Genomic DNA, 576,716 nt, shown 5'->3' on the forward strand with positions numbered 1-576,716 from the left:
ATGTCTGCTTTGCTTATGTCTCTCTGAATAATAATTCAGGATCTCATGCTTCTAACTTTTGTTCAGTTTCTAATTTGTTAGAGGGGGATAAGAATGTGCAAATGTAAAAACCATCTTTTGGTAATTGGGCATATACAAACTGTTGACAAACAATTATGTGAAACTGACTAGTTTTGTTAATATCTCTTTAACTTGAAAAATGTGTAAAACACCAGTAAATGTTTTGACTTAACAAAATGTGATTTTGTGTGTTCTTAGGAATTCTGGAGGATAGCAAATCAACTCAGACTTGTACTGGAAAGTCCTCAGCTGCAAGTGGAATAGGTAGTGCTGAAAAGAGAACTCACTGTGGTACACAATGTACAAAACTGACAGTTCACACCACTGGAACTTCAGCACACAAACAACAAAATGGCTTTAGAACCACAGAGGTAGGTGCAGAACTACATTCTGAGTGACTCCTTGTGCACACTGGTATCCTCTTGAAGCTGGGCCAATCCTGTTTCTCCTCAGCTAAAGGCCTGTCACAGTGCTATTAAGCCTGTGTCCTTTATACTGAAGTCGTACATTCTAAACTAGGGTTTCTTTTTTAAAGTCACAATGAATACATTTCTCATATTGCAAGGCTCATGACAAAGCAATAACTATTGGAAATAATGGCATGTGTTGAACCTGTTTTAATTAAGGACATAAAGAAGAATTAACTGAATATATTAATACTGCTTTACTGTTATTTTGAAGGCCAGTCATGAGCTGCTTAAGTAAATGTTACAAGCAGTGCAACATTTCTCCTATTGCCCACTGGATGTTCCTGTCGGATCTCTGAGCCTGCCAAGCATCCATAAAATCCAACCGGAATGTCTGTGAAGAAAAACTGGTGATTAATCCAATTGAACACAGTCTAGATCTCATGTTAGGACCTTCTTTGTGGTAGCAAAGTATTGGAGGATGATAGAGTCTCAAGATTAGCCCAGGGGCTGGAGGTTTCCCACCCCGCTTTACATTTATACTTCCTTTGAACTTCACTAGTCATTTTTTGTCCATTTGGGGACAATGTTCTGGTCCATGTGGGTCTTTATTATCCTGAACACAACTTGGTGTCATCTACAAACTAGTCCATGTTCCATCTCATCCCTGAATTCAGATCCTTTATAAACAAGCTATAGAACACCAGTTAAACAGAGATCACTTTTGAGTGGTAGGGAGGGTGTTCTTTGTGATAACTTTCCAATTACTTTACTTCCCGAGTAAAAATGCCACTGTATCAACAATTTGACTGGTGATTACTACAAGATCTGTTTGTGGAGACTTCAGGATATAGGTATTGCTTAGTTTTGCTTGTTGTTTAGATTGGAATATTTAGATTAATTTTTATTTTACTCTTGTCTTTTCTCCTTGTTTAGCAAATTTACTTCTATGAAACATCTTGTAAGCATCTTGCATTAAACTAATTTACTGTACACTCTTTTTAAACAGGCTAAATGGGACAACAAGAAAAAAGTCACAAAAGAAGTCGCTATTAACGCCACCAAAACAATAAGACAAATTAGTAACAGAAGAATTACAAAGAACTGTGTCAATTAAAAGAGCCAAAGGAGATGACTGAATTCTGCAATATTTTGCTGCACTTTAACTGATAACTTAATGTGAAGATCTCAAGATGTTTTATTTTTCATGTTGAATGTAGTGGACATCTGCTGCTGAGTGCCTTTGGAAAAACCGCTATCCTTGCTCTAAACTGCTGCCAGCATTGGATGCTTTTTGTTCTATATTGCCATACTGGTGAGGCTGGGCCAGCAATTAGAACCTAATGGTTTGGATTTTATACATTGCCATTTAAGTAATTAATTTCACATAAAAATGTATACCAAAATATTTCAGGAACACTCGATCTCTCACAAACTGCATCTGACACATCTGTTTTTAGGTACATGAAAGTTGAGCTTTCCTGCAGCCTTTCTGTGGTTGGCACTTCAGTTTGCGCATCAAATGTTTTCCATCCTGATCCTAAAGATGTTCACTACAATGGCTGTGTACAGATCGGCAGGTTCTGTTGTTTATCTCAGTGGCATGCTGAGTAAGCCATATAATCATGGTCTGATTTGCTATACCATATGACTTATGATGTAGCTGATGGCCAAGGTTTGTGTCGGCATAGATAAGTTTAATGTAGCTGAAATACATGTAAGAACTGTGGTACTCTAACTTTGCCTGCTTCTGTGTCATATAGCAGCTTTGCACTGTGTGGCAATTATGTGCCTGCAAAAGGGTGAAATATCTTATCACTCAAAATTGGGATCTCCCACAACTCATTGAAAAAAGGCAACTGATTGATCTTGTGTCTCCTTTATCACTTATATTTTCAAAAGGAATTTGTGTATACATTTGCTACTGAAGTCTCTAAATTTTAAACAAACAGATTTGTTTTGAAGGAGAGCAAAATTATCCAAATAGTAATCTGAATGACACAACTTCATTTTTAAAAAGGTTCTTCTGGCTTATAAATTAATAAAATTTATATGAAAAGTTAGTGTTTGGTGTCAAATCTATAGAAAAGGCACTTCAATCACAGATGAACAGGCCATTGAGACAGATAAAAAAAATGTAACTAATAAAAATGTTTGTAAATTGTTTGACTTCTTAAAGAAATCGCTTGAGATGAAAATTCAGTGTTTGAAATCTATATTTTGTTTCTAGACTTAATAACTGTTGGAGGATTGCTTATTAAGTTAATATAACCATTGAATCATAGAAGCCTGTAGACCAGGCATAGGCAAACTCGGCTCTCCAGATGTTTTGGGACTACAACTCCCATCATCCCTGACCACTGATCCTGTTAGCTAGGGATGATGGGAGTTGTAGTCCCGAAACATCTGGAGGGCTGAGTTTGCTTATGCCTGCTATAGATTTTACTTAAGATCTGTCTACTCTCAGAGTGATAAATTCAAATTACAACTGTGTGCAACATATATAATTAGGCTTTAGTCAGGATGCTTCAAGAGTGCTTATGCTCAAAGTTGGCAGCTGCAATACTCTCCATGCTTACTTGGAAGTAAGCCCTAGAACACATGATTCTATGGATTATGTCATATCTGATAATTTAGAATATTTATTTATTTAATTTATTTATTATATACTGATTAGAATCATAGAATCATAGAGTTGGAAGAGACCACAAGGGCCATCCAGTCCAACCCTCTGCCAAGCAGGAAACACCATCAAAGCATTAATATTTCTAAGCAGTGCAAGTTAAATTACAAAAAAATAAACCATGCATAGAATAACAATTAAAAAATCATAATAAACCCAAAACCACTTTAAAATGCCTGTTAAAATAAGAAAGCATTTGTCATGTACCTGAAGCTCAGCAAGGAGGGTGCCTGTCTAATCTCAGACACACTAGTCATATCCATAATAAAATAAAAAGGTAACTTTGTTGGTTGAATAAGAGGGAAATATTCAAAGCCTCTCCCTGTCCCATATCTCTGTGATCACTGTTCCCACCAACTTCCCCATTTCTTACTTTAGACTGCAATCTTAAAGTTAGAGAAAGACAGAAATCTACCCCCCAAGGGGAACATGTCCACAACCCATAGTGCACAAATCTACTGCAATGTAGTTGCAATGAGCATATAATAGTTCCTCTATGTATATATATTCAGCCTTTGATGATTAATTTCTTCTCCATAGCTTGAAAGCGTTTCTGTGGCTAGCTTCTAATCACCGATGCACAGAATACACTTGACAGACTGTATTTTCCTATTTTGATTCAATTCCCAGAGACCTGACGAAGCAACTGACTTGTTTGTTGTTGAAAAGGATTAATACTGCAAAGTGGTGGTTTTCTAAAGTGCCAAAATAAAATAATTGGTGAGGAAAGGAAACACAATGAAGTCTCAGTCTGCAGTGAACCACACAGGAGCACGTGGGCTTTTAAAACAAAACATGCCTTGCGAGAACAGCCAAACTGAAGGGGAGGTTATGGTAGAGAATTTGTAATTATATGAGCATATCCCTGTTGAATGCTGATTAAACTGGACTAGGTTTAGTGTGAAATCTCCTCTATATATCACTATAATGATGCTGTGCTGTAACAGCTGCTCTGCTGACAAAACCATACACCAGGGGTGATGAACCTGTGGCTCTCCAGATGTCACTGGACTACAACTCCCATTAGCCCTGACCATTGTTCATGCTGGCTGGTGCTGATGGAATTTGATCAAGAACAGAAGGGCTACAAGTTCCATGCCATACACCCCATGTGCAGGTTATGGTAGCTGCTCTTTCTGGAAAACAAAATGGGCAGAGTAAATATGGTTCCCTGCATGTTTCAAAGGCCTCTTCCTGTTTAATGCTTCTTTATAAACACCAGTCCAGAGCAGTTTTTAATGAAGAAGCATTAAACATTTCCATTTTTATATATTCTTAGGGATTTAGCATCCAACCTAACGTATTTAGGAATCAAAATTACACATATTTCCTCCATGGTCAAAAGAAAACATGGATCACATCCTGCTACAAATAAAATTCACTTTGGCAGGTGGACTATATTACATATAAACATTTGGGGTAATCAAAATGAAAGTGGTGCTATTTCTAGCTTCCTCAAAATGCATTGGGAACCATATGTACTTACCCAACTGTTCATTTCAAAATGGACATTTTCCACCTGGGGTTCCAAATCCTTGGCCTTTAAGTGCTCTTTATAATTATGGGCAGAGTAAAGTTCAGCAGGAAGAAATAAACACCCCCCCCCAAGCTATTCCCAAAGTTCACAGGTTTTATTTTATTCTGCTCCAAAGCGTAAGAATGTTCCTAATTCTTTTCTTTCATCCCTTGGCCAAGAAGGGTGTGTTGTGTTGTGTTGTGTTCTGAGAGGGCAGAGTCAGAAGTGAAGTTTCAGCGGGAGAACTTCTTAATTGCTTCTGGCATTGATCCAGCTCTTAATTGTACTTGTGCATAACCGCTGGTGGGTCTGGGTGGGGGTGTGCAATGCCAGCTGCATCAAAGGACATATCCACCCATCAGCGGGGCCTGGGTGGGCAATGCAATGTGGTTGCGTGATCCAGGTGCATGTGTGCATCCACTATGCACATGAAAGCTTTCCTCGATACACAGATCTCCCTTCTTGGACTGGGACATGCATGTGCTTTCATACACAGCGATGCCCGATGGGGTCTAAATAGTTGCTCCCAGGGCAGATTGTATCAAATGTAATAGCAGTAAACAAAGCAAAATGGCAGTTGAATATGTGCCTGCTACTCCATTGGTGCAGTAATATTAATAGTCACTTGGCTACAATGGCCATGAGAGGCAACCTAGGAATCTGCACAGTCAGATATTACTTCTCACATCTTTGAATATACCTACAACTCATGCTTAAACTGCTACATTGTCATTTCATGTGCCCAGAGAATTGTAGCAGTTGTGGCTTGTAACACCTAGACCTGGGAGACGGCACCAAGGAGCTAAAAATAAAAATGCAAAAAATTAATATCAATAACTGCAACAACAAAAACCCCTCAGAAATATCCCAGCCTCAGCTTCTTCTTCTTTTTTGAGTCAGTCAGGATTCCACCCTCCCATGCCAAGTGCGACAAGATCTGCAAGGAAGGGAGCAGGTCTTCCAGGACTCAGGTGTCTCCGTTATTGCTTGAATCACAGATGGCCAGAGAGGGCTTGGTCCCTTTATCATTTTTAGTGGCCCGCTGAGCTACTGTTTTTAAAGGGCTACAGACTTATTTCGGCTAAAATGGGAGCGAGCCTTGTTATACAGCTCGTGTAGTTCTTTAAGGGCCGTTCTAATTTTCTTCACACAATTCAATAATTTATGGTTTCCAGAAACATCAGTGAAAAAAGAACCACAGTTGTGGAGCACACAGCCTTTGCATTACTTATGGTAATGCTAAGTCAGGGTTCAAAACTGCAGGATAATCACCTTTAAAATATGCTCTAAGAGCCTGCAAATGCAAACCTACATCTTTCAAGTTCTTTGCTTTTTTAAAATCATGTGTGACAGCAAGTTTGGCCAAAAATAGGCACAAAATTTCATGTTGAATTGCTTCTGTTTGGTCTCTGCTGTACAGGGCAGTGAAAACATCTAGTTTTAGTGTTGCTGCCAAAGGCTACCGATATCCTGGGGATTGGGAATGGATCAAGTCAATCACTTGATCCAGGAGCCACACAGAAAGGTACTGCAGGCATATCCCTTGGTGGCTAGTGATGCCACAACTGTGATTTTTCAGAGATTTAAATCTGGAAAACGTTACAGCTTTCCAGGATTATTGGAAGTTGAAGGGATTTTAATATGCAGCTAAAGTGTTTTAAATCAACCTAATAAAATAATTATTAAAATATTCTTTTAGCATAATTAACACCTTTGAACTGCCCGGATGAAATACAGGTTTTAATTGCTAGAACACTGTGGAGGATGCTCAACCGTGAAGCTCCTGTTGTGGCAAATCTAATGAGAATGGATTTTCTGTTTCTCGTTTCATCACCTCACCAGTGCTTTTAAGGAAAAAAAACATACCCAAAATGTCAGAAAAATCATGTCAAATAAATTAATAGTCTTTTCTGTTGTGTTGGGAGGGGGAATAGATGGGCAAACTATTTCTAAGCAACACACAGGACCAGTTTCCTGTGGTGTTTCCAGATTTTGAAGCAATCTGCTTCCAGCAGTTTCTCAAGGCATATTCATTATTTATTATGCTTATTAAGTAAACAGCTTTCATGTTTTGCAGATATGGTTCTTATTGTACTTCCTCTGTGTGTTTGCTCCAAAATTGATTTTAGGATTTGATGCTCTCAAGGAAGGCTTGGGCAGAACTAGACATTATCTTGGCAAATGTGCAGCCCCTGGCTGTGTTTGCTGACACAATGGGAATTCAGAGTTAGGAGGAGCAGGGCCAGATTTAGCTACTGAAGGTAATGGGGCCCTTTATATGTCCCGCTGTCCTTTGTCAACGACAAATGGTTGCTGTTTTTTGTTGAATATATGCTATGGTAATTTATGGACCTAATAGGTATCTAAAGCCATTTGCATAACAAATAGGAGCCTACACAACAAAACACTGTTGCTGTATGTAGGTTTTATTTGTTTTTTATCTTACTATTTTGGAAATGTACATCCAGTTCCCCCCCTTTAAATCTTTTGGGGTTCCCCAAGAGAGTGGGGCCCTAAGCTATAGCTTGTTTAGCTTATATGTAAATACGGCAGAGGCACTTACAGGGGCCACAGAAAGTAAATTATCTGAGGACTATGGTCTTGGCTACTGTTTAAAGCTTAGCGTGAAAATAGAAATATTAAATAATATGACAAATATCTTGATCCAGATGCACACATATATTGTCAGAAACAGCATTTTGTAGTCAGATGTGCCTCAGACCATATGTTTCCAATGGCATGTTATAGACCAGACCTGTGTGGGATATATTTTCTATCAGATTATTTATTTACACATTATTTGTTTTCTTTACTGCATTTATATACATACCACTTTCCTGACAAGGCATTAAAGATTAAATTACAAAAGACAAAGTAATAAAACAGTAGACTTCTGTCAGCCACTGGTGATCTCTTTGGGAGCTGTTGGTATGAGATTCCTGATTTGGGCTTCTCTTCAACTTTTCTCATATCAAGGTTTTTACATAGTTCATGGAAAGGCAGATAAGGATCATTGTAAGTGGCTGCTTTGGGAGCAGATGGCATGAACTCCTTGCCCTACAATTTTTCTGCATGAATCTTTTATAGTAAGGAGCCTATTAAAATGCTCACATTTTGGTCATCTCTTTATACTGGCATTTAATGGACCAATGACACCAAATCTTTGAAACCCAGCATTACATGCAAACCGCTGACCTTCTGATCGGCAAGCCCTAGGCTCTGTGGTTTAGACCACAGCGCCACCAGCGTACTCTTCTTGAGAGGTTTACCTTTACCTAAAAGAAGCCTCTTCTGTAATTTGTTCAGATCCTCAGGAGCTTAAGAAACAGCTGGAGGGTTTTATTGCTATTTGTGTTGAAAAGAAAAAATATCGATCATTTCTGTCATCAACTGTGTTGGCTATCTCCCAAAGCAATGTTGTATTGATTGTTCTGTTTCAGAAATCCTGATTTTGGTGTATTTTTTTAGTACTTCCCAAGCTACAAAACAGAACTGCAAAGCTTTGTCAATACCAGAGTCTACAATATACTGCAGTAAAAACATTACTGGTACTTTTCTTTATCCTCAGGTTGTTTGGTTTCATTTGTTTGTAGATGTTAGATGTGAGCAAACTCTGTATATACTGTACTGTACTATACTGTACTGCACTGCACTATACTATTAATTACACACACCCCTCAATTTTCTTTTTGATTTGTTTAAAATTTAATATAAGATACACAATATATAAAAGATTACACCCCCCTCCTCCGTGCCATTCCTTGTGTAACCAAAACAGCACCACACGCACACACAAAATAGGAAGGTATTGGCATATTTGGGAAAAACTTGTGGTTTGCAGAAGTACTAAAACGACAGCGAAAAATCCTAAAGGGGAAAAAGTTCTCAAAAACAACTTAGTGAGGACTAATATATTCAGGATCTACAGAATACTGCCTAACCGCTGGAGAAAAGAAAAGAAAAACTGGGGAGATAATACTATGGGGAAAGTATCTAAGAGTCCTGTTGAGTTTAATGGCACTTACTCACAGGTAAGTGATTATTGGGTTGCAGTTTAAATGTGACAGAAAATTTGAGTGTCAAAACACAAAAAACTGAGTGTCTGTTCAGCTATGCAGTTGACATTCAACAGATTTATTGGTGCCACCTACTGGTTCTTTAAAGTTTTTCTATTTGAACCTAGAGAAATTAGGTAAAGTTAAAGGTACCCCTGACCATTAGGTCCAGTTGCGGACCCGGCGTTTGTCCACAGACAGCTTCCGGGTCATGTGGGCAGCATGACTAAGCCGCTTCTGGCGAACCAGAGCAGCGCACGGAAACGCCATTTACCTTCCCGCCAGAGTGGTACCTATTTATCTACTTGCACTTGACGTGCTTTCAAACTGCTAGAAGGCAGGAGCTGGAACCGAACAATGGGAGCTCACCCCGTCGTGGGGATTCGAACCACCGACCTTCTGATTGGCAAGCCCTAGGCTCTGTGGTTTAGACCACAGCGCCACCCACGCCCCAGAGAAATTAAAAGCAACGCCTAAATGACAAATTGATTAAAATAACATTGGGATTAAACTAAATTATATTTAACTTAAAAAAATTTTGTTTTGTGTTTTAAAAAGGATCTGCCATAAGGAAAAAGGAGACAAGACTTTGTGGTTGGGTTTTTTTTTTTTTGCAATAGGCATAACAAGGTATGTATTTGTACCCAGCTGTACCCTACTGCTGATGTAGATACCCAATAAAGTAGACTTGAGGCTTCAGTGTGTTTGTGAATGAAAGGATGTCCATGTGTGAAAGAGAGTGCGGAATAATTCTGAAGGGAGGGAATTGGTGGAAATGAGCTCATTTACAGATAATCACAGCAAATTAATTGTCTTAGGAGTGTCCTGTTGGGACAGAAAACTGGGTTCAGATGAGTGATTTTGTGTTCTGGGGCTCAGATCCTGGCTATGCCTTGAGATTATCAATGTTTACAAAATGACAGCCATTTTGTGACTAGCCATGGCCCTATGGCAGCCATTTCACAACAGTTTTTAAAATATCCAAATGTGCCCACAAGTTCAAAAAGATTGGTGACCTATTTCTAGCTCAACTCCAGCCATAAACAACTATTGAAAGAAATGCCATGATATATACACTATTTCTAAGTTGCAATCAAAATAAAAGCCGTCATTGTTTTGAACAAGGACAAAACAACAGATAATGCTCCTCAGTTAGGTCTTCAGTTTCTCATGCCTACATTTTATTATTTAAACAGCCTAATCTTTAAAAATGGTTTTAGCTACCTCAGTGCAAATTAAGGACTTGCACTACTGTAGTTAAGACATGGCTCAGTTGCTGGCAAACAGGGAAGGAGAAAAATAATATATTTATTGTGATTCTGCAGTTCTACAAATTATCTTGCCTATAAATGTTACAACCATCATCTTACTTGTGTGCATTAGCCCCATCTATACAAGTCTGCTGCAAGACCAAAGCCCTGTGAGTCCCAAATTGTCTTGGCTAAGGCTCTGGCACTGAATAATCTTGTCTCAGTGCCATCACCTTCCAGTTTATAATTATGTGTTGGAGTGCCTCTTTCCAGATCTCAAAGCACTACACTGATGCTAATGAAGGCTTGTAGGGGTATTAAATAAAATTATTGTCATTCACATTTCATAAAGGCACAGAATGGCAGTTGTGTGACTTGCCCAAGGCTACACAACAAGTCTGTGGCAAAACTGGTTGAGCAACACAGGAGCCTCAAATTTCAGTTTTGTGGTGATAATTACGGCAACAAGTTTAGCATGCCACTGACCTTTTTGGAGAGGGCTTCTTTGTTGTTTTTGGGTATTTTTTAACAAATACCCAAATGATACAATAATTACAATTACAATAAAAGGTAACAAATAAACAAAAACTGGGCTAAAATAATGTTAGAATCACAATATAATTTAAACCAGGGGTCGGCAAGGTTTACCTACCATTCCAGCAGAGATCACTCCATGGGCTGGATTGCATCTGCGCGTGAGTGCATGCGCAATTTCCGTTGTCTGTGCAGACGTGATTTCCAGCGCCGCGGAAGCGAGTCCCCATGCAGTGCAGCGCCGGTTTAGTGCAGTGCGCAGGGACTCGCCGAGCGGGCAGCTCGTAGGCCGGTAGGCTGCTTGTGGCCCATGGGACTTAGGTTGCCAACTCCTGATTTAAACCATCTGGGCATGTAAGGGCTTTGCCTGGTTTTAAAATAATGTTAAGGTAGGGGTCGGGTAGGCCTATTTGGGATGACATCACACTCAGGAGCATTAGAAGAATCTCAGATGACTGTGCTGGTGCATGTGGAAAGAAGTGATCATTCAGATACTGAAGTTCCAAGCCATGGTCAAAACCAGCACTTTACATTGAGATAGATGGTGGGCAGCTCTCCAGGCTATTCTGTCTTTCTAAACCCCTCAGGGCAAAATTTTAAGTCAAAAAGATGAAGCAATGAGACATCTTTGGGGGAAAGGGATTAATGAGAACACCCAGAGGTGGATTTAGGGCGGCATGACCGGTTTCACCACACTGGGTGCAGGCCCTAGGAGGCGCTGCAAGAACTGAGCAGAAAGGAAGGAGAGAAGGGGGCAGGGGAAACCCACAAAGCCTGATCCTTTGTACTAAATAAAAATTTAAAAAAAATGTCCAGTAACACCTTAAGAGACCAACCAAGTTTGTTCTGGGTATAAACTTTCGTGTGCATGCACACTTCTTCAGATACCTTTGTACGTTTACACACAAGGCTGAACAGTTCATGTTTATTTGTCCATAAACTGAAGAAGGGGGCTCAACATATTACTATTTTATTATGTTTTAGCAGTGTGGGTTCCCAAAGTTCAAGATATTTTAATATCTTAAATGTTTTAAATTAATTTCTCTAGCATCATATTTACATTTGGAACTACATTCCTATTTATCCAAACAAGAACTAAGGCTAAGATTTCCTTTAGCCTTAGAAAGCAACGCTCTCTAGTTTTTGTTAAAAAGTTACATCGCTCTCAATAGATTTACCTCAAAATAATAAAATAAATAAATAAATAAACGAAGGAACGATCCTGTTGATTTCAATGACAAATGGGCATCTGAGATATTTCGACTTTCCGGTCTGCTGAAACGCCCAATACCAAGCTGGATTGAAACAAAATGCAGAATGAGGAGACACCGTCGGTGTGCGGGTTAACAGCAAAGTGCACTCTAGTATTTCGGCATGCAGGTGAAGAATATCATTTGCCCACCTAAAAAAAACAAAAAAACTCCCTGCACGCAAAGAAGTAGCAGGGAAGGAAGAAAAACTTGTGATCTCGTAGTCCTCCCTCTCCATTAAGCTAATTTCCTACTTTCAGAGGTTTATCTTTAAAAAAAAAAGTGAAGGAACATTAGAAACGCGATTCCTCCTCTCCCGCGGTCATTTTCACCCCTTTTCCCTCCACGAGGGGAAGGGGAAGGGGAAGAGGCGCCGGTGAGGCGCCGCCATCTTGGGGGAGAGGAGAAAAGGGGAGGCGGGAGCGGGGAGGGGATCCGGGTGGCCCGAAGAAGGTGCGCCAGCAGCACCGCCCCCTCGCCCTTCTCACCGGTCGTTCAAATATCGCGCGATTCTTCTACCACCACCACCTCTGTCTCGGCGGGCCCTGCATTCTGTTACCGAAAGGACCCGTGAGCCCGCACGCCCGTTGGCGCCCTGAGGCGAGGCCAGGTACGGCGCCAGCTCTCTGCCCAGCCGCTCAGGTGAGGGGGACGGGGGCGTGGCTTGGCGCCCAGCTGACCGCCCCGCCCCCTCCGCTGTGATTTCTTCCTGTCTGAGGGATCCGACGGGACGGGGTAACGACGACGCCTTGTGTTGGCATCTGGGGCAGCCGAAGGGAGGCAGGTTAGAGACAGTTTCTTCTTCTTCCACTGCGCTGAGCGCGGCGTTGGTGAAGAAGAAGAGGCCGTTTGTTTGGAGGACTTAATTAAATCCGGGTTTTCTGTTCCTCTCTCCGTTCTGAGCATCTTGGGGGAAAATGCTCCATGGCAGGTAAGGCGACTTCGAAGAGCTTTCAGGGCAAAGTGTTGGTAGGCTCTCTCGTTTCAAGTCCCCCCAAAATCCGGGTGAAATGGCTGTACTGTATTAGGACAAGCGGAAAGAAACGGCGTGTGAGTTTCCAGAGCTTTCTACCAGGCCATCTCTAGGTGGTAAAGCAGGGAGGGGTAATGCTGGCTGCTGTTCAAGCTATGGAGGCATTGTCGAGGAAAGGAAGGAAGGGAGTTGGTTTTTGAGGCGGAGAGAGCCTCGGTAGTTGCAGAGTGTGGGCGGAATCGGGCTTAAAACATACCTGTTAGAATAGATCGTACCTCTCTATTCACGTTGTAACGTGAGCTTTCTCCCCTCTGAAATGTCTGCCGACAGCTTAATTGGTATGTAGACATCTTTCCCTCTTTTGGTTCATCTGTGCGATGGGGAAGAAGTTTCAGAGCTCTTCAGTCAGCGCAGCAATGCAAACAGTTCTTTTGCAAACCACATTGTAAATTATAAATATATTGGCTGTATTGAGGGCCCTCCTGTAAACTTGTATTTTGACGTTTGCTGCTTATATGGAAGATGTCTAAATTATATGTTTAGAAGTTATGACTGACCTACATTTTGAAAATTGGGGTGTGTCTTTCAAGTTTCTGATGGTGTTCCTGAGAAATTTACCCTGTGGGGTTTAGTTCTTTGTAACATGTAGTATGTCTTTGTAGCTGCAATCCCAAGTAATCTTTGTTGAATGTAGTGAGACTTATTTCTGAATGAACATGCATAGGCTTGTACTGTGCAGAATAGTAACTGATTATTAGCTGAGCTATCATGATTGTCACTGCTGTCAAGGACCAATCCAGTTGTCTTTTGCCTTGAGGAGCTGTAGGGTAATAATAGCTTACTTTATTTCTAAAAGTATGTGCAAACTTTTGCTTTTTAAAGTTCTATTTAATGCATTTCAAAGATCTTGAAGCAGTTACAGCTGTTGTTAACTGTTCTTTTTTCCCTTACAGTGCGCAAATGGCAAAGTTTATCTTTCAGGTAATCGAGACAGGCAGATGAGAATATGAAGAGAAACAGGAAATCCAGTCTTACCATCTCATTGCATTCTCTGAGAAATTAAAAAAGGAGTATGTGTTTACTTTGATTGTGAACAAAATATCCTGTGGAGAAGCTGATCATGGCACTACACTGAAGTGTGAAATGCCTGGGAAGATGGGTATCTTTGTACTTCTGACCTTGAGCTTAATCTTAAACTTGACACATGGGCATAGCTTATTCACATGTGAACCCATTACTATCCCAAGATGTTCTGGAATGGCCTACAATATGACATTTTTTCCCAATGTGATGGGGCACTATGATCAGCAAACTGCAGCTGCCAGAATGGGGGTGAGTTGTTATTTTTCTACCATATATGCTATAAATTTTTTTCCTGTTATATGTACAGATATGATTCTGGCACTACAAAGAATTCTAGGTAAGACATGTTAAATATTACACATCAGGAGGAAAAGCCTAGTGTTCTGAAACAAGGCTTGAAATAGTTACCAAACACCTAAAAATCATAGAAAGAGCTGCAGGTGCAAACATAACAGTATGGGCATGTGACCAGATTTTAGGGTCCATTCTTACATGGTTTGAGCCTGAAAAATTACAAAAGAGCTCCTACATCCTGTCTGAAGAAATGTATAGAAGATCTTATGTATTACCTTTTTAAATTAAAGATTTAAAAGTGTTTAGTCATCTGAGCTTCCTGACTGTTTATAGCAGGCAACCATGTGCTGTATCCCCTCAGGCCACTGGCATCTGCATGCAGTTGGCATAAAAATTCATTGCTGCCCATAAAGTTCTAAAATATGAGATGCATCTCTTCCACAGATCTCCTAACTGGGTATAAAAGCATAGGTGTAGTAACTACTCACATAAGTTATGTTCATTATGCTAAATGAAAGGAGTGTTAAGCTTCTCTGAAGTTGATTCTTGTCTCTAACATACTCCTTCAGACTAGACCAGGGGTCAACAAACTTTTTCAGCAGGGGACCAGTCCACTATCCCTCAGACCTTGTGGGGGGCCAGTCTATTATTATTTTTTTGCGGGGGAAGGAAATGAACTAATTCCTATGCCCCACAAATAACCCAGAGATGCATTTTAAATAAAAGCACACATTTTACTAATGTAAAAACATGCTGATTCCCGGACCGTCTGCCGGCCAGATTGAGAAGGCAATTGGGCCACATCTGGCCCCCGAGCCTTAGTTTGCCTACCCATGGACTAGACATTCACAGTTGTCTATGGTGTGGTTGACCAAACATGCCTGTGAATTAGGGATGTAATCTAATTTTTTAAAAAAAGAAACGTAACCATATGAGTTTGAGTCAATTACTCAATAAATTGTTAGTAGGTGCAAAAAAATTCCATGGGATTTTTTTTCTAAAGAAAAAAGTACTTCTAAAAATAGGCATATTTTTCAGCAGGCTGTGTCAGAATAATTTTTTTTATGTTATGGAAGGCAATACCTTTTTTAATAGTGTTGCTTACTACATACAATGCTTACCAGGAATTGTAGTGAACATTAATTACAATTTTGAAGCAATCTAAGATGTCTTTTTAGTTGATCTAAATATTTTAATAGTTTGACTTAAGCGCCTCTGCCTGTTTGCTGATCCTTTCTAGGTGGTGCTGCTATAGAGCGTTGGTAATGGAAAAAGCAGCAATCTCTCACGTGATTACCTGCACTCTCCCTCTGCATGGTACAGTGGTGAGAAATGAACCCAATTTTCCTCACCATTCCACCAGCTTTGAGAGCTTGAGCATGAAGAGACAATAGGGTCAAGGATAGGGCAAGTGATAGTTGCTTTTGAATGCTCATCCTTTCCCTCTAGAAGCCTGTACCTGGTCATGTGTTCTTTCTTTGGGTGCTGGAGCAGGAAGAATTAGGCCCAGCAAACCAGCTGGTGTTCTTTGGAGGAGCAGTCGCCACTTCTGCTTACTGGGCAGTATTGCGGCAAAAATTGGACCCACACACTCTGTCATTCACAGGGAGAGTGCTGATTAGCGAGTGGTTGCTCCTTCCATGACCAGAGGTTTCTGCTGCACTGCCCAGAGAGATGGGTAAGCAGGTTGGCAGAGGCAACTTCTTGCCAAGTAGTACCATGGGCCCAGTCCTCCTTATGACAGTGTCCATACCATGAGCAAGAGAGGTAGTGGGAGCTGCTGCTGCTTTCCTTTGCTTGTGGATGGCGGAGGTGTTGAGGGTGGTTTCTGTGGGTTTCCTGGCTAGAATGTTCTGCCTCCTTCCTGCGCTTCAGCGTCTGTTACAGAACGGGAAAGGAGAAGAGATTGCTGTTTAGTGTTTGCCAGTTCTCCCTAGAAGTTTTAATATGTATGTGTTAGTGTTTATTTTAAATATTAACATTTATAATAATTCTCCAAAAGCATTAAAGTGCCAGTCCCAGGTAGACTTTGGATATTTGGAGTGATAAGAACACAAGTGAGGGGCACATTGCTATTTTGATCCTTCCCTTTCTGTCCCATTTCACCTGGAAGGAAGATGTGCATCCTTCAGCCATCTGTACTGTTGAATCCTTATTCTGATTTCTGTCAGATGCTTCTAGTTTTGGTGATATATATTTTGGTGGTGTTTTCTCATATCTAAAGATTTCTAAGCACAAGCAGAGGTTTGTTTGTGACAGGAAAATTAAGGTACCTGTGCAATTAGAAAGCATTAGAAGCATTCCTTATTCTCTTGTAATATAACTGTGGCAAGTCAGTACATGAGTGGAGAATAAAACTTGATTCACATTCAGTGTTCTAAAGGCTTTATCTTCTAAGGCTGCAGTTCTAAGCACAGTTTCTTAGAGCACATCCTATTGAAGCTGGTGGCACTTGCTTCCGAGTAAGCTTGCATGGGACTGTGCTGTAAAACAAGACTAAAACACTAATAAGTAGACAGACTTTTAGCTCTATATATGAGTATATATCAGATCTACAAAATGCTAAGTAATGTAATATTGAGACAAAAACAAAACACGTGCTAGATGGAAGTCTAAACAGGCTGTGTAAGGAGAGAGACCTCAGGGTCATAGTAAAAAGTTTTGAGTGATAAAAGTAAAGTTCAGTGATGGAACTGTTGAAAGGGAGTTTTGAAAAAAAGCAGAAAACATTGAAACCTTGTAATGCTATTATATATATCTATGGTGTATGTACCCGCTTTTAGAAAACTTTGTATGCTTTCGGTTGGAATTATTAGGGAGAGGATTTGAAAGCAGCAGCAAGTACAGCAATATAAAAATATAGTGTACCCACTTTAGAATACTTTGTGCAACTTTTGTGTAGTCCTAAAAAAAAGAAAGAACTTGAAAAGGTACAGAAAATGGTAACTATAGTGACAATAGCATGATGATGATGATGATGGCTCATCCTTTAAAGTCTTCATGTCTTTAGCCATTGTCATCATGCTCTGCTTGTGAGCTTTTCCAGGGTATCCACCTGCCACTATTTGAGAAAACAACGAAAAGTCTTGTAACACCTTAAAGGCCAACACATACAGAGAGAGCACATGATGGAAACATGAAGAAAGGAAAAATTAAACAAGTAAAAGAGTTGAGAACTGAAATAATAGGTTTAAGCTGTTCTGATCCATAAAGATAATTCTCTGCACCATGCAGTGCTACTGTGAAATTGCTATCCTGATATTCCTCAAAAACCATTTCTATAATGCCTCTTTGTTTCACACAGGTTAACTTTGCATCATGCTTTCGGTCAGGCTAGATTGTCATACATTTAAGCAGTCTTCAACCTGGGCCAGTTTTTTATATTGTTGTAATAGCTCAGTGGCATCAGCATACTGGTGATGAAACTGCTTCACCCCGAATCAATGCAGTCCACTTTTAGTTGTGACTAATAGCTCAGTTATTGGCTCTGCTTTGCTCCTTCCTTTGAGTGTTTGTTCCTGACTGGAATGTGTCCTTGAGCTCTGATAGTGTTTCTTGCTTGCCTGAATAGAAGATAGAGAGGGGTATGTAGGAATTAGTTTACTGTACAAATATAATATTCATTATCCATTGCTTTGCCCACTTTTGCCTGTGACCCTGGAAGGTTTCCCAGAAGGGAATGCAGCCCTCCGACCAAAGCCAGCCTGCTCGTGAGGTGGGATGAAGTGCCCACTTCAGGTGGCAGAAGCTCAAGAGGCAGTGTTTCGCCCATTCCACTGATTCCACCATCACCAGAATACCCTCCCCTCTTGCCTGTGAGAGGGAGGCATTCCAGCATGCAGTGTTGCACCTTGTCTTCCCTGTTCCTGGGCAGCGAAGACAAGCAGCAACACTTTGTGGAATTGCTCTGGCAGTGGGGGGTGGGGGTGGGGGTGTAGTGACAGAAGTGGTGAGAGGGTATGGGGCGGCAGTGGAGCATGCGGCAGCAATTCCCATTTTGCCTTAGGATGGTGATGAAATGTGAGGGGCTGCTTTTCTGACTGAAAGTTTCCTCATCCCTGTATTATAGTAGGATAAGCTGCTAGTACAAGCAGCCTGTATGGCGGAAAAAAATGACTTCTTGAACCTTTTGGGGGTTGTTTTTTCTGGATGCATCTCAGGATACTTCTCAAGAAAAATAAAAAAATAAGCTTTGAAAATGGTTTATATCTAAGTTCCTACTTGGAAGTCAGTGTTCAGAGCCGTGACCATGAGTATTATAAACACTAAAACAACTGCTAATGTTGCCTCATAACTCACACCCGAGTGACTCTCCTCAGTTACTCATAAATCTGTACTTAGCAGTTCTCTCTGACCAAATAAATTTCTAACTTAGTTGCAAGTAGGGAGAACAAATTATCACTTGAAGGTAAGGATTGATTTGCTATCCCATCAGTTTGTTAAGATAACTGCAAATGCATTTTAATGTAGCAACTGAACATTGCTGTCTGCTTTGCATAACTGAATCTTAATTATGGAGATGAATTTTTAAAAATTAGTTCTGTAGTTCTGGGTATGGAAAGTAGCTGATGGGCAGCCTTGTGTGAGTCACATTTCTCAACAATAGTTCCCAGTCTGGGAATGAGATCTTCTGCTCGGATTTGTTGAGAAGGTGAAAATATTATGGATTTTAAATATATATGCTATTCCAGGAAATCTTTGGTATTAATTTTTTATCAATCTTTTACATAATTTCCTTACCAAAAAAGAGAACCTAATAATTTTATTTTCCAGGAAAACAACAACTCCCATTCAATTGTCAGTTCTAATACAAGCTGCTTTGGGATTATAAAGCTATAATTCATGTCATGGACATAGTTTAATAGCCACAGTGGCAAATAAAGGCCTTGTTTTAAAATCATAGATAAAAATGCAAACCAGTTATGACCCAGCTAAAATCCTATGGCATACTGTTCTATTTCTTTAGCTCAGAAGTTGCCACTTCCATGTTGAGAGATACTTTTTCCATGTTGAGGCGTACTTTTTCTTTCTGTATAAGGGTGGTGGGTGAGAGAAGGAACCAGTGGGGTTGGAGAATGCAACACTCTTGTCAAAATTCTAAATGTTCCCAGTATTCATTGTATGCATGGAGTTATCCCAACCGTGCAAGAAACTTCTGACTGCCCAAAGTTGCACTCTCTTCAATCTTAGCGGGGATATGGACTCAGCTCTCCCTGGTCAAAGTCGAGCGCTCCAGCTGCTTTGGATCTTGAAACTTCGCTTGGGACACAGTCCATTAAATTTAAACTATAACTAACGGTCTATATGGGCAGTACTGTCACAGTTGCTTAACAAACAATTTAATTAGGTAATGTGTTACATGCTTACTAGGAAGTTGAATTGCAAAGCAGAATGATTAGTCCCCTAACTTTAGTTATAGAGCAGGGGTGCCCAAACTAAGGCCCGGGGGCCGGATGCGGCCCAATTGCCTTCTAAATCCGGCCCGCGGACGTTCCGCGAATCAGCGTGTTTTTACATGAGTAGAATGTGTCCTTTTATTTAAAATGCATCTCTTGGTTATTTGTGGGGCCTGCCTGGTGTTTTTACATGAGTAGAATGTGTGCTTTTATTTAAAATGCACCTCTGGGTTATTTGTGGGGCATAGGAATTCGTTCATATTTTTTTTCAAAATATAGTCCGGCCCCCCACAAGGTCTGAGGGACAGTGGACCGGCCCCCTGCTGAAAAAGTTTGCTGATCCCTGTTATAGAGGTTTGAAAAGCTAGCTTGGAAGTCAGGTTTGCTTTATGTGAAGTAATGCATATACGTACCGGTATATAGGTTAGAAAGGGATAATACATTTGATTGAGAGAAAAGCTATTTTTAAACATCATTCTTTCCTTTTGGAGAAAGTGAATGATGCTGCGCTTCCAGTTCACACAAATGTGACTTGTATTACTGAATGTGTGTAGCTTCCAAGTCCAGTGTTTTAACTTTAATACATTAGACCAGGGGTTGCTAACCCTTTTGGGCCTGTGGGTGCAGGTAGACTTGTTCTGAGAAAAGGTTGTGGGCACCAGTCACACTTCATCTCACCCTTTGTAAGAATTGAAAGTTGCACTAGCTGCCTAGCCAAGAGATTATCCCCTCCTATCCATGCATATGCATGGAGTACAGACACACTTACATGCATACATATGTTTGCACACATGTGATGCATCTGCGCACACACACTCTCCCTCAGCCAAGCAGCTAGGCTTGAAAAGTGTTAATTCCCACCCCACCCCCCAGCCTAATTAAGGATGAGTGTGATATTTCTGGAGAATGCAGATAGGGAGGGAAGTTCCAAGGCCACATTGTTCAACTTTCCCCCCAGCTGCAGTTGACAGGAAGATCACCCCTCCTCTACGCCACAGCAATTGTAGCATAGGGAGCATTTTTTATGGGTCACAGCTGGGAAGGGTTATTCTCTCCTTGCTGTCAAACACCACTTGTCACCCCAGCCAAAGCACTTAGGCTTGAAAAAGCCTTCTATGGGCTGCCACAGATGGGGTTTTGAAGCCTAATTTCAGCAGGAGGGTAGGGATACTGCTGTTGCAAGATTGGGAGGTGTCAAGGTCCTCTTATGGACACTAGGGGCGGCCTTGGTGTGCGCAGTGCCTGTGTGCACAACTTCCTAGTTGCAGTGGCTGATGTAAGAAGACTGTCATATCTTTTATTCCACCCAAAACCCCATGCTGCTGTCTTGGATCCAGTAATTTTGCTGGTGACTCATTGGTATGGTTTGGTGCCCAGTTGCCAGACTGTGGTTTGGTAATGATGAACACTCCATAGGCTTGCCTACTCCTCTTCCTTCGCCCTTCCTAATTAGCTTTAATTGTGGTCAGTGTTACATCTAACTGGCATGATTGCATTACCACTAATCATAGTTGGCTTGTAACCAGGGACATGGACTTGAGGTGCTGACCTAGAGAGGGTGAGAGCCAAAAGGGGACGGGAAGAACGCTCCTGAATGTTCAGTTACAAAACTATGGTTTGACAATGAAACTTTAATGGAGTTTAGCCTAAGGCAAGTAATTGCTTTGTCTGTCACTCGTATGGCCTCCCTGGCATTTGATTGGAACCTTTCAACTGATTTCACTTGCATTAAACCCAGAGAAACACCTTCACAGTTCTAACATCACAAGGCAGTTGCATCTGTGAATATGCGGTGTATAAATGTTGAAAGCTGCAATAATTACATCATCTTGATCCTGATAGTGTGGTGTAAATGTAGGGGATAATTTGCTGGTTTTATCCAGGAGAAGTTTGGATTCAAATCCATACATACACATGAAGCTCTTTGGGTGGTCTTCAGCATGTTTGTGGACTTAGATAAACTTTTTTAGGTACAAAACTAGATTTTCAGTAGCACCAAGGACTACTGGGGAAAAGAAAACCCATGGTTTCTTTGTTTCTTTCTCCTAAGGTAAGGGGGGGGGGTTCAGACTGGAGCCTAAATTAATTTATTGCAATGATTATTGATTGCCTCAGGTCTTGCTGCTGCACAGTGTACAGTCTGCAGCGCAGTGTGGTTTAAACATTTATACCTGAGAATACATGTATGCTCCCCCATCTTCCTCAAAATGAAGTTGGCTTCTCTGCATTCCATGATGGATTCTGTTATCAAGAAACTCTGAAAAAAAGTATACGTATACTCTTCCATTCAGTCATATACTTTTCTCCTAGGATTGTACTTGGGAGAAATTGGGAGCAGGCCATAATCTACATATTCCCATTCTCTCCTCTTTCCTTCAGTGAGCAGTAATTTGAACACTGAATTTCCCCAGACTCTGAGAGACAAAACCCTCTTTAAATGTTTAAGAAAAAATTCTTAATTTCCTGCAGAAGAATGATCTCAGTTATTATGCATTCTACCACCCTCTCCATGCTAACAATTCAACTAGAGAATGTGTTTTCCTCTGCTCTTGTTGTTGGTGATTGTTGGGAAACGTGGACTTCCCACGTTTATGGAAAGTTTCCAGTTGGCCTATTTAATGTATATGAACAGTAAAGGGAAAATATGTCTATTTATATATCTTCCAGATGGCTATTGAATATAATAAGCAAAATAAAATTATTTCATTTAGGTAAGTATAGAACCTGGTACTTTGGAAAGCATAATCTGTCACATTTAACAACTAGCAGAAGGAAATTATCGAATGCAAAATGAGCAATAGGGCTCTGGATATTTAACTAAACATGTAACATGGATACAAGAAACAAAATATGATGTGACTAATACTATAGGGTTCACAGTAGAAACCTGGAATTTATTACAGTGGCAGCAGCTACATTTCTTCATCCAACCGTTGCTGACAGGTGTGGTTGTGTGTGTATAAATACATATACACTTATTTCTTGTTATCTCCCCACCCACAACCAGGGATTCATTAACTTTCATTTGATGCCTGCTAAAAACAGTCTTGTTTAAACAAGCCTACACAGATGCTTCGTAAGGTGAAGTAATTTTAATCTGTTTTAGTATTTTAAGTTTCGTATGTGTTAAAGTAGGGTTGTAAACTACTTTGAGGGTTTTGGTTTTTATTTTTTTACAGTCAAGCAGTGCATAAATTTTATGAAATAAATAAAATGAACAGATGAAGTTATTCTGTGCATATATTCCTTAAACAAAGAGTCTATATATGCCTATAGCATGAAACTCTCAAAAGCCTTTTGGTGCTGAATTTCTTGCTCTGTGGGCTTGCTTTTTTGGTCAAGTTTTTTATTATTTCATTTTATAATGTATATATAGCAGGGGTCAGCAACCTTTTTCAGCTGTGGGCCAGTCCACTGTCCCTCAGACCTTGTGGGGGGGCAGACTGCATGGGGGGGGTGAACGAATTCCTATGCCCCACAAATAACCCAGAGATAAATTTTAAATAAAAGGACACATGCTACCCATGTAAAAACATGCTGATTCCTGGACCGTCCACGGGCCGGATTGAGAAGTCGATTGGGCCGCATCCGGCCACCGGGCCTTAGGTTGCCTACCCATGATATATAGCAAAGAGAACAATTATAACAACAGATGAAAATTAAAAGATGAAAAACAAAACTATAAAATAGGCACGTAGAATGAGTATAGTTGCTCATGGGTTAATAACAAAGTCCAGATAAAGACTATCAAAGTTATCAGATTATCAAGTATAGTTCTAGATTTACCAAGCTTGTCTTGGAAGAGGTTTGTCTTGGAAATGATGGTTCTTATATGCTAAATCATATAAAAAGTGTCTGGAGGTTATAGTCCTCGTTGAAATCTCAAATTATGCATGGTTTTACCCCACTATACATATATTCCAGTGGTGAGTGGTACAAAGCACCCAGTGTAAGATTTTAGGCTGTTTTACATTGAGTTGCAATTACTGTTCATGCTGCCAAGATCACGTATAAGACCATTTGACAATATATTTACATTGGTTTCATCAAAAATATTCAGTAACGTTAATTTTGGACAAGAGACAATAGTTTGTTTAGTAATGTTGATCGTTTCTGTCAAAATTAAATTCCAGAAATCTTGCACGGTCTATGGGCTTTTAGTAGCTGTTGCTTCTGTGGTTCCCTCTGGAGCCAACTGTTTCCTGATGCTTTAAAAAGTTTTATGTTGACCAAGTTAAAGATACATGGGAGTTGCATGAATCTAACTGGAAAGATATTGCAAGATGCAAATTTCCAAATTCAATGTTTTGTAGTCACATCTTTCAATTCAGTGCACACTCCAGTTTTTTATACAGTATACTTCCAAAAATACCTTTCCTCTGCTCAGCAAGATGCTCTAGGAATCTGGCATTGCCTTGAAGACTATGTTTCCCTATGCAGGGCAACAGCAGCAGTAGGAGAGATGGGAAAATGTGAAACATGGCTATTGGCAAAGGCAGATGAAAGAAGATGAGCTGGAGTGTCCTCAACCTCCATTTAAACACTTGTTCCACTTCTGAAATCTCATGACTTATTAATCTTTTGTAACTCAAATTCTGTAACAAGACAGTGTCAGTTTTACAAGAAACAATGCAGGCTACATTGATTAGAGCCAACTTTGCTTTGTTCTGATTTCTTTGTAGATGTGCTAATCAAAGTACCATTTTCCCTCTCCCAAAGGATTTCCTTCCTCTTCTGAATGTCCAGTGCTCACCAGATATTCATGCATTTCTTTGCAAAGCATTTGTGCCTGCCTGTTTGGATCAATCGCGAGTGATTCACCCATGCCGAAGTCTCTGTGAAAGAGTGTACTCTGACTGTAAACAAGTGATAAACACTTTTGGAATTAATTGGAATGAGGAACTTGAATGCAGCAGGTACAGTGTTTTTCATTCTCTTTATTTTCAACAGATTTTACTCTGGCCTAAGACAAAGTCCTACTCCATATATTCCCTTTTTTTCTTTTTTTTTGGGGGGGGAACAGTTGTGAATTGGACGCCCTAGGATTATTTGTGATGAGAAGAGTGTGCCTGCTGTTTCAAGGGGAGAGGAGCACTGCCAGGTTTATGCATGTGCTTGGACCAAGTGTATACTGTGTCTGATGAAGTGAATAAGCAAATCTGCTTTGCATATATATTTCAACCTAGACTGTTCAACTTTTCCGTTCTCTTCTGTACAAGCCCTTTAGTGCTTCAGATTCTTGCTCATCCATATAGGAAGCAGAGATCATTACAGGACTAGCATGCATGGTAGTTGGCAAACAGCAGTTGAGGTGAGGAAGACTCTGAAGAATTAGGAAAAACTCATACCTTGAGCCCCCATCTCCTCAGAGATGAAGCACTTTGGAAGGAGAACTTTATTGTTGCCTTTTCTTCTGCCATGGTCATAAAGCACATAATATGATATCTCCTATAAAGGACAACATGTGCACTTTATTTTAAAAGCATTTATAAATAGCTTTAATACTTTAAAAAAATCGATGTGTTATACAACATATAAAGCAATGGAAGCAGTGGCCAGTCATGCCTTGGTAGCTCAGTTGGAAAACTCTTAGAATGACTACTGCAGTTCACTCTTCCTGGAGCTGCCTTGAAAGATGGTTGGAAGAATGCTGTGGGTTGCCTCTTGACTGGCATAGGCCACAGCTATTTTAGCATACCTATACTGGCTTTCTGTTAGCTTCTAGGCCCTGTACAATGTGCTAATGAAAACTCTTAAAAAACCTACCGGGTCTGGGGTCTGCATAGACAAGCTTTTGCTCTCATATGTACCTCCCTGCTCACTCAGATCTGTGGGCATGCACTGCTTCAAAGGGCACTTTTCTCCAGGGCTTTAATCCCTGACAAATTGGCAGACAGTGACTAAATCCTACTGCCTTGCCTGTGCAATCTTGGAGCCCCTGGCCCGCAAGCTGGAAGCTCCTCACCCCTGTAATTGGGGTTACGTTTCCTATAAAAAAATCGATTTTTATTCTTTGCAATCCCAGTCCCATTCTAGTTTGATAACCAAGCATCTGAAGTATGTGCTCTGAGCCTCTAGGCAAATAGCACTGAGTGGTCCCTCTGCATTTTCTCTCTTTCTTTTCTAGGTTGGAGGATTGTGATGAAACTGCTGCTGTCACTCCTTCTCTTACTACAAAGTCCCATGACACTAAGAAGACTCCAGGACAGCCCAGAAGGGATTATGGATTTTGGTGTCCACGTCATCTGCAGACCTCCGGTGGCCAAGGCTACAAGTTTTTGGGAATTGATCAGTGTGCACCCCCCTGTCCCAACATGTACTTCAATAATCATGAGCTAGACGTCGCCAAAAGCTTCATTGGGATTGTTTCAATTTTTTGCCTTTGCGCGACACTGTTCACATTCCTAACGTTTTTGATTGATGTTAAGCGGTTCAGATACCCAGAGAGGCCAATAATATATTATTCTGTTTGTTACAGCATAGTGTCTCTGGTATACTTCCTTGGGTTTGTCCTGGGAAACAGAACTGCCTGTAATAAGGTAGATGAAAAACTGCAACTTGGAGAGACGGTTGTTCTTGGTTCTCAGAACAAAGCCTGCACAATTGTTTTTATGGCTCTGTATTTTTTCACCATGGCTGGAACTGTGTGGTGGGTGATCCTCACAGTCACTTGGTTCCTAGCTGCCGGACGAAAGTGGAGCTGTGAAGCTATTGAGCAAAAGGCAATGTGGTTCCATGCAATTGCCTGGGGCATGCCCGGCTTTCTCACCATTATGCTGCTTGCCATGAACAAAGTGGAAGGTGACAACATCAGCGGTGTTTGTTTTGTTGGCCTCTATGACCTGGATGCTTCCAGATACTTTGTCCTTTTGCCTTTGTGCCTTTGTGTCTTTGTTGGATTGTCTCTCCTCTTAGCAGGCATAATTTCTCTAAATCATGTGCGGCAAGTTATACAGAATGATGGCAGGAATCAAGAAAAGCTAAAGAAATTCATGATTCGAATCGGTGTCTTCAGTGGCTTATACCTAGTACCTTTAGTGATGCTCTTGGGATGTTATATCTACGAGCAGGTGTACAGGAAGATCTGGGAAACCACTTGGGTTTATGACCATTGTGTTAAGTTCCATATACCTTGCCCTTATCAGGTAAGTGTGAAATACTTGCACAATTTATATCTCAATAATTAAGAATATTGGTATCTGTTACTGCTGCTGCACATGTATGCAATGCTGGGGATTTGATTGCAGCAACAATTGTGATACTGCTTTGTCTATTGTTCTTCAGTGCCACTAAAGCCTCTGAGTGGTCCTACCCTAGTGTTCCATGTGGAATCCAGTCTTCCTTCGATTAGTATTGTCCTAGAAAGTATAAACTCTTTGAGTACAAAGCAATGGAATAAATTTCTCTTTAGAACCCTCCTTGAAGATGTTAGTGACTTCTAGCTATGATTTTCTAAGAAGAAAATTAAAAAAGACCGTCTAAAAACAACAGCAAAACTAATATGCTGCTAGACAATAATCCTTCAGATTTTATACCCATCTGTTCCTATTGAAGATAAGAGTCATTTTTAATATTGTTGCTTAAAACATGCTTTTCTTTCCACTAAAATAGATGGGAAAGTTATCTACATTGCATATAAAAGTGAGGTTTTAAGTCACCAAAAAATGGAAACAGAAGTTAATACTTGTAGATAGCAACCTCTGATCTAGTTATAACTAGGAAAATGTTAATTCATTTTGGCTGCTTATGTAGTTCCCTCCAGATGTGAACTTCCATCAGCCCCAGGCAGCACAGCCCAATAGGGATTATGGAAGCTGTAGTCCCCAACATCAAGAGGGACCACTTTGACTATCCTAACCTAGATGCATACTGCATTTATTCCAATATAAGGATTATTTAAGCAAAAATACTTATAGTGGAGCATTTCCTTTTTAGTGGTATTACTTTTAGTTTATTACATTCAGCTTGGTTCAAGCTTTTTAAAATAACTATTTACTCAAAATAATATTTCTGGCATCAGCTAGTTAATGATCAAGCTAATAAAAATAGGCCAGGGTGGTAATGGAGAGACCTGAATTAGCCAAGCTATACAAAATAAAAATCTGAGCGCTAGGTAAGACAGACAAGTTAGCACTTGAGTTAAATATCATTGCCCTTTTTTGAGCCTGTTCTTCACAAGAGTGGATTAATTTTGCAGCGAACAGCAGAAAAGACACTGGTACATACCTCCAAGGCACTCTGAAAATCCTGCCACCTCTAATTAACTTCAGCCCATCAGTTCCATCGTCTTTCCTGTGTACTCAGATGACACAACTGTGTTACTGTACAGAGTATCACTAAAGAAATTGGTTAATACTGAGCACTTTAGAAGAATTAGCTACACTTGTTATGCATTTCTCCCTTTTATACAGCTGTGGCCACATTTTTTTGTGACTTAACTGTATCTGTCTTCAACATTTAACAACACAGGCAAGTTCTAAAGAAGTTTCTTCAGGATTCCATCATGATCCTGGAGGAAGGCAAACTTCCACTCCCCACCAACTACTGGGCAGGGGGAGTACACCTTGCTCCAGCAAAAGAACAGTGGGGAGCTCACTTTAAGCTTCCCATTGTTCCTTTGAAGTCATGCAGGCACTGGCCCCACAAATATGGCAGGTGTGGGTGCTTTGCCAGAAAGTGCCTAACAGGCCAAACTGGGACACCTGGCAGGCCAAGGTTGGTTACAGACTGAAGGTTCCCTACCCTGAGGCTTATTTCTTATTTTTGTCTCATTTTCTAAATAAATTAAAATCATACCATTCAGTACTGTGTCATAGCATCATATTCTCCCTGCTTACGCTTACAACATTTCATTTTCTGGAGTTTTGATGACAAAATATTGTGATTAAGCTATTCTAAGTGTGTAGCATAGGTACAGTAGTCTCATTTTCTTAAAGCTGTTTAAGCCTGAGTGCAGCTTAGTTGATATAAAACTGCAAACTCCTGCATCACTATTCCTTTTCTACTTTGAAGTATAGGGTCAGAAAACCATTTTTCTATTGCATTTTTAATGAATGGTTATTGTTTTCCAGGTCAAGATATTGGCAAGACCAGAAATAATTTTGTTTCTGATGAAATACCTTATGACTTTAATTGTTGGCATCTCTCCAGTTTTCTGGGTAGGAAGCAAGAAGACTTGCTCAGAATGGGCAAGTTTCTTCAACAGGAATCGCAAAAGAGAGTAAGACACATTTTTTGTGGTAATATTTATTTTGAAAACAACAAGATAAAATTAGTGGGCACTGTTAATTGGCGTGTTTTAAAAATGCGTGTGTGTGTGAGAGAGAGAGAGAGAGAGAGAGAGTGAGTATGCATCTTGGGTTGCTTATTGACTTTGTTCATATGATTGCAGGTTGTTAAAAAAAAATATCCCCACCCCCAAAAACATGTGGTCTCTCATATTTGATGTGGAACTCCCTGTTGTCATCATTGTTTAAGTGCCACCTCCCTCCCCCCTCCCTCACATGTGAACCTGCAATGAATTAAAACAAAAATTAAAAAAAAAATTCCTTCCAGTAGCACCTTAGAGACCAACTAAGTTTGTTCTTGGTATGAGCTTTCGTGTGCATGCACACTTCTTCAGCTACCTACCTTCTTTGGCTACCTACCTGTAACTGCGGTGAATTGGAACTTATGGGTAATACCAACTGCAAGGTCTGGAAGTGCCCTCGCATGGGGGATTTTTAAAAAGTTGTAGTTAGCCAGATGCTGAATTTCCTCCCAAACCAAATCTTCCTTGGTAAACTGGCCATTTTTTTCTCCTTTTGCAAAAGAGGCCGAGCAGTATAATCCTGAGCAGCAGGAGTCTGATTTGGTCAAATTTTGTATCTGCTTTCTCACAGCCTGTGTTATTAGTATGAATGTTTTAATGCTATGCCCTATTTTTATACAGTCTTTCTTGATGCTTGGCATTGCATAATTATTTGAAGATTGATCTCAGGATGAGGAGAAATTGAGAAAATATTTCCTCTAAGCTCCCACAGAGTGGTCTGTTATTCAGTTTAAATTCTTCTGGAGTATATTTTGAACAGTTTTATGTAGGCTATGTGTAAGTTTCCTTGGGAATACTTTTTCCATTGCTCTCCTTTGCATCCTGAATTCTTAATATGGCTTTTAGATTTCTGTATTTCTTTAAATTTCTTTAGTCAAGGTTTGCAAGCAATTATCTTCAACTCCTTCAGCCCACATTCCTTTACAATGAAGATGTATATTCCTTTCCATATTCCTTCTTTTTCTGTTATTGTATAGCTATTTCATATGTGTATCTTAGCAAAGTGATGTTCTCTACCAAAATACAGCCCCTTATTACCCTGCTAGTTTGTCCCGGGTAGTCAGATTTATTTACCCACATCCTGAGTGTTGATACTTTAAGGTAAATATTGCACTTTTTTGCACTAAAAACTTCTATTGCTTGCATGTACAACCATATTATGCAGTAATATGAAACCTGGAGCACCATTTCTGGCCACTGAGTGAGTTGCTGTGATTTGATGAATATTCCAATAGTTCAATGCATTAATGGCTACAATTTTGACAAATGATACAGATTCTGTGAGGAAATTGAAAAGCCAGTTTCGGGCAACTTGGGATTCTGTGGTGATGGCTGGCAATAAGAGTGAAAACTAAGGAGCAGAGTGGGCCAAAAGTGTAGAGCAGGGTTTCCCAAACTTGGGTCTCCAGCTGTTTTTGGACTACAATTCCTATCATCCCTGACCACTGGTCCTGCTAGCTAGGGATAATGGGAGCATGTTAATCACGATCATATTGTTTTGAATACTAGTTGCTAGGGAGCCTGTTGCCCCGATGTCCCTCTTCTGAGCTTCTCACAGGTTCTGTGAACCGCCCTGAGACCTCCGGGTATGGGGCTGTATATAAATTCAATAAATAAAATAAATAAAAATATCTGCATGCCTCTGTAAGTAACATGGTATAGAACCAGGTGGATCTTTCATTTGATTCACTAGGGAAGTTATTGAAGGGCAAAGTAATGAAGACATTGATAAAGATAAAATACAGGTGGAGAAAACTTCCCAACAGATCTAGTGTCTGATAAAGTTGTGTGTTTTCTGTACCAAGAGCGTGGCTGAGTAAGTAAGAATTAAGGGAGAACTAAGTTTCTTGTACTTGCAGGATTGTGGTTCAGATGCTACTTGCATAGAATATTGAACATGGGCCTGTGGTGCCAACTTGGCAGTTAACTTGTTCAATGTCCTGGAGCAAATCATACACTCTCACGTCCCTTCCTGTAATGAAAACATTTGAAAAAATGCAGTAGCTCTTAAAATGACTGTAGCATGATCTTTGATACCAGTACATGTGAGAAGGACCTAGGGGTCTTAGTAGACCAGAAGATCAACATGAGTCAACAGTGTGATGCAGCAGCAAAAAAAGCTAATGCGATTCTAGACTGCATCAACAGAAAGATAGTGTCCAGATCAAGGGAAATAATCGTTACCGCTCTGTTCTGCCTTGGTCGTCAGACCACAGCTTGGACTACTATGTCCAGTTCTGGGCATCACAGTTTTAAGATGCATTTTGACAAGCTGGAACATGTGCAGAGGGAAGGCTACTAAGGTGATAAAAGGTCTGGAAACCAATCCTTATAAGAAGCAGTTGAGGAAGTTAGATATGTTTAGTCTGTACAAAGCAGAGATTATATGATAGCCAGCTTGAAATATCTGAAGGGAGTCACATGGATGATGGAGCAAGCTTGTTTTCTCCTGCTCTAGAGGGTAGGTAGGACCCAAACTAATGGATTCAAATTACCAGAAAGGAGATTCTGATTAAACATTAAGAATACCTTTCTGACAGTAAGAGGTGTTTGACAATGGAACAGTCTACCATAGAAGGTGGTGGGCTCTCCTTTATTGGAGATTTTAAAACAGAGGCTGAATGTTCATCTGGCAGGGATTCTTTAGCTGTAATTCCTGCATTGCAGAGGGTTGGACTAGATGATCCATTGGGTCCCTTCCAGCTCTAGAATTATATGAAAGAAAGTAAAAAATGAGTTTAGAGAGCAGTCTGTCACATCTTAAAATTGGTAGTTTTGACATTGACTTCAGCAAGATAAGGGTTTGCACATCTGAATGCAATTAGCACATCTAAATAGTTATGGAGGAGGGTTGTAATCACCATGTATTGTCTTCTCCCAATCAGTCCAATCAGTGAAAGCCGAAGAGTATTGCAAGAGTCATGTGAATTTTTCTTGAAGCACAACTCTAAAGCAAAGCACAAAAAGAAGCACTACAAATCCAGCTCTCACAAACTGAAGGTGATTTCAAAGTCAATGGGGACCAGCACAGCTGTCTCAACCAATCACGGAACTTCTGCCATGGCCATTGCAAACCATGATTACTTAAGCCAAGACACATTCACTGAGATCAAAAGCTGTCCTGAAACATCTGAGAGAGAGATGGAAGCAGATGGAACGGCCAGCCAGAAAGTGAAAGAGGAAGACCTTGCCCGCAGCGAACAAAGTGCACTGCACATGTTACCTAGCCCTAAAGTGGCTTTGGAACAGCTAGAAAAGAGAGGGAAGGCAGACAACACACAGGATATTGCCAGCTTATCTGAAAGCATGAAAAGAATGGTCGAAGGAAGGTATTTGCCTTTCCCTTAATTTTATGTGTTTTTAACTATTGCATGCTAGTTGTTACTACCATCAGAAGAGAAAAATACTGCATTTTACTTTAAAATAGCAGGAAATGAAAAATAAATCTTGCAAACAAAGCTTTTTATCCCATGGAGCTGCAGCATCTGCACTGGAGGGGGCACCTAAAACAATAAGCAAAGGTAGCTACATTGTCTTAGACACACACACCTCTAAACACCTGAATATAGAATGCAAGGTGTAATTGTTCAGATACTTGGCTAGAATTTAAGAGGAGACAAGCCAAAGTAGAAGATACTAGCAGTGAGACCTCTAAGCAGTTCAGGAGAAAATCAAGGGCCCAGTTGGATGAATTGCTACGACAAAGACTCTGAACCAGTGTGGGAGCCTGTGCACTCCTGTTGGATTGGATCTGGGAGACCTGACTTAGGTTTGCACAAGGTGGTTCAGTGTCCTTACATTTCAGTTATGCATCTATAAAAAGACTCAACTCCCACAAAACAGCATAAATATTGTAAAAATTCAATCAGTGTTTGAAACTCCCATTGTTCTAGGCACATTATGTGACAGGGAATTTCATTAGTGCAAGCAGTTTCTGAGCTCTGGGTGCAGTACTGTGCCTAAGATTTCAGATTAAAACTGCAGAATGGAAGGAAAGGAGGACCTTTTTCTGCCTCCCCCTCCCCCCTCTCTGAAGACTAGAGAAGAGACCCTCTGAAGAATATTAGGGAGGTGGGCAGTGGAAGGACTAAACCATGTGAAAAATGAACAGAATATTTTAGCTGCAGTTCATTCATTTTCTGCTTTATATTTTGTGTAGGCACACTTTTTTAAAATAGAACATTCCATTGTTACTCCCATAACCTAGGTTTAAGGTGCCATTTAGCTCTTAGCTTTCATATCTCAATTTCTAACACTGATCCTGATGCCTGATTCAAAGACAAATGTAGCCCATGTTGTTAGTTCTGAGTGATAGCAGCTTTTCTACTAAAGGCTTTTTCCATCCTGCTACCCAAAAACTTTAGTTGAAAACTGCTTGTCTAATAATCAATTCCTGTCAAGTATGTGACCCATTTTTTAAACTTGAGTGTTTGTTTTGTTTGCAGCAGGAATGGGGAAACTGTGGCCCTTCAGATGTTGCTGGACTGCATCTCCTATCAGCCGCACCCAACATGTCCAATGGTTAGGGGTGGTGGGAGTTTTAGTACACCAGCAACTAGAAGTCCATACAATCCCCATCCCTAATTTACAGCGATTATATAGGTCACCTAGTAATATCATTCTCCGAGTAGTTCATAGTACTTCTTGTGTTTTAAAAAAGATTGTGTTTAGTTTATCATCTGTTTCAATGTCGAATGTCTTTTCTTTCTGTCTTTTGTATGCATATAACAGGACAACTCCTAGAAGTGATCTAATTGAATCCCTTCCCCTCCAAGTTGGTCATCCGCACCTTGATGTTTCCCAGCCAGGCAGTCCCAAGGGGTCAGTCTTGTTTGCCCATTCCTCTTCAGATTCAAGGAAAGCTCAGGAGTCTGGTCATAGTTCAAATGCTTAAAAAGGCGGAATTGCTACGTGAGTCATTTCAGCTCATGGATGGAATCTGTGTTACACTGGAAATGACTGTTGCGCTCTGCTTTGCAAGGAGGTGCCACCATATCCTCCTTGGTCACACTTCAGGTAAACCTAAAATTGCATTGTGAGGGGCCTAGCAACAGCTTCCTCTTCAAACTTTGGACATGTCCTAGCTAGCAGTAAGTTTGATGTGAAAGAGATGATGAATAAGTAAGTACTGCTTTTTATAACCTTTATGTCAAACTGCATTGCAGTAGTGGAGATGGAAGGTATCTTGAGCTGTGTTATAAACTACCCCCTCCTTCTAGCAGTGCTATTTACTGTATCATAAATAGGTGGGTCACACAGGGGCAGGGGGAAACTGATGCACCATGTGAGAATAACAGCACGGTCCCATTCTTGGAGAATCGGCTTAAGCTGCAAAGTACAAGCAGTGACTTGAGCACTTGTGGCTGAAGCATAGCCCAGTGTCTGCCTTTGCTGCTCTTATCAGCCAGCTCTGACCTGCAGGCCAGAGAATCCCTTAGCCTAAGTTCTCCAGTGTGATGCCAGTGGATACTACATCTCCCTCAGAAGCCCCCTTGGCACTTACCAAGGTATCTCCCTATTTTGGTTTTCGGCAGGGTTGAATTTTTCATTTGTCTTATTTTGGGGCGGAGGGGTTCTTTTGTGAAATGGGGATTTCTCAAATGCGCCTTTCTTATTATCCCATCTGGCAAGTACACATGTACATCCACTTCTGATTTCTGTGGTCCAACAGCCCATGGGATGCTGCTGAGAAACGTAATAGGGACCCTGCTTTTGCCTCTGCCAAAGCTGTGCAACTGTCTTTATGAACTACAACTGTATTGTAAAAATACTGGGTGGTCACTGGTGCAGATGCTTCTGTGCAGGCATTTGTATTGGGCCTAGTAGACAAGCTATTTTTGTAAAAAAAAAAAAAAAAATCTTAAGTGCAATGGCTCATAATTTTTGAGCCATTAGTAATATTTTATGTTATGGTCTAAACACTGAAATGGAAAGGGATTCTTGAATCAAAACCAGTTTTGAAAGTAGCTACTTTTATACAAGTATAGCACAGATCAATTGTTTCTCTTACATGACAGGATGCTTTGTTATATACCTCTCTCCTACCCTTCATTATTATTGTTGTTATGCTCAAGTAAGGTAAGGTGGGAAGTGGTGAAGCCAACCACTGTTCAGATATTACAGGCAATAACCTGGGAATTTACTTAACCTCAGTATTTCTACTCAGGGTGGTACCTTTCAAAACTGAGGCTTGAGCACAATCTAATAGTAGCTTGCATTTTATAAAGTGAGATTCTGCATAAATTGGGCATTGAACCCCATTCCCTTCCCTTCCCTTTCTTTCCCCCATATCAGAATAGACCTTTGAGACAACATATAGACCACAGTAACTATGAAGCTAATTTCCTAGCCTTTTGTAGTTTGGGGATCTAAGCTGTAACCTTCTATAAATATTTTTTTTTATGTTTTCTATTAGCTTGGAAAATGGGAGAACTGTGTGTTACTTTGCTAGAAGTCATTCAGTCCTGATCTTTGCATTTTAAACATCTGTTTTTTGTGATTTCTGAGTCCCTTTATTGATCATTTATTGATAAATCAGCTCTGAAGCATCAACTGATTAAAACAAGCACTTTCTGCTATTCTAGTCTACAGGTAGAATCTACAAAAACCAAATCTGTCTGCTTCTACCTGATATCGCTTCAGCTTTCTCCATAATATAGCACTTATTCCAGAGCTATAAAACAGCCCCTGGGCTGCTCAGAAATTCTGGGTCAAGGCAGTAAAGACCATTCAGACAACTTTCATGGCTTCCAACCCTGGTGCTTTTAGCTTATACCCACTAGGCCTTGGGATTTCTGTGCCGTGTCCCTACCTGGCAGTGATATAAAAAATGTCCAGTAGTCCTACAGCAAAGCTTGCTTTCACTTGTTTGGGAAGAAACTGGTAGGATATCCTGTAGAAGACTGGAAATAGCAAGCTTGTCTCTTTAAATTCAGTTGAATTGCAGCAGTTGGGGTTTTCTGCTTGTCTAGAAGGGTGCATATCAAGGACCTGGATCCTGCGATCAACATTTGAGGACTTTCTTTGTGTGCCCCTTCCACAAGAGGTGCAGAGGGTGGCAACACAAGAACAGACCTTTTCTACTGTAGTTCCCTGTTTATGGAATGCTCACCCCAGGGGAGGCATGCCTGGCGCCTTCATTACATCTCTTTAGGCACCAGGTGAAATGTTTTTCTATAGCCAGGCCTTGGGCTGATTAACATGCAATGGATGGCCTTTTAATGTGTTTGTGAAAGGGGATGGTTATTGGTATGTTTTTGTTACGTATTTTGTGTTCTCGTGTGTATTTTTATGTTGTGAACCACCCTGTGATCTTTGAATGAAGGGTGGTATACAAATTCAATAAATAAATATACTGAGTGTATGTTTGTGCAGCTCTGAAGCACAAGGGCAGCACATTTATCAAGGAAAGGGTGTGATTATGCTTAGCAGGGCTTGGGTAAACTGTCCTGGGTATTTTCCCTTTGATGCTGAAGTCACTTGCAGTTTCACTGGATCATATTTCCTCTGCATTCAATTTAACTGACCGCAGGCTTCAGCATCTCCAATCCTGCTGTGGCTCAGGAATGTTGTATTCTTTCCATTCCCCTTGCCCTTTTGACTTGATGGCCCTAGTAACTAAGGTATTGCGGCACTGAGTTAGGTTGCGTGCATAGCAAGCGAGCTAAAGAAGGCAAACAATTTGGATGTCATAGCAGTACTCTTGTCCTTTGCCGCTTCTCATAAAAGAGCAGAAGGAAGCACAGCCAAGTCTCGCTTCATCTTTCTTTACAATTTGTTCCTTTCACAGGTAGAGTAGGGCAGTTGTGCTTCCTTGCTAAAAGGCTGCAGAAGATGCCCCTATACTTCAAAATGGTATTTCCTGGATTTTACACAGGGTGGTGTCTCCTTATGCCAAGCACAGCATAATGTGGTAGAGCCCTACATCTTTTCCAAGTCAGTTCTAATGATAAAAAATGAGTCAAAAGTCTGGCCCACAATGATATACACTGTGCAGTTTACAATAGTTACATAATGTGACTTTTAAAACTGCATTTTGAAGACTAACCTGCTGTGGGTCTAGTGAAAGTTAATGTTTTGTGATGCACTAATTCTGGGTAGCATAATAAACTAAGTTGTTTGTGTGGAGCCATCTTGGGATAGTAGTCCTCACTTGTTGTCAATGATTACAGTTACCCCTGTTGCCACCGCAGCAATAAATTTAATGCTTCTGAGCAGCCTGCACCAATAAGCCACTGTAATATTTTGCTGCTGGAAAAAAAGCATCTGTTTCTCCTATTCAGCCACTGCTGATGGGTTGCTAAACCTGCCATGCCTTCTCCAAGCCTCTGACTGAACTGGAGGTAGTTGCTTCATCTTAAAGTCATTTTCCTTGTGTGCTCAGGTTCTGTAGCTGGATCAGGCTAAAGGCCCATCTAGTGTAGCATCCGAATTCACAATGGCCAACCACATGCCTGTGGGAAGCCCCAACTTCTTCACTAGTACTCTCTCCGCACTTGTCATTCCTAGCTGGTGGTATTCAGAGATTCAGTGCCTCCAACATTTGAGGCAGAACGTAGCCCTCATGGCTTGTAGCCACTGATACCTACTATTCTCTGTGAATTTGTCTAATCCTCTTTTATATCTTGCTTCCACAGCACCTGCTCGTTTATTTTAACTGCACATTCCTCAATTCCAAACGAAAAGCTGTCTTGATGTTGTTGAATTTAAAATTCTAAATAGAACAAGTGTTGAATTTCTAAATAGAACAAGTGTGGATAATGCCGGGGGGGGGGGAGAGAAGCCTTTCAGTCTGTCCTGTAAGCACCCCTTTCATTCTGGACTGTGGGTGTGAGGAATATACATTACATTTGGCTCAGTGGAAAGAGCAAAACGCTGTGCCTTTGCTCAGATGCACTTTTTGCTATTCCTGCTGGCTTATAGAAATTATTGTTGGCTACTCAGCCCAACTGCATTTTACACTCTTAGGTAAGTAGTGCTAACAGAGACGAGGGTGATTATAACTGAGCTCTTATCTATGACACTAACATTCACTTGTTTTTATAGCTGTTCTGCATCTTTGTAAGTGGTTGTTGTTGTTGTTTTTTTTAAAGAAAGCACTCCCAGTTTCATATACAGCTCTCTTTGCTTTTCAGCATTCCACTTTGTGCAACATCATTTGGTTGCCTTGGACACCAAGTAAAACTATATTATAGAAAAGAAATGTAAATGGTAATCCAATAAGGAAGATAGTTATGATGGATCAAATTGTTTCCTGTTATAACAATGTATTGGATTTTGAATGTATTATGTTCTCTGCATTTTATAACTTTGTAACTTATTGCCTTTAACAAAGACTATTGGTTTAACTGGATAGTTCCTTATTTTCAGAACATACTATTCTTCCAATAACTAGGAGAGATTTTCAAAGTTGTAAATATTCTCTGTGGAAAAACAATTCTTCTCTTATTGGCACATCTGATTTTTTTTAAAAAAAAATGTCTGCAATTTGGCATATGTATTTTTACTATTGGTCAATAAAGTTTTCTATACTGTAAAAAGTCACAAACTGTGTTGGGTTTGGAAACAGCTTGGAGCAGGGCCAGCCCTACCATTAGGTGGAATCAGGTGGGCACCTTGGGCTCCAGGTGCTGGGGGTGCATGTGGCAGTGAAGTGTTGTCTGCTTAGAGTTTTATGTGCTGCCCTGCACCTCTTAAGCCAGCCTGCTGTCCTCAAGTGTGGTGCACGACACCATACTGATGCAGTGTGGAAGTGACGTTCAACTAGTAGTCTGGTCAGCTTCTGCATCTTGTCTTCTGCCTCAGGCAACCCTAAACATGAGTGTTAATCAAATTTCTAAAAGCTAAGTGGCTAAGAGGTTAAGTGCAAATTACATTGCTGGCTGAAGATGGGAGATCCGTTTTTTCCTAATGTTAAGGTTTCAACTGTGGCCATCTGTATGCTTCTGGAAAGTTCACAAATAGATTATTGTGGAGAAAGCTGTTGCGCTATTTCTCCCCAGCTTGTGTTACGATATACTGCCTCTGAATGGGAAGATCCAGATTTTGCTACCATCACTAGTAGCCATTGATAGACCTAGGCACCATTTTGTGGCAAGCATGAGTACCAACTTCAATAAAATTTTGGGAGGCAGGTAAGCCCTGCCCCACATACTCATTCACAAGGCGCAGTGCATGAGCACCATTTGAATGGTAATGCCCATCAGCTCTTTTGGGGGGCAGCCTCCTCAATTATTTTATTGAGGGGTGAAGGAGTTGGCTCCTATGGTAGCAAGAGTTCCATGTGTTGTTTATACTCTGTGAACATTCATTATTGTTTTGCCAATAAGTTTCATTTGATGACTTTCTGTTCATGCGTGCCATCTCTAATCTTATAAACTTCTATAATACTTGGCTTCCTTATACTTTTTTTTTGGGGGGGGGAATAAAATTTAAAGCCCTACTTTTATACCACTTTTTGCAGAGAACATATTTCACTTCAACCCTGATAAATTTTAATTTCCTTTCCTACACTGCTTTGAGAACTCTGTGCAGTCACACAAGTTCTGCAAGCTCAGAACCTGTATGACTGCACATACGTAGAGCAACATGCTGCGGTAGCATTTTGGCAAGCAGCCTGCCCACCAGGGCATGACTTCCACCTTCCCATTCAGAACACATTTCATTGCTACCCCAGCAATTTTAATTTCCTTTTTCTGCACTATTCCCCATGTGGCATAATCAGAACTTGACAAAGTACCCCAAATGAACATTTGTATACTGATAAAACTGCATTAGGATTCTTAGCACTCAAAGTGCACTGAACTTTATAATATTGAATTTGCTTTATTCACTGCTGTAAGATGCTGTATTCAACAAGCTTTCCATAATGATAGTGCTATGCAAAGTTTAAACCAGCAAATACCACCAGTAAACCATGGGTTGTATCCCACTGAATCAATGGGTTCAGGGAATGACTTGTGTGAATGCAATTGAATTTCTATTTCCTCCCCCACCCACTGCCCCCAAATCTGCTCTGGGTTTCCCCTCAACCTCTCCCCTCCCTGAGCAGATTTGTGGGCATTGTGGCAGCGTGAGGGGGGAAGAAGGAAGGGAAGTTCAGTCGCACGCACAGAAGTTCTTCTGTGCACACAGTGATTTTGTTGGCTACAGCCCCATGTTTGTTGGTATTTCAAGTCTGTGTAAGCATCTTCTGGTAAGAGAAATAATTATAATGTCTCTTCTTTGCAGCACCTCTTTAAAACATAACTGTAGCCACCTGCAAAGAGCAGGAGGCAGTAGAGGATGTTGGTTGTGCTTCTGTTTGAAATGTTGTGACTTGTTTCAAAGCAAAGTGCAGGGCCCCCCTTTCCCCCTCCACCCAGACTCTTTCAACAGGCGGTATGAAGTTTTATCCAGACTTTCCCTCCAATTCAGCTGCTTCAGCAGAATGAGAGAGGTAAGCTTAGCTTTCTGCAAAACACTGAAAGTGAAGCAGCCAAATGGGATGCAGCATAAGATTTCTCTTTGAAGTCTGACCACCCACTCTCACTGGATCATCTCATTAAAATGCCACATCACAGGAGAACTGAGCATCCATCAGCTGCCACTGGGTGCTGTGCTCAGTGGTGCTTTGAAGAAGCTCGGCTGCTTTTTGTTTGAGCAAAACTCTTGCCAGTATTCACATGCAGTATTAACATGCAAAACCCAATGAAACAAAAGTGAGAATTTGGCATCAAATGCAACATGGCTTACAGGAGCTTTATGGTGTGAAATCCTCCTATTGCGTTTTTATTTCTCTTCATTATGATTCTGTTCCTGTTTTCTTACTCTTTTTGAAATGCAAGAAAGCTGTGTACTCCTAAGAATCTTCCATTTTATTAATCTGAATCTTTTTGGGTGAGGGTACTTCTGTACATAACAGGATTTCTGATCTGTACTTAACGCTGTTTGAGCTTTATTAATTTGATATACCCTTGGAAGAGGAGAGAGCAACATTTCTTTTTTCTTGCCTAAGTCAATATAGAAATGTAAAGGAAACCAACATCCAGCATTTATGCAAACATCGACATACTGATGTATATCTGTTCTCTACAGCTGGGCTTCTTAGAACTAATAACTTGCTGGAGGTTGAAGCTGAAAAGAAGCTGATCTGGCAGTACTATACGTGTGGGGAATCACTGTAAGTAAGGTTGGAGCCTGTATGTGTACAGTTCAAATCTTAATACCTAAAAAGAGACTATAGCATCGTATAATATACTAAATAGGTGAGGACAGAAAATGTTCTGTTGGCCAATTCACACTGCGTTTTTTAAGAACCCTCTGTTAAAAAGATACAGGGAAAATACAGAATTCTAGCTGATCCCCCACCTCAGCTGCTGTGTGATTTTATGGTAATTGGATAACAGTGATGTGCACCTTGAATAGTTTGCAGGAATACTTCTAATATCCTATTTAATCCTAATACCATACTGAATTGTCATTAGGCCCATTTATAATGTAATGACAAACCATGATTTACATGCTATGGGAACTCATTCTGGGTATGACTGGTTTACCCAGATTAATATTCAAAATTGCAATTCAAAATTGCATTTTTGAATTTGTTTAGCTGAGTGCCCCTCTGTTCGGATGGGAAAGCTGAATATAAACATTTTAATGGAAAATAATACAAATAAGAAATACAGACGTCCCTGGAGTCAGGAACAAAGCTTCTTAAGATACACATGGAGATTAATCACAGCCTACCTTTCTTTATACAAATGTTTATATGTGTATGCATATGTGTGTTCCACTACAGTGTTCGGTAAAGCAGTATCTATAGATTGAAGCTGCAAGGCATTTCCCTTGTAAGTCATGCACCATGCATTTATGTGCATAGGGTTTAAATATTTCTAGATGGATTGTGTCAGTGGCTTTAATGGCAAGTGGGCAGGTCCCAGCAAGCCTTCTCTATAACAAAGATAAATGTGTACAGTGAAGTTCAGCTTCCTGGCAAGCAATTAAATGCCTTGCCTCTGACTCAGAACCACGGGCATTTGCCAGCAATTAACTGGAGTAATGCCAGAGAGCTCACAAATAACTATATATATATATATATATATATATATATATATATATATATATATATATAATGCCAGTTTAACAAAAAGTAGGAGTGTGTGGAAATTGCCATCAAAGCAGTGATAAAGAGTCACAGAATCTACAATCTCCAAAGTGGCCAAGTTACTTCATTATTTGGTCTGTTCTTCTAACTCAGTGCTGGTTTCCTAACTAGGCTTAAGGTGGTGATTCAGAGCAGGGCTGATTTTGGCTGCAGTTAGATGTGGGGGGAATGGAACTGTCTTTTGGCTACCTCTTTGGTCCCACATCCGTATCTAAATAGAAGAAAATAATTATTGTCAGAAATAATTGCCATTAGATACTGTTGTAGCTTTGTGTCTTAAAATAGCTGCAGTCTGCAGAGGAAGTGTAACCTTCCAATGGAAAAGATAAATACTCAAACAACTCCAGCGTGATGCCTCCAACTGTGGATGTAGTACATGACTAGTAACCATTCCATGAATTTGTCCAACCCTCATTTTAAGCCATCCAAGTTGGTCCCCATCACTACATCTTGTGGGAGTGAGTTCCGTTGTTTAACTATATGTTATATGAAGAAGTGCTTTTTTGTCTGACATTTGTTTCTTCCTGCTCTAACTATAATTTTGCCCTTTGCCAGTTGTGCTGATTTTGACTTTTGTACAGTGGAAGCCATCTTATTCTTAAAGGTGAAATGTTGAAGGCGCAAATGCCAATGGAAAAGTAGGAGACACTTAAAAGATATCAGTGTGGCTGCACAAGGAGCTTAAGAAGAGAATGCACAAGAACGGGAAGAAAGGAGAAATCATGATGGAAGAGTATACAGTACTTGAGTAGTCAACAGCTCTGCGGAGAAGGTCAGGAGGGCCAAAAGACTGGATAATCTCAGGCTTGCAAGAGAATAATTTTAAAGTTTATTTTCGGCTACGTTTGATGTAAGAGGAAGAATAAGCAAATAATAGGTCTCTTGTGTGGAGAAGATTGAGAAATGCTATTGGGTGACAGAGAAGGGGCAACTTCTCAACATCTACTTTGCCTCTGTCTTCACCCAGAAGGAAAGCAGTGCCCAACCTGGTGATTGCAGAATAAATAATAGAAGGAGGGAGCTGCAGCCCAATGTCTACAGATCAGGCATTTCGTTGGCAACAAGTTTTAACACTGCATCATCACTCTGCAGCCACCAACAAAAACGTGCAACCGCAAGGCAATGCATTGCATGTGTGTATTTATAGCAATGGAGAAACCAAAACTTTCCACCCCACCCCCTTTGTACTGGTTATCTGTTGGTAATGCAAAGGGGGATATCAGCAGGCAACTTTCTCCTTCGTGCTAACGGAAAAGAAGCCTGCGTGGCCGTGCTCTTGTCGCGCATCCCGCAAAGCCAATAGCGTTGCATCTGGAAATGCAAGACCTCTCTCTACGCAGGTCTATATAGATATATGTGGCGTATTCCGGACAAAGAAGCGGCTGCCTTTTCCTAGCCTGGCTTTCATCCAAGCAGACAGCTCTGGGGCGAGGAGGACCCGGCGGCGGGGCAGTCGAGCCGGGCGCCCCCCAGCGGCCATTCTCTGCCAGAGCCCAGAAAGCGGCGCCACTTTCGAGGGGCGCAGAAGTTGGCTTCGCCTCTCAACTGTGCTGCACGCTCCCTCCACCCCACCGCCCCTTTTTCTGCCTCCGTCCGCAGCTGGCTGGGTGGGGGGAGACCCCCTGCCTTCTCCGCCCACCCCTCTCCCCCTCCTCTTAGCCGGGCGGACGCTGCTGCTGCGGGCTGCGCATTCCTGGCCGCCCCCCCCCCCCGGGAGGGAGCCGAGGCACTGAAAGGCTCGCTTATGCGCGGCGCAGACACTGCCCGATTCATCCGCGCCTCGCCTCTGCCTCCCGCTCGCTCGCTCCGCCAGCGCCATGAAGCTCCTGCCGCCCTGTCCGCCTTCGCTGGCCGCCGCGGCGCTGCTGCTGCTCCTGCTGCTGTTTGGGGTGCTGTCGGCGAGCCCCCCGGCCGGCCTGGCTGAGACCCTCAAAGGCAAGCAGAAGGCGCTTCGCCAGAGGGAGGTGGTGGACGTGGTGAGTGCGCAGCGAGGGCGGGCCGGCGGGCGCCGCGATCCCCCCGGAGGGCTGCGCAGGGTCTCGGGCTGCGGTGGGTGGCATGGAGACAAGCAGCAATCCTGAGAGGGCGCATGCATTGCATGGGATAGGAGCAGAGGCGTACCTTAGGTTCCCTTGCACAGTGGCCAAGGAGCTGGGCGCTGTGCCATTCCAAGCCAGAGTGGAGAGGCACCATTTTGGCGCCCCCCTGGGACCAAGGGTGTCAACTTGAATAAAATATGGAGGGGAGCAGGTAAGCCCCGCCCCACATAATTGATCACAAGATGCGTCTCACACACATCATTTGAATGGCCTTGTCCATCAATGGGAGGGGGGCTAGGACTTGTCTCCTATGCCTGGGCCGGCACTCTTGGGGGGCAACCTTTCCAACCCCTACGGTTCACCCCTCAAGAAGACCTCTTGCTTAGCCCTCTTTTTGGCGTGCCACTTCCCGTCTTACTCATTTATATCCCACCATAAGAACCAGCAGCCTGAATAGATCAGGCTAAAATAGCCCAGCATCCTATTCTCCTGGTGGCCAGGCAGACGCAGATGGGGGGAGTCCAGGAGCACAGGGGACTGCAGTGTGATCTCCTCCAAATAACTGAAGGTGGCCTGCCTGGCTCTACCTTGCATTCTCCAGGTCACCCTCACAACAACCCTGCAAGGTAGGTTAGGTGGCTGACTGGCTCTAGGTCACTCAGTAAGCTTCTTGGCTGACTGGAGATTTGAGTCCTGGTCTCCCAGGTCCTGGTTGATGGGTCTGACCTCTGCACCATGATGGCAACAAACGATGTGTAAGAAGAGAAGTATAAGCCAAGCCCCCAATGTTTTCGAGCTGCTGAATAAGATTAAGAAAACAAACCTGACAGACACAATACTGGAAAAGGAGAGGATGTGGGGAGGGAACAAACGAAGGAGCATTATTATCAAACGCAGCTGGACGGAAGATGCAGTCCACATCCAGAATTCTACTAGTTTCTGAAAACTTTCAGACAATGATCCTTCTGAATGTTGAATGGTTCTAAAGCCAAATTTAGATATGATGGTGCGCAATTAGAATAATTTACCAGTGCATGTGTTCCGTTTCTAAATTAAACTGGGTTGCCTGACCGTCACTTCCAAAAGCGCACAAAGCTTAATGTTTCTGACGTTAAACAGTTCTGGGTTTGGTAAGAAAATAACATAGTGTGCAAGGGAGACACAATCTAGCAGGGGCCATACTGCAACAGGATGCTAATGTTGCATACATAATGTCATGCCAGGTTCAAACAACACTATGCAGATAAATCCTTATTGTTTAAAAAGAGTTTGACTGATGAAAAGTAATCTTAAAGTATGCAGCTGGGGTGGAATGGGAGCTGTGCTGTGTTCATTGTTACAACTTGAGATCTCAAGGGCTGTGTACCTAAACATGCAGATGTTTATTCTTCACCCAGTGTGCTTCCACCTCTCATTTGGGAAGCAGTGTACACCTGATGCTATCTAGCCTGTTGTTTCTTATGAAATACTGCATTTTTATGCATTTCCCCCCAAACCAGCTTTGGCCTACCTGTGTGTTAAACTGGCAATGCATACAGCCTTTCTCTCTGCTAACGTAAAACCCACAGCTGCAGGGTTGCAAAAGAGACAGCTGTGTAATCTGCTGTGGTGGGACATTATGGCTGCAGAGCATGAGTAATCTGACTGATCTTCTCCGCTCTTTGTTATTACTCACTGAGCATGAATATTTAGGGAAATGGTTAGTGGGTTTCTTAAAACATTCTTCCTCACTCAAGCCATTCATTGCCACGTTGGACACAGAAGCAGAGCTGGCCTTGGTAGGCTGTGGCTGTACTCACCACATTTCTTTAAGTAATATGTCAATTGGGGAAAGCAATGCCTGGTTTGTGTGTGTGTGTGTGTGTGAGAGAGAGAGGGAGGGAGAAGGGGGAGAAAAATTGTTCCTTTTCAACAACAAAACGTAATAACCAATGTGGGTATTGGTTTATTGTTTCAAGTTCAAACAACTATGTATATATAACTATGTGTCTATAAATTGGGAATAATTTTGATTTTCAGTATAATGGGATGTGTTTGCAAGGACCTAATGGTGTTCCTGGAAGAGACGGAAACCCTGGTGTCAATGGAATTCCTGGAACACCTGGGATCCCGGGTCGAGATGGACTAAAAGGAGAAAAAGGAGAATGCATGAGAGAAAGCTTTGAGGAGTCTTGGACACCCAACTACAAACAATGTTCATGGAATGCTCTGAACTATGGCATAGACCTTGGAAAAATTGCAGTAAGCAAGTACCATTGCATTTATAATGTATATTACAGCAACAGAGGTGGGTGAGGGTACAAAGATCTGGTGGTAATTCTTTTTCTTATCGCTTTGGCTTCCTTATTCCTAGCAGCTAGGTTCTACTGCAGTCAACAATCAGATGTCCATTTAAGGAGGACCACTGAGGCATCTCAAATGATTGATGAAAGATACTGTAAGCAAGCTCTGGTATTAGGATTTAAATATAAAAATTTAGAACAGAGGACTGCTGGAGAAGGGATGTTATTTGGCTAACTCTATAAGAAATAACCATGAGTCAGTTGCACTTCAAAGACTAACCAAATTATTATGGCATAAGCTTTTTTAAGGTAGCTTTCCCTTTAAGGTAGTAACTATTTCTTTTAAAACGACAAGTCAATAAATAATCAACCACTTAAACACACAACTTTTTCTTGTTTTGTAATAGGAGTGCACATTCACAAAGATGCGCAGCAACAGTGCTTTAAGAGTCCTCTTCAGTGGATCACTTAGACTCAAATGCAGAAACGCCTGTTGCCAGAGATGGTATTTTACATTTAATGGAGCTGAATGCTCTGGGCCACTTCCCATTGAAGCTATAATTTATTTAGATCAAGGAAGTCCGGAATTAAATTCCACCATTAACATACACCGCACTTCTTCAGGTACGTATCAAGATAATCTTGTGAGACCAAAAAGAATTTCACTGTAACAATTCTGGGCACATGTGAGATGCGGATTGCGTTACTTGCCTGTTTCCCTGTAGCAAATAAACCCAATAATAAGGTAATAAGTACACCAGAGTTTTCCTTTCTAGTGATAAAGAAATAAGGTTTACAATCAGACAAATGAGACTCAAACCTCCTCCAGGCTTAGACCAGCCCACCCATTTATAAGGTAGAAAGTATAGAGATACAAGCACTGGCGTGCAAACTCTCCAATTGGTGTCTTTACCAAAGGTGTCATGCGCTTTGAAGACACTCAGACTCAGGACAAAAGGGAGCAACGTGCTAAGAGGAAGGCACGCTTGGCAAACCCTCACCATGATCAGTTACCGCCCAGAAACCTATGTCCCCACTGTGAAAGGATGTGTAGATCCAGAATTGGCCTCCACAATCACTTACGAACTCACTGTTAAAACTGTGTTTATGGAAGACAATCTTACTTGGTTACGAGTGATTGCCAAAGAAGAAGAAAGTATAGATATATAAATGCAGCTACTAGAGCCCAACTCTAGACACCACCTGGTAGCCCTGCAGCTGGAAGGAAGGTAGACAGAGAGTAGAAGCCCCGCAGCAAACTGCTAGTGATGGCTGATCCATTCAGCTTCCTCCCTGCCTTGTAGGATGCTATAGCAGAAAAAAATCATTTGTTCCAGAATGCAAAGGTCAAAAACTAACCCGATTATTGCCCTCTAAATTTGCTCAGACACACAAAGTGTGAGTATCCAACTGAACATAGTTAAAGTTTCCATTAAAATAAGAGCACCTTCTCACAGAATATTAATTTTGTTTACTGACAGCTATCATTAGTTGATGGAGATGTCGTTTTAACAAACAAAACCCAAACCTAAGCACAGGGCCATTTCTTCCCAAATCACAATGTATGGTTCTTTTTTCTTATGTCTATAATATAATTTTTGTTAAGAATAACATGAAACAATACAATACAACAAATAATGGGTACTGGTCACCAGATACAAAGCAAAATATAGTCACTATGTGTATAAGCCAGAAAATAACAGCATGTTAAGTAAAATAACCAAGCAAAAAAGATTTATGAGTTATAAGGGGTCCTGATTCCTCCTGGTGATAGTTAATAAAAGAAATAAACATGAACTACAGTAATCAGCATCAAAAGTGGCTCTTCTCTTTTTAAAGATGGCTGTCCTTTGGAACTCCCTGCCTATTAGTTGTACTGTTGCAAACATCCACTAAAACTTTTTATTATTTCCATGCAATTCTGTGTGGACATAAAAGGGTGTATCCAATGCTAGTCCTACAGAGTAGAAACATTGCAAATAATGAACATGATTAATTTTTGAAAGTAATAAAGGGATGATGGGAGGTGACTCAGTGTCTGGTGGGCACAGGTTCAACCTTTCTTTCTATTTTGGGCGAAATCACTATGCTTTTTGTCTTTCATACAGTGGAAGGGCTATGTGAAGGGATCAGCGCTGGCCTGGTGGATATTGCTGTTTGGGTTGGTACTTGTTCCGATTACCCACCTGGAGATGCTTCCACTGGATGGAACTCAGTCTCTCGCATCATTATAGAAGAACTGCCAAAATAGAGCTCTTTCAAAGATTCTCTCCCCCCTTTGACCACTTATATTTCATACCTTACATATTAACTCCATGCTTTAAATCTAGTTTTCTATGTATCAAAGTACTTGACTATAACGCACAAGCTTGTTCTACAGAAAATATCTGTAACCAATTGATTTCTTTAAAAAAAAAAAGTATATGGGTTTCTACACTTTCGGGATTTATGTACTACTTTTGTACAATTTGTAGACAATTCTTACATTTGTTAATAAAGACAACCTTTTAGAAATAACCAAGTGAAAGGAATTTTAATTTTTGTTATCAAACAGAATTTGCTCGTCTACACCTACTACCACAAATCAGTAGTTTTAATTAAAATATCACCAACTTTACATTGAAAGGGGTATGGTGAAAAACCACTTGTTCAATTGGGGGGTGCACACACAATATTTGAATTAATTTTGTATTGAATGACAGGATTCTGATGCAGATGATTTGTAATGTTAATATAAGTTGAATTCTGATTGCTTTCTAGAAAATAGCTACTTCAGGCTTAGGGGATCTGATGAGCATGTGCACACTCTTCCTTTTTCAAGGCAGGGCAAGGCCCATAGCTGTCAACTTTTCCCTTTTCTTGCGAGGAATCCTATTCAGAATACGGGAATTTCCCTTAAAAATGGGAAAAGCTGACGGCTATGGCAAGGCCACAAGTTCATTCCTTTCTGTATGCTGCCTGCCCCCACTTCCAGGCTAGCTTTCCACATACCATCTGCGGAAGAGGCAGGGCCTTTAGTCAAAGCCCATCTGGATTTAAAAAAACAAACCAATTATTTCTATCCAAGCACCATTTTAACTATTTCTAATTCACCAAGGATTTAAACTGGATATGGGTAAGAGTGCTTTAAACACTGACTGTATCTTATCCAAATAATTTATAGGCTGGAATCCATGGGGCTTGTGCTAGCATAACTGTAGACTGATGATGTGCCTTATCCCATCAAACATTTTGAAATTTTGTTCCATTTCAAAGACAGTTTCCCTGTGACGTGGGGTGGTGGTGGTGGTTCCAGAAAGCCGCATCCAAAAAAACAATTGGGTTTTCATTTTTTATTCTGCTCATAAACTAGTTAAGTTATAATTACTTACTGAGTTCCGAATAAGGACAACCACCCATTTTCAAATGACCCTTTGATCTACACATTCACTTTAGGTTCCCCCTTCTATTTGCATGTTTAAAAAATCAGTTTCTCTTAGTAGTGGCATGCAGAACTCTATGATCAATGGGTGATATCCAGTGTAAGTCATACTCAAAGTTGATCCATTAGATGAATTAAGAGCCCACTGATTTTAATGAGTCTACTTAGAAAATGTCGTTAGATGACAGCCAGCTAATGCAAACTATACTAAGCACTATGACCATAAACAAATGTTGACTCAATCATGCTTGACCTTTATTTCTATGAGTTTTAAGCTTGCAGCCCTATGCACACTTTCCTGGAATGCAAGTCTCATAAAAAATGCATATACAAACACACATAGGTTTAATGGGGATGTCAGGCTTTTGGAAGCCCCAAGAAACCCTTGGGAGGTCCCTTAAAATAGGCTCAAACTTCAGGACAGGATCTGGACAAAGTAGGTTAAATCAAATCTTGTTGATGAAAGGCATAATTTATCTTTGGTACAAAATAAGGGTCAGTCTATAAAACACTCTTTATGAAAAATGTAGTTGTTTGTTAATAGAAAAGGGCATTCAACTTCAAGACCCAGCAAGCTGATATAAGTGCAACAAAAAGAGGGAAGAATCCAAAGAGGTGCAGACTTTTGTGGCTCCAAAAGAGGACATCGTAAAGTGAAAAGGACCTTATGGAGATCTCAAGTTGGAGGGGCCACACATTAAAGTAGCCCCTTAAAGAAATCGTTTTGAGAAGAGGATGAGATCCAAACAACACCGAAGAATGAAGAGACAACACCGAAGTGTCTGAGACTTGTCTACGTAGGGTGTTTACTGTCAGCCTCATCTGCAAATCGTCCTGAAGAAAGTCAAGCACATTCTTTCAGGAACATGTGCTCTTGGTAGTGCAGCAGTGGGCAAACGCTTTTCAAGTGTATTGGAAGATTCTTACATTGGATGGTCTGCAGGATGCCATGATGGTATCAATAATAGCTGAAGATAATCCAAATTTCTTTGGACTTTGCTGCTAAAGAACCACATCAACAGTTTCAACCACTCTGGATCCTGGGGCTGATATAAACAGGTGAAGGAGTTCCAAAATCCACGGGAGGCAAGGCCAAAATAAAGCCACCAGAAAAAACTGTGCTTTCTCATTCTGAAGCTTCCGCAAGGTTTGAGCAAGGGGAATCGGGAATGCATATATAAGCCTGCTCAGCCACAGGACCAAAAGAGCATCCACTGCAGCCAGAGACTGGAATTAAGCAGAGCAGCAGGGACCTTGCTGATTCTGGAATGTTTTGCCCAGAAGAGGCTGGGTAGGCTTGGCAAGGAGCAAATATAGCAGCAGCAAGAAGACTGGTGAAATGGCTGTTGGGTGGTGAATGATGGATAAGGGGAGTCTGGAGTGGTGGAAATAGCAACTGCTTCTCATTGCCCATCCAACAGCTTTCCAGCAGAGATGGGCCCTTCCACAGTGCTTTGTTGTAGGGTTCTGGTTGGTGGTGCCTGACCATGACAAGTTTTGATGCTGGGCCTGCATTAGATCAGGCTACACACTTGAACTCTAACATTCTATTTCAAAAGCCGTAAAGGCAAGGCAACATAATAAATCTTTGCTTTAAAGACAATATAATACTTTAGCACTTTCCCCATTTTGCAGTGTGCTGAGAGACAATTATGCATTCAAAACTAACATCCCCCCCCCCCAGTTCTATACTATTGAATCCAGAAGCTTCTCAATTACATATCATTCACATTGATCCTTGGTAGTTGGGGAATAAAAGAATTTGGAAAGCTGAATTCAATGTGGATAAATGCATGCACAATTTATTGGTGAGGTATCAGGTAGAGACTGATATGCAATAATCTGAAACATGGTTGGGGAATTTATTCCATCTATTATTTTTTACACCAGAGACCCACCACTGTACATTAAGAGTCCACTGCTGTTCATATAGCAGGGTTAAGAGAGAACAATTCACTCTAGAACAAAATTTTAAAACCACATTTTGCATCTATTTTCTCAACCAGAATGTTCAGATGAGGTAATTTTCCTGGCAAAGATTGAAGATTCAATAAAGAAAAGATTTATCTAGTACAACAAAATGAGTTCTAGTTTCTATCTTCTGTGAATACCAGAAAAATAAACCAGACAGCTGTGTTGAATATCTGATTTGCTGCAGAGCCAAAAGGTGATAATGTCCTTTCCTGAAGCAATCACCAATATTTAGTTACCATTCTTCAGGCTAAGCAACAACTGGGATACTTTTTCATATACTACAAAGGTAATACAGCATGCAGGAGTGACTCTGAGAACATTAGGTATAATTCCTTTGTAAAATCCATGAACTCCTTCTTTCCTAGGGAGAAGCAGAAAGAATTTACTTGCAACTTCCATATACATATTTTATAGGGAAAAATTATTCAGCCAATTAACTTTAGATTACATTATTCTGATTTCATTGTTCTTATTATATTTAATTATTGCGGTCTTGAATATCAGTGATAGAAAGAAAGGCAAGGCATAAAAGTAGGTCTGAATCCAACTAAGTGATATTCAGAATAGGTCCACTGATTTCAATGGGTCTGTTCTAAGTTTGACTTGGCTGGATGCAACCCATAATAGATAAATAATTATCCACATATTTTTTATTCTAAATTGATCTTTTAGGTGACACTTCTACAAAGACCATCTTGAAACATGAAAACTGAATTTCTAAAGCAATACCTAATTCAGGAAAGCAATGAAAGTCCATACTGAAATAACACTGAAAGCTTATTTGCACAGAGAAGTGTTACGATCGCCTTGGATGCCTAGAAAACAGAGACTGTCCACAAATTGTCAAACTGACTTTAGCAAGATTACACCTGGCTAACAATACAAAGTTATTGTTCTCAAGTGATTTCTTAACAGGCATTTCACTTCTGATTTGATCATGCTGACACATCTTTTCTGCTAGAGCACTTGTCTGTTTTTGCTTTTTGTGGAAAACCTCTGCTGTTAGGTTTCATGGCTAAGACCTTTAAATATTTACCTTTCTGGCACATACCCCAACAAAAGATTACACATGGCCAGAGTATCTGTTGTGTACAACACCTTGTACAACAGTTCTCAATATATCTAGGGTTTTGTGACTTTATGTGACAGGCAATTTTCTCCTCTATTTTTTTGGAAACATGTAAATTATATCTCCACAGTCCTTCTGTTAACCCTCCACCCAATTTGTTGTGGGATAATACTGGAGACCTGCTTGTTATAGTGGAAGGTGGAGGAATGATGGAACTGTTGCCTATCCATAGGTAAGAGTGATGATGCAACCTGCCAAGGAAAGCAGTTAAAAACGGGGCTGGGGAAATCAACAATGAAACTCAACAGGGTTACAATAAAATTTAATCTCAGTATGTTTTAGTTGAATATCCCTACCTGTTTATACTTCACTACTTTTACAGTGCATTCCAAATCAGGTTTACTCAGTGAACTCAATGGGGCTTAATCCCAGACAAATGTGTTTAGGATTGATGCTTTAGTTTCTCTACTGCTCTCACAAACCCATTCATGCTTGTTTTGAACTTCTCTCAAATAATTATAAAGTCACCCAGCTGATATAACAGAGAGAGGAAAAGTTGAAAGCTTTATGTCTTTAAGAATGCCAAGTACATCAGTGATAACAAAGGAAGCCCTTTCATACCAGCTTTATATCTCCAGGCCTACCTCCATGTCCTACGGATGACATCGACTAATCCAGAGTATCTGTTGTGCTGATCCTGGAGACGTGCTCTCACAACCTGATAGGGATATGTAGTTGAAACTGCAAAAATTTTTGACAGTGCCGCCATTGCAATATATTCTAAAGTGCTCTAAAAACAAAATGGTATCAATATTAGCTCCTAACAAATTCACTAAAAGAAATTTTTTTTTCCACATTTTACGCGGCCTATTTCTGTCATTAAAGTATACAAGTGTTAGTAGTACTAAGTTTAAATTATAACTAGATACTTCCATTTCACAGGATGTCTTACCAATTTCAAATCCGATCGCCTGTTTCGATGTCTATTGTATTTTGATTTCAATTCTTCATATGCCATGAATTGAAGTGCTCCATGTGACGTTCCAAACAGACCAGGTACAAAGCCCTAAACAGAGTTTTTCAGACAATTTAAAATGCAGTTTCATATGAAAAGCTGAGCAACCTATGACACAAAATGTATATAAACAATGCAATATAACTTTGCAGCTATAAGTTTATAATGCCAGAATGTGGAAACTGGTTGAAATGGCCAAACACAGAAAAAATATGCATTTAAGAGAATAAAATATATGGAAACCAGTTTTCAAAAAAGAAAGAAAGAAAGAAAAGATAAAACAGCTGAGTTTTAATCCTGGCAAGATGGAGGCTCTGTGGGTGAGTAGTTCCTGTGCCTCAGAAGTTAGTTAGTTGTATAGCCTGGATGGGGTTGCACCCCCGCTGAAGGAGCAGGTTCAGTTTGGGGATACTTCTGGATCCAGCTCTGTCACTGCAGGCTCAGGTAGCCTTTGTGACTAGAAGTGTCTTTTACCAACTGCTACTGGTGTGATAACTGCAGCAATTTCTAGACCAGAAAAGCCTTCCGACAGTAGTTCATGCATTGGTTACTTCAAAACTGGATTACTGCAATGCGTTTTATGTGTGGCTTCCCTTGATCTGGAAGATGCAGTTAGTGCAGAATGCTGCAGCATGATTGCTGACAGGAGTGAGGCCTTGTCAGCATATAACACTGGCTGCTGATTTGCTACCAGGCCAGGCTAAAGGTGTTACTATTAGTAATCTAAAGCCCTTAATAACTTGCCACCAGTTTATCTATGAGATGGCTTCACCCTACATGTGCCACTCAAACACTTTGATTGACGGAATTGGCACTACTACAGGTGCCACGTAATAGTCATTCCACGTTTGTAAGAACTCAGTATTTTAGTGTGGAAACACCTACTTTAGAATTTCCTGGCTATTGGTAACATGCAGGAGCCTTCACTGGACTCTTTTCAGTGCCTGCTAAAAGCATTCTTTTTTAGACAAACCTACCCAGATGCTTAAAGAGAGAGAGCCAGTGTGGTGTAATGGATAAGAGCGGTAGACTCGTAATCTGGGGAACCGGGTTCGTGTCTCCACTCCACCACATGCAGCTGCTGGGTGACCTTGGGCTAGTCACACTTCTCTGAAGTCTCTCAGCCCCACTCACCTCACAGAGTGTTTGTTGTGGGGGAGGAAGGGAAACGAGAATGTTAGCCGCTTTGAGACTCCTTCGGGTAGTGAAAAGCGGGATATCAAATCCAAACTCTTCTTCTTCTTCTATCTCAAAGCCTGTGGTCGCTTAATCTGTCTATTGTTATTATGATAGTTACTGTGTGCCTTGAGTATCTTATACATATTTATATAGCCTTTTTTTACACACAATATAAATACTTTATTGTAATTCAACTTTTAACTTATCAAAAATACTTCCAAGTCAATGGCTAGGAGATCTAAGAAAGCACAAAGATTTTCACCCACAGAGGGAGAAGTCTCTACAGTGGTTGAGGCCCAGGCAGGTAATAGGCTGCTGCTCCCACCTGTTCAGTTCAGAAAGCCCAGAAATGGGGCATTTTGAGGAGGGGGGGGGAGTGCTAACTGGATCCAAAGCCCCATGGAGGGGCCTCATTCCTGGGTCCCTTGGGCACACCAGTCTGGAGTTTTGTTTTTTACTATGCAGTTCCAGTTAGGTGATGTCTGTGGACCAGTTGTCTGTGGTCAGGAAGCACCTTTTCCTCTGAAGACAGTCCACTAATCTAGCAAGAGGGTAGGGCTCCCAGTTCTCCCAGACCAGAAGCCCTTCACTTTGCAGCATCATGAACTGACAAAAACTACTTTCCATTCGGTCTACTCTCAAGTATGTCTTTTCCTGCTACCTATCCATTCCTATCTACTGGTTCTGCCACTACAGAACAGAATTATCCATTAACTCAGGCATAATGGCCCAAATGCTAGTCCTGACTTGATTTAGACTGAACTTCTCACATCATTTCCCACTATCTCAAGTATGGCTCTGTGACAAGAAAACCGAAAATGCTAAAGAGGCAGAGGGAGGATAATGATGATGATGATAATGCCCACTGGCAACTTTATTGCAGTGAAACTCATGTAATAACCATTCACTGATTTTGGACACAGTGGTAAAATACTATCATTGTTGTTGTTCAGTCATTCAGTCGTGTCCGACTCCTGGCCATGACTTATCTTACCTTATATAGGCCACGTACACCTTCATACTTATATATTTTGATAAGGGCATCAAGCATCCCTTTGTACTGCCTCTTTGATGAGTCAACACCAGCTTCGTACTGCAACACAAGCCGAGTCTTCGTTACCCAGATTGGGTTTGTAATGCATAGGGTCATTGCTCCTATGATCAGATGGAGAGCCGACAGTTATTTTAATGTCAACACTTTAGCATTGTGTAAAACATCCCCTCAACATATGGGCACCTACACACACCTGGCAATTTCTAATGCCAGTGAAGTTTTACACTGGCATTTAACATTCCAGGTTGATTTAGCAGTTGTTCTGCACTTACGTGCTCTGGTCCATGGGGTCACGAAGAGTCAGACACGACTGAACGACTGAACAACAACTGCACTTACCAAGAGCAGCAGATAAAAAGTATATTATGCTAAATAAATGGACCAATAGTACAGGGTACAGTGGTACCTCAGGTTACAGACGCTTTAGGTTACAGACTCCGCTAACCCAGAAATAGTACCTTGGGTTAAGAACTTTGCTTCAGGATGAGAACAGAAATCGTGTGACAGCGGCGCGGCACCAGCGGGAGGCCCCAATAGCTAAAGTGGTACCTCAGGTTAAGAACAGTTTCAGGTTAAGAATGGACCTCCGGAACGAATTAACGCAAGTTCTTAACCTGAGGTACCACTGTATTTGCAGTGTGCACTCTACCAAATACTTCTTTTTGACTCCCTATATCATGGTTTACCAACACAGCACCCACTGAAACACATGAACCTGTAGCCACCTTGCTTAGTGCCTACAAAATTCCCTTGCTGAAATTAGGGTTGAAAGTAGTCTGCTACTGTAGCCATGGAATAATTTTTAAAAGCCCAACTGCAGCACTAAGAGCAGGCTTCCTCAAACTCAGCCCTCCAGATGTTTTTGGCTTACAACTCCCATGATTCCTAGCTAGCAGGACGAGTGGTCAGGAATAATGGGAATTGTAGTCTCAAAACATCTGACTAAGAGCTTTTGGGAGTGGGTGGGTTTACAGCTGGCTAAAACAAAAGACTGCTTGCAAACTTAATTATAACACAGGAGGAACAATTTGGGTGGGGTGGAATAAGGGCCAACTCTTCCCTTTCCAGTGGTACCCTAAGTGCTTTGGAATCACCCTAGGTGTTGTGGAGGGGAGCTATCTTCCTGGAGACTGCAAGTTAACTCTTGCCTCCCCAGCTGTATGCCCCCCATACACACACACACCCCATTAGGCTTTTAAAAAAGCAAAAGCACTTTTTAAAAGCCTGTTTAACAGGAGGCAGAAAGACTGTGTTTGTACAGAGGCATAGTTCCCATGCACTTATGTGTGCATGGTTGCAGTACATGCTGCCCAATGTCTCTGGTTTGCCAATGTGCCCACAGCTTTAAAAAAGTTGCTAACCTCTTCCCTATATATTGATTAACAACTACAACAAAATACAGTATATGGGAAAGCTGGAAGTATTCGCTAATCCCACTTGTATTTTCCTCACCTGCCTCAGCAGCTGACACTAGGTGTTCAGTTGGTCCAAGACTTTCCAGCTTATCCTCTGTCTTGTAGGCTTTAATGGCATTATAGCTGCAGAGTGAAATGTTGGGATAAGGTTAAAGCTGATTACAGTGGTACCTCGGGTTACAGATGCTTCAGGTTACAGACTCCGCTAACCCAGAAATAGTACCTTGGGTTAAGAACTTTGCTTCAGGATGAGAACAGAAATCGCGCAGCGGTGGCACGGCACCAGCGGGAGGCCCCATTAGCTAAAGTGGTACCTCAGGTTAAGAACAGTTTCAGGTTAAGAATGAATCTCCAGAACGAATTAAATTCTTAACCCGAGGTACCACTGTAAGTCGTACCTTGTGTTACGAACGCTACGTGTTGTGTTCGTCATGGGTTATGAACGTGCCAAACCCAGAAGTACCGGAATGGGTTTGCGCATGCACAGATGTGCAAAATGACATTACACGCATGCGCCAAAGCGCGTCGTGCACATTCACAGATTCAGCGCTTCAGGATGCAGACCTTTCAGGTTACGAACGGGGCTCCGGAACGGATCCCGTTCGTAACCAGAGGTACCACTGTAGTTGTTTTAGCAATGTGTGAAATATATTCTGTATATCAACACACAAAGTAACACATACACATTTGAACAAACAAAAATTACACCTGCTTATCCACATTGTATATGAAATGTATAGGCTAGAAGCAAAACACATACTTTTCAAGCCCATGGGCACACATCAGTAAGTAGAAGGCTTTTCCCCATTCTTCTTTGAACAGCAGGTGTTATGTATGCCATATCACAAACTGCTTTTAAAACTTTCCAAAAGGGCTACAGTCCAAAGTCCCATGGATATATGAAACTAGAAGTTTGGTTATTTGGAATCCAATCATAATATTGTATACATAAGTTAATATTACATTGAGGGTTGTTTTTTTAAATGAGCTTTGCAACTATAATTAAAATATAAAGGATTTAAAGATTAGGCTATTATCTATACCATACATATTTATGTCCATGTGTCTGTGTATTTGTAAATATTATTTGTAAATAAAAGTTTAAAATTGAGGAACATGTTTACAAAGGTTGTGAAAGAAAAAGCTATATCTGTAAGCAATTATGCTGCTTCCCCCTCCTTGCTAACAGCTCATATTCAGTTAATACTAGAATTCAATGGTGACTAAGAGATTGCTCATTTTGCTACTGGACCTGTAAAAACCTGCAAACATGCTGATAAGGAAGCAATATTCCAAAGTTTCAAATATTAATGTAGCCTTTATTATACCAAACTTCTATACTATAAACAGTAAACAAACAAACAAACAAACAAACAACTTTTAATAAATAATAATAAATATTAACCAGACAAGAACCTTATGGACTCTAGGTGTGAGTGTAATAAGATTTGGCTGTGGCTGGCGAGCAGTAATCCAGAGCAACAGAAGTGAGCAACAGAAATCACACAAGTAAAAGCTGTTGATAATTAGTAGATTAGCTCAGTGCAATCTTCAGACTTGACCCTAGGCCTAGTGAACTTAATAGCAGATGCCCAGCTTCCCTCACTATTAACTGTAGGGATAAGATACTTATGACATAGTATGCACTACTTCATTTCATTCAATTAGGGTTAAATTAAAATGCCTCACTGGTATTCCTTGTCCCAGCAAAATTTACATTGCTTGCACTAGCAGTTTAGCTCAAAAACTCTCAAGTGTACTGCAGCCTTTGGTACAAAGGTCCTTCAAGATTAGCCTTTAAAATATTCAAAATTTGTCTTTCAAATATTATGCTGAACTGATGGTCTGAAAAAGATTGACCTAATATGACTACTGAGAACCATTACAGCAGATCCCAGATTTTGCTTATAGAAATAGTCCTCACTTCCAGTCTAGAAAAAATTACATTGGCTTGGTTGGCTTCACCCTCTAAGGTCCAAAAAACAAAATCTGCAGTAGTTACGATTAACACAAAACTACAATAGCATCTGGCAATAGCATGAATAGAGTAATAGAATCACAGAATTGTAAAGTTGGAAAGGACCCCGATGGTCATCTAGTCCAACACCCTGCAATGCAGGAATCTCAACTAAATCATACATGACCATCCAACCTCTGCTTGAAATCCTCCAAGGAAGGAGAGTCAACCACTTTTCATTGAAGTCTGCTCCACTGTCAAACAGCTCTTATTGTCAGAAAGTTCTTCTGATGTTTAGTTGGAACTTGAATCTATTGGTTTATATTATATATTCTTTCAGTTTGGCTGCATCATTCTAGGCTGTCATGATTAACAAGTAACAACAGATATTGATATTTAACTAGCATGTCTTAAAACACATATTTTGTTATCCACTTGTGGGATATGTGAAACATTTACATAGGATCCTTCTTACTTTTAACCCCTGTGATCAAGCAAGCTAAAAAGGATGGGTGGTATTCAAAGCTAGTCCTACTCAGAATATACCTACTGAAGTTAATAAACATGATTAACTTCAGCTTATTAATTTCAGTGTAAAGGTAAAGGTACCCCTGACCATTAGGTCCATTTGCAGATGACTCTGGGGTTGCGGCGCTCATCTCGCTCTATAGGCCGAGGGAGCCAGTGTTTGTCCACAGAGAGCTTCCGGTCCTGTGGGCAGCATGACTAAGCTGCTTCTGGCGAACCAGAGCAGCGCACGGAAACGCCGTTTACTCTAAATACATTTGGTTATATTCAGCTAAGGTGTAGTTAATGTGCAAGATACATTTCAACTACTGTATATATTTGAACAGAATAGAAAGTAGTTTAAACTTACAAGAAAAAGTAGAGGCCCCAAGAGGCACCTGCTCCCCATATGTTTGGAGTGACCCCTTGATACAAGCCACGTAAACCTTCATGCTTCCAGACGGTTGTCAGGCAGTGCAGGATACCATTGTATTTCGGTCTCAGCTCCAAGCCATCACTCACTACACAAGAAACAACGGGAGATTAGTCTGAAGAAAGCACATTTGAGTTAAGTGAACAACACAGTATGCAAAAGTGAGACACTGCAAGAAGCTCTTTTGTGAGTGAAAAAGTTAATTAGCTATACACGCTGCACTTGCTACGAATATGGTGAATCCAATGACCTATCATTATTTCCACGTGGGTTGGAAATGGAATGACAAACTTGAAAAGTGGACACTCTGCCCTAACTCATTTAGTGGGAATATCTGAAGAGGAATTCCACGTGTGCTCTGCTGAGTGTCCTTAAAAGCCTCCTCACTGCCAGAGTTAGATCATCCCCGGCTATTTCTATTTTAAATTACACTAATCATTTCAATAAATTACTTGTACGCTTACTGTACAAATTAGCACGTGCAAATCGATGCCCTCTATTGGCAGGAAATGGAGCTGCCACGTCGCGCAGGGAGAAATTGTGGGGGAGGGTCAGTGGCCGTCGGTCCGGCCGATGACGTCACCGACGGTGGGAGTCGTGACCGTTGGTACGGCCTATGACGTCAGCAACAATCGGTGCGGCGCAGGGAAGAAGGGCGGGAAGGATACGGAGCGCCTCACCTGCGAAGCGGATCTTCACCAGGTCGAGCGGGTGCAGCACCAGCGTGGAGATGACGCCGCCGCTCAGCCCGGCCACCAGGTTCTCATAATGCACGTGCCTGAACAGAGACCGCGCTGGTGGGGCCGAACCCGTCGTCGTCGACGACGCAGACCCTGCCACGGTGCATGCTCGGCTCTGCGCGCCTGGGATGGCGGCAGCAGGATTCATGGACGAACTCCTAGGATATATTTCGATTTAATAATAATTGCAATAAATAATAAACCCCTACGCATACCCTAGCCAGTAACGTGAGTCGGCTGAGGTAAACTGCCCTTTGACCTGCGAGGCACTTGCCTCGTCCTATAGGGGAGCAGCATCTGGTCTCTCCCTCCGGGCTGCTCCAATCATATCGCGATACTGACGGCCGTGCCTCTCTCGGTGGGCGGGTTTAGTGCCTTAGCTCGCCCTTGCTCACGTGACCAGGGAGCTGCCGGTTCCTTGTTCACCCGCCCGCTAGTAGAAGTTCGTGCCCACAGTGACTCTCTCGACCCGGAAGTGATTCCTGGCTTTTCTTAGTTTCTACCTGGTCCATGTGGGCTGCTGGAGGGTAGCGGAGAGAACCGTTTCTTCCGCCATCCCCATCCCGACGCCCTCAGTCGCAGACGATGAAGGTGAAGGTGTTGAGCCGGAACCCGGATGATTACGTGCGAGAAACCAAGCAGGACCTTCAGCGGGGTGAGAAAGGGAGTTATTCGAAAGGGCGGACGGGTTTGTTTGTGTTGAGGAGGGAGCGTCGGTTCTTAGGAAGCCAAGTTAGCCAAGCCGCACAGTGGGATTTGGCTCCTCTTGCGTTGCCAGAGTGGCTTCCAACACCTGAAGGCGACTCCCGAGTCAGGCGGAGTTTCCCTTTTCCCTTTTTTGCATCGTGCGCCTCTTCAGGCTGAGAGAGAGATCTCTGCTGGAAGGGTAATCGGGTTGAGAGTTGTACTGCGTACATACCACACACTTAAAGCACATGGCATCTTCCAGAGAGTCACGGGAACTGTAGTTTGTCCAGGGTGTTGGGACTTGGAGCTCTGTGAGGGACAAACTGCGGTTTTCTTTCTTTCTTTCTTTTTCTTGGGGTGGGGGAAGGGGGAGTCCTGTACTTTTAAAGCATGGTTCGTACACAGCTGTGCACTGTGCCCATTATCCAAAAACCACGACCGAAATTAGGGAGGGAATTCTTTTATACGTGTGAAGTAAAATTGGGTGAAGAAAACCTATGGAGTGCTGAGCACAGGGGTCTTCCCTTTCCCTTGCCTTCCTGTGACTTGGGTTGCATCTCGTTTGCAGTCATAAGGCCTGTGCCATTTGCCCAGGTTGTCGCTGCATGGTTGCTGGCACAATCTGGGGCTTGTGTGACATTATGGTAAATTCTAATCGCATTGCACAGAGCACTTGGATTATTGCAGTGTATTCTGTGTGGGGCTACCCTCCAAGACTGCCTTGAAATTGCAACCAGTGATGCGGCAGCCTGATAATTAACCAGGACAGCTAGAAGGAAACAAAAAACACCAATCCTAAAAGCAGTGCACTTGACTGCTTATGTGCTACCAGGCTCAACAACATTCTGGTAATGGCCTATGAGGCCTACATAGTTCAGGGCTCTAGCCTCTTTCAGTACCAGTCAATTTGATCCTTAGAGATCATTGCTGGGGTGCTGGGGGAACACCCTTTTCATGGGCCTCCCAAGGGTCTTCTCTGGTGGCATGCTGACTTTGGAAAGCCCTCAGCTTGTCCCCCTCCTTGCTTTACATAAATAGATGTCAGTTAAATACATTTTTTTCTGGTTTTCCTGAATTGAAGTTAACTTTGTTTTAATACTTAAGAGCTGCAGATGGTTTTTTGGTGTGTTATAATGGTTCTGAGGTTTCGGGATATTTTGTATGTTGGATATGTTTTATTTATGATACATATTTTATGTTTCATATGTTATTGTATATTACTCTAGGCTCCTTTGGGAGGAACGGTGATTTAGAAATGCAACTAACAAAAAAATAAGAAATTTGCTGAAATATTGGATATAATTCCTGTGTTCTACATTCTCTGAGCAGTGTGGTTGTTTGCCTGATCACCAGTTTATTGAAATCTCAATTTACTAAATTAAATGGATTGTGTATGTAGTGACTGATAGATTTAAAAAAAAAAGTTTGAGGGCTGTTTATGAACAATATATGTTCATTTAAACAGGATTCTTAATTTACTCAAAGCTAGTAAGGCTGATCCAAAGTATGAGAACATTTTTGTTTTCCAGCATAGTGGTATCTTATTAACTAGCTACATAAAAGGCAAGAGGAAGCTTTATGACAATAATCTTCTCTGTTGTTTTGTATGTTTGTATGATTATCTGGTTTATAGTTCCACGGAATTATGATCCTGCATTACATCCCTTTGAGGTTCCACGGGAATATACTCGGGCACTAAATGCAACAAAATTAGACCGTGTTTTTGCTAAGCCTTTTGTTGCATCATTAGATGGCCACAGGGATGGTGTTAACTGCATGGCTAAGCATCCAAACAGCTTGTCTACAGTTTTGTCTGGAGCATGTGATGGAGAGGTATGTATAATTGGATAAAAACAACAACCATAAAGTGTCAGATCATGTTTTTACTGTGGTTATTTGATTCTGCAAGAAATAGAACCCTGCATTTCAGTTATGTGTGTGCCTATAACTATGAGCAAGACTGCACTCTCAGTTTTAGTGCTTAGGTGCTATGCCCTGAAAAAAAGGCTTATTTAATGGAAACAAGCTATATTGGATTAAGGATATTTCAACTGTTGCTCTTGTTTCCTAGTGTATGTTCTCCTTCCCTCTTGAGACAAGGTATTTGGGGAGAAGAGTAGGAAGGAAGCCTGTGACTTCAGGAAGTAATGATCCAATCATAGCATGAGGGATTGGATAACAGTAACTGGGTTGGTTTCAGTTGGTGTTTCCTGTGGATATAGCCATGGAAGGTGCCTAGTCCTGCAATCCTATATACAGGTAAAGGTAAAGGGACCCCTGACCATTAGGTCCAGTCGTGTCCGACTCTGGGGTTGCGGTGCTCATCTATACAGGTACTAGGAAGTAAATCCCACTGACCTCCATTGGGACCTGTTCAAAAGCTAAATTATAACATTAAGTCTTAAAAACTGAACCACCAATTAAAAGCTACCAGTTTAACGCAAGTCATTCAAAGCTCCTCTGGCCAAATGGTCTGTTTTATTTGTCTGGTTTCTACCCACAATTTTTTAAAAAATATTTTTTTATTAATTTTCACAATTAAACATTATCATCACACAAGTATAAAAAGAGAAAATAAACCAAAAAAGGAAGATAATAATAAATAGGAAAAAATGAAAATAAAACATTTTCACACCATAATAAATTCATATTTTAGGATTACTTAGATCCCTCAACTTCCCCCACTCCCTTCCCTGGTTCTCTTGTATTATCTTAATTTATACATATGTCAGTAATTTCTGGTTTCTATCCACAATTGAGCAGCTTCCTGTCTTTTGCTGGCTGAAATATTGAAATAATGTTATAGTAGGATCATCGATTTTACTAATTCAATCTGAGCTTAATGCAATTTGCCAACAAATAAGAAGAAAGGGGGCTGGAAACCTTTGCTTACTGGGCTCTGGATGCTTTCACGAGATCATATGCAATCATCCAAGATCTCATGGGAGCCTCCAGAGTCCTCATGTGACTGTCCCAGAGCCCAGCAAGCAAGGTGGAGGGCTTAAAAGCTATTTCCGTAAAGGGTTTACTGGGCTCTGGAGACTCTCTCAAGATATTGTGGGGCCATCTGAGATGTTGGTGGCTGGGGCAGTTCTGGGGCTCATTCTGACTTCATATGATTTTACCTTACATGCAACCCCAAGGAATGTAACCTTCACATAAGTTGTGATCACACTGTCTTGATCTCTAGATTTCAAAAGGGCATCAGACCATTTTGTAATATTGTTCCAAAACATAGTATTAATGCTTAATTGTTCAATAACAACATATTGCTGTTTGTTTCCAATAGGTTAGAATTTGGAACTTGATGAAGCGTGAATGCACCCGTACATTGCAGGCACATGAGGGCTTTGTGAGAGGAATGTGTACCCGTTTCTGTGGTACATCTTTCTTCACTGTAAGTATAATAGTGGGAATTATGGAGAAAGATTCAAATGCTTGGTATACTTCTTTTTCTTTGTTACTTTCCCCCATTCTGCATTCTGTTTTCTAAATAATAGAATCAAGGACAGTCATACCTCATGTTGCGAACGCTGCAGGTTACAAGTTTTCGGGTTGCGCTCCACGCTGAACCCAGAAGTACCGGAATGGGTTACTTACGGGTTTCGGTGCATATGCAAAAGCGCCGAATCGCAACCCATGTGTGTGCAGATGTAGCGTTGCAAGTTGCGGGTGCACCTCCTGCACGGATCCTGTTTGCAACCTGAGCGTCCACTGTACTTTTATTTTATGACTCTCACTTACTACTGCAGCAGCTTATTTTTTATCTAGTTCAGGGGCAGGGAATCTCAGGCTTGGGGGAGCAGGTCAAATGCAGCCTTCCAGCCCTCTTTCACTGGCCCTTGGGTCTCTCCCCACTCTCCTTAAGAGCTTTTGCCTGGCTGAAATCTCCTTGAACTGCAATAATGCTTTTGCTTGTCTGGAGGTAGAGGTGTTTTTGTAGAAACCTCTTGACTTTTGTGTGGGTGGAATGCAACCTCTTGTACAAAGGTGAGAGTTATTATGCCCATTTTTGCCTCTGAGTGTACCCAAAAAGTTGAGCATGACGGAATGTGATCCTGCAGACAGAAGCAGGTTTCCCACCTCTTTAGGCTTTACTCTTCCATACTAATGCTACTTTCTTGGAGCATAAAGCAAGCCCAGGGGTAAGCCAGTCCTCCAAACCACTCCTGCTATTTCAGAAATCTGCTGCTTTCTTTGAGTTGAAGAGCAGGCACAGTGTTCAAACAAATGTGTTCTCTGTTTGAAAAAGCTACAGATTTACATATCCTCTTATTTAAATATCCTCTGGTATCTGAAGAAGTGTGCATGCACACGAAAGCTCATAATAAGAACAAACACAGTTGGTCTCTAAGGTGCTACTGAAAAGAATTTTCTGTTTTGTTTTAAATATCCTCTGTCACTATTGTAAGTCCAGTCACTCAGTACAGGTAATTCTTTTGCCTCTAGCAAACAGTTCAATAAAGTAATGGAGTCCTTGCAGTACACTTCAGCATAGTTAAATACAATCCCTCTTTAGTACAAACACCTATCTGTTGATGACTATTGTGAGACTTAAAATGATTTTATGGATATTTTTTAATACCTGTTGTGAAGCCTAATCCAATTTGTATTTAGACAAAAGTAAGTCCCTGCATTGGATTTCAGTCTTGGGATAGATGTGCAGGAATATTTGCAACACTGTTAGAGCTAATAGCTCTTCTTCTTTCATTATTTACTTTTCACAATTTGCAGTTTTCACTATGCTATTTACAGAAATACAGTTGCTTTCATAGCTCTTTTCCATAGAACTTTTAAAATGTTTAGGCATGCAGCTGGAAGTAGAATAGATTTTTCATACTGTCAGTGAGTGAGGTCCCAGATAAGGAGAATTGGCAATTTTAATCTCTGTTGGAAGCTGCCCAGAGTGGCTGGGGAAACCCAACCAGATGGGCGGGGTACAAATAATAAATTATTATTATTATTATTAATGACAAAATATGCAGAGTTAGCGGGTCTAACAAGTAAAATAAGAGAACGAGAAGATCAAGTATATAAAGAGCAATGGAAAAATCTTGTGGAGTATTTGGATACAACTGTAAACATGTGAAAGTAGGATTAAGGTAAATTCAACAATATAACACATAACAAAGGAATAATGAAGATATAAGGGAGCTATATACAAGAATAGGTGGGATAGGTGGGAAAATTAAAGGAACCAGGGAAGGGGAAGTTGTAAATGACTGGTGTGTGTGTGTGTGTGTGTGTGTGTGTATATATATGATAAATTTGTCATTCAGTCTGGAAGAAATGCAATCTGGCACCACATTTATCATCTCCATCACACTTTTAATTTGTATACAAATTTTTATTTTACAATTAAGATTATTAATTTCTATTTTACAATACCCAAGGCGGTTTACAGGCTGAAGAAACAAAGAATGCACACCTTATAACAATCTAATCCAATATAAAAATGTGATAATAAAACATAACTTTAAAATAAGCAACTTATATCAAATAAAGTAATATTCAACAATCCATAAGAATAGTATAGAATAATATTAAATATCACCATATAAAAATTAGACAGAAATCTACTCTTAACAATTATAATAAATAATTTCTAAACTATAATCAAGAATACAACAGCAGGTCACAGTGCATTAAATAATACAATACAAATTGAGAAGCAGAGACTGGAGGGTGGGGCAAGGCAGGTGGAAGAAGGTCTTGCCTGATGAAGTCTCTCCCCTCACAGTTCTTCCTCCAGGAAGTAAATTTAAGATTGACGATGCACACTTGTTACTTTCACATAAACATCAGAAGGATTTAGTTGTAACTCTTACTATGAATATAATGTTTTCTCCAAAATCATTAGGTTGGTGATGATAAAACAGTGAAGCACTGGAAAATGGAGGCGCCAGCTTATGGGGAAGCAGAAGAACCGCTGAATACAATTCTTGGAAAGGTATTACTTTATTCATTGTCCTGTTTTGCTCTCCCTTTCCCTCTATGTTTAAAGATTCAGATTAAGGTATTGTTTTACTGGAATATGAGCGAAAAACTATTGACCTTGGATCTGTAGTGCTATGTCAAAGATGATGTAGGTGTCACTGAATGCTGTTATCAGACAATATTCCCATAAGCTTAGTGCCCTTGCAGTGCTGGTACAAAGCCAATGTATGGGTTAGTTTATTTATTAGATTTTTATATTGACCTTCAACAAAAATGGTCATGGGTTGATTTACAAAAAAAGAGAAAAGAAGCATAATACATTATAATTATAACCAAAATCATTAAAATAATTATCATAAATTACATAAATGGCATAAAACACCATAAATGTGAATTGCTGCTGTCTCTTGTACCTGCTGGCACTAGATGCAAGAGGGTGATGAGGCAAGGGTGTTTTCAAGCCTCCACCCTGCCTTCACATGTTCCAGCTGTCACTCCGCTGCTGAAATTCTGGGTCACAGGAGGTTTCAGAAGAAAGAAATCCTGCTCAGCAATGGCTGCTGAAGCAGGACTCCCTTACTCTGACTGTTTTAGATGTCTCTTGTGGCTCCTGGCATTGACACTAAGCACAAAACCCTCTGAGTATAAAACCAGCAATTCATTGTCAGTACTGTTTTTTATATTTGCATTTTAAAGACTGTGTACACTGGAATTGATCACCATTGGAAGGATCCTGTTTTTGCTACTTGTGGTCATCAAGTTGATATCTGGGACGAACAGAGAACCAGTCCTATATGCTCTTTGATGTGGGGAGTCGATAGTATAAGCAGTGTCAAATTCAATCCAATTGAGGTAACAACTTATTTATATATATTCCACTGTAAGTACTGTCACTAAATGTTTTAGTACCAGCAACATAGTGTCGCTGTATAAAATGCAGTTGTATATCCTGTCAGAGGAATTGGAGGATAACTTGGGTTCTTAAAGGCGAAGGAAGACAATGAGTGAGGAGGGTTAAAAGACCGCAGAAAGCACAGGCAATGGCAGACCTTCTTGTCTGTGCTTGTTGCAAGTAGATTTTGAGGAAGGATTTTGGAAGGGGAGAAATGGGCAGTGAGGAGGTGGGGGGTAGATGTTCACAGAAAAGGCAGTTGCAAAGGGAGCAGAACACAGTCTTGGGTGAAAAGGTAGAGATGTTTAAAACTAAAAGTATTAGATTTCCCAATTGTAAAGTAAGATGGGGTCATTAACCCTAAAAAGAGCATCTGTTAACTATACATATCCAAGGATTGCACTCATTGCATACACTGAGCAGTTTTAAGAGTTCCCCTGTCATTCCTTCCACCCACTCAGACTACTTTTAGATTCTCCTAGGTTTTAAAATCAGTTTAAAAGCATGGGATCTGGGAAATGACTTGAGCTTTATCCCCTCCACATTATCTTATTCTTTTTTAGCAACAGTAGATTAAATAAGATAGCTTATGTACTGCCTCTGAAAATTACACTGTTTAAAAGATAGGGCTGCTGGTTTAAACAAGTCCTGTATATATTATACCTTTTTCAGTTAGCACTTAACAATTTTGTTTAAGATTTTATTTTATTTTTTGCTTGAAGATATTTACATTATTTGATATGCAACTAATTTTTCAGATGTACCTTTTGGGAAGCTGTGCTTCAGACAGGAATATTGTGCTATATGACATGAGACAATCAACAGCATTGAAGAAGGTAATGCATAATCTTTAAGATCCTGTGACTGAAGTGTCTGTGTATGCATTCCCTGCACACGCCTTTTCATTTTGGATGGGAAGTTACCTATTAAATTCAACTGCTAAGTAGCTCCATAATTTTCACAGTGCTCGGTTGGATGGAAGATTCTTTTAACAGAATTCTTTGACATGTAGCATATAGAAAATGTAGCTTTTCTGAGATCACTTTAGGCCAGCATTGAGAAGCCTTTGCCCAGAAGGCTGTTTCCCCCCACATCACACCCAAATAAGGTGCAAATAAGGCAGGTAAATATTTGACTACAAAGGAACAGTTGGCACCCTTGAAATGTGCTCCCAAATGTTTCTTGGCAAGCGGGGATTTCCTTTGGATAAACAGGACTTTTCTAGCTGGATAAATGGGTCTTTACCACAAGTCTTCACTTGCTAGGGATTTAGTCTTGTTTTAAAAGTATTTGTTGTTTTTGTGTTTTAAAGTGTTTTAAATTTTATGTAAATTGCCTTGAGGTGGTGGCTTAAAAGGCGATTAATAATTTAATGATAGTGCAAATAATCATTATAATAATGTGGTGCATTTTATATTTGACACTGGGATAGGTTCCACTGGGGAGCTCCCACGCACAACCAATCCCTGCAGAAAGTGGGGCTTGCAGTCATTGCTGATAAACTGATCTGTACTGACGGCAACCCCTACAGTGTTTGGCTGTGCTCCAGAGTTGCCTATTGGGAAGCTCCAACGGCATCTTATCCCTGTTGAAAGCAGAGGATCAACTAAAGGGATCTTTCATAGTAAGCTGTCCTGAGTTCAAGCTGGTCTACTTTCAACTGATGCCATGGTGATGTCAGGTGATGGATGGGTGAGCACCCACCTATCAAAAGTAGCCTGTGCAGGGAGGGCGGGGTAGGGGAACACCTGTTGGGCTGTATCCAGTTCCCCACTCCTGCTTTACACTACTGTAGCAAGACAGTGGATGTATGAAGAATGCTTTGAACACAATACCTACCCTTGGAACTCTTTGCCTGTTGAGATCAAGTAGGCACCTTCACTGCACTCATGCCTGCTAAATACATTCTTGTTTAGACAAGCCTACCCAGCAGCTTAGAAAGTTGAGGTCATTATAATCTGTTTTAGTATCATAACTTATGTATTTAAAAAAAAAAGTTTTTAAGTATTGCTGTATGTTTTTTTATTTTATTGTTTTACCTTTTTATACACCACTTTGAGGTTTTTATAATCAAGTGGGATGTGTGTGTGTACACACACATTAAAAATAGTGCGAATTTGGAAAGGACCGTACCATGGGCACCTCTCCATACCCTTATGTGTCACACTTCCTTATACTAATTTCTGTTTCTCTTAGGTTGTGAGTCAGCAAGCTGGAGTCTGGCTTTTTTTAAACCTGTGTAAAACACTTAGCCTCTCTTTTTCAGAAATGTCATTGCTATGGAAATGGAACATTTCAATATACAACATTGTCTGTGGATTAGAATAGATCATACAACACAATTGAAATTTTGTTTGTGTGGTTCAGTTCATGGTGTGGTTTGTTCAGTTATCTATATATATAAAACCCAAGTGTCTCTGCGTCCATTCCATGTGTCTCTGGGTTTGCGCTACTGCGCATGTGCCCCACGGACACATGGATTGGAGCAGAGAGATTGGGCCGGGAGCAGCGGCGGCAGTTGAAGCGGGGCGGTTGAATCAGAATGCCGGCGCTCCAGAGGACGAGGGGAGGCCGAGAAGGGAGGCCACGCTGCCACTCTCGCTGCTGAAAGCTGGTTGTTGTTGCTGCTGACCCCCTCCTGCCCCGTTGGCCTGCATGGTGCTGCTGCTGCTGCCGCTGGCTCTGAGGGGGTTGGCAGCGGGGGGGGGGCGAGTCTGGCGGAGAGCGAGGGGGATGGGGGCGAGGTGAGGCCTGCTCTGCCCGCGGAAGCCCCAGGCTCTCCTGCTCCCGCCGCCGCCGGGGAGGCCCGCGCTTTCTCCCGCGGTGGCGGGGAGGCTCCGCCGGTGTCCAAGTCAGAGGAGGAGGAAGCAGAGGCCAGAGTTTCCTCGCCGAGAGCGGCCGTGGTAGGAAGCCGGGGGGGGGGGGAGTGAGGAAGGGGAGGTGGGGTGGGGGAGGTGGCGGGGGTGAGGAGCGGGGTGGGGGGAGACTTCGGGCAGCCGGGCGAAACTGCTGAAGTGGCGGGTGTGCGCGGGCACGCGCCGGGTGCGCGCTCGCGTGCACTTCTCTTCTTCCTCCTCCTGGCCAAATTTGCAGGACTGTCTCTGCCCTCCGGCCCCCCCCCCCCCCTTCCAGAAATGACAGCGTTTCACTTTTTCGTTGCTTCTTTCGGCAACGGGCTTTAAATAGCTTCCCAGTCATTTTCTGCAAAGCGGTCTCTCATTGCGGGGAGAGCTAATTCGGGCAAACTTCTTTTTGTGAACAACAACCGACCCCCCCCCCCTGCAAATAGCAAGAGCCTGTTTTCCTTTCTCTGCGCTGCCCGGTTAACCCTTGAATGGCTCACCTTTGTGCCCCTTGGTCAGGAAGCCCTGCCTGGGTTTGGGCGCTCCTCCCCACAAGCGGCAGCCTTGCCCATCCCTCCCCAGGGGGATAGTAGTAGTTTTGGGGTGCTACCGGGGAGGCGTCAAGAGCCCCACACCCCCCCCCCCCCCGTCAACCGAAAAACCGTGGCTGATTCTGCCAACAGGAAAGGAAATTGAAGCACTCTCTCTCTCTCTCATTCGCACACAAACACACAGAGAAATGGTTGCAAGATGAAGAGCCCCCCCCCGGGGGGGGAATTCCCCAAGGGTGTTTGGGGGGTGCCTGCACAGGTATTTCTTGCAACCCCAAAATGCCACACTCAAGAAGCGAATTGCATTTATCTGTGCCAATAGCCCCTCTGTACTTGGGAAGCAAGAATTTGCAGCAAGAGGGAGAGAGAGAGAATGAGAAACAGACTTTTATTTTTGTACTGTAACAACTCTGTTTTTAAAAATGTTTGACCACATATGTTCTAGCGCCCGTTATTTTAATGGGCTTAAACCACTAGTTTGGTAAATAAATGGTACAAGATCATGCTATGCAAATAGTCCCCCCCCCCTGAAAATGAGATATTAGAAGCCTCTTCAAGGTTCAGTAAAGGTGAAAGGTATTCACTGACTGAGGATAACAAACTTCCTTATTTGGCTTACAATATCTCCCAGCTGTCACTACTGTTGCCTTTTAGAGTGGGACCGTATAGCATATGGACTGCTAAAGACTTTTCAACTAATCAGCCTTCTGCCAAGTAGGGGTCTGGCTAGAATAAGTTGTCAGTTTTATCCCTTCAGCAGAGGATCAGGGCAGTCTCTTTTCATTGCCATCTGGCTTTTTTTAAAGCCTTGTTACAGAGTTTCTGATCAGCAAAGCAAATTACTACCAGTATGTTCCAGGGTCTGCATTTAAACCAATTAACACAATTTCACAATATCTACCCTTCCAATATCTACCCCAAATAAAAGAGGAGTCTCCAAACCTGTAGATTTCATTGGTGAACTACAGGTACATTTCATTGGTGAACGATTACCTCAGTAAAGGAATTGTCATATGAGAAAAAAAATATTGTGCATTATGGTTCTTCTGATAGTTGTAGAAACCTAGGTGAGTTTGAGATCATGGGACCTGTATTTTTTGAGTAGTCCTGGCTTTTGTGAACAATAATCCATTGGACGAATAGACTTGATGATATCCTGTCATCTTGTCCATTCTTCTTTTCAGAGGGTTGCTACTGCCATGAATACCTTATTTTGAATCTGCAATTCTTGGGCTGCATCTTGGGTAGTTTTTTTTGTTTTTTTACTGGTCAGTTTCTTTACATGTGCTCTGTTTTTGGTAAATTCTTGATGCTGACACCAGCATATTCTACACCTTGCACAGGCATGTTGGGAACTTGTGGAACTTGTACCAGTTGTTAATACATCTGTATAACTTCTAGTGATTATCTAATAAATGTTTGAAAAAACATTTAATTTCCTCAGGTTATCTTGGATATGAGAACAAATACGCTTTGCTGGAATCCCATGGAAGCTTTTATTTTCACTGCTGCAAATGAGGACTTCAAGTAAGAATTGTTGTTGTCTTGCTTGCTCTCTGTTTAGACTTCTGTAGTTATTCAGAGCATTTGTAATTTTAAGTTTTGACTTCTGATTTGTGTAAGGATATGATTTTTATAGAAGTTATAAGGAGGCTGTTGGATTTTAACTTTTATCTGGAATCCAAAGAGCTACTTATTTAAATTATTTTTACTTGTTGGTTTTTCCATCTGTGTGGACCTTCAAGATGTCCAATATATGATAATCAATTTGGCAATTCCTTCAGGAAACCTTGGAGGAGGGAAATGGAAAAGAAAGCAAAGCAGAAACAAACAATGCCTGGATGAAATACTGGGCTCATAGTAGATGAGGGGGTTCAATAGATCATTGCACATATGTCAAGATGAAGCTTACTCAGAGCAGAATTGGTCTCTAAGGGCGAAATGTACTACTGGGGCCCAATGGGCACCTGCCATGCTTGCTTTGTAATTTATTTGTTCAGAGGAATGTACAAGAGAAAATACAAAAATAGAAAAATTACTCCAGTCCTTTTAAATTCTTTTTTTATTATGACACTTCATGATACAGGCAAAATGCTCTATCAAAGTCAGACATGTGGGTACAAAGATTTTGAAAATACATTTGATTATGCTAGTATTCAGCCCCTGGAAATGAAGCTTTACCTGAGCAATTGAACATAATGGAATTAAGTGTAAAGTGTTAACTTCCTTTCTTTCGCAGCTTATATACTTTCGATATGCGATTTCTTGACAAGCCTGTAATGGTTCATATGGATCATGTGTCTGCAGTCCTTGATGTGGATTACTCTCCTACTGGGAAAGAATTTGTGTCTGCCAGCTTTGATAAATCTATTCGCATTTTTCCAGTAGACAAAGGTCATAGCAGGTCAGTGATTTTACACATAGGCTTCTCATGGGACCCCCTCCTCCTTTCCTGCCATTCTTAATGCTCTCATTAACTTATTTAATGTGTTTATTATCTTGAGGAAGGATATATCCTCCTACCAGTAGTTGTTTGTTGCTTGCACTGAAAAAGTAATAATTCACAGCTGTTGAATTTCCAGTTGAATTGTCCAGTATTTCAGTACTTCCAATTCGTTAGAATGTATATTGAATTTACAAACTAAAATCGATTGGGTTCTAAATCCTACTTTAGACTAGCCTAATGACGGGCTCACTCAGTGGGATTTTTGCTTTTGCAAATCCACTCTTTCAAGAGTCTTGTGTCATGTATAATGGTGAGCTGCTCAAGAAACAAGTCTCTGTGTGGAGTGACCTTATTTCTTATGCTATCTGTCAAATTCCCCTGTGGGGCTGGGAGAGGTCAACATCTGACACACTGGCAGGGTCCACTTCCCTACCCCTACTTATATAAAGTAGCTCTGTTTTCCTTCAGAATAAAGCTTTGCCTCTCAGAAGTTCAAAATATTATAAAAATACACAATTAAAGGAAACAGTTAAAATACAATATTGACAGACTGTGTTGAGACACAGTAAAGTCATTCAAACTCAAAAAATAATGTATATGTGTATTAGTTGGCTTCCAGGATCCACATAACCTCTTTAATGATATCATTTAAAAAAAACCCATGAGTTTTGCATAGAAGTAATATTTTACTTATCAAAGGCACATTGCTGAACTTATTTGTCTAATCCAGGAGGCTTCTTTCACAGTCCCAGGGGCTCATAAGCCATGGCATATTTTATGTTCCTAATTAAGCCCTGAATGTGAAACTTGAGAAGACAGAAGAAATAAGAGATACTCTGTTTATTAAGTTCATTAAAAGCCCTTGGCAAATGAACCAGATGTTTGTGTGATTAAATGAAAGAATCAAGTTATTCACCCATATGCTATTGTATTGCTCTTGTCCTCAGAAGAGTGATTTTTCAAAACCTGTGACACAAGCAAATGGCACAAATAAAGTATTATTATTTTTTTTTTTTAAAAAAGAAAGGGTTAGGTCAAAGACGCATCTGAAATTGCATACAATTATTTTCTTCCAGAGATCAATAAGGAGAGTAGAGGGCACAATAAAGGCCTTTTCTATACTTTTATAAGAACGGCATGACTGCTGTTAAATATGTCATGAAACTAATGATCTAATATGTTAAGGAGTGATTGGACCATTCTTTTAAAAAAAAACAAGCAAATGGGAGACTTGCTATTTAGTTACTCTCTTTTGTCTACACAATATATGAAAAACAGTTAATCTCAATAAATTGAATTTGTTGTTTGTTATCATACTATGGTGCACAGCCCAATACTTGTGGGGCTCTGGCTTGGTTGTGAGGTCCTCCTGAACTCCTGAACTCGTGTATATAAGCGTGCACACATGCACATACTTCTTTTCAGGCAAACCTCACAGAAAATATTGGTTGTGATTCAGTATAGCAGAAGAGGGTATCCACTACAATCCCCTGTGCACCCCCAAAATATGCTCTGGTGCTTTGGGAGACTCCTCTTGGGCAGATTTTTGGGGCATGCAGGGACTGGAAGGGGAGAAGAGAAACCACAAGCCCAATTGCACAAGCAGATTTCCATCAACTAGAGGATGAATATTGTTTGATGTTGCCTACTGTTTATAGTTGAAACTATAAGCACCAATTAAAATTATATAACACTATATGAGATAAATCTATATAATAAAATGGCCAAGACATACTTCAAAACAGCATCTCCCTTCATCTCGGAGCAAGATTTTTTTTTTTTTTAGTAGCCCTGTGGTGGCAGTGAATAATAAAATAAAGCTATGAATATGTATTAATGATTGTAATGTGCTTTGGTTGCATTCCAATCTTAATTGAAAACAAATTAGACTACTGGGGACATAAGCAAAGTCTCAATGTAAGTAGTAATTATCAACTGTTCTATGTCTTATGTATTTATTTTTAAACAGTTGACATGAATGAAGAAAAAATATAGGTTACAATAAACAATATAACCAAATGAAAATAATTGTAAATTGTACATAGTTGTTAAATAATTACAAGATGGGTACTCTGCGCCTTTATAAATATTTTAAAGTATAATTTAAATCAGAACAGAGTACTTGTGCTCTAATTTAAGGTGTTAGATCCAAGAGTGGAACTCATTTTGGGTAACACTGCTTTTGCAGCTCCTTTTTCTCCCTCTTCCACAAAAAGCCATTCCTGTGGATTGAGGGACCCTGTGGATTGCTGCTCCTTGTTGTTGTTGTTGTTGTTGTTGTTGTTGTTGTCTGTGGTTGTTGTTAGATGATGATGATGATGATTGAATTGTCTTACACACATGTTTCAAGCCAATGTGCAAGATACAAGAAAAGAACTATTGAAAAACCCCAGTTAAAACCAAAAGAGAAAACACCAGCAGATATATATTTTAAAAATACAAATCAGATACCTTACCAGGGACACATTCATCTAGCTTGGAATGCCTGCTGGAGAAAAAATGTTCACAGTATCATTTAGGTTTCATCAAGATAGGCTCTACTGTGTTTCATCTTTGCTGCCACAAGCCAAACTGGTCATGTGACTTTCAATGACATATGTTTCAGTTGGTTTTTTGCACTTAAGCAGAACTACAACCAAGCAGGTGTTGACTGAGTGTCTGACTGAATGTCAAAAGCCAGGGGTCCCCAAACTAAAGCCCGGGGGCCAGATGCAGCCCAATCGCCTTCTAAATGCGGCTCGCAGACGGTCCGGGAATCAGTGTGTTTTTACATGAGTAGAATGTGTCCTTTTATTTAAAATGCACCTCTGGGTTATTTGTGGGGCCTGCCTGGTGTTTTTACATGAGTAGAATGTGCTTTTATTTAAAATGCAACTCTGGGTTATTTGTGGGGCATAGGAATTCGTTCATTTTTCCCCCTTCAAAATATAGTCCGGCTCCCCACAAGGTCTGAGGGACAGTGGACCGGCCCCCTGCTGAAAAAGTTTGCTGACCCCTGTCAAAAGCTGATCTATATAGCAACTTCAGCACCTAGTATTGCTAACTGCACACCTAGTTAATGGAAGATTAGCTGAAAGTTACCCCCACCCCCCAATCAGTTTGGTCTTGCATGTGCTCAGAGTCATGAGAACAGGCTAGAAGTTGTCATTACTAGCACAGAGGTGAGTCACATGACCACTGTTTATCTCATCTGTGTATTCTGGTAACAGACATCTTCCTTGAGGTATTGGGTAAGGGCCCCAGAGATAATTATTTTTGAGTCTTGTATGCAGTTAGTAATTTCTGAGGATTTAGATGGTGCTACATATTGTTTAATTTGTCTGCAATACACATTGTATACCTTTTTAAAATAAAAAATAGCACTTTCCAGTGTTGAAAGAAAACATCAATAGAAATGTTGCAATTTAATAGATGTTTTTGTTTGTTTGTTTTAGAGAAGTCTATCATACAAAGCGAATGCAGCATGTCATTACTGTTAAATGGACATCTGACAACAAATATATCTTGTGTGGCTCTGACGAAATGAACATTCGTTTGTGGAAAGCTAATGCTTCTGAAAAACTTGGTGTGGTAAGTAAATTCAAATTCTATTTTTTAAAGTGAATTAAGGTGACAAAAATGTATTTATGTATTTAAAATGCTGATCTTTAATTTGGCTTAGTTGTATGCATGATAATCTTTCATTGCAACCAGCCTGCCTTGAGTTTGCTCATTTTCTTTATTATGGTATATATTTATATCAATGGCTCTGTGGGTTAAACCACAGAGCCTAGGGCTTGCCGATCAGAAGGTCGGCGGTTCAGATCCCTGCAATGGGGTGAGCTCCTGTTGCTCGGTCCCTGCTCCTGCCAGCCTAGCAGTTCGAAAGCATGTCAAAGTGCAAGTAGATAAATAGTTACCGCTCCAGTGGGAAGGTAAATGGTGTTTTCGTGCGCTGCTCTGGTTCGCCAGAAGCGGCTTTGTCATGCTGGCCACATGACCCGGAAGCTGTACGCCGGCTCCCTCGGCCAATAAAGCGAGATGAGCGCCGCAACCCCAGAGTTTTCCGCAACTGGACCTAATGGTCAGGGGTCCATTTACCTTTTAATATAACTGTTCAGGGGCTCAGTTCACATGTACTGCTAAGAGCAAACCATGTGGTAGCATGAGGCTGTGGGTTCTCAGAGAGGTTATTGCTGCCACTGCAGTCCTCCCCCATTTCCATGGCAGTACCTGGGGCTCCTGCTCTCTGTTTTCTCCAGATTGTCTCCTCCAGATTTGTCTAGAGCAAGACAAATGATAAGCCTGACTTTTTTATGACACACTAAATCAGACTGGTTTAGCACTGAGTAATGCAGCAGTGGACTGGAGGAGGAGCGCAGAAGTAGCTGTTTGGCTAAATGCTCCTCAAGAGAGTAGAGTTAATCATTCAGCTCCATGCTCGTGTGATACTGCAAAAGATTAAGCTTCTGAAGAAAAAATATGCAAGAATAATGCATAGAAAGTGTCATGAAGGCTAAACCTTTTTTTAAAAAAAGAAACCAGCGTGCATAAGAGGAGCTTCTCAATCATTGCAGAATTCTCCTCTGTCACAGATGCACTGCACAATTTTACTTGACGTTTGGATTAGACCTAAATACACTGCTTAGGTTGTGGCTTTCATAGTTGATGAGTGTTTATTTGACTGGTAGTTGTTCTTTGACACTGAGGCTGCTCAAGTATTCATCATTTCTGACATTCATGTTTCCTTTGCTTCATTAATGTATTTGGCGTTGCACTCATTACGTAAAATCAGTGGAACACTCTAGCAAGAACAGCATCTCTGCAGGAGCCAGAGGCGCTTACCCTGTCTACACTCCACTGACGATTAAGCCTATGATATTCTGGGTAACTGTGGTGGAGATAAATGACATCTAGTTGTTCCAGCTGCAGGAGAGTGTTCTTTAAAAAGGACTGTGCTGCTTTCCAAAATAGAAACTTTATGTTTCTGCATCTATGTAATGCAGACTTTGTGAAAGCAAATCTACTTTTAAATTGCAAAAGTTGTACGTAATTAAATAAGTTACATGAGATGGGCATTTTAAATATCTAATGTGGTGCACCTGATACAATTTAGACATACTGCACGCTAATCTTGGGTATCTTCTTCACAAAGAGAAAGCTACAGTTGTGGTCATGATAATGTAAATGAACTAGTAATTACGAATATTCACTCATTGTAATGTTTTGTAGAGTTCTCTTGGGTTGTATAACAATTAGTATGGGGTTTAGTAACGCAATGAGCTTTTATAGCCCAGTCCTTTTGAGTTTCTGTCTGAAGTAGTAGCATATAGGCACAAATATAATACAGTGGTACCTTGGATTAAGAACTTAATTCGTTCTGGAGGTCCGTTCTTAAACCGAAACTATTCTTAGCCTGAGGTACCACTTTAGCTAACGGGGCCTCCCGCTGCCACCGTACCGCCGGAGCACGATTTCTGTTCTCATCCTGAAGCAAAGTTTTTAACCTGAGGTACTATTTCTGGGTTAACGGAGTCTGTAACCTGAAGTGCCTGTAACCTGAAGCATCTGTAACCCGAGGTACCACTGTACTTGAAGTGCTAGTGTGAGGCCTCGGCTTCTGCCTTTTCTGTATAACAGGAATCTTGGGTCATAGCCTCACCGTTAAGCCCAGGACAGCCCTCAAAGCTGATGCTTTGGAGGAACTTACTCTAGCTTGTTTGTGCTAACAAGAGCAAGTTGTCAATATCATCAAACTGAGGTCAGGGAGGTGATGATACAATTGTGCATTTGTTTTTTTAAAAAGAGATATTTAGATTTCTGTTCTAGGTGTTTATAACATGATGGGGCTGTGAATATAATGTGAATATCAGGTGCAATTCATGCCTAATCCTGAGACATGCCCCTGGCTTCTGCTCTACTGCCATTTTGTGAAAATTCATGCTGTATTTTATATTATACTGACCTTTCTACGAATGCCCCTCATCATGGATGTTACCCTGTCACTTTTCCTCCTATTGCAAGCTCCCTTCCTCCTCCCCTTCCTGATTTTGCACACATTCACCTACGCAGTAATTCAGGAGTGCTATGCAAATAAACTCACAATATTGTTTTTGTCTGCACAAGGAGCAGGGTTCTGTCAGCAACCATTTTTTAAAGTAATTGCCTTTAATTAAAATGAAAGCCTTTTAATTTGGATTGCATTGACAATTTGCACTGCAGGAATGCCTGGAATGTATTGCTGACTAAACAAACTATTATGGGATGTCTTGAGATAATGACCAAGGAAAAATATCGCATGTAATTTGTAAAGGATTACTGTATTTCATTCCTGTAAATCAGGGGTGGCCAACTCCCAAGAGACTGCGATCTACTCACAGAGTTAAAAACTGGCAGTGACCTACCCCATTTTTGGGGCTTCAGGTCAAAGTTGTTGAGCTTATTTTAGGAAGGAGGAAGGCCCATTTTAGGGGGGTTTGGGTCAAAGTTGTTTAGTTTTTTCAGGGAGGAGGTGAGATGTTGAGCTTTTTTTAGGGGAGCCACAGTTGTTCGGCATCTTTGTGGGGGGGCAATGATCTACCGGTAATCTACCGCAGACATCCAGTGATCTACTGGTAGATCACGATCTACCTGTTGGACGTGCCTGCTGTAAATGTGTGCTAACGCTGATTCAATTTAATACCTTATATTTGAGAGCTAAGACAACTTGAGCTGGACATTTGTATAAAATGTTTGCCTCTAGAGTCCCAAAAGGCGACTTTCTTTATTCGTGTATGTTGGTGAAATCATTAGAGGTTTGGCATCAATATGCTTAAGTTTTGACTCTATAGGTGAACAACCCTCCTCCCATTAATTCATTAGACCCTTTTATAGATATATAAGAAAAAAAATGAAGGTGTCCAGGAAGAGAGGCTAATTGAATCCGTCCTGCTCAATTAATAAAATAAGCTATACCTAACTAAGCAGCTGGGTAGAATGGGCTTCTGCTTCCTTGCTTCCAGCAAAAAAATATTCCTACTCTAAAACACTGGAATGATTAAATTCTACGTAGATTGCCAGTAAAGTGACAACAAATAGGCAGCCATTTTATAAAGTATGGCAAACTTAAATAATAAATATTTAAGTTCTTGCGTCAATTTCAGATGCAAGTATTTATCCATTTGCGATTGGATCCTAAGGTGACCTTCATAGACAGACTTTGAGGCCCTGATGGTATTTCTGCTTCCCTCTGAAATAGACAATTAATCCACTCCAGGGACTACTTCATATTTGCTGCCTCTTCTAATGGGCAGGGTGATTGCTGTTAATTGGAGGGTTATTTAACCTGTGATGTTTTTATTCCTTCTTACTACTCTTTCTGTCCCCTCAACCTGAACAGCCCACTTGTGGGGGATGGGAGAATATACAGTTTCTAGTACATCTTTTAAAGAATCCATATTATTTTTCTCTTGTGCTTGCACAGTGTGGGATTGCACAATTTTAGCTGATATTTACCAGGTTCTTTGAGATCTGGCAGTGACAGTTTTGTACCTGTTAGCAGATACATGGGAACCAACAATACTTCTTGTGGAATTGCACACTTCTAAAAACTGTTCTGTCTTGCTTTATGGAATAAGTCATCTTTACCACCTGCTCAGTTTTAACACCAGGGTATGTTTCTGTAGCTTGCTCCTCGGGAAAAAGCAGCTATGAACTACAGTGAGAAATTGAAAGAGAAATTCCAACACCACCCCCAAATCAAACGTATAAGTCGCCATCGTCACTTGCCAAAGATGATCTACAGCCAGGCCAGAGAGCAACGCATCATGAGAGAAGCTCGTCGGCGAAAGTACGTTACTTCTTAACTTTGCCTTGTTAAATTACATGTTATATTGGGCCATGCTTTCAGTTAGCCCAGCAACACTTTTGAATAGATTTAGAGGAAACAGTTTACTCTTTTCTATTTAAATTTTACCAAAAGAAAAGAAATCTGTACAGTAGTCTATTGGTAAGCTTTAATTATTTTATTGCATATTATTCTAAGGGCATGAAGTTGGACTAGATGATGTATTGGTTGTTACAAATGATTCTGTAACATTTATTTGTTAATTTAAGCAATTAGATTGCATGAGGCAATGGGGTGGAAAGGGAAGTCAAAGTGGTGGTAAATGCTCATGTTCAAGAGAAAGGGAACAGGTGGTTTCTCCATGGAACAAAATAGACAATCCTTAGAAATAGTAGAGAACACTATAAAATACATTATTCAGTTTTGTTTTAATTGAATGTTGTCTAAAAGAAGCAACTCAAAATGAGTTTCTTCCCAAGTTTATGATCTAGCAGGCAGTTAGTGATTTTCCAAATATAGTAGGGCATTTTCAGTATATTGTTTTTTAGAAGCAATGTAGAGTATGGTCAGTTAAGTACTTTGTTTTTTAAATAAAATTATACCCCTTGTGGCTGAAATAATCTCATTTTGATGTTTCTTATTCTAGGGAAATGAATCGACGGAAACATAGCAAGCCTGGATCTGTACCACTTGTGTCAGAGAAGAAGAAACACATTGTGGCTGTAGTGAAATAATAGTTTATACAATGGCCTGTTTTATTGGTTGAATTCTTAAGGACAATGTGCACATCCTTTTGTTATAGGAGATAATTATGACACTTTTACTTTTTAAATGTCTCCATTACTATTGTAATGTTTGGATTTTGCATTAAAAAGACATTTAAAATTTTATATCTAGATATGCTACTGATATAGTTTAGGTTAATTTTGTGACCTCCAGTAGCATTTCATTCTGTTGTACATTCTGTCAATCCAATTTTGTGTCACCTGAAAAAGAGACACAAGTGTTGTATCCATTGCCAAAAAGGATGAACAACTTCACTATGCAACAAGCAGCTTTCCTTTTACTAGAGACTACATGAGCATTCAGCATGTAATTTCTAAAATTCTATGAAAAGTTATTCATAGGCTAGATAATTTAGGAAATCCTAGTGTTATGACACTGGCCTGTGTTTCCTTACTCCACCCACCAACATAATTGGGCAGTTGTCAATATGTGATATTAAAACAAAGATTTGTGTTGAATAATAACTTTGTAGTTGCCTAATTTAAAGCTTGAAATTTCTAAACTGGAAGGGAAAAAATAGACATAACCATTTTGAATGTGATTAACAGTTGAGGCTCCAGTACTTTGGCCACCTCATGAGAAGAGAACACTCCCTAGAAAAGACCCTGATGTTGGGAAAGATGGAGGGCACAAGGAGAAGGGGACGACAGATGATGAGATGGTTGGACAGTGTTCTCGAGTTTGGCCAAACTGCGAGAGGCAGTGAAGGATAGGCGTGCCTGGCGTGCTCTGGTCCATGGGGTCACGAAGAGTCGGACACGACTGAACGACTGAACAACAACAAAACAGCAAAATGTTTTAATTTGTTGTACTTCTAGTTACTTTTGTTGGGACATGATCAAGACAAAATTAAGAACTTATTCACATCAATTTCAGTTTACGAGTTAAGCAGGATCTGAACGTCTTTATTATAATCAGTGGAGCTTTTAAAAGTTATTAACTGGCAGGATCAGGTCTTTTATTTATTTATTCATCTGTTTGCATTTTTAAAATACTACGTTTGCTCTTAAAAGGGAGTGAAATGTTAACCAAGCCTCAGGGAACAGCTAACAGTACGGTAAATTAAAGTTGCAATCTTATGGTCTCTGGGAATTGTGGACCCAGTAGGATATTGTGGACCTTCTTAATGGGTAGGGAAGGAGGTCTGCTCCCAGAGGCCGCATCAATGCTGATGTAGAAACCTGAGTAGCTGAGCTCCTTGTATGTGGGTGATGCATTCATCATGGCAGTCAGGAATTATAGTTATTCTGTATGAGCATTGCATTCAGAGTGCTCTTGAGCAGATACTTCAGCCATACCAGGAATGTTGTGTGTTTTCTAGACCCCTGCCAGTCTGGTATGGATGTGTAAGATCAGAATGGGGGAGAGGCTGTGAAATTAAGTACATATTGAGTCTACTTAAACTAAGCAAAAGAAAGCTAACTTGATGTGTACTGTGTGATTCATTTGTTGCCCTCTCAATTTGTTACCTGAGTTATAGCAGCACAGTTCATCATTAACTGGCCAGATAGAATTAGCTCTAAGCTCAATGTTATAGAGATCAATTAAACCAACTAGAAATTTAGTTTATTAGAAATTAAGAGCATTATACTAATGGCTTTTCAAGAAAGATGTGAGAGAAGCCATAGTTCTGTTTACACTTGCAGCTCTTCAATTTCGGCTTGAGTTATTTAGAAAATTTAAAGACTTATTTTTCAATCACAGACATGTTGAAAGCAGAGAAAACTGGAGAAGCAAATAAGTTAAATCATTTAACAGATTCTTTTTTGTAGAGGGAGAAGTAAATTGGGAGTTCCCTTCATTAAAGTGTTTAGCGATAAGTTTTCCTTGATTTGGCTCTAAGGCAGGGCATTCACATGTCCAGCTTTTAAGTACTGCAAATAGCCTACATGCAATAGACTTTACCACTTGCAAGATGTGATGTGAGAATAGTTTAAAGTAGATTGCAAAGAACCTTAGACAGTATTGTGGTGGAATGTCTGTGTGGAATTGAAAACCAATAAAGATACTTCAAAATAAAATCCAGGAGCAGGACCCAGTAAAAATTCTGTGCTCATATTTTTCTTGAAAAATTCACATGGACTGTTAGTGATGTCATCCATAAATAGGAATAATTCAGTAAGTACTGCTGAGACAGAAAGTACTGGTCTCATATTGTTGCATCTCCAAGTAATGCTGGAAAAGAAACTGAAACACTCGAAGAGCCTCTGCCAATCAGTGGTAAATGGACCAGTACCCTGACTTTATTTAAGGCAGATTCTTATGTTCCTGTGATTTCTGCAATAATTTAAACCATCTGGGGGTCATTGATTGATACTAAACTGGCCAAACATTTACTAACAGTTGCCTTGTTTTCTGCTTGTAGTTATGGCTCACAAAATAATATCTCTGCAGTTTCCTCCACAAATGATCATCAAGCCCTGTGGTGATGGTCTGGAACTTTGCATTGTGTGTGCTATTCATTACCTACTTCCAGTTCTATCAGTTGCTACTTATTCCCTGTGTCAAGTCATAGTGAGCTATAATCAGCTTCTCTAGGAGAAGTGTTTCTAATTGTGGGATTGGGTTAATGATCTGTATCAAGCCTTCAGCAAGGAGCTTCTTGCATCTTAAGTGACAGGAGTAGGATCAGCATGGTCCTAAGTGCTAATTTTTCTGAAGAGCCTAATGGGTGCAGAGCTCTACAGAGGATTTTATCCATAGGAACAAAAGACCTGACAAAGGAAGGGGATGTTGACCATAGGAAAATGCTGCATCGTAGATGAGATGGAAATAGCACATCAGCAAATTTCTTTACCAGATTGTGTTGATGACAGGAAATGATTTCTCATGCCATAAGCATTCAGGACACAATAAGCCAAAATTATTTTTCCTACAAAGCAAGTAATCTAGTTTTTAAAATTGAAGGAGAAACATTTAATTGGTACAGCTGGATAAATAAAGGTGTATTTATAGATAAGCTATTTGAGGAATAGAGCCTGTTGGGTTTTTTGAACTAGTTAAGGCAAAAATTTAACCTTTGTGAACAAATCCATGGACAATATTTGCAGCTGCATCTTTTTGCAATAGAGTATTTGCAACCAGAAAATACTGTGATGTTTCTGATAAACCCGTGTTTCAAAATAATCCTCTTTCTGCTTGTCTCTGAAGCTCCAAAAACCAGTGTAAAATATCCCAGCTACAAAATATGTCCTATCAAAAAGGAAAAAAGCATAGAGTAAATAACTGGATTAAAATGGCAATCTCAAAATGGAATGCATTTGTTGGGAAAGTTTATGTAAAGTATATCTTTTTCAAATATATGAAAGTAAAAGTATTTCCCAGTATAATAATATATACACCTTTGGGGGTTTTGTTTTTTGTTTTATATTTTTTGCTCTGCCCATAATTGCCTCAGGCCACATGCATCACTGGGTTTCCATGAGGTAATGTGGCCCTTGGGCTGAAAAAGTTCCCCCATGACTGGGTTGATTTATTTGAACAGCGTAGAATGTGACCCCAGGGAAGTGCCTCTATATTTACACACACCATAGTTAACATTTCTTAGTGTTTCTGGTTTCTGAAGAAAACCATGTAAGTCTGAATCAACTTTATGGTCAATGCTGCCCATTTGCTCTGTGCTGAGAGAATAATCAGAGCAAACTCACTTCAATAAAATGAGAATTAGCAAACTTACAGGAACATGACTAAAGTGGTGCTCTTCAAAGTGCCAAAGCTCAGATTACAGGAATTCATCATATCCATGAATCAGATAGCATTGGTCTTGCAGTGTAATTCTACCTAAATTATGTTTGTCAGTTGAGAATGCCAAATTAAATGCTGTTTTGTCAAAATTTATTGCTGCTATTAGGAAACTGCTTTGATGACATGACAACCCCCCCTGAGAGAGGAGGAGGAGACTGCTTGGACCATTCCTGTTCTTGTGAAAAGATGGGACAATAATAAAAATAATTTATTATTTATACCCCTCCCATCTGGCTGGGTTTCCCCAGCCACTCTGGGCGGCTTCCAACAGAATATTAAAATACAGTAATTATTAAACATTAAAAGCTTCCCTAAACAGGGCTGCCTTCAGATGTCTTCCAAAAGTCCGGTAGTTTTTCTCTTTGACATCTGGTGGGAGGGCGATCCTTAGGGCGGATGCCACTACCGAGAAGGCCCTCAGCCTGGTTCCCTGTAACTTGGCTTCTCATAGTGAGGGAACCGCCAGAAGGCCCTCGGCACTGGACCTCAGTGTCCGGGCAGAACAATGGGGGTGGAGACACTCCTTCAGGTATACTGGACCGAGGCCGTTTAGGGCTTTAAAGGTCAGCACCAACATTTTGAATTGTGCTCGGAAACATACTGGGAACCAATATAGGTCTTTCAAGACCAGTGTTATGTGGTCTCGGCGGCCGCTCCCAGTCACCAGACTAGCTGCCGCATTCTGGATTGTAGTTTCCGGGTCACCTTCAAAGGTAGCCCCATATAGAGCGCATTGCAGTAATCCAAGTGAGAGAGAACTAGAGCATGTACCACTCTGGAAAGACAGTCTGTGGGCAGGTAGGGTCTCGGCCTGCGTACCAGATGGAGCTGATAAACGGCTGCCCTGGACACAGAATAAACTTGTGCCTCCATGGGCAGCTTTGAGCCCAAAATGACTCCCAGGCTGCGCACCTGGTCCTTCAGGGGCACAGTTACTCCATTCAGGACCAGGGAGTCCTCCACACCTGCCCGCCTCCTGTCCCCCCAAAATATTACTTCTGTCTTGTCAGGATTCAACCTCAATCTGTTAGCCGCCATCCATCTTCCAACTGCCTCCAGACACTCACACAGGACATTCACCGCCTTCACTGGTTCTGATTTGAAAGAGGTAGAGCTGGGTATCATCACAGAGTGAGTTAAGACACCAATGGCTGAAAGATTTCTACCTGCTGCACTGCACTGCCATACTGGTGAGAGATTACATTATACAAAGGCAAAATCCCAGAGGAATGTCTCTTGTATGTATTCCATAGACATGAATGGGAGTTAACTTTTTAATATTTTTTGAATAACATATAAGGCAACATATACAAACATTTGCTGGTTGGGAAGTGAAGAGACAGCAAGCTTGATCGTGTTCTTTCTTCACTGGTGCAGATGAAAGGACAAAAATGTGCATTAAATACTTTATCAATGGTTTGGGACCAGAATATATTGGGAACAGCATACTCTCGCTGTCCCCATCATAAGCCTGCCAGGACCTTCAACACTTCAAAAATGTGTATTCATATCTGCGCAGTATCACCAAGTAGAACTGTTTAGGATATTGAGAGACTTGATAATTTGAGTTTTGCCATTGTCAGGTTTGAAGGGGCCATTGGCAAATGCCCATCTGGTTCATTTATCAGTGAATCTCTCTGGCACTGAAAACTTGCCTGGTGAAAACAGCACACTAAAAGAGGGACTATGTATTTTAATTTTCTACAGTGCCCATGACATAACGTAATTCCAGGCATTGGGGAAAATTAAAATGGCAGCATCACCATCTGATCGCAAAATACTTAATTTTCTAGCATAGACATTCTGTTTCATAGAAATAATGGGATTTTGCTAAGGGAAGTTTAGAGTTTGTTAATCCTCTAATGAACAGTTCTCAATGTGTTAATTTGTTTGTACTCTGCACAGAGAGGTTTTCCATTAATGCACACTTTCAGTTGGAACTCATCCAGGTACCGTAGGTATTAATAACACCATGGATGAAAACTATATGCAAGGTAAAAAGGACAGAACATATTATGTTTTTTCCTTCTTTGCAAGAAAATAGGAACAATGAGGGTTTTATGTGTTGAGAGAAAGAAAGGAGGGCTTCTGAAACTCTGGTAATTTCTATACATAATATACACTTGAAGCCAAGGGTTCTGCATATATGCAAAAAAGCAAATACTCCGAAACCCTGTGTGAGCATCCCAGGATTTCTGGAACTGTCATGCTGGCTCCAGAATCCTCAAAATGCTCTTTTGAGATCTCTCAGGGCTCTCCAAGTTCCCATGAAATCTTGCGGGAGCATCACAGACCTGGAGAGAGCCTTGCTTTCTATGCTGGGAAAATCCAGTACAAAAAGAGTTTTTAAACTGTCTGTCATGCTGGCTTAATTTACAGGATGTCAACCAGCTAGCATTCAATCATGTATTGCTGAAATTGCAGAAGTTACATGCACATAAGATGTGATTGTACTGTATAATATTATGGTACCTGATTAGCCTGCATCTCTCTATATGTGCACACAAAACCCCATTATCTTACAGACATGTTCATAAAAGTATTACTTTGGGCATCTTTACACGGGGTTATTGCAATGGGCACAGTTACTTTAGGAACACAGTATTGTCTTGCTTTGGTGAGGAAATTAGCAAGAAGCAAATGACAATATAAACAAATGTAGTTTATTTTCATTTGGCATGTGTATTGGCATACATTTGAGTGAAATGGCTTTTGTCTTGAAGCACCCATACCTAGATGTAGAATAGCAAGATGGTTAGCTGTTACAAATTATATAGGCTACCCACATTCACGTTGTCAGGACAATGAGAAAGGTAGAGGTAAGAGGAAGGAGTGAGACACTGCTAATTACCTGTGCCAAGGAAAGAAGAGTAAAGAGAAAGCATATGCTCACTGCTGAATCCAGACTTCTGGCAAAGGCTAAACACACTTTGTATGGTGGAGAAACAGGCTTGGGTACCATTGACAGCAAAATATCCAAAAAAAGGGTTTTTAGGCTGAGGTGATCACTGGGTGGACATCCTTGTTAGCTTACCCTTGAAGTAAATCTGGTCACTACTTTGGGTTTCTTAGAATTTTCCTAATAAATTTCCAGAAATATAAAAGGCTTCCTTTTGGGATAACATTGGCTTATGCCTGGTAGGGTCATGACTAATTTGAAGAAAACAACAAGCATGTCTGAGAAGCAGGGAGGGGAGGCAGGTATAAAGGGCCTAGGTTTTGTTCATGCAGGCATTGGTGAGTTGAAGCAGACTTGAAAAAGAGTGGAGATGGTGGGTGGTTGCTGCTTTGGTTCCAATAATTTATGTATTTATTTAAAATACTTAAATTATATTAATAGTTCTTTTAAATTGTTAAGAATTAAAATTTGAAAACCAAATTCCATACTGGTTGATTTCTTAACACTTGTGTTTTCTTTGGCACTTGGGACAACCTGGTGATAGTTGCACTATTTGATTCCAACCAGATGTTAGCATATCATTTATTTCAAACTGATAGGCATGGAAGTTGTTGGTGATTTGGTTGTGAGCAGCTGAAGGGGTTCATTTAAGCTGAAGCTTCACTAGAGCTTTGTTTCAGGGCAGGTTTTGTATGCCAAACAATATAATGAAATACCGTAAAGCATGACCCATGCCATGTGCAGAATACAGTTCAAACATCATTTAGTGACCACAACTCAGCTAAGAACTCCCAAGGGAGAAATTGAAATTTATAGACTCAAAGCAACCCTCATTATGGAAATTAAACTCTGAGTATCACTTTGCCAAGATCATTCAACTAGTGCAGCTGACTCTTATTCTAAGCATAAAGCAGTGAGATCAACAGAAAATGGAAGAAACCCAGAGCAAAAATCCTTTGTAGAATTTGGAGCCTCCTTAATGTTTTCAGAAAACTGTTTCAGGTGGCTTTTAGAAAGGCACCGTTATTTAGCTGCGACGATCTTAGAATACTGATTTTATTAACAATGTACCAGTGCACTAGTCCAGGTAGGCACAGGCAGGAAGCAAACTATTTTTGGCTGTGTACTGACTGGTGACTAGGTATGAGAAGTTAGCCTTTCCTTTTTTCCAAGCCACTATCTGAAGCGGGATATACTGGATTTTGTCCCTTAAGATGGCAGTTCAGCACACTGTGTACTCTGTATAATGATGTGCATGGTTTTATTTAACTAAGAGGAAATACCACAGCAGCAGGGTATCACCTACTGACAAAACACTTGTTTTGTCGCAGCCTCTTTATTTATAGATGTATAGGTTGGCTTTGGGTCAACAAACAGCAACCAGAAGATTCTATCTTCAGACTGGGAGTAAGAGATCAATAACCTTGTGCCTCTAGCTATCAATTTCTCACTTAGAAGATATTAATTATATTGTTACCTAGTAACAAAGTCATCTACAATGACCCATACATTCTAGTACAGTAATAGCTAGATCACTTTTTATTAGTTGGAATGGGCTAGTTAAGCAATAGTTTCGTCTTCTCCCTTGTCTATCTGAAGTGACCATACACCAAGAAAACCAAGTCCCCTTTTTCAACAGGCAGCAATTGCTTGGCTTCAATTTCAACCCACACTTCCAATTTGATAACATAATATTTTCCAATAAATGAGTATCATAGTCCTTGGAAAATATGATATTCTGGGAAGACCATCCTACTTGTTGAGAATACTGTTCATTCATTGCTGTGATAGGGTAGAGGTTCTATTTTCCCTCAAGAAGGAGGTTTTAATTCTCTTATAAAGAAATCCACACCAGACACAGCTCACTTGGGAAACTACCAGTCATGAATCTATTCTTCTTGGACATAGACCAACAGCTGAAGAGCCAGAGAAAAGAGTACCGGTAATTCTCTCTCAGTTTCAAAAGAATAGATGAAATGTAGCTGGTATGTCAGTATAGGTGTGTGGTCAGGTACTAGGTGTGTGGGCACTTCCCAGCTAGTTTTTAAAATCTTGTCAGAAGTCTGAAGAAGGAAAACCCAAACCCATTACTCATAGATGCTGCCAACACAGGAAGACTTGAAATCACCATACTGTATACTGAGTGACAGAGGTCCACTCTGTTATGTCAGAGTCTCTATGTGACTTTGCTGCTTGGCAACACTACGGAAGACCAAAGATGAAGTCAGGGAAATGCTGCCTGAAGAATCCTGGCACCATATGGACACCACGGTATTTCTGTTGCTAATACTACCCTTGAATGTGATTATATTGTACGTACAAATCTTTTGCAAGCCGTTTTGAAAGTCTCTATAAAACGAGATATAAGTAAAACAAACAAACAAACATCTTAATAAATGTGATTTTCTTGGTCATGGAAAACTATCATGTTTGCCACAAGACAGTTTGCTCTGATATATATCTAGTTGTTTCCTCCAGTTCTGAAGTTGTGCTAACTCATTTTGAAAGAAGCCCTTAGCATTTCAACCCAGTAGCTAGCTGCTATAGAACTTAATTTACTGTAGTTCCTTGGGTAACTGTTCTATACTGCATGGATTTCAATCAGGCAATAATAAGATTCTGTTGAATTATTTCAAACAGTGTTTAGATTTATTAGAAGGGGTAAGAAATGAAAAACTGGATTAGATGTTAGCTAATCAATGACCCTAACACAGTAAATGCAAATAATGCATATATTGGACAATAGACTCTAAGGTGGACACAGACATTTTCAAATTATTTCACAGCTATTTATTATTATATTATACAGTATAGGAAATTATTCCATGTTCAAATTATTCCTAGCTGGACTAGGTGCAAAGCTTTCTACTTTGGCAATAGTAGAAATAGTAGATATGTGCTGGTCACTGGTGGAGACCTTCATCTAAGCACAGTCACAGTGGGCCTTATTTGTCTTTTTCTCCTACATGTCTCCACCATGATTTTCAGGCAGGTAGCAGATAGTAAAAAAGTTTGATCTAGCATAATATAAATAGATTCTGCTAAATTAATTTTTTGTTATAGATCATACAAAACTGCCATCAAATCGCTCACATCCTTGTCCACAGCCTGCAGTATAAAACCATGAATCTAGTACTTTATACTGCCATTGTGGTGAAAACACAAATATTCTAATCATGGATCCTCATGTCTTTTACATGGAGGACCTCAATTCTAACCCACTATCAAATTACAGTTTATGATCTGCATAGACTCACAATATACAAATAACACAGTGCTTTGTGACACCTTCTTTTGGGCATAGCAGAAATAGCAGGTTCCATTTCAAAATGTTTACAGTACTCCAGCTTTGTAGGTTTTTAATGAGTTACTGTTTTAACCGCCTGTGTCCAGCTGTTTCTAGTGACCATTGTTTGCAGGATTTATTTATTTATTTTATTTTACTGATGTCTTTTAAATTAATTTATGTCATCTTGTACCGTTTCGTATTGGCACTGATCAAGGTTGAGCAACAATTTTTTTTTAAAGGTAAATGAATTGATGTAAAATTCATGGAACTACTGTGGGGCAAGAATATAGATTGGAAAAAACCTGTTTCAGAAGCACTTTGACCCCTTGAAAGTGTTACATTGAGTGCCAATACTAATAGTTAATATTGCATCATAAAAACATAAATCTGAAGTACAGATTTTTATGTAGTGAATGCATTAAAAAAAACAACCATTTCACCAGCTAGTCTCTCAAATAACCAGTTTCCTGGGCATAACTGTATTGAACTGTATCTGAGCTAGTCTGTAAACATTTTTTACAACCATCTGGTACAATGTTATGATATGAATGTATTAAGTTAAGAGGCTTCAAGTGGTAAGTGTGTTTAGGAAGAGCTGGAACTATATATTTTATGATATGTGAAGCATAATTTGTTGTTGGAATGGAAAAATAATTCAGTCTGGGAAGTATCATTTCCAAATTCCAGTTTTTGTGACACAGTAATGAAAAGACTCACTAGCATTGTGATTTTTACAATGCAGTGAACTGATATTAGTATAAGTTTAGGAAGTGCCCTCAGCCTTCTCCAAGCTGATGCCTTCCAGATGTTTTTAGATTACAGCATGGAGCTAGTGATGAGAGCTGTAGTCCAAAACATCAGGAAGGTGCTAGGCTCTGGAAAGCAGAGGGAAAAAAATAACTGATACATTTTTTAAAAATATTCATTTTATTAAAATTAATTAGGACTCAAATGACAAAACTATGTGGACACAGTGTATTCTGATCCCTTGATGTAGATTACACACAGAGCACATATTGGATTCGTGTTCTTCATGCTCCAGGGATAAGCCATGGCTATATGGTATGGTATGGTTTGATGTAAGGATACATGTAAAACTTAAAGGATCTATGAAGACCCATGCAAAAAGCCAGATGATGTTGGAAAGATTATTTTGGAGTGTGTGTAGGCGAACTGTGATTATATAATGGATTTCAATATTCTATTTAAAAAAAGATGCATGATGAGATGATGTGCTACAAATCTAGGTTCCAGCATTGGTGCACTACAAATGATTATGAGTTACTGTGTCATCATGAGTACAGATTAAATGGATCTGGAGCATCTACGTTTTTGCACCACAAGGTGGAATTTATCATTATTGTAACGAAGCCCATAGGTACTGATGTGAACTACTGTATGATTTGATGGTGGAAATGGGGTAATTTTGTGTAAAAAGCACAAGGACTTGCATCTTGCAACCATGTTTTCATGCCATAGCAATGTCATTAACTTCTGGATCTGCGCTTGTCGTGAGGTCAATATAATAGCCACAAAGTTGAATATTTGGGATCCAATTTTTGTGCCTCACTGATGCCACAAAGTGCTGGCTCCTTGATTTTTACCATGCAGTCTATACAGATGAATGCAAGATTTGGGGAGACCTTCTATAAATAAATTATGAAGATCCTTATTTTTGTGCCACAGTGGAACTACAAAGTACTGCATCTGTAATGTTTACAGATGTTTTTCCCTCACATGGAGACATTATAGATGTCTAACTGAAGGCACAGGTGGCTTCCAGGTGACAAGAGGTGCCACAAACCTTGCATCTCTCTACATTGCCTTGCCGGTTGTCTAGCTCAGCATGGAAGAAGCGAAACCATCCCCAATGGAGCCAGTGACAGGGCAACTGCCTAAGTATGTTCTGCAGTGTGCCCTGTAGCAGTGGGGCCATCCCTTGCCCTTGGCCCCGTACATACATGCCCAAAGGGTTGGCCACAGCTGCCCTAAAGTCAAATACCTATGTTCAGGCCCTTATATCCCCTTATTAAATGAATCTAAAATAGCAACCGTTCCTTGGTTATGTAATCCCAAACACAGATTACAGCCCCCACTTTAACCCATAGCCCTTCCCATGCCAGCTGCAGCTGTCTGTCCACCCTGTTAGCGTTTCCCCTGCCCCTTGGCCAACTGCCACTCGCATACAGCGAGATCTCCCTCAATGTGAATGTGACAGCAGTTGAAGTTACCGAGGGAGCAAGCAACAAATCTGCGTTGGCGTTGGGTCCACAAGAGCCAGAAAACTACCTTGGCACATCTCTTTTTCCTCGCGAAGTTGTGCCTCTTCCTCCGCAGGGTTTTCCCTGGCTCAGCCTTGCCTCTCTTCACCCGAATTTCGGGGTGTGTGTGTGTGTGGAGGGGAGGGGGGAACTGGCCTCCCTTCTCTTCCATGCCACCTTTTATCTCCGCGCCTCCATAGCTCGCTAGAAATAACGGCTGAGGCAGGCAGGGCGCTTGTCTGTCACGCTCTCCGCCCCGCCCCGCCCGCTCCCTCACGGACTTTTCGCCCGGCCTCCCTGGAGCGGCTGGGCCCATTCCTCTCAATTGCGCGCGTCCCCGGTGCCACTTGGCTCCTCCCACTTTTGCCTCGCGTGATTTTTATCGCAGCCATTCGCCTGACCCCCCCCCCCCCTGCGCGCCTTTCCCGGTGCGTTTATACAAACGCAACTCCTCTCTCTCTCTCTCTCTCTTCTGCCCCCCTCCCCTCCTTCGCGCGCCGCCCCGCCTACCCGCCTCATCCCCAACATCTTCCCCTCACAGCCTGCCTCTCCCTGCTTCACCCCCCCCTCCAACCGACGTTGCCGACGCGCGTCGTGTCGCACGAGGCTTCGTCTCGAGGCTGTGTGGGAAGCGAGCGGCTTTTCCCTTTAATGCTCCCCGCATTTCTCCTCAGCGCGCCCCGCCCCGCGCTCCGTTCCCGCGCCTTCAGGCGACAAGACAGAAACGTCGCTGTCGGGCTGGGAGAGGGGGAGGAAGACGAAAGAAAGAGGGGGGAAAGGAGAGAAAAAGAGAAATAGCGGGAGGGGGAAGATTCGGGGAGGAAGATGAGGAGTCCCTTCCCGTGATTCCTGCTATTGTCGTCGTCGTCGTTCCCCCCGCCCGGCTCCCCTTTCCCTCCTCTTAATTCCGCGATGCGATGGGTTAGGCGGCTCGTCGCCAGCAGCGGAGCTGAGAGAAGAGCAGCCGAGCGAGGCACCCACGAGAGGCGGCGGCGGCGGCGAGGCCTTGTTGAAGCGCGGGTGGCGGAAGCGGCGGCTGCTGGTGGTGGTGGCGGCGGCGGCGGCAGAGGAGGAGGAAGCCGCCGGCGGGAGCTGCTTTGCCCCACGGTCCCCTCCATGGACAGCGGGTTGGAATTATGAGCCGGCGGGAGCTGCTGGCGCTCGGGACTCGCCCTCGCCCCAAGGGGTTTTCTCCCGCTCTGCGCTTCAGGGTGCCGGCGGGGCTCCTCTCTCACCATCGGCACTACCATTACTATTACAGCGCGCGACACCCCGACGCTTCGCCCCCTCAGCCCGCTCCCGGAGCCCCTGGCCCTTCCGCTGCCTTGCGAGGGCTCCCCTGGCCCGGGCGTCGGGCGACCTCCTCCTCTCCGGTCGCAAGCAGGGGGCGCCTTCGATTGGAGTGAGAAGCCCCCAATACTGCCCCTCACTCCATCCCGCCAGAGCCCAACCGACACCCCTCACCAACTACAGCCCCCCGGCTCTTCCCCTTAAGCTCCTCCGTGTTGTGGTGCCCCCCACCCCGACCCCATTCCTCCCCCACTTAGTGCGGGCTCCCCCTTCCGTTTTCCCTCGGAAGATCCTTCTCCCTCCCCAGAAACCATCACTGTCCGACTCCTTCCCCGCTTTCCTCACCACTGAGCAGGTGAGAGGGGTTGTGTGTGCGGAGGAGGTGGGGGAGAGGGACCCTTTATTGTTGCTCCCCTCTCATCTCACCCAAAGCAAGCCCCCTTTCCCACCTTCACGGACGCTGATTCTTCCCCTTCCCTCCCAAGCAGGGCATTAATTAGGTGGCCGATTGATTCCAAAAGTATATTGATTTGTATGTATTTCACTCCGCGGCGGCGGCGGCGGCTGTTTGTTCCGCTACCCCCGCCTGAGTTAGCCCAGTGTTTTCCAGTATAGAGTGTTGCTGAAGCTCCGTCTACCAAATATGTCGGCTCCTGTTGGGCCCCGGGGCGGCCCTGCGCCTCCTCCTCAGCCGCCTCCACCTCAGTCCGAGATGCCCGACCTCAGCCACCTCACGGAGGAAGAGAGGAAGATCATCCAAGCCGTCATGGATCGCCAGAAGAAGGAAGAAGAGAAGGAGCAATCCGTGCTTAAGTAAGGGCTACTTTCCTCTCTTCTCTTCCCCCCCACCCTCTTCCCACGGTTGTGTGGCTCATTCAGGAGAAGGAGGAAGGGTGAGGCCGCCGAGCCCCTCGCTTTCCACCCCTCCCTAGGGCATTGCTTGGGTTAGGTAGGGGCTGGCTGGCTGGTGTGCATTTGTGTGAGGTGGTAGACTCATGAGAGGAGCGATTTGAGGCTGCCACGGAGGCTGCTTGCCAGTGCATTTAGCTCCTCATTGTGGCTGCCTCTTGCCTCGGTCCATCCCTGCAGGAGATGGAAAAGAGCAAGCGGTTCCCTCCCCTCCCCGGTTTCCAGGCTCCTATTCGCCGTTCAGCCAGGCATGGACTGGGGCCAGGCACCCAATATGGCCGCACAGGTGCTGTTGTAACCCGGTGTGTAGGAAGCGGATGGTATCAGGAGGAGGAGGCGGCCGCGGCAGCATGGCTGGGAAAAGGAACTAAGCGCACACGAGAATCTGGTGGCAGCTGGAGTAGGCCTTTCCTCGCAGTCGCCACCGCCAAAGTGGCCTTCCTTCGCCTCCTGCCTTGCCTTCTCTTAGCAGCACATCCCGGGCAGAGCGAGATGTACCGGCGAGGCCTTGGTAGCCTTCTGTCGGGGTGGGTTTGCGAGCGCCGCCATCTTCCTGCAACAACGTGTAGCCCTCCCACCCTACATTGACCGATTCCTTGCGTTCTGGCAAGCAGTCCTTGTCCCTGCACCTGTGGGCCACTTGGCTAGCAGCAGCACGGAGGGCGCAGGCCTCGCAGGCAGCAATAGCCGCCACGGAGAAAAAGCTGCCGAGCTGCTCTGTAACTTCAGCACCACGGAGCTGTCCAGGCAGGCACAGGGCAATTGTTTCTGGTCCTGATGACATTTTGCCTTCATGGGCTGTGTTACGTTCCTTTCTCTTGAAAAGTGATTCTGCTCTGATCCATTTGGGCAGTGATATCAGGAAGCTCCATGATTTCTCTGAATTTTTGTTTCTTACATATATGCGTTGTGGATGGCAAGACTACCTGACTGGCTGAAATGCAAGCTTCTTTTGTAATCTTGTAACATGTTTAGCATGTTTTGGTCTATCATAGTAACTACTGTTTGCCTGTTAAGATCAAGTTTGTAGACAAGATTGAGTTTGGCTTTTCTATGTTTCTCAAACATCATGTAATCACAAAAATGTCATTTTTCTTATGTAATGGCCACACTGACCTCTAAATTATTATTCACAGCTTTATGAAGTTATTACAGTAGTGCTCTAACGCATACTGCTGTGTTTAATTTTAAGCAATGGACACTATGTAACATTTTGTCACAGGGTCAGAATAAATGCTTCTGAGTCCCTGCACCTAAATACTGCTAAAAATATCCAACCAAATTACTAGGCAATCATAGTGATGTTAACCCATTGTCTTGTTGAACTGCTGATTCAAAATCTGCAGCTGAAAGCTTCTTGGCTTCTGGGCTTAGTTGATGACTTGTGCTGGAATCATTGTGTATCATTAGCAATGTGACAGTGAACAAACAAATTATTGTTTTCTTGTAATTTTTATCTTCATGTAAAGAGAAACAGGTGGTTAAAGTATTCACACTTAACAATAATAATGAAATGTGTTTGTGCTTTGAAGAAAGCCAGCATGATTTATATTAACAAAAGTCAGATTACCTTTTGCAGTTCCAATTCTAACTAATAATTTAAATAATTTATACCAAGAACATATATTTATATGCCTTTGGCTGCTATATCTTAAAATATGCATTAAAAATAATGTAATATGCAAACAAGCAGTGACATTATTGTTATTAAAGATATACCTTACCTGCCCTTTACCATGAGGTCACAGGGTGGGCAACTATAATATAAAAAATACAATATTAAAAATAGTTAAAACAGATAATTGAACAGTGGCATCAACATTATAAAATGTATTTACTATGTTTCTAGTAACATTTGTGCTTAAATACATAATCTCTGTGACTAAAATAATTTTGATTTTTTTATATTAGAATATCTTATTTGCTTTTAATTGCAAGTTTGGTTAATAGGCACAAACACATTCCTCTGTTTTTAGACAAAATCGTATACATTTGACATTTTTTCACATTCATACCCCTCCCCCCAATATAATTAGGTGTGAGAAATTAGGAGAAAAATATAGTATGCATGGATTGATTTTGGTTTAGTATCATTTTAAGTTGGCTTGGGATCAGGCAGATAATTTTTCAGTTTGTGTTTGCTCATGAGATCTTAAGATATCTTAGACTGCCATCTCTTGATGATATGGATAGATAGATACAGTACAAAGAATGGCATGTGCTGATGTAGCCAGAGCAACAAGTATGAGGCAAGTGAGGAGTCCATCATGCTTTGCTGTGTGTTAGTGGTAATCTCATCCTAACTCCTTAGTATGAAATAGTGTTTGTTCTGATATAGCAGACTTCACGATGGCTCAGATATTTAGCAGCTGTTAGCTGGGTTGTACCTAGTCCCACCCTCTGTCATGCTATGACTCATTTCTGTGTGGAGTAACAATTTTGCATGATGACACTAAATTGCTTATGGTGAAAGTAGCGATTTCTGCAGTGTTCACACATGTTGTTATGTTGCTACAACATCCCGGGCATGCATATGATATTGGTGCAATGCCACACCTTATTCACATATGAGTATCATTTTGGCAGTTGTGACCTCTGATTTGCTACTGGTAGTGCAATGATGTACTGTCTTTCAAAAGATGTATCCTTTCTCTTTCTCAAAATAGTTTCAATCTTCTCTCCTCCTGGTTGAATTCATTGTTGGAGGATGGGTGTTTTTAAAAATCTTCATGTTGCTCCTAAGTTTACAATAATAATACAGTATGTTGGTGCTTGAAGAAGGCCGATGTGATTGAATGGAAATTGAGATTTCTGTTTCTCAATAATAGTTGCAAATGTAAGTTTTGTTGCTCCTAGTCTAAGCATATCCTTCAAGGGAAGTAGCTTCCGAGCATATTTTCTGTATCATATACTGTAGAACTTTTGGAACTGCTATTCAGTAAATGTGGCAAAGCATTCACTAAAATGAAGTATATATTTTGCTTGTTTTGAAAACAGAACTGAAACTCTCAGAGTTCTTTAAAAATACTTACTTGCTAGGTATGTAAAGGATAAATTATACAGTGTTTGATATAAACAATGGATGGAAACCAGCTGAGCATTAGTTCCCCTCTGATATATTTTTATTTCATGCCATTTCTATTTTATTCATATTGCCTAATGAGTCTGTTGTTATTATATTGACGTGCTTACTAGAAGAGCATTCAGTGGTGTCACTATCATCTGTCACATCAATTATTCCCCCCCTTTCCTCTTCCCAGGGCAAAGTTATTCATAGACTTATATATGTATGTTTGTACATCCTTAAACCCATTACAGCCCCTCCTCCTGCTATGCTTTTTTTGAAGAAACAAAGAGAAGTGGTGCAGAGTTGGAATCAGCAGGAGTTCATATTGATAAGGTCAGCAGCTACTCCTGCTGTGATTTGCTGGAAGTAGATGACATGTGAAATGACCATTTTGCAGAGACACCTGCTTTTGGCAGGTTATGTCCTGTGAAGGCACTGGATGAAGCCATGCAGTGTTCCTGTGGAGGGACCTCCATGGGTTTTTACTGTGGTGATCCAGAATTCTCTTGCTGTTGGGATTGTTCTCTCTAAAAATATCCTATATATGGAATATCTGAGAACGAGATATTGCTATTAACCTTATATCCAATTGTTTATTGGTATCCAATAAATATATTGTGGCAACCTGCTCTCACAACAGCCATTCTGCTAGCAGAAGCCCTGTATTTAGTATAGTACAGTAGCCAAATTCTATGCATGCCATACATTTGTGAAAGATGTTGTGCAACCTTTAGTGCATTTTTCTATTATTATACTTTGTGACAGTTAAGCTTTGTGTGTTACCTCTTTTTTATACAGTTTGCACAACTACTTGTACAATGTCAACTCTCAAACTACTTATGGTACTATTATGTTAGATCCCCCCCCCCCCGTGTGTCAGTTTCACTAATTGTTACTATTCATTTTTACTTAGCTCACTTTGATTCTGTGGACACTTGGTTTTGTGGACTATAATATAGGCCTAAAAGAGATATAAGAGGTTCTAGGATTCCTGAATAAAGAAGGCAATCTAATGCCCGCTGGGGCTGATGCTCACTGGGGCTGGCAGGCAGTCTCTCTTAAAACCTCTGTAGGAGGCAAGACATCCCCTTGAGCTCCGGTTCAGTTTTCTGTGTCTTAAAAGAGAGACAGACTCCAATATGGTTCCCATGCCTAGTGTGAAAGCCTTTACCAAATAAATATATAAAAACCTGTGTGATGATTCTCAGCTGTCTGATAATGCTGGTATATATGTCATTTCCACCCCTTAAGAAAATCTATTCTCCTATAACACTAAATTTTTAGTGGTCCAGGTGTATTTTATTTATGTCCAGTTCTCTGTTCAAGGCTTGCAAGAGAAGCAGTCTGAACGTAGTCCTCATCAGAGTCCTCTGCCACATGCTACAAGGACCCGGAGTAATTAATCATTTATGATTTCAGGAACATATGAGGCTCCATTTCACACAGTATTCTATCTCCAACTTTTCCCAGTTCTAAGTGCCAGACCATACATGAGTTCTATGTAGATATAGTGGTTAAGTATGAAAACACGTTCACTCCTGCCTACAACATAAAATGAAGTTGTTGTTGGCATTGTGATTATGTTGGAAGTATGGGGTATAAATCCACTTCAACAGAAAATATAATAATGGAAGGGTTGGTAAGATTGTGTGATTTGTTTATGCATTCAGTGGCATTGTGTTATAGGTGTGAAGGAAGTACATGAGCATTCACATTTCCCATGTATATGCAGGGCCTGCTTATGAATTGGACCAAAAGTTGCAGCACCAACAGTTGTGCTGGAACAGTTGCAACTCATGAAACTGCACCAGTATCTCAGGGACACTGAAACATTCCAAACAGATATATAATATACATTGGTATTCCTGCTTTATATAAAATTGTCTGGATCTTTGATTTTCACGTAGTTGTGATGGATATAGTAATTCATAGTTATATTTTCATTTTAAAGTTGTTGAAGATTTATTTATTTCTAATATTTAAGTGATCTTCGGGTGGACAAAAAACATAATATACAATTAAAACCATCAAAATAAGCAGTAAGGTAAGGTAGAGGTAAAGGACCCCTGGACAGTTAAGTCTAGTCAAAGGCAACTATGGGGTGCGGCGCTCATCTCGCTTCAGGCCAAGGGAGCCAGCATTTGTCCACAGACAGCTTTCGGGGTCATGTGGCCAGCATGACTAAACTGCTTCTAGTGCAATGGAAAACTGTGACAGAAGCCAGAGTGCATAGAAACACCGTTTACTTTTCCGCCGTAGCGGTCCTTATTTATCTAGGCATTGGTGTGCTTTCGAACTGCTAGGTTGGCAGAAGCTGGGACAGACCAACCAGAGCTCACCCCATCACTCGAATTTTAAATAAGCAGTGCAGTTGCCTGGAACAACTTTCTCTGGTTTGGAGCCATGTTTAGAAAAAAGGTTGGGAAACACTGTGCTAACCTCATTTTCGATGGTACTGCCAGAAGGCTTACCCAGCAATTTTCAAAGACTGGGCAGGACAATATAGGAGAGGTGCCCCTAGCAAGGTCCTAAGCCTGTCAGAACTTTATTTGTCAGAACAGAAACTTTGAATTGGGCCCAGTAGCATATAGTGAGCCATTGCAGGTCTTCAGGAGTAGATGTTATAGGATCCTCACATTTTTAATTGAGTATCTCCAAATTATAGGATCCTGAAAAATAGTATAGTAATGTTTTCTTATCACCTTTTCAAGGCCAGCAATGATCTGATATATCTTTTTCATATTTTTCCCAAGTTGTCCCTTTCTAAATCCTATGGAAGAAACAGAATCTTAGAAGAATGTTTATGATGATGCTTTTATATTTTCGTGTAAAGTTTACCTGCTGAATCACTTACAAAAATGCTGTATGAAATTGTTGGTGAGCTTCTGCCCCTCTTTCACCTTTCTCTTCCAAGTGGAGGTGCAATTGGCATACAAGTCAATGAAGATCTCACCACCATCATTTTATTTATTCAATCTACAAATTTACACTCTGCCTTTCAGTCAAATCAGCCCTCAAAGTAGCTTACAATTATTAAAAAAGCAAACACAAGAGCACACATCAAAATAACACATGGAGAGCAAAAAAAAAAGTCAACAAAGTACCAACTTACAGCAGGAGTGACAGAAAATTAAGGCCAAAGGCATGACAAAATAAAAGTGTTTTTTTGTTTATCGGAAAAACCACCACAGGAGGAGTCTGTTGGGTTTCTTGTGGGAAAGGGTTCATAAAGTGGGCACTACACTTGAAATAGCCTTTGTACCATTACAACTATTGTAATGTGCTTCTTTATGGGGCTGCCCTTGGAGATGGTTTGGACATTTCAACTGATGTAGAATGTTGGAGCTTGCTCCCTTAGAGGAGCAGCTTGAGTGTGATAGAAAAACTACAAACAAACAAACAAACAAACAAACAAAACACTTATTCTGTGGCAACTTCTCTGATGTCTACAATCAATTCAAGGTTCTGTGTTTTTCATATTGAGATTGTTTTGTGTAGATATATCGATAGATGATATTGTCTTGGATTTTGAAAAAGGAGTAGGAAACAATAAATACACTTTGTACATAAGGGGGAGAGTTGCTGCTGCCTGTCAGAACAGACTGTACTGAGATACAGTCACTTTGATGTGTGTGTGTTTTTTTTAAAGTGATGTATAAATGTTATGAAATAAATAATAAATCAGCCAATATTCTGATGGCAAAAGGCATCTTCATATGCTTATCTAGAACCATCACTGTGTTAAAAAATGCATAGGTACAGACATGCTACAGCTTCTGCCTGAAGAGCTTGCAGTCTGAGAAAGCTGGACAAGATTAAGATGAGGGAAAAGGCAGGATGTCATCAGATGTAATGAGGATGAGAGAAGGAGGGATTAACTTGAAGGAAGATGAGAATCTTCACACATTACTGTGTAAGTCATGGTACCTTGTGATTTCTCTAACACCATATTGATCCTTACACTAATAAAGTGTGGGTGGTTCAGAAAAATGAATTCACTCATTACATTTTCATCCCTTGCTCATTTCTCACACATACGCTGCCCAGCATATGTCTCTTGTCCAGCTCTTTCTATTTATTTATCATTATAACAAATTGTCTTTCTATAGAATAGTAAAAGCAAAAACAAAAACTATTACACGAAAAGTTAAAATTCAAATGTTTATGAAGTTCAAAACATTTTAAAAGACAGTATGCTTAAGACCAAAATTCCAGTTCAAATTATGAGGCATTTAAAGATCCAAAGAGAACAAGGAGGTTCTCAGTGTCAATCACTCACCATGAGACAGCCTATCAGACCTTCCTAGGAAGGATGTTCCACAATTATAGTTTCGGAGCATCAACGGATCTCATTTCTTGAAATAGGGGAATTAGAGCAAAGCCATTCAAGGCTTTATAGGTAACACCCAGCATCTTGAACTGGGCTCAGAAACAGATGAGCAGCCAGTGGATATGAACAAACATCAGTGTAATGTACTATTTGTAATCTGCCACAGTCATGCAGTGAGCAACAGAAATGTCTGTGAGCTGATATTTCTGGACTGTCCTTAGGGGCAGCCCCACTTTAATGCATTAATCAGTGCAAGAGGTTATCAGAGCATAGAGGACAGTGGCTAAGTCCCAGCTATCAAGGAAATGGTGCCAGCTTAAATGGCTTTAACTGATAAAAGATGCTGCAGGCTACAGCCACAACTTAAGCGTCTAGGAGCAAATTTTGTGCAGAGGCAACTTTAAGCTGCAAACTGGTCCTTTAGTGGATTGTGCTTGTCTTCAGAGCTTATTTCCCTTGAACCTTCCTACCAACCATTCTTTGGATAGTCACTGTTGTTACAGACTGTCGATGAAGATAAACTCAGCCTGAGCAAATGGAAAGATGACTTCCCTTTCCTCTATTTGTCATTACATACATGTTCCTCCAATTTCCTTCACATTTTTGTTTACCAGACTAATTGCTCTAAGTCTGTCAAAGGCATCACTCAACTGGATAAAATAATAAATAATCAGGTGATATAAAAGAATTCTGCCTGAGCCACTGCTAGTCAGAGTAGAGTAGTGTCTTCCAACCTATGGATTGTGACCTGCAAGGAGGTCATGAAGTTTGTGGGTCTCAAGCACATAAGGAGGGTGAGACAGAGGCTGGTCCTCTGACAATGACACATGCCCTTAGTGTTGCAAGGGGATGATAAAAAGATCAGCACTAGAAAAGAGTTGAACATGTTAGTTTGACCATGTATCCTACTCTAGCTACCATGAAGAAAATGCTGGTTTTTCTCACTCTTTCTCCCTCGGAGTGAGAAATGTACACTCCCTGCTCCTTACAGTTACCCTTATTTGGTGTCACTTGTTCACAAGAACGAATAACTTTGCAAGTATTAATATCTACTTAAACAACTTCCTTATTAATAAGAGTGTTAAGTAAACTTTTGCTTGGTTGTCTCAAATCATGATTATAAAAGAGGCAAAGTTGAAGTGCACAAAATGCACAAAAGTGATGCTACCAAAGACTTAGGGTCCAGAATTCTTGTGACAATAATTTGATGGGTTACCATAGTTGGTAATTTTGGACTTGTAGGTTGCCATACAAAAAAGAATGGGAACCATTGCAGTAGAGAACACTGGACCAGATGGACAAACAGTCTGAACAGGTGAAAGGCAGCTTTCCTAAATTTTAGACTGTTTATTACCCATATTTTTTACCTTAGAAATTTCTTGATGTGAAGGATTTTCTCTTCTGAAACTGAACAAAATAGAAAATTCTTTCCAGTAGCACCTTAGAGACCAACTGAGTTTGTTCTTGGTATGAGCTTTCGTGTGCATGCACACTTCTTCAGATACACTTCTTCAGATGCACACTTCTTCAGATACACTTCTTCTGAAACTGGTGTTTCTGAAATTCAGCTAATTGTATCAATAAGGAGATTATATTGATGTGATTCTTTACGATGTTTTGGGTTTCTTCCGAGACTAGCGTAATGTTGGGTCTGAGCCCACAGTTGCTGAAATGCATGTTCCAATCTTGGAAATTATTTTGCTAATGCAAGCTTCTCATATGCCAAAACAGAGCAAAAGAGTAAGCACATCCAGGATTGGTTGAGGATTGTTGACTGTGAGTCAAGTCTGTTACTCCTTCAGCATAGAATACAGGCACCACAATCAACCTAGGGACATTACGCAGGTTTCTGAGCTTGGATCCTGAGATGGATGGGAAACTGCATGTGCAAACAGGCCCTCCTTGTGTGATTTCCAATCCAGCAACTGGGGCTGTGCACACTGGCAGGGTGCCATTTCCAAAAGGTTAACAATCTACTGATCAGCTGCTTGGGATGGGAGAAAGTGCTGGATTCAGACCAAGCAGCTGACTGGTGAGATTTTCAACCCTTTTGAAAGGATAATTAAGATGTGTCACAAGGCAGCTTCTGGGACTCTAAAACACATGAAAATACAAATGCAACATTCATCCACATGCACACATGTATTCTCAGAGGGTTTTTGTTGTTGTTGAAAGACTAACAATGATGAGACCATATATATTTTCCTGTAAGGGGAATTCCACAGGTGCGAGGCCACTACTGATAAATCCTTGTCCCTGGTCTCCCAGTTATGTGTCTTCAGAAATTACAGATATTATCATTTGCTTCTGCCTATAATAGAAATAATGGGGCACTACATCTATCACTTGCTTTAAAAAACTATACTTAACTAATCTGGAAAGATCTGAAGGGGTAGCAGCTGCCATATATAAAATGCTAATTGACCCTGGCTGCTAGGATAAAGGAGGATTGTGAAATGTTTGGGAAGTAAAAGGTAAAATACTGGAACATACATACATACATACATACATAATTTTATATGTATGCCGCCTTTCCACTCAAGGGGCATACAACATGAAAAAATATGTAACTACAGCATAACAAAAGTAGTAATCAACAATAAATAAAACTTTTAAAAATACATAACCAAACTGAACAGTTCCCACATAAATCACAACAAGAACAAAAGTAAAGATAACAAAACCAACAGCAAAAAAAAAAAACCTGCAACAAAATCCCCCAACCAAACCCCAGCCCCTGAACATGAATGGAAAAGAATTTGACAGGCTACCTGATTAAATCAGCCTCAGCAACAGTAAAGGAACATGCCCTCAAGGTGATTCACAGATGGTACTTAACATTTGCTAAGCTGCGACATATATGTGTGGGGCAATGCCTCCTTTCTGCTGCATGGGATGTTCAATGCAAGGTACAAATGTATTTATTTATTTCATAAAATTTATACACTGCTTGATTGTAAAAAAACAAAACAAAAAACCCTCAAAGCGGTTTTGGTAGGAATGTTTGTTAATAAGTTTGAGGTAATTCAGAGTAATTTCTGATATTTTACACTTCAAACTTGAATTGGATCTGGGACTGGCCCCGTTATGTCTCTCCTGGGAGACAAATAATGGTATTCTCTGTAAATTGCTAATGATCCATCTCCTCATGACTCACTACACAAAAAGAGATAGCATTTCTCTGCAAAAGTGAACAGCAGCCTACCTCCAAAGGTGGTATGACTAGTTATGGCAGGAAGCTTTATCTGACAAACTTATCCGGCAATGTAAACTACCCAGAGATGAAATAAAAAGTGACTGGCTCCATGAAGACTTGTTCATTTTTCTTTCTTACCTTAATTCTAATCCAGGAGAACCTAGGCCACCTCTTTCTCTGACATTTTAGCAAGGTTTGATATCATAAGTGAGACATGATTTTCTCTGCACCAGCTGCAGGAGAAATGCTGAGAGCAGAGAAACCTGTTGTACACCACCTCCATAGACCTGATGAAGGCCTTTGACCTTGTTAGCTGAAAAGGACTCTTCACACTGCTCAGCAAGATAGGATGCCCACCTAAACTTCACAAGATGATTTTGTCCGTCCACAAGAACATGCATGGCACTGTCCAGTATGATGGCTCATCCTTGGGTGTCTTCCCTATAAAGAACGGCTTGAAACATGGCTGTGTTCTTGCCCCAACTCTTTGGCATATTCTTCTCCCTGTTGCTCTCATATGCCTTCAGCTTGACTGAATATGGTGTGTACTTCATTCAAGGAGCAACAGGGGTCTGTTCAATCTGATACGGCTCCACACCAAGACAAAAATGTAGTAGGTCCTTATCCAAGTGGTGTTGTTTGCAGATGATGCAGCCTTGACAGCACACCCTGAGGAAGCTCTACAAACACTCTTCAGCCATTTTGGCCAAGCTTTCAGGAAGTTTGGCTTTACCACCAGCCTAATGAAGAGCAACATCCTGGGTCAGGACCAGTGCTGTCAAGTATCCCGTTTTCTCTGGGAATCTCCCTTATTTCAAGCAGTTTCCCGCTGCTATCCCTTATTTTTTTATATCCCTTTAATTTCCCGTTTTTTCAAAAGAAGCAGCTCCTCTCCCTCCCCCTGCTGGCCAGGGACTGGGAAGACCTTGCCTCCTTGCAGCCTCAAAGCAAGCAGGAGCCATTTCCCGCACTTACAGGTGTCGTAGCCCATGAGCAGCGTTTCCAAAATACAGTAAACCTACTGTGCGCGTTCACACCAGTGCCGCCCACTTTTGCTTCTGGCTCCGCCCACCACTGCCATGTGACTGTCCCTGGGATAGGTGAGGCTGCTGATCCCTTATTTTCAAATCCGAAACTTGACAGCTATGGTCAGGACATCACCAGTACTTCACAAATCAGCATTGCTGACAACATGCTTGAGGTGGTAGATGATTTTGTCTACCTGGAGGTTCCACCATAACCAGCAAGATCTCCGTTGATGCTGAGCTGGACAAGTGTATTGGAAAGGCAGCTATGGCAATGGCTCACCTCTCAAAAACGTTATGGGGGAATGTGATGCTAACATCCAATACCAATACAAAGATCTACCAGGCTTGTGTGTTGAAAACGCAGCTTTATGGAAGTGTTGTGGGCAACTTACAACTGTCAGGAGTGACATCTCAACACATTCCACATGTGCTGCATCAGGAAGATTTGGGGCATCACATGACAGGACAGAATTCCAAACAGAGATGTGTTCTTCCAAGCCTACTTTCCAAGCATGTTCACACTGCTGTCTCAGCAGTGTCTACTCTGGCTTGGTTATGTCCATAGAATGGAAGATGGCAAGATCCCCAAGGATGTGCTGTATAGGGAGCTGGCTTCAGGCACCAGGCACATAGGTGGACCAACTCTGTTTCAAATATGTCATTTTTTGGTGTCCTCAAAAAAAGTCAAAAGGTAACAAGGTTACAAGACAATGTCAAAATGCACACTTGCTTGTATGCGGAAATCATAGGAGGCTTAGTTGGGGACTTAACATAAATTGTGCATCTTGATTAAGATGACACAACATAATAGTTCCAATTTTTACTGCGTAGATACATAATATCCAAGACAAAGGGAAAATTTGGTTGATAGATGGATTTAAAACATTAACTGAATTCCTGTCATCACTTTGCTCTGTGTTTGATGCTTTTACACCTTATAAGATAATATACTTCCAAATACTCAATCAGGATCTGCTATAAAAAAAACTACAACAGTATGTTTATAGAAGATTTCTGAATGTATTAGTCACTGACTTGGCTGCTGCTCAGACAAGCTCCACTTTTCATATGTAACTTTTAATAAACATGAATTTTTTTTACCCTGCTTTGTGTTTTGTTGTTTCTGTTCTATTTGCATTTGAAAACATAATTTAGGAAGTCTTCTATAAAACCATGTACTGTTGGAACTGTTAGCTGTGAGTAAGAGATATATGAACTATATATGTAATGTAAAAACTGTATATGTAATTTCCAGAGACCTTTCAAGTTGTGTGTCTGTCTCATACATTATTTTGTAAAGTTCAGATTGCTAAATATAGGTACCAGTATATCTGAACATTTTCAGGTGGTTTCCTTACCTGAATTTCAAAAATGTGAATAGAGCAATGTAGCATCAGAGTTCCATGTTCATCTAATAAAAAGATGCCAATCCTGATAATTCAAGTAAGTATTTTACATTTACACTTGCAGAAGGGCTTTTAACTTAGCTTTTTCTAGAACTACCTCAATTTCTAAAACTAGGAGAACTGTCAAAGCCCTTGTCATATGCATCCCTAAGAGCCTGCATGTGCTCTTAAAACATGTTTACTAGAGAGGTGGGATTCTTTTTGTGGGTAAACTGCATGCTGTCCTGAGAATGCAGCTAAGGTAGTTTAAACCCAAAGATCCATATCCATGCTGTAAGGACGTTCAGTGGCTGCTCATGAGTAAAACTCCAAACGCAGAACTTCTAAACTAAGTTCTTTATTGTGCAAGTTATTTACAGTGGAGCGAAAGTTCAAATGTCCATCTCATCCCTCCGCAGAGTCCAGGAATGAACCCTTCTGGTTCTTTGTCCAGCAAAAGAGGCGCGGGATTCTAAACCCACACCTCCCACTTCCACGTCCTTCCTGCCTGCGGCCTCGGAGCGTGGGAACCTGACCCCGTTCCCCGCTATCCCCTCGGCGTTCAGGCTCTGCGATCCTTTCAGAGCCCCTGCATCGTCTTCCTGCCTCTAACTCCCCCTCCCCACTGGAGGAATGGTCGCTTCCGGAGCTGGAAGGGGAGGGCGAACTGGTAAACAGAGGAGGGGGTTCTCTATGTCGCAAACACTCCCGCGATTCTACCACCCACGGGGAGGGGGGTTTCCTGACACATAACAAAAAATCAGGCTGAAATAATAGAGAATGGAAAATATATTAATAAATGTGATGTAACACATTAATATTGAATAAATATTGAATCACAGGTGTATTTTATCTCCCAGCCTAATACATTCATAACCTTAAAGATTAAAATATATTATTAAGATATAAAGGAGAGCACAATATTAACAAAATAAAGAAAAAGGGATTCTCTGATTGAGTGTCCCTGTACCTGTGTGTGTGCATGTGTGTTGAAGTCAGAACCAGAAGCTAGGAACAGGAATTCTTTGCCTATGATTTTCAAACATTTTTGGATCTCAGCAAGGCAACAGAACCCTTTACCTGCTTCTTGGTCTAGTCTAGTGTGCTGATGTGTTTTCAATGTTCGAAGTGTCCTGTAGGTAGGAGAAGAGGGTGTGATGTGTATGGGGACAAAATCTGTTATTTTTCTTGGATTTTGAGTCTTATAGAGCATGTGGAAGAGGGAAGTATATGGTGATGGTGGGGTATAAGGAAGTGTAAGGAGGGGTCTTCTGGAAGAGGATAAGGTTCAAAAAGTTAAAAGTTTAATATTTCCCTTCAATATGGGTTTTGAAATTACCATTCTGCCTATGTGATGCAATTGATGTTAGTTTCTGGTTTCTGAAGATATTTGGAGTAAACACATATTTTTCTACTTTCTCAGATGTGCCTTCATGCTTAACATAATTTACACTTCAGTGGCTTCTCTATCTGGTCTGTTTCCTAAGGGTACAATATGTTTTTCCAGCTATGGGTCTTCATTTGGTCAACCTTTGTATTGCCAATCCTGATCTGTTCTGACCTCATTGCAGCCCAGAGTTAAAAGCTCTGATCTTTAAACTCATGTAAGGAAATGCAAGTGAAGGTTAAAGAGGGGATGATCACAGCCTGTCACATGGGCCTTGCCAACTCCTTAGTCCAATATATGAACCAAAGAATGCTATGGCTGCCATGCTCACAGCTTATGCAGCAAAAGATGCTGCTTTGGGATAAGAAGCATAGATGTACACATATGGACCAATTTGTGTACACAAAGGATGTGTGTATCTGAATCAGGGCCTGCACCTTCAATTATATAATATTAGGGTACTCTCTCTCTCTAATATTGATATAAGTACCAGTATCTCTGTCATGAGTTATCTTTGTTCCGGTGTCTTTCTTCCAAATCCTCTATAATATTGAGACTCTCTGAGTGACTGTCCCTAAAGGAGCAAATCTCTGTGGGTGGGAAGGACAAAAATAGAATACAATTTAGAGTTAAATATATCTAATTTAGTCATACGTGGTAAAGAACTGGGAAAATGTTAAAAGAAGCATTTAAGTCAGAAATGTTTCCAATATTGATGTGGGTAGTTTAAATTTTATACCTACATATACACTAATAGCTACCGGTAGTTTAACATGAGATAGAATTATTCGTTGTATAATGGCAGTTCAGCAGACAGCATTAGTCAAACCTGGATTTTCAAACTGTCAAGGGCGGGATTCACCTAACCAGTCCAATCAGAGACATTCTGCAGGCAAGCCATTAGCTCTACTATTAAGCCATGACTCTTTCCCATTTAGTAGCTAGGTAAAGGTAAAGGGGGGATGTGGGTAAAGGTAAAGGTACCCCTGACCATTAGGTCCAGTCATGGACGACTCTGGGGTTGCGGCACTTATCTCACTTTATTGTCTGAGGGAGCCAGCGTACAGCTTCCAGGTCATGTGGCCAGCATGACAAAGCCGCTTCTGGCGAACCAGAGCAGCGCACGGAAACGCCGTTTACCTTCCCGCTTGAGCGATACCTATTTATCTACTTGCACTCTGACGTACTTTCGAACTGCTAGGTGGGCAGGAGCAGGGACCAAGCAACGGGAGCTCACCCCGTTGCGGGAATTCGAACTGCCAACCTTCTGATCGGCAAGCCCTAGGCTCAGTGGTTTAGACCACAGCGCCACCCACATCCCCATTTGGTAGATACTCATATATAATACTTAAAGTGGTCAAGTAATTTTGTTGAGGGGGAGTTAGATTATTTCTTTGTTAACTTAGCTCATCTTTTGATGTATTTCATACCACATGTATATCAGGTTACTGCAAACTCAAGACACTTCAAACATTCAGTGAAGTTGGCTGTTACTTACAAGCTAATACTGTTGCATACAAACTAGTACAGTGGTACCTCGACTTACGAGTGACTCGACTTCCGTATTTTTCGACTTCCGAATGACCTCCGGAAGTGAAAAAATGGCCGCCGCTTCCAAAATTTTCCACTTATGAAGGGAAAGTGGTGGCACAATACCTTGACTTACAAAGTTTTGAATGCGGTTTTTTCGACATACAAATTTTTCCCCCCGTTCCGAGATGGCGCCTTCTACTTACGAAGATTTAGACTTACGAGCATGCCTTTGGAACGGATTACTTTCGTAAGTTGAGGTACCACTGTAATTGAGTATCATCAATTAAGTGTGCTTCAGTATTTCAGAGGAACAAGTATGCTTCACTGTGCATTATATTTTGTCTGTTCTCATGATCAAATATTATAAATAATACAACTTCCATCAGTCCCAGTCAGTTTACACAACTTACAATATTATTTAAAACAAAATATTAATAAAATATACAATAAAGGTAATAAATGACATAATTAGTACAGTGCACAACTGAAATAGCAATTAAAGCAGCAAAGTTAAAGCTTCAATTCCAGTGTTTTAAAATGTAGCATTCTCCCAATACTGTCTTATATTACAAACCATTTAAATACCTAAAAGAATAAAAATGTATTAATCTGATGCCTGAAAGATCATAAAAGAGGCTAGGTTAGCCTCTTTAGGAAGGGAATTCTACAACTAGGGTGCTACAAAAGCGAAAGTGCATTTCTTCGTTGCCATCTTAATAATCTTTGATGGTGGTGGCACTGTGAGAAAGGCCTTGGTGGAAGATCTTGGTGCTCAGGCAGGTTGATATTAGAGGAGACAGTACTTGGCTCACAAGCTGTGAATAGATTTAAAATTAAAAACCTTGAATTAGGTTTGGAAGCAAACTGGTAACCGGTGTAGATTTTGCAAAGCTAGTGAAATATATTCCCAGAAAGCTGTCCTAGTGAAAATCCTGGCTGCTGTATCTTGAACTATTTGCAACTTCCAAATTACCGGTATCTTCAAGGGCAGTTGCACATGCAATACATTACAGTAGTAACAACAAGTTACCAGAGCATTGTTCATGGTTGCCAGATGATCTCTGCACAAGAGACGTTCCAGTTAGTGTAGCAGCCTTAGTTGATAGAAAAACCTATGTGCCTCTGAGGTTATCTGCTCCAAAGTGACATGGGATCAAGAAGTACCACAAAACTGCAAACCTGAGCAGAAGGACTGCAATCCAGAGGTGTAGCAAGCCCAGGTGGTACCCGGTATGGATTTTTTTTTTTGTCAGCCCCCCCCCCATCGACAGCCTGGCGTAGGCTTGGGAGTCATGGTTGGGCACCAAATGTCCACCCCCCCCTTCCTACAAGCCTAGGTCACATTTCTATTGTAGCTTACAAGTTCGAGAGACACCAAGAGGCGCTGCCGCATGGAGGATCCTTTGCCCGCGGCTGCAAGCAGGGGCGTGATGGCACCCCCGCAGGGTGCCCTCTTGTCACCCCTTCAGAAATGGAACCTGGGGTGCTCCACTCCCCCCACCCCACCCTTCCTACGCCACTGCTGCAGTCCTCTTCAAAACAGGTCAAATCCTTCTATCCATACATACTGCCGCCTTATGAGAATTGAGTTCAGTTTATTTACCTTCATCTATGTTATTACTAAGTTCAAACAGTGGTTGAGCTCTTCTGTCACCCCCACCTGATTTACATGACTTGAAGAAATAGAGCCTCCACTTGCCTCAGTTAAATAGCATGTGGAACAATGATACTGCAAAACCCCATGATACTGCAAAACACAAGTCCATGGGTCTGAGCAGTTGCCCCTGAAGATTGCACTCTGACATCTGGTATGCAGGTAGGAACAGAACTACAGTAACACTGTGCCCTGCAATTCACACAGGTAATCCAGAAGGATACCACAGGCAATGATATTGAAAGAAGTCAAGTAGAATAAACAGGGATGTTGCCCTCCTCCTGTCTGTCAATCGGGGTGGCCCAGGTGGCTTCCATACTAGAACTAGTCGAAAATGTTGTTTAACACAGCAGTCAGCACTGTATACTTTTAACTGGGATAATTCTGTTTAAAATATTACTCAAAATAAATGTTGGGATCCAAAGAATCTCATGCTGAAGTCCACATGCACTTTGAAGTTCCTTCTGCTTGATAGTGTCTTGCTGTGTTGGCCTAACAAGCCAAACTTCCTTTGATATAGTGCAAATGTCTGTTATAAAGGGGGGGGAGGTGCTTGTATGCCTAACAACAGATTTTAAATCTGTGACTGAGAAGCAGTTTGACTGATTAATGCTTTTAGCTCTGATTACAACTGATAAGACTTGCTAATAAGAGTTTCTATAAATCTGAGGGCCACTTACTATTCCTGATATTCTAACCTGAATAATCTGTTACTTTAAATATCATTAGTTGTGACTAACTCACAGTTTTTAAATGAGATCAAACTAATTAGAAGGGAGGTTTTTTAAAAAATAAATAAATACTCACACTTCAGATTTTTTATTTTGTTGCTCACATGTGTCAACAGGCACTTTTTAAAGTACACACAAAGGCTTTGTGTGCATTTCTTCTAAATACATACAGAGTTGTGACTACTTTCAGGGTGAACTCAGAGATACTTATGTATCCCTATCCAGTGCTTGTACAGAATTTATAAAGCAATCCTAAATCTGCCTAGGGATGGCTGTAGCAGCAGAACCACTGCTGCATTCTGTGCTCAGGGCAGACGGTGTGGATGTGAGTATTCTTGTCTCTTTCATTGTGCCAGCTCCAGGCTGGCACAGCAGAGGGGTCCCAATTACTCCCCTTACCTAGCAATGAGATGGCGTAGAATTCAGGGAAACCTTGGCCAGTCCAACTCTGCCCTCACCACAACACCCAAATGCTCCATTTTAGGGCCCTATGTTGGATATTTCCATCAGGAGGACTGCCAGGCCAAACCTCTACAACTGTAAAGCCCCCATCTGTGACACTCCTTTCCACCTGCTGAGGTAGGCAGAGAGGGGTCTGTTCTACCTCCCATGAGCCATCAACACTGAAAGGATAGTATTGTTCCTTTAGTACATTTCCATGCAGCATCTTACAGCATCATGTAGCTGATTCGCCCTGGCATGGCCTGTTATGTGTATTAACTTCGTGCTTTCCTATGCACTGTTCTGTTTTAGAGGATCTGATGCTGAAAAAAATCTGTGAACACAAGAATAGAGCACTGTTTTATAATATGAGCTTAATTTATATTCTAAAGTATATTTAGAAAAACCATGCACAAGATGGGGTAATAAATTGTTGGGCACTGTGTACCATACTGTGTTTACAAAAAGGGAGAGAATAATGTCAATGTGGAATTGGCTGTGAGGATATACTGGTACATAATGTTTCCCCTTATTTCAAAAGCACTAGCAACAGTAGGGAGTATTTGCTGGTCTCATTTGGAGTAGTTTGTGTTTTGAGGTATACAAAGTGGAATAAAGTAGTTTAGTGGACAGTGAACCATCTGTTGTGAATATCTTGCTTTAAAATGGTTAGCTCTCATGCAGTGTTTGCTAAAAGCACACTTTCATGTCATTTTTAATATTATAAAATACTTACATACCACAATTTCATAAAATATCAAATATACAACACACATTATAAATACTACTGTATATAATGTGAGGACTCTAGATACCAATTTGTAGGACTCCCTATGTATCTGCTCCAACTATACTGGAGTATACCATATTTGTATTATTAGACTGATGTCCCAGATTTCAGAGATGCAATGCTATACAGGGTGGCTTGTACTGATATAACTTGGTGCACCTTGTCTAAGGCATATTTAATCTGCATCAGAGTATTATGAATAAATGGCTACTAGCAAATATATGGTTTTTGAAGTGAACTGATTCTGATTCTGTGGCGGCCAGAATGTATTCAGAATAACAAACAAGTGAAATGCCTTTCTTTGTCCAACTGTATGCTAGAAAGCAGCTTTGCAGAATGCCTGTGGTAGTGATCCTTTCTGTAATATTCCATTGACAAATACAGATATGAAATATTTAGAAATATATGTTTGCTAACACTATAGTTTATTTAAACATAATGACTAAAAAGTTATGAAAACTTTTGTGACTAGATTGCTATAATAGATTGAGTGAAACACTATTGTATTAGAATTAACATTTTTCTAGGTATTCAAATTACCATACCAAAAATAATTTAGCCAGCATGGCTGCAAACATTTACATCATTAAAAAAATATATATCACTGAGGGATAGGCCTGAAAACAAAAGTAACAAAAACACATACACACATGTGCAGGCCCCCTCCCCTAAGGTCTCATTTGGGAGAAAGTTCCATTAATTAATTCTCTGCTTAGAAATAGAAGTCATTAGAAAAAATCTTCACCTGCTCTTGGTGAGCTAAGGTAGATCCTCTAGGACCCTAAAGGATGAGAATGGCCACTTAGCATTGGAAGCTGAGGAGTGGCGGTTTGTGGCCCAGTGTGACTGCAGCCTGAGCCAGGGGCCATCATCCTGTCCTGCACAGCCATTGGAGGATGTCAGCACCTCCTCTCATGGCTGCATGGGGTGTGGGGGTAGCCTGCCTGTTTGAATGGGCCAATCATAGGCAGGGAAGGGGGCATGGCCTTGGCCATGGTGTCAGACCTGACTGAAGACTTCAGTCCCAAGTCTTTGCTCAAGTCTGCGTATTTTCTATTTAAATAAGCCATGTCAGAGTCAGTCAGCTTAGTTGGAGTTGGATCCCCTACCCTACTACCCTGTGCAATAGACTTTTATCCTGCCTGAAAGTGGACAGGTTATGTGTGGGACCTTGCTATGGAAATACCTGATTGCTGCATTCAAGGCCAGGGAGGAATTTTCCATCAGACAAATTGGGCAATTGTCACAAATTCTTGGTTGATTGGCATTGAGATGGATCCTTAGCCTAGGTCAGTGATGGCCAAACTTGGCCCTCCAGCTTTTTTGGGACTACAGTTCCCATCATCCCTTACCGCTGGTCCTGTTAGCTAGGGATGATCGGAGTTGTAGTCCCAAAACAGCTGGAGGGCCAAGTTTGGACATCACTGGCCTAGGTGGTGTGGAAGTTAGGTGCTCATCCCCCACCGCTACAGGAAATAAATATTTTTGTAAAGGGGTCAAGGAGGGAGTATTTTTTGTCGAGGTGCCCTGATGTGAGCTGATGGGCAATACCATTCTTCCAAAATGGTGATCCTGGAGGGATCAGCCTGATTTGGTGTATGTCATAGGGTGCCCCTTAATCCAGAGTCGACCCAGCCGAAGTAATCAGCCAGCAGGCAGGTTGGTTGATTCAGGATATATACCCAATGCCTTCACCAAAACCTACTTAATCTGTAGTCAATACAGTTGTGGCCTATTTGAACCCAATACCTTTGTTCTGTGCCTTATTTATCTTTCACATCATCGTTGAACCTGGGCCCAAAACTCAATGCTTAACTTAATTTTTTTTGGCCTAGCTACTTCTGCAACGTCAATATTGCAGCTCTGTGGTGCCTGCAGTGTAACAGCTATTGTGATTTCATATGTGCTTCTAGACCTCACCCTCTGGGTTGATAATATTTACTATTTAATGCAAAAGTGACAGAGCAGCTATTTCAGAGATATTTTAGACAACGAAAAACAGAGGAAATAATTATACAAAAAAAGGCAGCTGGTCTGCTTCCTGCCATTTTCAATACATTTTGTGTGCACCGAGTGTTAGAAGTGTTTTGTTCACCATGTTACTAAGTAACAGCTTGTTCTATGTTAAACAAAGAATGATCAATGGCATCTGTCACAAACCACCTGTCAGGTTGCTTGGCATAACAGGTTGTTTAGATGTGTTTTTGCCTTGTGTAAGAACACTTACTGGCAATGTGTTTTAAAAGTTTTAGTACAATGTGCTATTTTAAAGTTTTCACATTATGTACCATTATAAATATATTTTAAAATATTTTTTTTAAAGATGTCCCTGACATTATTATGTTTATTTCTCCTCAGTGTTCAGATTGTGGCTTTAAATAAGGAGCTCAGTTCTGTTTTTCTTAATTAACTATTTCTGATTTTTACTATTTTATATTACGATTGCCAGTATATGAGAGAATGCTGTGTATAATATTGGTATATTGTTTTGCACATTTTGTGAGACACTGATACTTTTCTTTGATTCTTGGAAGTATGTTTTATTTTTAATTTATGAAAGGGAATAAAAAATTCTAGGTTATTCTAATGAAGAATTGAGAATAACAGGAAAACCTTAATAAAGATGGGAGTGTTATGAGTTTTGCCATCTGGGAGTGGTAAAGTTTAGTGCCTTTGAAGATACAGTCCTGAGTTAATGAAGAATATACCAATGCCTAGATTCAAGAGGCAGGTGCTGGTAAGCTTGTTATCACTGACTGACAGTATATAGAATTTGTTGTTGTTGTTCAGTCGTTCAGTCGTGTCCGACTCTTCGTGACCCCATGGACCAGAGCACGCCAGGCACGCCTATCCTTCACTGCCTCTCGCAGTTTGGCCAAACTCATGTTAGTAGCTTCAAGAACACTGTCCAACCATCTCATCCTCTGTCGTCCCCTTCTCCTTGTGCCCTCAATCTTTCCCAACATCAGGGTCTTTTCTAGGGAGTCTTCTCTTCTCATGAGGTGGCCAAAGTACTGGAGCCTCAACTTCAGGATCTGTCCTTCTAGTGAGCACTCAGGGCTGATTTCTTTGAGAATGGATAGGTTTGATCTTCTTGCAGTCCATGGGACTCTCAAGAGTCTCCTTCAGCACCATAATTCAAAAGCATCAATTCTTCGGCGATCAGCCTTCTTTATGGTCCAGCTTTCACTTCCATACATTACTACTGGGAAAACCATAGCTTTAACTATACGGACCTTTGTCGGCAAGGTGATGAATATAGATGTATATAGAATCCCCTATGCCAAATCAGCATTCATTCAGATGTGTGAAATGGGGATTGGGATCCTAGTTGACCCTTTAGTTCCAGGTGAGTGAACCTACAAGGCAAAGGGGAAAATAAACCCCGCTTACACTTTTGTTCCTACTGGGAGACAAAACCATGATTCCTTGAAAGGAGGGCTAATAAAAGTAACAAGGTAAAGGTAAAAGACCCCTGACAGTTAAGTCCAGTCGCAGACGACTCTGGGGTTGCGGCGCTCATCTCGCTTTACATATTAAGCAGAAAAAGCAGGTCTAAATAACTATTTCTTAAAAGCTTAGGTCCAACACCTGAAACCTCGGTAGGCAAATAATTACATAATTTGGGGACCATCATGAAGAAAATCCTCTTGGTAGGGGCAATCAACTTGTTAGAAGATGGAGCCTATCAGAATATTTGTGCTAAATCTGAAGAAGCGGAAAAAGATAAGATGTTCCCTCAAGTATTAAGCAAATTTTCCAAATATACATATTTGTGTAAAGCAATTTCCCTAAAATAATACAGTTATGAGTGTTATTTTCACAAATATATTCATTTTTGTACACGTTATTTGGCTGGATTACTCATCATAAAATTTGAAGAAGTGCAAATTTTGAAGGATGTATTGTTTTGGAAAGTGTGAATTAGGTAGTTTTACCTTTAAATGTGAACTGAATTGAATTTCTCGCCATTACCTAACTACAGTTCTAGTCATCCCTGACTATTGGCCATGATAGCTAGGGCTGATGATGTATTTTAAGAAAACTACTTTAATACAAACTTCATCAGAGCCTCCTTTACATTAGGAAAGCATTATTCCTTTCCTTAATGAGACATTAATTGTAATTGATGCTAGGGCAACCAGCTTCTTCTGACTTGTCGAAACGAAGTAGGATGGACAAAGCTCAAGCAGATAAGTCATGGCATGAACAGAACCAAGTATTCTGTCCACACCCTTGGATGTCAACCAATAATTGAAGCTTATCCAACAGTGCTTGACCAAAGGAGGACTTGGTAAAATCATTGCAAAACAGCACTGAGAGTTCCAGCTTTTCCAATGAATCGAGCTGTGATGTAATAATTAATTAATTACTCCAAACAGCTCTGCTGATGAGATTATGTGTGTGCAATGGTGGCAGAAAAGTAGGTCCTGGATTTCTAACATCACAATGGGCTAGAAATAGTTTGACAAATGTAATCTAGCAGTGTGTACAGAATCTCCATGCAAAAAATTGTCCTTGCGTATATGTAATCTTGCTGGCCAAACTCAGATTGATTTCTTATGTTAGCTGTCTTGAACTCTTTGGAGGAAAGATGATACAGTATATAATCATTTTAAATAAATAAATGTGGAAGCCATAAAAACAAAGGAAACTTATAAGCAATTAGTCACTGTATAGCTATCTATCATTGTGATGGGAAGAGAGGAAGTGTAATTCATGTGATCAGAATAGGTGAAATAAGTTGATATGAACTGTGCCTTCAATAGGTGCCATAAGTTACAGCTGCCCAACAAAGGGGTTGATTTTAGTTCCACATATAAATTAATCCAGTTTAATGATGTTACATTAGTTTTAAGGAGACAAGTTTCATTGTTCAGAATATCACGTGAAAGGTTTAATTTAAACCTTTGTATAAATATATGTTTTGAATAATATCCAAATTCAAAGAGGGACACAGGTGGCGCTGTGGTCTAAACCACAGAGCCTAGGGCTTGCCGATCAGAAGGTTGGCGGTTCGAATCCCTGCAATGAGGTGAGCTCCCGTTGGTCGGTCCCAGCTCCTGCCAACCTAGCAGTTCGAAAGCACGCCAAAAGTGCAAGTAGATAAATAGGTAATGCGGGAAGGTAAATGGCATTTCTGTGCACTGCTCTGGTTCGCCAGAAGCAGCTTAGTCATGCTGGCCACATGACCCAGAAGCTGTCTGCGGACAAACGCCAGCTCCCTCGGCCTATAGAGCGAGATGAGCGCGCAACCCCAGAATCATCCACGACTAGACCTAATGGTCAGGGGTACCTTTACCTTTACCTATAAATACATGTTTTGAATAATTTTCAAATCAAAAGAGTTTTGGGAATGCTGTTGGTTTCCAGGTTCAAATAAGCAAAGAGAAGTCCATTTGTATGTTCAAAAGTGTTTTGGACTACTGATTAGAAGGCTTTATTTATATTGACAGCAAAGTATAAAAATAGCAACTTTTTGCTGAAGGTTTGATTTAAAAATAAACTGAGCTGAATGGCTCATTTGAGTGCTAGGATGGTGAGTCAGCTTCATCCAGAAGGATTAAAAAAATCATCTTTGTGAAAGTGAACTTTGCTTCCGTTTCATTCCTAGGAGTCAGATTTTGAAATGCTTTTCTGGCACAAACTCTGTTTTCTACAATGGAGCATGCAGTAGTTAAAGAGTCTTATAATCATTCTGTCAATCTCATGTAACGTTTAAATATGTAATGTTGCTTGTCAAAAGAAATCAAAATACAAATCTGTATGGAGATTAATGAGAATCTCTTTTCCAGTTCTTAGCATTACATACATAGTTAAATCAGGTTATGTTAATTTGGTTAGCACTATTTAGCTTTTGCAAGCCACATCTTCCACTATACCGAGCAGTGCTGGGAACCTCTCTGTTCCCAGTATGTTGTAGTAGTAGTAGCTGCAGTCCGTCATTGATGTTGTTCCATGAAAGCTCCCCCCAAGCCCAATAACAAAGGGTGAAGAGGGAAGGGAGCTTTTGCTATGCAGGCTGCACCAGTCCATTGTTTTACTAAGCATGTTGTTGTTGTTGTTGTTGTTGTTGTTGTTTAAATCATTTTTATATTTGTTATTCTGTTGTACAGTACTAAGGAAAACAATAGTAAACTTATTTAGGTGGTGTAGTGGCAAGCACTGCCAAAGTTTTGTGAAAAGGGGTAGGTGGAGCCCTGTACCTAACTGTGGTTCCCCATTCTCACCCATTGAACCTGCCCTAATTGAGATTCCTGCATTGCAGAGAGTTGGACTAGAAGACCCTTGTGGTCCCTTCCCACTCTACTGTTCTATGATTCAGTGGGGAGAAGTAGAACCATCACAATGTGGTGCCTTCTACACTCAGAACCACAAAGGTTTTCCAGAAGGATACCACGGTCAATGCTATCAAAAGCCACAGAGAGGTTGAAGAGAATCAACAGTGGTACACTCCCTCATCTCTCTCCTGACACTGACCACAGCTGTTTTGTTTCCATATCTGGGGCCAAAACCAGCTTGAAATGGGGCCAGAGAATCCTCTTCCTCAAAGCATGCCTGCAAGTGGGTCATCCGCCCCCAACTCCTTGCCCAAGAAGGGGATATTTGCAGCTGATCATTGGTGGCTTAACATGTCTACTCCACATATTGCTTAGACAGATTGACCCTTTTGGCCCAGCAATGCATTTTGAGAGTCTTCATTCCATTATGAGTCAAAGTGTCGCTATAATGGATCCCAGACATAAGTGTGGTCTTTCTCAGTCTTGTTTTCCAGTGGGCCCTGGTATCTTAATATCAAAATAACATGTGTGTGCATTTATTTAACCACTACATAATGTAAAACTACCATTACTCAATTAAGGATGCAAAAGAAAAGTAGAACATGTTGCAAAAATATGAAGTACAGTATGCTCTTTTGCTTTGTAGCTAGTAAAGTAGTATGCAAACATTACTTTCCCCAGCAACTGGGAAGATGCAGATGAAGGGGAAAGCCAGAAAAAATAAGATATGCTCTTCTTTCTCTAGCTTCCCCCTTCCACAAATTTCAGATATATTGATGAGAAGGTCAGTAGGTAATTTTGTTTATTTCATTTATGTATCTTTTTTCATGAAACACCACAAAGCTATTTCATAATAAATACAACATACACTAAAACATACATTAAAACATTTTCAAATCCAAAACAGATACAGACTGGATAAAATCTCCACTTACAGAGCTTGTTGAAGAAGGAATTTACAGGCCAATTAGCTTAATGTTTGTTCCAGGAAAACTGGGGGGAAACTTTATTAAAGGTATAATTAGAAAGCATATAACATAGGGGTCCCCAGCATTTTTGGATCAGCAGACACAATTTGAATTTTGAGAAAGTACTGTGGGTGTCAGTCACAGAATGGCTGTTGTGGGGAGCATAGCATTGCACAAAATTAGAGGGAGTACAGTCACTGTTGTTTCCTCCCCTTGGAAAACCTCACACTTCCTACCTACATGTATGTCTTGCTGGTCCTGATCTCTCTCTCTCTCTCTCTCTCTCTCTCTCTCTCACACACACACACACACACACACAGCAATGCCATTGCTGTCTTATGATAACATTGTCCAGTACCAGGAAAAATATACAAGTTGGACACACCACACTCACTCTCTTGCACACACTCTTTGTCACTGCACACAGACCGGTCACAGACACAGACACACATGCATCTCTCTCTCTCTCTCTCTCTCTCTCTCTCTCTCTCTCTCCTGCATCCCTCTTTTCCTTCTCTTGTCTGTTTCCATTATGTTGTGGTTTTCCTCTTTCCCTCTCCTCCCTCTACCCCCTTTCCTTCTCTGTTTAGTCCCCCTAACTGCAGTACAGCATTTCCTTCCATGTCACAGCATGTTACTTTCTCTTCCTTTCTGTTTCACTATCAAACCACTGAGAATCCCACTCAAGTTCTGTGCTGCGTTTGCAGCTGCCTCCTGATGGGTAGGCTCCCAACTTTGCAAGAGAGTAGCTTCAGTCTCCAGGCAGTAAGCCATGGTGCAGAGGCGAGAAAGCAGTCAGTCAGTGGAATGGGAAGAGGAGGCATGTTTTTTTGTGGGCACTCACCCACCACCACAGTACCTTCTCTCCATCCAAAGACAGTTAAAAATAACTCAAGGAGGGTGCAAAGCAGGACTGGACTGGAGAGGTGTGGCCTGACCCCCAACAAAGAGGCTTGGAGGGCTGCATTCCCTGATATTCCCTATCCATGCACTACCCCCACCCAGTACCCTTGGGTGTCATTTCCTGGTTTACCTCAGGCAGCAAAGTGTCTTGGGCCAGCCCAGCTTGTGCTTCCCTGCCACATTCAGAAAAGCCGCTGCACAGGTAAAGGAAATGTCTCTCATTCATATATATATATATATATATATATATATATATATATATATATCAAACAACTTTAAAAAAAAATAAAGTTAAGATACAGAAAAGACACCAATATGGTGCCTGGGGTTGATGGGTTGTGGATCTCTGATACAGAAGAAGAAGTCTTACTGAAGCAGAGGCAGCATGGCTTCTGAAAGGGTAAATCCTTTCTTACTACTTTTAGTGTCAACAGGCATATAGACAGAGGTAATCCAGTTGCTGTTGTGTATTAAGGGTTTTAAAAAGCTTTTGATAAATTCCCTCATCAAAGGCTCCTGAATAAGCTTCATAGGCCAAGGAATAAGAGGAGAAGTCCTCTTATGGTTTAGTAATTGATTAAGAATCAGGAAACAGAGAGTAGGAAGACATGGACAGTTCTCTTAGTTGAGAGATGTAGAAGGCGGAGTCCCCAAAGGACTGGTATTGGGAACTGTGCTTCTAAACTTGTTAATAAATAATCAGGATTTAGGAGTAAACAGTAAGCTAGCCAAGTTTACTGATGACAACAAATTGTTCAAAGTGGTTAAAACGAAAAGGGAAAAGGGAGGAACTCTAAAGTAATATCTCCAAACTGAGCAAAAGGGCAGTAAAATGCCAAATGCAATTCAGTATTAAAAAAGTGTGATGTAATGCACAGCACACCGGGGCAAAAAATAAATAAAAAAGTGTACATATATGCTCATGGGGTCTGCACTGGCAGTGATTGACTAGCAATGAGATCTAGGTTAATGAAAAGGTAGACCCAGTGTGTGACAACAACATGACGATGATAACTTCTTCTTCTTCTTCTTCTTCTTCTTCTTCTTCTTCTTCTTCTTCTTCTTCCTCTTCCTCTTCCTCTTCCTCTTCCTCTTCTTCCCCTTCTTTTATATCCCACCCATCTGGATAAATGAATTCATACTGTAATATCTTTAAAAGACATCTGAAGGCAGCCCTGTTTAGGGAAGTTTTTAATATTTAATACTGTACTGTTTTTAACACTCAATTGGGAGCTGTCCAGAGTGGCTGGGGAGGCTCAGCCAGATGGGCGGGGTACAAATAATAAATTATTATCTTATTATTATTATTATCTTATAAATATATATTGTAAAATAATTGAATACATTTCTGCACTGGTTTGGGTATTTTACTGTAGAGTTAGTAATATCTCATGTACTTATTCTAAATTGGAACAATATTTTACAGAACCTTTATAAACAATCTGGGAAAGAAAAGAAAATCTTAGATTTCTTCAGAAAATCAATTCTTCTCAGTGTAATTTCATATTTTGCATTGTTTTCAGGGGGAGGTTATTAATAGCATTTTGTATTTACAGACTCATGCTTTCATACCGTCTCTTCATGAATGACAGTTCTATTCATTTTAAATGAATACACCAACTGCAAACAAACATGAATGAGTGTTCCTAATTAGCTGGTAACAAGAGCATTGAGTTCCTGCTTTAGAACAATGATTTTTTAAATAAATAGTCTTTGCAGCTAGGACTCTGGATCCATTCAGTTATTAAACATTAAGCAATCCTCTTCATATGAAAGTTAATGCCTCATTGCTCAGTGGAGCACACAAACATGAAATACAGAGTTAGCGTTACATTTCTGTTCTGATAAAATAAATTTTACCAAAAGAAAATATTGTTTGTTTAAAACTTCAGATTTTATGATTTAAAATCAATGTAATGAATTATTAAGTGGGTGCAATTAGATTACCAAACAGAATGTTAACAAGTACATTTTTGGAAGATAATTAAATTGCATTACTTAACTCTCTTATAACACCCCTCTCCCGCCCCAGTGCTTCTCAAATTTATGAAGTACTCAAGTTTCACAGACTACATTCAGGAATGAATCACTTATTGTTTGAAGAATTTTGAAACAAAAATGCATTTAGATACACAACTTGCACTGCTCGTTAACCATCTGAATATTGCATTGTTAGAAACAACCTTGGGATACATATTAAGAAGGGCAATATATAAATGTCCCTAAAGAAAATATTCTGCTGAATGATCTTCTATACTTTGTCCCTTTTTGCATCCCTGGACATTGATGACATCAAATTATTTGGCACTCTGGTCCATGTCCTTCCCCCAGTCAGTCACCACAGAGAAGGCTGGCCAAGTGAGCCATATACCCATACCACCATCTCAGCAGCCACATACCACCATCTCAGCAGCCACAGTATTAGCTCTTGACCTCCCTCATAGCAGACACCAAATGACTGTCATTAACTTAAAACAACAACAACACCTCATCCAATATGTTATTCAAGAGTTCTTTCCACCCCCACTGTTAAAACTTGGATGAATCTGTATTCTCATTTCCATTTGTGTGGCTGTAAATTTTATTTTTATTTATTAAATTTTTGTACTGCCCTTCATCTGAAGATCACAGAGTGGTTTACAATATGAGTTTATAGATTTCTGACCTAAAGCTGCCTTAAGTCCCATCAGGAAAAGAAGCAGGGAATAAAATAAAATAACAGAATGATGATGATGATGATGATAATAATTTATTTGTACCCCACCTATCTGGCTGGGTTTCCCCAGCCACTCTGGTCAGCTTCCAACAAAGATTAAAAATACATTAAAATGTCACACATTAAAACTTCCCTCAACAAGACTGCCTTCAGGTGTCTTCTAGATGTCAGGTAGTTGTTTATCTCTTTGACATCTGAAGGGAGGGTGTTCCACAGGGCGGGTGCCATTACCGAGAAGGCCCTCTGCCTGGTTCCCTGTAGTTTTGCTTCTTGCAGTGAGGGAACCGCCAGAAGGCCCTCTGCGCTGGACCTCAGTGTCCGGGCAGAACGATGGGGGTGGAGACGCTCCTTCAGGTATACTGGGCCAAGGCCGTTTAGGACTTTAAAGGTCAACATCAACACTTTGAATTGTGCTCGGAAACGTACTGGTTCAGATTTAAAAGAGAGGTAGAGCTGGGTATCATCCGCATATTGATGGACACCCAGCCCAAACCGCCTGATGAGCCCTCCCAGCGGCTTCATGTAGATTTCTGGCACCTGATGGTCCTGGTTTTCTAACATGTTAATGGCTTTCCAGCAATTCCCAGCTGTTTGTTGCATCAAGAACTGGAAATCTTTAATGAGTGAGTTCATTATGTACAGGCATACTTCTAGGAGCAGACAGATGAAATAATAATTAAGGAATGGCATGTTTTCTTAGAAAATGGAGCATATTGCCCACTGGTATGGATGGAAAGATTAGATTGTCAGCTAGTAATTAAGATAATTGCTATTCCTGCATGGCAGACAAAAAAGACAAACACCACCACCAACAAAAACTCTTGACAAAGGTAACATGTACCTCTGATGTCTTTTGGATGCCACTATTTCAATTTTGTTCCTTTACCAAGTTTAACTGCTTGTTACTTGGTATAGAGTTATTATAGCAGTCTAAAATGAATGGTCATTGAACCATTTAACTCAGATCATTCATCATTCAAAGTTGTTTTCAGGCATCTAACTGAATTTATCTAAATTATGGATAAGATAAAAAAACCCACCTGTGGAGCTATATGTATTTAAAAGTGGGTTAGAAGTATCTAGTAAAATAAATATCAGGCTGAGGCTTCTTCAGATTTGTGGTGGAAGACATTTTATGAGCTTGGTATAAGCCATATGAAATGCTTTTCAGCATGCACCATTTTCTAGGGTACCCTTAAAGTAGTAGCCTCCAGAAGCTCTTCTTGACTCCTAGTGGGACCCTGCAATGGAACATAAGTATGGATGCATTTACTAAGGTGTGAAAGACTCAAGTCGTGTCATTTAAATAAGAAGTTATACCTTGAAATGTGCCTCAGAATGCTACAGCTCACCTGTGAAGATGCTGCAACAACTCACCAAGTCAGGAAGTTTTTTTGTCCTAGTGAAAGTTTCTGAGCAGTCTTCATGGGCTATCAGTCTCATGCAGACCATGTTGTAGTATTAAAAGGCTAAAGGACATGACGGCATGCATAATGAATACCAGAACTGATATAAAAGATCTGTCTTAGGTGGTTGTAGCTGGTGAGAAAAAATCCTAAACATCCATACTAGTTGGAGCTAGTGAGGAATCTGTCAGAAACACTAGAAACACTGAAGTAACAAGCTAACAAGCACACAACCTTTGTAAACTTATGCAGACTTTGGCAGTGTAATGTTTCCTGCAATTGCTGTTGCCATCCACCTGGAGCCGCTCTGAAACAAAGGAACTGAGATACTGATGACAGAAGTTAACCTACTATTTGTTTTGTGTGTGTGTGTAGAGAAAATTCAGAGGAGTAACAAATAAGTAATGACTCTAACAGGGCCACTGGAGTGGGGGAGAATGGATTTAAGTTGTAGCAATGTAGATTTAGGCAGAACATGAGAGAACAGTCAGGTCTCACAATATAGAGATATAATAAGTAAGGTTCACCAAGGATCAGTGTTTGGTTCTGGGTTTTTTTAGCTGGTTCCTAAATGACCTGGTATTAGGCTGAGCAGTGAGGTGGCCAAGTTCCCTACTTACACCAAATTGTTATTCACACAATATATAGTTAAACTATGGAATTTGCTTCAACAAGATTTGGTAGTGGTCACCGACTTTCAAAGGGAATTAGACAATTATGGAGGATAAGGCTATCTTTGGCTACATATCAACTCCAGAATCAGGAAGTATACCTCTGAATAACAGTTAGAGAGAGTCGTGTCTTGCTTACAGGCTTCCTATAAGGCATATGATTGGCTACTACATACAGGATGTTGGATTAGATAGACCTTTGGTCTGATCCAGCAGTTCTTTTCTTTTGCTTGTATGTGTGTGTGTGCACATGCGCCAATTAGAGTAGGTAATTCTGGGCTAGATGGATGTATGAACTGACAGTTTGACATAAAGCAGCTTCAATAGTGACAAGAGAAATAAAAATGTTTCCTTTTTATGTTCACAAATGTACATTATCAGCATGCTATTGAACTGTTACCATGATTTCAAATATGACTTTAGTTTTGTTTTGCATCAGCACTGAGCCCTTTGCTCTGTGAAATGCTTTTTTCCGCAAGCATATGCACTCTACTCCACTGCATCATTCAGAAACACAATCAATGAACTTCCTTCTTCTATCACCCATTCCCACCACCCTTCTGAGTAATACCCCTCTTCACTCTCTCACTATATATAAGGGTCTGGTGACTTCTATTTCAGTGTATCTGAAGAAGTGTGCATGCACACGAAAGCTTACACCAAGAACAAACTTAGTTGGTCTCTAAGGTGCTACTGGAATGAATTTTTTATTTTTTATTTTGTTTTGACTATGGCAGACCAACACGGCTACCTACCTGTTCCTGCCTCTGTCCACAATAAGAACATCCTGTCAGCATCTAATTAACAGGGACCATTTTCTGAACTGAGACAGGGGCTCAGCTGACCAACTGACCAGGTGACTCACACAAAGCAAAGCATGGTGTGTGTGCACGTTTTTTTTTAACAAAACCCAACACAAAATAAAGACATAGGGTCAAAACACATGAAAGTGAAATATGTGATTTTAGTTCACATATATTTAAAATAACAGGAAAGAAAGAGGCAAAGGGGCCTGATCAGGTTTAAGACTGTGGTGAATGGGGTTTAATATTTTACCAACATTGGTCCTGACAAAAACTGGTCCCTCAAAAACTACTATTTGCCCTGAGAGGGAAGCTACAGGAGACCGCTATTGTCAGGACTTTGGTGCAAAGGGATAGATGTTTAAAGCCCCTCTACCAACATGCTGCAGTCTTGACCTGTTTAGGGAAGTTTCTAATGTTTGATGTTTTATCGTGTTTTTAATATACTGTTGGTCTAACAAGTCTAAGGTATGGATTACTTCAAAATGATAAAATTCTTCAAAATAAAAATGAGAAGAAAAATATTATCAGAAGTTTATAAAATATAACAAAATCTAATCTGTTTAAAATTGTGCCACTCAAAGGTCAGTACTGTGCCCCTCTGAGGTCAGTACTCAGGCCTTAGTCGGCTGCCTAGATTGCCTAAGATAGCACCAGCTCTGAGGTAGCTAGTGTATTGCTTTCCAAAAGTTGCTAGACTACAGCTTCTTATGTTCCAGCTAATCCAGCTGATAGTCGTCAAGCCAGTGGGGTGTTCTATGTTCTCACTATGATTATCCAGTCTTAACAACTGAGAAGGTATGTAGGGACGGAGGTAGTCTTTCAGATATTTGGAGCTTAAAGGCTCAGAACCTTGAATTGATCCCATAAATGAACTGGCAACCAGTGAAGCTATGTTAAAACAGGTTAAATGAGTTCTAAGTGGTACCTCAGCCAGTAATTTGCCTGTTCCATTTGGAGGGCAGCCTGTCTAGAATGAGTTGCAATAATGGATGCATTTGTTCCTCATTTCCATCTGAGGTAGGTGCCTCAGAATATCTGTTGTGACTTGCTCTAGACGACTTCCTGTTTGTGTGGTCACCATGGGAGCTATGTGTGTAATGAAAGTTGTTTTGTGAGTTCTGCAGGTATAGCATAACTTCTCCCAGTCTTTTACAGGTGTGAACCATCCAGGCCAGTAGTACTGACTTTGGACAGTTTGGGATAGCTTCTCTATTCCCAAATATACTCCTGCTTTGCTGCAGTTTAGTGCTTCAAAGATATTCAGGACTGATCCCGGTGGAATCTATTAGTGTATGAAAAGTCATGCTTCTCATTGCCCTTTGACACCTATCTAGTAGCCCTTGCTATAGCTATAAATCAGGCAAAGCCTCTTTGTACTGAAGTAAATTTGGGTTACATGGTGCCTCAACTTGAAAGCTCTTGCAGGGCTCTCCCGCCTTTCAGCTTCTTAGGCATGGAATAATTGAATCTATGACTTGGGCTTCTTTTAAGGTGGTGGCTCCATCTCCTCCTCCATCATCATCATCATCATCATCATCATCATCATCATCATCATCATGAGATTCCTCCTTCCCTTCCAGCAGTGGTTTCTTCGGGTGTCAGGGTTATGATTAAAGTATCAGTATGTTTTCCCCTGGCCCCAGAGTCCTTGTTAGCATCATCTAGAATTGACCATCTGGACAGAGCATGAGATTTTTTTGTGTTGTTTTCTTGTGCAATGCTTAATCTGGTACTGGAACTGAGCCAGGTGTTTAAGCCAATGTGCCAAGTGTCCCTGTGGCTCATGGAAGTTATGAAGCCACTGAAGTGAATTGTGATCTGCCCCCTCTAAATAAAGTAAATAAATAAAAATACTTGGCTGGCTGACCTATTGTGTCACTGATAACTCGGTTCTGTCCCAATAAATCTTGCCTATGCCCATGCCAGTATGGTGCCAATATTTGGCTATGTTGCTAGTACTTTGGCAGCAACATCTTCATAACCTCCACATCTGAATGGAATGCTCCCAGATTTGTCCCCCAATGCACAACTTGAGATTCTGTTGTCACACTAGACATTAGTGCTGGGATATAGTCTTTCTGAATCCTGGCTATGGTCTGGGCAACAAGAAATTCACATTAGCCTAATGATATGCCTTCCTCTCACTCCCACCCTCATCCAAGTACAGCATATTTCACTTTTTGAGGATAATGTTTGTTCCATTGTAAGTCTTTATCTCTGCTTTACCTCATAGTGGGTATCATGGAAAGCATTTTATATTTCCAGTGGTGTTGTTACTGCTTACTGGTATGGTTTAAGGGTGGAGTCGTGGTGAGTTTGGGACTGTGTGGGCACACTGATAGGAGTACCAGATTGGCTATGACAGGGCACCCATAGAGCCCCAATCTTCCTGATGTCCTGCCTGGGTAGCAGGCAACAGTGCCAATGTTGGGAAGTTGGCTCAATAGTACTGCTTCACCTGCTGGCTGCTCCTGTATCCTACACATTACAAAGGTCCTTCCAACTCAGGTCAACATCATACTGATTAGGGGAAATGAGTTCCCACTATGTTTGTTTGAAAGCTGTGATCAAACATTCACAAGATAATAATAATAATAATAATAATAATAATAATAATAATAATAATAATAATTTTTTATTTATACCCCGCCCTTCCCGGTTTAGAAACCCAGGCTCAGGGCGGCTAACAGATTTAAAACACTTAGTTATAATGCAACATAAAAGCAGGATAAAATACAATATAAAAGCATGAGTAATAATAAAAGCATGAGTAACAATAAAATTCAAAGTTCAAAAATCAATATTGGGGGAAATCCATCCAATAAACATTAGACAGTCACCAGGGCTAGCTGGCTAAATTAATCCTACTTGGGCCAGTAATCTTCATAATCTTCATAAAAAGGGGAGGGGGAAAGAGAAGGGAATTAAAAGATCAGGCTGAGTCTCTTTCACGGGACAGAGCATTCCACCAGGTTGGAGCCATCACTGAAAAGGCCCTGGCCTGGATAGTCTGACTTCCTTAGGGCCTGGGGCCTCTAAGCTATGGTTGTTCATGGACCTTAAGGTCCTCTGCGGGGCATACCAGGAGAGGCGGTCCCGTAAATACGAGGGCCCTAAGCCTCTGTAACTATTATATTCATTGCAAATCTTTTTTGTACTCTTTTCTTTCATCACATGTCTAGGATGCTGGTGGTTTGCCATATCCACATGACTGAACTTAGTCTGGTTTGCAAAGACTTCAGTTTCTGCCAGTCATCTTTGGTGGTGTTTTCTAGAATTGTGCATACACAAGGAAAATGCCCCAGAATTAATCAAAATAAAAGATGGAGGTCCATTAATTTACCATAACTTTTATTTTGACTCTATTTCATTGGTTTGCAGGATATATTAAGTGAGGCTTGCCAGTTTCCAGGTGGAAAGTCGTCTCATAACTCTCACCTGGTGAAGTTTCCTGGCATCTTTAAATTACATTGCTGTGGTGCTCATGTTTAAAATGATATTTCCTGCTACATTTTCAGTAAAAGTCTTCTAATTCTTTTCTCCCAGGAATCTGTTTGTGGTGGTGTGCTTTGTCCCATTGGCCTGCCCTCATGTTTTCTTCCTCTTTGGGTCTGCATGGTTTTCTTGCTGCTTTCAGATAACATGCTACACACTACATTTGCTTTCATGTATTTATCAACTCTGGGAGTTTTGACTTTCCTATGGCTGCAGCAGTTTCTGCTTTCATCTCATGCACTTTGCAGTTGAAGTGGTGCTGTTATCAGGTGTTTCTAGGGCATGTTTAACGTTGAGACTATCTCAGTGACTTCCTTCATGTAGAGAGCTTTTTCGATTTCCCTCAGCTGCATGGGCCATAAAGTGACTTTTAGCGATGGAGCTGCCATTATAGTCTGGGGAAATTGGCAGACTAGAGTCTCAGGGAATATCCAAAATTTTGGAGAGGTTCCTTTTCTGCTTGCCTCTCATTACTGAAGGTGCTTGATTCTAATAAGGAAGCATCTGCTCAAATACAGCGGCAACATGTGGCAAATGAATGTAATAAATGTGTTATTATTGGTAGCAGAATGTCACCCAAAATTTACAATTTCCAAATAATATCCAAATAAAATATTTGTCAGTCCATAACCAAAGAGTAGTCAACGTAATGAGTTACTGGCGAGGAACACCACGATGCAGGCAGGATGCCTATCAATGTCCAAGAAGTATTGTACTGGGTGCTTCAACGTAACGAATTCAACAGCAATCAGCACACAAGCAGAACTGTATATCTGGATTGGATCAACTTTTTCAAAGATGAATCTTCATTAGCTGATGATGAAATTAAATACATTACATACAATGAATTACAACAAAAATAAAATTGAGCAACCTGCATAATGAATGAATAATAAATAAATAAATAAATAAGGAATACATACCAAGTAATTTTTAGAATATCCATACAGGTAAATATAATACTTGTGGATCAGAGCTCACTAACCAGTGTAGCTAACTGATGCTGATAAAACCCATGTAAGAACTTATAAAGTTATTCACAGGTGTGTCAAATAACAAATAATTAAGAACAAAGTAACAAAATTTAAAGGTACAGTATATCAAATCTGGCATCAAAACGCAAGCTGAAACTATAAAGTTATTGCAACACAGGGGTTTGTTTTTGTCACTCTAATCAAGAAGCAGGCAGGGATAAAGACAAAACAAAAACATAAATAAAAATAAAATAAAGCAGACAGATGTGCACACACATGCACACACACACTTAGAGGCAGGCAGACACATACAGGCAGTGACTTTAAGAGTGAAAAACAGCATGCTACCCCGCCCTTCTGTGGAAATGCTGCCTTTTACTCTTAAAGATCAGGCAGCATTTTTATTATCTTTGATCTTAGCGTTGTTGGACCACAGCGCTAAGATAGCAGAGAAACATTTGCCTGCTGCCTTTTACTGTCAAGGAACAGGCAGAGGCTTATCTATGATGTTAGCACTGAGTGCTTAGATTGGAGAAAGCAGATCACTGACTAGTGATCATGGTTTGACCAAAATGGCTTCAAAGGCCATATTCAGAAGCCCGGTGGGTCTAATTAAACCTATGAGCTGGAGGTCTCCCCCACCCCCCACCTTGCTGTGATGCATTCTGAACAGAGGTGTAGGTTTGCAGATCCCTTGTGTTAGTCTCCTGAATATCTTTTGGGCTTTCCTTGCAGTAGAAAATCAAGGAAATGAAGCTTGATGGCCTCATTCCAGTTATTTATGTGTGTAACTCATTCAGTGGGATTTTTCCAGCTGACCCAGCTTTGACTATTTCCAGTATATCCCTCTAGCATGAAAATAAGCTGCTGTAGTAATTGTCTTCATTGCCCTGTGCAATTTCACAAAAAAACCCTCAGGGGTATATTGAGTAGCAGATGGTATGGTGGGGTAACGGTGTTCATTTGACCTTCCAAGTGCTGAGTGGCTGCTACTTACAAAGAAAGAGACGGAGCAGCAAGATGGCAGGGAGGCTGGTGTGGTGTAAATACACCAGCAGGAGTGCCATAATAGCCTCCACCAATGGATTTGCACTGCATCAGCCTCCCTGCTGCCTCTCCCTCCCAGCAAGCAGCAGTGACCCAGTGTTGGGAGGACAGGTGAGCAGGTTGGGTTACATTAATTTCAAACCAATATAAAGCAACTTGCAATAACAAAAATAGGATGGATCCTAAAAACATACATCTTAGGTGTTAAAGGCTACAGTAAAGACTTATTGTCTGTTTTCTGTCTTCTTGCTTTCCCTCCCTTTTCCAGCAATACAACTCTGTTCCCTAGGTCAGATATGCAGCTCACAGCAGAGACTGTTGAGCAACATAATTCCAAGACTCCACAGTCTCATGCATTACATTACATCTGGGCACCGATCACGCTGGCTGGGAATTGAAGCATTGCCTGAGATACAGGTAGTTCAGCTGGTAGAGCATGAGACTCTTAATCTCAGGTCATGGGTTTGAGCCCATTCCTGCATTGCAGCAGGTTGAACTAGATAAGCCTCATGATCTCTTCCAACTCTACAATACTATTAGTCTAAGTCCAACAAAATCTGAACGGCAGCATGTTGGCAATACTTGTGTGGCAATGTCCCTCCCCTCTCGTGAAAATAATGACAAGACACATCATGTACATTTTAATGGGCATAAAGGCCACAACTTTATTGGTTATGGATGTTGAGCAGTATTGGCTTAGGCATTGGACCCTATCAGCAATATCCAACCCCAACCCGTTTGCTGGAAGTCAGGGAAGGGTTAACCACCAGTAAGGAACCCCACTGATGTACTGGAACTCCCCCTGTGATCACTATTAGGGGGAAGTGGCATTGCCATGCTAGCTTATAGCATCTTTTACAAGCAACAATTGGAATTTTACATCCACTTTAGGAGCTTCAATTTCTTACATTTCTGAGGAACCAGCATGGGACACATTTGGCACTTTTTGTACAGGAAGAGTGACTGGATTTCAGTAAATGAAGACTAGCATGACCTAGCATAGCCTTTCCTGAACTAGTGCTCTCAGATTGGGGAAGGCTGACCTAGCATATGGTATGGCTCTAAACACATAGTGTTTAAAATATTCTGCTTGCAACATTGTTAATGAAACATTGAATTTTTAAAACATTTCATATGAAAAGTGTAACAACATAACAAAATATAAATGGAAGTTGTCTGTTAGATTTGAGAATGTTTTGTAGGGAATGTGTTAACTAGAGTCTTGTTCACACTTGTTTGATTAGATTTCATGTGGAGGATGAAATTTCGCTTTTATCTACTTGCTCTTAGGATTTGTACACTGTTGTGTGCTTCTGATGAGCACATTTTGAGTTGCAGTTTGAGCCAAGCATTTTATCACAAACTTAATGTATTTACTTTACAGAGAAACAGAGAGATTACTTAGTGATTAACTCTTCTACAAATATGTGAAGAGATGCAAAATACTTGCAGTTTGTTCTGTTTCATTAAATTTTTAAAAATATTTTATATGTAGCCCTTTTTATTGTTTATAATGACTAAAATAATGTTAAATTTAATATATTAGCTTATGGTTCAATATATGCTGTAGGTCACATAGCTAATTAAAATAATTAATTTTCATTATTTAAATTAATTCTGTTGAAAGAACTAGGTGTTAATTACGAAATGTCACAACAGTAATTAAGAATTTTAGGTGTTTTTATTTTATTTATTTATTAAATTTGTATACCATCCTTCATCTGAAGATCTCAGGGCGGTTCACAGCATAAAAATATGTGTTTGTGATATTGTAATAATATCATTAGCCTAGTGGAAAACTTGTCTAGATACAAGTTTTGGAAAATGAACAGGGAAATGACAGCATTTTTTCTGTTGCCAGTCAAATGAGTGAGAGGGTGAGGACTGCAGATAGGATTTGTGTTCTAGTACACTGCACTCAGCTGCACAAACTTATTTTTTTAGGGTGAAAGAAGAACAAAAACCACAAGCGACACAGTAAGTAAAAAAATCTTAAAAGTGTAGTGGGCTTGACTTCTCTACCTTTGCCATATTCTGCTTTCTGCACCTTTTGATGGTATTAGGTTTCACTAATATCTGATAGGCTGCTGGTAGTCATCTGCTTTCTGATTGGCTTGTAAGAGCTGCTTGCAGCTTCTTACTTCATCCACATATTAGCTGGATGTAGTTTCTTGCTACCTGCTTCTGGACTATTTAAATGTAAAACTTTATTTCCCCTTACATCCTATTAGTGGCTGACTTAATTGCAGTGAACATTCCCATTGGCTTTAGCTTTTCTGCCTTTATATGACTATTATTATTGGGTAAGAAAGCATTTATGCTAGTGTGATTTTATTTGGTTATTCAGTCACATTATTTGCTTATTTAAACAGGTGGTTTCCCTTTAGTGGGATCACTGAGCTGGTAAATAACGTTCTTCAGCCACAGCAAAAACAACAAAATGAAAAGGAGCCCCAGACGTAAGTAAGCCGCTATATGTAGACTAAGTACTGCTGTAGCATTAAAACATACCACAGAGTATGTTTAAATAATATATAGCATCCTTATAAGAACATCTTTCAAATTGAGGCTGCAATCCTGTGCATGCTTGCTGGGTAGTAAGTCTTGCTGAACTCATTGTGACTTACTGCTCAGTTAACATCTATAGGATTAGCTATGTAACAGATGCTGCTTTTCAGTCTTTAATTGGCAAAAGGAAATTGAACCTGGCTTCAGGTTTGGTTGGTTAGGAATGCTTCCTGCTCTGTAGGGGACCAGCTTCTTTCATGAACTTCATGTGCAGAACTCCTTCAAAATTAAGATGACTTATATGCATGAAGAGCTTGATTTTTCAGATCAGTTGTGTGAATGCCCCCAATATTTATGTACACATATTTACCTGCATCATCACTGTGTCATTCCTTTACAATATCTGTCAAGTTGCAAGGCAGATATTGTCTTCTGTGTTTACCATCATGCAGAAATGGATTTCCCTTAATGAGAACCATATGAAAAAATGGCTCATTTTTAAATTTAAAGATGTGATGGTTGTGACAGAAATGGCAAAGCTCGGAGACTCAGACTTAAGCTTAATCTAGTGTTGGAGAATTATACATCAAGGATATTAAAAACTGAACATATAAGGGTACATTGAGTATTACTTTTAAGTTTATTTAAATGGCTCTCTCTCTCCCTTATGTCAACCAAATAACTATTCTGAAGCATCAATATTATTTATTTATCTGCTAGTAATACAAAGGCTAAAGAGAAATGGGACAAAAAGTTTGCCCCATCACACCTCTACTGGTGTGTGAGAGTTGTCTTTGGATCTTCCTGAACATGGTTCATTCATTATATTGTATTATTACTTGGGCTTTGCAACTTGATTATGGTATTTAAATAAATTTTTATAGTTAAAAATCCAGGCTGTGAATCAGAATCCTACATGCAGGTAGTGTACTTATTGTTTGACTGAGACAGATAAAAGTTCTGTTAGTTTTCTTGATATACAGTGGAGAAGCCTCAAATTAATGTTACTGATTTAATGCAAAGTGATTCTTTTGAAAGCCTATGAATATATTTTAGTGATTTTTTCATACTGAATTTATTTGAAAATCTTTTGTTTTCTATAAATTTGATTATAACTTTATCACTGAACTACCCTTCTAACTTTTGCCATTCCTTAAGGTCTGTTCTTTGTTTTAATTGATTCTTAATTTCAAATAACAAAACATACTCATACAAGAAAAACAGAGCTTAGTAACTGCACAGAAAGAAAGAAAAATAGTGGCTATGGCTGTAGTTTTAGATGTTTCAAGAACGGCAATCAAATGAAAATATCTCTCCATAAGTTTCCATGAGTTGATGAAGGATGAAAACCATGTTTGATTGTCATAACAAAGTCAATAAAAGGATACCATGTCGAATAGAAGGTGTGATTCTTCCACTTGATCAATATTTGTTTGTGAATTGGTTAATTTGTTCAAAGCAAGATATCTCATACCCAGGAAATCCAGGCTTCAAAAAGATTTGCATTTAAAGTTCTTCCATTTTTTTGCAATCACTAATGTAGCTGCAGTTAATAAATGGGGGATGAAGTCATTATTGATTATGTTATTAATCTGAGGGGTAAAATAAGATAATAGGGCTTATTTTGGGTCTGGTTGTAATGATTCCCCAATCATTTAAATTAATTAGTTGAAAAACTTTCTCCCAAAAGGGAATAATTTTGGGGTTGAACCACCACGTGTGTGTACTAGAGAGCCAAGGAAATTGCATTCCCACTAGCAGAGGTTGACTGTGTTGTGATTAATTCTATATAGTCTGTCTGGGCACATGTATAGCAATGTGCTATCTTTAAAGCATTTTTATGACTTTATTCTAAATTTGCTGACCCTGTACTTTTGGAAGTACCTCGTGAAGTGTATCAATTTCCACCTCTGCATTGGAGGAAGGATTTTGTATCAGTATTGTGTTTCCATTTATTTATTTATTTATTTATTTATTTATTTATTTATTTAATGTGTGTTGTGTTTTTTGTTTTTTTTTAAGGTCTGGGTTATCTAAAGCAGACCATATCCCTCTTCTTTTAATTGGTGTACTCAGGTCATTTACGTTGCAAGATATTTCAGCTAAGTGTGGCACTATAAGATTAATTTAAAATTACACACCATATACCAGGCAATAGAGCTATTATGCAGCATAGTAATTTCAGTATTGTTATCATATTTCATCAGCACAAAATAAAGATGCCATTAATTCCAACAGGGATTAACTTCAACATTCAAACTCTCCCTCCCCCTGCCCTAATCCCTCAACCTTCCCAACAGAATAATCCCTATACCTCTGGTTGGGAGCAGAATAGTCAATCTCTTCCTTCATGCGCCAAGTGCTCATGAATTAAGATGAAATTTGGGGTCATAAGCATTAACCCGTCCCCCATAAGCAATGGTTGTACATGGTTATATTGCAAAGAAAAATAAGTCCATTTTAGTTATAGAGCTCATAGCTCTTGGTCAGACTTATACAGGCAACCCCCAATTTTCATTGGAGGTGAATTCTGAGTCATTGCGCACATCAGCGGAGTGCACATAAGCCTGCCCTTTTGCAGGTCTGAAAATGGTGCATGCATGCACAATCACACATGCTTTGAATGTGCACAAAATGGTTGTTCCTTGTAGTTGGTAGATTTAGTGGTACTTCAGGCAGAGACGAAGCCATCTATGTGACGTTTTTGCTGTTGTTGCTTTTTGGGGCAGGTTCTTTTTCATCTTGGTTTTCTTCCCTTCTTTTCATTTGCTGCCAATCTCGTTCTTCCTTTAAATTCTGTGTCTTCCTCTCCACTGCCTACTTCTCTCAGCTATTTGTCTTCATTTGGTTGCAGGCCCAGTTGATTTAATAATTTTTTATCTTCCATTTGTGTGGAGGCAGCTTTAGTTACTCCTTCATAACTTAATAGGAGTTTGAATGGGTAACCCCATTGGTACCTTATGACTGCTTCACAGACTGCTATGGTGTAAATTTTAAGTTCATGTCTGCATTGCAGCGTTCCTGCACAAAGATCCTGATAGATGTTTATCATTGAATTTTCTATTATGATTTTTTTTCTAGTGTTTTGATCTTTGGAAATAAGTCATTTTTAATTATGAAGGAGCTAAAGTGAACAATAATGTATCTCAGGGGCTCACCATTTTTTCATGGATGGAGTGCTCTGTGTATCCTTTTAATATCGCCTGCTTGTATAATGGTGTCAGGAAGTATTTCCTTTATCCAGGACACAAAAGCTTCACATAGGTTGGTGTCTCCAAAGCGCCGCAACGTCATAGATTCTAGTGGTGGTCCCAATCTTGCACATCCTGAAGCTGCAGTTTGATGTCAGATTGAGGCTTTAAAATATTTTAAATCCTAGTTCTGTTCTTTATGCAGGGTTCCATTTCTTCATTAGCTGTTGTTGAAACATCTGAGACTGTTTGTGTGAGTTTTAAAATAACTTCTCTCAGTGGTTTCAGTACTTTACCCCAGTCCTCAGACATTTTTTTTTATAAGGGTAAGTAAAGCTGCCATGTCAAATGGAGCTTCTGGTCTCTCTGAGTTGTTGTTTTCACTGCATTGAGCCCTGACAGCCATTTTGAAAATGGCTGTGGCCTGGACTTGTGATTCTCTGATGATATGAGATGGAGGTGAAAACAAGTCATCCAGAGTCTACTTTGTGATCCTCAGATTCTGCAGCTCATAGCCCACTTGCGAATATTGAAAGTTTGAGCAAGATTTTATTTTGGAGCAAGCTAGGCTATTCTTGCTTATGGGGAAGAAAGAAGCAGTAATGCCATCTTGCCTCAGTGACATCACCTAGGGCTGCGAAATTCCAAGAGGTAAAAATCTGGACAATTGCCCGATAGACCCTTCACCGCCCCCAAGCCTGAGCCGCCCACGCCAGAGCCAGAGCCCGGATCGTCCATGCCAGAGCCAGAGCCTGGACCAGAACCTGGGTCATCTGGGCCTGAACCGGAGCTGCCCACGAACAAAAATAATAAATATATATGTTAAAACCCAAAATCCAGGACATTTGCTTTAAAATGTAAAATTCCCCCTGGATGGACATCTGGGACCCCCAAAAGAGGACATGTCCAGAAATTTCTGGACATATGGCAACCCTACATCACTACCCTTGAGGTCTGTTTTAGTATATCAGTGTTACATTTCTTTCCCTCAAGCATATACAAATTGAAATGTTTTCCAGATACTTGGGTGTGATTACTTTTCTTGCTTGTACCCATGTGTCTATTGATAAATGAGTCAATATGTGGACGTTAAAGGAAAGGAATGGAAGAGAATGCACAACAGTAGCAAAAGTATTTGAAGAAGTGTGCATGGACACGAAACCTCATACCAAGAACAAACTTAGTTGGTCTCTAAGGTGCTACTGGAAGGAATTTTTTTATTTTTTATTTTGTTTTGACTATGGCAGACCAACACGGCTACCTACCTGTAACAGTAGCAAAAGCATTTTGTCTTTTTATGTTGCTTGTAAAATACATGTTTGATTGAACTATATTATTTATAATAAGTTAGGCTTTAATTTTAGTGACAATTCTGAAATAGGAGCTAAGTTTTATTTATTTAGCTCTGTTTTATGTTGAAAACTAACTTTAAAGAGGAACCCAGTTCATGTAATGGGGTATACCAACAGCTTCCATCAGAGCTATGAAACAAAACATACATTACGATGATAGTTCATGAATATTAAACCAGAGCTGTAAGCAAATATTTCTGCAGAGGCAGATTTGGGGCAGTGCAACCGGTTCCACCACACTGGACACCAAGCCTAGGAGGCACCACAGGATGTTGCAACTATGATGTAGTGAATTGAACAGAACAGAAGGTGAAATGTGGCCTTACACAGGGTCTCACTAAAATTTGAAAAACCTAGGTTTGCCCTGATGTGTGTAGGTTCAGATTGATAAAACTGCAGAATTAAAATATTCAGAAATATGAGATTAACTAGGGGTTGCTATTAACTACTCAACAGTCACAGGGTGTTAATTTTTTCTTTAGAAAAGCATTTTAGCGTGTCTGGTATTTCCAGTTTGTTTTATAAAACCACATTCCTAAGCAATTTGGAAGTTAGATAAACATGTAATCTTATTTGTTTGTATGTTAAGAATTCTTAATGGCTAAAATCTGAATGTTGCATGAGCTGATGTGATATAAACAAGTTTATGTAGTGGTTACTAGTGCCTCTTGAAACTGGTAGCATGTAAGGCAACCAACCAACAGTAGGTGGAGCCAGAATCAATGACAAGCAGAGTTAACCCATTTTAGCTTTGTCCTCTGAATATTATGCTATGTACGGGGGCAGGGCCAAAACATTTTGGCACCTGAGGCGAACTCCCGCCTCCCTCCCATGAGGGAAGAAGGGGTGAGTGAAGATCTACATCAGTAACAAGGTGGGGCACAGTAAATATCTATGTTGGGATCTGCTGCCCCTGTGAATACTGCCGTCTGAGGCAGTTGCCTCACCTTGCCTCCTGGGTGGGCTGGCTCAGCTATGTGCAGTTGCTCTTATTTTTATGTATAAATAAAATGGATTGTCACACCTATCTGCATTTTTGGATTCTCCATGGGGCCATGGCTATTGGGATTCTCATGATGAGCTCATGTACTTCAAAAAGAACCACTAGACCATGATCTGCTAAGGTGATAATCACACATATGGAGAGGAGTGCAGTATTGTGCCTCCTGTCCTGTCCCGTCCCTGATCTCTGTATGTTTAGCTGGAAGTCCGAACAGAGTGTGTGTATATCCAATTATACATGTTTAAGTTCTGCATGCAGGATCTGAGATGTATTTTTGTAAGGTTCATAATGTCATAGAGCCTACACATATTCAATTTGTACATGCATGTGTTCTATTCATTTCTTGGATGTGTGGAGGCCAGACATGGGGATCCTGCTTCTATTCCATGTATTCAATGAACATTGTTTGAAAAAGGCTAAAGTCAATGAACAACATGAATAATTATACTAAATAGAGAAGAATATATAGCTAGCAGCAACTGGTTTGTGGAATTTGTTTTTATTATTTGGAACTCTCAAGGAAACCTTCTTGCCTGTGATCTTTAACCACCTGGGCATCCTCTTGGCCCCATCGTGCCTTTCCTATTTTGTGGTATACATTCTAGCTGAGGTTCTATTATTGTGGTGTTGCATGTACCAAACTAAAGGGATAATATATACCACCTTATTGTTAATATTCAAAGTTTTAAGGCCCTGTTATGGTTGTGCTTGTAGTTCCACAACTGATTTTCTCATCAGAGTTTTTGTTAATGCAAAGTAGCTGCAGGTGACTTGAAGTGGGAATTTTGAGTGGTGAACCATTTTTCTCTTCAATATGCCACTTCAGCTGCTTTTTGTCCTGAATAGGAAAAGATATGAAGATCCCATATTTCCCCCCCCCCCCATGGGTGGGGGTTGGGGAGCTGGAGCTTGCTTTCTTCAAAGAAAGGATCTGGAAAAGAAAGTAGAGTAGAAAACTTTATAAATTTGGAATTTCATGTTGTGTGTTTAAGTGTGAACTTAAAAAGCGTGAAGTAGCCCCACATATGCGCTTAAAAATATTATGATATTAGACTTCTGCAGACCAGACTCCTAAAGCTATAGTGAAAGCAGAGAGTTGGAGCCATATATCTGTGGGTCAGTAACCAAACAGCATTGTTGTGTTCTGATTAGTCAAGACAATTCTATTCAATGTAATATAATGAGATTCCTCCTGGCTTTCTTTTCTTGGCTCACAATGGTGCCTATCACTTTGTCTAAAAATCTGTATGTTTTCTATTCTGGCTCCTAGGCCTAACCTATACATTTAGAGTCTCAACCCTGATACATCATTACTGACGGTACTTCTATGGAATTTCCTCAATAAAAAGCCAGAATGGGGACTAGTAGTATTATCCAGTGTTGTCAGTATTAGCTGTGGAAATACATGTGTTGCTAACAGTGAAAGTAATATACTATATGTGTTTAATTATATCTTTCAGCTGTGCCAGTAGCTTACCCATATTATCTTGGGCCATCTTCATTGACCGTGCCTAATATGTGTTGGTATTATGGTATGTCATTATAGGCCCTCCCACAGTTCATTTATGAAAACAATAACACTCTTTTGTACTTATTTTCACAACCAGGCTATTAGACTGACCTACTCACACCACACATTACTGTAAGCTCTTCTCTACCTGCTGCGCACACTATTCATTCACTTATTCTGCTTCAGTTAAGTACATTTTAGGTGGCAATCCTATACACACCTACTTCGGGGTAAACTCCCCATTGAATTTGCAGGACTCACTTCTGAGTAAATCTGCACGGGGTTGGGCTTCTGAATCTTGTGATTTAATTTCAAAGAGTTTTATTTATTATTTTGGTTAGAAACATATATTTTCCTGTAATATCTTATCAAAAGTTCTAACTGAACTTCACAAGCTGTAGTACCTGGATCATATGTAGTACCTGGATCATCTGGCTTGTAGAGAGGAGAGGGGCAAGCCTGTATTCAGTCACTTGAACACTCTTACCAGCTTAGTAAATATTAGAACCCTGTATGTCTGCGTGTTTCTGGATCATCAGTTTATTGAAATTCGTGCTGCTTTGTTTGCGGGAAGATTAAGAGCAGAATGGCTATTTAATGAGCATTCATTCTTACTTGGTTGCAGGGAGGTTAGATGACATTGTGTCAAAGCAATGTTATCCTACATACACATAACAGTGCATTTCCCCATCACTTTTTGTATCTCAGAAAGTCTTTTCCTGCCTTTATCACCCTTAACTTCCATACTAATAAATGTGTTTACAGAGAATCAACTGTATTCTACTATAAACTTACAAACCTGGTTCCAACAAAAGTTGCTGCATGTGGTCAACTGGCTGAAAGTTGGGCATATAATTTCATATAACCAGGTGATAAGATTGGTTATGTTTCAATATCTGCAACTTACACACATTATGGAACAAATAATAGTTAAATATAGACCACCCTATCAGAATACTAAATTTGAAAGTATAATGATATATGTTAACATAAAGAAAAGACCTCTTACTACTTTGGCAGCAGTTGTGGTCTGGCATGGCCGGGGTTGGGCATAGGCCTTCCTGTGCAGCTGGCTGGTGTCTTCATGAGCCTTGGCCAACCATGGGGAGTGTCAGAACTCTCCTTAATTTCAAAGTCAAACTCGCCAATCATAGCCAATTTAGGGGGTGGAACTATTGGTGCAGAGCAGATTGAAGCCTACGGTTGGTAGACCTGAGTCAGATCTTTCTCAAGCACATTTAAACAAACTGTGCTACCTTTCAGCATCACAGTTGGCAATGGATGTTGGGAAGCTTGGATGCTCCTGAAGAGACTTAGCAAGTAGCCAAAGAATTTTGGCCATAATGTGGCTGAAGATTGTTGGCAGCAGCAGTGGAACCTGCAGAAGAGGCAGAATATTGCATGTAAAAGAAAGTGGAAAAGGGATTTGAGAAATTTCTGTTTGACCATAAGACAAACAAAATGGATATGGATTTTTAAAACAATATCAAAAACATTAATAAGCACTTATCTAAATGAAAGTTATTAAAAAATCCACCAATTGGTGGTATCTTACACCCCATAAATTAAAGGTAGAGGTAAAGGTACCCCTGACCATTGGGTCCAGTCGTGGACGACTCTGGAGTTGTGGCACTCATCTCTCTCTATAGGCCAAGGCAGCCAGCGTTTGTCCGCAGACAGCTTCCGGGTCATGTGGCCAGCATGACTAAGCTGCTTCTGGCGAACCAGAGCAGCACACGGAAACGGTATTTACCTTCCCGCTGGAATGGTACCTATATCTACTTGCACTTTTGGCGTGCTTTTGAACTGCTAGGTTGGCAGGAGCTGGGACCGAGCAACGGGAGCTCACCCTGTCGCAGGGATTCGAACCGCCAACCTTCTGATTGGCATGCCCTAGGCTCAGCGGTTTAGAGTTACAGTGGAACCCCGGGTTGCGCACGCGATCCGTTCCGGGTTGCCGTGTGTAACGCGTGCGTGCATATCCCGAACGCACGAAAAAACCCGAAAAATGGAAGTAGCACAATTTGAGCGCTTCTGCGCATGCGCGAAGTATGCATAAGCGTTCTGCGCATCTGGGGGTCGTGTGCAGGTTGCGTGCACTCCGAGAACGCTTCTGGGTTGCGGGTGTTCTTAACTCTAACGTCTGCAAACTGGGGTGTGCGTAACCTGGGGTTCCACTGTATTTTGCTGGAGATGTAGGAGATTAGGGGCTGGCTATCTTCGTATTTTCTGGAGTTGTGTAAAAAACAACAACAAACCACATCTGGAATGTGGGAATACACTCCGTGGGTGTCCTTGCACCCGCGATTGTTTATGTTTGTGTAATGTCAATTGTGTGCACTATTTAACGTATACTTCCGAGTAAAAGCGAAAGTGAAAGCAGGACTCAGTAGGCGTCTTGCCACTGAGATCCCTCCGCTTAGACTTTTTGGCTCTAAAGGTTTAAACTTGTTAATGGTCAGTTAATCTGCTTCCCGCCTTTTTCAAGGGCAGCAACAGTGTTCTGATTGGTAAAAGTATTGATCATGACGTTGCTTGTTCGTTGTCAATAAAAGGCTGCGGCTCCCCGTTTTGGGCAGATAGTCAGGATTGATCAGTCGTTCAGGTAGTCGGGGTTTTGGGAACGGGTTGGTTGGGTTGGAAGCGCGTGCAGGAGGTAGAGAGGTTAGCTTGCGGAAGAATTGGCGGTAAAGGTTTAGCTAGCTTTAGCTTTAGTATAGGTTAGTCTTGCGGAAGAATTGGCGGTACAGGATCAGCTAGCTTAGATAGTCTTAGAACAGTCGAGGCATAGAGAGAAGCAATAGCCCATGCGGGTTAGCCAAAGCCATCAAAAGAAACAGTGGTTGTCTGTCTTTATTTCATCTTAATTGAATTTTTTGTAGTTTATTAGTGCTCTTGCTTGGCCGTAGTTTTGGCCACCTTTTATTTGGGTACGCTACTTAAGGGAACAACTTAGGAGGTCGCAAGTGCCTGCAGGTACATCTACGAGGCACCTTTTCATCCGAACTACTCACGCACCCTTCAGATTAAGCCTGGCGGACAACGGCGCGGTGTGAGTTAAGCTCCGGAATTATCGGCCGTCCCGTTCGCAGGCTTGGCCGGCGCCCGTGCAAGGACGCACGTGAGACGCTGGCCGCAGATCCCCAGCAACTGGTATCCCGTGTGCAGTTGACCTCGTCCTGCACGGGGGAGGCTCCAGCAAAGAACCCCCGCACTGGAATATGGTTCTCAACACAGTACAGGAAATTAGAGGATATAATATGTCAAGAAGCTCTAAGAATACCTTTCTGTGTATATTAAAAACAGAAGTGAAAAATACCAACTTAAAATTGGTTGCTAGTGTATTACCAGGAGCAAGATTATGCATTGGTCAGCTTTGGAAAGACAAAAAACAGCTCAAACATTGAAAGAGTGGTTACAGAATATATAGACATATCTGAGAAGAATTCCAAATAATCAACAAGACAAATTCATAGAAAGATGGACATTTTAAATTAACTATTATAATAAAAAGCCAATCCTTGCAACTCTTTCCCATCCATATGATTTTGTATTCTTTCTTTTAACATATTCACAGTCTATTACTCATTACGTATCCAAACAAAGCAAGGAAGGGTGGTGCTGTGAGGCTGTAATGAAACACTTAATGATATCTAAAGCCACTCATGTGGAAAATTAGAAACTATTCTGAAGTTTTGGGGGTTTTTTTGTCCAATCTTTTGGGGAAGCAGATTTATGGCACAAGAGTTCCAAATCAGCTTTAATTGAGCAGCCTTAATTTACCAATGGGGTCACAAAGAGTCAGACATGACTAAACGACTAAACAACAACAATTTACCAGCATTTGATTGAATGCCTCCTGAAAATAGTGACGGTCTGGAAGTGCCCCCTGTGTTGGGTTTCTGTATCTGTGTAGATTCTTTGTTCTTTAATTTAAGCAAGTTTAAAGTGATACATATTCTGGAACTGTAGTGGCTGGTGCCCATTACAACTGGTAGGGTAGAAGGCAGAAGGGTTAACAGAATCAATTACTTGCCAACCAAATCTAGTTTTGCTTCAATCTTTCCTCAGACTGATATTGAGGAGTTGGCTAACAGGTGGTGCCACCCCCAGAACTGGCTGTAATTAAGAAGTCAGGCAGGAACATAGGAAGCTCAGCATTTATGCTGACGGGCAGTGACTTTCCATGGTTGCAGACAGGAAACATCCCCAGCCCTACCTGGAGATGCTGGGGATTGAACCTAGAAATTTCTACATGCAAAGGGTAACAAGTTTGCATTCTTTTAAGAAATGAAATTAATAGTTTATCCTCATTTTGGGTATGTTCCCCCAACACCCTTAATAGCAGTGTCTAATAATGTGTTAGGGGGACGTGGGTGGCGCTGTGGTCTAAACCACTGAGCCTAGGGCTTGCCGATCAGAAGGTTGGCGGTTCGAATCCCTGCAAAGGGGGGAGCTCCCATTGCTCGCCGCAGCTCCTGCCCACCTAGTAGTTCAAAAGCACATCAAAGTGCAAGTAGATAAATAGGTACTGCTCCTGCGGAAAGGTAAACGGCGTTTCCGTGCTCTGCTCTGGTTCGCCAGAAGCGGCTTAGTCATGCTGGCCAAATGACCCGGAAGCTGTCTGCGGACAAACGCCAGCTCCCTCGGCCTATAGAGCGAGATGAGCGCCACAACCCCAGAGTTGTCTGCGACTGGACCTAATGGTCAGGGGTACCTTTATCTTTACCTGTAATGTGTTACGGGAGCTGGTGGCGCTGTGATCTAAACCTTTGCTTATCAGAAGCTTGGCAGTTCGAATCTGTGTGATGCAGTGAGCTCCCATTGCTCTGTCCCAGCTGCTGCCAACCTAGCAGTTTGAAAGCACAGCAATGCAAGTAGATAAATAGGTATCACTGTGGTGGGAAGGTAAACGGCGTTTCCATGCTCTCTGGTTTCCGTCATGGTGTTCCGTTGTGCCAGAAGTGGTTTAGTCATGCTGGTCACATAGCATGGAAAGCTGTCTGTGGACAAATGCCGGCTCCCTCGGCCTGTAAGCGAGATGAGCGCCACAATCCTATAGTTGCCTTTGACTAGACTTAACTGTCCATGCGTCCTTCACCTTTTACCTATCATGTGTGAGGCTTTTGCTTGGCAGCTGCTAGAGTAGGAGTAGGGAACCTGTGGTCTTCAGATGTTATTTGACTACAACTTCTACCACCCCTGACCATGATTGCTGAAGATCATGTGAATTGTCCATCTGCACAGTTGGGTCTCTGTATAGAGTGTCTGATTCATACATGGTACTGTTTATGTGGTGGAGGTGATAAGATGCATCTTTCCCCACATAATGTAGACTTTCAGTGGCTTGGTAAATGCTTGAATTGTACTTGTGGTACAATTGTATCTGTGGTTGGGAGTTGCTGTTTCAATATATAGCAAGGGCAGACATTTATCCCCAATCTAAGTTTATTTTCCTATCTCCCTCACTATGTGAGAGCTTGGCTTTATCATGTTTTGCCCTCTGTTGTCAAATAATTCTCTCTGCGTATTGTTTGCTGCCAGTGACTCTGCCCTATTTTTTAAACTTTGTTTTAATTATAGAAACAATTCTAATCTGCTGCACTAAAATCATTGCATCACCAACTGTACAAGTGCAGGGCATAATTGGCTAAAGCAACATGTATTACTCCAGGCCTCCCCCCGCCCCACCCCCCTGGTCACACATACACAGTTCTGAACAGCGTAAGATTAGATGATGGAGTGGTAAACACTCCTGATCCCTGACTATGCTAGCACACCCAGCATTGTCTATGCTTATCTCCTATTCATTAAAAAGGAAAGCCATCAAGTAAGAACAATACTATTGCAGCAGTAAAAGGATACAAGTTATTTAATAATTGAACATTCTCATTAATGTTGTAAATGATGTGGAATGAACTCATTCTAATCCTGATACTGTAATGTCCAGGGGTGTTATATTTCTGAGTTAAGGTAGACTGATCTATTATTTGGCACTTGTTTATTTTTGTCACGTGAGATGAAGTCTTACAGACAGGTAATTCTGCATTTACTAGTGTGGGTAATATCTTCTCAGTAGTAACAGATTTTTTGGCTTCAAACAGATGGCTCTTATCTGCTGTATATAATATATTAGCTGAAATGACAGACTTTTCATAAATGTAGTAATGCTTAATTTTGTTATTTTTCCACCATCAGTTTTTAAATATTGTGACCCTCTTACCGTGGGTTAACCACTGTATAAATACACTAACAGTATAGCTTACTGAAAGCATGTTGTGTGTGTGTGTGAGGGGAGGGGTCAGGTAAAGTGGTACCTTGGGTTACAGACGCTTCAGGTGACAGACTCCGCTAACCCAGAAATAGTACCTCGGGTTAAGAACTTTGCTTCAGGATGAAAACAGAAATCGCGTGGTGGTGGCACGGCGGCAGCAGAAGGCCCCATTAGCTAAAGTGGTACCTCAGGTTAAGAACAGTTTCAGGTTAAGAACGGACCTCCAGAACGAATTAAGTTCTTAACCCGAGGTACCACTGTACAAAGTTGTGCATATGAAGTAAAATTTGTGCATGCTGAGTTTTTTAAAGCCTACCTTCTTAATTGGTTTTAAAAGAAATTGCTTATTAATGCTTTTTTAGATTCTATGAACAACTAAAGTTTCAAGTCAAATATAAGTCAAGATGTGATGAAATTCACTAAGTCAACTGGTTAAGATTTATAGCATGGCTAAGGTCGTAAATATCCATGAGAGATAGATACTAATTATAAAAGTAAACAGCATTAGATATGTAATGCAGGCAAGTATTATCAGCCGGACAAGATAAATTCTATTCTGAAATAGGTGAAGAATTCTCATGGTGTCTCTAGCTGAAAAAGTAAGCAATGAAACAACTTTACTGAAGAGATCAAAACAGATGTATGCATTCTGAGGAAGCTTACAGTAATGTGGAAATCATAGTTACACCATAAATATATAAAGAATAATATGTAACTTAGCATCAGTCTCACAATTTTAGTTCAGTCACCTTTTAATTGGCCATATGGTTCTCTTCTACACATTTGCTCTTGAGTCCCACACTAAGCATTGTACTTACAAAGCACTTGCTGGATGGCATATTGGCAGGGAGCCAGACTTGCAAGATTAGTAAACAAAGACAAACTTTATTCAGTACTGAACATTGTGAACAAAAAGGGCAAGCAGGCAAGTCTGCCAAAACAATTCATTTTCTTATTCCAGTTCCTCTTTCAGTTATTTGGTCTGATTTCATAATATGCAGTTGCCTTCAGAAGGCTGTTATTAGTTTAAAATTTGCTTATAATTTCCACATTAGTGAAATATTATTGTTTCAATGGATTTTATGCCTTTTTCCTTTATGTACATTTACCTAATATAGTTTTAAAAGCTCAAAATCTTAAATCCACCATTCCTTGTGCTTTTCTGTTGTGGGTTAGTAGTGAAGCAACAGGCACTGGCACATAATTGCAAACTCCATTCCCTTGCTCTTTTTAACGCTCAGGTTGCCACCTCCAAATTCAAAGTTATTTTTAAGGGCTACAGGATGGGTAGAAGTTCAGCAAACTGGAACCAATGCTGCAGCAGTTGGACTGTTCTGTTTTGCCACCCAGAGCAGATGAGAGTGGGACCATCAACAGTGTACCTACCTATGGGCAAGGGCTGTAGCTCAGTGATGATGATAATAATAATAATAATAATAATAATAATAATAATAATAATAATAATAAATATTTATTATTTGTACCCCACCCCCGTCTATTCTTTGTGCTGTGTCATGAAAAGGAGTTACCATTAGTCTTCTTCCTAAACTGCTTGCTAAACTCTTATATCTAAGTCTCATAGAGTTGCACAGATATATTTGGCTCAGAATGTTTTATCTAGTTCAATTAGACTACTATGAGGAAATAACATCCAACTAATCCTAATTAATAATGGCGTTTCCGTGCGCTGGTCTGGTTCACCAGAAGCGGCTTAGTCATGATGGCCACATGACCCAGAAGCTGTATGCCAGCTCCCTCGGCCAGTAAAGTGAGATGAGCGCCGCAACCCCAGAGTCTTTTGCGACTGGACCTAATGGTCAGGGGTCCCTTTACCTTTATCTTTAATCCTAATATGTTTATGCAGCGTGTGCTATGATAATGTGATTAGTTGGTTAATAAAATATTGAAATATTTAAAATGTAATCACTGACAGACCTATTTTCTTATTGCTGTCTTTGTATTATAAATCTTCTACTGTTTGCTTCTGCAGGAAATTGCATCAACAGTTTGAAATGTATAAAGAACAGGTGAAAAAGATGGGTGAAGAATCACAGCAACACCAGGAGCAGAAGGGTGATGCTCCAACCTGTGGTATCTGCCACAAAACGAAATTTGCCGATGGCTGTGGCCATAATTGTTCATATTGCCAAACTAAATTCTGTGCACGTTGTGGAGGAAGAGTGTCGTTACGCTCAAACAAGGTAAGAAAATATATTACAATGAGTATTCCTGATATTTTATTCTGGTATTATTTATTGCTATTACTTTGAGAATATACGGTATGCTATTTCAGATGTGTGAGGTCCACATCTGATTGTTTTGTCTTAATTTTTAAGTGATAATGTGGAAGAATTAGTGTCTGTAAAGACCTTTTCCACATCATAATTGCAGCCTTTGTTCAGAAACCATGGATTAAACTGGGAATCTTATACCAATTTACAAAGGACTAAGTCCATTTGAACTTAACAGGGTTGACTTCTAGGTAGAAATGCATATCAGATATTTTTAAAATAACCTGATAGTTGCAGACCAGCTATTTCGCTCATGGCTTTTAAGGGCAGGAGATTAAATTAAAGAACTCTCTTTCCTGGCACATGAGTGGGTAAGTAAACAAATAAGTTTTTGTGAGAGGCCTTTGGCTTTTGTGAATTTATTTGGAAGGTTGGATTAAGTATCTGAAAAGCAAGTGTACTAAGGCCATTTCTTCTCTTGGCCAAAGGTACAAGGTTAGGCATCTGGATCATGACATTACATGGCAGGAGGGAGGATTAACCATTTCTTCACCAGATGTTTTCTTACTGAAAATGATAAATGACCACCCAGCCTCTTCTTAAAAACCTCCAATGAAGGAGAGTGCACCACCTTCTGATGGAGTCCATTCCACTGTCAAACAGCTCTTACCCCCTACAATGCAGTAATATCAGCTAAAACATCCATGACATCAAATCACTGCTTAAAAACTTCCAAGGAAGGCGAGTCCACCACCTCGTGGGAGTCTGTTCCACTGTCAAACAGCTCTTACTGTCAGAAAATTCTTCCTGATGTTTAGTTGGAATATCCTTTTTTGTAACTTGAATCCAATGGTTTGGGTCCTACCCTCCAGAGTGGCAGAAAACAAGCTTGCTCCATTTTCTATGTGACAGCCCTTTTATTTGAAGATGGCTATCATATTGGTCTTCTCTTTACCAGGCTAAACATACACAATTCCCTCAACTGTTCCTCATAAGGCTTGGTTTCCAGCCTTTATCATCTTGGTCGCCCTCCTTCATCTTGCTCTGCTTCTCTAACCCTGAACTTTTGTCTTTAGTCAGAATCCCTGAACTGCTAAGGCCAATGTTTGGACAGAATAGCTACTCCATTGCCCCTTCTGCCTGGTTTTCTGTTTCCCCAGAACAGTCAAGCAGCATTTTGGGCCTTCTGAGCATGCTCAGTCCCCATTGTCTTCGTTTTGCCCTCCGTAAGGATTTTTGCTAAATATTTTTGTACTTTTGCAGACGTTGAGATCTTCCTGCTATGCATAGATGGTACCATTTTGGCTACACCACTTGGGAAATTCAGTTAAATCTTAGCATTAGCACTTTTGCAAAGTCAAAAATCTTTATCAGTTAGTCAACGGCCATTGATTCTCCAAAAAATAAATCAGAGCATGATAAAAACAAAACAGCACATCTGACCTTCTATACAGCAGTGCTAATAAACAATAGCACATTGTAAAAAAGGTGAAATGCTACATATATTTATAATATTTATTATTTATAACTCAATAGTTTAACCCAAAGTTAGCAGCCACCTATTACTTGCTCCCCTCCCTAACTTTTATTGTTCTGAATCATGCTGGCAGTCAGCCATATTTGATTCGGCCCATTCCTTTTTAATAGACAAAGCTGCAACAGGAAAGCTGGCTAGATCAAATATGCATCTGGCTTGCCAGCTGAAAGAGCAGAAAGTCCAATTCTTGAACCTTTTGCAGCTCTCACCCTCCTTTGTAACTTGAAGGTTGGTGAGTGCAAATCAAAGTGGCCTGTGGAAAAGGGTGGGTAGGGTGAAAAACTTTGCCACACATTCAAGGAGATGGGTGCGTGTCTGCTTACCATACCATAGCTTTTGAAAAGTATCATGCCATACTTGCAAACTGCGGTGTGAGACTCTTTTCACCAAAATTCGTAAGTCAGCAGCACTTTCTATACTGATCATGTGACCACATGATGTCTCTCTCTTTCAATAATGCTGTGTTTCTAAAATTCACAACAAATTTCTCACTTCTGACTGATTTTCAGTGTATAGGTCATACTCCCAATAGAGGTCATACTCCCAATAAAAATGGCAAAAGGATTTATGAATTTTCAACTGATGTGTACTGATTGACCTCAGGCTAGTGACGTAGTGGCATGTAGGAAGTGGGCAGCAAAGTGAAAGCACACAAGTTTAACACCCCAGTACATTTTCCACATTGTGGGTGGTGTAAAATATTTAATCATTTTAGAAAATGTTTCTTTAATGTACTTTCCCCAGGAGGAAATGAAGGCTGAGGCCCATATACATAACTGAGTAAGGATAGAGTTCTAGGAATTAAGGCCCATTTTCCAAAGGCTGGAAGGCAAGTGAACCCTATGAGGCCTGAAACATATTGACAAAAAAGAGTAGGGACAAGCATCTGCCCTATAGTAGGAAGCTGCAGCTGCAAACTGGATTTCCCAATCTTAACCTTGTGCTCTTTTAATAGTGAAAAACTCAGGATAGAGAAAAAATTGACCACTCTGCACCCTCCTAGAGATTAACAGAAAGAAGCATAGCCATAGGAGTTGTTTAAGGTATTCATAACACAATGTGTTTGAGCAAGGTACTTCTGCCTAGTAATGAAGGGTTAGCTCTTCAAATGGGAGAATTCAACAAAATCAAGACAGGTAGATAAAATCCACAAAACACTTCTAGATATGCCCTAGCTAGGAAAAAGTTGTGACAAACTGCATATCAGAAAAAGGAATGGAATATATGTACAAATACTGGCCTAGAATAGGCTTTACCAGTTCTGGTTTTCTTATGAAATTGAAGTTGACCAGACTTTAGCCTTCTTCAGCCATAATGCCATGAATGGACTTTGGGCTTGCATACTTCCCATACTGTATTTTGCAACAGAGGCCAAAACAGGCAAAATATGATGGGTGGAAAGCAAATTTCAAACCATGGTTTTCAGGTATGGTTTTATGGCAAATCATAGTTTGCCTGAATTAAACTCCACATAAATTAAAATTTGCTCAAACCAGCAAGGAAGGGAGAGATGCAGACGGTGGGAGCATAGAATCATAGAATTGTAGAGCAGGAGTATAGGACTGCAGTCTGAAATTGTATTCCATATTCTGGAATATACCTAAATTCTTCATTTGATATAAATTGTGAGAATCAAGCAATTTTGTATAATTTATAATACTTGTTTTGCTAGGCTTGTGGATGGCCAAGAAGCCTGTAGGTTACCAAAGACCCTCATTTATGAGATTTCAGCAGGTATTGACTGCAGACATTCAATGTACCTACATAGCTGTGATGTCTGGAATCTTTCTGTTTTTTGTCTATTTATATGAAAGGCAACTTTCATAGGTAGTTTGATTCTATGACCAGTACTGCATCCTAGAATTATGCCTAGATGGTTTTGACTCCTTGTAGTCTGCAGTTTCTGTGTAGTGTAGAATTTTCAGTGATACTGATGTTTCTGGAGGACTGAGATATTAGATATTACTGCTGGGAGCTATTGTATTCATTTCTATTAAGACACACACAGCTCTTGGCGATAATTATATTTCATATAGTTTTTATAATGATAGTTTCTTTGCAGTCTATATACTAACAGATATTACTGGTGGGGAGAGGTTTCAGAATAGAAGTAACTTTCTTTTTCTCTTTTCTCTTTTCTTGTTCTTTCTTACTTGCTTTCATGGATATGCTTTCCAGGAGGATAAAGTGGTTAGAACCTTTTTTTTGTCTCAGATAATTTGTGTTTTGCTATTTTATGTTCAACTGGGTTGCATTGCTGAGGTGCATTATGAGTGCAAGTCAAAGTTTGGCAGTACTGCTGAAACATGGGCGTTCTCCTATTGTTGCTTTGGTAAACTATATAAAGTCTAAAGAGGAGATGCACATGATGAGACACCGGGGACATTCAGAAGATTTTCACCATGGAGCCGCAATTGGCTGCGGTTACATGATGCACATCCACCACATGTTTGAAGATGCAGCTTCTCCCCTTCATACTTTATACTTTTATAGTGGTGAGGAAGATACACAGATACTATGTAATGTGACCTGGTTTTCACTAAAGTCAGTAGTAGTTGATCCTTTTCAATTAAAGGCAAACAATGGAAATTGAATTTCTAACAAAATTAATAAAAAAGAAACCAACCTTTTGGACACCTATGTGATACATGAAAATTCTCTCTTAAGCAAAGTATTAGCATTAAGTATATATTTGTTTTGAATTTTGCACATGATGTATGTTGAAAATTAATAATATCTTCCTCACTAATTGCTTTTCTCTTTAATATTGCAATATGGGATCATATTAGGAGGAAGGGTCTGTTGTATAGTAGCTATAATTATTATTTGTATCCTCTTTTACCCCATGTTTTAACTGGGCCTCAGCAAGTTCATCAGCATATTTACAGCTGTATCCAGAGAGCTCACAGTATAATCTTAATGGGTAAAAATGCAACCTTAAATTTATTAGTGAGCAAGCCCCATGAACACTAATACATTGGGTTGTATTCAGTGCTGCTGTTCTGCTTATGCAATATGTTCTCACATGATTAGTTGAACTTCCCTGACCTCTCCTCCCATTCTGGGGTAGATTTTTGGGGTGCACAGGGGGAGAAGAGGAGCTCTGCTTCTGCAGTGTTGGATAAAACCCATAATTCCAAGTTAGCATGCAAAAGCTTGCAAGACACATGCCATTACATAACAAAACCCTTATAGAAGCTGGTTAGATAATGTAAACCTGTAGACCTTATTGACCTTTAATCCGTAAACATTGATTAGTATCATTATCTCCCGCTGCACATATCATATGGTTTTTATTATTAATACAAAAGGAATGTTATAAATGCAAACCTAAATTATCTTTAAATGCTTATTTCATTTTAGTTGCTTGCTGTATCCATATTGCATGAGTTATATACCAATATACATAGGGCAGTGTCTGAGTAAGTTATACTCAGGGTAGACCCATTGAAATAATAAGTTAGTTATGCCTGACTTAAATCCTTTGATTTCAGTGGATCTACTCTGAGTGTGACTTAGTTTGCACTACTCAAAAGTAAATGGTGTTTTAAGAGCACTCTCTCAATCTTGTGTTCCCAGCTTAATAGCTGATAGAAAATAATAAAAAATACATAAGGTCAGAATAATATGTGTTGAATACAGGCTTAGCTATATTTAGAGTAGATCCACTGAGATCAGTGGGACAAGTTAATGATGACCAACAAGTCCCATTGATTTTCAGTGGGTCTACTCTAAGCATGGCTAAATTTGGATCCAAGCCAATGTTCTGGGAATGCTGCTGCAGTTTATTTTTGATGAAAAGAAAGAATGCTGCTTTTACAAATACTACAATTTTAAAATACTGGTAACACTTGCTGCTGTCTATCATCTTTTGTGTAACCTTTTGAAATGAAAATAATTTGCATAAGAGCACAGTTGTTCAGTAAAAGCCATTAGGGGGTTGTGCCTAAAGTCACTTATGCAGTTATTTAGAAGTCACTGGGGTAGTTAGAATGTAAATTTGAGGACTGAAACTCAGTGTGCTTAAGATCGAGCTCTAAAGCATTGTTTATTTTTTTTAAGGTGTATTAATTCATTCTTCTAGCTGTTTTTAATCAGCTAAGCAGCCTGGAGCACTGGACTTATATTGGAAGAGAGGGGTATAAATTCCCTCAAAAATAATTAATTTATAAGAAACTTTCCATGGATTAACAGTGTCGTTCTTGGTTTTCCCTTTGTACTGCAAACTATTGTTCTCCATTGCATACTGTTCTGTTCTTCTATAAGGGGGAATATTGCTGCTTCTTTTGAAAACAATAGTGTTCTTATTTATCTATAGCTTTGGCTTCCAAGTGGAATTTAAAATGATGTACCACTTGTTTGACACACTGTTTATATAATGTTGCCCTTACTGTGTTACTGGCTTCTCTTGGCCAGTGCTGTGACTGGCAGTAGCTCTTCAAGATCTTTGGAAGAGAGAGATCTTTTTCAGCCTTGCTGCCTGAAATTCTTTGAGTTACTGACCACCTCCCATCATTGCAGCAAGAAATGAGACATCTTCCTTTGACGCTGGGAGTCTAGGATTGCCCTTAAAATTAGCATTAATATAAATTATTCTGCTTCTGAGGTTTGGATTAGCCTGTAATTTGTATGTCATCACTTGTTCTTAGTACATTTGCTTTGATGATTAGAGAAATTTCATCTAGTTTCCCCCCCCCCAACCAGTTTCAAATTATATTTCTAATGTTTGTGGAAAGCTAAGATATAAATTCTAAAAATAAATATAATATAAATTCAAATTAGTTCTCCAAGGGATTCTCTATTCAGCTTTTTAAAACTTAAGAAAGAACTGTAAAATCCCCCTGAATGGCTGATAATGGCTCTAACATGATTTCAGTCAGATTTTTCAGCTCCATGGGGTACATTTTTGGAGCTTCCTTAAATAAGTGAATTTACACCAGGGAAATAATTACTAACTAGTCCTGATTATGGCTATTTTCCCAATTCTTCTGAATTTTTGGGAATGCATTCCTTTGAGACCCCAAAGTTTGCTGTTGAGCATGTGTGCAGATTCCACGTGTGAGCAGTGGAAAGTAGTACTAAAAGAACCAGGTAGGAGAGGTACTACCCCCATGGTAGACAATACATACCACTGAAGAAAGGCCTCTGTCGTCCCCACCAAATGCCTCTAAACACACTGAGCAAGTCTTGCACATGTGCATGTCAGGTCCAGCCCATGTCCAGAACCAGAACTGGGTGAAACCTTCTCAGAAAAGGAGATTCCAGTCTGGCACCAGTAATTTCTGGGAAGAGTCATATTTCATATTCCCAGAAGGAAACCACAACTAACTAAGAATACACCCCAGCTCCAACCCCCCCCCCAACCAAATCCTAGTTCTAGATCATTTGCCCTTGGCAATCTTAGCAACTCCACAAGTAATATATGATATGATAAGGTGCAACACTTGCTTGGAAGCACAGAGCACCCAGTGTTTGGATCTTACTCAGGAGATGATATCCTTTTAAAAATTGTCAGGATAAGTGTGCTAGAAGTGTGGGTCGCCCAGGCTGATTTTAAAATCCTTTTGTTGCTCTCAGGAAACTGGTGGAACCAAAATTCTATCCCATTTTCTGGTTTCAAACGCCAGTGTCCATCTGGACAGACTGTTCAGCACTAGATCTCTAAGGCTGTTGATGCTGCTGGACAGATCCTCTGTACTCCAGCCTCCAAGCTGCTTGTGTTTCCAGAATCTTGCTGGTCTGTGGGGAGGACAATTCTTTTGCCCTTCAGCACATGGGTCTTAAGCCCTGATTCTTGGTGAACCATTTGGCTCTGGTGGATTGCTTCCCTATCTAGAATGAAAGACCGGAAATGGGACAGTACTTTGCTTATACTGATGCTAGTCTTCACTTGTTAGGGCATAAAAGTGATTATGAAGGAAGGAATAACATTGATCTAAAGATGCATAGCCATTCCTCCTCATCCCACATTATGCTTTTGTTGAAAGGGGTATTGCTCTTTATCGCCCAAAGGATCTTGAGAAGAAAGTGAATTGTGCATGGAGCATATTTTTTTCTGGGAGTCTAATTCAGCCTCAACTATCTTGGCACCAAAGGGTGCGTCAGCTCAATCCCCTTTGCCAAAAAAGATCAAAAGGGGAGATGTCACTCATGCATTTTCATGAGGCTGGAATGCAAGAGGATTGAATAGAGATGCCCTCTCCCCAGCAGAGTGGCATGACAGCTAGCAGTGCTGAAATCCAACAACCTAATACTGAGTGGTGTGTCATTGAAATAACTCTTGATTAGATTGTTAAAGTTTTTATTTAAATACCAATCTACAAATGTATCAACCATCCTTTAAACACTTTTTGATATAAGTAATGAACATGAAGGAAATGCCATCTGCGGAATTAGATTAATAGTCCCTGTAGCCTAGTAGTGCCAGCCCTGATATACTCCAGCTCTCTAGGATTCATGGTGTGATCTTTTCAGCCCTGTTACATAAGTTCCTTAACTGGATGCCAGGGATTGAACATGGGACCTTATATATGCAAAGCACATGTTCCAGAGCTGAGGTAAAGCCCCTCCATCACGACATCAGTTGAGGCATACAGTAATCTAAAAGCTTTTCAGCTGCAGAGCCAGAATGTTAAATTGTGTTTGAGTGTTATATTATATTGACCAGCTGGTGAGGCATTCAGAAACCATATCAAGTGCTGTTAACTTTCAGACATAGGCCTTTATCAAACTTAGCTAAGCAAATCCCTTCTTTTAGCCACAGGTGTGTAACAGCACACCTAGGATTCTTTTGAGTACAGTTGGACATTATGGCACAGCAGAAGACAATGAATATTTAACCAGATAGATTTGGCTTCAGCTGCTGGAAACCAGTGCCGATATATATAAATAATGAAGACATTGCTATTAAGAGAGTAAAGTAGAAAGTATAACCAGACTTTCTTTTGTTCTTGGCTGCTTGCTCAGAGCTCTGTGTGGATTGTATCTACAGGTATAACGAGTAGATGATTGGAAACTTCAGGAGTTACATGGAATTGTCCTTGCTTACAGTGGGATTACACCCTCTTTTAAAACAGTAATTTAATACTTTATTTTCTTTTGAATGGTAAATTGTGGCATGTGTATGTTTTACCATTATGTACACTGGATGTGCCACAGCATAGGTTTAAGAGAAGCAACTCTGCGCTCAGATCCTGTATAGATAAGATTTTGGATACAATTAGTTTGCAGCACAGCATTATTTTTCCTTTTAAATGCATATCGTGTTTTAACAAGCTACAAAATATCAGGAATGGATCATTACAAATCCACTATTTTTAATAATAAAAGATGTCTACAGTTGTGATCCAGAGGATCAGCGGAGAAGAATGGATTTCAGGTAGCTAAATTCAGTTTTAATCTGTGTGGGTTAGTATTTGTGGTTTTTGTAGAAGATTGTTAGTATGATAATTTAGTAAGGTAATTTGCTCAGTACAAGTTGTTTAAAGGACTGTCTAAATATTGAAGCTTTGGAGATAAGGGTGATGACCAGAAAAACAATAAAATGAGGTAGCTGAAATTGTTTGTGACAGTATATCTTTAATAGCTGCATTTACTTACTGTATTCTTACAATTGCATTTCCCCAATGTTGTTAAACATATATTTGTGTAATTTTATCTTTCACAATTTTGACTCCATTTAACTTGAGCTGAAATAATAATAAACTAATTAAGGATTTTCTGGTGCTAATTTGCTGAATCATTTGATTAACAAAGATCTAGTTAGGTATCTGGTGAGCTTTTGGTTTCTTCTACATATTCTGCATAGATGTAGTATTTTCTATAATGTTGCAAAAATAATACTATATACTAGCATTTTGTAGATAAGTGATGTAAGTACTCCTTTTCCATAAAGATTATATTTCGTTTCTCTCTGCCGCAAAGGGGTAAAATAGTTTCAATCAATTCCTTTTCTTATACAATTCAGTTGTCAGAGACTTAGAATTTGCTGTGGGGTGTAAATCATGTAGTTGTTACATATTTTGTATGATTACTTATGGTAGAAGATCCAGAAATATATTTTTAACAAACAAAAAAGAAAGAAACAAATAGTCCAGTAGCACCTTAGAGACCAATTAAGTTTGTTCTTGGTATGAGCTTTTATGTGCTTGCACACTTCTTCAGATATATCTGAATGCACACGAAAGCTCATACCAAGAACAAACTTAGTTGGTCTCTAAGGTGCTACTGGATTGTGTGTGTGTGTGTGTGTGTGTGTGTGTGTGTATAATTTCTACTGCATCAGACCAACACAGCTACCTACCTGAATCCAGAAATATATTTGTTTGTGAAATAATTTAACCTGACAGTTTACTTTTTTATTTACAATGTAGTTATTACTGAATAACCATGTATATCTGTTTTGTCCTTTTACTGGTTTTTAAAGATGTTATACCTATATAGTGGACTACTACATCATTTTAAAAATTATAAAACAGATTATCTCAGCAAATAGCAGCAATGCGTAGGTATAGCAAAAGATTAAACATTAGGAAAGCTTGAAGAGATGCAGTCTAATAATCCAGGTCAGAATGCACATTCACTATCCTATTACAGAATGATAGTGTATATTTCTCAATTCTGGCATATCTGTGATTTGAAAAGAACCATTTTGTACTTGCAGAACCAGCTGAGCACTGGAGGATTGTAATTGCCCCATTAGTACTATTTAGCTGTTAATCCCCAAGCCCCATCTCTTTGCTGGGACCACTGCTCTGCACTAAGCTTTTGCTGGGAAATTAACAACACTGATTTGTTTACATGTTCAGGGGGCAAATTATAGGCTGAATATAATGAAAAGGAGAACCAACCATTCCTGGAAGAATCAGGGTATCTGCATTCATCTGGGGATAATGAATAATAGTCAATACTATCTCTGGTGTGGTGTCTGTAGTTCAGGGATGGTTGGTTCTCCTTTTCATTATAGTACCTTGGGCCCAAGGCCTGCATTCCCTCATGAGCAGCCTTCCAGGAACCACATGCCAGTAGTGGGTGGACCAGAGACAAAAGTGGGTGGAGTAGTGAATGTCTCTCTTTACTTTGGTGCAGTCAACTTTATTCCAGCATGCAAAAGCTGGATAGTACTACATACATGCATACAAATACAGCTGTCTATCCACGCAAAGAATAGACATCGTCACAGTTCAAGGACACAGTTTGGGGATAGGTTAAGCAAGGGTGGCTTTTTTGGGTGTTATTTGGATAGGAACTTAATCGGCTTGCCTTACCTTTTGTGATGTGAATGAATTCTAGCAATAATTTCTTGTAATCAGAATTGTGGAATTCTGTTATTTATCATAGTTACTTCAGTTCAATTGTGTTATCCATTGCTTGCCTCTGCCCTACTTGCTACACTGAGGCTGCCATTTTTAGGAGGAAGAGTTTAAATCTCACTGTGTGACACTGCAACTAAAGCAACCGCTGGATTTGTCTCTTCCATGAATAATACTTAAAATCAACCAATAAAAGTGTGTGGCACAACTTTACCTTTGTATTTTCTAAAATACAAAATACCCCAAAGCCCAAGCTCTTCTTTGTAACATGACTATAGGTTGATGCAGGTCTGACATGGGAGTTCAAGACATCCATGGCAGCCATGGGCCTGTCTCAAATGGCTAATGGCTCAACACACAGAACAAGACATACCATTGGTTTAGTCTTCACACCATGTGGGAAGGAGGGTGGTCTGGAGATAGGGTGGTGATGGATATCACTCCATTGTCATGGTCAGGACATGTTCTGGTGAGGTTTGGACTTGCAGAAATGATTCTCCCCTGCAAGGATGCAGGACCAGTTAGGATGGTTCACCCCAAGAGATGATAGATTTCTGACTGCTCTAATTTCCCCCCAGTAGGTAGTGGTTCTAGTTCCATTATGGTATGGTGATGCTTATGAGCCATTGACACGATCATTTCTGTAGGCCCTCTCCAGTGCTGTGCAGTCCATTTTGTTACTTGGTATATTAAGTAGTTGATGAAACAGACCAGGAGAGGGCTGGAGGGTAAGTGGTGTAAATCTTACCCAGGAGCTGACCAGGCTCATGTTGAGGCTCCTAACACATTCTACCACATGGCAGGGAGGGCAGCAAAGAGATCCTACTTCACTGCCTCCATTGCATCCTCTAGCAACTGTCCAGCAGAGTTGTTCTGTGTGTTCTGGAAGTTGGTTACTTATGACCAAGGGGGCAGACCTCTGGAGCACTTGGTGACTAAGTGTAACCAGATGCCTAAAGACATCAAGAATAAAGCTGCTTGGCTCTGTAGTGACTTAGATGCTGCTATTGTGACAGTGCCAGCTGAGAAGTCCAACACAATGTTGAGCACAGTGTTGTGGGATCTTGTCTAGTTAATGTGGTCTTATGCTGGGTATAGGATACTTGCAATGATGTGCCTGACCACCTGCTCATTAGTTCCTTGTATATCCTGGCTTATTTAAGATTGGTGGGGTGGGGTGACTGAGCAGATCAGAGGTGTGGTAAACTCATATTTGTGTGATGGAGTGGTACCTACTGCCCTTAAAAAGGCAGTGGCGTGTCCACATCTCAAATAGCCTGGTCTAGACCCAATGGAGTATAATAACTATGTACCCCTTTATTGGCTAATGTGGTGGTGTACACTTGGTAGTGGAGAAATTGCAAGTATTCCTGGATGAGACTGATTATCTAGATCAGGGTGGTCTATCATCTGGCCTGATGAATGCATGTGGCCCTCAAGTTTGTGGCCCATGGCAACATTTGACTCCCCCCCCCAGCCCTTGTGCTGCCTTCGCAAATCCTGGTAAGTGAGGTGCTGGCCTTTTGGGAAGGATGTGTGAGGGCTCTGACAGGGTCCTAGATTCCTCTGACCTCCTTCCCAAAGCCTGGTTAGCATTTTCACAGCTTTGCAAAGGAGGTTTTTATTGCATGGTTTTATGCACTGTATTGTTGTAGTCAGTCAGTCAAGTTTATTGCTTATAGCCAATGTATACAGTGTCATTCAATAAAATATATACTAGTTTGATACAAAAGCTTAAAATATTTACATTTTCAAAACATGACCTAATCTGCACAAAGCTATAGAAACTTCTTAATATACAAATTGAAACATTAGACAATAAAATTTATAAACTAAAATCACCGAGGGGCCACTAATATATTAAAATTAATATTAAATAATACAATAGACAATTATGTACAAAGTTTAGTGAGAAAGATAAAGCTTGGTGTAGATGGGGTCAAATAAATTCATCTCCTTTACAGTTGATAGCTATCTCGGCTATATATTTTTTTCTAATTTTCCTGGCGGCAGTTGCAAAAAGTGCTACACGCCAGGTCACATACTTATCTATGTCTGCGAAGAGATAAAGAATCATGTCAGAAGGATTCTGGCCAGGGGACCTTGTCATTATAGGTGTCAAAAACCGTTCTCTTGCTTCATTATATAAGGGGCAGCGTAAGATATACAGTAATGCGTAAGGTCCTCTAATTCTGGGCATCCCCTAATACAAACACGTTCATTTACTGGTATACCTCATGTCTCCCATCTCTATAAGCAGAGTTTATTGCATTTAATCATAACTCTGTAAAAGCTTTCCGGAGTTGTACAAAAGTCAATTCATTTAAGTAAAACGTGTGTTCATGGGCCTCTCTAAGTTTAAAATACAATGGGGCACATATGGATAGGTACAGGGAGTTTAAGTCGTTTTTATTAGCCACTGCCTTTATGGTCCGTTTAAAAATATTTTTCTGAGAATGTAGGGAAAGTTTTTTGAGCTCGGTCACTGAGAGGTCATATTTGTCCATCAGTTGGGCAGCATGATGTACCCAGTTTTTTAAGGGTAATCCATTCATGAGCTCAATCAGGCATTTTTTTGGTAACCTAGTGTTGTCCATCTGTTGAACTCTGAACCAGAAGCAGAGGATTCTTTTATCTATTTGGCTCTCTATGCTCAACATACAAGTTTCCAGCCTAACCATGGCGGATTGCACATCTTTGGGTAGGCCTAAAAGGGCTCTTAAAAATAATTCTGGGAGGGGGGTGTTCCAGACCAGAAACCTTTGAGGTACCGGTACTATTGTTGTAAACCACTCTGATATTCTTATGAATGCAGTATATAAATTTTTCCCTTAAAACAAACAAAATAACTTATAAGTAGTACCTAATTTCAGATTAACCCACCACATTGCTTTACTGCAAGGTTGGGGAACTTGCAGCCCAAGGACTGCATGTAGACCTTAGCCTGATTTCATGTGAGTTGCAAAGGGGGAGAACAATCTGGAGAAAGGGGTAGCAGAGGTTTTTCTTTTTAGTCTGGCCCAACCTATTTCTGGTTCTAGCCTCTCTCGCAACCATTATACAGTCCCCAAAAGATTCTCCCCATCACAATGTAATGCAATCATTGCCAGAAAAGAGGCTGCTCAACCCTAATTAAGCTCTGGCTATTTTATCAGTTTAAGAATTCAAGAAAGTAATTTTGTCTCAGTACATGTACTTGAGGCTCAAGGTAACACAGAATAAACTTTTAACAGCATCTTGGTGTTAGCTGTAGCATAGGGGTGGCTTGTCCGTTAGGCGAAGGGAAGTCATTTGCTTCAGGATCCAACCCCTCTGTTGTGCTGCTACCAGCCCTGCAGGGGATTAGCTTGCAACACCAACACAGTCCCATTGCCCTCACTGCCACTGCTGTGTTGTGGTGGCAGTGCAGGCAAAGCTGCAGGTGAGGGTACAGTTGCGATGCTGGTGCTGGCAGCAGTGGGGCAGGGAGAGGGTGAGGTGAGGACCCAGATCGGCTAGTTCCTAGAGGTTTAGTGGGATTATTCTGATGAAATCTGTCTGACTGGCTCTTGAGGAAAAGTGTTGTGTGAGAGGTAGCGAGTCATATAGCTTCCATCAGAATAATCCCACTAAACCTCTAGGAATTATCCAATTCACTTCCCTACTCCAGGTTCACAATGTCGCTCCATATTTATTGCCATCTAGGCTCCCCTACTCCACTGTTACGGTGAAATATTAGATATTAAAACTAATATTAGATATTGTTGATTGTGGGAAATTAACTGACACGATGAACAGGATGATGTGAAGGGAAGGCCACCTCGAGGCATTCTCGGGGGCTCCTTTTATTGAAAACTCACAGCTAGGTTAAACATTAACATACAGAGAGAACTCCAAAGGACCAAATAAGGAATGGTGTACCTTCTAATATCAAATATGGAAACCTGCTCCTTTGGTTACACCCACATGACATCGTCATTGTGTACATGCTCTCTCTCACTTACTCACCCCCTCCCGCTGAACACCTCATGATCCCCCAGTACTTTCCCACCTATTCCTTTGTTCTCCTGCTCTGCCTAAACATGTGTTTCCCAACTTGGTGCCCACAATGCCCACAGAGCCATATGGTGTGCCAATTGAGGCTCTGTAGGTTGATTAATTAGTGTGGCATGCCAACACTTATATATTAATTATTCTATCTTGATAGAAGGGCGTGGCATGCCAGCGCCTGGCTAAACTATAATTCCCACACTCCACGGCTCACTGCAAGGTGGCAGTCCTTATACTTTTCTTATACTTCCACTGTCCTCCCAGGTCTCCTCCTCCTTTCTGTGGCAGTTCTGCTCCCCCCACTTTCTCTCTCTCTTCGTGTTCTATAGCTTTTATGGTCTATTACTGCCATCTCTTTCTTCCTTTTCACTTCCTCTTCCCCTCAGCTGCTCCAGCCCCAATGATTAAGAGTGGGCCTGCCACATCTGGTGAGCTGAGCAATGCTGCAGACAACAAGCAGTACATAGGCTGCCAGTTCCCCACCCCAGCTACATAGACAGAGTAGGGTTGCATTACATCTGGGATTTCCCATACATATCCGGAATACTGCAGTCGACAGCAGTGTCCGGGCAGAAATCGGTGAAAATGCCCAGGAAAATACGGATGTATGGCAGTCCATGTTGGCAGTGCTGTTTTTGCCGATTTCCCATAAAAATAGTTTTTAAAAGGCATATTTTGCGTTTTTGTCAAAAAAGCTAATCAACTTTGCAAAAAAAAAAAAAAAAAAGAAGCTGTTAACCCTAAGACAGAGGGGAGAAATGGTCTAAAAGAAAGACAGAAAGTGTGAGCCCAGACTTTCTGTGATAGGTTATATATTCTGTGACAGGTTATATAGGCTTGCCATACATCAGGAAAATTCCTGACAAGTCCTGGTTTTCAGGTGTAAAAATGGCATCTGGGGGAATTTTGCTGAATCAGCAAAATGTCAGGGAAAACCCAGATGTATGGTTATGTGATGGAAAAAGCTGCGAAAACAACTCCAAAAGCTTAAAATCACTACTTTTGGGGGCTTCCTAAAAAAAGGAAACATGGCAAGTATTTTGCAGGGGTGTGTGTGTGTGTGCATGCCATAAGGTTAAAAAACTGCTCCTTTCTCTATAAAGGGATGTTTCCTTCCTTCCTTCCTTCCTTCCTTCCTTCCTTCCTTCCTTCCTTCCTTCCTTCCTTCCTTCCTTCCTCTATCATCTGTCTGTCTGTCTGTCTGTCTAAGGAAGGCAGTTACTTTCCCCCTAATGTGAATACAGACAATAGTAATACAGATATGATAACCCTTGAATCAATACACAACACTGTCTACCACTTGATCGCAAATAGAACCTCTAAGCTATAAAACAAATGCTATATAGCTATTACCGTACTTTTCCATGTATAAGACTAGGGTTTTTTTTTACTTTAAAAAGGCTAAAAATCTGGGGGCATCTTACACACGGATAGTGCATATGCCCATTTTTTAAATTTGGTGTCCCCAAAAGTAGGCGGCATCTTATACATGGAAAAATATGGTAAATGCCCAGGTTTGGGACTGGCAGGCCTCTAGCAATATACAGTGGTACCCCTTGTTTGCGAACGGGATCCGTTCCAGAGCCCTGTTCGCAACCTGAAAAGTCTTCAACCTGAAGCGCCACGTCTGCACATGTGCGCAACGCAATTCGGCGCCTCTGCACATGTACGTGATGTCATTTTGCGCATCTGCGCATGCGTGAATTGCTGAACCCAGAAGTAACCCATTCCGGTACTTCCGGGTTCAGCGCGTTCGTATCCCATGACGAACGCAAGCTGAAGCAATTGTAACCAGAGGTACGACTGTATAACACATCAGGGGAAGGCCTCAGTAAGGTGGGAAAGATGAAATATTCTGTTTCCCATTCCAATGAGTCCTGAGCACTACTACAAGGCTTCTAGGCTGGCTGAATCCTCAAAAAAATAAAAAATAAAAAATAAAAAAAAATTCTTCCCCATTGGGGGATACACTGCAAAATGTTGTTGTAAGGCCCACTTGATTGTATGCATTTTGAAGGGTCAGAAGGGCTTTAAGAAACAGCAGCATGATGACCTCATATTAAGTTCTATTGATAGGATTCAGCAGTGACAGTGTACCCACCTCACATTGTTGTAGTAGTTGGTGGTAGAACCGTTGTTTTTTTATAGCATTCCCTGTCCTTTACCTTGAAGCTGATCCTTCCTTCCATGTGACTACAGATGAGGCTGATAAGACTGATCTATAATTAAAAGAACTAACTATGACATAGTTCAAGAGCCTTAGGTTCAGTGTGAAAACAATTTTGAGCTTCTCGGCTTTTTGAATTTTATTTTAAGGTTTCCCCTTGTTTTGGGGCACAGAGGAATTGCTGAATGCATTAGTATGGATGTATGACAAATAATGAGCATAAAAGAACTGGCATTTGGCCAGCTTGGTATCCTCACTGCTATATGAAAGAAAGTACTACAGCACAGACTAGTGGCTTAGGGAAAGAATGGGAGAGGATAAATTTTCCTGTAAATTTGTGTGTAACATAAAAAATAAATGAATAAAGGCTTCTTTTCTGTTATCTCCATGGAGTAAATATAATAAGAAAGTGGTTATGTTGTGGTCTGAGTAATAATAATATTTATTATGGATTATCATTGCGGCAAAATGGTTGTCTTTGCAATAGTGTGTTGTGTGAGGAACATAGAATCATAAAATAACATGGGAGGAAAATAAGGGTACCATATTTAACCCACATCAGAGCAAGCAGCAATGGGGGGGAGTGGCACAATTTAGATCAAGAAACAGTAAGAATAGAAAGTGTTTAATTGCCCCCTGATCTTATTCTGATCAAATCTGGATTCCTTCCATGACTTCTTTTAAACAACAAAATAATAATAATCAGGAAATACACTCACAGATCTTGCAAGTAATATTAAGTTTTACCATTAAGGTGGTAATATCAGGAACCACAACAAGGTCCATGTGCTGAAATCTCTTCTACATTAAGGATGCAGGAGTCCTGTCCTCTATTTCACCTAGTCACCTTGACTTTCCTCTCAACAGCCAAATGCCATCTATACAGTAGGAGAGAGCTTTCCTTGTATTATGGCTTCTTAGAAAATTGCCCAGGAAATAGGAACCACTTCTGCATTATAAATTGCTTAATGAAAAAGGAAAGCGAAAAGGAGTCTCCTGACACATGGCTGAGCCCCTTGGAGAAGCACCACTGTGAGTTTTCCTCAGCTCCCCAAATTTCCTTTATATAGGAGAAGGTCTCAAGCCTTTCAGGTTGCAATCCTATTATATAATACTAATTTAAGACTAAGTCCTACTAAACTCAAATAACTTACTTCTCCGTAGACACCTGTATGATTGCACTGTTTTAAGCAGTCTATGCCTCTTATTTTGTTTTCCTCCTATCTTCACACAGAATTACACACTAAGATTTTTCTGTAAGCCTTCATTATATGAGGCATGTTTCAAATCCTGAATGTCTAGTCTTCAACGTCAGTAATTGCTTTAATATTTATCCGCACAGAAATTGCATGTCGATATCCCGACCCCTCCCGTGATAAATAAAACACAAGACACCGTAAATAAGGTTAAATGGGCAAGAAAAGGCCACAACTTTATTGGTTCCGGATGTTGAGCGGTATTGGCTTTAGGCATTGGATCTAACTGACTATATCCGACTCCAGTACGACGTGCTGGCAGTCCAGGAAGAGATAACCACCGCTGGGTGAGCCCCTGCTGCTGCACATCAGCTAGGGACTCACCCTGTGATCACCGATATTTATCCGCACATAAATTGTCTATCACTTGCATAGGTGATGCCCCATTATACCTAGCTGGAATATTGAATTTTGGATGTAATTCCTTTAACTTGGTGCCGAAGTATGATTTTCTTTTTTATTGTCTTTTATGACTTCACTGTGTGAATAACACAGAACCATTTGACATATATATATTTAAAGAATTGTTTGTGATATAGGATGTAATCCCAAGTACCTCCTCCTCCTTCAGTGGAAATTTGTGGAGTGACCAGCCCACTGCTTCATCTACAACTCTGCTGTAGGTGGCAGCCACAGCTGAAGATGAGGGAGGGTGGGATGTTTGAGTCTGATTGTGACCCAATTGCTGCACTACCTCCACTGCACTAGCTGGTTCAGTCATTGGTGCCACACCAGCCCTAATGATGCCATGTGACAGCAGCAAGACTGACTTGGCATCCAGCAGATCTCGTGCCAGCTCAGACCTGCCTCTCCCCTCTCTGTTTTGGAGCTTTCTGCTGGCTCCCACTATTTGCTAGCTCCCACTAATGAAGATAACATCAGCAGGCCTACTGCCTGTCTGCATGTTCAGCTGATGGAAGGGGGAGGTTGGCAGGAGGCTGGAAAAGGTGGGATAAAGACACCTTCACCTAATCCACCCCAGCCCAGTATAATAACAACTTCTTCTTCTTCTTCTTCTTCTTCTTCTTCTTCTTCTTCTTCTTCTTCTTCTTCTTCTTCTTCTTGCTAAGTATTGATAGCAATTTTTTTTTTAAAAAATAAAAAATATTTTATTTTATTTTATTTTATTTCACGACTTACAGATTAAAAATTAAATTTTTATTAGGGATTGCAATAGATAGAAAAAATGTACAGTTAATTGACCTGCTGTCTTTCACTCAATTTATTACATTTAAATACTTTGCTTTTCTGATTACAGGTAGGTAGCCGTGTTGGTCTGCCATAGTCAAAACAAAATAAAAAATAAAAAAATTCCTTCCAGTAGCACCTTAGAGACCAACTACGTTTGTTCTTGGTATGAGCTTTCGTGTATTTTGTTTTGCTTTTCTGAGATATTGCAGGGATTGTGACCATTTTAAAAACTAAAACCTGTCATTTATTATAAGGAGGAAAGTCCATCTCAATTTTTAAAAACACATTTCTTTGAAATATTTGATGCTTTTCTGCTAATAAAACCATCAAGAATAAAATCCAAATCTAATAGATCAAACCTAACATCCAATTTAAGATATGAACAGCAATAGGAGCAGTAAATCAGTCCAATTTAAGATATGAACAACAATAGGAGCAATAAACAAACCAGCCATTAAATACTTGGGAGAAGAGAACAGCCTTAATTTGGTGCCTCAAAGATTTGGCACCAAACGTGTTTCTGGATGCAGCCACATAAAAAACCCTATATAGTGGGCACAACCAGTATCTTAGGGACACTTGGAACAGACTTTCAGAAGATGGTGTTAAATGACTGAAAGGTTCAGATGAAAGAAGATACCGGTATTTATTTACATACCTCCTCGCTTCCAGACCACATAGAGCAAGGCAGCCATCACAAAAAGCATGACAGGTTTTCGGATTACACTTGATGGACATATAATGTCTGTGGGTTTTATGTACATAATACTGATCTTTTTTTCAGGATATGGACTCTAATGCTTGCTCTATGAACAAATGTACTTATTTTACATGCCTGGATATAGGTTTTTTGTTTTGTTTTTGTTTACTGTTTTATGTTTGCATTACTTGGTTCTGTTTGTTTTGTTGTTTTGTACTTACTGAAAATTGAAATAAAAATATTTACTAAAACATATATATTGTGCACCACCCTCACCATGGCATCAGGGAAATTAGGCTCAAGTGAGTGAGGTGAGCCTGGGACTACTTCTGAACCTGGAGTTAGAGAGAGATGAACCTTTCTCTGCCCCAGAGTTCTACTGAAGCCTGTAATTTGTTTTGGCCCTGCACCTCCTGGGTGAAATTACAGAGCCATAAAAAGCTGCCTCTTGCCATCTCCAGCTCAAAGCTAGAGGGAGAGCAGAGGTGTGTGAGCTTGCATCTGTGCCAAACTGATCATCTGCAGGGGCAGATCAAGCCCACATACCCCTGCTTCTCCTTTCCAGCTCTAATCAGGATAAGAAAGGTAAAGGCACATGTACTTAATCTGCTTCTGTGTCCTGTTGGGTGCAGATGCAGAATAAGCCTCTTCCTCCTTCCAAGTCTGAACTTTTGAGGGAGGGAGGTGCTTATTTTCTGCCACCTTAGAGCCAACTTTAGATCTGGAGAGAGGGGCAGGAGATTCTTCTCTGTTCATGCTGTGTTTTAGACACAGCATGTGGTCCAGGACAGTATACAACCTGTTGGAGAACTCCACTCACCCTTCCTGGTGGGTGCCATTGTGGGCTGTCATTTCCTCCACCCACGGAGATCTGACAGGGAAGCCCCAGGGATGGGACGGTTTCCTAGGCAGCAAAGGAATCTTCTGGCCTGAGCTTGCTGCCTGGGAAATGGATCCCACCCACTTGCTCAATTAGCAAATTGTGAGTGGGCATGGAGGCGGGCCACCAGGGGGTGGGCTCAGCCAGCCCCTCTAATATAGAGTGAAGGCCTGTGGCTTGAACTGCAGCCAGTTTCCAAATGATCTACAAGAGCAGTCCCGCATAAGCAATGCATTACAGTAATGCAACCTGGATGCTTTATCCTTGGAGGCTATCTGGGTATCCAAAGTCAAATCTAATAGTATCTTAATATGCACATTTGATCATTAAAAGGGAGTGTAGCCCCTCCATTACAAAAAAAAAAATCCTTCCAGTAGCACCTTAGAGACCAACTAAGTTTGTTATTGGTATGAGCTTTTGTGTGCATGCACACAAGAAGTGTGTCTCTAAGGTGCTACTGGAAGTAATTTTTTTAATTTTTAATTTTGTTTCGACTATGGCAGACCAACACGGCTATCTACCTGTAACCCCTCCATTACTTCACTGGATAGTTGAATCATTTACTATTTGAATAATCTGATTTAAACTTGCAACCTTTGGTTAATCGCTTTGATCATGGAAAGGTGAACAGAGAATTTTAAAGATTACATAATGTTTCTTTGAATCCTGTTATCATTTGCAAAGGTCATTATTGTTTTTTGAAACATTGCTGCCTGACATACAGTGTAGCCACCCCCATAACCCCTCACTTTGTTCTTTGAAGTAAAATAGTAATAGAGCATACACTGTAGTTATCACTGGACATTCTTCATAATAACCTAAAAATTGCCTTCCTGAATGAGATCAAAGGTCCATTAAATTCAACATTCTAACTACATTCAGACAACCACCCATGGCTGCATAAGCCTTCTCTCCTCCCATGTGCACTATTTTATCAGTGAAGATCCCTATTTGTGTTCAGGATTATTTCTACAGATAATTTTTAAAAAATCATGTATAGTCACAGCCAATTTTAGACCTCATCACCAATATACAGGGTGTAATTCAGTGTCACACTCTTCCAGTTTTTCCATTTCAGATTGTCAGATGGAACAATCCCCTTTCTTCCCCAGCACACTGTTCTGTGGGTTCTTCTGGCTACCCCAGAGCTATTGAAGGGTGGCTGCAGGGGGCACAGCAGGAAGAGAAATGGGCAAGTCTTGTATAAGCAGAAATCCTTCCTCAGAGCTTCTGCTGACAGTGCTCATTAGGAGAATCCTGCACATAATCTCCAACATATAATATTTGAATACAGTATATTGTACAATCTACTTGTTCCTTGATTTTAACTTCAGTCTCGCCTGCATCTTTACTGAGATCCTCCAAGTGAATTTAAAGTAGTGATGGAGCTTTGCTTCAATCTTGTGTCCACTGAAAAGAGAATTTGACAAGTGTATTTACAGAAAATTCTATATTAAAATTAATAAATGGGTGGCTTTTTAAATTAAAACAATAATGCCAGACATTGTTGGCATCTGTCTGTCTTGGGAGATAATGGAGGAGTGCGCCTTTGGGAGTGAGGTCAAGCTGTTGGAAGGTTGCAGCGTCTGCTGTGACTGTAGAGACCGATGTGGGAGAGGCATGTTTGACTGCAGCTGGGGTAGATTAAGGCATCCACTTGTGCTGTTGCAGATGCACCATGGCATTTATTCTCTCTGCGCTCCTCCCAGTGGTCATTTCTCCTCTGGTCACTGCTATGGATACACGACTTGACAGCCTGTCTCCAGGCACTGCGGTCATCTGCAAGGGATTCCCATGTGGCAAGGTTAATGTTGCCAGCCTTCATATTTGCAGACATCTTTGTAACACAGCGTTGGTCTACCAATTAGCCTGGTGCCAGAAGCCATAGAGCACATCCTTGGGGATCCTGCCATCTTATATGTGGACGTGACCAAGCCAGTGTAGACATCACTGAGACAGGAGTGCAAACATATTGGAATGTGGGCTTGGGAGAGCACATCTTTGTTTGGAATTCTGTCCTGCCATGTGATACCCAAATTCCTCCTGATGCAGTGCATGTGGTGTCGCTTCCTTGGGTTGTAATTTACAACTCACTTCCATAAAGCAGCGTGCTCAACATGCAAGTGTGGTAGACCTTCAAATTGGTATTGGTTGTTAGCATCACATTTTCCCATACCCTTTTTGAGAGGCAAGCTATTGTCCTAGCTGCCTTGACAATATGCTTACCCAGCTCAGTGTTGATGGAGAAATTGCTGGTTATGCTGGAACCCAGGTAGACAAAATTGTCTACCACCTCAAGTGTGTGGGGTATTTGCACCGTCCTGACCCAAGATGTTGGTCTTTGTCATACTGATAGTAAGGCCAAACTCCCTGCAGGCTTGGGCAAAATGGTCAGTGAGTCTCTGTAGAGCTTCCTCAGAGTACACTGTCAAGGGTGTGTCATCTGCAAACAACAGATATGGACTCATTGGACTTTTGTCTTGGCACAGTGATGTACCACTGTACCAGGTTGAACAGACTCCTGTTGCTCCTTGTATGGATGTCCACACATTTTTCAGTTAAGCTGAAAGCATATGAGAGTAACAGGGGGAAAAACATGCCAAAGAGGGTTGGAGCAAGAACACAGCGCCTTTCCACACCGCTCTTTATAGGGAAGGTGTCTGAGGATTAGCCATCATATTAGATGGTGTCACACATGTTCTCGTGGAAGGACACAATCACCTTGTGGACACCCTATCTTGTTGAGCATTGTAAATACGGCAATCCTTTTCAGCTGACAAGATCAAAGGCCTTTGTCAGATCTATGAAGGCAACGAACAAGGAGTGTCTCTCCTCTCAACATTTTTCCTGCAGCTGGTACAGTGAGAAAATCATGTTGACTGTTGACCTCTGAGCTCTAGAGCTGCTTTGTGACTTGAGATAGACCTTGTCAGCAAGTGACTATAATCTGTTGAAAACTACACTGGCAAAGGCTTTCCCCACAGTACTCAGCAGGGAGATCCCACTGTTGTTGTTGCAGTCTTGGTCGTCACCTTTGTTCTTGTAGAAGGTCACATTGCTGGAGTCACACATGTCTTGTGTCATATGTCTTGTGTCATGGATCCTTGTTCCCAACACTGCAAGAGAAGGCCATGGAAGTGTGTCATGAAGGAAGTACTGAAACCAGCTTTCGGCATTCTCCTGGAATAAAGCAATACCAGTACTGGGCACAAGGTGGTGCTCCAGCCTGTGCCATGAATAGCTTCCTCTCTCTACTATAACAATTTAACACTTCAAAATGTATGCATGCACCAGGTGTTTGCTTTTTAAAACAGACCACATTATAGGTTCTTTAAAATTTATATATGCACTATAATTTAATCAGTTTTTTGGCTTTAATACAAAAAGTTGTAACATAATTAAATTTAAGGCGGCAAATGTATAACATGAACAACAATAATTTTCTTTCCATACAATTTTGTGTGTTTTATCCATTCATTTATTTCTTTATACTATATATAGACTTCCTTTCACAAAAAAATTGCAGCAGCCTGGGAAAACACCTTGACTTCATGTCCCATGCTGGCTTGTGGTGCATGGGGTGCGCCATCCCACATATGTGTCTGACTCTGAAAGTAAGCGTCATTCTCAGACACCTTCTCTATAAAGAGCACTTTGAAATAGGGCTGTGTTCTCACCCCTCTTTGGCATATTCTTCTCCCTGTTGCTCTCATATGCCTACAGTTTGACTGAAGACAGTATGTACTTTCACCCGAGGACCAACGGGGTCTGTTCTACCTGCTACAAAAATGCTGCAGGTCCTTATCCAAGAAATGTTGTTTGTAGATGACACAACCTTGACAGTGCACTCAGAGGAAAGCTCTACAGAGACTCATTGAATCATTTTACCCAAACCTGCAGGGAGTCTGGCCTTACCACCAGCCTAATGAAGACCAACATCCTGGGTCAGGATGTCATCAGCACTCCACACATCAGCAGTGGTGACCACAAGCTTGAGATGGTGGACAGTTTTGTCTACCTGGGTTCCACCATAACCAGCAACCTTTCTGTTGACGCTAAGTTAGACAAGCGTATTGGTAAGGCAGCTACGGCAATGGCTCACCTCTCTAAAAAGGGATGGGAGAATGTGATGCTAACTATCAATACCAAGATGAAGGTCTACCAGGCTTGCATGTTGAGCATGCTGCTTTATGGAAGTGAGTCATGTGCAACTTACACCCACCAGGACCAACGCCTCAATGCCTTCCACATGTGCTGCATCAGGAAGATTTGGGGCATCACCTGGCAGAACAGAATTCCAAACAAAGATGTGTTCTCCCAAGCCCACATTCCCAAGCCCACATTCCCAACATGTTTGCACAAAATGGAAAATGGTAGTTGGCAGACCAACTATGTTTTATAAAGATGCCTGCTAATGTGACATGAAGGTTGGCAACATTAACCCTGCTGTATGGGAATCCCTTGCAGGTGACCACAGGGCCTGGAGACACAGTCAGATTGTGGGTCCATAGCAGTGACCAGAAAAGAAATGACCACTGAGAGAAGTGCAGAGAGAAGAAATGCCATGGTGCATTTGTAACAACAAAACTGGATGCCTTCATCTGCCCCAGTGTCTCTTCCAGGTCTCTGCAATCTCAGTAGGCACTGCAACTCTCCAGCAGTTTGCTTTTACCCCCAATGGCACACTCTTCCATTGTCTCTCTCTCGAGATGGATGCCAACTAAACAGTTGAACCCGAAGTCAAGTTGAAGCTAGGTTGAAATGGATCTACTGTATAATCTTCTTCTTTGGCGATCACTCATGGCCAAGTAAGATTGTCCTCCATGAATCACCAGGTGTTCTTTAGTTCCCTGGTTCTTCTTTGTATGCTGTGTAGCTCCAGCATACAATTGCTTATCTACCTTATTTAAAACAACTTCATATTTAAAAAAACAGATGAACAACAGTAGGACTTACCTTTCCTTTTAAAAAATGTTCTCTATTTCACACGTTTTGTTTGTTTCATTTGACATCTCTTTCATTTTTTCACTCTCAAAATACTGTTGAGGAGTCCTGTCGGTTTTGTTAACCTGCTTTTGCTGGAAGTGAAATTGAAAAAGCATATTCACAGGTGTAAGTGATGCTGTTTAGTCAAGACATAAAATTCGTATGTCCAACTTTTTCCAGCTCTTAGAGTTTGCATTTATTCACCCTCCACTAAAGAAAGCAAAAAAGGGCAAAAAACAGAAGCAAGCTGCACAACTATACATCCGCTCCAAAACTCACCTATATTATGTAGAGCTCACCATTCTTCTACTAGTGCTGGATGGATTTGTGGGTGGGTTATACAAAGTAAAAATGTGGCTATAGTGTGCTTTGCAGCAGCATGTGGGTATGTGAGATAAACATTAATGCCTCACAAAAGGATATATAGAAAATCTGGGCCTATGCCCATGCTTGACAAAGTGTATAAACAAATTGCATAGTGGGACTGTAGAAGTATGCTCTAGTTGCCTGTAGTGCTTCCAAACATTTAATGAACATTTAATGTACAGCATACATTCACAAATTCCTATGTTGTTGTTGTTTTAAAAAATCCAATAGAGCACAGGATTATCCAATAAAACACATTACGCATTACCCTTCAATATCAGGAGGTAAAGACTGCATGAATGTACATATGTATTTCCATAGGCATTAGCTGTGTTAGCCTGCTGCAGAAAAAACAACAGAGAATCTTGTCAAAATAAAAAATAAAATAAAATAGTCCAGTAGCACCTTAGAGTCCAACTAAGTTTGTTCTGGGTATAAGCTTTCATGTGCATGCACACTTCTTCAGATACCCTGAAACAGAAGTCACCAGTCCCTTATATATATTCTCATTTTATCTTTTTGCATTTCATCTTTATATATAGTAGGAGGGTGGGGTGGAGTTTTTCTCAGAAGGGTAGTAGGAGATGGGTGATTGACTCAATGGGTATGGTAAACCTGTTGACGACTGTTAACGACTACAATTAGTCCTATAGGAAAAAGCAAGGGATAGTATGCAGATGACCAAAAATAGCTTTAGCATATGTAATGAGACAAGAATCCAATATCTCTATTCAGACCAGGTCTTTCCATAGTTTTCACTTTTAGTAATACGTTGTAATTCAGCAACTTCTCTTTCAAGTCTATTTCTGAAATTCTTTTGTAATAAGACAGCTGCTTTGAGATCCTGTATTGAAAGTCCTGGGAGATTGACTACTGGCTTCAGTATTCACACAATGTTTTTGGCATCAAAATGCCTGCCTGTATTACCCCCCCCCCCCCCGGTTAATTCAGACTAACCCTTTCTGCTTAAAATCCAATAAAAGAAAAGAAACTGTTGTCAATGACCCATTTGTGATATGCCATTCCAACCTGGAAACACCCTAACAACTTTATTATAGTATAAACTTTCATACACTAGTCAGTCTATCAGTTGCATCAGAAGTATTACTTTGAGTTACAGGTGTGTAACTCAAACACACACAGACACAGTCGAGGGTGGAATTACAAACTGTCAGAAGGAAATGAAATGCAGAAAGTACAGTCTGTGATGATTAGGTTATTAAGAGTGACCACAAATACTTTCTGTGTTTCATTTCCTTCTGACTTCACTGGTTAGAATTTTCCCTCCCAACTGTGTGTGTGTTGAATCATAGAGTTGGAAGGGACCCTCAGGGTCATCAAGTCCAACCCCCTGCAATGCAGAAATCTCAACTAGCTCATACATTACAGAAGGCCACCCATCCTCTGCTTAAAAATATCCAAGGAAGGAGTCCACCATCTCTCAGCAGAGTCTGTTTGTGTGTGTGTGTGTGTGTGTGTGTGTGAGAGAGAGAGAGAGAGAGAGAGAGAGAGAGTATACATTCACACTCTCTATTTCCCAGCCCTTTCCCTCCTGCTGGTTAACTCTTCCTCAGCTGGCTAAAGCTTCTCTCCCCTGTGATTCCCATGATGATTGGCTCCATGCTGCTATTAAGTTTTTTCCAAAGCTTAATAGTGGCCTACATTTCCCCTTGTGCTGCTCAGCTAATTGGGAAACAGCTGAGAGTGATGAAAAGGGCACTGGAGCCCCGCCTACCCCAGGCCTGCTGTTTGTCTGATCAGTGGGATACTATGCTGTGAGCCATTAAGGTTAGGCAGAGGGCCAGTTCTGAGAAAGAAATAGAAAATGGCATGTTTCTACTTAATGAGCATGCATGGGATTGCACTGTTGTAAAAACATTTGTTATTTTATTGATGGACTAAGAAGCACCTGTGTGTGATCTAAAATATAATTAAACACACTGCAAAACTTCTGGGTTAAATTATTTTCCTATATATTTTTGTTTAAATTGTAATGACTATTATGAGGATGTGTTGTTTAGGAGGCTATTTCTGGATAACTATGCCTGTACTTGGCACGTATTTGGTGTGAAATAGCCTTTGTTTTCTGCCTTCTGGGAAACTAATACACATTTCCTCTATTACTTTATGTATAGGTAATGTGGGTATGTAACTCGTGCCGAAAACAACAAGAAATCCTCACAAAATCTGGAGCCTGGTTTTATAATAGTGGAACAAATACACCACAGAAGCCTGATCAAGAAGTTTTTAGAGGGCTGCGTAACGAAGAAGCACCTCAGGAGAAAAAAGCAAAGCTGCAAGAGCAATCCATATCAGGGTTGGAACGAGGTAGATCTCAAGGGCTCACAAGGCAAGACTCCATAAACGGCTCAGGAGGGAAGGTAGCAGGTGACACGGCAGACAGGTAAGGAATTGGCTCATTATAATTCAAAAAAGGAGTTGTCATATGTTTATGAGTTGCATTATCTTTGCATTTCTTTTTCATTTTTAATAAGTTGTTTCATCTAAGCAGAATATAAAGAAGCATTTATTTTCAGAAGTATGCAAGGTCTGCATCATTATTTCCTTACCATTTATGTTGGGATGATTCTGTAAGTGAGCATACACTTTTCTGTAAATTAGGAAGGGCTCCATTTTGCCTTTGTGGAATGAAAAAGACCCAAAGATAGCCATTAATTCTGCAGCATAAATTAGATAAAAGATGCATAAAAATTGGAATTTTCACTAGTTCAAAATGTCAGAGATTTATCTCTTTCTACATCTGTGTATGTGCTGAGAGAATGGATTTTCTACATCTGAGGTGTAAATCAGAAATACATTAACTGCTCAAAGCGGACTGCTAATCTGCATATTTTAGTTGGGGATAATTTAAATTATTTTTTCCTCAAACTATAGTTTATGAATATTCTGCACTTATTTCTTAGTGGTCTTCTTCTTAAATTAATATATTTCACACTGCGGGAAACTACCTATAAACCCTATTAAAATATTGGTGTATGTGTCTAGGAATCATACAAGTTGAAAAGCCTAGTGAATTTTCTCTTTGTTTCTTGAACTTTACTACTGTTTCCAGCTCATTTACAAACTTACCTATGCTGATATAATGACTTACAGCAGAATCCTATGCATGTTTACTCAAAAATGAGTCCAATTCTGGTCAGTGCTATTTATTCACTACTACGTTGATGGCACAATAGTGTTGGGGACGCGGGTGGTGCGGTGGGTTAAACCACAAAGCCTAGGGCTTGCCAATCAGAAGGTTGGCGGTTCGAATCCCTGCGACGGGGTGAGCTCCTGTGGCTTAGTCCCAGCTCCTGCCAACCAAGCAGTTTGAAAGCACGTCAAAGTGCAAGTAGATAAATAGGTACCGCCCCAGTGGGAAGGTAAATGGTGTTACCATGCGCTGCTCTGGTTCTCCAGAAGCGGCTTAGTCATGCTGGCCACATGACCTGGAAGCTGTACGGCGGCTCCCTCGGCCAATAAAGCGAGATGAGTGCCGCAACCCCAGAGTCATCCGTGACTGGACCTAATGGTCAGGGTCCCTTTACCTTTACCTTTAAGTTGATGGCACAATAGTGTTGAAATTCTGTATGCACTTACTTGGGAGTATGCCCCATTGAATGCAGTGGGACTTTTTACTAGACATGTAAAGAATTTAACTTTAAGAATGGTCATTTGAATTATCTGGACTTCAAATAGGCATCTGTAGGCTATATGAACTATCTCTACATTTGGTTTATAAATAATGCTGACTGTACTTTTAGCTTTGATTTAATTAGATACTTTATCTTTAAAATAACAAACTCTTTCTAGCCTTTCAAATCTGGATTGGCTATTAATGCAATTCTAACCATGCTTACTTTGACTTAAGTCCTATTGAATTCATTGGAATAAATGGGGTTAGGATTGTGGCCTCAGATAAATTTTTTGTTCCCTTTTAGCTGTGATTGTCATGAAATAGAGTTCTTGAAAAATGTAAGCAAATCAAGCTTTCTTACTAGAACCTACCAGATTGAACTGCTTCTTTGCTCATTGTCCTTTGCTCCATTTTAAATTGGCAGGTCAAATACTGATTGGCTACAATTGCTCCTTAATTATATTCGTTGCCTTGAGAGATACAACATGGTGTCTGGCAGCTGAATTCATTGTTAAAGAGTGATAGCACAATACTATTAATAGCTAATATTTTTCTTAAATATGTACAGAAGGTGGAATCTTGTGGGCTCTTCATTTTTACAAGAGAGACTGCGAAACTGTCAAGGGTATAATTCTAAGTGCTTTGGCTCAACTATTGTAGGGAAACTGAGACTACAGAACTGTTGTGGGGAGAAACCAACAATGTTTGCTTAAGACCTTCCTTGTACTCTTGGATACAAATCTCAATATGCCTTTGTACAGATACAGTTGTGAACAATTACAGCTTGGTTCTACTTCTACTTTGTTACGGAGGTTAGCAAGTGACCACTCTGAGATTCACATGGGAAAATGGATTGAGATTATTTTAGACTGGAAGGTCAACATCAGCAAAACCTTAATTTGTAAACCAGTACATTTAGATAATGGATCAACCAATTGTACAGGCAATGTGTATTCAACTAATTATTATCTAATTATCCAGATTATTAAAGTCTGATTTTAAGCCACTTTTCTTAACTCCCTAGTGCTTTTAGTTGTCCCTTGTGTTTAGTTATTTAACTATTGCATTCATATTCCACCTTTTCTCCAAGGGGGGGGGGTGATTCAGCCCCTCCTCATTCAATCCCCACAACAACCCTGTGAGGCAGATTAGGTTGAGAGGCAGTCACTGGTCCAAGGTCACCCAATGAGCTTCATGGCATTTAGTGTCACTAGTCTGTGAAACAATCTTCCAGCAGAGATTTGATAGGTATCCTTGCTTTTGATTTTTGGGTGTCTCTGAATACTTTTTTTTAATGATGACAAGCCTATGCAGTGTAAAATTTTGAATGATTGCTCCATACTGTTTTCAATGGTTTTCTTATTATATTGCTACAGGGATTTGATACTTTTTACGATAGGGTGGTATATAAATATTATTATAAATATGAGAATGGAAAGCTATATCCTGATAACTTGAAACTGACCATGGCTTACAAATTTACAGAAGAGTAACTGGATCTGTGTGATGCAGGCAGGGGTGGCTAACCCTTGGCTCTCCAGGTGTTATACTCTTGATAAGTCAACAAGAATGAAGCAACCAGGCCTTCAGCCCAGAACCTAAACATAGGCAGACAAAGCCAACAACAGCAAAAAGCACAACGTAATAACAAAACAACTATCTAAAGAAATAATTGGTTTTAAAACATGGCAGATTGAACAAACTACGATCCCACTCACAGGCATTCAAACAATATTTATTAATTTTCTCTCCCTGCTTCATTGAAGGTTTTTGTGGTGCCTGAGGATTGGCATAGCACCACTGTTTCCTTACTATTATCACTATTAGTGGGCTACAGAAAAGCAGCAAGGAACAAATGCTTTCCTCCGTAGAAATTGTTGGGGATTCTTGGCACACACTTGAGCAAATAATAATATTAATAATTTTACTATTTATACCACCCCATCTGGCTGCATTTCCCCAGCCACTCTATGCAGCTTACAGCATATATAAAACATAATAAAATAGCAAACATTAAAAACGTCCCAATACAAGGCTGCCTTTAGATGTCTTCTAAACGTTATGTAGTTCTTTATCTCCTTAACATCTGAAGGGCCCCCCTGCTGTATCCTGTTTCAAGGTACTATCATTGAAACTGGCCATCTTTGTTAATCCTTTCCTTCCAACCCTTCCCATGACTGGGGCCACTCTTTCAGTAAAGGCATGTCCCCCCCCCCCCAAGTACTAACATTTACAGAGCTCATGTTAACATTAACTTGGGTTCATATTGTTTAAAGGGTGGTGGTGGTGGTACATTGTTATAGAAACAGGTTTTAAGAGGAAGTATGTCAATGAACGGATGGATGTTGTTGTTGTTCAGTCGTTCAATCATGTCCGACTCTTCGTGACCCCATGGACCAGAGTATGCCAGGCACGCCTATCCTTCACTGCTTCTCGCAGTTTGGCCAAACTCATGTTAGTAGCTTCAAGAACACTGTTCAACCATCTCATCCTCTGTCGTCCCCTTCTCCTTGTGCCCTCAGCCTTTCCCAACATCAGGGTCTTTTCTAGGGAGTCTTCTCTTCTCATGAGGTGGCCAAAGTACTGGAGCCTCAACTTCAGGATCTGTCCTTCTAGTGAGAACTCAGGGCTGGTTTCTTTAAGAATGGATAGGTTTGATCTTCTTGCAGTCCATGGGACTCTCAAGAGTCTCCTCCAGCAACATAATTCAAAAGCATCAATTCTTTGGCGATCAGCCTTCTTTATGGTCCAGCTCTCACTTCCGTACATTACTACTGGGAAAACCATACCTTTAACTATACAGACCTTTGTCGGCAAGGTGATGTCTTTGCTTTTTAAGATGCTGTCTAGGTTTGTCATTGCTTTTCTCCCAAGAAGCAGGCGTCTTCTTATTTTGTGACTGCTGTCACCATCTGCAGTGATCATGGAACCCAAGAAAGTGAAATCTCTCACTGCCTCCATTTCTTCCCCTTCTATTTGCCAGGAGGTGATGGGACCAGTGGCCATGATCTTAGTTTTTTTATGTTGAGCTTCAGACCATATTTTGTGCCCTCCTCTTTTACCCTCATTAAAAGGTTCTTTAATTCCTCCTCACTTTCTGCCATCAAGGTTGTATCATCAGCATATCTGAGGTTGTTGATATTATTATTTTTTGGATGGATGGATGGATGGATGGATATGAGAGGCTTAAAGGAGCAGAATGACACAACAAACTAAGATAAAACCAAAATATTGGGTTTGGATGTTGTGAGTTGCTGAGATTTACAAACTAACTTTGAACTGTGGTATGTGGGTCCCAAACAACCTATAATTGAGCCTGATCAAGTTTGGACATACAAACAAACAAGAGTTAAGCTAGGCAAATATAGTTTAGTTTTATGTCTGAACTAGGCAGAACTTGCATCCCTCACATTCCAAGAGCCTTCTCCTTAATGGATGACGGTGGGCGAATTGACGTGGATCCCACTATGGGACAGTTCAATTGCAGACTGCTCTCCCTGTCTGGGAGAAGGTGTTAATGAATGGAGTTTTTGGCATGTCCTGCAAAGAACCACAGCCAAGCAGGAGTGTCACTTGGTTTCTTTGTCACTACCGTCTGCAGTTTCTTCCTGCTCCATTATTTTTAAGGCATTACAGTACAGCTATATCCATCGTAGCAGGATCATTGGTATTAAAAACTGTGTTGTACCACACTACTCAAAGATTGACCCATATATTATCACACAACATGCAGTAATTTGAAAAAGAATGTGTGAAATCACTCTTTGAAAAATAACGTGTGATACTGGACAACATCAAAACTTGCTTTGTCATCTGGTAAGTGATGCTCCACACTTGCAGGTTATACATGTCACATATGAAAATGCATATATGAATTTATCCTAAGTCTAGTTGTTTTAAATTAAAGAGAAATAAAAATATCTGTTTCTGAGTACTGTCAGAACTACTTTTGTTGATTTGAAAATTAAGTTGGGAGAAATATATCTTATCCTAAATATCACTCTGGCAGTGCCATATACAAAGATGTATCACAATTGCATCATTTGCAGATTGACTATTGCCTAAACAGTTTGACACAACCTTGATGGCAGAAAGTGAGGAGGAATTAAAGAACCTTTTAATGAGGGTGAAAGAGGAGAGCGCAAAATATGGTCTGAAGCTCAACATAAAAAAACTAAGATCATGGCCACTGGTCCCATCACCTCCTGGCAAATAGAAGGGGAAGAAATGGAGGCAGTGAGAGATTTTACTTTCTTGGGTTCCATGGTCATTGCAGATGGTGACAGCAGTCACGAAATTAGAAGACGCTTGCTTCTTGGGAGAAAAGCAATGACAAACCTAGACAGCATCTTAAAAAGCAGAGACATCACCTTGCCGACAAATGTCCGTATAGTTAAAGCTATGGTTTCCCCAGTAGTAATGTATGGAAGTGAGAGCTGGACCATAAAGAAGGCTGATCGCCAAAGAATTGATGCTTTTGAATTATGGTGCTGGAGGAGACTCTTGAGAGTCTCATGGACTGCATGAAGATCAAACCTATCCATTCTGAAGGAAATCGGGCCTGAGTGCTCACTGAAAGGACAGATCCTGAAGCTGAGGCTCCAATACTTTGGGCACCTCATGAGAAGAGAAGACTCCCTGGAAAAGACCCTGATGTTGGGAAAGATGGAGGGCGCAAGGAGAAGGGGACGACAGAGGACAAGATGATTGGACAGTGTTCTTGAAGCTACTAACATGAGTCTGACCAAACTGAGGGAGGCAGTGGAAGACAGGAGTGCCTAGCGTGCTCTGGTCCATGGGGTCACGAAGAGTCGGACATGACTAAATGAACAACAACAAAAAAACAGTTTGACTTATGAATCAAGATGTCACAGCATCCCAATCATTAGAATATGAAATAACATGAATAGATATTATTGCACCCAGAATATGCTGCAAAGGAACCTTTCCTTGGCAAAGATTTTGGCAATGGACCCTTTTCATTCTATATGGTGCTACAGCTGTCCTTCCTGAATTCAGTTACATGCTACAGTAGCCAAGCAGCAGGTACTGATTCCATACTCAGCATGTACAAAACAAACACTGCTGTGTTCTAGACCCCAGAAAGACTTGAAAGTTGCAGAGTACTTCTGAATCTTAATCATTTTAAGGGGAAATGCTGTTGTCAGATTCCACCTATGTGCTAATGTGATGATTATAGCTGGAAGTGAGTATGACTCGCAAGTAATTTTATCAATTCATCCTACATAGTTAATAAATTAATTGGCTTGGATTCTAAGGCTGAAATTGTATATACATCTGGGAGTAAGCCTTGTAAACTCATTGGGATTTAATTCTGAGTGGACATGCGTAGCATTGCACTAGAAGTTGCTCCTTCATTCACATGGGGTGGAGGGACAGAGAGATTCCAACCAACTCCGCCTTTCATCTGAAGCCGCTCACATTATATCCTATGCCTTTACAATGGACTCCCTAACTTTTCAGTAAGCCTAGGAGACTGCAGAGGGAAGGGGTGGGTGAGAAAGTTCTGTTCCATGATCCCAAGATGATCACCTGACGCCCTTTTTCATTTGCCTCCTCCACAAGAGGTCCAGAGGATGGCAACACAAGAGCCAGCCTAAAGAAACCACTATGGGTATGAAAGGAGCTTACAGAGGAGCTGAAATTTAAGCAGGGAATACATAAGAAATGGAAGAAAGGAGAAATTACAAAGGAAGACTATACACGAGTAGCCAACAGTTGCACAGAGAAGGTCAGGCAGGTCAAAGCTCAGAACGAACTCAGGCTTGCAAGAGAGGATGATGATGATGATGATGATGATAGGTTTCTTTGGATATGTTGGAAGTAAGAGGAAGAACAAGCAAGTAGTAGGTGCCTTGTGTGGAGAAGATGGAGAAATGCTATTGGGTGACAAGACAGAAGGCAGAACTGCTCAACACCTACTTTGCCTCTGTCTTCAGCCAAAAGGAAAGTAGTGCCCAACTTGGTGATAACAGAATAAACAATGCAAGGAGGGAGATGCAGCCCAAGATAGGAACAGAGGTGGTCATGGAACATCAAGCTAATTAAAATGGATTCAGATATCCAGGGCCTGATGACCTGCACCCAAGGATACTAAAGCAGCTTGCGTATATAATCTCAGAGCCTTGTAGAACAGATGTCAACCTGGGAAAAAAGTGATAAGTGGGGTGCCACAGGATTCTGTCCTGGACCTGTTGTTCAACATCTTTATAAATGATTTGGATGAAGATATTAAGGGGAAGCTCATCAGATTCTCAGATGACAGCCAGTTGCTACTGAGAACAGAATTGTGATTGAAGATGACCTTAACAGATTGGAGAACTGAGCCAAACTAACAAAATGAATTTCAATAGGGACAAATAACAAGCTGCACCAATGTAACATAGGGGACACCTGGATTGCTAGTAGTACTTGTGGGAAGACCACAAGGTTACATTGAGTCACAACAGTGTGATGCAGCAGCAAAAAAAACCTATGCTATTTTTGGCTACATCAACAGAAGTATAATGTCCTGGTCAAGGGAAGTAATAGTATCCCTCTATTTTGGACTTCCGGCGAGGACGCCATTGCGGGCGGTCATGGGTCGTTTCGGTTGCGAAACGACCCAGGCCAGCCCGGGGGTAGGAGCCCCGCTACCGCACAGTGGGGCTCCGCTAAACCGCGGGTCAAGCGTCCCGCGGCACGGGCTCTCCAGCGAGCCCACTATGGCGCGGAACCCTTCTCCCGTTACCCTTGTAAAAGGGGCGCAGGAGTGAAGGGACAACAGCGCCGGGCTTTGGAGGCATGCCCCAACCGGGCTGGTGAAGTGGCGGCTGCCGCCGCATTGTGCGCGTCGTTCTACCTGATCTGGAGGGGGAAAAAAAGAAGGAACCTGGAGGCCGTGAGTACGAAGCTAATTAGACTTAAAATTTATGGCATTTGGCACTCCGGGAGGAACGTGAAAAAGGAAGCCCGTTCCTCCCTTTGTTGAATGAAGAAGATAACATTGTTTTTAACTGCTGCTGCAGTAGCGGATACAAAGTTTCTACGAAGCTTTTGACAAGTGAGACTGGTTGAACCCCTTTCAGGGGAATTACGTGATTGGAAATATCTTTTCTTGAAATTGTTGGATTGCAATCTTTCCACCCTGACCCGGGGAAAAATGGCGGCTAAAATTTATGTTTGAAGATGGAAAAGTACTGAAACTTGATACCCTCTGCCTACTTCTACCATGCTTGGTTTCGTTTTCAAACTGGCATTAGACCCGGGACTGACCCATGAACAAAGGATTATTCTTTTGAAGTTAGAACTGTTAAACCAGAAGCTAATTTTGTTGAACCAGGATGTCGAGGAAAAGTTATATGCTACAGGAAAGACTTTTGAGAACTTTGGTAAACTGGAAAAAAATCTTGCCAGGGAACTTGAGGAAGTTTTTGAGAAACAAAGTACAGTGACTGTGCAACTCCGAGAAGATGAAAAACCCTGGTGGTGTGAGAGACCCAGGGTTGGAATACAATTTATATCCAATTTCTGGGGTGAGAGCCCAGGAATGATGGGTAAAAGATTTGTGAAACTACAACTAGAAGATGATTGGAATTCTGAAATGGAGATGCTGGAAGATGATGATTTGAGTTCCGTGGAGTTCCCGGCAAAGATGTTTATGGACTGCGTCTGGACCTTTGGACATTCTGGACAATGTTGTGGTAAAAAGATGGAGAAATGTCTGGGGGGTGATCCCGAGATGGCGAAGGAAAATGGTTAGAAGAGGGATAGGGTGAGAATATTTTAAATATAAGTAGGATGGCTCACCATGGTACCCCGAAGTCAGTGTGTTAAGAGTTTAAGATTCTGAACTAGTGAAGAGATATGTGAAATGTTTATTAGCAGCAGTTTAAGTAAAATAAGATGGAAGATTGGAGTTAAGAAGTAATAGGTTATGTTATGAAGTAAAAAATGATTATTAAGAAGTTTGTTTAGATATTTTGGATGATTTTAAATATTAGAGATGAGAAGTTATTAAAGTAAATTAGAATTGGAAACAAAGGAGAGAAAACGGGGGAAGTCACCCGGTTAGATTCAAACAAGATTTTTTTTTCCTTTCTAAGTAAGAAAAAGAAATATTGGTGTTTCAGTGGTGTTCTTATTTGTCCTTTATTTTGTTTTGATTGCTGTATGTGTTGTTTTATTTGTTTGTTGTATGGTTGTATTGTACTGTCTTTTATTATGTGAAAACCAATAAAATTCTTATAAAAAAAATAGTATCCCTCTATTTTGCCTTGGACAGACTCTACCTGGGGTACTGTGTCCAGTTCTGGGCACCACATTTTAAGAAGGATATTGACAAGCTGGAACATGTGCAGAGGAGGGTGTCAAAGATAATCAAGGGTGTGGAAACCAAGCCTTATGAGGAACGGTTGAGGGAATTGGATATGTTTAGCCTGGTAAAGAAGAAACTGAGAGGAGATAATGATAGCCACCTTCAAAGATCTAAAGGGCTGTCACATAGGGAGTAAGATTGTTTTCTCCTGCTCTGGAGGCAAGATTCAAATTACAACAAATGGGATTCTGACCAAACACCAGGAAGAAGTTTCTTTTTAAAAAAAATATTAAAATTTTTATATTTTTATTTAGATTTTCTGTCATACAATTTAATAAAAAAGAGAAATAATACATAACAGAAAGGAAGCATTAAATCATTATACATCAAATCATTATACAATATCCAAAAAAGAAAAAGAAAAAAAACATAAACAAAATAAGAAGCAGCAGAGCAAGGCGAAGGAAGGTGACCAAGATGATAGAGCCTGGAATCCATGCCTTATGAGGAACGGTTGAAGGAATTGTGTATGTTTAGCCTGGTAAAGAGAAGACCAATATGATATCCATCTTCAAATAGCTAAAGGGCTGTGACATGGAAAACAGAGCAAGCTTGTTTTCTGCCACTGTGGAGGGTAGGACCCCCCAAACCATTGGATTCAAGTTACAAAAAAGGATATTCCAACTAAACATCAGGAAGAACTTTCTGACAGTAGGAGCTGTTTGACAGTGGAACAGACTCCAGTGATTACTGCATTGCAGGGGGTTGGATTAGATGACCCTTGCAATCCCTTCCAACTCTACAATTCTATTTCTCTTCTTGTCATTATGAGGGACTTTAATTTGGTATAGTATACAATGTAAACTTGGAATTTAGTACTGCCTGTGATCAGTAGGTTGAAAGTTAGATTGTTGTTGTATTCATTTATTCTAAAACTTCTAGATTCTATAAGGTATCAAGCACTAATTCACACAGGGAATGCAGATTATAGAAAAATAAAAAAGCAGCTCAGGATCTGGAAGGTAAAAGAATCAAAAGGTGAAAGAAAAGCAGGAATGAGCAAAAGGTTTGAGGAGTCCAAAAATAAACTTAAATGAAATGAATGTAAACAAACAGTTTTGGCTTAAATCATTCCTTGTATCATTTTGTCCACTTAGCTGTGGATGATGAACCGTTAACCAATAATTTATTGTGTTAAAAATAACCTCTGAATGATATAGAACTAAATATAGATATTTCTTTTCCTAAATGAGGGTTTTGGACTCTTGGTTCCTGATAGTCACAACATGGTTTGTCAGTCTGTTCTTGTCTCGGAGCCAAATAGCTTACCTATCTTTTTGGCTCATCTTAAATATACACATCACATGCAAAGTCACTATTTCTGTAGTTGAGCAAATAACAAAAAAGCAGCTAATGTAAATAATAAATGGAGAAAGAACACAAATAATATTTCATTACTACTTGCATGGAGCATTATGGAGCGCCTTTAAATAATAGAGAGAGCAGGGCTTTAGTTTCTTCTATATACAAGATTAAGAGATGGTGGTCTCTCTTTTGGATGTAATGCTAAAACATGGTTTAGTGTTATGAAAGTGAGCTGCAGCTAGTCTTGATCTTGCATACTCCTTCCTTCCTTCCTTCCTTCCTTCCTTCCTTGTGTCCACAAGGTGGAGTCTGGCAAATTTTGCTTTGATTTTAGATTAACCACAACCTGTCCTGACATCTGAATGTAGACAAACTGTGATCAGTCTTAACTATGACATGTTGAAACAAACCAGTATCATGGTTTATAAAGCTAGGTTATTTCATTTAGTTACAGTTAAGATTATTCTTAGTTTAAAATGGCTAAATCATGGCTAATCTAAAACAAGTATGAAAGCTTATGTGTTTCTTGCAGCCGTGCTAGCAAAGGAGAAGGTGTGTATGTGTGTGTTTGTGCACACGAGCCAGAGGCTCACTGCAACTCATTCTTACAATGATAAACCAGGGTTTACCTATGAATGCATCCAGTGACTTATCCAATGCCCTCTGGAAAGCTTCATAACTTGCTAGGAATACAAAGAATGCAAGATAGATAGATAGATAGATAGATATGCTGGTCCCACTCTACGAATGCTTGCTATGAGACTATTCACTTACATGAACATAGGGAATCCAAACATTGCTATATGCACTGCAGATTCTGTGTTCAGGAACGCATTAGAAATTTCCCCATAGAATTCAATGGAAATTCTTGACTTGTTATGAGAACAGAAATCATTGACTCATTATGCGAATTCTTGCCTAACAAGTGATTACCAGGGAACACATTGTATTCATAAAGTGGGAACTGCATACATGCCAGATTATCATGCATAGCTATGTGAGAACTGCTAATTTTTCAGGGTCAAACAACAAGGAAGGCATTGAAGAACAAATCAAGCTTGGGAGGAAACACAGATAGAAAATGGCAAGCTTTAAATTTATGATGGAAGTGAGTCAGGAAATATAAAGGTGAAAGGAAGACTGAGAATTTATCATGAATCAAATTAAGCTTGAGAGAGGGAAAAAATCTGGTGAGAATAGATTGCCTTAATTGGAATTTGACAGATGGTGAATATCAGTTTGGTATCCTAAACCTGGAGGATGCCTCAGTCATATGTTTTTCACATCAATTTTTAAAGCAAAACTAGGAGTGGAACTTCCATTTCACACTTAGTCTCCAAAAGGTTCAATTAACTTGAAGTGTTCAGAATTACAATATTTTCTTTGCTTTCCTGTTGTATTGCTACTATTTAGTATATATTAAATGCCAGCAGTGAGTCATGTGCTTTACAGAAAAGAGAAGTTGTAGTCTTGTATTAGACAAGACTTGAGTAGTGCAGATGGGTGAGGGGAGAGGAAGTTTACAATGGAGGCAGAAATAAGTTTATTTTCTAAAGAGATATCATGCCACATAGCTCCATAGAGCCCTCAGGGCAGAATGGAATATTAAAAAGCCTAGCAAACAACTAGTTATTTCCTAAACAATTACAAACAGGAGACCAGTTAATATGTGTTTCAGAAGCAAAATTTCCCTTAAATTGTTTTGATGAAACTGTGCAGTCAAGTTGATAAATACTGTATTTTAAGTGCTTGCAAGATTAAATATAGGATAATATGTGTTTCTAGCTATTCAGTCTTGGCAAAGAAAAAAGGATAGCATTTCCAGTATTGCGAAGGCTGCTCATGACAAGCCATTATTGCCTACCATTTATAACTTCAGCAAGACCTTGCTAATCCTGTAGCAGGCAAACATCCATCCTAACAGATGGACATGACTCTGGGGTGCCCATTGGCACTCTATGCATAGGAAATGGGTGGTTGTGATAATCATGTACAAATGATGAAATAGCTATTTATTCTCAGATAAAAGAGGAAAATGACAATTGTTATTATAAGCCAAGTTTTGAGAGATGCTGATTCCTCCTCACCTTTCTGAATAAAACCTCAAAGTACCTAAAAAAAAAGTTAGCAAGGTAGAAGGAGTTATTCTGTGGGCCACATCATATGCACAATGCACAGTAACAGAAATCTACACCAGTGGTTCCCAATCCTGTCCCACAGACCACTTGAAAATTGCTGAGGGTTTTGGCAGAGCACTTGGTGATTTTTCTGCCTGTTGTAGCAATTGTTGTGCTAGATGCTGTATGATCCTTAGTTGTATTTTTACAGACATGATGTAGACTATCTGAATGAAGTTCATCTGCAGACCACTGTTTGGGAACCCCTGCCCTACGTAAACTCTGCCATGTCTGATGAATTCATATGTGCAGATCAGATCACATATCTGTAGGAAACTACAGTTTTTATGTAGTGTGCTTATCTAGCAAAATAGATTTGGATGCATTTGCTCTACATGTTGGAGGGTACACATAGCTTCTCATGTGAAAATTATTTTTATTCAAAAATTTCATAATGTTTGAAACAGCACAGTATAGCTCAAACTTTAAATTGTTAACCAGTGGGAAGTGCTTTTAGATAACCTGAAATACATTTCTCCAGCTATAGCTAGAGTCAGTAATCGGGAAAATGTGTTTCATATACCCAAGGCTGTCTATACTGCGCTAGACCAATGATCCATGCAACTCAGTATTGTCAACCCAGATTGGCAATATCTTTCAGATCCAGTTCTGCAGTGTTTCAGGCAGAGGGATTGCTCTGCCCTACTGCCTGGAGTCCCTTAATTAGATATGTTGAATAAAGCCTTGCATAGAATTATGTTCCATTTCATTGAGCTATATATTTAATATGTTTGAATAACTTTCAGTGTGAAAACTTGGTATAGAACTGGAAAGATAAACAATTTCTGCTGAAAATTGTCTGTTTCTCATTTTTGAAACAATAATGATTTACGGTTGAATCTGTTCCATGTCTCATCTCCCTCCCTTGCCATATATAACATTTATAAAATAACACACAGTTTCTCTCTTTGAATAAAGAAAAAAGCATTATAAAATTGACTAGTTGGAAATGTCTCCTTCTTTGAGAAAAGCTACTAATCTGGGGAACTATGGTTACTAAGATGGAGAAGGATGGAGTTCCATGACAAACATTCCTGTTTGTGCCGTGTAAGTACTTTTCCATTGCTAGCTGAACAAGGAGTCTACTCCTTCAGATGGTATAGACAAAACTGTCAAAAGGTTTTTTGCAAAGCTTCCAAATAATCAAGAGGTAGTCATTAATTAGAGATTAGTTCTGTACACTTATAGACACCTGCTGGCAACATATCATTGGAAGTGAAATTTGTTTACAGGAAAAACATTTTAAAAAATAAATAAAAGCAATACCAGAACTTAATCAAGTTCATGTTTGCATTTGAAATCTAGGAAGAGTGTTCACATTGTTAAATTGAATACTGTAGACAAATGATTTTGAAATCTTAATTTCAAAATGTTACCCTTGTCAGTGATGGTTGCTTGGTGTATATTAAACTTATAAGTGAAATTTGAGGCAAAATAGTGCCAAAAACAACCCCCATATTTCATACCATATTTGAATTTGAAAATAATATTAAGGGTTTTCCTTGAAGTAGAAGCATTTTGGTTTCTTTATGGATACAAATGATCAGAGAAATAACATCATGCAAGAATGAATCAAAATAATGAACTATGTATCTTTTTGGGTTGTGTGTGTTTTGTTTTGTTTTGTATTTACAGTTTAGGGACCCATAATGATTTTATAAGCAAACTGGTACCAGTAAACCCTTTGCTGTGAGTTGATGTATTCATTTTTCTCTGTCAAGTAGCTTGTACAGATGCTGTTGTCGATGGTAATTAATAGAAAATCAATGAGAAAGAGAGCAACTTGCAGCACTAATATAACTATCTAGGTTATTTTATAAGTAACTTTATAAATCAATGTTACGCTGAGTTCTCTCTGTTGATCACCAAAGAATTCCTATTGACTATAGTAAATTCCAGGGCAAAGAGTTCAAATTAAACACCTTAACTAACCCATGTTACCAGCAAACAAATTGAATGGTTTTTTCCCCAAACTATTTGCCAAAATGTATTACATCATGTTTGAAATGGAGTTTGAGACAAAATTCACACATTTTAATGTCCTCAAATTATAATACAGTGGAACTTTGGTTGCTGAATGTTATCAGTTCCGGAAGACCGTTCAACTTCCACAACGTTCGACAACTGAGGCACAAAGGGCTGTGTAGATAAATAGGTACCGCTGTGGCAGGAAGGTAAACAGTGTTTCTGTGTGCTCTGGCTTCCATCACAATGTTCTGTTGCACTAGAAGCGGTTTAGTCATGCTGGCTCTGTGGACAAATGCCAGCTCCCTTGGCCTGAAGCGAGATGAGTGCCGCAACCCCATAGTTGCCTTTGACTGGACTTAACCGTCCAGGGGTACTGTACCTTTTACCTTACTACATTATTTTCATTCTATTTCCAGCCTAACAATTGATTTTGTATCCAAAATAAAATAATTTTGAATAAAAAGTAAAGTGAATGACTTTGAAATATAGAACAGCAGCTTTCAAATGGCAAATAACATTCATAAAGAAGTGTGCATGCACACGAAAGCTCATACCAAGAACAAACTCAGTTGGTCTCTAAGGTGCTACTGGAAAGAATTTCCTATTTTGTTTCGACTATGGCAGACCAACACGGCTACCCACCTGTAAATAACAATCATGACACTTTTTTAATGAAATGTATTTTTTTTAGCTCAAAGACCGAGGAGTGACCAAAGGAGTTAAAACAAAAGAGATATTATTCTACATGTAATCATAATGTATAACTATAGAAGCTATTTCCAGCTAAAATATTTAGACAAAACAGCAATAAAACAAAACAGCACCAAAATCAATACCAGCCAGGAAATTCCATATATTAAATTACAGTCGTTTGCTGAACATAAATACAATTGCTGAACAGAAATAGTAAAAAACAAAACAAAAACACTTCTGCAGAATAATCCTATGCATATTTATGTGGAAGTAAAGCCCACTGTGTTGAATGGAGCTTACTTCTAGCTAAGTATACATAGGATTAAATAGGTTTTTGCCCTCACTATATCAATATTTAATAGAGATTTTTCTTGTGTGAGTTGGGTGAGAAATGAAGAAAAAGAAAAAGCAATGCAATGCAATGAGATAACCACCTTTCTTCAGAGAGTCTTCAGTGAGTAATACATTATTTTAACATACGGTAAATTGCCAGTTTGTGTTCTGTATCTAAGGAACACATTCTGTTTTTGCCTACTGGTTTCTGCACTGGGAAAGGTGGGTAGCTAGCCTGGTCTTCAGTGTTATCACCAGGATCCTTAGTCTGGGTCATTTTACAAGTCAGTTTGTTTCTGGCTGGCAGATCACGTAATTTAATCTCAACTGTATTAAATTAGAGACTGCCACAAGCCTTCTCCAGCCTGGTATTCAGAAGCTTAAGGGAACACTTAAGGGAACAAGATCGGATGACCATCACCCTGCCTGGTCTTCTGAATATACATACATATTCCAGCCAGTAGGCGATCCCTGACCAACAGTGTCTCCCTTTTGGAATCACATTTTCAAGATCACAAGAGCATTGATCACCTTGTTGGTAGTAAGATATACAAAATGGATTGGGGCAGAGATAACTGCAGTAAGGCGCCATTACTTTGTTGGGGAAGCTGTTGCTGCCATGTATTCAACTATTGGACCATTTGCCATTTTTTCTGAGTCTGAGGTTCTTACCCATCTCTGTGGCTCCTCTTGAAAGCATCTATTCTTCTCATTGCAACAGGGTACAAATAAGTGATGCATTTTCTTGAATAGCCCTTCAACTATCACTGAATTGGCCTGACCCACTTTTACTTCCAGCTCAATCTTCAAGGCAACATGAGAGGAAATGATAGGTTTGAGTGTTTTAGGGATGAAGTTTTCATTTTTAAAGACTACTCTTAAATGGGTTCAGGGTTGAAGTCAAAGTTGGTCTTAGAGAATTATCTTTATCAAAGTAAAAAATAAAATAAAATTGTTGTTATATGTTACACTTTGCCTGAGATATGAATTAGTACCATTTCCAATCAGGAGCAGAACAGCTGAGTGTTCTAATAAAGAGTTTTTCCACTTAAGGTTTAAGAAATATGTACAAAACTCTCCTAAAGCCTGCAAAGGGCCTTCCATTCTTTATTTAATTACACTGTACACTGACTTGATTTAATTAAACAAAGAAATGCAAAATCTATGTTGTTCCTATGCTCCAAGGAAGGAGGGAGTAGAGCATTTCTAGCAGAGCAGTTAAGAAGAGACTTCCTTTTGTGTTGCACTTTCCAGGTATAGGTCCTCACTTTAAAGCTCCGTATCTGAGTGTTTTTCTGTTTCTTTTGGTCCCTCTGCTTCCCTTGGGAAAACATGTACTTGACTGCTGAATCAGAGCAAACGACAATCCACTGAAAACCCAATTGCCATTTGCTCCGATTCAGCAGTATAACATGGGTTTTCCAGGGGAAAGGGCTGGGACCAAAAAACCCACCACCGCTCGGACATGGAGCTTTCATGCCTGAACCTGTGCCTAAGCGTGGCACAAAAGGAAGTCTGGATTTGCCCTTGCCGACTGCCTGGACTTTCTCCTTCCTGTTGCTGCTAAGCTGCCCTAGCAGTTGAGAAAATGGAGCAGCAAAGAAAATTAGCTTCAAGAAATGGCAAAGATGATATAGATCCTTTCTTTCCAGAAGTGGATGGATGGTGAAGGGTGAGGCAGCATTTGAAATTCTCTTCAGCCCTTTCTTTGTGTAGGGGCAGCTTGTAGCAATCACTTTCAGCATTCCATGCAAGCAGAGTTCATTGCTTGGCATGTGAGCAATGCAATGCCTAAAATAATTTTACAGATGGACTTCCGGCGGCGACGCCATCGCCGGGTGGTCGAAGGCTGCCTCGGTTCCGAGGCGCCTTGTCCATCCCGGGGGTCAGGAGCCGCGCTACCGCAGCGCGCGGCTCCGTTTGGGGTGCGGGAAGAGCGTCCCGCACCCTGGGCTCCCCGGCTGTGCCCGCGGAGGCTCCGAACCCTTCCCCTGCCCCCCTGTAAAGGGGGAGTGGGGGTGAAGGGACAACCGGAGCCGGGCTTCAGGGGACATGCCCCAACCGGGATGCAAATGCGGCGACAAAGCCCGCGGTGAGCGTCCAAGTTCTACCTGTGAAGAATGGAGCTAAAGGAACCCGGTGGTCGTGAGTAAAGATTTGGATTAAAAATAGTGCTTTTGGAACGATCCGGGGGGAAGGGGAATGGCAGCCTGCCTCCCTCCCTTCGAGCCGATGAATGTAACCAATTGATGGATTACTGCTACAGAACTGGTTACAATGTAGCTAAAATTGACACATGAGACTGGCAAACTCTTTTTTCGGGCAGTTAACTAGAGGAAAATATCTCCATTTAAAGTTGCGGTGTTTGCGCTTCAGCTCAGAAAAATGGCGTCGAACAAAGAGGAGAGCAGAAATATAACACCCACTTCCTCCTCCTCTGCCAGTATGCTGGGTTTTGTCCTTGAACTGGTATTGAACTCTGGACTAACAGATGAACAGAGACTCACTGCCTTGAAGGTGGAACTTGTCTATAGAAAAGTCAAAGTCTTGTGTGGGGATCTGAAAGGGAACCAATTGCCCACAGAGGAGGCTTTTAAAACTTTTGACACTTATGAAGAATGTCTTGCTAATGAGCTGAGAGAGTGGATGGAAAGATGGAGAGAAATGAGTGAGCAACTTCGGAGAAGAAATTCGCTTGTTGGGGGTGGCAGCCCCAAGGCGATGTTAAGATTTGTTATATCCAGTCCCCGGGGTGTGAGCTCGGGGGCCAAGGACAGAGAATTAAGGTATCTACAAGAAGAAAAGGAATGCTACAAAGAACCGAAGAAGCAGAGAGATGATGAGATGGACACCTCTGAACTCGTGGCAAGAAGAGACATGGACTGTGCCTGGATCTGTGGACGTTGGGAGAGAGAAGTTACATGGATGTTCAGTGCCGATGCCACCAGGAGAAGAATAATGGACAGAGGGGGTGTGGGGTGAAGTTTTAAACAAAATTTAAAGTAGTCTAACACGGCAAATCGAAATTGGAGGGTGAATACTGTCAACAATATTTTGTTACATTTTTATTTGAACATGAAAGGAGATATTTCAAGTTTTTATGTTATTAGCAGTAATCTTAAGGATAGAAGAATTATTTGAAGCGAATGACTTGTGAGGATCAGTGATGCTGGTATATAAGTTTATGGAATAAGAGGAGTAAGATTAAGATTTAGATTAAGTTAAGAAATTGATAAGATTGAATTAAGAAGAACTAGGATGAGGTATTATTATGGTGATGTATTTACTAGCAAGGTGTTGAAAAGATAATTTGATGTAATTATATAATTGAACCAATTTTTCTTTTTTTTTTTTTACTTTTCAGAAGAAATGGTTATAAAATAGATTAAGGATATAAAATCGAAGGTGAAAAGGCAGGGGAAGTCAAAGGTCAAGATAGGGAAAAAGAAATTTTTCTTTTTAGAAAGATGCTATAAGAAACTTGACACCGTTTGTATTTGTTATATTTGTTTTGTATTTGTGGGTGTGGGTGTGGGTATATGTTGTTTGGGAAAATGCCAATAAACTCTTATAAAAAAAAAAAAATAAAAATAAAATAATTTTACAGATTAGTGAAGTTTGAGAAATTATGCATTGAAAAGTAGAGATAAGTTACATTAGTAAATTTACAGCCATTCAGTGCTCATCATGTCAAGCTGTATAAAAACCTATATTCCAATTTTTCCTCTTCTGCTTACAAGAACATTTACAGTGTTAGTTTTTTCTTGCCCCAACCTGTCTTGTGTGCTTTGCTTCATGCTTCACAGTCTTTTGAAAACAATACAGTACAAAGTTAGTGGTGACTCTTGATGATTTCAGTAGGTTTGAAGTGAATTTAACTGTGTGTGGCTTTGTGTCATTTTCCCTGCTGTGACCTTTGTCATGATCATCAACATTCTTTCATGCCTGGTAGGTAATTTTTCTTTCTGTCTTGCCAGACGCTATTCCAGCTGAAAAACATTTTGACAGGCTTGCTGTCTCTGGATGCTTACTCCCAGAAGTCTATTAATGTCTCTGCTTGCCATTTTTATCTGCTTTGAAGAATTTAGGTGCCCCATTATTTAGTATTGTGACCTGCTGTATGTTCCATCTACCTGAGTTGCTACATATGTGGAGACCAGACCCACCTTATCTCCTCACCCCATCCTAGCACCTTTAAGGGTAATCAGACATGGGGGTCTAGCTGGTGGAACAAACTGGAAGGTTAGCAAAACTGAGATGGAGATTTTCTATAGTTGTTGGGAATGAGTGTAAAGTGTAGCTGCAGAGCATGGAAAGAAAGAGTGGTGGCAAGCAGAAGGAAAGACTCATGGCTGCTGTGCCAAAGAGCTTCAGGGCCAAGGTGAGGGACAGGGCTGCTTATCTACAGAGCCTGAATAAACCAGTAAAAGAGCTAAGCTAAAGGTGAGTTAGGACCAAAGAGACATTTCACATTAGGAACTTACAAATTGTGGGAGGGGGTGTACTAGGGTGACAGTACCATAGATGCTGTTTTGTTGAAGCATATGACTTATATGTAACAATACTATAGATTCACTGATAGGATGTCAACTTGGAAGAGAATAGAGGACAGACAGACAGGATGGAGCCCGTGGTCCAGTCACCTTGCCAATATATTTTTTTATGAGAAATCAGAATATTTTAAAAAGAAAAAGATTTTTCTTTTTAAAAATCACCTTAGTTTGATTTAATATTTGAGTGTGTTGCATAGAATTAGGCCTGGGCTGTGCTTTCTCCTCAATTATAGCTTTGTGTGATTCTTTTCTGCAGGCAAAAGCCCAACATAAGGGCATGAATTCATGATGGCGGGGAAGCATTCCGAATTGTTTCTGGGAAGGGGTGCTTACTTTGTTTTTCATTTCATTTTCTAACAGTTTAAAAACCACTGCCTCTTTCTGCAGTGGTGTTTACTTTTGTTGCCTCCTCCACCAAATGTTTTAGCTGTAGGAAAAGTACCATATTCTCCCCCTCCCCATTGTGGCAACATTTGTTGCAGATGATCACAGCATTTTCAACACTATCTTCTCACTTTGAATTTTGTTCATTTAGTACTGTATAAGGATCTGAGAAAATAAAAAACAAAGATAAAATTACAATTCCCATTTTAAGTTGTTACAGTGCTCCTATGTGAAATATAATTGATGTGTAGGTCATTTTCATGGTAACACCCACAACCTCTACTCATAGCTAAGTGAACTGTGGGGAGGAGCATGAGTGTACATGTATGAAGCCAGCTCCGGACTTCACCAGAGGTATGGTGAACTACCAACTAACTTCCACAAGTCACCAACAAGGTGTAGCCTGGCAGCAGTGATTCATGCACTGGTAAACCTTGATGCTTTCTTACTGTAATGTGCTCTATGTGGGACTATTCTTGCACCTGGTTTGGAAGCTCCAGTTGGTGCAAAATGCTGAGACAAGACTATTGATGGGGACAGACTAGCTCAGAAGTATGATTCTTAAAAGGTTGCACTGTCTCCACATATGATATTGGACCAGGATCAAGGTTCTTGTGTGGATTTACAAGGCCCTGAACAACATGGATCCACGATCAGTGATATCCTCCTGATCACTGTCAACTTTGGGGGAGTCTCTGTTGTGGGTTTGCCATTGCTCAGATGTATGGCTCATGACTTCTAGAAGTGGTGACAGATGACATGATAGCCATCTTCAAATAGCTAAATGACGTGGAAGATTTAGCATGCTTCTTTCTGCTGCTTCAGAGGGTAGGACCCAAACTAATTATAAGAAATGAGATTTTGACTAAACATCAGGAAGAACTTTTTGATGATAAGAGCTCATCAACAGTGGAATATACTACCTTCACTGGAAGTTTTTAAACAGGGTTTGGAAGGCCATCTGTCAGGGATTCTTTAGCTGTGATTCCTGAATTGCAAGCGGTTGGACTAGATGACCATTTGGGGCACTTCCAACTCTATGATTCTATGATTCTAAGCCTTGCATTCAGTGGAACTCTCTCCTGAGATTAGACAGGCACCTTCTTTACTGAACTTCAGGTGGATGACAAAGACTTCCTTGTTCTAGCAGACATTTTGTGCTAACATTCAGTTTTATGATAATTTTTTATTGTCCTAATTCCTAGGGATAATTTTTATGTACAGTTTAGAAATGCTAATAATCCAGCAGTATATAAATTTATTAATTAGATAAAATACTGTTTTAAAATAAATGAAATGGTATTCCTTTCCAGACTGAAATCATTAGGTAAAATGTAACTCATGGTTAAGTTATCACATCTAAAAATTAACCCAGAAACTTTAGTTGTCAGGTCTTGGCATAATATTTCATGGAAGGGCAAAAGTGCAGGATGTAATAAAGCTCAGCTGGCTGTCTCACTTCAATAAGAAAAAAAATTGATCCAGAGTAGCCCTCTGAGATTTCTCTGAAATCTACATTAATTGATTTTTAGGGAAATCCATAACCAAGGCTAACCTTCTATACAATAGGCTAAAACCTGACTGTTGCTACTGAGAGCCCATAGTTATTAGCTAAGCTGCTTTGATGTTGTGGAATGTCTGCAAATACTCTTAACTGCTTGGTGTGAATGTGAAAATAATAAGTTAATTTGGCAATAGGGAAACTTCCAGTGTGGCAAAGGAGAAAAGAAGGCATTTGGGTAACATTCCTCAAAAGCAAATCAGCTTGTTTACAGTATGTGAACAGAGTAGATGGCAGATATTCTTCTTAGTAAGCACAAACCTATTGTCATAAGGAAGATAGCTTGCCCAAAGATGACACACAGGAAGGTGAAGATCTCCCTCATCAAAATCTTATCGCTTCATCCATAGTTCTTAAGGCCTCTCAACTAGTTAGATGGTCTTAAGGAGGAAGAATAGGGCCATATCAGGCCACAGTTCACAGTTAATAAGCTGTCTTTGGCAGCTTGCCTACATGACAGATGCCTCTCTGTCAGGGCCATGGTGCCAACATTGCTAAAAGATTCCAATTATGACTCAGATCATGAGAGGTGAGTGACCTATCAAAGATCTCACTAGTATAGATGTTGTATACAAAGGTTTTGTTTCTTGATGACCACATGAACAAATCGTTGCAGAGCCCATGTCCCTTCCCCACTTCTCTCTAGTGGTTTTCATATCCTGGTTTCAAATTCTGAAAAACAGTTTCTTGGTTCAGATGTTATGAAAAACACTGTTTCTTGTGACAGTCTGTTGAGAGACTACTGGACACTGGGACAAATTTTTTTTTGTAAAGGAGCCGTACTCAAACATTTGTTTCATTCTAGACACAAGCATGCAAATTATAAGGATGATTTGAAACCTTATATGGAAAATTGCCTTAGACTTTTGATCCAATTAGTTCACTATACAGCAATGTTCACCAGTGTTGGATCCCCAGATGTTGGACTGCAACTCCCATCATCCCCATCCACCTTAGCGGTTGCCAGGGTCAATGGAAGTCATAGTCCAACAATATCTGGGGATCCAACATTGAAAAACAATTGTCTACACTAACTCCCAGTGGCTCTCCAAGGCTTCAGGTAGAGCTCTAAGCCAGTCCTTCTGTAGATACCAGAGATTGAGTCTGAGGACACTGTGTATGCAAAATGTGTGCTTTACTGCTAAGTTATAGCCATTTCCCCCAAACACAATAATTCAGGACAGAGCCTCATGCCCATTGCACCAGGAGTCATTTGTATAGCACCTTAGAGGCATGTACTTGCACATTCTAGCATGTCCTTCCTGTTGCATAGGTACTTTTGCTGGTATCAACAGCATATGGAACTGCTGTTTGATCTTTCTATGTTGCCCAGAACTTCCATAAAGATTTTTAGTGTCACTAGTTTCTTAGGTGCAAAGCTTCATGGGAAATAGATTGCCTCTTCATCATACCTTTCCAGTGAGAAAGCAGGGTAAGCCAAAGCTCTGTCTCTGTAGTGGGAGATGCTGAAGGAGCAAGACTTTCTAGTAAACTGGAAAAGAAGACTCTAGAGTTAGCCCAGACCATTCAGTGTTTGTCAATAGTAGCCCAATTACAGAAAATCTAATATGTACGAAGCAAAAGTGTGTTAACTGTTGGCAAGCATTCCACCCTTCTCTGCCCCAGAGCCTTCTGCTTTGACTTCTTCCACTGAAGCTGTGCATTAGGTAGACTTCCTTCTGTGCTATGCCTTTCCATTTTTGAACAGATGTTTTAACAGTGGTTAATAGAGAGGTTACCAGATCCACAAGTCAGAACCAAAGTACTGTACTGGTAATTCAATTCTGGATATGGGCAGAGAACAAATTAATGTTCCTCGTGGTTATCCACATCGTCACCAGGCTGATAACTGTAATGAGCCAGATCTAGCAGAAAGACTAAAAAGCAATAAAGAAGAGTTTGGATTTGATATCCCGCTTTTCACTACCCGAAGGAGTCTCAAAGCGGCTAACATTCTCCTTTCCCTTCCTCCCCCACAACAAACACTCTGTGAGGTGAGTGGGGCTGAGAGACTTCAGAGAAAATAAAAACAAAACACACACACAACTCTTGAAATAAATAAAAAATTAAAAAAATGTGCAGTAGCACCTTAGAGACCAACTAAGTTTGTTTTGGGTATAAGCTTTCATGTGCATGCACACTTCTTCAGATACCTGCTACTGGACAATTTTTTAATTTTTTACTTATTTCGACTGTGTCAGACCAACACAACCACCTACCTGAATCTAGAAACAACTCTTGAGTGTTTTATGAGGATTTCAGCCATCTGATGGAGGAACTTTGATCAGATGCAAAGTAATCTGCTCTATACCAGGTCAGAATATTTGTCCACCTAGCCCAATATCATCTAATCTCAATTGATTAGCTGTTCTTCATTGTCTCCACCAGGAGTCTTTCACATCACCTGCTACCTGATTTTCTAAAATATCCGATATTGAACCTATAACTTTTGGCATGTAAATCATGGGCTCTGCCACTGAACTGAATGAATTGGTCTTATAAGTACAGTTGTACCTCGTGTTGTGTTCGCTGTAGGTTGCGAACGGCGCGAGTTATGAACACACTGAACCTGGAAGTACTGGAATGGGTTACTTCCGGGTTCGGTGGTTCTTGCATGCACAGACGCATCTAATGATGTCACACACATGTGCAGATGCACCGAATCACGACCCGTACGTGTGCAGAAGCTGCGCTGTGGGTTGCGGACTGCTCATGTTGTAAACGGGGCTCCGGAACGGATCCCATTCACATCCAGAGGTACCACTGTAATGAATATATGTACTACACCAGTATATACTGATGCCCAGAAGTGGCCAAATTAACTTTAATCCATTTTCACTACTTGGATGACTTGTCAATAATTTTGTATATCAATTTACAATACATATATTTTAGATCCAAATTTTATAACAAATCACTAGACAAACCTCCTACTGGTTTCTTATTTAAAGTCTTCTTACCTCAACTTTGTTCCTTAGAAAAACTTCCCTGTAAATAGGACTGTGTGCCCTGAAATTCAACTAAATACATACGTGTAACCTAAAATCTCATGAAATATGGTTGGGATAATTTCAAACACAACAGTTAAGCTTTAAAATCCTAAAGTGGCTTTTGAAAGTAGAATAGTTAGGTTGAGCACTCATCTTACCAAATCAATTTCTAATTAACTTTGGGTAAACACAGCCATCTTTCTATTGTGTTTTTGTAGTCTAGTGACAATTGTAACCTCAGAAAATGTAAAAGGAAGAATGTATTTTTAGGTAGCTTTTAAGAATTGTCTTTACTTTCTGGTAACAACTGATTGATAAGACTGGCCAAATTTTATAGACCTGTACAAAATTGCTAATATGAGTCTTCTTGCAGTTGCTCCTTTGTCCAAAAAGCATTTCACTTTTATGTTATTTTTCCACCCCACCCCAATAACTCTTTTAATTATCAGTTCTTCTTGCCCAACAGTACCATAGCTCCATTTTTCTCTCTTCTAGCCAGAATATTATTGCTTCTCTTCCCCAGAGTCCAGCTACTTTGTATCCTCCATATATCACTTTGATTCCTTCTTTGGTTTTGCCTTCTTCACCGATATTTGAATGGGAGAGTAAGGAGGGCAAAAAGAGGACACTATGTTACACTTGCTTTCTGAAATTGCCCTGGAATTGCACTGAATGATTGTGAGTCGCAGTATGTCTCTTGAGCCACACTTAAACCATCCCTGCGGTATGAAGATATTTGTTAATTGATAATAATTAAATCTGTTGTCTATTCGATATTTAAATTTATTCACATCTAACAAGAAATAGCAATACAATAATATTTCTGTGAGTCCCCAGTGTGAAACTTTGGATTGGAGCCAGACTAGTTGCACTTGGTTCCCATTGAAATCTATATGAAAAGTCCTATTGATTTATTGGAAACCTAAAACAATTAAAAAGATTACCACAATTAAGGACAAAAGTGGAAAGGACCTAACAGAAGCAGAAGACATCAAGAAGAGGTGGCAAGAATACATAGAGGAACTATACCAGAAAGATATAGAGGTCTCATACACCCCAGGTAGTGTGGTTGCTGACCTTGAGCCAGACATCCTGGAGAGTGAAGTCAAATGGGCCTTAGAAAGCCTTGCTAACAACAAGGCCAGTGGAAGTGATGATATTCCAGCTGAACTATTTAAAATCCTAAAAGATGATGCTGTTAAGGTGCTACACTCAATATGCCAACAAGTTTGGAAAACACAGCAGTGGCCAGAGGATTGGAGAAGATCAGTTTACATCCCAATCCCAAAGAAGGGCAGTGCCAAAGAATGCTCTAACTACCGCACAATTGCACTCATTTCACACGCTAGCAAGGTTATGCTTAAAATTCTACAAGGCAGGCTTAAGCAGTATGTGGACCAAGAACTCCCAGACGTGCAAGCTGGATTTCCAAGGGGCAGAGGAACCAGAGACCAAATTGCAAACATGCGCTGGATTATGGAGAAAGCTAGAGAGTTCCAGAAAAACATCTACTTCTGCTTCATTGACTACGCAAAAGCATTTGACTGTGTCGACCACAGCAAACTATGGCAAGTTCTTAAAGAAATGGGAGTGCCTGATCACCTCATCCGTCTCCTGAGAAATCTGTATGTGGGACAAGAAGCTACAGTTAGAACTGGATATGGAATAACTGATTGGTTCAAAATTGGGAAAGGAGTACGACAAGGCTGTATATTGTCTCCCTGCTTATTTAACTTATATGCAGAATTCATCATGCAAAAGACTGGGCTGGATGAATCCCAAACCGGAATTCAGATTGCCGGGAAAAATATCAACAACCTCAGATATGCTGATGATACAACCTTGATGGCAGAAAGTGAGGAGGAATTGAAGAACCGTTTAATGAGGGTGAAAGAGGAAAGTGCAAAATATGGTCTGAAGCTCAACATCAAAAAAACTAAGATCATGGCCACTGGTCCCATCACCTCCTGGCAAATAGAAGGGGAAGAAATGGAGGCAGTGAGAGATTTCACTTTCTTGGGTTCCATGATCACTGCAGATGGTGACAGCAGTCACGAAATTAGAAGACGCCTGCTTCTTGGGAGAAAAGCAATGACAAACCTAGACAGCATCTTAAAAAGCAAAGACATCACCTTGCTGACAAAGGTCCGTATAGTTAAAGCTATGGTTTTCCCAGTAGTAATGTACGGAAGTGAGAGCTGGACCATCAAGAAGGCTGATCGCCAAAGAATTGATGCTTTTGAATTATGGTGCTGGAGGAGACTCTTGAGAGTCCCATGGACTGCAAGAAGATCAAACCTATCCATTCTCAAGGAAATCGGCCCTGAGTGCTCACTAGAAGGACAGATCCTGAAGTTGAGGCTCCAGTACTTTGGCCACCTCATGAGAAGAGAAGACTCCCATCAGGGTCTTTTCCAGGAAGTCTTCTCCTCTCATGAGGTGGCCAAAGTATTGGAGCCTCAGCTTCAGGATCTGTCCTTCCAGGGAGCACACAGGCCTGATTTCCTTCAGAATGGATAGGTTTGATCTTCTTGCAGTCCATGGGACTCTCAAGAGTCTCCTCCAGCACCATAATTCAAAAGCATAAATTCTTCAGCGATCAGCCTTCTTTATGGTCCAGCTCTCACTTCCATACATCACTATTGGGAAAACCATAGCTTTAACTATACGGACCTTTGTCGGCAAGGTGATGTCTCTGCTTTTTAAGATCATGGAACCCAAGAAGGTAAAATCTCTCACTGCCTCCATTTCTTCCCCTTCTATTTGCCAGGAGGTGATGGGACCAGTGGACATGATCTGCCCCTTCAAAATCCAGCTTGCACTTCTGGGAGTTAAAATAGACAATAAAGTACAACACCCAATGATCTCTACTAGTGACTTTATGTAGACATTAGAACACTGTGACTTCTCTGTGGTCATAATATGCAGACAAAAATGTAAAAATGGAAATGATCTTCAGTTTTCTATTTATTTATTAAACTTGTTTGTCGCTTGTCACCCAAGGGTCCCCAATCAATATTGAAAATCATATATCTAATACATTATACCATAGAAAGGGGGGATCCTATAATAAATATCCTATACAAACTATTGGGGGGGGGGGCTTTAGCAATATGCAAAAACAAACAAAGCAATATTCCCACTCACTATCAGATAAACATCAAAACTCAGCACCAACACCGCACTCCCTAGCCCTAGTTCATATCAAACTTGTGATTTCCCCCCTTAACCACTCCACCCCACCCCGAAGTCAGGTGTCAAGACCAACTGCTTTAAATCAGGGGTTCTGGGTCCTTCAGAGATTGTCTGACATCTCCTCCTCTCAGGGAGAGCAGTAGCAAAACAGAGCAGAAAGATGGTCAAAGTCTAACATGCTCTGCAGTTGTCCCAGCTTCTACTCCTCTCCTGCTGCAGATGGGTATCTGATCATCTTATTATTGGAGAATTTTAAGAAAATATGTGGTTACTTTTTAATAAGGAATGTTTGAACACTACCAAAATGGAACTACCTGCCATGTGCATGGAATGGTATTGAACATTGGCAATGGTACTGAACATTTAAATTGCCTCGCTTCAGTATCATTATGAGAAAATGCAAGCTTACCTAAAACATGGTGTTGATCCTCTGCAAGAGCCAAATAAAAGTATACTTCAGGCCTGCTCACTTTTTATTTGACAAACCTTCACCTGGTAAATACGAGCATGACTCACTAAAACATGCTGCTAGAAAATCAAATCGATAACTTAGTTCTTTTAGTTAACTGGTTAATGTTGATATTATATATTATTTAACATGTTTCAGTGTAAATACCTTATTTTTCATGGTCTGAGTATTCCTGTTTCTTCTGTGTTTCCCTCATCTTTCCATATTCACTCTGAAACACTGAGCATTGTGGCTGTCATTCGTTTGGTTCTGCAGGGGTTCCCTTTTGAGCCTATCAGTGCACTTCCTTAATTAGCTGTAAACCTGCTTATTCCTTTTTCCTTAGGGGCTAAAATTGCTTTCAGTGCACAGGCTTTCATAATAGCCCTCACTGTATTTTATTTTATATAGGGAGTTTCCAAGTGGCTGATAGAATATCTGATTTTCAGCATGCAGTATTTAATATTATAAGGCAAATCTTATTAATTGGCATACTCCCCTAAGGTAGTGATAGCATATATAAGCTTCAGTTTGGTCCAGAAGAAGAGTGAATAGCACTGGAATGATAATTTGTATTCATGGATGGTTGTATTTTAGATTTTCTCTGCTGTGCACACTACACTACGAAACCTTTAAATGTGTTCCATTAGATGAATAGTATTGCAGGCAAGTCACTGCCTTGCTGCACTGTACATTGGAGTGATAGGTCTACAATCCTATAGTTTGCTAAGCGGATAGACTGGTACAGAGTACTTGATTGGTTTGATTGCTGTTAACATTAGTGAACAGAATGCAGCAAGCATCCAAAATGTGCTGCAGGTTTCTGCTTTTGGAGCTTTCGGAGCCCACAGTATATTTAAGTAGCAAATTATTTTGGGAGAATTTGAAAATCTGTGTGATAAATCATTGCTTCAATGCTTGGAGCACAGTATGTGCAGTAAGTAATAGAACAATAATGAAGAGTAGGCTGTGTGCTGTACTTTTAGCTGTCTACGGAGAATAAATTAAACTGGCAAAGGACAGAATTGCCTTTTATCTTATGCAAGATATGATGCAGCTTTTCAAAAAGTGAAGACAAAGAACCTATTGTTACATTCTCATTGCTACATGTTATCATTTGAAGAATATGGTTGCTATTTTTAGAGGGGTCTTTCTGCCTTGTTCTGCTGGGAGGGGGAAACCTATGTACGCTGTCATTGGTGTTAGTCATTTTTACAGGAGAGGAAAGGAGGAGGAGAAGCTGCAGAAATCCCCCCCTTTCCTCCTCCTCTCAGGCAGTAGTAACTGTGTGAAGATGCCTTGTCCTCGTTTTTATTACTTCTGAGATTTTATTGCTGGCAGCCAGATGTGCAGAAACTCCTGACGACAGCATCTATTCACTGCGTGTTTTTAAGAGGCTTAGAGAAATATGAGTAGAGTACATGAAAGCAGCTCAGCTTCACACTTCAGTTGGGAATGCCCAGAAAGCTCACTGCTGTTTGGAATTCTTGCTACCGTGAAGAGAAAGCAGTGCGGGTGCTAAATCTTCCACGACTGAATTAAAAGAATAATGACTGTACAATTAACTATCAACCCTTGCTCATTTAGTCACAGTTTTTATCGAAATCAGGAGAAATATGGAACTTGATTGGCATGTCTGCATTTGATGGTGACTGCAAAACAGATGAGTTTTTGCACAGGTGGTAAGGAGGAATAGAAGGGAAGAGAGAAAAATGCAATTTGAGACATTGCGCCAGGTCTGCAATTCTGTATTATCGCATTTTCATGGAGTTTTCTCATCTCCTCCAAATATTTTACAAAATGATATTTTTGCACAAACGTTGGATAATGCTAGGTAAGTAAGAATGTAGCATTTCCCCCTTCAGCACTGGAACGTTCATGACAGCAGTATGTGCATGTGCTTGCTTTTCAGTTAGTAGCTGCACATAATCAGACCTTGAAATATTAAGATGTGTATAGCAGAAATTAGTCTTTCATTAGTTATCTGTTGCTTTGCATAATGTATTTAAATTAAACTTGTTATGCAGGAATTAAATTACTGCATTACTGCAATAAAAATGTTCAAGCTGCAATGTGGGTACAGTCTGAAACACTTTAACTAGCATGATCAGATAGGTAGCAGTAAGTATAGATCCCATACACTTATGAAATATTCATGGAATATTTGTGAGGCAAAATCATTGCTGTTTGAATATGGCAATGCACAAGGTTGTGACCACTTGACCGTAAATAATTTGCTATAGGGTGTAAATTAGCAGTCCTGCATACATTTTGCAAAAATATGCAGAAGGAATATCCTTGGGAGGGAAAGAGGTTGTTTCTGAGCTTAGCAAATTTCCATAACTATATTAAGTATACCCATTAAAAATGATCAGATTATGTTTTGCAGCAGGTCAACCAGTCTTGAACACTATTTCATTATGGGTTCTCATTGTTATTTTAGTGAAATGATTGGAAGAAAGGTTTGTTGATTAAAGTGAGTGGTGGTTGTTTCGGGTTCTTACATGTATATAATGCTATCCTGCATTTTCTAGTAATCAGTACATTTTGTGACATTTAATCAGTAGGCATTCCCTGGATAAATGGCATTTAGAACTTTAAAAAAATATTTAGGTATTTAATGAAGCAAGTAAAAAATATTTAGCTGAAAGGATCTGTGAAGGTGAACAAGGGAGAAAGAAAGCAATAGTTTTAGATTAGCAATGCATTGTCATAAGTGTTCTAGAATAGAGAGCAAGTAATACTCTGAACAGCAAATGAATCTTCATCTTTTTTTATTTGAAAGAATTTTGGGAAATGTTCCACTTCCCCCCTAAACAGCACAAACTGCTGTTAATCACAAGGCTATTATGGTATTATTGATTATTGTCCTTAGTACTTTCCTCTTCTGTGTACCCACCATCATTTTGATTTTTTTTCAAAACAAGTTTTGCATCACTTTTTATTGCCAATAATTAAATTGATAAGCTTTCACAATGATGCAGCCAGGGTTTAATAAATGGTGTCGCAATATAGCTCAGTTCAGAAGATCACAAGTTGTAGGGTTTCCCCCCCTGGGCTTTTTTTGGGGTGGGCATTTCTTCAAAACTTGACAAATTGAAATAAAAATGGCTGAGCTACAGATTATTAGTCCAAAACACTGCATACCCCTAAAGTGCATATCACAAGGCCTGCAGGCTAGCTTACTGTTCTCAGGCACCCACAAACCTATTCTGTTCTGCTAATGTGTGTTGTTGCAGTTCCCACTCAGCAGGCTGCATGCTTGCTTTTGGAAAAACACAAATTCCTTTTCTCTCTATGCTTTTTGTGTCTGTAAATCTTTGTACCGTGTTTAAAATAGCTTTAGATGTAGCAGTATGCACATTCCATGAAAATGATTAGTAAGAACTGTGGCCTTAAACTTATTTTATATTTTAGTCTGAGGCTTATTTTACTACTTCAAAGAATCCTGAACTCGTTGTCCATGTCATTTTGTGCTTTAGGGAAGAAGCTCTTCTTATGTTTCCCCCCCAAACAATGGTATATATGTATTATTAGGAACAAGCTGGGCCATGCATGCCTGTTATGGTGATTGCATTTTTATAGTGTTAATAGTTGAAAACTTTTAAAGACTTACATATGTAAGTAACTCTTTTCCTGTCACTTAAGGAACTATAAATTATTTCAGTTGTCTTATTATCAATAATAAACTGAAGAACATAATGATTTGTTGGTAAATTGTTTTGAATTAATGTAACTATGAACAACTTACATGTATCTTATTTGTTACTCTTTTATGCTTACTATTGCAATAAATTCATTTTTTATTTTTGATTGTGCAGCCCTTCTCCTTTAAATATATTTAGACTGCAATCCCATGCACATGATCCTAGTAGTAAGCCCGATTGGACACTGTGGGACTTACTTTTAAGTAAACATGCTTAGGATTGTGCTGTTAGTTGTTACTTTGTTCAAAACTAATTAATGAGTAGCTTGCATTCCCCCCCCCAAAAAAATGAACATTTAACGGGGACATGCAAATGCTTTTAATAAATCATTTATTTTCAAATTGTAGAAGAAATTAGGATTTAATTTTTTAATTGGTTAAGTAGGAAGGGTTCCTTGGCAGTTTTGATTTTATTTGTAGCTAGTATTTTATACTATAGAGAGAGAGAACGAGCTGCTGACTGGTAGACACCAAATAAAAAATGTTAATACAAAAATTGTGCAGCCAGCATGTTCTTGCTCTGTACTGGTAATGTAGCATTAAGTTTTATATTCCTGGAGTGTGCCAGACACACATGCTTGTCTTTTGTGGAATCCTGAATATGTGTTGCCTTCTCACACGTACTGCATGCTAGCAGTAGTATTTATCAAAGTGCCCCACAGTTAGGAAGCTTACTGAGTGGCTCTTCTTTTATTAGCTATATATTTAACTGGGGGCTTTCTTTTATAGCTAATCCTTTTGCTTCTATTAACTACACTGCAATGCTGCTGCATATACTGCTGTTCTGGCCTGCATGCATGTGATGTTGTGGTATGCCGTGCACTCCCAAACATGTGTCACTTTCCTAACGTTCCTAACTCCATCTTGCTGAAGCAGCACAATTTTGCTCACAGGCCCTCGGCAATTGCACACACATGCTAATAATGTGCACTAGTTTGAATATATTACTCATTTTAGCCATTGTATTTTATTATAAAAACCCCTTGTTGGAAGAATTATGTCTTTGCTTTAGCTGGTGCATAGAATGAACTTGTCTTTGCATCTCCCATGTTGCAATTGAAATGAAAGGTGGTGAAGGGGAAAAATAGAATAATTATCTTACTCTCTTCTAAAAATGAATTGTAACAAGGTCCTAATTCAGTGCCTGCATTTGCCTCAATATAGTTTTATAGGGAGATTCTCTGGTAAGATGCTAATATCCTGTGGGCTTTGGTTTATTTAATCTTTAATTTTAATTAAAGTGGTTTTAAGAAAACTTCATTTTTGGATATATTTACTGGCCTTTCTGACTGCTAGTATTTCATCAAAAAATGAAAACCCAACTAACATTGGGTTGTCAGAAGCTCTATTTGCAGCAGTATTCTTTGCACTGCAATGGAGTTTAGATGTGCTTTGGGCATATTCAGATGAACATATCATTGCGTAAGAATGGGTATCTTTTGTGATGAAAATTGCTACAAACTGTACAGAAGCTAACTCCAATTTTGTATTTTGCATTTGACCTCATTTGTTGTCCTTTGAGGATGAAAACATAGTGCCTTTAATGCCCAGAACAGCTTTCTTTCTCATCTCTTTTTTTAAATTCCTGCTGCTAACAGTGAGAAGGTGCATGTTTGGCCACAGAGGGGCATAAGACAACTAATGGTTCCTGAGAAAAGTCAAATGATTATTGTTAGGCACTGTGCATGACAGGGAAGCAGCAGAGAGCTTTGTTTTGATGTTTTCTTATTTACCAAGTCCTTCTATTAAAGACATGTTTCTTTAAAAATACAACAGGGTTGGCCTTATACTATGAATTTTCATGTTTCTTTTTCAGTTGTTTAGTGATTTGACTCAGCCTTGGGGAGAAAATAATACTGGATTACCCTTGTAGGATTATTATGTTAATAATATTATTATTTAATTTGGAAGAATAAAAAACTAATCTGGAGTGGGTCCCTAAGACGGTTGGATGGCGCCTTGTACGCCTCCTTCTGGCAACTCATATGCCAAACATATTGTTCTGCTTTCCTTTGGACTACATGAGCGAGGCCGAGAGGGGGAAGGGATTGTCATATGGGCAGCTCAAGACCATCATACACACTGCCCAGGCTTGCACCCCGGGGGGTCAGTTTGGTGGCACTAACACAGCAGTTTGACTTCACCCCCAGAGGCGCACTCCCGTGTCTCTTGAGACAGAAGGATTCCAACAAGAATGACAAAACATTGTACTCTAAACTTCATTGTTATCTTGACTCATAACTATTTTACAATGTGATATCCAGTACAGTCGTACATCGTGTTGCGAATGCTGCGTGTTGCGTTCGTCATGGGATACGAACGCACCAAACCTGGAAATTCCAGAACGGATTACTTCTGGGTTCGGCAGTTCACGCATGCGCAGACGCGTCAAATGACATCACATGCATGCACAGAAGCGACGAATCGTGTCACACGCATGCGCAGATGCGGCGCTTCAAGTTGTGGACAGGTCATGATGTGAATGGGGCTCCGGATCGGATTCCGTTCGCATCCAGAGGTACCACTGTATTGTCATTGTGCTGTATTTCCATAGCAATTTTCTGTTGCTGTAGAAAATATTTTTTTCTATATACAAACCAATAAATGCAACATGAGTTGCTTTTTACACACATCTTATATGTTTACAATGTAAATGCACCATGAATCAATAATAGTGGTTATGGAAACGATAAGGATAGTCCACTTTCCACAAATCCAACAACAAACTGTATCTAAACTGTAAAAAAGAAATTAAGTAAAGTGTCTGATCCTTTAAAAAATGTTGTAGTTGAAATAATTGTATTTTACTCACTTTATTTCTTGTGTCACACTGATTTCTGAAAGTGTATTGCCACTATTTTCCTTTGATAAGAGACCTGCAGTAGTCTATTGCACTGACTGTTTGGTTCTTTTCTTTAAGTTGTATCTTCAAAACTATTGCATGAAACTGGAACACTCTTAACATGGCCTCATTTAGCGCACTGCTTTCATATTATTTCACCATAATAATATTTTTATACTTCTTCTTGAAATACATGGTGCTAATAGATAGTGCTATACCATGTCCTAGAAGGGCACTACTGGAACTCTTCACTAGGTGGTGTGTGTGTGTGTGTGTGTGTGTGAGAGAGAGAGAGAGAGAGAGAGAGAGAGACTTGGGGTGTTTTATAGCCTTCACCTGGCCCTTCCTATTGCCCACAACCTGCTTGCCTTGATTTGTTGTAAAACCTCAGAGGAGCTGGAGAAGACTGGAAACTGATGGCCCTTTTCAGACTGATTTGCCCATAGCCTTATAAAAGGTGCTACCACAAAGGAGCAGTAGGCTGCTGCTGCTATGTCACTCTTGTAGAGGTAACACCATGTAGGGTGGTTTTGAAAGCAGTGATACTTGGGGAGCAACGAGAGTATGGGCACCACCCTCTAATATTGTGGAGAGGATGAGTTGCTTCTGATTGAGAGACAGGAGTGAAAGAGTGTGTAAAGTGTGAGTGGAGGATACTGAAAGAAACAAATTTGACAAGAGTTTAACTGATGAGTTCTTGGTTAAATATTGGATCATTTGGTTATTCTGGATAACTAGCTAGCTAGCTAGATAATTGTGTATGTTGCCATTGGTGTTCTGGCTTTGTGGTTATTGTGTTAAATATTGTACTCTGATTGTGGTGAAGCATATGATGTCTGATGCAGAACAGGCAGTGTGATATGTGAGGGTGGTGGTTATGGGCATCCTGTGACAAGTTATTTCCAAGAGAGTATGATATGGCATGGTGATCCGAGAAACAGAGGAACAATGGCTTCAGGCCTTCCTTTCTACTGATCCTACCTTGCATGTAACTAGTGACTTGGCTTTTGAGGCCCCTAGCTGTTATTCAATGCCAGGTAATTAGACTACCCTCATCCATTATTTAATTATTGATGAAGGAGCTGACCTGGCTTATACACCCGAAACTGAGGTTGGCAAGCTGCATAGAGTGGATTTGACTCAGCTATCCCTGCTGGGGTTCTTGGTGTAGCACCATCCACAGTGGGAGAGTGGAGTCACTGTGGTCTATAGAACATCTATTCTGTTTAGCATAAAACTCTTTCACTTCTAGTGAGCCTTGAGAGCCTGTACCTGTTGTTAGGACAATGAAACAGATTGGTGTATTGCCTACTCCTCCACATGCAGCTGCTGGGTGACCTTGGGCTAGTCACACTTCTCTGAAGTCTCTCAGCCCCACTCACCTCACAGAATGTTCGTTGCTGGGAAGGAAGGGAAAGGAGATTGTTAGCCGCTTTGAGACTCCTTTGGGTAGTGATAAAGCGGGATATCAAATCCAAACTCTTCTTCTTCTACTCTGCTACACCACAGCCTCTCTGGCCAAGATGGAATCAAGTGTGGTGTTGGAGAATCTCCAGATGACAGTTCAGGGTGACTTTAATTTTCATACTGAGGCTGCCTTGCCTGGCATAGCTGTCAACCTTTCCCTTTTTTGCAGGAAATTCCCTTATTATAGCATTGGGAAACAGCAGGGAGGGTTTACAGCTATGTTGCCTGGACTAGTTGACATCTTCATGGCCACCACGACAACTATGGGACTGTCCCACAAAGGAGGGGCACATCTTCTATTTGGTCTTCACTTCAGGACACATGGGAGATGGTCTGGATATTGGAAGGTGGTCATAGTCAGACCACTATCTGGTAAAGTTTGGGCTTATGGCCTTAGTCCCCCTCCACCACAGTGGTCTGCCCCTGGAGACTTATGGAATTTAATAGATTCCTGAATGCTCTGGGGGATTTTCCAGTAGCCAAAATTGCTGATTCTGTTGTGGACGTTACCTAATTTTTGAACACTGAGCTGAGGAGAGCTATTCACATGGTCATACTAGGTTGCATGCTGTGACACTGGATCTTATTGTAGTCTTTGGTATTCCTCAGAGCTAGGAGAGATAAAGCAGTCTAGGGCTATAGCTATATCCATTGTGAAACAGGTGGAACATTGTCAAGTAGCTGCCCAGCAGAGCCCTTTCTTGAGGTGAAAAAGTTGTTACTGCCTGCCCCACTTAATAGGGCATTGGAAGAATCAAAGACCTGCTCAGATAAGTTTGCTAGGCACTTATGGGACAAATTTGCTCATCTTTAAGCTGATCTTGATGCCACAGATAGTATCTGGTGAGTCGTCTAGAACGATGTATTCAGTTCTGTAGGATCAATTTCAGTTACTGAGAACATGGGCAAAGTGCTTGTGGCTAAGCCTTGACTACATGTATTGCTCATCTTGGCTTGCTTATGTAAATGGGGAGCTGACCTTGCATGCTAGGGTGTTCCCCACCAGCTTGAAGGAGAAGGTGGTGGTGTGTCTGCCAATAACCCCTTATTTAGGTAAGGTAATTGAGAGGGTAGTGATAGTTCATCTGCAGACACTTTTGGAGGAAACTGATTAGCTGAACCCATTCAAATCTGGGTTCAGGTCTGATTTGGGCATGGAATCAGCCTTGGTTGTCCTGATGAATGACTATCTGTGGAAGAGAAGGGGAAGCATGATCCCATTACTTCTGCTGGGTCTCTCCTGGATTGTTTCTGAGTTGGAGGCACAGTTTTATGGTATAATAATAATAACAACAACAAGAAGAAGAAGAAGTACGGTAGTAGTTGTTGTTTTTGGATCTATCAGAGCTCCTAGAGGGTTGTGCAATGCAGGGGTGAACTCACCATAACTTGTGTGTGAAGTTGCAGAGTATAAATACCCATTAGAGAGAGTACCTGGACTAGGGATTTTATTTAAACGCCCTAACTCAAAAGTATGCTTCTCTATAAAACTATTACCTTGAAGCAAATGTGTTGGGGGAAGAGGAGTTGGTTTTGATAGTTGTAAAAAAAACCTAACTGTTGATCTTTATGTCCCGTGAATTTTTAAGATATTTTATTTTCTCCATATCTTATTTTCATTTATAAATTGTGTTGCCAGTAGACTCAAATTTTATTACAACAGACAAATGCAACATAATACTAAGGCAGTAACAGCACTCTGAAGGGATGGAGCTTCTGTTGCTGTTTCACTTTGCTGCATCATGGCAAAAAGATATAATGGAAAAGCAAATGCATTCTTAAAACATTTTTGTAATGAAAAGACGGTTTACTGCAAACAGTAGTTGTGGGCCTTAAGAATCCAGGCTAGCTTAAACATATGGGAATTTTTCTTCCACACAGATCTCTTTTGTATCTCTGCTCTTTTGGTTTTAAATCAGCTTTGAGCTATGTTGGTGTGTATTCTTTGCTGGCTCTACTGACTGACTTTTCTTTTATTCTTTCAATACCTTGCTTGATGGAACACAGTGAGACAAGCTGTCAGGGCCATAGAAAGCCTCCTTTAGGAGCAGTGGTAATTGAACTCCAGCTACCACCTGGCACAGGAGTAGGGCTCAGAGCCAATGAGTCAGGGGTTACTGAAATATGTAGCAGCAGTCACAAGCCAGGACAAGAGTCAAGCAGGGTCAGAATCAGGAAGTCAGAGATAATCCAGAGACAGAGTCAATAGCTGTGCTGGGTGAGAGCCAAGTAGTGAAACTGAGGCAGAAATAGAGCTAAGTTGTAGGCAAGAATATGATGGATCTCAGAATTTCTGGTAGTGATACAGACTTAATTAGTGTCTAGCATGGAACTGCCCAGTTTCAAGAAGTTGAATTCATCTCATTAAGAGCTAAAGGCATTGGCATATCACAAACAAGCAGAAATTATCTAGATACAGACGGCAATCCAGATATCAAGGTTTCTGCACTTGCTTTGGGAAGATATTCTAGATCTGGTCATAGTTATTTATGAAGGCAGTTGCAAAACAAAGGGATCTGTTTTGCACATAGTAGATAAATACGGTAATATGATGCTTGTGAATCAGGGGTTGAGAATTGGGGAGGTGTTAAACCTTGTTGCTGCTTCTCCAGCAAGGCTGAAATTGGGATGGAACTACGCATTGCCTTGTATTGTTGCAAACATCATGTATGCTTTGCAGTGCTAATGCAGATCATTTCCAGAGAAAAGTCAACTGATAGATGTGGGTTGCTTAGCCATTGATTGCCTCCCAGAAATTTATTTGAATACTAATGTTATTTTTAAGCTACTCTTCATCAAATGAGATCCTAGGTTGGTTTACAAATATTTATAAACAAACCATTTTTAAAGTCCTTTCCAGTAATGTTTAACCTGTTTTCCCTCAGCAGGCCTCCAGGTAACCTACTGAAAGGAAAAGGGGGGGGGGAGAATGATTAAGTGCCTCCCATGCCCACCAATTTCCCCATACAAATGTCTCTACCCAGTACTACATTTGCATTACCTTGGCAAATGTGTCAGGTTTTGCTGCAAAAGATAAGATGTAAACAGAGCACTGTATTCAGCTCTGTCTCTTTGCACCTCCCCCTTTTTTGCATTTTTCCTTTTACAGTCTCACAAACATTTTTAATTCCCTTTCCCTCAGATGGTATCCTGTGTTTCACTTGCTGTATCATGGGGTTGGTCTAATCAGCACTACACCAAACACTTAGTTCTCACTCCTCTTTATTTAGACTTCATGGGAACCTACCATATATTTCCTGCCATGCAACTACTTTCTCCTCCTTGCTGTGTTTTCAAACCTGAAGTACGTGGCAAAGCAGAGGAATTTTAGATATTCTTTGTCCTGCTGCACAAGATATTTCCTCTATAAAGTTGTGGGGCATGATTATAGAATTGCACCATGGATGGATGAAGTACTTCTTTATAATACTGTATTAATTACAGAACTCTGTATTGGAACACACAGGTGTGCTAGAGGGCAGCTATTGTGCTACAATAAATACGTTCATTAAATAAGTAAGGCTGATGTGAGCTCAGCTGCAAAAGAGACTTTCCAATGCATCTGTGCATAATTCATTGTTCTGCCCTTGGCTCCTTCCAATCAGCTTCCATTGTTGATGTGTAATTCTGTCCTATTCCTGCACTGGGTGTGATTGGATCATGTAATAATTTCCAGCACAGAGAAGCTGCACTCTTGCCTGCCTTTGAACTAGGCTGCCTGTTGTGTCTGACTAATTGCTCTAGGTTTTAGGGCAAGTAATACTGTATGCACTCTCAGTTTTGTTCAAAGTAAAGTTTTTTTGGGTAGTATCAAAGTGAAGTGTGCCTAATTTTACTTCAGAGGAAGTGTTGCAGTTATCAGACATATAGAAAACACTGCCTCCATTCAATATGCTTCCTGGTAGAGAAAGGGTCTTTTTTTAAATCCTCAGTGAAATGTGGATCAGTGAGAAAGACTGCACATATAGAAGGAAAATGGTTCTATTAAAATAAGTATCAGATCTTGATAAACTTGGTGTGTGTATTCTCTGTAGTTTTGTTAGGGTGCAATCATTTTGAATTATGATCTATAGTGAGTGTGACTTGTCTCTATAAAAAAACACACTTAGTCTGCAACAAACTCCCCTCAGTGGGAACCAGCTGGAACTTTAGTCTTGTCTGTGCAGTAAGTATTACCTGCTATTGAATACAAGTATTAAAGTTCTCCTGACTTCTGTTGCTTCCTGGTTTTAGGGCAGACCCATTGTAAGGTTTCCTCACACAGTGAGTACCGGTACCCTTCCCAAACCTTCTGGATTAGTAAGAGGAATTATTGTCTTCACTTGGAAGGAAGTAGGAAGGAATGGAAATAATTGAAAATGTGTGAAAAACTGGATATTCTCCCACTTCTAAAACCATTAATCCATAGTTTAATCCAGGAAGTCCAAATTGGAACTCAAATGGGACAGGACTCATTTGCCTATTTAAGGGGAAGAATTTCAGAAGGTGAATGTTGCACATATTCAAATTCCCACCCTGCTCTGGGTGGCCAGGTGAGGCATGCAGGCTACTCTGGGTGCTTCAGCAGAGGAGTGCAAGGGACAGCGGAGGCACTGATATAGCTCATTTTTTAACTTACTCAAATCAAGCCTGCTGATGTCCCCCTCTCATGCTGGATGTACTATTTGGCTATGTATGGACAGACTCTTGGAGAACTGAGATCACTAGCCATGTATATGATGGTGCATAGGTGTCAAAAATTACTTGCAATACTACTGGGATAGGGAATCAGTTATATAACTAAAATATTATTGTAGAGTCATTACTTTGCTTGATAAAGTGTACATTTATCTATGGCAAAAGAAACATTTTTTGCATGTAAAAACATGGTTTATAGAGGTATGACAATTTTCATTTGATTTCTCTCTTTTAGTATTAGCTTATTTTCATAGAGAAAAAATATTCACCTGACAATCTTCACTGTGAAGGGCGAACAGCTCAAGTAAATAGCATGATGATCTTTACTTAACACATATTTTGAATGCTTGGATGGTTGAATTGAATTTTCAGTCAACAGCAACAATGTGCAAAATTAAAATTCATATATGGTATTCAGTTCAGCTCTGCTGGGGAACAAAGTGCTTTTTATAATTACTGATCAAGAAAGGCATTATTCAGGTTTCATTGTGCTTTAAGTATGTTATTAGTTATTTATAAGCTATTTAAGCATTGCTGATTTCAAAAACTGTTATGCAGATTTAATACAAATGCCATCTGAAACTAAAGATGACATTTTGCAATGGAAAAGCTACCCTTAAAATATGAGTTAATAGTGTGGTCACACAGCAAAGTGCTGGTTAATCAATGGGAATGAGAATGCCATATTATTCAGTGTGTAGCCACTCCAAAGGGAATTGTTTGGCAGAGGAAATAACCACATAGTTGATTTCTCCCACTAATGCAGAAGTTTAGCATTAGATGGGTACAAAATATTTCACTTCTTACAATTCCATATTTTAAGTGGAAGTTGTATGAATATGAAAGTTTGCAAATCACCCAAGAGATTCTCTCTCTTCATGGTCACTGAGACTGTTCAAATATAAATTTGCATAGTTGCAACTTTATGTAAAAGATCTATCAAATTTTGCTGCATAGGCTAAGACAGATCTCATCACCAACAACATTATTTTCACAAGCCTTATGTTACATTGTATCAAACATAGCATAACCTTTTGTCCAACTTTATCTTCCCAGAAAGAAAAGCCGTTCTTTCATTCTTTTCCCAGCGATATATCTCCTAATCTATCTTCTGTGAAGCAACAATTCTTTAGAAATATGTTCGAAGATTATCCCAAGTCATTGGGTTTTAAACATAAAAATGCAACCATACATTCCAATTGGCTCACGTAGAATCTTAGCATAAATGTAAATTTACTGGCAACCAGAAGTGATTCTCTGCCCCCAAACTCCAGAACAAAATATGATATTCCCCATGAACTGATGTACCTTGAAGTGCAGCCATGTTACACCTGATACTGATGAACCAGCCTATAGTAAATGGCCATTTCACAGCCTTGCTCCTTTTTTCTATGCACCCCTTCCCCCTTTTAATACTCCTTTGTCTTTGGTCTATTGGCACTCTCCTTGTTAAGCCTCAAAATTCATCATCTGTTGCCTGTCTCCTTTATCATTTACTTACTTACTTACTTACTTACTTACTTACTGCCCTATACCCACAGGTCTCAGGGTAGTTTACAGGATAAAATCAAAATATAAAACCACAAAATACATAATCAAAATAAAATCAAAATGGCCCCTTCTAATGAAATTCCCTGCCTCACAGTAATATGCTTGCTTTTCCAGTTGCCATGTTTAAACATCAGCAGTAGGACCAAACTACATGTGACATGTGAAACCTGTGATTGGATCTCCTGACATTTTAATTATAGTTTCAAAGCTGCCATGTGGAGCTCTGAATTTTATTGGAGCAGCCGTGTTTTGTGGGAGGAGTTTAATTCTATCCTCTGCACTGTTTTCCTTATCTAACACCCCCCCCCCCAAATGCTGTTAACCCCAGCAACAGAAAACTAATTACAGGTTACTGTTATCCACTTCCCTCAAGATGGATCCCTCCAATTCTATTCTGACAAAGTCAGCTCTGATTAAACTGCAATAGTAAACTGGTTATAGAACATGAACATAGGGAGAGGAGGGGGGCAGTCCTCACAAGACAAGGGAATGGGACTGGGATGAGAAAATATGATATCTGCATTGAACAACTCTTCTGACATTGTAAGCTAAGTCAGTATTGATGTTTTATGATTAATTTTGAGGATACTCGTAATTTTCCAAGAGCAGGAAACATGAGTGTATCTATAGAAATAACTGTCTTTCACTGTTACAAAATGGCATTTGACATATGCCTGAGCATTTGAGCTGGTTGAGTCAGCAGTAGGGCTGGTCTTTAACACAGAGGCCAAGCTTAAAGCATTAAAAGCAGCTAGCAAAACCTATATTCTAAAGTGAAAACCTTTTCCTTTAACCACTTTGGCATATGTAACAGCAGAGGAAAAAAGGAAACATATGCAGTTCCTTTTTCCAACTGCATGTCCATTTTCTCTTTCTGTATCTTAATGTTGAACTCCTATTATGGATAGATATTTTAAGTGAGCTTTTCTTGCATCCTTTCAAACTCTATCAAAAATATTTGAATGTTGTTGTTGTTCTTATATTATCCTTGCTTCACCCTAAGGCCCCTGGCTGGGTTACAACAATTTAAAATACAGCATTAAAAACACTTTAAAACAAATTACAATTACAAAAAGGTAGGTCTTAAAAATATGTATCTCAAATGTCAGGTTTCAGGGTAAACAGAGAATGCATTCTTTTTGTACATATATTCTGTCCAAGTAAGTAAACATTAGTTCTTAATATAAAAGTTATCAGCAAAATAGTTAATTCTGCATTTAGTAATTTAATTATTGTCTCCGTAGGCATACTTATGTAAGAATATGTCCACAACCTGTAGATATTAGTGATAAAGATAACTTTCTTTGAGATTTTAAAATAACATATTTGAAACAATCTGCTTTAATGAAAAGCCACACAAGATTATGCCTCTTGTAATTTGTTATTTACTACAAATATTAACTGACCTTAGTAGTCAGCCAAACATCTGATTTCTAGAACCCCACACACTTAATGGGATCTTGTTCTTGGCCATGAGGATAACCTCATCTCCTGTTCCAGTGTTGGATCTTGGACAAGGGGTGGAAGATTGTTTCTCAGTTACACTGCACTGCCAAGGTAGTTGGAACACTGGAAGATCACATTGGCAGAAAAAAACCTCAGCTTGAAGCCAGAAAGGAGGACAGGATTGCCTTCCATAGGCACTCTCCAAAGGAACTTGGTAGCCCAGCTTAATTGCAGAGATAGTATTTTTCCTCTCTGCACTTTTGCAGAGGAAGGTAGGAACTTGCTCACTTGTCCTCTCCCAGGGTGCTCCTGCCCTGGCAAAGATAGGAGTCTGGAGGAAGCAGGTCAGACAGTGGTATGGAGCAGGGAACTGACATCTGGGTTATTACCACACAAAGGTCAAAAGGCAGGATTGCAACAAGCAGGCCCACGCAGAGCTTGTCTGAGGCCCAGGGCCAGAATCTTGTCCCCAGTTGCTGGACTTTAGTTCAGTGACAGTGCCCAGATCTCATACTGCTATACTCACTCAGCCAGCTGCTTTCCCTCCAAGTTAGTGTTTGAGTTATTTCTGGTAATTTGTTCTGACACCTGACAGCTGGACTCCGACATTAATTGACTGAAGTGGGAAACCACCTTAATATAAAGACTTAATATAAAACAACTGGCTCTTCTGTAGATTCTAGTGCCTGTTCATCTCTAGATCCTGCCTCTACCCCACACAATCTGATGGCTGCTTTTAAGGCTCCATGGAGACCTAGGGAGAAAAGACTCAGAGAGAGAGGATGTGGATTTTACTTCTCAACTGGGTTGCTTAGCAGCAGCATATGCTCAAAATTGATATCTTCTTATCCTTTGTTTTAGCGGGAGATCAATGATGCCACTACACTGGTGCTGTTCATAGATGCAATGTCATGCCTTTCATCTAGTGATAGATTCTAAAGAACTAGCAGCACATCTCAATGTTCATTTTGTGGATTGTAACCTTGAATCTATTAGTTTAAAGTGTTTTATGTTTTGAAATATTTTGAAAAATATTTAAGAAACTTCAAGTTGGCTGTAGTATTTATATGATAAAGAAGCATGTTTCACCACCTCCTCCTCCATCACCTTTTCTATTCAGTCTCACTGACCTCCTACTACCAATCTCAAAGCTGACATGACTTCCTTGTTTAGCAAGACTGCCAGAGGCTCTTTTATGTGAAGCCAAGAAGTGAATACTTAGGTATTCTTTTTCAACTAGTTAACAAATATTTGATCAGCAGGCCCACTTTGAGTGTCCATATCTTTTATAATTAGTTTTCATTTTGTAGTCAAGCCTCATCTAACCTTGATCTCCTGGGTTCTGAAAATTCAAAGGAGAAAGAAAGTCACCACCACCATCCTTACACTACTGCTGTCATAACATAATTAAAATACAAGAAAGTCAAAATGCATAATTCAGCTTTTGTTTTCATTTCATTCATATTCCCCAAAATGTTCAGTAAGCAAAAATTTCACATTCTGTAAATTTTAATCTAAGCATCACTTGCTTAATTTGATGGTTGAGGGGATAATTAATTAGAACTTCAATTTTATGCACACTTATTTTGGATTAAATGTATTGAACTGAACGGGACTAACTTTTGATGAGGGTGCATAGAATTGGGATGCAATAAATTCCACTAAATAGAAGTAGCTAGATAATTTCAATATGAAGTCAGAAGAGAGGCAGTATAAGATCACATTTCAAAGTGGGTAGGGTGTTCGTTAGCCATCATAAAATTTGATCATTTACTGGCAATGAAATTGAATTTAGGATTAAGCCTTTTTTACACACCCACACACCTTGTTATATTGCATTTAGGCCAAGGGATCATGTAGTCCAGTATCATTTATGTGTTTAACAATGGCTAGCCCATGTCCCCCAAAAGTACACAAACAGTACACAAACAGCATGAATGCACAAGTCCTCTCACATGATATAGCAATGGATTTCCCAGTGTTGGTTGTTTTGGGTGATTGTAGTGACCATTTTGGCATATGTGATATTTAAATTAATAAAATAAATAACAATGATCAAGGCCCCTTTGGTTAAATGGCTCAAGATTTTACGGTCACCATGTTTGCAATGGGTATGTCTCAATTTTTTGTTGTTGTTAATTAAATTTATATACTGCCCTTCATCCAAAGCTCACAAGTCCATTTACAGTATAAAGTTGTTGGATGCCTGACTCCTGGACATCTGGAAAAACTGATTTCCATCCCATCCATGCTGGAAGGTGTATTTCTGAATTTCTATCTCAGGCATGTCCAACTTCAAGTAGGCTGTGATCTTTATCCAGTATAAAAAAACTGGCAGTGTTCTCCACACTCTCCCATTGTCATTTTTCAACTTAAACATATTATATTTGGCTGAGGAAACCCAGCCAGATGGGCAGGGTAGAAATAATAAATTTTTATTATTATTATAAAAATAACAACAAATTATTGCCCCCACACCAGCCCCCTCTCATGACCCCTGGCACATGCGGGAAGCCAACACGCCCCAAAATGTATATTTCCCCCTTTACTGGACGACAAGTTTTCGAGTAAGCGCAGCTGGAGCTGGAAAGGTGGGGAAAGTTCAGCATCCACACAGAACTAGGAGGGAGAGCGGATAGGCGGTTTCCACAGGAACCGGCAAGAGAGGGAGGAGGGGCACCACCCTTCCCATGGCTCCCTCCACAGTGCTACAGCCCATGTGGAGCCCATGTGCCTCGTCATCACCCTCTGCCTCCTTGCCTTGGGGCTGTGGCTTGCAGGGGGTGGAGGCAAGCACCTCACACCTTTCCAGCCAGGTGGCTGGGCATCGAGAAAAGCTGATGGCTGGAGTGGGGCGCTTGAGGCGGCTGTGAGGAGGCAGAGGCAGAGGCAGCACCAGAGTGGAGACTCAACTAGCCATGCTGCCTGAAGAGTTGCTCCAGCCACAGCCGAGCGTGCGCTGAGGGTGCCTGGCAGCCATGGGAGAGGGCGGGTGGAGGTGACGAAGCCTTAGTCATGTGATCGACCAAAAGCCATCCTGCAATTGACCGGTCGATCGTGATCAATGCGTTGGACATGTCTGTTCTATCTCTTTTGGCCTGGATGGTGGTAATCCATGAGTGAAGGAATTTAATGTAATTCTTTCATCAAATAAACATAGACCTGATAGGATTTATATTCTCTAGGACTCCCAGTGGGTTGGGGGCCTATTCATATGATTGGATCTTGGAGATCTGGATGGATTACTGAGAGCCTTTGGGATGGGTGAGTTTTCTTTTATGGGGACTGGGAATTCTGTCAAAATCCTGGTTGACTTCTATAATGTGGAAATGAGTCAATTAGCTAATACGGTTGCTTCTAAGGGTGATCTCCTGCCTGTTGACTTCATGGTTTTCTATGAAGCTTGGTACAATGTTGAACAACAGGGACAATGGCTAGAGTGATCATGAAGCATCTCAGTCTGTGGATGCCCAGGAAGTGCCAGGAAGTTCCTTGGCAGTCAGAAGCCAATGCTCTGTACTTTTGCCATCTTGGCTGATTAAAGATTCTGGATGAGGAATGTCCAAAATGATGGATGTTATACAGATTTTCTTATGGGACTGGGAGGCAAGGGGGCCATATATGTTAAAGGAACTCTCACTGAACTCCTCCATTCTTTCTTTTAAAAATAATAATTCTTTAGTCATTCTGAATAATATTTTTTGGTTGAGACGCTGAAGCATCTGGTGGCAGCACATCTATAATTGGGTATTAATCATATGCTAGTAGTGATCTCAGTTTATTGAGTAGTGTTTCTTATGTAGCTACAATGGCACCATGCAAGAGAAAGATATCAGAATGATCAAGCGAATCTCAAGATTTATAGAAGCATATTTATTTTAAGGAAAAACCCACCTGCCTGTTACACTTCACAGTAGGGTGATCTCCCCTCTATCCACATTGAGGTTCTTCAGCATGCTGGAACACTCTTTATGCAGAGTAGACCTGGAAAGCTCTTTGTTCTCAGAATTCATATGGGCAGCTCTACCCACCTGTGCTCAGATTCCAGCCCCTCCTTCTCCTAGTCTGGCTTCTGCACAGAATTAACATAGGCTGTGGTATTGCTTCTTTCATCATCTTCGTATCCTTCCCTTTGGCTTCCTAGAGAATGAGGTTGTCAGTCTTTTACTGAGCCTGTCAGCATTGGGTTGTCTGCTGCATCCTTGCCTGTATGTGGACAAAACATATCAGGGCTTTTCCTGCAGCCATATCTTCAGCTGTCTTCTTTTTTTCTCCCCACTTCAAGCCCCCACCTGTGTCTCAGTGTTTCTGATTCATCAGTGCACACTGCGAGAGAAGGTGTGCCCTCTATCCTGACCTTGACTGCTGGGGAAGTTTCCTGCAGATATTCACAACAGTGTGTGTCAGTGACAGGTTCCACTTCACACTGCCCAATGAGGACCAAGCAGTGGACATGGAATGCTGACTGTTGGGATGAGGGCATGCCAAGACCTAGAGAAGGAATGAAGTGGTTGGACTCAGAACAGAAAATACTCCTATGGCATTGGCAACATTTTGTTACAGGTCCCATTTGTGTATTAGTGAAACATTTTTTGTCCAGTTTCCAGATTCCAGTCCAGTTTTGGGAGTGAGACTGTCTAGATTATCTTGTTACAGGTGAGTAGCCGTGTTGGTCTGCCATAGTCAAAACAAAATAAAATAATAAAAATTCTTTCCAGTAGCACCTTAGAGACCAACTAAGTTTGTTCTTGGTATGAGCGAAGTGTGCATGCACACGAAAGCTCATACCAAGAACAAACTTAGTTGGTCTCTAAGGTGCTACTGAAAAGAATTTTATTTTATTTTATTTTGTTTAGATTATCTTGGTTGATGACCTATGCTTACCTGTATAAGGGGAGTGCATATCTATTAGTTCTGCTGAGCCTCTCAGCAGCTTTCACTGCCATCAGACATGTGTACTGCATTGTGCTGGTCAATAGCAGTCCATGTGGTGGAGGGGAGCCATGGAGCTACCGTCTTAAAACCAGCACCATGGCAGTTCATTTGCACTGGGGTGGGGCAGCCCTGACCTTGCCACCACCCTATCCCACACCAGCTCATTCAGGTAAGTTTCAGCAACACCTGTATCAGGATGATATGTCTACCCCACACCATGGGCTGCTTAGTGGCACTAGTTTTAGGCCTGCCTAGAAAAGCAACTAGGGCTGAGCCTAATATTGATAAGAACTCTTAAGCTATTGTTAGGAGCACCTTCAGCACTTGTTTGGCTTATTCCTGTCTCTCTTGTTGGTAGTGCCATACAGAGAGAAGCATGCTCACACTCTGATTTTGTCCACACACTATTTTTAGAAACTTCTAACATATGGCCGCTTTTCTCTGGTGTGATATCCATAGGCGTATTACTAAATATCAGTGTGGTATTTTGAATATGGTTCCTTCTATATGGTCGTTACCACCACACATACGGAATAAGAAATAAATAGGATCAGTTTCCCTAAAGCAAATGTTTCATGTGAGAATTGCTTTTGGGGTCATCATAAAAGCATAAGTAAAGTGTAGTGTTTTACTTTATTCCACTTTGTCTTTGCACTGGATCCTCCTTAATTTTTAAAACAAGCGTGATAAGGTTGGATATTTAAAGTTCAGAAGGTGTGGATAATTTTTTTAGGCCGAGAGCATAGGCTATACATTCATTTGCTTTGCTTTACCTTATATGAAGGTTTTCTTCCTTTCATGCTCGTCTCTATAAAAATCCCCCTAAATTCTATTTACCCATATCTTCTAACTTGGAAAAAATAAGTTCAGTGTGCCATAGATTATTCAGAAAAGAAGCTTTTAAAAATGTTTTCCAGCTCTTTCACCAGTAGGAATTTTAAACCTGTTTCAGTGCAAGAGTGTAAACATATTTAAATATTTTGATATAACATTAGAATTAAACAATTTTGAACAGTTTAAAAATGCCTAGTGATGTCCTTTTTGCAGGCAATACTATTGTAGCAAGGCACTAATCAGCTAAGTACCATAATCCTCCTTATAGGGTAAATTCTTACTTGACCTCCAGCTATATACAGCACATAGTAACAGCATTAAACTGTAACCCTTCTCTCCTGCTCTCCACAGCTTCTCTACTGGGTCAGCATTTGGGCCCAAATAATTTTTAGTTTTATTTTATATAGTTTACCTTTCCTCTCCCAGATGCATTATATTTTGTAATTGGAGGTGAGGAAAGGTTTTGAACAAATTGTTTGGAAATCTGGACTCTTAAATTGAAGTGACATTTCACATGGTTTCCTCAAAGCTACAAGGATTAAATGAAGCAGTAGGCTGCACAGAAATTGATGCATTCTCGGGAACTTGATGCTCCTGACTTTCCAGATGTGCAGTGGCTGATCAAAAGGTAAAGAATGAAATAATACATGGACTTTTAAATTTTTACATTATTGGTTTTATGGGGAGTATTGAGGAACTTTAAAAAAGTAAATTGAGCTTTAAATTATTTATGACAAACAACTAGGCTTATTTTTTTGTAAAGGGTCTAGTATATTTCATTTTTAATATCCGGGCTTTAAAGCAGAATATCACCATCCATAGATTTATAAACTGTAGAATGTGATTGTGGTTCTTAAAAGTGTAAATTTGAGGCACTTAGCTAGTATTAGTTGCAGTGCAGCTTGATACCTTGATATCTTTATTGTTTATTTGCTTGATTAACGAGACAAAAATAGTAATTCTGCATACCATCCAGTTATTTTATCTGGTTCATCACATTTTCTGTCTGAAATGGCAAGTGTGTAGCATTTTAACCACTTTGCTATTTAAAGCATTTAATACTTTAGGAAAGCATTTTGTATTATAGTTGGTGTTTAGTAACTTAACTAATGATAATAATATAGCCAGAGAGATAACAGCAAAAGAAGCCAAGTCTAGTGGAGCCCTAAAAAACTCAAGCCCAGTTATCAGTTGTAAAAACATCTTAAGCCAAAGTGAAATAAAACATGTTATTTGCATTAGCTGTTACAATTTCATTGTTAGTGGTTTTAATATTATAATTATCTTTGGGCTAAATATTTACTATATCATTTTGATGCATGTTAAGTTTAAGGTTCAATCAGTTTAAAACACTAAATTGCAGAACTTTTAATACTTAGTTTTAAAACACTGTACCAAACAAAGGATCCAGTTCTACTCATGAGGGGGTGGATTTCTGAGCCAGTAAAGAATTTCATTTCAGAGTAATAAAGAAATGTGCATATATTTAGGCATGGATGTGAAAAATGTTCATCTTGTCCTATTCTCCTCACCAAATGGGGTTTTGAACTTGTGTTTCCTCAAGTAGCAGATTATTTAGCCACATGTTAAACTTCTTTTGAAACGAAGGGGCATTTCAAAAGCAAGTTGCAAAATGGCATGGGACTTCCTTGTTGCTTAAATTGGGGAAGTCAATTAATTCCCCGCTGTATTTGGGCACCCACAAAGAAGCTCTTTAGACCGTGGCCAATGAGTAAATGTCTTCAGAAGAGTCCCAGTGAATGATGTAGTCCTATATAATACATTTTAAAAGAAATAACTTTGGTATGCTAAATAATTGTTTTATTTATTGTTTATTGAAAGATTGTATGTAAAGAACCTATGGCAGTTAAACACCTCCCCAGATATCCTTCCCTCCAAAGCTATGATGAAAACTTAGCAAATATAGGGAGGGGGAGGGAAGGGGAACTAGAAGAGACACCAATAAATGTGGGTGAGGATTCAAAGAGTTCTTAAAACTCAGACCAGATACCATTGCATTCAGTGCTAGCATCACATCTACGAATTTTTTTATTTTTTTATTTTTTTTTTGGTTTCCAGGTCCAGAAGTTCATCCACCCAGGTTTTGAAGTGCAATGGGGTCAATGCCTTCAGGTATTGGAGAGTGAGATGCTTATGAGATGATAAGCTATCAATGGAACTAGCAAGATCCAAAGCAATCTTTTTTTTTTTAATTGCAGAAAACTTCCACATTTTTCTTGCACATCTTAAGTACTTCTTGAAGTTTTCACCAACGCATAGATTTATTTACACTGTTACACTGTTTATTTGATTTCTTGTTGAAATGCATTAAGTTTCACAGTGTAATATTGTATCTTTTGGGGAGGGGGAAACAAGCAGTTGAAAACTCAGTTGAGTTTTCCCACTTCAGTAATACAGCATCTGTAACATGATTTATTTACAGGTAGGTAGCTGTGTTGGTCTGCCATAGTCAAAACAAAACAAAAAATAAAAAATAAAAAAATCCTTCCAGTAGCACCTTGGAGACCAACTAAGTTTGTTCTTGGTATGAGCTTTCATGTGCATGCACACTTCTTCAGATACCTGGAAGGATTTTTTTTTTAAAAAAATTGTTATGATTTATTTAGTTAGGTGGTTTGCATAAGCAATTTGTATTATTTTTGTTACTGTCCTAATTTGTGCTTTGGGAATTCTTACATGGAATCAAGTAGATAATCACAAGAACACTTTTGTCAAATATTGCTTACAAAGGGATCTTGAAATAGATTAATGAGGTGAGAATACAGTGAATGGAAACAGTTCTGTGGATTTCAGTGGAATTTTAGTTACAGGTAGGTAGCCGTGTTGGTCTGCTGTAGTCGAAACAAAATAACAGCCCCTCCAGTAGAACCTTAGAGACCAATTAAGTTTGTTATTGGTATGAGCTTTTGTGTGCATGCACACTTCTTCAGAATTTTAGTGAGATTTTCAAGGCAATAGATAGGTTTTCTGGACTGAAGACTTCTGCCCCAATCTCGCTAAGGAGACACATCATCTAAGCAGGCTTCTACATGCATATCATTTGGTGGAAAATATATTAGTAATTGTAATATTTTACTTATGTTGATTATTCTGGAGCACCGCTTGCATGTACTGTATGCGTTGTAATAGTGGATACATTGTGATGAATACATTCGTTGTACTTTGCTTGCCATATATTGTGTTTTGGTATGCTGGCCTGAACCCCTGTATTTCTTTTATTGTTAACTACAAGCAGAGATTCAAATGGCATGCTAAGGCAAACTTAGGTTCATCTTAGCATGACACAGCAGTAAAAAGGACCTGGGAGAAACAAAGTAGTTGCAAACTCTTTTCTGGGAGCACACACATTCTCACACCTGTGGTAAGCCATAACTTGGCTTACTGTTGTTATTTCTAAAGCAAAGTCACCTGTCTGAAATTTTGAACAGAGAAACTAGAAGGAAGGAGTGCATGCTTAGGTGATGGAATGTTGTTACATATGTTAGGATGTAATTCATAGTTTGCCCTAAACTGCATTCTGGCTCTCAGCTTGCTATGCTTTAATCACAATACTTCCATAATCTGGGATATATATACAGATTTTACACAAGATACACAGTTCTTCAATATTTAGTTTCATCACTCATGAAGGATGATATGATTTATGAAAGTAAACAAGCTAATGAAAAGATTTTTAAAATTATAGCTTTCAGAAGAAGTATTATTTTTATTATTTACTAGTGGTTTAAACCCGTTAAATTAACGGGCGCTAGAACATATGTGGAGGGGGCTGCAGCAAAGTTTTTTTTTTTTTTTTTTAAGACAGGCATGGTACCTTCTCCCCAAATAGAAGAGCAGCCTTCCATACACACAGCGTCCCTCCGCCACCCAAAAGCAAATGCCGAGGATGTGTCTCTCTGTTCCCCTCAGCACGGCCGCTGCCAGAGGTCTCGCCTCAGCCGGCCTCCCTCCCTCGCTGCTGGCTCTCCTCCTCCTCCGCCAGCTGCCTGGGCGAGACCCGGAAAGAGGAGGAGGAGGGCGGCAGCAGCAGCAGCGGGAGGGTGTCGGTTGCTGGTCCAGAGAGAAGAGTTTTTAAAGGCTCCTCTTGCCCGCTTTTTTACCTCGGGGGGGGGGAGATGAAGGAGCCGCTGCGCTTCCCGAGGCCTTTAAAAAAAAGTAATAAAAGTCACTTGCACGCAGACTTGCAGCTCGGGTCTCTCTCCCCCCCCCCCCCAGTTTCCCCTGCAATTGATTTTTCACGCAAACATCCCGGCTGGCGGGGAGGGAGAGCCTGCGCCTCGAGACTGGACTGAGGCGTGCAGGTCCAGGTGGTGCCGCTGCCGCATTGTTTGCGTGAGGGGTTGAGGAGGCCAAGCAGCAGCAGCGACGGCGGGTGTCCGCTTGCCTCCCTCTCCGGAATATCAATGGGGAGGGAGCAGCCGCTGAGGTGTCCTCCGGTGGGGAGGGAGCAGCCGCTGAGATGTGCGCGAGAGCGGGACTGCGAGCCAGGCTCATGCGGGGCAGGTGAGGGGCCGAGTGGGAGGAGGAGGAGGACGACAACAGCCGGGAGCCTTTTATTGGCCTCTGGAGCGCCGGCGCTCCGCGGGGAGGGCTGTTCTGCTGGCCGCCCAAACCGCCACTTCAACTGCCGCCGCCACTCCCCACCTGATGTCTCTGCGCTCCAATCCCTGTGTCCGTGGGGCACATGCGCAGTAGCGCAAACCCAGAGACACAGGGACTGGACGCAGAGACACTTGGGTTTTATATATATAGATTATTTATTATATATTAAATTTCTATACTATCCTTCATACAAAGATCACAGGGTAGTTTACAAGGCAGGAAAGAAGAAAATGTATATATTTTATTTCTTTAATTACATATTTATAAACCACAACTTCATATAAAATACAAGGTTGTATACTGGATAAAAACACAATATTACAATAAAACAATAAAAATGTGAAACGAACCAGTAAGAGCTGGTGATCTAGCTTTTCTGAGAATCATTTGTCCTTTGATTTTGATTTTTTCTTCTGTTCTGAACTTAGCTCATTTTATTTTTAAAAAGTATTTAGCTACGGTGGGACATATTGTAAGGCAGATAAGTAATGGCTGAAAATAATAAAGTATATAGTAGGTATTTGTCCTACAATAAATTATGTGAACATTTGTACTGTCAGAAGATGCATATTGTTTGTTGTTAATTTTATTTTACCTAAGTGGCTACTTGATATAAACAATACAAATAAGAATCCTGCCCCAAATTATTGAATAAGTTCTGTAAGGATAATTCTTTCATAATTTCTTTTTGTATTTTCCCCTTTTAATTAATTATGGCTTGGAGGATAATTTAAATTAAGTTACAGTGCAATCCTGTACATAGTGAAACATGAAACTTGTTCCAGAGGGCTGGTGTGAAGAGGAGGGAATTGCCAAAAGTGGGCAGTGAACTTCTCAATTTGGGGCATCCCCCCCCTGCTACTGATATCCCATGTAGTTTAGGAGGGTCATCAACCCTCTGGAAAGGTTTCTGCCAGGGATACAGGAAGGAGGAAGGTGTGGAAACTTCCTTAAGTTAACCCACCAAGTCCATCTGTTTATCTGTGAGTGATCCAGACACCATGATGTGAATATGAAACAGATACAAATGCGCTTTAAAACATGTTGCTAGGTTAATTTTTGAATTTTTCATTGCATATTGTATTTTGTATTTAGTTGTCCTGCTTCAGACCTCCTTTTGGATGTGTGAAGCAATTATATAAATATAATAAAATAAACTTAAACTAACAAATGTGGTATGAAAAAATAGAATTACAACTTAATTGATTAAACTAATGTATTTTTGTTTTACTAACTCATTGTACTGTATTATTTAATATTTATAGAACACTTTTGAATGTTCAGATATTTCAGATACATTATCTTCTTGTAACCATTAAAACATTGCTGCAAGTATCATTATCAGCATATTGTAGATGGTGGCCACGGAAGGGGGAGGCTGAGCTTGATACTGGATTTACTAAGGCCCCCTAAGTGAGTTTCCTGGAAGAGATGAAATTTGAACTGGGGATTTCTTGATTCATAATGCATTCTCTTAGCCACTATGTTACATATATCAGCTCTGGAAAACAAATTAAACTTAAAACAATGTGCTTCCTTTTGAGTGAGTGATTATCAGGTTATTAGAAAGCCAGTGCAGTTATTATAGTTCAGTCAACTAGAATAATTAGTTTTGAATTAGTTTGTAACAAATAAATTTTAAGCATTGAAAATATTGATAATGTTTACTTCTTGTTTTTCTTGATTACTTAGAAAAAGAAGCCCATCAATATCCAGAGATCAGAACAGGAGGTTCAATCAACAGGAGGAGAGAGACGACTACTCACAGTATGCAACATCAGACAGTGCAATGCCAAGATCACCATCAGATTATACGGACAGACGGTCACAACATGGATCTCAGTTATATGAAGAACCTGAACTTGATGACTACAGGGATTCAAACAGGAGAAGTCGCAGGCGTTCGAGGGAATATCCTTTAGAGGAAGATGATGTGCAGAATAGAGAGGAATATGAGAGGCAGCGGCGGGAAGAGGAGTACCAAGCACGATACCGAAGTGATCCTAATTTGGCTCGTTATCCCGTCAAACCACAACCATATGAGGAACAAATGCGTATTCATGCTGAAGTGTCCCGCGCACGTCATGAACGAAGGCACAGTGATGTGTCTTTGGCAAATACTGAATTGGAAGATTCCCGGTTATCTATGATGAGAATGGAACGGCCATCACGGCAAAGGTCTGCATCTGAACACAGAGCTGCCATGGACCAATGTTCATATTCAATGGAAAGAACTCAGGGACCAAGTCCCAGTCGGCAAAGAAACACAAATCACAGCCCTCCAACACCTAGGAGGAGTCCCATTCCTTTTGATAGGCCAGATATGAGGCGAACTGATTCATTAAGAAAACAGCATCATTTGGATCCTAGCTCAGCTGTACGGAAAACAAAACGTGAAAAAATGGAAACCATGTTAAGAAATGATTCACTAAGTTCAGATCAATCTGAATCAGTTAGGCCTCCACCACCAAAGCCTCATAAAACAAAAAAAGGGGGTAAAATGCGTCAGGTTTCACTGAGCAGCTCTGAGGAAGAGTTGGCCTCTACTCCAGAGTATACCAGCTGTGACGATGTAGAGATTGAAAGTGAAAGTGTTAGTGAGAAAGGTAAGAATTTTGCTTTTACTGTATAGATGGATTTTGTGTACATTCTAATTCTGTAAAAGAGACGCATCTGTGCTGCAGACCTCAGGTGTTTGGTGGGGGCTATTTTGCTTTGTTTTTACACTTATGGGTCACATACTGTCCCATTTATCAGCATGGGCAGATGAAGCTACAAATTAGTCAAAAGTCTAAGAACTGAAGTATGCATTACATATATATGTTTCTAACTATATACTTATAAAATATATAACCATAGTGGTGGGAGTGATATACTTGGATCAAATGGTACTAAGGGATTTTCTGTTTGAAATCCCTCCCTTGCTCCTTTTCATACTATTTTACTGCTTGAAATTTCTTCCCCCATCCCCCATTACACACACATATATATACACACCACAAGAAGGTACTATAAGCTCTTCAGAGGAGGAAAACAAATACAAATATAGCTCTCTCCAGTAGAGTTAATACTAGTTTCAGGGAAGGTGATTTCAAATGATGTGGATAAAGGTTTTTTTTTTTTTTTACCCTCTGCCCTAACATCAATCTCCTGTTCCAATTTAGCCCACTCCATGTGGCTGCTTTTAAGTGAAAATGAAAAAATCCAGAGACCCAACCACATATCTCCCACATCAAAGTGTAGTGTGATCATCCGTGATGATTAAAACAAGAACACAATTATAACATGGTAGAAAAACACAATTGCTCTGTTCTTGTTCATTGATAAAGCACAGTTATGGTTAGTGTTGGTTAAGTACATGAAAGGAGGAAAATTAATGGGTCATAGTTTCAGTTTGTATGGGTCTGCACATAAGCATGCACATACATACATGCACACATGACCATTTAGCAAAAATGTCTATATTGTAACCAGCAGTGGGACCTTATAGCACATCCTTTTGGACTGTCAGTCTTATAATTGTATTTTATGTTCAAACTGGATTCTAAGCATTGTGTTCTTGGAAATGGGAATGAAACTTGGTTCGTTTTTAGTGATAAATAATGACCAGTTTACACAGATGTAAAACAAACAGTGATTAATCCCGACTAAAATGAACAAACAGCTGTTAACTTAGCACTGCAATCTTTTTCTTACAGTCATATTTCTTCTACCTTGCTCTCTAGATCAAAAACATACACAGAGTATAAAAGAATTTTTTAAGGTCTGAAGTCAGTCTAAAACAAAGAAATGATGGTTGTCCTCTTTATTATATGGAAGTGGTTCATTTTTTATTCTGTAATATAGTGCTGTGGACTTCATTTGTTCTTCAATGTGGCCCAAACTGCCATCTTTCAAATGGTTTGCCCCTAGAATATACATGCACACTCTCTTGTGGACAGACTGGTCACATTCATCTGAGCCAATGCTGTGGTTTCTCTCTCTCCAAACAAACCACTACTTGAAGCCAATATTTTTTTAATTGGCTTCCCAACTGTGATTTGTTTTGGAGAAACAAACCACAAGTGCTGGTTCAGATGTAATGCTAAACCAGCTGCTCTGTGGTTTGCTTCCCTGCTTGAGTAAGGGAAAAGTGAAGCAGGAACACTCTGAGCTGTGTGATCAAAAAGCAGCTCATGCACAGTATGGCTAAACAAACCATACTTTGTGAATTAGTGTTGCAGCTGAACATGGTCATTCACAGGTATGTTTGTATTCTCATAGACTTCGGTGAGTGTTCTCTCTCTCTTTTACATTCCCTCTTTCTGTTATCAGCATTGCTTGGTTCATGCATTAGCTGTGGTTTGAGAGCTAGTAAGGAAGGAAGGAAGAAACTGTGGAAGAAACTGAACACTACGTGCTTTTATCCCCCTGTTTCTGAAATTATGGCAGATTGCTATAAGGCATGGTACCAACTTATATTTTTCCATCTCCAAAGACCCTCAACTCTTGCATATGTGTTTTGTGTCTTCTGATATCCACCACTGATTGGTGTCCATTGCCTTTCAGTGAGATATACTGAGAGGCTATATTGTTTCAGTGTTTTATAGTGGAGCATCTCTGAGCAAAATCTATGGAATCTGAATGTATCTTCTTCTGCTAAGCTCAAGGAATAGTTACCCACATGGCAGTGGGAGTATCAATGAAAAATGGGATGAATCCACACATCAGAAAAATAAGTTCAGTGATTCATTTACAAGCTATTGTTCAACCACACTAATAATACCATATGTTTTTTAAGTTAAAATAGTTTACTTACAAACTCTCCAAAGGTCAGATGCATGTGCTTTTCCTTACAGCATTCAGAAAAAGTTGCACAGGCAGTAAAACTTGATTAGTTACAGTGGTGAAAGTTCCTGAATTCTTCTTCTTCTTCTTCTTCTTCTTCTTCTTCTTCTTCTTCTTCTTCTTCTTCTTCTTCTTCTTCAGGGATCACTCGTAGCCGAGTAAGATTGTCTTCCATAAACACGGTTTTAACAATGAGTCCTTGGAGACCAATTCTGGATCCACACGTCCTTCCACAGTGGGGACATTGTTTTCCAGGTGGGAGTTGATCACGGTGTGGATTTGCCAAGTGTGCCTTCCTCTTAGCATGTTTCTCTCTTGCGCCCTGAGTTCCAGTGTCTTCAAAGCCCATGACACCTTTGGTAAAGGCTGTTCTCCAACTGGAGCGCTCACAGGCCAGTGTTTCCCAGTTGTCAGTGTTTATACTACATTTTTAAAGATTTGCCTTGAGACAGTCTGTAAACCTCTTTGGTTGACCACCAGCATTACGCTTTCCATTTTAAAGTTCGGAATAGAGTAGTTGCTTTGGAAGACGATCATCAGGCATCCGCACAACATGACCAGTCCAATGAAGTTGATGTTGAAGAATCATTGCTTCAACACTGGTGATCTTTGCTTCTTCCAGTACACTGATATTAGTTTGCCTGTCTTCCCAAGTGATGTGTAAAATTGCATGTCAGTATCCCGACCCCTCCTGTGATAAAATAAAGACACAGGACTTGATAAGTAAGGTTAATGGGCATGAAAAGGCCACAACTTTATTGATTACGGATGTTGAGCGGTATTGTCTTAGGCATTGGAACTAACCAACTATATCCGACTCCAGCACGTTGTGCTGGCAGTCCGGGAAGCGTTAACCACTGATGGGAGAGCCCTGCTGCTGCACATCAGCTAGGGACTCACCCTGTGGTCACCAATATGGGGCGACTACAGCCTTGTTTTGCAGTCTAAGCTGCTGCAATTGAAACAACAAATGACATGGGCCTTCTATCCACAAATGTTTTACTTGGATATTGAACCAACACGGATAGTACACACCAATGATGTATTCCACAATCAGCCTTAAATTCTTGAGGTTTTTGCCTTTTAGGCCATGTTTGGAAACCCACAAGTGACAAAGTCTGTTTGCTGTTGTAAGCCACCTTGAATGACTCACTGGTCCAATTTCAAGAAGTGCCAGATTATTGGGAAGTTTACCTGCTCTTATGGCCTGTGTAATTCTATATCCATACGCTTGATTGGTTGACAGATCCTTCACAATACTGTCACTGAGTTCAATAACAGGCACTCCAATTGAAATTTTTGGAAATTTAGGATTAATATCAAGCTCTGTAGCTTCATCTAACATTTTACCAATGTCACCTGTCCACTTGTTGTTTGACAAAGTCTTCCCATCAAGGGCTGTGATTAAATGGCGAAGAGGTAACTCGTTGGTGTGAAGAGCACAAACTAGCCAGTTAAGTTTGCAGCCTAGTTTGACTTCTACCTAGTTCATGGTGCCACCTTCCCAGCCGGTATTAATATTTGTTGAATCACCTCCAATTGCTTGTATTGTTTTATCAATACCTTTATCTTTCATGAAATTCAGTAAATTGTCAGCAATTATTTCAGCTGGTTTTTCATTCTTTGAGCTTTTCTCTGGTGTAAAGTGATAAAAGTATCTCCCACCTGGCTCACTACAAACTGAATAATGTTGTTCTTTCATAGTACTGGGAAACTGCTGCTCTGAATTTTCAGCCTTCAGCATTACTTTAGTTGAATCTTCACGACCCTCGAAAAATACGCAATCAATTTGACCCTTCTTACAAATTTCTTCAAATTTATTGTCTAATGATGACATTTCTCCTGCGCTCTCTTTACTTTATTGTGGTCAACAACAAGTTTCGTATTTTCTTCAGTGATCAAGCCGATATCAGTAAATGCAGCAGTGGTAATTGCAGCTGTGGCACGAAGACCAACACCGTATCTGATGCTCTGCATAGCAATATTAGGTATATCTAATGTATTGTACTGTTTCTCTCCATTAGAAGTTGAAGGAGCTGCTAAAGCATAATTTGATTCACTTCCATCTTCTGTATCAGATTCTTTTTCCTCATTTCCAACCCCGGAGGAACTTTCTTCATGTGATGGAAGTGAAGAAGTCTGCAAGCATTCCTTTTTATATTCAGCATCAGCAAGTCTTGTTCTCTCAACTTCTCACTTTTGCTTTTTTATCAGTCTGTTATGTTCTGGAAAATCTGGCAAACCAATTTTGTGTGGTCCAATAGAACCAATCTTGTTTCTCTGGCCTTTAATGAAAGCAAGTTATTTCACTAGGATCTTCTTGTTTTTAGAGCATGCACAATTAATGTGATCTTCTTTTGTGCAATCTGTAGCACAGCCAAATTCAGAGCACATAACAATTTCACATTTGCAATTGAGAATGTCAAAGAGCTTGTCAAGTTTTGAAGCAAAGGCTTCTTTAGTATCTAACTTGCCCCTTCCAAGAGATATGTTTTTTGCTTGCTCCCAACTTTCTTGAATCTTTGCTAATACTGTAACTCTTGAATTCACAACAGGGAAAACAAAAGAACAGTTTGCTCTTTCCCATTTTTCAAGTACTTTAGGATATATGTCTTTTGCAGCACTGGCAGCTGGATAGTTTCTCATATCCTCACTACTTTGTTCTCTCAGCAACAGTCCATATCTTAACACGTCTCGCAAAGTTGGTAATTCAGAAGGCAACATGTCTCTTCCATTTCCAATAAGGTTGCTCATATGTGTGAATGTTCCCTGTCTTGTTCTCTTCTTTGTAGTCATAGTGAAGCAGTTATCACTGGTTGTAGAAAGCAAAAAAGAAATCACATACCGTTGTATAATATTAATATTAATAATACAGATAACTACAATACATATTTAAGAGAACTATAATATCCTGTAATCAATTTTAGGCACTTATCAACATCAGTTTTCATGAAAATTTGGGAATAACCTATACGTTTAAATGACAGAAAAATTTAAAAAATGTTAAAAAGTAGGAACTTTTCACATAGATATTTACCAAGCAAGACCTAAATATTTACAAGTAACCAGAATATATTTCAAATTACCTAATCATACCACAACTTTTTAACACCCCTCAAATCAGGATTTTTAAAGATGAAAAATTCAACACGCCCTAATGGGGCGTGCCTTTGTCCCTCACCTACCACGGCTTCGGACAGGGACACGCCCCCAGACTCATTTAACGAAGTACCCTTCAGCATTTGGGGGAGGTGATGGCCCAATCTCCCCCCCACCTTCAGCCTTTCCAAGATAATCCAATGCCTAACCACCAATGGAGCTGAAAAGGCTCGCCGCCAATACCCTCATACCCGCAACCAATACCTAATAGCTAGCAAGGTATCAGCAAGCCATACATCATTCCCATCATCTGAGAGATGAACCCCATCATTCCGGTAAAGGGCTGCCTCGCTGAACTTTATTGCAGGGTGAGGGATAACCTGGCCTCTCAGCAACCAGCTCAGATCTCCTCATCTGCTGCGCTTCTCTGGTAGACTGAGGGAAACAAAAGGTTTGATTAACTTCCTCCCAAGGCGAGGAGGAGTGACCTAGCTAAGCCTGGGAGGACAGTTTACTCTGTGGCATTAACCCCTTCATGGATTAATTAGGTTTAAGCATGTTGGTTAAATTAGGTTGGTTATCCCACATAATGATCCTCAGAAATCACTGCAGATGGCTATTCTATTTTAGAGCATAAGATTAACTGTTCGTCCCACACAGAAGTGTGGTTCCCATACAGACTCTTCCATGTTCATAAACTGGTGATTCTCTACATATTTTTCATCATAATTCTTGTTTATTTTACTTTTTGATTTTCACAATCTCATTCAGACCATTTGTTTGAAGCATTATATAAATTTCAGAAAAAATCCAATAATATAGTTTTTCTCACCTTGTAGAGACTGGTGGAGAGCCAATAATACATATGAATAATATATAAGTATACTCTATAGAAGGGTAAACATACCTTAGCATTTGCATATTACTGAAATCCTGTTTTCCTGCTTCCTTTTCAGTATAAGCCACTGTAGAACATACTAGGCCCCAAGGGTGTCTACTAAAGATAGTTACATATTGCGTTCTAAGTGTCTACATGCTTAAAAATGAATATTATTAAATTAGATAAGGCAACTGGGCAACATGGTTGATTTATATGTCAATGTACCTCTGATTTTGTGGGCTCCGGAGCTTGTAATGTGGACTGCTGAGATTTTTGCTAAGATTTCCTCAGTTTGTGCCTTGACTTTAATACACTGTATGTCAATATAATCTAGTTATTAAAGCTTATTAATGGAATGGAGAAGAATTTTGCTTCCCATTTCTGATACCAGCTGACAGTCTTCTCTTAGTATGACAGTATGTTCTAAGATGGTGGACTTATTTATTCTTATTTGTGTCACCTATGTAGAATAACTAACATGTTCATTTGAAACTTGGTATTTAATTTTACATTTTAACATAATATTATTATGTCGTAATAACAATAACAATAGAATAGGATTTTATTATTACTTTAGGCCTGTTGACAAAAGTAATTATACAGTCATACCTTGGAAGTCAAACAGAATCCGTTCCGGAAATCTGTTCGACTTCCAAAACGTTCGGAAACCAAAGGATGGCTTCTGATTGACTGCAGGAAGTTCCTGCAGCCAATCAGAAGCTGTGGAAGCCCCGTCGAACATTTGGCTTCCAAAAATAGTTCGCAAACCGGAACAGTCACTTCTGGGTTTGTGGCGTTTGGGAACCAAAATGTCTGAGTACTAAGCTGTTCGAAAACCAAGGTACGACTGTATTAAAAACAATCAAAGAAATTATCTTGTAAACTTCCAGACAGTTATCTTGTAAAATTCCACAGACAAATCTGTTTTGACACAGAATAGATACCAGCTACATCAAAAGAGACATTTCCCTGACTGTGGAATTTTAAATATAACACATCCCATCATTTCTTTTAAACTAATGTGTCATGCAATGGTTAAGAACAAGGTAGTTTACGCATCCACTAAGAAAATAGAACACAAGACTAAGCTAAATATGTATAAAATACATTTGCTTATACGTTTAGAAAATTCAGAACCTGCTTTTCAGTGTTAAAAATAGTGAGGAACAACAGAACATAAAAATATAATTTAAAACAATAAACAACAGTCAAAAAACAATATTCATAATAAAATAATAAGCTAACAGCAGTTTAAAATATACTGCCACTAATAAAGGTAAAGAAACCCCTGAAAATTAGGTCCAGTCGCGAACAACTCTGGGGTTGCAGCGCTCATCTCATTCTATAGGCCAAGGGAGCCAGCGTGTGTCCGCAGACAGCTTCCGGGTCATGTGGCCAGCATGACTAAGCCACTTCTGGCAAACCAGAGCAGCGCACGGAAACACTGTTTACCTTCCCACCGGAGAGGTACCTATTTATCTACTTGCACTTTGACGTGCTTTCGAACTGCTAGGTGGGCAGGAGCTGGGACCGAAGAACGGGAGCTCACCCCGCTGCAGGAATTCGAACCGCCGACCTTCTGATCGGCAAGCCCTAGTCTCAGTGGTTTAGACCACAGCACCACCCGTGTCCCTACTGCCACTAATACCTCTATCTAAAAAAAGTTTCAGTTTTGTGGTTAAATGGACCACGTTCTTGGAATTGGCAAATCTCAGATGGCAGGAGTTTATTTAAATGCAGTGCTAGTATTGAAAAAGCTTTATTCAAGGATGAAATCAGTATTGCTTTTGATTGAATCCCATTGTGCAGCTGGAAGTATGTATAAAAGCAAATATTCCTTCAGATATCTTAGACCCAGCAGTGGCGGACCTTGGCATATCAAATTTTAGTGCTGCCCTGTGCAACGCCAGAGTCTGGCACCTCCTCGCCTCTCACCTTCTGTTGGATGTTATAGTTGTGGTGCCTGCTGTGGTGCCCCAGAAGCTCTGCACCAGAGTGACCACACCGGTCACATTCCTCTCGGTTTGCCTTTGGACCCTGGCTATATGGAGTTTTAAAAGTAAAAGCCTGTACCCTGAATTTGGTCTTGAAAGTAATTGTTAACCAGTGTAGGTCTTGCATTACTACTTCTTAGGATTCATGTTTTTTTTTTTATTTCCCCCAATATTTGAACTTCCTTGCAGTGTGCATTTGCTGCTCAGAGAACTATGCCACTTGCCATTGATTCTTCTCTAGCTAACTGAATAATTGAAGCACATTTTTTGGCTCCATAGCACAAGGTACAAAAACTTATAGTACATAGAAATGTACTTACTAATTTTAACCTGTGTTTGCATTTACCCGGTCTGGCAGAGGACAGTTGAAGTCATAGCCTTGTTTTGTAAACAGTACATAAATTACAGTTTTCCAGTTTAGACATAACAAAAAAACTACAATTTAACCAATCACAATATCTTCCTCAAAGTCAGGTGCTGAAGGGATAGTAGCAAGTGGTGAGGAGAGAGCACATGAGCAAAAAGGCTTATTCTCAGTCCAATTAACAATTTTTAAAAATTGAAATAGTCAACAATAAGGGATGCTTGAGGAAACTGATATCCATGAATGCCAATATCAACTGATACGATTCACAAGTCAGAAGGTATTAGCTGAAATTTGCAATCTCCGCTCAAAAAATTGTACTAAAATGCATTATGAAATAAACCATGTGTAAGATAAACTGCATTTTAAAATGTGTACATCTATGACTAGGAGTGCCTTTTGCCAGCTTTGCCTGGTATACCAAGTGTTGCCATATGTGGATCAGATAATCCGGCCATTGCAGACTTTGCAGTGGTAATATATGGACCGAATTACTCCAGTGCAGTCTATGTGGGGCTATCCTTGGGCATGGTCTGGAAGCTACAGCTAGTACAGAATGATGCAGCTCGACTGCTGATGGAGGCAGTTGGCCAACAGCATGTGGCATCTCTGTTAAAACATGTACGTTGTTTGCCCATATGCTACAGGGTTCTTGTGTTGATATGCAGAGTCCTGAGCAACTTGGGTCCAGGATATCTTAAGGACCGTCTGAGCCCTTATATCCCAGCCTGATAACTGAGAAGATGTGGAGGAATGCTTTTAGTTCTCCCTCAAGGTATAAAGCCTAACTGGCCTCAACCAGAAGTGAGGCATTTAATGACACTAGTCCCATGTTGTGTCCAGCAGAAATTCAGCAGGCAACCTTGCTTGTGACTGTGTCTTTTCATATGTTGACAGGCCTAAGCACAATGATTTTTTTTTGCAAGAAGAAAAGCACGGGTTAAAAGTATGGCACTTACTGTTAACAACTTCATGGTGAATACTACCACTTTTTTTCTAGAATAAAAGCACTGGATAGGGTTTAAGATTTTGTTGAGTTACCAGTCATTTTAATGGACATTCTGTACTGCTTTTAATGTTTTATTATGTTTTTTACATTGCTGTATGCCACCCTGGTATTTTATAAGAGAGTGGTATATAAATACTTTTATAAATAAATAAAATACATATTTAAATATGTATTTTTTTTAGAAAACGACCGTGCTTGTGTGGATTAAAAAAAAATATTGCAGAAGCAGGGCAGAATGCATTATAAATGAACACATGTGAAATTCACATGGACTGGAAATTGACAGATCCATTCACCCCTAGTTAATGTATGAATCAGGGCTTTTTTTGTTCCCTGGTGCAAAAACAGCTGTTTCATATTCATTCATTCTCCACAACAAATGAATTACAACACTGATCTCATAAGTTTGTCTAAACCTGTATAGAATACTCCAGAGGGTATAGATTGTTATCATATATATAATGTTCTTAATTTCATTTCAATTGGAAACATGACCTAACTAATGTACATTAATGTCAGTATTTTATTTTAGAAAAATGTGCGGTGATAAAACATGAAGTAAGTGAATATATGAGGGTGAAAATTTAGCTATGATTTCATTGCCCTTCTCTGCTTTGTCACATATTTGTAACACAAATATATTGTTAACAGACATTTAATTTAAAATATTTTGAGATTTACATTTGATGCCTTAGTGAGCATTTAGATTATGATTCTCTTTGAGGGCTCTAGTTATATAATCTGTTTACTTGGAAATTGGAGAATATGTGGACATCAGTTATATAATATGAATTACAGTCATACTGTAGTTTTCATCACAATGCTCTATGGTCCCTTTTATATAAAAAATTGTCAGTAACAAAAAAAGGAAGAACTTTTGTACAACATCTCATTAAAACAAAATCTATTTGCCATTTTGGCAGCTGAGTGCAGTACAGTGCTAGATATAATTCTAGGATCAAAAAACCCTTCAGTTTAAGACATACTTTACAAGCTTTAGAAATTCACACACATAACAAAAAGCAATATGTCAATTAAGACAACTTAATTTCTGTGCCACATAAATAGTAAACACATTAAACAGTTTCACAGATTGTGCTTGCTTATAGCTTAAATCTCCATTCATGCATATTTTCCAACTGAGGCCAGATTGTCATTTTCTGCAGGTAGAGGGCAACTCTCAGGCATAAAAGCAGCACCGGCTATCTAGGTGTGCCCTGTCCTCTTGCTTACAGTATATGCTTTCATTTGGATTAAAAATAATAGTATATGTTGTGTGCATGATCTTCTTTGCTGTATGTTTACTGCTTCTGAAACAAAAATTAAAATTAAAACAATGACATTAGAAGCTGCCTTATCCTGGTCAGACCATTGATCCATTTAGCTCAATATTGGCTGAGCTGACTGGCAGTGGCTCTCCAGGGTTTTAGACAGGGGGCATTTCCAGCCCTACCTAGAGATGCCAGAGATTGAACCAGGTGCCTTTCACATATAAAGCAGGTGCGCTACCTATGAGCCCTAATGACAACAACAGAGTCTTCTGGCACTTTAAAGATGTACTCATCCATTGAGGCATCACCTTTTGTGGACTGAAGCTCACTTCATCAGATTAATGAAGTATTCTCTCAGCTGGCAGCTGTGTATACATAGCTACTGTGGATGGCAGATGTATACATTGATATACAGGGGAATCATAAACATTGGAGCCGGAAGGATACAAAATACAAGTGGTGTAAATTCTGTTATCTACTTTAGAACCAGGGTGAATGAATATGTGGAGGGGGAACAGGAGCAGGATTCTGCCTGCTGCCTCTTCCCCAGCTGTTCATTCAACCAAATTACCTCTTAGCACTACTTCAGATAAAAGACATTGTGTGTAAGTAACTGTCCCATCAGTGCACTGATTTCCACTTCTGCAATGGAATTCACCACCAGCACACATGCCTTAAACCCTTTCCATATCTGCTCCAGAGGGTTGGGGGAAAACCCAGAACAGATTGTGGAGGCGGGCTGGGGGGAGGAGAATGAGAGAAAGTCCCATTGAGCAAGTGGAAGTCGTTGCACTGATGAGATGGTTACTTAGCACTATATTGGATACAAGCAAAAACCCTGTATTTGTGGTATGACCACATTTCTCCATCATATGAACAGCCCATTCTTGCCTGGGGTTGAATGTGTGGAGATCAGAGGTGTGGCCTGTGGGCATAAGTTCTGCTCCAACTCTGCATGTTCATTCTCTCCTGATTTTGAATTGGAGAACAGGGATACAGTCTATTATTTTTCAACATGAAGCTCAAATGTATATGTATAAGATAAGCAGTGGTCATTAACAACAGCAGTCATATTATTTATCTGATTATTTAATTTATATCCTCCCTTCCTTACTGTGTCCAGGCTGAATAACGGCATAAAATCTGATAAGACCATGTCTTCAAACAATAATTAAAATGACAGTTTTAAAATCTACAGTGCCTGAATGTTCATATCCCTTTCCAAAGAGCTGGACAAATAAAAAAAAAGGCTATAAATTTCTGTCTCCACCTCAACTAGCTAAATTTGACCAGTGGGCAGCCTCACTTACCTGTCAGTTACTTGACATCAGGACTTCTGATTTCCAGGCGTTTAAAGGAGCAGCGTGGGGCTGTTTGAATCATATGATGTTATGACTGTAAGGGATCAAAAGGGTCAGAGCCCTTTGCAAGTGCTTTGTGCTGCTCCTTTAAACATATGCTTTTCATCTATGTATAAAGGAGCAACGCTTGGAGGGAGATGTGATTTTCATTGTATAGAAACTGCTTTCATTTCCTTTAACATGGCACACCTTGCTTCAGCAAAGGAGCAACCAGAGCTCATTTTAAGCTCCCGATTGTTCCATTGAAGTCCTACCTTTACCCATCAGGGCATAGGGTAAGTGGGCATGGTTTCCCCAAATGAGAAGGCCTATCAGGCCATGTTGGGCCAATGGGCTGGAGCCTCCCCCCAACCCCAATATAAATGTTGACCAACATGGTAGATAAAAAGTCATGGGGATCCAAGCAGTGATACCTCAGTGTTATTATCTGGAAGCAACCCTGGAGGGTAGGAGTGGAAACCCACAGATCACTCCAGGATGATTCAGTGGTCAATGGTCTCAAATGCCACTGAGGGATCAAGGAGGATAAACAGCAAACCAGTCTTACCATCTCTCTCCCAATAATGATAATCAAGCAGGGCATGCAAGCCAGAAGCCATACTACTACTACTAATTTTATTATTATTATTATTATTATTATTATTATTATTATTATTATTATTATATTTACTTATACCCCACCCCTTTGCTGAGTTGCCTGGTGCCTAAATATATGTAATGAAAGTGTCAGACAAACCTCCCTGGGATGAGCATTCCACTGTAGAAAAGGCCCATTCACATGTTTGCCATCCTCTGGACGTCTTGTGGAGGGGGCACATGAAGAAGGGACTCACAGTCCATCTCATCCAAGTATGTCTGCAGTTGCTAGGCCAGTACACAGTCAATCAACCTGCCCCCAAAATGAATAGTTGCAACTAGGTGGTAGTTGCCATCTAACAAGAGTGTCTTTTAAGAAGGGAGGTGCACTACTGCTTCCTTCAATGCAGTGGACCTCTCCCACTTCTGTAATGAGGTCTTAATCACTGGGCGAGGATCAGGAGGGCACATGGTCAGCCTGATCCCTGCAAGCGTCATGCTCATATCATCATTAGTGCTAAACGAGAGGTGTGTAAGGGATAGACAGAAAGTTACATGGTGGGGGGTGGGACTTGTCACAATCTCAGGGCATTCTCACGTTTGAACTTGCCATGGGTGCTGGCTTTACAACTTTCCCAATTTGCTCTTTGACATGGGGGGAATCAACACAACCCTGTGTGACTAGGAATTGTAGGGTGTAACAACAGTACTTAGCAGTTGCAGTGTGTTAAAGTGTTCAAAATAGTTCATAAAGTTATCCTTGCAACAACCCTCTAGTGAAGGAGGTCAGTATTAGTAGTTCTGTCCTGAAAATAGAGGTTTGAGGATGAGAGAATAGGAGCTTGCTGAATCAGAGCACTTGAACTTGTGGAGTGGCTGTAAGCTTGGTTTAGGCATAGGGATTTAAAATGTCAGTGAAGCAAGGAAGTTTACTGCCATTTTCAAGTAGCACTTTATTAAAGGTAACACAGACTGAGAAAAAGCAGTATTTAAATTTTGACCTAAAAAGGAAGATGAACTTTCCATAAGTTGTATGTTTGAGCAAATTTCAACTTAGCATAAATTTCAACTTTCGGCAACATCACTGGAGGTGGAATTAGAAGCACTAGCTTCTAGAATTAATGAAGCAAAATGGATGGCATGGATCAGTGAATGAAGCATCTAATCCTTAGTTCCACCCCCTGATTAACCTTGGGAAAAAAATCTGTTTTATATGAAGAATGTGAAATCAGAACAGGATCTAGCACAGTGTGTTACTGCAGAATACAGAGCAAGGAAGAATATTAACTGTTATTACACAGTTATTTAAGAAAACTGATTGCAAGGATGTCTGAGAATATAATCCTTAAAAGGAAGAAGGAAGAAAAAATGCAGATTTGTGTTTCAATCTAAATGCCATCCAGGTTGGAATATCTTTATTCTATGTCACTTTGAGTAAAGATTGCCTAACTTTATGGGGATGTTTTGAAGTAATAGATTGATGATATTTTATTTTTTTACAGTATATATTTAGAATTTAACCATTTTCTTATTAAAAGGGACAGGACAACTGGCAGAAAATAATAGGAGATTATTTTATGCACATACATTTTTCAATTATTTGATGGATTAGTTGTTATTTAAATGAGCATATGAATGATACTTCACTTTCAGCTTAGTCCCACTCATTTAAGCGGGATACTAGCTGACATTTGAAATAGAAAATATGTGGGGGGTTTTCTTTAATATATGGTCTAATTTACTATGGGGGTACATCTTATGTAAATCATGATGAAAGAAATAGAAGTTGCTCAAGAGCAGTGTCGGCAGTATTGTAGTTCCTATTTTCAATTAGGCTTGTTCAGGGAAAGTTACAAGCTTGCTTTACAAGCTTGAGCTTGATTTTAACAAGCTTAATTTTCTGAAGTGACATGCTGAATCTTAACATTTTATTTCATATGGTTTTATATTGCAGTTTCATGTTGATAAAGTTAATGTGGAGGCAAAAATGGAAATGAAATAATTTTGCTTTAGGCAGTAATTTTCTTGAAAAGAGAAGCACCACGTCCAAAGACAAGCTTTCCATTCTTTGTAAAACTGCTATTGTTATTTGGAAACTCAGATGGAAAAAAAAATCACGAACATGGCCTGAACAAACTTAATGGGTTGCAGAACTGTTTAATTTGGTTTTAAAGTGCTGACCACTATGGAGTATGCTCAATCAACAGGTTTTGTGTGTATGTTTAATTATCTGGATAAAACCAAAGCAGATGTTACTAAGCTGGGCTTAATTCTTCTCTCCCATGACCTCTGTGGATTGTTTGTTTCTGCAAAACAATGGTGTTCTGCCATTGTCTTAATTTTTGAATGTTTCACATATTCTCATGGAATAACAGGTTACTCTCCAAAGTGAGAGAACTGAATGAAATCTGTTCAATATTCAACACTATATAGTGGAAATAATATTCAGCCCAATGAAAACAATGAAGCTATTCCAATATACCCTCAACTCAGTGCAGTTTATTATCTAATTAAATGCAGATCAAGCTGTAGAGGTAGGTGCCATGTATCTGAATTAGTTTCTTCCCTTCATATGCTCCGAGAATAATACTGCACCTTTGTTTTACTGCCTAAAATGTTTTCTCTTTCAAACTATCTACCTGTATTGCTAAAAAACTTATACTGTAAACATCCAACATTGTGGATAGTGGAATAGAATATGAAGTTGTTTTTGTATGTAGACTGTGGGCCAGAATGAAATGAACTGCAATCTATCTGCAAACCTGGTAGGGCGCCTAGGTATAAGTACTCCCTCCTCCTTTCCACATCCACGGTGATTTCCACTTGCCTTTCTATGTGTACTCATGCTAACAATGGTTAATACAAACTAGGTTCCCTCATAATCATGGTTTGCATTTCAGAACCATAACTTCAATTTTTATGTTTATAAATCATCTTTTGTGTTAACCATGCCTTGCATTGATTCACATGTAATACAGAAACATGTTAAATGCTAGACTGGTAGCTCCTGTTTTCCAGAGAGAGAATTTATAATTTATAGCTACCTTGAGTGTCCATGTTCTACTCTTAACTTGTATATTTCTGACCCCAGACATAATCTTGGAGTTCACATATTTTCTGACTACTTCATGATAATAGGCTACCATCATTTTATTATTTTCCCCGGTGGCAGCACCACCACATTAAATATTCAAGCATCTAGGTTTATAAATGTGTACTGTCAGTGGTACAGATTTCTCTGGATCCATCTTCCCCCCTCAGATTTGGTTAGACTGATATGAAAGCCAGTTCCTAAGTTTCCTACTGTTGGAGTAGGAACATTAACTGTTGAAATTAATGGTCCTGTTCACGCACAACACTAAACCAAACCAAATCATGGCAAGCTTACAGCTTGTGGTTTGTCAGGATCAAGACAAATCAGGAGCTGAGTTATGGGCATAATGCTAAGCCCAAGGCATGGATCTGGGAGTCAGTCAGCTAGGCTCCCAGGGGATGGGGCTTCTGGAGTAGACCTGAGAGAAGACTACTTTGGAAGTCAGTTCTACCCAGGAGCATATAAGGGGCCAGCTTGCTGACACCTCCACCACAGTCTTCAGGTGAGCTTCTCACCCACCTTATAATGCTAATCACTGTAATTTTGGCATTTTCTTTTGTCACAACTTTCCTTCAGCAGAATAATCAGCAGGATGGATCCTTAGAAGAAGGGGCAGAGATTTTGGAGGGTGGTGATTTCTGGCTGTAAGCGTAGCTCAGGGACTAGCAGCCAGGGGAGGTACTCCATAAGTGGTTCACACCATTGGGAACCGTAGCAGTGGTGCACTACAGCTAATGAGAGACAACTCATCAACCACCAGACAGGCTGGTTGATCACATGGATGCATGGCCTAGTTTTATGCAACCTAAAGTTGTGTACTTATTTATATATTGCTTGCTCACACACCACATGGCTGCACTGTGCATAGGTCCATAACCATTTTTCTTGATTAACCTTGGGAATAATTTAATAGTTTTTTTTCCTACTTGTACAGGCTCATTAATACAAGGTTTCCAGTCCTGTGTATTGATAGATTAGATACAAATATTTAAAGTAATTTATAAATAAATGAATTCCTAGCTATATGCTTAATATTGTTATTGCAGTTGATAGACTTTAATTTTTTATGATAGAATTCTTGTCAATATTTAATGTGACTAATTTTGAAACCACAGGGGAAGAAAATAGAGCATAAGAGTTGCTACATGGAGGAAATTAAACTGATGGATAATGGGCATTTTGTTTAACAATGTGCTGTTAGTCATATAATGCTTCCTATGGCTCCTGCTAGCTTAGAACACATTAATATAATTGCTGCCACTGGCAGAACATTAATTATGAAATCAGACACTTTTTTGAAAAATCTGAAGGTTTTTGAAAATTTGAAGGTTATTTTAGTGGCTTTCTGGACTTAAGTTGTGGGTATGTTAAGCAACAGACAATTGTAATGAACACTGTAGTACTGAATACCCTCCAGCACTTTCCATCACAATTAATACTTCCCCTCTTTGGACTTGTTCAGCACAACCCAGTTTGTGACACATTAGTCTAGTTTGCATATCACAGTGAGCTCTCAAAGAGAAGTGTTGTCTTAGTGTGTCATTTGAAGCTGGGATTGTGATTACATAGTCTCCAACTGCCCCGAAAATGCTGAGACAGCCACAAAACCCCTCAAGCCATCACAGTATCTCACTGTGTCATGCAGAGTCCCAAATTCTGCAAGTGGGGAAAGGGAGCAGGGAGAAGGAGGAGGCAGCCTGGCCCCACACAGTGACACAGCAGGACCTGAGGGGTGGGGAGGGGGCAAGGTGCCAGATTGCTGCTGCTGTGCTCCTCAGCTCCGCCAACCAGTAGCGCTCAATGCATCCAACTACTGTGATGGATGGTGGCAGCAGGAACCTGGATCACATAGGCGCACGGGGGAAAGTCATAGCCACTGACTGTAGAAACTACATTGCTGGTATGGTGCCTTGTAAACTTCCGGTGTGGGTGCATCCTCTGACGCCCAAGGCAAACTGGTGGAAGCCTCATGGTTTTACCATATATCTTCTAAGGGTCCTGCATATAACCAAGACATTTGCCTGTATGGTATTTCTACATACTCTTCTTGGTAATAACCATTGGGGCAGCTCAGGCAGTCCTTCACTTTCCCCGCATTCCATCAGCAGTGCACGTATATAGGGGGTGGGGTGATGACACTGATTTAGAATAGAATGTCCCTATTTTACCAGAGGAATGTGCTAAAAATGGTGTCTCTGTGCGATGAACTACTACTCCTGTGTAGACATACATACATACCATTGCAGCTGTATTGTCTGTTGTTGTCGTTCAGTCGTGTCCGACTCTTCATGACCCCATGGGCCAGAGCACGCCAGGCACGCCTATCCTTCACTGCCTCTCGCAGTTTGGCCAAACTCATGTTAGTAGCTTCGAGAACACTGTCCAACCATCTCATCCTCTGTCGTCCCCTTCTCCTTGTGCCCTTCATCTTTCCCAACATCAGGGTCTTTTCTAGGGAGTCTTCTCTTCTCATGAGGTGGCCAAAGTACTGGAGCCTCAACTTCAGGATCTGTCCTTCTAGTTTTTTTCTTGTATTGTCTACTGGTCTGCAAAGCAAAATTTTAGAATTACATAATACTTACTGTATTAATTTGGAAATAAAAAACAGGAAAATCTGAATATGAATGCTGTGCTTCACAGTAGTTACCACTAAAAGTCAAAGTAGATCTAGAATTCCATACCATTTTCCTCCTTGTGCTTTGTAACCAAAGGGTGCCTAAATTAGCTTCCAGTTTGCCCAGGACAAAGGTTAAGCAGTAAGCTGCTGCTCAACTCTCTCCCCTCTCATCATTTTTTTCAGGTCAAAATAATTATCCCAAGCCACTTTTTCTCCCATGGGGAAAAGATTCTGAATACCAGGAAAGGGTTAAGAAAAAACCATTACCCATGCGGCTTTTCTTTGCTCAGACTGACAACTGAGTGAGGCAGCTTTTCGGAGGGTGGGGATGGGGGCCATGGAGGAAAGTCACACAGAACTGCATGTATGTTTGGCCACATAAATTGGATATTCTTCCCATTAAAGTCCTGGCAGCAAATGGCTGTTGTAATTTCCAATCTGAAATTGTTGAAATATTATAGTTGAAATGTTTTATATTTAAGATTTTGTTTAAAGCTGGATCTGCTTTAAAAATATATATTAAATGTTTATACTGATTTTTAGAAAGTATATAATTGTTTGTTTCATTGATCAACTTCAAAGTTGTTTGATTTGTTGGCTGGTTACCTCATAATACAAGCCAAGTTCTAAGATCAATTTTCCTCTGGTTTTGGTTGCAAAAATCACTAAGTGTGATTGGGAAAAGGAGGAGAGCGGGAAACATGATTTAAATCAATAAACATCTTGATGATCTTCAGTTACAATGAACAGGCAGCCTATAAAGTTACAGATGAGAATTGATTCTAGAGATGATTCTCTTGTACTTGCAAACACTTCCATGTAAGCACTAGCTCTTTTTTTATAAAACTTATCTCGGTGTATAACTTCTGGTTTTCTTTTCTGGTTACTTTTAAGATTTAATGTAGTATAACAAAACTCGTAAGGACCTATTATGGTTTAACATGGTTTGAGGTAATGTTTTGACTATAGATATGCATTGCAGATTGTAGATTTAGCTTTTAAGCTCCTGTGAACATGTGTAGTAGATATTCACCCCAAACTTCTAAAGCTTGGATCCCCATTCAAATAGCATTTTACTATCTTTCCACCTACCTCCTCCAACCACCAACTATCCATCCAACTGCTGGCCTGACCACAGTTGTAGTACAATTGTGGTACATCAATGCAGGAGATGGGAATAGCACTGGAGCTTCCATCCCTGCAGGAATCAGGTGACACATGGAGCCAACTAGGTATCAGTCTGGCCCACTAAAGTTTATTCTTGACTGCTTTCTCAGTCTGAACAGAACAATTCATTGCTCTGTGGCAGTCCAGGCAGTCTTTCTGCTTTTCTTTTGCCTGCTCATCTTCTTATGAACATCTTTGACCATCTGTAGAAATAGTGTTTGCTTCTGGGCCTCCACTCCTGGCAGAAAGTATGTGAGGGAGCATGGCTGGCTGGTATTAGCATTTCTTCCAGGTGAGGGATTATCAGTGATAATTTATCACTCCCATTTTGGAAGTTTGGGTGGGGAGAAGGGAAGGATAAATGGACCTTCCCAACTGCTATCCATGTTAGTTGCTTGACTTCAGCTTCTCTTACCTAAACAGGGAATTTTGCTGACTGCTAATTTGTAAATCCCTTAAATGATAGGCAGATTGAAAGCATAATGCATCCACTTGCTGACAACAGAAAAAAGATGGCATTCCTTTTCTTTTTCTTAAGTAAATGTTTCAAAAGCAGAGAAACCACAATGTCTTTGATAGTGATAAATTACATGAATTAATTTTCAACTGTAGTAAATAATTCAGTTACCTTTATGATAGCTATGTTTATGTGAGTGGACTAATATTTTGTATAACTACTATAATTCTTATGCTGTCCATTCTAGTCAGACTCATAGAAAAAGGTTAGTAAATTAGAAAGTCTATGTTGTGAAATAAACAAGATTCAGCCATATTAGACTGGTTTGCACACAATTCTGGCGGTTCCCTCACTGCGAGAAGCAAAGCTACAGGGAACCAGGCAGAGGGCCTTCTCGGTAGTGGCGCCCGCCCTGTGGAACTCCCTCCCTTCAGATGTCAAAGAGATAGACACCTACCAGACATTTAGAGGACATCTGAAGGCAGCCCTGTTTAGGGAAGCTTTTAATGTGTGATATTTTTGTATTTGATTTTTGTTGGAAGCCACCCAGAGTGGCTGGGGAAATCCAGCCAGATGGGCGGGGTACAAATAATAAATATTATTATTATTATTATTATTATTATTATTATTATTCAGTGTGTGGTTACCAGCAGCAAGGCCTTCTTTGTGGTTGCACTAGCATTATGGAACTCTGTCTCCACAGCGATTAGACAGGTGCCTACTATTCTGTGCTTTAGATGTCTGTTGAAATCCTTTGTTTTTACCCAGCTGAACTGTTCATAATCATGGCTTCAGATTGTGGTTTGTTGACAGTAAAAAAACCATAATTAAGTTACTAGACAGGATTTGGATGAACAAAGCATAATTTAATAAGCCATGGTTTAGAGTTGTATGTGAACCAGGCCATTAACTCATCTGTGTCAATGACACTGGTATTATTGTTCAGTAGCTATTATTCAGGCTTCCCTGCAGGATAATTAAATATATATATACCTTTAGGAAATTTGTAAATATTTGGGATTTACAACTAGTTTTATAGAAAGTATTAGGTTTTCTTTTTTCAATTTTATTTAATCAATGGACTTCACATGGTAAACCAAATTGTGGCGTACTGGGACTGCATGAATGTGCAAGTTCCTGAAGAGGAACTCACTGCTGCTTTGTTTGTCTCTGGTCTTTTTTATTTGTCCACCACCCAGAGTTAAGCTAATGTTTGGTTTAACATGTCTGAACCCAAATTTGTGGTTAAGCTCTTTTCTCACTAACCATGAGCTGTATCCACAAACAAACTTTTTTTCCCTTTCCACTGACCATCCTCATTGCCTTCCTCTCAACTCATTCCAATTTGTCTATGTCCTTGTCAAGGTGCAACAACTGAAAATGAATACAATGTTTCAGATGAAGTTTTGACTAGTGCTGAATACAGTGTAACTATTACTTCTTTTGACTTGGAAAATATGGTTCTATTAAATGCAGTCTAAAATCACATTAGCCTGTTTTTGCAGCTGTATCACTTTGCTGACTCATGTTCAGCTTGTAAATCAACTACAGTCCTGAGATCTGTGTACTTCTGCCTAGTCAAGTATTCCCCATTCAACCAATTATTTGTGTTCAGTAAACTTCAGATGATTGTCTTCTGTACTATCTAAAAATAAGTTTCTGAATTAAACTGGAGAGGACACTAAATCCACCATCTGCAAAGGTGTGTGTGTGTGTAAGGTGTGGGGGCTCTGATTTTTGTTAGGGCTGCGGAGGATGGTTTTTAGTTACTGTTCTCTGAGGGGCAATTTTTGTCAGGATTGTGGAAATGGAGGAGAGTATTAAGGTCCTTTCCTTATGTGACAGGATCCTGATTAAATTGGGGCCCCCCAGGCTAACTGCAAGTGATGCATTTAGTGTCACACCTAGTTTAGTCCTATGTGTACAAATACAGGTTTTTATTCACGTTACTTATGTCTTTTTGAAGCAGTTTTCTTAATAATAATAATAATAATTTTACTATTTATATTTATATAAATATAAATATAAATATTTGTCTGGCTGGGTTTCAAGTTGTCTTTCCCCTTTTAGTAGAACTTTATCCTTATTGCCTTGTATCTTTGAAGCCAAATTATTTTTCATTTTTCTTTGTTGCATATTTGAACTGCCAATTTTAAGGTCCTTGCTCTAAAGCCTCTGTGTGTGAATTCTGCACACAACTTTCAGTCCACATAGCCACAATCCTGTGCACAAGCACTGAAGACTGTTGAGTTGTCGCCAGTGTCTTCAAGCTTTCCCCGTAGCATTAAAGTTAGAGCAGAAAATTGTTTAGGGGTGAGGATTAAATTCAGAAGGTTTAATGTCCCAGAAATCACATTCTGTATTTCTGGGAAGTGTAGGGCATAGTGGTGAAGTGTTTAGTACTTCCCTACATACTAAAAGCAAACTTGTTCCCCAAGTGAGAATCCTTATGCAGATGAAAGGGCACCATCCATGGAGAAGAGAAAGGTATCAGCAGGTTTGAGAGAGCCAGGAAGTTGATAGAAGTGAAAATATATTTAGGGGTAGGGATCCAAAAGAGCCCAATGCAGTGGAGATGCAGTGTTGGCTAAGTGATGGGGATGGGTGGGAATGGTTGGTGATGGAAAGGAGTACTACACAGGCTGGAACTGCAAACAGGAGCACTGCTTGATACATTTTGTTACAAGTCTCACATTTACCTGAACAGCTAAATCTTCTAGAATGCAGGGCTGTAGCCCTGTTGAACACAGCAGAAAATGTGTTGGATCTTTTGTAGAGGGAAGTGACCTTTGACACATACAAGAACATTTGATGTTTTTGTTGTCAAAGTGCTAGGCCTAAAAATGTCTTCTGCTCCTTCCTGTTTTTTTCCTCTTTGTTCCAGCTCCCTCCACAAGTTTCTCTCCGTCCCTTACTTAGAGCTTGTTGCATCCATACAAAGAGGTGAAGGAGAAGAGGAACGAAACATGAAAGAATGCATTGAATTATGTCACTGTCTTAATAAAATATTATTTGCATAGTTTTTTAAAGATTGGTTTAGATTAAAAACAGTTTTATAATTTTTATAATTTAGCATATGAATGCTGATGTTCAGTTTAACAAAATTTAATTCTAGGATTATTTTGTACTCTTTCTTAACAGTCTATCATTTTTTGGCAGGTATGTCAACATTTTGAAAACATTTTGGCAGCATAGTGGGATATAGCATAGCATTACATTATTTAGATGTATTGTTATAGTTAAGGGGTTTAGATATCTGCACTTTTAAAAAATCCCTAAATTCCACTACTGCTAAACTAAAATGTGGCTTTTGGAAAGATTCATTGCACATTTTATGGCCTAATTTTTTGTTGCAGCATTTGAAAGATGTTTTTAACCAAAATTTGAAATATGTATCTTCTGAACTGCAGCAAGTAATTTCATTTACAGTACATGGGGTGGGGTGTACAGTAGAATAAGACTTGTACAAAGTAAAGAGAGTCCCATGCATGAGCCCACTTGCCCTACCACCATGGCACTATTATTATAATTTAAATAAATTAAACTTGCAAAAGCTGTCTACTTATTTTCAGGTTTTGCTGTTTATTCTAATGTAACTGTTGATAAACTAAAGTTTCTGTGAATCTGTCAGATGTTAGAAGCCATATTTTATACAGCACCTTCTCAACCAAGCAGATTTCTAAACCCCTCATTGTAGTTGTTTATATGTATTACTATATTATTGCTGTTAGGGGGGAAAAGTTTGAACATGACTTTTAAAAAGTTTTTTCTAAGCCTATTTTCTAGTTCAGTGTTAACAAAGTTGATACACATCTCAGCTGAAGGGCAAACTAATAATACCGGTAATCTATCCACACTGCTTCTGGGGCTTAGGGTTTGATGGAGATATTCCTCTGCTGGCTCTGTAGGTGATGGGACTTGGCCAAAGCAAAGGCCCCTGATTCACCTGCTAAAATTATGGCAGAACATTTTGAAGACAGGGTAGAGCTGGACCATATCCTGGAGAGGAATCTGATATGCTGTGCCAGCCTGGTGCTGGTGCAGCAAAATGGGTAGAGAAAGTGTCCCACACCTTCTAGTGGGGCTGCATATGTGTCAGAAAATCCAATGTTCCGTCCTAATACAGCTGCATTGCTGTATTGGTTTGTCATTAATATAAATAAAAGAAATAAGCATTGTGCTAACCAGTTGTGTCATGAACCTATATTGGCAGCAGCCTGTTTCATTCTACTTTCTACATCCCAGCAATTTCAGTGGAGCTTATTTCCAATTTAATGATCTCAGAGCACAGCCAAATATCTTGATCCTAAGTACATACACCTAGACATAAGCCCTTTTGAAATAAATGGAAAACTTACAATGTTCTATGATATCAGCCCTAAGTCGTCGTCGTCCCCCCAACCACCATTCATAATGTTTCTAATATTCTCATACACGTTTGTGATGTTTGGAATGTAAAGTGATGTTAGAAACACCAAATCTTTCATATTGACATGCCATGTATCTAGATAACGTGCAAGCACGCTCTCACTCACTGTCCTCCACACTTTATATGCTTCATTCTTTTGGAATTTCTGCTTTTTTCTAGAAAATACGGTAGTGAGCCCAAACCTCTAAAGGCAGGATGATACACAAATGCAAAGTCTATTATATCTGTCTGTCCTTTCTTTCACTTTTCCGTTACTGCACTATCTTGTCTGTCTGATCCTCACAGGAGACATGGATTACAACTGGGACCATACGTCTTGGCATAGCAGTGAGGCATCCCCAATGTCTTTGGTGAGACATGTGGAGCCTTACCATTCAGTTTCCTTTACCATTTCATGTTTCCTTTGTTTTATTTACATCTCTGCATGTTTTCTTTTTTGTATCCTTTTTATCCCACACCTGTAGGGGACAGTCAAAGGGGAAAAAGAAAAACTAGTGAGCAGGCAGTTTTGTCGGACTCTAACACCTTATCTGAAAGACAAAAGAAAATGGTGTATTTTGGTGGCCACTCTTTGGAAGAGGACTTGGAATGGTCTGAGCCTCAGATTAAAGACTCTGGGGTAGACACCTGTAGTAGCACGACTCTAAATGAGGAGCATAGCCATAGTGAAAAGGTACTGGCTTTGTGGTGCCTGCATTTTAATCTGCTCATTTGGTCTTTGTTTGCTCTCTGTCACTCATTAAACCAGATCAGTAATAAAAAGGCAGGTCTAATCTAACATTTCTTCAGGTGCAGAAAAGAAAAACAAAACCACAAACACTGGATTGCTCTATTGTTTCTACATCTTGAAGCATAAGGAGAAAACATTATTCAGGCACTAAAAATAAACATCACTTTTATGGTCACACAATAGTATTTGGTGATCATCACCTTAAACCAGAAAAGTGATTTTAAAAAACAAGATCTCCTCTGGATTGGCATGTTTGATTACTGCTAAATGCCCCTGGGGCTGAAATTAAATTAATAGTTTAATTCCCAGGTTGGAAAAAATGGGCGGGGACAAAATTACGTAAGTTTACACAGAAAAGTTGTTTTTCTTTTTTCCCTTTCAATGCCATGTTTGTTCATTTGTTTTGTTGCCATGTCATTTTTGTGCATCATGGGGTAGTATTTGTCCTTGCCATCTGCTTTGTGTTTTTGGTTGTTGTTTTCACTTTTTATTTGAGGCTTTTTAGTGTTATTAAATTTAATGAGGGATAATTTTTGTGCATGCTGATTTCTGCATGTATGAGGGCATGAAACTGATGCACAGCTGTGAAAAATTGCTATGATTACACAAACCAAAGGTGCCAAAATATATATTTTAAGTTACCATACACTATAAAGCAAAGAATGTGTGGTAAATGAAGTATTTAATAATGAAATTACTGTGCATTTCTTAAACTTAAATTGATACTAGACTGTGAACTTAGGTACCTGCAGTTGGAAGCAAGTCCTTCTAAAATTATGATGGGAATTATTTTAGGTAAGGATGCCTATATTCAGGCTATTAAATACAGTATAACAAAAATATAAAATAAAAGAAATGTAATGAAACACTTTTGGACTATCTCAGTTGAATTAAAATTTAATTCAGTCTCTTTAATTAATAATCCATAACGTAGCTTAAATATCATATTTTGAATAGATACAAAAGGACATCTAGAACAGTAATAACATGATGATTAATCCATAATGATCTGTCTAAATTGATAAATTGCTTTAGAGTAGAGCTTTGGTGTAGACACATTTGGAATTAAATCATTTAAAATGTTTAAGGAGTAACTGGATGACCTAATCAGTTCTAATTCTTTACATATAAATATAAAGCCAGTAGTGGTGTAATCATAGCCATTTCACAATGCTTAAAACTGGCAAATGTGAATGAAGTTGATACTGAGACTTTTTCAGAGACTGAATTCTATTGATTTCCCTCTCTGTTAACTATATTACTATAGCATCCTGTAACCTGGCAACCATCCAAAGATGGAGACCGTTTAATTGGTCGGATTTTGTTAAACAAGCGACTAAAAGATGGAAGTGTGCCTAGAGATTCTGGAGCAATGCTTGGATTGAAGGTTGGTAACTGAGCTTTTAAATATATTTATCAGTTGAATCCTAGTGGTTAAAGGTATAGTTTTGATGCAAGAAACCTACATTATACAGACATGTTACCTTTTCATACATTACTAAAATCTTGGGCAACATCAATTTCAATGAAATTGGGTTGCATGACTACAGTATCTGGTATTATTAACAATAGTTCAGTCAGTAGCTTGCTGTATGCAATATGCGAAGCAATTTGAGGGCAAAATCACTTGGATCTATATCAAACGTGATGCCAGAATTTGTGCATATCTATTGGAGGTCCATATCTTATTATAGCTTGTGGGATCAGATTCAGTTGCTGACACTTGAGAACATGGACAGGACACTTGCAGCAGTGAGGCTAACTATGTACCCTCTTGATCCCTACTCATCATGGCTGGCAAAATGAAGTAGGAGGGGATAGATATAACACCTTACTCTTTGCATGGACAGGCGGAGACCCCAACCCCCAACCCCAGGCGACTCCCTAGTGGAATAATGACTCATGACAACGTGTTATGGGATTAAAATTGGCCACAACTTTATTAAAGATTCAGATTCAGATGTACGGAGGGCTTGGCTTAGGCATTGGGCCTTTATCCCTCCCAGTCCCCCTGCCGGGGATCTGGGGAACATCAGGGTTATCCAAAATGTGTGAGGATTGGGCTGACTCTGGAAAACGTATGTTTAAGCAGAGAGCCCGCCCCCCATTTCACCGCAACGCAGGGGAGACCACTGACAACCTATTGGTGTATGGCCAATGACTCCCCTCAAAACAACCACTTTAACAGGGAACCCTGGGATTACCGTCACAGGGGGGCATGGGTCACCGCTTCATGCCCACACCCCATTTAGGGAAGATAGACTAAAGGATTCCGCCCAAGGCCTGAAACCACCACCCGAGACCGCAAAATCGCGGTCTCGCTGCCAAGACTTACCTATACCTGAAAAGGCCCTTCATAGTCTTGACAGCCATTCCAAAAGGCCATGCCTAACGTCGTCCAACCATTGCTTGTTACTCATAGTTGTGAGGTGCACTCCGTTGGGCCTGAAGAGTTCCTTCCTACTCTTTAAGACAGTTATGCCCCCTGTCTTTCAAGAGTCAGGGTGCAGCCTTTCCTGGGTGATCAAGAGTGTGGGAGCCAGTCAGCTGCAGACAGGCGCCTGGAGGAAATAGGTCTGGTTTCAGACTCAGTTTTAGCACCAAAACAGCCTTTTGATTACCTTTATTAGGAGAAAGAAGGTGGGCTGTAACCTGTTGGTTCTCCTTGATCTTTAGTGACATTCTATACAATTGACCACAGTGTGCTTCTAGAAGAACTTAGGGGGTTGTGAGTTGGGGCACTTGGAATTATTACTTGAAATTATTAGCAGTGAATATATTTGATTGTTTTAATATGTTTTGAGATTTTTAAAATGCTTTAATTTTTTTTAAAGTGTTTTTGCTTTGCAGGGCTCATTTGAGAGGAAGAATGAGATAGAAATTGAGTGAATGAATAATTGCTGTGCCCCCCGCCCTTTCTTCCAAACAGGTTGTAGGAGGAAAAATGACTGAATCAGGTCGGCTATGTGCATTTATCACCAAAGTAAAAAAAGGAAGTTTAGCTGATACAGTGGGACACCTTAGGCCAGGTATGAAAGGAATATTCTGCTGAATTATGTAACTGGGCAATGTCAATAATGATTGCTTTTTGGTGCATGTTGTGATTTAAATGCAGTGATTTACTTCTGTGCTGTTGAGAACACTGTTAATCTCTTCATCTATTCTAATTCTTATATTTTATTTCAGGGTTAAAGGTTGTGGTTGTATTTTAAACATTTTTTTAAAAATCAAACCTTATATTCCTTTGGAAGAGCTGAGATTATCCATTCTTCAAGTTATTCTGCTCCTGTGGCATAGCTTACTTACGTTTTTTATTATGTTAATTTATACCAATTTCTATTCTGTTGCTTTCTTTCCCCCAGGGATGTCATATTATTTATTTAATTAATTTCATAAAATTTACATACTGCTTGATTGTTTAAAAAAACCCTCATAGTGGTTTAAAAAAGATAAAGCAATAATATCAAGAAAACATTACAAGTCTACTTTAACAACCCTTTTTTATTACAAAAGTTAAAATACTAAAACAGATTGAAAGTACTTCATATATAGACCATGCAAGTCATATGCCAGGGATTCCCACTCTTTTGTTTGTTGTTGTTTATTCGTTTAGTCGTGTCCAATTCCTCGTGACCCCATGGACCAAAGCACGCCAGGCATTCCTGTCTTCCACTGTCTCCCGCAGTTTGGTCAGACTCATGTTGGTAGCTTCAAGAACACTGTCCAACCACCTTGTCCTCTGTTGTCCCCTTCTCCTTGTGCCCTCCATCTTTTCCAACATCAGGGTCTTTTCCAGGGAGTCTTCTCTTCTCATGCAGTGGCCAAAGTCTTGAAGCCTCAGCTTCAGGATCTGTCCTTCCAGTGAGCACTCAGGGCTGATTTCCTTCAGAATGAATAGGTCTGATCTTCTTGCAGTCCATGGGACTCACAAGAGTCTTCTCCAGCATCATACTTTCAAAACCATCAATTCTTCGGCGATCAGCCTTCTTTATGGTCCAGCTCTCACTTCCATACATCACTACTGGGAAAACCATAGCTTGATATGTGATATCTCTGCTTTTTAAGATGCTGTCTACGTTTGTCATTGCTTTTCTCCCAAGAAGCAGGCATCTTTTAATTCCATGACTGCTGTCACCATCTGCAGTGATCATGGAGCCCAAGAAAGTAAAATCTCTCACTGCCTCCATTTCTTCCCCTTCTATTTGCCAGGAGGTGATTGGACCAGTGGCCACGATCTTAGTTTTTTTTATGTTGAGCTTCAGACCATATTTTGCGTTCTCCTCTTTCACCCTCATTAAAAGGTTCTTTAATTCTTCCTCACTTTCTGCCATCAAGGTTGTGTCATCAGCATATCTGAGGTTGTTGATATTTCTTCCAGCAATCTTAATTCTGGCTTGGAATTCATCCAGTCCAGCCTTTCGCATGATGAATTCTGCATATAAGTTAAATAAGCAGGGAGACAAAATACAGCCTTGTCGTACTCCTTTCCCAATTTTGAACCAATCAGCTGTTCCATATCCAGTTCTAACTGTAGCTTCTTGTCCCACATACAGATTTCTCAGGAGACGGATGAGGTGATCAGGCACTCCCATTTCTTTAAGAACTTTCCATAGTTTGCTGTGGCCGACACAGTCAAATGCTTTTGTGTAGTCAATGAAGCAGAAGTAGACTTTTTCTGGAACTCTTTAGCTTTCTCCATAATCCAGTGCATGTTTGCAATTTCGTCTCTGGTTCTTCTGCCCCTTCAAAATCCAGCTTGCACTTCTGGGAGTTCTTGGTCCACATACTGCTTAAGCCTCCCTTGTAGAATTTTAAGCATAACCTTGCTAGCATGTGAAATGAGTGCTATTGTGCAGTAGTTGGAGCATTCTTTGGCACTGCCCTTCTTTGGGATTGGGATGTAGACTGATCTCGCATTTTGCTTGCTTTCTGTCCCCCGCTATTTGTAAGGCCTCATTGGACAGCCACTTTGCTTTCTTGCATTTCCTTTTCATTGGAATGGTTTTCGTTGGTGCCTCCTGTATAATGTTACGAGCCTCCATTCATAGTTCTTCAGGCCCTCTGTCGACCAAATCTAAATCCTTAAACCTGTTCCTCACTTCCACTCAGTATTCATAAGGGATTTGATTTAGATTGTATCTTACTGGCCCAGTGGTTTTTCCTACTTTCTTCAGTTTAAGCTGGAATTTTGCTATAAGAAGCTGATGATCTGAGCCACAGTCAGCTCCAGGTCTTGTTTTTGCTGACTGTACAGAGCTTCTCCATCTTCAGCTGCAGAGAATATAATGAATCTGATTTTGATGCTGCCCATCTGATGATGTCCATGTGTAGATTTGTCTCTTGTGTTGTTGGAAAAGAGTGTTTGTGATGACCAGCTTATTCTCTTGACAGAACTCTATTAGCCTTTGCCCTGCTTCATTTTGAACTCCAAGGCCAAACTTGCCAGTTGTTCTTTTTATCTCTTAACTCCCTAGTTTAGCATTCCAATCCCCTATAATGAGAAGAACATCCTTCTTTGGTGTAATTTCTATAAGGTGTTGCAAGTCTTCATAGAATTGGTCAATTTCAGTTTCTTCAGCACCGGTAGTTGGTGCATAAACCTGGATTACTGTGATGTTAAAAGGTCTGCCTTGGATTCGTATCAAGATCATTCTATCATTTTTGAGATTGCATCCCAGTACAGCTTTCGCCACTCTTTTGTTGACTATGAGAGCCACTCCATTTCTTTTACGGGATTCTTGCCAGCAGTAGTAGAGTAGATATGATGGTCATCCGAATGGAATTTGCCCATTCCCGTACATTTTAGTTCACTGATGCCCAGGATGCCAATATTTATTCTTGACATCTCATTTTTGACCACATCCAGCTTACCAAGGTTCATGGTTCTCACATTCCAGTTTCCTATGCAATATTTTTCTTTACAGCATTGGACTTTCCTTTCGCTTGCAGGCATATCCGCAACTAAGTGACCTTTCAGCTTTGGCCCAGCCACTTCATCAGCTCTGAATCTACTTGTACTTGTCCTCCACTCTTCCTCAGTAGCATGTTGGACGCCTTCCGACCTTAGGGGCTCATCTTCCAGTGTCATAACTTTTTAAGCCTGTTGTCTTTGTCCATGGAGCTCTTTTGTTAGGGGGACCCAATTACATTTTTTCCTTTGTTTGAATATAGCATACATACTGTTTCTAGTTCTCAACCTAAAGTGGAGCTCGCTTAAACTATGCTCCCAACTTGATGGTCTCACCCACAGGTACAGGATTGTTACATCTTGATTTAACATGCAGATGGCTTATTATCTTAGTGTATTCATTTTTGGAAAATCTAGAAATGAATGCCTTCAAATTCAGTTGGGTTATTCTGTAGAAGATAAGAGAAGGTGAACAATAAGAAGGGAACCATTGGAGCAGCTGTTCTATTTTGAGGCTATTCTGTTAATTCACATCAATAGGAAAACTGTATCTTCACAGACATTTTCTGTAGAATAACATATTCTCTTAGAAGGAATTCTTATTAGGGTTGAATTAGAGCCAGTGTGGTGTAGTGGTTAAGAGTGGTAGACTCGTAATCTGGGGAACCGGGTTCGTTTCTCTGTTCCTCCACATGCAGCTGCTGGGTGACCTTGGGCTAGTCACAATTCTTTGAAGTCTCTCAGCCCCACTTACCTCACAGAGTGTTTGTTGTGGGGGAGGAAGGGAAAGGAAAATGTTAGCTGCTTTGATACTCCTTTGGGTAGTGAAAAGCGGGATATCAAATCCAAACTCTTCTTATATTTCTGTATTATTAGTTAATGTTAGGGCTGATACATAACTTTAAAAAACCTTTTCTAGATTAAAAGAGAGTCAAACGTGAGCAATTCAGCAAGAACACAACCTACAGGCAAGTTTTCCTTCTGAAACAAACTCTTATGACTACCATTGCAGGTGATGAAGTGTTAGAATGGAATGGAAGGCTTTTACAAGGAGCCACCTTTGAAGAAGTGTACAACATCATTCTAGAATCCAAACCAGAGCCACAAGTGGAACTTGTAGTTTCAAGGCCAATTGGGTAAGTACAGTTTCCCTTCATTAATTGTTTAGAATGTACACAGGCATTACAAAATTAGGCTCCAAACTGAATTTCACAGCTTTGTTTCTGCACATGTGAATGTTCCATAACGAATCAGCTTCTTTAATCTCAGCTTTCCTCCTCCTTGCTTTGGTACCTTTCTTGATTACTGCAGTCTGTTCTATGGGGGGCTATTCTTGAAGTGCTTGGAAATATCAGCTAGTTCAAAAGTTATCTGCCAGATTTATTTAACTAGCATTTATCATATCTTGCCAATATTGAAAGATCTGAATTAGTTTTCAATTTATTTATGGGCAGAGTTTAAAGTTCTGCTTTTGATTGAGATTAAAGCCCTTCATGTTCCACATGAACATGACTTCTGATTAACAAAATCTTCTAAGGCCATATTTCTCCATCTTTGGAGGCTACACAGATGGTTTTTGGAGAGAGGGCCTCTGTGACGGTTCACAGTTTTGGAATTTGGTATCCAGAGAAGTCTGGTCTGATGACATGATCATAATCATTCTGGTACCATGCTAAGTCTGTCCTGTTTACCCAAACTTTTAATGAACATCAACGGCTTTTAATCTCCATGTGACTCTGTCGGTATTTATTTTGAATGGTAGTTCTAGTTTTGTATTATTAGTTTTAGAGTATCTAATTGTTTAATTTTTTAGTCACTCTGAGGATATTTTAATAGTATAAAAATGAACTATATTTTAAACAAACAAATAAAATAAGTTTCTCATTATCCCACTAGGTTAGGGGTCAGCAAACTTTTTCAGCAGGGGGACGGTCCACTGTCCCTCAGACCTTGTGGGGGCCCGGACTATATTTTGGAAAAAAATATGAACAAATTCCTATGCCCCACAAATAACCCAGAGATGCATTTTAAATAAAAGCACACATTCTACTCATGTAAAAAACACGCTGATTCCCGGACTGTCCGCGGGCTGGATTTAGAAGGCGATTGGGCCACATCCAGCCCCCAGGCCTTAGTTTGGAGACCCCTGCACTAGGTATTCCTGCATGAGTTTTAACTCACAGATGAGTTTAATGATTTTCCTAAGAATAAGCTCTTGGAATTCAAACCCAAATCCCCCCTTTTGGTTTAAGTATATAAAGCAAATAGCCCCTCGTTTGATTCATTTGTAAGCCTAAAGTTTATAGATTAAAGCTTGTGTTGCTTGCAGAGGCTGCCTACTAGCAGCCACTTCCTGCCACCACACCAGCCCATTGCCAACTGCCTCCTTTTCTTTTATACCTTGCTCCAACCCTTTCTTCTCCATCTTCTCACAGCTCCCACAACCCCCTGTCCTTCTGCCATTGGTAGGAGGAGGGAGGAATAAAGGAAACAAAGCCTTTCTTCCCTTCACCCCATCCACCCTGCAGCTACCACCACACTGCAAAATCCAGGCTTCTTTCTTGTAGGGGCACGGTGACAACAGGGAAGGACAAAAGTCTTTATCCTTTTCATTCCCATCCACACAATAGTGGTAGCAACAACAACCATTACAATAGTGGGAGTGTAGGAAGGTCAGCCTGAACTGCCTCCCAGCCTGCTCCACCAGTCTGCTCGCTTGCACCATCTGCCTGGGCCACCATCCTGCCTTCTTCCCCTTACCCTGGTCTGGTGGCAGTGGCAACAACAGGGAGCGTTCTGAAAGCCCTAAGTGTGGTTAATTAAATCAAACCAGACTGAAACCATGGTTTGATATCCTGCTTTATTCACCAGAGGGGATTGGAAAGATGTAGGCAAGAATCTTTTACAAGCTTGTTCTCTTAATGAAACCATAGTTTCTTGTTGTTACATGTAAACCATAGTTTCTTGTTGTTACATGTAAACCAGACCAGCTAAATAACTCTAGATGTAATTCTTTATGGAACTATATGAATAAATAAAATCTAAGCATAGTTGAGTCTTGTTGAAATGAATAGAATTTGTGCATATTGTGTGTGTGTGTGTGTGTGTATGTATCATTCTACATGGCTGTAGAGAGAGCTAAAGAGGTGAGAGGTGGTTTGGTTTACCGGAACAAAAAATGCTTCTCACTTCTGATCTGATTTGGATGCCATTGTTAGAAAATATCCAACTTAGATGGTTTGCTTAGATCACTTTCAGTGCGTTTTGTTGACATGTTGCCCATTATCGGATATTAGTAGACGTTTGTGGGACCTGCTACATATATATGAAGTTTGAGTGTACTTCATCAGTTGTAGACTATTCTTGTGAATGTAATTCATTTTGACTGTTTTGAATTATTGTAATTTACCATGGGATCTGCTTATGAAGGGTAGACAATAAATAAATAAATATATAAATTTCCAAGATACTCTTGTTAGTTTTTATGTTATACAACTAACTCTATCACACTTTACAACTGCATCTTTACATCTATGGAAATATTTATATATGTTTAGAAAAAACAACAGTATATTTTCTGTGATTTTGCAGTGTAATATTCTATCTTCAAGTTCCATATTGTTATGTGCTAAGTAACCCTATAGGACATAGATAAAGTACAAACATGATTTGTTTTTCATAATTGCAGGGATATTCCCAGAATACCTGACAGTACACATGCACAGTTGGAGTCCAGTAAGTTACATTTTTTTGGATTGAACCCAAGCTGGAAATTGAAAAAATGTTTGTGTTCCTTCTAAATTTTGCCTCTTTGTCTGTATCTGTATAGGTATCGCTCTTCTATGTGTCTTATCTATGTTTTCTATCATACTTCAATAATAAACTACCAGAAGTCAGGAAATCTAATGCTAGGTTTGACATTCTTTTATAAATTCACTCTTCTCTTTATTAAAAAGGGAGGAACAACCTAGTGGGTAAAAATAGGATTGACGTCAATCCTAACTTCAATTTCCTGCTTTTTTGTTAATGCTGTGTGCTGCAGCCTTATTAAATAAAATGCATTTCATTATGTTCAATATTTAAAATCAGTATTTTTATATTTTAGAGAAAATACTACACCAAAGAAATATTTTAAAGTGATTGAATATTTGGCCTTTATGGATTTTATTAATGTTTTGGTATATGCCAGGAGTCAGGAATAGAGCATGCCAACAGCAACGTCGGAGTGACAGCTCAAAACCTTAAGTTTTGGCAGATTCATCTGCACAGCTGTGTAAGATTGAGATGCTGTTTTCTTCACTTTAGTGTTGGTTGGGGGGAATCATCCCAAACAGGGCAGATTCTTCCACACCATTTGAATTGAATTCCCTCCCACTCCAGCCCCGGAAGACCCACAATGCTTATTTCATCCCCCTGACCATCTGGAGGCATGATCTGACTTCCACTTGTACAACATTGGATACAGCCCATAATTAATTTATTGTTGAATGTAGAAGCCATAATGATTTTAAAACCCCTATAGCATCTTGTTACTGGAGAAATAAAGCTTGTAACCAAAAATATTTTTTTCAAGATGCAAAATGTTATTTCCTTGACTTACTCTAAAAATAATGTAACAAGCAAACATTTTATTTGAGGAGACTTTATCCTGCCAAACCCAAATATCCAAAAACAAGTTCTTGTTTTGCAGCATTTTTAATATAGGTGATAGCAATTGAGTTGCAGTCCTCAAGATACAGAGTATTTGACTTCGATCCTGTCCCAATGATTCAAGCATATGTTTAGGTTTCCATTAATATAATGGATCTTTAAGTGCTTAGCTTTGGCTAAATTATACCCATTGTTTTGCTCATCATGTTCATGTTTAAAGATTAAATTGAGTTTTAAGATTATCTGTTATCTTTTCAACACACTGTGTATTCGTGTATTTTTGTTCAAAGGATCCTTCTCTTAATGTTTGTATAATCAGAATATGTTTAATAAAATAAAATAAATTTCACTTTCAGGTTCTAGTTCGTTTGAATCTCAAAAAATGGACCGGCCTTCTATTTCGGTCACTTCTCCCATGAGTCCAGGCATGTTGAGGGATGTTCCACAGTTCTTATCTGGACAACTTTCAGTATGTAAACATTTGTTCAGTTTGTTCTTATTTACTTTGTTGCTTGTAATAATGTATTGTTAATGGAAAATGCCAAGTAACTATATACTGAAGTTGTTACTGTCCTAAATTCTTGTCTTCAGCTATTTCTCACCATGAATTACAGGCAACCCCCCATTTATGTGGGGGTTATGTTCTGAGTCATTGTGTGCATTGGTGGAGCGTGCGTAAGCCCACCCCACCCTGGCCCTGTTCCACCCTCTTCTGGTGCTGAACATGGTGCACAGTTGTGCATGCATCGAATACATGCAAAATTGGAGTTGCCTGTAATTACAATCTCTTTCTCCTATATTCAGGATATTTATATCTAATATTTTCAGTTTGTAGAATTATATTTTTCATTTCCATATGTAAATCATGACGTATGATAACAGATTCTATAAAACATATTCAAGGAAAATGCAGAGTCCCATGTATGGGACTGAAAAATTATTCATGTCTTCAATAATTTGAAAGAACTGAAGCACAAGCTTCCACAGCCCTTTCCTGAGCTATTCTGAGAATCTGTCCACTAGTTCTTCATCATATTCATTCTACTAATTATCACTGTGGCTATGTTGCACTATCTTAATCAGCACAAGATTTCACACAGAGAACAAAGCATTTTGGCAATTGTGAACCTATTATTTTTCTTTGAAAGCCTGAAAATGATTTTCAAAAGTGTGTGACATTTGAAATCTACACCAATGATTCCAGTAAAACAATTCATAATATTCATGAGTGATGTTAGTTTGAAAAGTGTGAGCATGATGATCAGCAATTTCGGAAGAGCTGATGTTTAACTGGTAGTAACAAAATATAGGGAAATTGGAAGGCAATTTCTTTGGCAGCAGGATGTGCAGTCCACTGGGAATTTGTTCTGACAAATAATATTGGGATTTGCTGAAGAATGGGAAACTTTGGCATGGACTGAGATTTTCTTGTTCAATAATAATAATAGTAATAATTTCCCATGTGTTTCCCCACACTGCTTATATTGAAACTACTTGAGTTTTACTGTGACGAGAACAAGGACTCTGATTTCTCTTGGAACTAGCTTGTAGTAGCATAGCTTACTTTCCCTTTGGTCTGACATGATGAATTGTAGTCCTCAATAGACATAGGAATCAGATTGTAAAAACTTGAACAATACCTAATTCTCTGGAGGGAGAAGTTGCACTTACTCACCCTACATTAGGAAATAGTAGACTATTGTTCACATCCCCTGGGATAGACAAACCTGCCATTGTTTGTTTCTCTTGGTTTCTCATTTTTCAGTCTTAAATTCAAGTCTCTCTGCAGCAATTTGTTATTATTGATTTTTTTAAAAATCCTCATGAAAATTTGACAGCATCTTAGTGTGATTTCTACTGTACATACATTCTTATACAGTTTTGGCTAATATATAAATAAATTTTTAAAGGAACTTCCCCCCAAATAATGCATTTTTGTTTATTTTAAATAATGTATTCATGTTCTGCACACCTTTACCTAACATGCATTTTTGTACACATTGGTTAGAGAAGTACAATACAAATTTTGGAAAAGTTCAGATTTTGAAGGATAGTTGTATTTCAATTCCCCAAATGGGTGAGTTATGGGTATTTGAGTGCACACACTCATGTGTTTTTTCACAAGGAAAATAATGGATGGAGGGTGTGTAGAAGTCATGCTGTTTTGCATAGTTTCTCTCACTAGTGTAAGGTTACCAGACATCCCCGTTTCCCGGGGACAGTCCCCGGATTTACAAATCAGTCCCCATACAAAATCAATTGAAGTTGAAAAGTGTCCCCGGATTCATTGAAAAAAATCTGGTAACCTTACACTAGTGATCCTCCTTCCCTTGCTTAACAATGTTGGGTGCCTTGCCTTTTCAGTACTGTTTGCAAAAGTAGGGCTGAGGTTCCTTGTTGGCGTTTATCTCTAAATTATTTTGATACGTTTAGTACCCGTTAACTATAAGTGTGATTCATCTACAATATATGTAGATCCCATTTTTGTACAATGTGTTCCATCACTAGGTTCCCCCTTCTGTGCTTATAATTTTCTAAACACGTGGAAAATTTAATATAACACTAGTCCATGCTTCTTGATATGTGTACTGTGTTCCCTAGCTGGGGGGTGATCAGCAGGTGTGCCATGACTTGTTGCTGATTCACTTAAAATCCTATTTCCCCATTGTGACTTTGAGGACAGTGGGAGAGGAGGTAGGAGAGTCATCTGGGCCTTCACACTGACTTTAGTGTGAGTATCACCTTTTCTGCAGGTATAACATCCTGTCATTGCTGGGGCTTGCACCAGACCTTCACCTGAGCATAGTATCTGGACTAGACTTTGCTATTCCTTCATCATGCCCCCAATTCCACTGAGATTTTGCCCTGGTTCTGGTAATATTCTTTTAGTGCAAGGCAGGGATGAAGAACCTTTAATTCACAGGCCTAACTAGGTCCAGCAGGAATCTTAATTTGGCCTGTGAGGCCATTCTCTCCCCGCCCCCCCAGCTACACCCATCTGCCCTGTTATGTCATCCTATGTGACATCAGGTGGGAGTCAGGTAAAGGTGTGGCCTGCACTTTAACTGCACATCATGTCTAAGCTGATTCAGTAGCATTTTTGTCACCTGACGTGATTATGATGTCAGGTAATGGACAGGTGGATGGCCATGCACTCCTGGCAGACTTGGCCTGTGGGGCTTGTGGTGATAAGATCTTGGCCTGCTGGGTGAAAAGGTTCCCCACTCCTGTTGCAGGGGTTCTACCAGCTGTAGTACCATCTGTCACTACAACAATGTTAATTTGCTATGTTGTCGTATCTTTTGGGCTGCCAGTGCAAGAGCATTTCATAAGGAAAGTATCCCACCCGTTAGGCAGTGTAGTTATTTTCAGGTGTCCCTAACACTTTTTCTTCAAACAGCCATTAATTTGCTCACTAAAGACCAAACTTGATGTGTGTTTTTAAGTTTCTCTTAGCATGTGTTTCCCACAAATTGCCTTTAATTCATTATAATCCACCTGACAGAATATGTTTTAGGAAAGACCTATTGATTTCATCAGGAGAAATTGAAACGAATGCATAATACTCCCAATACTTAGTTTTGGCTGATCATGCCCTTTGTTTTGTAAAGACTAGGCTTTTCAAGAAGAAAGTTAAAAATCCAGGAGGATTTTTTTCTGCAATATCTATTTGAAATCAACTGAAGTGATATAAAATCATTAACTTGACTGAGTTTTATATGGAATTTACAGCATTTCAGAGCAACTCCAGATTCTGCATGGCATTGTCAGAAGCCAAACCAGAGTGAATGCAGGAACAGAAGGCAGTGATTCCTACCCTCATTCTGATGTCTTATGACAGAAATATTGAATAAAACAACACAGCAAAATATAACTTATGCCAGGATCCAACAATGGGAAGAGTAACATCTGCTGTTAGGACCATATGAACAGGCAACAGGGGTAGCAAAAAATGCATTGTGGGCACAGTTTTTTAAAACCTTTCATTCCTCCCAAGTCCCTGTTCTATACCAAATAATATTCTAAAGTGCCTTTGGCATGCCTTACACTGAATAAAACCTATTGGAATCAGTTTTTATTCTGGGGAAGTGGCCTTACTGATACGGTTGGTTTGTCTTCTGCAGTAGGTTTGGGTGCACCGCAGACTGAAATTAGTTGTGGCCATGGTCTAGGATTTTTGCCCTGATGTTGATGTTGTCCACTTGAACTTTTTGATACCTTTTAACAATGTTGATATTGAAATATCAACATCTTGATATTGAGACCTGCTAAATAGTTTTCATTAAATGATTAGTTCAAGTCGGCCCTAGCAGAAATGTCTCAAAAGGTTGCAGTGGGTGGGAGCCAGTGTGGTGTAGTGGTTAAGAGCGGTAGTCTCGTAATCTGGTGAACCGGGTTCACGTCTCTGCTCCTCCACATGCAGCTGCTGGGTGACCTTGGGCTAGTCCTCTGAAGTCCCTCAGCCTCACTCACCTCACAGAGTGTTTGTTGTGGGGGAGGAAGGGAAAGGAGAATGTTAGCTGCTTTGAGACTCTTTAGGGTAGGGATAAAGCAAGATATCAAATCCAAACTCCTCTTCTTCTTGCTCATCTCTTCAGAGGAATTTGCTGTATGAAGTACTGCAGGAGTCCATCTTGCTCATCCTACTGTTCAGCTGGGGAAATCTTGCATAATATTGAAGTGGAGTCGATGTTTAGATGACTCACAACTCTGCATTCTTTTTCATCTGACCCATATGCTGCAGTTGTATTCAGGAACCACAAATGAAATGTGCACTGTTCCCTTGAGTACAACTGAGTCACACTGGATTCCCTCTTCCTTCCTTGTGGATCAGGCAAAAACTTGCTGTAGGCCAGCATTAAGAACCTTGCAAGGAAGATGTATAAACAAAGTTTTAAATGACTGTAACAGTTAAATTACCAACAAATGCGTGGAGCAATTCTGTTATGAAGACTCAACCTGAAAACACAGATGATGGATAGATAATCATTTAGCACCAAGTGGTTCTTCGACACATATGCTGTTCATCTATAATGACTGACATAAAAAGTGGTGAAAACAACTTCGTCACCCATTGGCAGCCATCAAAAATCTGAGGAATAAGGGGGGGGGGGTTCATGTAGATAAGCTTAATAGAAACTAAAGCCAGAAACACAGGAATAATAGAAATACTCATATTTTGATTTCTTATTATTTGGGCTTGTATTATTGGTTTGCATGCTCCTGGATATCTCATGATACTTGAAACTACAATATTGGCAAAGGGTGCTTTTCATTCAGTCTGATAAGGCAGCTTTCTGTAACCTTGGGGATTAGACTATTGTTCTACTTGGCACTGACTTTTAAAACTCTTCAGAAAATGTAACACAGTATGTGATGACTTCCTAACTATGAAGTGGTTATCTGGAAGCACATTACAGTACTGTAGTCTCCTGGAAGAAATGTACACCTCTGGTTTTGTTTTTAAAAGCTGACATTGTTTCAGCTATACACACTTAATAGAGCAATTCTGCGCTCTGTTCTACTGTCATAATCTCCTAAAACTGAGCCAATTCTGTACTATTGTGTGAAATCCTGTCCATAATTGTGGAATTTCTTCCTGACATTTTTCAAAAGGCAAACTTTCAGTGACCTGGATTAATCTAGAGATGCTGGTGTTGTGGTGATGATTATTATGGTTTGAAGGGATTATATTGTTTAATTAGTTGATTACCTTCAAATACTTACTTACTTACTTACTTATTTATTTATTTATTTATTTATTTATTGGATGCATTAGTTCACTTTGAGTCTTTGCTGAAGTGTGAGGAAAAGCAATCAGTAAAAAAGAAAATATTCATAATGATTTAAAATTATATAAGTGCTCTGTAATGTCAGAAGAGCTACTAGCAATATACCGATCTCCAAGAAATGGACAGAAATGTATTGTTGGTTTGCTAGCATACTTATCAAAAATATTTGCCTTATCATGAAGTGAAAAAGAATTCAGATGGGGCTCTGATCAGCACTAGAGCTAATCCTATCCAGGATACTTTTGTACAGTTTATTTACCAGTGTATGCATTTTACAACAAAATGTAAAATTCATTTGGTCATTTATTTTATTATTTACTTCACAACATTTATGCACCCTTGGCTGTATTGAAACCAGTTCAAAGAATTTTTGTTTCTTTCTGTTGGTACAACTAAATTACTTTGAGGCTTATCCATACACACAGGCTATGTAAATAGACTAACATTCCTCAAATACTACATATAAGGTGATTCTTCTTTTTGACGTTGATATAGCACATTTTGAAGGACAACAAATTAGAAAGTGTAGCAAAACAACCTTTATTAGCGAGATCTGCAATGTATCTTGAGTGTTGTGAACCGCCCTGTGATCTTCAGATAAAGTGCGGCATACAAATTTAAATAGTAACCATCATCATCTGCATGCAAGAAGGAAGCTTAAATTGAAACCAGTTTTTCTGGTCAGGCAGAGGGCAAGGAGATGAATTAGGAAGCATTTAATTGAGTTAGGAGTTAGAAGTACAATCTTTATATTATTTTGGGAATAAGGATGCTTCCCATGGGGCTGTTATCTTGCAGATGGATTGTTCAGATCCTTTTTTCCTGTGTACATGATGAGCCCGTGCCGGTAAACACTCTGCCTTCTGAACCGTTATACTGTATTAATTGCTATTCTGACTGCAGAGCCTCCCCTGCACCCCAACCGAAGAACCAGAGAGAGCCTCTCATATCCAGCCCCTGCCCTTCACCCAGACCTGGGAGTGCTTGTGGGGGCAGCAACAGCATAGCCACAATACTGGCTGCTGCAGGATTGAGCCCATTGTCATTATAGCAGAGATAGCAGGAAAGTGGCCCCTGTTTGGGTCTTGTTGAGCAAATTGCTTAGAGGTGCCTGGTTGTTTCCAGTGTACCACCTAGTCTTTAGGTACAGGTAAATGTCAGCTGCTGCGGCCCAAGGCTGTGGACAAGGAATGGTGAAACCTCCACAAGTAGTGAGTGCCTCGTTGTGGGAAGGGACATGCCCACCTGCCATGAAGGAGGCAGCAAGTCACAGGCTGCTCTGAAAGAAGCCCTTCCTTGGAGTGCAAGGACCAGAACCACTATGGGCCAGTTGATAGGTGCACATTTACTTGGAAATGTGTGGAATTTCCTCCTTGCAGACAGATTATGTGCACACTCTCCAGCGGCCCAGTGAATGAGCATAATGGCTGATTCTGCACATTAACCACCCAGCTTATATTCTATTCCCCATAGCATATGTACTCTGTATTGCCTTTTACACTTTTATTGTAGGGCATTCTAGGGATTTTGGAAATTGAAGAGCAAAATAGAAATGCTTTAAGTAAAATAAAACGTTTCCTGGTTGTGCTGACCCACAACATTTTACTGGGAGATGCTAGGGTCATTTTGCCTGTGAAAAATGCCCCCACTTGTGGTTGGGCAGCTAAATATTGACTTGGCTGCCTCCCAACGCTGTGGATGGGAAGTGGGGAAACTGCTACGACAGCAGAGGGGTCCATTCTTTTGACATAACACATAGAGGCTCACATGCTCCTGATATCCTTTGGTCAACTGTAAACAAAATGGCCAGCTGGTGCTCAGGTAAGAAGCAAATGAAAGTAAGGATGTGGTGTTAGAGGTCACACACCAGAACATTGCCACACAGGTGACAAACTGCCCTTAAAAATGGAATAGCTATACAAGCAATGACTGTGGGTGTATAACAGGTTATATTTAGTCATTAGATTTTGTATCAGATGGGTAAATCTGGATTTAACAAATAAAAAGTACAGACTGGCATTTTGATCATGATAATGTTGTGTGGATGGTGCAAAAAAATGTGCATGAGTAGTACTGATTCTGCTGTAAACCTGTCTGGAAGCACTCTAACAGTGCTTGCTTTTCTGTTTGTCCCCACAATGCTTACTCAACTTGTAAACTTTATTTTAAAAGAAAATTTAAATATTGTTATGCTCTCTCCTATGAAATGCAGCATATTTTCTAAGAGTATATATTCGCAGCTATATTTACCACCATTGTATGATTTTCTTTTCAACCATTTTGTGCCAGATCTTGAGCATGAAGCGCTGCATTTTGTGTGTAATGATGTTTTAATATGTAAATCTTGTTAAGGTTGCTAAGAACTTGCATTATGTATATTGCCACTTTCCACTTTAGCATTGGTTTATTTTTAAGCTCAAGATGCAGGAAAACTCTGGTTTTAAAATCCCTGCAATCTGTGGTTGTTCGGTGCTAGAGAAAATGCATTCTGTATAATCTCAGGTGTAGTCTTATGTTACGTCTTCAGACATTGAAGATCTTAAACTTAGCTGTGCTTTGCCCCTAATTATGATAAGCTTGGAGTAGTATAGCTTTATTTTAGAAATGCTAAGTGCTCACAACAAACACAGTTCCCCCCCCCCATTACCATTGATTGAAACCATAAAGAAAATGTTGATGAGAAATTATGAAATATATGGTCTTAGATCTGCTAGTGAATTGCATCTATGTCTCTGTTACATCATTTTATACTGGTTATTATGGGCGGATTCACCTAATGAGCCCTGTGCAAGAGCTTCTATTTGTGTAAGATGGCTTCCCCTCGTTCCGCCCTCCTGCGGCCCCTGAAATTGCCTTGGGGGGTTGAGAGAACCCCCAGAACAGCATCAGGGAGGAGGGGGAGTCATTGTGTCTGGCAAGCAGATATGCTGGGGCAGGTGGAATGTTTGTAATTGTGGCATGTTGAATTCCACTCAGTGTTTCTTATAGTGCTATCCTGAGCATGTCTACTCAGAACTAAGTCCCATTGGTCCACTGGGAATTACTCCCAGATGAGTGTGTATAGGATTGTAACCTTAGTTTTTCATACCTTACGTTAATGGTGGGGAACCTGTGACCCATCAAATGTTGCTGTATCCCTGACTGCTAGCTATGCTGCCAGTGGCTGATGAGAGTCCAACAACATCTGGAGGGAACACAGGTTCCCACCACTGTCTTATAACCAACATTGCACACAGAAAAATGTCTCCCTCTTCTAAATAAGGCAGCTTTTAATGCAAGCCACTTACTATGTGAAACAGGTTGTGTTATTTCTTATTCTGTTGAAAGTATGATTGGTGGAGGAGCATACATAAATTTTAGTTTTTTAATAATGCAATTGCAGATTTAATTTATGCACTGCATATTTAACAGTTCTCATTAGATAAACATGTTTGTGGTGTAAAGCAGTGTTTTATTAAAGTTGTGTGTCCTTGTTTTACTTTTGGTCTTTTAGTTTCCAGCGTGTTGTCTTTTTGGTTTTGTTTTATTGCTTTTTCTTTAATTTTGCTTACCAGAGCCAAAGCCTTAGTAGAAGAACAGCGCCTTTTGTTCCTAGGGTTCAGGTAAAGGCTTCATCTGCCTGACAGAAACTAAAGTTGTGTTCCCCTCTCCCACGTTTTGTTTGACTTGGAAAATGCATAGTAGGAAAATGTCACAGTTTGATCCATTTTCCCATTTTAATTTTAACATGTTGCTTCAAACCATATTAACAAATTTCATATTGTCTTGTGAGCAGCTTGAAACTGCATGGTGATTAGAATACTAAACTAAAATTTAAAGAGACAACTATTTTTTAGTTTTAGTTTTTATCTATATCTAATTAAACAAGCACAGATTTCAGCAATGATAATAACTGTGTGTTGCATAAATACATACCTTGAACTAGAATTAGTTGATCTTATGCTTTGGATGTTTGGCCTCATTGTATCAAGGTTGGTGTCTCTTTAAATCACACATTTTCATTACAAAATTTCCTTTTTTGCATTTTCCAAATGACAGTAGTTCCCTGAGCAGAAGATGGGCAAATAAATTTGTACCTTGTCTAAGGAATGTGTGCCTTGCTTGCGTTTTGACACATTAGTTGAAATATTAAAAACAATAATGATTACAAAACAATTTCCCATAACCACTACGGATGACTATATTCTGATCTTATGTGGGTACAAGTTGTTTGCCTTTTTTCATTAGGAATCCCTTAAGGTACTGTAGATTAACCCTACTATAGGTTGTAAGAATGTCATAATGCTTATCTTGCTTTGCTGCATGCTTACCATTTTATTTATATTTTTTGTATAGAGAACATTACCTGCTTTTGTTACAAAATATTTTTGTGGAAATGCTCATCATTTGTATAAATGCTTTATAAGCTTATTCATTTCATGCTCTTTCACTGCTTAAGAAAATATAAAAATGGAAAGTTCCGAGTTACATGAATTATACTTTTTGTTATTGTTTAGAAAGGAAAGCACTTATTATTTTAAAAGATAACTACATGAAATAGGCCACAGAGAACTTAATGGGAGACAGAGAGTCAAGTCTACATGCAAATCCTAACGTGTTCTCAATTCTTTGGCTAGCATTAAGGCTCATAATGTTCTCAGAATTTATTATGTCACTAAAATGCAAAATTATTATTTCAGAATAAAAAATAAGGGCATGTTTTTGCAAACATTTTCATAACAGAGATTTTGTTAATTTGTGCTGGGTGGACAGCATGGGGGAATGCTAAGATGTATCTAAATCAAGACATATTCAGACAACTGTTCCAGTTCAGCTCCTGCAAGCTCCTCCTCTCTAACTAAAAACCCGATCAAAGGAAAAGAATCTTCAAAAATAATGGGTGATATCTAGTGTTGCATGAGTAGATTTCCACTTGCTCAATGGCACTTCCCCTCCCTTTTCTTCAACTGCATCCCCCACCTAAAAAATCTGCTCTAAGAGAATTGAGGCAAACTCCGAAGCAGATTTTGTTAGCAAGGAGAGGAAGTCCCATTGTGTAATGAGAAGTCTTTTGCTCCATCGGGTGGACATCATTAGATTTCTCCCTTCTGTGTATTATCTAGCCAGTATTGACAATATTGTTCAAATCAGACTACATCTAAGCAGTATGGATATCCTATCTGCATTGAAATAGAAATCACGAAACCAGTACAGCATTTTCTTGATTTTCTACAAATGTAAACTCTCTTAGTCGATTATAACTTCCTAAAATTATTGCTACATTTAAAGGTATATCTAAGTGAATTAGCATTGTTTTGCGTAAATACAAAATGGCATGGCCCTGACAAGGTGGCCAGTCATTCTTTGCAAAGAGTGTGGGCCACAGCTCAGCACTATGGAGAAAGTTCCTGCTTCCATCAAAACAAAGCAAATAGCAAATGACATGTGATAATAATAGTCATAGATCACAATACGATAGCCTCAGTTTTAAATACCCCATTTTGTCATCTCCCCATTCTATTACAGGTCTGTAATGTACACAACTTTATTTCATGGTTTTTCTACATATACTAATCAAAATCTGAAGTAGTCTTTCATTAATTCATATTGCATATAAAAATGTTAGGATATCTGTTGCTCCACACATGCACATATGCAACATATACATAATGAAAGTAAACAACATTGCATATTTTTACATATGTAATATAGTGCTAAGCAGATTATACATACAAAATAAATTTCATCACGTTTATCATTTTGGGCCTTAAGGCTACAAATTAGAATGCCATGAAGTTACCTATACTGTAATAGTAAAACAGATACAGTGGAAGTCTAAAAGTTACATTTACTTTTAAGGATTACTGTATTATGAAAGAAGTGGATTGACTAATGCATAATTTCTCTTTACAGATAAAACTGTGGTATGACAAGGTTGGTCACCAGTTGATAGTCACAATATTGGGTGCAAAGGATCTTCCTTCAAGGGAAGATGGGAGGCCGAGGAATCCCTATGTTAAGATTTACTTTCTTCCTGACAGAAGGTAGGATGAAAAAAAGGCTTAACTACTTTAACTTAAATTTCTGTGAATAAAATAGTAATGTTTGGTAACTAGTGTTGGTCATAATATCTCAGTTATTGTATTTTTGTGAGAGAAGAAATGCCAAATGAGGAGCACACTTGATCAAATATTTGAGGAAGTTGTAAGGGTTAGCTTCTTTGCAGGGAAAAATAAATGATGGTCTTATTAATGGTGGTCAATAAATTTTGAAACTTTTAAGCAGGAGAAGATAAATAATATCACACAGAATTATGTGCCTTTTCAGATTACCATTGTTTATCTGAGTCATAATAACTATGCTTTTCTCAGACATTTGAAAAAGGAATGTTGACTATGGTGGTAGCTTGCAGTAATCCTGGTTAACCCAATGAACAATTATATATATTTCCATAACCCTTAATGAGAATTTGGGAGTGGACAGGGCCATCTTAAGCCTATCCTGCGCCGTGGTGCAAAGATCCCTCTGGCGGCCCCCTCCGTTTCCCAGAGTTGTCAAACTTTTTAAGGGGGGAACACCAATTGTTGACCTTTTTTAAGGAAAGGTTCCCCATAGTTGTTGACTGAACTTGGGAATTCCACAGATTTCACTACAGGGAAGGAGAGGCAAGAGCTGGGGGTGGGGGGAACCTACCCCTTCCTTTACTGGATGAAAAGAGAGAGAGAAAGTGGGACAGAGGAAAGGAGAAGGCATTTAATCCATTGACGGAGAGGAGAGGAGGGTGGTGGTTGGGAAGCTGAGACGGGGTAGAAATAGCGTCGCTCCTCCTGCCCACGCAGGCTTCACAGCCAAGAAGGAAGGACAGCATGAGGTTTTTGTTTTTGTTTTTTTTAACACAAACACACACGCCAACCCTGGTTGCTCCCTGATCCCCTCGAAGTGAGTGGGTGGGTAGGTGCGGTGGGACAGCAGCAGATCGTCCTCGCCCACGACCACACATGCAATGTATGGGGTGTGCATGTGCAGCCCGCTGCATTTTGCAATGCTACTTAAAGGGAGAAATAAAAGTGCACTTGGGCATAGCTAAGGATGGGTCTGCTTCCCTTCTGCCTGCCGGGAAGCCGCCGCACTGGAAAGAGAGAGACGGAGTCCTCGCTTGCTGGGCGGGGAGCTTTGACAGGGAGCTGCTGGGAGACGCTCCAGCATCCCCGTCGAAACCGTTCCCACCCACATCTTTGGGGCTCCCCTCCCGCGCTCAGGCGCTCCTGCCTTGCACAGGAGGCTTAGGAGGCAAGCTGCACAGGCCACACAACTGAACAAAGGAGAGTGCAGCTAGGAAAGAGGGAGGAGCAGGAGGGCAAAAGCAAGCCAGCAGCGTGACTGAGAGAGAGACCGCAGCACGGGAAAGGAGGAGGAGGAACCTCACATGTGCCTCCTTTCGTTTCATTCCCATCTCCATGAAGACCTCGGCTCCCAAAGAGGGTGCACGAGGGGAGGGTTGCTATGCGCTGCGCTCACTCAGCTGCGCAGTTTAGAGAAGCGAGCGCGCACACACACCCCAACCTCACAACACCGCAAGCAAGCAACTATTGTGTCGCACAGGGCTCAGGAGCGCTGTGCGTGCACTGGGCAAGCGGATTCTAGGAAAATAAGAAGCCGCCGGCAAAGCCGCACAGCTCCCCCACTCGCTGGGTGCCCCTTAGAGGCCAGTGCTGTGGCGCAATGTTATAGGAAAGACGGCTCTGGGAGTGGGTGTTGAGAGTTAAAGAGAGATTTTACAGGGTCTTCAGTGGCAGAGAGTGGCAGAAAAATATGATGATTCAGAAGAACCCCACACTGTCCTACAGGCCTTCTAGATTGGTAAAGGCTGCACATGCACACTGCCCTCCTAGTGCAATTAGAAATGTGAGTGGCAGAATGAATGCAAGTGGCCTACTGCTTGCTTTTCTTCAGCAAGCACAAGAGCATGTCTACTATCTGACCTTGAAGTCATCGAAGAAGTTTGAGCAGATGGCCTGCTTGACGATCTTTGTTATGGGTCCAAAGCTAAAGCAGTGGGGAGCAAGTGGAGTCCCATTGGCCTTGAACTCATTGCAAGAGCCAGAACACCTTGGCGGTGCTTTTTGCTAAAGCCCAAGAGAAAGAAATTGTGGCAGGAGTGGGAGAGATGCCAAATCTTAGTACAGTGCAAAGGCCTCAGGTTACAAACGCTTCAGGTTACAAACTCTGCTAACCTGGAAGAGTTGAGAACTTTGCCCCACCCAGGATGAGAATGGAAATCATGTGCCGGCAGCGCAGTGGCAGCAAGAGGCCCCATTAGCAAAAGCACGCCTCTAGTTAAGAACAGTTTCAGGTTTAGAACAGACCTCCGGAATGAATTAAGTTCGTAACTACAGGTACCACAGTAATTCCCTATTTATATAACCATCAGTTGATCAACCTCTTAATTATGGTCAGTGATCAGTAAAAAGAATAACTTTGTATAACTACTTTGTATAATCTAACTAGCCCCTGCCACTGAAAGCCCTGTGTAAGAACTTCTGCTTGTTCAGTAGGGCTTTCCCCACCTGTCTTCCCCCCCACATGCCCTGAAATCCTATCTGGAGAGAGTCAGAATGACCCCCAGAACAGCATGTGGTATGGGAGGAGAGGGAGAATCATTCAAGCGGCTAAGCAGAGATGTTTGTGCAAATGGAAAAAATGGAAGAGCACAGTGTCACTTAGATGTTTTCCTGCTTTGCTTTGCTTTGCTTTGCTTTGCTTTGCTTTGCTTTGCTTTGCTTTGCTGTGTGTGATTTCAGTTTTTTAGAACTCCATATTTCTTGGAACGTGCAATTTTCAACCAACTATGAATTCTTATAACTATCCAAATTAGGTATTTTAAACCTGAGACATAATTGCAACATTTTGTTTTTGAATCTTGTGGTAATTTTGATACTAGTTTGCAATATGCTGATGGGACGCTGGTGGCCTGGGGCTTGCCAATCAGAAGGTTGGCGGTTCGAATCCCCGCAACGGGATGAGCTCCCGTTGTTCAGTCCCTGCTCCTGCCAACCTAGGAGTTCAAAAGCACAAAGTGCAAGTAGATAAATAGATACTGCTCCAGCGGGAAGGTAAATGGCATTTCTGTGCGCTGCTCTGGTTTGCCAGAAGCAGTTTAGTCCCTTGGCCAGTAAAGCGAGATGAGCGTTGCAACCCCAGAGTCGTTCGCAACTGGACCTAACAGTTGGGGACCCTTTACCTTTACCTTGCAATATGCTGAAGGAGTCAGTGTTCATAGAAAAAAAGGTTTTAATAATATATTTTAAAAGTGGGCCAGTTAAAAGGCACTGCTGTGATATCTTTATCAGAAAGCATTTTTCCAAGCATTTTACCATCTGTAGGTATATCATATACGTATACTGTACTATGCATGTATAGAAGAAATGCAATTTGTTTTATTATTAATTATTAGGAAGGTGCCAGAATGTGCATACTTTGAAATTATAGTGCTGTATATTTCCTTTTTATAATTTTCACAGGTGTTGCTTTTCTTTTAAGGCAAATAGTGTAGATGTTTTCCTTTAATTACTCTGGGTATTTCCTTTCAAGTTCAAAAGTAAAAGTAGCTTGTTCCATTGAATTTGTTTTCTTCTAACAGTGAAGCAGTCTCTCCCCTGCCCCCTCCCCGAAGAATAAGCTTAGTAGGCAAAAATAAATCTCTTTTATATGGAAAAATAACCTGCTAGAAATAAAGTGCAATTAAACAACTCAAGCATTTAATTAGGTGAGGCTGTGAAGTTCTGACTAAACAAATTATACAGGAAAAACTTGTCCAATATAACCTAGTTCAATTCTCCAAAGTAAACAAATCTTTAGTGTCTAAAATAAAGTCATTAAGGCTACATTAAAAAATCCACATATTCCAAAGTTTAGTGAAAATAAGAGAGCTACTCTGAAGTAAGTTGTTTGATTCTGTCATTAGGTAAGCTCCAGAGAGCCAGTTCTTTTATCAACTTAGATTAAGTTGTGCCAGTGATAATAAATCTTGTCTTGAGGTGCTGTTTTAAAAATAAACTTAGCAGGAGTTTATACATAGGTGTATTAGTAATTTCAGTAGGGAAGAAACCATGTTCATCTTTTACAATAATACTAAAAGAATGTTCTGTGGCTCCTTAAAGACTAACTGCATTTTATTTGGAATACACATGAAAGTTTACTCTGCAATAATGTTATAAGTCACTTTGGGCACAATTCTGTGGAAAATTAGCCTACAAATAAAGAGATGAAGATGATGAAGATGAACATGTTCATTGTGTAAACAAGTAGACCAAGGATTAGATCCAAAGGACTGTACACTAGTTTTGCATACCTATTAAGGAGGCACTGGATTTCTCAAAAAGCACTCCCAAGTGCCAAATGGCAAACCATTTTTGGAACTGGAATGTTAATTGTTTCTAGTATGTCACCTGATTCTGCTGTTTTAAGAAACAAGTAAACTAATGTCATTAGATATGTGTAAAAATACTATTTGGATACTGACCTGTGCCTGAAATATGAAGCTAACTGTATAATCCTATGAAGTATTAAATTAACAACACAGTCATATACAGTCCTACACACTAGGGCAGCCAATGTGCTGCCCTCCAGATATTACTGGACTCAACTTCCACCACCTTTGACCATTGGCTGTGCTGTTTGGACTTACTGGGATTTGGAATCTGAAAACATATGGAGGGCACCATGTTGGCTACCCTGCACACTGGGTTGCATTAAGTGTTAGTCATACTCAGAGTATTCCCAATGAAATTAATAGGCATGACTAACATAGGTACATTAATTTCAGTGGATTTATTCTCATTTATTTGGCTAGAACCCACTAACTGGGGGTAAGCCCCTTTGAACACTCAAAGGATTTCAGGCTGAAAAGCATTACTTCAAACAATATAAGGAACATGCCTACATAAAGAAAAGTATTGGGGCTTTGTGAGCATTCATTTATATTTGTTGTATATATTTGCAAAGAAGTTTCTGAAGGCAAGTCACAAGCAAGCCTTGTCATCTTCTTCTGGCAGCCATTTGTTTTATAAATCACATATTAAATAGAATAGCAACACCTTTAATTTATACTTCTCAATTGCAGTGATAAGAACAAAAGAAGAACAAAAACAGTAAAGAAAACTTTGGAGCCCAAATGGAACCAAACATTCATTTATTCTCCAGTTCATCGGAGAGAATTTCGAGAACGAATGTTGGAAATTACTCTTTGGGACCAAGCACGTGTTCGTGAGGAAGAAAGTGAATTTTTAGGAGAGGTATTCAAAGCATTTTAAGTAGACTATTAAGAGTTATTGGGGGGGGGGGGATCAAAAATATATTTAATGCAATTTTTGTTGGGCAGAGTAATCCTGTGGGGTTGTTGACATAAACAGCCACTGAGATTTCTTCTCCCCTTCTGCATTTCTGTGAACTGCTGCTCTGTTCTGTGGTCCTGTGTTATGCTGTCATGGGTAGTTTTTTATTACTTAATGTAAAATGTACTTGTTTTTAATTATGATTGCAGGGTCCAGGTTGGTTTGTATGGGGAGGGACAGTCCTTGAGGTATTGCGTTCCTGAGTCATTTAAGGCTTCATAGGTCAAAACCAGCATTTTTAATTGGGCCTGGAAACTAATTGGCAGCCAGTGCAGTCAGACTAAGATCAGCGTAATATGCTCAAACCATCATGCCCTTGTGAGCAATCTGGCTGCTAAATTCTACACCAGCTAAAGTTCCCAAGCCATCTTCAGAGTTAGCTCTACATATAATGCATAGCAGTAATCTAACCAGAAACTCAATTTACTTTCTAAGCCAGAGAAGAATTTCTTGAGGATATACCTGTAGTGCTTAATTTCTAATGAAGTTCAGTTTTTGAGCTAGGTAAATACAATTTTTGGCAACATCAGTAATCCTCATCTAGTTGGGGTAATTTGAGGATAGGTTGCACTTTTAGTCACATTTACTCTTTCTGACTTAAACACATTTTTACTGCATTGTTCCTTGTATTGATTTCTAATACAGAGATTCGTTATGAAACTAAAGTGGCCATTAAATTTTCATGATATGCTGGAAATATGTGACTACAACGTAATGTAGACTTTATGAAACATTTATGGTGCAAGTGGTGCTTTGCACTGTGACATGTTTTATTCTCTTTTTAGATTCTAATTGAATTAGAAACAGCACTGCTGGATGATGAGCCTCATTGGTACAAACTTCAGACACATGATGTCTCCTCCTTGCCACTTCCCCACCCTTCACCGTATTTGCCACGCCGACAGCTTCATGGAGAGAGTCCCACGCGAAGGTTGCAAAGTAGGTTTTCCATTCTATTAAAGGCATATTCATTTCTGTGTGGAATAAAATGCATTTCTTCTAGGTGAGAAATGCATACAATGAAAAACCAGCATCTGTAATTTTGATCTCTTCTTGACTTCCGTATTTTAACTGAACTTTATTGATGGAGAGTCATACTTATATTAAGAAACATCATGTTTGCCTCCTCTGGTTTCTTTTCCTTCTCATAGCCATACAATCATGTATGAAAAATATTGATATAATGCATTTTGTATATCATTCATTAGCCTTTGCAACAGCTAATATGCACTTCATAATGGTGAATATTTATAATTTAAGGATTCATGCACAAACATCTGCAGGAGAATAGAATGCTTCAAATCATGAAATGCTGAAATTTGATTACTAAACAGACAGTTAATCTACCTCTAATGCAACTTTCCTAAATGAGACTTCTGCTTCTATATGTGATTTCCTCACACACAAATTGAGCAGAATGAGGAGATGTAATCCTCAAGTGATACAGTGAATTATACTACTTCAGACTGCAGGGGTACGAGTCACATTTTTGAATCTGCCCCCATATAAACAAAGTTCTATGCAAAAATTACTCTTGACTGTTTACAAGTTTTTCCCCCTTTTTACATGGGGACCAATAAAATGTGACCCTCACCTGCAAACTGAAGTGATATGTTCTATTCTACCATCTCAGGACTTTACAGTTCATTGACTACATCATTCTGTTGCATGTGTAGAAAAAGGCCAAATAAACTAAAAAACAACAAGAAAACTTGCAACTTCAAGGAGTTCAGTACAAAACTAACCTGAGACAGATTACACTTCACTTCCCAAAGCCTGATGAACAAGGCACATCTTCCTCCTAAAAAGTATAATTTTGAGATGAGATGCACCTCAGTGGATAGGTAGTTTCCAAATGTTGGAATTGCTAAAGTATTAGACATGGTACTGAGATGGAACCCCATGTTACAAGGCAGCAGCAACAAAATAGCAGTTGCTTGCAACAAACTGGAGAGAGCTTCATATGAAATCATAGAATTGTAGTGTTGGAAGGGATGTTGCATGTTAAATTTCCTAGAAACATCTGGCTGACCACTGTTGGAATCAGAATGCTAGACTAGCTGGATCTTTGGCCAAAGCAAAATAATGATATACATTATATCTTCTTCATATGTCCACATATTTTTTTTCTCTTATATGAAATTGGTGTTTTGGGCATGTTTTGTTAATTTGCATGTTTGAATGGGTTCTGCGCAGGTGATATGACTATAATTTGTATTGTAATGCATGGATAAGTTATTTGAGGCTGCAATCCTATGCACACTTACTTGGGAGGAAATCACATTGAACTTGGGGAACTTTTGAGAAAACATGCACAGCATATACATAGGATTTGAACAGTAAATCAGCAAGAATGTTAGAGGGCTGTTAAAGTAAAACAAAACTGTGAAGACAGGTAGGATGAATAGGAAAAGGGGAAGCCCCCCTTTGCTCATGGTCAAAGAAGCAGAGGCAGATGTCCACAGGTTTTAATTAACTATGTCAGCTGGGGAATGGACTCTGAAATCAACATATCTAAAGGCTTTGCAACCTTTCTGTTCTTTTAAGGGTCCTATTCCTGTGACAGCTATATGACTGCTGGGAAAGTAATAGGTGTAGCTTATTGCCAATAAATTTCATGTGGGACAGCCCTGTTAGAAAACTTCAGTTGCTATAAAATAAAGCAAATAGATTTGCTGGTTGGGACTAGGCCTATGGAAAGCATTACCAGCATGTCTGTAGGCTGCTGCATTGGTTTTCAGCTCATTTCTAAGAATGATTCAAGGTGTTGGACTTCAACTTCAATGTCTTGAGATTGAGTACCTTGAGGTCTGCCTGCTCCAGTATAAACTTTCTTTTTAAAAAATCATTTTTATTGAATTTTCCACTTTAACAAACCAATCAAATCACATTAAATATTCCAAATTGTACATAAACATATCAAATAGTCCAAATAATCTGCCAAATCGTAAGTTTTTGTACTTCCCATGCTTCAAACTTGGAGGGCTCTGATCAGCATCAAATTTCTGTTGTATTCCATAGTCCTTTCTGATGATTCCCCTAGTTCTTTCTGATATTATCCTTCATTCTTTCACAGCCTCTGAGTTGTTCCCACAAGCGAGATAAAAGAAACCAAGATATGTTACTGTGTGGATTTAATGTCTGTGATTCTCTCATAAATTGCAGTGCCTCCTCACATGTTGATGCTTCTGTTAAATCCAAAGATCCTTGTAGCTGGCAGCCGCCATCTCACACAGTTCTGACAGAATCCAAACTAAGCGACAGCTCAATAACTTTTCGAGACCGGCTGCTTCAAACATCAGCCTTTTCAGGGGAGGATTACCAAGTCAAGCTGGACATACAAATGTAATGAGATATTAGATATTAAAGGCTCACCTCCCCCTATGACTTTGTAGTTCCGCAGCCCGGTCTTGATCTTCAACATGGCGGATTCCTAATTAGAGCTGCATCATTCCCCACAAAGCAATAAATGTCCAGGAAACCATCCAAAATCCCTTAATAAGACATTCAATGGCTAACGAGGTTCTGCCTCTGCCTAGTATCCACATATTGGAGAACCTTTTATCCTCTTCCAAGCAAATCCAACATCAGACGCCTTATTATATAATATTTTCATTTCCACACATTTTAAAATTTTGAAGCCATATTATGTCCACGAATATCAAACTTTCAAGTCTTGCTTGTTATAAATGATGAAAACAGTCCTTCTTGGAGGGGTTTTGCCCAGTAATATAATGAAATAAAACAAAGTACAGTAACAAGGAGAGCTCACCCCCCCCCCCTCTTTCCATCCTGTTCCCACATGCCAATTAGATGTTAAACCTTCTTCCTCTCAATATTCTTTAGCACTTCAGAGGCTGGGTTGTTTAGCAAAATTTCATCCCTCCTCGTTTGAAGCATGTCCAAATCTTAAATCCAATTTTTCATCTTAAGAAATGAAATGGAGCTTGTGGCGCTCGCGAGAGACAGTGTCCAGGAGAGCCAGATTCTCTCATCCAGTGCCCCCCAGCCCCAAAATTGAAGCCGAGTTAATGAGCAACTGTGGATGAGGCAGTGTCTTCCCATTACCCCTGGGAAGATTTGGGAGGCTGATTACTCCCATCTCAGCCTCTAATTACCCTGTGAGAATTGGAGCGATGAAATTTTTCAGCCATCATCCATGGCGCCTTATGTGGAAGTCACTCCAATATAAACTTTCAAAACAACAAGGGCCTTCTTGGATTCCTCCTGCCTTCAGAGATAAGGCGGGTATTGATTGGAAGTAGAGTCCTTTCAGTTGTAGGATCCTAACTTTGTTACGTCCTCTCCAGGGGGACTTGCCGAGGAGTCAAAACAAAATAAAAAATAAAAAAATTCCTTCCAGTAAGAACCGTAGCTAGGTGATCTTGCGCCCCTGGCAGAACCACCCAGGTTGTGCCCCCTAGCCACGGACAAATTAGCTCTTCTTTTCGCCTCTCCTCCAGCCCCCCCCAAATTCAATTCACCCCCTATTTAAAACCATTTCTTATGAGGCAATAATCAATATTTATATTTTTGGACCTATTTTTTAGCCGATTTTGTGGGCGCCCTCCATCGCCTGTGCTCCTGGCAGGGCCCACCTCACCACCCCCTAGCTACGGTCCTGCATGAGGCATAAGTCTCTTAAACTGTCATCATTGTGGTTTTACACTATGAGGAATTTTGTGGCTGTCCTAACCCTGACCCTGCTTGGTGGTGTAGCTTGAGGATAGGATTACATTGTTTGTTAGAATATGTTGATAATAATATCATAATAGTTGCCGGAATAGCGTTTGTGGTTCAGTTTGCAGGAACTATTGTATTCTGGTTTGTATGGATTTAAAAAACAAACCAACTCTTAGGCTGCAGTTCTAAATACACTTACTGCAGTGTAAGCCCCATTGAACATAGTGAGATTTCGATCTAAGAAAAACATGCATAGGATTGCAGTGTAAAGATATAACTAGCTGATCCACATAAAACTGTTATCCAAAACTAAGTCTCCAGATTATACACATGCCTGTTGCATGTCAAGTCCTCATGTATTCTGATATCACTTCATTTTAACATTTTTTTCCAGATAAAGGCATTTATTCATATAATTCAGGTAAATTACGAGCATGCTGTGTATTGCTTGCTTCATATACACCATTTATTTTGTTGATAAAATGCTTGCTTGTTGTGCACCAGTTCAACTGCTAACTTGCTCTGTGGGTTTCTTTTTCTGCTTTTCAGAGATAGGCCCTTGTCCTTGCATTATTTCTAATTTTAGTTGCTTAGTGTTATAAGCATTTGCTGAAAAAATCCAATGTTTTTCTGGAGTGTTTATTTGTTTTGTTGCCATGTGAAGGTGTATATAATAATATTAGTAGATTTGTTGAATCTGATATACAATTTGTGAGATGAGATAGCCATCGGTGATATTCAACTATGTTTTACTTAGAGCAGACCTGCTGAAATTAATGGACCCAACTTACTGATATCCATTAATTTCAATGGGTCTACTTTGAGCAAAATCTAGTTGAATACCATCCCATATTAAAAGGTTTTGACAATGAAGTGCTGAAGTAAAAGCGAAAAAATAACTTCCGTATTTTGAAATTCACAAGAAACGTGATATTGTATTGTATTGGTTAGAACAAAGCTGGAATACCATAACTGGGTTTAATTCACATAATTGACAAAGATAATGTATCCGTGGTACCACCACCACAACAAAAGGCTGACCCTACCAAGAGAAATAAGGTGGGATGGGCAGGCTGCTAAGTGATGGGAGTACAGAGCATTTCTCCATTTTTCTCAGCTTCATTTGTTTCTTGCCCACTGAAGGGTGAGAAAGGGAAGGGTCTGTCCCCTAGAATATCTTCCTTCACAAATTCTCATGTTAAGCAAAACTTACTGTATAAGTTGTCATAAGGCAAATAGTACAAAAATGAAACAGGTTGAATCTTGTACAGCAGCTGGTATCATTAATTTTTAGCAATATTCTTTCATATACAGCCCAGATCCTTTGCATAAAAGTTGATTCATGACTGGTTAATCAACCAGTATTTTTCTTCTAAAAAACACTATGTTTAGCATTCTCATTCTTTATTTGGCACTGTCAATGTCAAAAATACAATTGTGGCAGTTCACTCACACAACTGCTAGTCTGTTCATCAGAACCTTGTTGTTAGCACAGCACAAGAGCCAATTCTAATGGGTTTTTGATGCTTGCAAATTATGTTGTGCAACTATTATTATTATTATTATCATTACTAGTGAGAGATAACTTGGTGCGCTACTGCTTGCACAATGGTGTCAACTTTCAAACTTCTTGTGCTAACATTATGTTGGATCTTACCCTTTTCCTTTACAGCTCAGTTTTTCAGTTTACATTTAGTGGATCTTAATTCTACTTTTAAAAATAGTTGTAGTCTTTTCCAACTCTGTGCCATCTGCACACTTTATGTGCAAACTCTCCATTAATGCAACTCATTAACAACAATGTTGAACAACAATAGGGCCCAGCAACAATACTTCTGAGACTCCAATTTATATGGTTTCTCAATTGCACCATCCATTCATAGTATTTCAGTGTTCAGTTTCTACAAGCTGATACCAATAATTTGATACTACTAATTTGATGCCAAGATCTTTCGGTCAGTGTTCTCTAGCTCAAACTTTGAGGTAAAACCAATCCAAGTCTTGCTAATGACAGACTACATTGCATTTTCTACTTTTATCTTCAGTCACAGAAGAAAATCAAATTGTTTTGATTTTCTTTGTTTTTGCTAGCCATTAATTTTCTTTTCTTTTTAGGGGCTTACAAAAGGATTGCTTTAAAATTAGTACAAATAACTGTAGAATGCTGGTTCTGTAGTCTGTCTTCCTTTTGTGCTTTGAGAAATTATAAGTAGGATGTCCGTTCTTCAGACATTTTAGCTCTTGTTTCTGCTCTATGAATGCTTAAGTATTTCTTATTCTTAATGTGGATCCTGTAGCATGTTGTATAATTCATCAGCTGAGTTACATACCAATTCAAATGCAGCACGTTCAGTTCATGAATTCAGTCTCAGAATATCAATCATATAAAATTGGTTGCACGTTCTTTGTGTTTTCCATTTCCAATAGCTTTTATGTTATACCCAAAGTATGGAGCTCTATTTGTACACTGAATACAGAACAGTTGTGCTGTCAAAACAAAGGCAAGGTATTTAAGTGGAAGGACGTGTTTATTGAGGTCATGCTGTGTTTCAGTGTACAGTGAATAACAGTACCCTTGCTTCTTGCAAAAATGGAAGAAACAGAGGAGCTTATTCTGTGCTACCTGTTGCTTAATTTCACTACATTTGGAAAATACACAACAGCTGAGTGAGATAAACTTCTCTACTGTATATGAAAGATACAACTTCAATATCATCAGTTCGACTATCTTTACTAGCTTGTTCAGCTCTATGATTTATTCCTTTCATATCTTATTTGTATACTCATTGAGGGCTAAAGTGACCCCTCCTGTCCAATAGGATTATTTTATTGTTGACAAATAGGTTAAATATGGTTGTAAACTGTTGAACAATATCTGCCTGCTGTTGTGTAGGGCAGTGTTTTTCAACCTTTTGTGGGCAAAGGCACACTTGTTTCATGAAAAAAATCACGAGGCACACCACCATTAGAAAATGTTTAAAAATGTTAAAAAATTTAACTCTGTGCCTATATTGACTATATATAAAGTAATTTTTCAATTTTTCCCACGGCACACCAGGCAACATCTCGCGGCACACTAGTGTGCCGCGGAACAGTGGTTGAAAAACAATTAAACCAGAGTCTAAGTTTTTTCTTATGTGACCTACTGTTAAGGTCCAATAATAGACTTTGGGCCAGCTTTTGCTGATGAAGCTCTAGTTATTTTGGTAAGTATTGTGATCAGATCACTCCATTACATTTAAAATACTGCTTTTCACAGCTATAATTTGTTTTATTGGAGACAAAAGCTTACATGGAAAGCTATTGAGCCTTGTTAACAATGATCAGCAAGCCTTAATAAATGTAGTACAGTACTCATTTAATGGAACAGCTATAATTAATCCTATGATTCTCTCTTTCTTTTGGCAGGGTCCAAACGAATAAGTGATAGTGAAGTCTCAGATTATGACTGTGATGATGGAATAGGAGTAGTGTCAGGTAACAAATTTATAAGATTTTAACACTGAAAATGTTTATATTTATAATTTGTCATAATAAATTTATTGACTTACTCTTGCATTGTTGTGTTTTAATTAAAAACCTTCCTGCTTGTTTAGACATGTCATGAGGTAACTTGGCATGCCAATGGGATCTGGAATCCCAACAGAAGTGCTGAACAAGCGCAAATGGTAATTCCTTCTAAAGAGTTTAGATATTACATGGTATGTTTTACTTCAAGCTGCTTTTTCTGTCCCCTCCCATCCCCCGCTCTTCTGGCATGTAAATAGTTCAACACTTTGAAATATAGGAAGGCACAACTCTGCTATTTTATGCAGCAGCCCCAACAGCAAGTACAGCTACAAACTAAATATGCTATCAAACCACAGTGGTTGTAGGCAGCTCATCCTAACTGCTGTCATCCCCTATTGGGATTTCGTTAGCTTCACTTTTGCCTGTGCTTTGTACATCGTGGAGAGGTGTAGTTATTTGGCATAAGAGCAATTTATTGTTAGCAGTTCCTTTAGAACATATTTAGTAAGCAGATGTTACATCCATTCTGGATTTTAGTAGCATGCTTAAAGCAGATCAGTTTATAGGACATAGGCACACTGCAAAAATGGTCTCTAAATCATCATGTTAAAAGAATGGGAAGTACCTATTCATCGTTCCTTTTTGTCATAAAGCAGAGTGCTAGTTCCAGAATCAGTCTCAAATTAGGTTCATGTAGTACAGTGACCATATCTGCAGATCATTCTCAGTAACAGTAGTATATTGTTATGAAATGGGAAACTGGACAGCTTTTATCCTGTTAGTGTCAAATAGCTGTGCCATATTTTGATATGCATTATCATCCATAAGGAGGAAATGTGTGTATGACATTCAGTCCAGAAGATGACAGCTCAGAAGAAAATACGCATGAAAGCTTAGAGGTGAGAGCTCTTCTAGGAAGTAGTTTAGAAATTGTTTAGGATGAGGGATTTTACACAGTACTGATTGGTATGTGTTAATTTTTTATACTTTAGTTGTTTGATATACCCATCTAGTTTGTACCCATCTAGTTTGTATTTCTTAGCAAATATTACATAAAGAAATATTCTGTCAGTGCAAACCACATTCAATTCCATAGTCATTGTGCCAGGAGAGCACTTTGAAGATAAAGAGTTTATTTGTAGAGGTGCTGACAAACATTTGTTTCCACGTTGTTCCTCCTTTCTGTGCTGGAACTTCTCAGCTTGCTTCCAGACCTCTGGAATCTAAATAGCCTTCTGTAGATGGGTGGGCAGTCTGCCATGCTCTCACCAGATGACTCCTCCTCTAAGAATGATCTGGCGAAAGATGATTTGGAGCCCCCAGATACTTAGGAATAGCCCAGAACAGCAGTTGAGGACAAGCCAGGACTCTTAAGGGAAACTGGCAATAATCCCTCCTGACAGAGAGGGAGCTCAGCAGCTGAAGCAGAGACAGAACAACCCTGGGAATGGCGGACCTTCAAGAGGCAGACTGACACCCTCACAGTCAGAAGAAGTGTTTGGTTGAAGAAGGGGACTCCTACCGAGTAAAAGACTATTCAGGAGCAGCCCTCCTCATGAGGAGGACTCTCTGCCGAAACCTCTAAGAGGCTGCAGCTGAGCCCAGGGTGCGGTTCTGACAGCTCTGGCTTTGAAGCCTCCATGCAAGGCTGGTAGAGCTGTTGGAACAATAGCTTGTTGATAGCAGTGTGTCTTGTACCTCATCTTCTGCTTACCTTGACCTCTGACTGCCACTCAGCTTGCCTCATTCCTGATTAGAACTACTGTATACCTGGAATTGGACATTAGTGTTGTCTGTACTCATTATAGCCTTGGTTATCTGAAAGATTCCCTGCAACCTAAAACCTGTATAGGGCAGGGCACAGTCTTCCTTTCCCCAGTCCTATTTGGTTTTTTTGGTTTGGGAAGGGGGTGACTTTTCCTGGGGACCATGTCATGGTGTGAAGTGAGATCAATACCCCTCCTCACTGTAGTCCCAATTATTGTTGGGATTCCTCAAAGCAGTAATTTAGGAGGGGTTTTAAGGCTTATGCTGTTTGGAAAGGGGAGGTTTAAAAGTGATGGATTGACTTTTAGAGTGGTGGCACATGCCATAAGGCAAAGGTAGGCAATATTGTGTTCCCCAAATGTTGTTGGAGACTCCATCTCCCTTATTTGTGATCATTGACCATGATCATTGATCATTCCCCATAGAGCATGTCATTGGGGATCCTGCCATCTTCCGTTCTGTGAATATGACCAAGCCAGCATAGACATCACTGAGACAGGAGTGTGAACATGCTGGGAATGTGGGATTGGGACAGCACATCTTTGTTTGGGGCTCTGTCCTGCAAATCATCTTGACGCAGCACACATGGAAGGAATTGAGGTGTTCTTCCTGGCAGGTGTAAGTTGTCCATGACGCACTTCCATAAAGCAGTGTGCTCAACATGTAAGCCTGGTAGACCTTCATCTTGGTATTGGTTGTTAGCATCAGCATTCTCCCATACTCTTTTGGAGAGACGAGCCATTATCATGGCTGCCTTGCCAATATGCTTGTCCAGTTCAGTGTCAATGAAGAGGTTGCTGGTTATGGGTTCCAGGTTGCTGGTTATTATCTACCATCTCAAGCATATATTCACCAATGCTGATGCACGGAGCCCATACCTGGACAAAATGGTTGATGAGACTCTGTAGTGCTTCCTTGGAGTGCCATAAATTAAACATGAAAGAAGGAGGTGAACGAGATAATAATAGAGCTTTGAAATGTTTTCTTTCTCCCCCCCCCATATCTACTTTAAAATGTTGGAATATAGTTCAGGATTTTTTGCTATGCAGGAAACAATTGCTTCACCAGATTGCACCTTATACAAGTGAGTGCTTGTCTGCTGGGCTATTTCCCATTCACCCCTGCTGTGTCAGGTCCTTAGCCACCTCACATTAGAGTACCCAGATTTAGCAAAAGCATTTGGGGCCCAGACCGGTTTGCAGAATTACATGTGGCAGGGAGAGACAGTGCTTGACTCTTTGCCTGACTGATGCTTCTCTACTCCAGATCACTCTTCAAAGCAGTTTGCAATCCCATGGCAGGAGAAGTGGCTTGAGTGAGGCAAGATGGAACGGGCAGCAGTATTTCCTGCTACTTTTCTGCTCCAAATTGCCCCCTCCTAAAGCGCTTTAGGAAACTGGCAGTTTCCATAATCAATTCTTAACAGCTACTGAGAACCTATAAATTTAGTAAGACTGCTGTAAATCTGTGCCTTCTGCTAAAGGTAATGGATATGGTAACTGCCCTGCAAATAATTTTGCTGATTCTTGTGCCCTAGATGTATTAAGTTGCATTTTTACAGGCTGAAGCTCTCTTAAGGCTGTCTCATGATTTTTCTGTCTTCCCTTGTCTCTGTAATAGCTCCCTGTATAATATAATCAGCACATTGAATGGGCATATTTTCAACCTCCCCCAGCCTTCCAGATTTTTAATTAAGATACTAAGTGTTAGCAGCACTAATGGGCTCCCCCATGGAACCAGTGAAAATGCATTATGAGCATATTAGCTGTAACATACTACAAATTAGTATTTTCCAAGTGAGGGATCGCTTTATTTTAAACCTGATAAATGAAATTTTGAATTCATACTTTACTGTAACATCCATGAATCCCCCCCATATTTTTTATGTTGACTACTGAATGTTTAGTTTAATTGTCATAGTGGATACTGATGTACAGTAAATTAAATGATTCAAAGTAAGTGAGACAGTATCTTTTATTGGAACAATCTCTATTGGCAAAGGCTGATGTATGGGGCTAGGAATATGTCATCTAGCCTAAGGTTACCAGACGTCCCCGTTTCCTGGAGACAGTCCCCAGATTTTCAAATCAATCCCCATACAAAACCCATTGAAGTTGAAAAGTGTCCCCGGATTCATTGAAAAAAAATCTGGTAACCTTAATCTAGCCACCCATCTTAGTGGTAATTCTGTGGTGTCATGGAATGTTCAGTGGCATTTCAACTGCAGAGTTAATTAAAAATTTAACAGTACTGTACAATGTTAATGACTAACCTAGCTTTTATTTAAAAAGTGAGCGTTTGGTTGGGATTAAAACCACTCAGGATTATAGGGACAGGAAGAACTGTGTTTAAATATACTGAGGACTGCAGAACTATATGGGGGAAGAGCAAGTGTAATAGGGAAATTATAGGACCAGTAGGCCTAAGTCATGGTGGTTAAGGAAGGGACAAAATATGCAAAGGGAGGCTGTGGAAAAGATAAAGAATGAGGGAAGGAGAAAATTATTTAAAAACTCAGACAGAACATAAGCACCAAAGCCACATGTTGTTGGCAAAAGTGGAGGTGATGCATATAGAAATTCCATTAGGGAATATTGTTGGGAGTCACTGTGGCTCAAGAAAACAGGACAAAAGTCAGCAGTGGGCTGAACAAGGTTTTGTTTGTTTGTTTTTAAGAAAAGTTAGACATGGAGTTGAAATGGGAGCCAATAAGAATGCGGGGCTGAGGAAAATCTTTGAACAGAATCATGGTGTAAAAAGCAGGACCCCTCAAATATCTGAATTGGGACTTGGTCTGGAGTTAGGGATGAGGAATGAGGTTGCTAAATTTGCTGACAGTACCAGATTATTCAGGGTAATAAAAACAAAAGGGGGTTATGAAAAGCTCCAAAAGAATATTCGCAAAGTTGGTGAATAAGCATTAAAATAGCAAATGTAGTTCACTGAAAGTGTAAAGAGAAGCACAGTGGGGCAAAAGTTCCCAAAACATGAGATTTGAGCTGGCAGTGACTAATGAAGAAATAGACGTTGGGATTATGGGGGATAGCACAATTGACACATCAACCCAGTGGGTTGAGATTATGGGGGAATAGCACAATTGACACATCAACCCAGTGGCAGCTGTTAAAAACTTGAGTTAGGGAGCATTACGTATCAAAAGGTTCAAAAATAAAACTGCTAATATTGTTATGCCTTTATACGAGTCTATATTGTGACCATACTTGGAAAATTGAGATTGCTACATCTCAACAAGGATATTGTAGAGTTGGGAAAGGTGCAGAATCAAGGGGCTGGAGCAAGTTCTCTATAAGAAACGTTATTTTATTTGTTTGCTTATTTAAGGCATTTACACCCTACTCTTTAGCCAAAAAGTCTTCTAGAGTGGCCACTCACAGATTTACAAACTAAAAAGCTATGACACACAAGGAGCAGGAATGGGAGGGAGGCTGGGAAAAGCAAGGTAAAGAACAAGAACAAGTTCTTACAACCTTTGAGAGTTTTTAGTTTAGAAAAAACTTAAAGAAAAACTAAAAAAGATTTTAGAGAGTTTTGGTTTAGTTGTAGTTGTAGTTGTAGTTTAGTTTAGTTTAGTTGAGAAAAAGAGCAAGTAACGGGCATGGGGCAAACAAGTTGGATAGTGATAAGATTTTCTGCCTTTCTCAAAGTACTAGAATTCAGAGTTATACAATGAACTTGAATGATGGGGGATTCAGGACAGACAAAGGGAAATATTTATTCTTAGAGTACATAGTTAAACTATGGAATTTTCTACCACGGGATGTAATGATGGCCATTAACTTTGATGTCTTTAAAATGGTTTAGAGAAATTAATGGAGAATATCAACAGCTACTGCTTTTTCTGATATTCTAGGAACAAAGGCAGCCTACCTCTGAATATTTTCACTGGGGAACGACAGTAGGAGAGAGCTATTACCCTTGTCCTGTTTCAGGGCTCCCCATAGGTGCTTGGTAGGCCACTGCGCGAAACACAGGTGTTAAACTAGATGTCCCTTTTGTCTGATGCACCAGTGCTTTCATTATGCCCTTATGAGTGTTTTTACTTTTGGCAGCACATGTGAAGCACTGTGAGCAATTTGAAAAGTGGTGTATAAATTCTACCTGCAATTATTTTTTAAAATCTGATAGCAGTATATTTTACGACATCTTTTCTCCAGGGTGCAACTTTTCTGCCATCTGTACAAATCTAACAAAACAGAAAAAGTGAAGTGTCACTATACCTGTACTGTTAGTTCAGCTCTCTCAACCTTCCCTTCCGCTCCCAGATTACCGACATAATGGGCGAGATCTTCAAAGCTCAACACTATCAGTGCCAGAACAAGTGATGTCATCCAATCACTGCTCTCGGTCAGGGTCCCCTCACCGTGGAGACAGTATAGGAAGGACAAGATCATGGTCTCCCAGTGTCCCTCCTCTACAAAGGTAAATTATTGTAATGATTTAGGCTTGGGTTTGTTTGTTTGTTTGAATATGATATAAAATTATTCCTTTAAACTCAAGATAATGAGTGAGAGAATATGAAAATTCAATTGCTTTTCTGTAGTAACGCAGATAATTTTTCTTATAATATAGTAATGGACCTTATTAATAATTTACCTCTTGTTTTGTCACTTATCTTTGTAAATGACTACAATGTATACAATGTAATTCTTTCCATTCGGAGGAAGAATGATTGCTCCTTCATTTATATCTCTGCAATCCAATCCAATCCAAACAAAACAAAAACCTCTCTGTTGTGTTTTTTCACTAAGTAAACACCCTTGCCAGCAACTGATGTAGTAACTATTGAGCTTTATACAGATTATGTACTGTACTGATTTACCATCCTACATTGCCTATATGGGTTCATATCCCAATGAAACTGATGAAATAATATCTCCCCCCAACTGTTAGATATGGTATGACTTTTGCAATATTAGCATTAAAAATGCCACTTAAATTCTGTTCAGCAAAGAAAGACCTTATGTTTATGTAAAAATATTCAGCACATTGACATAAAATATAGATTTGGGACAAGGTCTGTTCCAGCTTAGAGCAACAGTGCAGTTAGAAGTTTCATATTGATATTGGCCTCTATTATTTATTCATTTTTAAGCCTAGTTTTTATGTTATGTATAAAATTATTGTAACTTTTTCTTGAAAGCTTATAACAGTCTTTCATTTGCAAAATAATAACCTGTGTTGGAATATTAATAACCTGTAGAACCACCAGTGGCTGGTTATCTTTATGATCGACTTCCTTTCCTACCCTAGCATCATTGTGCCTGTCATGGAATATTAGATATGGTTAAGGTGGAAGATTTCTGATCATTGAACATACAAGCTAGAAAATAAGTTCCTTATTGAGGACCGTGATCACAACCATTTTGTATTAGTGTAAATAAATTTACCACAACATGGAAAATGATATTTTTTTCTCTCTCTATCCAACAATAAAAATAGTCAAAGATACAAATAGTCAGTTACTCATAAATTACTGAGACTTGTAATTATATATCAGTAACTGGAAGCTTGCAAAATCACATTCAACAGAATCACATTCAATCACATTCAACAGAAAATAATGTTTGTGTGTTAAAGAATTTATTCTTAATTCCCCCCACATCATACTAGCAACACTAAATGTTAATGGACACAAGAAACTAGAGTGCAGTCTTAATTATTTATTAGACTTACTTATGTCTTGCTTTTGAATCAAATACAGGTCCCAAACCACCTTAAAAAGGTAGCATATAATTAGCAGAGTTTCCCAAACTTGTGTCTCTAGCTATTTTTGGACTACAATTCCCATCACCACTGACCATTGGACCTGCTAGCTAGGGATGATGGGAGTTGTAGTCGAAAAACAGCTGGAGACCCAAGTTTGGGAAACCCTGAGATATTTGTCTATGGGGTGTAGATGGAAGAGTCTCTTCTGGGTATCTGAACTTCAGTTATCTTAATTGTTCCAAGCAAAAGCACCCCAAATTCTGTGTGAAACTTTCCCCCTAAAACTTTCTGTGATACAGCAGCTAAGTCAATATATGGAGAGACTTCTGCACCCTGCCTCTTTGACCATAGATTCCACAGCCACATTTAGTTAGATTAGGAAGTACAGTAGCTGAATGAGTTAGTTTATTTATTATGGGCAAACTGGACGCTAGTGTTATGGGGTATCAGGAAAAAGTAACAAAGTCTCCAAATTTACAGGAGTGCTCCTGCTTAAGGCTTAAGCCATTCTTTGTCATCAGCCATGATCTGAAGACACATAATGCAACCACCTTGTTATTGCTAAGCAAGTCTGGTCAGAGCTTTAGTGGGAGACTCCCGCACCAAAAGGTAGCAGCAGACATGAGTTCCTTATTTGTGGTCCATTGTGAACCTGGAAATTACCCCTTCTGACAATGAAATGAGTTAGTTTAGATTTTCCTTATCTCTATTCTTAATGTCTTGGATGCCTACAGGGCTGTTTCTTTCATATTTTATTTTTCTTTTAATTGACAGATATGCTTCCTCAGTAAGTACCCTGAGTATTTAGAAATCGCTTCCTTATTTTGCAATGGCCGTGGTTATTGTTTAAACTGACAGGCATTTATCACCTGTCCTTGCTAAAGGAGAGAAAGATAATATGAAGATCTGAGTGTTGTGTACCCCTCTTAAAAATATCCAGTATAAGGAAAACATCTAAATTATATTTTGTATAATTCAAATAAAACAATACACTTAGTGCTGGTGCAGATGCAACACTGGCACTTTTAATCATGGTTAAGTGATCAGAAGCCAGCCACAGGATTGCACATTCCTTCCCTTCCTGCCTTAACAATGGTCAAGAAATGGACAATAACTAATAAGAGTCTCCAGGTTTTCAGGTTTAATATGTGTTTGGTTGGCAAATGGTGGTTATTTTGCATAAATACTTCCAATTTGCACTCTTGTGTCTGAAATGGAATGTTAATTATGTAGATTTCACATTTTGTTTTTAGATGGCATTGGCTAAGTGATGTGCAGTAAAATTGAATCTTGCAGTGAATTGTTTGTGGAACATGACAGAGGGGGTGAAAATATTCCTGGTGCAGATTTCCCACCTCTTCCCTACCTTGAGTCTGATTTTTTTCTTCTTCAAAATTTTCCCCTCAGCGAGAAGGCAGCATATGCCAGTTTTTATATAAGATGTATGCATAGGCAACCAATCCTATCAGCTATGAACAGATTTTGTCAGAGTTAAGGATGTTAAAGGTTACAGCTAACATTTTCATTAACAGGGCTCATTTTAAAGAGAACTGCTCATTTCCACCTTCATGCCATTGATGGTTTTGTTTCTTCAGTAGGAATGTGGAACAGGGGTCTCGAGGGACCCGATCTACTCCTGCACATTACAATACCACGAACCGAATGGATAGACATCGAATAATGGATGACCACAACTCCCCAGACAGAGAGAGGTAGATATTCAGATGTAACAGAGTAAACAATGGAATACATTTCAGAAAAAAACAGAATCAGTTCAGATTGATACTTAAACCTCAGCATATCCAGTTTACAAAAGTGAAATAATTAAATTTGCCTAATGCTATTTCCTGCTATTATTATTCTGTATAATATAAATAGTCCCATAGTTTGCATTTACCTGTCAGGAAAGCTTGAAGAAAGCATGCAAGAAGAACATTTTAGCCAAATAATTGAATCAGTTCTATGGGTCTTTTATTTTACCTTTGACAATAATCACACTTTAGAATGAGAACTTGGATTTATTTATTGTATTTGTAGAGGTTAGAAATACAGTAGTACCCCAGGTTACAGACGCTTAAGGTTACAGACTCCGCTAACCCAGAAATAGTACAGGGTACCTCAGGTTAAGGACTTTGCTTCAGGATGAGAACAGAAATCGTGCAGCGGCAGCGGGAGGCCCCATTAGCTGAAGTGGTACTTCAGGTTAAGAACAGTTTCAGGTTAAGAATGGACCTCCAGAACGAATTAAGTTCTTAACCTGAGGTACCACTGTATCCAAGGATTTCCCAGTTTGATTATTATAATACTACATTTTGTTGTTGTGCAAACCCCCCTTCCATGCAGAAATGGATGGATTTTGCTTTTTAAAAAGGTTTTCACTCTTTACCAGTTCCCAGTGTTAGAACTCTACTTCCATGAAAACTTCAAAGAAACCTCTAGCTCAGGCATCCCCAAACTTGGCCCTCTAGTCATTTTGGGACTACAACTCCCATCATCCCTGACCACTGGTCCTGTTAGCTAGGGATGATGGGAGTTGTAGTCCCAAAACATCTGGAGGGCCAAGTTTGGGGGTGCCTGCTCTAGCTGGACACATGATTAATATATAGAGCTGAGGGAGAGTAGGGATGTGTTTTGTGAGAAAGTACACTTTGTTAGAACCTTTTAAACAGTGTTGCTTGAGAAATTTATTATATAGCAACCTGAGATCTACTGGCATCTTGGAATTTTAATGAAATAGAAGTGAACCAGAGATTGTAGTTGGCTTATGTTGCTTACTCTGCAACATTACCTGAGGCATTTTTTGCTTTCATTTTAAAAACTAGACAGGACATTTTTCACCTCATTAACTTGTGTTAATGAAAATTGAATTTGAAATGTTCACCTCGCTCAGTTTCATAATATACTTGCACTTTGGTATTTTTAACACGTTACCTAACAAGATACCAGTATATCTTCCACAAACTTACATGTACAAAAATTAAAGTTGATTTTTTTTAAAAAAAGTAATATCATTAACATTTTTTCTGTTACTATTTTTCAAACAAAAAGTAATATTTCACACTGCCTGAATCATTTACTATAATTTCTAATTATAAATGACAGAAGCAGCTAGTAGCAAGTTTTAACGTTTTATAGAAAGTTCTTGTATGGCAGAGATCCAAAAAATCCTTATCCAAATTCCTGAAGTGCTTCTATGTATTCACAGGAGCTCTGTGGTTGTTTTCTTCTGGGTGAAACACCAGCCCCCCCCCCAAAAAAAATTCTGATCTACCAAATCCCACAGTACTCCCTATTAAAGGTACCTGGTATTGTGTGGAAAGAGGGATGCAGCAAATGTTCTAGTGCAGGCATAACAACAATTTTATTACCATCTGGCTGGGTTTCTCCAGTCACTCTGGGTGGCTTACAGTGCATATAAAAACACAGTAAAACATAGAAGGTTGTTTGGATCCTAGCTAAGAATTTAAACAGCATGACAGTTGTCACGGGACAGTCGGAAGAAGGTTGGGAGCAGAGGGTGGGGAGAGAGGAGCGACCAAGAGGCTGGGGAAAACAGTAGGGAGGAACAAGGAGAGAGGGAGGAAAAAGGATTAAATGGAAACAGTCGGATGGAGGTAGGAGCCCCTGATATTGCAGAGGGTCAGTGCCGCCCGTTGTCCAGCGGCTCAGGGATGGAAGGAGAGATCATCGTCATTCCATCAGCAGTAGAGAGACGAGAAAGGAAACAATGTGAGCAGCATAGGCAGCGGGGGGGGGGTTGCCCAAACTATTATGTTGGGGGCAGTCCCGCAAGCGGGCAGTGCTGGCAACTGATAGCAAGGAGTTGGATGCTTGAGAAATGAGCTCTGCTCTGTAAATATTAATTAATAAATACTACTCTAAAGTCAGCAGCCTAGCAAGTGGATTTTCTCGTGAGAGGCTGCAACACGACCCTGAATGCTTGTCAGCACTCTTTGACTCCTTTCACAAGGGAGAATTAGCACCAGACATGGAACGAACTGGAGCAATTGGCAAAACCTCAAAAGAAGCACAGCAAGGAGCTGTGGGAGGTGTGCCGGCTGCAGCTGAACGAATGCCGGTGGAGCAGCTCTGGCAGCACAATCTGGTGCTTCAAACACAGGTTAGCGAACTGGCAGCCTGGCTGGATGAGCAACGGCTGGCTTGGGGGGGGGGCGAGAGCCGTCAGAAGGGTGCCCACCCCCCTCAGCAAGTTTGATGGGAATAGTCAGAAGTACCATAGCGCAAAATATGGTCTGAAGCTCAACATCAAAAAAACTAAGATCATGGCCACTGGTCCCATCACCTCCTGGCAAATAGAAGGGGAAGAAATGGAGGCAGTGAGAGATTTCACTTTCTTGGGTTCCATGATCACTGCAGATGGTGACAGCAGTCACGAAATCAGAAGACGCCTGCTTCTTGGGAGAAAAGCAATGACAAACCTAGACAGCATCTTAAAAAGCAAAGACATCACCTTGCCGACAAAAGTCCGTATAGTTAAAGCTATGGTTTTCCCAGTAGTAATGTACGGAAGTGAGAGCTGGACCATAAAGAAGGCTGATCGCCGTAGAATTGATGCTTTTGAATTATGGTGCTGGAGGAGACTCTTGAGAGTCCCGTGGACTGCAAGAAGATCAAACCTATCCATTCTCAAAGAAATCAGCCCTGAGTACTCACTAGAAGGACAGATCCTGAAGTTGAGGCTCCAGTACTTTGGCCACCTCATGAGAAGAGAAGAATCCCTAGAAAAGACCCTGATGTTGGGAAAGATGGAGGGCACAAGGAGAAGGGGACGACAGAGGATGAGATGGTTGGACAGTGTTCTTGAAGCTACTAACATGAGTTTGGCCAAACTGCGAGAGGCAGTGAAGGATAGGCGTGCCTGGCGTACTCTGGTCCATGGGGTCACGAAGAGTCGGACACGACTGAACGACTGAACAACAACAACAACCATAGTTTTAGAACTGAAGTCACATATGCCATGGGGCTACAGAGGAATGAGCTGAAGTCGGATGAGGAACGGGTGGCGTTTGTCCTAGCGCACCTGGAGGGGACCCCTGGGATTGGGTGCTACCCTTAATGGCAGGAGAGAACCCGGCCCTGAAGAACCTGCAGCAGTTCCTAGCCCTAATGGATGCTATGTTCAAAAGCTCTGAGGATGTGAAAGTCACCTCCCAGGAGTTGCTGTCTTTGTGTCAAGGGGATAAGACGGTCTGAGAATTCTGGATGCAGTTTGCCATGCTAGTGCACTGGCTGCAGTGGGACTTGAATACCCCAGCCGTGGAGGCTCTGTTTCGCCAAGGACTTAATCGTGAAAGACGAACTTGCTAGGACGGCAGAACCCGCTTCTTTTTCCGAAGTGATAGAGACCTGTCTGAAGATCGAGGTAAGATTTGAATGTAAAACGGTCGAGAAGAAAGAGGCGCACAGCGAGCCTTGGCAGGAAAACCGTATTTCTGATATTCCAGGGAGGAAATTTGGCGTTGCGCCCAGATCACAGTCTGAGGAGCCTATGGTGATTGGGGGGGTGAGCCCAAAAGGCTTTCCAAGTGCCCTGGCGACGAATAAAGGGGACGAAAGAGGCTGGAAGGAGGGGAGAAAATGCTTCCTCTGCCAAAAGGTTGGGCCCCTAGCTAGGCAATGCCAGCGCAAGAGGGATTGGGAGGCGTTGGCTGGCACTGCTGTGAAAGAGACCAGCAAAAGCAAAGAGGAGGTGTTGGGAAATGCTGAAGCCTGACTGCCAATGGAGGCTGGAGGTCATGTACAACGATAACTGAAGAGCCCTCAGCAGACGCTCCGGTCCCGGGAATCATTCTGACAGTCATGCTAAAACTCCCAAATGGGTGCACAGTGGATGTGCCCTGTCTTGTAGATTCTGGGCTTCTGGTAATTTTTTTGACTGGCACTTTGCTGTAGAGCACCAACTAGTTCCTTGGACTTCCCCTTGCGAGTAAAGACGATTGACGGGAGACCGTTGGTAGCAGGAGCTGTGTCGCACCAGACCCCCCCCCATGAGAATGCAAGTGTCTAGGCAGGCAGATACATTTGGCCTTTCATGTTACCAAACTGGCTGGCCACCCAATAGTCCTGGGAATGAGCTGGCTGGCCTGACATGATCCAGTGATAGCCTGGCACCAGAGATCGCTTACTTTTGGCTCAGCCTACTGTGTGGAGAACTGTCTGGGTGAACAAAGGGATCATGAACTGGGGGCAAGGGGGGCCCAAGTAGTGGAGGAAGGGGGCCCTAAGAGGTCAGCAGTGGTGCCCCGCCAGTATGCAGCCTACCAGGACATTTTCAGCGAGAAGGAGGCTGGCCGGTTGCCCCGCATAGGCCCTATGATTGCAAGATTGATCTGGTTCCGGGGGCCAAATTACCAGCTGGGAAGCTGTACTCCATGTCTGAGATGAAGATAGAAGCCTTGAAAGAGTTCATAGGCAAGAATTTGCAAAGAGGATTCATTAGAGAGTTGAAAGCGGCCGGAGGGTCACCTGTCTTCATGGACAAGAAAAACACAGAATAGCGCCACCTTGTGGTGGACTATAGGATCCTGAACAGCCTCACAGTACCCGTAGCCCATCCCTTACCCCACAATGATGACTTGTTGGAGCGAGTTAGAAGGGGGGAAATTTTCACCAAACTGGACTTAAGGGGGGCCTATAACTTGGTTCGGATGAGGGAGGGGCATGGGTGGAAGACCACCATGTTTACGTTGCTGGGGTCATATGAATTCCTGGTGATGCCATTTGTCTTACAATCTGGAAGTTCACACTTTCAAGCACTCATGCACCAGAGCGTACTAGACTGGCAGAGCCCCAGAACCAAGAAGGATGTCCAGAGATTCATAGGATTCAGTAATTTCTATAGAAAAGTCATCAAGAATTTTCCCCAGGTAACGGCTCCGATAACCGACTGCCTTCGGGGTAAAAAAGGTTTTTGCTGGTCTGCCAAGGCTCAGCAAGCTTTTGAGAAGCTAAAGAGGGCTTTTGCCTCAGAACAACACCTGCTACACATCGACCCCCAGAAGGCCATGAGGGTGGAGACGGATGCGTCAGACCGAGCCATCGGAGCTGTCTTACTGCAGCAGGACAAGGAGCGTGACTGGAGACCGTGCACCTTTTACTCCATGAAGCTAAACAAATTGGAGCAGAATTACACTGTTTTTGACTGGGGACTCCTAGCCATTTATGCTGCTTTCCGCCATTGGAAGCACTTCTTAGTAGGGGCACAACAGCGTATCCAGGTGTGCACGGACCAACTGCAAGGCAATTGAACCAGAGACAGATTTGGTGGGCCGAATTTTTGCAGGGTTCAGTTTCCAGATACAGTATATCCCGGGGGCACAAAATGTGAGAGCAGATGCCCTTTCCTGAAAGCCAGAGTACCTGGAAGAACAGGGACTAGGGAGATGTTTGAACCTGAGCAGTGGGCATGCACAGCTGCAGTGGTGAGTAACCAACAGTTGCGTACTATGATTGGGGTGGATGAATTTGCCTGCAAGAAACTGGCGGAATTAAGGCAGGAAGGTAGCCAAAGCAGCGAATTTGAGGAGAAAGACGGACTGCTATATCGCAAGGGAGCGCTGTATGTGCCGGGAGAGGAATTGCAGGCCAAGATTCTCAAACAACACCATGACAATCCCACTGCGGGGCACTTCAGAAAGAATAAGACCTTGGGTCTAGTGACAAGAGAGTTCTGGTGGCCCAAGTTCAAGGAAGATGTGGAATACGTAAGAGGTTGTGGAGTATGCCAGAGGGCCAAAGGGGAAAGGACATTCCCTGCGGGACTGTTGGAGACCTTACCCACACCCAGCGGGCTGTGGGAAGCAATTTCCGTAGACTTCATCACGGACCTGCCCACATCGAGGGGAAAGATGGTGGTCCTGGTCATTGTGGACATGCTTACCAAGATGGGACATGATACCCTCTGCAGAAGAAACCACTCGGTTGTTTATCGACCACGTTTTCAAGCTGCATGGGATGCCTTTGAGGGTAGTCAGTGATCATGGTAGTCAGCTCACCTCACATTTTTGGAGGAAGATGATGGAGTTACTGCAGGTCGAAGTCAACTGCACCTCTGCCAGACACCCGCAGACGAACAGGCAGGCCAAGAGAGTGAATGCCATTTTGCAACAGTATTTGAGGTGCTACGTAAGTCACCAACAGAATGACTGGGCCTTGAATCTGAGTCTAGCAGAATTTGCTTACAATAATTCCGTGCACGCCTCCACAGGAATGTCTCCGTTCGTGGCAAATTACGGGAGGAACCTGAGAGCTTTCCTGGGAAGGGAGGAAGCACTGTCGGTGCCAGCGGCTGAGGAGTTTGTGGAAGAGATGGAATTTCTGCACCAAATGTTGAAGGAAAATTTGGAGAAGGCCAAAGAAGCATATAAGCAGGCAGCGGATCAGAATCGGCAAGAAGCAGAAAGAATACTTGTCGGGGATTGGGTGTGGTTGTCCTCGAAAGGTCTGCCCCTCAGGGGGAGGAGCAAGAAGCTGGAGCAATGGAAGTTGGGTCCCTTTAAGGTGATAGGACAAATCAACCCAGTTTCCTTCAAACTCCACTGCCGGAGAATATGAAAATACACCCGGTATTCCATAGGTCCCAGCTATCACCTTACCACCTAGCTCACAGGTTTCAAGAGGAACCCGAGGAAGTTCCTATACCGCCCCTGGTAGAGAAGAGGGAGCAACAAGATGAAATAGAGGAGATCCTAGACCAGAAACAGAAACAAACTACAGTACTTGGTAGCCTGGGAGAACACACCAGTGTCAGAGAATGCCTGGGTACCAGCAGAGAGTGAGCAAGAACCGTATTTGACTGAGGAATTCCATGCATTATTCCCCCATAAGCCCAAATTTTTGCATTGGGATTTCAGAGATGTGTTTGAGTCTACTGATGGAGAAGAGGACTTCCTGGGATTTCCACCATCTCAGGACGGTGGAGACACTCTGAGGGACGTGTTTGAGTCCACCGATGAAGAAGAGGACTTCCTGGGTTTCTCACCGTTGAGGGACAGTGAGGGCGAGCCCGCAGAGGAGGTGGAGGTCTTGGGGGGGGGTGGATGTCACGGGACAGTCGGAAGAAGGTTGGGAGCAGAGGGAGAGTGGAGAGAGGAGTGACCAAGAGGTTGGGGAAAGCAGTAGGGAGGAACGAGGAGAGAGGGAGGAGAAAGGGTTAAACGGAAACAGTCGGGTGGAGGTAGGAGCCCCTGATGTTGCAGAGGGTCAGCACCACCCGTTGTCCAGCGGCTCAGGGACGAAGGAGAGATTGTCGTTGTTCCATCAGCAGCGGAGAGACAAGAGAGGAAACGGCGTGAGCAGCGTTGGCGGGGGTGGGGTGGTGGTTGCCCAAACTATTATGTTGGGGGCGCTCCCGCAAGTGGGCAGTGCTGGCAAGTGATAGCAAGGGGTCGGATGCTTTAGAAATGAGCTCTGCTCTGTAAATATGTATTTAATAAATACTACTCTAAAGTCAGCAGCTAGCAAGTGGATTTTCTCGTGAGAGGCTCCAACACAACTCTAACAACAGTTGATTTCGAGGTAAAGTTAAGGTGTCTTTCTCTGCTGTTGAAGTAATTCAGTCTTAAAATGGTATAATTTGAAGTGGATTGTGCTTTTGAACTGTTTAGCTTTAATTAAATTTCCTAAACACAAATTCCTCTATTGTGCTTAAATTTAGAATGCTAAATGCTAAATGCCTGATTCACCAGCACGTTAAACTGGACCAGGCAAATTTAAGCTGGCTAAATCTTATCTTTTTGACATGTATTAGAGAGAGGGAGACAGGCAGACATAATTCTTAAAATAACAAATAGCAGATTATGGGTAGCAGATTCTAGGCACCATTTCCAGAATAAGAGACACATTCCAGAACTGATACACTCTGCTGTTCTTTTCAATTTAAAAAGCTGTGGCCTAGAGCACCGAAATACTCTTTTAGGCCATCACTTATAGATGGTGTGGCATTAGGTAAGATGCTATCTTTTAATGGATGAACTCATGCTGCTGAAAGAGTATGCAGACAATTGAGTTAAAAACTCGACTTCAGGCAGATGCTTGACAGAATTATGTGAACCAGAAACTGCATACTCTTTAAGCCACTGTTGTTGGCCTAGTAAATTATAATAGCTTGCCTATTTGTTGTTCTGCTGCTTATTCTCTGGGGCCATCAGAACAAAATATACCAAAGTTAAACAGATAGTTTTGAGTATTCTTTGCAGGCCTGGTGTCAGACTTTCTTTATAACTGTTTTGGCCAAAGTGCTGCACATACTGATAAGTGTGTCAACAGGGACTTTTTCAACCCCTTTCCTTTTCTTCAATGACACTGGAAGAAAGGGCAAAACAAAAATCAGTTCAAGAGAGAGAGAGAGAGAGAGAGAGAGAGAGAGAGAGAGCATTTTATCCCAATGATCTGGCACTTGATAAGAATATATGGTACTATTGTTCTGCCATTAGACAGAGATTGTTACTTACTCTCATAGTCATCATTACCTCAAAATAGTTTTATGAGCCTGAAAGCACCATAATTTAAAATAGTATATTTTCCTAAAAGTTATTAAGCTTCAAAAGTCTCTAGTGTGCATTAAAAATGTATTTACAAATATCTTCCGCATTGAGATATGTATTGTTCCAAAACTATGGTCATTTAATAGTGCATTAGCTGAAGGATGAAATAGCCAACTTCTCTGTTTATTTTTTATACTATCCTTTCTTCAAAGAGCTTAAGTTGGTGTATATGCCTCCCCCTACCTTTGATCCTCAAAATAACCCTGTCAGGTAGTTTAGGCTGACACCAGTATACCTTTGTGGCTTAGTGGGAATTTGAAGACAGGTGTATCCAGTCTAAATTGAGCACTCTAACCAGTGCACCACACCAAAGGATCCATTTGCTTAAATTTGTTGTTGTTGTTCAGTCGTGTCCGACTTCGTGACCCCAGGGACCAGATTGTTGTTGTTGTTGTTCAGTCGTTCAGTCGTGTCCGACTCTTCGTGACCCCATGGACCAGAGCACGCCAGGCATGCCTATCCTTCACTGCCTCTCGCAGTTTGGCCAAACTCATGTGGCAAAGGGGCTTGAATTACTCAGGGAAGCTATGGACAGGTCAAGATGGACAGGTCATAGTGGAGAGTTTGGACCAAACGTGATCCACCTGGAGGAGGAACTGGCAACCCACTCCAGTATCCCTGCCAAGAAAATTCCATGGACAAAGACAACAGGGACCAGATAGTGCTGCCCAAATTGTCTACAAAATGGGGTGGCTCACTTTATAGACCACAAGAGACATGGAAAAGCTCTCCTTAAGGAGAGCAAAATTTGAGCAGTTTACCTTCTCAAATTTGTCACCCCATCCCCCTGTCCCCCTGAGCTCAGCTGGGAGAAAAGCACCTGGGTTGGGGTGAGGCAAGGATGCCTCATTCGACAGAGGTGCAGAGGGTTGCTAATAGGCAGGTGACATTTTCTGTTGTGGCTCCTGATTGTGGAATGCTCTTCCCAAGGAGGCTTAGCTGGTGCCAACTTTGTCATCATTTCAATACCAGGTTTAAAATATCTCGGCTCCCAGATGTTTGGTTATTTGGTTGTCGGTGTATTTTATTTGGCTGTTTAATTGATGGTGTTACTGAGGTGTTGTTGTTCAGTCGTTCAGTCGTGTCCGACTCTTCGTGACCCCATGGACCAGAGCACGCCAGGCACGCCTATCCTTCACTGCCTCTCGCAGTTTGGCCAAACTCATGTTAGTAGCTTCAAGAACACTGTCCAACCATCTCATCCTCTGTCGTCCCCTTCTCCTTGTGCCCTCCATCTTTCCCAACATCAGGGTCTTTTCTAGGGATTCTTCTCTTCTCATGAGGTGGCCAAAGTACTGGAGCCTCAACTTCAGGATCTGTCCTTCTAGTGAGTACTCAGGGCTGATTTCTTTGAGAATGGATAGGTTTGATCTTCTTGCAGTCCACGGGACTCTCAAGAGTCTCCTCCAGCACCATAATTCAAAAGCATCAATTCTACGGCGATCAGCCTTCTTTATGGTCCAGCTCTCACTTCCGTACATTACTACAGGGAAAACCATAGCTTTAACTATACGGACCTTTGTCGGCAAGGTGATGTCTTTGCTTTTTAAGATGCTGTCTAGGTTTGTCATTGCTTTTCTCCCAAGAAGCAGGCGTCTTCTGATTTCGTGACTGCTGTCACCATCTGCAGTGATCATGGAACCCAAGAAAGTGAAATCTCTCACTGCCTCCATTTCTTCCCCTTCTATTTGCCAGGAGGTGATGGGACCAGTGGCCATGATCTTAGTTTTTTTGATGTTGAGCTTCAGACCATATTTTGCGCTCTCTTCTTTCACCCTCATTAAAAGGTTCTTCAATTCTTCCTCACTTTCTGCCATCAAGGTAGTATCATCAGCATATCGGAGGTTGTTGATATTTTTTCCGGCAATCTTAATTCCGGTTGGGGATTCATCCAGTCCAGCCTTTCGCATGATGTATTCTGCATATAAGTTAAATAAGCAAGGAGACAATATACAGCCTTGTCGTACTCCTTTCCCAATTTTGAACCAATCAGTTGTTCCATATCCAGTTCTAACTGTAGCTTCTTGTCCCACATAGAGATTTCTCAGGAGGCAAATGAGGTGATCCGGCACTCCCATTTCTTTAAGAACTTGCCATAGTTTGCTGTGGTCGACACAGTCAAATGCTTTTGCATAATCAATGAAGCAGAAGTAGATGTTTTTCTGGAACTCTCTGGCTTTCTCCATAATCCAGCGCATGTTTGCAATTTGGTCTCTGGTTCCTCTGCCCCTTCGAAATCCAGCTTGCACTTCTGGGAGTTCTCGGTCCACATACTGCTTAAGCCTGCCTTGTAGAATTTTAAGCATAACCTTGCTAGCGTGTGAAATGAGTGCAATTGTGCGGTAGTTGGAGCATTCTTTGGCACTGCCCTTCTTTGGGATTGGGATGTAGACTGATCTTCTCCAATCCTCTGGCCACTGCTGAGTTTTCCAAACTTGCTGGCATATTGAGTGCAGCACCTTAACAGCATCCTCTTTTAAAATTTTAAATAGTTCAGCTGGAATATCATCACTTCCACTGGCCTTGTTGTTAGCAAGGCTTTCTAAGGCCCATTTGACTTCACTCTCCAGGATGTCTGGCTCAAGGTCAGCAACCACATTTCCTGGGGTGTATGAGACCTCCATATCTTTCTGGTTACTGAGGTATGTAGAGGTTAAAATGTTGTATTTATATTTTTTTGTATTTTTATTCTTGTTGTCTGTTCGATGTAAGTTCCCTTAAGACTTCACAGTGTAAGGTGATTAATAAATAAAGTAGCAGCAATAATAATAATAATAATAATAATAATAATAATAATAATAGGACGTAAGGTGTTTAGCTCCCCTCACCAGCATGTTCATTTTGCTATAGAGATTGAGACTTGATTTATTTGTGATGGAGCAGACTTGAGTCTAAACAAATGGGATTTGCTGTTTTTGGCCTTAAAGTATAAAGAGCTAGGATTCCAGAATAAAGGAGGGAAATTGATGTTGTCAGTACTTTGTCAAGTAAAAGCTTATTGGAAAGTTTCTGAGCAGTTGTAGTGTGTAGCATTATGTAACCACTTTGGGAACTCTGATAGAAAAACATGGTGCAAAATGAAGAAATAAAATACTGTATCATTTAGCAGTTTAACTTGAGTGGCTGCAGCAAAAGCTCTGAGGGTGTTTCTCTCCTTTAAGTCACATGTGTTTCTTGCTGCAGTTCCAAAGTTGAGGCTGAAAGGGTAAGTGGCTATATGCTTACATTGGGAAGCAACACTTGGCCCTTTAAGTTGCTAGCTCATTGTGGCAGCAGGAGAATTAGGCTGCATATGTTTTCAGAAGTAAGTCTCATTGATTTTAGTGTCAATGCTATAATTATTTATAGTTTCCTGCTTTTACAGTTCCGTTCAGTTCCAGATTATAGGACCCCCCCCCCAAATGTTGAATAAAGAACTAAGTGATTGAACTGGTGAAAACAATGTGAAATAAAGAGACATCGTTGTATGAGAAGGAAGTATAACAGAAAGTATTTCAGGGTTAAATATGTCTTATTTTCTGCATAAGAAATGATCATTTATGAACCAGTCTAAATGTGCTCAGAAATACTATATCCAGATCGAATTTTGTGTGTGTGTGTGTGTGTATACCCTCTGCCCCCAGGTTAGCTATGTCTGATGAACCAGGGGCAGCTCCAAGCCAGCAGAGCACTGGAGAATTATGCCCTCTCCATTTCCCTTGTGGTACTTATGCTGCAGATTAGGCACTGTCCCTTGCAGATTGGCCACCTATCCCTTCAAGGATCTTGTGGCATCCCAAACTAACAAATATTATGTAGCAAAAGCTATTGTGGTCCAAATATTACTTTTATAGATGCATGAAATGATATTATCTGATACAGATATAAACAGAATGACGTGCACATACAATGGGGGAAGATAAAGGATAGAGTGTCCTATTACTCTGTAGAGTGAAATGCAATCAAGGTCCAGTGAAAAGGGTAAATGGTCTATTTAGCTTGAGTGTGACCCATTCCTGCAGGTAATGAATTGGCAAATCAAGATGAATAGACAACAAACACCACTTTGCTCTGCCAATTTATTACCAGTAAGGTCACACTCTCTCAATTGGATTTTTTTTTACCCTAGAACTTGTTTGCATTCCATTCTACATGGTAATAGGTCACACCTGTCTCTTCCATCAATGAGTCCACAGGTAAAGGTAAAGGTAAAGGTAAAGGGACCCCTGGCTGTTAGGTCCAGTTGCGGACGACTCTGGGGTTGCAGCGCTCATCTCGCTTTACTGGCCAAGGGAGCCGACGTACAACTTCCGGGTCATGTGGCCAGCCAGAGCAACACATAGAAATACCATTCACCTATTTATCTACTTGCACTGTGTGCTTTTGAAATGCTAGTTTGGCAGGAGCAGAGACCGAGCAACGGGCGCTCACCCCATTGTGGGAATTCGAGCCGCCAACCTTCTGATTGGCAAGCCCTAGGCTCTGTGGTTTAACTCCTCTTGGTAATAACATCTCTCTTCAGTCTATACATGTGTAGTGTGTGTAGATACACAAAGCCTTGTACTTAGCAGATTAGCTGTTTATCTGACAAAGTGGATTCTTTCCCATTAAAGCATCCAAATCTAGCATTACAGGTTACAGCAAAAGCTACTGAATCTGCATAGTGTGAATACAATATTGTCTCATTCTATATGAAAATACACAAAACATTAGTTTGTTATTTATTAAAAACTGTTATGTTCTTCCATTCCACAGTTGTATAAAGTAGCTTACATCATTGCTTTAAACCAATTTCATAGAATGAAACAAATTCATAAACAGAAAACTGAACATTAAAACTCAAAACAGCACCACCAAACCCAAAGCACATTCTCCCCTGTCAATCCAGAGGTTTGGGAAAGATAGGATTTTTGAAGGAGTTTAAGTTCAGAAAGGGGGATCACTGACACATGGGAAAGATTATTCCAGAAAGTCAGGTTTGCTACTAAGAAACACTTACTTAAACTCTTAACAGTTTAGCTTCCTCAAATGTGTGTGTGTGGGGGGGGGGGTATTTTCAGCGGGGTTCTCAGTTAAGATTTTTGGAAGCTTAAAAAGTTTCATGTGAATTTCTCCACAGTTGCCACAATCTTCTTAACCAAACTGATTTTTGGCATATCCTGATATTTCCAAAATAGGTACACTGACTGTGTGTATCAAATGAACAGACATTGTTCATATATGTATAATACAGTTCTGCAGGAACTCATGAGGCATTCTTTGAATATTACAAAACAATATATTTCCATTTATCAAGTATTAATTTCATAAAACTGAGGCACACTCCATTTGAAGTTTGAAATTAGAATGAAATTAACACTTTTTAATAGCTTTTCTTTGGGAAGAAGCATTAGTACAGTTGGTCCTCCAATAGGATTCTGTAAGCGTTGCTCTGAATATTTTCATGTACCTTTATCCACTATTTATGTCTCATGCCTAATACAATTGAACCTTCTCAAATGTATCAATGACTCTGGGCTGGTTCAGAAATAACATTCCTGGAGCGGGGATGGTGATATCATCAATTTAAAATGGCACCTTAGTTTGCATCTTCTACTCACCCTGAAGGCAGTGTAACAGTGCTTAATTCAACACAAACACCTCTCTCTGCTATTGGGGGTATCATTGTGCTGCATTGCCTTCAACCTTTCCAGTCTCAGGACCCAGCTTTAGGTAATACATGTATTTGGGGACGCACTGTATCCCCCCCTAAGCTTGTATTTACATGGTGTTGCTGCTGCTGTTGCAACCTACCTTAGGAATGGATCCAAAAGGGAATAAACAAGGGTGGGATTGACTTTTAGCTATCCCCAGGGAAAAGAAATACTAATGGATGCTAACTTTCAAAGATTTCTGGTGTGCTCTTGTAATGAGAAGAAATATAGGTTAAAATTTCAATTTGCTGTGTTTGAGCTTATACAAACCTGAAAAAGTAGCGCTTATACAAACCCGAAAAAGTAGCGCTAGCTGTTCTTTACAACAATTCATGTTTGCACTATTGGTGTCCTCCAGAATTGTCTCCAGGTCTGATATTCACAGATTCAGTAAAAGCTTAGGTGCAAATTAAGTTCAAGTCAGAATAACACCAGGAGAGCTATGAATGTTGCTAATAAAGTCTCAAATTGATTGATTTATAATAGGGATAAGGTATCAGGAAAGGAAAGAGGAAGAAAATCACCCATACCTGCCAGGTTCAGCTGAAGTGAACTCATTATTTTTCCTTTGCTAAGGCATCAGTCCTCTGAGTACCGGTAACTGTTTTCACTGAGAGCAGACAAATCCAATAATCTATGGAAAATTACCTGCATAAACACAGAATTGTATTACTGCCCAGTGTAATTTCTTGAATATAGTGGTCCTCGTTATGGTATGCTCCATCTTGATAAAGGCAGGATATATACTGATGTTGCATTTTCCTGACTCAGAAAAGCTAAGTCCTGCAGAATGGCACAGCTTAAATCTCTATGCAAGCTTTAGCTTTAAGTATCTCCCGAGACCAACAAATCATGCTGCATTGCTGTTCATACTGTGATGAGAGCTACTGATTTTGATCTGCCAAAATGAGAAATTTTGAAATGACAAGCTACTAGGACATGATCCATGACAATTTATGCTTTGAGAAAGAAATTGCTATAAAAAGTCACCTTGATAAAACCAGTACCAAACTGGAAAAAAAGTTTTGTGATAGTCTTTCCAAAATAGAAAAAGACATCTGAAACCAGCTTTCCTCTTAATAGTTGCCACTGGAATATTGCTAAAGCAAAGTGTTATAATAATTTAAACTGGTATGTACAGCTATATTTTGATTCTGGGTCGCCTTTCCTACTCTGCACATAAATTAATCTGAATCTAGCAACATTCCCATCTCACTTTGTCTTAAATATAAAATGAAGATATTGTTTTTTATAACTCTAGAGATGAATGGTGACATTAGAAAGGTTGATAGTGGGGTATCTTAAATTATGCATTTGTGTATTTGTTACTGACTTACCTTGTTCCCCCCCTTGCACCACCACCATTGTTTCCAATGGAAATACCATAAAAGGATACCTTGTATACTCAATCAGTTATTGCCACAATATTGCTGTATCATGAAGAAAAGAACATTCAATATTTGTTTTTCACTTTTAGCCAATATAAAAAGGACTAGATATATGAGTAGTGAAGGGTGAATCAGTTTGTTTCTAGTCTGTGTCAGTTTGACATGTATTCACTCATAAATCCGTTTCATCTCATTTCCATAATTGTGAATATATTTTTAAATACACACCAAAAATTTCACAAATTAAATATTTGATTTTTATTTTTGAATTATATTTCTAAATGTATTTTCTCCTGGCATAGTAAAGGTAAAGGGACCCCTGACCATCAGGTCCAGTCGTGTCCGACTCTGGGGTTTGCAGCACTCATCTCGCTCTATAGGCTGAGGGAGCCAGCGTTTGTCCACAGACAGCTTCCGGGTCATGTGGCCAGCATGACAAAGCCACTTCTGGCAAACCAGAGCAGTTCACAGAAATGCCGTTTACCTTCCCGCTAGAGCGGTCCCTATATATCTACTTGCACTTTGACGTGCTTTCAAACTGCTAGGTAGGCAGGAGCTGGGACCGAGCAACGGGAGCTCACCCCATGGCAGGGATTTGAACCGCCGACCTTCTGATCAGCAAGCCCTAGACTCTGTGGTTTAACCCACAGCGCCACCTGTGCCCTGACATACCTATTGCTAAATGCATATTTCTAAATGTATTTTGATATGTTTTGGAGCCTAAAACCACAATGGAATATTTGAGAAGTGTAAAATCTGATGGCTAACTAAGTACTGATCCAGACATTAGTCAAGAGGTGCTGATCAGATGAGTTCATATCAGAATTTGCAAATACCGGATTCCTCAAGGTTCCTTGTATATAATATTTCAGATCTTGACTGGATTTAGTTACTTCTAGAAAGGTTGAGGATAGGATAATGCTCATGCCCCACTTATTGGGGAGTGCCATTTATAGCCCGATGTGGCGGGGTTTGGGGAACAGCTGGCGACGGGATTTCCCATGTGACTGGGAAGAGCTTTGTGTACCTTCCAGCCATGCAGGAGGTTGAGAGATGAGTGAGACTAGGGAACCAATCAGCATTCAGCCTGGCTCCCTGAGGGGCAGAGCTTCAGGAGTGGACCTGACTGGAGACTGCCCACTGTCAGGTACATTCCTGGAGCATATAAGAGAAGATATTTTCAGGTCGTCTTCTTGGTTATCGGCCAGTTTAACCTCCCCCCCCCCTTCTCTGTGATTTAACACTTGACTTCTTGCAAGGATAGGATAGTGGTCAGTGGACATTGCTATGGAATGTCATTGGTCTCTGCTTTCAGGGTCAGGGAGCAATTTTGCTTCCAGGCAATTTGGCATGGTCCTGTAGATTTCCACCTACTTCATAGCAGTCATCACAACTTGAGCCCTCACTCTGGGAATGTCCTCTTTCTCCTGCCTAAACTTGCTGAATTCCAGGAATTTGATGCCTCCCATCTATATGAACTGTGGGCTGACTAGGTAAAAGGTAAAGATAAAGGACCCCTGGATGGTTAAGTCCAGTCAAAGGCGACTATGGAGTTGCAGCGTTCATCTCGCTTTCAGGCCGAGGGAGCCGGTGTTTGTCCACAGACAGTTTTCCAGGTGATGTGGCCAGCATGACTAATCCGCTACTGGCGCACGGAAGACTGTGATGAGTGCCAGAGCACATGGAAACGCCGTTTACATTCCCGCCATGGTGGTACCTATTTATCTACTTGCACTGGCATGCTTTCAAACTGCTAGGTTGGCAGGAGCTGGAACAGAGCAACAGGAGCTCACCCCGTCGCGGGGATTTGAACTGCCAACCTTCCAATCAGCAAGCCCAAGAGGCTCAGTGCATAGAATTAAGTACCCCCATATCTCTAGGGTTTACAGGTATTCAAATGCTTGCACTGGGGCAATAGAGGAAGATTATCACAGTGCAGCATAGCAAAGTTATAAATTGTTCCTCTAGGTGATAAAAATACCATTAACATTTCCTTCAGAGTTTTTTTGGTATTCTATGCATTTTTTCCATGCTTTTGTGGTGATTATAGAATTATATTGATTAGAGACTATGATTTTGTAGTTGCTGTGTTCTCATGGCATTTGTCCTTCAGTTTCCTTTTTAGGATGTGTGTTCATCTATCTTCATTTCATTGTCTTACATTTTCATTTTTTGTTTCTGCTATGCTTTCAGTCCTTATGTCAGTCTGCCTTGGTCTCAACACACACAGTCCATTGACCACCATCATAGAAATGCCAGGTATCTGTTTTCCTGTGTGCGCGCCTCTGTGTATATAAATGCATGTCCCTGCTTGCACCTATATTTTTACTTCACTCTGTTCAGGTCACTGAAGGGTATTGCAGGATTGCTTTATAGGCAAATATTTAGAAGATTAGTAGGTGTTATTTTTAAAGACTGAAAACATTCAGCTGTTTGTTTGCCTAACCATACTCCCCTTGATAACACCCGCTTCCTGTTATTGGCATGTATGAAATAGCAGTTGATTTATCAGGTTTTTTCTTTGAACTTCCAAATGTTAAAGTCAGGTCATTGATCATTCCGGAAAAGGTATATGGGTCACACCTACACCATATTTTTAAGTGTATTTTGTGGATGTGACCCATATACCTTTAAAGCACATGGCTTCCCCCAAAAGAATTCACAGAGCTACAGTTCCCAGTACCTTAAACAAACTACCGTTTCCAGGATTCTTTGGCTGAAGCCATGTGCTTTAATTGTATGGCGTGTGTAGCTTCTAGACCTACCCGGTATATTTAACATTTCAAAAAGTCGCCATCCCAGGCAGTGTTGACAACATTCAAGTAGGTTAATTTCCATACTGAAAGAGTAAATGATGTTATGTGAAGGACAAGTATTAAAGCTGGTGTAGTGTGTTATCTAAATGGGTGAGCTGTGACCCAGGAAAGACCTAGTTGAAATCTCATCTCAGCTATGAACTCAGCTGGTAGCTTTACATGCACATCTGTCTCTTAGCTCCAGTGCTCCCAGCTGTAGTTTGGGGCTAATAATGCTACCTACCTTACATAATAATTGTAAGGATTATTGCAATATGGTACATGTGAAGTCCTTCCAGCCCTCAAAACTACTATATAAATGTTGTGTATTGTTATTGCTGTTGTTATTATTATTAATTATTGTTATTCCAGGGACTGGGATGCAAGCAGAGTGCCTCATGAACTGCATGTGTCTGTAGCTTGACATATGGTTCTCACTGTCAGCCTCTGACAGTGATGAACACTTCTTAGAAAGGAATAGAAGTCTTTCAGACTTGGGTCATGCAGTTATTGTCTCTAAATAGGTAGTTAGCACTGGTAATGCTGTTTGTATCTTGTTGATGTAGCAGCAAGTACAAATTTATATCTCCCTGGAGTGGGATGGTTGTGTGAATGAGAGAACATTACATCAGGATCAGCACTGAAAGTGGCTTTGGATGTTATTGAAGAAGTGTCATCAACAAATGCAGTTACTAACTACTTCTGCATTTGGATGGCAGTGCTGCTTGTAATATTTGAAGGTGAACTTATGCAGAGGAACTTATGCAAGCTCCCACTTCTGCAGTTAGTAATTTTTGCCTATGTGAATTTTGATTTGACTATCACCAAAGTCACTTGTGTGCCACTTCTGGAACTGTTCTGAGTTTCTCTTATTCTTAGATTTACAATCTAAAACCATGATAGTGCTTTAATTATCACTTTGACATTACATTAACATGCTTTATATGAATTGGTCTTTTTTTCCTTTGTCTTTTGCTTCTCTGTGTTTACCTTTGTGTCTCATTTGTGTACATGTCTTAACTGTAGCTTCATGTTCATCCCTTATGTTTTGGCAGCAAGGATCACTCAATGTATCCTATCTTTTGTGAAGATGCAATCAGATTACTTCGATCCCGTACGATGTGCCGTACCTATTCTGAGGGTGCTTACTATGAATTTGAGAGGTATAATTGGTGTGGCATGTTTGTTTAGTCTCCCACATCATTCATAAGCAAACAGTACTCTGATGTTCAGAAATCTGCAATTTAAGTTTTAAATGATACATTGGAGGAAAGAAGAAAAGGCACTAAATGCAGGAGTAAAAGGAAGGGTCTCCCCAAAGATGTGCACAATACATTATATAACTCATGATGTATTGGATATTAAAACTCTTTCTCTGAGATGACTCTAAAAACAAAACCCACATGCCACCCATTAACAATTCATTAATGAAACTCATATTCAAATGTAAATGTATCATACAAATGAACATACCCAACTGGATGCATAACAAGACTCACTAAACAGGGATATTATTTTATTACCATTAGATTAGTGAAGATAAACTGATCAAAACTCTGATTAAAATTAGTAAGGTTTCCTTTGCTTTATAGACTGTGTCACTGTTCTCTTTAATTTTTTCATGAATTTTTGTTTGTAAATTATAAATAATATCATCTGCATTGCTCCTAGAATTACTTTATTCTTAGAGAGCAGAAATTTTCTTTTTTATACTGATATCAATCATGAATTTGGCCAAATAAATATATAATAATATAGAAGCTGATTTTCCCCCTTTTGCATGAATTACAGGCATTGCTGTATCATACCAACCTAATTTTACATAAATGGCATCCAGAAAAAAGGATATTGTTATGATGTTGTGTATAAACCATGGCTTTTCTTCCACAGCTTAAAGGGACTAATTAGGACTCTTTCATGTGCCTTTTTTCACCCCCTGGCTATATCAGTTGCATAATTTCAAGGCTTGTTATGTCTTGTGGCACTCTTGTGTTATGAGCATCTTGTTTGTGGTCACATAATTACCATTTTGTTGACAATTTGCTATGCAGAAAATCTTAAAAAATGAGCAAACTCCTCTCAGCTCAATAAACCAAGACAATGCAAGATCAAACAGTGGATCTGGTTCAAGTTTGTTTTCTAATTAGGCTTATGCAAACCAATTCCTCAAGTTTGACTGTAATAGCTAACTATGGCTTATAAAAAGTGAAAACAGAAAATTTATATCTCCTTGTGACCACAAAAGTGGGGGAAGAAAGAGTGTGCAAGCTTGAGGCTCACCATAGCTTGTTAAGATAGCAGGACACCAGCGTCTGAATGGGACTATGATCATTCAATAACTTGGTCTTGGTTATGTTAGGGCAGATATGGGGCTTGTGCCATATGGAACTTCAAGTTAAGCAATATATTACTTAGAGTACAGGGCTGCTGTCAAAAACATTAGATAATAATAATAATAATAATAATAATAATAATAATAATAATAAAATAAATAAATAAATAAAATTATTATTTATTTGTACCCCGCCCATCTGGCTGGGTTTCCCCAGCCACTCTTGGCGGCTTCCAACAGAGATTAAAATACATGAAAATATCACACATTAAAAACTTCCCTGAACAGGGCTGCCTTCAGATGTCTTCTGAATGTAAGGTAGTTGTTTATCTCTTTGACATGAGATGGGAGGGCGTTCCACAGGGCAGGCGAAACTACCAAGAAGGCCCTCTGCCTGGTTCCCTGTAGCTTTGCTTCTCGCACTGAGGGAACCGCCAGAAGGCCCTCGGCGTTGGACCTCAGTGTCCGGGCAGAACGATGGGGGTGGAGACGCTCCTTCAGGTATACTGGGCCGAGACTGTTTGGATGCATGTTTTACATGACCTTTCCCCCTCCTTAGCATCTAGTTCTCTGTTGTGGCCTCTGTGTAGCTCTGCAGGCCATTCATTGACATCTGTGGCACTTAAACTACTTTGATAAATGTTTGAAGATTTGAGAATAAGGTAGCCTAGACCAAGCAGCTCAGATGCCCATGCCACCATTGGATCTGAAGGCCTCAGATCTGATAAACCAACAAGAAGAATTACAATGTTGCTTAAGAGTTTCATTGTGAGAGATTTGGCTGATTCAGGCTTCATATACATGACAGGTGCAGACATATGGGGGGAAGTTTATAAACATCTACTAGCCAGGTTGTCTCTTCCCAAAGATGCAGCAACTTACATACAGCAGCAAGGAGGGAGCAGAGGTGACACTGGGCACTCCAGATATCAAGCAGTGCCTGTTTTGCCACTAGAAATAGGACTACATGGGGAAATGATGCTATTCACATCATTTTTTGCTGGAGGTAAGACCCGCCGACCATTGAAGGGCCTCCCCGCCAGTGGACATTGATGCAAATAGCATGTTTTTCTGCTGGGGATGTAGTCCCCATTCCTATGGAAATAGATGCTTTATCAGGAATCTGAAACGCCCATGGCTTTTCCAACACTATAGGTGAGCTGATGATCAAGGGCTCAACATTGTGTTGGAACATTGGATTCTTACCATTGGGTGCATTAATTATGTAATACAATTTCTGCTCATTCTACCCCTACCTGCTCAGTTCTAAGCTGACCTCTCTACAAACAGCTAAGCATACAGAGGATTTGTACATTTTTTGACCTGGCAGCAAAATGCATTAGTTGACTATTTGGGAAGGAGCTCTCTAAAAACTCTAGAAGTTTCTATGAACTGGCTTATCCAGATGGAGATCCTATACTGTATGAGTGAATTTACAGGCAGCTACTCAGAGAACAGCAGTTACAGGTAAATGTAACTCTGTTTTGTACTTATGCCAAGTCCTGATTTCATTATGGCATGTGTTTCCCTGCTCCATGTAATTGTCTGCACTACATGCAGGCATGTACATATGACATTGCATGTCTGCACTGCGGTGGGCACCCACAATCCCAAGGGTGAGTTGGCACCCTGTCTTGAAGTTTCACCCTGCTGCTGTCATTGCTATCCATGCCAGCCACACACCTCTCCAGCCACATACCCAACAGTCCCCCTTGCATGGAATAGCCCTATGCATGTACATTGGTATGCACATGGGGCCCTTTAACATGGTCACTAACACACAAATTGCCAGTGGAAGGGCAAGGCTAGTCAATGCAACCCCCTCACAGGTGCTTTCAACTATAGCCGTGTCAAAAGCTGTCAAAGGTTTCCCAAAAATATCCTCCCCATGAAAAAACAGGGACAAGCTTTCTGCCTTTCTGAATTTTTTTCCCCAGTGGGCGGCAGGGAGGTTTGCTGCTTACAAAGTGGCTGCAGCATGAGGATCTCTCTGCATTCTTTCGCCATCCATGTTTCCTGGAATGTTTTGAGAGAGACATATCGTGGCATTGCATCACTCCCAAGGTTACATTTAAATCCTCAGGCACATTACATGATTAAGTAATGTAAGTAGCAGCACCTCTCCATGATTTTTTTTTGGGGGGGATTTCTTCTCTCTCCCCCTCCTTCCAAAAACTGTCAGAGGTGGTTTCATTTCACACTCACTCAGCAAATGGTAGAAAAATGAATATTAGACTCAGTTGTACTTTGAACCTTTGAGGAGGTTGTCATGTGAGCTTTATTAATGACATCAGAATATATGATAATATTAAATTAGATTAAAATTTAAATTAGATGAAACGGAGAAGAGGAAATTGCTGTTTTCAGCACAGTACTTGTTCTTTTTGTTGTACATTTCCTCCTTTAGGTATCTTTGATGTTTGCTAGACTGCCTCAAGCAGCAGGAAAAGGGTGGATGAACATTACATAATGGTCATTATCTTTTGTGATAAAGCAAGAAAAAGCATAGAGCACCCAAGGCAATTCAAAAATGTCTGAAATATCTTTGCTGTTTATTTTATGTTCAGGAGGAATAGAAAGGAGGGAAGAGTGCCTATAACATATTATGATGACACTGATATTTCCCCTACTCCTGAAAGGTATTTTGATTCATATAGTAGATGTAGATAAGAATCTGTATTAAAGCATTTTCCGAGCACCCCTGCTGTAGAATTTTGAAATAGTTAAGAATTGTGATACTTGTGCTCTTTGTACAATATATTATTCCAAGTGATCTGTTATAAATGGCTTGAACTAGCAGTGAGTAGTTTAGTACTGCGTGAGCTGCAAAGTGCTTTTTCACCTAGAAGTTATTTACTGGTAGAATGTGTGTAGTGCAGCCAATTTCTTCTTAACACTGTTACTTTTCTCTTGTGCCCATACCTTTTTTCCCACAAGTAACAATGTCACAAGTCTCTGGGTTTTTTTCTGGATATCCCTACTAAGCATCTTCTTATTTGCAGCGGGGTGGGGATATGTAAGCATTTTGGTAATGTCCAAAGCTCTGTGCTTCTGCATTGCATGCATAGCTGCAAAAGTGAGATTTTGCAGAAAGAGGAGATAACAGTGACCTCTGCATAGGGGTGATCTATGCATACATTGGAGTTAATGCTACCGGACTGTGAAACTTCTCTTTAAACCTAGGCTTCTCCCAATCTAAGACTTAATCAGTGCTGCACAAGTACTGTGAAAGGGCAGGGCACTGAAGCACTGATGGTCAGCTGGCTGTGCAGCCAATTCCAGGATTGTTGGTTGGATTGACAGGAGGAGGGTAAGCAGGAAGCTGCTTATTATCCCTTGAAGGTTAACTCCAGCCATGCCTGTTCTAATATTTGTATCAGTTTGGTTGATGAGAGTTTCTGGGTAGTTGAGATTAATGCACTAATATTAGAAACGGGTCACTTTCTCAGCTGCCCGCTAAGTAGTTTTTGCAAGCCTTGATAGTCTTAGCCACTGCTAAAGATGCTAAGGATGTCCCTCCACACCAATAGCATATATTGCTACCTGTACATGAATTTCACTATTGTGAGATAATTCTGTATTTGTACATTTGAGTAATTATTATATGATTTGGCTAATTGCATAATAGTAGCATTATTCTGATTTTTTGCTGTTATTATTAAACATCACACCTTATGCAGTTCCTAAACCAAAAAAGATATTTCCCTAAACACAAAGTGCTTATGTTATGGACATGGTAAAAAAGGGGGAGTGTATTTCTGAATACTTTTGAGGATTTCTGCTATTATCTGCTAATATAAAAGTACATATTTAGGTATTCACAGCTAATCTCCATTATATCTTGTTTTAAACTACTTCATTCTTGAATTTTATTTTCATAAAGGCACGTGGTTCTGATTTTATAAGTCAACCTACTTATTTCCGTAAAAGTAATATACCATTGGTAGACATAGCGAAGCACATCTATTGTCATATCATATCGTCATTGCTTTATTTCTATATTTTTCCCATCTTACAAAAATTACAATTTTGAATAAGTCCTTTGATTGCAGCCATGCTTGCATAAGTTACACTGATGAACATAACTTAGTTAGGTCCATTAATTTCACTGGGCCTATTGTGAATATAACTTAGTTGAATATGATCCCAAAAATTCCACTATATTGTATAAAACACACTATTCTTGTAAACAGTAATCACATAATGTTAAATATTTTTAATTACCCCAGTTGAAATATTTGTTACTCACAATGTGTATATGGTTAGGCTAAAGAATACACATTATTATGCCATCAGTAAATGCAATGTATTATTATGTGTTTCATGGATATATGCAAAGCATTTATACACTGCTGTTGCCACCAGCACATCTGTATGTATCATGTATGTATCCCATAGTTACATGTGGCAGACAAACCAGGATTGGCCATGGCTCCCTTCTACGTGCGTAGAAGTTGGCAGAATAATTTGCTGTCCCATTGAGTATGAAGTGGCTCTCAGTTGCACAGCACTATAACGCCAATGATACAGATATATGGTCTGGTGCATATATTTAAGATTGGAATGGCTGTTTGGTCATATATATTTTAACTGTAAAAAGAAAAAGGGTTCTTTGAATATATTCCATAAAACACAAGTCTTCTCAAAACAATATAACACAGAAAACCAGCAAACAAACCATAGACGGAATATTAGAAGATAATAGGTCAAATGGGCAGACAGTGATTCAATGCACCAATATGTTAAGGGGGAACATACATATGCATCCATTCATTGAAAGAGATATATAGAAAACACTGGAAATAATTGCCAGATTAGTCAGTCAAAAATATGTTTTCATGAACAGTGTTGATATGTAAATAGCTTCACCTTTATAACATGTCTTTATTTTAACTGCATTGCAAAGGTATTACAATGGTGCAAGTTCATGGGCAGATCATGTAGTCAATGGTTCAGCTGAAAACTATGGGTAAGTAAAGAGTGTAGTGTTACACTTCTATGATTAAAGACATGTACTCATAATTTAAATGTAGTGTTATTTTATTAATGGGTTTCACACCTGATAAGTGTCATTTTTTTCACTAGACCTAAGAGGGTTAGGTTTTAATATGACATGCCCATTATTTTCTTCTTTCCATGTTGCTTCACACACATAGTTTGTTTAATTGTATGTAGATCTTTCTCAAGGAACAACAGTTACAGGTAACAAACCTGTTTTCTTTGAGCAGGTTTCCATACACGAGCATATGTACACGATGTGTCCCTGTATCTGAACCTCTTTTGTAGATTATGTTCTGTTCATTTTTAATCCAAAATTACCTGTGCACTGACACTACATTTAAATTAATTAATAAGGCACATTGTATCCCTTATTTCCAGAGTTCGTTTCAACCTCATCATGGGAAGATAGAGAATAGCAAATATGCTTCAAATATTTATATGAATCTGGGTTTTTAATTGGAAAAAGTTTCATAGAAGACAGATGACACAGTTTGGAGGCAGTGAAAATGAAGCAGCATAGTAGAAGCTCTTCAGGTGAAACACTGCCCATCTCCAGTTGTGTGTGTTGATTGTAGTGTCAGCTGATACTGGTCAATCAACAGCAGAAAACTTTGGAATGTTCTGATTAACAGCAGTCTGTTGGAAACCCAAATGCCTCTGCTCTGTATGATAAAGGCTCTCATACCAAGAAGGAAGTTGTGAATTGTGAACAGCCTTTTGTTGCAATTTATGTGGTAGTGGTGCTATAATTTACCTTTCCTCCCCAGTGGTTTTTTTTTTTACATTTTTTCATTATAGATAAACTTCTGAATAGTTCCAAACTTTATGCCACCCATTTATAGGCCACCAAAAGCTTATATAGTAGCCCATTTCTGTGTTTCAGTAGAGAGAAAAATGAATAAAGGATCTGCACACTAACATGTCGACAGCCCACTCTGGCAGGTGTTTGCAAACTGCTCCACCAAAAAAAAAAAAAAAAACAATTCAAGAGATCCTTAAGATCCTTTTTTAATTTTGTTCTGCCAGATAGATTTGCCATGCAGATATATTGCTTGGGGAACAGGAAAATTGAAGAAGCAATAGATTTTGTTTAGTGGGTATCATTTCATGCATCCCTAGATAGTGTAAACAGCATTCGGTGCAGCTAGAATAACACTGGGTATTTTTGAGGTTTTTTTGTTGTAGTTTCTTTTTGTGGCGCTTGGCTACATCGTTTTATTTCCAAATATTGCGATGCATAACTTAATGATAAAACCCACTTTGTTCAATGTTGTATATGAGGTGTTAGGGGAGGGGGAATACCACTGGTGGGAACACATCATGCTCCTTCTGTGGTAGTTTGTCCACCTTTGGTCCTCACCCCGCACTTGCCTGTGGCTCTTTGAAGCTGTCAGCATAAGACAGTGGCCACACCCAGGAATAGTTTCGACTGGCCAGCCAAACCAGGTGAGAGTAGCCAATGGGTCTCTAACCCTTGGTGAGTTAGGAGCTTCCTTTGCACGCAAAGACAGGTTCTAGCACAAGCATAGGCAAACTTGGCCATCCAGATGTTTTGGGACTACAACTCCCATCATCCCTGACCACTGGTCCTGTTAGCTAGGGATGGTGGGAGTTTTAGTCTCAAAACATCTAGAGGGCCAAGTTTGCCTATATCTGCTCTAGCAGATTGAACGGATGAGACTAATAGTGAGTCCAGCAATCAGGAAGAGTTTCTGCACATGCTGTAGAGGGAAGTGAGCGGTAGATGGGGCTCATCAACCTGGGAAGGTAGCCCATCTAGGAGAAGTAAAACTCTGTTCCTAAATCCCCGCTGCCTTGTGGAATATCTTCAGGAGAAGAAGAGGCTAAGGAGTAAACACTGCACAAAAAATCCAGAGCGGAGCCCCTAAGACAGCTGGTTGGTGCCTTGTATGCCTCCTTCTGGCAACTCCTGCAGCCAAGCTGGTGCCAAATGTATTACATCAGTGAGGCCGAAAGAGGGTTCTTGTTGTCTGGGCAGCCCAGGACCTTCATAAACAATGCCCAAGCTTACAACCCAGTGAGATTCATTATTGGGCCTATAAGTTATTTTATACTTTACTTAACTGGCAGTAGCAGGTGAATGAGAAATAAGGAAAATTAGATATATTTGGGAAGAAATAGGTCTGTCTTTTACTTCTTATGTTGAGACTGGAGCATTCTGTAATAGATGATTTTTAAAAAAGTCAAAATGCTACGTATCATATAGCATATAAAATGTACAGAAACAGTGCAGAGATGGGATACTTTTCTAGTATCTAGGAAAGAAAAGAATAATCTTCTCTGCCTTACATAGGAGAGCTGTCTGTAGACTGGATGCATCAATCTGTTCATTTTTAATTTCTGACTTTGCTAACTGTTCATTTTTAATTTCTGATTTCTAACCTTGAAGCAAATGGTGGAATATTAGAACTAATCTAGGAAACACTTTATGTATTTTTAAAACACCCCTAAAATTAAAACACATTTTTCCTGCCTATTTAATTAACTCTTTGGATTTAACAGAGTTTATGTTGGGGTTTTAACTTCATGGGAAGAAAATATGGAGGAAATACTTCTTACAGCTTTTAGAAATACTTTTGAAATTAGGAATTTTCACAAATAGCTTGCTGTGATACATATTTTGGAAAAAATTATTACTGATATCATAGACTTTTGGGATATACAGTGGTACCTTGACTTACGAATTTAATCCGTTCCGAATGCACATTCATAGGTCGAAAAATTTGTAAGTCAACAAAAGCGATTTCCCCATAGGAATGCATTGGAAACGAAAAATTTGAAAAAAAAATCGTAAGTCGAGTAAACCGCATCTAAAATTCGTAAGTCGAGTAAACCCCATCTAAAACCGCCAATGGATGTCCTTCGGATGTTGAAAAATTCATAGGCGTGCGGGCACCTTTTTCATTCGTAAGTCGAAAAATTCTTATGTCGAGTAATTCGTAAGTTGAGGTACCACTGTACTGCTTAACAGCCATCATAAGTACATAATGGTGAAAATGAAATCTTATGCAGACAGATTCACTTTTTCTGGTTTGCCATAGCATACATTAATCATATATGGCCTCTTTAAGACATTATTTTATTACCTCAATTCTATATTCTGTATACAGTCATACCTCTGGTTGCGTTCGCTGCAGGTTGCGTTCTATATGGGTTACGAATGCGCCAAACTCGGAAGTACCGGAACGGGTTACTTCCGGGTTTCGGCATGCGCAGAAGTGCTAAATCGCGCTTTACGCATGCGCAAAAGCGCCGGATCGCACCGTGTACATGCACAGATACGGCACTTCAGGTTGCATTCTTTTCATGTTGTGAACGGGACTCCGGAACGGATCCCGTTTGCAACCAGAGGTATCACTGTATCTGAGCGTACTTTTGCTTATATTACATATATGATGGCTTAATTTTATAATATTAGTACATATGAATTTTATGATTGTGTTATGCACTATTAATGACTGTGGTTCGCTTTAAAATGAAATCCACTCAGTTACTTAGCATTAATTCTTTTAAAATTGTTTTGTTGATAGCTTAATACTGGTGTTTTACCTTGGTTAAAAAAAAATAGAAATATGAGTTGTTTGTGTGTAGCAGTGGTTAAAGATGGTGTGCTAACAAAGGATATTGTGTCTGTGACCAAACAGCAAAATTCCAATAGCTAGTAGAAGAATAGCATGTCCAAGGATTGAAATCCAACAGCCTTCCACAGATACTGACAGGTATTTCCAGTAAAAAATAACTAGTATAGCCTTGCACTTGTTACTCTTAGGTATTTGTTTGTTTGTATTCCTGTTGCAGTGCATTCAGTGTCTCTAGAAGTAGAGGAAGCCTTAAAGGGTCATTAAAATGCACCATTTTTATGCTGTATTTTTGTGTTTTCATTTCTTTGTCACTGACACATTCATTGTTTTAAGTGGCTTCATTGTTTTAGCCCTGGCTGCTGCCATTACTTGTCATGTACTATGGACAGAAGACCAAATACTGTATTGTGTCTAACAAAGCAGATAGCACTTGGCCTAGGAAGCAATGAATTGTCTGTGCACATATGCATCATCATGTTTCCTAATTTGCTCATTGTAGCAATAGTGTATATAATTTTAAAACTTTCTATGTTAATGGAGTTCCCTTAATTATACATAACTTTGATGGGCAAGATTCATTTTCTACTTATTTTTAAAGGTTATGTGAATCTAATCATCTTAGGATCTACATAAAGATTTTGTTTAGACAAGATTATTGCAGTGTGACACAAATAGATCATTTTAGCTTGTCAGGTCACATCTTAACTAACATAATTTAAGTCTAGTTCTGATATGTCTGGTGGATTTGTAAATTCCATGTTAATGATGACATTTGGCCCAGTAAAACTATGCAGAATCTACCTGCTGGGTTAAGAAACTCAGCTCTAATCAGTGTATAAGGAAATAATGTACTTGGATCTCTCACAAGTTGACAAAAAAAATAGAGTGAGGGTTCTTTCCAGTAAAGATTGAAGTATGTTGAAGTAATTATTGTTCAAATAGTGGAATGCCAAACACTCGTCTGTAATGCAAAAAGAGTTTGAAAACATATTGGGTATTACTTTTCATTGTGATTGCAATCTACTTTTTATTTTTACATAGCTTTTAGCAATTAAAGAAATAAATACTAGTTGTGTGACTGAACATCATTAGGATGACTTAAAATTAATCACGCGTGCTTGAAAAACTTAACATGTGACAAGGCAAGGATGTTCCCCTGAAAGTTATAAAGTGCTTTATAATTCAGAGAGCAACGCGAGAGCTATAGGTTGGATATTGAACTAGTGTGAAGTGTATTGATGGATAATGTGCCCATAAATGACTCAGGAAAAGCTGACTGCATTAGAGAACATAGAATCTATATCTTCACAGATGCTTTTATGAACCCTGCCCTCAAGAGCATTATCTCTTTCATATATGGAGTACCTTAGTAAAATGTGTCGTTAAAAAGTTCTCGTTCTTCTTAGACCATCCCTTTTAGTGTCCTGTAGATGGAAAAAGAAAGCCTTTGGCTGTTGGGGCTCTTCTTGCATTACCTTTCCAGTGTTGGAGTTGCTGCAGTGCAATTGCTTTTTGAGAATGACACCACAAGTCCCAGAATATACAACAGGAGACTACATAAGAGCTCTTCCTAGAAACTGCACTGATGTGGAAAGGAACCACAGATTCTCTCATATGGCCCTGGGGCTTCTGACATTGTCTTCTTGATACAAGAAGGGAGAAATTGCAGAAACTCCCACACTGTGGTGGTAAAATAACAAGCGGCCCTTAAGTAAGTTTTACATAAAAGATTTTTGTAAGGGGAAACCTCCCCCCCCACTCCATCAAGATCTGTAGTTATAGACTTAACACTTCCTTGCTGCCCTGTAAATATACACCTCTCTGTTAAATGCAGCATTAGCTAAGGTGACTTTTTTTTGTTTATCCTTGACATTAAAGAAGTGAAACAGTGGATGTATTGGCAGATCAAGCTTCCTGTTCAGAAAGTGAATATATAGATCCAGAAGAAAACATGAGGTAATCTTTGTGAGTTTGTCTGAGGCTAGCTGTGATACCCCCCTGATAGTTACCGGTAGTATCTCCTGCTGATCATGTGTTCCAGTGCATCTGCTTGTTAAGTGCTTTAGATTAAGGCTATTGGAGGATGGTATTATTCTGAACCTGTCTGTGGGGCATTTATTTAGTACCTCATTGAAAGCCTACAACCCTAAAAAAATGGTTTTGTGTGATCACGTTTCTGAATAACTTTATTTGAAAACTTTTTGTTTTGACTTTTTAGGTATTCTTTCATTATGCTGATATACTAACATATTCCATTTGATGTGATCTGTATTTTTCCCTCAGAAGTATTCCTGCATAGGTCGTATTCAGTAGCAGATAATTTTCATCTGCTTTAAAAGAGAGGAAAAAAACAGCAACTTTCCTTGACTAAAGTTAAGCCTATTGGTTGACACCAGCATCGTTTGGACGGAAAACATTATTAATGAAAATATCAAGATCTTCAAGTCTTTCACTCATATTCAGTTATCCTAATCAAGTGTACTGATGTTAATGACAACCTTACTGACTGAGAGTGCAAGTTATGACCTTACTTAAAAAAAATATTAACTTGGCTTGCTATTTTGAGTCCAGCCAATGGTTTTTATTTTTAATTCAGAGAGTCTTCACAAAACAGTAAATGACTCATTTTAATGCAGGATATCCTAGTACACAACCTGCAGATTATGAGATTATAACCCATTTAAAAGCTTTTCATATACCAAATTATTAATAAAGGGACAAACTTCCTTCATACGTCTTCTATGTTATCAGGAAGCTAACTAAAACAAAAAATAAAAAAGCTGTTAGAAATGTACATAATGTTGATCATCTCCGAACCCAGTATGATGCGGCATAATGCATAACTATAGATAAAGGTCAATTGAGCTGCTTTTTGACTAACATTACAGGAATTGGGGACCTAGACTACCATATCAAAGATCCAGATCAACAGAACAGCGTCCTGTGGTAGAGCGGCCCAGCCCCCGCTCTCGATCCACTGAGCGTCCTGACTCAAATCTCATGAGATCGATGCCTTCATTAATGACTGGAAGATCTGCCCCTCCCTCACCTGCCTTATCGAGGTGAAACAGACAACCCAATCAGACTAATCCTGCCCCACTAGCTCACTTTTTATTTTCCCAAAAGCTCAATGGTATTGCCTTTCATCATTGACTGATCACCAGTAGCCGTAGATACTAACCCTGCCAACGTCAACACACTATTTATATTCCACGGGGGATATAATGGTGTGCCTGCCATTCTAATTTGTTTACTAACAATACTTAATGACATAAATAATTACATTTGTTTTGTGATTTCTCATTTATCAGGAATCCTGGGTGATTTCTCACAACATGTGCACCTCATAACTGCCATGTATTTCTCTTACAGAATGAGAAATTGTATGTTGTCATCTGACATCGCTTATGGAATTATCACCATAACATCAAATGAAACTTTTTTCTTTCAAAAAACAGTTTCTTAAATTTGATTGTATTAATTGTATGTACTCTTTTAACCGCTGTTTTCTCTGATTTGCTGTGTGCATGTTCTGCATTGATCCTGTCTTAAGTAATGTATTCCTGATCAAACCGTATTGAAATAAGTAAACTGTTTTTACAAAAAGTACAGTGGACATAGCATAGAAATGTGTGGAGCTGATTGTGTCCACAGAAATTATTTTCTAGCAAAATATTGTGATTTTTTGTCTTTTAGTGGTGAATTAGGATGATTAAGAGCAATAATATTACTCCATTTCAGTCACTGAAATGTGCATCTGCCTTATTGCTTGCCTTATATTCATAGCCGAATAAAACACTGATTCAATATGTTAACTGAATTCTGGAACCATGCATATCTTTCTGCTGGACTTTAAAATATAGAACATATACATACACACAATTTTATGTGTATCTCTTTCTGTATGTGTTATTGCATCTGTGTGAATATATATATATATATCTACATACATCTTCATAGACAATTTGCAGATGCAATTCCTTAAACATTACATGTATCATCCTTTTGCATAATTTTGGCTTTTTCCTCAGATGAACCTTCCTTTTAGCGATAACTATGCCTTCTAAAATGCATAGGGCTGAGCTGCCACAGCTAACAAAGGTTCAACTTGTACAAAAACCATTCCTCATTTATTTGTTTTTCAGACACCTAAGAACAAATCTATCTCACTGTTAATGGTTTCTTTTGCTGTGTCCTGTAGGTCACATGCTCGTATGGGGTCTGTCCAAACAAGCCCATCAGGTACTCCAGTAGCAGGACGCAGGGGTAGACAATTGCCACAACTCCCACCCAAGGGAACACTGGAGAGAAGTAAGTGGGTTTTTTAAAGTTCAGAGGTGTTGTTGCTAAATATAAAAGTAATAGCGTTGAATGGAAACCTTTGCCTCTAAGGTTTTGAACTGGTTTTTGGCAAGAGATATGTTCTATATTGCCCATTACTTGTTTCAATAGCTTTTAAAGCTCTGTGCAGTATTGATTTCTATAATTGTCACCACAACTATAGAATTAATACATGGATCATGATTCATCCTATCTTCATTGCAATCAAAATATAAGTTAGAACGTAACCTGTAAAGTCTTCTAATGATGAACATACAATAAACTGCACCATCCTAAAAGGTTGCAAGTGTTTGTTAATCCCATTCATTTCATAGGAATATCAGCTAATGCAGGACCATAAAATGTTACGCAATAGCCATATTACGTTCTTTGTAAATAAGGATAATTAAAGCAATCTGGAAAAATATAAAGGATGAAATGTGGAGGTGCTTCTATGATGCCAGTCCTAAAATGATTAAACACAAGATGGTGGCTCACCATTATGGATGGACATTTAGCTTATGCTGTATACTATGGTCATATTTTCATTTCTACTCATGTAGTTTCCCCCTTCCCTCCAGAGGCTTGTGGGGAAATGTTTATTGGTGGCTGTTGGAGAAAGAAGAGTGATGGGTGTTTGTATTGCCAGCCAAATGGGTCATGCTGCATCTGCCCACAGAGGTGAAAAAGACCCACTTTATAAGCAGTTTGCCATCTGTGAATGGCTTGACACTACCTCTCAAATCTAAAGTTTCTATGCTGTATCAGGCATCTGGTCAAAATATGAGACCTGACCGATGGAGAGACTTGGCTACTAAGCAAATTTTTCTTGAGTGTGATAGACTGTCAGATCCTGGCAACAGCTAATTTTAATTGTTTAGGTCTCGCGTATGCTTCAATTATGTTTGGTTGAATCATGCTTTCCACTGTTTGAGTCCTGTTCAAAATTTTGGGAGGGAGCATTTTTATGCTTATAGGACATAAATATAAAATACACTTTCAGCATTTACAATTACTGTAGACTTCTCAGATAGTTTCATTGCCCAGATGAGCACTCCTTCCGCTGCCTCCAAATAAAGATCTGTTTTATGCCTTTTGTATACTTTTTTTTTGGGGGGGGGGGTTAATCCCATGCTTTGGTACCCCTTTCTGTTTTACTATAATTTCCCCCAGACAATGGAGACAAGGAGACAGAACTTTATGAAGGTCTGTACAGAAAGGAGGGTTTGTTTTTTGCTATAAGCCTTTTTATTCCATGGGAGGATTTCTAAGCGGGGCAGGTGGGGGGGGACCTCTGCTGTAATTGATGCTACTGAATTGTATAGATTTTACCCTGACTCTGAAATATTTTACATTAGTGAGGCATGTACCAACATCCACTGCACCTTTTGTAACCTAGCTTTAGATAAATAGTAACAGAGCTATGGCACTATTCAACACCTTATCTTATTCAACTCTATTGGAGTACATTATTTAGTACCCTTTGGAATCAAGGATCATATAGCAGGTTCATAGTTAAATAGAATAACAAATAGTTACATTGCAATCCTAACCATGTCTACCCAGAAGTAAATCTTACTGAATTTAATAGGGCTTATTCCCAGGTAGGTGGGTTAGGATTGTAGCCTAAGACTGAATTTACACATACACATGCTCATATGTAAGGATAAGCAGTCAAAAGCAACCTGACTCAGTAGGATGAGAAAAGAAAACAACATCCATAGATCAGTTTTGATGTAACCTTTTTTGGTATCCACAACTGTGTTATGAAGCACTCACTAAATGCACCAGCACCAGTCACAGAGAGTCAATATTTCCTTGTCATGTGATTTTCCATTTTCTGTGTATATTGGACTTTGAAAATTTAATTTCTTGAAATAGTAGACTGTTCAGGGATCATCACCCCAGTTTGTGTTGTATTTTGTGTTTTGAAAACAATTATAACAGTTAAACGTTAAATATCAGATGAAAATATAGATATGTCTGATTGAAGGTAATAAAGTTCACTGTTGTTCAAAATGCAGACTAGTTAACAATGGGAAGTAGTCCTGGAACGAAATTACTTTTTGTAAGAACTGTGCCCTGATATCTGGACTGTGGTAACGTCATATTAACTAAATGGCATTGTATGTATTATATATATATACATTCACCATGTTCCAAAAATCCACTTAGACTTACACAACATGCTTGAATTATCTCAGTGGAACGGATTTTACTTTGAACATAAGTTGTCTTATCACAAAAATCCCTTTGAAATATTCCTCTATTTGAAAATAAGTTTGTCATATGACATGACAAACTGGCTAGAAAGAACAAACCCCAAATTAACTTTATCTCATAATACTACGCACATAATATACAAGTTACAGGTAGGTAGCCGTGTTGGCCTGCCGTAGTCGAAACAAAATAAAAAAAATTCATTCCAGTAGCACCTTAGAGACCAATTAAGTTTGTTATTAGTATGAGCTTTCGTGTGCATGCATACTTCTTCAGATATCTGAAGAACAGGAGTGCCTGGCGTGCTCTGGTCCATAAGGCCACGAAGAGTCGGACACAACTAAGCGACTAAAACTGGAAGGAATTTTTTTATAATATACAAGGAACATGCATTAGTTTGCATGCTGTATGTATGTTCTGTTTCAGCACCAAGCACATCATTAACACTAAATATGTTTAGTGGTATTTAGCAGTTTTATTGTTGACCTGGTACCTGCCATTGAATATTACTGCAATGCTATCCCAGTCCAGATAGGGGTGTAGCTTGGCCACCAGTCAAAGCTGACAGAAGGCACTCCACACCACTGAGGCCACTGAATCCATGTAGTAATGGATTCAGTAGCACCCCCAAGCTACGTGCCTGCTCCTTAAGAGGGAGTGTAACACCCTCAAGAACAGGCAGTCTCCCAGCTATCCGGTCTAGGGAACTGTCACTGACAGTCTGTCTTATCTGCATTGAGCTTCAGTTTGTTGGCTCTCATCCAGTCCATTACCAAGGCAAGACATCTAGCACATCCACTGCCATTCCTGTAGATGGCAAGGAGAAATAGAGCTGCCCTTTGCCTGTGTCTCTTTCCTGCCAAGGGTCATCATATACTGTGTACAGTTCTGTTCACCCCATCTCAAAAAGGATGTTATAAAGCTGCAAAATATGAAGAAAAGGGGCACCAAAATAGTGTTTGAGCATCTTCTTTACAAGGAAAGGTTATACTGTTTTTGACATTTTACTGTAATTGAGAAAAAGGTGATGAGGGGCATCATCAAGTTGTTAATATTATGTATGGGATGAAGAAAGGAGGAAAGGAAAAGGTTTTTTTCCCTTTCTCTCATAATGCTAGAGGATGCTATCCAATAAAAAGGATTATGAGAACATTCATAAATACAAGAGAAATTACTTCACACAATGCATAATTTCCATATTCTACTAGTACAATTTGTGGTGATGGCCAGTAGCTTACTATGTTATCCTGTTGTTGTTGTTGTTGTTGTTGTTGTTGTTGTTGTTGTTGTTACTACTACTTCAATTTATTACCCACCTTTCATCATCAGGTAACAACAATTTAAAATCCCATATTATAAAAGGTTAAAACAAATTACAGTTATTTGAGCTTGATTGCAAAAGAGATATAATTTCTAGTATGCAGACGTATGTCCTAAAATGTGAACACTGGCTCAGAAAAGGAAAGTCTTGATAAGTAGTTGTTTTTACTCTGTTGACATTATTTGTAGCACATTCATATACTTTAGTGAAACTCAAATGATGCAGTGGAGCAGTTACAAATGACATTATGAGAAGGACGTCATTTAAGAATTAAGTTGCATCTCAAATGTAACTGTTGTTGTTGTTTAGTTGTTTAATCGTGTCCGACTCTTCGTGACCCCATGGGCCAGAGCACGCCAGACACTACTGTCTTCCACAGCCTCCCGCAGTTTGGTCAGACTCATGTTGGTAGCTTCGAGAACACTGTCCAACCATCTCGTCCTCTGTTGTCTCAACATCAGGGTCTTTTCCAGGGAGTCTTCTCTTCTCATGCAGTGGCCAAAGTCTTGAAGCCTCAGCTTCAGGATCTGTCCTTCCAGTGAGCACTCAGGGCTGATTTCCTTCAGAATGGATAGGTCTGATCTTGCAGTCCATGGGACTCTCAAGAATCTTCTCCAGCATCATACTTCAAAACCATCAATTCTTCGGCGATCAGCCTTCTTTATGGTCCAGCTCTCACTTCCATACATCACTAATGGGAAAACCATAGCTTTAACTATACGGACCTTTGTTGGCAACGTGATATCTCTGCTTTTTAAGATGCTGTCTAGGTTTGTCATTGCTTTTCTCCCAAGGCCCAACTTGCCAGTTGTTCCTTTTATCTCTTGACTCCCTACTTTAGCATTCCAATTCCCTATAATGAGAAGAAGAATATAACTGTATATTATTATTTATATCACTACATAATTCTCTCTAATGGCAAACTAAGGTGGTGAAGCCTTTCTCCTCCCTTCTTCATGCAAATGAGTGGAGCCATCACTACCTACATTTATTTGCGGGGGCAGGGGGAGAGAAAAAGTCTGTGCACTCAGAAATGGCTAGTGGGGGAGAAGAGACTCTCTGAGCAACAGCATCCTTATAGTTGACCTTCCAAAGCTTTAGTAATACGTTCTCCTGTACCCAGTATCTTGCCCAATACTATACAGTCATACCTCGGGTTGCGAATGCTGCGGGTTGCGTGTTTTCGGGTTGCGGACCGCGCTGAACTCGGAAGTACCAAAATGGGTTACTTCCAGATTTTGGTTTTTGCGCATGCACATAAGCTCAAAATGATGTCACACGCATGTACAAAAGTGCCGAAACATGTCACGCATATGCGCAGACACGGCGCTGCGGGTTGCAAATGTGCTTCTCACATGGATCACGTTCGCAACCCGAGGTATTACTGTACAGACTGGAAAAAACATCCTAACACCATCCCAAAAAACAGTGCCATTCTAAAGGAATATAAAAAGAGAGAGTATAGCAAATGGAAGGCTGCTCATGTGGTAGGACTTAACCTTCTCCACACTGCTACCCCTGAAAAACCTCTTTCCTTTCATAAGGTGTATCCCCAGCTCATATTATATTATGCACCATTCCAGAACGTTCCCCAACTCTCGAGGGAAATTTTTCACACAACTCTGAATCCAACTCTGTTGCTTTGGAAATTAGAGAAACATGGGCCTATTTCTAATTTCCTAGTAGGTAGGATATTAGAAGGTTTTCTGTTGCCCCCACCAGCACTGTCCATATTGGACAATGTGATTTAATCAGGCTTTGTGCTTGTGAGGCTTATTGTTGGTGGATGAGGAGGATGAGCTGCATTGGAAGGCTAAGAGGAGGAGCAATGAAGGGATCAAACTGGCCCTATAGACATCTGGTGCCCAGGGTCTAGAGACAGCCCTGATACTTCCCTTAAAAAGGTAAAGGGACTCCTGACCATTCCCGGTAAGCTTGCAATGTGGGATAGGTTTTGCAATAGGTGCAATAAGAAAACTGTTATTATTATTCCCAATAATAGAAGGTAAAAGTAAAAGATAAAGGACCCCTGGATGGTTAAGTCCAGTCAAAGGCGACAGAAGATCAGTGTATGACAATAACTAAATATGAATGCTAATAGACAACATGCAACATAAACTACAAGTAATATAGCTCTACACAAACACAATCTAGTAGTTATGGCATGAACTTGCCTTTCCTCCCACTAACAGGTGTGTGATGTTTTTCCTCACAATCTTTATGGCAATAAAAACAGAGAGTGAAAATTAGTAATTACATAAGAGATGACACAGTGTTCTTCCCAAACCACCCAAGTGTTAATACACAGAAGCAAACACAATCCTCATGTATCATTTGCAATAATAATAACTGGGTAGTTACACACAGGGCTTCACACTTGTTCTACTAAAATCTTCTTAAATTCATATAACCCAACAATTATATCAACAAAGGTAAATAATAATGAATTACAGGGTCCACAATAAAAACAGTTATTTATGTGCAGGTAAGGGAAGTATCATGGGACGCAGGTGGCACTGTGGTCTAAACCACAGAGCCTAGGGGTTGCTGATCAGAAGGTTGTTTGTATTTGTTGTAATCGTGATTCCATTTTCCAAATTTTCACACTGTTTAAAATGAGTGCATTCCTATGGACAATTTGTTGGCTGCTGGATTTGGGGGGGGGGGATTTTACCCACAGGCAGTCTGATCATGACCTGTGGGCTTTTGCTTACCTCACAGCAATTGCCAAAACTTTCCCATGGCAGAAGAGGCATTTGGCTGGATCCTTAGGAGGGAGGGGCAAAGGAAGGGCACCTGGCCGCAGCCCAACAGGGGATCCCCCTAAGGGACCTTGAAGGGTGGTGATTTCTGTCCAGAAGCCCAGCTCAGGGGCTGACAGGCCATTGCGCCCCCCTACCAGTGGCCAGAGGAGGTTCGTCAAAAGTAGTTCACACTATGGTAAACCCCAGCAGTGGTCAACCTCAACTGCTAAAATACAGCTCATTAACAAGCAGGCGGGCTGGTTGGTCACATGGATACATGCCCAATGCCTACCCTAAACCTCTTGCATTGTAATCAATAAAGTTACAGCCTAATTGAACCCAGCATAGATTGTGTGTGTGTGTTGTCATTTGCTGCCTGCTTCTGCACACCCCACCCCCACAGCTACAATGCACATGGGCCTGCAGTGTACATTATATAAGACTGAAAGGACAATATGCAACAGGAGCTATAATATTTTGACTGCAATCCTGTATGCCGTTAAACTGTTTAAATCTTATGGGACAGATGGGATTTAAGCAGTCTGTCTCCAAGATTACAGTCTTGAAATGCACTTGAAGCTGGGGAGCTCAAGAGAAATTAAGTGAACTCAAGCCTGGTGTATGTGTATGATCCTCCTTGCCATGGAGTCAGTGATCCCTGTAAGGTCCTGTTTTACCCTACCCACTCTTGGTGCAAGCTAGTTAAGTTTGGAATAATTTGGGATGGAAGGAGAGAAACAGGGTTCTGATTAGCCCTTTCAGTATCACTCCAGCAATGGGAGCTGCACCCACATTAGGAAAGAGCACCCATTAAATGTTTAGTCTAATTGCTTCATGGTCCTGAGAATCAAGCTTTCAACTTTTGCCTATTTCCATGCTCATAGTGTTTAGAAGGGAGGTATCTGAAAAGCTGCAAAACTCGAGTATATTTTGCTGGTGTTTCTCTCTCTCTCTCTCTCTCTCTCTCTCTCTCTCTGTGTGTGTGTGTGTGTGTGTGTGTATGAGCGCATTACAACAAGAATATAAACACAGGTGCAAATCTATTATGCTATCTATACAGAAGAAAGCAATGTTGAATTTTCATCGTTGAGTTTATTTAAAGTGTGCAAGCAGAATAAAACCTAGTTAATCTAATCAAAACAATAAATGCAAATTATACTATTAAGGAATTAATGTGCCAAATCATTTATTTATTTGGCTTTTTTGCTCACAATATTTATATGTTGCCTTTCTGCCAATGCTCTCACAGCTGCTTACAGTTTAAAACAATGATGGCCAAACTTGGCCCTCCAGCTGTTTTTGACTACAACAACTCCCATCATCCCTAGCTAACAGGACCAATGGTCAGGGATGGTGGGAATTGTAGTCCCAAAACAGCTGGAGGGCCAAGTTTTGCCATCACTGGTTTAATATAGTGGCAAACACTCTAATGGATAAAAGTACAAAATGGAAAAAGAGATAGGAAGAGAAGAGGAAAATAAACTGTATGGGGACAAGCACACTAGTGGAGCAAATCCAGTGCCCCTGCCAGTGTGTTTCCACTACCCCACCTTGTGCTTTGCCCCTCCCCCCCTCTTTCATCTGATAAGCAGCTGCAGGAGGTCAGTTAAGCATCTCTGCAATACCATGCCATACACTACTGTTTCTTTCAGCTTGGAAGAGAAGAGAGGCAGTTGAAAGAGATGAGGAAACTTACATCTTGTTTTGTTTTCAAAAGAGTTGGGTTGCCTAACAATCATTATAGCATCAGACCTTTCTTCTTGTTGGCAATTCTGTTCATGAAGTCCTAAATTTAAGAGGTAGTTTACACATAGGAAGTTTTTTCCTGCTTCACTGCTTTCCAAGTATCACAGTTTATCTGCAAGTACAGTATGTGCAATCCAGTACACATTTACTTTGTGTAAATCTATTGAACTGGATGGGATTTTCTTCTGAGTAGAAATGCATAGTACTGTATAGCACTTTGGAACACTAAAATGTCTGAGAACAGGATGCTGGACTAGATGGGCTATTGGCCTGATCCAGAAAGCTCTTTTTGTGTTCTTATGTCCTTACAAAAGATTAAACCAATTTTTGGTGAATGGGTATATCAAGACTATAAGCCAAGCCATTAAATACTGTAGATCCTTCATGTTCAGAGCCAGTAAGTCTCTGAGCCACAGACAGTGGTGACACACAGCACAAAGACTATAATCTTCATGACTTCTTGTGAGCTTCCAAAGTCTTCTGAGTAGCCACTTTTGAAAATTTTGATCTGATCTAACAAGGCAGTTTGTCATTAGCTGGCAGTAAAACCAGCAAGGAATTCCAAAATGTGCATTACATTAAATATTACATTTTTTACCTATTTTGGGACATACAAGTTAGTTTGAATTGGGGGTGGGGGGAGAACACCATTATAAATAACTAATCCCGCAATCCTAAACACATTTATCTGAGAGTAAGCCCCACAATGGGACTTATTTATGAGTAAATATGCATAGGCTTTTGCTATAAGCAAGCCTAAATAATTAAGCCAAATATAAATGAGCCTACTGCTACTAAGTCAACATTTGTGTTACTGAAATAATTTTTATATCCCCCATATTTTACCCCTGACTGCACCCCTTCTTCTGTTGCCTCCCTTATGTCAAATTTTAGATGTAAGATCCTTCATGCAGAGGCGTAACAATAAAGAGCCATGTAAATTGATAGCACTAAAATAAACATAAATAAAACTGCTGTTTTTAAAAATTATATTGGCTCTGTATTATATTTGCTTTTTTGTAGTAGGAAGCTCTAAACCTAAACATACTTTAATCCTTGTAAAATACTACATAGTCAATGAAGAATAAACAGAACCTAGTTTTGGCCCTACCAGTGATTGTATACTACTTTAGAGTGAACTTCGTCAAATGATGTTAGGTATCTTATAGAGGTTAATTAATGTTTCTGACAAGCTCTGATTTCTTTTGGTTTACGCTAGAAGTTACATGGGAAGACCAGCAGAAAAAGGTGAATGGTACAATAACTGATGACAAATCATTGCCGAGAAAGAAACATCATACTCAGCCAGGTTTGTCAGGGTTTGGAAAACCACCTGAAAGCATGAGACTATAAAATTGTTACATTTCATGCTTTTGTAATGAGTGTGTGCTTAACGTACCCTTTTCACTTTGTGATTTTTATTTTTATTTTTAGTTTGTAGCAATTATTTAGATTAGTCATGTGGCACAGTTTCTTTTTTAGAGTAGCGAAAATAGAGCCACTTGTGTTAGAATGCCCATTAATTAAAAAAACATGCTTGGCTTAAGTTAGTAACTTTTTTAAAAAAATGTTCCATTCTTTTGTCCTAATTGATACATTTTAAAATCAGGAATTCAAACATGGGTATTAAAACATGGGAATTCAAACAAGGGTATTAAATAACCAAAGCCAGGTAGGGTTTTAGGAGGCTGGTCTGGATTATTTTTACTATGGGGAAAAGGGGTATTATGTGGTTGTAAATGACAAAGTGGCAAAGGAATATGGAGCCAAAGGAGTGTCGGGGAGTGGGAATGGGAAAGAAATAGAAAACAAGGTGTTGGTGAAAGGGGTTATTATGAAAGCAAAATATATAAACAATGGTGTTTGGAAGTGAGTGGATTGTAAGAGTCATGCTGAAAAGGAATCATCTTTCTCTAAGAAGATGGGAAAACAAGCATGCAATAAATAGGTAATCTGAATGGCTAGAAATTAGCCATTGTTACATTTGAAAGCTATATAGTTGGGATTTGGGGCAGACAGGGTGCTTATTTGCTGAAAGGGGTGTGAATGTGAAGATCTAACATATGCTGTGTTAGATGTATGGATAGTGGGTGATATCCAACATCAAACTACTTTTGCAACACACTTTGTCTCTTTCCCCTACTGCCCCCAATGTGATACCCAAAAAGGGTTCCAGAATCTTGGGGGAGCCTCTGGAACAGATTTTGGAAATATGTGCGGGACTGTAAGGAAAGTAGAGGAAGGGGAAGTCAGTTGCATCAGCTGGTGCAAAGTTGATAGCATTCCACAAGTTGTGAGTAGGTTAGAAGGCCTGACTATTTGTGCCAAAAAGATGGATCCAATATTCCTTAATGATTCTGTCAGATTGTATTTACTTGAATAGATGAGCAATCATTTGCCAGGAGGGATCCATTTGATTGAAAAAGAATTATTTGCATTCAGTTCCTTGCTTTTTCTTTCAGGTCTGCAGCTACCTCCTCCTCCTCTCAAGGATACATATGAGATTGTAAAAGTCAAGTTTATAACAGTGTAAGGGAAGCTTCCTTTCCCAGATAGTGTTACTAAAACTACTCCATACTCTTGTTCTCTCAAAATGTCCCTCTGTCATCACTTGATAGTACTTTTAGATGTGGGTTATAAGTGAAATAAAAAAGATAAATACTGTCAAAGTACTAGCTTTCCATTCTGTGAGCAATTAATTTATAACTCAACATGGAGCCCTGTTTTGAGACCAATTCAGAATTGCCAACCTGCTTGCAGATATAAGTTCTTTGTTTATGTGTTGTTAGTACCTTCTTAAAGACCCCATTGACCTTTCTGTGCTCTCTTAATATAACTTCCAAGTCTCATGATCTGGAGACATAATCATGTTTGGACATGTTTGTGGAGTAGAAACAAGGTTGCCTGATCTATAGGCCCTTTTTAGATCAACTGTACATAGGTGTGGAGACATGATAACTATCTATAAAGGTGATTATAAACTACATTACTGAAGATCTCCCATGCTTTTGAGTGACGCATAACACATTACTGGACTGTGCTGAAAGAGCAGACCAGACTACTTATACCATAGGAGGAAACTGCTTGTTGCAACTTTATCTGGAATATGGGCGTTTATTTAACATTTGCCAAACTTTTGTAATCTTAGTAATTGACCACTGTAAAGTGTTCCATTGATTACTAATGCTCAGAACATTCAGGTAGCATAAGATACAGGCTTCCACTGACTATCGAGCATGTGATGTGGAGAGCATGTCCAACTGTGGTAGCTGCACCAGCTGCAAGAAAGATTCTAAGTCAGGGGCCTTGCACATTTGAGGCATCTTTCTCCATATATTCACCAGCTGAAATCTATGGATGATGTTCTGTTGACAATTCCTTTATTAAGTATTCAAAATGGGAATCTTGGGGATAGGTTCCACCCAACTGATTGGTGGAACTGATGGAAAGCATTATTAAAAATGGAATTACCATCCATATAGAACAACAAGTCTTGCTGAAGGAACACCAGTGTAGCTTCCAAGAGAATATATCCTTCCTGACTAACCCTTTAGAGTTATTTGACAGTATCAATAAGCATATGGATAGGAGTTATCCAATCCAACAATGTATACAGTACTTAGATTTTCAAAAAACTTTTGATAAAGTCTCAGTTCTCACAATAGAGGGGTGTGGGGTTCCCCAACTATATGTATTGGGACCTGTGCTTTTTACTTGCACACGAATGACCTTAAATTAGAGGTGAACAATGAGGGAACCAAGTTCGCTGATGACACTTGGATAAAAACAAAAGGGAATTTCAAGGAGCTCCAAAAGGAGCTCCCCAAACTGGATGAATGGACATTAAATGACAAATGTTGTTCAATTAATACAAGTGTAAAGCGATGCACAGTTGGACAAATAATACTAACTTCACCTATGCAATGATGGGGTTTGAACTGGTGGTGACTGGGATTGTAGTGGATAGCTCAATGAAGATGTCAGCCCAGCAAGTGGCAGCTGTGATAAAGGCCTAATTCTATGCCAGTGATCATTAGGCAAGGGGTTGAAAATAAATGCCAATATCGTAATGTCATCATATGAATGTATGGTGATACTATACTTTGAATACTGTATACAGTTCTGGCCACTTCATCTCAAAAAGGATATTGTAAAGCTGGCATAGGTTCAGAAAAGGGCTAGCAACATAATCAAGGGAGTGGAGGAATTCTCATTCAATTAAAGGTTACATTTGGAGCTTTTTAGTTTAGGGGAGAAGATGAGTAAGGAGCAGAGACAGGACAGCTATATATAAAAATATTCATAATGTGGAGAAAGTGGATGGAGCAAAGTTTCTCTCCCTTTCTCATAAAACTAGAATGAAGCTGGGTGAATGTAATTTGCTGCCACAAGATTAGGGGATTAAACAAATTCATGGAGGATAAGGCTATCAATGGCTACTAGCCGTGATGGCTATATACTGCTATCAATATTGGAGGCAACATGCCTCTGAATACCAGTTACTGATAATCACCAGTGCAATGAATGCTGTTGTGCCAGGGCTTGCCTACCCATGAAGAATGGTGAGCCATTCATCTCAGGTGGCAGATCTGGGCCTGGGGGGAATCAAACTCTTTGTATTTTAAGCCACTAATGTGTATGGAGCCTTAGTCTGCTAAGAATATCCCCTGCTTCATGCAGCTTCAGTTTGTCTACTAAAGAGCCAGGCATTTGGGGAAGAGGGCAGGCAGAACCTTGATGGGCCAGATGCAACTGTGAATTAAGATTATATTGGGGCTGATGAAGTCTGATAAGATTTTGAATATATGAAAGGCTTTTGGGATTCACAATTATTTGGTAATTTATGCTGACTTTTATAAAAGGAGTGAAAAGCTACCAAGGTCAGTTGTATTGCTTTAAATGGGTAGTTCTGAATTTAGTTTCAAATTGTCTAATGCCACATTTTGGACTCCCATACTGTTTTTGCTTCACTTGTATCAGTTGCTAATCATTAAATCAGATGTATGAAGTATGTGATTGAGGAGAAATATAATTTCCTGGTTAGGGTAGAGCCATGCATGATCTGAATTCTATCTTCCGGTAAGCCCAATTGCACTCGGTCAAGCTGCCAGTTTTCACTTACCTTGTCTTTCAGCTTTTACTTGCTTAGCTTGATGAATAGTTCAAATATATGTATGCATTTATTCAATTAATATTCATTCTAATTGGGCATTCTAGAAAGCATGGATTCCCCCCCCCCCCAGAAAACGTGATGTTTTTCACTGCTTTCCTGCTATGTAAGGAAGATGGTTCATCTTCATTGAAAACAGACAATATAAAGTTTCTAAACTACTTAATAATGTGAAAATGAATAAAAAAATCAGGGCTAACATTTAATTTTATCCCAGAATAAATCTTTAGGTAAGCTGAATATTCGTGGACTGAACACATCACCTTCTTTCCTCTTTCCTAGCCACACTGGTTCGACAGCTTAAATACTGCTTTTCTCCCCCGATCACTAACATTATTTTTCTGGTCCTTTCTGGTTCAAATGAATATTTTGTTCCTTTTGGTGTTTCTTGTGTTTTCTTTTTCCCATTGACTGATTATGCACTGCAGGTTTCTTTCTCAAACAATTGTGGCCCTTTCCCTCAGTGTCAGTTTTTCCTTCTGAGTACATCCTCTCACGTCCATCTTCTTTGTGTCTCTGTCTGTCCATTACACAACGTGATAACAGAAGAAGTGGACTCATCAAGGAGAAGAAACCCAGGTCTGTCTCTTCTATTGGTTTTCTCTGTTCTACTTTCCTTCTAATTTGTCCTGTGATTTTTGCCATTACATTTCTCACATTTCTCTCATGTATGTCTACATACATAACTTTCTTTCCCTTATTTTGTCATCACTAGAAAAGAATGAAATCTTAGGTGTTTGCTATTTGATTAATTATTTTGGATAGGGTACAAAATATACTGAAAATTAAAGCAGGCATTTTCATGATGTATTACATTAACAATATGGGGGAGAAAATGTTTTCATTTGTATTTATTTGTATCTGGCTGTCACTATATTCTCTTTATTTAGATGTCTAGGTAATCCTCACAGTTACAACTCATCTAGAAGATTTATGTTTAAATTGTTAGCTGTAGGACAATTTGTTAATTAAAATACTCTCTAGCCATAGTGAAGAGGGTCATTGGCCACAAAACTAGGTTGAACAAGATCTAAGTACTTCAAATAGCAGTCACTGGCTAGGGAAATTAGAAAAATAGCTGATGTAAAAAGGATTAAAGGTTCACAGAAGCCCAGTTCCTCCTTATGTGTTTTCTAGTACAGAATAGTAGGAAAGTAGAGTGGTTTTATGTGCCCATTATTAATCTGAATTATGCCATAACAGAATAAAGGGGAACTCTATGTGCACATGGATAGAATTCAGAGGAACAGATCTGTTAGAGGGCAGTATGAAACTTCTGTGTCTGAACATGCTACCCTTGTAACAAGCTTCAGCATATGATAAAACTTGCACAAGGTGCCTCTGAACATCTCATTAAATAATATACCACTTCACCTTTTGTAGAGGGTTAATGGTTTCCCACACATGGTGCTATTCCTGCTTCTACCTAAGTGGCATGGTTCACATTTGCACCTTTGTTTATTTATTTATTAAATTATTATACAGAACTGCTTGATCATAAAAAACTTAAGTGGTTTACGGAAATAATAAAACAATAAACTTATTAGTATAAACAATTAAACCATTACACACTTCTTAATAGTTCTGCTGGTAAATAGATTAAGATTCTTAATCTCTGGGTTGTGGGTTTGAGCCCCATGTTGGGCTAAAGATTCCTGCATTCTTGTGGGTTAAAAAGCAACTGCTTCTTCATTGTACGATATTGGTCTTTTATACCGGCTGGCATGCTTTGTTCAAATAGAAGATGTTGGGAGATTGCTTTCTAGGACCACGTACCCGAAATGATCCATTCTTCTTTGTTCCATGGCTGTTGTTTTTTGTAGCCAGAAGTGGGGAACACTGCTGCAGCTGCTAGTTTTCCTTCGCAGTTCAACAGCAGCTCTCAGATCTAGGGAGCCTCTCTGGGTGGGCAGGTTGAGGGAGAGGGAAATCTGCTGAATGCCCCTCAGCATCTCCGATGCCTTGGTCAACTTTTCCAGGAGGGCCTTGACATGACCCTAACGCTAGTATGTTTTGGATACTTCATTTACAATTAAGTGGTGTACAAATTTTGTTAAATAAAGTAAAATAAAATAGTATGACTGATAGCTCTTGGTGGACTTCGACTTCCCATGGTTTATAAATAAATGAAGCAATTCTATTGACAAGAAGCTGGCATGAAGCAAGCCAGTATAATTTAAGCTGGTGTAAAGATACGCCTGATCCAAACCCCATTCGGCAGCAGGGCTGCTTCTGCTGCTCTGCCTAAGCCTGACAAAAAGGAAACAAGCATTTAAAATACTGTTCCATGCTGGGTTACCAATTCACATTACCAAGCTGAGTGGGCTTAGGAAACACTCCTCTCTGGTCATGCCCCCAAAACACTACCGGAACACCCCTTTTGGGGGGACTTACACCAGTTTCGTCTCATTTAGGTTTGGTTCAGCCAGCTGAGCTAGGATGAGCAAGTTACACTGGTGTATCTTCAGCTGAGCTGTGACTGGACACTTAATGCCACCTGAACCAGGAAGCAGGTGGCTGAGCCAGAGATCTGCTTCATCCTAAGCTTCTTAGCCTGGAGGATCTTGTGTCGGATTGCCCCCATAGTGGCTAACTGGTTGCACATCATCTGAATGCAGTATGCTATCTGTCTTCTACCAGTTTTATCCAATTTTTATCAAGGTTTGGTATAAACTTTGCCCACAGTTTCTCTCCTAATGAAACATCAAATTATATCCAAAGGTTTGTCAGATTCCTGCTTTAATGCTGCATCTTTATTTTAGTGGTGTGTAGTACCTTGGTACTTACTTATGCTCTTCCATTGATAGATGTTGTGGACTTTATTACAGAGCCTCTTCATTCATGAATACTCTTCTCACTACTCTTGAATTGTTCCGTTCCTGGTCTATAGCCCTGTTACATTATCCTGCCTCAATTGCACACATAAGAATATATCATTTATTAGGGTGACATACATTTTGCACTGTTATCTTAAGGAAGTATGAACAGTTACTTCATTCTCTTTCTTGCAGCACAGTAGCTGATAAGCAGAAACACTTAGATACCCCACGTAAACATCTGTGGTACTGTATCAGCAGTGCTGATGTTTAATTGTGGTTTGGGGTGTGGTAGCATAGCAATTGGAAAATACAGCTTAGTTGGTGGCAAAGTGCTTTAGGTTCAAGACAGTTTTTTACTGTCTTCTTTGAATTCAATAAGTTGATTAAGCCAAACAAACTTTGTTTCTCCAAAATATATCAATGTGTATGGACTACTCAAAACATTTAAAAAAAAAAAAAAATTCTTCATATGAATAGGTTTCATGAGTCAGGTTGTGATTTTTTCTTACTCAAAATATGTGTTTCTGATTTGGAAATCTCACACCTCTATGTGGGATTAATTGGATGAGAAATTGTGCTTAGAAAAATGTCAGAAACTATCTTTAATGCAGCATCTGTTTTAATTCACCTACCATCACCTCATCTTGTTTCCGTTTTTCTAAAAGCAAAAGCTTTAAACACAGTCTAACACAGATCAGTCTTCTTCAGCCTGAGGCCCATGTTCCCTCATGGGCAACCTGGGGGGGGGGGGGTCACATGCCAGTGAAGGGTCCAAAGGGTGGTGCATATGGCTCCTACCTTTGTACAGTAGTCAGCAATCCAGACACACATAAACACACACACCACCTCCAGTGACACAGGCAAGAGGCATTATTACAGGTCAAGGCAAAAGCACTCAAGGAGGGATCAGAGGGTGGCCAGTGAGGAGTGAGGCGTGGTGAGACATTAAGTCATTTTAATGTGGGAAGGGTTGTCTGACTATTCAGCATTGAATGAATAATATGTACTACATTTTCAGAATGCTTTAGCATTCAACAGTAAAGCTTTTTGCAGCACATGCAGATTATAAACTACAACAATGCCGTTTTGAAAGTCACTGTAAAAGATAAACCCCTAATCTATACTTGGTTACTGCAGCTTATTCACCAACATCATGGCTAATTACCTTATTAGTTGAACTGTATCAGGAAGCATTGCCTGTGTCTTAAATTGTACATGCAAATTTAATTCTGTCAGCTCGTAATGTCTTGAGTGTTTGATGGGTGACCCTGCTCTGCAACTCTGAGCACTGTCTGTCCTGTGAATTGAATGAGGTAGTGTCTGCTAGAAAAATAGTCATAGTCTGCTTTCCAAATAGAAACTGCCTCATTGAATTTTATGCACAGGGAATCGTTAAAGACAGGGTATTGAGCAGTGATGTTTTATATAAGGATCACTGAAGATAAGGGGAAGATTATTGTGGGGAAGCACCATAGTGATCTATGTTAAAGTATATGTAAGGTTTGAAAGTCATATACAAGAACACACTACTTGTTAAAACAGCTGCAATTTTCTGGATATTTATTTACGACAAATAACGCACATTAGAATCTCCATTTCACATGAGTTACATTGAAAGGTGGGGAAAATATGCGTTTTTTAACCACCTTGCTTGTAATAATAATAATAATAATAATTTTATTTGTACCCCGTCCTCCGCAGCCGAAGCCAGGCTCAGAGCAGCTAACATCATAAAAATAACACAGTATACATAAAAACAGGCATCAATTAATTAAAATACATCTTAAAATTAATTCAGACAAATTAAAATCACATCTTTTCAGATTGTTTGAAGTATGAGCAGCTCCAGTTGTTGGATTTCTTATATGTATAGAAACGCTTCCTATGAGGCTAGAGCTTTGTTCTAGTGAACAAAAATAGCACTTTCTTCTTTGATATATCTTGAGTTTATCTTGCATCAGCATTTCCCATTCACAGTAGGTGAACTACTAGATCTTGCTTAAAGCGTTCTTGTTTAGAGAAGCCTTCACAGATGCTTTGAGAGTTAAGGAAATTTGAATCTTATTTTAGTATTTTACCTTTCGTATGCTTTTAAGTATGGCTGTAAATTTTTCTTGATTTTAATTGACTTCTGAAAAACGTTCAAAAATCGGAACACTTCCTTCTGGGTTTTCGGCGTTTGGGAGCCTATTTGTTCTTCAATTAAGTCGTTCAAGAAGCAAGGTTCCACTGTAGTTACTTCTAGGCAGGGATGTTAAATTGCAAGTGGATGATCCAATTTTTTTTTGTGGGCCTGTTTGGCATGGTAGCTTCCATGCATTCTTGGTTTTTTTAGTCACGGGTGTTCTGTTGCTTGCCATAAACCCCATGGGTGGAGCTTGATGGAACAAATGCAGAGGGCTTTGTTTCTAACTTTTTGTACTTATGCACTTTTTAAATAACAACAAAAATGTTAAGGTTTGCAAAGAGGACAAGAGCAAGTGTTACTAGTCTTAGTTACCGTGTTTCATATGGGCATTCATTCCCATTGGTAGTTGCTTTACTATTATTCTTACTACTACTACTACTACTACTACTAATAATAATAATAATAATACTGAGTATTCTTTTCTGACTAAGGCTTGTACAATGAAGTGTCCTATGGAACCCTAATAAATTAAGGTTTCTAAAGTTTTCCTCTGTCATCTTCTGTTGCAGATTGTCTGCTATAAAAACCTACTTATGAGATGTTTATTGTCAATCTACTTGGCCAGAGTAAAGTGAGAACCTAATAAAACTCTGGCACTTACTTACATTTCTTTTATTTTCAGTGAGCTGTAAGGGGATACTGTGTGCCTAGTAGTAGCATTTGACTATACTGGTTGGTGCTGATGATTCCAATGAATCTGAAAGGTCACATGTAATAAACTGTGGTTTTCATAAAGGGTAGGAGATGACTTACTGCATTTTGAGCTTAGAGAAATAGAGCTACGCTCTCACACACAAAAGGTTACACTCCGGCTATTTATTCTCCTAGATTCTACTTATTTTATGAGCCATTCCTTTGCTGCTTGTAATTCCTTCTCCTAATAACAGTGTCTTTTGGAGGAGTTATGGTTTCCCTTTAGGTGTGTCATATTTCCAGAGAAAAAGGGTATTGTCTTTTATTTTAGAACAATTTCTTCTTACATGCCTCATATATACTGCAGTTTATACTCCAGACTGTTTATGAAATATTGAAGGCTCGTGGTCAGGTTACCCAGATCATCCTCCCCTTTAATAGCGAACATAGGTGGTTGAGTGCCTTTTGGTTTGGAAACAAAATATTACCAAGCAATAAGGTAGCATGTTCTGCATATTTGTGGGATACAACCCATAGTTATTAAATGCTTTTGAGATGGACGCCCAATTGCATGGTGGGAAAAGTTGTTTAACTACATCATGATGGTTCATTACAGTTGAAACAGAAGGGTTAAAAGTCTCATTTGTCATTTATATCATTGTTGTTTTTATTCCTTTAAAACTGTTCTTCCACTCTGAGATGGTTTTGTTTCCAAAGGCTAAAAGATTCTCATTGCTAAGAATTTGTTGCAGCAAACTTGCATTTAGCAGGTAAATCTTACAGACTCACATTTTGAAGCATTGACATGTCTTTTAAAAAAATCATGTACACCAATGAGGGCTGTACCATGTGATTTTTCTGAATGCACAGAAGAGATGAAATAGCAAACCCACTACAGTTTCCTGTTATTTAAATCAGGACTGAGGAATCTCAAGCCTGGGGGTCAAATGCAGCCCTCAATGCCTTCTTATCCAGCCTTTAAGAGTCTTCCCAGGCATGGCCCATCCTGGGGCCATGGTCCTCATGGTCTTTCATCTGTCTGAAAGGTGTCCTTGAACTATGGTGATGCCTCTTTCTTTGCCTGGCTGGAGATTAGATGTGTTGTGGAATGATCTAGCTTTTGAGTGAGTAGAATATAGCAGACAGTGCACTTTTTTTCCCCTTTGGCCCTGCCCGCCATTTGTATGTAGCCCCCGTAATGTTCCCCATGAGCATTCATGAGCAGGCTAAACAAATTTATCCACCCCAATATAAACAAAAATGCTGGTGAAATGCTGTTTCACATGTTATTTTGTTCTTACAGCTGGCCTACATATGCAGGAAAATCACATGGCAAAACTTTTTCCTCCTCCTAAGAATTCAAGCCTTTCATTTTTCTTGACATGCTTTCTGTTGGCATGCAGTTTTTGATGTAGTTTTTGAGCAACCAAATGTGGGATCAGAGCAGGACAGAGAGAGGCAGCTGCGTCCTGCTTCACTGCCTTCAGGTGTAGAGGAGCATGCTGTCCCCTCACCAGTGCTGAATTAAGAGTCAATTATTAGTCAGTTGGCTTTGGTACCTGGAATAGGGGAGGCATGCCATCTTGTATTTCTTAAGACAGCAAAACACTTGCATGTGGTATAGTTGAAAAGGACTATACTGTATTTCTTGCATAGATTGGTTCATTGTTAGGTTGATGGTGGGGTGAAAGCCATTGAATGTCTGGTGGAAGGTGTCCAGGGTGTGTTGACCATGTGTCCAGATAATAAAAATATCGTCAATGTATCACAGGTACAAGAGAGGTTTGAGTGGGTAGGAGTTTAGGAAACGTTGTTCTAAATCTGCCATGAAGATGTTGGCATACTGTGGGGCCATGTGGGTGTCCATTGCTGTGCCACTGATCTGGAGGAACAGGTCATCACCAAATTTGAAGTTGTTGTTCTCATAAAGACTTACTGTACTATGCTTTTGATAGAATGAAATACTTAGGAGCACATTTCTCTCATAAAATTCTTTTCTAATGTACACTTTATCCATGGAGAAATCTGTGCTCCCTCTCCTTGTATAAAAAATTTAACTTTTGTGTGCTGGACAGTGAATGGGGGAACTTACTACTCTTAACAAGCATTCATCCTTCTGCCTCCATGATCATGTATACGTGTGTGTGTGTGTGTGTGTGTTTATACACAAATGTAAGGGACTCAATACTGCAGCACTATCAAGTGCAAAGCGTTCACATCAGCATTCCCAAGAAGGTGTGACAAAGGCATAGAGAATTCCCATGGATAGTGTTTGGTGAGTCTCTTACATATTGTAACATATGTAAAGAACTCACTCTGGCTACATGAAACCTTAACTGCTGGCATCATTTAGACCAGGGGTTGTCAACCTGGTCCCTACCGCCCACTAGTGGGTGTTTCAGGATTCCAGGTAGGTGGTAGGGGGTTCTATGGCACAAGCTGAATCTGCCTTCCATTGAGCACTAGTGGGCAGTAAGGAAATTTTACCATCAAGAAAGAAGAAGAAGAGTTTGGATTTGATATCCCGCTTTTCACTACCCGAAGGAGTCTCAAAGCGGCTAACATTCTCCTTCCCCTTCCTCCCCCACAACAAACACTCTGTGAGGTGAGTGAGGCTGAGAGACTTCAAAGAAGTGTGACTAGCCCAAGGTCACCCAGCAGCTGCATGTGGAGGAGCGGAGACACGAACCCGGTTCCCCAGATTACGAGTCTGCCGCTCGTATTAAAAGGTTGACTACCCCTGATTTAGACAGACCAGGCAGCATAATTAAAGATTGCCTACTTCCTCTTCTTCTTTGGCGATCACTTGTAGCCTACCTACTATGTAGTGCTTAAGTCCAGGTTCTGGCAGTACTTCTTGTTTGCATCCCATACAAATTAAGAATGTGTTCCAATAATTCTGTACACCAAAGGAATTTTGGACAAACTCTCCATTTGTTCATTTTAATAGCTACAGTATATATGTTCACTCTGCCCAAGCTTTCACTGAGTTTTCCCCTGAACTACCGGTATGTCTGCTGGTCAGCCAACTGTGCACAGCTAGTATTCCAGTGGCTCTCCTGTGGCCTGCTCGCAAAGTATTTGGTTCAGTGTTCGAAAGCACCTTCTTCCTGGTTCCCTTTTCTCAATTAGCCAGAATTATTATTCACACTGTTATTGATTGATTGATTGATTGACAGGTTGATAGGAATTTCCATACTTTTCAACATACAAAATACCTAAGTGACATACATTTTAAGACTTGAAAGCATATATTGCACAAAATAAAATATAGGAAAGCATCTTGAGTAGTGCAGCCAACATGGCTGACTCACACTACAGAGAAAGCCATACCACAGTCAACACTCAAGGCAAAGCCTTGCTACAAATTAATTTTCCACAAAATTGCTTCAAGTAGCCATTGGAAACAATTCTGCACCATTCAGTTTTCTGCCAGTCCAGCTTGGCTACATATTGAACAGATTGTGCTAAAAATACAGCATGCATGCTTCTTTTTCATTCACCGGTCATTCTAGAGAAAAGAAGCATAAGCTAACTGTATTTGACGCCTCCTGTGCTGCTTTTTGTGAACACAGTGTTAATGATTCTAGAAGTGAACAAATGCCCATCAGTTTCCTCTGATAAGCCTATACTTGAGACCCAGGAACATTGTCAATGATGTGGATACATCTTTAAAAATGGAGCACCAGCTATGGTTGACCAGCTAAAGAAAAAAATGTTTTGTTGTATTTTATTCATGCTTGTTTTATTTTTAAAAATCCATTATTTCTGCCATATCTTCATTTTTATTTTTGCATTTTCTCTCCCTTTTTTAAACACATTGCAGTGCCAGAGAATGGGGATGAAGGTAGGGCAGTTTATTGACTGTTTTGTTATTTCTTCTGTAACTATAATAATCTCCAGTGTGTTACTGACTGTATGCCTTGGGCTGAAAATATTGTTTTGAAAGGATTGACTCAAATAGTCCTCTTTGTGGTTATAGCCTACCAGCACTTCATGGGCTCTCCATGCAACTGTTGTTGTTGTTGTTGTTAATTTGTACCCCACCCATCTGGCTGGGTTGCTTCAGCCACTGGGTGTTTTCCAACATACATAAAAACACAATAAAACAAAATAAAACTGCTAGTTGAAAAGCTGTGGCCACCTCAACATACAGGCCCCACCACAACTAATCAAGTTTGAAGCCCAGGAAACCACACCTTTACTTGATTCCTTCTTTTTCCTTATCAACTAACAAATGCACAGCCAATAAGTCAGACTCTTAAGCAGGACCAAAATGGGGCCTTCCAGGGGCAAGGTGAGGAAGGCTGAGCCAGCTTCAGATCTGTTGGATTCCCAAGCTGGCTCCACTACTGTCACGTGATCACACAGGGCCTGATGCTGTTCTGATGACTGCACTGGCGTCACTCTGCAGGAAGAGAACAGCCCAATCCACCTCCAGCCTGGCACAAAGGGAATTTGGATTGCTCTGCCTGCTATGACGTAGAGTAAAACCTAAGAGGATAAGAATTTTTGACCCTAAAGGTAGAAAGCCATAAAAGTACACAAAACCCTCCATAAGCAACAAGAAACAGGATATCCACAGGTTAGTAGCAGGAATAAACAAGTTCCCCTTCCCCTGCTTTAAAACAATCATGCCCAGAGGGAGGCTACATTTCTAATTGAAGCTGAAGAGGATTATTAATGAAGCAAGAGACCTTTAAAATTGTATGAAAGGTGGAATTTTGAATGGAAATCACTTTATTAGCTCTCAAATCAAAATAACCCCCCCCCATCACAGTTGCTTAATTACACTGATTACCTGGTATTTACGCTCCTTGAAATGGACATGAAAGTGACATCTCCCATCAGGCTTGTTATTAGTTTTAGGTGAGTGAGGCTGAGAGGCTTCAGAGAACAGTGACTAGCCCAAGGTCACCCAGCAGCTGCATGTGGAGGAGCGGGGAAGCGAACCTGGTTCACCAGATTATGAGTCCACTGCTGTTAACCACTACACCATGCTGGCTCTCACACCACTATGCCATGGGCATGCTAAACCATGAGCTGGGTCTCATCAGATTGAGGCTGCAGTGCTTTTATCATCAAACAAGTGTGTAGGAAGGGGCATTTTGAAGCTAGCATTTGTGGAATGTCATTGTCTAAGGAATTACAGAGACATCATGCTGGTTTATGGGCCGGTTCACTTGTACACATTTTTAGGCCTTGAATGCCTGTTCTAGATCCCTGCATCTCTTGCATATGTATCTTTAAATATATTTTATACATATGAAATCAACATGATTTATATTCTCAAAAATGGGATCATACTTAGTTTACAACAAAGCCGCCACTTACCTACTTCATGGTATAAATATGCTCAAATCTTTTTGAGTAAGGGGATACAAAAGACTTTCCTTAAAATGCCACACAGTCAGAGACTGAAATATTCTGTACAGTATATTGCCACAAGAGTAGTATTGGTTGTCAACTCGGGTCAACTCAACTACATGATGATGGGACCATAGAAATTCAGAATATTATATGAAAACAATAATGACAGTTATTCAGGTATAGAACCTTGGGTAGACATTTGATCTCTTCATCTTTAGAGAGAGGCAGTATTTTCAAACCTTTCCTGAATCTAGAATGGACTAGAAACTCAGTATTTAAAATGGAAGCTGCAATGGTATGTTTCACCAGCTGCTATTTTCCAAAAATAGTGAAGTTGGCTGTATTCAGGAAAACTGCTTTGGGGTAAGCAGTACAACGGACATCTGTCTCATCACCATATTGTCTTACTTTAAAGACAAAACAAAAACAACCCCCCTTCCCCTTGTCACAAACTTGAAAATCTGTTTTGGAAAACAAAATACAAGTGTCATCCTATGGCAGAAATGTTTTTCTCTTGTTAACTGTTGCGTCTTTGACATGGCGTACATGATTGGGATCCCAAGAACAATATAACATAGAAATCTGTCTAGCCTACACAACTACACGGATTGCAGTGGCTTCCTTAATAAATGTTTAAGGATTAAATACTGGGCTTACATTCCTTTACATTCCTTGAAAAATATTTTTTTTTGTTAGATATGCCCATGTAAGACCTGACTTCCTTGCAAGTGGAGGAGATAAAGGGGTTGCTCATTTGCATATGTTCATTCATTTAAACAGATTTAGATGATGATGATGATACTATGCATATCAATAATTTATTGATTTAATTAACATTATTACACTATTAACCACTTCCTATGAAACATCTCAGAATGGTTAACAATAATAACATAAACAAAAAATGTATAAAACAATATATAAGAGCAATTAAAACCATTCCATATATATAAAAAATTCAATTCCAATGCAGATACCGATTGGGATAAAAAATCTCCACTTAAAAGTGTTGCTGAAAAGGAGGTTTGCAGTCGGCACCCAAAAAAATAATAGTGATGGTGTTTGACTGATATGTAGCAGGAGGGAGTTTCAAAGGCTTGGTGTCACCACTCTGAATGCATTGCAACTGCATTATCAGACTCATCTAAGAGATGGTTGGATAAAATCCAATAAAGGTTGTTTACAAGAAAATGCCAAGCACCAATATAGCATTTCTATAGTTTGCTTCTCTGATGTGTATTTTAATATAAAAACTTGTTTTTAAAAAAGTAGTTAGCAAAATATAACCCCCCTCCCCTTGACGTTTTCCAGGGGACCCCCTTCCACTAATCTAGCTGGGAGTTTTTCTCTCCCGTAAAAAAACCAAGCCAGGCAGCTGGCCCTGGAGGGGGTCCTCCCCCCAAGTTTCACCCCCCCCACCCGAAAGAGGAATCCCTGCTAGCAGGATGTGTATTTTGTACATTAACTAGGACATAGTTAATTCATATCCATATTTGATATTAAAAGTATTATCATAATTAAGGGAGAATGTAGAAGAGATTAGTATCATTGGTATTGTACATGAATCTTGGTCATAGTTCTTTTATTTTGTTTCCTAAATTATTGATCAGTAGCAGCAGTTACTGTTATTTCTTTTAAATTTGGCTTGGATATTCTTAAAAAATTACATGTACTTCTGATTTATGTCTAAGTGAGAACAGCAGACCTCATAATCACAGGGCTACAGAAGAATGGCTTCAGTCCAGAGAAACTTAAGCATATGTATGTCTGAGGAAAGCCTCCTGTATCATTTTCGAAGCCCCTTTGAGCAACAATTTGCCATTATATATAAAAAAAGCTTTAGCACCTCATTGCATGCATATTCTTGTTCTCTCACCCTCCATTATAATATTTGGTATACATTTCTGACACTTGACTGCAGTTTCATTCTGTTCTAGATTGTTACTACAATATCCTGCTTAACTAAACTGCTTACATGAAACACATTACTGTATTATATATTTGCAATTACTGTTTGATAGTTGTGTTGCAGAAATGGTTGTTGGGAATTTCTTAAATAAATACATACAGCAGCCATTAATATAAAACTTTTTGTTAGCTTCTACATGCTAATATTCAGTGAAGGAGAATGTAGCTTTTACTCTTAAGAATAGCTTTTACACTTTAAATTTTCTGTTAGGATAAAAAGTATTAGTCTTATAAGTCGTTCTTCCATGCCACGAGGATGAACATATTTGACAATGTATCCAAATATTTTAAGGATTAATTGTTAGGCTCACAAACATAGGATAGATATCCAATGTTAATCATGTTCAGAGTAAATCCATTGAAATGAATGGGTTTGTGTCCATTTCCTCCCCATTAGGTCTACTCTGAGTATATTGCCCATGCTCATTTTTTAAAATACAGAAAATGTCATATCAAGATTATTTGATTTCATTGGAAGTAAATTTTACAGGATAGCTTCTATATATAAAAATTATGAGGAAACATCACTTTGTGTTGACTGATCGTGTTAAGCTGGCCTTCGTTACTGGCACATTAAAAAAAGATTTCCACTTTGGAAATCTATATGCTTGTTCCATGTGCTTCTGCTTTTTAAAAATCATAATAGGTTTGTTTGTTTGTTTTTCCTCTTGGATAGTCTAGCATCAGCAAGAAATCTTGTCAAAACCTTATATTAGAACCATGTTAAATGTTGACATGGTTGGTGTTAAACAATTAAATTCTCAATGATTGGGTTTTTTGTTTGTTTGTATATGTGTTTTTGCCTTTGTAGCTATCTTATTCATCACAAACAAAAGAATGGATTTAATGTTTATGTTAAAGAACATACATAATCATTTAAGTCAATCTCCCAATAATCACCATTATGAGTAAAAATGTTTATATTGATGTCATTTTTTAAAAAACAACACAGAATTGCAAATTAACTGGTTATTTTATTGTGAATTTGACAGGTGCTATGGATGTGGAAGAAAGAAATCGCCAAATGAAAATGAACAAATACAAACAGGTAGCAGGATCAGACTCCAGGCTGGAGCAAGATTATCATTCAAAGGCAAGGGCATTTTGTTTTGAAAAGCAGCAAAATGAGTAACTGTTTAATCAGGCAGTGAAATGCTAATAATCATTGCATGATAGCATTTGTAATTAAGAGTGGAATCCTGTATATGTTTACTTTAAAGTGAATCCCACTATTCAGTAGGTTGGACCTTTGCACAAGGTCACTCACTACCTGATGCTAAAAGGCTTATAGCTCCCATTTTTTGTAGTGTTGTCTGCCTGAGGTTAGGGTCCTCAAGAGTTGAACCCTACAAAGTACAAGGGTTTATTGCCAGAGAGAAAAACCACCCCACCTCTCTGTACTTGAAAAACTGTGTTCCGCATGTGCAAAGGGGGTTGGAGGGTAATCCCATGTCAGTGTGTATAGAACTGCAGTCAGGAGATTCTGATCAGATTTTGTAAACTATAATTAATTTTGCCAAGCTCTCATTGAATATAAATCAGAACTAGTGTGCTAAGAATAGAAAGAATGTAAAGTAGTTGCCTGCTTCAAAAAGTGATTAATGACCAATTAGTCATGTGATGGAGAGTACCAATATTAGGAAATGAGCTTAGTAAACTGTAAAGAGATAAATTGATTTAGTACATGTCTGGAATTAACATTTTTTTAAAAAATATATATGTTCTATATCTCATTCTTATGCTGTATAAAATACAATAAAGTTTTCAGTATAGCTCTGATTTTCACAAAGCTTTAAATCTTAAGATTGCAATCCTATACATACTTTACCTGAAACTAAGTCCCACTGGACTCATTGACTATGTTCAGATGTAATGATAAACCATGCTTAATGCTATGGGAATAAGCTGCAGTGAGACTTGAGCTTTTACATTTATCCTTTCATGTAGTGGGAAGGAGTGCTTTGGAAGCAGTTTCAAATTCCCTTAATCTTAGCTTGTCATTGCATCAAAACCCAGAATCATGGTTTATCACCAGCTATGGTCAGTTTCCAAACAAGTCATATTATGACTTCTGAAGCTACAGTATGTTTCATCATTGTTACTGTAAATCACAGTCCCACGCTTGGGTGAAATTGCAAGCTGTTTTGGGGGGAAATGGAAAGCAAGCACAACCAAAGTCATCTTCCTGTAGTATATGAGAGGGGAGGAAAGAACAGCCAAACCCAAGCCATAACTCATTCACAGAGTGCTAAGCCATGGTTTAGTGTTACACCTGAGAAGACATATATAGAATTTCACTATTAGGTACTGGCAGGGACAGGAACTGGCAAGCCACTCCAGTATCCCTGCCAAGAAAACTCCATGGGCTCTGGTCCTTGGGGTAACGAAGAGTCGGACATGACTAAACGACTAAACAACAGTTAGGTACTACTAATAAGAACAGATAGATTTCAGGCACATTAATGGAGGGTTGCTTCAGGTGCTGCCATATCAGTGGATTCAGGTGCTGCTATTTTTTTTGGGGGGGGGGTGTCAATTTCTATATAGGTTTATAGCATTTTTATTGCTCTTGGAATATGCCTTTCTAAGTTACCAAAAATAAATAGATTGTGTCATATTATGACAGATTTTATTAATCTCATGTGACATGAAAATTATTCTTTTATCAGAAACTGCATTTTCCAATGATTCCATTGGAAAATTACTGTACTTCATGTTCTACTATTGAGCATTACTTAACGTCCATTGGTAATTGGAGTAGCATCTTATTAGATAAAACTTTCGATGTATTGCTAAAAAAGAAAAAGTCATTGCCGTATTTGTATATTACTTGCTTGCTAAAAAGATTGGTCAAGGTGCCTCAAACCACACTCACAGGCATTTGAAAGACAAAACTTTCTCAATAAGCATGATTAGTAACCTGGACAATTTCAGCCTTCTTAATATCTAGTCCTGAAAGAGTTTGTATCAAGCATGTTCTTCAACTGACCTTAACTTCAGGGAGTCTTTTGATGGGCTGTTGCAATGAGTAGGGAGCTGCAAAGCTCTCTTGCTTCAAAGTTTGGAGCTAGAGCGCTGTGGCTTAATCCCATTCATTCATTCATCATTTTATTTGTATGCCTCCTTTCCGTAGCTAGAAACATGCTCAAGGCAGCTTACAACAAATTTACATAATTACAAACATAACATAACAAAAGTAGCAATAAAAAAACCATCCAAAATTACACAACCAAAATGAAGAATTTTCACCTGAAACATAATAAGATCTAAAAATAAAGATACAAAAAATTAATATCAACAACAGCAACAAACCCACACCAGCCCAACTCCCTAAACAACACCCCAAGCCCAAGAGTCTGTTCAACAGCCTTGCCACAGTCAGGGCCCTGCCCTCCCAGGTCAGTTGGAAAAAGGCCTTCAGGAGCTTCCAGGACTCACAGCCAAGATGGGCTGCTTTTGGATGGCCACTGGACTTCTGTTAGAAACTATCTCTGTTGAGGCAGCCCATCTTCTTGTTGTCACAAATAGCTTTCACACTTTTGTATATGAATAAGAATGTCATTTAGGCAAAACAAACAAAAGGAATAAGTAAATATTTAGGTCCTTGGAATGAAATTACGTCTCCGTTAAGAGCATATTTTGGAATGTCCAATAATTTCCTTATGTTGGAATGTATGTTCTAAATAATCTGGCGCTGGTAGTTTTCCAAACGTTTCTTGCTGAGGAATGCAGTATGCATACACCAGACACCTAAGAATAGATTTCCTTTTATGTAGGCAAAGATATCAACAAACGCTAGGAAGTGACTTCTACTTCACTTCTATTTCAGTCTATTTCTATTTCACACTGGAGAGCCAGTGTGGTGTAGTGGTTAAGAGCGGTAGACTCGTAATCTGGTGAACTGGGTTCGCGTCTCCGCTCCTCCACATGCAGCTGCTGGGTGACCTTGGGCTAGTCACACTTCTCTGAAGTCTCTCAGCCCCACTCACCTCACAGAGTGTTTGTTGTGGGGGAGGAAGGGAAAGGAGAATGTTAGCCGCTTTGAGACTCCTTTGGGTAGTGAAAAGCGGGATATCAAATCCAAACTCTTCTTCTTCTTCTTCTTCTTCTTCTTCTTCTTCTTCTTCTTCTTCTTATGCACAAATCAAAGTGTCACAGTTGGTAATATAAAAAGTGAAAACACAAATGGAAATATCCCTCCTAGGTTGAGTTGTAGTTTGCTAGGACTCTAAGCCTAAACCAGGGCTTTCACTCAGTTAAAGATATATTAGCTGATCAGTCGTTTGAATTTTATGGAATGAATTAATAAATGCAATTCTTGTATTCATATTTCCCAGTAGCAACTCAGAAATATGAACATAAAAATATGCACATAAGGATTGGAATGCATATTTCCCCCCTCTCAGAATCACACACATAGACGCTTCTCATAGCCACCTGACAACATAGCCATACACACAGAGCAGGAAAGCCAACTCAGGTCAAGACACACATATATAAACGTAAACAAAATAGAATAACCAGCTCTCCTTTTCAAACCCACACAAATACAACACAACACACAAAGGGCAAAGTGAGGAGAACTCGCCACTGGCACCAGCTGAGGCTAATCCACTGCTGCCACTCTTACCACAAGGCAGCAGCCATTCATTGCTTGCTGAGCAGAAATCCTCCTTTCTGCCCCCTGCCTCGGCACTGCCAGTCATTCTGCTCGTGCAGCCAAGAATGCTCTATCTTCTGCCATCAAGAGCTCCATTGGCATTCTACCATAAGGAAGCATGCTTAGGCTCAGACTCCCTGACTTGCCTTTATAAGGCTCCATCTACACTATACATTGAAAGCAGTATCATACAACTTTAAACAGTTGCAGAATCCTGGGAACTGCAGTTTCTTAAGAGTGCTAAGAGTTGTTAGACTCTTACAGAGCTACAATTCCCAGAGTGCTAATCAATCCCTATTCGTGGGGAACTCTGGGAATTGTAGCTCTGTGAGGGAAATAGGGGTTTCCTAACAACTCTCAGCCCCCTTAACAAACTACAATTAATTTGTTGTTGTAGTTAGTTTAATTGTTGTTGTAATTAGTTTAATCAACTCAACACTGCAGGTCCTATCTTGAACAAATGTCATAGGAAGTCTGTCCTTCTGAGTACTGGTATATGGCCTTACATTGCTGCCTGCCACTATTTATTCATTTATCCCAACATTTATGTTCAGCTTGACAACTTGATAACAAGATCTTGAAGTGCATCATAAAATCTTTATAATATAATCAAATCAAACATGAATGCAACACAAACTAATATATAAATGGGGAATACGAATTGCATCCATAACAGTTGGAGCAGAGGTGGACGGCAGATATATCTAGATGCATTGTTGCCCATACCAGTGCTCTCTATCTGCCGTCAGGTCTTATGCATGCTGGCTCACCCATTCACTTTAGAGGGAGGCACAGCTCCATACATTTATCTCTGTTCACACCAAAGCTCTGTCTCCAGTTAAATTAATTGGACTGTTCTTTCAGCTCTGTGTGTCCATTGGAGCCCTCACCTAGCCTGGATTGCTAGACTGGGGCATACATCATCATAAGAGTAGCTCTTTTGTAATTGAGTTGTATTTCAAAGCCAAGAGAAATTATATGCCCTTATATGTTTTGTCTGGCAACTGGAGATTACATATTTATTTATTTATTAGATAGATACATTTTTGTCTTTGTTATCCAATTACTAATTGATTCTGGCAATTTACTAAGGAAATTGTTCAGTGTATATTAAAATGAAGAGTAGGAAAGGAAAAGGCAGCAATATATATACAGTACTGGTAGGCCTCCACTTACAGTACTGCTGAAAATGGAATTGGTATTCAAGCTGGTATCCTACAATTGTAATGAGCTGACTGGTAGAGTAAACTCACTGATGAGGGAAAAATCTTAGCTTTGGCACACTATGTTTATCACACCGTTTACCTTAAGCGATCAAAGTTATTGAGTGCTAGCTTAATAAGACTCAGGAAAAAAGAGTCTGAAATTTGCAAGATTAACATTCACTGAAGACCTCCCCCAAGTCAGATCCATGACTATCAAGAATCACAACTATAACATCTTAATGGTCAACACTGTTTATTTAGGCTGTAATCTTTTACCCATTCACTGGGAGTACAGTATGTTCTCATTGAACATAATGGGACTTATTTTTTAGTAGATATGTATAGGATTGCACTGTAAGTTTGTTATTTTACATTTCCATTTTGAGACTGGAGCAGGGAAATTATACTTTTCAGAGTAGCAACATATGCAGCACAAACTACAACTATAACCAAAGCTGCAGCAATATTATTTAGCAGCAATAAAATTTATTTTGTAGCAATGGAAAATTGTAAGAGGATGACAAGAAATGTATTTTCCTAAGAATAAAGTGGTAGGAGAGGGTCAGTTGTCAAATTTATATTTGCCATGAATGCTTCTCAAAAGCAGTTAGAAAACATCAACAATCTAATAGGAAAATGAAATGATTTTGTGAAGGGAAATTGATTATAGGAAGAGGCTAGAATGCATTTAGAAACCGAATGATAGATAAGAATAGGTAAGGCCTGGGGAATGTGGCTGAGGCAATTTGAAAGATGGATGAAGGCAAAATAGGTTGTGGACATATGTAATAAATTCCCATTTATTTTTCTCCTATTAATTGTGATCTAATCAATTTACCCTTAAACTGATTTACATTTATCTCATACCTTCAGCATTAATGAGAGATTGACTAAAATGTTTTATCAAAATCTATATGAATATTGGAAATTCAACTTGATTAATGTATATTAGTTACAGCTTTTGTGGGCATGCCCATGACTCTAACCTTTAGATATGCTGCAACCGTGTTGTTGGCACTATTAATGAAAATTTGAGAGCATAGAGAATCTGTCATAAGTATATTAGTAGCAGCTAACATAATTTTGGCAAGATACTGGAAGGTAAGTACAATACCCATCAGAAATAATGGATGAATAAATTAGTGAATGTACTAGAAATGAAACCATTATTATTATATTAGAGATTAGTGTAGAAGTATACAAAATTCTAATAGAAGTGGAGTCATATTTCTGGAAAAATAAACATATACACTATTTATATGTATAAACATATACATATACAAGTTTTCTCTGAACTACGTATAATGTGAAAAAATATTATTTGTGCTTTTGTTACTTTATGTTATTTAACAGAATTTATATAACACACAAACTAAAGTCCTCCAAACAGTTTACAAAAGACAATGTTATCAACGTTTTGCTGTCAGTGTCTATTGTGTCCTTTTCTTTATCTTTTTAAAAGTAACAAATTTGTGAGAGTTTTGTATTTGGAGAATACAGTAGACACATAAATGACAGGTTTCCCCCTGGGACTGTGAAGCTATAGTTCTTGGCACTGGTCTCATGTTTGAATCCCTATTGATAGTAGGCCTGTGCTCCTTGTGTTTGCAGTAAAACTGTAATGTAGCAGAATGTAACTTTCCTGTATTTGCATGGAACTATTACAGAGAGATTGGGGTTTTCTTAAGTGATAGGATAGAATATATATGAGGACAGATTTGAGTCACTCTTACTCTGTAGATGTGGAGATGATGCTTTATTACTATTTTGATCATTTTGAGAGAGAAACAGAGAAAATTCGTCTCCAATGTAGATATGGAACAAAATTATCTGCAAATCAAGAGGCTTTGTTGACCAACATTATGAAAAACAGCAGAGACGATCAGTGAAAATTAGAAATCCTACATATTGGCATAAGCACTATTTAAATATTAAATATGAAAACCATGCTTTTGTAATAAAAATAATAATCTACATGTCACGCTAAACCATACCTCAGTATAACGTACACATTTGTTTGTTGAACTTAGCATGAAACTATACCGTAGTTTAGCTGCAGTTTGTTGATTTGAACAAAACAACAAACTGTAGTTAAAAGCAGAAGCAAAGGCACCTGAACTTCTCCTTTCAACCTGATGGGAGAGGGAGGAGTTACAACCCCAATTCTCACTATGCTTATGGTGCAGGCAAATCCTGAATGAAAGCAGGCTGCTTCAGGATTTTCCAAGCCAAAGCAGGATCTTTTTGAAGTGCCCCAAACTGAAGCAGGATCTCTGCAGTGATAGGAGTGCTTTGAAGCTTCACATGTTTTTGCTTCTTCTTTTTTTAAAAAAAAACTGCCTGCAAAATTGGAAGCATTTCTCCCCCAGCTTACCATATAAGTAAAATACCAAGTACAGAAGAGGGCAGGGAGAGTTCTTTTGTGACAGACATATCTGGTTTCTAATCAGAGGAAAATAAAATCGCAATGCCTTGGGGAAGATGTGTTGATGTAATGTATATCTTGTTTGCATGCCCAGGAGCATGATTCCTGCAGCCCAGTAAGGGACTAACCATAGGAATAAGACACAGGATATTGGTATTGGGTTGAAATAGTCCACAACTTTTATTGATTATAGGTATAAGTAGGATTTGGCCAAGGCATTGGGTATGTATCCAATATCAAGCAGCCTGACTGCTGGTTGATAAGTAGGATGGACCAACCCTGACTCCAGGGTCACTCCTTGACATGCACCTTATAAATAATGGTTGGGAAACAGCTTCAGATTTGTGTTTTGCTCATATGGTATCCAAAGTCACAGAAACTACTAAGTATAAAACTAATTTTAAAGGAGTGGACGTGTGGATACAGAGGCAGGTGGGCTTGAAGTTCATTTTCCAAATAGGCACCATTTGCAGAACCAGCAAAAACACAGAACAGATATAACTTCCTAGCAACTGTACCCATCCATCTTATATTTTGCAGGTTATGTTACTGGTGGAGGAGAAGGGATGGGAATGATTTTAGCAAGTGCCACAGCCACAACTGTGTCTGGTTAAATCAACTGTAGTTGTTCCTTCACTCCAAATTTAAGGTTAGAATGCTATAAAGTGCTCAACTAGAGGTTTTGCTTGATGGTTGCACCCAAACTTCAGTTATGGCAGCTTAATACAAAATTACCCAAACCAATGAGAATCTGCAATCTGAATCCCTGGGCACTAGAGTCCGTCCCTTTATTTGAGCCTTCAGAAATGCCTTCAGAAATGCATATTATAAACTGCCTTGTGATCCTAGGATGGAGGGCAGTATATGAAATGAAATAGGTCCAGAAGGTTATCAACCCTACTAGAGCTGAGCATTTCTGCCTGCCAAGTCAAATTGAGATCTGATAGGACAGGTAGATTATATCTTTTCACCCGAAGAAACATTTTGGTAACAAGTGACCCTCAATATGCATGGCCAGCAAGGATATACAAAAGGAGATTAAACCTCCAGACAGTCAAGTGAAATCTGGCTAGTTTGCAAGCTATGCTGATGCCTAATTATGCAGTCCATAGTACATAAAATAAAAATATCCTGTGCATAGTGTCTGTTGCAGTAGCTGTGTGAACCCAGAAGCCAATGCCTAATCATACAGAGCTCTCACTTGAGTCATTCCTTTTCCACTTTTTCTATTTTCTTTTTTGAGGTGAGAGAGAAATTGTTCAGATGGGGTCTTCACATGATGAGATTTTGACATTCAATGTCCAGCTCATTCATTATTTCTCTTCACAAAGATTCTTACACCATTGATCTTTTCATTGACCATGTCACTCGTAGCTGTGCAATATTGACACCTCACCATTGTTTTTTGGTTGCCACCTCTAATAGCTCTCAGCTCTTTGAGCACCAGCTATTCTAACACTGTTATTTGCTTTAGATCTCCTCTCATATCGGGTACCAATAAATAGCATTAGGGAAAATAATTGTTCTTTGTGGTGTGCAGCAAAAACCCTCTTGTTATCTTAGCTTTCTAAATGATCGTAATGCCTGTCCTATTGGTTCCAGTCCTTTGGAAAAAGTAAAGCAAACTCCAACTTCCAAAAAAGTACATTACAACTGCTTTGCTGATAGTGATATTTAAATGATAGTGATACCAGTGGCTTGATAGCTAACAAAGCAATCCCAATGTGCTACCGTGGCCCCGTGGAATGGCAGAGCTACTGCTGCATCTGTGGCCCAGCCACTCATGGCAGTTGAAGTGTGGGGCAGATTGGGCTGGATCAGCACTCAGCCCTGGATCAGGCCCTTCATGGACAGCTGACATCAGCTGTAAGAGTGGCTTGTGAGCCAGCAGACCCCAGGGCAGCTCAGCCCTTCCCTTAGAATGGGCCATTTCAGGACCTTCTTCTGGACTCTGCCAATGGGAATTTCAGTGCTTGGTGGGCAAATAAGGATGGTCTGCCCCAGTGGAGTTATGCGAGTGTCCCTTGAGTGCTAGTGACCTAGTGAGCCAGCTGATGCAGGTGGAGGAATCCTTCCACTCAAATCTAAGCCCACCATAGTCTGACATAAGGAAGATTTGGATTGTAGCCTTCAGTAGCTTGGAAGCTCAGGACTGAAAGCTTTTTATTGCATTATGTTCTATTTAGAGATATAATGTTTAGAATGATATAATCAAATAAATTACATTTATTCCTTCATTCTTCATTTATTTCCTGTCCTATTACCCTAAGGTCTCAAGGCAGCTAACAACACTTAGCTTGTATGCATTGGTTCATGTCCCTTAGAGGGCTCACAGTATATGTAGGTCATATCATCAAAAAGGCAAGAAAAAGAGAAGGAAATAGCGAGGGAGGAGAATTTTTAAATCATTGAACTCACCGCCACAAAAAACCGTTACATAAAGGGATCATTTTTAATTTCCCTGAATACAGGGAAGGAAGGCAGTAGAAGGACTAATTCTCAAGTAATTTAGCAACAGGTATGTGGATGGTGTCTGTACATGCATCACTGTCCTAGCTTTCTCACATAAGACTGTTGATTATATATGGTCACTGTGGTGAGGGAAGGATCAATCTAGCTGGCTTAGAGGAAAGACATAGATGTTTGCCCCAGTCCCCAGGAGATATGCATGAAGAAGTAGATTTCTGCATGCATAGCATTTGCTGGATGAATAATCACTTATGTAAATCAGATGTGCAAATCACATCTGTTGCTAATTTGTACTGTGCTGCTTTTGGAGTGATGTGTATCTCGATGTACATTCCCATCCATGTTAGATCTGGGATGGTATGGTCACTTTTTTACACAGGGCACTTGATGTTTGTTTGTTTGTTTGTTTGTTTTTGAAAAAGTGGTGTTTGTTTTGTTTTTTCATGTTGCTTTTTCTGATGTGCTTACTTGGGGGACATCTGCCTTGAAATTTCGGGGGGAGGGAACTATGCTAAAATTATAATTATGATTGTAAACAGACACTGTAAATCTTTTATAAATGTCAATTTTCAATAATGGTAGCCCTTACCATTAAATTGAGTTAATATTTGTCTCCTGCTTTACCAACAACAAATGTAGAACTCAAAATGGCCCACCTTCCCCACCCCACTCCTTTCCTCTTGTGTTTTGTGAGTTTGGGCCTCTTCCTTGACTCCAGCTGGCTGTCTAACTACAGTTTTATAAACCACTTAGAGGTTTAATTACCATCAAGCTGTATATACATTCTGTTAAATAAATAAAAACACAGCGGGAATAGCTAACTTTTTCCAGCCTAGGTGCCACATTCATCCTCTGGGAGCCTCATGCCAGCAGTGGGTGCATATACCCCACATGCACACCATGCATAAATATATGCAGAACACATACACAGGCCACACATATGTACACATACACAGACTCTCATCACTTCTCCTCAAATTATCTGTGCAAAGGACAGGATTTGTGGCCCCCTCCTTGCTCATCAGACAATTGATGTGATGATCATGGTCAGGTGACCCTCGCCACTCCCTTTATGATATTTGCCTCTCACTGACTTGCAATTCTATCTGATCTTTAGTGGTAAATGCTGAATTAAGTCTCATATGCAAAGTGTGTGTAGGCAGCTTTCCACAGCCGTCTCAAGGGCTGACTTGTGCTGTGATGCTCTTGAGCTACTTAATCAGTTTAGTGCAATCTATCAAACAATATTTTCAACAGGAATTGACAGATTTCATGTAGCATTTCACCCTCCATAAAGTCTAGTTTACCTATTTCTCTTTCACTACCCTCATCAAGTCTATTAAGTTGTTCATAATTAAAATATCCCTCTGTGTCTTATACCAGAAAGAAATGAGCCCACATTTTTGCTGTGAACAATTGTGGCACAAATTACCCATAGGTCCTTGCATTATGGGGAATAAAAACTGGCCAGATGGTCCCTGAGTTGTTCCAGCTGTTCTTGAAATTTTAGCAGGAATTGCTGATATGCCCAAGGGAAATTGTAATGAAAGGCAAGATTTAACTTTATATAAAGAACAGTAGATTTAAAAAATGGAATCTTTCCTTAACATCAAAAAAATGTTTTGAAGGATCTATTTTATTCTTAAGGGTATTAATGCAATGATCTCCTTTACACATAACTTAGTGTCCTTCAAGATTTTTCACCATTGTTGTACTTAGTTATTGACACTGGATATAATTTTCTTTAAAAAAAAAAAGACCACATACAGATAGACACTGCAGAGTTTTATAAAAATAAACTCTTGAGTTTCAGAAACACCATGGTTTGCTGAGCCATCCTGCCTCAGACACTACTCAAACTACAAAGGCATAAAGCAAGAGCAGCTAGAAAATGAACCAAGCTTTGGAGAAATAAGTCATGGCATATTTGCTCATATGTGACAGAATGCAGGGTTTGTTGAACAAACCATGTTTTTAGAAAAGGATTTGCATTATGCAACCAGTGTAAAGTGAAAGTGGGTGTGGCCTTCTGGTTAGCATGCTGTGCTGAGGCCACTCCCACCCTACTGATGGAGACTCAGAGGCTCTGGCCCTGGTTACATAATAAACAAAGCAGTTGGAGAGACTTTGCTTTCCAAAGTGGGTTGGACAAGAATTAATGTCATCTATTTTAAAAAAAAATATTTTTAAAAAAATCTGTCAAGAGGCAGTAAGGTGAATTAAATGGTGATGACTCCTGCTACCCCAGCTGTTCTTGATAATTGCCTACTCTGAGGAGGAAAATACATTTCCCCCATTTCTCCTGTTGCAAATGATGACCAAAGATACCAGCTGTGAGCAGCCTCCAAGCATCCATGAAGCAAATGAGAAAGTAGATATCTGAGCCTTCTATGTGCAGGTAGCAGCACTACAATAGTAGTGAGATTTTTTTTTGCCCTTGCAGAAGAGAGTAAAGTAGTCAGGTCAAAACAAAAAACCTGGAAAGCAGAGCATTTAGGAAAAATTTGTGTGTTACCCGGATCTCTAAAATGTTGGTGTGGAAGAAGAATCATATTTCATTTGAAACCAACCTGCTTAAGATCATGACCTTTCTGGTGGCTCTGAAGCCTAAAATCAGATGGGACCTATGCAGCTTGACAGCCGATGGAGACCTATCCATGGCATTCATAATTGTTTTTGTATGCTTCTGAACTGCTCTGGGATTAAGAAAAGTGCAGTTTACCTGGTGTCAAAACCAGATCTCAATTAAAATGTCTCCAGACTATGCCAAAGAAATTGCTGACCAAAGGTGAAATTTTAACAGAGCTCCAGTTACAGGTGGGTAACCTTGTTGGTCTGCCATAGTCGAAACAAAATAGGAAATTCTTTCCAGTAGCACCTTAGAGACCAACTGAGTTTGTTCTTGGTATGAGCTTTTGTGTGCATGCACACTTCTTCAGATACCTGGTATCTGAAGAAGTGTGCATGCACACGAAAGGTCATACCAAGAACAAACTCAGTTGGTCTCTAAGGTGCTACTGGAAAGAATTTCCTATTTTGTTTTAACAGAGCTGAGAGACTAGTCAATAAAACTAGTCTTTCCCCCTATCAAACGGAGGACAGATATCGTGATACAAATGTGCAGATATCATGGGACAAATATGTCCTTCAGGAACTCTGATGAGGCTGTATACTTCATTGACTCTGTTGAAGGACCTGAACCTGATGAAGAATGAAAATAACATGACAAGTTTATTTATTACTGCACTTGTCTTTTAGCTCCTATACTGCATGGACAAGTTGCAAAAACTCTCTGGTATTTCCTTCCCAGGAAAAAAAATATGTCCCTCATCTGACCCATCTCATTGGAAGTGAGCCCCTCTGCTGTCAGAACAGGCAGGGAGGGAGAAACTTGGTGTAGTTCCCTCTGGAGTCTCATGTGGCAGTCTCTCTGATTTCTTTTGGGCACTATGTGAAGTACTAGGCTTGTTAGTGTGTTTCAGCTTCCATCTGAGGGTCTTTCTCTCTGTTATTTCTATACTTTCCAGTACCTTAAAGTTCTGTTTTCCATATGTTTCTCTAGGTCCTTGAGCTTTGAAAGTAGTGAGTAAATGGAATATTTTATAATGCACAGATATGAGGCAAATCCTGGAGCCTGTGTGTGGTCGTACATTCAACCTATGATATTTGACTAAACTCAAGCAATAAATTCCGTTCATTGTCCCTTTAGAACAGGAGCTGTTTGGTCCTGTTGTACTTTTAACAAAAGGGGGTAGGGAGGAGCCTTACTTTATATTTATTGGAGAGCAATCCAATCAAACCTGGTGTGCCTTACTTCTGAATAGACCTGCACAAGACTGGGAGTTTACTCTGTGGTAGCCATGTGAAAAAGTGAAACAGGACATTTTTTAAAAATTCTCTGTTACTTACTCCAGAACATCACTGGTTGTGGCTCCACTCACCACCAGCATGCAGGGCTCAATAGGTTACCCCAAATAAATGTGGATCTTGACAGGAAAAAGGTGGGCCAAAGCCTGAATTTAGTGTTCTGTATGAAAAAATAATAATTTAAACCAAGGGGAAAATTGTATGCTGCCTCTAGACATGGTGCCTCCCCACCTCTGAAATGTATTCCCAGCTTTCTGTTTGTTCAATGTGTCCTGAATATTACTACTTCCCTGTTGTTATGGAATATTAGATATTAAAACCAATATTAGATATTGTTGCTTGTAGGAAATTAACTGACGCGATGAACAGGATGATGTGAAGGGAAGGCCGCCCAGAGCATTCTAGGGGGCTCCTTTTATTGAAAACTCACAGCTAAGTTAAACATTAACATACACAGAGAACTCCAAAGACCAAATAAGGAAAGGTGTGCCTTCTGATACCTAATATGGAAAGCCCCTCCTAATAACACACCTTTTCCTCCCTTCATCTAGTACGTGACCAGATGCATGCTTACAGCTCTATCACTCACCCCCTCCTCTAAACACCTCATGATCTCCAGTACTTTTCCACCTATTCCTTTGTTCTCCTGCTCTGCCTAAACATGTGTTTCCCAACTTGGTGCCCACAGAGCCAAATGGTATGCCAAATGAAGCTCTGTATCTTACCTAATTTAGTGTGGTATGCCAACACTGTATATTAATTATTCTTATCTAAACAGAAAGGCGTGGTATGCCAGCGCCTGGCTAAACTATAATTCCTACATCTCCCCCTTTTTAATTTATTAAATGCAAAAGGCCAAATCAGTTAGATGAGCAAGGGTGTCAACATATCTGTGTCAAGCGTGGAAAGTCACTTCTGTGAGAGGGTAAGGAATGCCGCTTTTATGGGCATAATGTGTATGTCATGAGGCAAAACTTGTGCAACAATTGCATTAACCTTGTAAACCTTTTCATATGAAACATACAAACATAAACTTTATATAAAACCCTATATAAACTTTGCATCAAACAATGAAACAATTAGCAATAAGAATACTTTTTAGTCTCTCAGAAAGTGAGGGCTCAATATCTTAATGTCTGTGTCAAAAGTTCAACAAAATAAACTTGTTCCTCAACGGAGGGGTGGTGTCTTCTATAAACATGTTGTTGACACATTAATGTTGTTATGTTCATGTGTCTGCAACGAGTTAGTGGTAGACAAGTAAAAGCTGCCATGGTGTGATGAGAGAGCCTTGATTTCTCCCCAAGTGACATGATGATGCTGTAGTGGCTCTCTGTGGGTCTTGAATCTGGAACGCTATAGCAACACGCGATTCTGGTCCCTCTGGGGGTCATGGATTTGTAGTGCAGCCAGGTTGAGCATCGGGTTTGAGTGCGAGTCTTGGATCCTGGATCTGCAGTGATGCTAGGTTGGGCGTCAGGTGGAACATTGTATCCTGACACCAATCCATCTTTCCATGGTTTCACGCAGTGGGCTGTTTACGCAGTGAACTGGAACCAAACTAAATCTGAAAAAGTAAGCACAAAAACGTAGCCCCGCCCATTTCCCCTGTGGTTTGGGATTTGGCCAAAATGATTTCCAATTGGAGCTAATAAATTTGAATTAATAAATTTATAATGTTTAAATAAATTTGTGATGTTTAAATTTAGAACTTAGAAACTTTAGCTACCATTCCTGATTTGCGGGGAAACCATTTCCACTTTTTTCCTTTTAATTTTAACAAAAGCAGCCTTTAAGGTGCTGTGAAATCTCTCAATATATTCCAAATTAGTAATAAATTTCCAATTGTTGACAAAACTCTGCAAAATTATGACTACAGTAAGCAGGTTTTGAGAACTTGCCTTGTGGCTTCTCCTTTCTTGAGTTGTCCAAATATAATGAGAATGCGTCCAAAGAAAACAAAAGAAAAATATTGTGTTGCCAAATTACATTTGCTTGTAAACCCTCTGGGATTTACACCAGTAGAAGATGATGGTGCAGTCTGAGAACATTGAAGACACTGCTGTAAGATAGCTGTTGCATGTTCTAAAGAAGCTGAAACTTTTTCCAACTCTTTTGCATGTTGGTGATCATGCCCATGGTGCGATCTAATATGAGCAATATAAAGCTGGCAACTGCATGCTTGTAATAATTGTTGCCATGTTAGAAACAAACTTAAAAGATTTTCAGCTATGCTTGGTGTGATATAGATCCTGAAAGAAAAGCAAATAACCTGACAAATATACTATCTAAAATAATATTAATATTCTGCATTAGGAATTCTTGAAGTGCTAAAGTTACTACAGTTAATCCTTGGACCTCGATCAATAAAAAATTATAAGAGCATCTGTGCAATTATAGAATAAACTTAATTAGATCAAAAGCAAACAGATGAGGATCTGATAGAATATGATAAGAAATCTTTTCCACATAATCTGTTAAAACTGTTTGCAACTGAATAAACCATTCTCTCCTATTCCCTCAGTGGCAGAGGGATCACTATATCAACTAAATCTAAATATCAAAACTTTACTTCTTTATCTAATTTTAAATATACTACAATATTAACAATAAAACTTAGTGTATGCACTAGAGAAATCTATTCTAAATTAGCAAAAAACTTTTCTCTTTTGCTGCCTGTGCTTCTGAATTTCCTGTTGTTGGCCAGCTATGGAGATGAGGATTAAAGACAATGCTGTGCCATCCTGGCATTAACCCTTTGAAATACTGCCTGTGTTACTGATGTTAAAGCAACAAGGTCTGCTAAAAACCAGTTCTGCTGGATTCCTTGTAAATCTCAAAGCTTCAAACAAAAGAAAAGAATAACTGAAAATAAGAAAAGAGAATCTGCCACCTTAATTTGAAATATCTGTGAATGAGAATATGTTTATAGTCCAAATATAAGAATGACTTCTGCAGCTGAACTTTTTTCAGGAGTAATTTGCAAACTAAAATTAAGCCAAATTGTTCAAAATTTATTCCAGCCATCCAGGTACAAAACTCTTGTAATGCGCCAGATAAACCTCTAGGTGGCGTTTCAAAGCCTGTGCCAAATCATGCCTAGTGGTAAAACATTTTACACAATGGAATGGTGAAAAACAATACTCAAATTACTTGGAAGCTTGCTTGTAATCAAATTAGGATTAGGTAAAACCACATTGTAACAATCTTTACTTGCCTGATATTTACAAAAAATTAATGAAAGGCTAAAATGATTAATTGCTAATGCTTTAAGAATTAATTACTTCTCCTGAGTAAATGCTGTAACTGTTTTTCTCAAATAGGGTCTGTAAAACATCATGCTATAGGTAGGCAGTGAGCTTAGAAAGACCTATGATTGTTCTCTAATTATCTATAAATAACTTTTTACTAAACTCTTCTAGTCATCTACAATTAACTTTTTACTAACTTTTCATTGAATTGCTTCATTAAGTCCCTTCCCCACAAGTTAACATGAATGGGAAGGACTGCAATGTGCTTTTTGAGTTCCTCAGATACCCCAGACTAAAGTTGATTCTTTAGTGGGCCAATCTGGGGGCCACTGCTTGGCAGAGATTAGCATACCTCAAAAAGACCTGCCATTTAATAAATATGTTTTGGCAAGAGTCCCTTTAATTGAGATGGCATAAGAATAACAACCCCATGGAAAATCTATCTTCCTAATTAATTCTATTCCTACACTACCATTCCAATAAGCTCCTTCTCACCTATCCTGCAATCTCTTTAAAGGAAGGTTTCCCAAACCTTATTCTGCCTTGCCTCAGGGTCCCCTAAAATGAAAATTTCTCTGATTGTGCCTTTCAGTTAATAGCAACCAATCAAAAACTTTGAAGTCTAAAAGAAATCTAAGAGGAGTTCAAACAAAGAGATTCAAACACGTGGGAAAAGCCAAACCATGCCATTTCAAAACTAGCCCTCCCCCCCACACTCACACTCGCTGAGCACAAGGGGAGGGGGAAGCTGCCTTTGTTTCTCAGCCACCCTCATTTGCATTGCCCAACAGAAAAACGTTTCCTAAATCTGAGATGGACAATTTTTTTTCTAATTACCTGTTCTCCTCCTGTCTCAGTAATCCTGCAAACTTCCTTTATGGGGAGCCCACGTGGCACCCAGCCTCTCTCTCTTGCATCCAGTTTAAACTTTCTGCATAAAAAGAACTCCAAGCTACTTTAAGCTTGCCTGAAGCAGAGACTTTCAAAATAACTTTCTTAAAAGGCCAGGTATTACAAAACAGAGGTAGCAAAGGGGGTTTGGCTACCATGTGCTTCCGGCAGCAGCAACAATAACAAAAACAATAATATCAAAACCAACAAACAGAATTCCCTTAAACAATTCCTGCCAGCTGTCTGCTTGCCCTGCTTCCTCCTTGCCTTTTCAAAACACTCCTACCTGCATAGTGGGGAAAGACTGAAGCTCTGCTTTTAACCCTTTCCTGAATCTCAGTGCCTCAGCTCTCATTGACTCCTTTAGAGAAGAAACTGATGACTTAGCTCTCTGAAATGCTATTACATGCAAATCTGAGAGCGAAGGGTTAACATCCCCTTCTGTTGGGAGCAGAGGATCTCCCTGTGTAAAAGAAGAACTCAAGCCTGTTTCCAGGAAGCTAGTCCTCTGCTCTCTCAAAACCTGATAAGATACAGGAGCCCATTGATACCGAATTTGCCCCTGGGCATCTACAACCCATGAAACAAGTTCTGTAGCAGTAAGCCTCCCTATCAATTGCTCTGTCCTAAAACCCATTCTAATTGCTCCTGGAGAATTAGCTGGCAAAACTGTTGCCTCGGAGACTAATGGCACAGGAGGAGGGGTGAGTTTCCAATCTCCTGTGAGCAAATAATCTCTCTGAGGCTCTAACTGCAGTTTTGAGAGCGAAGGGGGAGAGACCCCTTTTTCTGGGAGTGAGAAATCTGATGGGGGTGCCTTGAAATCTACTGAATGAATGACCCATCTTCTCAATAACATCCCTGCATGAAAACATCCCATAACAAAAGATTTAGCTATGAGAACTGCTTCCTGAATTCCTGCCTGACTAAAAATCTTAATGACTAAACTTTCTGCATGCTTCTATACCTGAATTCCTAATAATGTCTGCATACTCACCGGGAGCTCTTGAGCTGTGGATCCAAAAGGCTTTACCCTGCCTTTGAGTGAGTGTTCAGCTTATCACGTCGCCGGTCACCAGATGTTGTTATGGAATATTAGATATTAAAACCAATATTAGATATTGTTGCTTGTAGGAAATTAACTGACGCGATGAACAGGATGATGTGAAGGGAAGGCCGCCCAGAGCATTCTAGGGGGCTCCTTTTATTGAAAACTCACAGCTAAGTTAAACATTAACATACACAGAGAACTCCAAAGACCAAATAAGGAAAGGTGTGCCTTCTGATACCTAATATGGAAAGCCCCTCCTAATAACACACCTTTTCCTCCCTTCATCTAGTACCAGATGCATGCTTACAGCTCTATCACTCACCCCCTCCTCTAAACACCTCATGATCTCCAGTACTTTTCCACCTATTCCTTTGTTCTCCTGCTCTGCCTAAACATGTGTTTCCCAACTTGGTGCCCACAGAGCCAAATGGTATGCCAAATGAAGCTCTGTATCTTACCTAATTTAGTGTGGTATGCCAACACTGTATATTAATTATTCTTATCTAAACAGAAAGGCGTGGTATGCCAGCGCCTGGCTAAACTATAATTCCTACACTTCCCATTGCAGGGAAGTGAGTGCTAATAAAGAGTAATGACAATACCATTGACCTAGCCACTTACCACGCCCATCCATGTTCACATAAAACTATGCAAAATATATGAACAACTATAGCATACCATTAACAAATTCTAGACCTGTGTGTTGATGAAGGAATTGGGAAACCACCAAAAAATACTGCTGCTCACACAACTGAATGCCTAACTGATCTAGCCTTAGGAGATCAGCAGCAGTATATTATATGGATATTGTTTCAATTTGGTTGTGTACTTTTTGATACTTTTTATTGTTTACTTTTATTCAGCTTGTAATTATGTCTTTTTTCATGTCTTAACTGTGGAAAGGCAGCATACAAATAAAATTGTGTATGTATGTATTAGGGTGCTCTAGCAACTGTTGCAACTATGTTCATTAACTGCAATCATCATTTTTTTCAGAATTTGTATATTTGCCATTATATAATTTCATATCCAATGACAAATAATGAAAAATCGCAATTGAAATGCAGCATTTAAACTCGTCACAAAGAGTAGACCCCACCATAACTCTCGAGTTCATTCCTGAACCTGGTATAACAATATGTTATTAGGAATGGAACTTATGCCAGGATCTTCAAATGGAACATCTTGTAGAACTGGGCCATTGCCATTTGCTTGAATGGTAATTAGTAGAGAGGTTCGACAATTTTGGCATCTGTTATATGTAGGTGGAGAGAGAAAGCAAGTTCTGCTTTAAATGTTGTGCAGACATGAAACAGTATACCTTGAGCTCAAATGCCATCTAAAAATAAAGAACAAAACTACTTTTAATAGAAAGCAGGAAGTGCTTCTTCAAGTACAATTGTCATTAAATATGTAGTAGCTGCTACCACAACTGCATATATATATATATATATATATATAGAGAGAGAGAGAGAGAGAGAGAGAGAGAGAGAGAGAGAGAGAGAGAGATAAAGTGCCTTGTAACTGGAATATGAAATAGTGGCTGATGGTCAGATTTCATTACAGGTAGTAACTGCTGGCTTCAGAACATTACTAATATATATTTAGGAGGTGAAAGAATTTTTTAAATGTCAAATTCAGAACATATATCGGGAATGCTATCTGTGAAAAAATGTTATCACTGAGAGTATTGTACTTTTCACCAGGGTTTGGTCTAAAACAGGTCTTCTCTTCCCAACCTGTTGACCTCCTGATGTTTTGGAGTACAACTCCCCACTATTCACGGAAAGCATGGTCAATAGTCATGGATGATGGGAGTTTTGGAAGGCACATCTGGAGGGAAATTACAGGCCAGTATAGATTAATGTCTGTCCCCTGAAAACTGATAAAAATATTGTCAAAGATAAAATAACCAAGCATATAGAAGAACAAGCCTTACTGAAACAGAGCCAGCATGACTTCTTGCAGGGGCAAGCCCTGTCTCATGAACTATTAGAGTTGAGAGTGTCAACAAGCATACAGCTAGAGGTGATCCAGTTGACATAGTAGTCTTGCACTTTCAAAAAAAAACTTTGGACAAAGTACCTCACCAAGGACTCTTCAGTAAATTTTGCAGTTGAAGAAGGGAACAGGTTCTATTATGGCTCAGGAATGGGTTGCAGGAAGCAAAGGATGGAGACAAGTGAAAAGTCAAGTCCCCCCAAGAATCCATATTGAGACCTGTGCTTTTTAACCAGATTGTTAATAAATGAACTGGAGTTAGGAGTGAACAGTGAGGTGGCCACGTTTGCTAATTATATTAAATTGTTCAGGGTTGTTCAAACAAAAAGAGATTGCCAAAAGCTCCAAAAGGAGCTCTCCAACCTGACTGAATGGGTGGTAAAATGGCAAATGCAAGTGCGGCACTCATCTCGCTTTATTGGCCGAGGGAGCTGGCGTACAGCTTCGGGTCATGTAGCCAGCATGACAAAGCCGCTTCTGGCGAACCAGAGCAGCGCACAGAAACACTGTTTACCTTCCCACCAGCACAGTACCTATTTATCTACTTGCACTTTGACGTGCTTTCGAACTGCTAGGTTGGCAGGAGCAGGCACCGAGCAGCGGGAGCTTGCCCTGTTGCGGGGATTCGAATTGCCAACCTTCTGATCGGCAGGCCCTAGGCTCTGTGGTTTAACCAACAGCGCCATCCACGTCCCTTTTTTTTTTTTTTTTACTATACTATAGGATAGTCTTAAAATGGGATATATATCTTCATTGTATTAGACAAACATCAATTATGTTTTCAGTTATAAAGTACGACTTAGGCCTGGTTTGTTCATAGAACAAAATGATGTGAGAATGGGATAATAAATAGCTCAAGTGGTAGAGTGGACCCTATTAGTCGAGGTGATGTTTTTAATGCCCCCCCCCTGCCTTGTGTTTGAAAAGTGGCATAGGAGGAAGGAACCTGGTCTAGAACCTTTCTTCCTGATGCACTAGATGGGTTTTTGTTTTGTTTTTATTTGCATGAAAATTATTTATTATTTCTACCTGTGGGCCCATCCAAACGGTTATAGGGTGGGTTGCATAATATCACAATTAAAACAAGTATATGCTATATTAAAATAATAAGTAAAACTACAAAGCTAACCGAATGGAGCATATCCACTCAAGCAAAGGCCGAGCAAAAAGGTGTGCCTTAACCAATTGTCAAAGAAAGTATACAGTGATGGCGCAAGATGCCCCTGAGAGGAAATCATTCCACAACCTGGGGCCAATGCCAATAAGTCCCTCTCACATGTCGCCTCCCCTCTAATCACAGGGGCAGGGGCACTGCTAACAGAGCCTTGCTGGCTGATTTTAACACCTGGGCAGATTGATTTGGGAGGAGCCCAAGTTGTTCAGGGATATATAGATATAGATATATGTGTGTATATATGTATATATATGCTTATGTGTTAACAACTTTAAATGGGCTTGGTAATGGGTCTGTGTGGGGGAGCAGCTATAGTGGTACAGCCCACCCAACTACCTCTGGATTCCATCACCTTATTCTGTTACACATGTAAACCATTTCCTAAGGTTTGGAGCAGCTTATATTTTTCATTTTCACAGCAAACCTGAGAATGTAGTCATCCAAGAGATTAGCATGTCCTAACACCGCAGTTACAACTTAATGTAATGTCTCCTCATAAACAGTGCTATTCAGTGGAGTCATTTCAGACATTTAAGCTGTGAGTCATGCAACCAAATGATAGAGTGAAAGCATGCATGGGGGAGCAGAAGCAACTCTTATTTGCTGCATACAACTTGTACGTGCACAGCCCTTTCCGAATCATGCAGAGAGAGCCTACTGTATACAAACTGCATTCCTAAAAATTTGATGCAGAAGTCTCAATGAATGGGTAGAATCTGCCTGCTACTATGTTCCTCCTCTATTCTGCATACACACTTTACCCTGTTGTGTTACATGAATAGTGTCATAGTGTAAACTTCAGGGGTCAGCAAACTTTTCCAGCAGGGGCCTGGTCCACTGTCCCTCAGACCTTGTGGGGGGGCAGACTATATTTTGAGGGGGGAAATGAACGGATTCCCATAACCCCACAAATAACCTAGAGATGCATTTTAAATAAAAGCACACATTCTACTCATGTAAAAACACGCTGATTCCCGGACTGTCTGCGGTCCAGATTTAGAAGGCGATTGGGCCGGATCACACATAATGACTTCCTCAAAAGAATCCTATGAGCTCTGCTACAGAGTAGGGATTTAAACTTGAGATTGCTATATCAAATTGCAACATATCCCACCCCATGGCCAGCAATTGCAACCTTAAATATAGTTGCTTTATTTAACTCTGTTTTCTATTTTCTACCCATTGGGCTGTATTCAGTTACCACATCCCAACAGTGCAAGGAATTCCACTTGACAGTTGAACTTTCCCCCTTCTCCTCACCTCCGCCTACACACTGAACCTTCTCCAAATCTGCTCCAAAGAGTTAGATGAACCCCTAAAACAGGTTTAGGGAGTGCGGGGGTCAAGGAGAGGAGGAGGGGGTGTTCCATTGCACAAGCAGAATTCCTTGAGCCAATGTAGCAAGATACTTAATGTGACTTTGAATTCCACCCTTAAGTTTTAGCACTTGGCATAAAGAATAGGTGGCTGAAGAAACCCAAGAAACAGGGTATAACAAGCTGCATGTGTGCATTTGTGTTTGAGAGACACAGTGTTTTATACCCTTAAATAAAACTGGCAGTCACAGATTGTATTCACATGTAATGCTTAATCCAGACCGTGGCTTACCATGAACATGCAGATTCCCAGGGAGGAAATGACAGCTGGTTTGTTCCTCCTCCCTGCTCCTTTTAGTTCAGTTATATGGTACAGCCAAGGTTTGGGTACCGTAACATGTTGTCTGAACCCTGGATTATAGATATGTTTTGTTCTCCTTCATCACAATCTGCATCCAAGGTAGATTCTTTAGCCAAATTCTTTATGCAGCAAAACATTATGAAGCTCTATTTTAGGAGCAAAAGAACTTGTGGTGACCCTTGAGAGGCAAGCTATGTTTTTCATTGCTGTTGGGCAGGGTTGTTTCGCTGGCAGCTCACAGTTTGAATGTAGCCCCGAAAGCAGTTTGAGCTGGCTCCGGTGTCCCTACCAAATTAAATCAAGCTTTGGTTGAGGTTGCTTCACCTGTGCCTGGGCGCATGCAGAGGTGGATATAGGGGAGCCCAAACAGTTCGTCTGCACTGGGCACTGACCCAAGAGGGCACCACAGGGGGTATCACAACAATGACTTAGAACAGAGCACAAGAGCATCAAATTTTGGCATCGCACAGGGTGCTACTGAAATTTGAAAGTCCAGAGACCGCCACTGACACATGTGGTGCTTGATTATTATACCTCACTGTAAAAAGAAGTTGGCAGTGTTTTTATGGACCCTGTAAGGAGATCAGTTTGTTGGCAAAATATATTTCCAGTTGCCTGTATACTCTTTTGAGAATATGGCACTTCCTAAGAATATTGAAGTTGTGTGGCCGAAGACACTGAATTACTGAGTGCCGATCATGCATTTAGCATGGACATAGAAGCAGTGTATAAAACTTGAAGCTGTGCTACACAAATGCTGTGGTGCACAAAGTTTTAAAAATGTAAAAAATAAAAAGAATTGCCACAGCTACATTTATTTTTGTATAATGGAAGTGTTGATGAAACGCTGTATAATTACCTAAAAACACCATAGGCCCTTTATTATGTACTGACATTTTGTTTGCATTTAGGGGGTTAAATGTGTAAATGCATTGGAACTGTTTTTTCATTGTAGTGCATATCCCACACATTTCAGGTTTTTCAGGGTTTCTGCACAAGGACTAAATCTGTTTCTGGGAGGAAAAATAAGAAGTAGTAGCTCTATGGATCATTTAGCTGTTATTATATCATTCAACATGTTTTAGTTTGAATTGCATTTTTTATTTTATTGAAGCCATTCTGAGCGCTTTGAAAAGCACTCCTGGAATATTTAAAGTAAACAAAATGCCATAAATTTCTGTGTGAGGTTCTGCAATTGCTGTAATTGCTGAATAAATAGAATCCTCCCTATTCTGCAAGAGCTTTGTGAAACTGGCAGCAACAGTACTGGTACAGAGAAGTTGTAAACAGTTGTTTGACTGTGGCTACATAGACTAAATTTGTACACTCATCTGTATACTCATTTTTACAGTATCGACCAGGGCGGGACCCTCAACGAGGCTCTGACAATGTTTCTAACAAGTCTTCAGACAGCGATGTAAGCGACGTGTCAGCTGTATCGAGGACCAGTAGCGCTTCCCGCTTCAGCAGCACTAGCTATATGTCTGTACAATCAGAAAGACCAAGAGGGAACAAGAAAATTAGGTAAGAAACTGTAAAGTTGGCCACTTCCAACAGAGCTTTCCAAACTCTGTGTAGCGACACATTAGAGTGTTGACTGCAGTGTGTAAGTGTGTCGCACGAACACTCCCTTTGCTCCTCCTGGGGCTGGAAAGGGGTTAGTTTAACCTCCAGTTTGCTAGTAAGACTGAATTGCTGTGTCAGGAAATGATGCATGTCTAAAAGTGTGTCGCCAACATGAAAAGTTTGGAAAGCTCTGACTGACAAGGTTGTTTTTTGAACTACAGATCAACTTTCCACCAATTCTTGGTGGTTCAAGTAACACAGTTCCCAAAAGATTTTTCAAAATCTCACGCTAGTTTTCTGTGACAGTGGGGTGTTTTCCTGGATTGAAAATGAACCTATTATTGACAATTCAAGGCAGTATTTAAAGTCAGTTATTGTACTTTACAGATATTGGAAATTCATTTATACATCTTAGTTGCTGCATTCGATAAGTCTACGTCATGGAGCTATAGATACAACCTAGATCTAGTACATACATGACCTTACTATGGATGTGGTGAGGAAAACATGAAATGTTTGCATGTTCATGGCATGCCTACAGCACAATGTAATATATAGCCTCTGTCAAAAAAGGAAGATTACACAAACATGTGCAGCTGATCACAAGTGTTCACATTCCTCCAAACCAACTAAGGAGCTATGAACCATAGGTCTGTAGTTTAGACATTGGCCCATGGGTGGCCAACTCCACAATTAAAGATTGGGATTGCCATAAAATACTTGTGTGCTTTAAAAATGTATTTTTAAAAAGTAACAGGGAAAAAGGAGTAAGTTGTGATTGAGGGGTTTCTCCTTTGCTGACCAGGGAGGAAATTAACTAGCGTGCTGGCTTAGTGATATGTGCAAATGAGTTTTTGTGGTTTGTATCTCTTTTCAACAAGCCATGAGAGGAAGCCAAGAACAATGCTTGAAACTGTGACTTGTTGTAACATATAAAGTGGCCCATTGTTATAATAGCTAGACAGTCCTAAGCAGGCTTCCTCAAACTCAGCCCTCCAGATGTTTTGAGACCACAATTCCCATCATCCCTGACTACTGGTCCTGCTAGCTAGGGATCATGGGAGTTGTAGGCCAAAAACATCTGGAGGGCTGAGTTTGAGGAAGCCTGAGCTAGACATTCCAAAGGATAAGTTGCTTGTGTGCTGCTGACAAACAAGCAGTCTCTCGTGAGAAGGAAAGATTAGCAGTAGCAGCTAGGAAAGCTGACTCAGCATCAGTAACCTTCAAGCAACTCCAGAGGCAGTGGACTAGAAAGAAGTGACTGCCTCTTAGCAGAATCTAGCACGGAATGGATGGTGGGTTGTGAAAATTTCATTTCCACTTCTCATACTTACATCAGCTTTCAGAATGACAAGCAGGAATGGGTGCATGTATGCTTGCAGAATGCAAGCTGAATTTCCATGCGTATGTGTGCACATATATGTGCAATACACACACACACATGCACATACATGGTTAACTGCTAGGAAACTACCCATATTTATTTTTAAAGAACAAATTTTGAGTATTGTTTATTTTTATTTAGCTTATTGCACAATATATCTGCCCTTTAGTTACTCCTAGAAAAAGTGACTATACCTTTATCATTACCTAGACTATGCCGAGTAATTAACCAGCATGCTTTTTTGTCATCGTGGCATAATTCCATTTGTTGTATGATTTGTCAATTCATTTTCTTTTGCCCCTTAGTGAATGCATGTTTCGCTTCTGTCCACTCGCCCTAACAAGCTTCTGTCTTCTTTTTTGTTTATTTGCATGCTTCCTCAATTTTCGTTAACTTTGGAAGATCAAGTGAGGAAAGAAAAGAGGGAGGGGAGGGGGAGATATTCCCTGAGGAAGAGGAGGAGAATCAGGATCTTGAGAAAAAAGAGGAGGAGGAACAAGTTGATGAAAAAGGGGAAGGGGAAGAGGTGACAGAGAACTGTGATAAGGAGGAGAACAAAGAAGCAGAAGAGAATGAAGGGACCCAAGATGAGCAAACTGAGGAAGGGACAGAAACAAAAAATAAAGAGGATTTGCAAAGGCGATACTCACAAGATGATCTCAGGTAAAACAGATCCCCGTAACATTGCTTCCCTCATGACTTGACCCTATTCCTTGCTTGCCCTCCATCACTCGCAGTAGCTTGTTGTTTATACTCCCTTTGTCCTGCAATTATTTTTAATTTCAGCCATAATGTTTTAATAGTTGAGTTTAGTGGAATGCTTTTGCAAACAAAATTATGAATTATAGCCACGTATAGCTTGCTGTATAGCTTACCCGTTCTGAACTAGTCATCCTTGGTTCAAATCAAGCATCAAAGGCTCAAATCAGCCACTCATGAAAGTAATTTTCAGCCAACTCCAGAGCTTTCTTAAAGTCTGCTGTCAACATAATACAGTATATATTCACTCTAACAATGGGTGGTTTGATTTTCACGCACAGCAATACCAAGAATGAGTGCAATGTGTTACTCTTCCAGGGGCTTTTTAATGTCCTCCATAATGGCTGGCATTTCATTAGTAGGGACAATAATACTTGATTGTTTTAAAAATTCACTACTGAATGTTGCATGCAGCGTCTTGAACTAGTTTGAGTAACGTGCTATAGAAAATGCTGAGTACTATTATTAGTACTACAGTATTGAGAACAGGGATGTTACAGAAGTTTTTTCATGTTCCAAACATTAACTACTTTAGATCATTCTTTTCTGGTGATATCACTGCAAAGGAATATGTGCTTTGCCTAATATGTAAGAGAAGGGAACTATTGATCTTGCTCATCTGTATAGTAATCTTATTTGCGATACATAAGTGTGTAGATCTTAAAGTGCCTTTTCATTCCTGTAAGTTACTTCTGTGTCACTCTTCTGTGTATAATACATCCCATTGATTTTTATAAAACTATCACCCAATGAGAAGTGTATGTAAACTCTGGGTACAGTGTAGAAGGCTGAAATCATTCATTTTTAAGTTACATTGGTGGTTTCTTGGTATGCAAGTGGACAGTGCTGCATTTTTACAATATAGTTTCTGATGGTGTGAGTTTAAAGTACAAACTGGAGGGGAGTTCTCTTCCCCTCCTCACCTATCCCCACTACGATCCCTTGTTCCCAGAAGCTCCATGTAAAGCCTTCCTCACTTACCCCCCCCCCACAAAAACCTCCTTTCCTTCCCATTGTAAAAGCAGATAGGCATGGCAGCAATGAAAAGGAGGGTTTCCCACTCTCTCCCTCTGGTGCTCTAGTGCACTAATTAGCAGCACACAATGGGAGCCCAATGGGGGATGTTGTTCCCCCATTATTGCAGATAGAACAACCTTCAGTAAAACTACATCACCCATGGGCCACTGGGTTCCATTGCTCTAGTGTGCTCCTAATGACTGCACCAGGGCACTGGAGAGGGAAGGCAGGAGGGGGGACTCTCCCTCTCAGCTGTCTGCATCACTGCAGTCGCTTACAAGGGAAGGGACGTGGGGAGTAAGGGTCAGGGCTCAAAGATTGGTGACGTGGGCTTCTAGGGATAGCCAGGGCCAGTATGGATGGGAAGTGCTTTCCTCACCAGCCAGCAAAAAGACTCCCTTGGAGAGTCCTCCTCAAGAGATTTGAAATTTGAGTGGAAGGTTTGAAGACCCCCTGCTTTCCCATCCTTGGCATGTGTCAGTATCCACACCCCCCCAATCTTCTTGGTTTGAGGCATATCAGTGTGTCATTTTGCCTGAACTGTTAAACCACGGTTGCACTTGCTCTGCAAACAGGGAGTGAAAGCTAGGGTTTGATCCAGAGCTCAAATTATGGGGAAATGTACAAGGCTTTTCTGAAATCGAAAAGCCCCAAGCCCTGATTTCCCCCTGCCACTGAGACTAGTGAAGAGACTGCAGCCATGGACAGGGAATCATCATAAGAATAAAGCACGTTTTTCTTAAAAAAGATAAAAGAAAAAGTTAGATTTTATCTTAAGCTAAAATGAAAACCAGCCTTCGGGTTAGAGAAGCCTTTTCACCTATTTAAAGTGTTTGTACTGTTTCTTCAATGAACACTTCAATGAATCAAGTCGTGGCAGCCAAGTTATTCGTAGCATTTATGCTTTAGGAATTCTGCCTCCTACACTGATTATTTTTTGTTTCTAAGTCATAATTATTCCATTAAATTGGACATCTTTACATCCCACTGTCATCTCTTTATTCTTATCTCTGTTCTTCTACTTTGCCGTCACATGCACTTTATAACTGACATTTTCATTGATTCAGAATATTTTTTTTACTCCCACGCCATGCTGAGCTAAGCAAAGTTTTAGTGTGTCTTCCAAACCTGGGCTCAGGTTAGTGAGGAGCCTGGATTCTGGCAATGACAAGCTAGATTCTGGCAATGACAGCCTCCTCTCAAATGTTTGTGTGGTCCTGGCAAGGTATGGTTTGGCTTGCCATGACATGTGAACCAGACCTGTTCAATACAGTCTGCCTGACGAGTACCTTTTGAAAATAATTTACATACATAAAAATTTTTATAGGTCCAATTCTTCACAAAGTTTCTATTAAAAACTCCCTAAAGTTAGGGGATAACTATACATTAAACACAAATAATAGAGATCTAATGCCATTTTTAAAAAAAGGGTGAAATTGAAATGTAGAAGTGGCAGAAGGGAGAACCTGTGTGTTGTGCCACTACCTGCCACTGCTCCTATCCCCCTGCTGCACCAAAGAAGAAACTAGGTTGTTTAGTCACAGCTGGTATCACTCATCTGAACATGACAGCTGGCTGTGGACATAGCTAGAAAAGGAAGCTGTAGCATTGGATTCAGAAACTGCTGATAAACTGGAGCCTTAGAGACAGTGGATGCTGCATGAGAAGGGAGAAAAGAAATAGGAGAGTTTCAAAAAAGTAGAGAGAAGGTGTTGTGAGCTTAGACACTGTAGGTCTGAGACCAGGAGCAGAGGAGGTTTGAGCCTAGAAAGAAGAGCACCAGTCCAACATAACAGATATGGAAGAAAGACCTGAGATAACTCAAGGATCAGGGTGAAGAAAGCCATTGGCTTCTGTACCTTCTCTATAATACTGAATAAGGAATATGTGGCCTTCCAAAGGTTGTTGGACTCCATCAACCCCAGCCAGCACCACCAGTGATCAGGGATGATATGAGCTGTCATTCAGCAACATCTGGGAAACTGCAGCTTCCCTGCCCCTGCTCTATAACAAATACCTCCTAGCAAGAAGCGAGCCAGAAGGGATATTAAACTACCTCTTGTCCCAGCAGGGCTTATAAAATGCTTCAACCGTTTCCTATCCTGCTGCTTCTCTGCTCCAGATCATTCCTCCTGAGCTGCTTTTCCTCCTGCAGGTTTCAAAAAGTGGGAAGAAGTAGTTTGAGAGAGTGATCTGGAGTACAGAAATTGCAGGTAAGAAACGCTCTGCCAAATTCTGGCTTCCCAAAGCTCTTTCTGTCTTTGTAGTGACAGACTCTGTACACATGTTTGCATATAGCTAGGCCCAGTTATTTGTGGTTTATGTATAAGGTGAAGGGCAAAGCTACGTGTTCCATGAGGGGGTTGGGACTTTCCTCATCTCTCAGCACATGGAGAGAGTACATTGTACATCCTTTCCCCTACAGGTATAAAAACTGATTAGGGTGGTAGAGGACTTTTAGTTGAAAATAAATAGGTTAAGGAGGCATTCTCACACTGTACTTGCTCAAAGGTGCAATGGCTGAAGTATACATATTTTTTTAAATCCGAAAACAAAGAATGATGGAAATTGCACACTCCTAAAAATCAGTATAATGCATACCAGTTTTCTTTCATGATTCCCTACCCCCATTAAAATCATACATGTTAACAGTATGAAAAATAATACAAAATTATTCTAGGGCTATGTTAATTGGCAATTACTTTATTTGTATAAGAAAAATCAAGTATAGTTTAATTTGTAGTGTTGTATCTTAATTTAGCTCACCCAAGGTATTCCTGGGTATTATAAAATCTAGCCATCCTATTTCCATACTCATTATCACTCTGCTTCTCCATAACAGAATTTATATTAGATGTTCCTTAACTTCTGGTGTGGTTGCTAATTAGAGAAATCTTCTCCACAGCAAGCTTTTAATTTATGGAATAAAACTGGTCAACCATGTCTCATCTTACCCTACAGCTGTGTCATGATTTCTCTTTATCTTGGATATTTTTGACAATTCATTGCCTCCAATGTGAAACACTGTGAAAGTAGCTTTTTCTATATTATTTATCTCATTTTTATGACATGATTAAAATTTCTCCTTTTTGCAGTTTGCTTTCAGGGTCATGTTGGATTTAGAACACAGCTGAATGCCTTACTTCCATTTCTTGATTTTAATATTTATTACTAGCTTTAAGCAGGGTTGTATTCTTCTTTCTCCTGATTCAGAAAATCACTTAGGGGTGAACATAAATGCAATTGGAGTTGAACTCATGATTAAAGTTATCTAACTCAATTACATATCCCTAAGCACATAATTTTAGTCACCCTTCTAAAGCATGGATTGCTTTTTGTTTCATTTTTTTTTTTTGTTTTGCAGAGTAGTACTGCCTGTAAAAGGCTAATTAATGGCAGCAACATTGTCATTGACACTCCATTAAAAATGTGGATGTTTATTTGACAAGCTGAGCCAGAAAGACTGCTCACTTTATGGCTTGAATGATTTACTGCCTGATAAGTCGTTCAGCCTCTCAGGTCATTTACTTGGTATTTTCAGATTTAACTGAGACATTATTTTCAGTTTAATTTGAGACCTGGCCTTTATCTGGGAGGAAGCTCCCTGATTATCAGGCTGTAAATGCAGTAAGGCTATAGATAAATAACCACTGTAGCACTTCAGAATACTAACTGATTAGGTTAAGGTGTGATTTTAAGGTCCCAAAACTTTTGATCCTTGTTTGTGTTAAGGTTCTTATTACCTAATTCTGATTATTAGTTCTAGTCCTTATTCTGACACAATGCCAGCTAAGCACAGATGAATGAACAATTGTACAGGTTCTAGGAGAAGTGGTCACACTTGCTTTGCTCCTCCCTGGATGTTCTGCCCTAAGTTAAGCCATGGCTTGGGTTAGTATGTCTTCCAAACCAGGGCTCATGGTTTAACTCTCCCAGACAATCCACAAGCTGTAAACCGTAGGACAAACCATGGTTGCAACTTGTGGTTTGCTTGGACAGAACTAAACTATGAGCTCTGGTTCAGATGGCACACTAAGCCAACCCATGGCTTAGCTCAGTGCAGCACAGCAGCAGAATGACCAGAGGAGAAGCAAAGTGTTCACAATCTCCCATCCAGCAGCCCAAATGTTTGCCTGTTCACACTAAGTCATGGTTTGGCTTAGCGTTTTACATGAACCAGGCCCTAGTTTGCATGAATGTATAACACAATGGAATACAAACTACTGTACATTTCTAAGATGAGGAAATGTGTTTTTCAGGTAATAAAAGCATTATTTTGAGCCAGGATTTTTCAAACTTTCTACTAAGCCAGGCTTTGCAGGCAGGTTCAGTCCCCAGCAGGTCTTTGAAACGGAGGGTGTTTCTCGTGGGATCTGTGTTGTTTACTCATGCAAGGCCTTTTTGGGGGGAGCAGCATTCACACAACACTGCTATTCTGTATTCACCCCGCCCCATTTCATCAGGATCATTTATCTTCCCATAGAAAATCTGAGAAGTTAAATCAACTTGTTTCCAAGTTGTTGCCAACAACATTTGAAGGACGCATTTGCAGTATGAAGAATAGGCCACTGTGAGAACAGGATGCTGAACTGGATGGGCCATTGGCCTGATCCAGCAGGCTCTTCTTATGTTCCTATGAAGCCCCTGTCTGGAAGTGCCCTGAATCCCTGAAGAGAACCTCTGCCAGTCAGTGCAGTCCAGGGCATGGTGGAAGGTAGTTAGGTAGATCTCTGGTTTGCAGTAGCTCAGCAAAGGTTTCTGACACCCAGTTATTTTTATAATAGCCATAACAAAAAGGCCCCCTCTTCCTCCAAACTAAGACTGCTGAAATGAAGCAAGGTTGGGGGGAAACCAGGACTGGATTTTTCTGTGACTGGACTGTGATCTTATTTTCAATGTTGTTGTTGTTGTTTAGTCGTTCAGTCGTGTCCAACTCTTCATGACCCCATGGACCAGAGCACGCCAGGCACACCTATCTTTCACTGCCTCCTGCAGTTTGGCCAAACTCATGCTAGTCGCTTCGAGAACACTGTCCAACCATCTCATTCTCTGTCGTCCCCTTCTCCTTGTGCCCGCCATCTTTCCCAACATCAGGGTCTTTTCTAGGGAGTCTTCTCTTCTCATGAGGTGGCCAAAGTATTTTCAATACATAACACTAATTCCTGGGTTGAGAATGTGATTCAGGGGCACACTATTCCTTAATTCTGAGGATGTGTCTTCCCCTATCCTCAGGCTAGTATTTTGACTGGCTGTGACTGGTGGCCTTCAGGGTTTTAGTGAAAAACAAAGTAGCTCTCATAAGCCTAAAGTCTCCCACACCTGGTGGCTGAGCTAGAACACTACATTACTGAGCTCAATGGATCAGTATATGACAGCTTCCTGGTTTCTAACTGGATCAGAGGGGATTATTATATAGACTGCAGATGGGACTCACATGCATATAGAAACATTCCCTGCACATACAAAATAAATGTGTCAGGGGAGAGGCTAGACTAGAACTTTTCTCCCAGGCATTAAGTTGTCTTTGAAGGAGAAAATATTTTATATGTAGGACTATTCAATCATATGAGTCCATAACTACAGTCTTTGTTCAGGTCATACACAGGTTTATCACCTCCATGAGAAATAAAGCCTATTAATCTGATCAGTTTTTATCCAAGTGAGGACTTTAGGATTTTTATAGTTTAAAAACTGACACTGTCCCTTTGCTTTGATACCAATAGGCCAATGAAAACTCATATAGTATACTGGATGGAAAAGTAGCTTCTGCTGCATAATTGTTCTGAACATCCTGTTATCATTCACACTGTTTGACTAATCAATGAAAGAAATGCTTCTCTGACTAGGAGATAGGGCTTGTGTTAAAACCTCTATTAAGAAATCTTCAGAGGTCTGTTCATTTGATGAGTCATAACTCAGATTAAAATTTATTTCCATAGCAACTAAAAATCATTTGTTCTTTCCCTAAACCAGAGTACATCAGTGCATTAATATATGCATTCCCTGTTTTGCTTGAAGATGGAGAAACTTATGAACACTTATGAGGAGTACAGTTCTGGTCAACCACACCTCAAAAAGGATATTGTAGTACTGGAAAAGGTTCAGAAAAGGGCTACCAAAACAATCAAGGAGCTGGAGCAACTTCCTTATGAGGAAAGGTCAAAATAATAATAATAATAATAATAATAATTTTATTTATACCCCGCCCTTCCCAGCCAGAGAACCGGGCTCAGGGCGGCTAACATCAATTAAAATCACAACAAAAAACATAAAAACGATCAATTTAAAATAACAGATTAAAATACAAATTTAAAATTCAATTAAAACTGCAGGTCTCAATTTCAAAATAACCCACCAATAAAAGATGAAGCATAAATATTAAACAGAAACCAACCCAAAGGCCAGGTGGAACAGCTCCGTCTTGCAGGCCCTGCGGAAAGATGCCAAATCCCGCAGGGCCCTGGTCTCCCGTGATAGGCTGTTCCACCAAGTCGGGGCCAATATTGAGAAGGCCCTGGCCCTAGTTGAGGCCAACCTAACGTCTTTGTTGCTCGGGACCTCCAAAAGATTATCACTTGAGGACCTTAAGGTCCTACATGGGACATACCAGGAGAGGCGGTCCCTTAAATACGAGGGTCCCAAACCGCATAGGGCTTTAAAGGTCAAAACCAGCACCTTAAACCTGATCCTGTACTCCACCGGGAGCCAGTGCAGCTGGTAAAGCACTGGATGAATGTGGTCCCGCGGCAAAGACCCGGTAAGGAGCCTCGCCGCGGCATTCTGCACCCGCTGGAGTTTCTGGGTCAGCTTTAGGGGCAGCCCCGCGTAGAGCGAGTTACAATAGTCAAGTCTGGAGGTGACCGTCGCATGGATCACTGTGGCCAGATCAGGGCGAGAGAGGTAGGGGGCCAACTGCTTAATACGGCGGAGATGGAAAAATGCCACCTTTGCTGTGATTGCAACCTGTGCCTCCATAGAAAGAGAGGCATCAAAGGTTACACCCAAACTCTTGACGGAAGGCGCTGGCACTAGTTGGGCCCCCGCAAGAGATGGGAGTTGGCCTCCCAACCCCATGTCGTCCCGACCCAGCCAGAGGACCTCTGTCTTCGAAGGGTTTAACTTCAACCGGCTCCCACGCATCCATGCAGCCACAGCCTCCAAGCACCTGGCCAGTGTGTCTGGGACCGAGTCAGGGCGGCCGTCCATCAACAGAAAAAGCTGGGTGTCATCAGCATATTGATGACAGCCCAGCCCGAAACTCCGGACAATCTGGGCAAGAGGGCGCATAAAGATATTAAAAAGCATCGGGGAAAGGATTGTGCCCTGCGGAACTCCACACACCAAGGAGTGTCGCGGCGACAATTCCCTCCCTAGCACCACTCTCTGTCCCCGACCTGAGATAAAGGAGCGCAGCCATTGTCGGACTGTGCCCTGAATCCCCACGTCGGCAAGGCGGTGGTCTAAAAGATCGTGGTCGACCATATCGAAGGCTGCTGACAAATCTAAAAGAATCAGCAAGCCCGAACCGCCTCGATCCAGTTGTCTACGAAGATCATCTGTTAGCGCCACCAAAGCTGTCTCGGTCCCATAACCAGGGTCCCATAACCAGGGCGGAAGCCGGACTGAAACGGATCCAGAGCCAAAACATTTGGGGCTTTGTAGTTTAGAGAAAAGACGAGGAAGATGGAGGTGTGTACAATTGAGCAATGTGTGGAGATGCCAGCACTGCTGCAATGTGCTGCTGATGTTATTGTGAGGGCAGTGTAAGTGCTGCTGGCAAGTTTATGTCTGCCTGGAGCAGCAGGGAGTGGGGAATTTCCTGGTAGCAGCACCAAATGGAATGGATTTTGTGGTCTGTGCATGTGTACTGGTTGGCACCGGTCTGTTAAGGACATACATATGTTAGCTGGTATACATGCACCAAACATGCCCAGAGCTCTATTCAGCACCACAGTTCACCTCACTAAACAAAGTATAGCAAGAACAAAAACCAACTTACATGAATTTCTCAAAACAGCTCTCAACAGAAGCATGATATTTGTTATTTAAAACCCAATAGAAAAGTGTGGTATACTGTATATTAGTATGATTTAGTTCCCTGGCCTTGAACTTCACCACTACTTTACTGTGGGTAACGTTCCTGGTTCAGGCCAGTAGAGGGCAGTTACCTGGGTGGCAGAGGCTGTTCTCGGACTCCTTCTAATCCTGCCTAAATTATGTCAAAGTGTTCCATTGAATATGTTTCTGCCCCAAAACAGTGGTGTTCACTTTGAAACCATCCTCTGATAACCAGCACGGGGAAATTGTCCTATTGATGCACCATTATATTGTGCAGTAGATAGCTAGGGAATTTGCATACGGCACAGTGAGGTGATGTTGACACAGTTGTGGGTTGAGAAGCTGTTGTGTTCACACTCAGAGTGCATTTCTTTGGAAATGGAGCCATAGCAAAGGGATTTAACCCCCTATGACATTTTCCCAGTTTCGTTTACCATCTAGTCTACCAGAGTTAGATCTGTATGGGGATTTATGTATACTTGTGGGCTTCCATCTTATTTAGGGAAGCTTCTTGTTCACACATGTGGATATCTTGTGTGTGGGACCATTCAAAGAAAATAAAGATGTTGAACATGTTGAACTTCATGAATGGTCCACATAAAGTCACATTTCCACGCACCTTCACATTCAGAGCTCATATTCTGTATTTCTGTATTGCCACATTTGATTTCTGAACCAAGGAGGAAGATTGTGCTGATTGGTTTAAGGCTACTGTTGGATGGGAGAAGAGGCAGCTCCCCAGTGCTTGATGTTACATTCAAAACGTTTCTGGAAAAGTATGCAACTATGGGTAGCTGATACGGCAAACACATACTTGCCTTGTATAAGTATAATACAGTAGCACTCAAATATAATATCAGAATAAAGCCAGTCTTTTGGTAATAAGAAATTGCATCCTTGGGCAATAATTTGGTGCAAACCCTAAAATGGTTCTGTGAAGGATTTGAAGCTTAAACATTTTGGCTGAGAAAGTGCCCATGTTTTGTTTCACTCCTCCTGCCTAAACAGTATTTTTCTTAATACGTGGAATCTTGTTTAGTAGTAGATTGTACAAATGAAAATATATAATCAGTGGATCAGCACTTAAGTATTTTTTAATTTAAAAATCAACATTAAATTCTGGAATAAAAATATAATAACATGTACTGTATAATTCTCAGATTTTATTGTGTAGCAGAAAAGTGTCTTTACAATTTGACAAACTGTGTGTAAACAAAGTGCTATAATAATGCCAGCGAGCCAATACTTTCAGTAAGATTTACAGAGAAAGACAAGTACAATCAGGTACTAACAATAGCATGAAACTGAAAGTTTTCCTTTTCTCCTGCTAATCAAAGCTAACTACCTTCTGTGTGAATTAGGCTCAACTCATATACCTGGGAGTAAGTCCCCCTGAACACAGTGGGGCTTACTGTATTTACGCGAATCTAATGCGCCATCAAATCTAATGCACACCTCAATTTTCAAATCCTTTAAACCAAAAAAAGTATTTGCTGGTGCCATCAAATCTAATTTGTACCCTGATTTTCATGATGTCATTTGCCCCCCCCAAAAAAAGGTGTACATTACATTCGATTAAATACAGTACTTCTGAGTAGACATGTATAGGAGCTCTGTTAGTTGCTTTGTCCCTATAGCCTCCCTATGCTTTCCATCTGAAACCTTCCTTTTCTGTTTTTTCCTTTTTACTTTCTTTCTTTTTGTTTTGTTTACTGCATTGTTTATCCATCCACCGGCTGACAGTGTCTTTACATCCAAAATGCAAAGCAGACAGATGGGCACTTCAGGACAGAACATAACTAAGAGCACCAGCATCAGCGGGGAGATGTACACACTAGAGAAGAACGATGGCAGCCAATCTGACACAGCAGTGGGCACTGTGGGTACAGGTGGCAAGAAGCGCCGCTCCAGCATTGGTGCAAAGATGGTTGCAATCGTGGGCCTTTCGCGGAAAAGCAGAAGTACCTCACAGCTCAGCCAAACTGGTAGGAACAAGATTCCCCCCACCCCCACCCCAATTGTGGTGTTGTTATTCATGAGACATAAACTGCATTATTATTATTATTATTAGCTAAATTCCTAGGTGGAAAAGACTGAGCAAGTTTAAACTTATTATCTTTCAGTGTTTTGTCAAGCCATTTTATTTAACCAGAACCTCATTCAGACCGGACTACTGTGGATCGTATTTGTCTGCTCACTGGACCGCGCTGAATGCAGTAATCTTTTTTTTTTCCCTTTCAGGAAGCAACCTGACTTGCTGGGTTTATATTCTGGGAATTGTTACTAATGGTTCGTGAAAGACAGCTGAAATGCTGCCGGTGCATTTTCTTTGCCTCTCCTATTGTCCCCTCTCTTAAATGCGTCTTATGACTATGTTCTGCATTTCTTTTGCTGTGGGATAGTATTTATCATCTTCAAGGTTGTCCAATATATTTTAGGCACACTAAGTTATGACTCTACTTCTTGTTACTTTTTATTTCTTTTCAGCTTCAAAATGTACTTATAATTGCAGTAAATCACCATAACTGGTTACAGGTTAAAGTTAGATCTGCTATTCAGCATTTATTTAGTGCCACCAGATTGTTAGGTGCTATATATAAATTCCAACTTCTGAGTGTTCTAGATAAGAGGGGGAACATTTTTAAATACTTAAATGGTCTACTTTTAGATAGAAGTGCAAAGCAGGTGACTGAAAGTGCATATCTATATTTTATTTTACACTGTTTCCATTTTTTGTTTAATGTTTGGTTTAGACTGTGTATATTTCTGCCCTCAGTCCTTCAGTTGAAGGGCAGATTTATAAGTACTTTTAACAAACAATCAAATCTATAATGAGGTATTCATCCTGTTTTTAGATATGCCCAAGTTATATTCTGGTCTCATCAGCATTTAGAGATTGAAAAAACAACATTGCTATATAGCTAATACAGCGAGCCATATTACCTTACATTGAATTTATTGCACAAGCGAATCATGTTGCTTGTGAATGTGTATTTGTGTGTGTGTGTGTGTGTGTGTGTGTTTCTGGACTCCATAGAAAAAGTTAACATGTCTTCAAGAACACTAGAGTACTTAATAGTGCATGTCTCTGCTGCCTAGCATTAAGAGAGCCACACGGGTTTTTAAGGCTATTTAGTTTTCAAGTATGGTGCAAAAGCAAGCGTTGTAACATCATCTTTAGATAGATCAGATGTATCTATCTAAATTAAAGATTAAATTAGTGTAATTGTAAGGAATATTTTTAACAGATAAGGTCTCTAGAGGGCAGTGTTACTTGGACTGTTAAGTAAGTTCTGCTGAGTTTTTAAGATTAATTTTCAGCAATACTAACTTTCTTCTACAGGTATCATACTACCTAGCCATTTCTCCTGGTTATGTGAAGTCATATCAAAATACACAAGATGGAGTTAGATAGCAGTACAAAGGGACATACTATAATTAATGCTGCCCTAAGATCTTCATGTGTCCCACATGTAGATTGCTAAACAGGTGAATTAAAATGCTCATTTTATAAATAGTGAATGCTACAGTTGGATAACATGAGGTTTTATATTGAATTTTCTTCCCTTATCAGATTATTGGGAAGATATGAATTTAGCCAGTGTGTGTGTGTGTGTGTGTACAAGCTGCCACTTGGATGAGAAGGGTCTTATGTGGGTACTGCAATAAAATATAATAAAATAATAAAATAGGGGCACAAGCTACTTCAGTATTAAACTCTGTATTAAATTCCAATGTGAGCAAGCCCAAAGACTGTGACTCTTCAGCTCTTTGGTCAAGTTGGCATGTAAAAAGGTAGTGGGATTCATAAAGGCTGTACAATTTTGCATCCCTCAATACAATGACAACTCTTCCTTAAGATTTGCCTTTGAATCTCTGCAAACATAACTGATTACAGAAGAACACTGCAGTTTTTCTGCAGAATTCCCTTATGGGTTACAGTTCCCCACAGTGTACTGTACCTTTCAAACATATATCCAAAAACTCATTTTGTTTTAAAGAAAACCGTGTGGTTTTTTTTTCAAGTTCCAAATCAGTTGTTGGGCTGGTATGCACACAAAGTTGCAGAATATTAATTACTCTTTTACTGGGTAGAACTTCATTGTTAAATTTTTGGTCAGGAAGGATATTTAATGAAAAGTAAAGGAATGGAGTGCCATATACTGAATGACATGTGCTTTGCATAGTATTTAATATTTAATTATAACCTGGATTGGATTTAGTTGGATGACCAACATGATAAAGCATAATAAATATGATGTAAATTTTAATTTTGTATCATTATACCATCCCCAGATGTCTACGATTTTGGAGAAAATGTTGCCAGACACTAAAATAAATAACATTTATGTTAAGCAGGCCATGCAATGAGCATCTTGTTTCCCTAATGCTCTAATGGTTAAAATAAATGTATAATGTTGTAGGGGAAAGCTCCTTAATGAAATCATTGGACTCTGGCAGATATGTTCCAGAAGTAAATTTTGCAAAACTAGCATGCAGTAGCTGTCTGGACTAATATGTAGATGTAGTTTTCCTCCTATTTATCACTGTAAAGTTACATTGCAGGTTTTTCTTAAATTTATGCTTACAATAAGTGTTATGTCTATTACAATATACACAACATTAGAAGGGCATATAAATAATATGTAAATGTTTTCCAGTAATTGTTTGTTGTTTTTTTGGTACTTCCAAGTTGTGCAGCTGACACTGCCTCCTTGTTACCATAACTTATTCCAAGTTACTTGTACAACTGTTTCAAGTTACAGAAGATTTATAGCCTGCTTATTGGGTAAACTGGGACAGAATAAGCACAGTTCTTTACACTCTCTAGCACATTTGCTCCAGGATCTTGCAAGCTTGTTTTACTATCTGCCCTTACTCTTTTCTGTTGGCACTTATTATATGGCATGTCAGTATAATGTCAACAAAGGCTGTGTTTACACTCTGTAGATCGAGGTAAATTGGCTCATAGTAAGAAACAAGTGACCCTGTTCTGTAAGTTCCAAAATCCAGGTTAGGAAAATACCTTTATTAGGCTAACAGAGATAGATAGATACAGTAGATAGATAGATAGATAGATAGATAGATAGATAGATAGATAGATAGATAGATAGATGATAGAATGATAAATTATAATTTGGAATGTTTTGAGTTTCCTGGAGCTGTTCATCAGCCTAGATGGTGAACAAAACACAGAGGTGGGAAGTAAAAAATGTAGAGGATAGTAATTCCTTGCATTTGCGTCTGGTTGTAGTCTTAAGGCAGAATGTGAAAGGAACTAGCAGGTACATGGATAAGGCTGTTTGGGGAGCACTGCAGGCTACACCAAGGCCTTCTGGGAAGAAGAAGCATAATTATGGCTGATTCCCAGTCTTTGCAATTACAAAAACTAACTTTTCCCCAGGCCTCTTTCTCTGTCCTTAGATGAAACACATGTGTTTCTTGATAGGCAGAAAACAGGAATTAAAAAAAAACTAGTCACTCTTTATATTAACAGAAATGGAAATTAATGTTGCTAGGTTTTTTAAAAAGTCAACAGAAGTCTGATAGAGTATCTTTACCTAGCAGTTGGAAGGGATGGCCCCTAAAAGAATAAAGCGAGTAACAGGAGGTACATTTTTATTTATAAATATTACTGCTTACCAGTGCCATTACATACTGAGCTGAAAAGCAACAAAGGGTAAATGAACAATAATTACCAGTACTCCAAAAACATGTTATGCCACATTAGAGAAATACTCAAATTATAAATATTTGCCTTGTGAAATACGTTCTTGTGACATCAGTACAACACTCCTTCAGTGTCAGTATAATCTAATGCTTTGAGATGTTTCCATAATGTACCTTTTCATACATACCAACCAGTGTTCATACACGTAGCTGTGACAGAGCACAGGACTGCATACACTAATTCACCTACTGCAACATCTCTTTTAAATGACAGAAAAGTTTTTTGGAAGTTGTGTGGGTTCCAAATAATATCTCTGTGCCAGTCGAGATATAATATTTCTCTGCTTCTTGTTTACTGTGTCAAAATGTATTATTACATTTATGTACTGCCTTTCTTCTGTGGAACTGAAGACAGAAGACATAGAGGTTTCAAGTGGTCTCCCATCCAGACACTTGCCAGACCTGCTTAACTTCAGCAGAGTTGCTGCATCATTCGCCTTCAAGTCGTGCCTTGACTGTATGTCACATCTGGAAATCAGAGGTTTTTTCCCCAGTGTTGCTGACACACCTCATTATAGATTTGGTTGGGGAAATTGATTTGGTCTGCCAGCCTGATCCTAACCACCCCCCATTTTCATGGACCACGTTAACAGGTGGGTGGGGGAGGAGAAGAGGAAGGAGAAGTCCCATTGCACCGAGTGGAAGTCCACTTGCACAGTACTGATTATCTGTACCGGGTGACACCAGACTGTCACCACTTGCACAACAGGCTTCTACCTATGCAGATGAGATCTCCCCTTCATCTCCTCCTGCCTACAGACTCACACCCATCCCACCCTACATCTGTTTCTAAGGGCTCAGACTCCTTTGCAGCAAATTGGCAGGCCATGGCAGGGGGGCTGCAAAGTGGGGGGGGGAGGGAAGTCCCATCAAGTTCTCTAGTGTAAGATTGGATCTCACCCATTATATATAGAAGCAGTAATGGATAAGTACAGTAATGCATTTATGTGCATTCTATAGTTGTTAGATAGTGATGGTATCATTATAAGTACCGTTGATTAGATTGCTGACAAACCAACACTTGCAAATGTCGAAAGCATATGCACTTTCAAAAGTTGCAGAATATGGAACCTATTCAAGTATTTGGTCCCAAAATTGGACCTTTGCAGTCTGCCAAGTTATTTTTCTTCCAACATGGTGGCAAAACCTTTATACAACATGCTCTTACTTTTTACTGGTCTCAGATTACCTTCCACATCAAGTAAAATATACTGATGAATATTTGTGAATGCTGACACAAAACCAAGGGACAAAGAGTCAAAAAGTTAATGCAAGTCTTCCATTTTCTGAATGAAGCTCAAAGTGAATGGTCAGAATGGGAAGCTATGGTTCTTTCAGATGGTGATTGTATTTAGAGAAATATGAGTTATGGTAATATTTTCAAGAATATATTATTTACTGGGATACAGAAGGGTATAATTTCAATAAATTAGGGCCAATGACTTGAAATACTATGGCATTTTCTATGTAAAATGATAAAATACATTTGAATATAATATTACAAAATATAGCCAAATAGCCAAATGTATTGTTGCTACTTAATTATATTATAGAGGTATTTATTTCCTGAACTTTCTGGATATCTTCTACTTATGCATGATAATACTACAATCTACGTACGTTTTCTAATCCATTTTCTTCTTACACTGTTGATGGCTTCTATTTTCAACATTTATTGAGGTCCGTCCCCGTCCCCCCCATTTTCCTAACTGGCAAAAACTGTCACAGACTTAAGCAGCTTGCAAATCCGTCTCTAAGCATTTAGTATATTTGTAGTTATTATTGTACTAAAAGAAAGGCATTTATACTTTTAGGTGTAATAAATATGCTAAACAGTACAATTTTAAGTGCTGAACTAAGTTATATTTCATGTTTCTAAAGTAAATTTAGGTTTAATGAGTAAGAAAGTAAGTATTGCATATGGTTGGGAAGCAACAGAACTTGGTGGATCTGTCTGCTCTCCGAGCCACAGTGATAGTGAAAGCTCATGAGTGACACGCCCACCAGTGCTTTTGTACATGAGAACCAGGAGCTTGCAAATTTAAGAGATATTCAGCCACAAGATAAGGAGCAGTTGGGTGGCTGGATAGTGGTTGGAACAGCAGACAGAAACCATATTTGAAATGAATAGAGACAACTGATAGAAGAAGTGAGCAAAGAGGAGAAAGCAAGAGAAAGAATGAAGAGGAAGAAGACTAGCAAGAAGGAAAGGAGGCTTAGGAGGAGAAGGAGGAGGCACTGTGGCAGAAGTCATGCAATGAACTTCATAAGAACAGTGTCCTCAGGATAAGATTGGTACTTTGGACCAAACTGAAGGGTGTTTTCTACCCTTGTGAGCACTATGGCAAAGCACAGGAGGAGATTAATGGGATCTAACAGGTAGTCAGTAGGTGAAAGCCCTGCCCAAGCAATATGTGGTCATTCTTGTAGATCCTAAGTTCCAAATTCCCCAGCCAGGTTAGGACTTCACAGCATCTCTCATGGCGGTGGGTAGAGGCAGATTCCAGGTACTTTCCCCCCTAGCTTGGTGAGTAAACCCTCTTGAGTTAGAGATTTCAAAAAGTTTCATTCCTTGATGTGTATGCACCCAGATACTTATAAAAGTTACAGTAAACAACAAGTGAGCATCGGTAAGCCAGTTTTTGCATTACGGGGGGGACGGACGGACATGAAGGGGGCAGGTTATAAAGTACTACTCCCATCTGAGCCAATGGCACATGTTTCAATCCCACCCCCAACACACACACACACACACACACACCTCCACCTGAATTTCAACGTTTGTTAATTACTGGAAATTTTACATCTCAGAGAAAAATTGTTTAGTGTTTATTCCAGATTCCTATTCAGTAACTGAAATAATTTATCTCATTAACATAGTACACTTTGTAAAATTCTTTGATACTCAAGTGCAACTATTACGAAGCTTGACATTTTTGTTGATAGTAGTGCTTGTGCTTGAACAAAAAAATCTTTCTGGTTTGTGTATTTGGACAGGGAGTGTTTGCTTTCCTGATGTCAGTTGTATTTCTTTACTCCATCATATTCTTTCTGGTTGCTGGCACTGAAAAGACAGATAAATATTCTTCCTTGTAAAGAAGTCTGTGTCCCATGAAAGATTGATCTGATCTGGAATGTGTTCACCTCCTTCACAGTGCCTCGAACATCCAGCTCCAACTCAAAGACTGCAGCTTAATTTTATTTAATATAATTTATTCTTAGGCCTCACCTTCCTGACAGCCCATGATGGGTTACAGCACAAAAGTAAAAATGCAGAGAAGACAATAAATCAAATTCATATTGTAACCCAACAGTCTACTAATATAATTAAATTCACCCCCTATATACTTTCAACAGCAGGAATTAAAGTGCTTAAATAAATATGCTTTGAGTTACATCTAAAAAAGGTGTTCATAGTTTGAGGGAAAGGAATTATGTAATTTTGCACCAGCAATAAATAGGATCTCTCTTTGGACATGTGATATGGATTTTGCGCAGAGATGATTTCGTTAATATAGCATTCTCTTGGAGAAGGCCGTGAAGTACTTCCTTATGTGGTGAAATATAAAGAGGAAAAGGCTGTTCTAATATATGTAGTGCCCAAACTGTTTAGCGCTTTTAATGTCAAAATCAGCACCAACAGATCAGTGTGCCCTGGTAATCTGAAGATCCTCCGGCGCTATCTGCTCACTAAGACCCTTCAACAACAGAAAGCAGGCAACTGCATCTGCACCAGATTAAGCGCCTAATAAATTATCAGTGGCAGCCCCCACAGAGAGTATAGTGCAACAGTATACCCTTAATCCTTGGAAGGGTGGTGGTCACACTGACTTGGACCAGAATGGTCATGGCCTTAACATCAGGTAGAATTTACAAAAAGGGGTTCTGGCCACTTCCAGGCCAATCCAGCAGCTTTCCACGGCTAAGAATATAGGGGATTATAGGAGACTGATTGTTACCTTTTGTGGATGTGCTTATCCTACCCAAGTTGTAATATCTGTAAACTATAACCATCTTATCTTGGTTGGAATTCTGTATTATTTAGATTATTTGCATCTGATTCTGTATAATGGCTAGTTGTTGAAAATGCACTGTGACTATAAAACCTGAGGCAGGTGAGAAGTATACAGTCGTACCTTGGTTGCCGAATGCCTTAGAACTTGTATGCTTTGGCTCCCAAACAATTGAAAACTGGAAGTGAGTGTTCCGGTTTTTGAATGATTTTCGTAAGCCAAATGTCCGGTGCAGCTTCTGCGGCTTCCGATTGGCTGCAGGACAATGGTTCCGAGAGTTGGACAGACTCCCGGAACACATTCTGTTCATATTATCATGTCCAGATACATGATAAAAAACCTTTGTTCTGTTGGTTATTATAGAGTAAAGGAATAAAGCATAAAGTGGGTGGAGTAAAGACTTTAGCAATACTGAGCGGTAATCCTTAGTATGAATGCTCCAATTTTCACTTGTCAAATGTTGTGAATGGCACAGTTATTTCTAGAAAAGATGTATGCTGTTTGTTACCCTTTTCTAGCTTTCCTTTGTTCCTGTTTGTTCTGCCCCCCCCCCCCTGCAATGAGGGCAAATGAGAGCAGCTACCACAGCACCATGGAGAGCTCCTAGGGAGCAACTTTCATTGAGGGATGAAGGTGAACTGTGGTCTTTTGAGCCACTGCCCACCCCTCTCCTAATCTCCTCCTGTTATTGCACTGGCGAGGTGGTGTGAAAAACACTCAGGCCTGGGGGAAAGCCCCTCTGAGGTGCTGGGGGATTTGGATCAGTGGGCTCCTGCCTACCAGTGGACCCATATTCCTACCTGATTCAGTGAACCCCTGATCACTATCATCTGGCTCAGACCCAGAAACCTGTTTCAGCCCCTCAACTGATGGCGCTGCTGTATCTGACTCAGTGCCCTGATCACTCACTGGGCTCCAGGGTCAAGATGGCTTTGTTGCAAATAAAATGTACCACATATTATTATGGTTCATTTGACACCCCCCCTCCCCTTTTGAGCCTGTGAGAATTTCTGGAATGATACGCATCTCTTAGCAAGTTGTTTTTCATCTTGCTTTAGTCTATGCCAGCAGCAGATACAGAACAGAACCTCCCTGATAACCAGTTGTGGTGACTAAGCAGAGCTCTTCTGCGCACTGAGTGCATGAAAGGGAAGCTTAGATAATAAAACTATTACAATTAGGAGAAGCACATGTACTGCATAACAAAAGAGGGTAATGTTCGCTGAAAAAAGAGTAATGTTATATGGATTAATACATTTAGTGAAAGAGGGGAGGGCATATTACATGTGACTATGCCCTTCTGTTTGATAAAAGTCATTTACATAAGTAGGGTTTTTTAAAATCACATTATATGATTTGTTTGTTTATATCACAGAGTTTATTTTCTACCAGTTTCATAAACATAAGAATACAGCTGAAGTACCAATTTTTAGTTTTTAACCAGTTTGTTTAGAATATCCACAGTGGGGGATTGAGAAGTCTGCTCAGTTATTTTTGTGGGTTCATTTATTGAATCCTTGATCACCGTCCTTGTCTCTGCTAGATCTCTTGGCAGCCTTTATGCAGGAATAATTGTAAATGGCACTGTCATCATCCTCAAATACAGAATTTTAGTTTATGATTCTCCTCAGAAACTAGCAAACATTGTTAAATTGAATATTTAGCTGAACGATCAACCAGAACCTTTATGTCCATAGGCTCTTAAGCATTAAGAAACGTATCTCCAGAGAGCCCTAGAGACATTACAACACTCTTCACTGAGTAATGCCCTCAATATGTTTTGGACTACAATTCCAATTATGGACTACAATTGTAGTCCAAAATATCTGGCTGGCAGGTACCAGGTTGGCAAAGGTTGGGTTAGAGTCTACTGTTAGCTTTTTGTAAAGATGGACAGAAAACTAGTTTGCTTGCCCTTGATTTGTGTGTGTGTGTGTGTGTGTGTGTGTGTGTGTGTGTGTGTGGCAAGTCTTAATTCTCTAGTTTTTACCACTATGTAGTATGCCTGAGTTCTTCATTAGGTGGTGTGGTTGATGCCCTGTCACTAGAAATTAATTATCCCATCATGGCTCTCTCCGGGTATACTGCATGGGAATGTTGAAATGTTTTCTTTACTAGACCTTTTAAGGGCAGATTAGCTCATAGATTGTTTTTTGACAAACTGCATGTTTGAAGAAGTGAAGTTGGAATGAAAGGAGCTGAGATAAAGAAAGTGTCTTATATGGATCCTGAGATAGGTTTTATCCTAGTCATATATATCTAGAATGAAAATGATGCAGCTTGCACCCTTCCTAGCAACAATTGAAAGAAAACCGCCACTTCTGACACAACAATTAATTGAATATAACTGCACAAGGCTGGTGACAACAAATATTAATTTCCATGTTTAAATAATGAATGAGAATATAGCTTGTAGGTTACTAAACTAGGAATAGCCCTAGGGAACACATCATGTGAAGCTACTTCTCTGGCTGCTGATCTGTTTCTAAGTACAATTCAAAGTGCTGGTGCTTAACTTCAAAGCTCTTTATGGTTTGAGTCCAAGGTACCTCAAGGGCCTTCTCTTTCCACAAATACCTGCCTGTTCATTTAAGTCTTCATCAGAGGCCTTTTTCCTGGTGCCCCCATCTTCAGATTCAGACAGATGGAAACTGTTTCAGAAGACAGACAGATGGAAATGGATGCCTCTAATGCCTTTTTGGCTCCAGGCAGAGACCTTTTCATTTTTCCCTTGCAGAATTTTAGCGTGAGCCATTTGGAGAACCTTGCGTACTGAAGGTGGGGTTAAATCTTGGGATAAATGAAGTTGAAATTCAGAAATATGTGATGCATAACACCTTCAGCTGTGAATAAAGCATTCTCAGTCCTACGTTACAGAGATGAAAGGTCATGACTGAGGATAGTGTAGTGTAACTGGCTTCACTGGCTTCTTTCCCCCATTTTCAGACTCTCATCATTTGCCAACTTAAAAATTAGGGTCAATTTGAGAGGTGACGTGGTGCATATTTATGCATACTTGAATTTATTTCCCCGCATAATGTTTATTTCATAATAATACTGCACAAACTTTGAAAAATGATTTGTATCATCAAACTCTAATCAAACTTAGTAAGCTCTATTCTTGAGGAAATCAGAGGGAATGATAAGATTAAAATTGAACTTGTTTTTATTAAATTCAACTGTTTTAATCCATTTATTATTTAAGAAGAGTATATTTTCTTGAAGAAATCTAAACCAAAGATGCTTCAGAAATATATATGATTTTTTCCTCCCTTCTAAGCTATATGCATGCTGGCTATGAATCATAGGTTTTGCTATGATTAAAATTAATTATAAAATTTATGGGAGAAAATAAAAATTAAGGATTCTACATACTGTGTTAAGTGCTACTTGCTCTATTCAAACAGAATGTATCAAAGCTGAGAAAGAAATAGGTGGGTAATGGAACATCTTACAACGTTGATGTTGGAGATGATGGAGGAACAGAAAACCATGAATAGTCTGTTCTAATATTAATATTTAGGGTACACTTAATGAAATCACCATAAAATACATTGTTAAAACAAGCAAAATATCTCCCCCCTCAACTCTCCACAAAAACACAATTGATTATAGATCTCCTTTGTATAGATTTGTTAGTGGTCACAAATGTAACCTGAGTTTCTTAAAGGCACAGGCAACATCATACAATTCTGGAATATGTATGCTAAATAAGAAAGATAGCCAGAGCATATATTGTACCCCCCTCCTTCAGTGTGTCTCTAAACATTAAAACAGTCAGAAGCAATTTACAGGGAGCAGAGTACATACTCTATTAGCATTTTGTGGTGTTACAGTTTCTCAAAGCAACCCAGAACTGGACTAGGAAAATTATGGGTTGACAGAATGAGTCTAATTTTCAGTTGGCTTTCAGGCAAAATGGCTTGGCATTGTCTGTTTTTCACTAAGGAAAAAATGAAGCATAATATTGGATAGGAAGGAAAATCAAATGTTATTAAATACAAGAAGTCTGCTCATAGAAATTATGACATGGACTCGGTTTTAAATCACTGAAAAATATTTTTGTGCATGAACTTATGGCGTGGTTACATTTTGGGGTCTCAAATATGCCTACAACACTCCTATTATTTATTACTGTATTATCATTTGTTGAATTTATATACCGCCCTATACCCAGAGGTCTCACACTCCACATTCACACTTCTTTTCAGGGACCAAGAAGCCACAAATGGCAGGCTTGCATGCTCATTTGCAGATAGATTCACAATAGAAATGGCCCTGAATGATCATATAGGTCACATTTTGTATTCCAAGCAAGCCTACAGCAAATCAATATTCTCTTTCCCCTGTTGTGGCAGTGTTTCCTTCCCCAGATATTCTCCAGCTTGCCGGGGGGGGGGCGGAATGGGCCAGGGGGATTTATACTGGACTCCAAGCCTATTCAGCTGGGTCATGTGACCTGACAGCTGGGTGTACGTTCTGTTGGCAAAAACAGTGCAACTCAAACTACACAATGGGGGCCAATGGTGAGGGCCCAATTCTTGGATATTGAGATCAGACTCATCTGAAAGAGCACTCAGGATCCAGTGCAACTTTGCATAGCAGGAGCAGGAGGATATAAAGTGAGCATGCTCCAACCTCAGCTCACTTTACTTCCTGCCTCCCATGTGTGGGCTGCTGTCTCTTGAGCTCCCCATATAGGGACTTTTGCACTGGGGAGAGGAGCTCAGGGCACCTGGTGAAAAGCACTTTGCACTCAGGAAACACTCCAGAAACACTGGGCATCTCAGCACCTGCCACAGACCACACCCGAGAAATGGGGAACAAATGAGGCCTTTGTGCTAACCCTGCTCCTAGGTTCTCACCAACAGGAACACAGCAGCGGCGGAGGCTGCACTCAGTCAACAGCAGCAACACTCACCCAAGGACACAAAACAAGGTGAGTCTGGGAGGAGGAATCCCCAGAGGGTGCCCCAACAATGGTGTCATTCCCACAAATAGCCCCTGCAGCATCCAGCAGCACTGCTCCCTCTAGCGGTGGGGAAATTCTGAAGCCCAACCAGCACCACCTCCCAGTCCTGAATATGTGGCATTGCTTGCACCATGGGTGCCAAGAATGCATAGAAAGAGGTAAGGGGGTCACCAGTCATGGGGAGGCATGTACAGCCACCAGCCCTCATTGTCATCCTGCTGTTCCATTGCCTTACTAGGCACGCAGCTACAGAGGTGGCAACAGCAGCAACTGCACCACCAGCGGATGTGATCCAGGAGGGAGAGCTGCAGCAGCAGACAGGTAGGTGACAGCACCTCTGAACAGCCACCCCTCCTGCTCCATTCAAGCAGTCGAGCCACATCCTCGCCTCAGCACAATGAGCCCCTGTCAACCTGCAAGCTCCATAACTCCAACAAAGGTATGCATCCCCACACATGCCCATGCTGGGGGAAGGAGGAAAACCACTCTCAGCTGATGTGCCAATAGCACTTGGGACCCACCCTCACAGGTCCGTCCCACCCCTACTTCTCACCACTGTGCCAAGGGGCTGTTTATCCCACGTGTTACCACCCCCCTCCTTTGTTTGCAGGCTACGAATCACCGGATGCTGCACCCATAATGAAGCCCTGCAGTGCAGAGAGGCAGCCCTGTGAATGAAACTCCTTGGAAGGAAGGGGATCCCTTTTCAAAGAGTGCTCAATAAAAACCAAATGTCCGCAACCATCCGCTCTGTCTCCCATTTGTTCATGCGTCACAACAGGAGGGGAGACTGCATTACCACCACTGGGGCTGTTCTGCAGGGTCCCTGGTCTCTTGACTACAACTCCCAGAAGCCCCTGCTGTGGGACAGTCAGTAGCAGCAGGGGCAAGGGAGGAGACATCCAGTGAAAGAAAACAGCAACACCTCACACCCCAACTACCCCCCAGCTGGGGAACCAAGCAGCAGCCCAACACTACTGCACACCACAGCGTCAGGGGCAAGGGGAAGGGAGACGGACCCACAAATGGGGAGGGGGGATGAGCTACCATCTAGCTGGGGGATGGCTAGAGGGCATCTAGTGGCTCCATGGTACAGAAGGAGGATGCTTCATGGCCTAAATATCACCCTGGCTATGTAGCTGTGGGCAGCTGCCCTGTGTGGTTCCTAGCCATGGTGAGGAGCTAGCTGAGCATTTCCCTGCGCCCTGGAGCCACTGCTCACTTGACTTGTTGTCCAAGGGCAGCTGTCACACCACCACTGCATTCTGTAGCATGTTATACACCAGCAACACCTGTGACATCCTCTTGGGGGAGTGAATACCTCCCCACCCCTGGTGTGAAGAAGGTAGCAAATGAGATTTCAGACGTGTTTGATAGTGATGCGTGCCGAGTAGTGTACTTGGTTGTCATAAGGAGTCATGAGGAAGAACCTCAGTGTGTAGCCACACTGTGCTGCTGTTGAGTGTGGCTGTGTGATTGGTGGGCTGTGGGGTGGGCATGCCTAGCACATGTGATATGCTGTGTGTACTGACTGGCTGCTGGAGTGAGTATTGCTAGGGGACATTGTGGGCTCTCTGTCCCATTTGTTTACATTCCTAGGCTGTTGACTGCACACCACTTTCTTTTTTCTTTTTCTTTGCATTTTTCCATTACATACATTCATTTCTTTCTCTGTGGTATTTTAGTTTTTCGTATCATCTCTTTTAAACATCTAGTACAACATCTAATACAGTAGTATCTATTACAACATCTCTAGTGATATCCTGTCATTTAATTTTGCTGCATCTCCTTAGTTTGTATTCCCCCCCCTTTTTCTGTACACGTCCTTTCTCCCTTTTTTACTGTTCATAAACCTATCCCCACTTCTATGTTTAACATTATTCTGCTATTTTAAAAAATACATTTCTAGTAATTCCCTCTCACTTACTATTATTTTCTTGTCCATATTCCTTACTGTGGCCGTCATATTGACTAATTCTATAAATTTGAACAGCCACTGATCTTGTCAGGATTGCCCTTCTTTCCAAATTTTCGCATATGCCACTGCTGTTGCATAGGGAAATATTTTTTTATTGTTTGGGAGTTATTGTGATATTAGTGCTAGCAGGAATGCTTCTGGGTTTTTTGGGGAGGGGGCATTCCCCTGCACACCACTTTCTTTGAACTATCTCTGCGTGACTTTGCAGTTCATACACTAAAGGTGCTAGGTACCGGTAACTCTTCCCTGCGTCTCAGCAGGTGGGCACTGGCTCTCTGCAATTTGGTTGCTTATTTCCAATCAGCTGGCGTTTCCCCCTCTCTGGGTCTCCTGAATTAGCTCTGAATCTGGTGTCCCTTGTTCCAGTTTAATTTAAACCAGCCTAATTTATGCCGGCTTTGTGTGTATAGGATGGTCCAGTAAATCATGTACAACCATTGGCTGGCTGCCTTCCAGGAACTAAGCCTTTCCCTTGCATATTCCCTTGCTTGGATCTGTCTCTTCCTAGTCATCCACCCCACTGACTGCCAGTGAGTCTCATAACTTGCACTGTAGGCTCTTTCCCGGAATGGAGCCAGATAGCTTGAAAGTCATAAACTCCAGGCTCAGTTAATTTTAAGATAAGAGTTCTTTAGAAATGGTCCTTTAAAAAAAAAAAGAACTAAGCCGGACAGTTATTTAATGCTAATCTCTGCAGCTGAGAGTGTTTGGTGAAGAGCAAATAACTCTCTAGAGTACCCATCTACCGGTAGTTCAAAACCAATACATTGGCAGGTTCAATTATTGGGGAAACTTGTCAGTATATGTATATGTATATGTATATGTATATGTATATGTATATGTATATGTATATGTATATGTAAGCACTAGCTAAGTGCAGAAAAATCTTCCACCCAAATAATCTTGAATAAGATAGTAATTGAGCCACTAAAGTACATTCCTGTATATGGGTGATCAACTCCTGACGCAGCCTAGTGGAACCCTTTGAAATGTAGGACTTGAGTGAACTTTCTTAGGGGCTCCTGTTTTGCTTCTTGAAACAGCTTGAAGGGAATAAGCAACAGACACAAGTGTTTGGGTTACGCATTCTGATATTTACTTTTGCTTCTGCCTAGATGAGATTATTGTTCTGCTTCCAAATGTGTTGGCTGGAACTTTATGGTCAACCCTTATGGTACTGGTGATCCATTATCTGACAAACTTGGCAAAAGCCGGTGACTTGGCTCCGTTTATGCTAGACATTTCCCCAGTATTGTGATGTCTCACTCACTTACAAGCCACATGACACAATCACCAACCCACAATGCGCCTTCAATTCTAGTATTATTCAGATGGGTTCTGATGGTGTGTTTTTTTCCTGTTTACTGTTCTTACAGTTTTTACAGTATGGATGGATCAATCCGAGTGCTTTCAGCTTGCTGCTGAACTGCTTTGGCAAACTTTCTGCCCTCACTTTTAATTAGGGTATCACTTTGTGTGCAGGAAATAGGTGATTGTCCTGACATTCACCAATCAGTCTAGGTGGTCAGCTATGTTTTTTTTATTTAGGCAGTATTTTTTTCCATGTCAGAGGCATTATGTCTCTGAATACCTATTGCTGAGAATCACAGGTTAGCAAAGTGCCATTGCACTCATGTCCTGCCTATCTGCCTGCTTTCCACAAGCATTTGGTAGGCCACAGTAAGAACAGAATGCTGGACTAGATGAGCCATTGGCCTGATCCAGAGGCTCACACAGAATTATCATTCCCAGCAACCCTTAACAAACAGCAGTGCCCAGAATTCTTGGAGGGAAAGAAAATGCTTTAAAGGTACAGAAAACTATTTGATGCATAAAGTACCCAAATCATCCATGCTCATGACAAGAGAGGGGGGGGGGAATAGAATGTCACCCATAAGTAGGGCACATTGAGTATTGTAATTCAAGAATGCCACATAAAAAAATGAAACTATTAACTAAAGGTGATGAAGCAACCTTGTAATGCACTTAATACTGTGTAATGCAGAAGTTTTAGTCAGATAATCTACTTACATTAGTCAATGTACTTTGCAGAGATTTTTAGTCCAAACCAAGAGGTTGAGAATGCTAATGAATGTTGCATTTTGTTTAAAGCCAAAAGAGATGATAGAAAAGTAAAAATAGACAAAGTTCATTTACCAAAAAAATGAATGTTTTCATTTACAAAAATGTTAGCACCTTTTGTTCTCATAACAAATGAAAGAGGTGGGAAAAGGGTGTATAGTTGGTACTAAGTGTTTTTGAATAAGCCCAGTATGCATTTTTATAGGTCAGGATTGTTCCATTTGTTTCTACTTTTATATTGTCTACCAACCTAAATAATTACCAGCCAGTTGCCAACCTCCATTTTGAGAGCAAGGTTCTTGAGCGGTTGGTCACTGACCAGATCCAGGCACTCTTGGAGGAGACTGATTTTCTAGAGCCATTTCAGCTGGGGTTTTGGCCTGGCTTTGGCACAGAAACTGCCCTGGTTGCCTTATATGATGACCTCTGAAGGGAAAGAGACAGGGGCAATGTGTCCCTGTTCATCTTCCTTGACCTCTCAGTGTCTTTGAATAGCATTAACCATTGTATCTTCCTTGATAGGCTGAGTTGGGGGTGGGCTTTACAGTGGCTCTGGTCCTACTTGAATGGTCATCTCCAGTGGGTGATGCTTGGGGAGTGTATTTGTGTCCCTGTTAATCCTCCTTGACCTCTTGGCAGCTTTTGACAACAATGTCCACCCTTGGAGAGGCTATCTGAGTTGGAGTGGGCGGCACTGCTTTGTAGTGGTTCCAGTCCTACCTGGATGGCTGTCTTGGGGGGTGTTTTTGGCACCATGGGGCCTTCAATGTGGGGTCCCTCAAGGCTCAGTTCTATCCCCCGTGTTGTTTAAACTCTGTATGAAGCTGCTGAGTGATCTGGAATTTTGGAGTGTGTTGTCAGCAGTATGCTGATGGCACACAGCTCTATTTCTCCTTTGCATCTCCAGGCATGGCAGTGGATGTGCTAGATGTCTTGCCTTGGTAATGGACTGGATGAGAGTCAACAAACTGAAGCTCAATCTAGATAAGACAGAGGCACTGTTATGGGGTGGTGCCCTAGACCAGATTGATGGGAAACTGCCTGGTTTTGAGGGGGCTACACTCGCTTTTAGGGAGCAGGTACATAGCTTGCATAGGTGGCTGGAGACTATCCAACAGTTGTGCAGCATGCTGCGCCACCTCCACATCTCTAAAATTGTCACGGAGGCTGGGGTTTGTTTGGCACCTGTGTGATGAACACCTGCATATGCAAATCATAAGAGGCTAAGCAATAAAAATATTTCTCTCTCTCTCTCTCTCTCTCTCTCTCTCTCACACACACACACACACACACACACACACACTACTAACCTTCCATGCTTAGGAGCCTTAAAGAACAGGTAGGGAAAGTTAGGACAGTGCTGCCTGAAGCCCGCTTCTATTCAGCACCTTTGGGCAGCAGCACCCAAGTACTGTACAGTGGTACCTCTGGTTATGAACTTAATTCGTTACGGAGGTCCATTCTTAACCTGAAACTGTTCTTGGCCTGAGGCAGAGGCGTAGGAAGCCTCTTGGGCGCCCGGGGCGGTGTTGCCACGTGGAGGCACCCCCTGGGGGCGAGGTGTCCTGACGCATGCGTCGTGACATCACGGCGCATGCATCAGGACAGACTGTGCATGCCAGGAAATCCAGGCATGCGCAGTCCATCCCGCCGGCGCTGCTGTTCCAGCGGCAACCCGCCGAGCAAGCGCCAGCTCCTGGGGTGTCCCAGTCCGTACTGCTTTAAAGCAGCACGGAGGGGGAAGCCCCATGAGCCGGCACTCGCTTGGTGGGTCGCTCGGTCGCCGCTGGAGCAGCAGCACTGGCAGTCCATCCCGCCAGCGCTGCTGCTCCAGTGGCAACCTGCAGAGCGAGCGCCGGCTCCTGGGGCTTCCTCGTCCTGATTGCGCGGGGCAGCCCCATAGCGGCGCCGGCGGGCGGACCCCGGATGGGCCGCGGAGCTTTGCTCTGCGGCTTGCTCGGGTGCGCCAGCAGGGCGGGGCTGGCCCAAGTGTCACCCCTCTCCCCTGGAACCTGGGGCGGACCACCCCCCTCACGACGCCCATGGCCTGAGGTACCACTTTAGTTAATGCGGCCTCCCACTGCCACTGCCGCCGCCGCGCCATTTCTGTTCTCATCCTGAGGTAAAGTTCTTAACCCGAGGTACTGTCTGTAACCGGAAGTGTTTGTAACCCGAGGTACCACTGTAGCTACTATCCCTCAGCAAAGGTCAATAGAGGTGTTAGGCACTACTGCTTAAAGACACTGGTGCACGTGGGGGAGAGGGGCGTCCTTGCAGTGATGCTCAATCCAGCACGTTTCCCACGAGCTCTTGTACTTTAAGGTGCTACTTTAAGGAGCTCCTGAAAGGCTGGTATGGGAGCGCAGCTTGAAAGTGCTCAACACCCCAAACCCATCACCCTCCTTACCAGCCCTTTCCTTGGGAACAGCTGGCGAAGTGAGGGTGGCTTACGCCTGGCAGATTCAGTTTTTGGCTTGGGCCCCATGGCCAGTCCCAAATGGTACCCCCTGATTTAACCGAATAACAAGCGGAGCCTGCAAGAAAAACTAAAAGTTTGCCTCCCTTCTTGTGCTGCATGATTCGTTTTTCTCCGCCTGTGATTGTTCTCCCTTGTTCAGACTCGCTGCCATCCCGTCAATATTTATTACAGCCATCTGGGGACAAAGCATGCGAATTGCACATGTCGCTGCTTTTGGCACCCCCCTTTCTAATGTTTGCAGTCCTGCCAGGCCTGGTGGGATGGCAGCCCTGAGCGGCGGCTGCCAGGGCAGCCATTGGAGGGAGAGGGCGGCGGGCTGGCTGCTGATTGGCCTGGCCGCCCACTGAGTTTGCGCCCTCCGCCCCCGCCCGCTCTCCACAAACCGAAGTCCCCTCGGCTGCCGCCGGGCGCCGAGAGAAGGCGGGAAAGGCGGTCGCTGATTCGCTTGCCATCGCGGAGCCCGAGCGGCCTTGGCTCGCGTGCCGCCCCGCAGAGCCCCCGAGGAGCACCTGCTGCGGCGGCCGCCGAGACACCTCGCCGCCCGTCCCGCGCCAAGAGCAGCAGGGCCGAGGCCGGCGACGGGATGGGGAGGCAGAGCGCAGGCGGGCCGGGGCGCAGCATGCTGCGCTCGCCGAGCCGGAGCAGCCTCTCCGCCTCCTTCGAGGCGCTCGCCGTTTACTTCCCCTGCATGAACTCCCTGGAGGAGGAGGAAGAGGAGGTGAAGAAAGGCGGCGGAGGTGAGGCGCGCGCGCGAAAAGCGGGGGGGGGGGGCACTGCAGCAACCGGTGGGCTGCTTGGCGCTGGACGGTCTCTGCAAGCGAACAAGCCACGCAAAGTCTGAGTTTGACGGTACCCGAGTGGATGTTCAAATTGCCCTTGTCCTAAGTGCGGCAGTAAGATTGTGTCCTTGCCATTAAACGGAGACTCTGGAATGCGTTTGTGCTGCTGCGTATTTAACTTGGCAAAGGTGCCATAATAATTCAAGGTGTCGAATTAATTCCTGTATGCGAAAGAGATCCCTTTTACCGTTTTCCCAACTAAATGCCCGGAAGTTTGATTTTCGAAGGACTTGGGGTATTGAACACATTGCACAACACTCCTAACCAAAGTTAGCCACATTAAAGTTCCATTAATTTCATTGTAAGATAATACTGTATACGTGTGTTTTGGAAATCCATTGATAGAACTGGTTTTAAAAGAAGCCCTTTGGTTGTCGCTGAAAATGTGACTCTGAAATGATGTGATTTGGTAGTCATTAATTCAGTGTCTGCATGTGACAAATTAATTTGCACTTACAATACGGTAGTTGAATATTTTCTCCTGGTTCATACACTGAGATAGAAGTCTTGTTTCTACACAAAGAAGCAATTCCATAGTTCCTACCTCCACTGTCAGGAGGCAGAATGCCACTGAATGCCAGTTGCTAGGAATCCTAAGTGGAGAGAATGCTAGCTTCCTGTTGAGTTCTTGGTTAAGGTGAGAGTTGAACTACATGTAGTTATCAGGTTCTTCACAGTGCATTCCTATCCATATCTACTTAGAAGTTAACACCATTAAGTTCTATGGGACTTATTCCTGGGTAGGATTGCAGCTATGGCCACTACACCCTCTACATAGCCAGCACCATTCTAAATATATGTATTGCTTCATTCACCAGGCTCTGTATATTTATCACACAACTCTAGAGATAATTTTGCAGTGGTTTGCCTGTTTGCTTATCTGGGTATAAAAAAGAACCCATCCAGGAGCCCAGTCGCTGATTCACCCTTCAGACATGCTCACAAATCAGAGGTGGAAATGATTTCAGGGCTTCTGATCCAGGGTAACAAACTTCGTAAACCTTGTAAACAGAGCCTTACTAATGAAGAGTTGTTGCACTGGCCTCATTTGCAAAATTAATCATTTTACAGCACAATCCTATGCATGTTAATCCAGATGTAAATCCTATTGGATCCTTACTCTTAGGTAAGAAAGTGTAGGAGGGCAGCTGTGCTTGCTATTGGTGGCCCAGTATTTGTTCAAAAGCAGAGTTTTCCACTGATACTTTGTGGATACATTTGTCTTGGGTGGTCATCTGGACTGGTAAAATGTGTGGATGCTGGTCTGACATTCCTTTTGTGGGTTTTGAACTTATTTTTGTTATGACCAGTGGCTAAAACAATAACATTTTCTTTCATTGGCAGTTGGTGTTTTATGGATTTGACTGTGACCTCTTTGAATTGATTGGCTTGCTTAGCATGACGCAGAAATTTCTCATGAAAGGTCAAGGCCATTTCTTCTAATGTATCCATGAGCCAGTGTCATCCTCTGTTCTTCACTGCTCTATTGTACAATCAAGGACAGTAGTTCTTTTCTGCTGTTTGCTTTGGACAGGGATGAAGGACACAGTAGTCCAAATGTGGTTATAAGGCAAATGATGTCTTCAAAATCTGAAGCTGCTCTTGCAGCCTTACCAAAATACATGGGTCAGAATATTAATAAATGATATTTCTGCCAAAAGATGATGCAGGTATGCTTGCATAAGCTTGAATATGTAGAACCACCTCTTCCATCCAAAATATGGCCTGTGTTGTGTGCACATACTGATCTTCACATGAATGCAAATTTGATCACATTTTAAATGAAGTCCTGCAAGAGCTTCACATTCAAACATGGTGCATGCGTGTGTCTAAATGAGGACTTTTCTCTCCAACATGGCAGAGGTTTTTTTTTATCTGGAAGACAATGGAGATGTGAAACCTGAATTCTGTAGTGGTACAGAACCATTTTAATTTTCACAATATGTAGATCTGTCCTGAGTTACATATGCCATAGACAGAACGACTACTTCAACTGTGATAATTGCTTTTTTAATTCTTTTTTCCTGATTTTTCTTCTTTTATCTTTTCTTTACAGTTTTTTTTGCATCAGAGCAAAATCTAAAAAGGATTATCCCTCTAATTCATTTGCCCATTTCCCAACAGATGCTACCTCTTGCAACTGTTCACCCCCCCCCAAAAGTCACAAGGTGCTTTTTCAGCACCTTTCAGGCCAACTTTGCATTACTTTTCAAATTGCTGATTCAAATTGCAAGTATCTAAGTGAGTTTTAGTGCTTGCTGCTCCATAATCTCTGCCTGTACTGTATATAGTTCAGTACTGTCGTGCACATTACTATATCTGGATGTTTTTACCCTTTTCTCTCATTTACTGAAATGGACTTTCAAGTGCCAAGAATATCTTTATCTGCTGCATTAAAACACACACACACACACACAAACACAAAAACATGTGTCCTATATGGATACTTTATTTTCAGCCAAAATAATACAGTAGAGACATGCTGGTTTTTAAACAAGGATTTAAAATCTGAAGTCCATTAGCACATAGTTTATGTGTGAGAAATAGAAGCTAAGTTTGGACAGCAGGTGAGAACATACTGGCATTTCTTAAGAGCCATCTGTAAAAATAGGCCTTAAAATGGGGTCAGCTGTGTACAATCTGTGTTCCATACAGCCATCTCCTCTGAGGTCAAAATTTATCATATTAAAAATTTAACAAAGGCTACCAAACTATTTTAGTATATTTAGTACATTGTTTTTAAAATGTCTCACACATTTGTCAATGTTTGCCTACACAGTAGGGGTTTGAACATATAAACAGATTGTAAACCTGCATGGGATGGTATAGCTTCCATATGTATAGGCTGTGCCTAGCTGCACCAATCCACACACACACACACTTTTCAGGTTTATAAATTTCACTAATTTCAGAATCATTTTAACATTTCAAAACTTGACTTCCTTCCCTCTCTTTCTGCTGTTCCTTAAATTTATTTTTAATATCTTCTGCATATCCAAATTAGCTCATTTATTCATCTACATTAAATATATACTCCTATGAAACTGCGGGTTATTACGATAATCCTGCCAATGTTCTTATCTGTTTACAATTTATCTGCAAATATTCAATAAACCATTTCCATTCTTTTATTAAAAAGTTTATTATCTTGATTTCTTATTCTTCCGGTAAGTTTAGCCATTTCTGCATATTCCATAAGTTTTTGTATCCATTCTTCCTTTGCTGGGACTTCTGCTTCTTTCCATTTTGGGGCGAGTAACATTCTTGCCTCTGTAGTAGCATACATGAATAAGTTTCTGTACAGTTTGGGTAGTTCTGTCCCTATAATTCCCAAAAGAAAAGCTTCTGGGGTTTTTTTAACAAACGTTATTTTAAACATCCTTTTCAATTCATTATATATCATTTCCCAGTAAGCTTTAACCTTACTACAAGATCACCACATATGATAAAAATCACCTTCTTTCTCTTTACATTTCCAACACTTATTTGATTTAGATTTAGACATTTTTGCCAGTTTACTTGGTGTTAGATACCATTGATATATCGTTTTCATATAATTTTCTCTTAGACCGTAACATGCTGTAAATTTTATATCCATATTCCACAATCATTTCCATGCTTCCATGTCTATACTATGACCAATATCTATTGCCCAATGTATCATTAAGGATTTTACTTGCTCAGCCTTTGTCTCCCATTCCAATAATATTTTATACATTTTAGACAGCACTTTCACATCACATTCCAACAGGTCTCTCTCCAGTTGTGATATTCCCCCCCCCCCAAACCCTCGTATCCTATCTTTCTTAAATACTTCTTTCAAATGATGACATTGTATCCATGTTGTTAATTTCCCTGATAATTCCTTAAATTCTTTTAATTTATACTCTCCTCCCTCTTGTTTTAATAAATTTCTGTAAGTTGTCCACCCTTATAGTAAGGTTGGAAGGGTAGCTGCACCAATCCAGATATGAAGATGCAGTTCAGTGAGACATATTTGCATGCAGATGGTCATTCACAAGCACATACAGCTATTGAAATGCTACCCCTTTTCTATCTATGTCTCAATCCATATAGGAATTGCTATCTCCAGGTGCTAGTAGTAGATGCCCACCTGGTCACCCATGACACTTGATTGCACAGTGGCTACCTCTGGATTAGGGCCACTTTGTGTGATAGTTTCTTGCATCCATGACAGCACCAGCGGGTGTCACAGTCAATATTTGTAGCTAATACATGGTGTCCTTCAAAACAAAAACAAAAAAGCTACTTAACTTTCAGAACCCATTTTTTAAAAATAATAATAATAATGGAGCCCTATGATATTCAGCATTCACAATTTATGGAAATGTTTTCTGCCCATGGGACTACAGAATTGCTACTGAAATTAATTCACAAGCAGCATAAAACAGGAGAATAATGATACAGCAGTAGTTATTTATTTAGAGTTGCTTAATATTTACCAGCCATTGTTAATTAACTCCTGGGTGGTGTGTGTGTGTGTGTGTGTGTGTGTGTGTGTGTGTGTGTGTGATAATGCATGACAACATCTGCATCCCTAACCTTCCCTTGGAATGAATATAAATTAAATGTACTTGTATGTTTACTCCAAAGCATAACAGCTTGTATTATAATAATGATTAAATCATGTGCAGATGACCTTAAATAATTTTGCATATCAAATCTAAAGCAGTTGTTCGTGGTGAATACTATTCCATATGAGACCTCCTTATTTATGTAGCTTTAGTTCCAAATTGGAACAAGGTTATCTAGAGCTGCCCATTGTTCCCCTGGAAGAATAGCATGCAGTTGAATCACATACATGCCTACTTAGAAGTAAGCCTAATTTTGCTTAGTGGGGCTTACTCTGAAGTATGTGTGTACATATGTGCAGCCTTGATCTGTTCCTGCTGCAAATATTGCATTAAGAGTTGACTCTCAGATGACCTGCATGAGGCTAGCAGGGTTTTTTCTGCCCAGTTTTATGCTATGATTACAGGTCAGCTGAACTACTTATACTTCTCTGTGGCCTTTGTGCAGACATACATACAGCAGTGTTCTGAGATATCGTGTGAAGAACCCAACCCCAATCCCCAGAGCACATAAGGCAGGGGCGAGGAACCATCACCCTCAGCCAGCATGGCCAATGATCAGAGATGATATGACTTGCAGTCCAACAACATCTAGAGGCCATGAGTTCCCTGCCCCCAGTGCCAGTCCCAGGCTCTTTTGGATCCAGGGCAAGGCTAGCTACTTGCATCCTTCCCCGCCCCCTAATTGCTAATTTTCATTAAAAAAAGAAGTCTTGTAGAAAAAAATTGAAAAGCACAAAACTTGAAACCACTAATTTAATTGCAATAATAAGTAATGCAACAGTCTCTGATTATCTTTCTCAAATACAAAGAAAATCATTTAGCACACAAATCATTTTGTGCATTGTTATGTAAAAAAAGTAAGTCTCTTAAATGTTTCAATATCAGGTGCATTAAAATCTCACGTTGCCTGCCTTTTCATTTGCAGATTTTGTCACCAATTCCGTCAAGTCCAGTGCTGATGCTTGGGCATGTTCAATTCATATAGTTGCCAAGCCAACTAATCTCTTTTGCAACATTGTTGAGTACAGGTGGCGGCGACCATTTTGCGCATGTCCAGTTGATGTCCAACCGCCAACGTGCGGGTCCTTTTGGACCCAGCAGAGCAGACCTATGTGGACTGCACCAACACACACAGGAGCCAGGCATGGAACCCCTGCACAAAATGGTCACCTCCTGTATATGCAAGCTATCATATACCACTTGCCACTGACACTGGAAGTGTGAGGAAGATCCTTAGAGCAACAGAAACATCGGGCACATTATCCAGGTGTTTTTGCTTGTAGTATGAAGAGAAATACTCCTTGTGGTGGCATAGGCTTTGGAAGTCTTTGAGCTATTGCTGTAAGTTCACAGCACAGATGTTCAGCGTCAATATCTTTGTTTCCATTATGCGGCAATGGTTTTTCCAAATTCTTGCAGGCCTTATATGCATCTTCAGGAGTAGGAAGTAGAAAGCTAAATGGGGAGTTACGGTATATTGTTGTAGCTGCTGGAATCTCTCTTCAGCAGGTTGTAGGGCAATGTCTAAGACCAGGTGTGCCAACTTGAACAACACATAAGCCCTGTCCCACATAATCACATGACATGGTGCATGCACACTATTTGAATGGCAATGCCCATCAATTGGGGGCTGGCCCACTCAAATATTTTATTTGGGGTGCCGAAGGGACCTCGGTCCCTACAAGTTGGTTCCTATGTCCAAGACAGCATAGTACAAACCTACATTGAATTTCTGCTTTGGATCTTATGGGCCTCATAAGGGTCATTGGAAGGATAAATAGCAGTGGAAGAGAAATATGAACACATAACTGGTTTGAAACTTAGCACTTTTGTAGACCTCATCAGGCATATCTTGTATACCAAGTTGCTTGCAGATCAGGTATGCCAAGTTCTTGAAGTTGTTGTCAGTTGACTCCAAATGGCTGCTTGCATGAGTAGAAGGCATTTCGACTCACATAAAAGGGGGTCCTATTTCTTCATCAATTGCTCTCCAGCTACAGTCATGGCACATTTCATATCATTCTCTGCTCCTCGCAATGGCAGAAGGGGACACGAGCCAAGAAAGTTCAGTATCATTGTTTGAATGTCACTTATTGTCCCTACAATAAAGCCCACTGGCATTTTTCTGTTATTTTAGGATTTATTATTATTATTATTATTATTATTATTATTATTATTACTGAGTCGATAACATTGTGCTTGCCATCATCATCATCATTTTTTATTTGTATGCCGCCTTTCCACAGTTAAAAATAATGCTCAAGGCGGCTTACAACATGACAAGATTTACATAATTACAAAAGTCATAAACAATAAATAAACCACATCAAAAAATACACAACCAAATGGAAAACAATTTCCACATAAATCAAAACCTAAAACTAAGAATACAGCATTAATATCAAAGTTTAAAATGACATAGGTAAAAAATAACAGCACTTTAAACAAAAAACAAAATGGAGCCCTCTGCCCAGCAGCAGCAGCAGTCCTTTATAGAGCCCATTAGGCCCTGCCCAGGCCAGGTGGTGAGTGGCAGGACTGGGGCCCTCAGGCACTGAGCAGGGGAGTCCTCCAGGTGCAGGTGCAGCTGTGTGGCTGATGCTGATGGGAGTTGTAGTCCAGAACATCTGGAGGACACCAGGTTGGCAGAGGTTGCTCTGAATTTAAAGCATATGAACATAATAGGCTGAAACCAAGCAGACACAGTTACTGTTCCACCCACTGCCAGCTTTAGCCCCCAACAGATTACCCCAAGCTTCTCCATACCTGCTATATGGAATATATTTAAAGCATTCTTCACCATACTAAAACAATAATAATGAAACAAATTGACTGTAAAGTCTTTTGAGCTTTAGTCATACTGATTTTAGAAGACATGGAGGAGAAAGCATACAAATACAAATGAATTCACGTGACAACTGACATGTTTGTATACACATGTCAATTTTTTTGGGAGGGTTAGCTTCAAATGGTTAGTTAAGATTTGAGCTCAATGGGTCTGTCTTCTTAGTAGACATGTACAAAATTGAGCTGTGCATTGGCTAAATAGAAGTAAAATACAATGGTTATTATAATTGCTGCTATGATAAATTTTGGTTTTGACAATGCTGCTTCAGTGCAATTTTTGAAGGGAAATGGTCACTAAACGAAGTTGTTTTCATCCATACAGTATACATCTGGTTAACTGTAGGAGTTTGAAATGTTTCAAGGTCAGCCTTTCATGTTCCCTCTCATAGTTCCCATAAAAAGCATTTAAGTTATAGAACCACTATATTTTAAGCATTTGTGATGTAATTCAGTTGCACAGTGGTACAACTATAGTTTTTAAAAATATGATTTCCAAAAAAAAAGATGCTGACACAATAGGGATTACGTCGTTCTCTTCCAGGTATTCTGTTTGTTGTAGAGATGCTATACTACTAAGCCTTTCATTATATTTCTTTAGAAGCAGGTGGCAAAAAGTTAAAGAGCACAGTCCAGAGAAGCACAGAAACTGGGTTGGCTGTGGAGATGAGAAACTGGATGACACGTCAAGCCAGCCGGGAATCCACAGACGGCAGCATGAACAGTTACAGCTCAGAGGGGAAGTAAGTCCAAGACGTTTGTTATAAAGTTCCTATCTTTGGAAAGAAACCAAGTGTCACTGATTCCTTTTTCTACTGCAGCTTATTTGTCATGCTGGGCAGTCCCCAATTTGTGCAGGGTTTGCATTCCTCCCCCCCCCCACATCAGCAGAGCGTGTGTAAGCCCTCCCCGTTACACCCCCCACACCCTTTCCCAGTCATTTCCAGGTTGCGGCGATGTGCATGATCACGTGTGCATAGAACAAGTGTAAAATGGCCATTGCTTATAGCATGCCCTCCTCTCTTATAGGGGAATGCACATAAAGGAAGGACATAGTTAATGTATGCTTGTGTTGGGTTTGTATCAAGGGGAGGGCGCCTCTGGGCCTCCAGATGTTGTTGAACTCTTGGCCATGACCAGCAAGAGCAGTGGTCACGGATGCTGGGAGCTGTGGTATAGCAATATATGGAGAACCACAGGTTCCCTACTTCTAGTTCATATGAACAACAAAATAAGTAAATTGGAGGCAAGAGTTATACAAATTCTGTGGGAGTACCTTGAAGGTTTTTCATGTTTTAGGAATAAGTGGTGATATTTGCTGAGTTTGGACATCACAGATGCAGTAGTTCATATTTTACATATGCTCATAACGGTTGGTTTAGTTATGTAACAAAATTTGTATAGCACTTGATTAAGCTGTACACTCGAACTTCTAGAATCATGTCAACTTTTCAGAAACATTTGGCTTTATGTCAGACAGGCTAGTCAAATAATGCAGTCAAAGAATGAATGCCCAAGAGGTATAAAAGGTCATTTTTCTGCCATAAACAGAATTGCATTTGGATTAGAAAATTAATTATTATTGGTAGTTACAGCCTGGAAACCAGGTTGCCCCTAGCTGAAAATCTGTACACCTCAAAGTGGTTTACAAAGATTTAAATGAATATCGAATAAAACGTTAAACTTATTGATTTTTAAAAAGTAAAAAATGGGTATTTAAAATATTCAAAAGATGATTAAAATCAACAGCAGCTAAAAAGATATAAAACCTGTTAACTTCCACAAGTCTGTATAGGGCTGGCCGAAATAAAACATTTTCACAGGTGCTGAAAATACAGTGAAGGCAAATGCCTGACATTAGTAGACAGGGAGTTCCAAAGTGTAGTTGCTGCTCGCTAAAATATCAGTTTCTTTAAATTATGGGATGGGTATTGTGTCACACCTATAACAGTGCCAGTTCCACAGCTTGAAGCAGTCAAGTGGGCATAAATGGGGCAAGGTGATCCTGTGAGTAAACTAGTCCCAAGCTTAAGGGCTTTATATACTAATAGTGACACTTTGATCTTGGCCCAATAGCAAATAGGCAACCATTGCAGATCTCTGAGTAGAGGTGTTAAATGCTGACAGGGCCTTACTCATGTCAGTAACCGAGCCGCAGCATTCTGCAATAACTGCAGACGAGGGAAACTCCACATAAAATGCATTGCAGTAATCCAGTCTTGATGTCACCAGTGCCTAAACCTACTACTGTTAGTTGATGCATATACATAAGTGGATATAGGCCAGGTTCATAATGCAGTATGCATAGCTTTGTTTTTATTATTTAGAAACTTGTTGTTTAAAAAAAAATGGTTGTTTTCCCATTAGTTTGATTTTTCCTGGTGTGCGATTGGCTGCAGACAGCCAGTTCAGTGACTTTCTGGATGGACTTGGCCCTGCACAGCTTGTTGGTCGCCAAACACTGGCAACTCCAGCAATGGGTAAGAAATTAATTTTGTTTATATGGCTGCAATTGGTGGGAAAAGAAAGTTTCCCCATTAATTACCTTACTTTTGTGTAACCTTAATTTGCAATACTTGGGTTTTTCGTTTCCTCCTTAGGTGATATCCAGCTCGGAATGGTGGACAAAAAGGGACAGTTGGAGGTGGAAATAATACGAGCCCGAGGCCTTGTTGTAAAACCAGGTTCAAAGACACTGCCAGGTGAGAGAAATACACTTGAACCCCAAGCACTGTGGCAGCAGGTGAACATTCTGGTTCAGAAACTATTTTAGCCACAATAGCCAAAGGCTTGTTTCATAGGCCACCTCTGTACAACTATTTTTAAAAAGTAGACTAATTGAACCTTCCAACTTCTCTGATATATCAATTTCATATATTAAATGTAGAAGTATTTTAACTATGTAGCTTTGACCCCCGTCATCAATGGGCAAATGTATGGCAGTTCTTACTATTATGGACCAGGATGATTTCCTATGAGACCAGCTGAGGTTCAAAGATTCCGCCACAGAGCAACATCTGAGGACTGGAGGAAGGTTTCTAACACCCTTGCTCTCTCAATTTGGTGGTAGATGGAACAGCAGCTGCCCAGTGTGAGGAACTTAGCCTTGTAACTTTGGCAGCTGTTTCAGCTGCAGACTGATGCTGAAACATTTGAGGACTGAGAGGAAACAAACACGTTTGCCGCTGCTGCTCCCCCCACCCCCCAGTAACTCATAACTACTTTATTGCATTTTAAATACATTGTAAACTACCTCAAGAACCTCAGGTGGTAGACAGGGTCTAAATAACTCCAAATAAAAATACTCTTAGACTGATAACCCCTTAGGCATACACAAAGTAGGCCCACCAAAATCAATGGGCATAAGTCTATTCTGAGTGTGACAAATGATGGGTTAGTGCTATTCCACTGATGATCCACTTGCAGGCTTTCCTTCTGGTTGTCCTGTGTGAGAACAGGATGCTGGAGTAGACCTAAGGCTGCTGTTAAAGTTCTTACATTCCTCTATAGGAAAATGGCTGTAGATCAGTGGTAGAGCATCTGCTTTGCATGCAGAAGGCCCCAGGTTCAAACCCACACATCTCAAAGTAGGCCTGAGAGTGACTCCTACCTGAAACTTTGGAATACCACTACCAGCCTGTTTATGTTCCCAGGCACCTAGAATTTCATTACATTCGTACCTTGGATCCCAAATGCCTTGGTACTCAGACGTTTTGCTCCCGAACGCCGCAAACCCGGAAGTGAGTGTTCCAGTTTGTGAACGTTCTTTGGAAACCAAATGTCCAACAGCCAATCAGAAGCCACGCTTTGGTTTCCGAACGTTTTGGAAGTCAAACGGACTTCGGGAACGGATTCCCTTTGACTTCCAAGGTACGACTGCAACTGCCTTTCTTAATACTGAAAATCACAACAAACTTGCCCTCTTTCCTTTATTCTGCCATGAAGCAATAGTGTCATTAATTCTTGAAAATCAGAATTGCCAGTCATGCCAGGATGAAGCTGTAAACAATAACAATTGACTATTTTATGTTTTATGATTATAGTTGTATTACTATTTTCTCAGTTAAATGAATAATTATTGAGGCTGTTTACTATATAGTGTATAGAAAACTCTTCAATAAAGACTGCAAAATATAATAAATAAATAAATAAACATACCTGATTTGCTTCCTAGTGCCAAGGGAGGGAGAGAATGAAGCAGGTTGGCTTTCCAGAATGCCTTGGGAATAAATGCTCATAAATGAAATGTATGAGTGTGTGTTTAATTAAAGTATTTATCAGTTAAATGTCAGGATTTTGCATAAGGTGCTAAAACTGCATAGCTAATGTGCAAAAACTGGTGACTAACAGACCTTTATATTTTTCTTCCCAAAGCACCATATGTAAAGGTGTATCTATTAGAAAATGGAGTCTGTATAGCCAAAAAGAAAACAAAGGTGGCAAGAAAAACGCTGGAACCTCTTTACCAGCAGCTGTTGTCATTTGAAGAAAGTCCCCAAGGGAAAGTTTTACAGGTAATTTGCACCCTTAGCCATGCATATCTAAAACCCTTCCATTCTAGCATCATTAACTGAAATGCCTAAGTCTGACTTCTCCCTTATGCTGCTTTCTCACATAGCTGCCTCTTAAACTCTCTATTATTCTAAACTAAATATCTGCAGATTAGAATTTTCCTGCAACACTAATTTTGAATCGTATCCCATCATACTAACACAACAAATCTTTAAGAGCAAATAGCCAGTTAATGAATAATGAATAGCAGGTGCTATCATTCTTCGTGTTTTATTTATTTCTATCAAGAAGATGCACCCAGTGTTTGATATTCCGTATAATTTGAGTGAGATGGCTTTATATTCTGTGCACTTTCTGCTGAGACAAACTGAGAGCTAAATCCAAGAAACGAATATATTATCACTGAAAATGTTATGCTGGCAATTCTTAGGGATTCATTCCGCTCCCCTCTATAACAAAAGGAATGTCCTGCCATTAATATGTGGCCAAGCAGTTCCTCAATTCCTGCTGGTTTTAGTATTAGTGCCTTAGTATTCTGTGAACTTTGGTGGAAAGCAGATTTGAAGAATATCAGAAATTATGGCAAAATTTAAGTTTGATCTCAGGACAGATTAATAACACTATGCACAGCACGGTAGCAGATAACTCATAAACTGAACACCTGCTGGATTTTGTAGGATTTACTTCCAGATACATGTTCATATCAAGTTGCTGTGAAGAGTGAAGAAAGGGGTTGAAATTCTGTCAGGCTCAGCTCCAAGGGGGCAGGGTGTAAATCCTTGTTTGTACACGAAGTAGAATAAAAACGAGGCATTTGAGTCGGAAGATTAACAAGAGAATTGTCCCAGAATAGGTGTAACAGCACTTGGATCCATGCACAGTGATTGGGAGCCCAGCCCAGGTTTTGAGATTCTTGATCCTGATTGGTGTCTGAGCAAGGACACCATTTGTCAGATTGTTCACCTTAGGAAATGGCAAGATTCTGAAACTTCCCATTTGTTGATTCTAGGTCATCTTGTTAATTGACGTGAATAATCAACTTCATTTTGCCCTGCTCCTAAAACCTATATCTTCTTTTTTAACTCAACAGATTATCGTGTGGGGAGACTATGGACGCATGGATCACAAATCCTTTATGGGAGTGGCACAGATACTTTTAGACGAACTGGAATTGTCCAATATGGTGATTGGCTGGTTCAAACTTTTCCCCCCTTCATCCCTAGTAGATCCAACTTTAGCCCCTCTTACAAGAAGGGCTTCCCAGTCGTCTCTTGAAAGTTCAACAGGACCTTCTTATGCTCGTTCATAGCAGCTGTGAAACTGTTGTCATAGCAACCAGCGTTACAAAAAAAAATTAACAGGTCGCAAACCCTGGTAACACTGCATGCTTAATGTTGTGTCTTCAGAGCCTGTTTCTAGGGCTATAAAAGCGATCCTGTGTTCTCAGAGGAAGTTGCACACATTGTGCTCTAAAGGAAGTCCTCAGGTGAAGGAGTGGAGCTGGAAAAAACTGAATGGTTTGGAGTTCAGTGACACTCAAGTTTTGGTCCAATCTGAAGCCATGGATTAAATTACAAGAACCGAGCTGTCTCATGCAACAAGAATCCCTTTCAATGCCACATCTATTTTCTTGCTCCCTTTTCTTTATCTCTGCCCCCTGTCCTCGTCCCCACCCAAGCCTGGTTATGCCACAGAAATATGGAGCTACCCAAAGAAGCTGTGCCACAATCGGAAGGAGGGAAGAAAAGAGCCATGAAAGGAACGCCAGCTGTCATAGCAGTTATTTGCAGCAGAGGAACCTTGCCTTATCAGAAAGGTTGAAGTCTTACAGTGGCAGGCTTCATAACTCCAGCTGCTGCTGCTGGAGTCAACTCCAGTGTGTGGACTCTGAAAAATAAAATTCTGTGGCTATACTGTACTGTATGAAATTAAAGAAACTTTTTTGCATGGACACAGATTATGCTGAACACTTAAATTATTTTCTTGGGGCTGCAACTTGCAAAAAAAAAAAAAGAATAAATCAGCCATTTTCAACAATTTATATTATTTTTAAAAATAAATTTCACTAGTGCATGGTTTTAAAAGGGAGAGAATGCAACAGGGTGGTAAGACACACCAAGTTTATCATTCTTTAAACCAATCATGGTCTGTGTTTTGGCAGACATAAATGAAAAATAAATAATTTCTAGCAAATATTTAAAATTACGTTTATGTGACAAGAAATAAGTGTAATATATTAAATTTATTTAAATGTAAAAGGTACAAGCCTTGTAAAGTTCAACGATATGTGCAAATTGTATACTTCTTTTCCCCTTCTTGTCTACACCTCTCTCCTTTTGCTCTCTCATTCCCTTCTTACCTCCCAGGATGATCATTATACTCTGAAACCGCTACTTTTTGACTTAACTACTCTCATGCCCCACATTTGGTTCAGAGTTGCAGATGATTCTGCATTTCTGAAATCTTTGAGAGGAAAAGAATATTGTTTAAGAACTTTTTTCAAGCATGTTGAAAAGAATTTTGCAACATGGCTTGGGGAGTACATTACAATAATTCAGCATGTATTTGATAAAAAATTTGAACTTTTTGCAGTTTATTGTACAGTGCATGGAAACTTATTTTTTTTTGTCACCTTCAAATTAAATTCTACAGCAAAATACTGGAATCATGTGGCCATTTGTAAAATGTCTTCAATAAATTTGTTTTCAGCACCAGCATCATTCATTCAAAGGTTGAACTATCATTTCTGGATGGTCTTAAAGAAATACAAGATGTTAGTCTTGCTAAATATCAGCATCTTATAATTTGCACTGAGCCAAACAAATTATTACCCATTTAGGGTCACAGTAAATAGCAAATAAGCTGTTCTCTTCAGTTTTTATAAACTATGTGATGGCAAATCAGTGAATATCAGCCTGACATTAAAAGTCACAATTCAAACTGCAACCCTGCATCTGTCTTTCAATTCGTGGTATTTACATGCCCTGAGTGATGGCAGGATTTCACCTGCTGATTTTTAAACGCCTTAAATAAAGTACATGCAATTTACTAATTTTTTGACACCATCACCAAGAGCCTAAATGCAGATACCACAGGTATTTGAAGAAACATACACACCTGTCTCCTATGTATCAGATAATTTAGTACCACTGGAAGGAGGGGTGGAAAGGTAGGGGGTATTCTAAGTCCAGATCTCTCATTATATCCTGATGAAAGGGAATGTAACTTGTTAATGTTCAAGTCCATCATCCTTTTCTCTGTGTCTTTAGATGCCTTTAATACATACCTATTGTTTAATGTCTATGTGTTGCAATAATATTTGAATATACACTGTTTAAATTAAGGCCATGCACACAAGTACTCTGATTTTGTATGAAAAATCTGTAGTGTTATCCCAAAATGTACATGCATCACAGGATGGCAAAAGTTAAAAAAAAATAGGTGTCCCTTCTAAGGCCTTTTCTTTTATATGGTACAATTTGACATATATCAGAATTATGGGCACAGTCCATCACGTACATTCATGAACCATGCGCAAGCACCATGGACACGGATGCTAAAATGCCTGGTGATTTGCACACATGCAGCGATTTAGAATTCCCTCCGTATACCGCGGGGGGGGGGGGGACTCTGGTATGGAGCTGCTTCTCTTCTGAAATGAAGGGAGAAGCACTCGCTGATGGGATTTTCATGCATCCACAAGAAATTACTAGAGTGGAATGACTTCTCCCCCACCAAACTTACATGTATTACGTTAAAGAAGATTGGTAAAATTTTGGTGATTAAATTATTTCATTCACCTGTATATGGCAACCCATGAATGCTACAGACATACCTTTGCATTATCCCTTAGGAGTAAAACCATTTTTTAAAGACTTATGACTCTCTTCCTGATACTGTGACATGCAGTCAATGCATTCTTTTATGCATATTCCTATTATTAAATTATTTCTATTTGAGACAAGAAGGACATGACCGTATGGAAAGTCTGTACATACCTGGTCATTATGCAGTATTTATTTTAAAAGTTGATTGTATTTTTTTAAGATATTCACATGTCTGCAACTCTACTTATAATTTAGTCATGTAAATAGCACTCTTCCAGTGACCACAGCTGTCTTGTACATACTCTGTTTTAAAAGTAAAGGGAATTGACATTGGGGGAGAAAAGGGCAGATTAGGCCTGTTAATGAACACCAACTAATGTAAATCAAATTCATTCTGGTGATGGTATTTAACACTTTAAATAAAACATTTTCTTTACAGAATTTGTAAGTGATTCTTTTTCTCATCTCCCCCACCTTGCCTTGCAAAAAAAAAAAAGACATTCATGATCTTGGAAAGCTAACGAACAATGGCTTGAAATCTTGCAGGAACATTTACTGTGCAAGACCCATTGAAGTGGGTGGGAGCACTGATGTCCTCTAACACCATTCTCATTTTTGTGGAGCTTGTGAAGTCAGTTCTTTGGTATCTACCTTTTCAAAGGTTGCTCTAAAGCAGTCTTGAGCTGTTTTTGGACTACAATTCCCATCTTTCCTGACCACTGGTCCTGCTAGCTAGGTATGATGGGAGTTGTAGTCCAACATCAGCTGGCGACCCAAGTTTGGGAAACACTGCTCTAAAGTCTTGAAATACCAGCATGTGTTATTCATGAGGTTGTGATTCTGCAGTCGTGTGGCAGTTTCTTTAAAGTGCAGACATAACTGCAGAGAATTGGTCTTGGAACTAATGACAGTGATGTGGAAGGCTCATTAAATAAACTCACAAATTATTTCTAATATGTACAGCTTAATAAAGCTCTAAGCCTTAATAAGCATATTTGTGCAATAATTGGGATAACTAAACAGCATGCACAGAGAACTAAAGAACAAACTGGGAGCTGATTAAAAACTTCCATGGCTGTCAAATCATGTTCTGTGTATAAATTTACACAATGTGATGGAAGACAATGCAGCATGTGACTAGAAGTCATGGCATATACAATATACCTAGAGTCATGGCAGTGTGGGATTGTTGTAAGTGTTTCAGAACATGTTTAGTGACCTTGTTTTGCTTCTATGCAAGCAGCAACCTTCCTATTGTTATTCAGTCAGATACAGCAGGCTGGAAGCTAAATAGTATCTTACTGTTTCATGCATAAATGAACACACTTCTGTGTGTTGATCTGGCAGTTACGGCTATCCCCATCTCAGCAGTATTCCTAGATGAATTCTTATGTCAGACTACTACATATGCTGCTTAGGTATCTATAGGCTAGATGAGCAAGGATTTTGCTACTGAATATATATTTGAAACACTGATCTTGTATGGAATTGCTGGTCAGAATAATAATAATAATAATAATAATAATAATAATAATAATAATGACTCAAATCAGGTGGTGAACTACAGGAGACTGTTGAAATACATATTCCAGCGGGCATTTAGCTGAATTCTGATTTTATTATTTTAACTGATTATTACTTTAATTGTATTGAGTTTTTCACACACCATTTGTTAGACAATTAAGTGATATATAAACTGTAGAAACAAACACAATAAAATAATAACAGTACTAGGACAGCTGCTGGAGGGCCCATCTGCCTATTTCCAAAGGCAGCACAGGAGGAAACGGAAGGAACCCGAACTGGTTTTATTGTTACTGGTGTGATGGCTAACTGTTGTTGGAGTCTCTTTGCCTGCACTGAGTTTTATTTTTAAATAAAACAGTTAAGTTCCATTAGAAGTAGCGGTGCATCTTCTTACTGGAAGCCCGAGGAGATCTCTGACTGGACTGCAACACAATTTCTTGATCAAGCTTCCCACCTTCTCCTCTCTAAGTGGGGCAACAAAGCAGCTGCCCCAGAGCTGAAGAATCCCATCTTGGAAAGCAGGCCTAATAGGCTCAGGGACTTTAAAACACCCCTATGGGGTTGAGAGCACAATGTCTCCCCTCACTTCCTTTTCCACCATGAGAAGCTGATCACAAACTGTTGTCACTGTTGTTCCTTATTATATTTATGAACAGCTTCCCATGAGGCATCCCAAAGTGATTCAAAATATAACATACATAAAACAGTTGCACTTATAAAGACGGTTAAAACAGCACTATATAAAATCAGTATTAAAACAGTTTACAACAACAGTGCATATACAAAACATAACATACCAGCAGACAATGCTGGCCCACCTCACAGAAATGTTGCAAAGATAACATTTTATTTCCTTCCTACAAAACTGTAGAGCTATTGAGAGTCCAGGCAACACCCAAACATGCTGAAAGAACAGGTTGAGATCACAGAGCTGCATGAAATAGATCCATCCCTGTCCCTGCCACTGACAGGCCCGGCAGACATGTCCTCCTGCCATCCACGCATTTGAAGCACATCAGAAAGGGCTCTGGGAACACCAAGGTATACATACACAGAGCTGCAGGCACAAGGGTCCCTGGCCCACTCTGGGGAGCAGGGGAGCTCTGCACACATACATCAGGACATGGGTGTGGAGCACCTTCTCACCCCAGCCAAATGCACAGGCAGTGGGAGTTGTGGCCGCTGTGCAGATTGCCAGTGTAGTGGAGCTAGTCTACATGACAAGTCCCCTCACACATTCCTTCAATGAGTTAGGGGGCCTGCACCTTAACTGTGGTGTTCAGGTAACGAATATGCAATGACAATATTTTATTTACTGCTCTCTGGTACATCACAAGCTAATGTGCTGGTCAATTAGGACAGCAATTGTTTGATTTTGCATTCGTTTCCTTTTTGTTGGATAACACTGCAGTAGAGTGAACTTGGCTAACTGTGCAGTAAGTGATTCTGCTGCCATTTAATTCATGAAAACAAGTAGAATTTTGCAGCTGCCACCAACAGCTGAAATTACAAACAGAGGAAACAAACTCCCCCAATAACAGGAATCGGCAGAGGCAGCTCTGACAAGAGCCTCGTGAAGCCTGTTCTTTCAACCTACTTCTGCTGCGTCATTTGTCAATTTGTCATGCCCAGATGTCAATGAGTCACAGCTAGTAGCTTCAACTGACCTATTTTTGCCTTTGTCATGCCGCAGGATCCATATGAACAACGCGAAAGGGTTCAATGCAGTTCTGTGATCGTCATTGCTAAGGATAAATGTGAGTATACCTTTAAGGGCACCTCCCATGGGTAGTTTAGGAAGTTAGGCCCAAGCAGCAGGCAGGTGTAGAAGCAGAGGGAGAAAGCAGCTAAAGGAGAGAGGGCCTGCTATAAGCAGTTCCATAATAAAACCATTTCTCCTTCAACTCCTCTGACCTGCTCATCATTAAACAGAGGACATCGCAACCATACACTCACCAAACCTCAAGTGACTGCACCGTGTGACTGGGTGGCAAAAATGTATTGTGTGGTAAGACTACTGAATGTATAGATCCATCCAAAGAGAAGCTGACTTCACATGCAATAAAATTAGTTCTAATTTAATAGGGAGGCTGATGGGACTAACCTAAGGAATTGACCTTGAGTGGATTCCCCCAACTACATTGACCTCACCAGAAGTCATGGGTTGTAGAAAGCTTTCTGTGGAAAGTTGTTGGAGGCCGCATTCAGGTAGTGGGTGTGCTCAAGACCCAAAAGTGATCGGTTGCTTTAGAATTGTGATTGTACTTTATATTTTTGCTGGCTTTTTATTTGAACAGCTCTGAGGACATACTTAACAGGGGGGTATAGAAATGTCTATATAAGTAAATGTGGGTGTGGTCAGACCCTCACACAGCCATGCACCCTTAAAACACACACACAATCACACAATCTCTCTCACTAAGGCAAACCCAGAGAGCTATTTCCCACTGAAATAGGCATGCCCCAGTTTCACCTTCCCTTTACCCCTGACTTTTTTCTGTAAAATAAAAGCAAAGGGTTTTGAAACACCTCACCAAGCCCCAGCAGAGGAATGCAAATGCAGCCAATGCATATGTGAATTTCAGGTCCTGCCTTACATCTATTCAAAGCCTAAAACCTCAAAATGCAGTTGAAAAACGGCATGTCCATGCTTCAGATGACCTCTGAAACACAAGGCCCAGTTTAGAAATGGGAATGCAGAAGCATGACTGAGATTCCTAACTGAAATTTTCATCATTCTGAACATTCAGATCAGCTCTTTCTGCAATAACATATTTGGGTTTACCAGCATATTATTTACGGGCCTCATACGCTGAGCTTATGCCTACTGACACAGCTTGACTCAAAGCAGAAAGAATGCAGGCATTAAAGAAAAATATAGCGTAAGCATGTGCTGTGGAATTAAATGCTAAGCAGGGAGGGAAGCAAAATCCTGTTTCAAGTGCCTTGCTGAAGAGGTTTCTTTCATCAGTAAATGCAGCAGAAAGGGTGCTTACCAGGACCCTTATCTCATTTACCTGGAAGTAACTGACATCTATTTCAATGTCAGGAATCCTGCTTATAGATCATATAGCTTCATGTGGCCTGATCCTTAGAGTTTGGAAATTATGAGCCTGTGGGATGGGCCTGTCTGTCTTCTGCTTTAGGCTGTGGACCAGATTAAGAAACCAGATTCTACAGTGTCCTGCTCAAAATTCAATAAACGCTAGAAGAATTAGATAGTGACTTAGTTCAAGTACAAGGAATGTTAATAACTAATCTACATGACTGTTGTGCTCATCTGATGAAATCCTCCTGATAGTTATGGATGTAAGCTGGCATTGTTTAACTGTATACCACTTATGCCTAAATCAAAATATTATTTTAAAAGATATATACCACTTGTATTGAATCTTCTCCTTAAGAATCTATTTCCTCTCCTTTTTTGTTTTTGTTTTTGTTCTGCAGGGAGTGCTTCAGTACAATTAATTTTTATGTAAAACCTGATCATCTTTCAATTTCAGTTTTCATATTTTTGTTCTAGTGTTCTAATCAATATTGAATCAATATCTCTTAACAACCACATTCTCTTCAAATTCCTTAAATTGGTCATTAAAAGATGAAAATTCTGTCACTAATCCTTAATATCATTAATTGTTAGTGTAGGTACTTCCAGATCAGCCAACCGTTTTCTCCAAAGGCTTCTACTGGAAATTCTGTAAGATAAAGCCTGTTCTTTTGAGATATATAAACTCCAAGCTGAAAAATACTATCCTTATAGATAGGTTAGGAAACCTATATATTAAACACTGAGCTTAATCTATTTATCATATTGACTTGGTAAGAATGAAATTCATTATCATTTCCACTGAGTATAATAAAGTTTAGTATGAAGAAAGATTGGCATAGATATAATTTTGAATTCATTGTTAGCTTCTAAAAAAAAATACTAAGAGGCAAATACAATCACCCCAAGTCTAGTTCTTGTTTAGCTTAACAAAAAATTTATGAGTGAGTGAATGAATGAATACATAATTAAGGGAGAAAAGCAGGGAACCTGCATACAATCTACACTAGAGGCAGAAACCAATGGATATTCAATAGCTTTTTTATAAATAAACTTCCTTCATGGCATGGCAGGGGATCCAGTTTGACCCGTGAAGCCATTTTCATCAAGCCACATCCACCTGCTCATCAGCTGTCACCACTGGGCTATAAACACCCTCCCATTACTCCTGCACTTCATTAATACATTCAAGTTGACCAGTTTATTAGCACCATGGTCCTGCAGCCTCCACGCTTCTCTGTACCCCTTTCCCACAGGAGTTCTTAAGCCCTCTGTCCTCCTGACAGCACAAAAAGACAGCAATGCGGTTTACTGAGGCTGAAAACATTTCAGATTGAAGATTCTTGCTTGGGGCAACTGAAACTTATTTCCTGAAAGTATATGCTTTTGCACAGTCTTATTACTGACTTGCTGAAATAAGGCAACCCAGAGGGAGCTCCCTAGCTTTGGTATGACAAGCTGAAAGACATTCCTGCTAGCAGGTTCTGGTAGTAAACTGAAGGGAAGCTAGGGCTTTCTGCTTGATACTTTCAGCCTGAGATCCAGACTGACTGACAGAAGGGCGCACAGGAATCTGGCCACAGAAGACCTTTTTGTCATCCACATAGGTACAATTATGTCTGACTATGGATGTTGCCTATCCATATTGTGTTCCTTTCATTGGAAAGCATAGTCGGACACACATCTGAGAGCAGGAAATTCAGTGTGGATAGAACACCCCACCCACCAGACATTGTCATGGTTCTGCACTTACAAGCTTCTGCTCTGCAGGAGTTCTCGTTGTCTCTCATCCCATTCATACAACGGAGAGAAATAGATGATGCTTTAGCAAAGGAAGGGTGATGATAGGATGCTCGCCCCGTAACAGAACATAAGAATTGCCTGCTGGTTCAGCCTAGTGGTCCATCTAGCCCAGCATTGAGAAGACTTCAGGTATTTCATTGGTACTGTTATAAATGGGCAATACTTCACCACTTTGTTTCCAGGGAGGCAATATAGGGGAGGATTTGGGGTGTGTGTGTGATATAATAGGGGCCAGGACTCAAAACTCTGGTGAGCAATGAAGCAGAACCACTAGCTTCAGCATGTTGGCAACAAGGCAAACGACTCACAGCTGGAGTTTTGTTTTTTTTTTTTTTTTTGCACAAAGCCTTGTGCACTGGTAATTCTGCCCACAAAAGGTACAGCAGGAGCCAATTAAGCAGACGAGCCAATTAGTAGGTGGCTGGGAGTCACCTGACCAAGAGACAGCAGATTCTGATAGAGAGTCTACAGTAATTTTTAAAAGGGATTTTTAGCTGCTCCTTTTCTTTTAGCCTAACTTGTGGTAAGGTCATCGGGGGAAATGCAGAGGGATGCTGCACACCAGGGGTCAGAGTTGATGGTGGCATTAGCATTCTTTAGTTTCCTTTTCCTTCACCAGTGCTAATAACTTTTCAAAGACTAAATCAATTCTTATTCAGGTTCCATGTGGTACTAAGGAAGACTGCCACCTGAAGTTTGAAAGAAGGATCACATCTGACCAGAGGCATACCTAAGGTAAGCCAGGTCTTTTAATTGGAATTGAAACAAAGCCTTGAGCACTGGTAATTCTGCCCACAAAAGGTACAGCAGGAGCCAATTAAGCAGACGAGCCAATTAGTAGGTGGCTGGGAGTCACCTTACCAAGAGACAGCAGATCCTGATAGAGATTCTACAGTAACTTTTAAAAGGGATTTTTAGCTGCTCCTTTTCTTTTAGCCTAACTTTTCAAAGACTAAATAAATTCTTATTCAGGTTCCATATGGTACTAAGGAAGACTGCCACCTGAAGTTTGAAAGAAGGATCACACTTGAGCAGAGGCATACCTAAGGTAAGCCAGGTCTTTTAATTGGAATTGAAACAATATTTAATGCATATATGCATACTTTTTAATGCTTTATTATGCTGGGTGGGCAAAGGCAGATATAATGTATGATTTAACTGTGCCCTTTTACCTGGGACAGGGCTGATTTTCTGGAACCTGGAAAACTTCTGTTTAGTATACCTTGCATTTTTTGGGATTCTCCATGAATTCTGGAGTGGCAAATAGATACTGTGCAGAACTGGGCACAATTCAGAGTTTGTGGGCTCTACATTGTGTGTGTTGTTTTTTTTAAAGAATCCTGACATCTAGGTGCAACCAGTTTGGTTCCCAGATCATTTCTGGGCCCAGTTCAAGGTGCTCAGCTCACATTAGTGTTTAAACACTAATGTTTGATCTATTGCCAAACCATTAAATAATTTAGGAAGCAATCCTATGGCAAGATCCACTGGTCTGAGTAGCTTATGGTGCAGCAGGTGTCCAGCTCAGCTGGCATTAAATTCCCAGCTCTGGCCCAGCTGAAGATATGCCATTGTACCAAGCTCAGCTCAGCTCAGCCAAAGCTGGCTAATCTGAGGCTGGTGTAAATCCCAAAAAGGGGTTTGTGTGCCGGAGGCCAGAACAAAGAGGGAATACTCAGTCTGGATCCTAAGCCTGTTCAGCTCGGTCACATGACCTGGCAACTGGGCGTAGAACACTTCTTTTAAAGGCTTGTTTTCCCTTTGCCAGGCTTAGGCAGAGCTAAATAGGAGTTTAGATCTGGTGTAGCTTCATGCTGGCTTAACTAACATTGGTTTGCTTTACAGCAGAGTCTTGTGTGTAGGGTTGCTCCCTCAGTCCCAAATAACTGAAAATACCACCTTCTTTCCTAAAGACACTCTTGGCTTTTAGGAATATCTGTGGGGACCCTCTTGGTATTTCCCAGATAAAAACACACTGGATTGCAACCTTACTACACAGCTCTAACCTTGTCTACTCAAAAGTAACTTACACTGAGTGCAATTGGAGTTACTTCCAGGAAACCAGGCACAGGACTGCAGGACTCAGAGTAGACTTACTGAAATTAATGGACCGAATTAGTCATATTACTCTGAGTAAAAAGTAGCTGAATACCTTGAGTTGCAATGTTAACCCCACTTACCTGGGAGTAAGCCCATTCAGTTAAATGAGGCATATGAAAAGACGTGGTTAGGATTGCAGCCAGTCTTTGTTGCAGTTGTGGAGAAAGACTTCAGAAGATTAAAGCAAACGTTAGACATAAACAATAAAGCCTCTTCCGCACCCCCTACTGAGAGTGTTGGAAAGGAATTTTGGAGAGGCTGCTGTTTACTTGCTTTATTCTTACTCAACTTGGTTTGTACCTTCAGCAGCTTGATTTGTACAGCTGGAACGGTGCCTCTGTGAAATAGGCGTGCAGAGTTCTGTACAAGATGCACGTCTTGTGTAACACCCAATTACAGTTCAGGTTCCCATACAAGATGGGGAGTGAGGAAGGGGAAATGCCAGAGGTGGCTTTTATGCAGCTTGTCGTACAACTAGAGTCCATTAGCTAATGTGGAGAAGGAGGAAATCTGCTACATGTCAGTCACCGACCAAGGTGTAATATATAATCCCCAAGCAATCTAATTTGTGGCATTTCCTACAAGCCTACAGACAATAAATGAAGAGGACCAAAATGCCCTCCATGTGGGCTTCCTGCCATCAGTTTAGTGCATTAAATTAACAACAATAATAGTGGTTATAATTGTGATGTTCAGCACCTTGGCAGACAGGAAGCAAACAAGTCTATTACTGATAGCCAGTCAGTTTTTGCAGCCCGGCTGTTTTGCTTTTGAAACAAGGGACATATAAGCCCAGACCTCTCAACCTTGGCCTAGGGAAGTAGATATATACTTCACAAGTAAATACAAAGAAGTGATTCTCATCCCAGACCTGGGAACAGGGAGACTGTGGAATCCAGAAGACATGGAAGATCTGTACCTGGGTCTCTGGCTTTTTGTTCATTTTTAAATTGGCACAGGGAGCTCTTAATCTGAGGGCAGAGCAGGCATGCAGGATAGTAAGAAGCAGTCTGAGAGTAACTGGTTGCTCATACCAAAAAAGCTTGGCTCAAGTCTGAGATATTATAGGACCACGTGGAATCTATTGAGTCCTCATGCCACCTGACTGCTGAACTGGTAGCTGCCTGCAGCATAATACCACCTTTAGCCCAACAGCACTGGTGGCGTCTACAGTATGTGCATCAGAAAGTGGAACTGGGAAATCCCTCTTGTTGGTATGAGAAAGGATAACATGGTAGATTCTTTTATTCTTGAGCTCTATGGTAGAGAGAGCTTCCACTCCACCCTTTCCCTTTTTGTCATGGGTGTTTGTGGCAGGGGGAGGAGGGGTTGGTTGTTTTGTACCCCCCCCCCCCCGCATTGTGTTATGGAAGGACAAGTATTAACAAAAATCTCTGAAAGTTTTCAGACCATATGTCTGGCATTCACCACAGCCAAGTCAGATCCTGTATAAAAGCTGTGAAATTCAGCCTTAGGGTTGTTCAGTGGACAAATAAAATCTGTATGTCTTTCTCATGCTTTACCCTGTCATCGCTAAATGCACAAATAAAGCAATCTGTTAAGACGTTATTTCTGAAATGTATTACCCCATTCAGTACATTGAATTGCCACAGTCTCTTTTTGCTTTTCTTCAGCACCATGTGTGAGGTTCAGTCATAAGTGGGCAGCCTGTAGTTACACATTATAGACTTTGCCCCTTTCTGGGGAACCTATGCTTCTTGCATGTGTTTCTGTGCATTCTCACCCAGTTCAGTAGGCAGACACTGGTGGAATGGGAGACTGAGGAACCTTGCTGCTCTTCCAAGAGCTCTTGGGCCCAAGAGCAAGTTAACCGATGAAAGGAAACTCTTGGGCATATTTAGATTCTTGTGGCATCTTTAAGAGTGACAGAAGCATTATATGGCATAAGCTTTCTTGGATCACACTCCACATCATCAGATGCTTAAAGTGCAATCCTAAACTGGCAGGCATATGTACACACATGGTTGGAGGAACAGAAAGAAGGGAGGTATGGGAAGAACAAAATGCAACGAGAAGAGAATAGTTGCAGTGAGAGTTAAGAAGGTTGTGTTGGTGGTAACACAAATAACCTGGCATGCATAAGCTCAGCAAGGTGTCCTTTATATAAAAAAGTATAAATCATACTTTTTTTGCTTATATGCTGCTCCGCTCTGCCCCACTTTGTCTTGCAAATTGTTCTGCAGATTTGAAGCTTCTCTCACCCTACCTGCGGGGTTAGCCTGTCAGCTGCATTTACTCCAATGTTCTGAAAGCACCACTTAGCGCCGTAAAAGTGCTTCTATAAACATTTTAGAACTGCACGTCACAAGAGCTGTAGTGCATTCACCAGCTGGGCTGAGCTGACCCTTTCAAAACCTGCCCCGAAACCTGCTTCCAGAAGGTCTCTATTTCTGGGTGGGATTCAGTCACATACTGTCAAATTCAGGTTGAGCAATTGGAGCTTATTGGAAGATCTTGTGCAACAAACCCACTTCCCCAAAAGGTCAGACTTTTTACATTGAGGAAAGTTACAAGAAAATGCACTGGAAAGTGTGGGATAACTGCAGTGTCATCTAGGCTCCCCACAAATAAATCAGATTAAAAGCTCATTAAACAGTAGTCTAATCTGCCTGCAAACAAATTGGGATGAATGCTCAATAAACAGGGCATCAGGAAGTGCCCTAGCAAGGAGATTGTTGATCAACACAGAGCAACCAGCTGTTTTCAGGTCACCATGCTGTGATCATAATAGATTTAGCCCTTTAGCAGGCAGAAAAGGACTGAGAGGAAAGGAAGACTGGCTGGCTGGCTGGCTGGCTGTATGGCAGTACTGTAGTCCGCAGCTGGGAATCAGTGAACCAAATGTCTTTCTAAGCTAGTGGCTACTGTGCTTTCAGACCCGTCAGCCAGGAAACATAGGCTGTTTCCTGAAGTTTCACTTTCTCTTTTAGGACATGCAGATTAGCAAGATGAGACCTTTTGGGTCTCGTGCAGCTATGAACATATCAGCAAAAACAAGTGAGTGATGGAGAAGAAGGATGTGGCCCCTGCCTGACAGCCAGTGTGGTGCAAAGCTCAGAACGCTGTAAATTCAAATCCCGCTAAGCTGCAATTGTCACCAAATAGCTCTGGACCGGCTACTATCTCTAACCTAGCCTACCTTACAGGACTGCTGTGAGAATAATGTGAGAGGTTGCCAGTAGCCTTTTGAAGTGACCACACAATGGAAATGGAATAATAATAACAATACACATAAATGCCACTGTGGACTAGGACACATGATGTGGCATTGTGTTGCAAAGGTGTGGAGTTAGAAGTCTGGTTATGGTATTAACTTCTCAGTGCCTCAGAAGCTGGAAACGGCCTTGGCCTGGCTGGCCCTCTGAGAATAGCTGCTTTTCAGGGCTCTGCCTGCAATTATGGAGGTAGGCTCTTCCCCTTGTCCTTGGAGAGGCTCGTGTTTTGCAGCGGGGGAGTAATTGATATCATTGCCAATCCTGACGCACTGCAAAGCGAAAACAGCACCCTGGCAATGCTTGCTTGCTTGCTTGTCTTAAATGCTGTTATCTAACAACAATGCTTCCAAATCCCACAGCCGGCCGCCTCTTTTAACACGTGCAGTGCTATCTGACTGTCTCTGTGTCGGTTTGCAGCAGTCACACTCCCAGGCACATGCGGAGGAGCTGCTGCTGTGTGCTGCGGAGGCTTCGGCTCTGGCTCTGCTTATTTATTGCTCCGAATGTAGCACACTATTAAAAAAGGAAGGGTGGGGGGAGCGGCAGATGCAGTCGGGATGCTCAGCTGTGCAGGGCTTTGCGAAGAAGCCCAGGTTGGCTCAGCCACTGTTGCCTTTTCCAGGTGCCTTACAGCCCTTTGAGATAATAACGGGCTTTAACACTTCACAAGTCTGCTGCTTCCTAGAAGTATGTATTGCCCTCAGTGTGGGCCAGTGTGGTGTAGTGATTAAGAGCAGTAGACTTATAATCTGGGGAACCAGGTTCGTGTCTCCGCTCCTCCACATGCAGCTGCTGGGTGACCTTGGGCTAGTCACACTTCTTTGAAGTCTCTTAGCCCCACTCACCTCACAGAGTGTTTGTTGTGGGGGAGGAAGGGAAAGGAGAATGTTAGCCACTTTGAGGCTCCTTTGGGTAGTGATAAAGCGGGATATCAAATCCAAACTCCTCCTCCTCCTCCTCCTCCTCCTCCTCCTCCTCCTCCTCCTCCTCCTCCTTTTCACCTGAACTCAGAACACTTTGCAGTGTCTATGTACCTACACACATGGTTCACCACAGGGAGCAGGGCCAGAGGGCCAGTCCTCCTGCCCTGGATGAACCATAATCCCCACATTCCCAATTTTCATTATCAAAAAAAGAGCAAGTTTGTGGTATTTGTAGAGCCTGAGATATGAGGCAAAATGTACAGGCACTATTCTCCCCCCCCCCTTTTTGGTGAAAAACTAGCCTCTCTCCTTTCAGTGTTTGTATCCTTGCCCCACCTCCAAAAATTTCCTGTAGATGTACATGCACACCGCTGCCAAAACGATTCACCTGTCTCATTGCTTGGACTACATATTGCTCTTCCTTAAATCCCTACCCTTCTGTCCTCTCCCAATCCCAGCCAGTGGCTTGTGCTCATGCAGCTCCTCCACTCTCACCAATCTTGAAATCCTCACTGCTAGCACAGGTTTAATTAGCCAGGTTGCTTAGGAGCATAGGAAGCTACCTTATACCAAGCCATACCATTGGTCCATCTTGCCAGAGTTATCTACACTGACTCATGATGGCTTTTCAGGGTTTCAGACAGGGAGCTTCTTCCAGCCCTGCATGGAGATGGCAGGGATTGAACCTGACTGAGACCTTCTGCATACAAAAGAGATGCTCTATGACTGAGCTGCGGCTCTTCCCTGACTTACATCTGGCGGTCCTGCTCTTAGAGCACATGCTTAGTTCAGAGATGGCAGTGGGTTAAAGAAAAGTGTGTGCTTAGTTCTTCTGTAAAGGTAAAGGGACCCCTGACCATTAGGTCCAGTCACGGACGACTCTAGGGTTGCGACGCTCATCTCGCTTTATTGGCCGAGGGAGCCGGCGTACAGCTTCTGGGTCATGTGGCCAGCATGACTAAGCCGCTTCTGGCGAACCAGAGCAGCGCACGGAAATGCTGTTTACCTTCCCGCCGGAGCAGTACCTATTTATCTACTTGTACTTTGATGTGCATTCAAACTGCTAGGTTTTTCTGTATCATTATTATTAAACAGGACAATGCTGCTTGTATCATACAACTTAAAAACCACTGTATGTGGAACAGTGTTTTAGGGTGTCAGCTATGCCAGCCTTGCCCAGGGTCACACCCTCCAGATGTCTGAGGTTGCAATTGCATCAACCCCAGCCAGCATAGTCTGACCTATGCTTTCACCCAGACTCATTTAGGATATAATTTTCCAGCTGCAGTGAAAGATTTTAGATGGTTTGCACTGCATGGAAAGCTTTTACCAGAACACACATCTCCAACCTCCTGCTCTCCATATGTTTTGGACTACAACTCCCATCACCTATTTGCCCTGCAGGCAGGAACTGATGGGGGATTGAGTCCAACCCATATGCAGGGCACCAGGCTGAAGAAGGCTGTGCTAGAACATATATTACATAGACACAATGACAGCTGTGGCAGCTTCACATGCCACCCACCTCATGTTGATTCTCTAGCAGTTTAGGCTGCCTTCTGAATGTCCACAATTATGCACGTCGCAAAAATTAAAAACTTGGGGAGAATGTAGTGGCATCTTAATATTTAGCTGCAAAACAATTGTAAAAATGTTCCCGTGGTATGAATCAGCATTCAGCACTGTGCAGACTGGCAAACACATTCTGTTCTGCTTCCCAGGCAGTTACTTGACCTTAATTAACTCTAGCATTTGCTCTGAAAACAGGCTGTGGAACGCTCACTTTGGCACAAAGAAATTACAAGCATGTCTGGCTGCGATTCCTGAAAGATGGCGCATGCTTTGGTTTCTGTCAACACCTGAGATCAGTCAACACTTGTAGGTATTCAGTGATTGCGAGCATGACTGAATGTGTATAGAATATTTGATAAACATCTATTATTATTATTATTATTATTATTATTATTATTATTATTATTATTATTATTTACCCTCATTTTATTTCTAGACCACCCTCACAATTGCAGGACAGTACACAGAAATGCATAAAATAAGAATAAATACCACGCATGCTTAAAATATCATAAAGTACATCATGCAGCAGACATAATCTCAACACACTCTGAATATCATGTATGGTATACAGTACTATTTAATTACATCTTAAACCCTTCAGATGGCAACAGAAAAAGAAGAGTTAGGGGGTAAAGTGTACCTTCAATGGGGGAGCATTCCACAGTTGGGTTCCTATTTCAGAGAAAGCCCTGCTCTGTGTCACTGCCTGGGTGAAATCTCCCTTCACCACCAGCAGCCCCCACCACGGATCTTAAAGGCCAGCTTGTAGCATATTGGGAGAGGCAGCACATCAAGGATTCGAGCACAAGAGCATTCCCCGCTCCTGTGGTTTCCAGCAACTGGTATTCAGAAACATTGCTGCCTCCAAATGTCGACACAGAGCATCGCCATAATGGCCCATAGCCATCAACAGCCCTCTCCTCCTCCATGAATTTGTCTAACCCTCTTCTAAAGCCATCTAGGTTGGCCACCCACCACCTCCCGTGGGACCAGGATTTTCTGGTCACGATTCACTGCAAAGCTGCTCTGCACAAGCCCCAAATGGACGGCAGGCTGTGGCTTCACAATGTCAAGCCGTGGAAAGCTCTCTTTCAGAAGGTTTGTGCAGGCCCTTCTATCCCTGCTTTCATATTTTATTTTATTTAAAACAAACAAACAAACAGGTGCACTTTTCATGCAGGATGATTCCCCAGAGCTTTGTTTTACAATGCTACTGTTTTAATAGGCATGTTTGCATTTCCCCGCCCTGAGAAAGGTCAATGATTTGTGTGTGTTCCAAGTGAACCCTCAAGAGGCCAGGAAAGTTCAACCACTCTGCCTTGCCTCTACCTCCACCAAAACCATAGGAACTTACCTTTGCAGGTAAAGGACAAAAAAAGAGAGAAGTGGCCGTGAGCACTCTCACCCCTGTTGGTGTGTGACTGGAAGGGGAAGGGAGAGACGGAGGTGGCAGTAAGCAGGATCTGGGCAGACACAGCCCTAATCACAGCAAGTAGGTTTAGTCCAGTCTTTCCCAGATGCTCACAAGAAGTTTTGAATAACTTAGTTGTTTTAAAAGCAACTTAAAAAAAATAGTTTCATTTATGCTTATGATGCCTTTGGAGGAGGGGTCCACATGGAGCCCAAAATCAGTATCTAAATGGCTTGTCATATATATATATATATATGGGTCTGAAGCATTGCTAGGTTTGGCCCCACACCCCTCTTTGCAGCAAATGATAAATACTAGTAAGATATCTGAAAAGGAGGCAGGAACACCTGGGGGAGGATCAAAATGAATTTTTCCACTAGCAGTAACCCCTGTGATTGCAGAGGCTTGAAACAGTGGTTTCTGGGAATTGCTACAGGCCGCATCTGGTTCACACATTAACATTTATTAGTTATGAGCTCCCCCCCCCAAAAAAAAATGGTCAAGAACTGCTTGCATGTCAAACACAATGGCGAGATATAAGTGAAATAAGTAAATATTTGGCCACAATATGGTTTGGTATCGTGGCTCCAGGGGAATGGCCAGAATCAACATTCTGTGACCCATGATATGAACTACCTCTGCTGTTGAGGCTGTACACCTCTGAGTGCCAATTGGTGTGAATCACAAGTAGGGGGGGGGAAGCACTGTTGGACTTGGTTCCTGCCTGCCAGCTTCCCTTAGAGATCTGGTTGGCTACTGTGAAAACAGGATGCTGGACTGTGGCCTGATCCAGCAGGGCTCTCCTTATGTTATTATGACACTGCTCTATAGCTTAGATAGGTAGCGAATTTAAGGAACATGACTGTTCTTATACAGAGGCATGGAGGGTATTTTAAGATACTTGTTCCTGCTATTTTAAAAAAGGAAGCACTGTAATGAGTGGATACTGGCTGTTCTTTAAAAAATAAAGTAACCCAAAGGGTAGGCAACAGTGGTTAGAGTGGTTGGCAAGCAACAACAACCAGGACTTATTGCAAGCATTTTAATTTATTAAACGGAACATTGGCTGTTGACTTAAACAGGAGCAAGATTGCGCTCATCAATTGGAGGTTAGCAGAGGTTGGCTATTCAGCTAATTGAGGAATCTTCGCAGCACGCCAGGAAAGTCCTTTCAGGACTGACATTGCAGCACAAATACTGGAAAATGCAAAGTGTCCAGCAACCTTGGATGTTCCAGACAGTGCTTTGCTGGAAACAATATTTCAGTGCAAGCCAGCCAAGTAGCTATACTAATGACAGGTAATGGTTGGGATGAGGGTCTGAGCAGAGCATTTAGCTATGCATTTCAATACTAGCAACCAATCTGATTGCTGGCATTACTTCGATTTCTTTTGTTAATTAAAAAACAACTAAAATTTCAGACGGCTTGGGTATTGACTAGAGACTTTAGATTGGACATAGTCTTCTTCATTATTTACATTATATTATATACTGTGGCGCCATCCATTCTGACTCATATTCTTCCAGTTGCTTAGAACTCGCTTCTTCCACAAATATTTTACTTTTGCCCAGGCGGAAGCAAACTTTGGGATTGTGTAAAGCCAAGATCCACCATCCAGAGCCAGGGGGGAAGGTCATAGCTCAGTGGTAGAGAACCTGTCTTGCATGAAGAAGGGTGCAAGTTCAATACCCAATATCTCCAGGTAGGGCTGAGAGAGACTCCTGTTGAAAACCCTGGAGAGTCACTGTCAATGTAGACAAAACTAAGCTAGATGAGCCAATGGTCTGACTTGATATAAGGTTTCCTATCTTCCTTTGTGCACAGTGTGAGATTCAAAATGGTTGTGGAGCCAGTTACATGCATCTCCCCATAAACCATCTTTCTTCTTCTTTGGTGATCAATCGTAGCCAAGTAAGATTGTCTTCGATGAACACGGTCTTAACAGTAGGTGACTGTGGAGGCCAATCCTGGATCCATGCATCCTTCCACAGTGGGGACATAGGTTTCCGGGTGGGAGTTGATCACAGTGAGGGTTTGCCAAACGTGTCTTCCTCTTAGTACATTTCTCCCTTTTGTCCTGAGTTTGAGTGTCTTCAAAGTCCATGACGCCTTCGGTAAAGCCTGTTCTCCAACTGGAGAACTCACAAGCCACTGTTTACCAATTGTCAGTGTTTATACTACATTTTTAAAGAGTTGCCTTGAGAGAGTCTTTAAACCTCTTTTGTTGACCACCAGCATTACGCTTTCCATTTTTAAGTTTGGAATAGAGTAGTTGCTTTGGAAGATGATAATCAGGCATCCAAACAACATGACCAGTCCAAATTGAGATGATAGCATATACTGTAACAGTACAAACCTACCTATAAGTTACAACTGTTCATGGATCCTAAGTGTCTGTGAACTGTTTTCTCTGCAGCAATCTTTTGTTGAAGAGGCTAGCAATATATTTTAACTGAATGCTGACTTACCTCTTTGGCAGTGGAAGTTGCTGTAACAAACAAATGAAGCTTTGTCTGTGTTTTTTTCCTCCTCCATGCGTTCATACCCATTGGATCCTGGTCCCCACCTGCAATTTGTCCATAAGTGCAGCCTTTAAAGTTTGCTTTTTTGAGAGTGGTGGGGGAGGGAGTAATAGCTGATATTATGAAAGATCATCTGTATCCCATGTGAGCATTAACAATACAGTACCACAGTCCCTTAAATGCACTTCCTTTTTTAGGATACATCACATTTGCAGAGCTAGGAAAGCAGAACTCTTGGTGTGATTGTTCCAAATCACTAGCAATAACCTTCTGGAAACAGGAACTTGTCTTTAGCCTTGGTTTTCCACTTGGTTACTCACTTGGGCATTTCCAGACACTGCTTTGGCTCCACAATGTGTAGAGTTTGGAAATATTCATGGAAACAGTTTGTGGCCTGGTACAGGATGAATCCAGGATGAGTTGTGGAGTTCATTCCTGTCAGGGCCGGCCCTACCACCAGGAAGTGTGAGGCAGGAGCCTCAGGCAGCAGGTGCTGAACAGCGCGGAGTGATGGGAAATTGCTGGACGACAGAGGTGCTGAGCAACCTGCCCTGAACCTAGCCTGCTCCCTTTAGGAACATCTGGTTGGCCACTGTGAGAGGAGGATGCTGGACTAGATGGGCCTGTGGCCTGATGCAGCAGGCTGCTCTTTTGTTCTTGACTGCTGGTCTGCTTGTGCCTAGATGTGCAACGGAGGTGCCATCTTTTATTTGCCTCAGGCAGCAAAATGTCACAGTCCAGCTCTGATTGCTGTAGTAGTAGGACATGGCTGCCTCAGTTGAGGGTCTTATCCTTCATGGCAGTGCAGTTGTAGACCAATAAGTCCCTCTCCTTTCTAGAAGCTTTTTGTTAGAAAGGTTGGCTCTACAATATCCCAACCATTGCCAGATATATACATATAAAATACAGTACAAATTCTGCATTCAATACTAGACCACACTGCTGTCTCTGTTACTGCTACCATTAATGCCATATGTGAAGCAGCAGTCATCAGTTGCTTCAGACTTCTTGTGAAGACTTGCCCTTTGGAATATGTTTCAGTCTTCTGAATTCCTGTTTTAATTTACATGCTTTTATCTGTCTACATTTTGCTGGTTTTAGTTTTAATGTTTTAATGATATATTGTTTGCTTTTTAGACTGTACATTGCTTGGAGATTTTTTTTTTAAAAAAATATTAAGCAGTATAGAAATGCTTTTAAATAAATAAATGTAACAATCAAGCAACAATGAAACATCAAACAACAATAAATATTCAAAACAATACACATAAGTCCATAAATACATTGGGTGGTGTTCAACTACATTTTACTCAGAAGGGATCCATTGAAATGAATGTACATATTTAAGGTAGTTAATAGGTCTACTCTGAGTAACACCTTATTTATTAATATTTTACAAATACACACCTCACAAACACATACCTCTAATACAACTGAATATTTGAATCCTCCCCCCCCCCACACTTTTGAAGTTCATTTTCTAATTTAGATTTTATAATACTGCATTTTCCACTTTACTCCATTTTTTTAGTTATTCTTCCATTTATCTTAGTACAATATTAACTGCTTGATTTAAATTAATCCTACTAATGAACTTGCTTGTTTGCCAGAGTTTTTTTCAAATATTCTACAAATTTTCCCCACTCTGATATTTCCCCTCCTTCTTAATTTCTTATTACAGCTGTCAGTTTTGCCATTTCAGCACAATCCATCCATTTAATCAGCCACTCTTCCTCAGTTGGTACAGCATGTTCTTTCCATCTCTGGGCAAACACCATTCTAGCTGCGGTTGTGGCATACATGAACAATTTTTTAAGGTCCTTTGGAATCTCTGTATTCACTATCCCTAACAGATATCCCTAACAGAAGCTTCTGTGGGTTGTTTTTCTTTTTGTTTGTTTTTTTACTAAAAGTTATTTTAAAATTTTCTTCTCCGAGTAACACTTTAATGCCACCCATTGAATTTACTGGGGCCTGCCTGAGACTAATGTAATTTGGATCCAGCCATTTGTTGTAATTAATTTGTTAGATTTACAAGTAAGATGTTGGCAACTTCCCAAAGTCTGCATATGTTTGCTCTGGGTATTAAATATGGCCATGGTTTTGTATACCTTCCATTATGTCATTCTGGTTACTGATAAACGTAACCAAGCTTTTGTAAAATGCAGGAATAAGCACTTGCAGACCACAAAATGACTGACACACACACACACACAGAGAGAGAGAGAGAGAGAGAGAGAGAGAGAGAGAGAGAGAGAGAGAGAGAGAGAGAGATAGCTTTCGGCAGAACATGTCAAGAAAGCTGAGAAATTACTAATATACTGTCTGCTCCCTGATACTAACAGGATCACCAGCGTAAGGAAAGAAATATTTTGTCAATAGGACAGTAAGTGTACAGCAATTGCTTGCTTAGAATAAAATAAACTGTATACACTGCTTCCATCCCCGTTGGCCTTTCCATTATAATTAAACATATCTTGACACACATATCACTGTCATGCCTTAGCTTTGCTCACTTTGTTCACACAATCAAATGAAAACACTGTGTTCCAGTTCCACACATGCAGACATGCCATTATATGATGTCAGCAGCAATGTCACGCAGTGCTGGAATCTTTAACGTCTTGTTTTGTGATACATCTTGTTTTGAGACACAGTGGGTGCTTCCAGACTCCACATGTTTACACAGAAGTATTTGTACTTGAATTTGTGTGGTAGGTTTGGCCTGATGGCATCTGAAGGCAAGGTTGTGTTGCAGGGAATGAATCTATATCTTAAGATGTATATCTATCACACAGCTGAAGTATGTTTTAGCACACCTATGGGTGTTTAGTGTCCCTCAGTCCACCTTATCCAATAATTATCCAAAGTATTTGATAACATTTCCCTTTCTTAAGTCAGAATTTAGGTACCGTCAGCTCTGTGATTCTATATTTGGGGTGTCTGGGGAGAACTAATAGGGTTGAATTGGATTCCCATCTTCACTTACTCAATTTATTTCTCAGGTTTTACTCTCTGTCGAAACTCTATTAAGTGCATTCATCAAAACCACCCATTCTGTTTTCTTCTTTCCTTCAGAGATTACATAAGCACTGATGGAAATGCTAGTCGATACATATGAAAGCTAGGGCACTGGTGGGCAGGTGCTGAGCGCTATTTACAAAAAGTCTCATAAGGAGATTTATATCTCAGCTACTTAACTAATAGAAGACCATTCAAACTTGGATTAGTAAAGAAAAAAACCTCCCCTGAGCTTTCAGTCAAATTGATTATCTTTCTTTGAGTGTGCAATAACCCATACTCCAAGTATTTGAATCTTAATTTCCTATACTGGAGTTGGTTTGTAACAAGATCTGTTCCAAAATACGATTTTTGCTAACTCATATCTTCTTTTGCGATCATTCGTAGCCGAGTAAGATTGGTCTTGCATGCACATGGTCTTAACAGTGAGTCTGTAAGTGACTGTGGGGGCCAGTTCTGGATCCACACATCCTAACTCATGCACTCTTTACTCAATTTACAAAAGTTAGAAGTACTCCTTGCATATTTGTAAAAAAAAATTTAAGGCACCCACACAAATGCACACCCTAGTGTGCACAGTCTCTCTAGGCGTATTTGTGCTCAATGTATTGTGCTGCTGTCAGTGTTGACAGTAATGAGCTAAGTGATCTGACCTGGTATAAAGCTGCTTCCTGTGTTTTATACTAGGATGTACTGGGATGTCTATTCGTATGCACATCCCACTTATCCCAGGTCCAATTCCACAGGGAGAGGGGACTTGGAGAAAGCATACTTTAGGGTGCAGATCATCTGGTGCTAATGCTTCCCTTTCTTGGGATCTGGCTGCTGCCTAGCAGCAATTCCACTTCCCCGGTGACACCATGAAGTGAGCAGGAATGAGAACCTGAATGGCAATGATCCCTGGGAGACAGTGGTGCTTGGCAGTGACGCCACTCCTGCCAACACAATTCCCTTACTTTTACGCCATCCCTAAACTGCAAAGATGCAATCCGCCTTGCAGCTTAAAGGATCACAGTGGAATTAGGTTTCCTTTTAGCCTAAATGCCAGCTCTTTGGTGCCAGAATTTGTGGGTAGCAAAGTGGGGAGAGGCAGTCTGCATTTACAGCACTTCTCCTTAGTTTTGAGGAGGCTATTTTCTTTATTAATTCCCCCCCCCATGCCTAATGTAATGCCACACTTGCAGTATGTAGAAAACCTGGTCTGGTCTTTCCACTGTTTCCCAATGCTGTGCATTCAGATTTTGAAAATGGGACTTATGATAGACAAGACACAAACAACTTGCCCTTTATATCCCAGCCCAGCAACTGCTCTCCTCAAATGGGAGCACTGCTGAGTATCATATGCTCCAGGGTGTGTGCTTCGCTTATAAAACTGGGCTTTTAGTGCTGTAGCTCCAGTCCTCTGGAATGAGCAGCTGAAATTAGACAGGTACCTAGCATCATGATCTTTAAGTGCCTACTGAAGACGCTTGTTTAAGGGGGCTTTTCCTGAGGTATGACCCAGACATTTTGTACATCTGCAAAAATAAAAAAGGGTTTTATTGCTTTTATACTTTGTAGAAATTATTTGATTGTTTTAGAGTTTGTAGAGTTCCACGTCTCCCCACATCCTCTTCTGTACCCTCAAAATCTGCTCTAAAGGATTGGGGGCTCCCTTTGGAACAGATTTGGGGGGGGGGAGAGGAGATAGCATTGCATAGCACTGGATGCGACCCTTTGGGTTTTTTTTTAGAACATGGAGCTTTCATGTTTTATTTCATATTTACCCTGTATACATTTTGATGGCTTCAGGATGTGAAGTGGTTTATATATTTGTAAAATAAAGTACTTTGGTGAGAATAAATATAGCAAAGAAGGATGGTTCAGTCCTGGCACCAGGAAATAAACGGGAGGATCTTGTTTATTTTGCATTTATATCCCATCAAAGTGGAATACATAGTTCTGTGCTTCCCACCTTTATCCTCACAACAACCCTGAGAGGTGGGTTACATTCAAAGACAGCGAATGAGCTAAGGTCACCCAGTGAGCTTCATGGCTGAGTGGGGATTTGAGCCCCTAGTCCAACATTCTAACCACTATACCACACTGGCTCTTAAATAATAAGAATTATTGGTTCCTTAACAATTTTCAGTTGACATAACATTTTAACCCAAAGCAATGGTTTTTACAATCCACTTTGCATCTGTTTCTCCTGAATCCTTTAAAAAGCATTTGGGGTTGTTACAGAATTTCTAGTTGTCGCCTTTAATTTTGCATGGAAAAGAGGGCATCTTCTTTTTATTTGCTCATGTTAGCGCACAACTTTATTGTGTTCTATTCCCACTCTAGCTCAGGAAATGAGATACACCATCACTCCATTAGTTTAGCCACTAGTGGCAAGGGGAATAATTTGCATTAACCCAGATACTGCTGTGAAACTGGCTTCTAGGGAACTGTATTTCTTGGCAATTTATAATCCATCAGATGTACTCTGGGGACTCGGATAATTGCATAGAAATGCTCTGTCTAACGTGTAGATTTTACATATTGCATGCAAGCCACCGATACAGAATGCGGACAGGGTTATGAATCACTGACCACTCAGAATTTTAATGCCTTTTACATTGATCCTGCTTCCAATGAAATCAATGGGAAAGCTATTTTAAGGCACCTTGAGAACTTAATGAACTGAGAATTGCTGTCTTTGGGTGGTTGCCAGACCTGGGCAGGGTAGTGGTAGGGCTGGTCCAAGATATCATGCCATCCCCAAGTTGCTGCACCTGCGGAATTAGGGAGGAGTGCTTAAGCATCCTTTACACCAGCCTGTGCCAACTTGGTTCCCTCCAGATGTTGTGGGCTATGACTTCCACCAGCTCTAGCCAAGTGCATTGTGCTGGCTGGAACTGGTGGGAGTTATAGTCAAAAAGATCAGCAGGGCACCAGATTAGCGATGGCTGCCTTTCAGTGTTGCAAAGGGTTATGGCCATAAGGAGAGAGACGGAAGCCTTCACATCTCTTGACCTTCGGCATTGAGAAAGCATTAACCTACGCAATCCCTTTCCACTCTCATTTTTTGCATGCTGGCTGGGAGAAAGAGGAAACCCCTATTTCCTTCAGTCCAGATGTGAAGGATTGTTAACGGCCGCACCGTTTAATGTCCTGATTCTGTTGTTGTTGCAAAATGGTTTAGAGTTTGTTCTGAGGAAAGCAAAGCAAAGAATGGGCTGCGGTGCTCATTGATGCAAAACTCTTCGTCATACCTCAGTGCATTTTGGAATAAAACACAGTCCTTCAGGTTCAGAAAAGGACAACCAAAATAACCAACGGGATGGAGCAATTCCACTCTGATTTTGTTTGTTTAGAGAAAAGACAAATAGGAGGAGGCACGATAGAGGTACACAAAATTATGCACTAGAACTTGAGGGGATCCAGTGAAGCTGAGCATTGGAAGATTCAGAACAGCCAAAAGGACGACCTTTTTCACACATCACATAGTTAAAATCACTCCCAGAGAATTAGACAAATTCACAGAGGATAAGGTTATCAATGACCAGTAGCCACAACGTATGGGGTTACTCCTCCCCTGAAAACTCAGGTTCACAGCTTGAGTGCACTCCCGGATTCATCCCCAAGCCTAAACGCCCAGGTTTTGGAGATGACTGTATGTGCGTTTGCCTATTTAGCTGTGCCCATTCATAGGCATATCTGATCTGGATGCGGTGATATATGCATTAGTTACATTCTGTTTGGATTGCTGTAATGTGCCGTTGGGAAGCGTCTGGGAATTTCAGTGGGTCCAAGATGCTGAGGCCAGGTTGCTGACCAGAGCCGTTTACAGGTAGAACAGAAACTCCTTGTTAACAACAGCCCCACTGGCTACCAGTCCATTTCCAGGCACAATTCAAAGTGCTGGTTATGGCCTACAAAGCCCTATACAGCTTGGGTCCAGGCTCTCTGAAGGACTGTATCTCCCTGTATGAGCCTCCCTAGGCTTTAAGAACATCTGGGGTCACCTTTCTCTCAGTCCCAACACTGTTCCAGGCACGTTGGGCTTTTACGCCATCCCTAAACTGCAAAGATGCAATCCGCCTTTCAGCTTAAAGGATCACAGTGGAATTAGGTTTCCTTTCAGCTTAAATGCCAGCTCTTTGGTGCCAGAATTTGTTGGTAGCAAAGTGGGGAGAGGCAGTCTGCCTTTACAGCACTTCTGCCCCTTAGTTTTGAGGAGACTACCGGTATTTTCTTTATTTAAAAAATAAAAATTCATACCTAATGCCACACTTGCAGTATGTAGAAAACCTGGTCTGGCTTTTCCACTGGAGTATTTTCAGCAGCTACTCCTAGTTCATGTAACTCCTTTTCATGTTTCCTTTTGCCAATAGGCAAATACTTTAAAAACAAAACAAAATCAGGTCTTATTGGCCACTAACTCTGGCTATTGTGACAGGTTCTTCTGGGGGCAGGTGTTGCACATTTCATTTTCTTTAATGTGTTTTTAAATGGTTTTTTGTGTTCAAATTCTGTGCTGTTTTAAATAGGGCAAATTGTTTTTTTTTTTTTATTAAAGATTTTCTTGGTTTACAGAAGTGTGTGCAATTTCTCTTATATTTTTCCATGTAACATTTTTACAGATCAATTTTGGTTGTTGAGACATTAGGGAGAGAAGGGGAAAAGAGGTGGGTGGGATGGGGGGAGGGTAGGGTGGGGAGGTGATGTTTCTATTTTCCATAATATATGTAGGATTTGGTGTCAGCGTCGTTTGTGTTGGTTCTCTGTTGTTCGCTTATGTTTCTTTGGCGGTGAGAGGTCGGGATTGGCGTAGGGTGTGATTGTTCATTTGCGGTTGGCTGTGGTGATCTTTGGTTTCCTGTGTGAGTGGGGTGGGTGGGTGTTTTGGATCAGGTTAGCCATATTGATTTGTATGCTGTCGGTAGATTTTTGTCATTGTCTTGTTGGGCTGTGTGTGTGATGAAGGGGGACCATACGGGGGTGAAGGTGTCTTCTGTTTGTCCCCGTGCTAGTTTTAGGTTGCTGGTTAATTTTTCTAGTAGGGCTGTTTCCCAAGGGCAAATTGTTTTGTAAAAAGAATATTTGAGCTGATCAATATGTTTTTAGTTGTATTTGCTCTTAGTTGTATTTGTTTATATTGTAAGCTGCTTTGGGTCCTGTGCTGGGAGAAAGGCAGGATAAGGGGAAAAAATAGCAATTTAAGAGTTTACTGTTCACGGCTCTTTTATTCATTTTGGTAAGGTATATCAGTGCTTGATTTTTTGGAGCAGGGACACGTAGCAGGACCTTAATGAAACCATAGTTCCCACCCCTTGTTTTCCCATAGCCATATAATTTTAGGCATAACATAGCCTCCCCTAAATAGCCTTCATAGAAAAGTAGCTGGGGGGGGGGGCAGGACCACCTTTGCACACATTGTATTTTGAGCATTGAGTTAAATACATACAATATAGAAAGGTAGAATCAAATAATTTTTCTAGTGCTTTCCCCCCTACAACTCGATTTTTCTTGCCTTCGTTTCAGTTTCAAAGTTAAACATTAAGCAATATAACACACACACACACTGCCCCCGCCACCCCATCCAATGCTTTCTCCTCCCCCTCTCCTCTTCAAACTGCAAACGAGAGAATTGCATTTCCAAATGCAGAGCACTGGTATCTCCAAAGCAGATCCTCTGGCTTTCTTTCCTCCCTGAAATCAGAATGCTGAAAGAGGCAGTCACCAATTAGCTGACTTTGCTCAGACAGACTCATGCGGATAAGAACAATAAATGTAATTGGTTTCAAGAGAATGTGCTGCAGCCTGCAATAGTCTTTGGCAGCGTTAACTGTTGTTCGTTCCTCCTGATGCACCATGGACCACCCAGCGAAACGTTCCCTGAGACAGAACGAACACCAGTGGAAGGAACAGCTAAAATGTCTCCTTGTCTCAGTTGTGCATTAATTGAAAATCCTACATAAAGCAAAGCCAGGTTGCTCGGGGGGGGGGGTATACGAGAGAGCTTTCTGCAACCTGCATCAATGAATATTTGGCAGAACGATTGGTTTTTGTGTTGGAGACAAAACTGTAATTTTATGCTATGCATGGCATTAAAAAGAACCAAATGTAAAGGAAAGAGGTCAAAAATGCAGTGGGTACTGCAGGCTTTCCTTGATGTGCACACAGAGCTGCACTGCACCAGCAGGCAGAGGTCAAGTTTGGGGCGGCGGCGGAGAATGGTATTTATGGGGGTTGTTAATCAAGGCAGTGAGCTGGCAGCTCCACTCCCTTTGTAGCGGTCACTCCTGGGCAAGTTTTATATGCCAGCTCTGCCCTCCAATACTCACCGAGGTTACTGTTTATAAACTCATTATTAGGGCTAACAAGGACGTACGTACTTAGAAAGACCTGGCAAGGATTACTATGCCCTGCCTAGCCATGCCTCCATTTCCATTTCCACCTTCCTCTTCCCCTGGGTCGGTTCTAGATTGTAAGCCTCTTTGGGTGGGGGCTGCTCTTCGTAAAACAATAAAGGTCCTGTTGTTGCTGCTTCTGTTAGATGGTCAGCACGAACAGTTTGAATTGTGCTCGGAAACGTACTGGGAGCCAATGTAGGTCTTTCAAGACTAGTGTTATGTGGTCTCGGTGGCCACTCCCAATCACCAGTCTAGCTGCCGCATTCTGGATTAGTTGTAGTTTCTGGGTCACCTTCAAAGGTAGCCCCACGTAGAGCACATTGCAGTAGCCCAAGCAGGAGATAACTAGAACACGCACCACTCTGGTGAGACAGTCTGAGGTAGGGCCTCAGCCTGCGTACCAGATGGAGCTGGTAGACAGCTGCCCTGGACACAGAATTGACCTGTTCCTCCATGGACAGCTGTAAGTCCAAAATGACTCCCAGGCTGTGCACCTCGTCCTTCAGGGGCACAGTTACCCCATTCAGGACCAGGGAGTCCTCCACACCCACCTGTCCCCCTGAACTTGGGCTGAGAGTGCCCTGGGCCTACTGACATGGGGTGGGGTGGGCTTGGTTCATATTGGCTGAAGCTGATAATAAATAAAAGTAATAAATAAAAGATGTTATTATACTTTCAGGGTGTGCATGGCATGTAACTAGGAAAAGTTGAAGAGAGCCCCTCAAAAAATTAGCAGAGGTTGATCCTCCACACACTTGGACTAAAATCCATAAATTGCTTCCGCAGAAAGAAGTTCTGCTCCATAATATGTCACCTTCAGATCCTTACAGGGAAGGCAGAACTCTGTTGTGCTATCAAGAAAATGCATGATTCAACTCACCTTTGGGAGCATATATACAAGACTCTGAAATGCACATAAAAACTGTCTCATGTTCATCTTTCAATCATTCCTCATCTCTGTGTTCACCTGAGGGAAAGCTTAATCTCTCTATGTTTAGAATAGTTATTGTAGTTTACCAAAATCTAAATAGATTTTAGGCTGTCATCTGACCTTTTAGGTTTTTGCAGAAAGAAATACTTTGCTGGGTATCTTCATGATCTTTCTCAGAAGTGTCCTCTGATGGACCTTCTTCTACATTGCTGGGTCTCTGCTGTGTTTCCTGGTGACCAGCAGTGGTGTTGCTTCAATTGGTGAACAATCCACCATTTGAATTTCCCACCATGCCTCTGACATAGCATTTGCTCTGGGGAATTGTGCTGAATGACCAAACTTTGGGAATTGTGGGAAATCATAGAATCACAGAGTTGGAAAGGGACCCTGAGGATCATCTAGTCCAACCCACTGCAAAATAGTGGCTCTCAGACCAAATTGTTGGGCTGTGACAGTGCTGAGGACCACAACAGTTCCCTAAGGGTTCTGGTTGTCAATGTTGGTATTGGGGGGGGGGGGGGAAGAATCACCAAATACCCCATTCCCTGCCTTCCTCAATATTGTTTTTTGGAATGTATGAATGGCAGCTCTTAAGTCTGTACTTCTTACTTGCTATCTATGCAGTGCTTCTTATGAGGTAGCAGGATTTTTGCAGGGAAAAGAATGTAGGTTGTATTGACATACTGATATATGTCTGGGGCACTTCTAATGCAACATTCAATTACACTCTTGCATTCAGCACAATCTAGACACTAGTGTGAGTTATGCATGCTGTGCGTCTCTTTTCATAGATGCCCTTGAAATAGCAGGGGCAGAGCCACACTGTGGATGTCTGGCTTGCTCCAATGGTGAGCCAGCACGGCCCCTTGCTCCAGTGTTATCAACACCCGCTGGAGGAGCCAGCTGCCAGGAAAATCACACTCCAGTATGATAGTTTTCATCTTAGTCGTTTTATTCATTGCAAATAACATTTCCCCCCAGAATGTACCGGTATTTATTCATTGCAGAATATATTTCATAACGAAGAGCTGTGCATTGGGGGTTAGTTTGCATCTAAATACCAGTTTTAATGCTCATATCTGTATCACTTTATCATCATTTGCATATATTTGACATAGATATTAACAATAGTGTCACTTTTGTAAACCATTTTGAGTCTTCTTCTTATTTACAAACTTTTAAAGAAAAAAATAAGCAAACTTTAGTTTGATCCTTACTCCATTATAACAGCATGCTCTTGAGCAAGTTTATTCAGAAATAAATCAATGGGTATGCAGTTTTAGGATTGCTCCCTTAGGCTGCAATCCTATACAGTATGAACTTTCCTGGGAGCAGTCCCACTGAGCACAGTGGAACTTTATGGAATAAACACGCATAATATTTTGCTAGTTGTCTCTCATTCCAATTTTAGAAGTGGTGAAATGGAGTTTCTAACAAAAAGCGATTTGTCAGTGAGTTCCATGCAATTTCAGAGCCCATTATTGACTTTTGTTCTCAAATATGGGGATGGTGACCAGATTGGAGGGATCAGACATAATCAAGTGGGTATATCACAGATATGAATAGGATCACACAGTTTCCATTAGCTATGATAGTGAAGTTGAACCACCATGTTCAGAGGTAGTGCATGCTGGGTTCTAGATGCAGGGAGGATAAAGGGTAACCATCACTTTAACACCATACCCGAGAGCTTCCAAAGGCATATGTATTGTTCCAGCACATGTACGGAGTCTTATTCCATGTATACACCTGATCGTAAATCCAGGAAAGCAGAAGGAATGGGAGAAAATTAGTTCCACCTAAATCATGTTTAAATCAATAGGACAAATCAGCCATGACTAATTTAAGTTCCATTGTTTTTAAACTGGTCTTAGGTGCCAATAACTTTCTCTGACTGGGACTGCTGCAGTTTGTCCTGGGAGTTCACTTACATTGTCAACAACTAGTTCTGTGATTTACCAAAGATTCTAGCACCTTCCCTTTATTTCCCCAAACCTTGGAATCACTTTCAATTATGGTTGACATGTATTTCACTGCTATTCCCAGGGTCAGGTAAGATGAGGTAGGGAACTTGATCGTCCCAGTGATACATTCAATCATGGATGAGGCATTTCAGGATTCTTACCCTGTTTGAGATCCATTGAAATCATTGCACTGCAAATTCTTCTTCCCACATTTCTCTACAGGAATATTGCATGTAGAATTGTGCCTTCTTCACACAAACCCAGTGCACATGTATGCATTTAAGCACCATTGAAATCAGTGGGGCTTTAAGCATGGTAAACTCCATGCTGGATTTTCGTTACTGCGTTTTTAGGTTTACACTTAAGGATTTTTAAAAGTGGGTACCCAAAATTGTGAATGAGACAAAAATGTGTTTAGAAATGTGTGCATCGTACAGGTGTACTCACTGATATTGATTGCAGCAACCTCTTGAATGTGTCCTCAGACTTTGGATTTTCCTACCAGATGGGGCTTGTCCAGCCCCCTTGTTGATGGTCTTCTGCAAACAGGCAAAGCCCTTCAATAAATGTAAATATCCACTTGGCCTGCCCCCTTGTTGATGGTCTTCTGCAAACAGGCAAAGCCCTTCAATAAATGTAAATATCCACTTGGCCTGCAGGGTTGTTTTTGTTTTGCTCTGCTGTATTTAAACCCACATTTCTCATTTAATTATATTTTAACAAGCTGCCATTTTTATCTGCTCTAATCTGTTTTTATTGTCATATTGCTTACTTGTTGGTGATTTGATTATTTTGTATTCTGCATGTTATTGTTGTTCAGCTGCCGTGGGCATTTTTTATAGAAACGTGGAGTGCATCTATGTAACAAACAAAATAGAGTAATTTTCTTTCAGTTACATTCACACCCAGTTTCAAAGCAGTGCCGTTGCAAACTGTTACAAAACAGTTGCACTTCTTCTTTTTCACACAATGAAATGTTTCTCAAGGCATGTGATTCACACTGAGGAGTAGAGGGATGTGGGAGGAGGACACACATGCATTCCACCATAAAGCAATTATCATATAAATTCTGGTCCTCCTTTTAGGAACAGAAGAGGTCATTCCACTGCATCTCCCTTCAATTCAATGTATTTTTCTTTAGCAATTCTTAAGCAGTTCCTGTTATTCCAATATATATGATGGTAAAGACAACCACAATGTTCCTCTTATTCAAAACTATTAATAATTAGTGGTAACTAATTTCCGTGTGCTGCTCTGGTTCACCAGAAGTGGCTTTGTCATGCTCGGCCATTAACGCGAGATGAGCGCCGCAACCCCAGTGTCGGACACGACTGGACCTAATGGTCAGGGGTCCCTTTACCTTTAAATAGATTTTCCAGCTTGCTGATAATCTAAACCATTTGCTGAGTAATGTTCTTTTTCTCTTTTCCCTATTCATTTATCAGAAGTGTTTACTTACTCATATTCCCATCGCTTTCGAAGGGGGTGGGGAAGTCTCAATAAATAAATGCAATAAAGATGTATCTTGGAATCTGATTGAGTTTCCTTTACTTAATGCCTTGAGTCTCTGTGCTAACTTCTCCATCATTGTCAAATTCCAGATCTCGTGGTGCCAGCAAGGAAAGAAGGCAGACAGCAGTTCTTGGCGATCACAAGTCGTGCAGCAGTAAGAAGAAAGGCCACCACATCTTTATACATCACTGACATAGTCTGCCCGTCAAATATATGCGTTGATGCCAGTTGTGGATCAGAGAGGGGGGATTGACAGGTAATTTTGTTAATTTCCTTGAAGTCATCTTTCCAGAATGCAGCAAAATCTGGACACAACCACCACATGTGAAAAAATGTACCCTACTCCTCACAGCCTCTCCAGCGTAGTGGCAAGAGTGTATTATTCTGTGCAAGGTGTAGGGAGTGAGGTAGTAATGATAAATATTTTTTAGCATTCTCCCTTACCCTAGCAGAGGTGGATTTGCCCACCTTCATGTGCCACTCTGAACATCATCTTTTATTTGTAAGTGGAGTTCATTATGCCAAGGAATTTTACCTAGATCAGCCACAGTTCTTAATGCAAATAACTTCCCCATTTTACCCACATTCTGTTTCAGTCACATTTATTGTCATCAAAACAAGAACCATTTCAGAATGGTCTGATGCATTAGGTGGGTGGGTGGGTTGAATGGCTGGGGTGATTCAGCATAAACTTCTTTGCAGCACTAGTCAGTGCTTCCCCGCACAATCAAGAAGCACCACTCCATGAAAAAATCGTAATGTGCCTTGCAGGAGAATCTGTAAGTAAATCTTGAGAATTGTGTTTTTAAGCAGGCTGCAAATGAGTATTAATGTGGTTTGTTTTATAATATAGTTTTAATCAATAACAACAAACAAGAAGAATGTTGGCTGCTGGTTACAGGGTACAAAGCTGAGTCCAGCTATGAATAAATAGAAGGAAGGCAGTGCAAGAATATTCAGAAGTCTCAATGCAGGGGACCAAAAGGATCTAAGGTATCGGCATCATATCCATTACAAATTGGATTTGCCGAGTGCATCATCAAGTAGCCTTTCCAAAAAGATATTTGTTTTTATGAAGAATTTATTAGCATTTTCATAGCACAACACAGACCCTAACCCACACCTACAAATACATAACAGATACATATACATATATTGCCAGGATTCTTCTTCACCAAAAAGATATTTGAGCATCAAGGTACTGCCAGAAATGTATAGAGTAACATTCCTGGTCCCCACTTTTCCTATACTGGTGTTAAGAGTCCCAACCTATATGTTCCAATATGGTCAATATACTTATTATTAAGTAAGCATATATAGGATTGTAGGCATGCATTGCAATGCAAATGAAGTTGCCTCTGAAATAAGTCAATAGGCTCAATCGGACTGATTTATTAGTAAGTGTGCTTAGGATTGCATGATTAATTAGGGGCTGAGAGAATGTTTATGTTTTGGCCAACGAGGCTGTTTTTGCCTGTTGCAGGACCTTGGGGAAGCACATTTGCCTTTGGACACATTCAGGGGAGCAGCAGCAACATGGGTAACTATTTGTTCAAGACAAGTTACCACCAGTGCATACAGGCTAGTGTGAAGGTTGCTGTAAACAGTGTATTTCAGCCATCAAATGTCTGGGTGAACAGGAACTTTAGAAAAATCCCTCCTAAAAGTTGTTAATGTGGCAGGCAGATGCACCTCACTAGGAAGGGCATTCACAAATAAGGAGCCACCACTAAGACCTTGTCATGGGTTTTGACTTACGCCACAGGTAGAAAATGCATATAAAAGAACAGAGGGAGAAAACCTTAGGGACATTTGCTGTACTGAAACCAGGAGGACACCATCTTGTTAAATGGCTGCCTTTACTGTGATTTGCCATGTAAATTAGTTTAGCCTTCAGTCAAAGCTAAGGACAAAAGAGAGAGGCGTTGATGGGCTTCCCGGGTTTGGAGCACCTTCTTATAGTCTCAGGGCTTACAGAAAAATGTGGTGTTCCAGCCCACCACTATTATTAACTCCTTCACTAAAGATACTCTGAACAGGCAATTGGGGTGGGGTGGGGGGAGGAGAGATGGTTTGGGGGAAAGATGTTCTCCAAGGTCCATTGATTTCCAGGGTGTAATCTTTTGCAAAATTCCTACTCTTCCTTCATCTCTGTTTTGGAGCAAGAGCAGATAGTAATACAGGCACATAAAACCCACAAATGGGAAGTATATTAATAATCTTAAGATCTGTGTCTGTATAAACATCTACCCTACTTCCTAGGAACCTGCTGTGTCTGAGCTGAAAACAAAAGATAAAGTTATCCGTATGAAATAATATTTGTTAAGGCAACAGACTCTCATTACAGGGCAATATTGGAAAAGTTTATCTTATTTAATTAGAATCTGATTGATTGTGTTGTGTTAAAAAATCTAATATGCATATAAATCAGCTCTGCCTCTTTAGAGAAAACTTGCTATGTGGAAACAATAGGAGCCAAGTAACAAGTGAAAGCTGGAGTTGTGTTGCTTGGTGAAATATAAACCATGTAGCTGATGTCTCTTAAATGCATTTATTTTATAATAAAAAGAGATGGACTGATTGTCCCAGTGGCATTTGGAAGTAGGAAATATGGCTAATTTTTTTTACTATTGAATGTATTGTGTTGAATTAATCCCTTCTGGTTTATTTCTTTTTACACTGCACAACAACCTGGATAAGTGGCAGAATAACCAAACAGCCATTTGCACCATCCATTCAGCTGCAGGGTACAGCCACCCCTTCGAAAAGGGTCAGTGAACTCCCATGATAGGCCCCAAGGAGAAGAGATTCAGACAGTCTGAGGAATCATCATGCAAGATCAAAATGCCCTGGATGTAGTGCTCCTTTCTTGCCTCCAAGGTGTCAGTTGCCTATTCAGCTCCTGCTTAGCTGAAATTAGCTTGATATCGTGCCATTAGTGCAGATCGCCTGGATATATATGAAAACTGTGCTGGTAGGTCTTTCAGTTTTGAGGAATAAAGCATAATCTCCATAGATTGCTTAAGAAATAAATTTGGTATCTATCTGTTTCCATCCCCAGTCACCATTACTGGATCTCCAGACCCTTGAAGAAAATGACTTCTTTTGCTGCATTTGCTCAGCACATATGGACACATTTTGTGGGCGAAAAGAAGTCTGGCTGGAAGGGCTGGTTGTGCCTGTTTGCGATCTGCAGTTCCGTCAGTTTGATGGTGAATGTGTTCCTGTTCCTAGCAGGGTATTCCTTCCTAGTGGACTACCCCACGTTCTCTGCAGTCGCACCCACGTTCCTCTGGATTGCCCTTTCCATGGGTTTGTTTCTGTCCAGGCACCTGCGATGCTTTGCTGCGCTTTTCTTCCTTTCCTGTGGTCTGCGTGAAGGAAGGAATGCCCTGATCGCTGCCGGGACTGGGGTGGTGGTGGCTGGCAACATCCAAAACATTTTCCACAACCTAAATCAGCTGGTAGATAGCATCACTTGCATCCTTCAGTCGCAGCGTTTCTCCTTCCTCGGCCACTACATCAAAGCAATTCGGTGGATATACAATCAGAGCAAGATCTTGGGCAACCCGTTCAAAGACGTTGTGTCAGTGAAGGACAAGCTGAATGTGTCTTACGCCGTTTCGGACGAAGGCTTGAAGCTGAGGTTGAGTGAGACGAGGCTCCACATCCAGAATGTTGCCAGGCAGATCTCCTCCATATTAGCCCTACAGCCCTACTTGGGCAAGAAAGTGCTTCCTCTGCTGGGGGTTCTTTTCATCGTTCTTGGGACATTACACTTCATGAGGAAATTCCTGAGTCCCCACAACATCAAGTTTAAGAACACTTACATTACGAAATCGTTTATTCGCTACGATGAGCGGCAGCGGCAGCGAAGGAAGCTCTGCGCCCTTCCCCTCAGCAAAGAAGAAAGAGAGCTATACACAATGGTTCCATCCTTTTGCCAGACCCGGAAAGAAAGGAAATGCACGGCACGCTTTTTTCTCCCTGTGCTTGCTAACCTTTGCATCTGGGCTCTCTTTGCAGCAGTAGATTATTTGCTTTACTGGCTCATTTTTTCAGTGAGCAAGCATCTCCAAGATTTCCCTGAGCTAGAGGTCCATTTGAAATTGTATTACCATGTAAGTACCTTAGCTATAGTTAACAGCACTTTTCCTGGGCTTTTATTGCTTTAGATACAAGTTTTCTGCAGAGTAAACTTATGCTAAAACACAGCGCAGAAGGCCTTAAGATGAGGTTGGGTGGTGGAACGACACAGGCTTTAAAAAGTCTGTATGTATAAAACAATGACAAAACAGCAAAAGGCAGATCGGAACTTTGGTTATGCTGGGTGTTCTGTATGGCCAGAGGAAACAGAAGTGCAAAATTTGGGAGGCCTCTTTTGGGTGTCTTGTTGCAGCAAAGGCTCAAGCATGATTTGCAGGCCAAAGACCTCCAGTTCAATCCCTGTCATTTCCAGTTTAAAAGATTACTAGTAACATGGCATGGGAAGATACAAGATTTCCATGACCGGCTGCTGAATCATTTTTAGGTCTGACAGAAGGGGAAGGTTGGTACGTGGCCTGCTGAGCCAGGAGAGCTTGGCAGAAGGACCCCTCTGCTTATCTAACCCCGTCAGCTGATGCATTGGGGATTCATACTTATCTGCCCTATGTTATAGCGTGCCAGGTTGAACTGATTGCCATTCAGGAACAAGAGGGAATTATCCTCAAGCTCAGAATAGGTGTTTGGGGATAGTGCTATGGGGCTAATGCAGGGCTGGCATCAGGACCTGAAACTCCTGTGCAGCTGCTGCTGTTGCTCTGCCTATTCTCCCCCCCCCCCAATTTTCTAGTTGCCATGTTAATTTCCCACAATACCTTCAGCCCAGCTCTAGGGCTTTTGGGGAAATTAAACAGGTGGCTAGACCCAGCTGCCTAGTGCTGCTCCTGTGATTTGAACCTCCAGAGCTGGCAGAAGAGGAGACCCACCGGATGACACTTTGCTCGCCACCCCCTCAAACCTGGAACTGAGAGGGAAGGACTGCCTTATACTGAGTCAGACCAGTAGTCCATCTAGTTCAATATTGCCAACACTGAACTGACTGCAGCTCTCTAGCTGGAAATGAGGGGGATTGAACCTGGGACTTTTTGCATAAAAGGTTTTGTTATGTTTTGCAAGCTCTGCCACTGAGTTACAACCCTTCCTTTAAAGCATCCTTTCTCAACCTTGGGTCCTCCGGTGTTGTTAAGACTACAACTCCCATCATCCCTTATCACTGGTTGTGCTAACTAGGAATGATGGGAGTTGTAGTCCAACACGTGGGGACCCAAGGTTGGGAAAGGATGCTCTAAAGATATGGTTAATGAATTAGAGCTTATTTTTTTTCCATATAGTGCAGATGCAGAGATGGAGGAGCAGAATACTTGGGTTGACTTTGGGCAAAAATAGCATTGAGGTCTCATAGAAAGGGTTAGCCAATTTATTTATTTTTTTCTGCAGATGCAGGAAGGTTGGCCAGAGTCAACCCTCACTTGTGTGATATGCTATCAGATGATCTTCCCTCAATGTGATAATTTTATCTTGTTTTTGCTATCTCATCAAACTGGTTCTGTGAAGTAACTACTTGTGGGTTTAAGTTTTTCACTGGAGGAAATGCACTTCAGATACACCCCCCCCCTTGCCAATAGACTCCAAAGAAATAGATGGGACAGCTTGCAAAATGGGATCCCGAGAACTCTGTTATATATCTTATACACTCCCTTGGTACCCTCAAGAACTAAAGTATTTCTAATAGACATCCACATTTGTCTGCTTTCGCAGTACAGCCCAAGTTCTTTCCTTTTGCGCTGAATTTTTTGCTCCTCAGCAGGTGAATTTCCCATTACTTCCTCTTAGAGCTGGTTGTGCTGAGCAATCAACTTTCCTCTCTCCCCTAAAGAAACCATTTATCCAAGAAGCAATTATAAGAATCTTAGGTGTTCCAGAGAGCAGGGTATTTGAGTTCAGCAACATAACTAGTGCTTAACTTCCAATTACAACAAAACAGGAAGGGATTTAAATAACACCTGCTGTTGTGTGATTGGACAATGAAATTTCCTTTGCTGCCTCCCATGTGTGTGTCAGGTAATTTACTCCCCAAAGGGGAAATAAGGCAAAAACTCTGTGTATGTGTGTGCATTTATTCCCAGTGACTGCTATCTCAAATGTTCCCCATGCAGTACATCTTAGGGAGCAGTCAAAGCCACAGAGCAAAGATACGCTTTGCCCTCCCGTGCCCAATCCCCATTCCCCAAATTAGGACTTGCAGATACATTTCTGCTTGCACACCTTCTGCTGCATTGACTGAAGGTAACACCAGAATGTCTGAGAAAATATTTGAGGCAACTGGAGCAGGTAACTCTTTGATCCCAGAAGGCAGTTTTTAATGCCAATTGTCAGGACTGGGGCATGTGAAGTGATAAACAAAGAGTGCTTCTGGGCATAGGCGAAGTGCCCATATATCTCCATTGAGCAACCAGAAGCAGCCACTATATATCAATATGAAAGGGCATGTCTACTAGGTATCAGGTGTGTTTAAAGTGAGTGCAAGCCTTCCAGCGCTAAACTATCTAGCAAATTCTTGCAGACTTGGGTCACAAGTCTAGAGCAGGCTTCACGAACCTGGATGATGTAGTGGTGCGGCAGTTAAACTGCTAGCACATTTGCAAAGCTAAGCAGGGTCCGGTCTGGTTTCCAATTGGATGGGGGTACCGCATGCTGAGATTCCTGCAATGCAAAGGGGTTGGACTAGATGACCCTCAGAGGTACCTTCCACCTCTACAATCCTATAGTTCCTATGTTGTTTGACTACATGTTCCCTCATCCCTAACGTTTCTCCATGCTAGCTCAGACTAAGGGGAGTTGTGGTCAAAAATATATGGAGGGCACCAGGTTGGCTGGATGATATTCGTGGAAGAATTTCCATGCTGGATCAAACCAAGGGTCCGTTTAATCCAGTGCTCTGTGGCCCACCAGATATTGCAATATGGTGTGATGGAGTTAGCAGTGCCCTATTACTCTTGTGGTGGTGGTTGCTTTTGGGGAGGTTCCCCAGAATGCCCCAAGTGCTATATTGTTCCAGGGTGCAAGTCATAAAGTGGTGCTCATGGGTACACCCACAAAGGTCTTCTCTGAGGCCCATAGGGACCATTTGCCCCCCCCCACCCCCATTAAAATTATGCATGAAAGAAGCCTTTGAGTGTAGTGCTTTGAATGTTAGTGCAAGGGTGTTTGCCTGTGCAATGTAAAGTCCCTTCTCCGTGTGTGCACCCACTAAATCTGTTCTAGGGTTCACCCAACCCTCCAGAGCACATTTGGGGGAGGATGTGGGATGCCTGCAAGTGGAGGAGCAGAGGCAAGGTCTAGTGTGAATTGCAAATCCTTGCGCTAACAGATTAAGTGCATTGGAAACCATCATTTGTAGCCAATACATTTTTTTCAAGCCTGTGTTTGTGTGGCTGTACTGCGTTTATGTTTCCAGTGTGTGCGCACACATGTGGTTGTGAGTGAAAGGTTGAGGTGTGTGCCCGAAACCCAACAGTTTCTCTGGTTTCCAAATGTGTTCCCAGGCATGGAGTAAGGGGAAATGCAGCCCACAATGACAGCTGCCATTTCTTCACTGGAATATTGTAATGTCTAGTGCATTCTAGGCAAATGAGATATGAATGGGACAGTGAAAACAAACCCATTCATATTTATTCACTCATTTGTTACTCATTCCTTTTGAAGGAAGTTGAACCAGGTTTCCTCCCCCCTGCCTCCAAATCACACACCTGCAGAATTCACTGCCACAGGATGTGGCGATGGACACACACTTAATATGGTTTCAAAATGACATTAGGGAAATTTATAGAGGTAAAGTTTACCAAGGGGAAATCTTTAAGATACCTATAGGACTTTCCAGGTTGAAAGAGGAGTATGCCACTGGGGATTGATGGGTGGGTGGGTGCTGTGTGGGGGTTTGTGTCTCAATGTCCTGTTGTCTGTTTCCAATAAGCATCTGGTTCTCCACTGGTGGCTGTTTGAATAGGCGAGGTGTGGAGAACCTTTTGCCTCCAGATGTTGCTGAACTACAACTCCCATCCACACCAGCAAGCACGGCCAGGATCCAAGGATGATGGGAGTTGCAGTTCAGCAACATTTAGGGGGCTAAAGGTTCCCTATACTTTGAAAAAAACAGAGCTTTGGTTTGATCCAGCACGGTTCTTACATCCTTACCTAATGCCGTCTCAACTTACTGTGTATGATGATGCTTTAAGCATTCCTTTAAGCATTCTCCAAATCGCACATCTCTTGCAAGCTGGTTGTCAAAGGGACCCTACTGGTTTAAGCAATTGCCTAGAGCAGGTTTGACTCAGTAGTTAAGCGACTGTTAATATCCAGTAGAAGACTTGAAACACACAGAGACCCTGGAAGGAATTTCACTGCTGAGTTGAAATGCTTTTGCTTTGTTGACTTTGAAGCATCGTGCATCAGGTATTTCATAGGAGGAAGCAATGCTCACGCCAACTTCTTTTTAATATTTTTCTTTCACTTCTCTTGTGCAGAAAAATTCCGACAAATTCATATTCAACCATGGGGAGATTGTGGACAATAAGACTTCCTTCAGCAGCCCTCTCTTTGAGCATGCCTGTATTCCCAGACCAAATGTTCCCCACTCAGCAACTTGGATCCAACTGGGTGTCATCATCTTCTTTTTAACAGTGCTTGGGCTGTGCGTCTCTACATTTACGCAACTTAAAATCCTAGTGGCAACATCATTCTATCCTAGCACAGACATGAAACGGATAAAGTACCTGCACTCAAAATTACTAAAGAGAAGATCAAAGCTCCCCGAGAGGAATGAGAAGAGGAAGCTGAATTCGTTTGCAATGGTAAGTTGCAAACAGCATGGAATGTGGGGCCAGCTTGGAAGCTAAATCTTAAAGCTTGATCCTAGAAGCCACCAAACTGAAGCCAGAGTCAGAGCGCAAGCCTATCTGTAGTTTCTGGCAATGGTGATGATTTGCCAATGCCCACTCCCTTTGCCCGTACGTGGAGCAAGGGAAATCTTGATTTTTAAAAAATGCGTTTTATTAACTACCATAGAAGCCAAACATCCCACGCTATTCTGGTAGCACATCTGCTGTGAAAATAATGCTTGGACTCACTTCAGGTGCTGTTTGCACAACCCCACTTCCTGCTGTGACTCTGGAACTGGAGACACAAGGGCTTGCCTCTGACCACAGCAGGGATAGACTTCAAACTCAATCCATGACTGCAAAGGAAGGCAGGCCTTTCCCAATTATTCATTTGCAGCTTGCTTTCCAATGCCAGATGCTGCATACAGCAGCAGGTGCAGTAAAGGTGGACATGGTTTGCCCAAAATGGCCTGACAGGCCCTAATTAGGCCCACACAGCAGTCCCCTGCCACTGGTCCAGAAATTTCCTTTTCCCTCAAAGGAAGGATGTGTTGGGAGTAAAGCAACAGCACTGAATTGGTAGAGAGAGGTGACAGATAGAAAGGCAACCTATTTGCCCCTCGTTGATTCCTCTTGGAGTAATTTCTTGTAGGTTGTTTTTCTTGGGCTTTTTTTCCTTCCTGCTTCTTTTCCAAATTAGTGGCCACCTGAAAGCTTGTACTCAGAATGGCTTTGTTCTGGGAGTCTCTCATGCTAGCTCTGGGAGGCTCCTGCATGATCTCTGACAGCCCTGCAAGATCTTGTGATACCTTCCCAGAGAAATTATGTGAAATTAAAAGCTCTTTCTGCACAGGAAAATCTGGCACGGAAGAAGTTTTTAAGGCGTCAGACTTGCATGCGTTTGAGATTGGTCACCAAGTGCATAAAGCTGCAATCACACAAGTTAAATGTGTGCAAGTTATGAGTCAACTATATATACAGTGGTGCCCCGCTAGACGAAAATAATTCGTTCTGCGAATTTTTTTGTCTAGCGGTTTTTCCGTCTAGCGAAGCGGCAATGACAGCCGCGCTCCGCTAAACGAAAAAAAAAGACGAACATTTTTCGTCTTGCGAAGCAGCCCCATTGACTTTTTCGTCTTGCGGGGCAGCTTCCGCTAGACGAATGCCGTTCGTCTAGCAAGTTTTTCGTCTAGCGAGGCATTCGTCTAGCGGGGTACCACTGTACCAAACTGTATTTGGATGAAGGGGAGTGGATCTTCAGCTACCATCTTTGCTTGAGAAGGGTGCTAAGCCACTTGCCTGCCCCCACTTCTTCAGAGAGGAAAGAAGCAGCGTAAGAATTTATCCCCCAATTCCTGTTCTGGACAGAGAAAGATGGTAGGGAGGGCACCTGCAAATTCATTGTAGGCACTCACTCGTAAATATAACTAGATTTCCTCTCTTCCTCAGTTACATTTCTGGTTCCCAATCCTTGGGGCAATGAGGAGTTCCAGGAAGAAACAAACAGAGGTGGCAAAAGTCGGCAGCGTTTAACAATGCAAAGGAAATCTCTATGAAGAAATCCATGGTTTTACAAGTGATTAAACGGTCTGATGCATTTGATTTTTCTTACATTCATTCACTTTTAACCTCTGAATCTCACCTTGTCATTCAGCTTTGAAGTCATCAAGCTGTACAGACTTGTTGGTCTGACACCCTAAGTGATACCACTGCATAATTCACATATTTCTTTCGGTATCTGCCTCCTCCCTTGCATCTTCTAGTAGGAGAGTTCAGAATTCTTTGCTTTCTTTCTCTTTTCTTTTCTGCTGCCTTTGTCTGATCTTTGCCAATGTTCTTTTCTGTAGCTGGATTTGTGTCCCCCCCCCCCCCCGGCCTGGCACTGTGTATCTGTCATCACCCAAGTGTCATCAGTCCCTCCAGCCACCTTCCACTTCATGTTTTATTTTGCACAGATGAAAGAACTCTAGCTTTTGACTCAACATGAACGATGCAAATTTGAAACGAAGGGTTTTAGTTATTCAGAACCAATTAGGATTACTGGGTTTCTTTCCTAATGATGCTTCTAGTGGTGCTGTGACCTCATTGCACACGCACACAAACTCACTCCATCCTTGTGTACACCAATGACGCTGCATATACAAATGCCCCTATGACTCACCCATTCCACCCACATTCTAAAAATGCAGGACTTCCTCTTTTTTTCTTTTTTTTTTAAAGGGAATGAGATGTTGAATTTGATGTAGGGAAAAATCCCCTAAACCAGATCAGCTGCAGTTTGAAAAATTAATGAAGGGCTGACCCAGTTGTCTTGGGATGGCAATCAAAACTGGCAAGGTCCGGAACACTGACACTCCTGAAGTATGACCTATATGTAATGTGCAGAATGCCTGAAGGGTTGCTTGTTTAATTTTTCCCTTTGGTTTGCTACAAAATCCAAAGACTGTGAGTAACTCATTTCCCCAGAGAAACCGCTCCAGACTTGCGTTTTGCCATGACCATGGTTGAACTCCTCATTTCTACGGTGGTAGCATTAATTTCTACCACTGGTAAATTTTGCAGATAGAAGGGTGAAGGGTTCATGGGCACCAAGATTGAGACACTAGGACAGCAGTAGGGAGACCCTCATGAGTATTCTTCTCCATAGGTGGGACAACAGAGTAGATAATCCCTTAGTGGTACAGTATATAATGTGCCCTGTGTTAAATCCCAGGTATGTCTAGCTGCAGGATTCTAGAGCTGGGAGTTATTAGCCATTATGAAGCTTATTTATATTGAATCAAGCAATTGCTTGATTATGTCAATTTGAAGTGATAGCCAGGGCATGTGTACTAATTGATTGGTTGTGCAAGTTAGATCAGCCTCAGATAAGCTCCGATGGTGCAATGATCCCAACCTAAAACAAAAAGAATCGCAGTGCCAGTAATCTACCTACAAACTGAAGCACATGACTATCCACATACAATTGTGGTAATAGCTTTATCACAGCAGGAGACTTCCGTGATGACTCGTGCAAGGCTGACTACTGTCCACTTACCGTATTTTACGCTCCATAAGACGGACTTTTCCCCTCCTAGAAGGAAGGGGGAATCCCTGTGCGTCTTATGGAGTGAAGGCTTCGCTCCCACTGCCTCCCCCCCATCCTCCGCCGCGTTCGGTGGGAGTAGGCTGTGGCGATGTTGCTGGATCGTGCCAGCACCTCTGTTCGCCGAAAGAAGCTTCTTTTGGTGAACGGAGGTGCTGGCATGATCCAACAACATCACCGCTGCCTCCCCCCATCCCCTGCTGCGTTCGGTGGAAGGTGGGGGGAGGCAGCTGCGATGCCTGCTTTTGGGATCGGTGGGTGGCAGGGAGTTTGGTGGAGGATTTCCTCCACCACCTCACACGCTGCCCGCCAATCCCAAAAGCAGGCTTTTGGGATTGGTGCAAGGTGCAGGGTGGTGGAGAAAACAGCGGGGATGCTGCTGCTTTCTCCACCACCCTGCGCCCCGCGCGCCAATGCCGAAAGCAGGCTCATCCCCTCTTGCTTTAAAGGGACATGGGGATGAGGGGAGAAACGGAGCAGAGATGAGCTGCTGTGAAGGGAGAAGGGGCTCCCCCTCCAGCCTTTTAGAGGAGCAAAACCAGGACAATATTTTTTCCTGGTTTTTCCCCTTTAAAAAACAGGTGTGTCTTGTGGTCCGGAGTGCCTTATGGACCGAAAAATACGGTAGATGTCTTATTCGTGAGGATTACTACATAATACAGAGATGGGACTGGGGCATGGCAACCCCACCCTCTCCATGTCCTCATATAAAATCACAATGGACCTCAGAAAAGGTTTGCATGGTAATGTAAATGCACTTATTTATACTGCATTTATATTATACTAATATAAATGCAATTATTAATATAAATGTCTGTAAACTTTCAAAAGAGGTAGCAATGGTCAAAATTGCAGAGGAAAATAGTCATTTATGAATTGAGATAATCTCAGCTGTTTTCCAATGCTGATGCATCATACAGAAATCAAAATTGCAAACTAATAGGGCCCTAGAGTAGGTTGCAGAAGCAGGACGAACAGAATCATTTTCATCTGGTTTTTTGACCTAGAGAAACAAGAGGAAGAAAACATGTTGTAATCCTTCCAAAGGAGGATGTCTCTTAATTCTTATTGCCTCTCTTGGTGACAGAAGAGCGAGCTTATAAGAATTACTAAAGGGTGGGATTCAAAACAAAGTGTGCAGCTACAGTTCCCCCATGATTTCTAGTCATGGGTCCAAGAGGTGGGGTTTGGGGTTTTGTTTTTTGGTCCTGTCACTTTCCTCAGGAATACCTCTTTACAGTGGAGTTGGAACAACTGTCAATAGGGTTTTCTGCAGATTGGCATTTGCTCTGATGTTGCATCAGGGATTTCTCAGGGGAAGTAGCGGGACAAAAATAAAACCCTTCTTGGACCTGTGACTAGAAATTGCGGGACAAACAGAAAACTCTGGATGGGCCCCTAAATTGTTGCACACAAATTGTTCACACACAGGCACAGTTCCATCTAAATCTGCCTCTGGAGGGTTGTGGGAACCCCCTAGGGGGCGCCAAGGAAGAAGGGGGGAAACCAATTAAGGCTTTGTTGAAAGGCACCCATCGTTTCACCACTCCTCGGCAGCTTCTACTAGATTCTAAACCTCCTTGGTGCAGAATCGCAGACCTGAAAGACACTCATGGATATAACCCAGACTGACGCCTCCTACCCCCAGAACAATACTTTTCATGTGCGGGATGGGAATGCAGTGAAGGCAAGGGCCTTGATCCAGCAGCACTTGGGTTGGACTTACATCCCACAAGTTACTTGTGTGTGGCCAGAACCGCTTTGGGACCAGTCAGTTTCCAGGGGCCAAATGAGACACTCACATGTCAAAGATGAACTGTATTGTGGGAATTATTTTCCCTCAACAGCAATCACTTTGCCCACATATGGTGCTCGCTTGACAGGAACAGGCTGGCAAACCTGCAACGACATGTTTCATTTTTATTTCTTTCACGTTCTCCTTCCCTGCCCACCTCCACCTCCTCCCACTGCAAGAAACTTGTCAAAATCAAAATTGCACACTGCCATTATTTTCAACAGCAGTTCAAAACCCATGGATGGAATTCACATGCTTGCAAAGTCCACCTTCATGGGGTGTTCACTTGGAATGCCCCTCTCCTGGAGACTTGTCAAAGCTTGAACCTGAGAAATTTGAGGGGAGACAGATATAAGATTTGACTGCTGGAAAGAGGGTGGATTTTTGCTACTCAATGCAGTATTAATGCATCCCGTCCCCCCCATTGCTTGAGACTTCCTGGCCACCCTGAGATCTGCTGTCGTGTTGTCTTTTTGTTTCAGGCCATTCTGGTTTTAGGGGGAATGGATTGTTTTAAAAGCTGGCAGAGAGATATTTCAAGGTTCATTTGGAATGGGAAGAAACCTAGAATAAAACATAGACAGGAAGGAGAGAGGAGGTTTTGCCCTACCGGACCTCAAACTATACCATGAGGCAGCAGGTCTGGCCTGCATCCCCACAAATGGATGATACTAAAAGATACAGACTTGCTGGATATACCTTGCCAACAAAGGTCCGTATAGTTAAAGCTATGGTTTTCCCAGTAATGATGTATGGAAGTGAGAGCTGGACCATAAAGAAGGGTGATCGCTGAAGAATTGATGCTTTTGAATTATGGTGCTGGAGGAGACTCTTGATAGTCCCATGGACTGCAAGAAGGTCAAACCTATCCATTCTTGAGGAAATCAGGCCTGAGTGCTCACTGGAAGGACAGATCCTGAAGCTGAGGCTCCAATACTTTGGCCAACTCACGAGAAGAGGAGACTCCCTGGAAAAGACCCTGATGTTGGGAAAGATGGAGGGCACAAGGAGAAGAGGATGACAGAGGACGAGATGGTTGGACAGTGTTCTCGAAGCAAACAGGAGTTTGACCAAACTGCGGGAGGCAGTCGAAGACAGGAGTGCCTGGCATGCTCAGGTCCATGGGGTCACAAAGAGTCGGACATGACTAAACAACTAAACAACAACATGGTTGGCATGCCTACATAGCCTATGTTAAGGTGAAAGTCCACAAAGGGTTTCTAAACCACATAATAATAAAAATCTTTATATAAAATATGGAGTAAATATAGAGAACTATTAGAACCTAAAAACTCCTGGTGGACCTCACCCATATAAGCTTTAGCTGTGAAGAAGAAAAATATGAAGGGGAAGTGGGCAATGTACAAAATGCTATTGGAAGAGAAAAATAACGAATTTAAATTACCGGTAAAGGACTTTAAGGAAATTCGTATATATTTGACTGATTGGCTTCAATATATCCAAATTAATGAAAGATTAGGCATGGATAAACAAAAAGGGTTCACCGAAGAAACATCTAAGTTAGAAGAGAACTTAATTCAGCCCAAACGGAAACATTTCTCAAAGATGTACAACCTCCTTCTTGACTGGGAAGTCAAGGAGGAGGAGGTGAAATTGGTTGTGGTACACTGGACACAATATATTGGACAATATATGAGTGAATGGGAAAGGCTTTGGAGGGAAGACATAAGGTTCACCACATTTTACAATCTTAGAGAAAGCGTGATGAAGATGTTATACAGATGGTACCTAACTCCGGCTAAATTGGCCAAGTTGCACAAGAAAAGTTCAGGTCGCTGTTGGAGATATAAAAACGGGGTAGGTACTTTTATGCACATGTGGTGGGACTGTAAGAGGATAAGAGAATTTTGAGATACTATATATAACAAACTCAAAAAGATCTTCAAATTCTCATTTAAAAACAACAACCCTGAAGCCTTTTGGTTAGGTATTATACCCATGGAAATTAAAAAAAGACCCCTTTTTGATGTACGCACCTGCAGTGGCTAGGATATTAATAGCAAAGAATTGGAAAGGCAACAGAAGAGTATTTACAACTTGCAAAAATGACTGGAAGAATAAGAGGAAACTCAAATCAGAAAGTTAGTAGAGATTGGATAATATTTAAAGAATACCTTAAAAATTATTGTGATAATAAAGGTTATTTTAAAATGAAAAGGGGAAAAAATGATCTGTTGTCGTGCTGCCAACATTACGGCTGCACTAGATTTGTGTACAAGATCTCAGCTAATATGGCCTCATGATGATTCCTTGCCACACGTTTCTTCTCCCTTTCCCACACCATTATGAGCACTACGAGCCCTCCGTTCATTAAGCCACACTCCATATTATGATTTGATATTACTGTCCTCAAAAACATGCTTTAAATAGTTAAGAACAGAGGCCTGCTGAGATACCACAATAAGAAATTCTATGTTTTTAAACCTATGCACGTTTATCAGCACCAGAGTGGCAGCAGGGCCCTCCTGGTGGTGGCGCTGTACTTTTAGTCAAAGGAGACAGAGTCCAAGAATCCCTAGCATGTCTCATATTATGCATAAAGACTTACAGAATTACTGTTATCATACACACCTGATCCCGTTGCCTGATCCTTTTGTAGACATATTCAGGGAATGGCTCACGGGGAATGTATCTCCCATCTCCTGCTGCAACGTGGAACACACCATTTTGGTAAACCACTTTGCCTCGTGAAATGGTTGCCACTGCTACCCCATGGCAGACCATGCCTTCAAATATGTTGAAGTCAATGGCTTGGTGGTGAGTCTTTGCTGAGATCGTCCTGCATTTGGAAAGAACGTGCAAGAATGATGCAAACTGTCACCATGGCTGTTTTGAAATCAGCAAATTTTAGATTCCGCTGAGATTCTTTGTAGTCTAAGGAAAACACGGAATTGTGATAAAAGGCAGCAATCATTAGAAACTCCTCTTTAGAAGTAAACTCCACTGGAACAAGCAGTGCTCACTTCCAAGTGTTTAGGGCGGTCTTTTAAATCACAGATTTGAAGCAAAATCTACTGGGAAAAATTATTTCTTTCTAGGAATGCATTCGCTCCTCAATGCTTTTTGCATTTTAATTTCACCTAAGCAGCAGATATTCCGGAAACACTGCTTTTCCATATTTATGTATTCATTCTAAATATTTGTGTATCATCCTTCAAAAGAAAGAAAGAGACTTTCTCTAGGGCAGCTTACAGCAACAACGCAATATGAAAAACCAAGAAAACAATATAGGTGCAAAAGCAGCATTAAAACCAATCACTGGAAGTTAAATGGTCTCAAATCCCCACTCGGCCATGAAGCTCACTGGGTGACCTTGGGCCAATCACTGCCTCTCAGCCTAACCTACCTCACAGAGTTGTTGTGGGGGTTAAATGAGGAGAGGTAGAATAAGGTGGAGTAATCTGAACCAGTAAGAGCAAGATCTGAGGGGTGGAAATGCTCCCGTGACTTAGCTTTAAACCTGTGGCATGAGATTTTATTATTTATTATTTTACTGAATATATATATACCGCCCTATATCCAGTCTCAGGGGTGTTCAGAGAATAAAATATAAATATAAAACCTTAAAATAAAAACAACCCAATAATTCCCAACCCCCTAAACCTCATTTTGAAAGGGCATAGGATCCTCACAATATTTAAAATAAGACATATTTACTTGGCATGGCTCAGGATGTCCCAGGGACACACTATGTCTTTTGTTATGTAGTGACACTCTAGTCCAAGCCCAGACCCTCTGTGAAAAAGCCCTTTCAGAATCAAGGTGAGGTTACACAATACGGCATTTCCTATAAATGGGTATGCACTGCACCTTAGTTTTAGTAATCTTTTAGTAGCACAAGGGTTTGTATGCAAGATCCAACTGCATACTGGTATAATTCAGAATGTGCAAATAAAGGGAATTTGGCACTCTTGTGCAACAAACCCCCTTTCCCCCCAAAATTGGACTTTTTGTAGTAAAAAAGAAATGCACCAAAAAATGTGGGATAACAATTGCTTAAAGCAACATTGTCTATGTCCCCACAAACAAATCACAATGAATGCTGAATAAACCTCCCTATGAACTTTGTGCAAACAAATCAGGATGAATGCTCAGTGAATAGGTTGTCTTGGAAGTGACCTTGAAGGTTGTTCCACACCACGGTTTTTCAGATGCCCTACTTCTGTAGACAGCTGCAGGAGATGACTTTATCTCAGCTAGTTACAGGTGGGTAGCCGTGTTGGTCTGCCATAGTCAAAACAAAATCGAAAATTCTTTCTAGTAGCACCTTAGAGACCAACTGAGTTTGTTCCTGGTATGAGCTTTCGTGTGCATGCACACTTCTTCAGATATATCTGAAGAAGTGTGCATGCACACGAAAGCTCATACCAGGAACAAACTCAGTTGGTCTCTAAGGTGCTACTAGAAAGAATTTTCGATTTTGTTTTATCTCAGCTAGACTCCTTCCTTGCCTCCCTCTACACCCACCCTCTCACATTTTCCTTGGCTTTGAACTATGTGTGTTATTTTGCAATGGACGTTGTCAGTACTCCTCAGCAGCAAGGCACTCACCAGAGTCTTTCCAAAAGAGGGAGATTCCCCCCCCCCCGCCTCTATTTTTAAACCAAGTGCATTCACAAAACTGCAGAGAATCAATGGTTGTGCAGAAGGCTGTTCGCCCTGAGGCCAGATGATGAGCCACTGCTGTTAAAACTGCTTGCCATATCTGACAGGATGACGACTTTTACCAACTAACCACATCTACCAAGAGTTTAACGTAAAGCTGCGACCATATCCCCACCTGTCACAGCAAATGTTCTGGAAGCCTGAGTTCAGCACTGCCATTTTATCCCTTTATGCATCTCATTCCCCTTTTACTTCTCTCTCTCTGGCTCTGGTATATCCATGATCTCACTCACAGCCTCGTGAGATGGGAAAAACTGCTACTTCGTATGTAATCTTCCAGATTCTTTCACTCCCCCCCCCCATCACAAAACTGGATCTCTAAGATTCCACCTTACAACTACCCAACTCAAGCCTCTTCCCTCCATCTCTGCAATAGTAATTAAGGACGTGCTCCAGGCAACAGGCAGGTAAGTTAGCCTGTGCAATGCAGCACTGCACCTCCCTGACTCTGTAGTGGCATTTTAAGCTATGAAGCCATTTTATTGCTTTTAAATCATTGTTTATTGGCATGTTGTGACATTTAAACCTTTCATTCTTTTATAAGTAAATGTTGCCGTTGCAACTAGTGTGCTTATTGCCAGCTCCCTGGAGCAAGAACCTTAGTACTGATTGTTCCTAAATCACCTTCATTCCCCCTCCTCCCAATAAGCAAAGTAAGCACAGCAAATGCGATCCTGTTCCTCTCTGTGCGTGCTGTTTTCTGCTGTAAAGATACCAAGAGTAGTTTTATTAATAATTCTACAAAATTAGTTTTTTCTTGAATATGTGTTTCTTGAATTAGTTTTTTCTTGAATATGTTCACACACACACGTGTGTGTACAAACACACTAGCAGATTTCACAGCAAAATGCACTCTGCACCTGCTCAGGAACCCTTCCATCATTTTTTCCCTGCATATGCTCCAAGGTTAAGCCTGCTAAAATCAGATGCCAGAACTGAGCCCTGGTCAATCTTGCTCCAAAGATAGCTCTAGCAGGAGGAAGAACTGTTCTTTATTTAAGAGGCTTGGAGGAGGTAACCTACTTCCCCAAACCATCACCGTTAAATGCAGGCTCATCTCTTGGGGGGGGGCGGTTATATACCCCTCTAGGCCTGAAGAGGTAAAAGGAAAAGCCAAGAAAATGAACCAGTCTTCTCTTATATCCATCAAATTTGTCAATAGTTCTCAACCACCCCAATAAAAAACCAAAACCCGAAACAGCAGCAATTCTGCAACACAATTTTCAACTCTGTGAACAAAAGTCATTCATTCTCAGTATGGACAGGACCCAATTCAGACCTATTATTTATTTACTTCTGAGCTTTAAAGGTGGACTGAACCCTGCTCCAAATGGGGGAATGTACTTCATGGTTACAGGAACACTTAGTTTACTAAAGGTCCACTCAAGGCTGCTGCAGCTGCTTATCTCTCACAATTTATAACCCTCAGTCAAGGAATTGCTGCAGCTCATCTGCCTGGTGGCAAAGGCAGCAGAGGGTGTTTGGGACTGAGCCACCCTCCCTTCCACTCAGAGCACTTGCGTGTCACAAATTAAGAGTCCTCAGCTAAAGCACTGAAGCCCTCCAGCTTACCTGCTTGGAATTCTGGGAATAGGTTTCAGAAAGCCACTGCCCTGAAGGTCAAAGGTGAGGTTGGACGTGTGCCACACTGCCTGCTGGTATTAGGCAATATGTACCAACAAGTTGGGGGATCTCAGCCTTGTCAGATGGAATTTGGAGCATTTCCATGCTTTGCCCCTCCTTCAAGTACACATGGGAGCTGGACACAAAATGGTGGCTCATGGAGCAGATCAATCTGTGTTCCTTACAGCAGGACAACCTGAGCGCACAACCTACGATAAGTGGAAATTTGCATTTGACCTGTCATCATGCCATGAATCTAAATAATGATCCAGCTTAGTTCATTCATCTGCCTGAAGCACTCCTGAATAAAACACAAGCCTTGATATAGTGAACAGACCCTTTCGTCGTTTTGCAGCATTCCTCATTTGCCTTGGTGCCCCTGATTTTCAACCAAAACTGACTTTCAAAGGAGCTTAAAATCAGAATCCAAAGTAAAGGTACACTAGGGCTTCATGGAGCTGATGTCAGCATCCAGATTCCAGGCTCCTTCCTCTAGAAGTGGGCAGAATGTGTTACAAGTAGGGGCAGGGGGGCAGGAAACATAGGCCCAGGATCTAAATGCCTATCTAGCCTTCTCAACTCTTCCCAGGCCACACCCCTCACCATCTCTATTTCCACAAGCACTTTTGCCTGGTGGGAATGTGTCCTTGACCTCTGATAATGCCTCTTATGTGGAAAGAATTTGCATTCATTTCTCCACCCACTTTCATATTTGGCCCTGCTCACCATGGGCATGCAGCAATGGAAACCTGTTCGGACGGGATTGTGGCCTTTGGTCTGAAAAAAGATTTCCCCATACCTGAGAGACTAACTAGCACAAGTAGCAGATTTAGGGCCTATCAGTCCTCTACATTTCCCAAGGTACACTGTCTTAGGCTATGGCGTAATTGCCACACTGTTCATTCTGGTCTTGTGCTCCTGTCACAATAGTTAATAATGCTTGGAGTCCGGGACCAGAGTATAATTATCTCCAGAACATCCTTAGGGAAGGGAACATATAAAACCCACTGGCACATTCAATTTATGGATTCAGAAACAATGCAAAGCGAGTCAAGAAACAAATAAACCCCAAGTGTATCATTAAAAAGTTGAGAGAGGTTTTTTTTTAACTTGCAAACTATTTTTTAAATACAGAATTTGAATCACAGGGCCGTTTTCAGCCTGCACAGGCAAATGGATGAAGCTGGTTTACACCAAGATAACCATTGGTCCCTAAAGCCCAGAACTGTCCACTGTAACTGGCAGTGGCCTTGCTTGCATGCAGCACTAAGTCACAGTTAACGTTAACCATTGTTTGGTTAATAAACCATGGTTAAAGCTCAAGTCATCTCCTAGCCAATCACGCAAACCATGGCTTGCCAGGCCACAGCCTATTTTCTCTCCCCATTGCCTTCTCCACATCTCCCCAATATCCCAAACATATTCACAGTTCACTAGCAATTCCTCAGTGTGCCCACAACCTACTTACTATTGGTCAACTGTATAGAAGAGGGCGTGGAAACCCTGCTTATTCACTCTTGGCAACAGACTCTTGCCTCTCCCACAACTCAGGCAGGGGCCTTTTGTACTTTTGATAACTGAGCTCCTTTGACTGTAGAACCTTGGGTGGAATCCCAGGACCTTGGGTGGAATTCAGTCTCACTATTATGAACGTTCCACCTGTGTAAGCATTTCAGTTGGCCAGATGGAACGCTCTCCCACTTTCCTACCCTGTGTGCTGTTCTAGGGGGTGGGGTGTCTCTTGACCCACCTACCCCTAGTCAACTTTCAGGGATGCACGGGGGTAGGAGAGCAGGGAAGGCCGTTGCACAAGCAAAAGTCCTGGAGCAGTGCTTCCATCGACAGGGCTTTTAGGTACAAATCTGACCCCTTGTGTGCAAGTAAAGCACATGTCCTACCACCGAGGAATGGCCATTTGCCAAAACTATTATAGCCTGCTCTTCATTTTAAAAAAAATAACTCCGGAGTGGGTTGCAGTATAATATGCAGTAACATAGATTACATAAAACCAGGAAGCATAAATGTCATAATAGAAGACAGTGAGGCCAAAGCTGCCCAACTCCATGTCCAAGGTCAGCACAGGTTGGATCTATGTGGAAAGGGCATTCTATACTTGGACTGCCAACATACGTTGTTGCCTATTAGAGGTGTTGCCACCTATCACAGATTCAGCCAACACTGAGGGCAGCACCACCTGGGCTCCCTACTGAAATACGAGAGTACTGGCATTCCACCAGATCTTGAAGACACAGCTGTTTAGGCAAGCATCCCCCTGAACTCAAACTTCCAGTTGTTTTAATTGATCTTTTAATTGTTTTAATTGTTATGCTTTTTGATGGACTTGTTTTCTTGGAAATCTTAATTATGAATGGTTTTAATGTTTTGATGGAATTGTTTTATTGTGCATTTTAACTACGTATTGATTTTATACTTGTAAACTACATAGAGGCCATTTGGGCATGTAAACTCTTTACAATGTAATAAATGTTTTAATTTTAATTTTTAATTGTATTTTTTACTATTACAAATGTGTTTTCCAAGAGCAGGTGGTCCTAAACTATTGAGGCCTATCAACCCATGATGGGGTTGATGGTCCAAAAGTAGCAGGCTGCTTTAAACAAAGTATACTGAGGGCTCTTTCATGGATATAAATGTATATAGGTGGAAAAACCTTGAGATACCTTGGCCTTAGATCTAGTGATGTTTTCACTAGGTCTGTCACAAATGTTTTAAAGGATTTGTTGATTTATTTCTAAACATAAAGGTAAAGGTAAAGGGACCCCTGACTGTTAGGTTCAGTCATGGACGACTCTGGGGTTGCGGCACTCATCTCGCTTTACTGGCCATGGGAGCCGGCGTACAGCTTCCAGGTCACGTGGCCAGCATGACTAAGCCACTTCTGGCGAACCAGAGCAGCACACGGAAACGCCGTTTACCTTCCCACCAGAGCGGTACCTATTTATCTACTTGCACTTCGTGCTTTTGAACTGCTAGGTTGGCAGGAGCAGGGACCAAGCAACGGTAGCTCACCCAGTCACGGGGATTCGAACCACCGACCTTCTGATCGGCAAGCCCTAGGCTCTGTGGTTTAACCCACAGCACCACCCGCGTCCCATGTTTCCGAACATAAGTGACACTTTACTTGAAGCTGTCTTTTTGCTGTGTGTACATGAAATACATATTAAGGCAGGAATGGAGAATCTGTGGCCCTGCAGATGTTGTTGGACTCCAACTCCTATCAGCCCCATCCAGTATGGCCAGAGGTCGAGAATGATGTGAGTTGTAGTCCAACAGCATCTTGGAGGGCTACACAATCCCTGTCTCTACAGGGCATGCTGTATATATGATGAAGCACACCTGTCTCTTTCACTATCCCTCTTTAGAAATAGAAAAGTATTTCATAGTTTGGGCTGGCCTTTCTGGACCGCAGGCAACACCCACAACAATTAGAAAGTACCTGTAGGCATGCGAACAAAGCAGAACAGTACAGTCTCTGATTAAAGAAACAGCTTTGACAGTTCTGGAGGGCTCAGCTCGATAAAAGTTTCACATCAAACTGTTTTCTGTTATCACTGACAACTTCATTGCTGCAGAGCATTGCCAGGAAGCTCCTGAAAGTTCCTGCAATTGCTTTGAATGTCTGGCTGGTATTGATTGCTCAGCTAATGGCAAAAGCTTCTGAACGAAACTGCAGCTGCCAATTTGTAATTTATGACCATGAGCGCCTATTTCGGCCAACCTTGCTTCTAGTGCACCTGAGCACAGGAAGTGGACAAAAGTCAGGTACAGGGTTTACTGAGCCCAACAGGGCAGCCCTTATCCACCTGGTGCCTTCCAGATGTTTTGAACAGCAACTCTTATTGCTGTGGCTGATAGGAGTTGTAGTACATAACATCTAGAGGGTACCATGAAGGCCACAATAGGAGTGATAATTAAGCTTGGGCAAGGGTCTCAAATAGAACCCCCTGCACTTTCTTATGAAATTAATTAATTAAAACATTGGTTGGGTTTTTTTTTTTTTTTTTTTTTAAAGAAGACAGGACTGGGAAATGGGGTGGATATGGGAAAGGTGAGTTTTAGCTTCTAAGGAACTAGACACTTGAGTCTTCCGCACAGGAGAACTATGTAAATAACATGGCACTGCTTTCTTTGACTTCCTTGGAATTTTCTCTCTGCAGAAAGCAGCTGTTTTGTGAGGCTGCATGTCAGAGGAAATGCACACTGTGTTCACACAGCAGCTGACTTTTGTGGCTTCGTTCTTTGTTCTTCCTTTTAACCAAAATAAAAGGGCAAGCAGATTGAAAGCGTGTGATCTTCCTTTGTGGGGAGGAGGAGAAGAAAAAAGCGATGCCATAAAATTTCCTTCATGAAATTACATGGATAAATTCCTAGGGAAATCAAAGTCTTACACTTAATTCAACGATGCAATAAGTTAAAAGCCAGTAACCTATTTCTCTTCATTTCCTGTATCCAGGGGCGTAGCAAGCCTCTGCGCTGCCCAGGGCGGCGGCGGTGCAGAGGCAGCCCCCTGGGGGAAGGGCACGGTGCGTGCGCCGTGACGTTGTTGTGACGTCACAACGCACGTGGATGCCACTGAAAGGGGGGAAAGGGGAATCTTCCCCTTTTCCATGGCTTTTTTTCGGCCCAAGGGGTGGGCCAGTGAGGAGGAGGCGTCACGCTTGTCCCTGGCATGATGCCCCCTCCTCGCTGGCCCGCCTCTCGGGCCAAAAAACAGCTACGGAAAGGGGGGAAAGGGAAGCGCCTGCTCTGCTTCCCTTTCCCCCCCTTTCCGTCGCTTATTTCGGCGGGGGTGGGCCAGCGAGGAGGGGGTGTCAATCTTGTCCCTGGCATGATGCACTCTTCTCATTGGCCTACCCCCTGCTGAAAAAAACCGCTGGGAGGGGGGAAAGGGAAGCAGAGCAGGCACGTTCAAGCGCCTGCTTTGCCTCCCCCTTTCCCCCTTCTAGCGGCTTTTTTTCGGTGCGAGGGGCGGGCCAGTTAGGAGGGGGTGTCATAGCAGCGACAAGCGTGATGCCCCCTCCTCACTGGCCCAGCCCTCGCACCGAAAAATAGCCGCTGGAAGGGGCTGCCCGGCGGGGCGGAGGCCAAAGTGTCACCCCCCTCCCCTGGAACCCAGGGTGAGCCGCCCCCACCCCCCTTGCTACGCCCCTGCCTGTATCTAGAAATAGCGGCACACAATTAGCACACAATATACTAAGGGTGTGATATTTGTCCATTATCTGTTATATTTACTAACACCACTTCCAGGTAGCATGCACAAGGTTACAGAATTATAGGCACGGGTTTATAATAGTAGTGTGCGTAAAACATACTGCGCCGTATGTTGATATAAAGCTTGCAAAGACTTGTTTAACTGAAACAGAAATTGCATTGAGACCTAATTACATGTTTTGCTTTGGTAGTGTATGAAGAGACTAAGCACAAAGTCTAGCATTTGCATGTGAATCTACAAAATTCAGGTACATTTATATGAAGTTGGAGGGGGGGGGAGAAATGGGTGGGAGGGCAGCCAGCACTCAGTCCCCCTCCCAAATCTTGACAGCCTGCTAGCTTTGCAGCAGCCACTGCGCTCTTTCTGATTTTGACTTAACTCTTCTGCTTTGCCCATCATTCCCCCCACTGGAACAACACACATACATTTCAGAAAAAGCTAGGGTAAGGCTGATAAAAATACAAGCCAGCCTCCTTTCCCATCCTCCAACATCGCTCTCTAGCCTCTGTCTGCATTCTTCCTGCCACAGTATCTCCTGTTTTTGTGGCCATGTTTCTGCTGCAGCTATTTTAAATTGCTGCCTTTAAAAAAAAAGAGGAAGGGCTGTGTTTGTTTCAACACAGCATGTGTCCTTTAAAACAAGCTGAACTGTTACGTGCAAAAAAACTGAGGAAAGGCAGGCACAACAGGAAATAGAGGGAAGGATCATTGGTGAATCTGCATCAAAGAAGTTCCAGGACTTTCCCAAGGATGCCCATACAGAAGAAGAGAGTGCCTAGTGCTTATGGTAAAGAATAGGGCAGACAAGATCTAAATTGCACTTAGAGTCAGACCAGCAAAGGAAGCAGACAAATAAGCAGATTTCTACATCCACATCCCTTTCAACATAAAGAGTTTCATCTTTCAGACTGCAACATCAAAGTGGCAAACCATGAAAGCCAAACCCAACTCACAGGGTTGTTGTGAGGATAAATGGGGAGGAGAAACATGTACACCACCTTCAGCCCCTTGGAAGAAATTAAAAAAAATAAATTGCATGTATTGCCTGCTGTCACTCAAATTCAATACTTTTCATCCACACGTTCTCTTGCCAGTCAAAAGGCTAAGCAATTAAGGCTGCAATCCTATTCCTGGGAACTTACCCCTGGGTAGACATAACAAAATAGAAAATTCTTTCCAGTAGCACCTTAGAGACCAACTGAGTTTGTTCTTGGTATGAGCTTTCGTGTGCATGCACACTTCTTCAGTCTGCTCATACCAGTGTGCTCATACCAAGAACAAACTCAGTTGGTCTCTAAGGTGCTACTGGAAAGAATTTTCTATTTTGTTTCGACTATGGCAGACCAACACGGCTACCCACCTGTAACTGGGTAGACATGTATAGGATTGCACTGGTAATGCTCTTAAGAGAATCGCTGATTCCAAACACAGCTCTCTTAAAGATTCATCCAGCTGCAACCTAAGAGCACAATATATCACAAAGCAGTACCTGCACATGCCTTTTTTGGTGTCCCCCCCAATAAACTGGGTGTTGTTGTTCAATTTTATAAAAAAAGTTTTCATGACATTGGTCAAGTAATGGGGTAATGAGTGAAATATAAAACATTTCACTCTCAGCACAATCTTTCTTGTTGGGTTTGCTCTCCATCACTCTATAGGTGATAAATTTAAGGTGTCATGTATATCAAAGTGTGAAAAAAAGCTGTTTGGCAATTCATAAATACCACAAAGTGAAGGGTTTCTTGATATCTTAACTGCTATTTAATGAATATTTCAGTACTGGCATTTACTGAAGAGACGGGGCGGAGGCAATTCTTTCTCTCGTACATTTTAAAACTGCATTTTTTAAAATAAAAAACCCGTCATATCATAGTGCAATTACTTCAAGTTTACTGTTATTCATTATTCAGCCTAAGGTGTGCTCTGTATCGACATTGTAACACAAAGACTTTTTGGCTGCCTATTGCGATCCATAGCACATTAATTTGAGGCATATTTAGTTAAAATCAACTCAATCTGGGCTGCAATCTTCTGCATACTTATCAGGGAGCAAGACCCATCAAACTCCATGGGTCCTACTTCTGAGTAGATATGTACAGAACTGTGCCATTAATTCCACATAAGCATATTTTAAACTGGAGTGCAACACAGTTTATTTGTGGCATGATCTCAATTCCTGCTGCACAGAATAAATAAATAAATAATAAAGCAATAAAACATCAAACATTAAAAACTTCCCTAAACTGGGTTGCCTTCAGATGTCTTCTAAAAGTCAGATAGTTGTTTATTTTCTTGACATCTGACGGGAAGGCATTCCACAGGGCGGGTGCCACTACCGAGAAGGCACTCTGCCTGGTTCCCTGTAACCTCACTTCTCGCAGGGAGGGAATTGCCAGAAGGCCCTTGGAGCTGGACCTCAGTGTCTGGGTTGAATGATGGGGGTGGAGATGCTCCTTCAGGTATACTGGGCCAAGGCTTTAAAGGTCAGCACCAACACAAAATAGGTCAGACTTCACAATAAACCATAGTTTAGTGTGATGTGAACGAGCCCAGGTGAGTCTTATTATTAAGGTTCATAATAATAAAAAATTATGTTCACTTATTATTTCACACAATGTTGCAGGAATGATCTTTTTGTATTTACTGGTTGTTAAGATGGTTATTCAAATTGTTTCTAGTATTTTTATTTTATTGCTATGCTTATTTTGTGAGTCACCTTGGGCACGTTTTTGTAGAAAAATGTCATACAAATAAAGAGATTGTGATGAGCAAAGGGAATGGGTGAAGGCCTGAACCAGGCACTAACTCTGTCTTTTCGTGTTTCACCTGCAACACCCAAACCTGGGAGTGAGACACAGGATCTGAGACCAACAGATAAAGAGCAAAGTTGCTTCAACTGCAAATATGTTTTCTCAGATTACTTCCCTTGTGACACTACAGCTTGATTCTGCAAGCCTGCTGGGAGAGGGTGCCCCTTTGCTGCCAAGGTATTTAATTGCAAATGTTTTCAGCAGGTGACTCAATTCCAGAGTCTACCTCTTTGCCATCATGGAAAGTAAAAGGAGAGAGATGTGAGTAACAACCTTTCGAACGTGGGAGTGGGTAACAGCAACCTCACTTTTTTTTCCCTTTCCCCTTTTAATTATGCATACATACAATTGCACTTCAGCCTTAAGGATTTTGGAAAGTTCTGCTGGAATCAATTGGGTTTACTTCTGAGGAAACCTGGTTAGCATTAAGCTGAAAGCTAGCTGGCTGTCTTAACTGCAGAACAATAATTCATGACATTGTGTTGTTACGCAAAGGGGATCATTATGCCCAGTCCTAAACTTTTACATGCTGGTGTGGCAGATCATTGTGCCAGGCGTTAAAAAAAAGAAAACAAGTTTGCTGCCTGAGCTCAGTGTGTTATTGTTGTGTGCTAACCCTGAATAGTTGATTGTATATGGATTTCTTTTGCCGGTCCCATAATATCCCCAACCATTTTTCACAGAGATGTCTAAATCCTCTCCAAAGGCTTCCAATGAAAGCCTCCCAATTCTCTCTAGTCGTGTATCAACATCTGCCCATCGCTTTAGGCTGCCATCACATCTTGCGTTATTATTCTGTATTTTGCAATGTAGAAAAGGATGCTAAAGCAATGCTGAAGGTTTCTCTTTCAAATGTGCTAGCTGTCAAGGGAGTAACTGGAATTTCAACATCAAGGGGTAGCTTAATTATTTTCCCCCTACGATGCTCACACACCCTCCAAACCTTGATTTTTGTAAAGTGAATTTTCCTCCTTTCGTAACAACGGAGCTGGGAAGTATGGCTCGCTTTAATCTTACTGTTTTTATTTTCTTCCAGGGTTAAACTAGGAACTGTGTGGCATACAACTTGGACTGGGTTCACACAGTAAGATAAGCCAAACTAAGTCTCCATGCCCACAGCGGTATATTAAATTTCCCCATTTCACTGTTAATTCCCGCATTGTATTTGCGCTTTCACATGACATAGAAGTCACTTCCGGAAATCTAGTGGAGGTTCAGCATTCATTTCTGTATTAGTAATTACTTTTTTTGTGGGGGGGGGGGGGAGAGAAATCTGTTTGCAATCCCATTATCCTGAAATATTGGGAGTGTAATGTGATGAAATTTAGGGAGGTATACTGGCATACGGTTCTTTCCTGCCACTTTCATGGGGGGAATCATTGGGGAACAGAAGCATGCATGTGCCGAAAGCGTGAAGGAGGGGCAACTTCGTCCAATGGTGTTCGTTGCTGTGCAACACCATGCCCACTGGTATGAATGAGATTTGGTGTGACATGCCAGTGCATCAGCCAAAAAGCTATAGTTCTGTAACACAACAGGAACTGCAGTGTGAAAGGAATGTTAGAAAACAGGACAGAAACCATAGTATTATATTAGGGTACCTGCTCTGGGCCTCTTAACATTTTTTTTCTTCCTAGTGTGGCACACACATGCTCATCACTGGACCACTATGTGACGGCTTCCATGAGTACTTTTTGCCAGAAAGAGACAGACAGCTAATGTTGCTTATTGCAACTTGAGAACCGGCATTTTGTTGTGGCTCCCTACTTGTGAAATGTTCTCCTCCAGGGCCTTTTTGTGTGGGTGAGATGTTTTAATCTTGTTTTTTTTAAAACACAATTACCTTTCTTTAATGATTGTTTTAATGTATGCATTTGCTTTTTGCTTAAAAGTTGCTTCGATTTGCTGTGGCCCAAAAGTGACTAATGCATTTAAATAATAATACTAATCAACACCATCATTATCATTCTGAAATGACTTAAACATGGTTACTCGAGATAACTGTCGATTATCACCGCACAGAATGAAGGCTGCCTGTTGGCTTTCCATGACTTCTAGGCCATGTGCTCCCTCTTCTGGAGAAGTATAAGGTCATGTAAACAGTCAGATTTAAGCATTCACAAGCTGCTCATCATTTCATCCCCATTCATTCCAAAGTTAACAGATAAAACACACTACGTGCAGATGCAGAACAGAAGCCAGAAGTTGCATTTCTTCCATCAAGTATTGATTGAGCTTTGAAATGTGCACACACCCAACAAATATCTCTCCCAGAAAGAGAAATGCATTTCTGTAATCATAATGATCTGGGATGGCAGATAGAGGAAACAGGACTATTCCTGGCTGGTAGGTGGATACCAACTTTAGCCTCCCCAGTCCTCTTCTGCACCTGGAGAACAGCAGCCTGTTGGAAGAGCCTGAATTGGTCCAGGGAGAGAGGCTAGCACAGAACTGGGACCTTTCCCTGGGCTTAAAAACGGCTAGCTATGCCATGGGTAATTTGTCCAATGTATTTTTAGCCAAGTATGTGATAGTTTTTGGCACATCATTTAGGTCTTTTTAGGCATCACTATATGGACATGAGCTAGCCTGGAGAATGCTCGGAATCACCAATCATATTCAGGAAAATAGCAATTAATGTAAAAGCACAAGCAATGTTGCTTTTTCTACATGGCCAGCAATCCAGATAACTATTTTTTTTTAACATTCTGACTAGTCAAAATCCTTTGCATAGATATGCTGTGGCTAGCACCATATATCCTGTGAATAATTCAAATGGGGCACCATTCCATCATCAGGATTTATGTCTTCAAAATACATTCCTAGAGGGATAGACAGGTGCAATGTGATTACTCTCAGACCGTACCTTGTAGCTTTGGGGTCCCAAATGACAATGTCAGCATCAGAGCCCACAGCTATTCTCCCTTTCCTTGGGTACAGGTTAAAGATTTTAGCTGTATTCGTGCTGGTGACGGCCACAAATCTGTTTTCATCCATTTTGCCACTATGCTGCAAAGAAACCAAAAATAGGCATTAGCAAGGAAGGGAATACATAAGCCTATTGCAAGCAAACTCACCCTCTGTTGAGGAGTGCAAGTGGGATAACCTCACCCAGAAAACCTCTAGGCAGAAAATTTCAAAAAAATAATAATGTAAACTCCCAGTAATATGCTGACAAATGCAAATACAGCACCTAAGGAGTAACTCTTTGTAACAGAAATATTCTTTTGGGGAATAACCAGTTCAACATTTCTAGTCTTGCTCCTTAAAACTATCTGTTCATTTGTGGAATGAACAAAGAGCCAGAGTGGTTTAGTGGCTACAGTGCTGGACTAGGACTTGGCAGGGTTCAATTCCCCATTCAGCCACGAAACCCACGGGGTGACCTCATGACAATCATTATCTTTCTGCCTACCTCACAGGGTTGTTGCATGGATAAAATGGAAGGGGAAGCTCCTTAATGGAAAGGTGGCATATTAGTGTAATAACAAAATAAACTGATCCCATTTGCTAGGCATCAGTCTCCAGAGTGAATGGGATAATAAATGAATTTCAGTCATATGTTCACTTATTCAGAAAGTTCACAGCTCACTGTTCAGTATAACAATCCTCAAGTGAAAGAACAACAACAACAGCAACAACAACAACACGGGTTCTGTAAGAAACCAACTTACAGTTGATTCATAATCACCTGTACCTTGAATCTAGTTCAGAAAGGAACTGCTTAACCAATAGAGTTCACATGAGACTGGTGTGGTACAATCCAAATAGCTAGCACAAGAAAAGTTTTACATTTTGGAGCTACTGTAGCTTCCAAACAACCTTCAAGGCAGCCCTTTACAGATTATGCTAGAGTAGTCAAGTCTGACAGTTCCCAGAACATGTGTCATAGCCGTCTCTCTTTCAGTAAGTTCGTATTTTTCAAAGTACCTAGTTCAAGTCCTGTGCACTACGGAGAGTGAAAGAGGTGTCTGAGCAGGGCTGTCTTACCCATAGGTGCTAGGGGTGTGGGGCACCTGGTTGTCAGGGGTGCCAGGCCGAGAGTCTGGGGCCAGAGAGTTGTCCGGGGAAGAGCTCGCCCGTTGGTCGGAGCGCCGCGGTGGGCTCTTCTGCTGAGGGCGGCTCTATGCCGTGAGTTTGGGGGCGACCGAGCTCCACCCTCCTGCACGCCTGGGACTGGGCAACTGGGAGGGGCACCGGGTGGATCTTTGCACCCCGGCGCCGCATATGCTTAAGACAGCCCTGTGTCTGAAGATTTAAGTACCTCCTCAGAGGCAGGTGGCTAAGTTGTCACTGCTGCTTATATTGCTCCCCATTCCGTCTGACAGCAAAATAAATCCTACTCACCACTCCTTTTTCCCACACAACCGACATCCTGTCCTCCACGCCATTCACCCCATTGGGGATCTTGGTAAAATCATCCTTCCCCAAAGCCTTCTGGCAGATGTCGAAGGTACAGTTATCTGTCGCTGTCACAGTTAAGTCACCACTGAAAAAAGAAACAATTCCAAGTTAGGCAAATCTGAACATTCAGAAACAGAACTTGGTACAAATGATGGACAAAGAATCAAACACAAGATGCTGGCTTGGTTCTCATGTTATAGCTTTCTGTGACCATGCAAACATGCTGGTTCCCAGCAAAGAGTTTGAACTTGCTTTGCTCCACTCTGGTCCTTTTAAGACAGCCCAGCTCAGCATGTCATCCAAATCCAGGATCATAGTTAAGGTCTCTCCTCCTTAACCACAACCTTGTCGGGATACATAGAATGTTGTGTAGCCTCGTAAGTCTGCAGGCTTGAGCTTGCTTGCAAAGTAAAAGAAGCTGATGCAATAGACCTGCAAACCTTACTGTGTTAGAGTGACTCGGCAAGAGTGTGCCGACAGATGATTGGCTGTTGTCTTGTATTAAAGGGGAACCTGTTAAGCAGGGTGTGGTGGTGTAAAGCGGAGTCAGAGAGAGTAAGAGTGAAGTTGTCCTACTTGTCGTTGTATGAACTGTCTGTATGTATATAGCTCACAATAAAAGAATACTGCACTAAAGAACCTGTGGCTTTTGCACTTCTCTGCTACAACGCCGTGGAGCAATCCGCGACAAACCTGTCATCATAGGACCAGCCTTGGCTATATGTAGCTGAGGATGTCCCAGTGTAGAGCAGCCACCATAGAGCAAACTGCCGTATGTATCCACACAACAGACTTCACCAGTTGGCTGCCACATGGCTATTTTTATTTTGTAACTTAAGCTAGTTACACCTTGCTTGGGAAGGGCTGTGGCAGAGTATCTGCTCTGTATACAAAGCATCCCAGGTTCAGTCCCTGGAGTCTCCAGGTAGAGATGGGAGAACCCCTTGGATAGCTGTTACCAGTCAGTGTAGAGCCAATGGTCTGACTCAGCATAAGGCAATTTCCTACATCCCTAAACCATGCTGAGACTGTATTTCCAAAGGAGACCACTTGGATAAAAACCTATTTTGACAATAACAACTGCAAAAATAATTAAAAAAATGAACAAAGCAATAGATGCACACAGCACAGTAAGTTGAAAGACCAGCAGAACACAGAAAAAAATAACAGCAGTCCATTATAAGATGCCTTCCAGAACAGAAATGTCCTCTCTAAAATGAGAAGGAAGTTAGCTTGAAGGATCTCCTCAGAGAGAAATTCCCAACAATGTTGCACACGCATTTGCCGAATGTTTGTGGCATGAAAACACAGACTACGCCCAGTATGGCTGGCTTCATCTGTTTAATGGCCTTCTTGCTAAGGCATCCAGATGCTGCTAACAAGTCATACGTGAGTATTTTACATGTACATTGTGTCAGCTTACTTTGCCAAAAGATTCATCAGGAAGTCTGGAGTAGAAGGATCCGGCCTCAGGGGTGGGCCCATGACATGTGCTGCAGCATGGGACCATTCCTTATGCCAGTAGTGAGTGCCATCTGTTCCAAGGCCAGCAGCTATAGGTTCCCCATAAACAACTTTCCCTGGTGGAGGGGGATAAGAAAATACATATATTAAGAGGAGCAAACTAACAATGCAGGCTTGCAATATTGCACAGTGCACAACTGGCTGGCTACACTACAGCAACATTTGGTTATCAGGTATTTGAATATATATATATATATATATATATATATATATATATATATATATATAGGTAGAATTTGGGTATATATATACCCAAATTCTACCAATATGAGATTCTATAGGGCTCTATCACACATCAATGTTGATGTTTGCACTGTGAAATAAAAGGGTGATAACAGAGTGGTCTTCTGGCCTAACAGAAATCTGATGGTGCAGGGTTCCTGATTGTAAGGAGGCTTCTAAGCCTGTTCACCTGAACAGGCTTAGAATCCCTGTTCCTTGCCTTCATGCTAGTGCACAGTAGGATACTGGGGGAGGGTACTTGTGTACATGTTTCCCCCCACTACTTTAACCCCACATACATTCAATCCAAATACATGAGCAAGGCTGGGGGGGGGGGAACCTAGCCAGATGGGTGGGGTATAAATAATAATTTTTTATTTATTACAGAGAATCCAGAAACATGGGAGTTCTGATGACCAAAGTTGAAAAAAAAAAAACACAGAGAAGATAAACGCTGTATTATGTTCACATTTTATTCTAATGCCTGTAAATTTCAGAAGTTGCTTAATGGTTAAATTAGTGGAGATATGGCAAAACAGTCATCACATTAATCTGCAGCAGCCCCAATGGCAAGAGTGCTGCAGCCCTTGAGACTGGTTTGTTTGGTTTTTGCAGGCAATAGTTATTTCCCCTGCTCCCTTGTCTCCTCCTTTCCACTTCTCTCTCACTTAGTTTTTCTGACCTCCTGATGTTATGTAAGGAGGGGGATATGTTTTCCTTTTCCAAGCTTGGAAACTCAGGAGCTTGCCAACTTTCAGAGCAAAAGGTTGTTGCGCCTGTGTAGCTATGTCTCCTACGCACACGGCACATAACAATCTTGGCAGGTAGGGTGAAGCCACCACAATCAACAAACTCAGAACCTCCAAACAAAAAATAACCCGCTCAAATCATGATTACATTGAAATAAGCCCTGCTGGATTCAATGGTATATTTACTGCCTAGTAAAAGTGCTTTTAGAGTTGTAGTCTAAGCCTAGCTTGATAAGGCAGGGAATCTGAAGAGTGGCAGCTGCAAAACCTGTAGAAAGTTACCCTAGATGATGGTAATGCAATTTAAATACCCAAAAAAGATTCTAAGCAGTTTACAAAGTATAAGAAATGGTTATATAAACATCAAAGCATCCATGATCCATAATTGAAAGCCAGTGTGGCATAACAGTTAAGAGTGGTGGACTACAACCTGGGAGACTAGGGTTCGAATCTCCACTCAGCCATGGAGCTCAATGGGTGACCTTGGGCCAGTCACCATCTCTTAGCCTTACCTACCTCACGGGGTTGTTATGGGGTTGAAATGGGGAGAAGGAAAACCACGTAGGCCACTTTGAGCTCCTTGGAAGATGAAAGTGGCATATAAATGTAGTAATTGAAAATGAAAATAAGTAATAAAAGAATCCCATTAAAGCAGAACTAAAACAGGAAGTTCAGGAAGCAGGTACATCTTCAGAAGCTGGTGAAATGCCAAAAAAGATGGAGCCTCTTGTTTTCAGCTGGGAGTGCATTCCATAATACCAGTGCCACCAGAGAAACACCCAGCCTTCACTTTACCACAAGCAAATCATCATTAAGCTTTTGGAAAGACTAAACAGGTTTCATCTGGCACACAAAGGTCACTTTTGGCATAGAAGTGGAGAGCCAGTGTGGTGTAGTGGTTAAGAGCGGTAGACACATAATCAGGTGAACCGGGTTCGCGTCTCTGCTCCTCCACATGCAGCTGCTAGGTGACCTTGGGCTAGTCACACTTCTTTGAAGTCTCTCAGCCCCACTCACCTCACAGAGTGTTTGTTGTGGGGAAGGAAGGGAAAGGAGAATGTTAGCCGCTTTGAGACTCCTTCGGGTAGTGATAAAGCGGGATATCAAATCCAAACTACTCCTCTTCCTCCTCCTCCTCCTCCAATACCCTGAGCTGCATCTCCAAGCAGCAGAAAAAAGGGCATTTGAGCCTCCTCTGTACTTTCAGGGTCTGGTATGAATGCCAATAACATACGAAAGAATAGTTACAGGTAGGTAGCCATGCTGGTCTGCCGTAATCGAAACAAAATAAAAAAAATTCCTTCCAGTAGCACCTTAGCGACCAACTAAGTTTGTTATTGGTATGAGCTTTCATGTGCATGCATCTGAAGAAGTGTGCATGCACACAAAAGCTCATACCAATAACAAACTTAGTTGGTCTCTAAGGTGCTACTGGAAGGGATTTTTTTATACAAAAGAATATGGAAGGTACCCTACCTACAGCCAACCCTGGATCAGGAGACAAATTAACAGAAAGATAATAGAAACTTCATCTGTTGATGTATGTTCAGTGAAGCATGTTTGATACTGTCACACTGTAAGTGACACTGTAGGCTGGGATAGGAACCCATGGCTCTCCAGATACTGCTGGACTCAAGCTCCCACCAGTGCAGCCAGTGGTCAAGGATGATGGGAGTTTTAGTCCAGAAATATATGGAGGGCCACCCATTCCCTGTCTCTGCTGTAGGAATGCTGCTTTTTAAAAGAGAGCTACAGAGGTGGCATGAAGGAGTACTCCTGCCTATGATGTGAGGGCAAATGAGGCTGTCATGTTGCTTTGTGGTGTGTGTGTGTGTGTGTGTGTGTGTGTGTGTGTTTCCTTCCTCACACACTTTATTCCCAAGCAGAGAAGACACTCACACACACACCTTGGGTCCAGAAAGATCATGCCTTATTGGAAAGGGGCTGGAGGGAGCGGAGCAGGGAGGAAATACAGGCACCCAAAGTTGGGGGCGGGGGGCTGCTGGTCTTCCAAATGGCAGGCTCTTCCGAATCTCTGGCTACAGCTAAGCAGGTTTATTTCTGGTCAGCGTCTGAATGAGAGACCACCTAGGAACTCCATATATGCCACTTTAAGGAAGGAAAGCAGGATGTAAACACACTTTTCAAAAGTCTAATTATTTAATCCCACTCTGTCACCTCCAGTCGAAAATGTGTTACTGGTTTCTGAAGCACTATTAATCCCCTGAAGAACAAAGATACAATGGTACACACATTCACCCTGTTATCAACTCTCTAAAATGAAGGTGTCTGTTTCCAGGCTCATAAGAGCCCTTGGAAATGGCCATGAATTAAAAAAACGCCTAGCCCGTTCCATTCTCTAGTAATCTAATATGGCCCTACCTACATTATTAGGGAGGGAGCCCCACTGAATTAAATGGGATTTCCTTTTGAGCAAGAATGCTTCTGATTACACTGTTAATATATAAAAGCAACATCATTCTTGGATCATCGGAACCCTTTTCCAAGTTCAGGAGGACCGACGTTGTCCGATCTCTCTGCGAATATTCGGTGAGCAGAGGGGCATCAAAATCAATTTAAGGCTTCAGTCAGTCCTTACAATGTCTGTGCCGTATCAGGAAATATCTGTTTCGCCACTTGCATGGCTTCAGATTTTACTGTTTAGTTACATCACACAGCCAGACGGCTTGGGACCTCTTGGAACAAAGCAGAAATTTCTATGTCATTATTAATTTAAAAAATCACTCCTGAGACAGAAAAGAGGATGGCAATGTTCATGCTTAATCACTGGTACAGCTAGCATAACGGGTCCTGCATCTCTAACAAACAGGCTAAACTGCAACCCCATTTAACAGATACAGTCTGGATTTGGGTTTAGACACTGCTACTCGTCAGCTAATTGTTTTTCCTTCATTCTTTTTAAATAAGAGAAGTACTATGGCTTGAGGCTGTGTGGAAGCCATGATCTCTGACTTGGTTACGTGACAACTGCTTGGCTAGTGGTGATGCTTACTGAACTCACCATGCACTCGGAGCAGATGGTAGCTTGAGAAAAACCAGGCCCAAGTTCAGACCGAGGCAGAGAAACTAATCAGATACTTCACTGTTATTTATGTTGGCAGTTGTAGCCTAAATACTAAAGAAGCAGGCCCGCCTAGCTGGTCTATTTTATTTTATTTTATTTAATAATAATAATAATATTTATTATTTGTACCCCGCCCATCTGGCTGGATTTCCCCAGCCACTCTGGGCGGCTTCCAACAGAAACCAAATACAACAATATCAAACATTAAAAACTTCCCTAAAAAGGGCTGCCTTCAGGTTTTTTCTGAATGTCAGGTAGTTGTTTATTTCCCTGACCTGTTTATTTCCCATACTTCCTCCCAAAGCAGCTCAGGGAGGGCAGCAAACGCACTGAGGATAAAACTATTGGAACACCTGAAAACAAAAACAGTTATCCAATTTACAGATGTGCCCATGGGAGGCCCCCTAAGGGTTGGGAAGCCCTGATCAATAGTATATGCACTTTAACATCTACACAATTGTTGTTGTTGTGTACACGATTCAGACCGAGAAAACACGACACCATGCAAAGATTCTACCTTTTCCACTTCCAATGATTTTGGACTGCCCTGGGGGGTTTTATTTTTATTTTGTGCTTTGACCTACATATTTTGGCTGATTTCACAGTTTCTTGTGCTTTTACAAAGTTGAAGGGAGGATGAGAAACCAGGCTCCACAGCATTGCCAACAGTGGCATCTAGTGGACAAATCCAGTGCAACATGACACAGAAGTGACGTTTTCCTAACTCACAGATTGGGCCGGCTACTTACACAAGGGTTCGGATTTGGGGGCTCATGTGCAATGGCAGAATCATGCAAAGTCAGGAACCCTCAGAACCTCATGCTGTGAGGCAGAGCGCACCCTTTTTACTGGCCTCCGAAAGTCCTCACAACTCCTTCCCACAGACTGGGAAGCAAGGCACCGCCATGCTTATGCACTGCCTTCCCAAAGATGGGTAACCAAGGTGCCGGGCTTGGTGAAGGAGATGCAAGAGCTCCAGTAGTGTCCCAGAGCCCTCACACTTCCTTCCCAAAGCTAGTCCCCTAAACGTTCCCAGAAAATTAGAGTATTAAAGTATTAAAGTATGGTGCCTCCTTCCCAGAGCTGGGAAGCTTCTGCCAGGCTTAGGGAGGGAGGTGTGATCCTCATGATGCCGCCCCCCATCGCCCTTGCAAGTTGGCACCTCTGGCTCCAATGAAAAAATGTCACCACACACCACTGAGCGTGAGAGCTCCAGAATGCTGTCAAAGATGGAAATGCCTTTAAGATTAGAGTGTTGCTGTCTTTGGAGTGCGTGAAGGCCCTGTTTATCCAACTATTTTTAAGAACACAAGAACAGCCCTGCTAAATCAGGCCAATAGCCCATCTAGTCCAGCATCCTCTTCTCAAAGTGGCCGACCAGATGCCTGTGGGAAGCCTGTAAGTTGGACCTGAGCAGAACAACAACTGAGACTCTTAATACCTCTGAGAGGTGTTAGCTAGTAGCCACTGATTGCCTTGTCCTCCATGAATTTGTCTAAACCGCTTTTAAAGATGCCCAAGTTGGATTCAGGGGTAATCATGGAAGGGTTAATTCCTAGTGTGTAAGGCAGAGTAATACCTGTGCAGGCCAAATCCCCCCCCCCCTGGTGTTTTAACTATTTCTGCCTGACACCCAGGGATGGAATGTCAAACCTTGAGATCTTAGTATTACCGGTTCTGCAGCGCCTCTGCACAATCTTAAAACATGCTGGGTCAGAAACGCACCTTGCCTTCGTGCATCTGCGATCACCGTGGCTGCAGACTTGCTCATCACATGAACTACGTAGAGAGGGCAGTTCACCGAGTTTGCTATGGTGATTGCTCTCAGCGTGGCTTCAGCTTCCACTTCTTCCGGGCGACACAGTTGGTGCCCTTCTGGACCAGTTATTCCCAGGGATAACATCTTCTTTGCACCCTGCAGGCCAGCCACAGCGACACAGAAGTTAATGTTGCTACCAATTGAAAAATTAAGGACTTCTCTGCAACTCTGGTCCAGCTACCCAAGTAATTAAACCCCCCCCCCAATAAGTACAAGATTTGAAAATCATTTGTACTGTGATGGTCAGCAACTTAGCTGTGATTTGTAGTTTATTAGAACAAATGCCTACGTGCTTGATTTTTCTGGATGTTTTGTTTTTTAAAAACACAGAAGGCTTTGGAAATATATGTTGTGTTTATATCTTGTTATAAACCCACATGTATTTGCTTCTGTTCAGAGATTTCTTTGGGCTGGATCCAGATTCACAGCTCAATCCTAACCATGTTTATTTAGGAGGAAGTCCTACTGAATTCCATTTAGCTTACACCAAGTTAAGTGGAGTTAGAATTGCAACCTTAGTGATGCTTAGAAAAGACCCACTGAAATAATGTCACTTTGGTCCCAGTGATTATATTGTAAGTAAGTAAGTAAATTTTTATTTATACTCTGCCCTCCCCAGCCAAGACCGGGATCAGGGTGGCTAACATCAAATGTCAAATACATAAAAACACAATCAAACAATTGATTAAAATACAGCTTAAAAATTAGAATCAGGGTAAAATTAAATGACTGCCCATGAAATTACAACCATAGGGGTCGGGAACCTCAAGTATTCATCAGGGCCAGCTATCCATGTTGGTCCCACATGAGCCAATAAAAGGGCCAAAGAGGTAACTTACAGCAGTGTTCCCCAACCTTGGGCCTCCAGCTGTTTCTGGCCTTCAATTCCCATCATCCCTGACCACTGGCCTTGCTAGCTAGGGATGATGGGAGCTGTAGTCCAAAAACAACTGGAGGCCCAAGGTTGGGGAACACTGACTTACAGGGTCCCATAGAAGGGAGTCAAACTCAACTCTGGGAACTGCAGCATGTTAAGTCTAGTGACTGTTGATAGGAGACTTCTATTCCCCTCTCAGAAATGCAATTCTCATAGTGATTTGACCATCAATCCACCTTCCTAGGAAAACTCTGAAAACTGTACATTTGAGAGGAACAGGTGTTTCCAAACAGCACCCTTAAAACGACAGTTCTCAGATTTTGGAGGGGAAACCCGTGAGACCCTTTGTGCTAGCCCTGCCTCCAACATCACCATCTCCCACTAGCTCCATCTCTTCTGACTGCATGTTTGGTCAAAGTCTGAAAGGGGGGTTTATGAACATTTGGCTGTGCATACATAGGCTCCTCTGGATGACAGAGCCCCAATTACACAGGGCTCCCAATCATATGAGAAGACAATGCAACTTTCAGCTGAAGACATGTAGGCTGCCCCTCCAGACATTAATTGAATGTGGGAAGGTCAGGAGGGGCAGAAATGGCTGGGCCAACATGTCCAGTTCCCCTCTGCCCTCCATTTGTTAGCAAAAGATGTGTACAGTGGGTACCTCGGGTTAATAACTTAATTCGTTCTGGAGGTCCGTTCTTAACCTGAGGTACCACCTTAGCTAATGGGGCCTCCCACTGCTGCCGTGCCGCCACCACGCGATTTCTGTTCTCATCCTGAAGCAAAGTTCTTAACACGAGGTACTATTTCTAGGTTAGCGGAGTCTGTAACCTGAAGCGTCTGTAACCCGAGTTACCACTGTAATTTACGAATCGTTACAATCTTAAATACAAAGGTATTGCTGCAATCTGTTGCAGAGTGGATGAATGCTTCTGCGTCACCTTGGAGATAGATAATTACCTCTGCAATCAGATCCCCATTTTCTGCATGGACTTGAGCAATCGCACCGATTTGTTTGCATTGAGAAAAGGCAGAGTGTAACTCTAGATCTCCAACCATATAGACACCTTTGTATGCCATAAACATCTTAAAGGAGTTCACACCCTTTTCCTGGGCTAGGATTTTCATCTCTTCTTTAACCTTGAAAACACAACAAAAAAATTGTTAAATGTTCAAACCTCACAATATCCTCTTGAATTTATTTGGCATCAAATCCTACCATCCGATTGGCTAAATTATTTGAGTGTATTATTTGACAGTGATATTTATACTTGATTGGCAGAACACCAAAATTTCCCAGGATATTCTTCAGGAGACATTAAGATTTCTCTGTGAAATGTTGTAACCGATAATTATGTGAAACTTTAATGACATGAAATAATTCCTGTAGGGACTATGACTCTTTTTTGGTTATGTATTTTTTGGAATTCTTGTTTATTATGAAAAAGATGAGCTATCACAGTATCATTCAATTAAATTTTTTTTTACAATTAAATAACTTTTAAATAAGCTTTTTAAAAAAATTCCCAGGACTAAATCCTCTGGCTACTTTAGCACACCCATCTTGGAAGGCTTCACCCCTGGGCTCCTGAGCATGGTGAAAATTTAGTTTATTACATGTATATATCATTTCACACATCCAAAAGTGTATTGAAGCGATTTGAAGTTATGAAATACAAAATACATAAAACAATTCAATAATAGAATAGATACAAAATACTAAGGGTTGTAGCTAAAGAAGCTGTCCCGTTCACGCAAGCTTGTGAAACGATTTATGTATGCTACTACTGCGGCCCGTGTTTTGTTAGCCCCAAAATGGAAAACGAGCGAGGCTGCAGCCAAAGAAGAATGGCAACGTAAACTGATGGAATACGCGCAGCTTGCAGATTTAACATATAGAGTAAGAGAACAAGAAGAATGTATGTTTAAAGAAGTCTGGAAAATGTTTACTGAATATATGGGTGAAAATTGTGTTCATTTAAAAATGCTGCTAGCATTAAGATAAGTTCAACAGTGAAAACAAGTTTTGATGGATGTAACAATGGATTACTGAATGGTTTAGTTCATGTAAAATATGCAGGGATGTATGGTATGCAAAATGAAAGAATAAGGGAAGTCATTGATTTAAGGTTGTTTAAATGAATATTTTGAAACATAAATCAGAAAATTTAATACACACACACACACACACACACACACACACACAGTATATATAAAGAAGCATAACTTTCACCAATCCTCATGCAAACCCCCATGTCAAATCTGTTCCAGCAAGCAGGCAGAAACCCTAAAATAAATCTGTGGAGTGTGCAGGAGGGAGAAGAGGAAGAAGAAGGACCACTGAGCAAGCTGAAGTCCATAGGTGAATGCAGCAACTTCATCTTACACAACCCATCATGTTTTCGTCCAAAGAAAAATAACAATCTAGAACAGCACAAAATATGTACCTCCCCCACACAGAATGAACACAAGAAGCAAGAGGAAGGAAGGCAAATTTGAATGTGCCACAACTGGGCCCTTGGTCATTTGGCAAGAACGCCACACAGGCCGTTTTCCATGCAACTCGTGGCATCTGTCCTTGGCGCATGTTGGACACACTTGAAGGAACAAATACGCTACTGGCCTTCTGCTTACCTTGTTGCTCCACCACGTGACGGCCACATGAAGTGCATAATCGCAGCAGACTTTGGGATCTGCCCAGCTTCTCCATCTCTCATAGGCTTCAATGAGAGAACAGCCTTTCTGAGGTATCGCAAAGTCAATGATCATTGTCGTGCCTCCTGCTACAGCAGCCTAAAAGAAAAAAGACAAAGAGGTTGGCGATGAAGGAAGTGTTGCAAGGTTCTACTTTCTCCTGATTACCCTTTCTGTCCCTTGCAAAATATGAAAGGCTTAAAATTCAGGCACTGTTGAAGTATTTATTTAATTTTTTTCTATTTTCTCTGTTAGAAGTCCTTTATCTTGGATTGAAGAAGACACACACAGGAAGGGGATAGTTGGGAGAAAGGTGATCCCTGCAGGAAAGGCAGGGTAGAAAGGTCCTCTCCTTTCTTCTCATTCCTTGGTTTCCCTTATTACTTTTTGTTATTTAGATCAGTTTGATTTTTATTGTATATTATGTCAAAAACTTTCAATAAAGAACTAATTTATTTATTTTTAAAGTCCTGTGCTAATTCGGCTGTGCAACTAGTTCTGTGAGTGCTGGCTGTGGTTTCCAAGCTACTGCTTCTTCTCAACAGATACAGGTGCAAATGAATGGATCTTAAAGTGCAAATATGTGGCTTTAGTTGCAGCAAACATGAACCTAACCTGAAGTGCACTTCACTGGAGAACTGTCGGCGACATAATGCAATGGAAACAGGAGCATGCATGTGTTTGTGTGTGTGTGTGTGTGTACAGGCCAGAGGTTTTGTGCTGCACCAAAGATCCTGATGGAAAAGTCTGCAGCATTGCTGAGCCTCACCAAGCAGATGGTATGCAGAATTGGGGGGGGGGGAGGGAGCCAGAAGCACCTTAGGCACACAATTAAGCAGGAGCCGTTTTCCTAGTGCCAGCTGAGCTGGAAAAATAAATCTGTGTATCAGCAGAACAATACTGGAGGTGGAAGCGATGACTTTGAAATATGGCACCTGCAATACCGAGGAGCGTTGCATTAGAAACCAAAGCCCCTTGGGATGCTTGCTGAGGAACCCATTTGAAGGGGCATGAAATATATTTCTCCAGAGGCAGGGCAATAGAGTAAACAAAGGAGTGGAGATGGCGTAACCTGCAGGCGACCCCAAAATTACTGAGGGCAGCTGGTGAAGAGTGAAGCGCATAATAATAAGGGGAAAGAGAACTGAAAGCGTTTTAAGGGACTAAGATCAAGTAAAAGAACTGCAACGGCAGATGAATCTCAGTGTTAATGAATGCAGAATAATGCACACCAGTGACATGGACTGTTGATTTCTTAATGGAATGGCCTGCATCAACTAGGGCAGTGTTTCTCAAACTAAGAGCCAGGACTCAGGAATCTCAGCCATGTTCAAGTGGACCTCAGTGCCACCTCCTGCTCCCAGCACCTCCTCACTTGCCTGCCCTGCCCTCTGGTTGTGCCATGACCTTTCATTGTGCCATGACCAAGGCAGGGGCATAGCAAGGGGGGGCGTAGGGGGCGGGTCGCCCCATGTTCCATAATGGAGGGGGTGACAAATTATCAAGGAACAATTACTGCCCTACTAGGACGGTTCATAAAAAACTTTTTTAAAAATGCCTACTCAAAAGGTCTTATCTTACTATACTAGGGATTATATAGCTATATATGAAATTTCATGCATATCGGTTAATATCTTGACCCTCCTCCACCAAAATAGCTGTTTACTTGGCTGTTTTCCTATGTCGTAAAGGCTGAAATTTCAGTTCAGTGGAGCACTTACTGTTCCCAACCCTAACCCTGTGGAAAGCCATCTAATTAGACTTTAATTTGATTTTGAGATGTTTTCAGGAGGTAATTTAATTATTGTTTGATTTTATACCAATGTTATGTATCTGATGTTAGCCACCCTGAGCCCGACTTCGGCCGGGGAGGGCGGGATATAAATAAAAGTTTATTATTATTATTATTATTACTTGTTATTATTCCTTTGTAAGGAAATATGAAATAATGTAAAACCATTTTTTGCAGGGGGGGGGATCAATGGGGGGGTGACAAGAAATTTCCCGCACCAGGTACCAATTTACCTTGCTACACCCCTGGACCAAGGACCAGTGACTGGCAGGGTAAGGAGAACAGAGAGCCTCGTGGGGAGAAGAGGTAATGAAGGCCTCTCTCCTCTGAGGGGAAAAGGCCACAGGAGGGGCTGAAGGGAATTTTCTGTGGCATAAAAGTTCAATACTGTTGTTATTAATCACACACGAACTGGAAATAGGGAGGAAAGAGGGCAAGAGAGTAAATCGTTACAGGAGGAAGAAGTAAATATGTGAAAGGACCAAGGAGGAGGCATGAATGACCCTGGCAGTTTGGGTGGGTTAAGGTAGAAGTTGGGTGTGGAAAGAATGAGGGAAGAAATGACAGGAGATGGGAAAAACATATTTTGAGGCATTTAGGGACGGATATGGAAAAAGGAAAAGCTGTCTCCACTTAAGAGCCTCTGAATCAACAAAATGAGTGCGAAGGCTGTCACAAGACCTCCAGAGCAAATGCCTGTACTTTGCATGAGGAAAGCTGAGCTATGGAACTCCCTGCCACCAGGAAAATGCTATGGCAAATCATTCAGCAATTTCTAGAGATGGATTAGATATCAGTAGAAAGTGATGTCAAGAACTGCCACCAGTTATGCCAAATTCTGCCTCCACCTGTCACCATTTTGTGACTGGTGGGCCTCTGTAATACTCAGTTGTCTTAACTGAACCTGGGGGTAGAAATGGGCTGGGGGAGGCTGCCCTAGGGAGAAGGGGGTTGGGGGCACCATACAAAGCCACTGCCCAAAGCCAACAGCACACATACCCACTGCCTTTCTATCAGAATTGACAGTTGGAAGGGCTCCAATTTTTGGCTTGGATGACAGGGCCAAGCATTGATTGTGGGTGGGTGTGTATCCAGTTTAGGGTGGGAGAGTAAGGAAAGGTTGAGGAATAAAACTATTCTCTGCTACTCCTGGAAAACCAAGCAACACCCCCCCCCCTTAGTTGCAGCTTTTAGCCAAAATTCTCTGTGTTTCAAAGTAATATTTTTAAACGAGCATAGCGCAAAAGCTCCTGGATGTTTAGTCAGCAAAGGTTTGTGGGCCACATTTATCAGTCTTGATGCACCTTTTCATGCTGATTTCCTTTTGCTTTTCAGTAAGATTTTATTTACCAAAATCCAGCCCTCTGATGTCATACAATCAAATAAAAAAGAGGCACGTAAGCATTTTAAAGGAAATATGCAAGGGAATATCCATCCTTTCTCTGCCCTTGAACCCCACCATGTCTTGTTAGATATATATATTTATATCTGCAGACAGAGATATGCCATACTTTTTAATTATTAGACTAAAAGCAAACATGAAATTCACTTTTGCAATAGGCGTGATATGAAACTGAGCCCTCTGATCCTTTCTAGTTATTTACTCTGCTTTTAAATAATTAATCTGGGGAATGTTTATATGTTAAGAAATTACACGGCCAACACTCAATGGGGAAAAGGCCAAAGACTGCAAATCTGCAAGTTCTGCCACTTTGAGCAATAAATCACTTATTTTAAAGTTTACTAAACGGATTCACCAGCTTCCAGGGATCCTTCCATTTCTGGTACAAGATTTATTTATTCGCTAAATTATTGTAAATAATATTACTGACCCTTAAAATAAACCTTTTAATGAACAGCACTTACCAGAGCAAGACATGGAACACTAAAGTATTTTGTTACTCTGCAAACTGCTTAAAATAAACCTTGTTAATTGCAACAACCTCTTTCCTAAACTTTACGCTTTTGTTATCGTTTTCCTATGTATTTTGTGTTCTGCTTTTGTATTTTTATGTTGCGAACTGCCCTGTGATCTTTGGATGACTGGCAGTATACAAATTTAATAAATAATAGCAACAATAGCTTTTATAGACAAAGCAGATATTTTTGCAAAACGTTTGCTCCTTGACCAATGAGCTAAGCGTGTGTGACTTCTCAGATATCAGCTGCAAATCAATTAATATACAAGTAGGCACAGCAGGACAATAAAAACATGCATCTACTACATGTTTATTTTATGTAAACATTTTTACATAAAATAAATATACATTTATTTAAAATAAACATTTCCCCCCCTTTAGCTTAGATTTAAGAATGACATGTGAGAAAATTCTGGCACTTTCCCCATTATTTGAGCAGCAGAAAATTCCAAGGACAACCTTTAACAGGTTCAGCTCCCTTGTACTGTAGTTTGTTAAGGGTTACTGGGAATTTTAACTGGGGGTGGGGATTAACTACACTGTGCAGAAATCTTTGAGGGGGAAACTGTGCTCCCAAAGTGCTTTGAAGGTACAGTGCGTACACCAGCTCACTGTGGGAACAGTGGGCTTTTCGTGATCTATGAAGTATCTAGACTTATGTTCCACCTGTACATTTGTAAATAAAATCTACCATTAGAAAATGCCATAAGCCTCGTGATCTCCTTCTAAAAGAAACTAAACCCAGGAGAGGGGTGTGCCCTTAGAACTTCTGCCTGTGCAGTGAAGTGGATGACCGCAATGGCAATCTCTTCACTGTGTATGGCTGCAACACAATATATCCTTGTTTTCTTGGGTTTTCTTTAATGATGGGCCAGTTTAGGGAAAATAATATGGTCCTCTAAAGAGCCTAAATCCTTCCTAATTTGCTTATTGCTCTGCAACTCTTGCAAAAATTGAGGTTTGCATTTATATAAATGTGCATAGTGATGTACGGAAGTGAGAGCTGGACCATAAAGAAGGCTGATTGCCGAAGAATTTATGCTTTTGAATTATGGTGCTGGAGGAGACTCTTGAGAGTCCCATGGACTGCAAGAAGATCAAACCTATCCATTCTCAAAGAAATCAGCCCTGAGTGCTCACTAGAAGGACAGATCTTGAAGTTGAGGCTCCAGTACTTTGGCCACCTCATGAGAAGAGAAGACTCCCTGAAAAAGACCCTGATGTTGGAAAAGATGGAGGGCACAAGGAGAAGGGGACGACAGAGGATGAGATGGTTGGACAGTGTTCTTGAAGCTACTAACATGAGTTTGGCCAAACTGCGAGAGGCAGTGAAGGATAGGCGTGCCTGGCGTGCTCTGGTCCATGGGGTCACAAAGAGTCGGACACGACTGAACGACTGAACAACAACAACAACATGTGCATGTATACATTACAGTAGTGTCATATAATAGCACAAGCAATCATGACATTATATATTTCATCATGGACTGGACTGTTATGTAAGGGGTTAAATTAATAGAGATGCTAACATGATTTAAGGCAGCAGCAGGTGGGGGAAAGACATCCAGCTCTTGAGACTCTTGCTAGGCCACATCGTTCCATATCCTTCTAAAATATGTGAAATGTGAACTTGAACTGTGATAATGCTTCTTGCTTGCCTGGATGGAGATGGAGGGGTGGGGGAGTTGTGTGTGTGTGTGTGTGTGTGTGTGTAGGTAGGTAGGTAGGTAGGTAGAAAGCTCTAGCAATTCTCTTGCTTTTGTTGTAATGCCAGAGTTTGTGGGTAGACAATCTCGTCCATGTTTTGTTTTGGTTAGTGCACCTTGTTCATTCCTATTTGCTTTTTAATTTGTTTGTATAAACCACACCCAAAAAAATTCAGCGAAGAGGATCAAAAAAAGAAAGGAAATCTTTAACTTTTGAATAGCTGGGAAGTAGCAGGAGTCCTCACCCATACTTCCACAAGGGTTTAATTTGCCTCACAGTTCGCCATGAAATCTACAGACAGCGCAGCTACGCAGATACACTATTTACATAAGCACACATCAGTGGACAGTGGATTTGCTTCATTGTGTAACTTATATCAACCTTTCGCTGACCCTGGAATATCTTTGCCAGCTGGCAGATGTTTTACTAACTTTGCTAACAGTGGGGTTCCTTGCTGTTTATTTTAACGTCAAAACTTATTTAATTTTAGATGAACTGTTGACTTTAAAGGTTAGTGGCTCTACCTTATCCAAATGTCATAGACTGATTTCTCAATGCCCAATATGATGTTAGGCCTATTCAAGCCTACATGCATCTGTGTGGGCAGGGGTGTCTCAGCTCCCCATGACCAATGGTAAGAAATACTGAAGGGACCTGTACACAGAAGTACCTGCATGTGGGTGGGAAGACCTGCATTGCAATATACAAAACCTGGCGTCTCCCATTCCCCTCCTCTCCCCCAATTTTAGATGCTTTCTCGTGGATATTGCTCACTTCTGGGTTGAGATCATGGAAGCAGGATCAGGAAAGCCCAGCTGCAGCCAGAGCTGCTCCATTATAGCTTCAGTAACTTGAAAGAGATGCAAAAAGTGATCTAATCCAAGGGCCTGCTTCAAAATAAAATCATATAGGGACTCATCCATACTTTTGCTTGCCCTACCGCTTCCCACACTATTAAGTAGTGGGTGGACATAGCAGGCAACACAGAGATTTCTCCAAGCAGCTCTTTATTCTTAAACTGGAACTGAACTGAACACAAACAGATCAGCTGGTCTGCTTTTATACGCAGCTGGCTAACAACATTGTAACAGCAGCCGCCCAGGGTTTCCCACCTAAATTAACTGACGTGGACCTGAGTGAAAACTATATACACAACGGACTTCCGGTTTGGTGCCGGGTAATGGCGGACGGGAGCTGAAGAGCTCCGGTTCCCCGAGGGGTTTTAGGGGTTACCGAGCCTGCTATGTCCACTGTCTCGTGGGTCCCTGTTGTGTCGTCCCCGCTCCCGATTGACCCTCGTAAGGGGGAAAATCGGGTGAGTGAGGCTCCGACACGGGACTGAAGAGACGACTGCCCCCGGAGAACAAAGCAGCGATCCCGCCAGACTTGAGCGCCAAGTATTTCCTGTCAATTTAAAGAAAAAGAAAAAAACCCCGGCTGCTGTAAGTACGGAACTAATTGGATTACAATTTAACAATTGGCAACCGGGAGGGATGTCAAAAGGAAGCCCGTCCCTCTCCTTTGTTGTGCAGAGAAGGTAATTTAGTTTCAAGTAGCTGCAGCTGCACTGTTAGAGACAATGTTGCTTTGAAGTACTTTGACAGATGAGATGGATTAAATCCCTGTGAGGGGATTGAAGATTTTGGAAATATCTCTTATGTGGATTTTTGGATTGTTCTTGGCACCCTGTCTCAGGGGGAAATGGCGCTGGGAAACTAGCACTTAAAGATGTAAAATTACTGACACTTGACACCCTTTGTCTTCTTCAACCATGCTTGCTTTCGTTTTTAAACTGATCTTAGATCCGGGCACTACCCAGGAACAAAGGACAACCCTTTTACAATTAGAACTGATGAATCAGAAAATGGACTTGATAAGGTTTAATTTTAAAGAAATCATTTATGGATCGAGAAAAAGTAGCCAGATTTGGGAGAACTTTGACAAATTGGAAGTAAACTTTGCCAGGGAGCTGGAGGAAATACTGGAGAAATGCAATAAAGTGACTGAGCAAATCCAAGGAAATGGAAAACCCTGTTGGAGTGAGAGACACAGGGTTGATGCTTCGACTGAAAGAGCAACATCCTGTCTCTGGAGTGGGAGTCCAGAGATGAAGGTGAGAAGATTTTTGAAGACACAAGTGGAAGATAATTCAAACTACGAAGTGGAGATGCTGGAAGATGAGAGTTGGTGTTTCCCGAGGCTCCCAGGGGGGAGGTTTATAAATTGTGAGCTGACACTGAACAAGGATGATGGAGGGAGATGCAAAGATGAATGGGGGGTGAGCTTGGGAGAGTGTAGGAAAATGGTAAGAAGGGGGATAGGGTGAAAATGATAGAAATTTAATTAGGACGGCTCTATGGTACCCTGAAGATAGCGTGTTAAGACTATAGGATTTTGAATTAGTGAAGAGATATGTGATTGACTATCAGCAGCAGTTTAAATAAGAAGAAATATAAGATTGATTTAAGAATTATTATGTGATATTATAAGATGTTAAGTTTTTATGATTTTGAACTAAAGATATCTGAATGATTATTAAGGTAAAGAAATTTATTGGAATATTTTAATAAAAGTAGATATGGATAATGGATTTTAAAGCCAAAAATGGATGTTATCAAAGTATATTAGTATTGAAGGCAAAGGAGGGAAAACGGGGGAAGTCTTTTTTTAAGAAGATTTGGAACAAGAATTCCTTTTATCTGTAAAATGTAAAGGGATGTAGGTGTTTTGTTATAGATGTATTTATGTTTAGGTTTGTTTGAAAAAAGTTGTATGTTGTATTTGTGTATTGTTTTTGTGTTTTTGTTTATATGGAAAACCAATAAAATTTTATTAAAAAAAGAAAGAAAACTATATACACAACACCCCTGGTGGCCTAGGGTGAGAACTTCAATACATAACACACACACTCCAAGGAAACCCAGTCTAACTGTGGAATCAGAGCAAACGTCAACTGAGTTTTTTCCAGACTGATGTTTGCTATGATTTAGTGCTAAGGAATGGGTTTTTCGAGGGAAAGCAGTGGGGGGAAAGGCAAAACTGCTCAGGCAGTGGAAAACCACTCAGACCTGCGCTTTCCAGGGACAGGACAAGCAAAGTGGGGGGAAGCCCTTGATCTCTGCTGTTGGCCTATGCAATCCAGGCCAGAGCGTGTCACGTGCATGAGGCTGGTGCACTGCTTAAGGTTAAGACTTGCTGATGGAATTGCATGGCGTCCCTTTTTCCTTGCTAAACTTCTGCTGCAGTTAACATTCCTGCTGGGACCTGCAGGGATAGTTCCAAGGCATGGTGCTGCTTCCTTTGCTCCCATAGAAAACTCCCTTGCTCCAAGTGACAGCTTGCTGCACTGCTTGGGCCATTGGGCCAACTCCTTTGCATACACAGACTTGCTATCAGAAAGCATGGCGATGGCCACTCATTGCACAACTTTTAAAACAAAGGTTGACCTGTCAATAGCTATTAGCTGTAGTGGCTAAACAAAACCTCCATGGGAAGAAGCTGTAAATAATTGAATACTGTTTGTTAGGGAATAAGAAAGCCAATTGCCTGTTTGTGGGCTTTTCTGGAGAAATTTGATTGGTCACTGCAACAAAACCAAAACCTGAACTAGGTGAACCTTTAGTCTGATCCAGCAGGTCTTTTGGTTCTGTGATTATATCATACAGTTTAATACGTCTATATGTGTTTGGAGCCATGCTCTTGAATACAGGCTCCCCTTATACTACTTTCCTTTAAAAAAATGTGCGAATTATTTTCCATATTTATAGCAATGACATCAATAAAGGAACGCTAAGCTGGTTTAATAGAAAGGCTTACATTATGCAGCAATGAATCTTTCAGCATGTGTGTTTGTGTGTTAGAGAGGAAGAGAGATCCAAAGTAAATTTATTGATCTAAGTTTCTTTGGAAAACTTTGGGTCAACTCATCATCCCAGTCAATCTGTTTAAAAGAGCAAAGTCAGCAATCCTACCCTATGTGTCAAGGCTGGTATACCAACCAATTATAAAATATTTTTGGAGTGCTTTGGTGACCCTTGAACTCCCTCAGAAAGTTATTCAAAGCATTCTGACACTGTTTCTTGCAACAGAATAAAAATTAATAACCTGTGCAGAAAATCAATCAGAAGTTACGTACGTACCAAAATACAAGACAAAGCACAGAAAACAGCAAATTCAAAAACCCACTTGGCTTCATCCAGGGTGGGGGACGGGAAAGCAAAGCTATGCTTTGAAGGAGAGGAAAACTGAAGAGGAAGAGCACCACACAACAGGGGTCGCCGATGTGGTGCCCACTGTCACAGCGGCACCCTTATGGTGTTCCCCTGGCACCTACAAAACCTCACTGCCAAGTGAAGGAAGATTTAAGAACTTGTTCCTTCCCTATTGGTCTTTTGAGGGCAGGCCCTAGGGTTGAGGGGGGGGGCCAGGCAAACACACTTTGCTTGGGGTGCCTCCTCTTTTGGTGGGCTCTGGCAGCCTCACCTGGCAACAATGGTTGGAGAAGGGTCATTGGTCAAACATCTGCTTTGCATGCAGAAGGTTCCAGGTTTAATCCCTGGCACCTCCAGGTAGAACTGACAAAGATTCCTAGCCTGAACCCCTGGAGGGTTGCTGCCAATCAATGTGAACAATACTGAGCAAGATGTTGCAATACAGTAGGTTTGCATAAGGGAGCTAGCTGCCTATGTTCCTACTGGGGCGGATAGCAGCTGCACTGGCTGGATGAGATCTGTCGTTTTAATTTCTAAGCACAGCCATGCTGTATCAAGAGCACTGATGAACAAAAGTGGATTATGTGAATCTGGAGCAAACACGCTCCTTCAGATATCTGGGAGTTCTCTTCACTGAGGCGCAATCATGGAAGGGGCACATTGAGGCTACGAAACTCAAAAGTGCAGAAAGCTTGTGGGGCATTAATGAAATTCTATTTTACGGTGGGTGGCCAGTTACTAGAACGTGTGTTGAAAATCTTTGCCAGTAAAGTGGTTTCCCAGATGCTCTACGGAGTAGCGATATGGGGCATGGACCCAAATGCTAACAAAGCCTTAGAAATAGTGCAGAAGAAATTCCTCAGGAAAGTGCTCTCGCTCCCCAACGGGACCCCAGCTGCTCTTCTTTGTGCTGAAGCTGATGTGACAACAATACAGGCTAGAATTGATTACCTGTGCCTAAATTATGTGAAAAGACTTCAATCTCTTTCGGAGGAGAGATTCCCCGCCATGTCTCACACAGAACGGGAACAGACCAAATGCTGGAAGGCTGGCATCCAACACCTCTTGTCCCAATATCAATTACAAGATCTTCAGGTGACCATGAAGATGGATAAGAGGCACTTAAGAGACTGTCTCTTTAGGTCCAATGCAGAAACCATGACTGCTTCTACCAAGAGCTCACCATGGAGAATGCCTGAGCCAGATACCTGACAAAGCTCCCACTTGCCATACTAAGAATTGCTTTTACAGAACTACGATTCCAATCGATGCCCTTGGCAATGTTGGGTGGACAGTATGGCAAAGTACATTAGGAAGAGAGACTCTGTCTGTGTGGACAACCCTGTGTTGAGGACCTGTGCCGTTATTTATTGCAGTGCCCATTATATATAGACCCAAGAGACTGATTTATAAAACCCCTGTTTACGAATGGAATGGATTGTGTGAGCCCTTGTGGTGGCAAATAGCAAGGCTGGAGGGACAAACAGCCACCTTCTGCTATTCAGTGGTCTGAAAATCTCACTGCCTTTTCTATGTTTCACTGCATGCCTGATAACCACTGATCTTGTTTAAACAACTATATGGACTGCCTAATATTATTACATATGTTTAAATTAGGATAGAATCGTAAGTGTTGGAAGGGACCCTGAGGATCATCTAATCCAACCCCCTGCAACAGCAGAAATAAGCAGCTATACCATTTGAGGATTGAACTTGCAACCTTGGCATCATCAGCATCATGCTCTAACCAACCGAGCTATTGCCAACATCAACTGTGAGGCTTTCATTTTCTCTCTTTTTCATTATAATTGAAATTTTCTTTAAGGGCACTGGTGGAAATGAAAATGGAAGCGGTGTCTGCTGGTGCTGCTGAGATCTGCTACTCAAGACTGCAGCCTCCTACACAGCAAAGCAAGGCAAAGCTACATGCAACTGAATTAGAATGTAGTAAGAGCCTGCTGGATCAGGCCAGTGGCTCATCTGTTCTCACACTGGCGAAGCAGAAGCTGGACTCAAGCACAAGTGCACTTTCCCCTCCTGTGGTTTCCAGCATAGCTTTATCCTCCTTGAATTTGTCTGAACCTCTTTTAAAGGTGGTTGTTATCACTGTCTCCTGTGGCAGTGAGTTCCACAGCTTAACTATGTGCTGCGTGAAGAAATACTTTCTTTTATCTGTCCGGAATCCTCCAGCATTCCGCTTCATTGGATGCCCACAAATTCTAGTGTTATGAAACAAGGAAAAATGCATCTGGCTCAAATGTCATATGTACTTTGGTCCTCAGCAATTAAATTACACAATCTCTGGTTGGATATATAGCCACAGGACAGACAGGGACTGGCCCCCAGGCACAGACTGGCCCCCAAACTGCAGGCCTCTTAAATGGCTTTTGAAAGCAGCTACTTTGGTGATGCAGAGTGTGTGTCATTCAAAACAAAACAAAAAAGTGGGGAGAGCGCTACAGTTTTTTAAAAAGTGCCTTCCAACATGCTTCTCTGGATTAGGCTAGACAGCTTGCTTTGTTATTTGATGACAGCATCTTGATGCCCTTAACAGCTGCCTGAGAAACAGAAGCTGAACAGGTGCAGCTCCTTGCATTACTGTTATCACTACTCCTGGAAATGCTGCAGCTGTTCAATTTCTGCCCATCACTCAGGAATTAGAAGTGTTGGGGGGACACACTCATACACATGCAGCACTACTATGGATCGAGGCTTTTCAGTTCTAGATCACCTCTTTAAATATAGTTCAAGGTCCATGCTAAGCCAAAACTGACACTGCAAGGAAGCCAGAGAAAGTTTCTAAGCACCTGTAGTATACAATTTCAGCTTTGAAGCATGGAAAGCAGAGCATTCTTTCTGGAAGGTTTGAAAATACAGATTACAAACTTGGGGGGCGGGGAGCATACTTAGCTCTAGGAAACAAAGAAAAGGCAGATTCCAGAGGGGTAGTCAAGTGTTAAGTCTCTTGCTGAAAAAAAACAGTAAGGTGGCAAAAGACTAACTAATTTATTTTGGTGTAAGCTTCTGTGTGCTTCTGGTTCCAATTTATCAGATACATTAAGCGTTATACTAAGTTATATGTGTATATAGATAGAAGTTTATACAATTGTGCATGGCTTGGAGGAAATGAACAAAGAACAGTTTCTCTCTCTGTCTTGTAACACTACAGGTAGAACTCACAGACATCCAGTAAAGCTGAGTGTTGGAAGGTTTAGGATAATAATAGGAAGTAGTTCTTCATGCAGCGCATAGTTAAACTGTGGAACTCGCTTCCACAAGAGGCAGTGACTGTCACCAACTTGGAAGGATTTAAAAGAGGATTAGACAAAACTATTGCTGGATAGCCGTTGTTTGAAGAATTAGAGGTGTTAAAATAGTGAGGTATTATTTGTTAATGTGTAACAGATCTCTACAGACAGTAAAGTTGTGTGAAGAACTGGCGATATGCGTTCCATTTGACTGATCCGTAGCCATTAAATTCCAGGAAGGAATATCTATGCAAACATTTATCAGGTCCTGCAAACGTGTGGGAAGTGATCTTTCAAAGTGTTGATATCAGGACAAATCCCAGTTATTTGAACTGGAGATAAGGAACAGAAGGCTTTGAGGAAAAGAAACATTGGGTTGCTAAAAGGCAGATTTTAAACAGAAAGGAGGAGGAGCCCATTCTGGAGGGAGGTATCTGGATGTTAGGACTTTTTATGAATTTACAATATCCTCAATTCTGTGCCACCCAAGGCACTTCCAGATTATCTTGTTTGTTGAGCATTCATCCTGATCCGCTTCCAGAGGCTAAATAACTGTCCCATCAAAGCAAGTGTTTACCCAAACTTTCTTGGGAAGTGGGTTTGTTGTGCAGGGCACGCCAAGCAACTATAATTGCCCGGAATACTGATAGGCCCCAGAGAGGAGGAAGTTCAACAAGCAGAGGCTGCCTCACAGGTGTCTCTCATTTGCTCACTTTGGCCACACAGCTGGGCTTTACCCTCCCTGCTGCATCACCCCAAGAAAGGGGGTGACCAAACAGAGAGCCCTGTGGAACGCCCATCCATCAGATGCCAAGGAAATAAAACAGCAATAAAATTATATACACGCTACGCCAAAATGGTGAAAATCAGAAACCAGGAAGAGAAACATTTTAAGAAGGAATGGGGAAAAATTACAATGTATATAAGAGAACACTGTAAACAATAAAAACTTTGGCAGGATTTGAGTAATGTTTGTAATGTACAAAAAACTATTGAAAAAATGGATTATTTTTCTTTAAAAATTGGAGAAAATAAGGGAAGCAGTTGGAAAAAAAGATTTGATAATGGTAACCATGGAAGGGCATAGAGAAGTCAAAGAATTAAGGGAATCCTAAATGATGATGTGGATGATTTGTTTGAATTTAAATACACACACACACACACACACACAGAGAGAGAGAGAGATTTTTAAACCGATTTTTCATAAACATTGTTAAGAGTGTGTGTGTGTGTGTGTGTGTATACTTATTTAGGACCGGATTTAGGTTTGATGAGGCCCTAAGCTACTGAAAGTAATGGGGCCCTTTATACTTCCAGCTGTCCTTTGTCAACAACAAATTGTCGCTGTTTTGTGTTGAATATATGCTATATAGTAATTTATGGATCCAATAGGTATCTAAAGCCATTTGCACATAAAAAATAGGAGCCTACACAACACAAAACAATGTTGCTGTATGTAGGTTTTATTTTATTTGTTTTTTATCTTATATTTTGGAAATGTACATCCAGGTGTTTTTTTTTCTTTAAAAAATTTTTTTTGGCCCCCCTAAGCTATAGCTTGTTTAGCTTACACATAAATCCGGCACTGTTATAATAACAAAGACAATAATTACCTTTGTCCCTTGATAGAAGTCATCTTTCGACTGCGTGCCCATGAAAGGGAACTGCAGGTGCGTGTGAGGATCAATCCCGCCGGGCAGAACCAGTTTGTTGGAGGCATCTATCACCTGGACCCCTGCTAGGGAAGGCGGCTGGAAATGCGACCCCACCGCCTGGATTTTCCCATCCTCCACGTACACATCCGCAACTTGTGAACAGTCCGCGTTCACAACTCGCCCTCCTCGGATCCAAATCTTCTGCATGGTCTTCTCCCGCTTCTGTGCCAAAGTTTCTGGAAAAGGCGCTCTGCGTTTGCAAAGTAGTGGCAGCAGTTGCAGCAGCACTTTTAAGGTTTTCTCCCTCCGCCGGCAGACTTTCATGCAGTCACGTGCAACTTTCCCTGCCGGGGGGGGCTGCGAATTTAAGGTTTTAACCCTTTGTTCCCTGTTCCTTTTTTTAACTTTGTGAGAGTGAGAATTACTATCGCCCTTCCTCTCCCTGCACCTGATTACTTCCCCACTAGCCTTTACCTTGCAACAAGAGTGGGTGGGGCGCTGCTGTTCCACGAGGAAGTTTGTTGGTGCTGTTCAGCGTTACAGCTGTGTTTAGAATGAGGGTTTTAGGTCAGTAGTTTTGGAAGCAGTTTGTGTGAAATTAAATTAAATAAGACTATATTTCAAAATGGCTTGTACAGCTTTCCCCCAAGCAGCCACTTCCTTATTCTTTATTCTGTGTCATTCTGAAAACTCGAATTGGGAGTATTTTGCCCATAGATACATCCGTCTCCGTCCCTGTCTTCTTTTTAAATCTCTGCTATCGGAGGGGGCAGGAACAATGTATAATAAATAAATAAATTGCGTTTACACATTGTGGGATTGTACGTTGTCCAATTAGCTTCTTATGCCTTACTCTAAAAAGGGATCGAGGCCGGTTACAGCGGCGTTTCAGGATAGTGAAAGGAAGCAAAACGGAAATCTTACAATTACTCGGGAGTAAATGTAAATGCAAACCGGAGGGGCTTAATTTTGAGTAAATAGCCTAAGGATTATGCAGCGCTGGAAATGCAAGAGTTTAACTGCATCTAATGGGAATAGCAACTCCAGTCCTAAGTAGAGTTACTGCCTTAAAATGCATTCAGAACATTCTTTGTTGCCATCTTCCTTTGAAAGCAGGGCAAACTATATATAAAAATGTCAATGCAGATTTAAAGGTATCAGGTAAATTTATTGAAGGATCTGGGTGCCAGTAGTAGTTTCCAAAAATAATTATTCCACCATATGGAGTAGGTCACTTTTTTTTAAAAAAAAAATGTTTTTAGAACTGAGCTGTGTAAAATTCAGTGGCAGTATGCCACTGGTGCTGGAGGAGACTCTTGAGAGTCCCATGGACTGCAAGAAGATCAAACCTAGCCATTCTTAAAGAAATCAGCCCTGAGTGCTCACTAGAAGGACAGATCCTGAAGTTGAGGCTCCAGTACTTTGGCCACCTCATGAGAAGAGAAGACTCCCTAGAAAAGACCCTGATGTTGGGAAAGATGGAGGGCACAAGGAGAAGGGGACGACAGAGGATGAGATGGTTGGACAGTGTTCTCGAAGCTACTAACATGAGTTTGGCCAAACTGCGAGAGGCAGTGAAGGATAGGCGTGCCTGGTGTGCTCTGGTCCATGGGGTCACGAAGAGTCGGACACGACTGAACGACTGAACAACAACAACAACATGCAGCCCTATCTTGTGCATCTCTACTCTGAAGCAGATCTCGAATTAAATCAGCCCTACTTCCCTGTAAAGTGCACTTATATGTAGGATTTCAGTCTTAAATTGTGTTCCTAATACAGTAACATTTTACTTGGAAGCAGAGGTGCCAGTACTGTAGTACCTTGGTTTGCAACTGTTTTAGATTACAACCACGTCAAACCCTGAAGTGTGTGTCCCTTTTTTGGATTACAATCCATTGGGGGGGGGGTTTACAACCATTTTTTTTGAGGACCCATTGGCGAAAGCACATCTTGGGTTACAACCTGTTTTGGTTTACAACCGGACCTCCAGAACTGATTGTTTATAAACCAAGGTATCACTATATGGCAGAACTTTAGTGTAGAGAAGTCCAGGGCCCCACTCAGAAAAAACGAGCCAGAAGGCCTCTGTATACAGAACTATCTCACTACATTCTGAAGTAAATATACATTACCATCTAAAGACAGAACTGCCATTTTAGACCAGCACCTGAAATTCCCTAACTGCACCATTGTCAAGGAGTTTGGCTACTAGTGGAACTAAGTTCTCAGTAAACATGCTTAGAATTCCACTATTAATGTGTGTACCTAAATGAATGCTTAGCACCTCAAATTTGTAGCTTTCCTTTTCACATAGAAAGCAGCCATAAAGATAAAGGGCTTCTTAGCAAGCGTGTGACTGGTCACACACAGAGCTTCAAGGCACAGTAGGTATTGAGCATGTCTCTGTGCCCCCGTTTTTACAGCTGCAGAGAGTAGCCCATATGTGGTGGAATTGTAGGCAAGGTGCTTAATTTTGAGATTACGGTAAGACCCTATGGAGGCTCACAGCTTCTGCACCCTTGCTTGGTTTATAGCATGGCAGCAATCTCTCCCTCACCCATTTTAGGGTTAATCACAAAAACCAAGGCATTAAGTATTGTTTTCATGAAGGAATAGAGGGGGTGATCATGCAAATTTAGAACCAACCCCTTCGTACATTTGAACCAGGTTATCAATTTCAAAAACTCTGTTTACAGGTTTGTCCTATTATGCTATGAAGCGCCATACAACGGATTGCAACAAGCTTGGGAAATCTGATGTGACCTTTATCTGCTGAACACTATTGGGAATTACTTGTTTGGCTGCTGCTGCCGCTTCTGCTGCTAGCAAATTGCTTTTTCCCTTCTGTGACTGCAAATTTTTCATGCTCAGCAAATATTGTTCTGGGTGCTACTGTACATCCTATATTGTGTGCAAAGGCATACAGTTTGTGTACAAAGTGAATGATTTGGACACTACGTCCATTCTTGGTATGGTATAATGATAACTGCAGCAGCCCTCTTTTTATACCATGTTTTCTATTTGTGTATTTTTATTTTTATTTTTTAAAAACTACAAAAATAGAAAACTAATATACCTTCAGGTTTCTCTTTACAAAGTACCTCAATACATAGTAAGATTTTTTAATTTGATACATCTTAAAACATTGCCAGTTTTTTTCTGACAGCATAACACAACAAGAAATCCACAAGACTTTAAACATGCTTTAAAAATGACATTCAGCAATGTATGGAAAATTTAATAAATAGCATACAGTCACACACAAATACATTTTTCATACTAAATCATTAAGCCTACTTAGACTGGCAAAGAATAAATATAACAGCAATTGACAATCTTTACCTTTTCAAAAGATGGATTTCTTGATATCATTTAGTAGCAACAACAACCACTTTCTGGTCACAAAACTGGAAACTATGAATGTTTTCTCCCCACTGGTGTGTTTTGCAGCCAAAATGTGATGTAACAAAAATAAAAACCTTGAAATATACTGAATTTTTCTTTTCTTTTTTTTTTAAAAAAGCACAAACTGATGCCAGGTAAACCAGCTTTTTAAATACAATGAATAAATAGGAAATTAGTAAAGCAAATTCAGTTGCAACAAACAACAGAAAAAAGCAAGAACCCAAAAACAGAGCAATGGAAATATTTTTTAAAGGTATTTATATATATTTCATTGCAGTATTAGAGACTAGTACTTAAAGTGATAGTGCTTGTGCACTAAGCTCTTTAGAGACCTTAACATAGTTTTAGTGCAAATCCCTTTAGACCAGACAAATTTAAACCCTATTAGGGAGAAGATCCATTAGCATTTGGAACGTATTTTCTAGAGTTATATGTACCTATCTCAGCTTTAAAAAACACATTATATACAAGAATTAAATGCATATTTTAACTGCTTCGGATATCTATCTTCAAAGATAGATGAAAAATTACTCTGAATTTTTACACCTTATTTGGTTGTACCATACTAGACCAACTTATTAAAGTCAATGTTATAAAAGCTACAAAATATTTTTTTGCCATCAGTTTTATCTAAGTTAACTGCTGTTTGAACTTCTAAAAGAAAAAAATATATAGTGTATTGGAGAAAGTCTCTCTTCCTTCTGAAAAAGTTCAGCATGATGACAATCAGTAATTAGACAAATATATTATAAACCACAAGAGAGAAGAAGAATACTTTTTGCAATAATCAGCATTTAGTATATTCAGTTAAAATTATATTGGCAAAAGTACGTTGGTTTTGATTTCAAAAAGGAATAAATATTTTGTACAAACTAGCCTGACAACCTGCAGTGAGTGGCAGGCAGACATAAGTGGTTGAGCAGCTAAGTTTCTGTTCTAAATTACACCATCATGTTAAAACTATCTGACACAAGAGGGCTTCCCATATTACCTCATTCTGCATTAACCTTTAAAGTTAGGGTAAGGGATTGGCTACAGATGCAAACCTCTGCAACACTTTAAACGCAAATGTTCAGACAAGCCTGAACATTTTGAGAGGCTCCACAAAGCTCATCTGTCGCTAGTGTGTTTCACAAATTACAAAGGTATTCTGTCTGCAGTCACTTCCTTGCACTAGCTTTAAGAATACTGTACTAATAATAGAAAAAGGAGTTTCTTTGAAAAGCCCTCGGAAGATGACCATTAAATAACCAAATAGCAACAGGTGTACATTACGTATACTGACCTGGGAAAACATTTGTTTTAGTTGCCCATATGACAAATATTCATTCATTCATGCACAAGAACATTTTAATCCCATGATTTGCCCTGGATTCTTTTTTGAAATGAAAAAAAAACCCCGTTTCCCCCCTTAATTATGAAGTACAAAACAATCACCAATATTGCTCCAACTTACATACATTTCCACCCACTCGAACTAGACTTAACAAAGTAGCAAAGCCTCATCATCACTAGTTTCGTTTTTAAGTGCTGATTCTAAGCAAGTGTCAGGTATCTGGGCAGTATGTACAATTCCACAGCGCTCACAAGGGCCATCTCGATTACAGGACCGCATCCCATTATGTGCCGCACTGTAAGGCTGCCTAAGCCCTTGTCCTTGTTCTGAGGTGAGGTCAAGAAGAGGTCTTGAGCAGTCATTCGCATCAAAGTCTGATGCCGCATCAGAAGCGGGAATGAGCATTTCAACATCATCATCTTCATCTCTTCCTCCACCTACCCCATTATCAAGCTGTCTCAAAGGACTTTGGTTCTGACTGACGGGACTCGATCTCCCTAAAGTGAAGCGTACCCAACGTAACCCTTGAGTCATACGACTAAGTGCACTAGAGAACTGGTGGCGCCCTGGGCTGGAACTCGGGGGTTCCACGTTCGCTGCTTCTCTTCCACCGTCCGAACTGCTGCTGATATTCTGAGCTGAGGAAGCTCCACAGACGACAGCTGCTTCGACGGCTGTTGCAGGAGGGACCTTCTGAGGCAAAGTAGCAGCAACGCCGCCTACGGCACCTGCTGTGTCTCTTCGTTCAGTTTCTGTGTCTGTATCATCAGACTCTACTGAAAAGAGGTTTCGGTGAGAGCCGTTTCTTTCACCTTCTCTGTTAGCATTCGGGTTGGCAATGTCATCTCCGTCTGATGAAACCAGTGCCAGGGATCCAGAATGGCGAGATCTTGCAAAATTAAAGATTCGGTTCCAAATATTACTTGACCGGCCTGCAATTGGAAGTCTGATAGAGGTAAATCCAAGCTGAGACCTCACTGCTAGCCTCAAATTTTCTAAAACAGAAGCCTGTGAAAACAAAGGCACAGGTAATGCAGATGCTATGGAGAAACAACACCTTGAAAAAGAATGCAATAAGGAGCTCTTTACATAAGCTTCATTCAATTTGGCAACATGCAAGTCTAGAATCTAAGTCCTCTGACTGTTCTTCAGTTAAATACACATGTGGGAATCATTTTGTTAACAGTTGAGGACTGGGTTCAATGACAGTGCTTATGTGGCTTTTTTGGTTACATTTAAATCTCTCAAAATAAAAATATGAATATATACACATGACATGTATCGAATACATTTCGTAAATTAAGCACCCATTTATAGCATTTATCAAGTGAGCAAAATTACTTATACTGATCCACATTTAGGTACTCCAAATCACTAGTGATTTTGGATTAAGTTGCTGCTTAGCAATTCCTTTAATGCTTTTGGATAAAAAAGGCAGGGCAAAATTTCCTAACGTGGAGTTTGATGATATACCCATTTTATTTTATTTTTAAAAAAACCTGACTTCCAAGAAGTATGTTTTTATTCTGGTGGCAATACAAATACTTTGTATCGCAGAGAGTTATATCCAGTGACAATACAAAAACAATCTTATATGATCACACAGATTTATGACCAAGGAGGAGAAACAGCTTGCCTGTGTTTTGTGGAAGAATTAAGAGCTATTACTGAATTTCAAGCCACAGTATGAATTTGGGAATCTTAGACAAGGTTGTTAAGCGCCACCATGTGGTGTTAAAACATAGTGTGTCAACAGATGCTGCGCTGTTCAAAGTAACTTTTTTTCACAAGCACTTACCACATTGAGACTGGGATTCAAAGATCTGCAAAGAGTTTTTGTCAACTTGTTGGAAGTGAGCAGAAACTGCTACAGTAAGGTGTTCGGCTAGCTAACTGATTCAGTACATTGTGGTTTTATACTTCTCATTCAAAGTAATCTATTTTTAGTCAATATGAAAGTTCTTACCTGATTTGGTGAGCAAACAGGGAAGTCTTCAACTGGTGGAATTAAGCCCTGAGCAATCAACTGTCCATAGGAAGGAGGTGCTTCCCTTCTTAACAACTCAGCCTCGACTCTAGATAACTGTGTCTCAAAAGACCTATTTAAGAACACAAACAGGTTATAATTTAGTTTTCATAGACAATAAGAGCGCCACCACTGTATCAGTGATTTCTGCCTCTGTTGTTTCATTGGAGTCAAATTTTAGACTGCAATCTCATGGGGTAAGGGATCTATCCTCTTATCCTCTAAATCGCCATGCACATTGATGGTGCTACAATAATAATTTACTAAATAACAACAACCCTAACAGTTTGATAACAACCCTCATACAATTTTACAGAAGGAAGAACTATGCTTGCACGCACTTGTTACCTATATAATATGTGAATCCAATTTGAATTACTAGTGTTAATTACTTAAGTCTAATCAAACTCCTATTTGAAGGCACTGGAACTCCCCTGAATATTTGAAGCATTCACAGCCATGATGGTTTATAGCTATGTACTAAGACAACTTTTTTGAATGGTAAAGAAAATGTCTAGCATTCCTCAATAAAAGTAGCCACCCACAGACAATTGTTTAGACGGTATTTTCTGGTAAATAAAATAGCAGCTTTTCTTTTGTAATCGCAAAATCTTACCTTCGTTCAAACATTCTCAAAGAATACAGCTTACAAGTGCATCCCAGGGCAATGACAAGGAGCAGCCCACAAATAAGACTTCCAATGACAGCAGCAGTTATTACTCTGGTGGGTACAATAACTGGGCAATTCTCTTCATCACTACCATCACCACAATCATCTTGGGAATCGCAAACCCAGCTTTCAAACACACACCGATTATTTTTGCAGTGGAAATTTCCTGGCTGGCAAAAGAAGCAATTCTTTTCATCCGAGCCATTGGGGCAGTGGTTCTGGTAGTTGCAGCGATCAGAGCGTGGATAGCAGGCACCATTACGAGAGCAAGGAAATTCTTCCTTTTGGCACATAGTGCAGTTTGTTTCATCTCTTCCATTTGGACAATGCCAATAGCCATCACAGCGCTGCTGCTCTGTGTAACAACCCCAGTTTCCACCACATGGAATTTCCCATGGCAGACAAAAGCCATCAACCTGATAGGTAGCATTAAATCCTCTTGCTGCATTCACTTTGTCAGCGCAAAAATGCACTCTGATTTGACCGGAAGAAGATACAACTGTAAGCGGGGCATGAGAGTCAAAAGCAGTTAAAACACGCAATAGCTTGCGTGGATTCTCCTCTAAACCATCATATATTTTGACATAGTCCCCATATCCTGTACCATCAAGCTTAAAGTCAGTGAAACGCAAAATAACCTTGCGGTGGTCCCCAGTGTCTATCAGCCATGTGCAGTTGCTCCCTGGAGGATAAAAGTCTGGATAATTGGGAGAATTGAAAGTACCATAAAAATATTTCAGCAACTGTCCACATGTTGGCACACCACAGTCTATTTCATCTCCCAAATCAAGACAGTCAAGGTTTCCATCACATTTTGAGGATTCTGGAATGCAAGTGTAAACATTGAAACGAGACAGACACTGGAACTGGTTGTATGCACATGGCTGGAAGGAAGCAGCAGTTGGAGGACTAGCTTTGGCACAGATTTCTTCATCAGAGTTGTCTCCACATTCATCCATGTCATTGCATTTCCAAGATTCTGGAATACATTTCCCATTAGCACAATGGAATTGGTTACAGTCGCAGCTTGGTTCGCTGGATTTCCCTAAAAATGCACATTAAAGAAATTATCATATGCCCACTTTTACATTTATTACTTGTTTATCTTACAGTATCATGCTAATAATAATAATAATAATAATAATAATAATAATAATAATAATACCCTACTGACTGGGTTGCCCCAGCCACTCTGGGTAGCTTCCAACATAATAAAAACACAACTAAGTATCAAACATTTAAAACTTCCTGATACAGAGCTGTCTTCAGATGTCTTTGGGAAGTTATGCAGTTGTTTATGTTTGACATCTGATTGGATGGTGTTCCATGGGGTGGGTGTCACTACCGAGAAGGCCCTCTGCCCGGTTCCCTGTAATTTCACTTCTCGCAGTGAAGGAGCTGCCAGAAGGCCTTCAGAAACTGGACCTCAGAGTCTAGGCTGAACGATGGGGATGAAGAAACTCCTTCCGGTATACAGAGCTGAGGCTGTTTGGGACAACACTAACACTTTGAATTGTGATCTGAAATGTACTGGGTTCCAATATAGATGCCCCCCCAGATGTTATTGGACTGTTAATTCCCATCAGCCCCAGCCAGGACTGGCCAATTCTCTGGGATGGTGTGAGCTGCAGCACATCAACTTTGGGAGGGCACTATGTTGGCTAGCCCTGCACTAATCAATAAAAATCTGGAAATAGTATTTTAACAGTTTATCTGGAACAATATGAACTATACTGGTGTAAAAAAACCACACAGTTTGAGCAGCTCCATACGGTTTTGTTTATATAGGACCGCAATACCCCAAGGACTGCCTCTCCCTACGTGAACCGACCTGGAATCTGTGACCATCATCCGAGTCCCGTCTTTGTGTGCCTCCTCCATGAGAGGTCCAAAGGGTGGCAACACAAGAAAAGGCCTTTTCTGAGATGGCTCCCCATTTATGGAATACTCTCCCCAGTGAGGTTTGTCTGGCAGCTTCATTATACATCTTTAGGCACCAGGTGAAAATGTTTCTCTATAACCAGGCTTTTGGCTGATTAACATTTTGTACTCCATAACATGTTTGCATGTTCTATCATGGATGAAGAGTGCATGAAAATGTTTAACATGTTCCATCAAGAGTGAAGGATCTACTGCATAAAATTTGGTGTCTCTCTCTAGAAAGTTGTTTGGAAGGCTGGGTTCATTCTGAGCCATTTTCAATATACCTACTACAAATGCCTGTAGTGTTTCAAATATCTCTACAATGGGTCTGAAATGGCAACGTATGGATGTTAGCAACTGCAGTCCTACTTTCTACATTTTTTAAAATAAAAGGAATATTAATAACCATCATCTCTTTCTTAAACTTCCATTAATCGATGCATTGTGGTTTCTAAAAAAAAAAAAAGGTGAAAAGACTGGCCCCCAAATCTAGAAAATATTTAATTACAACATTTAAAGTTTACCTGCAAAATAAGTCAGTCTGAATCCTTTTCGTGATATACTATCATCTGAATGAAATCTGACCCAAACATGGTCCTGTGAAGATATATATGGAGATGGAATAGAAGACCCACACACTCTATAATTTTCCATGTTTTTATATGCCCCTATCGTCAGGGAATCTGAACTGCATCGCCGTGATCCTTGAACATCAAAATCCTGAAAACTACACAAGGTAAATAATAAGTTATATTTCTTTTTTGTTGTTAAATATTAGTATAATCCCTTAACAAACTATCCTTAAACAACATATCCTTAAATTTCTGACAGGCATTAAGTTCAACAAGACCTAATTTTTACCTCCCCAACTGGAAAAAATACATTTCAAAACCTTAACAGTTTTTAATCGAGAACAGATAATTATTATCAATTATTTCTAAATATTAACTACTGATATGGTACATCTATTACATCTATTAGGAAGATTCTTCTCTCTCTCTCAGCCTCTCGCTTCCCACTAAAATCAGAGCCAATGAACAGACGTTTTAACCTTTTCTCATATATACATCTTTTTTGTTTGCCCTTTTCCTAAATGGCAACCTGAAACGCTATTGTCAAATACTGGATTTCATATCATAGGTTCTATAGAAAGTTGCATGCTTCCAGAGGCACAAGAGGTTACAAGTGAAAGAACATATTACAATTTAGCTTCAATTTGCATTTGTTTATTTCCAGTGCTATTTTTCTAAAAAAAGAAAGGTGCCAAAACTCACAAAGCATGCCTCCCTTTTCCCCAGGTGCTGGAACTGAGTTCCAGCTCAAACAAAGCCCTGTTAACTTCCAAGTATTTATACTCTGCTCTTCAACCCTAAAAGGAATTTCCAAGTTGCTGGTAGCAAAACCAACAATGCAAAAGCTTTTGTGCTACTTTAACTGAGAGGTTTAGTGCAGCACTTCCATGCATGGAAGACACCTCCTGTATTCCTAAAGGCACCTTTGGATCCAACATACAGAAACTACTTCCACAAGGAATTTTAACCTTGATATTTTCAAATAGCAGAAGAGGCACAAACAAACTGTTGTGTTTTGTTTGTTAGCTTGTTTTGAAAAAGAGGACTTTCAAAAGCAGTTTGTGACTGCATGGGGATTGACTTTTTCATGAGAAAGAAATCACAAGTTCACAAGGCTAGTAAAAGTCCTTGCAAAATCAGTGAATATAGGTGGCTTTAGTTATATAATGATAGGTTAAAATAGTATAGAAGAAGTATTGTATATGAATTTTTATATTAATATTATGATTAGTAATAAGTTGAGATGTTATTTGATTTAGATTAAGGATAATGGTGAATGAATGATAAAATAGTTACAAAGTTACTATAGTAAATTAGAACTAAACGCAGATGAGAGAATGGGGGAAGTCCCCAACTAAGATTTGAAATAAGATATAAAGATTTGAAATAAGATATAAAGGCAGTGAGAGATTTCACTTTCTTGGGTTCCATGATCACTGCAGATGGTGACAGCAGTCACGAAATTAGGAGACGCCTACTTCTTGGGAGAAAAGCAATGACAAACCTAGACAGCATCTTAAAACGCAAAGACATCACCTTGCCGGCAATGGTCCGTATAGTTAAAGCTATGGTTTTCCCAGTAGTAATGTACGGAAGTGAGAGCTGGACCATAAAGAAGGCTGATCGCCGTAGAATTGATGCTTTTGAATTATGGTGCTGGAGGAGACTCTTGAGAGTCCCATGGACTGCAAGAAGATCAAACCTTTCCATTCTCAAAGAAATCAGCCCTGAGTGCTCACTAGAAGGACAGATCCTGAAGTTGAGGCTCCAGTACTTTGGCCACCTCATGAGAAGAGAAGACTCCCTAGAAAAGACCCTGATGTTGGGAAAGATGGAGGGCACAAGGAGAAGGGGACGACAGAGGATGAGATGGTTGGACAGTGTTCTCGAAGCTACTAACATGAGTTTGGCCAAACTGCGGGAGGCAGTGAAGGATAGGCGTGCCTGGCGTGCTCTGGTCCATGGGGTCACGAAGAGTCGGACACGACTGAACGACTGAACAACAACATAAATAATAATCATTGGAGTGTTTTAGTGTTTGTGTATTAGGTATGTATAAGTCTTTTTCTTTATTTTGTTTTTGTTATTGTAATTGTAGTGTTGTTATATTTGTAGTTGTATGTTTTTGTTCTTTGTTTAATGTGGAAAACCAATAAATCTCTTATTTAAAAAAAAAAGTAAAAGTCCTTGCATGAGCCTAAGCAATCCTTTTTGGATCCTGCCATAAGTTTAAATATAGGAAATATGTATTTCCTAAACTTTCGGATCATATAAAGTATTCCCTATAGAACCTAGTATGTAAAATTCAATGAAATGCTCCCAGACACCCATAACCAAATTTTAGTTTTAAGATCTGACACCCAGGCATAATTTAGCGCTGCAATATATCTGGCTATTTAATTCAAGAAAGTCAAGAAGCAGAATAAAGTTAGAAAATGGAATCAAAGCATTTACAAGGACTAAATTTACATTTAGTAAAACATGTAAATATTTTTTCAGACAATTGTTTACATTTTCCACAATATATTTATAAAGTACAGCACCCAAATTACCTTATTGTAATAATTTCACCTGGGTTTGCTCGGATATACCAGCTACAATTCAATCTTGCTGGATATTCAAGAGGCCAACCTGGGCTAGTGATGATCCCACTTGGACCTTTAATTTGTTCCGGGATATCTCCACAAGCTGAAAAATATATAAATTGATGTCTTTAGTTATAGATGCATTTTTTCAGATTTACAAACAGTTCCAAAAGTTTAGTGCAAGAACACACCATTCCTTGGAAGATGGGTTCATCTAAATGAAGATGCAAAACACTGTTGTTGTATAACACAAATTAAATCAAAACCAATCATTTCTTTTTTTAAAAAAAAAGAAGAAGAAGCAGCAGCAGAGGTTTATGAGCAGCTGGATGGTGTGTCAAAGCATTGCAATGATATCTTTTTCCAGCAAAGTATATTTATAGATTTGAATAATCATTCATGCTTTTATTCTGCAGAAAAATCCACCACACAGTATATGGATGCCTGTATTATAAAGAGGAGAAAGTAAAATGGGCAAAAATCAGTCATGACAAGTAAGCAAAATGAATACAACTGCACCAGCTTGCAAAGACTTCGCAAACCATATATGCCTGCTTCTTCCACATATGACAGAAAATATACCAATGCAGGAAAGGTGTTGTATGTAAATATTGACACAATGGGCGACTTTATGGTTTTCCATTATGAAGCAGAATTATTTTGTTATCTGCAAGAAAATAAAAATGGCTTCTGCTTAATAAAACATGACAATTGTCAAAAATGGGGAAAAAGCAAGCCTCAAAATTTAAAAGTCATATTTTCCATCAGTTCAGCAGTAGTGATGGGGTTTTACAGAAGATTTATTGTTTTCGTTTAGTCACCCATTAGGTGGTGCTCTTATTCCATTACTCTTTGGAATTCTACATTCATAGAACTGAATGTAAACAAAGCGACCTCCTACTTGAGATTCATGTTATAAGACAAAGCAGATAAATATTGCAAAAACAAAAAAGGCAGAATATCAACATTTATATATGTAAATGTCAATGCATGACACTAAAAAAGTCTCCCCCTTTTTTTAAAAAAGTCATGGAGTTATGTTTTTAAAATTGAACATACATTGTAAAAGCTAAGTCATTAAAAAAAAAACAACCTCAAACACAGAAAAGCAGGATTCTGCATTCATGGCAAAGACATTTATAAAACAATACAAGAGGTATTACTGCAGATGTTGGGATGGGGAGCAGAGGCCAAGTGGCTTTCCTAGTCTACTGAATATGGAAGACACACAAGTCAATCTGGGACTTCATGACTTGCACTCCAGTCTCTCGGCCAGCTCTATCAATTAGAATTTAACTTAATTTGAAAAGGCTCAGCACTTTGATTAACAGACCTCTAAAGTTACCATAGCCAATTCTGAAGCCTGGCAGAATCTTTATGGTTTTGAAACAGCTCTTAGTTGCCCTTTTCTGCATCTTTCCAGCTCTGCAATATCATTTTTGGACATTAAATGAGCCACCGTGAAGCAAGATCCCTTTCCTAGTCAGTCACTGCCAACTCAGACCACATCAGCATATGTGAAACTAAACGAGGCTGCATCCCTGCTTGCTCCATTTTCCAACCCCACCTACCCCCGCCCTGCCCCTCTTCCAACTCTCCACCAACCCACCAACCCCCGCTCTTTCCACTCCTGACTCCTTTCCCCTCATTAAACAACTTGCCCGGGCTTGCCCAACCAGAGCATGGTGACATTTTACATTCTGAAGTATATAGCTAGATTAGGAAATTCCCTGCCTGCCTGCTTCCCAAAGCCTAGTAAGCACTGGCTGGGCTTTGAGAAAGAGGGGCAAGGGCTCGACAGAGTCCTAGAGTCCTCACTCCTCCTTCCCAAAGCTCAGCACTTGCCCCCAAGTAATGTGTGTCAAAATTTGGCTGTGCACAGGACAGTGCACCAAGGTCTGCCCCTACCCCAGCTATATGTTCCCTGAGTCACACATCCACATACTCACTTTTACTACATGCTTGGTAATTTTACCATTAGTAATGGTTTGCATCAGTTTATCCAGAAGAAGATATTAACCTAATATGTGCATAATTTCCTGGATCCTCCCTTACTTGGGAAAGACTTCCATTTTCTAAGGAAGCCTTCTTTGACAAATAGCTTCCTTGATTCTGCTTGTTAACCACAATGGCAAGTTGGATTGGGTGGTTGAGCTTCTATTATTGTAGTTTTAAATAACCTCCAAGCTTTCTGGAAGTCATAGAATACCACAACAACACTTCAGCATTTCACCAGCCTGGAAAAGGCTGTAAACAGCAGGTATTACCAGCACTGATTAGAGCGTAGTGGTGATAATGCCAAGGTCACAGGTTCGATCCTGTAAGGGCCAGCTGCATATTCCTGCATTGCAGGGCACTGGGACTACATGATCCATGGGATCCCTTCCAACTCTGTGATTCTATTTATGTAAGAACTCAGCTGATTTTAAAAGTGAAGACTGTCTTTCCCTCTTGCACCCCACTATGATCTCTAAAGCCTAACCTACTTTTCAGCCGTACAGTACATGCAGACCCTGCTGAAATAGCTTGTGCTTTTTTTGCTTGATACCCCGGTTTTGTGGTTGGTTCAAATCCCCACTAAATCATGAAGCTCAATGGACTAGTCACTCGTTCTCACTTCCCTCACAAGGTTGCTGTGAGGATAATAATGAAGGATGGAGAACCATGTGCACTGCCTGAGAGGAAAGGTAGTATATAAATGTAGCTAAATAAATATCTCATGAATGTAAATAGAATTCTAGGAAGTGTTCGGGATAAAACTGCAACAACAGAATTTAAATAACTGCAGCCATTCTTTTCCTAGGGTCGAAATGCTTGTACATACAAAACACCAGTCATCGTTATATTATGTTTCCAATACAAGGGAGCTTAAGAAAGACATGGTTTTTTTTTCCTTACTGCTTCTTGTGTCATGATGACACCCTTGGAAGACAACTTTACTGACAACTTCCTTCTGTTTTGTAAAATATTAACTTCAAAAGTGTGAATGATAAATGCTGGGTTAATTACTGAACTCACAAAGAACTGCCAATGCAGTTATAGATAAGAAATTTAAATCTCTGTGTGATCTTTACTGCTGTGCTTATAAGAGAATTCACATAAGGATTTTAGAAAATCGGACTTGTGTATGCAATCTGCAAAAGAAGCACACCAAAGACCAATTTATCTTACATAATGTGCAACTAAAGTAGTGTAATTATAACAACTAGAATGCAATAGTATGCTGACAAAGACTGTTAATTCAAAATTTTAGCTCTAGAGAGAGCAGCAATTACGCACAGTCCACAAACCATACCTGTATACAATTCCTTAAAATAAAATAATTATTTTATTTAGATAAAACTATTATGCTAGAAATCTTACAATGACTAGGATACAGACCCAGCCATACATATGCCTCAAGCACACAATAATTTAGACTTTGCTTCTGGCTGCATTCCCTCACACTCTTGTCAAATGCAGAAATGGTTGGCTTTTGGGAGCTTGGGAGAAGGAAGGCCAAAAGGCATCAATGAACCTAGAAGCAACCCTGAAGTTTTTTTAATTTCATTCAGCATCAACCAACATCATTATTCATGATTTATAGGTTCTTTGGAATGCAACAAACAAACAGATACATAGGATTTCAACACATCGATAGAATAGGGAGCTGAAGATGCCATTTTGCCAGATGGATGGGATATAAATAAAATATTATTATTATTATTATTATTATTATTATTAATGGAAGCTTAAACTTTTAATCATACATTTTTGAAAATAAACTAGGCCTCCAGCAGGCTTCGTAACTGCAATGGAATACATATATAACAGTTTGACACTGTTCCTTTATTATGAGATCTATTGAGGAAATTTTTGTGTTGTATGATTGCTATGCTGTTGATTACGTTGTAAACTGCCTTCTGGTGAAGGGTGACACCTAAATTTGTTAAGAAAGGAAGAAAAATTGTGGCATGTTATTTTAGTGAAGGAGCCACTGGCCTTCCCAAAGGTTAAATACAAAACTTTTTGAGCTATGGAGATATCACACACACACACAACCTGCAATAAAATGTAGTGTGTAATGCTTTTTTCCAGCGTTTCAGTCAGCCAGCTATTCCATTCCCCACCCACAAGACATTCCGTGTTCTGCAGTCCCTAAGCATCCTTAGTCCTCACTGGGCTGCTTTGGTGTTAACCTCATTAGGGTTTTTACCTTCATTTTGTACTTCTGTTCCCAAAGCCAGCCAGCTGATACCTGCCGTGTGTGTGTGTGTGTGTGTGTGTGTGCGCGCGCGCGCAGTTTTGGCTAGATAAAGTCTTGCTCTTGGAAAATCTTTGTTTTTTTGCATTTGTCTGTAGCCAGAGAATACCTTTAACAAGCAGTCTTAAAGACTCGTTTCTTTTCTCTGGCCTTTGGGGGTTGATTCAAGATGCTAGACGTCAGGATGAAGCTTTAAATTGGCTTTCCCCCCCTTATGCTGGTTTCATATTTTGGGTATTTTAAGTGCTTTAAACATGTTCTTGTTGATTATAAACTGCTTTAAGAGGAAGTTTTGCCTCAAAACAGGGACAGAAGCCTTTTAAACAATAAAAACAAAACTGCAGCCACACTGGTATCTCCCTTTGACTGGCTCATCAATTTTTAATAAGCACGTTACTGCAAGAGTTCCCAAACAGATCCCAGCAACTAGCAATTCTGTAATAAGAGCTACTTTCCTTTATTTATTTGAAAATATTTTCTTTCTTAAAATATAACAAGGCAGCTTGCAATATATAAAATACAATAACATCCATCTATAAAACATAATTAAAAACATGGATAAAACATCAGTAGATAATATAATAATTATAATATTTTAACAAAAAAATTCACATTGTGAAGACCTATCTATACATTGCAGTTTTTTGAGGGCATGTGGAACCACCAGAAGTGCCCTCATCAGAGGACCTCAGCTACTCAGCTTCAGATCTCTTGCTGCAGTGATTAATTTCTGGGGCGAGAGGAGCAGGAGATACAATAATGTGAAAGTTCAAGATCTGCTCCCAGTTGCACCATAGACAGAATCCCAGCAGCCAAATGAAGTCTAAAGAGACCCACAGACTTAATTTGCTGGCCTTCTTGCTGTCATTAATAGTTGGAATTAACATTTAAAAGCTTTTTTTCCATTTTAGTTCATATTGGCTTGAATCCTAAGGTAAACTAGCTTGAGTTCACAAAGGGAAATCTTCATATTTGCTTCACACACACACACACCCCAGACCACATTCTTCAGGAAGGCCAGCCCTGACTCTCCAAAGAGGTTTTTCCAGAGTCACAGGTGACTGCAGAGGAGAGTAAAGGGACAATATTGGGTTTTTTTTAACTTCCACCCCACCAAACCTCCTTACGATAACGATCTTAGGATCCAAGCAATTATTTAGTATGTGCTTGCAGTATGTACAGCATACAAAGGTTCTGACCTTCAGCCATCTATTCAATCCACTTGTTGGCAAAGAAGAGATGCAAGCCATAGGGATTCTGCCAGTGCTCCATTAGTGTCATGTGAGATTACTCATAGTATAAACTGTGTAATCAGGTGAACAACAGTTTCAGGTGCTGCTTAAAGTCTTATCAAACAAAATGTGTAATAAAGCTGCTTGTGTTATTGATACTTTTAAAATAATCTTTCAATAAATTTCATTTTACAAAACTTTAATGTAGGAAAAATCAAGTTAGGCCAACTTTTCTCTTTAATGTCTGTATGGTGAAATAATTAAGCATTAGAAAGGAATAATCTGTTCATGAGCATGGAAGTATCAAATTTATCTTATGAAAATGTGTCCATGTTCCAGTTGCTTCATTCCTTATTACATGCTGCAAAAGGCAGTAATAATTTTTATAGCCAAATATCTCTTCATAAGATACCAGGTGGCTTTCAATATTTACTATTTAAGTCATGCATGAAATTTAAACATTACAAAAAAAATGACTTACCAGTTGAGATTCCTGAAATATGCACATTTTCAGAACGTTCTGCAAGAGCACTGTTTCCTAAAATTAAACATAATGAATAAACTAATTTCCAAGATAAAATTTGTAAAAATTCTTCAGATATAGTACTATAGAAAAGAAAAAGAACAAAAAGCAAGCTACTTTTAATATTCAAATACTTTACATCCAAAGGCTTCTTCCGCTACATTTTTAAATGAAGAATAAAGCCAGGCCGGGAGGGGGCAGGGAGGAAGAGCATAAAACGATTATACAATCAAGACACAAATGGCTTCTTTGTCACACAGTGAGCAAGCTAAATGGAGAACCTAGGCAGCTTCAGAGCTTGATTACCTCCTAAAAGATTTTAAGGGAATTAAGATGTATTAGTCCAGTAGTTTCTTCTTCCAGTTCTCTTCAAGACTTTTTCTAATTCTGTTCCCCTCCCATCTAATAATAGAGGTTAGCAGAGTGAATTAAATAAAGATAACAGAAGGGGGTGGGGAGAACCTCAGTAACCAAAAAGGAAATGCAAGGCCCCCTCCAGCACAGTGAAACAACCACAATGTACTTTATTACAGGGCCAGCAAACATGTAGCATTGGCTATGTAGAAAAGTAGCATTAAATCACTTAATATGATGGTAACCAATACAGTGGTACCTCAGGGTTACAGACGCTTCAGGTTACAGACTCTGCTAACCCAGAAGTAGTACCTCAGGTTAAGAACTTTACTTCAGGATGAGAACAAAAATTGCATGGTGGCCGCGTGGCGGCAGCAGGAGGCCGCATTAGTTAAAATGGTACCTCAGGTTAAGAACGGTTTCAGGTTAAGAACAGACCTCTGGAACGAATTAAGTTCTTAACCTGAGGTACCACTGTACATACGCAGTTGCCTATCTGCACAGTCTACTTTCCAGGATAACATCTTCAGAATGACTCACCACTTGGGTGATAGCAAGAGCATGTGTTTGTTTGTTTGTTGGTTGGTTGGTTGGTTTAACTCAACAGTTTTGGAAAATTGGTATCTCTGGGTCCACTATGAAACATCATGCTGATGCGGAGAAAGGAGAGATGAGGCCAACCACATGCCTGGATGTTGGGGTCAAATTCCCCGAGTTCAGTGAGAAGCAGGGCTTTTTTTCAGCCGGAACTCACACAGGGGTCAGCAAACTTTTTCAGCAGGGGGCCGGTCCACTGTCTCTCAGACCTCGTGGGGGGCTGGACTATATTTTGAAGGGGGGGAAATGAACTAATTCCTATGCCCCACAAATAACCCAGAAATGCATTTTAAATAAAAAAACACATTCTACTCATGTAAAAACACGCTGATTATCTTTTGTAATGTTGCCACAGAATCATGGAATCATAGAACTGTAGAGTTGGAAGGGACCCTGAGGATCATCTAGTTCAACCCCCTGCAATGCAGGAATATGCAGCTGTCAAACCTGCAATGTTGGCATTATCAGCACCACGCTCTAACCAACTGCTCGGTCATTTAATGATACTTTCTACCAGTTTTCTCCAGACAGACATTAAGCTAACCCACTTGTAATTTCCAGGATCCCTTGTGCTTCTCCTGCTCTTTTCTGCTGTAAAACTTATGCTTCTCCTGCTCTTTTCTGCTGTAAAAAGCAGAGCCAGATTTCCTTACCTTAGTGTGTTCTGATAGTAGAACCAGTAATCAAGACTGACACTTTAGGGGATGCTTTCCTTCCCTCTCATTGTTTATTCACTAAAAGCAGAGCTGGTTGTGTCCCCCATGTGCTATCAGCCAGAACAGGGCCTATAATGGCCCAACCCACACACAATATTTCACTTCTCACTGTTCGTAATTACAGAAGGGTCTCCCACATTTAAGGGCTACTAGAAAATGAACATAGAAATTTGCCTAAAGCAAGTACCATGAACATTGTGTTACTGTTTCTGTATTTCACACAGTTACAGGTGGGTAGCCGTGTTGGTCTGCCATAGTCAAAACAAAATAAAATAAAAACTTCTTTCCAGTAGCACCTTAGAGACCAACTAAGTTTGTTCTTGGTATGAGCTTTCGTGTGCATGCACACTTCTTCAGATACACTGAAATGGAAGTCACCAGACCCTTAAATATAGTGAGGGAGTGGGGAGGGGTATTACTCAGAAGGGTGGTGGGAATGGGTGATCAGCTGATAGGTGTGGAAAACCTGTTGACTACTCTTAACGGCTGCAATAGGTCTTGCAGGGAAAGGCAAGGGGTGAGATGGCTAAAGATAGCTTTGTCATGTATAATGAGATAAGAATTCAATGTCTTTGTTCAGACCAGGTTTCTCCATGGTTTTAAGTTTGGTGATAAGTTGCAATTCAGCCACTTCTCTTTCCAGTCTATTTCTGAAATTTCTTTGTATTAAAACAGCTACTTTGAGATCTTTTATAGAATGTCCTGGCAGATTGAAGTGTTCTCCTACTGGTTTCTCTGTCTTGTGATTCCTGATATCAGATTTATGTCCATTTATCCTTTGGCGTAGGGTTTGGCCTGTTTGTCCAATATAGAGAGCTGAAGGGCACTCCCAAATTAAAACAGTACAACGCATCATCAGAGATCTACAACCTCTCCTAGACAATGACAGTTCTCTTTCTCAAGCTCTGGGAGGAAGACCCTTCATCACCTACAGACAGCCACCCAATCTCAAACAGCTCATCACCCACAATAATACAACAACAGGACTCAACATGGACACTGGTACCAGAGCCTGCAATAAACCCAGATGCCAACTTTGCTGCCACATAAACCCGGACAACACCATTACTGGCCCCAACAACATCAAACATACCATCTCAGGACTATTTAATTGCTCATCTTCCAACATTGTGTATGCAATCAAATGCCAACAGTGCCCTTCAGCTCTCTATATTGGACAAATTGACTTCCGTTTCAGTGTATCTGAAGAAGTGTGCATGCACACGAAAGCTCATACCAAGAACAAACTTACCGTAGTTGGTCTCTAAGGTGCTACTGGAAAGAATTTTTTATTTTATTTTGTTTTGTATTTCACACAGTTACTGATATACAAAAGACAAACAAGACTCTTTGAATCTCAGAAAGAAGTGAGGTCACCTAGAGATCTAAATAAGGTAGTAAACTGGTACTGTCGATTTTCCATTAAACATAACTTTTTTTCTTAACAAACAAAACTGTTTTGACCCACCTTCATTCTGATAAGACTTCACTCCAAATAAGTATGCGACTATACTTGGCACACTTGCAAAAAAAAATTACTTGACTGATTCACAAAAAGATGTATTTTCCATAAAAATTATGAATTTTATGGCATTCATATCCAAGAGTGTTCCAACTACCGACACACATTTTAATACCTGCAATGCACAACTTCGTTGATTACATCTAATGGACAGAATCCAATATAAAATTAGGACAGGAAATGTGCCAACAGGGGGGCTTTTAGACAGAAACAATCCGCTGCATTTGGAAGAATCATCTAGAGCTAAAATTCAGCAAAGGAATTACACTAAATAAGCACTAATGCCAAAAGAGATCTAGAAATAAAATAATCTTATGTAATATCATTGTGGGAGAAAATGTGACATGACTTTTGGCTTGCATGAACTTACTCATATTGCAGATTAAAGACAAGGATATTACAGTGGAAATCTTTCATAATTCATACATGTTGGTAAATCATCAGAAGGATGTCAAGCAAATTAAGTGCAGTGTGAAAGTGAAACCACTGCAAACATCAGCTACTAAAAAATACCAGACTTGTAGACAATATCACAAACCAACACCAGGAAACAAATTCATAAAACCTCTACTGGGTACGAAATGGGGACCACTATCTGCACTATTATTAAAGAGAAACAAGGATTGAGAAATCTGTTCAAATAAAATTAACATAAGCCAGAAAGAAACCAAATAAATCCCACATACACATTTCTTAGTGAACTATTTTCAGAAGAAGCAATTGTGAATTTTTAGAAGAGAATGTCTGCCAAAATCAAACAGCACAGCTGGAAAATATTTGTTCCAAGTAGATTGTTAAAAATAATCTATTGACATATTTATCTATCACTCTTGGTTGAAAATTACGAGGTAGTTTACAACCATCACCATAAACACCAATACAAATAAAACCAGAAAATTAAAAAATCTATAGCAGGAAACCAAAATTACTAAATGCTAGACAATAGAAGTAGCAAATAATTGAGTAAAACAAGTCTTCAGTGAGGTCTTGGTACCTGTCTGGCATCTAGGAGGGAGATGATTCCAAAGACTGGGTGCCACTATAGTGAAGGTCCTGCCTCTGGTTGCTACTTGACTCAGTCACAAGTGCTATGTGTTAAGCAATGACACCATATCCTTGTGATTGGATGCTTCAGTCAGCCTAGCCACCAAGATCTGCACCAGCTGCAGATTCTGGACTAATGTCAATGGAAGCCCCATACAGGGCACAGAGCAATAATTCAAACTTGAGGTTACCATTGCATAAGTTATCATGGCCAGGTTGTTCCAATTCAGGAACTGCCATAGCTGGTGGTCACCTTTCACGGGTTTCAAAAAGGCCTAGAAAGTGTAGCAATGTATATATTTCTAGCTCAGTTCACTAATCTTTTCTTCAACAGCAAGGTTGGGCAGCTCAGCAAGGGCTTGCCAGCTTTGTATGCTGTGTTGGCATTGTGTTTTAGCATTAAACTGGAAGTGCAGAAGGAAACACTAACAAAAGCAGTCATGACAATATCGGCATTCTCTCATGCCACCCACAATGATTCTACCATTTTCCTTGTCTCCCAAATCATAAACCAAAGTCAGAATCTATTCCTCATATTATAGAATTAATGCATTACGGACATTTTTCACACAGAAACTTGTAAACTCAAGAATCCTAGACAAAACAAAAAAATCTAAAAATCAATTTTGCTGTTGAAGTGTATACAGCTGCCAATTATGAGGGCAATATCTACTTCAAACATTTTAAATTCTATAAAAATCCACATTACGCAATTTTAAAAGAAAAAAACGAGTTTTACTCTAAAGAAAACTAATCTAATACTTGTTTGAAGTTACTTGAAGTTTGAGCTATTACTTGCTTGTCAAAAGAACTGAACAAAACCACATATTTTATTAAGAACACTACAGACTCTGCTTTACTGATAGGTTTGCTTGAGATAGGTTTGTTAAAACAATTGTTTAAAAGAAAATCCTCATGAGCCACACTGGCCAGATGTTTTATCTGGAATAATATCAGGGTTGGACTGTAGCTCAGTAGTAGAGCTTTGCATGGAGCAGGATCTAGGTGTAATTCGCCCCAGCATCTCCAATTACGGCTAGAAGTAAACCCTATCAGAAATCCTTGAGGGCCATAGCTAGTCAATGTACACAATGTTGAACTAGATCAGTGTTTCCCAAAGTGATACTGCCTCCTGGGGGGCACTGAAACATTCCGGGGGCAGCAGTATCCTCAGGTGCAATAGGGGGGGCGTTGAATAAAAATAAGGGGGCAGTGAAAGCATAGTTTTGAAAAACTGTTCGTACATGTTTCATCTTCCACTGAGGGTTTTTTTCTTAAAAGGGGGAAGTAGGCCAAATAAGTTTGGGAACCTCTGAACTAGATGACTCTGACTCTGTAAGACAGAATTGTACAGTATTTGGAAACATAGGAAACTTAAAACTGTTTCCCCCCTATCTCCTGGACATTTTTATTATTTTGTTATAGTTGCAACCTTGTTGTTTTTGTTGTTGCAATGTTTTTGTACCCCGTTCCCTTTGTACATTTACAAGGCTTTAATTTATTTTCCTTCGTATTTTACTTTTTGTTGTTGTTGTTGTTGTTCAGTCGTGTCTGACTCTTCGTGACCCCATGGACCAGAGCACGCCAGGCACCCCTATCCTCCACTGCCTCCCGCAGTTTGGCCAAACTCATGCCAGTCGCTTCGAGAACACTATCCAACCATCTCATCCTCTGTCGTCCCTTTCTTCTTGTGCTCTCCATCTTTCCCAACATCAGGGTCTTTTCCAGGGAGTCTTCTCTTCTCATGAGGTGGCCAAAGTATTGGAGCCTCAACTTCAGGATCTGCCCTTCCAGTGAGCACTCAGGGCTGATTTCTTTAAGGATGGATATGTTTGATCTTTTTGCAGTCCATGGGACTCTCAAGAGTCTCCTCCAGCACCATAATTCAAAAGCATCAATTATTCGGCGATCAGCCTTCTTTATGGTCCAGCTCTCACTTCCATACATTACTACTGGGAAAACCATTTTTTGTTGTTCAGTCGTGTCCGACTCTTCGTGACCCCATGGACCAGAGCACGCCAGGCACGCCTATCCTTCACTGCCTCTCGCAGTTTGGCCAAACTCATGTTAGTAGCTTCGAGAACACTATCCAACCATCTCATCCTCTGTCGTCCCTTTCTCCTTGTGCTCTCCATCTTTCCCAACATCAGGGTCTTTTCTAGGGAGTCTTCTCTTCTCATGAGGTGGCCAAAGTACTGGAGCCTCAACTTCAGGATCTGTCCTTCTAGTGAGCACTCAGGGCTGATTTCTTTAAGAATGGATAGGTTTGATCTTCTTGCAGTCCATGGGACTCTCAAGAGTCTCCTCAAGCACCATAATTCAAAAGCGTCTTTTAATTTCGTGACTGCTGTCACTATCTGCAGTGATCATGGAGCCCACTGCAGATGGTGACAGCAGTTTTACTTACCATTATGAAAATCAAGAAATAGCTAATTAATGTAAAGAATACAAAAAATAGTATTTGTCAAGTTTGCAGTTGAAAAACATGTTATCAGCAAAAATCACTTTTAAAAACTGCTAATCAGTTGAGAGTTCTGAGAGGTTTTATTCTTAAATGTGTGTGTGGTGAGAGAGGATTCATCATCTGGAATCAAATCAGCAAGTTTTGATTACTTTAGTTTGCTGTGTGCCAAGAAGACTAGACTGCACAGCTTCCTCTAGGCAATCCTTTATCAGCTACTTCAAAGCATTCTGCAAGAATCAAAGCAGAAGTATGAGCATCTGACTTTGTATAGCTAGTTTCACAAGATGTCTTTCTGGTTTTCACCAACAAGTTTTTCACTGCTTTTCCTAAGTAATTTGATAAGTACTGTGCATATGTATTCAGATGTGTTTAAGGTAGCACACATACAACAACCATTGGAAAGGCTACACAGAGTGACCAATGGGGAAAGTAATGTGAGGCTCAGAAAGCAGTTTGGAACTGTACTGACTGACCCTGAGTCAGCAGCTGTGTTTTATATGAATGTTCTTTTTATTATTCTGGCAAGAATTCACTGACAGACCGTTCCTAATGTTTTTTTTTTAAAAAAAGCTTTTCATGCTCATATTCAAGCTGCAGCGATTACTACTGGTAGTAAACATTTATACAGTATTTTAGTTTTCCCCTGCACTTTATAAACTTAATTGGGTTCAAAATTAGTAAGCCACAATTGACCTGTGTCAAATCCAAGTCAGGTTCTCTGTACAGCAGGTCTCAAAATACATCCTTCTTTTTCTTGTATTATTCAATAAATGTGGGGCCCTCAGTCATTTCATGGTCAAGCAAGTCCTGCACACAATTATTCTATTATTCATAATATGTGTATACTAAAAAGGATTTTGCCATCTTAGATTGACAGTAAAAAAAATTTAAACTTGGCAAATAATATAATACCGTGTTTCTCCTAAAATAAGACACCGTCTTATATATTTTTTTGCTCAAAAAAACACAGTATGGCTTATTTTCAGGGGATGTCTTATTTTAACCGTGTCGCATTGGTACGCTGCATAGCCACGCCTCCCCAGGCTGTTTTAATGGGAGGTACCACATCACTATGGCTTATTTTCAGGGTATGGCTTATTTTTTGGGGAACGGCTTATATTTCGCAAATGCATAGAAATCCTGCTATGGCTTATTTTATGGCTATGTCTTATTTTAGGAGAAACAGGGTAGTTGAACAAAAAGAATGCCAGAACAGACATCCTCACTTAACCCTTTGATTTCCCATTTTGAAGATTGTAGCTTATGAATAAAATTAAAATCAGCTACTGTGATTTTTTTTTCAAGTTTCTAGTCTACAACTTACAAAATAAGCCACAAAATAAATACATACCTAAGTTGGATTCTTCAACAATCCCTTAAATCCAATTCTTAATAGTTCAGTTCAAAGTTTATGCTTGTTAGAAATTTGCTACTTTTGAATTTACTACCATCTGCCATAATATTGAAAACATCCCACAAGTGCTAAATACACTATACACAGCTATAATCACTTAAAATATGTTTGCTCAATATGTTGAATCGTATCTATGCATCTGTCACTTCCAGCATACCATACCGTACAATAATTAATCATATGCAATGGTCACTTACAATCTAAAACAAGTTCCTGGTGGAATCAGATACATTCTGGCTGATCTCTTTGTCCCGTAGAGATGGGAACTGGACTCCAATATTATGTCAGATGGGGAATGGGTAGAGGGGGAAAACATCCTATGAGACTTACAGAGCTTCTATTCTGCTGTTGCTTTGAGAAATAGTTCACAACAGAATCCCAGACACTGTCCTTTGGCAATGTAATATCATAACGTACCCTTAGGCCATTCTCTAAAGCAGTGTTTTTCAACCTTTTTTGGGCAAAGGCACACTTGTTTCATGAAAAAAATCACGAGGCACACCACCATTAGAAAATGTTAAAAAATTTAACTCCGTGCCTATATTGACTATATATAAAGTAATTTTTCAATTTTTCCCACGGCGCACCAGGCAACATCTCGCGGCACACTAGTGTGCCGTGGAACAGTGGTTGAAAAACACTGCTCTAAAGTATTGCTATACATGTATTTTGTTCCTCCCCTTGTCCCACTTCATTCAGTTCAATATACAGTAGAATGCCTCAGCTAACACCTAGTCTCCTTTATTGCTATATTCATGACACCTCTCTCATTATGTCTTTGAACTATGCTCTGTCTTCCAACAAAAGTCAAATTCTAATTCTTCAAGCTTTTAATCTTTCTTATCATATCTCTTTTGACCAATTCACTATTATACTCTTAATGAGGCACCACTTGTACAGAAACTTCAGAGTGCCTATACTGGCATCCAGTTCTGTCAGTATAAGGATGTCTGTAGCTGAAACGTTGTCTGCCAGACTGCTTCTTTCCCAATTATTCTCAAACTGGGAACTATTGTCCATACACTCTGAAAAAAGATTTTCCATACCAAGGAAAATACTAAAAACACTGCATCAACCATTTTTCATTTCTTTTTTTTCTATCATAGTAGCTCTTCTTGCTTGAAGGTGGAAGGGAAGAAGAAATGGGGCAAATAGTTTCTATTAAGAGAGAAAAAATGAAAACCAGTGATGTCACAGTTCATAGTTACCTGGTTTGGAGTACAAATTTACTCAGGTCATTATACTAAGTGTAGAACAATTTCAGTATACTTTCACCGAGAAGTTATTCTTTGATTTGGAATGCAAAACCATGGACAATCAGCTTTCAGGCTGCCCACACTTCTCTGTAAACCTATGTGCAAAAATATGTTCAACAGATGAGAACCATTTATTGAACAGCAAAGCAAACTGCACAAAAATGGAAAGTGTTTTTCTGCTTCTAGTTTAGCTCTATTTTTGTCCATGTCCTCAATACTAATCACAGCTTGTTCTCTCTAACAAGGAATAGCTGGGAGTTCTTTGAAGGTGAGTGGGTGGCAGTGGCTCTCAATCTGTAAGGAGGATAGACTAGAAGGAGTTCTTCAACCACAAGAAAGGAAAGAGACAAAGGCAAATAGCTAATTCTATACACTAACCTCTTAAAGAGACAACAATGTACAGAATATTATTTATGTTTACACTAGTATGGGAACTGTGAGTCAGTAGAGGAACAAAGAGGCTTCCCTTTAGGAGCAAGCCTGTGAAATCGGTCCTATGTATTCCCTTATTCTGTGTCTCCCACATTCTCTGCTTTGTGCAAGTTAATTTGATATGAATCAACTGTCTTTATTCTATTTTGCCATGGAACTGCCTTCCTCGATAAATAGCATTAAGCTACCTCCTTGGAATCCTTTGTATCACTAAAACTTTCCTGAGCCACTCTAGTTTCATTTTTTCCTGCTACTGAGTTAACTCTTCATCCTGTCTATGCAATTTTTACTTGCTGGATAATTTGGCCTTATTCTGTCTTCAAGCAATCTCTACATTTGCTGCATTTGTCAACAGAAGTAATTTGATATTTTTATTCCTGTTAACTCCTTGTGTACATTTACAAATGGTATTAACCACAGTTCACATTTCTGTTCCTACACTGGAAAGGAGTCTATATTGGTGCATGAAAAAAGTCTATCATTAAGTAAGTTAAGAACTGGTTGAAAACCACTCTTAAGTTGTTGATTTAAGTAAACCAAGACAAAATGAAGGAGAAGAACAGAAGAGTAGCACTGCTGGATCAGGCGCCTTTCCTATCTAGTCCAGCAACCTTGTCACACAATGGCCAACCAGATGCTTGTGGGATGTTAGCTTAACCAGATCTTAGCTGTGAGTCCTGGAACATCTGCTCCCTGCCTTGCAGGTATTTTCCCACCTGACCTTGGAGGACAGGATCCTGACTGACTCATGCTACAAAAGACGAGGTTGCTGGACAGACTATTGGGTTGAGGTATTGTTTGAGGGGGCAGTGTTGCTGCTGTTTTTATTGACACTAATTCATTTGTATTTTTTATTTTTAGAACTTGTTATGATTTATTTGGCATTTTTATGTGTTTTATTTATTGTTTGTAATTATGTAATTTTTTTCATGTTGTAATCCACCTTGAGCATGGTTTTAACTATGGAAAGGCAGCATACAAATAAAGTAACAGATGGATGGAAGCCTGCAAACAGGAGCTGAGCACAATAGCCCTCTCCCCTCCTACAGTTTCCAGCAAATGGTATTCAGAAGCATGTTGTCTCTAACATTGGAGGCAGAACATAGCCACCTTCGATAGCCTTTATCTCCATGAACTCGTCAAACTCTCTTCTAAAACCATCCAAATTGGTGGCCACCACTGCCTCTTGTGGGAGCAAATTCAATAGCTTAACTACCGGTATATGCTGTGTGATGAAATACCTCCTTTTGTCCAACGTTCAGCTTTACTGGATGTCAATGAGTTCTAGTACTATGTGAGAAACCTTTCTCTGTCCATTTTTTCCATGCCATGCATAATTTTATTTACTATCATGTCACCTCTTAGGTGTCTCAAGGACTCCTGTTTTGCAAAACAGTCAAATGTTTTGAAGAATTTGATTTACAATCAATAAACCAATATTTTAGAGCTCCTTTAGAAATAAAGAAAACCTTGAGACACTGGTTCAGTCCCTTCTCAGCTGCCTACCAACTTATCAAAACAAGTTTGACAAGTGAGGTGTCAACAGGGGTGGAGTGGGGACATTTTCTGGCTTAATTCAGCAGAATCCATTTCAGCAGCTTTCAGGGTATGAAGCCTTCAAAAAACTTTTTTATAACTTTGTAAGAGATAACACACTTTGAGCTTGTTTGGAGGTTAAGATTTTTATAGGAGCACTTTAAAAGACTTATGGCCTTGTATTTTTCATTCACAGAGAACAACTGTTGAAGTCAATGGGAATCCTGGGTATCCTAAAAACATTTAAGACCCCTGTTGTTCTCCACAGCTAACATTTTGTAAACTAATAAAATATGACCTAGGTTTCTTCCTCACTAATATAAGTATCTGTGCTCGGGTCCTACTGCCTCAAATATCACAAAACTCTACCACTGAAACTGTAGCTGGATTTCCAATCAATGCCTGTACTTGTGGGCACTTTGCTAGAATCAATCAACAAGGATCTGTTCACTAAAAAGGTGAATATTTTCAATTTTTTACACATGCTTTAGCTATCAACACACCCTTGTCCAAAAATATTTAAGAACAAGCTATTCCATTCATTGAATGAAGGAGAGTTTTCAAATCTTTTAATTAGAATGGGGCGGGGAGTCTGATCCGCTTGCAAAGAGCACAGTCTATTCACAGAGAGGCAAATAAATATTTTACATGGTAGAATTCAAGCGCTATAGCTACATTGGGAGTAGAGGTACAATCACAATCTGTTAAACCCCTCTTCACCCAAAGCATCTAAGGATACAAAAATACCTTACACACACACACACACAAAAATCATCATACAACCACAGCTTGATATGATAACAGCACATCACTAAAAGCAAGGCATTAAAACCAGCATCTGTAACAGAAGCAGAAACACAAGTAAGACTGATGTCTGTCATACTTGGCCAGGAGAAGGGAATTCCAAAGATTGGGGACCACAACAGAAAAGGCTACCGTCTTTGATGCCACAAGATGTACACCTGCAGCCACCAGAACAACCAGGAGGGCCTGATCTACAGATCTTATTGAATGGACAGACTAGTACTGTGTGAGAGAATTGCTGTGAAAGGGGAGAGGAAAGTGAGAACTAAGAAAATCAGTGTAAAGGCTGTACCATATATCCCTGCAGCTGTGTTATAAACTCAGCTATATAAACTACGCGCCAAATGCCACCTTAAACCTAGGTTGTGGCTACCACAACAGAATGTCTATTTGCCAGGGTGCTGGACAAGTAGGGGTCACTTCCAACGCTACAATTCTGATCCTATGACCTCAGCTACACTGCTTGGCTGTAGCTTGCTCTTTCAACCATTTACTAGTCCCAGTATGCAAGAAGGAAAAACACACACAGTGGAAATGGAATTAATGATGGGCTAAGGCAGGGTTTTTTAAACTGGCTCGTTGTCAGAAATCTCCACATAGTCACAATTAGACCCGCACCAATAGCAAAATGTGCCTGGTGCCCAGGGAATTTCTAACACTGCCCTACAGTCATACTGTGGCAGTGGCCCATATGGCCATATACTGTATTCTGTTATTCAGCATCAGGGTCACTGGCACAGAACACCATAATGCAGGACAGCATCAAAAGTTGTAGCTGGTTTTTTATGCAATCCCTGCCATACTGTATGGCATTATCAAAGCTGCCCTGGTGAAGCAGCAATTTTCTCCAGCTCCTTCCTTCCCAAGTGGCTGATGTCACTTACACTGGTGGGCATCAAAGCTTTTGAGGACTGTGACTCAAGAGCTCGACTTGTAAGACTGTAACCTATATTGATGCTTCTAATTACACACTGAATTTCATTAGAACAGGAAATATGTAGTTTGCTATTTATATTTAGAAAAAACGTCTCCTGAGAAGCCACCCATGCCCATTTTTCCACTGCTGCAGTTGAGGGGGTGGGGCTCTTAACAGATGTACAGAACATAGTTATATACAAATTTTAAAATGTAGGCTATGAATGGGCCAGTTCCTAAAGGTATTGTTTGGATGTTGTTTCTATAGAAACTGATAATATTTACTTTCACATAGTGCACTGAGGATTTTGATCAAAACATGGGTTTTAAGTAGGGTCACACTGTGGAAGCTAAAAAGAGATCCCAGTAAGAGGCTAAAAAAGCTTTCCTTGAATAAAATGGGGTAGAATTTTAATAATTGCACAGCTGTTGCTAAAAGGTGAATTCCACTGAAGGTTTAAAAACAAGCACCATATTAATAGTCTTGCAAACCTAATTAACTAATGTGGGTGCTCCACATGGTCGCAACTGGACCTGCATCCTGAGGCTCCTGAACAGACCCTTGGACTGGGGTATTGTTTGTGGGATACTGTTGTTGTTGATATTACTTTTTTGTACATTTATTTTTAGATCTTAATATGATTTATGTGGCAACTGTTCATTTTGGTTGTATACTTTTTATGTGTTTTGTTTATTGTTTGACTACTTTTGTTATATTTATAAGTATGTGATGTTTTCATGTTGCAAGCAGCTTTGAGCGTGGTTTTAACTATGGTGGCATACAAATAAAATGATGGCTGGGTGGATGAGAATAACCTGCACACTTTCACATACATACAGTATATGATACAAAAACAGTAAACAGTTAACATAGTGAGTAATATTCAAATAAGTCATACTCTGAAATCAAAGTTACTCTGAGTATGATTTAACTGGGCACCACCCAGTGTAAAGAAAGGCTAGTGTTAAATCTTAAAAATTATCTCAGAAAAACTGGTCAGCTGCAGTAATAAATCTGTTTGCACAAACATAACTTCCTCTCATACTCCCTGCAGTTAACATTGGATTTAGTTCCCTGCATATATTTATGTTTTATATTTTTTCATCCTCTGTATATTATCAAAAGCACTTTATCAGAGACTAGACCTATAAAGCACTTCCTTAATTTTAAATGTGGTGAGCTGTGTCTGTCTTGTTCCAAGCACTTCAATTCAAGAAAAACAGTGGTCAAACAGATTAAGAAAACAATGACCAAGAAAGTAGTTGTTTTTGTTTGTGCCCTGCTGAGGCGGAGGCTAAAATGATCTATGGGAATGCTTCCAGGTCTATGAACATAACTGTATTTTACTTTATGTCCCTCTGTAAAACAGTGGGTTTCTTAAAAACCAAGCTCTTGTTTCCTTTAATATGAAGAACAGATATACAGCTTTAGCCAATGGTATGAATAGCAATAGGTACTATTTAACACAAGTCTTGCTTCCTATGGCTTTTGGAGATCCCTAAGGCCTTTTATACATAATAAGTTTTAATGGATATGATCTTACTGCTGCCAGGCTTTTCTGCATTAAGTGTGATCACATTGCATACTTGTTTCTTTATAGTCATAGTAAGTCATGCATTTTGTTTTGGAGAGCGTAAGTTCAAAACCGAAATTTATCTATGTTATTCTGTTTTTCTTATAGAAGTATTTTAAAAATCGAGACAGGATTTTCCTTTATATATGAAGAAACAGTACTTCACGTAGTCAGCAGGCCAGGGACAACATGAACTTTGTGATGTTTGCAAAATAAGGTGGTCAGTATTTATCACTGTAATTTTAGAGGAAAACTACCATAACCAATTTTGGACGTATGCTACAATAAGATTGCTTGGTTCAACTTTGGTTGCACATTAAAAAGGAATAAAGTAACTGAGGTAAATCGTTTTAAGTAAATTGTTAAGAGATCTTTAGTGCTTCCCTGCTCCCTCAGAGAATAATTATCAGTGTTCCCTTGGAAAAGCTAATTACTATTAAACCAGCTTAAATCTGGGATGGATAAAGCCCAAGTGAGTTACCTACCACATCCACACCAAGTGTGTGAAAACAGATACAACATTCTCATTCCTCCAGGCTGTTCAAACTCTAGGAAACAACTTGCAGATATACAATGCACCCTTCCTTCTCATATATCTGGTAAACTATGGCTTATGAAAGTATTCCTGGGTTGAAAGACAAATGCTACTTTTTGGAGGGGGAAATGAGTTACTTATCACTTAAACCTCAGTCCATGGTCCTACACCAAATACACTGAATTAAAGCCTAATTTTCTATCTAAGAGGGGTGGGGATCGCATTGAACAGTAACTTGACTTTTAAGGTCATGTAATAATAGTTACTCACATACAGCTGGTCCGAGGGCCTTCTGGCGGTTCCCTCACTCTGCGAAATGAGGTTGCAGAGAACCAGGCAGAGGGCCTTATCAGTAGTGGTGCCCGCCCTGTGGCACATCCTCCCATCAGATGTCAAAGAAATAAACAACTATCTGACTTTTAGAAGACACCTGAAGGCAACCCTGTTTAGGGAAGTTTTTAATGTTTGATGTTTTATCGTGTTTTTTATATTCTGTTTGGAGCCGCCCAGAGTGGCTGGGGAAACCCAGCCAGATGGGAATGGTATAAATAATAAATTTATTGCTGCTGCTGCTGCTGCTGCTGCTACTACGGCACATAAGCAGCTCACTCAGTGGGGTACAGCCACAGCGTTAACTTTTGGGTAGCAGCATCAACACCACAGGGGCAAGACAGCCGCCAGGTCGGGTATGCACTGTCATATTGACAGAACTAAATGCTTCCACCGCCGCATCCATACAGTTCCAACTTCACCAGTGCCTCACCCATCCATGTACACAACAGCAGTACTGCTGCTGGGAGGTTATAACTGCAGCTCTACCCCAATGGGTGAGCAACGCCTCTTACAACAGTGTTTTTCAACCACTGTTCCGCGGCACACTAGTGTGCCGCGAGATGTTGCCTGGTGTGCCATGGGGAAAATTGAAAAATTACTTTATATATAGTCAATATAGGCACAGAGTTAAATTTTTTAACATTTTTTAATAGTGGTGTGCCTCGTGATTTTTTTCATGAAACAAGTGTGCCTTTGCCCAAAAAAGGTTGAAAAACACTGTCTTACAACATGTTGCAACCATTTATAACTATTAACCAGACATCATTAACATATCCAACTTATTGAGAAACACTACTTTAGCCTTGTAATTAGAAGTCTTTCTTCTGACAAAGTTCTGGATGCTTAGTTGCCATCTAACTTTGTATTGGTTTGTGGCCGTTTTTTTCAAGCAAGTCGTTTTGTTTTGCATGCTTGCATACCGGTATGTACAGAAAAGTAAGAACTTCATTTATTTCCTAATTATTAGCTTGTCTGTAAGCAGATATAATTATATAGTGTGAAAGACATGTGAGATGAATGACTAGTTTATACTACCTAGTGTAGTATAAATGATTTAGTCAATTAATACTAATATAGTAACTGTTATAGCAACCAATTAAAATTTCACTTTTGTTCAGGAAACGTGAATTGAGACATGGAAAACTTGGATTTTACTTTCAGAAAGCAACCAGTATGCCCAGATCTAAAATAAACTTAATATTATTCAGTCATACAATCCTTTACATCTGATCTGTGGGTGAAAAAAAGCCTGAGAGAACTTTCACAATTTGGAAAAAACATCTTGACACCACTCCTGTAAGCCAATCCCCCAAAAGAATCTGAACCCAGGCCTATTGTCTCAAGGTCTTTTCTTCACCTGTTGGACCACAACAACTCTCACAAATTGTTAGACAACATACAAACAAGTTACATGAACTGCCATCTCATTATGTGTAGTCTAGGTAGAGTAAAAGCAAGCTTTTCCTAGAGCATTGTTGCACATTACAGTGTAGGCCCCTCCTTGTACAAAGAAACTTATGGTGCCACCACCAAGTTCCCTTTGCTGTAGAGCTCAATAATATTAAGACATTTTAATATATCTTCCACTGTCAAATACACATAATCCACTTAAATCAAGTATGCAGTGGAACCTGACAATTTAGGGCCATCATTTGTTTGCACTCCAAGGCAAATTGTTGGCTAAAACATCTAATAAATATACAAACAATGCCAATTGGATTTCAACATCTGGGATTACTCTAGCTACAAGTTTTATGAAACTGCATGTTTTGGTTATGAACCTAGTTGTGGTGCTAATGGCATCCAAGAAAGGTGACAAATGAGGGACAAAGCATTCAGACATTTAGGCACATGCTGTTGAGCCGGGGCTTCATTCCAATTAGCTATAACCATTTTAACGTTTACATCTTATATAGCTGCCTACTAAAAAGTGTTTAAGGACCACATCCCACAGGTTAGACCACTAGTAAGGTTCTGCATCCAGAAGGTCCCAGATCCAGGTCTTGGACCCTTGTCTGAAATCCTGGAGAGCTGCTGCCAGCCAGTGTAGACATTGCTGAACTAGACGGGCCAAAGGGAACTTCCTCTCTTCCTAATATGCGTGGGTAGAACAAAACTACATTTGGGGAGAGAAAAGGGTGAAGTCGGGCCCCACTTGTTTTAAACCAGCGGGCTTTGAGCATACGGTATACATATTTCCACTGTGAACTTCTTTTCCTCTCTCCCACCAGCCCCACTCCTACGACCTGACAACAAGACGCGTGAACACCCCACGGGCACGTTGTTTCGTGCGGGCGAGAGGGTCACACACACAAAACAAAGAGGCAGGCAGACTAGCTGGGCCAAGGTCCCAGCCCTCGACTTAAAACAAAACCCCGGCGGAAGAAGAAGAAGTCTTCAGTCCTGCTGCTTTAAAACTGGCAAGACTGATGCCCGAAGAACAAAAATAAGCAGAATGAAAAATGGGCTCTTTGGGCTGGGGGGTGCCTCTCGCTCACCACCACTCGCTCACCCCAGCGTTAAGGAAGAAAGGAGAGAGGAAGGGGGGGGGTAAGCCAAGAAGGGGAGAAGGGGAAGAGAAAAACAAAAAACAAATTAAGCCTTTTTCCTAAAAAGCAAACGGGAGGGGGGGGGAGAGATGAAGGCTGCCTGCTTTGTCTCTTGGCGCCCCTTTAATATAAGGCCAACGGAGGCGACAAAGGGAGAAATGGAGCCGGCTGGCTGACTGGCTTCCTCGCCCCCTTCTCCTTCATCCCGGAGGCTGGTACCTACCACAACAGGAGGCGACGAGGAGCAGGAGCTGCGCTGACCTCCAAGCAAGGGACCCTTTTGCGCTCCAGCAAGGGGCCATAACACCGCCACGGGGGGGAGAGGGAGAAGAAAGAGCCGGAGTCGGGAGCCCCCGCGGCCACAGTCCCCGCTGCGGGAGTAGGGCCCAAGCGCCGCCGCCGCCGCCGCCTCGCCGGCCCCCTCGCTGCTCCCTCCCGCGTCGCTCTCTGCTCAGCCCCCCGCTGCTGTGGGAGCCATGGGCGGCTGAGGCGGGTGCTGAGGCGACGACGACGACGACGACCGCCAGCCTCCGGCCTCCTCTGCTCTCCGGTCTCGGGCAGCGCTCTCCTCCGGCGGGCAGGAGGGGCTCCGCCGGCGCATCTGCGCATTAGAGAACCGAGCCGCTCTCTCTCTCTCTCTCGCAGGAAAGCGGCTTCCCTGGGCGGGGAGGGAGCGAGCGAGGGAGACCCAGCCTCTCGCCCAGACGGAGGAGGAGGAGGAGACTGAGCGGGCTTCGTCTTGGCCGCGCACTGAACCGCCTCAGTTTCTCTCGGGGCTGCTGGCCGCTCGGTGACCCTTTAAACTCAAGGAGACAAAAGCAGCGGAAGGGGGCGGCGAGGGAGGATGTTTACTCCGAAGTAGCTGAAACACGCGCAGGGATCCTGCCCTGGCTGTTTATTCGGAGGTAAATCCCCATGGGGCGCTGGGGATGTTCCCCTCAGAGAGTTTGAGAGGGAGTGCGCGCAGGGTTGCAGCAGCTCTGCAAGAGTTAGGCGATCCTAAAGTTATTAAAAGTGATGGCCTCCCGCAGTCCCAAGGGGCAGCATGTACAGACGAGCCCGTGGTGGATCAGGCCCACCTGAGCCCGCTAGCCTGCCCTCCCCCAGGCTCCAACTGCATAAGAAGCTCGGGGGCAAAAAGCACCCCTTTCCCCACTTGCAACTGGTGTTCAGACTGCATAGCTGTCAACTTTCCCTTTTTTGCGGGAAATTCCCTTATTCAAGCGCCGTTTCCCAATGCAAAAAAAAGGAAAGTTGACAGCTCTGGTTGAGAGGCCCATTGCCTCCGATGCTGAAGGTAAAACACAAGTTATCCTGGCTAGCAGACCTGTCCTCCATCATTTATTTATTTATTTATTTATTTTCATTTTTGACAGAAGAAAAAAAAATATGCAGCTTAAGTACTGAGGGTAGGTGTCCTCCTTCTCCAGTGAACTCACAGGCTCCAAAGCAATCCTGAGTTAACTCAGATGTAAGTCTCACTGAATTTATTTTGATTTACTGCCATGAAAGTCACTTCGCCCCTGAGGCGCACTCTGGAAACAAGCAGATGCCAACAACTGCCATTGAAGCAAATGTGCATATAGAATTGCATTTCTTGTATGTGCACCAGCAGTTCACATCTGATGTACACCAATGAAGGAAAACACACATGCCTCTTATTTTGATTCTGTTTGGCAAGGGACCACATAGGATGCTACCTTCTTTTCTTTCCAGGATGCTGATACATTACAGCACTACAGAGTTAGAGTTGTGTTGTTTTGCACCAGTGCAATTTTCAACCCCTTGAATTTTCTGGTAGAGTTTTTTTTTTTCCTTTGGTAACGAATAATTTCTAGTTAATTACTGAAGTGGCTTAGGTAGCATTCTCACAATGCAACATTATCAGTGGATGTTAATCCCTGTGCACTGTCATTTTGAATAGCAACATTAATGCACTGAGATGTGTTAATAACAAGATTTCTGCAAAAAGGAAATATTGGTTGCACCCTCTGGAAACTTAAAAGACACAGCTAGCCATCCATACAGTACTGCTGTCTGAGGACAAGATGGCTGCCCCACCAATCCATGTACAGAAGCCAACTGGACTGGCAGTTACTCTTATTTCAGGACAGGCAACAGCAACAATAATAGTAGTGGGATAGTGTCCACCACACCAGAGGCAGCAGGCTAGTTATGGGAGTGCAAGACAGGCCACATGGCATGTACAGCTCTGCCCTCCAGCAGATGCGGCACAACCAGGGAATTAGAGGGCTGTTGCTGCTGGCCTCAGTGACTGTCGCCTGATGGTAGAGCTGGCCCTGCTAAATTATATTGAGATGCTCATATTTCAGGATCTCCTTCGCTGAAATGCTTAATTCCTCTGCTTTTCTGGTCTTTGATTTATCCGTATCTCTCCATATTTTTTTATTATGTACATCAGCTTCTTTTCTTTGTTGTATTCACTTTCATTGTTTTGCCTTTAAATTACTCCTTTCTTTCAGTCCGTTGTATTTTTCTCCTCTTTCATTTTGATTGTGTTCATCTTCAACTGTTTAAACCTAAAACCACCCCTTTATTCCCCAGTGCCTTTACTTCTTTGCCATACTATAGCTTTGGAATTCATTGCCACATATTCATGTATTCCTCTTTCTTTCTGCGCTTAAACAGCAGCTATTCTCCAGAGCTTTATGTTCTGATCTTTGCAATCCCTTTATCCTATGTCTCAGCCATTCCCCTTCATCCATTTACTTTTAGAGTATAAGCCTGGGAACAAAGTATTTACCTTTAAAAACTACTGGTAGGTGCTCCAGGTACATTATAAATATTACTATGATTCTCTAAGCACTGGATTCTGGAAGAACACTTCATTTCTATAGTGACAAAATATGTGCAGTAGAAGGCAATCCTGTTTTTTGGGGGGGGGATTGCGGGGAAAGGGGGCTCTTAACCTTTTGAATCCCTCCTGTTCAGTCCTTTGAATTATTTAGTGCTATGTAGGATGATTATGTACACACATGCTGACATTCCTGAGGTCTACCCTTTCATATACTGCAGCATTTTAATAAAATACTTTAGAAAATGCATATCCCTTTCCCCACCATGACCCAAGTTGGCTACCTGCCTGACAGCTACTACTAAATAAAGCCAAAGTTGTGGTTTGATGCCAAGTTTCCCATCTGTATCTGAATGTCTCCTCTTATAAACCTGCAGTAATTATGGTATGAGCATCAGCTTGTATGAGTAAAATTTGTTATCCTGATAATGTTCAAATTAGCTGACACAACTTTTTATCCAGAGCAAGTGACATAGGTG

General features: G+C 40.6%; 9 protein-coding genes and 1 long non-coding RNA gene across 22 annotated transcripts in view; 7 read left to right on the forward strand and 3 right to left on the reverse strand.

Moving 5' to 3' along the window:
- BAALC (BAALC binder of MAP3K1 and KLF4) overlaps positions 1-2,632 on the forward strand; it is an 11,798-nt gene extending 9,166 nt beyond the window's left edge. Inside the window, exons 2-3 of the mRNA XM_033155710.1 lie at positions 259-431; positions 1,477-2,632. Of these exons, the coding sequence (XP_033011601.1) occupies positions 259-431; positions 1,477-1,584 (281 nt within the window). The 3' untranslated portion in view covers positions 1,585-2,632. The remainder of the gene's footprint in view (positions 1-258; positions 432-1,476) is intronic.
- A 9,649-nt stretch (positions 2,633-12,281) lies between these two features.
- FZD6 (frizzled class receptor 6) lies at positions 12,282-35,431 on the forward strand. Of its 2 annotated transcripts, none has more exons than XM_033155708.1 (7): positions 12,282-12,365; positions 13,682-14,060; positions 24,221-24,417; positions 25,629-26,646; positions 28,573-28,721; positions 31,697-32,140; positions 33,543-35,431. In XM_033155708.1, exons 2-7 carry the CDS (start codon positions 13,872-13,874, stop codon positions 33,703-33,705), a joined length of 2,160 nt encoding a protein of 719 aa, XP_033011599.1. In that variant the 5' UTR covers positions 12,282-12,365; positions 13,682-13,871; the 3' UTR covers positions 33,706-35,431. The 2 variants fall into 2 exon arrangements, with proteins under 2 accessions (XP_033011599.1, XP_033011600.1); XM_033155709.1 differs by lacking the exon at positions 12,282-12,365 and adding an exon at positions 12,582-12,686.
- Positions 35,432-43,624: 8,193 nt separating this feature from the next.
- On the forward strand, positions 43,625-48,551 carry CTHRC1 (collagen triple helix repeat containing 1). Its single transcript, XM_033155712.1, has 4 exons — positions 43,625-43,931; positions 46,014-46,235; positions 46,684-46,900; positions 48,385-48,551. The coding sequence occupies exons 1-4, from the start codon at positions 43,773-43,775 to the stop codon at positions 48,525-48,527; spliced, it is 741 nt and encodes a 246-aa protein (XP_033011603.1). The 5' UTR covers positions 43,625-43,772; the 3' UTR covers positions 48,528-48,551.
- A 2,921-nt stretch (positions 48,552-51,472) lies between these two features.
- SLC25A32 (solute carrier family 25 member 32) lies at positions 51,473-61,277 on the reverse strand. Its single transcript, XM_033155714.1, has 7 exons — positions 60,981-61,277; positions 60,238-60,388; positions 57,441-57,526; positions 55,929-56,089; positions 53,693-53,806; positions 53,385-53,530; positions 51,473-52,032 (listed from the first exon to the last, which is right to left on the reverse strand). Exons 1-7 carry the CDS (start codon positions 61,186-61,188, stop codon positions 51,900-51,902), a joined length of 999 nt encoding a protein of 332 aa, XP_033011605.1. The 5' UTR covers positions 61,189-61,277; the 3' UTR covers positions 51,473-51,899.
- A 233-nt stretch (positions 61,278-61,510) lies between these two features.
- DCAF13 (DDB1 and CUL4 associated factor 13) lies at positions 61,511-83,096 on the forward strand. Its single transcript, XM_033155713.1, has 11 exons — positions 61,511-61,695; positions 63,361-63,560; positions 65,017-65,124; positions 67,588-67,677; positions 68,361-68,516; positions 69,315-69,392; positions 73,395-73,477; positions 74,190-74,354; positions 77,831-77,966; positions 82,040-82,203; positions 82,847-83,096. Exons 1-11 carry the CDS (start codon positions 61,626-61,628, stop codon positions 82,932-82,934), a joined length of 1,338 nt encoding a protein of 445 aa, XP_033011604.1. The 5' UTR covers positions 61,511-61,625; the 3' UTR covers positions 82,935-83,096.
- Positions 83,097-91,832: 8,736 nt separating this feature from the next.
- RIMS2 (regulating synaptic membrane exocytosis 2) lies at positions 91,833-447,283 on the forward strand. Of its 10 annotated transcripts, XM_033155715.1 has the most exons (41): positions 91,833-91,900; positions 138,132-138,164; positions 138,560-138,646; positions 154,016-154,226; positions 157,972-157,983; positions 182,815-183,083; positions 240,074-240,987; positions 264,239-264,256; positions 265,812-265,876; positions 267,524-267,643; positions 269,186-269,285; positions 273,177-273,300; positions 275,853-275,899; positions 277,171-277,283; positions 286,161-286,208; positions 288,499-288,629; positions 293,708-293,879; positions 294,764-294,917; positions 299,056-299,082; positions 302,070-302,138; positions 308,222-308,378; positions 311,261-311,377; positions 329,484-329,549; positions 331,141-331,248; positions 334,985-335,056; positions 337,324-337,386; positions 341,084-341,158; positions 342,899-342,976; positions 343,909-344,082; positions 345,222-345,331; positions 359,088-359,120; positions 368,008-368,028; positions 372,512-372,612; positions 397,542-397,714; positions 399,543-399,803; positions 410,718-410,959; positions 439,108-439,249; positions 440,874-440,986; positions 441,107-441,208; positions 442,881-443,020; positions 444,109-447,283. In XM_033155715.1, exons 1-41 carry the CDS (start codon positions 91,848-91,850, stop codon positions 444,325-444,327), a joined length of 5,334 nt encoding a protein of 1,777 aa, XP_033011606.1. In that variant the 5' UTR covers positions 91,833-91,847; the 3' UTR covers positions 444,328-447,283. The 10 variants fall into 10 exon arrangements, with proteins under 10 accessions (XP_033011606.1, XP_033011607.1, XP_033011615.1 ...); XM_033155724.1 differs by lacking the exons at positions 91,833-91,900; positions 138,132-138,164; positions 138,560-138,646; ... (9 more) ...; positions 399,543-399,803; positions 410,718-410,959 and adding an exon at positions 213,552-214,134; XM_033155722.1 differs by lacking the exons at positions 91,833-91,900; positions 138,132-138,164; positions 138,560-138,646; ... (11 more) ...; positions 399,543-399,803; positions 410,718-410,959 and adding exons at positions 213,552-214,134; positions 265,991-266,199.
- A 2,636-nt stretch (positions 447,284-449,919) lies between these two features.
- LOC117050225 lies at positions 449,920-458,400 on the forward strand. The gene is made up of 3 exons (XR_004427071.1): positions 449,920-450,129; positions 453,881-453,956; positions 458,273-458,400. It is a non-coding gene; the product is annotated as an uncharacterized LOC117050225 (long non-coding RNA).
- A 21,070-nt stretch (positions 458,401-479,470) lies between these two features.
- DCSTAMP (dendrocyte expressed seven transmembrane protein) lies at positions 479,471-489,318 on the forward strand. 3 transcript variants are annotated; one of them, XM_033155728.1, is made up of 5 exons: positions 479,471-479,579; positions 480,284-480,340; positions 481,541-482,921; positions 487,368-487,694; positions 489,171-489,318. In XM_033155728.1, exons 3-5 carry the CDS (start codon positions 481,896-481,898, stop codon positions 489,252-489,254), a joined length of 1,437 nt encoding a protein of 478 aa, XP_033011619.1. In that variant the 5' UTR covers positions 479,471-479,579; positions 480,284-480,340; positions 481,541-481,895; the 3' UTR covers positions 489,255-489,318. The 3 variants fall into 3 exon arrangements, with proteins under 3 accessions (XP_033011619.1, XP_033011618.1, XP_033011617.1); XM_033155727.1 differs by lacking the exons at positions 479,471-479,579; positions 480,284-480,340 and having other exon boundaries at positions 481,471-481,774; positions 481,862-482,921; XM_033155726.1 differs by lacking the exons at positions 479,471-479,579; positions 480,284-480,340 and having other exon boundaries at positions 481,471-482,921.
- A 2,337-nt stretch (positions 489,319-491,655) lies between these two features.
- Positions 491,656-537,201, reverse strand: DPYS (dihydropyrimidinase). The gene is made up of 10 exons (XM_033155730.1): positions 536,821-537,201; positions 522,271-522,429; positions 520,597-520,776; positions 518,663-518,852; positions 512,781-512,937; positions 511,301-511,442; positions 509,820-509,962; positions 495,194-495,401; positions 492,609-492,705; positions 491,656-491,809 (listed from the first exon to the last, which is right to left on the reverse strand). The coding sequence occupies exons 1-9, from the start codon at positions 537,184-537,186 to the stop codon at positions 492,637-492,639; spliced, it is 1,614 nt and encodes a 537-aa protein (XP_033011621.1). The 5' UTR covers positions 537,187-537,201; the 3' UTR covers positions 491,656-491,809; positions 492,609-492,636.
- Positions 537,202-539,970: 2,769 nt separating this feature from the next.
- On the reverse strand, positions 539,971-574,045 carry LRP12 (LDL receptor related protein 12). Its single transcript, XM_033155729.1, has 7 exons — positions 573,646-574,045; positions 555,336-555,392; positions 549,347-549,482; positions 546,747-546,949; positions 544,246-545,344; positions 543,570-543,702; positions 539,971-542,611 (listed from the first exon to the last, which is right to left on the reverse strand). Exons 1-7 carry the CDS (start codon positions 573,722-573,724, stop codon positions 541,751-541,753), a joined length of 2,568 nt encoding a protein of 855 aa, XP_033011620.1. The 5' UTR covers positions 573,725-574,045; the 3' UTR covers positions 539,971-541,750.
- Between the last annotated feature and the right edge of the window lie 2,671 nt (positions 574,046-576,716).

The sequence above is a fragment of the Lacerta agilis genome, chromosome 7 (genome assembly GCF_009819535.1).
Source record: "Lacerta agilis isolate rLacAgi1 chromosome 7, rLacAgi1.pri, whole genome shotgun sequence".
In the NCBI taxonomy this organism is placed as follows: domain Eukaryota; kingdom Metazoa; phylum Chordata; class Lepidosauria; order Squamata; family Lacertidae; genus Lacerta; species Lacerta agilis.

Bases quoted from the DNA above. Each gene is read 5' to 3' on its own strand.
- FZD6 (XM_033155708.1), top strand. From the start codon at position 13,872: ATGCCTGGGAAGATGGGTATCTTTGTACTTCTGACCTTGAGCTTAATC. The intron at 24,418-25,628 runs GTACAGTGTTTT...TTTCTTTTCTAG, and splicing joins GAGGAACTTGAATGCAGCAG to GTTGGAGGATTGTGATGAAA. The intron at 28,722-31,696 runs GTAAGACACATT...TCTCCCAATCAG, and splicing joins AACAGGAATCGCAAAAGAGA to TCCAATCAGTGAAAGCCGAA.
- CTHRC1 (XM_033155712.1), top strand. From the start codon at position 43,773: ATGAAGCTCCTGCCGCCCTGTCCGCCTTCGCTGGCCGCCGCGGCGCTG. The intron at 43,932-46,013 runs GTGAGTGCGCAG...TTTGATTTTCAG, and splicing joins AGAGGGAGGTGGTGGACGTG to TATAATGGGATGTGTTTGCA. The intron at 46,901-48,384 runs GTACGTATCAAG...TCTTTCATACAG, and splicing joins CATACACCGCACTTCTTCAG to TGGAAGGGCTATGTGAAGGG.
- SLC25A32 (XM_033155714.1), bottom strand. From the start codon at position 61,188: ATGAATCCTGCTGCCGCCATCCCAGGCGCGCAGAGCCGAGCATGCACC. The intron at 60,389-60,980 runs GTGAGGCGCTCC...TTTCTTGTGTAG, and splicing joins GGTGAAGATCCGCTTCGCAG to TGAGTGATGGCTTGGAGCTG. The intron at 52,033-53,384 runs GTAGGCCTGGAG...GCTTCTCCCTAG, and splicing joins GTCATCCGTAGGACATGGAG to GAAAGAAGGAGTTCATGGAT.
- DCAF13 (XM_033155713.1), top strand. From the start codon at position 61,626: ATGAAGGTGAAGGTGTTGAGCCGGAACCCGGATGATTACGTGCGAGAA. The intron at 73,478-74,189 runs GTAAGAATTGTT...TTTCTTTCGCAG, and splicing joins GCTGCAAATGAGGACTTCAA to CTTATATACTTTCGATATGC. The intron at 82,204-82,846 runs GTACGTTACTTC...TTCTTATTCTAG, and splicing joins AGAGAAGCTCGTCGGCGAAA to GGAAATGAATCGACGGAAAC.
- RIMS2 (XM_033155715.1), top strand. From the start codon at position 91,848: ATGAAGTCAGGGAAATGCTGCCTGAAGAATCCTGGCACCATATGGACA. The intron at 91,901-138,131 runs GTATTTCTGTTG...TTATTTTTTTAG, and splicing joins GGCACCATATGGACACCACG to GGTGAAAGAAGAACAAAAAC. The intron at 372,613-397,541 runs GCAAGGGCATTT...TCATTTTTACAG, and splicing joins AGCAAGATTATCATTCAAAG to TATCGACCAGGGCGGGACCC.
- DCSTAMP (XM_033155728.1), top strand. From the start codon at position 481,896: ATGACTTCTTTTGCTGCATTTGCTCAGCACATATGGACACATTTTGTG. The intron at 482,922-487,367 runs GTAAGTACCTTA...TCTCTTGTGCAG, and splicing joins ATTTGAAATTGTATTACCAT to AAAAATTCCGACAAATTCAT. The intron at 487,695-489,170 runs GTAAGTTGCAAA...TCTCTTCCTCAG, and splicing joins AGCTGAATTCGTTTGCAATG to TTACATTTCTGGTTCCCAAT.
- DPYS (XM_033155730.1), bottom strand. From the start codon at position 537,186: ATGAAAGTCTGCCGGCGGAGGGAGAAAACCTTAAAAGTGCTGCTGCAA. The intron at 518,853-520,596 runs GTAATTATCTAT...GCTGGCCTGCAG, and splicing joins ATGGGGATCTGATTGCAGAG to GGTGCAAAGAAGATGTTATC. The intron at 512,938-518,662 runs GTGCGTTTCTGA...CCCCTCCACCAG, and splicing joins CGCAGATGCACGAAGGCAAG to GGAAAGTTGTTTATGGGGAA.
- LRP12 (XM_033155729.1), bottom strand. From the start codon at position 573,724: ATGGCCCCTTGCTGGAGCGCAAAAGGGTCCCTTGCTTGGAGGTCAGCG. The intron at 546,950-549,346 runs GTAATTTGGGTG...TACCTTGTGTAG, and splicing joins GGTGAAATTATTACAATAAG to TTTTCAGGATTTTGATGTTC. The intron at 543,703-544,245 runs GTAAGATTTTGC...GTTCTTAAATAG, and splicing joins TTGAGAATGTTTGAACGAAG to GTCTTTTGAGACACAGTTAT.